Here is a 445,205-nt window from a genome sequence, read left to right on the forward strand (position 1 = left end):
AGGAAAAAAGATCATCCTTGTGGAGCTTACTGTGCCATGGGAGGAGGGCTGTGAAGAGGCATTCAAGAGGAAATCTGAGCGCTATACAGATTTGGTGCAGGACTGCAGGGACAAAGGATGGCAGACATGGTTGTACCCGATTGAGGTAGGGTGCAGAGGCTTCCCAACCCAATCAGTCTGGAAGTTGTTGACAGCTGTACGAAGACTGGGGGAGGTGGCAGAGAGAGCCTCCTGTTGGATATGGAGCAGGAGGGAGGAGGCAAGCTGGCAGCCAGGAGGGAGTGAGTAGTGGCTGGCCACCACTGCTGACCCGCCAGCAGGAGGGTGTTATGTTTAAGGGTCGAAACACCCAGTGAGTGCTGGTAACCATCTGACGACACAACCTCCTGGCTAAAGGCTGCAGTCATTATGTGATGACGTAGAGGAGAAGCATCACAAGATGTACGTAAACACAACAACTCTCCAAAAACTGAAGTGTTGGAACTCAAAGTTGTGATGTCACAGGGTATAAGTCTGAAAGTGCTCTGTAGACAATGAATGATTAAAGGGCTGTACACTTGCCGCGGTTTTTGTGCCCTCATATTCATTGTTTTTAATGTACACATGCAGCAGGCGCACTCAAACACCAGAGCGATGCCATTGCGGCACGCACGTGTTCCCGAGCATCTGTTTTTCAGGGCACGATGGACGCACCCTCAGATAAACCAGTCACAGCTGTCAGATATCTTTCCCTTCTTCCATAAAATATCAGACTGTGGTAAATATGGAGAAGTTGGTCATTTTAGTATAAGGCTACCCAGAGCTTTACATGTGCCCCACAGATGATATGTTGGGTCTACACAATTTAAGAACAGCCCCTTGAAGAAGATCAGCTCTGCACTCAGGATATGTCTTGATGTTTGTATTGTAGTGTAGCGGTATGTGGATTGTGGTTTATGTATTTTATTGTGGTTTTATGCTGTTTAAAAGTGTACATTTTTAATAACATTTCAAGTCAACATGTAAAAGCCCAACTGAGCCTATTTGACCCCAATAAATAGCAAGTTACAGGAAAATTTCCGGACAAATAGATTTAAATTCTTCTCCCATTTTCTAGACCTCTCAGAAAAAGTCATCTTTTCTATCTTATAAAGACCTCCTTGATTATGTCCAGCCATTGTGAAAGAACATGTCCACATTTCAACAATACCAGCATAAATCTGTACACACACTCTGCAAACACAGCTCACACCATTCAGGCTCTTGTGGAAACATGCCCCACTCTTTACACAGGAGATCAGTCCTCTGTGGCCTCGTGGTCACTTTAAGAAATGTTGCAGGAATGTCCACGCATTTGTTTTCCAGTAATCTTGATTTTTGCTGGAATTTTAAAGTTGAGTGTATGTAATTAATGTACTCAGCTCTGACTATGAGGTGGTGGGTCTCTCTGTTTCTGTGGTACAGTATGGCGGGTGGGGGGGGGGGCTCTCCTGAGCAGATTCACTGACAAAGAATGTTGCAGGAATTCACACCCACACAGTCAGAATAACTCACTCTGCTCTTTTCTCTCTTTTACTACAAATGTTCCCATCTAAATGCTACTTAAAGTGACTTTTTCCACTTTGCAGCCACAGAGGAATCAGACTGTTCAACTCCTGAGCTTGCAGGAGGTTTGTCAGTAATTGTACAAAATCCATTTGCACATGAACACATCATGACAGAACTGCCTTTACAACTGCAGCCTGATCAGCTGTTTCATGTTCACACATCTGACAGGGTTAAAGCGGTCTGAGTCAAAGCTGTCTGTCGTAGTTTTTTCCTTTTAGTCTTTATATAAAAAAAGCACCTTCTTCCTCCTGATTCACCCGGTGTCTACAAAGCTACAGGCACGACAGTGTTTCCGGTATCACTCACCAAAATAAAACACTCACTGACGTTTCATAACCTTCATAACCAGGCACAATGGTGCAGGTTATTGACACCGAAGGTGAGCAATATATTTAAATCCTGGAGATGGATGAGTCTGTTTAGTCATATAACCCAGGCTAATTACAGGCTGTATTAACTTATTAATTATGTGTTATTCTCGTGTATTTTCTTATTGCAATTTTTCAATTATTATTGTTATAATTTCTACTTCTCTATTTATCTGTACTTATTTCTGTCTGTGCTGCAACAACACCTGAGTTTCTCTAGGGATTAATAAAGGCCTACCTTTTCAAAAAAAAAAAAAAAGATTAAATAAATAAATAAATGATTAAAATAATTAATCATAGTAATGATAATAATAAAATGAAATAGAAAAAAAATAAATGTAGAATTTAAATTTTAAAAATAGTTTTAGATTTTTTTTCACTTCTTTATGCTTTTATTTTCCAAAATTTTGTTTACTATATTTCTCTAATTCCAATCTGCATGTATTTATGGTGCTCATGTTGTTTTTCTATTTCTAATTACTGTTTTATTGCTGTTACTTTTTTGCAATAAATAAATAAAATAATATAATATAATAAAATCAAATAAAAAGATGAACAAATAAAAGAAAAGTAAGAATGAAGATTAGAAAAACAACAACAAAAAAACAAACAAAGAAACAAACAACCAGATAATTTCACATCAGGAGTTTCATAAAATATTTTGTTGTAATATTCTAAAAATTAAATTCAATTACATCCAATCAAAAAAAGATGTAAAGGGTGTTGTGAATCTAAGAACTTCTGTTTATTATTAAACAATTCCCCAAATAAAATAAAGAAATTAACAACAAAGGTCAGAAACTTGTTGCTCATATTTTTCCCTGGGATGACGCTTTTATTTTGGCACGCTCATCATACTTCCGGTTATATTTACAGGCCGTTCAGCAGCTTGACGCTGACTTCTCCTTCACACTTGAGAGCAAGATTCAATCTGTTGAATACTTGTCTCTGTAGACGACAAGAGGAGGAGGAGGAGGAGGAAGAGGCCGACTCAGCTGCGGACACTGAAGGAAACAAGGAGTCTCAGTAAGGTGAGTTAAAGCTCAGTAATCAGCTCGGTGTCATGTCAAAGTGATGCGCACCCGGTTTTAGAAAGTTACGCGTGTGTTTCAGGCTGCGGCAGAACTTTACCGGACTGTGTCGGGTTCAGTCGTGAACATTTACAGTAGCAGACACACTGCTGAGTCTAAACCGACACGACCCGGGTCAGTGAAGCCAGATGAAGTCAGTGTGTTGGGGATATTTGACACACAGCTGCATGTTGTCACCAGGGGCGGCTGGGAGAAGGGTGGAGGGTGTGTGCAAACATACTGACATTTAAAAAAGGAAGAAAGACTGAAAATTCATGTAATTTATATTTTTTTAAAAAGCCTACATCCCAACAACAATTACTTGCTGTATTTCTGAAAATAACTTAAGAAGTCTCAATCTTATTTCTGTGTGATAAATACACCAAATATTTAGCTACTCCTGTTTAAGGTGAAGTATCACACTGTAAAGACCCAGACAGTAAGCACTAAATTGGCTTAACTTAATTACTGTTACTTGGCACTAAGTGAGGCCTGCTCTATAATGCTCCGCTACTTTATCCACCTCTGGTAAGGACATGCGCACAGTGCTTAGTTTAAGATGAAGAAGATGATATACTTTATTAATTCCAAAAGGGAAGTTCAATTTTTTCACTCTCCTAGTTATTTGGGAAGAGTAGGACCTGATAAGTATAGTCGCAATGTCCTCAAACGAAACAATAATAAAGTCCCAGTGTCCTTCAGTGAGCTGATGATAAATTCCCAATAGGCCCGTTTCCACTGAAGAAGTTCCTGGTACTATTTGGGGGCAGGAACTACTACAGGAACGTCCTCTCGCTCGGCCCTCTCAACCGCAGTGTCTCCACTGAGAGAGCGGAGTAGCAAGGCTATTCAAGAGAAGGCTGAGACACGGGGTCAAACATGGGGGGATTGCACATGCGCAGTGTAACTTGAGTTGCGATGCTGGAGGGTGACAGCAGGGGCGCTAGATAAAAAGCGCAGGATCTGCTCAGGCGATCAAGGAGTGCGCTTGGTGCGGTCTGCTTGGACTTTTGGACGGCGGCTACCGGAAGTTGTCGGAATTGCATCTCTGTCATTCTCACCCACAACGCAGGCCACCAGTGACAGTCCAATAATAAGCTGTGAAAATGACATGCATGCACATCCCCTTTATTCCGCGGTCTCACGCCATCTACTGAGCCTTTGAGGAAGTGCAGACCAGATTTTACTGCGCATGTGCAACCCACCCATGTTTGACCCTGTGTTTCAGCCTTCTCTTGAACAGCCTTGCGGAGTAGGAGGAAGGTTCCTGTGAAGTTACGGGGCTCTGTATGTGACATAATCGTTGCGCGACCATTTTGACCGGGGGGATGTTAGCCGTTAGCGGTGTCTGTAATAACTCCGGTCACGGTCTGTGAAAAAAATATTTTTTCCAGCGGATGTCTTAGTTACAACATGATTGAGCTAACTGGAGTAGTTTCATGTCATATCCGACAACGGAAGGCTTTTAACAGATGACGTCCTGATGTTAGCTTTGCTGCTGCTGTTAGCTGTCCCTGTCAGCTGATGCTTTCTAGACATCGTGATTTCCCAAAACTGAATAAATACCACACATAGCAACACAAAACTGCTTTGATAGCTCAATCATGTTGTAACTAAGATATCCGCTGGAAAAAATAATGAGCGTTTATTGAGTTATTACAGACACCGCTAACAGCTAACGTTAGCCCAGCTAATCTACGATAACCATGTTATTAATCAGAGCTCTACGGCACTGTTATTAATTACAAAACGTCACATCCCGCCTTGAGTATGTCCATTCAGCACTAAGTAATCCCCAAGCCCCAGCCAGGAGTTTCTCGGGGCCGTTCTCAGTACCTACTCCAAGACAGGGACTTGTTTAGCCCCTGTAAAAGTTCCGGAACTCTGTCCTTCGGGGGTGGTTCCTGCGGTGGAGACACGCACCAACGGCCCCGGCCCCATAAAATTACCCCGAAGTTCCTGCGTTGGAAACGGGCCTAATGTCTTAAAACGAGTACTTTCCAGTTAACAGCATCTCACCGTTGCTGTGACTGTTGCTATTGTATGGCATATCAAACTATAAGTTATTAATCATAAATAAACAAGTTTCAACTATTAAATGTGGTCAGATTTTGGACCTTGTCCACTTTTGTGTAGGGATCTGCTGCAGACTGACTTTGCGGAGATGATCGTGTTTTTACATGGATTAGTGTATTGTCCTCTTACTACCACTAGATGGCACAAAAAGTGTCCACGATTGAGGACAACAGGTCTTATTAGCCCTTTTTACACAGGAATTGTGCAAATTTGCAGGAAAGCCCAATCAGTCTTTTTTCAGCATTGGCAGTATAAAAACAAAATCGGGGAGTGCAGCAAAATGCCGCCTACCTACTTTTGTTTATACAGAATGTGCCTTTTTCGGGGCAATGGGGGGCGTGAGCAAGTAACAAAACATGTAGCTCAGTGTGTGACGTAAACAGTGACGTGGGAGGGAAGCCGCGGCTGGTCAGTCCTTCGGCGATTCTCTCCTAAGTCAGCCCGTCCTTCACTGTCCCCGTCATTTGACGGTTATTGGCCTCTTCGTTTGCGAGGACAAGGAGGACGCACAATTCCTTGTCTCCCCAGTTGCTCATCTTTACAGTGTCTGTCAGGTTTGTGTTTCCCTCTTGCTACTAGCTGCTCGCTCATTCCTGCTATCAGCTGTTTCCTGTTTATCCACCACCAGTGGGTCGCTCGTGCGGCGTCATCAACAGCTCCTCCCACAAGTCATCAACAGCCCCTCCCGTTGCGGAAGGGCACCTCATTCTTACTAAACCACAAAGGTTCTGCCAATATGTCTACCCTACTAGGCGGAAAATTGGGCACCTCGGATCAACTCGCCAATCCGGTGTGTCTAAGCACTCACAGCTTGCCGGCAAAACGGCCCAACTTTCGCCAAAAATCTGGCAGTGGAAAAAGGAGCTTTAGTTAAGCAGTATGAAGTGTACGGTCCAGTAAACCCGAAATGTGATGTCCTCATATGAGGATGCAGGGTATCAGGAGACCCAGGTCCCTATGGACAGAGCTACTGCCGCTCCCCCATGCTGGATCCTTAATATAGTTTTGTTTGTTTCTTCTATCCTTAACTAAACAAGGCAAAAATAAATATACATATGCAGTTATTAAACTGAACACAGGGGGGAGCATTCATGTTGAAGTGCATATAGGTAAGCTCCAGGTAATGAGGATCAGGTGGGGAATGGGGAAGCATGTAGCATCTCACTGACAAAAGTTTACACATTTATATTTGTTTGCACTAACTAAATAGATAAGTAATGTTAGCTCAAGAGCTTAGCCAACAACCTGTTTTATACATCTGAAGAACTTGGCAACCAGACCAGGCGTCTAACTGAGACAGGTCTTTATTAGGCATCACAATGTGTAGCTACACTGGGCTAGTAAAAGGCACTGGGCGTTTGATTGAAGTTTTACAATACACAACTAAATGATCTGTCAACTTTTGTTAATGTAAACTCTTAAAATCTCTGCAGGGACCCAGCGTTCATCAGTCAGCTACGGACGGTTATGGCGACCATTGTGATGGAGAGAATCGGGCGAGTGTTCATCACCCTGCAGCAGATCAGGGAGGTTCCCCGGATGCTGACTGAGGCTGCGCCCTCCATGCCCGGCACCGTAAGAGACATCGATGTTCCCCACTACTTCAGGGAGCGCTACATCGGCACCGGTTACAGACCACTCAACCAGAACTGGCGCTACTACTTCCTGTCTTTATTCCAGCGCCACAATGAGACCATCAACGTCTGGACTCACCTGCTGGCAGTTTTAGTTATTCTGATTAAACTGCAACAGCTCACTGAGACTGTGGACTTTATTGGTGATCCGCATTCGTGGCCCCTGTTGATCCTCATCCTGTCCTCCTTGACCTACTCGGCGTGCAGTGTAATCGCTCACCTGCTGGGTGGAAAGTCTGAGCTGTGTCACTACACCTTCTTCTATCTGGACTATGTAGGAGTAGCACAGTATCAGTACGGCAGCGCTGTAGTTCACTTTTACTATGCTGTGGATGAGGGCTTGCACAGATACATGCATGGGATCTTCATGCCCGTCGCCACCATCCTCAACTGTCTGTCATGCCTGGGATGCTGCTATGGCAAGTACTGTAACCACAACTCGCCGGCGTGGGTGCGTAAGGTGTGCCAGGTGGTGCCTTCAGGACTTACCTATATGTGGGACATCAGTCCTGTGGTTAAAAGACTCATGTCATGGTCTACAGCCAGCGATGACCCTGCCCTTATTTACCACTTTGGCCAGGTGGCGTTCTTTCTCAGCTGCACCTTCTTCTTTACCGTCCCTCTGCTGGAACGCTGCTTCCCAGGGCGGTGCGATTTTGTCGGACAGAGCCATCAGGTGTTCCATGTTCTACTAACGTGCTGCACCCTGTGTCAGATCCATGCCTCGCACCTCGACTACGTGGGCCGCAGGCAGCTGTACTCACATCTGCATGGGAGCAACGATGCCGCTCTCTTTGTGGGGTTCTACGTGGTCTCTTTGGTCGTCTGTGCGCTGATAGTTACCTTCATGCTGAGGAAAGTGAAAGAAGTGCTAGACTTGAAAAACAAGTGCAAATAATAGACCAGATGTTGTAGGAACTATATGCAGAAGCATTTATGTGCCTTTCCTTCCAGACTTACTGACCGCTTGATAGACAGGGAACTAATCATACCGTATGTGCTGCTGGCTTGTGTTACGTAGATAGCTGCTGAAATTTGAAAATTTCATCACAGCACAGTAAGTAACCTACAAGAAGGATACATATTGATATCCTGAGGTAGTATTTTGGTACTGATTTGTATTGGATCTTTGAAACAATTCATGGCATCGTATCAGCAAAGGCTAGTGCTTTTACTAAAGAGTCATAGTAATCTAAATCACATACTCAAAACTTAAAAGCCACTGCCTACAGTATATAACCATTTATAAGCTCACTGCTGTAACTGATAACAGTGGATGACATGGTCAGATTTGTGAAATCTGGTATAAGTGGAATAGCATCTAAAATATGCAAATATTTATTTGACATATTATGAAAGTTACTGACTCTAGTTTTTGTTATTTATGCTGTTGCCGTATATTTAACTCAAAATGATGGGGTTTTAAAATGCTAATCATGGAAATGGTTTAAAGGTGATACACCAGTGATACTCAACCCATGGTCTGTGGACCAAATCTGGCCCCTGATAGGGTGCTGGGTTGCCCACCGACCAGTTTCTAATTCACAAAAAAATAAATTAATTCACCTGACCTGTGCAGGGATTTGCTTCTTGGTAAAGATAAGTAAGTCAGCAAATGTTGTCAGGTTAAAAACAGGCAATTCATTTATTACATATACTAACAAATATTAGGGCTGTCAGAGTTAACATGCTAATCACGATGCGATCAATTACCGAACATAATGCGTTATTTTCGTTATTTTTTAAAAATTATGTTAATCGCATGCTGCTATTTTGTCACTTCCACGCACACTTTTTTCCAGGTAAGCTACCACAGCGGCTTCCTGCTGCTGCAGAAATGGAAGATAACGATGGCACTGTGCTTTTTAAAGGCTCATGTTATGTTAACAAATTCCCAGACGGCTCAGTTAAGAAGTCAAAAGTAATTTGCACATTGTGTCAAACAGAATTAAAACATCACCAAAATACTTTGAGTTTGAGCTGCCATCTAGGAGCTGAGCACACAGGTACTCAAACTAAATTGAAGAAGTCAACCACAGTGCTTGCTGAATGGGTGGCAACTGACTGCAAAACAGTCAGCATCCAGAACGTCTCCAGACTGTGGGATGTCCTCAGGTCTGCATGTTGTGACCAGTCATATAAGCTCATACGCTGTCACAAGGAGAAATGGTGTCACACATACAGGACCTGTAAGAATCAGAGAAAGCAACTAAACTGGAACTCCTGCGAATGCTGTCGCGTTAACCGAGGATCATTGGACATCAGTGAGTAATCAGTATTATCTCGGAGTATCAACACCCCATATCGGTACTGATTGGATTCACATGTGCTGCATATTTTGTACACGCACTCGTGCACAATTCTCAACGTAGAACCTCAAACATTGTATATCAGAGAATAAGCACTTTGAAGTTGTCTCCACTGTTGTGGCAGCGCAGCACTGATTTGAAAGCAATAAATCTAAAAGTCAAGATCATAAAGTCAGTGTATTTCCATTCATTTGATTCCCAATCAAGACATTCTAGTAAGAAGTGCTTCACCTGCAAAATATGGACTTCAAAACAGTTTTGAAATGAAAAATAATGAAATGCGATTGAAAATGCGCTAGAAATTTGGCGATTAATCCTGATTTTAAAAATGTATCGTTTGACAGCCCTAATAAATATGGTTAACGTTTTGGTGGCCTCCTCTCACTTTGCAAAGTGAGCACCGGGCCAAGCAACTTGAGTATCTCTGTGATACACTGATCACTGCTTGTGGCAGGACTTTTCCTAGCTTAAAAACAACTCCATAAACGAACTTTAGATACTACAATTTAGTAGCGGTAAAAAAAAAAAAAAAACTTTTACAAGGTAATAACAATGTTACGCCACACTTAGCCTTTGTGATTGTGCCTTGAGAGACAATTGTTTGGACATTTTATGTAAAATTCAGCACCGAGTTGGTGGTAAATGAGAATTACCTCGTGATTGTTACTATTGTCCAGCCCTAAACGCTATCAGATGATTGTACCGCGTGTAGATTCTTCAGAAACAAAAGCCGTAACATTGAAGTTGAGTTTATACGTGTAGGTTTGAAATCCTTGAAGACGCATGATGACATGTCTGTTATTGCCAGTCTGAGATTTAAATCTTTCGTCGTCTTGCTGGCACAAGTTCTGTTTCACAGCACTGTTAGATATTATTTAATACACTGCCTTTTGACTGTATTTAAGAAGGATGGATTTTTATGAGGGATCTAATTAGTCTTAATAACACTGATGTGTCTTATTTTATACACACAGCGTATACTGTATGTGACGACTGTTGTCTGAGGATGTCAGCAATCACTGTATTGTCTTATTGGAAATCTTGATTGTGCCTTATGAGTGGAAGAAGGGAGATGTGAATGTGGGTGTTACATGAGTGTACAGATAAAGGAAGTGTGATATTGTGTGTCTTTGGGTGATAATAATGTCTACTCCTGACCAAGATGTAAAGACAGTGATTGAGTTAAACAAACATCTCACGGGGACGGAGCAGGTCTGGAGGCAGAAATAATCCTTTTATAAACCGCTTTTCGTTTCATGTGTGCAACGCTGACTGATGATGTGACATCTTGCCCGCCACTGTATTAAATTCTCACCTCGAGCAGTTCAAATATCAAACATGCCTGGAAATGACGGAGAGGTTCCAGACGGATGGGGAGAACTGGGTTGCATTTATCAGGAGCATGTTGACCTTTGCACACTGTGCGAGGAACACGTACATGTTATCTTCACTGTTATCTTTAATGTAGCCTACCTCCAAACCAACAGAGTATAATGTAGATTACCAGACTGTGTGTTTAATGTTGAAACAGTACCTATAGTGTCTGATCGTATGTTGCGCCCTGCCTCTGGTTAATGTTTGAGTAACTGAAACTCGCACTGGGACAAGTTCCACCTTATTGTGTGTGTTGATACTTTATTTCTCTTAATGCACTTTTATTTGCTTAACACCATGTCAAACCTGTCTGATTTCATCACTTATTTTCTTGCTGTTGCCAAATGAAATTAATGTCAAGCTAAAGCGTCCTGCTTGTGATGTCCCCAGTCCACCTGTTGCAGGATGATGTGAAATCATAGCAGAAAGATGTATGTGTGTAATTTCACTGATAAAAAACCTTTAACATGACAAACTGATTTATTCCTGTCTGTGGAGGATATGTGTTTTATTGCTGTAATCTGTCTTTATGGAGGAAGGGTTGAGAAGTGCAAGGGTACCATGACAATTGTTGATGCAAAGATAGCACGCCAAATCTGACGGTTAATTGGTCTCCACGGCAACCTGTTAAACAGTGTCCTTCCAAGCAGGGCCTCAGCTGTTATTTACATACTGTACGGATACACTTGACACTGCGATGCTGTGCATGTGTGTTGGTGATTCATGAGCTCAGACTAGTGACTAGAACGAAGTCAACATAAAAACGTGCACCTGTAGGCCAAGAAACCAGGAGTAGGATTAGGACTCTATTCAAGGAAGGCTTGTCCTTTGTAATGGAAGAAAAACAAATTTGAGAATTGGAGGAGAAAATTTACTCATTGTACCTATTAGGTGAAAATGTACCCTACTATCTGTGTCAAGGATCCATTAAACAGAGCCAGTAAAAGAAAGTGATGTCATAGTGGCAGCTGCTACCTCTGACAATGCAGGAGATGTGTAACTGGTTGGCGACCCACTTGGAGTTCTAGCCCGACTCCTTATCTGAATTGACAGTGATACCAGGCTTTGCCATTTGTAGAGCTTAATTAAACGGGGCTCTATGACGATTTTCCACCAGCTACGTGCCACTGCAGTGTGTGCAGAAAGAATGTGTGCCACCAGCTCCCTGAGCTCCCAGTCCAACTCCAGATCTGCCAGCACAGGAAGCTGAGTCTGCGAGTGTAGATGCCTGTGATGGCTCTGAAACCCACTGTAAGTATCTTAGACACCAGCTACTCATCCTGTCGGGAATCCATTTTTATTTTTGTGCCTCTGCGCAATCCGCCTGTCCGTCCTTTTGTACGTACATATGTCCCATCCTTGTGAACACAATATCTCAAGAACGCCTCAAGGGAGTTTCTTTATATTTGCAACCAATATTCACTTTGACTGAATAGTGGATTGATAAAATTTGGGAGGTCAAAGGTTGAGGTCAGTGTGACCTTGCATCTGTCTCGTATTAGTGAACACAATATCTCAAGAACACTTTAAGGGAATTTCTTTACATTTAAACGTCCACTTAGACTGACGAATAAACTGATCAGAATTTTGTGGTCGCATGTCAAAGGTCAAGGTCAGTGTGACCTCACAAAATATGTTTTTGGCCAAGAATTCATATGCTAATTAGGTAACAACTTCACACAAATGTCTGATAGGATAAAATAATGAAGTGATGACATTTTATGTCCAGAAGGTCAACAGAAGGGGAGACATTTGGTCAGACGATGAATTGGTGACACTCATCTCAGCTGTCCACCTTGAAACTGTGCTGATCGTATAGATCTTCTGTGCTGCAGGGGGACAATGGGTGTAAAGCATTCATGTTTTCACAGACATGAATGTAAACTATGAGAGTAATGTGACTGAGGAGGCATACAGCCACGGGGCAGTACTTCTAGTTCATGTTTGCTTTGTTTTTGTTTTGGTTGAAGCCCTGCAGGATGGATGCTCATCAAGCTCATCTGTTTGTCTTCCACTGAGTCTGTTCCTGGCTCCTTGCATTATGCAAGATGAACAAAGGTGACCTTTCTATTGCTCTGTCTGCAGGGTGGGAAGATCTGAACCTTTGAGGCCCTGTAAATGTCTGGATGGTACAGATGATATGGAACAGTCATGGAAAGGCCAGGTAGAGCTTTTAGCCTCAGACTGCAGTTGTTGACTTCTGTAGCACTGAACTGCAGACTGAGTAGCTTTAGAGCCCCCTAATGGTCATGATGGGAATTTGTGTCCCTTCCCAATAACTTTTGCTTTTCATCCAGATCCAAAGGAACAGTTAGTGTGCTGGTTGAGTCCAGTTATATTACAATACCAGTGTAGGGAAACACTTATATGGCACATATGAGGGGTGCAGCACAGTGTAAATGTGAGCACACGACTATTTATGCTCACATGCTTAAACAGGAGCTACAGGAAAACTGTATGTTGCTGATTCCATCAGCTGTTAGTCCAAAGCACTCCCTCGCCTCAGACACAATTTCTCTATGGAGGGTGTGTGCCAGTAGGTTAATTTCATGGATCCAAACAGCAGCTCCGAAACTGTCCTGGTAGTTTTTCTGCTCCTGGTCTCTCTCAGCCTGTTCAGCCTGTCTGTGTTATCCATTAGCTCCTGCTACTGCAAATCTTTCCCCAAGTTTAGCCAACCCTCTAACTTTATTAATGCCACCAGGGACAATTTGTTTTAACATCTTACCTTTAACACATACTACAACATACAGGGACATGTAGACACATAAATAGATGAGTAATAAATAAAAATAAAGAATAAACAAATATGCCAGGGAGCTCAGTGGAATAAAGGAATCTGGTTTCTATCTGTAATAAGTATCTGTCCAGATTCTGCACTCATCTGACAGGGGCATCATAGTAGGGGGATTACCCAGGGCCCCAATGGGAGAGGGCCCTTGAAAATCCTGGAATGGAAAGTTTAGTTTTGTTTACAGCTTTTTCATTCCTACGTATTTCGTGCCAAAACTAAAGTTAAATAGGCTGAATAAATCGGTTGAAAGATTGAACTTTGTAGAATATTTGTGGAGGCTCTCTGAGGCCCCTCTCACCCCTTAAAGGCAAAAAATGGTTTAGTCTGCACCAGGATTTGTCTTTAAATGAACTAAAGCTGAGTGTGTTACTCCATATGCTGCAAGAGCATCAGCGCACGCTGTAATATCTTTCCCCCAAGAGAGAGAAATCAGGGTTACAAAAATGAAAAGAAAGAAAGAAAGAAAGCAAAGGGAAAGATTGGCGTGAGAGAGACATTAATCAAGAGAGGAAGGGCAGGGAGCCCACAGAGACCACTAGCACCTGTCACCTGATGTGGTGATGTTGTCACATTAGATCGAAGGACTAAATTACACTTGCACCTTTAAGTATCTTTAATTCCATATATTCTCTAGCAGGCACCTTATATACTGTTCAAAATTTCAAACAGTTGTTCAGATAGTCCATGTTCCACCCTTTGTTAATAGGGGGTGCTGCAGCACCCTCAGCACCCACCTTCCGACACCCAGTGCAGGTAGTACTAAAAGCATGTGACATGTCTATACATGCTCATTCCTCCTGACAGTATACAGCCACGTGAACTACAGCTACAGCCGTGGCTGAATCTATGATGGCAGCGATATGGCTATGTAGCGGCTGCACTGTGACCACTCTTCACTCTGCACTTTACTACTGACTGTCTACTGCATAATACATAATACAATATCATAATACAGCTCAGCCTTGGATCAGAGGAAACACAAAACTTGAGGGAATGCAAAATGCATGTGAGGGAAAACTAAGGTATTGCAGTAATGCAAAACTTGTTGTTGTGTAAGTGTAACTGTCTGTCAACCAGCACTCTTTGAAGCATTCCAACACTGACATTAACACTGAGACGCCTGCAGGGTAACTGTCTGTTGACAGTGTTCACGCCCATTGGCTTGTCATACTCCAAACATTTGAGCTGCTGCCTCTTTATCTCAAGTGTACACATCCAAAGCAAAGGGCTTACCTGTGTGTTTATGTTCACTTCGTACTTGATACTTACTTCTGTACAGTGCTTCCTATTCAGCCGACCTCTGGTAAGAACCTTTTGTTACCAGCTACATATTTGTGTTGATGAAGTTGCAGTGTGCGCATTGTTGTGCTTCTGCAGGACGAGACTGTCATCAGCTAACCAGTGAGAGTGTGTATTGTTGTTTTTCATTGTCTGGGTTGCCGCTGTGGTTGTTACATAAACTGTTTTGAATTAAGTACATGTTAATTGTTAGCACTCACATTGTGTTTAATTTAATTTAGTCAAACTCATGTTTAAAGAGTAAACTGTGATTCCATGAAGTTAGGTTGCTGACTTCTACACAACATAAATGTCAGAGATCAGTTTAGTAAATAAAATGCTGAAAACATTTACCATTTATGTGCTACATCTGACTTAAATGCAATATTTTTAAATGTTAATCTCCCATTTGAATACTGAAGATACAACATTTATGTTTTGCTAGTTTTATTGGAAAACATTTGTAGCAGTAAAGATGACACTGCCATTTGAATTGATTGAAAGTAGAATATAAGAAAACATAGCAAAACATTTGGTTGAACTTTAACAGACATTACAAAATCATTGCGCTCGGTAGGTTCATTGTCAATTGAAAAAACACTACACTAAGATAAAGTTGGGCAAAATCAGTGGTGCTCCCTCTCTAATCTGCACTGCCTTAAATCTTGTTTGAATTAGGAGAGTTTAAACCGCCCAAGGCAGACATTAAGTATCTGTCCTTTCTCAGTTCTCCACTGAAAACTCTTTTTGTGGGCCCAAACAAATTTGTTACTTAACTATTCAGCTGCATGCGGAGGAGAAGTCCCACCCTAGCTTGGGAACCAGACAAACCTGTAAGCTCAGGTTTTTTTCAGCTCTGGTAGACACATCTTGTACACTTCATGCCCAAACAGGTTTCAAGTTGATTTTGTCACGGTTAATACTGCAGGCGGGTGAACCCAAATGCAAAAGCAGCCACATGGCAACAGGGTCTTGAAGAAAATACTCATTTATCACCAGATTCTGGGAACAGGCAGACGAAAGGAAAACACAACTGGCTGGCTTGAAACACGAGGAGCAAAACCAAATGTGGAACGCCAGTAACTGACAAGGAACCAGCTGGAGTAGGCGGGACTGGCACAAGGAGTGAAAAACAAGGGAGAGTGAGAACAGGTAAGTGGACTGCAGGACTAACAAGGGATATGTGAGGCTCAGGGACAGGTAAACAGACAGGAAGTAAAACAGAAATGACACATGAGAAGGGAATCTAAAAAATAAAACAGGAAACAGGTCAAACATGAATCAATAAAATGAAACAAAGACAAATGCAGACAGAAACCCAAGAACAAGGTGCTAGAGATAATACATTAAACAAATAGCCAGGATCATGACAGACCTGGCCCAGAGCGGGTCATGTATAACTGTTTATCTAATCTGGAACGTGCTTCAGATAATGACCGACAACTTGCAGAGCCTTAGCACTTTAAATGCAAAATATGTGGTGACATAATTTTTGGACTCTATGGCAAGTATGAACCTTGCTTAAAGAGAAGTGCTGTTGAGGCATTTTCAAAAACAACCAAGATGGGTGCAGCTCTTTCTGTTTAAGTATTATTTTCAAATTCTGATGTCAAAAAGAACAACACTCATTGACAGACTTACTAATGCTACATCATCACAGCTCATCTCGGCACGCTGTAGTGTATTTACATTTGTCCATCGCTCAACGTTACGTTAAGTGTTTGGCTTCTCTGGTTGGCTTTAGGTCTATCCAATTGCGTCCAGAGGCGCAATGGCCATGGATAACGCCCCTTGGAAACTGAAAATGAAAGATGAGGTTCCAGACAAATTTGCATTTGTGATTTGGTCTGGTGACGTCAGGCTTATCATACTTTAATATTCGGAAAAAGATCAGTAGGATGCCCCACATATTGCTAGGCATACAGCTGTGCAGGGGCAGAGGCCCCCAGTCAGAAGCCCCGGTGCCCTGGTGAAGTGTCTGGCAACACGCCTGCAGTAGTAGTGTCAGTGTGAGTCCCAAATAAAATGTAAAAAGCTCTTTAATTTTTGTGTTTTTCAACCGATTGTAATGAGTCAATTTTATCTGGATCTGGATAATCTGGATATTTAGGCTAATCACTACTGCTCAATGCTTAGTAGAGGAGTGTGTTAGGCTTATATCAACTGAATTATTTATGCGCTGAAAGATAAATCATCACAGTCATTGATTTGGCTTATTCCTTAATTAATAGTTGTGAAGATGTCCCCATTTATTATAACTGAATGTGGAAGTACAGCTTAGCAACCTGCTAGTGCGCTAGCTAGCTAACGCTGTCTGCTTATTAACACCTTGATCATTACAAAGTACTCTTCACTTTATAAAAGGCCACCACAAGAAACTGTGGTCTTTATTTATGTTAACTTAGAGACTATAATATGTGTTTAGATCAGTTCATCTGCATCCAGGCAGGGAAAATGAAAGACTCGCCGATGTAAGCGATGTAGCTAACGTAGCTAGCACGCTGGCTATGCTTGATCAATGACAGGTAGAAACAAACATCTACGATCCATCATCCATTTATTAATCTAAACCAAGAACATGTTTTCTTGTGGTGAGCAGTGGTGAAAGTTACGAAGGAGGAAGTTAAATTATATTATATGAGGACGTGTCCACAAGTTTTAACCAGGGACAATAAGACATATCCATGCTTGACAAATGTGAGTTTTTAAAGTTATTTATGATGATAAATTGTCTTTCACACATCAGTAATTCAGTTCATGTAAGCCAAACACACACTCCTCTACAGCAGTCGTTATCCATACTGCAGAAGAAACTTTATTTTCCACTACACAGAGATCATAATGTATGTATGTGCATATGTGTATATGTAGATTGTCTTGCACTAACAAACTAACGAGCAATGTCAACATTAAAGTGACCGGACATCTTCATGTACCTTGGGGAAAAAGCCTGGGTCCACAGAAAAACTCAAGACATACAAACCTCTCCATTCATAGTTTTATACTTTGCAGTCACCTCAAGGATGTTTCATATGGAGATTTGTCAAATGATTTTTGTTTGTTACGGTCATTAAACAAAGCTATATAACACATAAACAAGTCAAACAACTATTTACTGATGGCAAACTGCACTGCATGGCTCAGTTAGTATGAACTTCTTTTCATAATTTCAATTTTAGAAAAATGTAAATCCCGCTGCCACTAGGTGTACGTAAGGCCTAAATATTATTTCATGCTGGAACTGAAGGGCTCTATTAATTGCATATCAAAATATTAGATTTTTTATTTACATCAAATTATAGCAACCATCTTCTTTTAGCTTCAAACAGCGTCCTATAGGCAACCGTTTTCAATAAAAATTAAGGTTATCTTTTTTGTATTCCTGTTATGACATCCAGTGGCACGAAAAGACATTTTTAGTACGGGTATCTCAACCATTTGTCATCGGTATCTGCTGTTTTTCTGCCACCAGTATGCGTGTGCAACTGCTGTGACGTACGTTAGTCTTTGAGTTTTCTAGTCTGCTAAACTGATGCTACATATACTGTGCCGGCGAAAGCAGAAATGCTCCACCAGAATTTAACAATTCTTTACTAGGGAGGTCAACAGTTACCTGTATGTCAGTCTATAGGTTAATTTTGTACTCACACTATGCTGTACCACAACAAAGCTTTAAAGTATTCACGCTACACTGGTTAGCCACCCGCCACCACTCTGTATTGCGCACAAGCTGGGTTGGGTGGGAGCTAGCTAGCATCAGCGCTCATTCAGTGATTATTGCTCGTAACACTGTCCCGACCCGTGCAGTTGCTGTTCCACAGCAGTGTTACAGTACCCACCCTCCAGTCTTACCTCAAGTCGCCCCAGTAACTAAGCGGCTTTATTTTGAGCTGCAAAACCCTTTTAGCTTTGATAATATTGTTGTTTGCTGCTATATTAATGTTCTGCATGTATACTGAACCTGGATGGAAAATGACATGAATACAGAGCACACAAAAAAGTTCAAGTTAATGTAATGTTAACTCTTAAAATCTCTGCAGGGACCCAGCGTTCATCAATCAGCTACTGACAGATATGGCGACCATCGTGATGGAGAAAATCGGGCGAGTGTTCATCACCCTGCAGCAGATCAGGGAGGTTCCCCGGATGCTGACTGAGGCTGCACCCTCCATGCCCGGCACCGTAAGAGACATCGATGTTCCCTACTACTTCAGGGAGCGCTACATCGGCACCGGTTACAGACCACTCGACCAGAACTGGCGCTACTACTTCCTGTCTTTATTCCAGAGCCACAATGAGACCATCAACGTCTGGACTCACCTGCTGGCGTTTTTATTTTTCCTGGCTAGATTGGGGCAACTTGCCAAGACTATAGACTTTGTTAATGATCCTCATTCCTGGCCCCTGTTGATCCTCATCCTGTCCTCCTTGACCTACTCGGCGTGCAGTGTAATCGCTCACCTGCTGGGTGGAAAGTCTGAGCTGTGTCACTACACCTTCTTCTATCTGGACTATGTAGGAGTAGCACAGTATCAGTACGGCAGCGCTGTAGTTCACTTTTATTATGCTGTGGATGAGGGCTTGCACAGATACATGCATGGGATCTTCATGCCCACTGCTGCCATCCTCAGCTGTCTGTCATGTCTGGGATGCTGCTATGGCAAGTACTGCAGCCGCAGCGTACCACCACTGGGGCGTAAGGCATTTCAAGTGATGCCCTCAGCACTCGCCTTTATCTGGGATAGTACTCCTGTGGCTGAAAGACTCATGTCATGGTCTACAGCCAGCGATGACCCAGCCCTTATTTATCACTTTGGCCAAGTGGCGTTCTTTATCAGCTGCACCCTCTTCTTCACCTTCCCTCTGCTGGAGCGCTGCTTCCCAGGGCGGTGCGATTTTGTTGGACAGAGCCATCAGGTGTTCCATGTTTTACTAACTTGCTGCACCCTGTGTCAGATCCATGTCTATCACCTCGACTACGTGGATCGTAGGAAGCTGTACTCACGCCTGCATAGGAGCAGTGATGCCGCTCTCTTTGTGCAGCTGTATGTGGTCACTGTGGTTGTATGCGCGCTGATTGCTGCCTTCATGCTAAGGAGAGCTAAGCGAGGGCTTGACTGCAAATCCAAGTCCAAATGATAGATTGACACGGATTAACCTGGCTCTGTCCAAAGCTAGAAAAATCCACCAACCAGCACCTCAGAATCTCATTGATTGACATGTTGTACTGTGTGTTATTGGTTAAATTTGCACACAGTGACAAGTTGTTTTGTGGGGTTTTACATGCTGGACTATTACTTGATTGGTGCAATGACTCTCTGCAGTTTGTTGGCAACCAAACCTCATTGTGACAAGACATGACCAAGAAATAGTACGGCATATAACCTCCCATAAAACCCCTACTTGGCGTTGTCACACCACAAAGTCACATCCACTTGTCCATGTGAAATAGGTGCCGGTGGTGATGTAGTGACTACTTGCAAGGCTAGTTGGTGAACTGCTGTAGGTCGCAAGCTAACCACCAACATGCCAGCTGGCTGGGTCAGCACTGTTTTCTCTCTTCTGCTGTTTACTATCCCCTTACACTTGTTCACTATCGCACACCATTTTAATGAGTGAAGAGTCATTCAAGAGGGAAAATGAAGCTCTTCGAGATAACGAGCTTGCTAACTGTCACTTAGTTTTTGCTCCATTCTGGCCTGTAAAGCTTTCTGTTTCTGTCAACACTTATTGCTGTTGTTCAACAGCATGAATTTGTTTGTCAAAATTCACCAAAGCTGAACTCTATGCAGAACATTTGCACAGATTAATTTAACTCTTTCAGGTGAATCCTCTGATTGCAGTGATTCTATTGAAATTGATTTTGCCACAATTTTTTTTTAATTCTGTTGTGTCCAGGTCTTTAGATTTCAGCTTTAGTTCTGATTAAATAAGATATAACATGTTAAACGAGCTTTAGAGAGCCAGCTGTATGGATGCTTGGAGTCAGCATGGATGTATTAAGAGCCGTTCATTCCTGAACGTTGCTCAGTAGCACATGAAGCCAAAAATGCTCTTCTTCCGTGGTAAGAAATTACTCCGATGAAGTGCTGCTTCTGCATCATTGGACTCATGACAGAGCAAGCATGCTCGAGACTTCCGCTGGCCAAGCTGGCTACTTCCAGTTTAGCACGCCACTAACTTTAATGGGATAAAATGATTTGATCTTGCGGCACTTCTAGACTTTGTGTTTTTTGACCAAATGGATTAAATCCTGCTCAAAAAATATACATGTATGTATGTAAAGGCAAAAACACCAAAAAGTAGCTTCAAAGCTTCAAAGCCTGATGCACTTCCTTGGGGCCTGGCTCATACTCTTCATGCTAAGATAAACTAAGCTGCAGTCTCCTGAGCCAAGCTTTAAATTTTATGGACAGATGAATATTTTTCCAAAATGTTAGGCTGTTCTTTTAAGGATTTCTCTGTTGTCTGCTTTATTTGTTTTTCTTGTTAAAGCCAACTTAAGCTAGTGTCAACCACTGCCTCCATTTTCCCAAGTCACCAACAGCAGTTTCTGTTTCAAGGAGGAAAGTTGCATAAGGATATACTTAATATTGCAAATTGGTGGTTTAAATTTGTATATTTAGAATAGCACAAAGTGAATTTGCCGTAATGTGCTGGGTCAACGTGTAAAAAATATGGGCCTGTGTGTCCAAAAATGTAGTTACTGAATACCAGATACGAGGATAAGGATGTTATATGAATAAACGTGCCTTGTCTTGTCTTGCCTTGTAAAAGAAACAGGTACCTACATCTTGTAATTTTCAGGGATATGCCATCCTGAAATGTTCTAGGTTGACTCCACCCTAAACATACACATCATTTTACATTTCGTGAGAGGAACTATTCAGCTTGTGAAAACACGTTATGATATCCTCAGGGTTGTTTCAGGTCTCATCGGTCTATATGTGCCATTTTGAGGTCCAGGCAGCACTGGCTGCTGGCAACCTATTGTTCTTTAGGGGTTCAAACCCAAACAGCCAAAACCTGATTGTTTTTGTGTGCATTTATTATTGGCACTGTTGTTGTTATTATAAGGGGTTCAAGCCCAAAGGGCTGAAGCTGTATTATTTCTGTGTGAATTTATTTATTAATGTTTCTTAAGTAATGCTTTGCAAATTCCTATGAGGTGGTACATTGTAGAAACATTTAGTTTTAATCAATGATTGGACCTGGACGTGGCTTATTACAATAAATCTAAATTTCCAGACATTTCACATTCCAAATGAAAAAAAAAATCTAAATGAAATTTTGAAATTTGTTTAGCACATCCACTGAACTTTGACAAAGAATGATATGAGGTTTTAATTTTAGACTTTTATCACCAATGCTTGTGTCAGTGACTGTTTGACTGTTGTAAGTGCTTTAAACCTAAAAAGACAAAAAAAATCCCCAGTTTTGTACATATGACATCATTGCAACAAGTTTTGAGAAGGTGTAGAAAACCATATGTTTTCCTGGTGGTGCAGTTAGAGCTCATCTCCTCTGTGGATGTAGAGGTTTCAAGGTTCAGTTCCCCAGGTAGGCAGGTACTTTGCTTTGTGAACATTGAAATACACTTGATAAATACAGGTTGATGTGTGATGTTTTTCAGGGTTGTATACCCAACAGTCACATTGTTGTTACTCTCTCTGCCTCCTGCTTCTGAGGCTGGTTTGGCTTCCTGGCCTCTGAGCCGCTGGGCAAGGTTGAAGATTTTGTCAGGAAACTATACCTGCACTGGTAGATCTCCTGTTTCTGCCCATCTGTTGTGATGTGTTACTTTATCAATTTCCAACTAATCATCCTAATCTTCTGTGACAAATCTTAAAACTGAAGTAAAAAGATCTTTATGTAGTTCATAATTCACTCAGTCAAATGTCTCAAGGTTTTTTGATGGTTGTAAATGGTTAACTGATTTGTTCAGTAGTTGATTGAGAAGCTAGTTGTCTCTTAATGCAAAGGTTAAGCGTTCAAATCACAATTTTGCCATCTTGCAGGTGCATTTTTCACAATAACTTTCAACACTTTGAACATAGTAGCACTATTTGTTTATGAATCAATAGAAATGAGATTTGTTGTCACTTGCGCACAAGGTCATAGGCCACATGGAGTGTTTCTGTTGAAAAAGAAACAAGGATTCAAATGCTTGCGATTTGCTTGGATCCTGATAGATGTTGCTTATGGCTTCAATTTATGTAATTTTAATTGTATAAAAATGATCTATACACTTCAATATCACTCTACTTGATAATTCATGTATCTGTATGCTTTATTTTTTAAAAATGGTTTATGTTTACATTAAATTTCTTTAAAAACCTAACTTTTCTCCTTTATTTTTCCTCTTCATTCATTCATTCATTCATTCATTCATTTTCTGTAGCCGCTTATCCTGTTAGAGGTCACAGTGGGCTGGAGTCTATCCTGGATGACACTGGGCGAGAGGCAGGGTTCACCCTGGACAGGTCACCAGACTATCACAGGGCTGACACATAGAGACAGACAACCATTCACACTCACATTCACACCTACGGACAATTTAGAGTTATCAATTAACCTGCATGTCTTTGGACTATGGGAGGAAGCTGGAGCACCTGGAGGAAACCCATGCTGACACAGAGAGAACACGCAAACTCTGCACAGAAGGACTCGAACCCCTCACCCCAGGGTTTGAACCAGGAGCCATTTTGCTGTGAGACAACAATGCTAACCACCAGAGATGGGACCAAGTCACACATGTGCAAGTCTCAAGTAAGTCTCAAGTCTTAACCTTCAAGTCTCAAGTAAGTCCCAAGTCATTTTTTCTTGGGCAAGTCAAGTCAAGTCACAGGTTATGTCAAGTCAAGTCCAAGTCAAGTCACCTTATTATTGTAATTTTACCTGCAGAATCTGATCTTAATAAAGTGAAAAGACAAGATATAAGTAACTGTCAGTAAACATTGACTTCATCGCTGCAATGTTTACTTTGCAGGGACGACCCCCCCCATGTGTGCGCGTGCACGCACACACACACACACACACACACACACACGCACGCACACACTAACCAAGGCAGCGGCCAAAATCACCCATTTAGCTCATTTAACCCTGTGTTGCTCGTCCATAAAACGTACAGCCGGTCTTGTGATGAACTGGTCGGAATGTTCGCTCACGTTTTCTGGGGTTAATGTTAGCAAAAAAATTAAAAAACAAGTTCCACCAAACCGACCCCCCCACCCCACCCCCCTATCGTATCAAGCTAACGTTAGCTACTACCGACTAACCAGATAATATTAGCTAATTGACAAGCACTTACTGGGCAGAATGGCTCTTCAAATGACGAACAAAGTTTGAACTTGTCGCCTGGCTGTCCGAGATGTTTATGCCGCATGTCTTGCACTGTGCTGTTCGTCTTTTGCCGTAATAATGTTAATTCCGAAAGCCAAAGACGATGACTCTCGGTACCCCTCCCGCTGACATGTTGATGCCTATCTGATATAAGAGGGCCTGTTTCTCCAATAAACACGTAAGGTATGTAGAGAGGGCATGACTGATTGACAGGGTAGTGATCCAATCATGACAACGCCATTCTCAGCCTGCGCTCCTACCGGGTAATCGACATTATTTTTTAAATTAATTTATTAATTTTATATTCTAACCGAAAACATGATGTGAATAACACTCAAGTCATTCAAGTCATCGTGTCTCAAGTCAAGTCCTGAGTCTTTAACTTCCAAATCTGAGTCAAATCTCAAATCTTTTATTTTTTGTCAAGTCAGGTCACAAGTCATCAAAACAGCGGCTCGAGTCGACTCGAGTCCAAGTCACAATGACTTGAGTCCCCATCTCTGCTAACCACTGCAGTGCCTTTTCTCTTCTTGTTGTGTTTAATTTCTCTATATTCACATTTCAACTCTGTTATTCTCTACAACTGATTTTTAAAGAAGCATCATTTCATGGTTGCACTTTTTCATTGATGATCATGTTGTCTCGTCCTGACACTGAGGAATGTTCTACTCCCTGACCAAATACTGTAAACTGAATTATGATCTTGCTTGCTCTCAGATGGATCTACACACAGTGACAAATGTCTTTCTGCTTCCACCCAATGTAAATGACTTTATTTGACACATGAGCAGAATATATTTCGTACTGTCTCAGGTGCAGAGAGAATACTGTCCACCTCACTCAGATATATTGGTCCTCCTGGCCTGCTCTGCGGCCTGGCTCCAGTCTCACTGTGTATTGGTGCGTACTGGTCCGTCCTGCATGGCTCACTTACTCACTTGAAGCCCTGAATCAGCTAAATTATGGCACTGTTGGACTCTCTCCCACATTCCTCCTGTCTGACTCACAATAGAAGGGGCCAGCCTGCTTCCCATGTGATAAATTCCAAATTACATTTCATCACAGCTCATAAACCTAATGGAGCTCAAAATACTTGATGCGACAATAAACAGCTGATTTGTTGATGTTTGATAAACAAAAAGGTCATGGACAGTTACAATTTTAATAGTCTAGATGATTTCATATCACTTAGCCTGTTGTGTGGTCTAGTGGTTGGACAGAGTGTACCAGAACTGGACAAACCCAGATTTAATCCACTTGGCAGCCATGTGTGAAGTTTCCTTGACCAGTATTAAACCCCCCTAGCTCCTTGTGACTCTCACAGTGACTGGTTCTTTGGAAGGAGAGGCAGAAAACCGTGGGTTTTTTTTATTCAATGAATTTCAGAGGAGCTCCTGGTAAAGAAGAGAAATGTTGTAATTGTGCCAGCAGTCATCAAGGACTAAATGTTTAAGTCAAGCTAACGGCAAACACCAAACAGTCAGTGTGTCGCTTAACCATTTTGGGACGGACTGAAATATCTCAACACCTACTGCAGGATTACAATACAGTTTTGTACAGACATCAGTTGTGTATGGAGATAGATTTGTTTCATAATTATGTGTATGAACAGATCGACAATCTGTGTGTAAATGTGTAATCTGTAAATATAAAACACCTTCCACAAATACAAAAAAAGATTTGTAAACTCACAAAAATATTTTGCAAGTATGAAACGGATCTGCAAATACACAAACAAATTCTACAAATAAAATAAAAATATCTGTGAATACATGAAATTAATTTGCAAATAAATGAAAAGCATTTGCGAATATCTTCCTAACATTTACAACATTCGAACAGGCATTTGTGAACTCTTATTTTAACTTATTTGTGAATTGAAAAAACATTTGTGTCTGTTGTGCCTAGGCAAGGGTCAGCAACAAAAAAAATCTGTTTGGAGCCACAAAACATATTTAAGCCTCATAATATAGGTAGCACAGGCTTTTAAGTCGAATTTAGCCCATCAACATTACTACTAGGTCTAAATGAGCATTCATTAATATATTTTAGCACAGGTTGTTCCTCTTCAGTGGACTATTTTTGATTATTTGGTTGTCTAAATTTGCAACGTTGAAACAATGAAAGCAAACAAACTTGTCCACGCACTATTAAATTCTCTATTTTCCCTTGAGAGTTTTTCTTTTGGATTTGGAATTCACAGTTAGTTTAGTGAGGAAGAGTCATCTCACTGTACTCACTGTAACCATTGCTAGTGATGTTTTTAGGGGAAAATGTGCCAGGCCAGCCTTTTTTTTTTTTTTAAATTGGTGTTTAGGCTATGCATGCAGTTAAAGAATGTAAAACACAGTTATTTTTAAATTTATTATTATTAATTTATTATTATTATTATTATTATTTATAAATTCATTCATTTATAATTTTATGTCAAAGCCACAAGGAGCCACTGGAGAGGCGCTTAGGAGCTGCATGCGTCTCTAGAGCCACAGGTTGCCTACCCCCGGCCTGGATGATAAGGTGTGTTGACTTTGGGGATCCCCTTAATAGAGCCACCATGAGGTTGACATTTTTGGTTAAAAGTAACCATAGACTAAAAAAAGATGGTTTGTGGACTCCTGATTGAAGCCTCAAGTTTGACATTTTTATTGTCTTGTTTTTTAGGGTCAGAAGTGACCATATGTGGATGAAAGGGTGGTTAAGCCTAGCAAACAGCCTGGCAATCAAAGCAGCCCTGCCTTTAATTATGTATAACTTTAATAAAAGCTCTAATAAAATTTAAACAGGTGAGTTATATACAGGGCGGCACGGTGGTGTGGTGGTTAGCACTCTCGCCTCACAGCAAGAGGGTTGCCGGTTCGATCCCGGGCGTGGGAGCCCTTCTGTGCAGAGTTTGCATGTTCTCCCCGTGTCAGTGTGGGTTCTCTCCGGGCACTCCGGCTTCCTCCCACAGTCCAAAGACATGCAGATTGGGGACTAGGTTAATTGGAGACTCTAAATTGTCCGTAGGTGTGAATGTGAGCGTGAATGGTTGTTTGTCTCTATGTATCAGCCCTGCGATAGTCTGGCGACCTGTCCAGGGTGTACCGTGCCTCTCACCTGATGTAGCTGGGATAGGCTCCAGCCCCCCCCGCGACCCTCAAGAGGATGAAGCGGTTAGAAGATGAATGAATGAATGAATGAATTATATACAAATTTTCCCCACAAACAGTTGTTGTGAATTGGGAAATTAGCTATAGAGACCAAAACCAGGCTGGAAACATGCTTATTTCTGCTGTTACGTTGGACATTTCGATGAGGGTCTATGGGGATTGACACTCGCTTGCACCCTTAAGTGGCCATTAAGGGAACTGCAGTTTTTTGGCACTTTGGCATTGGCTTCATTTTTCAACCCCAAAGGTTGGTGCTTGATAGTAACATGTCTGGCTGTTATTAGATGGATGGCCATGAAATTTTAATAAAGACAGCCATGATGTCTCGACTATGAATCCCAATAACTTTGGTGGTCCCTTATCTAGTGAAACATCTCAGCGTCTCCTGGCTGGATTGGCTCAAAATGTTACACTGATAATTACGGTTCCCAGGCGATTTTTCCCACTGACTTCAGTGATCCCCTGACTTATTTTTCTTGCACCCCCATGATGTTGAAATTGTGTTGTTTTTTTCCCGTTAAATTTCTTGCATTGCCTCAAAAGTTGGTACATACATTCATGTCCCCCTCAGGATGGATTGTATCTTCGGTGATCCCTCAACTCTTTATCCAGCTGTCCTTTGTGTTTGGTGCTCATACATTTTCATGCTAACATGCTAAACTAAGATTACACCATCTTAGCATCCACATGTTAGTATTGTCATTGTGAGCATGTTGGCATTGGTTAGCATTCAGTTCTAAGCACTGCTCTGCCTGAGTAAAGCCTCACAGAGCTGTTAGCACGACTCTAGTCTTGTTGTCACACACCTTGGAATCAGCAGGAGGCTGTAAAGAAATAATTTAGTGAAAATGTCAAGAGACAGAATTGGGGCATCAAAACTATTTTTAGAAATATTACACCAGTAGACTTTTGGGTGTGTGGTAGACTGCTCCTCCACTGTTTCATTTCTGGCCACACACACACACACACACACACACACACACACACACACTGCAAGCTTCACTGTGTGCTGAGTGATGTGGCTGCCGGCCTGGAACACTAAATCTTAAAGGAGTAATGAAAGCTTCCTGCGCCCCAGTGTATTCATTCTCCAGAGGTGTTTGTCAGCAGACAGAGTGCTCAGGGTAGACTCCCATGGTTAGAAAAGCTCTGTTGATTGTAGTCATCACTTTTGCCAAGATGAGCCTTGTTTTACTGCAGCACTGACTGTCTGATCTACACAGCTGCCTTGCACATTATCCTCAGCTTTTGGATTTCGTAGCCAACACAAATTCAGAAAAGATCAACTTGCTAGGAAGATAACTGTGTGTCAAAACCACGGGCAAGTACATGCCAGAATTAGAGCAGTAATAAACCTGGTGAATGACTGTTTGCTTGTATAAATGAAATACCTCCCCAATAACTGACCAAAAAGATTCCATTGCATAAAACCAACGAGCATTCATAACTTGTGGCGGGCTGGAAGAGCTTCAGAAAGTCTAGTGATCCAACTCTCTGCTTTGAGACAAATCATACATTGATCTCATTGCTAATCATTAAGAGTGTCCATCAGGTTCTCGCGGTCATGGATCACTCCTTTCAGGATGCCCTTAATTTTCTTTATTTATCGCCATTAACTCAGCCATGTTGCCATTAAGATGCAGCCAGAGCTACATTATGTTTTGTTCCTTACTTTGGTCACTAAAGTCCTCTGTGCAATGGTTTAACAAACTTTAAGCAATTCCTTAAGTATAAGACCAAGATAAGGAGAAAAACTGAAGGATGTTTTGTGCAACCAATTTTATTTAAAGGAAATCTCAACTCAGATTTAAAGGAAAATCCTAAGGTGCTTTGTGCAACTGGACCCTTGATGCTTTTCCTGTTTCTATAACAGGTGGCACATGGACAGGAGAGAGCCATTTAATTTGAGCACAACAGTGCGAGGCAACGAGGTTACTGTTGGCACTGTGTCATCATCCTGAGGACACTGGCATCGTTTACTGCTCTGACTGGCATTGCTGCACACAATTTACATGCTTCAATTTTTCATAGCGATTTTAAGATTGGCACAGACATGAAAGATCAATAAGTTTGGCTGCCAGTTGGCTCCAGTAAAGAGAAGCCACTGTATGTAGGTGTTAACCTGCGGTGTGACGTACTTAATGTTGTCTAGTTACAGACTATTGTTTGGCAGAAAGACGCTGTGTCTGTAGAGTTATTAAATAGAAACATTCATGAGGAACACCACTGTGAGCAAGTGACGCAGATTTGTTGACGAGGAATAAAACTGGTGAAGCGAGTTCATTGTTACACATTTTTCCCCACAAATGCTCAAGTTAGCCGTCATAATCTGGAGCAATTATTGAAAACATGTCCAGAATATGTAGAAAGAGATGCTCGGGATTTTGGTCATGATAAGATATACTGGTAAACTTGAGTTAAGGGCTTTAAATAAGGTATATATGGCACAGGTACACATGTAGTTATTTCAGCTGGTGATACTTTTCTTAAAACAATATAAGTTCAATTTGATGTTTGGTGCACAGAGGAGGAAACAGTGTGCATGTGCCACGTATGTCACTTAAAATATTTACTGCAGGACAGGGATATGTAGCATGACGCCATGTTACAGGTTTATCAGGATTGATTATTTTAAATGTTTGAGGACGAGGCCATTTATTGTAAAGATGACATGATGTTGAATTTAGAACGTTAAGTTTACACATAGTAACAGCAGTGATTTACAGACCAGATCAGATCCTGTGTCTTTGTTTAAAGAAAATTTAGGCACGTTTGGGACTGTTTGTTACTAATAAGGAGAGAATGGGTGGTGCAAAACCCATGACAAATATTTTTTTAAGTACTGGGAAGGGACTTGTGTTTTTTGTTTCGGCGTAGGGGAGTGAGATATAACTAAATAGTTTGATGGTGAATTCATTTTAAATACCCCTTTTTAAATTCAATTCAATTCACAATTTTATTCACAAACACAGATTAAAAGAAAAAAATACAACTCCAGTTCATCTGTTTTTAGAGCATTTTGCACTTTGCTGTATACTGCCCACTTGTGGCGCTCCTATAGGAAGAGCAATGTGTAAAGACTTAGGGGAGGGGTGTCCAAACTTTTTTGAAAGGGGGCCAGATAAAACAACGTGAAAATACCTGGGGGCCAACTGATTCTCGCATCAAATGGGTTTAAAAAAAATAATAGTTCTTAATGAACTATAGTCCTATTATTGTGAGGTGAAGGGTAAAAATGTGAAGTGATCTTGCTCGATTAACCATTGTTGTGTAAAGGGCCACATATGGTATATTCTGAAAGTCAAGCTGAGGGCCGATTAAAATTGGTCTGCAGGCCACAATTGGCCCCTGGGCCAGACTTTGGATATGCCTGACTTAGGGCCTGCTGGGGGACCTCTTATGATACACTGAGCCCCTTCTGACTCTCTCCTTAGTTTCTGAAAAGTTGGTTCTTCTTGATTTGATAACATTCACGTCCTGTTACTGCATGTCACTAACTCGGCTTCTTCTCTGGAGCCTTTGTGCTCCGCTGTCTCGCAGGTTTTACTGTCACATACATATACTATCATATATTAATATTACTATAATATTATTACTAAAATGAATCAGAGCCGATGCAAGAGCAGGGCTCTGAGCATCATCAGGGGTCCTTCACACCCTCTCCACAGGCACTTTGAACTGCTGCCATCAGGCAAACACTACTGCAGCATCAAGTCTAGGACCAGTTGACTGCTGAACAGCTTCCTGCCACAGGCTGTTAGGATGCTAAACAGCTAAACTGGACTCTCCATCCCATGCACCTTATACATACTGCACAGCACAGCACATGGTCACTTTAAATGCCAATAGTCACTTTTTCTGATGATGGTCACTGCTGATGTGTGAGTGTCATACTGGACTTTTAGTTGGTGATTTATTTATTAATAGAGTACTGTGGCTGTGTGATGAATCAGTTGAGGTAAGTCAGATACAGTTATCCATAAGGGACCAAACACAGCTTCTATGAGGGCGAGAAAGAGCTATGTGGGGACCAGTGTGTGTGTGTGTGTGTGTGTGTGTGTATGAGTCTGCACTTCACTGTCTCTTTAAACAGAGCAGCCAGTAGTGGTCCTCAGTGTGAGGGAATGTAGAGTCAAGTTAACCAGAGTACAACAGATAATTTCCTGTTATCGTTCCCAATATTAAACACTTACTTACATGACTTGTGCTTTGAGCTGCTGTGACGTGAATTTTTCCAAGTGTGGGATTAATAAAGTTGATCTTATCTTATCTTATGTCAAAGAGAATATGCATCGGCAAAGCCAAAACTGATGATCAGATGATGTGAGTAATGATAACCTTAACCTGCTGGTTATTTTTTCAATAAATATCTGGTCTATAAAATGTGTCTGACAAAATGTCTCACACCCCAAAAATCTGTTTTGCAGACATATGAGGACGAGGCAACCGAGATGCTGGAACTGGGCAATGTTTGGCGTTATGAATCTATACATATTAGGTGATTCATTGCTCTTCAGATAGGCTGGTTGTCTTTCCTTGACATTACTGATGTGGGAGGAACACTTCCCTCAGTAAAACAAAACATAACAATAACCAAATCTGAGCTTTTAATAGTGATATTTCATCAAAATCACTTATTCTACACGTCTCATTTAAAATTTGCACAAACTAAGCAGCATGTATGACAAGAGTGATGAACCAAGGCTTTTTTAAACTCCAGGATTTCATCTTTTAACATTCAAACATCAAAGGATATCTTTTTGAAATCTAACAACTAATGTATGGTGGAGGGAGGGTCGTGCATTTTCCACTAGTCATTTGGGGAGGCTCAGGGAGGATAAAAAACAAACAAACAAACAAACAAACAAACAGAACAAGAAGATTTACTACTATACTATTAATCCTTGAAGGGAAATTCACTGTGCGGTCCAGTACCCATACTACCAGTATTTAGTATGCCACAGAAAGATTTAGTATGACCCAATACATAATTTGTCAAATGCAGTGTGCCAAAAAATACCAGGATGTTTTACTACATCTAGTACGATTTTGCAGTATGCAAGCCAGCATGCTTTTATGGCTAATCTGACCCACAATCCTTTGCAAAGTGGGTGATACGTCACATTGACAGAGCCGCAAACAGATTGACAGCTGTCAGAATTCAAGTAACTGATGACCAGTCGAACAGTAATAATAATAATTTCTGGACTTCGCACAGACCCGTGTACTTTGCTGGCATGTTCCCGGGAAGTCCGGGAGTGCTGAGCAAATCCACAATTCAGCCAGTCCACAAGGGGCCTCAAGCGGACTTTCTGCAGACTTCCAGAGAGTCTGCTTGGGGTGCAGACTTCACCAACTCAGTGATTTAATAACACACAGTTCACTGGAATACGGATGTGAAAAAAAAAAAAAATTATGAATGTTTAAAATAGTTATTCATTATTAGGCCTACTAAAATGCTACTTGAATTGCATGAGTAGGCACTGTTCATCAACTTACATGACATATATATGAATATGACAGCAGCGGTGGTTAACCGTTTTCACGGCAACGAGCAAACGGTCTCAAGGGTTGTCTGTCTGCTCTTGCATACTTTACATGTTGACGGTAAATACGTCACACTACGTACAACTGAAGTCTGTGAGGGCTCAGTGCAAGTCCAGAAGGTGGACATTTGGATTCAGTCCATATTTGGTTTGGACGAGGACTTGGACCAGTGACTCTCTGGTTCCAGACCCAGGTCCCTATGGACTGAGCTGCTGCTGCCCAAAGAATGAAACAAACAAACAAAACAATAAAGTCACACCTCAGCCACCCCCCTCCTCTGATAAGTAACGAACACTCCCTTACTTTTACCTTTTTCTGTTACACCTTGTTTGTTTTCCCTTAATGTGGAAATGCACGACTTTTATTTTGAAAACACCGCCACACTTCCGCCTTCTTGTTACCGCTAACCGTTGAGCTTGACACAGGCGAGAGGAAGGTGCTGGCAAGCAGATACACAAAGGCAGTGGAAGGACCCGCAGCAATGGGAATCAAACTGTACTACACCACCGTTACTGCCTCACGGACGGTGAGTGAAGCGGCCGTAACATCATGAACTTAACGCCATGTTTGTGTCTCGAGCTCCGGTGGCGGCAGCTAACAAAGCTCCGTCCAACAGACACACCCAGCACCCTATCAGCTATAGCTTCGTCCTGACTAACGGTGCAGTGGGCCTGTGCTAACGTTACCCAGCGCCCCTTTATATCAATAATGTAACGTCAGCATTACCAGGCTGTGTGGGCTTAATGGTGGAGGTGAAAGTTAGCAGTTGTAAATGTGACCAAACTAAACATATAGGGGTTACAGATACGAGCCAGCATACATACTCCACCTCATTTCTGTTATACAGAAGAGGAAAGGTGTTTCATTAATCGAGCATGCTTTGCTAGCTCATATAGACCGTATTATCTATATTAAAAGCTAATTATTAAAGTGTCATTTTGGTACATAGGACCACCTGGAATCGCTATGTGTAACGTTAGCAAGCAGATGTATCCGTTACCTTACTGTACGCCAAACTTAATGTAAAAAACCTGCTCATTCTTGTTGTTCCCATGACTGTAGGTTGGCGGTAAGCTAGCGTTACAATCCTGCAAAAATCAAAAAAGTAGCTTAAATAAAAACTGCCCGGTGGTTTAAACATAAGCCGTACTCATTACTAGACCCTGTCACTTAGGAAAAGTCAACTCTTTTATGCATTTGTTAGTTTCTAAGCAAGATATCCTTAAATAGTTTGTTTTTCTTATGGAGTTTTGCATCACAGTTCCATAGACTATATTAGAATGAATCCATTGGAAGAGGTTGTCATTCATTTGCAGACACTAGTAAAGTGTGGTAAAACACAACATCCCGTGTAGGAATAACTGTGCAGCACTATGAAAAGTGTATGGCAAACCACTGGGCTGAACATCTGGTATCAATTAGGTGTGAGGAATTCATGTAGTAAAAAAGTTTTGTGACGTGCACTGGCGTTTAACCCTCTCATGTGCAGTCATGCTTCTAGGTAGCTTCAGAAGTGTTCAAAAGGAAGATTTTGATTGCTTACATGCCACTAACACAGCACCTGCTGCACTGCCATATACTCTCCTATAGTAACTATTCATTTTTCCATAGCCAAAGGTGTATTTCAAATCATTTGAGATGAGATAAATAACACCAGTGTATTTAAAATTATCTTAATGTATGTATTGGTGTATATTTTACACAATTTGTTTACTTAAACTATTGTAAGACCGTCCATCCTATTCCAAAATGAAAACATGCCCAAGAAACAAAAGCGTATTTGCTATTATAGCCAAAAATTTTTGTTTTGAACTTAACTCTAAAATTTGCCCCCTCTAATAAACCTTATGAACTGTTCTGCAATGGTACGACACATGAAAGATGTGAATGTGCAATATTAGTACATGCAGCACTTCTAGAATGTTTCCGTCTCAATACCACACAGTCGTCTCAGACCTAAATATCTTAGCCAGAAGTCATTACTGGCTGCGACAACGGAACTGCTATTGTTCTCACCTTGTGTGTGTGTTTGTGTGTGAGTGTGTTGTCATGACAAAATGTGGTGCAGGAGACACCTATTGTAGTGGAAACTACCACAGACAATATGTCCTGAAAATTATATCATGATATTAATGGTAGGACTGGGAGACAAACACGCACAATAAGATTGTTGATCAGTAATCATCAATAATGTGGATATAACGACTGAATGGTTTGAGGCAAGCGTTAAAACTTATAGAAAAGTCTGGTGAGTTGATAAATTTACATCACTTTAGTGTAATGCAGCTTTTAAAATGAGGGAAGGGAAAAACACCATTTATGCCATCTCACGATGCGACATCCAAAATCTAAGATGATATATATATATACAGTATAGGCCAAAAGTTTGGACACACCTTCTCATTCAATGCGTTTTCTTTATTTTCATGACTATTTACATTGTAGATTCTCACTGAAGGCATCAAAACTATGAATGAACACGTGGAGTTATGTACTTAACAAAAAAAGGTGAAATAACTGAAAACATGTTTTATATTCTAGTTTCTTCAAAATAGCCACCCTTTGCTCTGATTACTGCTTTGCACACTCTTGGCATTCTCTCCATGAGCTTCAAGAGGTAGTCACCTGAAATGGTTTTCCAACAGTCTTGAAGGAGTTCCCAGAGGTGTTTAGCACTTGTTGGCCCCTTTGCCTTCACTCTGCGGTCCAGCTCACCCCAAACCATCTTGATTGGGTTCAGGTCCGGTGACTGTGGAGGCCAGTTCATCTGCCGCAGCACTCCATCACTCTCCTTCTTGGTCAAATAGCCCTTACACAGCCTGGAGGTGTGTTTGGGGTCATTGTCCTGTTGAAAAATAAATGATCGTCCAACTAAACGCATGGGATGGGATGGCATGTCGCTGCAGGATGCTGTGGTAGCCATGCTGGTTCAGTGTGCCTTCAATTTTGAATAAATCCCCAACAGTGTCACCAGCAAAACACCCCCACACCATCACACCTCCTCCTCCATGCTTCACAGTGGGAACCAGGCATGTGGAATCCATCCGTTCACCTTTTCTGCGTCTCACAAAGTGAACTCTGCGTTCTAGAGATGGGTCTGCTGCTAGAACTCTGTGTGGCATTCATCTGGTCTCTGATCTGAGCTGCTGTTAACTTGTGATTTCTGAGGCTGGTGACTCGGATGAACTTATCCTCAGAAGCAGAGGTGACTCTTGGTCTTCCTTTCCTGGGTCGGTCCTCATGTGTGCCAGTTTTGTTGTAGCGCTTGATGGTTTTTGCGACTCCACTTGGGGACACATTTAAAGTTTTTGCAATTTTCCGGACTGACTGACCTTCATTTCTTAAAGTAATGATGGCCACTCATTTTTCTTTAGTTAGCTGATTGGTTCTTGCCATAATATGAATTTTAACAGTTGTCCAATAGGGCTGTCGGCTGTGTATTAACCTGACTTCTGCACAACACAACTGATGGTCCCAACCCCATTGATAAAGCAAGAAATTCCACTAATTAACCCTGATAAGGCACACCTGTGAAGTGGAAACCATTTCAGGTGACTACCTCTTGAAGCTCATGGAGAGAATGCCAAGAGTGTGCAAAGCAGTAATCAGAGCAAAGGGTGGCTATTTTGAAGAAACTAGAATATAAAACATGTTTTCAGTTATTTCACCTTTTTTTGTTAAGTACATAACTCCACATGTGTTCATTCATAGTTTTGATGCCTTCAGTGAGAATCTACAATGTAAATAGTCATGAAAATAAAGAAAACGCATTGAATGAGAAGGTATGTCCAAACTTTTGGCCTGTACTGTACATATATATATATAGTCTCATATCTTGATAACCATATAATATCTTCATATTGCTCAGCCCGACCACAGACGCAGTTTTGAAAACTTTGCCATAAAGTGGGATGCTTTGAAGGAAATCAAACATCACAATATTTTTGACCAGGTACCCCGATATTGATATTGCAACAATATTGTAGATTTGATCTCTTAATGTGCAATAACTGGTGCAGTTGTTCACCCGTGCAATATTTTTCAGTATATTTATTCAACATACAATGCCCACAACTCTGCATATTTCTTATGTTTATTCCTGTTCTTGTTTTTATTCTATTGATGTATATATTGTAGTAACCATTATAGCATAATGCATATATTATATATCTGAATGTAACACTAGTTTATATAGTGTAATGTAGCAATGCACATATTTTTATATTTTAACACATTTACAGACTCAGCACAGTGAAGATATATATTTTATTCTTAATATCTGAAGTGTTATATGTTGTAGCATAAAGCACATTATTTTTCTTTACATTGGAGCGACTGTAATGAGTCACAGTGAAGTATTTCTGATTCAGAGAATATTCATAAGATGAGATTTTTGATAAATACTCCTCAATAATGTGGATATAATGACTGAGTAGGTAAAGGCAAATAATGGAACAGCTGGAACAGTCAGGTAAGCTCAGAAAATGACATCACTTTACTGTAATGCAGCCTTTAAAACCAGGGCGACATTTACGATGTTACGATATCCAAACTCTAAGATGATATTTAATCTCATATCACAGTATCGATATAATATCTATATATTGCCCAGACCTACTTCGCCCGGTGACACGTACTATGTACCTGTGCGTGGGTTCGAGCACACAGTCCTGGAAATTAAAAAATGGTGTCCGCTCAGGTGCTCTTTGGGTGTGTTGGACCTGACAGAACTTTTTTGGTACACTCAAATAGATGGTGGCTGATATACAATCGAATGTTTTTATAGAGAAAACATTTGTTTATGCTCTTTTTTTTAAAGGATCTTTTCAGTTTTTGCAGGATTATTATCGTCACCTTTATCTTTCTCAATATATTTCGGACTCTGGACGTCCTCAGTGAAACGAATCAGTCATTTCCATGTTCTATGATAGCGCATCAGCTATTGAGCCTTTTGAATAGTGAAGACCAGACTTTACTGTGCATGTGAAGGACTCCAATAATATGACACAAATTAACGCGGTGACTTCTCCTTTCTTTAACCTCCTTTATAGGAAGTAGGAAATGGGACCCCCAGCCACACGCACCCACGCACACATACCCTTTACGCTCTTGGTCCACAGTCTTTTAACTTCATGGATCACTGTATGGCTGCTGGTGTGATCTCATTGGAGAATTGTCACTAGTATTTCAAATGCAGTCGCTCTAGTTGAAAATATTGTGTTCAGTTTTAGTTCCTTCGTCAACTGCTCGCACCATTCAGAGACTCTTAACTGCTGAGTCTGTAAAAGTGATTCCCTCTTTCAACGCAAGGACACTGGCTGTACAACAGCTGTGTGTGGCCCACTAAATGCCAGCTTGTGTGTTTCCAGTTATTGCTGTGCTTAGGTGTGGTCACTTTAACAAACCCCCTCCCAACTTCCTCAGTTGCTGAAACAGATAGCAGAGCTTTCACTCAGTCTATTAATCATCACCCAGGAGACGGATAGAGCCGCTGCGTTATTAAAGGAACAGCCTTGAAAAGTAGTTTAATCATATGGTTTGTTTTTGCTCTCACATGCCTAAATGTCCCCGACTTCCAGGAGAGATAATATGACAAAGTTTATTCAGTTTATCAAAGTTGTGTGATGATCTTTGTCTGCCTATTAATCATCACACTGACGGCAGGATTTGAGTTTTGATGGCAGTTTTTATCCTCAGGGTTGAACAGTTATGCAGGGGTTGAGAACATTTCTGAAAGGTGCTTTTGTGTTTCAGGTGAAGTCTCAACAGGCGGAAGTGATACGAATCCTTGATAGCAAAAAAATCCAGTACGAGCTCATCGACATCTCTGTGGGCGGGGAGCTGCGTGACGAAATGAAGAACAAAGCAGGGAACCCCACGGCGGTCCCACCCCAGCTTTTCAATGAAGACCAGTACTGTGGGGTGAGAAAAGCACACACACTCGACACACTATTTTTGTAGTCATAGGATCATTTCAAATGTTACTGTATTTTTTTACTGGCACTTGAGTCACCACTATTAGCATGTAACATGTGTATCAGCCTGAATGATGGCTGATAACCAACAAGATGTGTTTATTGTATGGTAATATAGATACTGCTTTTGTCAACCAGAGAGCACTCACAGGTTTATATTTCAACTGTAACCTAACCTGCTTAGTACATATTTTTCCCACAGTTCTCTAACAACCAAATGTCGAGGGTCTTGTTTAGAAATTACCTTCATACGTTCATGTTAAGAATTAAACAGCACACTGTGTTAGCGACAAACTGAAGCATGGATGGATTACTGAACAGGCCTACCGTGCACAGGCCTAGGGGGTCATTTTGTCACTGGGCCGCTGGCCTTCACTTGCATCACTCAAATTAAGATGTACCAAATAGAAAGAGACTCAAAATGACCCAGAGGAGACACAAAAAGATCACACAGAGATGCAAAGGAACTGCAGAGAGGCACAAATGACCTCAAAAACAGGCAAACAACCAAAAAGAGACACAAAATGACCACAAAAACAGGCAAAACAACCATAAAGAGACACAAAGTGATGACAAAAAAGGCAAAACAATCACAAAGACACACAAAATGACTACGAAAAACAGGCAAACAACCACAGAGACATAAAATGACCACAAAAACAGGCAAAACAACCACAAAGAGACACACAATTACTACAAAGCAACACAAAACGACCACTAAAGACACATGATTACCTCAAGAAGAAACTTAACTACCCCAAAGAGCCCCAAAATGACCACAAAGAGACACAACACACACACGACTCCTGTGGTTTCAGTGTAAAAATGGCAGAAAGGCTTTGACACTTCTAGGACTCAATAGCTGCCTCGTTTGTTTTCATGCTTGCTTATTGCCTCTCTGTCTCTCCACAGGACTATGAAATGTTTTCCGAGGCGGTGGAAGCAGATACAGTGGACCAGTTTCTGAAACTGGCGTGAGGAGGGCGGAGTGTGAATTCTCCATCTTAACCCCATTCCCCCAACCACCTACCCCCCCACCTCGTGCCCTGATGGAGGCCCTTTATCCAGTCTCTCTCTGCACCACTGGCAGTATCCACTCACTTTCAATGCCATAATGAAGAATGCCAAATATCCTGTATCTAACTAATCAGAAGACACACATTCCCCATACTGCACCGTAAGACTCAGTCTTAATCTGTTTGATTCTGTTTTCTATTCTCTGTTCATTCCTTTTGATTTCTTCCAGACCTGTTCCCCGTCTGGCAGACTAGTGTTTCTAAGTGCTCTGAGTCCACTCGGAGTCAGTGGGGTGTCTAAATGTGCGGTAATTAGGTCGACTAATCTTGGCCACGGCCACATGATCTCTGGAGATTAAACTAATCCGCTGGATGACAGCATTCAACCCAGAATCTTCCTGATCCTCTGCAGACCAAACAAACCATCATCACTCAGTCTTAACTACTCTGTCGTCTTTTTTTTTGTAGCCTTCAAGTTCCCATGTTGTACATGACTGCACACTATTTGTATTCACATGGGTGCAAATGCACACAGACGTAGCAAGGGCTGTAACGTCCTTAAACCCAATTAATTAGAAGTCATAGATGCCTTTTTGGCACGGACAACTTTTTGTAATTTTGGTCCATTGGTCACCGTACGCAGTAACCCGCTGTAACCACTGACGTCCTGCGCTGATCTGACCTTAGTCAGGTCAAAAAGTAAATATTAGAAGAATACGTCAAACCCAAATGATCATTTGTGTGTCCAACACTCACCCCGTGGTTCGCTGAATTTGGGAAGAACATTTATCCTTTCTCTCATGCCTCCACCGTGAACGAAGAATCCAAAAACAGAAAATAATCTTAAAATTCAAAGTAAGAGGCAGACAGGTTGAGCAACGGCAGAACTATACCAAAACATCAGTTTACAAACTCACACAACTCCTGCAGTGTAATCAAAGTCTCATTTATACAGTTGTACGCTAAACTTTCCAAACATTTTTGCTGAAAAAGTAAAATCTAAAAAACTTTTGCATAAACTGCGCAAGAGCATGACTCATCAGTCTCTCTCAAACAGTATATGGAAGTTTTTTATATATTACATTTTTAGCAAAAAAATACATGTCCTTGAGGTGAAGTTTCTTCTTAAGGTTTTGACTATTTCAAAAAAAATATTTGAAGTCGTGCATTGTTTACATCCATGTTTACTAGCATGCAGTCTTCTTCCTCTTCCTCTGCTACTCTCTGTGTGGCGGGAAACTGGTGGTGGGAGTTTGTATCACCCGTGTGTGCGATATAAACGAAACAGGGAGCCACTTGAACAAACTTCGATCCATAGCGCTGTTAGTGGTCGAAACTTTAAGCTAAGTTTTGGAAATGTCCAACAAAGATAAATGCGGATGATATGTTTGTGAAATATATAGTAAATCAAAAAATAGCCACATAATCTACAAGGTCTTAACAAACACTTGTCGACGGTCGGCCGTCAACCAAAGTCAGGTTGTCGGTAAACGTCTGTTGGCCTAGTTTTTGTGGTGTGTCCTGAATCGTCGGCGGCTTTTCGGCAGATTGAGCATGTTGAATCATCTGGATGTAATAGTCCGTGGAGGTGCTGCGGTGCTTGCCTGCACAGATAGGAAACCCCTCGGCTGACAGGACTCCGCTTCTTTGTTTATCTCATGCATTCCTCGGACTTCTGGTTTCCATTTTTGCGTTATTTCCACTGGCGCAGAACATACGTGCTACTTGGCCGTTGGATGTAGTCCGTGTAGTGTGTTCAAATGCAACTGACACAGGGTGACGTGAGGCGACGTAGACGACGCAACAGTTGGCTTTCGTCGCCGCTAGTTCTTGGAGGTTGGTTTGGTGTGTCTGCACCTTAACATGTCTTTTCTTAAAACTACTTTATAATGCTACCGAAAGAATCAGTCAGAAGTCGTACGTTTACAAATCGCACACATTGTGGCTTCACTGGCGTCCAGTCGTAGCTACCGTTTAGTACACAAGTACTTATACATGGTTTGTATTTGATAGGCTGATCCCAGTAATAAATGTATTTACATTTTACTATATAGGACACCAAAAGGATTTCCCCATGTATTAGTATTTAGTGCGTAAACATACCTTTATGCGAGGAAACATAATTCATAGGTACAACAATGTCAAAATAAATAAATTGTGAAAAATCCAAAAAGACGGTTTTCATGGCCGCGCCCCTGTCAGTGTTTATCATCGGAATAAGTTTAATTTGGAAACCAAAAACTCGCATTAGATCTGTGACAATGGTCACCAATGGGCCAGAGTTAATAGAAAGGTTGGTAATCAGTTGTCAGACTTTCAGTAGTTAGCTGCTTAATGTTAGCACCCAATGGAGCAGGATGAACACATTTCTTAACTTCACATTTGGTGCCAATATATATCTGTAAAGCGCTTTGCAGGTGGATTTTCACTGTAGTATTAGCACTTACCTGCCATCTTCTGTGCTCCCCATAATCTGTATAACTCGGACGCTTCGTTCCTGGCACCGACGGGAGCTCTGTACCGCTGACTGATGGTGCACAAAGATGGCAAACATTTAGAAGGACGCATTTCATATCGATTGTAAACGATTAGACTGAAAAAGATGTGAATCTTTGAGCTTTTCAACCGCGTAGCTTTTCCTTTCTTTTGTTTATTTTGTGTTACAGTATCACTGACTGTCCCGGGCATGAAGATGCAGTAATGTGACTATGCACTGAAACCCTGCCTCACTCTGAACACAGACATGAAGGTCAAAGCTCAGTCTTACTAGCCTTAGGGAACACTCACCACATGGGAAAAATGAAGGCTTCACTTATTTGTGCTTTTATGTTTGTGCATTCATTCAGTTGACTGACTTCAGTTGGAATATAATGCTCATGTTTTGGGTTGCTCATCTTTTTTTTTTAAACGGAGGACAACATGGTTTCTCTCTCCTACTCGTAACATCTGCCCTGCTCTCAACATTGTGTTGTTACAGTTTGGGATCTGTAGTAATGACAGCCTTCACACACAATGTTTGTGCACTGTTTTGTAAGTCAATGGTTGTAGATGTTTGCCTGCTATTGATGTATATTCACTATGAAACATGTTTAAGACATTCCATGTCTCTATCTGAGCTCCTGCTTTGCTTTTGGACCAATTCCCCTTGGCCAAAAAAAGAGAAGAAAATAGGGAATAAAATGCTGTTGTCTTCCAAGAAGATTGTGAAAAGTGATTTATGGGTGAAAAAATAAAATGAAGTTGACTACCTGTCTGGATATATATTTATTTATTCATTAATGGGTTCTACTGAAAACTTTAAACCAGAAGAAAGTCGGCCTAAATTAACTCTGGCATGTTGGAAGTTTGATGTAATTTGTAACAACAGAAATCCAAAATTAAAATGTGTCATTTTCTATTCATAGTCCTCACATTAATAAGGAATTTTACAGGATAGTGTGGGGACATTAGCTCACCCACAAGAGAGTTGATTCTAATTTGCAAGTCAGTGGAATATTCTCATCACCAGCGCATGATGGCATCTTCCACAGTCTGCCTCACTATATTCATAGCAATGTTGTGTGTGAGCTACATAATTTCGCTGAACAATTGTACACAGACTTTTTGTAATGGCGAAATATGACATCAAGTTAGTGTACACAGACCTAGTTTGTTAGACAAAACTTAAATACATACCAGCTAGTTTTATATGATTGGCTAATAGGAGGTCATTCTTATGAGGCATGTATTTAAATTAACATTCATCAATAATAATCACTAGGAAGTCACAATACATTTGAAGAGCAATGCTAATCGTGGTTTTACTCAGGTGCAGTACCTTATTTGTTCTTTGGGTGGCGCTAATGTAGCATTAGACTTCTACCTTTGCAGAAGAAGAAGAAGAAGAAGAAGAAGAAGAAGAAGACTTCCAATAGGAAACAAAAACCCTGATTTCAAAGTAAAAGCAGAACATCATGTGACATTTAACAACGTTGCATATTATTGTAATCTTGTTTTAAAGACTAAGACATAAAATATAAAAAATATAACTCCACTCGTTAATGTACATGCTACTAAAGGGTAAAGGGCATGGGTGAATTGTGAGACAATGTGCCCCGGGTACAAATGTGTAAAAGGTCCCACAACAGACAGACTTTATTGTTGTTTTGTGTCCCTATGCATCATCTTGTGATTTTGTGTTTCTGTGTGTTATTTTTGCTGTTGCTCCCTGGATCTATCTGGTCACTTTTGTCTCTTTGTGGCCATGTTTCGTCTCACTGTAGTCACTTTGTGTCTCTTTGAGGTCATTAGCCTTTTGTAATGCCTTGGTCAGAGACCACAGATAATAAAACTGGCCTCTTGGCTAATTCTGGGATTTTTATATGAGGGCCTATCTATTAATTTTGCATGTCATTTCTCAAATAAACTAAACAAAACTTAACATTTGTGTCTTTTTGTCTGTGTTTGTAGTCTCTTTGTAGTCATGTTGTGTCTCTTTGTGGTAACTTTGTGTCTCTTTAAATTCAGTTTGAGTCACTTAGTGGACAGTACATGATATTTTGAATGACACTTTACATGTAAATGCGAGGGGAGCCCAGGGGCCTCACCTTGGGCCCCTATTTTAGGCCCCTGGGCCTGTGCCCAATGGACCCATTCAGTAATCCATCCTTTTTAAAGGGTAAACAGGAGAATAATGTGGGAATGATCCTTTACAATAGCCCAGATAAACACTTTGCCCTGCCACACAAGATGATAATATACCACAGTGTAACTATGATTATACCCCCCCCAAAAAATATTGTAATGTGATGTGGTGACCCAGACAGACATATTTATTGCTCAGTTAACATAAGTACAACAGTGAAATTATCTGATGACTCCGAACTGCAGGTTATCACAATTTAATGTTGTTTCTCAGTCTTGTGATACTTTTATTTTGAAAGTGGAAACCGGATATTCTATTGTTGATTAGCGTTAGCTTAAGTGTTGTAAAACACTGGTCCAAAGAAGGAAGCTGTATCACTTGACAGGTCTCTGCTAAGGTAACGTGAATATGTGTTATATTTTAAAGACACCGGTGTGAAAGACAGAGGACTCTCTGAGCTGATATGTGCATTAATAACCTGGTTATTTCAGTCAGAGTTGTTCCTGTGTGACTGTCAGGAGCAGCCAATTCAAAGGCTAGCTAGCTAAGCTAAGCTAGCTAACACAACTGTTTTGTTAAGACAGTAACGTTATAGCCTAATTAAAGCTATTTCTCGTGGTGTTAAATTAGCGAAATACAAGCTAACAGCACGAGGACGTGTGTTCTGTGACATGCCAGTTCGGAACATTTGACCACTGCGATAAGAAAGCTGTCAGCTGTCACAGTTAGCTGACACTACCTGGTGTTTATGTTAGCACAGGCAGCAGCAGGTGATGCTTTGCTTTTAGACAGAGGGAAGGTTGAATTTAGTTTGAAAGTTTGATGTTTCTGTTGGACTACTGAGGAGTCTCTGAGTGCAGCTTTGCACTCACTGCATATCAAGGAGCACTTTTTCATTCAAACGTCAGAGGCTTTGAGTACATACACTCACTGGCCACTTTATTAGGTACACCTTGCTAGTACCAGGTTGGCCCCCTTATGCCTTCAGAACTGCCTTAATTCTTGGTGTCACAGATTCAACAATGTGCTGGAAACATTCCTCAGAGATGTTGGTCCATATTGACATGATGACATCACACAGTCGCTGCAGTACTGGAGTAGTGTCATGTTCAAGAAACCAGTTTGAGATGATGTGAGCTTTGTGACATGGTGCGTTATCCTGCTGGAAGTAGCCATCAGAAGATGGGTACACTGTGGCCATAAAGGGATGGACACGCTCAGCAACAATACTCAGGTAGGCTGTGGTGTTTAAACCATGCTCAGTTGGTACTAAGAAAATCTCCCCCACACCATTACACCACCAGCAGCAGCCTGAAGCGTTGATACAAGGCAGGATGGATCCATGCTTCCATCTGAATGTGGTTTTTCCAATCTTCTATTGTCCAGTTTTGGTGAGAAAACCCGTGTGAATTGTAGCCTCAGTTTCCTGTTGTTAGCTGACAGGAGTGGCACCTGGTGTGGTCTTCTGCTGCTGTAGCCCATCTGCTTCAAGGTTGGACAAGGTGTTGTTGCTTCAGAGATGGTCTTCTGCACACCTTGGTTGGAACCAGTGCTTATTTGACTTCCTGTTGCCTTTCTATCATCTTGAACCAGTCTGGCCATTCTCCTCTGACCTCTGGCATCAACAAGGCATTTTGGCTCACTGGATATTTTCTCTTTGTTGGACCATCCTCTGTAAACCCTAGAGATGGTTGTGTGTGAAAATCCCAGTAAATACTCAGACCAGCCCGTCTGGCACCAACAACCATGCCACGTTCAAAGTCACTTCAATCACCTTTCTTCCCCAGTCCGAATGCAGAATTTGTGCTGTGAACAGTTTTCATTGAAGGCACTGTCTACTGAAGAAATGTAATAAGAGTTAAATAATAAGTTGTAATACTGAGATGCACAGAAGTTATTGCATGTTCATTGATCAAACAAAAAGTAGAATATGATCAGTTCTATGTAAATGTTTTTGTTTTTCTGTCCCCTGAAGCCACATGTGAAGATGAGCGTCCCAGACTACATGCAGTGTGCCGAGGACCACCAGACAGTGCTCGTGGTGGTCCAGCCGGTCGGCATTGTACCCGAGGACCAGTTCTTCAAGATCTACAAGCGCATCGCCAGCGTGAGCCAGGTGAGCATCAGGGACTCGCAGCGCCTCCTCTACATCCGCTACCGCCACCACTACCTTCCTGAAAACAATGAGTGGGGGGACTTCCAGACGCACCGCAAGGTGGTGGGTCTCATCTCCATCACCACCTGCGCCACGGCCAAAGAGTGGCCTCAGACTGCAGAGCGCTTCCACGGCCAGAAGGAGGTGTACAGCTCCACCCTGTATGACTCGCGGTTGCTGGTGTTTGGGCTGCAGGGAGAGATCGCAGAGCAGCAGCGGACAGATGTGGCCTTCTACTCCAGCTTTGAAGACTGCCCAGATGTGGAGAAGAGGGTGGACGACTTTGTGGAGTCCATATTTATAGTTCTGGAGTCAAAGCGTCTTGACCGAGCCACAGACAAGTCAGGTGACAAGATACCACTGCTCTGTGTTCCCTTTGAGAAGAAGGACTTTGTGGGTTTGGACACGGATAGCAGGTGAGTTGATGTTTTTACTGCACCTCCACCTGTTTTTCAAAGCACTCTAGCATTTAGTGCTTCGATGTTCACTGCAGCCAGTTAATATGATAACTGCATTACTTGTTTGTGTTTGTTTCTGTGTCAAGTTGCTTGTTACATGTCAGCCTTGCCTGCTCAGAAGTGATCCTCTCAAAAATCTGTCTCTTGATTTTTGCTGCGTTCATTTTCTTTTCTTCACCTTGGTTTATTTGTCTTTCTTCTTTTTTTCTTTCATACTGTCCTGTGAGTTTATTGTTGGGTGTGAAAAGGTGAGACGCTAGACTCATAAGTTTAGTTGACCCATACCGATCCCATCGGCTTTAGCTCTGCCCCTGAAAGACAACGCCAGACCTCTGTGCTGTTGTGCATTTGCTCATGACTCCCAGCCAAACTCATTGCTCCTCTGCAGGCTTCAGTTTACACTGCCCTCGGGAAGACACTGTAGAGCAGCTGCAGAAACAGAGAACATTAACAACAATATCTTTGCTACATTTGTATACACCATTCACACTGGAGCCATGTCTGTTATTGTCGTCTGTACTTTACATGTTGTGTTACTTATGGTACGCATGTAATCTTACTATGAAGTATTTTAACGAACCTGAGAAGCCAAAGGTGATAGCTCGACAGTTTGTTAGAAGTTAGAGGCAAAGAATATCCCCAGCTGTAAAACAGTAAGACTAGCTACTAAAATTAAGAAATAATCTAGGCCCATCACAACCAACCTGATCATTAGGAGGCCTGATTTGCAGTACTGCATTAAAGCTCCTTGCAAGAGTTCCACACATATCAGCAATATTTCCATCTTGGCAACTAATTTACAATCTTATACTATTTGTAAGATTGAGTCAGAGGGCATTTAAAGCACCATACCAGTGTTTGTCTGTGCTTTCATCATGTGTACTCTTAATTACTGCTGATCTTTCTGCCCTACTGGCAGCCACTGGTTTCATTACCTATATATCGATCGATCTATCTCTCTGTCTGTTTATCCATTCATTCAGCTTGTTTGAAGTTACTCTACAGCTGCTGCACAGCACAGAGACAGTAGCTGTGTATTCATGGTCTGTGCCTTTTAAGTGCTGGTGGGAAGCCTCAACATTTAAAACTTCAGTGGACCACCAAACAGCATTTTTTTTTTTTTTTAGTCCAAGAAGATGCCAAGTTCGCATGACTGTTTTCACAATGACCAGGTTTCCGTGTTATTTGTTCGTCTTTGTCAGATTTCCCGACATTTTTTGCACGTGCTTTCACTCAGGTACCAATCTGTCAAATTGGATGTTGGAACAAGGGCTGGGTAATACGGAGAAATTCAAATACTATGGTATTTTTCACTGCGTACCTCAATATAAATATTGTAGTGATAATGACTATTATCTATTGGTAATTTCAGAAAATATTTTTTTAAGTTTTTTTAAAAAATTTATTAGGCATTTTGCCTTTAATCGATAGGATAGTATTAAGCGTGAAAGGGGAAGACGGAGAGGGGATGACATGCAGGGACACTGCATGGGACTGGGACTGGTAAAATCATCACTTAACTGTCATGCAGCCTTTAAAACCGGGAAAAGACAACACTTATGATTTTACGATATCCAAAATCCAATATCTATATAGTCTCTTATCACAATATTAATATATTATCAATATATAGCTCAGCCCTGTGTTGGAACTTCCAACCAGCGCTTGAAAGATCTGTCCAGGGGCGTTGGTGGCTTAGTGGATAGAGCAGGTGCCCCATTTACAAGGCTGTTGCCGTAGAAGCCCGGGTTCGACTCCAGCCTGTGGCCCTTTGCTGCATGTCACTCTCCCCCCCCCCCCCCCCTCACTTAGCTGTCCTATCCATTATAAAGGCAAAAATGGCCAAAAATATCTTTAAAAAAAATAAGGAAAGATCTGTCCAGTAAATATTAAACAGTATACACTTTCATTTGCATGCACTAAAAACTAATATTGAGACATGACATAAAATTAACGCAAGCAAAATCTGATTTATCCTTTTTTAACTTATATATATTCATATGTATTTATTTTATATAAATATATGATATATCATCTAATAACAAAGATATAATACGAACTGTGTTTCGCTATAACAGGAAATATATGAAACATTTTTTGTTGTGCAGAGAGAGAGAAGGAGATGTAAACTTGGTAACGTTTATTTTATAATTTCTCAGTAATTTCTGAGAAGCATCCTGGAAAGAACGATGGAATATATACGAGTTATAGGAGACTTATGTATTTCCTTGAAAACAAAACCCTTAATTCTCCATATACGTATGTTAAATTGTGTGCATGTTCTGCTGTGCTGCTGTGCTCTGACTAAAAGAGGTTAGTTAATTAATTGAAAGTGCACCAATTTAATTCTGTCTCTACTTTCCCTTTAATTAGTTACAAATGACATAGACTGGTTCTTTCCAGGAAACTTCTTGGAAATTAAAGGGAAATTACAGCCTTGTTTAAGGGTTGCCTGAAGCTCTAAACATACACATTTGAAATTAAGAGTAAGGCGCTAACCTACAGACAGAATGATGAATGACTTGTCTCAGGCATGTTTGTCGTCTCTGCTGTTGGATTAACATGTCAAATTAACCTGAAACCAGTGGTCACCTTCATCATTCAAAACCCATTTGCATACCGTGGAAGATTCCCAAACTAAATGTTAAACATCATGTAATATTTATATGCTTAAAAATTCAAAAACAATGGTATGGTTCTTTAAAGGAGGAGCTGATAGTTTGGCCCCACTGACTGAACACAGTTTGGCACAGGACATGCTACTGAGGTTTGTCCCAGCTTCAGGAGAACATTTAGATTGGGAAGGTGTAGAAGCTGGAGTGAGACACCGGCCATGGATCGTGGATGTATATTCATGAGAGCATACATTACCTTCCAGCCTGGCGTAGCACTGCAGCTACGACTAAAAACATGAGTTTGATAATGGCATTCATGTCCAAAGATCCAGTTTAATAGTTGTGGTTGTTTATTCATGACTCCCGTTAGAGCAGCTGTTTTATTTTAGTTTTATGCCGACAGAACAATTACATTGTTATTCAGAAGTACCGAGCATTAGCATTCATTTTTAATCTGCCAGATGTATGATATAGATTTTTCCTAATACATGTTTATGTAGCTCTTCATTTAGATTTTTATGCTGCCGTACAGCTTAGAAAAATGTCCATGGCTCCATTTTATCTCAAGTTTTACCTTGTCCACACATGACCTTCCCAGTCTGTCAGAGTGCTCAAATGTCTTGCACAATGGGGTTCATCATTTCCCTCAAAGCAGTTACATTCCCCCGTATCATGGCGAAGCTGCTCCCTCCCGACTCCCTGTGTTATTGTGCAAGACCACAGGGTCGTAGGTCAGCTCATACTCCGTCCTTGTTTTGTTGCTGCCCTCTGCTTGTGCCCCACCACCCCATACATCCCCTCTGTAGCTGACTGATAAGATCCACCCGAGTCTCCTCTCCTGGCACCCTGCTGACATAAGAAATGACAGTAGCAGAGAGTCAGCACTGTTTTGAAATAAAGAGGAAAGTCTAGTCTATGAATCAACTAAAATAACATGTACTGTTTTTCGAGCCGTGCCGTTCATCTTCCTGTTGTCTGAAAATATTTTTCTCCCTTGTCCTCCTGCTTTCTCTCAGGCATTATAAAAAGCGCTGCCAGGGGCGGATGAGGAAGCATGTAGGGGACTTGTGTCTCCAGGCGGGCATGCTGCAGGACGCCCTGGTCCACTACCACATGGCTGTGGAGCTGCTCAGGGGGGTTAATGACTTCCTCTGGCTGGGTGGTAAGTCTGGAAAATAGTGGCTTATTACTGTCAGAAAGTTAGAATTTTTTTATTACTCAGTGTTAGCTCATGTCTCCTTGTAATGTGTCCGCTTGAGTCTGGTCGATTAATTCATTGTTACAATGTTGGTACTGAGCAGGACATGTTATAGATGAAAAATAAACTTGTCAGTGCTCTCTGGTTAAAAAACTATGTAATGGTTGCACTGTTTCCAAATGACCTCAGAGGCCGTACACATGTTGCGTTTTTTGCACTCTCAGACTCATTGTTTTTAATGTAGACGTGCGGCAGGCGCGCTCAAATGCCAGATCGACACCATCGTGGCGTGAACGCATTCCTGAGGGCCCATTTTTCAGGGCGCGATGGCTACGCCCCAAGATAAACTGACTTCAGATTTGAAACGCAGCAGCGCACTCTGCATATTGTGATGAGCAACAACCAATCACATCAAACAGATATCTTTCCCTTCTTCCTTAATTATCAGTCTGTGATAAATATGGAGGAGAAATTGACCAGTTTAGTGCAGGGATGCCAGAGCTTTTCATCTGGCCCACAGACGATCGGCCGAAACAGCTCCTGCAAGAAGATCAGCTCTGCACTCAGGATTTCAGGTAAATGGGCTATGGTACCATGCTTGTTATCCACCACCGCGCTTTTGAAAGCAGGCTCAAAAAAGGCACAAAAGTAGCGCTCAGCGCCCAACCTCGTGTTTTCCATGCGGTTAAAGACGCGGCATGTGTACGGCCCCTTAAAACAGCAGGCTGGTGATCAGCATCTAACCTGTGTACCGGCAGCAACAGAAAGTTTCTATTTTTTTCTGTTTTTTGGAGGGCTTTTTTTGGCCTTTGTTTGATAGGACAGATTTAGCGTAAAAGGGGCAGAGAGAGTGGGGATGACATGCAGCGAAGGGCCGTGGGCTGGAATCAAACGAGTGGCCGCTGCGGCAAGGAAACAGCCTTTGTACATGGGGTGCCAGGTGAGCTAGTGAGCGCCCCAACAGAAAGTTTGCTGATCTGGCAGGGAGTCGGCGTGGTTTGGGATCAGACCCCCAGAGTTGGGGTTTGTGTTTGCTGAATTCCAGTTGCTACAGCTGCCAACTGAAGGTTCATCTCCAGAGCTGCCAATGCTCTCCTTCCGGCAATGTAGTCTTCTAGCGGTGGGAAGTGAGGCAGAGGGGTTGAGAGGTGTGCTAGCTAATTCTTTTCTCATGTGTGGTTTGATAAACAGTAAATTCAGTGCTCTATGAATCTATTTTCCAAATAACTGTAGCTGTCATATTTTCACTGGACCTGCGTGTGAGCAGTTTACATGGGAACGCAGCCGTCAAGGCTTTCGCCAAATTGAAGTGGGCTCAGTTTCATCTAAAGTAGGTTGGAAGAATGAGAGACGAGGACTGACATGCAGGGAGTGCAGCAGAAAATGTTTCAATTCCTTTGACAATAAACAAAACAAAAAGTTGACAGAAACAGTATTAGGAGCTAATTAAAGACTGAGCGTTTGTCTTGTATACTTTGTGCCTTTCTAGCTGCATTGGAGGGTTTGTGTTCAGCTTCTGTCATATTCCACTACCCTGGAGGCACAGCGGGGAAGACTGCAGGACGCAAGCCAAGCATCTCTCAGCCAGCAGACGCAGGGAAACGCCACAGACCAGGTGAGCACATCCCTCTGGAGCCAGACTGATGGAAACAGTGGTCTGGGTGGGATAATAACTGAGGGCTGTTGTCTGTGACTGAGTTGTGTTGAGTGAGAATGTCCCCGCTGACTGGCAGCTCAAACTTTGCTAAGTGTTGCTCAGCTAAGCTGCTTCCTTTGTGTGCAGAGTACAAGATGTCAGCTTCCTAAACTGCTGGAGCTTCTCTTATTTACCCTGATGATGCTAATTTGATTCAAACTTAACATCACTGAATCTGATTTTGTTATTAACACGCTGTTAACGTGGTGTGATATTAACACTGCTTTGTGTTTAACCACACGATCAGCAGAGCATCACCCTGCACCCTGAATATAAGCAGTGCTAAAGAGCTGATACCTGAGGCTTGAGTGATTTAGAGTGGCAACTAATGATTGTTTTAAGTATTGATTAATTTACAGTGGTTTAAAATAAGACAAGTTTTGATGAAACTTGTCATTGCATGCAGTGAGCACCAGTTAAGTGAAAAAACAGTTACTAAAAATAAACAGTAGCAAAGTGCATATAGAGATTTTCAAAATAACAGGACTGAAAAGTAGAAAAAGTGGCTGTGTAAAATACAGTAGAAACAGCACTCAGGTATGTTACATGTTTAGTGCACAAGAAGCCATTGTAGGGGTGCATACAGATTTAAAAATACAAATAAATACAGATGAATGAGGGACTGGCTGCACAAAACACCTGAAGTTTTCACTTAAGTTTGACACTTTAGGCTTAATTTCTCCTGAGTGCAGGGACTAATTTAAGGATGTTGCACAGATTCCCCTAAAAGGTTTCCAACAGTAAGGCATTTACTCCATTGAAAGAGATTTTACAGTGGTAAAAGTTGCCATGAAGTGTGTGCGACTCACCGTTGATCACAGTTATGGCCTCACACAGTTGGCCTATAGATAGTAAAAAAAGGGCAGAGGAAAAGAAGACAAGAAACCAAATTATTCCCAGGAGAAAAAGGTTGTACTTTTGGAGGAATACAACAATAGACAATGCATACTAAAAAGTATATTTGATCCCCAAGTAAAAGAAAACAATGTTTGTGGGAGGAAACAATTAAGTAGGAAATTAATTCAGTCAAATCTAGAGAGTAAAATCAAAAGCATATTGATCGGCTTCTCCCGGTAGCAGAACACTCCTCTTGGGATGCTTCATTTTCATTTATCACCATAAACTCAATCATGTTGTGGTTAACACAGAGTCAGAGCTACCTTAATTTTTTTTTTGTGTTACCTTACTTTGCGTGCTAAGGTCTTTTGTGCAGCGGTCGAGGGATTCCTTAAATGTAAGACCAAGACAAGGAGAAAACCAGAAATACTTTAGTGAACATGTTAAGAAAACCTCAAGGAGAGGACTTCAGGGTGTTTTGTGCAACTGATTTTAATTTGAGGAAACCTTAACTTGGACTTGAAGGAAAATCTTAACTTAAGGTGTTTTGTGCAGCTGCCCCCAGAAGGTCAAAATTGTCATCAATGCATTTTGCATTTCTTGAACTAATCACTTAACTTCATAAATTATTTCAGCAATGAATGAAATGAATTCACTAGTTTAAATAACAAATATACAACAGTAAGATTTAGTTTTCAGAATCTTTATGTCCTCCTGAGACCCTGAGTCCTCATATGAGGACATCACATTTTGGGTTTACTTGACCTCATACTTCATTCTACTTAACTCAGACCTGTCCTCGTTCGTGGACACTTTATTGTGCCATCTAGTGGCAGCAAGAGCACAATACACCAATCCATGTGAAAACAAGATAGCCGCCATCTCTGCCGAGTCAGTCTGAAGCCGATCCCGACACAAAATCTGATCAAATTTTATGGTTGAAACTTGTTTATTTATGATTAATAATGTTTGTAGTTTGTTATGGCAACAAATTTAACTAAGAAACAGTGACAAGATAAGATGCTGTTAAGTAGAAGGTACTCGTTTGAGGACATTGGGACTTTATTGTCATTGACAGTGTTTCATTTTTTATACTTCTCGGTTCCTACTGATCCCAAATAGCTAGGAGAAATTAATAATGCATACCAAACAGAAGTTCAGGTCTCAGGAGGATATGATGGAGTAAATATTTAAGAATATTCTGTTGATGTTCCTTGTAACAAACGAAAGTAATATTTACATTCAGTCAGCATTACTCACCAAAATGCTTTGTGTGTCCAGCAAAAGTGTCGAGCACCTTTGCTTCCTCATAAAACTTTTGCAAAGCTGATTGAAGTCAGCGCTCTTTTTCTTCTTTGCATGTGTGTGCATTGCTGTGCATCTTGTTGCATTACTTCCACGTGTGGATCAGTGGAGTAGTGGCAAACCATTGGCTGGACTGTTGATCATGTCACCTGTGTGTGTGCGTCCTTGTGCACATGCAAATGAAATGGGGACACAGTCTCTTAAAAAGAGCTGCACAAGAGGTGCTACCATAAACTTAACTTTCACTTTATTTTTATTAAAGTTAATTGCATGCCAAAAGTTGATCATGACTCTCGATGAGTGTATCTTATAGGAGAACGGCAGCAGCAGCCATTCAGCCAACTGTTGGGACTAACACTGCTAACATTGCGCCTTGCGTCATGGAGTGAATCTGCATTCTTTCTCTCTGTCTGTAGGGGCTCAGGAGGTTCTCATTGATCCAGGTATGGTATGTCTAACCAACATAGCTCTTGTAGACAACAATCCGCCTGTCTGCTTGTGGTCACATCTCCCCTGTGTTTGATGTTGTTTTTCATCCTACACCATCAGCTTCCTGATTCCTATTATTTGGTTTATTTTATCCTTTGAAAATTGATTCATGTTTTTTCCCCCTCTGTGGCAGGTAGTGTTTCCTGTGTTGGTTTATCATCACCTTTTTATTTTCCTAACGTACCTGCTCTTTCTCACAGCCTCACTTCTGGTGATCAGTATCACACAACTATGATTGAAGACTTTAAATGGTCACTCTTAGTAGCTCCTTTTCTTTATTTATTGAAGCCCCCTTTGCTCTAACAATATACATCTTATACACAAAAATCACTTAACCTTGTCAAAAATATTTTGAACACATCTAAACACAGAGTTACGTATCTGTGTTCAGGCACCAGCAGGTGGCAGCTCATCACCACTGGTGCACACTATGACTTCTCGCTCGTTAAAAGCTCTCTGTTGCTTAACTTCCTACTTTCATAGCCTATAGAAAAAATAAATCACATAATGTATTTATAATCCGTAACTGCAACACCTCAGAAATGTGTTTATTAACTTTATTCATGCAATTATTGCCTTGAGTGTTTTCTCTTTGTTGTGTTGCCTGTGCAAATTGACCCGAGAAGTAGTGCAATGCAGCATTTCATTATTCACACGTTTGTCACAGTGACAGCGCCCCAGTGTTGCTATGGACACAGCCCCGTTGCTAGGCGATGCACTCTCAATTTGTATTCTAATCAGATTTGGCCGAGAGATGCACCTTGCAATTGCTTTTGAATCACGTCAGGTGCGGGTTTAACTCTGCCTGGGACGTTAGCCATCTTGATCACATCTCAGTGGCTCCACAGACCTCGGAATATTCATGATACCACTTCTTACTGGTGAAGGGGAGAGCAGAGCGAGGTGGGGTAGATTTAAGATTTAAATTGAGGTTTGAATGGGATCATCAGGAGGCATCAGAGCAAGGGATGAACACATGTTTCACAGTGTCATTCAACATTATCTGTTATGTGTTCAGACATGTTAACTGTTATGTGAGCAACATCTGAACACTGTTTATCTGTGTCTTGGTTGATATATATCAATATGCATGTGGCGTTGGTAGCCAGGGCGGTTATCTTTGAAGAGCAACTGGTGGATTTAAGTTTCCCCTTCGTGCTGTTGTCACACCTGTCGTATCCTTTCCTTCTGTGGTGGAGCAGACTGATGGACGGCCGCCCTGGTGTCTCTCCTGAACTAATCATATACCGTCCTCTTTTGAGTGTAGGTGCCCTCACAGCCAATGGCATCAGTGCAGACACCAGCACTGAGATTGGACGAGCAAAGAACTGCCTGAGTCCTGAGGACATTATCGAGAAGTACAAAGAGGCCATCTCCTACTATGGAAAGGTACTGACCAAGAACCACACTCTGTCATCAAGAATTCAATTAATGTTGTCGAATCAAAGATAATATCTTGTGCCAAAATTCAGTGTCGTTAAACTGGGCGATTCAAACGTAAAAAGCTGTTAAAGGAATTTTCAGAACAGCAGACAACACAACTTCACTGAAAACTGACATTATAAAAAGGATGTATTTTATATAATATCAGACCAATTTTTGAAATAGGTTTATCTGAGACAACCAGAATACTGATCTGCCATACAATTTGCTGAAACTGTCAGTATATGTATTACACAGTGTTATATGAGACGGATAGCCTGTGACAAAAATCAGGCTCCTCCTCCGACTCCTTGTGCTTCTACAGACATTTGTGAGTTGTTGTTAAACTGTCAAACTGCGCAGTCCTGATCAAATATGAATAAAGATTCTGTTACTGCATTGCCTGTCCCTTGCCTCAGATGTCTTCAGAAACATATTTTTTGTATTTTTTGTAAAATGAGATCGTTTGTGTCCTGGCCGCCATGTTGGAAACATTTGAGCTGAAACAGAGCAAAACAGTACACTAAAATCTGTTTCTGAAAACATCGGAGGCGAGAAATAGGCAATGCAGTAACAGAATCTTGATTCATGTTTGATGGAAGTTGGTCTGGCCGGTAGGCGGTGCTTCATTCTCAACAACTCTGAACAACGTCACAAACTTTCTCAGTTTACAGCTAAACAGTACACTAAAACATGTTTCTGAAAACGTTTGAGATGACTGCAATTTATGAGCAGTGAACTCTGATTGACAGTTGAGATAGAGACTCTTCTGCTCTTATTGGTTGTGTTCATTCATGTGCAGTAATGTTATTATAAGCACTATAAAGAGAAGGAAAATGTTTTTTTTCACAGATTTCCTGCCTATGTAACAAGTTTCTGAGTGTGTAATCAGTAGTCAAGTAAACTTTTGAACATCACAAATTGCTTCACAGTAAATGACAAAATCTTGTGCACGAAATAAGAGCAATAAAAAACTCAAAGTAAACAAACACAACTTCTAAGTCATGAGTTGCCTTGTGAAGCTTTCCAGATGTCTTATATCTGAAAAAATAAGTCTGATATTTTATTCTTTTCTTGTTGTCAACACAACTTAATCCAAGAATGAGTTAATCCTATTAACAAGTACAGCCTGTGTGCTGCAGAGCTGCATATTCGTCCAGAAACTCTTGAAATCACATCAGTGAGCGAAAGGTATTAAAAAATCTTAAAGTTAATTTGCAAATGTCAGAATTTTTTGTCTCGCCTGCTGTCGGCAAATGTTAGTTATAATGAAAAAATGTTAGTTTAGCTTCACTCAGCACCATGAGACCTGTAGCGAACATTGGCTCAAACACTGACGCTCACCTTCTCATCATATCATATGTTGATTTTAGCAAAAATGTCAGTGAACTTCAGTTAATAATTTTTCATTGATGAATCCTTTTATCTGGGTCTGGGTCTTATTAATTGAATAAATTGAATCATAACGACTTATTATCTGTTGCTAGGGAGCGCTGAAAAGATGAGCGCCACACAGAGGGTTGGGATGTCGACAGCTCTCTGATGTAGACAGATGCCTTATGGTATTTTTCTCTTGATTGTAGATAGGATAAATAGGAGGGATAAGGACGCCATAGTGTCTGACCCTCCAGGGCCCAGGTGTTCAAAACATTTAATCTGGGTCAGAACGATCCAGATTTGTAAATCCCATGTTTTGCTGTCCAGGATCAGCTGATCCATCTTACCTTTGTGCTGGTTTTTCAAAGCAACATTGGACTGAATCACCCTGATCCAGATACAGATGTTACAAGAGTACCAAATCCAGATAACTGGTGTTCTTGATTGGAATATAGATGATAGGAAATGAATTTGTTTGATATTAAAAGCTATTTGGAGAATTATTTTATGGGAACAGCACCCTTTTTTTTTTTTTTAACTTAACTGTACCGAAAGGCTTAAGAGGTAGCCTAAGGTCTACTTTATCTACTTCATCACCTAACAATTCAACACATCAAGTGCAAAATATGAATAAATGTTGTTATATTTGGTCAATTTATGTGTTTTATTTGTTCCTGAAATCCACCCTGAATCCACCCTTCTATTAGCCTGGAAATCCAGACCCAAATCTAAAAAGATTTAGGGTCTGGCTATGAGTAATGCAAATGGCCCAACTCGAGGGGCGGCACCAAGCATGCGTTTGAAAATATCACTGCACGCAATTGGCTAACACTACGAGCAATCAGAACAATACACGGGGTGATGTATCCAGAGCTTAGCTACCAGCGGAGCTAACTGGTAGATCAGACTCTTGCCGTATCTGGTTGGCAAAACAGCAAAAACGTCCTTCTTGCAAAGGAAAGATTCGAGCGCCGTCTTCTGTTCCTCTTTTAGAGAAAAAGTCAAGTCTAACTCGTTCATTGTAGCGGCCAAAGCTGTTTCAAACAACTGGTGTTCATCCGTAGCCATCTTGCAATGTTTACTGACTGATTCCGGACTTCGTCGTCGCAGCCCTGTCGTCATCTGTTTAGCTCGCCTCTGGCCCGCCTATATCAGATACACCGATGTGATTGGTGCAGCTCAATTTCATGGGCATGGGTAATGAGCATCATTACTGATTGCCAGAGTGACTCGCTGAGCAAATTCAAATTGTGCTCTCGCAAGAACTCCAGGGTACCCTTCTATTGGGATCAGGATAATCCTGATTCTTTGGATCAAAGGTATACCAATCCTGCTAAAACGTTTCCAGCAAAACATACTAAAGGTTTGATCCAGATCAAAACCAAGACTGGATTACATGATCTAATCTGATCTGAACAGCCCATTTTCAAGATTTGATCCAATCTGGTAGCTGAAATATGATCAGACCACTTCAGTACAACTGGCCCCAGAGCTTCAGAAGTGATCATAAAAATCATGAATTGGATTCTGAATTTGATTGTAAGCCACTGTAGGGAAAGGAAGATCAGCGTCACGTCAGACAACTCGTAGGTGATCCACGTGGTAATGCACAGCTCTCCAGTTTTTAGATAAACTGCACAATGATGGTGTTCGTGTTGAGGTTCCTTTGATACAAAACCAGCATGTCTGTAGTAGTATTTATCCTTGTCACCTGGGGGCAGTATTTGATCAGGTTTGATGGCGTTTAAAGGTAGCGACAACACTGTGTTTAAATAGTGTGGGACTAGGACATGCTGACAGCAGCTGTTTATTTCTGAACGCTACATGGGGTTAAGACTTCCAAACAAGCATGAGACCGTGTGTAATCTGTGGAAATAGAAGCACATTAGTGAGTGAAAGCCTTTATAAAAAGCAGAATTTGACAGACAAAACCATGTGAATTATGTATTTGTTCATGGCATAATATATCTGTACTCTCTTTTGACCACTATACTTGTACAAAGTCAGTAAGAATAGTATTAAAGTATCCCTAATGCTTAGGGAAAGCTGAATAGGCTCATTATGCTCCCAAACTATTCAGAAGCAACCCTGTGCTTTATCTTCATTATTATAATTGCCTTTTTGCGCTGACCTCCCTCAGCCCTTTTACCTGTAACTAGTTCATTCAGAATTAAATTACATCTCAACACATAGCCATTCAGATATTAATTGAATTTTAATAAGGAGACAATGAGGGTGGAAGTGGAGGGAAGTTGAGGGACGGCGAGATAAAAAATGCACATGGTAGCACGTGGCGTGAAGCCGCGGGAGCAGCAGCAGCTCAGGTTTTCAGTGAAAGCACACGCGGAGCAGCAGGCGGGAACCCCTGAAAAACGAGCGACAGGGGATCTGAGTTATCACACTTGTCTGTCATCCCACATTTGCAGTGACTGATGAGGCTGGTCATATGTTAATGAAAAAACATTCCCTGTGATTATGAGGTGGGTTGCAGAAGTCAAGGCGACCCTCATTGACTGTTCATTTTTCATTAACTAAGCCTCCCCCGCTCCTCCTCTTATCTGCTGCAGTATAAGAACGCAGGCGTCATCGAGCTGGAGGCCTGTGTGAAAGCGGTGAGGGTGCTGGCCATTCAGAAGAGGGCCAGGGAGGCCTCTGAGTTCCTGCAGAACGCTGTTTACATCAACCTGGGACAGGTACGCTAACAGACTGGAGGATAAATGCTTTTCATGCTGGGAGTATGGTGTTCAGTTGAATCAGGGAGACTGCAGTATATCTTACTGTTAGCAAAAAAGCACAATAAATCATAACGCACCTTTCCCATCCTGGTTCAGCTCTATCTCTTTATCATTAAAACAATACATTTCTTATTCAGGAAAAAAAGTTTTGTCCTTCAGTGTTTAGTCTTGTTTCCTTATGTGACCTACGCAGCCTGTGAAGTTTCCTCCTGGCTTGTCCTGTGAGTTCAGTGACCCAGCCTCTTCTTCTCTTCTCTTATAGGGACAGCTCACCAAGACAATATTTCTCCTCTTACCTGTAGTGCTACTTTGCCGAGTATTTGAGATGTCTCCCTTCTCTCAAATATAATGGAACTAGATGATCAAAGCACCAAAAAAATACATTTGACAAACCCAACAGCAGTGTCTCTTTTAGAAATCATGACCAGGTTACTCAAGATGATCCACAAACCTTGTTGTGAGCTGTTTCATGTTGGGACTCTTTTCTTTCTACCAAACTACATCCACCAACTGCGTAGAAGAAAGCGTGATTCTTCTGCTAGCTCACCTAGCACCACTGAGCTAGCTAACGTTACAGCTCAGCTGAGGAGGACGCCATTAATGTTGACATCTCGCGCTGTCACAAGCACAAGCCTCTGGTTCATGAGTAGATGCACTCTTCCTTCTGCGTGGTGGTACTGTTTGTGGGTGTATTCTGGTAGAAATAAAATAGTTCCTACATGAAACTAGAGTGTCAGACTGAAGCTCCCAGAACCTGCAGTCTGACATCGCCATTGGGAATTTGATTTTTCCCTAACCAATCAGTAGAGATGAACGACTCACCCAGAATCTGACGTCATTAGTATCCATGCCTCGGGGTGCTGAAAACAAGCGAGCATTGCTCGTTTAAAATGTCTCCGTCGTTGTGCACGCCCAGCTGCAACACTGTTAAATCCAGTTTAGCAGCTTCCTTAATTTGGTCCTCCATTAACGTGAGTAGTGGCGAAATACCTCGATAGCATCGTTAATGTGGTCTGTAGCGGTCGCCATTGTTGCTATCCTCACCAGTTACCCACTGGCGCACAGCTTGACATCAGCGTGGCGCTGATTGGCTAATCACTAGACCCGCCCCCACCCCCGGCGTTCATTGGTTCTTCCATTATTTGGACGAGATAAATCGCAAATTCATTGCAGTATGCCAGACCAGAGATGCAAGCCTACTCAGTTGAGTGGGCGGGGTCTATGGTCTGGAACCAGGCTAACATGAAACTGCTCACAACAAGGTCTGTGGATTATCTAGCGAAAGCAGGTTATGATTTCTGGAAAGAGACATTCCTGTTGAGTTTATCAAATGTAGTTTTGGCGCTTTGAGCACCACAAGCTGAGTGTCATCTAGTTCCATTATATTTAAGAGAAGGCAGACATCTCTACGGCTGATATTTCAAACACTCAGCAACTCACACCAAAACAATCTAGACTAATAAATAGCACTACAGGTAAGAAGACAATAAGTAGTTTTGTTCTGAGGCGAACTGTCCCTTTAATACACCTGAAATAACATTATAATTGTATATTAGTGCGTGAAAACCTGATGCCACTTTATTTAATTCTGTACCTGTACGTATAGCCCAACAGTGAAAGTATTTTTCTTAATAATCCTTCATGCACTTAGCAAGAACAAATAATTATGTCTGGATGGTTAAGGATCTCCTCCAGAGCTGTCTGAAGATGTATGAAAATCTGCTTTGAATAATAACTTGTGTCTGATAATTTTTCCACAAGAAAGTTAAATCACAGATTTAAAAATTCATCTACTTCTTCTCCCTCGTGAACAATCAAGAGTCTATGACTGTGCAGATATTGATTTAAGATTAACTTCTACACATAAGATGTCTCTTACTTAACTGAAAAGACGATTCTCAGTGTATGTATGCTTATGTTAGTTGTTGGGCTCTGATTGGCTTCCAGACTAGTTGTGATGTTACTAAATCCTGCTCATACCTGTGCGCAGACAAGGTGAGCACAGATAAACTCTCTCCCTTCAGCAGATGAATGTGAACACACACTCTCTTATATCATTCTGCACAGTGGAGCTCAGATATCCAAATATCCTCTTTGATTTGAGGGTTAATGTTGTCTTCATAACTGCAGTTATCAGAGGAGGAGAAGATCCAGCGTTACAGCATCCTCTCCGAGCTCTACGAACTGATCGGCTTCCATCGCAAGTCTGCCTTTTTCAAGCGTGTCGCAGCCATGCAGTGTGTGGCTCCCACCATCCCAGAGCCTGGCTGGAGGGCCTGCTACAAGCTGCTGCTGGAGACGTTGCCTGGATACAGCCTGTCACTTGACCCTAAGGACTTCAGCAAAGGTAAGCTTGGACACTTGGCAGTACCAGGTTTGCTATGATTCATCTCCAAATTATTCATCTAACATATGGGATGCAGTGTGTTTTAGGGCTTTCATTACTTTTATTCTGCCATCAGTTATTTTGTTCATTAATTGAAATACTGGTTGCTTTGTAAAACATCCAAAAATAATGAAAAACAGCTATGAAAGTTTCCTGAAGCCAAGAAGGTGACGTCTTTAAATCGCTTTTTTTCACCGACTAGTGATCAAAAACCCAAAGACATTTAATTTATAACAACACAACAGAGGAAAAAAAGTGAGTACTCACATTTGAGAAGCTGGAACGTGAGAATATTTGGCATTCTGGCTGGTTAATTGATTTGCACAAGGAACTGATTGCCAACATTTTTGCAGAATCATTTTCTGTCTGTTGACTAGTTGACTGTGCAACTAATTAATTCAGCTGTGTATGAAGGTACTTCTTGGTATTAGGCCTCTAAGGTTGAACACATCAAGGCCCCACTGGCGACAGATCTAATACAAGAACATCTAGCTAGCATTCTACAAATGCTCCGATTTATATCAAACCTAAAATGAAGCAGCTATTGTAAATGGCATCATTTCTGTAATAGATCTGCATACCGTATTAAGCATGTGGCAGACAACATATGCAGCATAAAGAAAAAGATACAGAGCATGAAAATATCACTCCACAAAAGTTTCATCCATTATATTCGACAAGCAGGAGAGAAGGGAGACAGAAAAAGGCAGATCAGTTCCTGAATTAATTTGTGTGTTTAGTTTTTGATTCCTGCTGCAGGTCTGGGGAGGAGGCTCTCGTTAATCTACCATCGTTTTGTCTTCAGTTACGATGCTTTTGGGAAACACCTGTAAAGCTTAAGAACATTGGAAGGATAGATTTTACGATCATCCTAGCCTGGAGATGCTTTTGGGAAATGAGGCCGGGATCTGTTGAAACAGGAGAAACTGCAGCACGTCGACCAAATTACAGCCTTTACTGTACAGAAATTCAACGTCAACTTAGCCTTCATTAGAATCTGAAGTGAACATGAGCATAAAACATCCAATGTAATCCTGTTTTTTTGCCGACAGTACTCAGATGTTTTACCTAAGTGAAAATGGTAACACCACAGGATAGGAATATTATGTTACAATTAAAAGTCCTGCATTGAAGCACAGAAATATTAACATCAATAATAAAAAGGTACTCATCGTGCAGAATGGCCCATATCAGAATAGTAAAGGTAATATTCCTGGATTATAATTAGTCATGCAATAATGTGTACATCACTCTAATGTTGCAGCTGGTCAAAGTGAAGCTCATTGAATTACCTCATGTTTTCTTGGTAACTATAACAACATCTAATTAGTAACATATAAGTAGTCGATTTTAATTTGTATTAATTATCTAAATCTGCAGATCTACTAGTAACTAAAGTAAAAAGTAAACTATTTAGTTGTTGTGTAGTAGAAGTATAAAGTAGCATAAAATGGAAATACTCGATTTAAAGCCGCTACAAGGAACTTTTAACTGGATATGCAAAAGTCTCTGTTTCTGCTGATGTCTGTGCGTGACCTACAACAGCAAATGAGACCATCGGTGTGAAGATAAGCTATTTCTATATAGTGTATATCCATACCTTTAGGAAACTGTCTCCGGGTCCGCCCCAGGTCGCTTCCAGGACGAAACGATTTACGGCACTCAGACGGCACACGTCATCTTACCTAGCTGCTTACATTTATAGTGACTCTTATAAATAGTCGCTATTCCTCCTCCTCGACCTGACGTCTGCAGGGAGTTAAAATAGCAGCAATCATCGGGTAAAAGTTCTGTGAAAGCACTGGACTCACCAACAGTCAGCCACGTCTCAGTCACACAGAGAAAATCCAATCCTCGGGAAGTCAGGAAATCCTTCAGGATAAACGTTTTGTTCGCTAGCGATCTAGCATTTACCAGCCCAATCCTGGCAGGAGCCGGCGGGTCCACGGCGTTAGATGTCTGGGGAGCCACACACAGAGGCCACTGTTGGCTGAGGCTACCATACAAGGTGCCACCTACTACTCAGTTTTTTAACTCATTCACACCAATGGAACAGCCATCAGGAGCAATTTGGGGTTCAGTATCTTGCTCAAGGATACTTCAACATGCAGATTGGTGGATGACCTGCTCTACCTCTGAGCCACAGCCGCAATTTGATTGTATTTCCCATCTTTGCTGAGCAACAGTTTTGTTTGAAAGGGATTAAAGGCCTGTCCCAAATACAAGCCGGTAGAGTTGAGTGATATAAGCAAATATTAGCCCGCGCTGCTAATTGAAGTTTTACAGTAAGTAGTACATTTTACAAAGCAGCATATCCATTGTGCCAGCATATTTTGGATCATTTTTTAGTGCCACAACATTTAATTAAGTTGTCTGTTTGTACATCGTTCCCGTTCTCATGAATGCAATATCTCAAAAGTGCCATGGGGGATCTTACTCAAATTTGGCACAAATGTCCACCTGGACTCACAGATGAACTAATTTGAATTTGGTGATCAGAACCATGACCTCACAAAACTCATTTTTTGCAATAACTCAAGAATTCTTACGCTAATTATAACAAAGTGTGTCGTAATATTTCCTGGCCATTAGTCAACTCCATAACTCTGGAACAGAAGGGGAGACATTTGGTGGGATACTGAACTGGTGACACTTATCTCTGGGGCCCATCTTGAAACTGTGCTGAATGTAAAAATCTTCTGTGCTGCCAATTGACGATGTCTGTGAAGCATCCGTGTGTCAGAATGTGTAGCTTCTTTGCAGCAGCACCCATATTTGAAGCACTGTCTATTGTCATGCTGCATATGAGTCTGGACAGACATGGATGTGAACTGTAACTTGACTGGTTGGCAGAGGCAAACAACCACCAGGTGGTATTCTAGTTATAAAACGATGGAATCATTGTCTTATGTATCACACAAAGCAGTGCCATAATCAAAATTTAGCTCTCAGCCTGAAGAGAGGTTATTTTGAAAGCAACATCTGTCCAGTCAACAGTGGCAATGATCAGTGTCAGCCTGCAGTAAAAACAAACTGCAGAAACAGTCTCCTCGTATCAGAGCTAGATTTATTTATTCATTCATTTTAAGGGTCAAGTAGTAGAGTAGTAGAGTGGAGTAGTGCTGATTTCATATAAGTGAAAAGGAGTAAATCTCTCTGGATTAATCTTTTTTCAAATAGTAAAAGCAGTGCAGTTGTGCATGACTCCGACTACATGAGTGGCAGCAGTGTAGACGTTCTTAATAGATCGCAAACGAATAGCATCGCTTCGTGCCACCTCAGGCCCTGCTGTCTTTTCAAGAGTGCTCCTTCAGTGTGTTCTGCATTCAAGCCACCACTTTAATCAAAAAGAGGCACAGTCGAGACGTGACCCGGGCTTTTGTGCACTCTTTGGTAAGGTCCTCATGATAAGCCTCTCGGTTCTACAGACTATTGACCCTTGTCAATGGCAACGCGTTGGTGACACAAAAGGCAGCGCTCGGGGAAGAGAAAAGCTCAGGGACATCCATATTTTTTCTTATGATGGCTTTTCAAGGGATGCTGTTACAGGATTTTATCTTAGATAAGCTGTTAATGTCTGGCATCTCTTCCTTTTGAAACTGAATAGAAACACACAGCAGATTGGTTGAAGTCAAATGTTTGCACTTCTGCTTTGAATGGTTGTTTTGGATGGTATTTAGGATTCTTTACACCAATAGCAAATAACTGTTGATGCCCTGGGCCTTGATATCACATGGGTAGGTATGGTCAATCAGGATTTATTCCTTCTTTATAAAGAAAAGATAAACCAGTGTTTAATACCCAAACCATATTCTTTGTTTTTATTTGGTATCTTTCAATCTATCGTATAAGATTTTTTTCCCACTTTCAAAATCTAAACCTCAAAATTCACCAACATTTTTTCTGTTCATCTCTTATGTTTGGTAGTTTCTGTGCACTCTGAACACAGATCTGAGGCCAAAATGTGAAAACCACTCGCTGGTGAAGTGAATAACATTGATCATTTTGTCACAGTGCAATGCTCTTCGGGAAAACCTTGCATCCTGGCATTCATGTCTGTACCACTTGACACGCTACACCCACCCAAACACCATTACAGACCAATGTACCTCCTCATGGCGACAGCACTCCCTGATGGCAGTGTGGCCCCTCAGGCAGGACAATGCACCATGTCACACCACAAAAACTGCTCAGGAGTGGCTTGGTGGACGTTGACAAAGAGCTCAAGGTGTCGACCTGGCCTCCAAATTCCCCAGATTCCAATCCGATCGAAACATCAGTTGGGCATGCGGGTACCTTGTCTTACAACCCACAGGACTCGAAGGATCCGTCAGCAACGCCTTGGTGCCAGACGACACAGGATACCCCCAGAGGTCCTGTCTCCATGCCTCAACAGGTTAGAGGCCCCACTGTAGATCGGACTCTGACCTATCGAGGCCTGGACAAAGGACCTCTGGGGTACTGGTTTGTTCCACAGATGCTCAATCAGATTGGGATCTGGGGAATTTGAAAGCTAGGTCGATGCCTTGAGCTCTTTGTCATGTTCCTTGGACCATTCCTGAGCAGTTTCTGCAGTTGGGCATAGTGCACTGCCTTGCTGGGAGGCTCCTGTCATCGGGGGAGTACAGTTGCAATGAGCATGGGTACTTGGTCTATAACAATGTTTGGGTGGGTGGAGTGTGTAAAGGGGCATCCACATTAATGCCAGGACCAACGGTATCCCAGCAGAACAATGCATTGTAATGAAACGATCACTGTAATTCACTTCACCTGTCAGTGGCTTTAATGTTCTGGCTGATTGGTGTACATAGAGCTTCTTCTCAAACATAGCTGATGTTTTTCCACAGGTCAGCTGTCGTCTCTCCACATTTATATATCATCTTCTACAATCAATAGATTGCCTCTAGTCTTGAATCACTTTGCACATGAAGTTTTATGTCAGTTGTAAAAGTGAAACCGACAAATCTTGTGGTGAATTATGGCAGACTTGAAGGTTTGATCGATTCCTCTGCATTTGTTCATTCTAGAGACATTTTCAAGACATTTTGAAACGTATTTCTTCAGCAGACTGAAGTGTGAGTGTCATCTTTCAGTAGAAATTTCTCAACCGCACTTGTGAACAAAATCCCTCTCTGCGTACTGACATGAAAATCTAGTTATCTTACTGCATTAAAATGATCTCTTAGGATCTAAACTGAACAAAGTGGAGCCTTTATTTGGAAAAAAAAAAAGAAAAGAAAAAAGGGAAAACATAAAAGAACAGTGTTCTCTTTTTCTGATCCAATTTTTCTTGTCTCATTACCAGAAGACGAAACAGAAGTACCCTGGGATTCTTATTACATCAGTCATCAGTACATGTAATCTAAGACAGAGATGTATCACAGAATATTAGAAGAACACTCCTTGCTCCTCCAGTCCTTAGATTAAGGAGGGGATAAAGTAAAACATAAGGGAAAAAAGAGTAAGGGTTCCAGTTATAGTGGAGAACACGTGACTAGAAAAGCTTCACATCTTGGCAATCCTACATTCCAGGTGTAGTGTAACTTACACTTTGTTAATTTTTAAGATAAAAACACAAAAGGACCTGGCCCGTCCCTTTAAATGTAATTACGAGCCCGAGCCCGGTTTAAACCCCACATTTTTTTTTAAGGATGCAAGCGTGGACATTGAAGGTTGACTCTCGTCTTTCTTTCCATGGCAAGCCTTTGTCATGTGCCTCTTAAGTGTCGAGGTCCCCGTCTTTTTGATTTCATATACCAGCATCGTGCTGCACTTGGTACACTCGACGAAGCCGACACACACGTTGTCACCGTCGACAACTCATATGTTCGTAGCCAGTGGCCCGGCCCACGGGTCAGGTCAGGTTCGGGCTCGGGCAGAGAATCTAAGCTCTACTGACAGACAGTCGGCAAGCTGCGTTTACATGAGGAAACATAGCGCCAACTGACCAATCTCCAGTCTCCAAACCCCATAAGCATTGTTAACTGTCTGAGCACCACCAGCCATGCTAACGCTAAAAGTGCTAACAGGGATAACATAGTTTACAATGCTAAATGGGTTTTGCATCTCAAAATTAAGCTGTTTACTTACTGGGAAGACTTGAGGGGAGACCGAAGGGTGGGCACAATGTTTCCACAGCACGCTACCACGCGTCAGGACAGCGTCACCAGTGGTAGTCGCTAAATGAGCACCAACGCTCACTAGCTAGCTACCTAGTATATCATGAATACCTTACAGTCTTGTTGTGGTACAGCATAGTGCTAGCATTGCTACTAAACTGAAGGGTAACAAAATTAACCCACGTACGGACATGCGTAACCAGTCAAAAACATTCTCAGTGGTTAACCGTTACATTGGCATCTCTACTGCAAACGTTTCCTGTTAATCAATTCATTGTGACAATTTGAAGATTAAAATTTTAGATGAGCCAGCGATATTTTCCCCTACACTCTTTTCCAGATTAATGGATTTTTGCCAGGTCTTTAAATGGGAACTGTGGTATTTTTAACCTTGGACCCTATTTCCCATTTTTGTGTGTCTAAGTGATTAATGGGAACGACAATTTTTGAAACTGGTCCAGTATTAAGAGAAAGCGCTGTGGCCAGCAGCGGCAAAACAGACTTACAGGTAACCACTCAGGGTATGTGCCCCCTGTCAATTTGTGTCCATGACAAGTCCCTTTTTGCCACTGACAGACTCAGATTGTTATTTTGAGTGTCTCACAACATTACAGAAAGGACCCTGCAGAGAAATTAAACATTTCTATACCTTTCAGTTATTCCGTTCTGTTTTGTGTCCAAGTCTCAACAAAAGGGAATTCTTGAAATCACACAGACTGTTTCACATAGTCGGAATCAGCTTCAACCATGACACTGAAAATCTTTTAGATGAGAGTAAGATATGCTTTCAGTACTCCAACACAACAAACTATTACCGGCACTCCTCTCTCCAACTCTCACTCCTGTTTCCACCTTTTTCTTGAGTCACATCTCATGAAATATCAACTTCTCCTTCAGCAAGACTTGGACACAAAACAGACTGGAAAAACCACAGAGGCACTATCAGCAGACAGACTGTCACTCACAGCAGCCCACCCTTAATTATGTGTAACTTTAAGCCTTAATAAAATGTAAATGGGTGAGTTATATAAAAATTCAGCCCCTGTACTGTTGAGTGAAGGGGAAATTAACTATAGAGACCAAAACCATCTTTGCACCAGGCTGTAAACATGTTTATTTCTGCTGTAAAGTTCGGTGTTTTAACATGGAGGTCTATGGGGACCGACTTGCTTCCACAGGCAGTCTCAAGTAGCCATTCGATGAACTTTTTGGCACTTGTGTGTTGGTTTCATTTTTCAGCCCGGGAGGTTGCCGTTAAATTTAAGGGGTGCACCTGCCCCAAGTGGTCTGTTTCGTCTGTCTCAATACTGGACCACTTTCAAATATTTTTCTTTATTTAGACACAAAAAAATTAGTAAATAGGGTCCAGGGTGAAAAATACAGGAGCTCCACTTTAAGTCTGTTATCCAGACCTTGGAAACTTTACTTGTAATTTCTTGTACAGTAAAATAATCTTATTCAGTTGGACCTACAAGTGGATGAACAGGGAGTGCATTACTCTGTAGAACTTAAATCACTGTAACATACTCCATACTGATTTATCAGCTGTAACATCCAAATCCCAACTGAGGCCGGGGTATCTACTCTGAGTCCCCACAGCACTGATGGGAAAGCAGAGATTGACAGTTGTTAGTCTTTTGGCAGATGGGATCAGGTGGGAGTTTATCAAGGAATAAGCTGGAGAGGCAAGTTCAAGTGAGAAAGAAGGAAATGGACATCAATGGTGCATTCAAATAAGGCTGCTGTTCCCTCGGATACCGTGGAACAAATGGCTTTTTAAGTGGCACGCGGGCCCTTTTTTTCCACTACTCCCCTCTGTTAGCAGAAATGGGAACTCAGTTTCTTCCTTTTACACAACTCCACTGTTGTCAGACACTTTAGGAATGTCATTGCTTAATAATTTACATGTTTATTATTGAGGAGAATAATGGTGGTATGTGGCATCTCATCACCCTGCACAGTGGAAACCTTCCCTAGTTCCATCAGAGGCGGCCCAGAGGCACGGCTCCTTTTAAGTCGGGTTTTGCATGACAGTGCGACTGCTTGGCCGTGGCACCACGCTCATTATCTTGGCGGTGCGTTAAATGGATTGCCAGACACCTCCAGTTCGGGTCTGAAAATACCACAAATGAAGTCATTTTTCGTGTTGGAGTGAGAGAGACATCCTCAGAAAATCCAGAGTGTCCTTTGGATTACTGTTCTCCAGATAAGTGCTGGTTCTGGCAGACAGGTGGAAGTCAGCTATTTTTAGACTGCTTAGTGGGTGCAGTTTCACGACATAAAAAAATAGCTTATGAAGGAATTGCATTTACAGTTTGTTCAAATGGCAGGAGACGTCAGGATGAATAATGACCACAGTGGAAAAATGCTGATAAGTGAAAAGCATCACAGGCATGATTTTGACGTTATTGGAAGTGGTATTTAAGCTGAGGAAACATCCAAGTGTTTACCAAATATCCTCCCTCTGGCCCTCGCGGCCTCCTCAGCACATCTTTCCTCTAGTTTTCTTTCCCACTTAGTGAGTCAACAGTCGACAGCTGGGAGTGGAGCAGGGGATCTCGTAGGGGGGCTGAGGGTCTTATGTAACAGTTGGTGTCAGGCTAGAATGCTATTAAGATGTCTTGTGGTGCTCTGCAGAGCAAACAACGCTGGCTAAGTTAGCACCACGCTGGAACACATGTGACAGGCAAAGGGAGCACTTCAGTTTTAAGAGATGGCTCCAATGAGGAGACTCAGGGTTGATCTAATTACGTGTGGTCTTTTGTGTGTGAAGCATGTCAGATACAAACTTTTGACTTTTTACTGCCATAGAGGAGCAAAGAAACCAGAAAAAAATCACATCTAATAAGCTGGAATCAGAAACATTTGACTTTTTGCCCCTAAAAAAAAAAAGACTGAATCCAGTTAATTGAGAATCAAATCGGTTGTCGATTAATTTAATAGTTGAAAACGATTATTCAGTATTCAGCTCTACAGTAGAGAGCAAAAACCACACAACCAAATAAAAAACACATGTGTTGAAAGCCTCAAACGACTGTATGACAAAGTGCTGTGGAGAAGTTTCACACTTGTTCACTTGTTGCACCTTCTCACTGAATACATTCAAGAACAATTATAAATCATCATTGTAAAGGTGTGATGAAATTAAAGCAGGGACATGTTGCTAAAATTATTATCACTAAATTACTTATCAGTATATATTACAGTGTGCAAATTTGGTCCAGTTGATGTTGAGAGAACTGACTTTGTGTTCTGCTATCACCAGACAAGATTTCTCTCGTGTAAAACAATAATTTAAAGGGATAGTGCACCCAAAAATGAAAATTCAGCCATTATCTACTCACCCATATGCCGAGGGAGGCTCAGGTGAAGTTTTAGAGTCCTCACATCCCTTGTGGAGATCCAAGGGGAGAGGAGGTAGCAACACAACTCCACCTAATGGAGGCTGACAGTGCCCCAGATTCAAACGTCTAAAAACACATAATTGAAACCACAAAATATCTCCATACTGCTGGTCCGTGTGATCACGCACTTTCGCTGGTCTTGTGCGCAAGCGCACACACGTGAGCGCAGTGTAGAGAGAGGCAGTCAGAGCTACAGGCTACAATGAGGCTAAAAACAGAATTCAGATGACATTTTTCCAAACAACTTTTTATGTAGGGGCTTCAGGACACTTGGATCACTACAGTGTCTGATGAAGGGCAGGGGCCCGAAACGTAACACATGAATAAATTGTTCAAGGAGCAGCTTCTAGTGTGCGGACTTTATCTTTTATTCCATACTTACCTTTTGGTCCAGCACCCAGCAATAAGTTTTTTGGGATGTGCGTGCTACTTTTACCTGTAATTTGCTGTGTATCTCATCCACCAACCAGCACTTTATTTAGTGAGAGATCTTAATTTTTGAAACAGTTCAACTCTCATTCCCACAGTCTCCTCCCACTGAAATAGCACAGGAAACAGACAGACTGGCAGCAAGTTGAGGCAACAAACCTAAAGTGGAAAGTTTGTCCACAGATGCAACTTATCTTAATGGATCATATTGATGCTGAACTGACAAGAATACCGTCGACACAAGATGCCTTTTATCTCGTGTTTCTAGGGATGTGTTTTGTGCAGACACATAAGGAATTGTTAATATGTCTTAATTCTTAAAGGGAGTTTTAAGTAATATTTCCCGCCAGGAGGAGGATGGGAAATAATCTCAAAAGAAATCTAGTTGTGGTCTTGCAGATAGTGACCCTGCAAGATCACCTGTCAACTCAAATACCAGAATTAGTTTTTTTCATCACTAGTGTAGAATATTATCCTACAGATTGTCTTGGTATATCTAAACTGGTCTGATAGGACAGCTGTGCAACATTAGATGTCAGCAATGAGCTTTGTCAGCTTCCTGAATTTGACTTTCTCCCACCGTTCCTCTCTCAGGTACCCACCGAGGCTGGGCTGCTGTTCAGATGCGCCTCCTACATGAGCTGGTGTACGCCTCCCGTCGAATGGGCAACCCCGGCCTGTCTGTTCGCCACCTGTCCTTCCTGCTGCAGACCATGCTGGACTTCCTGTCTGATCAAGGTCAGCTCACCATGAAGCTTGCAAAGCTGCAATGTTACACTTTCTTTTTTCATTGTGGAATTTAAACCCTGTGAGGTGCTTCCAGCCTTCAAAAAAAAAATAAAAAAAAAAAATCTAGAAACAGCCACCCTGTCCTTTGACGATTGTGGCATTATACCTTGTGCTTAATAGTATGCGATGCACAACGAAGCCAGCTTTTTCTTGGCGGGAGTGCAACATTGTGCTCTGACCAGAAATCCTGTGCAGCCAGGAGATAGGGTTTTTACTGAAGCAGTGTGAGCCAGACGGTCCACTGGCCACACAATAGAGGCCAGCGTAATCCTTGGTTGGCTACGGAGCATGAGAATGGAGGGAGGGAGGAAGAAGAGGGAGACGAGGTATGAATAAGATGAAGCAACCTTAGAGTATTAAATATTAAACATCAGCAAAGGGACTTGTGCAGCTGTGTTCAGGGTACTGCTTATATGAGCGTTCTTACCTAACCCTAACCCTAACCCTGCTGAAATGATAATACTGGCTCCGGCCTTATGTAGATCAAGAGCTAGGAAAAAAAGCTACCAAATGATGTAATTACTAGTGCTACAGCTGAGTGTTTTCTCACTGTAAACGCTGACCCTGTAAGCCGACTTCTTGTGGAGTGTTTTTTGCTGCGATGAAAAACCATTTCATATTTGCTCAGTGTAACTTTTGGGGCTCAGAGCTCTGTCTGCTGCAGTTTGGGTGCCCTCCTTTGATTGCCTCTACTCGCGTCTGCAGTGTGATATTACAAATGTCAGAAAGGTTATTGTAGCTCGCTCTAGTGGAATAATTCTCTTTTGATGTGTCTTGGGGTTTATGTGTGTATATGTCGAGCACAGAATAGAGTTGGGCAGGAAAGGACTTTTACGGCTCTGTTGTGAACGTCCAACAGACATTGTAGCCAAGAAAGTGAATGTTAAAATCAAACTCTCACACATTCGCAAATCTTTATGAGTCAAAACGTGACCATCACTTCTAGTGCACGACTTCATCAGGGTCACCATACAACACATACAACACATGACAAAGATCATTTAAATAGGATGAGCTTCAGGTCTTTCAGAGGATGCTGCTGTCCTCGGCCGATATGACAGTCTTTCAGAGGCTGTAGTGGACTGGAATGAAGATACTGGTATTATGAAAGTAGAAGACGTAAGAAATCCATTGGTACCAACCATTTTATGTGAGCTTGTCAGAGCGGGTTTGATAACGCTTCAAAGTTAGGCTGAATTTTGGCGAGAGAAAAACTGCCATGGCAATTTTCACAGGGTCCCTTGTGATAAAACCATGCTGTTTTTCTCATGTAGTACAAATGTGTTATATTTGCTTTCTGTATTTGAATATTCCTGCATACTGTGATCCCTTAAAGGCTTGGAATTGCATAAACTGGGTGTGACTGGAAAGCTAAGGATTCAGTTACCCTGATTTTATTGACGTGTGATGACAGTAGCCTTCAAAGAAGCCATTTCATTGCAGTCAGGCCATTTTCTGAAAGCACATTCCTGTATAAAATGGCCTATTGTGACCTCAAGGATAATCAGAGCCTCATGAAACTGTATGGCAACGAAGTGGAGACCTCAGGAAATCAGAAGATTGATGGCTGTAATAGGTATATTGACAATAAGATTTTTTTTTTCAGCAGTTTCCAAGACAGAGGTGCTCGCCATCCAATCGCCAAAAAATGCCATTCTTACAGAACTTTTTTCTTGGGTGTTCTTTAAGATTTTGGTGTTTTAATGTGGTATTTTGGAGGGACCATTGACCAATTTTCCCCCCAAAATGTTTACATTTAGCTCGACAAAGCAAATAGTATCAACCCAAAAATTGCTGCAACATCTTAAGACACATAATTGAGCATGGGAATGACCAACATATATTTCTATCCTAATCTTCTGACCCCTTTACTCTCTAAGCTTTCAAAGTTTTAATAGGCGCCAAACTAAAACACAGTGTTTACTCAAAAAATTTGATACAGTGCTAAGCTGCATCTCAAATTAATCCTCAGGTTCCCAGCTTCCCTCTCTGTGTACTGTTGACCTACTATCTCCCCCTAAGGCCTCATTTCCACTTACGGAAGTCACTGGTGTTCGTATATTCGTAAATATATGGATGATGCCTCTAGTGTCCAACGCAAGGAAGTGCATTTCTTTACAGATGCAAAGAAATCTGATAGAAACTACCTGAAGCCCTGGAAGAGAAGCTACTTTTGTCCGTTTTACACTATCCAGTAGTTTGGAATATGCACTTGGAACATTACCGGGACAAAAACAGGACCAATATTGCATGGAAACAAATAAATGAATATGTTGGTCTATAATAATAACTGAAATGAATAATTAAAAAGACATATCAACAGCTGAAGGAGTCATAATGATAATCTGACTGTATATAATGTATAATGATATTTTTGCAGAATAACATTGCTCAGCTAGCACTCTGTCATACGGTCTCTCCGAAATCCACCGCAAAAGTTCAATTTTTTTAATGTAGTCGCGGCAAATTCTAGACCGAAATATTACAGAGGCTAGGGGTTTTGCAGGCACATTGGATATCACAGAGGTTCCCATTGGAATTAATAGTCTTCCAGTTGACTCGTCTCCGTACACATACAAGTGGAAATGAAGTGTTAAGATCCCTTGTGCCCCCTAAAAAAGACAAAATGGGTCTATGGTAGGGAGGGGGAGAAGAAGAGGTTAAAAAATAAAAGTTACAATATAAAATAAAATGATTATAATATATAATACATACAAGCTAACGCAGCATTCTCATATGGATGATTGTGGTGTATGGTCATGTGGTTTCAGGCCAACATATTACTGAACTGGTGGGGAGATAGAAATGGGTGACACAATATTTGGTCAATACACGGAACAAGTGCATCTATGGAAAAGTACCCTATGTGGAACTTAAGAGGTCTCCATCCTTTGACCTGTATAACACAACAATCATGTAACTCATCGCTTATTATGTAAGGATAAGAAGAGATGATAAAGCAGTAACACGGCTCGTGAAGACGATCTGTAACAGTGAATACAGATTGGATTTCAAAGCTTTGCAAATTAATATCTTGTGTAGAAGATGATGTTGAATTTTTAAACAGCAGTGACCGTTGTCATCAAATGATACTTCATGGAGCAAGTTACATTTTCACTGATAATGAATATTTGTCGTGATGCTGGTAATATCAAAGGTGCTATGAAAAACATGGGCATGTAATTGTGTGCGGGAGTTTTTTAATTTGTTTGAGCTACTATAAAAAAGGGTTTAATCGAAAGGGAACTAAAAATAGAAAGAGATGATTAGAAGATCTTGTCTCTCTGATTAACATCACATATTAGTTTTGGTTGCTTAAGTCTTTTTCATTTTTGAAAATCTTGATTACATTGCCTTGATTGTAGAGAGAGGATACATTTTCTTTTTAGGCTGGATGCCACTCTTTACTGTTTTAATGTCACCCACAGGGCACATCTGTGAATTGTTTTATTTTCTTCCAAGGCCTCTCTGTGGCTGGTTGTATCTTTTCAGATCTTGGCTGGCATCATTAGAAACATAGCTCATTTTGTTTTTAGCAGAACTTGAATTGAAAGAGATGCTGAACGTCTCTTCCTCTGGGTCACGGCAAGGTGACCAGGATCACGTAGGGTTAGTCACAGCTGATATTCAGGATTGCCTGAGAGAGTGAAATCAGTCAGGGAGACAGAATGAGGTTAAAGCAAATGAGGAGAAGTTATGAGAAATCTCTTGTTTCCACTAGACATGACAAACCCTTGAAACAGAACTGCTGAAATTTTAAACAGGGCTGTAGAATGTGTGAGTGAAGCCATTAAGACTTCTGGTTCAGGAAAGTTAAGTTCTCACTGACGGCTATAATATTCACACAACTTCCTGCCTGTTTATAAGGAGTCTTGGTTTGGTTCTGGATTTACTACATGTCTGACCGGCTACAGGGGGTCACGCACTACAAGACCTTTCCGATCTTTCTGAGAAATCCCCAATCTGTATGTCTTGTGACATGTGTGAACCACAACACCGAGGACAGGGGTGCCTACTAGAATATATCCAAGTCAAAAAGCGGCAAAGCAGCATTCTGAGTTAGTTATTAGGCTAATAACTTACAGAAACATTGCGTGCAATAGTCCACCTTCCACCTTCACTTCTGTTCTGTGGGTTTTGTTGCGGACAAAGCTAAAATCTTATGAATGTGCAACTTGAATAGAGCAGTATGGCTAGTGGAGGTCTCAGTTATGTATTGATTACATCTTCCTAACCTGATGTTAGTTAAGATGATCCATTCTGAATGGACTGCAAGTGACTCGCAAACGTGTCAAGTTTGTAAAAAACACACTTTATTTTTTAAGTATAGTGACTTTCCGGTGTTGAGCTTATATTTTGAAGTGCCGTTTTTCTGCTGTGGAATTTGTGATCAATAGACAGCTTTTTCACAAGAGACAGTTAGCTAGCTTGATGACATGGCCAAACAGAAGTATGACGCCAAATGTATTAAACTATGTGGACCTTGAATTAATGTCTAAGGAGAAATCTGGACCCTTTAGCTGGACCGGTTTGCAACCACTGTTTTAAGCCATAAATACACATTTTAGCCTGGCCGCAATGGTGACCAATCTTTATACATTTAAACTTTTTTCTAAGATGATAGTTTTCACTCAGAGAAAAAAATTGAACCCATCAGACTTTCATAAATATTGTAAGGTAGCTATACACTGCTTTTGTTTTTTTAGACGGTATGAGAAATTAAGGTAGTAGTGCGATTTTGCATTATTATTATTTATTTGCAAAAGTTGAAAAATCTGAACTTCAGCGACCGAGTAGCACGAGGATAGCCAATCAGAGTGGAGATCCACTGGGGTTAATGATGCCAAGGATGTATCAGCAGAAATTATGTGTCTCTTACTTCCTCACTGATTTGCAGCCTTATTGCAGTTTAGGCCAACTGTCATGGCTGTCATTCTTCCATAATGTTAATCCAAATGTTGCATTTAAGCCCACAAGATTCTCTCTAAGATCACTGACACGCTTACAGAGCATGCATACCATCCCTTTGTCATCATCACAGTTTTGATCACAAGTTTAAATTTGGACATGTGCTTGTCTTGATGTGCTGTGTTTGACCTGTATTACCTTTTACCCCGCTGGCTGCCAGATTAATAGCAGCGTGATAATCACATCGTGACCGCTTTGTGTTTCAGGTGATTGGTGCTGCTGCTGTTCGTAGTGTTCCTCAACTCTGTAGCACCCAGCTTTTGGGAAAATGTGATGTGGCTGATACAGTAAGGTACACAGGGAGACGTGACAGCAGGTGTTATTGACCCAACACAGGAACACAGGAAATGTGTCTGTGTATCCTGTTCTTGATTAGATGTTCGGGAAACTGTCCCTAACCACCAATTAGTGATCCTCGAGCTGGAGACCAACTGAAACCAAACATCACTATATTTTTAGGAAAAGTGATGTTTACATTGCAGTTGCAATGACCAGTGAAATTGTTGCATCATTTTGGGGAAATGACTCACTTCACTTCTCCAAGTATTAAAAAGATATAGTTGTTAAGGGGTTGCAGACTTGTTACCAAGTGCAGATGAAGTCCTGAACTCACATTTCATGAGATATGAATGTTCGTTCTCTGTGTCCACACTCTACCTTCGTAATGATGGACATTGTTATACATTTTATTTTACAGGCACAGGTATACCTCCTGCAGTCACAGGCACCACATCAGTTTAGCAGTGTTGGTAAATTAAGCAAGAAAGAAATACATTTTGCCATTTGTCCGAAGTTTGTTGTGAGTACTTGCATTTAATTAGAGTTGTTCACATACTTAATTAATCCCCATCTTGCTGAAGCTGTGAGTAGAGGTTGTTTGCTTGGTTGCATAAACTTTCACATAACAATTCTGTTTGCACATCTATCTGTAGAGATTTCTGAAAATATTTCCTCCAACAACAAATTACTCATTTTTTGACTCACCGCTGTGAGCAACCAAAACAACTAGCATTATAATTCTGCTGTTGCTCATTGCAGCCAGGGATGTATCTCTGTTGCAATTTAAAATACATTTAAAATGCTGTTTTGATTTGCCGTAGGAATGTGTAGAATACTAAGCTTCAGCAAACAGCTTGATGTAGATGTATGAGCTGAGGCAGCAGTTAGAACTCATCGTCTCTCCTGCAGCTTTGATATGGCCGTGGGAGTTTCTTTAACTGAAAGGGAGCGGCCTCATACAGCCTGAAAGCAGCTGTGGATGACAGGTAAGGTTCAAGTGGCACTACACTGGTCCTATCCATAAAGATTACAAGTCAGTAAGAGTTTTCACAACCACTTAGCCTGTGAAAACAGTTGTGTAATGTGTTCTGTGGCTCTGGGGGAGCTTTGTCTTGTCTGAGGGTGCTTTCACACCTGCCCTGTTTGGTTCAATTTAATGGAACTCAACTTTGTTTGCCCCCTAAAGCCTAGTTCACATTACACGATTTTCACTCTGATTTTGTGTCACAGAGACTATCGTTATCTTTTGAGTGTTCATACCTGGCGACATGTGTTTCTGTCACTGGGAGTCTCGCCGACTGCGTTACGACCTGTGTGAGCACACCACAAGATTTCTCCACCGAGCCCTCGCCGACAGAGCCCCAGATAATGTGGTGATGTCACCAAACTACGGATTTTAACTTAAAGACGACACATCGTAAAGGCATGGATATTCTTCACAGTGTTGAATCAGATCTGCTTCCAGGGACTGGGTCCAAACACAACACGCTCCCTGTGATCCTGTGGACGCCGCCATTGTTGTTGTTGCTTAGTCTCGCCACCAGACAATCAGAGATCTCCGCCTTCTGATAGTCTGGGGACACTCCTTTCTAAAGTGTGTTTAACACACCGGAGAAAACGGCCGGCAACAAAGCAACACCTCTTGCATTTTTGAAAAGGACATGCCCTCCCGGAAATGTGCGCTCCCCCTTTTCTCGTCTGCAAGGAAACAAACACACAGAGAGCTTGAAAATGGATGCCGAGAAATTTAACTCTGTTTTATCAAACGTGTGCTCAGTCCACAAGATTGTGGAAATGAAGGACTTACAGCAACTTTGTTTAAAACTTTTAACGCAGTCGGACTATGTTTACGAGCACAAGAGTTCAGCGAGGCACCGAAGGACCACCCTGCAGATTTACTATTGGTTCTGCAACGTAGGGAGTTTTTTTAAACTCTGAAATTGTATCCGCCCATCTAAACACAAAATCAGGGAGAAAGTCATCAGTCTTTAGTTAAGCAAAGCGTCTAAAGAATGACTTGTGAGTCTAGTTGTTGCTTGCCAGCTTGTCAGTGTTGCCAGATCTTGGGAGAGAAACAAGCAACCAGGGCTATGGAAACAAGCCCAAAAGAAGCAACGGATATATATAGAGAAAGGCAACATTTAGAGAGCAAGCCCAAATAAGCAACTCCACTTAAGAAACAAGCCCAAAAAACCGCAACCCGCGACAACCAATATTTGTAAGCGACATTACAAAAAAAAAAAAATCCCAAACCCCCCCAAACCCCACTGCTGATAAGCGGACACATCCTCACATTTCTTCCGTCCTCCTGTGTGCTGACGTGGGACATATCCCACCTCCCATTGGCTGATGCTCTTTGTCAGTTGTGTCACACTTCTCCAGTTTTCTAGCATGCCAGATATCCAGTCCCAGTCACGACGAGGGGGCGACTTGCTCGTAGGCTTGTTCACACATGAGGACTTGTCGTGGCAGACTATCTGACGACTCACCTCCGACCCAAGGTGGCTCTCAAGATCCTCTGCGACGTCAAAATTGTGGTGAAAATCGTGTAACGTGAACTAGGCTGAAGTGCGGTTCGTTTGGGCAGGTGTGAACACAGCAGTCACACTCAGGTGCGCACCAAAACAACCAGACCGAGACCTTCTTGAAGAGGTGGTCTCAGTCCGGTTACAAACGAACTCTGGTGTGGTTCGTTTGTGGTGAGAACGTGTTCCGACCTGGATGTGAACCAACTGCAGTCACATGACACATTGTTTGGGTTAAACATGAGCATGTTACAGTCCTGGAGGATTATTAATGTGCACCTCCTCCTGTACTGCCTTAATATGCACATTCAGCACATCCAATGCATCAAAACACTGTCGATGCCAAATTAAGCGAGAAGGAGCGTTCCTGTGTCAGGAAAAAGTCAACATGTCAACAAGTTTGATATTGCTTACCTATAAATAGTGAATTTCATACCAGAAAGATTAATGTCACCTTTCAGTTGCTCAGCTTCCAGTCTACTATGATTACTTCTTTTAACTGAGGTTTTCATTGTTTTGGTGATTTATGTTTCACTTCCAGTGTTTTTTGTTGGCCTTTTCTTGAATTACCAGAAAAATCTAAATTATTCATAAAACTGTTGACATGTCTGTTTGTGATCTGTCAGTAGTTTTCATTTCACAATATAATTTGATAAATCTCCCTTTGAAAATGTTCCCATTGTCTGCGCTGTCATTAAAGGTATTTGAAGCTCACCTCTTCCCAGAAGTATCTATAAAACAGTGTCTATGAATGATGAGTCTCAAAGCACAGCAAATATAGGAATCTCAGGGGGGCCTTCGCTCTACTGCTGAGGTTTTTCTTTTTTTTTTTGGTTTTGTCAAACTGTGAAAATCTTTAAAAGATTCAGGAGAATAATGGCAGTGCCACTTAAGGACCTGCTCAAAGCTGAAGGCCATAAAATTTCAGTTATTATCGCCTGATTTGCCATTCGGTTATCACTCCATTATTCAGTCTGACTTCGGCTTCTTGTTTGCTGTTTTTCCCCAGACTTAAATGGCCTGTTATTATGTGTGATTTACCTGTCTGCTTATACGTGGCTTCCTGTTTATCATGCCAGTTTGTTGCCTGTTAACCACATATAATTACAGTTACAATTACATATACATCAGTCATCATGCAGCAGTCATTCCAAGTCCCTCAGTTTCTGTTTGGGTCCATTCACACTGAGACACATTGCATAAAGATTTATGAATAGAATTGTCTTTGATCACATATTGGTCTGATTTAAGCAGGTATATCAGTCACGTGATTTATAACTGCCCCAATACCTGCATCAGTTTCATCCATGCTTCTCACCATATTTGTAGGGATTTTGGTTCTGGCAGAGTTGGATAACATTTATAGGGCTGCCCCTGACGTTCAATTTTCCTAGTCGACCGATAGTCGTCATTTAGGGCCATTAGTCGACTAGTCTCCTGCATGTTTCTGATATGAATGTAATTATTAAATGATATATTTTGAAAGAATAGTATCAGTAACATTGTTAACACTGTGCTACATTACAGAGAAATACAAACCGTACTAATGAACCTTCATTAATATAGGCCTATATTTTATCTCCAAGTGCACGTCACACACTGAGCGAGCCGCCTGTAAATGACGCTGTGGGCTAATGGGCATGTAGCTACTTCCATGTTTCAGATGATACGTCATGTTTGTAGTCGACTAATGAAGATGAGTTTACATATCACCTTGGGTTCGTCCTTCACCTTCTCAAAATGATCCCACACTTTGGATTTCCTGCCCGACATGTTATTAACTAGCCTGTGGAATAACCGCAGGTACCAATTTAAATTCCCACATAGTCCAGTCATATAGGTTTGGATTTATTTTGACAAGGCGCAGCTCAGAATAGAGTTTCACATTAGTTTTTCTTCTTCTGCGACTGAGCAACCAATGAATTCTTGTCAACTAATGACCTTTCTGGTCGACTAATGTTTGGTTGACTAATAGGGGGTAGACCTATACATTTCCCAACTTCAGTCCCTTATGCAAAGGCCCTGATTGGATATTCCAAAGTCTGTATCCTGTAGTTTAATCTAGTCATCTTGCTGCATATTTTTTACACATAACCATAGACTATATTGTTTCAGATGGCACTCGGCTTAGGGTTCTTAAAGCACCAAAAATATATATATTTGATAAACTCAACAGCAATGTCTGTTTCCTGAAATCATGACCTGGTTACTCAAGATAATCCACATACCTTGTTGTGAACAGTTTCATGTGGGAACTATTTTCTTGCTACCCAACTACATCTGCCAACCATATCACCACACAGAAGAAAGTGTGCATCTACTCATGGAAGAGAAACTCATGCTTGTGACAGTGCAAGATGTGACAACATTAATAGTGTCCTCCCCTTTGAGCTGTAATGTTAGCTAGCTCAGTGGTGCTAGGTGCCCTGGAGGTAGATGCACACTTCTTTCTGCGTGGTGATACGGTTTGTGGGTGTAGTTTGGTAGAAAGAAGATAGTTCCTACATGAACCTGCTCACTACAAGCTCTGTGGATTATCTTGAGTAACCGCGTCATGATTTCTGGAAAGAGACATTGCTGTTGGGTTTTTCAAATGTATTTTTTAGGTACCACAAGCTGAGTGTCATCTAGTTTCATTATATTCGAGAGACGCAGTCAGCTCTAAAGTCCATGTCTCTAACGCTCATTAACTCACACCAAAACAATCTAGTATGGTAAATAGCACTACAGGGAAGTGACTTTGGAGTGGTGTGATTCCTGTGCCCGTCAAAAAGCAGCTTTTAGGTCCTTTATTCAGCCTTAGCAGCTCCCAGTCGTGTGCCTTACTGAGTGAAAACACACCCAGACCCAACAGATAAAGTTGGCTGCAACGTGAACACATGGAAATAAGCCATTTACCAAATTGAAAGAGTAAGTGGCACTCACACACAGAGAGAGCTGTAAAACTGTGAACCCAGCTGAAAACTAGAGTGGGAATTGTTATCTAGAACAGTAAAACTGGAGCTATAATGACTCATTTTGGGGAAACAGCAGAGAGCAGACACATCAACGAAGAAGTAAGGAGGAGGGTTGGGGGACAGAACATTTTGTGCATCACAGCATACCTGAAGACTGTGGTTAGTGTGCATCATCTAAAATGAATCAATACATTGTTTGCTCTTCACAGATTGTCACTCACACCAACCCACCTCATTTTATATTACTTTTCATGAAACTTGCTCTTTCAAAACAGTTTCCAAACGAACTCAATTGACACCTGCTGCCTTACAAATTATGTTAGATGTATCCTGACAAATTGGGAGGCGTTACTATGGCTAAGCACAAAAGATGCTGTCAGGACACCTGAGCCTTCTCATTACTGTCACACCAACTTGTATGGCACAAGCATGATTTCACTGTTTATTCAGAATGAACTGTTTGGTCACGTCAAGCTGTTGAAAGTGCAGCTTTAATAAAGTGCGGTCGGGAAAGAAGAACTGCAAACAAGCTTGTTAGATGGAGGCGGATTCTACAGGTGCAAAATTCAAAAGTTTCTCACTCCTACCCTTCTGTCATTCGACAAGGTGATGTAAGCTCAGATTTATTAGAACAGAATTTGCAACAAACTTTTACCCATACTGCTATTCATCCCGCCTTCAACTGCTGTTCTTCGTCTTGACGGTTGACACTCGGAGATGAGATCCTTTCATTTGGGGAGCCATGTGAAGTGTTAAAAGCTGCACCTTTTTCTCCCCTCTTTTTATTAAGTGTAAGAAGAAGAAAAAAACCCTTATCTGGACAGTGTGTTCCAGCTGTCAGGCTAATGATGTGCTTTGTTGTGTTAGTCTGGGCAGGAAGCTCGGTGCAAAGTGGGTTTGAAACAAGTCAAAAATATGTTTTCTTCTTGTTTAACCCCGTGGGTTTGACTGTCTAAGGGCCCTGACACATACAACTGACCTCTAAAACTACTACTGACAAGGACAATTTGGCAAACATGTTCCTTATGGTAAAAATTGCAACTGAACACACCACAAATAGGGATGTCAACAGCTATCCATTAATGGATTAACTGCCAGGACTGTTTTTGACCAGTTACACATGTCGTCTATAAGTTAATTCTGCTACTCTTGCCTTTAGTAGTAGCACTGGCACTATGCTTTACCATAACAAAGCTTTAATATACTCATACTACACTCCTTAGCTTGGGAGGAGCTAGCTAACATTGGCACATTTGGCAATTAATGACGGTAACGCTATTTCTGACCCATGGTGCCATTGCCACGGAAACATTTTACCTACCCTCCAGTCTCCTCCCAGGTCCCCCTGGTGAGTAAACGTCTTAACTTTGAGCTGCAAAAGCCCTTTAGCTTTGTTAACTATGTCATCACTGTTAGCTCAGTTAGCACCATTAGCAGTATCAGAACAGTTAGTGGTGCTAATATACACTGAAAAAAAAATATAAACGCAACACTTTTGTTTTTGCTCCCATTTTTCATGAGCTGAATTCAAAGATCTAAAACATTTTCTATACACACAAAAGACCATTTCTCACAAATATTGTTCACAAATATGTCTAAATCTGTGTTAGTGAGCACTTCTCCTTTGCCGAGATAATCCATCCCACCTCACAGGTGTGGCATATCAAGATGCTGATTAGACAGTATGATTATTGCACAGGTGTGCCTTAGGCTGGCCACAATAAAAGGCCACTCTGAAATGTGCAGTTTTATCACACAGCACAATGCCACAGATGTCGTAAGTTTTGAGGGAGTGTGCAACTGGCATGCTGTGGCAGTGCAACTGGCAGTTTGTGCAGAAATTCTTTGGTTATGCAAACCGATTGTTGCAGCAGCTGTCCGGGTGGCTGGTCTCAGACGATCTTGGAGGTGAACAACACACAGTCAGCATTGCACACCTGTGCAGGAGGAAAGGAAAAACACAAGTGCAATGCTAACATAAGTGGTTTTGCAGCTTAAAACCAAGCCACTTATTTATCAGTGCGACTGGGTGGAGACTGGAGGGTGGCCATCATGTTTCTGCACTAACTCTGTCCCGCCATCATGGGTTGGGACTTTGTTGCCGAAGGGGAAATAATAGGTCAGAAGTAACAATTTGTAATCCTGAAAGTCAAAAGACAAACAATAACAAACCACCCTGTGAATCTATTCCAGTGGTACTCTGTCTCTGTTGGCACCCTGAAAATCAAGCCCCAGAATCAACACTGAACAGAAACAGCTACTGTTCTCAGTAGTGGCTGCTGCAAACACTCAGACATGGCAAACAAGGGAAAAATGGACAAATATGTCATCAATCACAAAAGCTTTGAGCCAGGAGGACAACTCGGCTATCACCCATCCATTTCTTGCCATTTTACTCTCTCTACGCTTCTTCCTCTGATTCCTTCCTTCCTTCAGTCTATCCATCTCAATCTCACTTTATTACCTTCTTTTCCCTCTCGCCACTCCTTCACTCTAACTGTACTCCTCTAACCGTACTTCACTGTGATGTACTGCCAGTCGGCCTCTGGCTTCCAGTTTGTATTTATAGGCCTGTAGTTTGTGCACATATTAACTCTTTTTCTTAGAACATTTTTACCGTTGTTAGGAAACATGAAAATCCTTGGACGTAAACTTTTGGCTGTTAATAGCTTCTCATCTCATGTCCTCCTGAGACCTGGACTTTTGTTTGGTTTACATTTTTATTTTTTTCCAGCTATTTGGGATCAGTGGGACCTGATAAGTATAAAAAACTAAACATTGTCAATGATAAAGTCTCATTGTCCTCAAAAGACTTGACAATAAAGAGCCAATGTCTTCAAATGAGATGATAATAAAGTCCCAATGTCTTCAAATGAGATGACAATAAAGTCCCAATGTCTTCAAATGAGACAATAATAAAGTCCCAGTGTCTTCAAATGAGATGATAATAAAGTCCCTATGTCTTCAAATGAGACAATAATAAAGTCCCAATCTCCTCCAACGAGATGATAATAAAGTCCCAATGTCTTCAAATGAGACAATAATAAAGTCCCAATGTCTTCAAATGAGACAATAATAAAGTCCCAGTGTCTTCAAATGAGATGATAATAAAGTCCCTATGTCTTCAAATGAGACAATAATAAAGTCCCAATCTCCTCCAACGAGATGATAATAAAGTCCCAATGTCTTCAAATGAGACAATAATAAAGTCCCAGTGTCTTCAAATGAGATGATAATAAAGTCCCTATGTCTTCAAATGAGACAATAATAAAGTCCCAATGTCTTAAAATGAGATGACAATAAAGTCCCAATGTCTTCAAATGAGACAATAATAAAGTCCCAATCTCCTCCAACGAGATGATAATAAAGTCCCCATGTCTTCAGATGAGACAATAATAAAGTCCCAATGTCTTAAAATGAGATGATAATAAAGTCCCAATGTCTTAAAATGAGATGACAATAAAGTCCCAATGTCTTCAAATGAGATGATAATAAAGTCCCAGTCTCCTCCAACGAGATGATAATAAAGTCCCAATGTCTTAAAATGAGATGACAATAAAGTCCCAATGTCTTCAAATGAGACAATAATAAAGTTCCAATCTCCTCCAACGAGATGATAATAAAGTCCCTATGTCTTCAGATGAGACAATAATAAAGTCCCAATGTCTTAAAATGAGATGATAATAAAGTCCCAGTGTCTTCAAATGAGACAATAATAAAGTCCCAATGTCTTAAAATGAGATGACAATAAAGTCCCAATGTCTTCAAATGAGATGATAATAAAGTCCCTATGTCTTCAGATGAGACAATAATAAAGTCCCAATGTCTTAAAATGAGATGATAATAAAGTCCCAATGTCTTCAAATGAGACAATAATAAAGTCCCAATGTCTTAAAATGAGATGACAATAAAGTCCCAATGTCTTCAAATGAGATGATAATAAAGTCCCTATGTCTTCAGATGAGACAATAATAAAGTCCCAATGTCTTAAAATGAGATGATAATAAAGTCCCAATGTCTTCATATGAGACAATAATAAAGTCCCAATGTCTTAGAATGAGATGACAATAAAGTCCCAATGTCATCAAATGAGATGATAATAAAGTCCCTATGTCTTCAGATGAGACAATAATAAAGTCCCAATGTCTTCAAATGAGATGATAATAAAGTCCCAGTCTCCTCCAACGAGATGATAATAAAGTCCCTATGTCTTCAAATGAGACAATAATAAAGTCCCAGTGTCTTAAAATGAGATGACAATAAAGTCCCAGTGTCTTCAAATGAGATGATAATAAAGTCCCAGTCTCCTCCAACGAGATGATAATAAAGCCCCAATGTCTTCAAATGAGATGATAATAAAGTCCCAATGTCCTCAAACAGATGACAAAAAAGTCCAAGTGTCTTCAAACAGGACGAGTTTAGAGTTCCAATGTCCTCAAACGAGATGGTAATAAAGCTCCAGTGTCTTCAAAGAAGACAGTAATAAAGTCCCAATGTCCTCAAATAAGATGACAATTAAGTCTCAATGTCTTCAGATGACACAATAATGTCCCATTGTCTTAAAACAAGATGATACTAAGTCCCAATGTCTTCAAACGAGATGACAATAATGTCATCAAACGAGACGATAATAAAGTCCCAATGTCCTCAAACGGGACGATAATAAAGTCCCAATGTCTTCAAACGAGATGACTATACAGTCCCAACATCTTCAAATCAATACCTCCTAATTAACAGCGTCTTAGCTAGTTACTGTTGCTAAAATTGGTCAAATGTGTTGCCATATCAAACTACAAACATTGTCAATCATTAAAAAACAAGTTTCAATCATTAAATGTGATCAGGTTTTGGACCTCGTCCACTTTTGTGTCGGGATTGGCTGCAGACGGACTTAGCTGAGATGGCTGCCATCTTGTTTTTACATGATTAGTGTATTGCGCTCTTACTACCTCTAGATGACACCAAAAACTGTCCATGAACAAGATCAACAGGTCTAAGTTAAGTAGAATGAAGTATAAGGTCTCAGGGTCTCAGGAGGATATAGGCTGTATACTGTATATCTTAGACAGCTGATTTGGATTATGCAATAAGCATATAATCTGTATCTGTAGTATTTTTCCATCGAATGTACAATGACGTGGAGAAACACACAAACTACAAACTAATACAAACTAACAAACTACACAAACTACAACTAATACAAAAGGCTTGAAATTTAAGGACTTCATCTATGAAATCTTTGCAATCCTTCTTAATGTCCTCCTCCTGATGGACACTCTTGAAACTTGCAGTGCCAAAGCAAATTCTTTGGCTGGGTGAGCAGTAATGTTCCCACAAAAGGTATTGATGGTACAATAAAACTTACAATTTTACTTGAAGGCTGAGGCTGTTATTGCTGAGAGAGAGAGAGAGAGACACCTCACAGGTCATTAATGTCGGGTTAATTTATATCACACACAAAGATGAACTCTCTGCAGCAGAGACTCGGATTATGTGGGTGTGGGGAACTTTAAAGTGGAATGTGTTATGTCATAATTGTTGCTGCCTGATCTTTGGATAATTGTATCTATGGACCTCTTTATGTACCCCTGCCTCATTGATTTCCCTGCTGTTGTGTGCTTGTGCATTTATAGAGAAGAAAGAAGTGACCCAGAGTCTGGAGAATTACACCTCCAAGTGTCCAGGTGGAATGGAGGTTATCACCCTTCCTGATGGCTTGAAGCTCCCTCCGGTGCCCTTTACAAAGCTCCCCATTGTCCGGTAAGACAGGAGTGTGACTGATTGTAGCTTTCATGTATCTTGTCACATGTTGGCTCAGTTTTGAACTTGGCAAACATATCATCCAAATTATACATTTGGAGTAATTATACCATTGGAACATTAAAGTTTGTCAGTTTGTCAGTAGCCATTACTGCTGAATTATTGCATGAAAAGCCCTGAATATATAATTGGTGTTTTAATGTCAGTTGCTTTGAAATTAGGCCTTCCGCTAATCAATCTATCATGGAGTTCATTTAAAAAACATTTATAAATTTGGGTAATTTTGTTCTCTTTTGAAATTGCTGAGAATCTCTCAGTTGTTTGGATTATTCATATGGAATTTACAATTGTCAACAAAACTAGCAAGAAATCTCTTTCTCTGTGTGGGTGTGTCCTTTGCATATCTCGTTAGCTGTTCATCTGATCTACTTCACACTTGGTGGGTGCATTGCTGGGGACCAAGAGACGTGCTATGTCAAATTTGGTGCAATTTGGACATGAGACATGTTCAGTGTTAATAAGCTTTAAGCAGTCTTTGGAGCATGTCCAAAGTCTGGCCCGGGGGCCAATTGTGACTCGCAGACCAATTTCAATCGGCCCTCGGCTTGACTTCAAAATATACCACATGTGGCCCTTTACACAATAATGGTTGATCCAGCAAGATCACTTTGCATTTTTACCCTTTACCTCACACTGACAGGACTATCATACACTTTGTAGACAGGCATCAAGTAGTAGGAGTTCATTAAAAGATAAAAATTGTTGCATTTGTCTCACTTTGTGTTCTTTGAAAACCAATTTGACAGGAGAACAGTTGGCCCCCAGGTATTTTCACATTGTTTCATCCGGCCCCCATTCAAAAAAAGTTTGGACACCCCTGCCGTAAAGTATCCTGGTCTCAATGAGGACATAGACGTCACATGTTTTTTTTTTTATTTGTCGTTATTCTCTACAAGCTTCACCATTTCTCTCACAGCCTGTGGGTTATGACAGGTGTGTAGTGTATACTTAAATATATTTTTTCTGGGTATCTTAGATCATGTCACTCTGTGTTTTTCTTAATTTTATTAGCTTGTTATTTTTTCATTATTATCTTGTTTTACCTGCATTGCCATTATATGGGTCATGTGATGGCCTCTGATTGGTTCCTGCCACTACATAGGTGGGGCCATACCTGTGTTGTATGTTTTGAAAGCCCTGACGAAGACCTGCAGTGGTTGAAACATGTTGGCTCTTTTAATGATTTCGCAACTAAAATAAAGGCTTTTTGATATTTCCTTTAAGTGCCTTCCTGAATTTACTTGAATACCTGGTAACTTAAAAGGAAATTTCGGTTTATTTCAACCTGTCTCCTATCGTCCTAAATTTGTTTCAAGTGACTAGTGACATAAAAATAATAGTTAGCATGTTAGCCGTTAGCCTAGATACAGCCGGGGCGTCAGACCTGTTAAAACGTAAGTGAACAGGCAACCTTCAAGTGCAAAGTTAGTCCACTAAACAAGCTTTTTTCCACACATACCGCCTCATATTGTTAGGATAAATGTCAGAGAACATATAGAAAACGACATGTAAACGTGTTGTCTTACCTTACCGGTGTGCTGCCATGTTTGTTTACCATTTAGCTCTGCTTTCCAAAGCGCGGCTGAAAATCTCAAGAACAAGCAGTGATCTCATAGCGTGCCTGAAATCTTGCGAGCTCTAGATAAAGCCCAGCTGGATACTACTCCAGGTGGAGGTGTCTCATCCGCGGTCACATCCAGACCTTGAAAATAAAGCTGCAACTGGTCCCATTCCTTGCAACAGAGGCATTCCTCTTCTGTGGGCACTGGGGCACAGCATTCACAGGTACACCACCAATCTCCAGAGCTACACAGCCTTGCAACAGCCATTCCTCCTCTCTCGTCCTCTACCTGTTGTGCCTCTCTTTCTCTCCTCCTCCGTTCTTCAGTTTCACGAAGCTCTTCGTCAGTGTATTCTGGCTCAAATAAATAAGGGCGGCCATCAAACTCTGCAAAATCGAATTCCTCCTCCACAAAGTCGAAGTCTGGCAAAAAGTCAGCCATTATTCTATAAATCTTTCATAAAATAAATGAATGAACTTTTCAGGCTACTGTCCGGTTCTGCCTTCCAGCTGTTGCTGCTTGTTCAGGCACAATATGAGATCGCTGCTTGTTCTCGCGATATTTCGGCCGCGCTTTGGAAAGCAGAGCTAAATGGTAAACAAACATGGCAGCACACTGGTAAGGTAAGACAACACGTTTACGTGTCGTTTTCTATATGTTCTCTGACATTTATCCTAACGATATGAGGCGGTCTTTGTGGAAAAAAAGCTTGTTTAGTGGACTAACTTTGCACTTGAAGGTTGCCCGTTCACTTACGTTTTAACAGGTCTGACGCTACGGCTGTATCTAGGCTAACGGCTAACATGCTAACTATTATTTTTATGTCCCTAGTCACTTGAAACAAATTTAGGACGATAGGAGACAGGTTGAAATAAACCAAAATTTCCCTTTAAGTTTGTAAAAACTTTCTTCCAACAGGAGTTAATAGCATGTTTATTGGGGACTATTTTTAGCTGTGGATTTGGTGCTTGATTGAGTTTTTACAGCATGTGTCACCCAGTGTGGCTTATTGATGTGTTTTGAATAGGGACGTCTCAGTCAAGTTGTCTGGCCCTGATCCTGAGGCCAGTCCTTTTGATACGGATTTTTGCTGAATCCAAGTCCAATCCAATGCAGACACATTAATGCAACAGCTGCAGCTACTAAATGTTAAACATCTTATTTTTTATGAGCAATTTGATCCAAATACTGAAGGCTGATTCAAAACTATCAGAGTAACTTAACACTGAAAATTGTCTTTGCTGACCTGCTAATAAATTATCTGACAGCAGAGTCTGCCTCAAATCAAGATAGATTAATTTACAGGCTCTAGAATTGTACTGCATTAAAAACCGATTCTTGATGAAATTTCTCTGCTACTTTGAAACTCAGGCTGGAGGTTTGTTCAACCTGAGCTCTCTTGAGTGCTCAGAGATTTTTGAGTGTGAAAATAATTAGGTAAATACGGTTTCTTTAGCACACTCTGCAGTTAGTAGGCTACTGTGGACAGCTGGAAACAGACCAAGAAGAACCATGCACTGCCAATGAAGTAGTTAAAAGAATTATAACTTTCTCTCAAGTTCTCATCGCGCCTGCGCCCCTTTGATCACAGAAGTTATTATTGCCTGCCTAACCATAAAGACTTTGACATGTTAATGAGCAACAGTAACTTTTCTCCAGGACTGCAGGTTCTGTGCAGGAGTCTTTATCTACCGGATTACATTGGCACTGTGTCTGTGAATGAGTTAATAGGTCCCTGAAACTGAGGAGCAGACACTTTGTTCAAGTGTCTGTGCTTTTGTTTTTATTGGTTTGCCGACCTTGTACCTTAAACAAAGAGTGGTGTTATAAATCTCTCGCAGTGTGCACAAATATGCATCACAAATATCTGGATTACAAAGCCTAAGCTGTTGTTACTCTAAAGATGCACCAACTAACTCACAATACAAAGGACACGATAAAACGTCACCAGTTTTTCTCTTGACATGAGGGTGAGATGATCAGTTTTGGTGTGAAATGTGCCGTTAATACACACTTACTCATGTCTTTTCCTGTGATGTCCAAACTAGGTCAGTGAAGCTCCTCAATTTGCCCGTCAGTCTGCGTCCTCACAAAGTGAAAGGCCTGCTGGGACAGAATATGTCCACCGCCAGCCCTTTCATCTACTCACCAATCATCATGCACAACAGAGGAGAGGAACGCTGCAAGAAGATCGGTGAGTCCATCATCATTTCTGTTGTGTCCGTGCACGTCTCAGCCTTCTGTACATTCTCACACACACACACACACACCACCATTTTGGTTTGTTGAATAAAGGCGTATGCAAAGACCATACTGGTGAGTTTCTTTTGGGTTTCATCCTCAATGTCCGTCTGAAACCGACCCAGCATAGACCACAACAGAGGACACTGGACATCTCAAAGAGAGAAACATAAATCCTGTCAGTTAATTCAATCAATAATTCCATGTCTTAAATAACACATATCACTTAATTTTAACTGAGTTATTAATGATTGAATTAAAACATTATATTTTCATGTCAAATATGTTTGTTAATATAATCAATCTTATACTGTGCCAAGTATTTATTGTATTTTTAAAAAAAAAAAAAAAATATAAATGCTTTGTTTTAAATGATAATTATTCCAATAATATTTGTAATAATTGTTGAATTATTTTTATTCTAGCTTTTAATTCCAAACAAAATCAGTATTTACAACTAATAATCATGAAGCCCATCAGTGAATTAAATTACTTACCCAGTCACATAATACTTCTATTACTAAACCCAAATCATGACTTTAAATCATTTCATTCACACATAATGATGAAATATAGCTTCTGCTATCGAGCCGACAAGTCAGTAAACAAACAAACAACATCTTATAATCAACAAGATTGATGGCACATTACTACATTACGTGGATGAAATGAATGACCATATCTACACACAACGCCGTCGCACAAATTAAACTACATGAATGAATGAATCTCCGAGGATCGTTCCTGCTGCTTGTGTAATTTACGGTATGTTGTAAATCATCTTTATTTGTGCAACTGTCATACATGTACGTACCAGTAGCTTCTTTTAAATTATAGTGAAAGACTAAAAAAGAAAATAACAGTCTTTTAATTTATGCTGTAACACACACTCCATCATCATCATCATCATCATCATCACTGAGCAAATGTACAGTCCGTTGGAAAGTGTTTGTCAGTTTCAAGATATTGCATACATCCTGGACATGTCTAAACAGAAGGTAGAAAGAAAACCAACATTCACTGATGGACGATGGTATGACTCGAATATAGTCGATGGTTCATTGTGTAGCCTGAAAGACTTCAGTATTACATATAGGAGAAAATCAGCAGCACTTTTAACTGACTGCTTTGAGAAGCTTTTGGCAACATTTTGCTTTCTCCTGAGCTTCTTCACCAGTGAGTGAATCAAAGGAGAATGTCATCGATTTTACACACACAAAAAAAACTACTTTTCAAAAGCTGTATCGTGAGTCTGAGTGCAGCGCTAAGTCAGTGGCGTGCTCTTTAAAGTGCTTCTACTTTTTATCAATATCGCTGAAGTCTACAGCTTGTAGACAGCAGGCGATGCTTGGTATCTGGTGGTGTTGTCCCAGGCTTGTACTGCAGCATTTACAGTCAAACTTAGGTCAGATGTAGAGGATTTAAGTCTTTGTTTTTTTTTAGAGTATTGGAGGTTTTGCGTTCTTGGAAATATTCTAGCTCCCATGTCATTGATCTTGACAACATCCAGTCATGGCAGAAACATAACAGAGTCCTTATGTGAGGTGATATGACACTGGCTTTTCTCTACTGCTTCGTCAAACGAGAAGTTTACAATTCTACGTTATTTATAGTTGGATGATATTAGCCAGATGCTGTCATCCCTCTTTAATTGTATTTAAATCACTGTATATCAGCAGTTTATAAAATTTGAAATTAGATTTTATTCTGTTTGCCTGTACAAAGATCAAATGCATTTACCAGTGAGTAAGTGTTTGGGGAATCGAATTGTATTTTTAAGGCAGCACTGAGGAAAACGTGTAATTTTCAGTCCTGGAAATGGTCCATAACAATATCAGAACAAACTAGTCATTTGAATGTCTTCCCCAATTAGTCAGTGAACCTGTTGGATGTAAGAAATACTTTCTCTCATTTCTTTCTTTCCGTTAATTATTATACATGTTGGGGAATGAAACCCATGCAAACATAAATCAGATAATTTTTTAATTAAAGTGTACTTTGCTTCACTGTGATGTTATTTATCGATTTTAATTCCATTGTTTCCTCTTGTCATGGCATCCTTATAAAGAAAGCCTTCATCATTTTAACTGGTGCTATTTTAAATTGATGACTCCTGCTCATAAAGGCCCTAATCGCCTGAGGAACATACAGTTGATTCATCATCACTTAGCATGTAAACAGCAGCAACAGGTTCAAGGCTGTGCTGCAGTGAATCACTGCTGTCCTGACTGGAAGTCTGGTGTATGAAAAACTGCAGCTTGTGTGTGTGTGTGTGTGTGTGTGTTGTGTCTGTAATGAATTCATTTCATTTCATACAATCCCAGATGCAAAGTCATTAATCAAAGTACAAATTAGCATTGTGGCGTCTATGAGTGGCTGTGAATTGGCTGGTGTGTGTTTGAGTCTGTGTTGGTCTTCAGTTTGTTGACACCAACAGCCACGTGTCCAGTGCTGAGTGAGGGACATCATGCAGGGCCCCTTCATCTCGCAGCATCTTTGAAGTCCTTTGAGGTCCATCCGCAGCTCTTTGATAAAAGTACTCAAAAGATGTAAAATGCTGCTTCAGAGTGTAGTTGTGAAATCAGTGCGCAATCTGGCTCGTAAAACAAATAAAGTAATGGCTGTCGACATTATATAACTACCTGACATCTGCTATTAAAGGGGAACCACGCCCATTTTTAAAATTCATACATGTTCCAAAGGTTTAAGAGAGTCCAAAAATATTGGCAAACATGAACAACTCCAAATCCAAAAACTAGAGTACCAACACTCAAACTTGTGATGTCATAGGGTTTAAAGTCTGGAGCTGCTCCATAGACAATGGTGGGGTTTCCATCCACCTATTTTTATTCGCATTTTCAAAAATTGCGAAAAAAAAAACAAAAAACTTGGATGGAAACGCCAGAAATTCGAAAAAAGGCCCAAAATTTGCAAAAAAGTTTTTCCGCTTGGAGGGGGTGGATTTGTCAGCGTATTGATAAAAATAAAATGCGACTTTTTCTATGGAAACAGGTTTTGCGAATAAACGATGACGTACCGGCACATAGATCCTCAAATGTGGCCCTTGACATACGAAAATGTTTCAGCCAGAGTTTGTGAGTGAAATGCTGCTGGACAACTACTTCCCAAAAGTCCTTCACACGCCTATGTTCCCATACACACGGAGAACGACGCGGCGGTCTCCTTCCAGCTATTTCCGACAGTACTCTTAACATTAAACTTCTTCTTTGTCGTGTCTTCTTCAAGATGGTCAGGTACGCTGTGAACGCTGACAAAATAATAACCAGAGTTCTCCCAAGAGCCGACAGGTTTATCAGGAATCTGTCCATGGTCAGTTGTTGAGTGTCAGTTGAGTGTGTTGTTGTTTACAGTGGGCATAAGACGCTCTCTTATGACGTCATCTCATGGCGCACTCTTCTTCTACAGGGGTGTTTTTATTTCGTTCATTTTTCACAAGAAGTGCCACCTACTGCTCTTCCTGTTGACTCCCAATAATCGCAAAACAGTAACGAATGGAAACGGGCATAAATTCGCATTTTCTTTTGCGCATTTTCACAAAATTCGCTCAAAAATTTCAATAAATTTGGATGGAAACCCCACTAATGACTAGTAAAAGATGTTCTAGATAACACTGAGAGCAGCCAGGGAAATGTTCTGACTATATGGGAACATTTTCTGTTTCACAACTGAGACCTCTACAATAGAAAAAAGCTTGTGTGGGTATAAATAGTCTCATCTTCTTTGCTTGTGTTAGTACTGTAGTAGTGGTACTCAACCTGTTTTGGGCTAAGGCCCCCCTGTCAATTATCCAGGTAACTTACCCTCCCTGAATATTGATGTTGATTATGATTCTGTGTTACATCATGAAATAAAAGGCACGTCATTGAATTCCACATAACAGAATTGATTAAACTGGACAGTGGGAATATCATTATCATTAGTTTCCGAGGGAGCAAAAAAAAGTGGTGTGATTAGAAATTATATTTAATTAATGAGCGTTAAATACATGCAATGGTTAGGAATTTGTCATTCAAGGTTTAATTAGGTCTTGCTATTGATGACAAACAGCACAGCAGCCAATTGGAAAGCAGTAATGTGGCCGTAATTTCAACAGGAAGCATCTTATACAGATTTTTCATACATACATATAGTGATTGTGTTGTAAATGGTCTATACACTTTTTCTGGATGACTAATGTAAAGTTACAATTGGTGATTACAATACCCAGCAGTCACCTCCAGTCTCTCTCTCTAAAACCTACAAATCAGGTTAGAAATCTTGGGGTAATAATGAACTCAGACTTGAACTTTAACAGCCACATCAAATCAATAACATCAGCAGCTTTTTACCATCTAAAAAACATTGCCAAAATCAAAGGTATAGTGTCTAAGCCTGACTTGGAGAGACTTATCCATGCATTTGTCTCTAGTAGGTTAGACTACTGTAACGGCCTGCTCACTGGCCTCTCCAAACGGGCCGTAAGACAGCTGCAGTACATCCAGAATGCTGCTGCTCGGGTCCTGACCAGAACCAGGAAGTACGAGCACATTAGTCCTGTGCTCAGGTCTCTACACTGGCTTCCTGTGGCTCAGAGAATAGACTTTAAAGCAGCTCTGCTTGTGTACAAGTCTCTCCACGGCCTAGCACCAAAGTACATCTCTGACATGTTAGTGCCATATGAACCATCTCGGACTCTGAGGACCTCAGGGACCGGCCTCCTGCTGGTGCCCAGAGCCAGGACTAAACATGGGGAATCAGGGTTCCAGCTTTATGCAGCTAAAATCTGGAACAGTCTTTCTGAAGATGTGAGACAGGCCTCTACTCTGACAATGTTCAAATCTAGGCTCAAAACAGCTCTATTTCACTGTGCATATGACTGAAAGGATCTTATCTGCACTCTTCTCTTTTAAAGTTCATTTTATAATGATTATTTATGTTTTTATTTTGTATTGTGATTTTAATGCATTTTCTTGTTCTGTAAAGCACTTTGAATTACTTTGTGTACGAATTGTGCTCTACAAATAAACTTGCCTTGCCTTGCCTTGCCTTACCTTCTTAAACGGTTAATGACACTGTGCAGTGCATCTACAAACATTTTTTGGTGGCCATTACAAAATTGCAGTGTCTAAAGGAAGTGGCAACCTCAGAGGCTGAAAAATGAAGCACCAGTGATGATGGTGACGACCGAAATGTTGGCTTTAAACTTGGGAGTCCACAAATCAGTGTGTGATGTCACGTTAGCTATGTTCATTATTTTTACAGTCTGTGGTTTAAAGATACACTACACAGTATTCATTAACCATTTAACAAGGTGTTATGATCATCAGTTGCAACTTTATAATGGCTGTCCAAATAATTTTGATCAACAGTTTACCAACCAATTATTAATCATTAACAAATACTTAATATAGTACATAAAGTGTTATGATGTGTGCAACAATAAACAATCAGTAGATAGGATTTATTGTCATTTCATTGTTTATTAACAGTAAAGTAACTACAGTGTTACCAAAGTTTAATGAACTATCAATCCTACTATATAATGACGAAAACTCTGGGTGTGTGCGCCTGTTCCAGGTTTTTCTCCTCACTGACTTGGTCAATCCATGTGAAATTTGGCACAGTGGTAGAGGGTCATAGGAGGATAAGAATGAAGCAATATTACATCAATTGGCCAAAGGGGGGCGCTATAGCAACTGTTTGAAATGTCAAGCTTTGAATGGGCATATCTCATGCCCCGTATGTGGTAGAGACATGAAACTTTGCACAGAGATGCCTCTCCTCATGAGGAACACATTTGCCTCAAGAACCCATAACTTCCGCTTATATAGATTTTCCACCATTTTGAATTTTTTGAAAAACACTTCAAATGGATCTCTTCCTAGGACGTTTGAGCGATCTGCATGAAACTGGGTGAACATAATCTAGGGACCAATATCTAAAGTTCCTTCTTGGCAAAAGTTGGAAAACTTCCTAAAACTGAGCTTCTATAAGGCAATGAATATTGCGGAGGGCGTGGCTCATCACATAAAGGTGTAGAACATCTCAAGGGTTTCACCCATCACCACGCAACTTTGTAGGCATATGACCACACATAATCTGAGGGGACCCCTCCATTATTGAGCCCATCAAACAAAATGGGGGCGCTAGAGAGCTCATTTCTTATCTAGGCCTAACCGCCATATGGATTTTTACTAAACTTGGTAGATATGTAGAACAGGATGCCTCAAGGTGACTGGAGAAATTTAACTCTAATTGGCAACTGGGTGGCGCTATAACAACAGAAAAATGCTGTGGCTCCCCCTGTGGACCAATGTTGAGGTTTTTTTTCTAATTTTTGGTATGACTAAGTCATGGTATGGTATGCTGTACATAATCACGGAAACTGTCAGTGTGTCATTCTGTCAGTCAGTCATTCTGTCTGTCCCACGTTTTTCTACTCACTGACGTGGTCAATCTATGTGAAACTGCACATAGGCATTGAGGATTGGCATAGGTAGAAGGTGACAAAGCTACCAATGGGTATGGACTAGTTTACCATTTATTTAATAATGATTATTATAGTGTTGCCACAAATATGTTGTTGTATGATAGTATCAGTGCTGTGGAAATGTTCATTATGTTGAATGAACTGTGTGCCTGACCGGTCACACCCTGGGTTGTTACTTGAGATTTTGCCATTCTTTGAATACAGCCTGTTGTAGGAGAATTTTCAACAATCGTCACATACAGACAGGAAGCGTAAAACTTGAATGAAAAGCTTGAATATTTCTTCAGAAATTCTGTTCTTTTTAACTGCCTTACATCTGTAATCAATCAAAATGTACAAATCATTCATATTAGAGGTGGATGATAGTGAGCTGACTACAAGTGATTTTTCATAAATGGCCAGTATTCATACCCTGGAGCCGCCCTTGTCTTTAATCCGTATTTTGATGTTGAAAGTCACATATTCCTCTGACGCACTGTGGTGTTGTGAGACTCTGGAGATTCATTCAAACATGCTTTTCTCTCTTAGTCCATCTGCCTCTGGAGAGCAAGCTGCCAGCTAATGAAGTTAAGATTCTGCCTTAACTCCTTCAAGGCATCTCCCAGCACGCAGGGACTGTAGAAATCAAGCGTTTGAAAGATGGGTTAACTGTGAACATGCATTCATCACACAATGGCCACATGTCGGCATGTCCTCCCCTGCAGAGCTCAGTATTATTTCTGTCACGCTGTATGACACCAGCCACAACCTCTTTTACCCTTTTTAATGTCATAGCACAGCTTGGATTCTCCAACCTGAAAAAGACATTTTTAGACTTGGGTCTAGTGTGTGCTTGCTTTGTCATCAGCGTTATGTGCACTATAGGGATATTTCTGAGGACTTCATTATGCGCCGGTATGAGCCACAGCTGTAAACTTTTACAGCTTAGAGTAAACCATCACTTCCCACTTACTCATTTTACTGATGGGCAACCGAAGTCTAGTTTTCCTTCCTAGGCTCTGGCAATTAAGGTGTGTGAACGCTGAGAATATATGTGTGCGTGTTTTCATGCTCTTTAAATCACATGCCATGAATCAGGTTGATGTTCAGCCATAAAAGAAGGGGTCCTCTAATGGAAGATTGTTTTCCCTGTAATTGCTCTGAGACTCAGTTTTAAGAACTGTGTAGTCTACAGCTATCCATTCCCTTTGATGTGGGTGATAGGCTATTTATTACAGTGGTATATGAGCATACAGGGAGGTGAACTTTACTTCATCTTGTCCTCGTTGGGGAGGCAGGGACGCAGTGCGGTTAGTAAGTGTTTGGACAGTGACACATTTTATATTATGTCACATTGGATTTGAAATAAAACAGTAACTACGGGGGTAAAATGCTGACTTCCAGCTTTAAGGGTGCAAGGGGGCATTCGCATCCATAGTAAGTGAGCAGTTTGCCCTTTTTAAACATTGTCCCCCAACATCAGAATAATAAAACAGGGCAGTGATCTGAGACATACAGAGCTTTTAGGGTCGAACAGTGGAATAATCTTAACAGGCCATGTCAGTAACCTCAGTCCAGCAAAGAGTGTTACACTTGCTGAAAACCAGACTGAAGGAAGAAAGATTCATCAATGTCTTCTTGCGGAAACCACTCTGAAAAAGGATTTTCCTCACAAACCACCACTTTGAAAGAGATGTCTATAAAACTGTCCACAGACTGCAAATCAGATCAGTTATTACTGTCTGTATTTTGAGTTTTTAAACCATAATTTTTAATTTCAAGAACTTTCCCAAAGGCCAAGCAGAACTTGGAGGCCTCCTCTTAGCAAGAAATATTAATTTAAATTAATGGGCGGCATGTTGGAGTCTTGGTATTTAGCTTTTATAGTACATCCATGGTTAGCATGAGGGTCAGGGATTAAACACCTGGCGTTTGAGGATGCTGCAACACAGTCCCTAGACTGCATTCAAACCAACAATAGCTCTGCGTTAAAAATCATAGCATACTCATTCTTTGAAATGAGACCACAGAGAGCGCCACTAAAAAATGCAAGGTTGTGCCACAAAAAACTTCATCTGGATCAACTTTTGCTGCATCTAAAAACAACTTAATCGGACAAGGTCCACATTTAGTAGATGACTTTGTAATGTACACTGATCAGCCAAAACATTTGTACGACTGGTGGGTGAAGGAAACAACACTGATCATCTTGTTTCAATGCAATGTTATGCTGGACAACCTTGGGTCCTGGAATTCATGTAGATGACACTTGATGCTCTCCATCCACCCAAACACCACTGCAGACCAAGTGCCTTCCTCGTGGCAATAGTACCCCACGATGGCAGTGGCCGCCCCAGCAGGACAGTGCACCATGCCACACTGCAAAAATTGTTCAGGAATGGCAGGAAAGGCATTGACCTGGCCTCAAAATGCCCCAGATCCCACTTTTAAAAAACATTAGTGGGACGTGCCAGTATCCCAGAGGTACCCCTGATCAAAGGTTGAGCCCCTTAAGATCAGATTTGGCTTTGACCTGTCGAGGTATCCATACAGGGAGCTGATGGTGGAACCTTCATGTGGGTTGTGGGGTGGCATACTGGCAGGTCCCACCAATGCTTACTCAGATTGGGGAAATCGGAGGCCAAGTTGATGCCAGTAGCAAGGCGAAGGAGAAGGATTGAAATGCCAGAAAGGTCCCCAGTCAGACTCGATCCACGGACTTTATGAATACTTGGTCAGCATCCAAAACCTCTGGTACACCCCATCCCTGCTCAGTCTTACCCACCTGTTTGCTGCATGTATTGGCAGTGCCCACTGTTCTCCTGCTTAAATGGTGCTTGCATTGGCTGCACTCTCTTAGTATATTTGACAAAATAATGGTGATTCGAGAGCTACTTTTGCGTGACTATCAGCCACATATGGTGGTCTAGATCAGCAAATGGAGTTTGCTTCATAGTCAATGTGACTTTGTATTGACATCAGATAAGATAAGCTTTATTGACTGTCGTAAGGCAACAGAAATTCCCTGAGGATAGACATCAAACTAACACTGCACTTTTGAAACACATTTAAAAACAATAACAAATGAAATAGAACTGTTAAAATGACAGTTTTTGAGAACGATGCCATTAACAAGAACAATGTCAACAGGTCAGGGTAGAGTGCCTAATTTAATTTGTTCAGACAGTCAAGATTATTTGATCAAACTACTTCTCTCAAGTCAACAATGAGCTCTCACCATCAGTCTCTCACTGCTATTTTAAATAGATACAGCATTTCAGTTTTTGGTGTATATTTTTTAAATCCCTCTGTTTACAGTATCAACTAAATGTCCTCCAGAAACGTGTCTCCGTCTGAGGCGCTAATGACTTGTGATTTCAAACGAGCTTGAAAGCTTGACTTTATGTTCATATTCCCTTCATTCTCTCTTGCTCTGGGGTTGCTTCATTTCACATGCATGACTTTTGCTCCAGCGCCCAGGCGTAGTGTGTATATATTATTCAGTATAAAAGATTAACATTGCTGATAGTTCAACAGAATATTTCTCTGTAAGTTGCAGTAACATCTTGAGTTCTGTCTCTGGTCAATAAAAGATGATTTTCCTGGCACATGGGAGACAGTTTGACAAAATAATTTGCCCTTTAAGGAATCAAACACAGGCAGTGTTTAACCAACCATGTAGCCATACATTGGCTCAAAGCATTCATTATTGCTTTGTACATTGAGGAGCTAAAGCCTTTGGAGATCTGTGCAGAATCTCAATGGCCACTTGAGGAGTTAGGACTGAAGCAACACAAAAAAGAAAGCAGCAATCCACTCTGTTTTTCTATTTTCTGAGGTGTATTTCACACTTAATTGGCCAGCTATGAGAGCATGCCTGTGAGCCAGACCTGAGGTTGTGTGGGGCTTTCTAGACATTCATATCATAGATATCTTTCTTTTGACTGACTTAATTTCCCAAGGTGCATGGCTGGAGTTTGCTTTCCATAAATCCCCTTTCCTGCCGGGGACTGAGCCAGGATTTTTTAGGCCCTCTTTTGCAAGTCTATTTACAGAAATGGACTCTCAGAATGGACTATAGAATATGTTAGGTTTTAAATGGAGATGGGTATGGGTACAGTGGGACTGAAGTAGCTTCTCAGTCTAACAGACCCTTTTAACATCTCATTCAGGAATGATGGAAACTGCGGTGCAGAGCTGTAATCTCTTCTCATATTTTATTTTTTCTAAAAGTAAGACTAAGCTGTTTCTAAAATCCAACTTTTTTTCTAAGAATGTTTGGACTTTATAGAATCTACTTGAATTCAGCGCCCATAATGCAACGCTAACTTACCTTTTACAGTTCACATTTCTCAGGGGTCCATTTAATTAGGTCCTAACATAATTTGATCCCATTATCCCTGCTGTTAGCTCATTACAGCAGGGATAAATGTCATTCTCTGAACCAACAATGACCCATTGAAAATGCCCTATTATACCCTCAACGGCTCCAGGTGTTCGAATTAATGTGAATTTCTTGCACAGTATAATCAATGTATATACACTCCATGGGCCAAAGTATGTGTGCACCCTACAGTTTTCACCCATTACATCTTATTCCAAATCCATGGGCATTACTATGCTGCAGTAATGACCTCCACTCTTCTGAGAAGGCTGCTGACGTGATGTGGTACCTGGCTGCAGGGATATGCACTTATTTTGCAACGATAGCATTTTCCCTGTGTTAAAAAAGTTACCATTCGAATAAGGCTACTTTGTTGGTGCAGTGGGGTCGCCAGTACACAGGGGCAGGCAAAAAAGTTGGACCTGGCTCAGCTTTTACCGGACTGTATTGTGATGTGGTAAAGTCCTCTTCATTGTAAACCACTGTGCAGTGTTTTGGCACTGTACATGAATTTAAGTGTTGAAAGGACAGGTCTTGTTTCTATGTGAAGTTATGTATCAGACTGTGTCTTGGCAGGGAGTGGTAACACCCTGGAATCTCAGCCGGTAGTCCGACAAGCTCACAGTGACAGCAAGGCTCCAGGAAGTTACTGCTCTGGGCCAAGGAATAGTTTGATATGGGACGTCCTCTATGGTTTAGGGATCTGGCATTCAACAAAATGCTCCAAAAATTATAATCAGAAAAAGAAACAGTCCAAAACATAACCCTCTACACTTTGTTCTTTATGGATTAAACAAAGCTTTAGAGGTTCTTGTGGACAGATATTGTTTCTTTTGGACAGCACAAGGCCGGCTTTTCACCCCTGTTTCCAGTCTTTTGAGTCTCTAGTTGGACATTCAGGGAATCGCTTTCTCGCCAGGAAATTGATACCACTGTTATGTCTTAGTTCTGCGCATCAGTAACCTGTAAAACTACAAACTGTCAACTTCCCATTTCGGTTTGTGTATGTATGAAACAAACGAGACATAACTTGTTAATTAGTCAAATTTAGTGGTGCAGGCATATTTCTGTAGCCTAATGGTGTGTTTTCCTCAGCTCATTAGTTACAAATGGGTTTTAATACCACTGACATCTTATTTTAATGTATCCATGTCTTTTTATTTTTTTTTTCTTTTCCCAGACTTCCAGTGGGTTCAAGGAGATGTCTGTGAGGTTCAACTCATGGTCTACAACCCCATGCCTTACGAACTTCGTGTGGAGAACATGGTCAGTGAAATGTATTACACCTGAGCTTAAAATGTACTGTGATAAATGCTTTGAAGGAGAGTCACTGATATCAGTGTCTGATGAATCAGAATTTTTGAGTATTTAACCGCAGCTTTGTGAAAACAGGAGGTTGCCGACTTGCTTTTCATGTAGTAGTAATACAAACAGTCCCTCTGCACCCACACAAGAATTGCAACAGGGCAAGTGATAATGCTTTGTAGTCATCTTTGATAGCCTAATTAAGGTCCCTTGAAAGCTTTTTCTGACAGTTTAATATCGTAATGATTGTATGAGATTGTGAGAACAAGCTCTTCTTGCTCCTGACAGTGAGAAAACATCACTAGGGAGACGCACACCCCCTGTAGTCCTATTACTTTTATGGTTTCACACACCATCCTGTCAGACAGGATAGGTTCTATATTGAGGTAAGCATAAGGCCATTTGCTCTCTTTATCTATGCAAAGTAAAGTTTGAAAAGAGCCATCAGACACCAGGCAGTCATTTAATTGTTTTGTTTAATATCAGCTTGGTGACTGCAGCTTTTAAACTTCAGAACACTTCCTTATTAAAGGACCTCTGATTGTAATGCAGACCTACGCTTCTTAATTTCTGGACTTTGTCACTACTTTACCGCTCCTTCTCAGCACACACCAGATGAGCCACTTTATCAGGGTCAAGGTTACAAAGGTACCAAATAAAATACCCTTCTTTCTGCTCAGTGCTGTGTCTGTTTTTTGAATTCGGTGATGTGGGGCAACCCTGAAATGCAAAGCAATCGTCAGGCTCAGTAAAAGGCCAGCAGGGAGAGGCCTGCTTTCAGCTGTTAGATAGCGGTGGCACACACAGACGCTCACACAATGTACTACCTGTCAAAAGTGATGTTACCTTTAATTATTTGGAAAGTCGAGGACAAATTGCCGTGAAAGTTTCGTGGCGGAGTGTGAACAGAGACAGCGGCCTCTTAATTGCGGCGGCTGTCTCGGAGCTGATGCCAAATAGACTTGGACAGGTCTTGCTGGTTGATTTAGCCGCCCCGCGTTGTCTCATAACGACACATGCTGTTACAGACGCAGGAAATGCAGGCGACCTCCAGTTTTGGAACATCTGGAAAGTGCTTTTAATGGAGGAGTAATCACCAGCCAGTTGTCCCTGAGTGTGTGTTTGTGTATGTTAAAGCTCCAGTGACCCAAATTCGTTTCTGATAAATATCATCACAGTAGATCACAAACTGTGCTCACAGTAGGGAGACGTTTTTCATTCCATCAGATATGCTGTAGGTGGCTTTTAATATTAAAAATAATCATTCAGAACTTAAAAAAGGAAAATACAAACCTATTCCAAAAAGTTAAAATTAGCGCATTCACTCGTGTGTGGTCTTTTCATCAATGCCGATTAAATACGTGCGATTACTGCAGAGGTATTTGACCCATGTCTGAATGTTGACTGTAACCTTTACCCACATAGAAAAGCCAGATGTAAGCGGGTGCTAGTGGGTTTTTTGTGCAGTGGAAAAGGGGCTTTAGTCTGACATACATTTGTGTAAAATGGTGAAATAATTTCGTTATTAGTTGGTCCATTGGTCCGTTATTAGTTATAATTAAATTATTACAAAATAATTTTGATACCCCTTAATCATTTATGTCATTTATCAAGCAAAAATTCCAAACATTTATAACTTCCAACCCAGAGTGTGAGGATTTGTTGCTTAAAGCTGTATTTGGTAACTTTTATGAAAATATTTTCTTGTCATATTTGCTGAAACTGTCACTATATCCACACAGTAGACCATGACACAGATGATCTGTGAAAAAAAATTATATCCCCCTGCCTCCTCGTATTTCTTTTAATGGCATTACCACACATAAGTGTAAAAACAACAATCAGAGCTGAGGAGTCTCTAATGCAGCCGTCAGTCCTGTCAATCACTACATGAACTGCAATCAACCAGGCCACGCTGATCAAATATGAATCAAAGGTCTGTCAATGCATTTTCTGTTTTTTTTTTTTTTTTCAAATGTTTTCAGAAGCATATTTTAGTGTACTGTTTAGCTGTAACATGAGAAAGTTGGTCAGGCTGGTGGGCGGTGCTTGGTACTTTGCTCGAGTGTTTCCATCATGGCAGCTGGGACATATACTTTTCCATTTTAAAGCTAAACAGTCAATAAAATATGTTTCTGAAAACATCTGAGGTGAAAAATAGGCAATGCAGTGTGATAATCTCAATTCAGTGCTGTTTACTTTGACCACAGTTCATGAGCTTTGAGTGACATGATCAACAGCTGTGTTGAGACTCTGACTGGATGCTTTCTGTGAGCCTCAGTAGATTCTAGCAAATGCGAATAGAAGCAATACGAGGAGGAACATGTTTGTTTTTCACTGATTTTCTGTCTCAAGTATTTCAGTGTGGATGTAGTGACAGTTACTTTTCTAAAAATCACTGTACCTGTACCTTTAATATTATTGTAAATATCTTTGATAACCTTGGACACCCCCCAGTACCTATCCACCTGTCCTCCCATCAGAAGTACAGATAGCATAAGACAAACATAAATATATACGGGAAATAAATAAATCAAACAATCCTTCCAATCAAATGCACTGTACAGTAATTTTGCTGTAGTGGTCCCAGTTTGAATTGCAAGTAGCTCACCTGGTAGAGCATCTATATAGGAGACATCCTTGCCGCAGTGGCTGCAAATTCGATTCTCACTACGGCCCTGTGCTGCATGTCATCCACTCTCTCTTCCCCTTTCACGCTAACCCTGTCTTTTAAAATAAAGGCTAAAAAGTCCAAAAAATAATCTTGAATGTAAAAAAGGCAAGTAAATAGGACTCCCCCACATTACAAAAGAAAAAAAAAAAAACACTTAAGATTTTTGTTCTGATGTCATAAACATTTTGACGAGCTGTACCAGTAAATCTGATGGCACAGTGTTGCAGTGGTTCACACTGTCACCTCACAGCAGGAGGGTTCTGTGCTTCTGTGTGATGTTCGCATGTTGTCCCTTCCCTCTCTGGCTTCCTCCCACAGTCTAGTGACATGCAGATTAGATTAATTAGTGACTCTAAATAGGTGTGAATGTGAGTGTGAATGGTTGTCTGTCTCTGTGTGTCAGCCCTGTGATAGTCTGGTGAACTGTCCAGGGTGTGCCTCTCACCCAGTGACAGCAGAGATACGCTCTAGCTCCCTGTGACCCTGTACCAGGATAAACAGTTATGTTGAAAAAAAAAAAAAAAAAAAAATGAAAGTATCAGTCAATTATTTGATGTGTGTGAGGAGTCAGTTTAAAGGGAAATTTTGGTTTATTTCAACCTGTTTCCTATCGTCCTAAATTTGTTTCAAGTGACTAGTGACATAAAAATAATAGTTAGCATGTTAGCTGTTAGCCTAGATACAGCCGGGGCGCATAGTAGCGTCAGACCTGTTAAAACGTAAGTGAACGGGCAACCTTCAAGTGCAAAGTTAGTCCACTAACTTTTTGCCAGACTTCGACTTTGTGGAGGAGGAATTTGATTTTGCAGAGTTTGATGGCCGCCCTTATTTATTTGAGCCAGAATACACTGACGAAGAGCTTTGTGAAATTGAAGAACGGAGGAGGAGAGAGAGAGAGGTGCAACAGGTAGAGGACGAGAGGGGAGGAATGGCTGCTGCAAGGCTGCGTAGCTCTGGAGATTGGTGGTGTACCTGTGAATGCTGTGCCCCAGTGCCCACAGAAGAGGAATGCCTCTGTTGCAAGGAATGGGACCTGTTGCAGCCTTATTTTCAAGGTCTGGATGTGACCGAGGACGAGACACCTCCACCTGGAGTAGTATCCAGCTGGGCTTTATCTAGAGCTCGCGAGATTTCAGGCACGCTATGAGATCGCTGCTTGTGCTCGCGATATTTCGGCTGCGCTTTGGAAAGCAGAGCTAGATGGTAAACAAACATGGCAGCACACCGGTAAGGTAAGACAACACGTTTACATGTCGTTTTCTATATGTTCTCTGACATTTATCCTAACGATATGAGGCGGTCTTTGTGGAAAAAAAGCTTGTTTAGTGGACTAACTTTGCACTTGAAGGTTGCCTGTTCACTTACGTTTTAACAGGTCTGACGCTACTATGCGCCCTGGCTGTATCTAGGCTAACGGCTAACATGCTAACTATTATTTTTATGTCACTAGTCACTTGAAACAAATTTAGGACGATAGGAGACAGGTTGAAATAAACCGAAATTTCCCTTTAAAGTCAGCCGGCTCAACATGAGGACTCTAATGACAACGCTCAACGGGCCCCAAATTGCAAAAGCCTGAAAACTTTCTTGGCATAAGCACTTAATGAGTGATTTGAAACGCCATCTGAAGTTCAGGGAGTTACAGCACTTCCACAATATATAAGCTGCCTGTTTGCAGAGTTACCGTGAGGTGGAACAATCAAACAGACAAGGTCAAATAGTGATGCGGATGTCATTAACTCCTCTCACCTACAGGTGAATTGATCAGGTCACAGATGGAAGCTGTGGCCCTTCACAGCTCCATGGCAGCTGGGAACCTCAGGTGGCGTTGTACAGTCACGCAGGTAGAGACAGACAGGGTGACGCAAGCTGCCAAGAGCTCCTCTGTACCCCAGACAAAGTGACTGCCGTTAGACCGGAGCAAGCATCTATCCGCTGTACATAAACCAGCTCGCTGAAACACACACAAGGTCACTTTTCCATCCTCGTCACCAAGGTGACCCTGTAGTTTGGCAAGACGGCGCTCCATCTCAGTCACCACACGGCTTCAGCACTAATACCCAGCTTTGTTTTGTGCTTTATTGATTTTCCATTAAAGTGCTGCTTTTTACCCGATCCCCACTCCCACCCTCTCATTTTCAGAGGGGTCACCGTCCGACGCTTCTTTGTCCCCACAAACAAGTTCGGGATATTTATTTGGTTTTCCTCAAAATGACAAATCATACTTTTAGTCTCGTCTCTCCTTTACTGACCTCGTGTCAGCTGAGTTATTTGCAGTAAAGGTGGAGTCATCATTTAGTTTAATAATGGAACAAGAACGTATTTATCATCATGTTGTACGAGCCAAATTAATACTAAGAGACATTTCTGTCTTGGGAATCTGTTTCTTATTTTATCTGTCTTTGTCTGCATACTTTTTCTTGTTGCTGTCAGCTGTGCAGTGACGTGCCAGAACAAAGGAATGATCATAATCATGAATTATAATCATACTGTTTTCATAGCATTAGTTAAAGCAAAACAAAAGGTTAACTGCATACTGTCAGTGCTGTACAATGGAGTCGATGCAAACCAGCTCAAACAATACAATGCACACACTAATCGTTATTGTTAGAGAAACAGGCTAATTAACCTTATCAAGGCTGAATGCAAATGAACTATTTCCAATAGGTTACCACTGATACTCCTGCCATCCAATAAAGGCGAATAATGCCCCGAAGTGAACGCAAGGAGAGTTTAAATCACAGCCGTGGCACCTCGGAGGCTCAGCTCTTCGGCAGCCTTCCCTCTAGTGAGGTAGTGTCTGCTGCTGGCGATTGATGCAGTCATTACGTCACCTCAGTCTGCCTCGTGCAACCAGGCGGTGTGTACTGGGAATGTAAATACAGTTGTTCTGAGGGTGAACGAGTACACATCCAAAGAAAACCTAGAAATGACACGAAGGACTCTCTGACTACAAATGAGCCCTGGCTGATGTGGCCTGCGTTTGTCACTGCAACCAGTTTGACAGCTATAAAGTGTGTCTTTCAGTTGTATTCATTAATAAAACATTTTTTATCACAGACTGTTGAGATCCTGGAGGTGATGTCAGTGTGTAACAGCTGACATACTGGCGGGCAGAGACCAACCAAACTGTTCTTGGACTGCTGAGGGGAGTTGGTTTAACAGGAGATAATCACAGAAAATTTTCAGACACATTAAAAAGATAAAACTGCACAAACAGAAAAAGTACCAAAGTTAAATATCACAAAAATATACAGCTATCAGCTATTACAACTGATATATTGGGGGAGATAATTAGAGAACATTGCCACTTAAATGCTGCCTGCAGGCCAGTGGCGACCCTCAGAAACATTTTGAACATGACATAAAATGCATTCATTGTATATTAATCTTTTGTGGTCCATTAAAATACTTCTACTTTTAACAGCTTGCTTTTTATACAGTACTCAGCCACTGCATCAACCTGCGTCTCTCTAACAAGCATCTGTCAGGTTAGGAATTAGAACTTGTAGAAAACTACTGGTTGCCTTGGTTGAGTGTCGCAGGAAATACATTCTGTCATCACTGCTTGTGCTGTTTGGGTAAAGTTAGCAACATGAGCTGGCTCCCTAAATCGGCACACAGCAAATCTTTGAGCGTCTCTGCCGAAGAAGAAGAGAACATGCTGTGGTTAAGTTCACAAGACTTGTTTTAAATGATGACTTTCAACAGTGACAACAGTGTGGCTCCGTTAACATCAGTGTTGGTTGGTCTTATGGTTGGTCCACCACTTTGGCCCAGACTTAAAGTGGAACTAATGTTTTTTTCAACCTGGGCCCTATTTTCCGATCTACTTTTGTCTAAATGAGTAATAGGATGTTCAGTATTTGACATTTCTCCAGTATGAAGCTAGGGCTGACCTGCCTGCAGCCCGTGAGCATGCACTATATTAAATAATAGGGCACTCAGACAGCGTCAAACAACGTCAAAATACGTCCACTAAAAGTGCATTTTTTTCACACAGATAGGCTCGGATTGTTAGTATAATTATCTGACATTATAACGGAAAGGAGAAATGAACGTCTGTGTTTGCCTTTAGCTGGATTCAGACATGTTCCTCTGCCTGTTGCTGCTCCCTCTCTCTCCTCGTCCGCTCTTCAGTTTCAATGAGCTCTGCGTCCGTGTACGTCCGTGTTCAAATAAATACGGGCGCTCATCAAATTCAAGTGGCTGATCCAGATCCAGTTGGTCAAAATCGGGTAAAAATTCAGCCATGACTACTCCCAACAGAGTAACTCCTCGCGTTTGTGAGGTCACTTCAGTGGTAACTTCCTGCAACAACTCAAATCTCTTGAGACGTGAGATTTCAGAGCCAGACTTTCACTCTCTGAGTGAGTGTTTTGACTTGCTACAACAAACATGTCCAAATTTTTACCCGATTTTGACCAACTAACAATCCGAGCCAGAAAAAAATGCACTTTTAGTGGACGTATTTTGACGTTGTTTGACGCTGTCTGAGTGCCCTATTATTTAATACAGTGCGCTCACGGGCTGCAGGCAGGTCAGCCCTAGCTTCATACTGGAGAAATGTCACATATTGAACATCCTATCACTCATTTAGACAAAAGCAGATCTGAAAATAGGGCCCAGGTTGAAAAAAACATTAGTTCCCCTTTAAATATCTCAACAACAGTTTGGATTGCAGTTTATGTTTGCTATAAATATTCAAAGTCATGAATTCAACATCTTTTCATACAGCATCAGTCACAAGTTACATTTGGAATTTTTCCAGTGTTTTAATTCATGGCCAATTCCTTGATAAACTAATGACATTTCCATCAGCCTCAGCTATATTTTAGTTAAGTGCTAACTAGCAAATGTTAGCATGCTAACACACTTAACTAATTAACGCAAGCATTTTACATTATTATCTTAGTATGGCATCATACAGTCACTAGCATGCCTTTAAAATCTGAGCAGGCATGTCTAAAACCAGGTCTGTAATATTTCGTGTACGCTGTATCAATCCGTCACAAGATAAAAATTGTAACGCACAGAAACCTTGCACACTAAATCCGATACTTTTTACTGTTCCATTTGTTGCAAGAATTCTCGATACAAGGGTAAATGGAAGACACATGTTGGTAAATGGTAAATGGACCTGCACTTTTATGGTGCCTTTCTAGTCTTCTGACCACTCAGAGTGCTTTTACACTATGAGTCACATTCACCCTTTCACACACATTCATAAACTGGTGGCTAAGGGTAGCTTACAAGCCACCTGCTACTCAGTTTTTAACAGTCTCATATACCGATGGATCAGCCGGAGATCGATCCAATCTTCCGATTAGTGGACGGAGCCACAGCCACAGCCTCTATGCTCCCTTGCCTGTCTTCATTGGAGTTACCTCCCTAGGTTGTCGCCACTCTGTCTGCGTCTTGCATTTGGCACCGCGGCTACCTGAGTTCTGAAATCATATTGTGTGGCGGTTACATTATACTCTGCTGTCAGCAACATCATTGTTGTTGTGCATTTCTGGATTGTTACCTTCTCTTTGACGTGGAAGATTTCCAGAAAGACATTGCTTCCAAATCTTTTCACTTCTGTTTCTTGCTGGCTCGCTGTCCTCCTCTGCCCTGTTTCCTGTTGTTGTTTCTGTTGATGTATGTGTCCCTCAGGTAAAGCCACAATTTCTTCTTGGTCAAACAACTCTGTAGGCTTTTGATGGATACAAAAAACACAGAAAATCAAACCTGCTTTCAAAACCTTAATGACAGTGTGAGTGATATTACAATATGTATGGGAACGTACCAATTGTGATGAAGTTACTGTCTTTACTAGGACAATAAAGGCATCTCATACATGTATTTTCCTTGTTGCTCCACTGGGCTGCTTCGTCCAGCTCTTTAGAGCTTAAATGACACAGGTGGTTCAAAACCAGCCCCATTTCATTACAGCATTGCATCTGCCCTTTAATGTAGTGACATCACAACAGGAACTCAAGGAGACAGTCATGATTGCTCTCTGGGGTCTTTATTACAATTTGGGTTTTATTTTTAGTAGCTTTAAAAGTTGAAGTCTTCGTTGTCCTTCCTATCAGTAATAATAATGCTGAAGTCACTAATTTAATTGCTGAGATCTGACGATGTGATGACATCACTGAAAAAGAAGTCCGACAGGTCAAGAAACAACCTGTGTGATCGTCTGGCCTTGTTCCCAGATCTGAGCTGTTACTTTGTCGAGTGTAAGGTTATCAAACGATGGTCAAAACTGAAAACAGGACCCAAGTTTTAAGAAACCAGAATTATCCTTTGAGCGATTCTGTTATGTAATTGGTGTTTCTGATTCAATTCACTCCAAAAACTTTCATCAAAGGGCTCAGAATTACCCTTTGGACAGTCAAACACTCCCAATGCATTAAAAACCTTGGCATGGAATATTCTGGTCTGTGCAACGCCCAGTGGGAATTTGGGCTGCTGAGTCTGAAACCTGTCTTCTCCCTCTTCCCTCCATGTTGCGATCTGTAGGACTTATTTTCAATCACTTCTCAGGCACGCATGGCTCAAGTGGCTGTTTACCATGGAGAGCAATTTTCTCCAATGGGAATGGCCATCTCATGCTGATAGAGATTTAATCTTCACGACATCGTGGGTAGATTAAGATGATGAATCACATGAAACAGTTGGAGAGATACTTCACACTGATCTGTTGGTGGAGAATAAGACGGCTGCATGTCACACTGCTCTTTCAAAGGGAAAACAAATGGGGGCAATGTGAGCATGGCGTGCACCAACAGTCAGAGGAGAGCTGAGAGATTTTATTGTTTGTCGATGTTTCATTGTCAGTTTTTATTGGTTTCAAGCAATTGTATTACCAGTACCAAAATCTGCTATTGTCACTAAGGTGCTCTTTGTGATAGGAGAGGTTTTCCAGGTTTTAACATTTTTATTTTTGCTGAACCAGACTTACAGGTGGGAAATAAACTTTTCTCGTAACAATTTTAAAGACAGCTATGGCCATATTTTATCCCTGTCTTAACAAAAAAGCACACAAAGTTTTCCACACTGTATTTTATTCTCATCTTTTTATAATTTCAACTCATCATTTGCCATGAACTTCACTTTTTTTTTTTTTTTTTTTTTTTACTCCTGTGTCCTTTTTGCTTCAATGAAAGGGTTAGTCTCTACATATGTATTACAATCATGTCCCATCCTCTCTTGTCTTGCTTTCAGGGTTTGCTGACATCTGGAGTCGAGTTTGAATCCCTGCCTGCTGCGCTGTCCCTGCCTGCAGAGTCTGGCCTGTACCCCGTCACTCTGGTTGGCGTCCCACGCACAGCTGGCAACATCACTGTCAATGGTGAGTCTGTCCAACACTCAGATGTTGCACATAATAATGAGCTGCTCAAATTAGCTGCGATTTCTGATGCATATGCTGCTGTATCAGAGACACATTGTGGCCTTGATCTTAACTTTAAGCTCCTGTTCTTCATCCATTCAAGCTAAACATGTCCTATATTCTGTGTTTAAACCCAGGTTACCACACATCAGTGTTTGGGGTGACCAGTGATTGCCTGTTGGAGGGCCTGCCCAGTGTGAAGACTAGTGGCTGTTTGGTGGAGGTCATTCCCTCCCTTCCTCGTCTTCAGCTCAGCACATCACTACCACGGTCAGAAACTCTCTGAATCTGTTTATTTTCATGGTTTTTACAGCTCTCTAAAGCGACAGGGACGAGTTTAACTGAACACCAACACAATAGGTAACAGTCACATGGGCAGGGCTGCAGATTTGTGTTTGGGAATGCCGACAGTGTTTGAGCAACTAGCTAACTGGAGCATTTATTAGTTTGCAGGGCACTCAGTGAGTAGGACGGTGACATCATTCATTTTTGTGAGCTCTGTACATTGGAAATTAAATGAGAATTAGGATGTTAAAGCGCTGACCCACAGCTTTAATTTAAGAGTGTTTACATCCACATTAAACAAACAGATTTAATGGGACCAAAACATAAAATGAACTCAGACACAAAGTCTGTCCAACTCAAAGGCAGGTCGCCTTCATCTTACTGGCTGCTGCCTTGGTTAAATATTCCAAGAAAAATGCAGATTGTTTTGTTTACTTATGCCAAAAACTATCATGCCTTTAATCAGCAACTGCCTTGATGCGCTTATACCGCATGTGCATGTTAGGTAAAGGTCCTGAAGGATACAAAAAAGCATTTTCTTTCATGTACTTTGTGTGTTATTTTAAGAACATAATGCTGACATCGTTATGTATCGTTCTTTGTCCTCATGTTAGGCAGGTTGTAATTTTTATTTTGCCAGAAGGTTGCTAGATAAATCCTAAAGATTGCTGTTTTCAAAGTCCTCTTGGATGGATGGTGTCCAAGTGAGGCAAAGGTCCTGAAAGATGCATATACATGTTTTCTTTTATGTTTTTCCATGTTCTTTTACGAACAAAAGTAAATGCTAACATTGGAGAAATACTACTACTACTACTACTACTACTAATAATAATGATTATGATAATAGTGTGTATACTTACTTTCTTTACATATCAAAAACCTGTTTTTGTACTGTTCTATAGAGGGAATCGCCTTGTTGTTTACAAATACTTCCGGGTAGAAAACCAGCACATTGCTGCACATTGATTACTGTGGTAACCGTGGTTACTACAGTGGCAAAAGGCGTGCCTGACTCTACTAGTACTACTGAAAAATTTCAAATGATACCCAGCCCTCACTGGCTAAAATCATGCAATAGCTTGAAATTTCATCTCCAGAATTAAAAAGAAGAAGGTAACAGAGTTCTCCAATAAAAGGCCAAGGACGATGGAGGAAAGAGATAATATAGAGATATAATGTTTTTTTTTTTTTAACATCTTTAGACCAGGGCTGTAACTCAGTATGGCGAAGTTTAATACACTGTCAATGTCTCCTACAGTCGAACACTTTCTTAATAAAGGAGCCAGCCACTTGAGACAGTTCATGAGGTAAGTGAGGGTCAATCTAAGACTCAAACCAGAGAACAGGGAGCAATTATATAAGTTACTGAAATATAGAAGAATATGAAGAATAGCCTAATAACTAAAAATGAACTTAATTTGGTTTTTGTGCCTTATCGTATATAACAGTCAGCACAGGAAGCACAGAGCAAGTAGCTTGGACCCAGACTGGCCTAAAAGCCATAGCAGGCTTATGAACATGCCCGATTGGTTGTTGTGTGTAATCTGCAGAAAACACACATTATGAGGCACCTCATATCACATGCACACCTTTCCACCTTTGTCTCAAAACTGTCCTGGAAAAAAACCCTGACATGAACTGAAATACAATCTTTATGTCCCTCTTCTTTGTTGCGAAACCTTTGCAGCCTCGTGCTCCTGTTGAGACCTTTTGGCTTCATTCAGGTCCTCAGTAAGTGAAACATGTGCTCAATTGAATCAAGGTCAGGTGACAGACTGCACAGACAAGAACACTGCACTGTTGGGCCGTAAAGATATTAAAGGGCAACGAGTCCTACGCTGCTCATCCACGATTGATGTGAACATCCTCACACACACCGTTAAAGCTGGAAGTCAGCACTTTAACCTCGTAGCTATTGTTTCATTTCACATCCATTGTGCCGGAGTTCAGAGCCAAAACAATGAAAAATGTGTCACTGTCCTACAAATCACAGACTGCACTCTCATTGGATGGTGCTGATACTCCCATTGCTTAACAAGTAACAAAAGGTAAATGTTCAGCAGAGTGTCTCTGACCTGTTAGATGTGTTTTCAGACATAAATCTGATCAGTGATGCAGGATAAGCACCAAACCATTTTATGCCAAATTATCAACCAGGCATTTAACCACGACCAGAAGTTTGCATAATTTGAGATTAAACAGACTTTCGGTTGTTGCCATTCACACAAGACCTGTGCATGCAAATGAAATGTTTATGCACTGACTCACATTCAAGTTTCTTTCTGATCCAAAAGAAAAAAGCTTTCCCAGAGAAAAAGAAAATTCAACTTCAGATCTCTTCTTTGTCCAGCTTGTTTCTCCCAGACATAACTGAGCTCGGTAAAACATCAGTATAAGATTTTGACCATTTTCTCATACCTCTTAAATCCAGCTCCTGAGAAATAGCCTCTCTCTTGTTTCAGCCTGATCCTTATTTAAGATCTTAAAATGCTCTTTTCCCTCTCTCACTGCAGTGATCTTTATTTGTCTGAAATAATCAGTTCTTGAGATAACTGTAAGATCCACAAGAAAACTAAAATGAGCCCGCACAATTTCAGAAATTTGTCTCAGTGATTAAATTCAAGTCTTGATTTTATCTGTTCTCAGAATTAAGAACCCTCTGAGAAGCCTATGAGCACAACTAAAGAACTCCTGCTGATTTATTTTTACTCCTCATTTCTCCTAAAGGGGGTTGGGGTGTCGGGAGAAATGTCTTCAGATAAGATGCTGATTTCTTCTGATGAGAGAAGTAAAGACTATTGTGAGCAGCAAAATTTTCCTCTGGGTTATGGCAGAGTGGACTAAAAGTGACATATTAATAATTTATTGTAACCCTAGTGTAACTCACAGTATGGAAACTTATCCCTTTCATACTAAGTAGCACTGTCATGCTTGCTTAAAACTCAGTTTAGGTTTGTGAACCCTTTTTAATTCAGGAACCAGATCCTAACCTTGCACTTACATTAACCCTAACCCTAAGATTACTTGTGTTTCATTTCATTGTCAATCGCCTTTACCCCCTCTAGTTGCTTTAACGTCTGGGTAAACAGCAGATGACACTATATTGAAACTCTTGATTGAAGAGATCTAACTTATTGATGTTTTTTGTTATTGATCTAGTTTTTTTCTTAAATGTGGCAGGCACTATGACAGTTTGCTCATGCCAGCCACCAAGCTTATTGTACAGCAAGCTAATATGTATGGTTTCAGTGTTATAACGTTACAATAACAGTGTTTCCCACACATTGATTTATATGTTATGGCTGCCACAATATCAACATTTACAGCCACATATTGATGTGATATTTTCAGCCCCTCCTTATCCTGCTCCTGCTCTCTGTATCCAGTGTTGCCAACTTAGCGACTTTGCCACTATATTTAGCGACTTTTCAGACCCCTCTAGCGACAATTCTAGCGACTTTTTCTGATGTTATTGAAGACTTCTGGAGACTCTGTTGTGAGAGCACGTATCATTCTTATTCTTCTCAACGAGCAGCGGATGCTGCCGTGGGCCCTTCCCTCACCCCAAAGCACTCACAGGCGGCCCAGTCCTCCCTCCCAGCAGCAGTCAGAGCAGGAGATGTTAACCCCTTCATGTCCAGACTGCAAGTGAATCGCACATGCGCGGAACCGCCGCTGGCTGATCCTGACCTGGTTTACAGTCAGGGCGGGATGTAAATGTAAAATTTTCTTTAATATAAATCACTGAACAAAGGTTCATTTGTAGTTCTAAACATATTCAGGGTGTTTTTTTACTCAGTTTTTGTCTCTCCGCGACATTATTCCTCTCTCCTACAGCGGCCATTACAATTACATGCATATGGACAATTATGCAAATTAGGCGATGATGTCATTTAGCGACTTCTAGCGACTTTTAGGACAGCCAATAGCTACTTTTCTTCCTGAGGAGTTGGCAACAGTGTCTGTGTCTGTCACATATGAGACAAGCTGAATTAGTGTAGTTAGCAAGGTAGCGCATCCCGCGGTCCTGCTACTCCCCATCTAGGGGACTACATTGCTGGGAAAAGAGCAGGTTACAGCTCCAGAGATGGACCTTCAGCTTGGCTGTAGCAATTCAGATTTGGCCAGCTGCCGTGCTGGGCCTAACCTGTGTGATGGCAGCAACAGAAAGTTTGCCGATCCAGCAGGGAGTCAGAGCAGTCTGCGATCAGATGCCAGGCATGGCTGGGGGTTTTCTCGCTGAATTTGATCTAATTCTGTAGCAAACACCAGTCAGCACCATCTTAAAGTTATTTTTAGTATGATTCTTTCAACCACTGATAACAAGGCTGGGCTACCCCACGATTGAATTGGCCAAATAACATTGTCACTGTCAAGGTAGTCAGCTCATCTAATGCTAATGGTAAGTTAGCAAGTTAACATTACAGGTGGATATTTCATTTGAATGAAAAGACAGGATGAAATTTAATGTGAATAGCACTTGAATACATTTCCTTGTCAGTGAACATGATTTCCACCGAGTAACGTCAGATAGAATCTCATTCTCTCTCACTCGGCAATGGTGGCTGAATGAACAATGAAGACAACAACTCTTATAATCCCATGCCACCTCACATCAACATCAGTGTCCTTTGTCACTGTTTTGATTGGGAGACCCACAGCGGCACAAATTCCATATTGTATATTTAAAACACACAACAAACCAAAAGGTCTTTGCTGCGTAACTCAAACTCAAACAAAACTGACAATAAGAGAGGCATTTCCTCTGTCAGAAACAGCTGCAGTTGTCTGTCAACTTTAAACATCAGAGTAGCAGGTGAATTTGTTTCCATGTACATCCTGTCAGGAAATGACATTTTCAATGCAGTCAAAGCAGGAAACATAAGAGGAGAAATCATGGGTTAAATTAATTCTAGTAAAGGCCCCTGTTGGAGTGCTTAAATCATTCTGACAGTGGAGCTGCTGAAAAATCCACTATTTAGGTCATGCCTGTAAGTACAGCACTTCAGCAGCTTTTGATGTGGAAAATCTTTTTATTCTCCAGCGTTGGAAGAGTACCGTGGCGGATACATGAAGCAAACAGAATAGAAATGCAATACAGTATTTCATCTCGTGGGTGCTCTCACTGTGTCTGCAGGCAGACCTTCAGCTCTGACCTCAGTTAAAGTTGGGTGATTTCTCAGATATCTTTTTGCCTCCAGGACAAAGCTGTGTTCTTACAGTTTCTCACATGTCTAACATCAGTGTCAAACATTAGCTTTAATTATTTCTAACATCTCAAAAAGCTCAGACAGATCTACCGTCTTCAGCTGTGTTTTACAAAACTATTTTACTGAGACATATTTAATAAAATGCAAACAATGTGTGTTGCTGCAGTAGTTGCAAAACCATTTAGACTTCTCAGTTTCTTGATTGTAAAAGGTTTTCCATCATTACTCTATTGTAACTTTCAGAATGCATTTGAAGTGTCTTAACATTTCGAAGAGTTATGTTTGTGTTAACACTGTCAAGCTCAGAAAAAACGTATAGGCAGCATGTGATGACTGACATTGTAATTTTAGCCTCAGGCAGAGTGTTTGTTGCATTTTAAAGTTATGAACATGTGCATGTTTAATGAGGCAAGTTTTAGAGAACATCCGCATTGATCTTTCACAGTCTTGTACATTCCCTTTTGCCCCAGTATTTGCATTACTTTGCAAAAACAGATGCCAGCAGCTCTTTAAAACTTAAAGCATCAGCTGCAGGCGTTTTGCTTTTGACAACTGATGAAAATAGTTTGCCATGATGTCACCGACTGAGATGTGGCCAGAAATACAACGAGACGCAGTTTGAGCTCACAAAGAAAAGCACAAATGAAGCTTTCAGATGTTAAACGTTTTAACTGCGGCCCAAATGAGGTTTGATGGCGAAACCCACAAATCATTCAGCAGCGCTCTCCACTGAGGGGAAAAAAGCCATCAACAAATGACGTTCCAGCTAATGAGATTCCAAAAACCATTTATCATCTTCATCAAAATCTGAGAAAGGGCATTTAAAACTTTATCTGTCTTCATACACCTCAAGTTGACCAGTCTTAAAATTGATTAATCCCTGAAGAATTGTTTTTCAAATTATGACAAGTATATGGAACTGTTTGCATCATATCAAACCACATCTTGTCTTCCACATTGCAGGCCTCATATCTCTCGAGTTCATTTATTAGAAATCTTAATTCATATTGACTCCTTTAGGGAATAAAAGCAAGATTATTAGTCAATTTTTCCTCCATCCCTCACAAATCTCAACAGGTCAGCTCACACACCTCACCCGACGTCCAAAGAGGAACTGTCCACCACTGTGTCCGTCCAGCTTTTCAACGGAGAGACCCAGCAGCTGACCATCACCTTGGAGAACATTGGATCTGAGGACATCGAGACTCTGGAGCTCACCTCTAAGATTATCAGCACCAAAGGTTAGTGCCTCTGTCTGTTGATTTTACTTTTAATTTTAGGACTGGAAACAGGAAGTTGTGACAGTACAGCAAAGACGATAACATGACAGTATAGTCTACCCAAAGGAGCTGCATGTGAGAAAGCAAATGTCAGAGTCAGTTGGATTGGACATTAAATGGACTTTGCCCTGCCTGACAAAGTCGTTTAATGTCCGATTGAGTCCACGTGTTAATAGAGCAGGTAATTGTTGGGAAAATTCACAGTGAACGAGTCACCGTGTTCACAAAGTTGTTTTCACACGATAAACTCAATGAAAATGTCTAACTGGGGAGATGACGAGATTTGGGAACTTCTGTTGATAAAGGCCGAAGCTGGAATCATCAGACAAATTCAAGGAACATCAAGAGACTGTTATTTATGACCAGTTAATGAACTGGTAGTCTCTATATACAGACTATACATTCAGTGAATGTAGAGTCTGCAAACCCTGGAGATCTTGCCTCCGGAAGAAGAGCGGAAGAGCCCTGGTTTCTGGTTATAGGCTGTTTGTAGTCTGCGTGATATTGACCAATCACGTTTGAGCTGGCTGCAGTTGTTGCCAGGTTAAATGGCCCATGCGGTGAACATAATTGGCGTCACTGCAAACTCTGAATCCATCGCAATGGTTCAGCATATTTAATTATATATAAACCAAAGTCGGAAACAGAAATTCGCCTCCTCCTCCCAAATCAAACCAGAAAATTGGAGGTTTGCCCCCAGAGGCTGTATCGCCGTCTGCCGGAAGTCAGACGCAGAATGCAGCCGATGGGTTCCGAGAATGATGAACTGGCTACGTGACCGCAACGTAAACCGCGTCATGCCATTCCTCCTGTACGCTCTCACCAGGTGCCAACCTTTGTCTAAAGTAGGTGAGGACCTTTCTGACACAGACAATCTCCTCTTGTGGGCTACATGTGTGAAAGGAAAACTCCGGACTTCATACGAGGAAACTGCTTACGTCCAGTAATACTCAAGTCCAGTTTGTTTTAAACTCAGTGTGCTTCAAATAGAGGGCAAGAATTAGATAAAGATCATACATGACAAAATCATGTAAGATAAGAAGATATTACAGTAGTCCTTTTTACACAGATAATGCTATAGGGCTGCCACAAAGTCCCTCTTTGAGTCCGAAGGCAATAATAATCTCAAGGACCTGATCTGTGAAACAACTGTAACATGCTGAAACAAATGATGTTCTGAGATCATTGATTTGCATCCAGTGTTTGTTATCAGTGCTGTTTTAGTCAGGAAAGTTTTTGATATACTTCATCACCCTCTGAGTTTTTGCTACAGGCTTTTGCAGTCTGCGTGTCCGCTGTACAACAGAGGTCACTACCCCGTTGTCTTTGGTTACACATCTTTCATGCCCCTGTGGCTTTTCACTCTGTGTTCCATCTCTTTGTTCAACACCTGCTCGGGTCCTCAGATCTCTGCAGTCCCCCTCACTCCGACTGGCTGTCTGTGTGTGTCTCTCTCTTGCTTTTTTGTCTTTGTCTCACCTTCTGTGTGAAAAAAGCAGCTGTGTTGCTAAAATAGGTAGCAACATTTCCCAAACATTCAACTCTTTTATATTTTATTGATGATGGGATAGATGACGAATCATGCTTTTGAAACTCCTGGCTCAGTGCTGCCTGTAGTCAGCAGATTTAAAACCCCACTCGATGTTTTTTCAATGAACCTGAAACCTCTCTGTAAGGGAATTTCAACAGATTTGATGTCTTATAGCATGAATATAGTGTTGAGGTTGTTTTCTACATCTTTACTTTGACATCAGTGATATATTTTATCAGTTATGTAAACTTAATCATACTGCATATTTACATATTTGTCAATTAAAAGAGTAACTAAAGCCCAATCCTGCATTTGGTTGATCTTAGGTACCAACTGATATCACTATAAAGAGAAGAGCCTGAATGATACCAGATTTTTGAGGATGATATTGATCAGTATTTTAAAATTAAAAAAAAATTCACATTCACATCTTCACATTTTACAGTTGAAAATAAACTTGTGCCATCTGGTGAACAAACTGTGTGGTGACAAACCTAAATTACCTGAAGCATATCTATAGTTTTGCACTGCAAATCCTTGTTACTGATTAGAGTGACCCTGAACCTGGGCTACTTGTATCCCAAAGATTTCAGAGTAGCTTAGATAGTTTTAAAATACAGAAATTATGATTTGATTGAAAATGTATAACTAATGGTCTGAGATTACTCTCAGTTTAATTCAAATTAAATATTTAAAAAATGATGCAGTCTTGTTAGAAAATATTAGAGTCAAAAGCCTCAAAGAAGAGCTCTGAGTAAGTTATAAGGCTAATATGTGCAATAGTCCACCTTCCACCCTCTCTTCCCCTCTCTCTGTCGTTTCTTTACCTCCTTCTCAAACATAAACACACCTTTGAAAGTGCTGCAGTGCTGCTTGTCTCTGTCCTCAACCTGTGTCTTGCGCTGTCATTGGCTGTAGATTGCCGACAAGGTCCCTGACAGGTCCGGATATTGAGCATCTTGGGGACCAATGCCAAGTTTCTCTGATCTGGGTTTTGGTTGGAAAGCTCAAAGTTGGCGAATGGAAACTCAGGGCTAATGTTGTATAGTGTTACCTAGGCATTACCGGACGATAGGGTTGGGTCGGTATGAGAAAAAAAAAAAGGTCAGATTTTTGTGAACCGCATCAAGTTGGTAATACCGGATTTTCGCCACTTGGGGGCGCAATTGACTCATTTAAAATAAAAAAACGACCATAGGACAGTAACACGTTGTTTCTTTTATTCCTTACAAATAATTTGCAGGTTTAGCTTACCCAATCAGTGCAGACAAGGGTTGCCTCCTTCGTCTGGCTCAGAGCCAAAGTGTTGCCATGTTGGCGCATTCTTTGATTTCTTCGAGACTAAATTGTCTGCCATTATCGACTCCCCGTCACTGTTACACAAACTCCAGGCTACAGTAGAGTCCTCGGCGCATGCGCACTCGCACCCCATAGCTCAGTCCCCGCCCCACCCCCACCTCCCTCTCTCTCTCCTGCTCACTGTGTGCTTGGCGAAGAGGCAGACACAGGCTGTAAAATGACGTATGCGGTCTGGTCAGTCTCAAAACAAACAAAAAAAAACCTGGTCCAAGACGGAGTATAGAACCAGATTGGTATTACCGAGAACCGACCCAACCCTACCGGACGACCTATGTATGTCATTACTGAGCGGAGAAAACCTATTGTCAGTTCATGTATTGGTCAGACACCAGTTGAGAGTTACATCATTGGTACTTAAAACTAACAAAAATTGCAGTGTTAGCAGATCAAAAAGCAACACTTTTATAGATTCCACTTGAATCAGTCTGCACTACTTCAGACCTCGCATTCTTGTCTACCTTACCCTCGGGCAGCAAACGCTGTGGATTCCGCCATATTACTCTTTTGGTCAGCTGACTTGCCCTAAAAGCGTCTTTACAAATGACATCGTACATAGCTGCACTGTCCAGATGGAGGGCAGGCAACTTGAAGCAAAGACTACCAAGGCTGCACAAATGACTGTAATTTGCGCTGTTTACGGCTGTTCCAGTCGATCAGTTGGGAAAAAATAAAGGCCATATTAAGTCGGAAAACAATAGAACATAAAGGGGAGAAGTTAAAATAAAAGTCATGGATAAACGGGTGCACCTGTTGATCAAAAGCCTCCATCTTCAGTCCAGAGGAGCAAAGTCAACTATTATCAAATGCTAACGTTAAGGCGTTTGGCTAAAAACATTAAGTTGGATGCTATTACAATTACAATACATTGAAAGACAGTTATGGGGCGTTGGTGGCTTAGTGGGTGGAGCAGACGCCCCATGTACAAGGCTGTTGCCGCAGCGGCCCGGGTTCGACTCCAGCCTGTGGCCCTTTGCTGCATGTCTCTTCCTCTCTCTCTCCCCATTTCACACTTCACTATCCTATCAATTTAAAGCAAAAATGCCCTAAAAAATATCTTCAAAAAAAAAAAAAAAAAAGACATTTATACTCAAGCACATTTGCTCATCCAGCCAAAAGCAAGACAGCAGTCATTTCATACATGGCCCCAACAACACACAAAGTAGTTACAGTCCAATAGACTCTTGTACGCTTTCATTAGCTTGTCGTGCAGTTTTAGTAACATTAGGGGGTCTGGAGGACAAGGTAATTTGTAATGATCACTGTGTCCATACCAGGCAAATCAGTCATGTTGTGGGAAAGATCACATTCATCTGACCCTTTTATGTAGTCACACTCTTCTATTTTCAGCTCACACAGTATATGCATTTATCACGTCCTGCTCACAGTCTGAATTTTGCAGGTCATAACAGTCACGTATTTGCAAACAAGCTTACAGTTGCTACTGTTATTGACTTGGCAATGTGCGTCCATGAATTTGGGGGAGCACATGTGTTTGTTTGGGTTTTGAGGTCGATTGTTAACATTCTTTCTCCAGAATCTTAGACTCCATCTGTAAGACCACTGTTTCTGATTGCATGTTATTCCGCATTGTATTGAACAGAACCAAAATAGGTGTTTGGCTATGAAAGTACACTCTATCTTTTGGACACAGTTATCTTTTATATTCATACCCGTGGAGCCTGTGGGTGTCTCGTTATACCCACTTTGTCAGAAACACCTATAATAAAGGTTTCTGACCTGCTGTTCTCGACACATACCAAATTGGATCATACTGAGAAAATAGCAGCGTATTTCCTGTGATTTAACCATGTGAAAGCAGTAGATTCATGATGAACCAGAGACAGATCTGCTTTTTTCCAACCACTTGTCACACCTTTGCTCTCGGCAGCAGTTTGATCACACAGTGATGAGCAAAGGAGGAGTGGCTGGGAGCCAGTATATGGAATTGAACTGACATTTTCGAAATAGCCCCAGGGTTCTTTGTTTAATTGAAGACAGGCTACACTAACATATCCTCTGTCCAAGGGTTAACGCTCATAGATCCTGTCTTAGCAGCTCTGTCAGTCTTGCACTTGTATATTTTTTCTCACTTTTTGTGCATTTCTCTCACAAGCATGTCAATGCCTCACACTGTTGTGTAGAGATGGGAAAAACCTTTGCTGACCAGCCTCGATGTAGACTTTATGGCCCAATGACAATGTGGTGAGAGAATTACTGTGTCTCTCCTGTTGCCTGGGAACTTCTGTACAGGAGCCTCATCAAGCCTTTGCCCTAAGGTGGATAAAAATTAGCCTGTCAATGCTAACTAGTACAGAAGTCTAATTAAAGTAGTCTGGTGATTTGAAGACACTCATCCAGTGACTCTACCTCTCAGATCCTCCCTGCTTCTCACACCTCCTGCTCCCTGCTGGCCGGACTCCAAGGTACAGTGTAGTCTCTCTGGTTAACAAGAGTTCTCTTTGAAATGGAACTGTTGTTGTGGTTGTTGGAAATGATTTAGGCTGCACACATAGTTTTGCCTCCAAGGGAATGTTATTTTCAGAGTTGGATGAACAAGCAAAAAGAAGCTGACTTCTCTAGACCTGAATTAGGAAAACACCATCTGTAGTTTCACTCAAAGACTTTCGGCAAACACTTTAAACTTGAATGAATGTCCTGGAACCATTTACTTTGGAAAATATTATAATTGTAGACTTAAAGGTTCTGTGTGTGACATTCAGAGCATTAATATAGCAGCAAACCACGATTTTCTATTTAAAGATATAGTGGTGTAATGGCATCCTGAGCAGAGAATGAAGTGTGTTCTAATCAGCACTTCTCTGGGGTTGTTGTGGTAAGCCAGTCCGGCTGCACGTGTGAGCACGGTCTCACTCCAAAGTTGTCGAAATCCAATGCTTGGGCAGTGGCTTGTGGCATAACAAACCAATGAAAAAAGGCATCCTTTAATAACAGCATGATACACGGCTGATTGATGTTATAGTTTAATGGCGCCTGGGCAGTGTCAGGGGGAAATGTGGCAGGACAAGGATGAAAGGCGGTGGAAGTCTGAGTGGGGCAGATTGGAGGGGCGGTGTATGGGTCCAACAAACACCGACTTTCACCCGAGAGAGCGGTGTTCTGACGTCCCGTAAGATTCTAAAGCCAAACCATGGTCTGTTTTTCTAAACCTAACCACGTGTTTTTGTTGAAGGACAAACAACCTCAATTCGCAGTGTTGTACTGGCGTAGTGCGTTCATTTTTAAAGAGACTATGTCAACGTTGAATTTCCTGTGAAAACAGAAGTGTATGTTGAAAGAAGAGAACTTGACATGGTGTCCCAGAACGTCAACTACCAATGCACCCGGGGTACCTTGCACATTGTTTGTGGACGTGGAAAGTCTGTGACCAAAACGTCACTATGTCGCCACCGCTTTGCTCTGAGCTCATACGATGGACACCACTGATACTGGGATGGCATCATCCTGGAAGTGTACTGTCAGCCCTCCTGTCTGTGTGGAAAGCTTCGTCCTGGCTCTCGCCTCTCATGTTCCTGATCGTGATTCCTCTTCGTCACCTGTCTCATACCTGTTGTAAAGAAACGCTCCAGCTCTCAGAGTCTTGGGCCTCTTCCAGTTTGGTGTCCCACGGGCTCCACTCACAGTACGGTCTTGCGCCCCCGCTCTGTGCTCTGTGTGTGTTCATGTGCGTCAGGCATTTGTCCACAATTAACACTTTCTTTATCCCCGGCCTTGCGGCTCTCCACCGGGACACTGTTCTCCGTCGTTATGCCCTTTTCCCAGCATTCTTTTGTGCTCAGGGTGCTGTCATCCTTGAGCGGAGTTGTTCTGGGACGATGTCCTGGTCTCCCTGTTTTGTTTGTTGCTAACGAGGACGCCGTTCCGCTGCTTACTTCTTCCTCAGGATACACTCAGACTTAAATGTGAAACTGGGTAACAGTTATGTCAAAATGTTTTCGCCTTCCCTCTGTCAGCTTTGAGCTTTCAGCCACCTCAATGGTAAGAAGTGTCCAGACAACTCGTATGCTCTGAATTTTGCATTGAGCCCCTTTAACTCTGACATGTACTGTATATTTTATTGAGTTAATATAAACACAAGGAAGCATGACACCATTCAAATTGATTAATTAAAGGTAAAAAATTAAAAAGTAATCAATAATGCTCATTAAAAACACAGCGGCTCAGTGATTTCATAAATGTGGATGAAATATTAATGCAGTAAACAAGGGTTGGTTTATTATGTAACAGTTCAACAACCAGTCAATATGGGTTGTGTCTTAAAACTGAGACACAAAAATTGCTCAATAAAAGTCATTGCACTGTTAAAACATTGTTAAATAAATGAACATTTCTGCTCCTTTAGTTTCCCTCTACCATTTTTTCACTCATGTTTCCTTTAAGCTGCAGGGCTGGTCGAACGCCAAAGGTCAAAACTCGCTTAACAAGTGGATGAATGGTCATTTTAAGTTGTAGCAGATAACTGAAGAACTGGCCAGCAGAGAAACCATCAACAAAGCTCTTCGTCTGTCACTCTCCCGTTCGTCTTCATCCTTGTTTTCAAGTGCCTTCTCTTTGTTTTTTGCTTTATCTTTTTTTCAGTCCCTTCAAGCTGTCCTTCAAATCCTTATCTGCTCCGGTTTCAGGGAATAACTCACTTAGTTCCTCATATAGCTCTCATTCTCCTTATTGTTTTGTCTAGCTCATGTCATTCTCTGGGTTCCTATCCAGGGCAGCAGAGTGACCAGTAACACTTACTCTTTGAAGTCTCATTGAAAATTCAATCCTCTATCTACTTTGCTCTTGCCCCTTTAGCTTAAACGGTATATGACTATATTTAGTCTCCAGTTACTGTAGAGAGGCAGAAGGAGCTGGGGGGAAGATGGTCAGCTGCTTAGTTAAAGCTGGGGAAGGTGGAAATCTGGAAAAGGTAAAAATGGCAGAACTTGAAAATATATCCTCCTCCTGCAGCGCTCCCATGTCTTTCCTGAGCCCCTCCCATCAGACGACCACATGCACATGCTTTATACAGTAACCCAGTGTTTCCCCATTTTATTTAATCTTATTTTATTATAGAGTTGCACACAGCTCATTCACTCAGCCCCTCAGCAGGGGAGTCGGGGCTGTCCGGGGCCCCCAGCTGGGATTTGCACTGGCTGGATTTGGGTTTCTGCGGCTGCTGCGGCTTCAACTCCATAAATGTGAATTTGAAGCCGCAGCCATGAGCCTTTGGATCCCTCAGCAGAAAGCTAAACTATTAGAAATAGTCTCTAATAAGTCTGTCTCCTTTTCTTGGGTGGCTTTGCAGCGCAGGCAGTTGTTGCCAATGCTGGAATAGTAACTTTCTCAGCAGGATTCTTCGCCATTGAACCAGGCTGTCACTGAAGGGACATGCACATGCATCTGTATGTGTAGAACAGTCAATAGCAATGCATCGTCTTGCCCATAGCAGGCAGTGGGTGTTGTATTGGTTAGCTAACAAATCCACTCCTGCTTTCTCAAACCAGATCCACCTCTGTGTGTTCTGTGTTGGGCATTCAAAGGAATGTTGTTGAAGGTCTGTGCCGGCAACGAGACGGAGCTTTCATCCACCAAAATAAGACAAACTTTCCAAATGAATTAGTGTTTGATTTTGTCATAATATCACAAGTCTTCAATAAAAGGCTCGAAATAGCAAGAAATTGTTTAAATTAAAAACTGTCTGTTCAAAGAAATGCCAGGTTTCTGTTCTTTAAAGTGTTCAGTACTTGCTGCAGTGGATACATTACAGTCAGCGCTGGAAATGACACCCAGCTCTAAATACAAAAAATCAAAATGTATAAATGTTCAAATTCATCATCAGTCACTGTTGTTTTAGCCTTTTTGGATCCACAAACGACTCCACTCTCACTTGTTTTTTATGTTGGATGTGTCAGTATTATTCAAGCACAAACTTTACTCCAGACAATCTGCATTATTTCACCTAATTATAACAAAGTGACCACAGTAAAGATTCGTTCCTGTTGGGCGCTCCTCAGGTGGGCTCTTGAAATGGGCCTCATTACAGTACAAAGAAAGAACCCCTGCGTGTACCACATCTGAGCTCTGAAACCTTTGAAGGCCATTTTAATGTCAGATCAGCACCAGTCTGGAGTGTGTCACCGGAGTCATTTTCGAAATTTAATCTGGGTTTCACTTTGTTCCTAATGGCCGTCTGTGATAGTGTTTGATGTTTAAGTGGTTGTATCAAGTAATCCAGTGTACGCTTTCACAACAAAGCGTTATCTAAGGAATTAAGACATTTAGCTTTGGACATCAGTAGTTATTATGGTTGAGAAATTGTATTTGTTTGCACAGATGGTTTTAAAAAATAAAATTATATGCTCCTTGCTCAGCCAATGACTGGACCCAGTTGAGATGTTGCATGGCTGATGATCTCACCATATGCATGGTTTTCAAGAAAAAGGAAAACATGCCACCTACAGTTTGTCCCATGTCTCGTTAAGATGTCTTAGTTAACTCCTCAAGAGATTACTACCAGTTGTAAAATCTCACTCATCCCCTCACAAACAGGTTTGACTGTTGTTGTCACTTTCTCCAAAGTTTTGCTCCTCTTATTTTCAGTAGTTGGCACAGATGGAACGGCAGCTGTCGAACCTTCATATTCTCTATTTATACCACACTGGTGTAGTTAAACATTACCAGACCAGTAACTTTGTTGTGTTTAGAAAATCCCCTTATTTTCTTAAGGCTTTTGCAGATGTATGTTTATAATGCTTCTGACAGCAGCAGCTGAGCAGGGTAAGTAATGGTACAGATATAACCCACATGGCTCACTTCTGATCAGATTTAGACTTTTTAATTTATGATTCCTGTCTGCTGAGATAAAGGATAAAAGTTGTGAGGTGCTAGTTTCAGTTGTTTAAATAATGTGGGTTTTTTGAATTCCTACATGACTTCTAGCAATCTGGGACCTTACCATTGCTGTGAAATTTGCTGAAAACACCTATCCAGAGCATACTTAAAGTAAACTGACAGCTGTTCTTCTTCCAGTTTTTCATTGGCCAAAGAAGCATCCGTCATCAGAAAAACTGTTTGCTATTAGCTGGATCTAGAGACTGAAAAGAGACTGTAAAAATGGCTGACTAAATCTGATTTCAGTTGGAATTAAGTCGGTGAAGATTCTCAGTCATCCAGGTCATGGTAATAAGTGCTGTTTTGTAGGCCACTGGACTTGCTTGAGTTTCTTGAAGACATTTCACCTCTCATCCAAGAGGTTTCTTCAGTTCTAACTGACTGGTGGGGAGTTGCAGGCTTTTAACCCTGTGTGGTTGTGAACCCTTACAGAGATGTTGAGGTCACATGCGAGCTCTTAGTTTCAAATCAAATCAAATCAATGTTATTTATATGGCACTTTTCATACGACAGTAACACATAGTGCCTAAAAACAACAAAGAACCAAAACAGAAAGCAAAAAAGAAAAGAGAAAACCCAACCCTCCCACCCCACATAGTGATACATAAGCATACACGCACGCACACACACACACACACACTAGCTGTCACTAAAGAGACATGGCCGAGCACCTTGACCCGAGGCGAGGAAAAATCCACCTCTAGGGGCCGTCCACAGTGAGAGGGCCCACGGTCTACGGCCACAGGGAGCGCCGCCGTAGAGATCACCCCAACCCGGGCAGACAGGAGGCTCCACACTGAGGTGCAGTGCCCTTCAGCCACCCAGGTCAGAGCTGTCCACGGGACGGCACCCCCCTCGGTAGACCAGGAACAACTCTCAGTGTGGTAGGCCCCCATGAGGAAACACTGGAGCTAAAAACAGACTAAAACAGTAAGATAGGATAAAAGGTATAAAATGAACCAAATCAACAAAAAGCTATTTAGCTCATAAAATTAAGTTAATAGCTGGGTAAGAATGATCTAAAACAGAGACATAAAATGCATCAAAACTAAAACCTATAACTAAAATAACAAAAGATAAAGATTAAATGGGATAAGAACGTAAAAAGAGGAAGGGTAAGAGCATTTTTTAAAAAACCAAAACAAAAAACAAATACATACATCAGTTAAAAGCCTGATAAAAGGAATTTAAAATAGATAAATAAAGAGATCAGTTAAAAGCCTGATTAAAAAGATGAGTCTTGAGCCTCTTTATAAAAACATCAACAGTCTCTGCAGCCCTGATGTTCTCCGACAGGCTGTTCCTCAATCGGGGGCCATAATAACTAAATGCCGCCTCCCCGTGTGTTTTAGTCCTAACTTGTGGTATGGTTAAAAGGCCGGTGCCGGAGGACCTCAGGGTCCAAGAGGGTTGATATGGTAAAAGCAGGTCAGATAAGTAAGAAGGTCCAAGACCATTAAGACATTTGAAAACGAATAAAAGAGTCGTCAAGGTCACATGTGAGTGGTTGACCCATCTGGGTTAGATGGGTCCAGGTATGAATGGGTGTTAAGTCATCTGCGGAGGGATCCCAAGACTCTATTGTAGGTGGGTGGTAAGTGGTGTCGTAGGCCACCTCCTCTGTTAAAAGATGGTCGTTCCAGTTTGATGCAGATTGCTTCCCTCAAGGTGTTGGAATTAAGCCTGTTTATGCCTCTGTGACGGCTATAGCCATAGTCTGAGGCATTATTTTTTGGGCAGTCTGTCCGCCCAGTTCTTGTGAAGCGATATTTCAAGAATGTCTTGAGGGAATTTCCTCAAATTTAGCATGAACATCCACTTGGACTCAACGATGAACTGATTAGATTTTGGTGGCCAAAGGTGAAAGGTCAAGGTCAGTGTGACTTTGCATGTGTCAATCTGGTGAACGTGTCATGTCAACATCTCACAAATACCTTGAGGGAATGTCTTCAGATTTGGTAAGAACGTCCACTCGGATTGAAGAATTAACTGATTAGAGTTTTGTGGTCAAAGGTCAGTGTAACCTCACAGAGTATGTTTTTCTTCAGATTTCTTACGCTAATTATGACAAAACTTCACACAGATGTCCAATAGGGTATAATGATGAAGTAATGACACTTAACATCCCAAAGGTCAACTTGGCTGTGACACCGTAATGTTCTGCAAAAACACTTTTCTTGCCATTACTCAACTTAATAAGTCAGGGACAGATGGGAAGACATTTGGTCAGATGTTGAATTGGTGACCCTAATTTTGGATGAAACTGTGATGATTGTACAGATCTTCTGTGCTGCTGGGGGTAAGATGTGTGAGAAGCATCCGTGTATTCACGCATGGATGTAAACTGTAAGAAGCATACAACCGCAGGCGGTAATTCTAGTTTTGGAAATATGTTAGTAACTTAGTAAGTTACATTAAAAGCTGGTTAGCATTCCGTTATGTACCACCTTGAGGGGAAGACAACAGTGGTGACGGTGTGTTTGTTTGGGAAGATTTTAAACTGGGGAGATGGAACAGCTCTTGTAATCTTGTAAGGGTTCTTATTGTCCTGTCTAAAGTCTTTCTTCAGGAGTCAGGTGGTATATAGCGCTGTTCTGTTGAGATTTTGTTTTTATGTTCAGAAAGAGTTTATTTTACCTCGTAGTCAGCATAGAAACAGGGTTTATGGCAGAGCGCCTTCTGTTTAATGCTAACCACAGTGACCCCTGAAAGCTGCCTGTAGATGAGCTGCCTTTGAAATAACCGATATTTGCTGGGTGTTGTTCCCAGTTTGTTCTGGAGGCTGATAATTCGCACATATCAGAGTGTACTTCTGTCTGCACTGCAGCCGTGCTGCAGCTTATGTGTTTCTTGTCTCTGTTATGCAGTACAAAAATGGCTGTGCTCGAAGTTTTCATTATGTTGAATAACAAGGTTTTGAAGTGTCCCCTTGTTACTTGATGGAGTCTTTTGTAAATGCTTTCAAGAGTCTGGAAATGACAGTTGAGCCAAAGCTCACATATTGCCTCAGAGGAAGAACAGTGTGGCCGGCTGCATTGTACAACCCAACCTGCTAATTGCATTGCAGTGCAATTGATCATCCAGTTCTTTTCTCTGTGTAAATTCATCTTTTGTGTTGCCATAACTTCTGAAACTGCTGCAGTTTCAAGGCTTTAAATATGCCCAGTCCTCGATGAAATTACCACGTTTTAATGAATATGTATTTTTAATCTGGTAAATCTAATTTTTACTGGTGTTTTGCCACCTCGTTCCATTAATGATGAGGAATCATCCACTTGTAATGGTCCTATTTAAAGGTGGTTTCTAGACGGATACAGCTTTCTGAATGTAGAACTGAGTGAACTCCAATTATCTTTTTTACTTTTATCTGCATGTCATTACTGAGACATTAAGAGTTGTCAACCTAAACCCTCAACATCTCAACCACTGTGAAACTGGGTGCACATAAACAAGCTTCATTTCAACCCTCATATTTAGATAGAAATAGACCTAGACATACTCTCCATCGTCCTTTTTCATATCAAGCCTGCTGTGGCAAAGACGCACCATAATTTCACCAGTTACTTTCAAATACTTAAACACTGCCAGAGCAGCTGTCAGTACGTGCACACATTACACATGTCTGTGGCTGAACATAGTGACCATATCATTCATTCATCACATGTACCTGTAAACCACTCATCATTGGGACTTTCCTAATTAACATTGTTTAAAGATTATTTTTGGGGCTTTTTGCCTTTATTTGACAGGACGGTCAAGCATGAAAGGGGGAAAGAAGAGGGATAACATGCAGCAAAAGGCCACAGGCTCTGATTGAGCCTGTGGCCTTTTGCTGCGGAAAGGACATTGCCTTCGTATATTCGACGCCTGCTCCACTCACTAAGCCGTCAGGCGCTCCCTAATTTTCACTGGTAGACCTCAGAAATATAATAATTGAGTTATAGCTCATATATAACAGCTACACTCATATCAGAGCTGACTCCACAGTGTTTCACATTTGCTACAAAACCTCACAAAAGATATAAAGAAAGGTTGTAAGTGCAGGAAAATAAAATGTATTTAAATGAAAATTGATCACACAAGTCATTGATATGATGGGCATTTTACAGGTCGCCATGGCTGCAAAGAAACCACACAACTATTGAAACTGACTAACAACCAGACATACAATAACTCATCTCTAGATTCTTTCTCTTAAATTATCTTATGTTTTATTCCTCTCATTCACCGGCTTTCTTGTTATCACTGTTCGCTCTCCTCATCCATTCTCTAGCCCACTCGACCACTGGTTCTCCTCCAGCACGCCGACTAGCGGCTACTATTATACTGTATGCGGCTATTGTAGTAAAAAATACAGGCGCACGTGTGTAAATTAACACTCTCTTTATTCCAAAAAATGTAAAGAAAGCAAGGGAAGAACATTTAATTAAGCCCTGGAGGGCGGGAGTGGATGAACCAGATTAAAGAGTACCCACCCGGACGGGACGCTCTAAAACTAAAGCGAGAGCACCCGCAAGGAGGCAGGGATCATTTCATTGGTCAACAATAAACCTGCCGTTCTATTGGTTGGGGGATTTTGACAGGGTTGTGACACAAAAAAATCCTGAGAGCTGAAATTCCACGAGTGCACAGAAGCAGCTTGAGCACGAGGAGAAGAGCTGAAGCTGGAGCAGGAAATCTGTGCAAGCAACACAGTATCTGAGTGCGAGCACACAGTTTGAGTAGAAACAGAGTAGATCTAAGTGAAAGCAGAAGCTATTTGTGTGCGAGGGCAGGGTTTAGAGGGACAATATTGCAAAATGTGAAAGTGAAATCAATAAATAATGCTCTCAAATTGACAGACAACTCTCTGGAGGCTGAATGCTGTTATGTGGAGACAATCTTTAAAAGAAAAAAACAGCAACAATGAATGGATCATGTGTAATGTTTGCTAGAAAATTAATCTGAGTCAGACTAAGCCATGCTGTCGGTCTATGAGGCTGTATGAAACTTGAGCCCCTTTTACACTGTCAGATTTTCAGCGAATTTTGGGCTGTTTTGCCGGCAAGCTCCGAGCGTTTAGACACACAGAGCCAGGTTGGCGAGTTGATCCGAGGTGCCCAATTTTCTGCCTCGTAGGGTAGACATATTGGCGGAACCCTTTTAGTTTAAACAGACCGAGGCGGCCTTCCGCAACAGGAGGGGCTGTTGATGACTTGTGGGAGGAGCTGTTGATGACGCTGCACATGTGAGCCACTGGCGGTGGATAAACAGGAAACAGCTGATAGCAGGAATTAGCGAGCAGCTAGTAGCAAGAGGGAAACACAAACCTGACAGACACTGTAAAGATGAGCAGCTGTACAAGGAATTGCGCGCCCTCCTTGTCCTCGCAAACGAAGAGGCCATTAACCGTCAGATGACGGGGACGGTGAAGAACGGGCCGACTTACGAGAGAATCGCTGAAGGACTGACCAGCCACGGCTTCCCTCCCACGTCACTGTTTACGTCACACGCTAAGCTACACGTTTGGTTACTTGCTCACGCCCCCCATTGCCCTGAAAAAGGCACATATAAACAAAAGTAGGCAGGCGGCATTTTGCTGCACTCCCTGATTTTGTTTTTATACTGCCAATGCTGAAAAAAGACTGATTGGGCTTTCCTGCAAATTTGCACAATTCCTATCTAAAAAGGGCTTTAGTTAGACATATACACCATGCATAAACACAAAACATGTTGATGCCATTTCCCTCTTATAAACTGGTAGTGAAGATTGGAGTGAATTTGCACCCTCAAAGATCTCCGTTGCTGGACTGGAGCAACTCGTTCCCGGGAGTGTAATGTTGCCCGTGTTCACTATGCAGTTACGACAGAGGCTATAGTGTCACACTACAGCACCATGGTGACAGGACCTACCATCCCTGGTCCTCATATTACAGTGTCCCATCCCGCCTGTGGCTCCTGAATTGTAACCTGGTAGTGGCTTCAGACAGGCCACAGTTGGGAGGGCCTCTGTGAAGCCGTCTGTGTTTTCTGTGGGAACTGAATGAATAAAATATGAAGAGTCACAATAGGAAGACATCTGCAGCAAAACAAACATTACTCTTTCTGCCACAGCACAGCCGTCATGACACACGAGATAGGAGATCAGTTTTTAAAAAACAAATATTTATTCATTAAAAAACTTAACAGATAACAAAAAGAAACTCTTAATGCAATAATGTATTGTATCGTATTTAAATAAGCCGAGTCGTCTCTGAATAGCAGAATATCAGACCTTTTGTTCATCACTGCTTGCTCCTCTGTGGATATAAACATCATCTCAGCTGGATTGTCCTCCACAACACTCATGCACATTCATATCAAATGTCTCATAAGGACAAAACACTTTCCACTGTGCAGCCCGTAAAAAGGAAAAGAGGGGATTAATATTGCTTCAGTGATTTTGTTATGAGCAGAGCGGCTGTCAGCTGCCTGTGCGGTCCATCTTTCTCATTTGACGACATCAATTTCCTCGTGATGGCTGTTTATTTGTGGTTCCTCGTGCTAGCTTTGCTTGACATGGTGAATTATATTTGTCTTTTTTTTGACAGAAGCCTATAATTTACTTATATGCATATAATTTCATAAATAACTTGTAAACTGAAATACTTAAATACTGCTGACCTGAGTTAAGCTTGACAATGTTACAGGAGTGCCGTGCATGTCTAAGCATATTTTAATTTTTGATAGGGGAAGGCAGATCCAACACCAGCAATGGAAAGTAGAACTTCAGACCAAATTCAGCTCAGCGGAGACCGTTCAGCCCAACATCTCTCAGAGTTACGTCCATACTGAATGTTTCCACCCCTCATGATTTACAGCTGATGCCAAAGTTCGGTAGCAATGCAGAGAATTGTGTAGCCTTCATTTTGTGCAGAGGTTAGTAAAGTCATGGGTGCTGGTGAGATTTTATTTTATTCAAATGAACTTCTTTTACTGGTGTTCAGGTTATGCTGCAAAGCCAACTAGTGCCAAAGGTGTGAAGTCACTGTAGGGCTGCGGGGATACTTGTTTTAGCATGTTTGTAACAGTCAGAGCTGGAGAGCTGAGCTTGTGTGAAACATGGTGGTGTTTGTTGAACGGGTGTATTGATAAAGGCTTTTTACTCACAAAGGTGTTATTGTTCTTACAGTGATGGGGGTAACTTTAGTTGGAGGACACAGAGAGCAGAGGGGAGGCTGCAGTGTAATAAATACATTACAGCAAAACCTTGAAAAGTACGGAGAACAGAGCCAGTCACGTCAGAGCCTATTAATGCTTAGGTTTTTAATAATGTAGCCGAGGGTTGTAAGCTGCATCTATACTCATGAAGGTAACCAAATAATGACACGGAGGCTCTGTAGTCTGAACCAAGATGTCAGAAGCTTAATTGCTTCCCATATTGTCAAGGACAGCGCGTCACAGCTTCACTCTGTACGTTGTAGCCCTTACAATAAGTCCCAGACTTACACACTGGACCACTTTGAATGCAAACAGGTTGAAACAAAATTGAAGGTAATAATGCCCTTAAATTCTCAGCTCACATCCCAGCTACATCAGCTGATCTCAGACAGCCCAATCAACTGATGGAGCAGCTGATTGATGGAAGGGAGTCAGCTGACAAATCACGTGATTGCTTTCTACGCAACCAATTTATTTAAACTGCTCTGGCCTGCTGACTGTTGCTGCTTACCTCTGCAAGGTGCTTTGCCTCCACCCCAGCTCCTCCTTTTCATTCTGTGTCTGACTTATCAATGTCATTTCTGTTTGTCATTGATGTTGCTCTGTTCTGCATGGAAGGGCAGGGAGATTTGCCTCACTGCCTCAGGCTTTCCTCATTTGCACGTTGAAGGGCAGAGAGGTGTGCTCTCTCTGCCTTATGCTTTACACATAGGCACATGGAAGGGCAGGGAGATTTGCCTCTCTGCCTCAGGCTTTCCTCATTTGCACATGGAAGGGCAGACAGGTGTGCTCTCTCCGCCTTAAGCTTTCCACGTAGGCCCGTGGAAGAGGCTTTCTGCGTAGGCCCGAAGAAAGTCAAAGGGGCCCCAGAACAGAGCCATACCGCCAAGTATAATACTGCAAATGGAAATAAAGTTTTCTTTAACTAAAGTGTTCCTGACTGAACTGTAAAAATAAATTGTCTAGTAGGGAACAAATTCACTTATGATGGACATGCGTCTGAAGGCGAAGCTCTTGCACCCATTTGTAGTGAGTTAAACTCTAGTCTGACTTTCTTGCAGAAGACCAGAGTTTGTGTCCCGTCACAGACCTGCAATTAACATTCATGACTGTAACCACAGTCATTCCTTAAACATATTATAGTTGTTAGGTAATGATGAACAATGAGTCCAGCTTTATGTTTGAACAGCACTGTGACTTGTGCTTCTCTGCTCCTCTTACATCATTCCCTCATGGTACTTATTTAGCCATTTGGCTCTACTTTTTCTAATTTGTGTTTTTTTTTTTTTTTTTTTTACACCATTGAAATCAGTCACAACTAATTTCCTGTGCTGAGTTTTAAGCATCGCTATCTCTTCTTAAAAATCTTTGCGGTGTGCTCCGTTTTCTTTAGTTTAATGTTGTACTTCCTGAGAGTGATATTGGTCTTTCTTTCAGGCAAGGCGATGCTTGTTAACCACAGCACAACACACGTTAGCTTTTCCTACAAAAAAAGGGACTGTGTCAGACAGTGTTTCGCCGCAAATAAAGCCAACCTGTGATGATTACCACTACAATCACTTAACATAGTTGTGGTTCAATTATTTTCCATGGCCTGCTTTCAATTGTTTTTGTGAACATCACGTGTGCACCTGAGAGTACGGCAGTGTTGAGGTCAGATGCATCTCTTTGATGTTGCGTCTACCTTTGTACTAAACCATGCAGACTGTTGTATTGATTGATTCACTTGGACACACCCGGAGCCCTTTGTTCCTTGTTAATTACTTTTTGGCGTGACGAGAAATTTAATGTTCGCCAACTACTAAATTTAGCAATTAGTATTTGTCACACAATACCACCTGCGATTTCTCTGACTGGGGCTGATTTGTCCTGATCGGCGCCTGTTACGCGTTCATACCTTACAGATCTACTGTAATGCCTCCACACCTCATTTCCCAACAGGTGGATTATTGAGGGAGAAAAGCAGCCAGAGAGGATGAACATCTGAAAACCTAGCCTAAGTGTTCCTGACAGTCTTTGAAAGAGAGGTTGTTTAATATCTGCTCTGAAGTGATCTCTATATTATATTCAAGAGTAGGAATGTCTCTGGTTTCTACTTTAAATAAGGCATGAAATATTTCTCGTCAGTCATTGTGGCTGCTATTTCTCGGGACTTGTAGTTTAGTAGTGTGATGGCAATAAAGCCATCCACAGTCCTGGCTCTCTACCTGTTGAATTACGAGGCCTGGTGGTGAATATTCAAGTAAAAGTGTTCCCATTTCTTTTAAATAATTTCCCCATTGCCTCACTCTCCTCTTTCCTCTCATTTGATTCAGCTCTGAGTTTATGAATATTTAAAGTGGAGGATTATTCACAAAATCTTTATTTAATGCTTCCTACATTCACATGCTCTTAGAGGATTTTAACGGCTTTGGTTACGAATCAAGCAGGGATGTGTAAACTGTTGTTCTTACTGTGAGCTTGCATCTCCCCTTCTGTTCAAATCAGCCTGCTTGCTGTTCCTGCAATCCCTGAGAGCATGAGTGGCTCACCTGCACAGACAGAACACATGCTTTATTCAGGTGATGTATCATTCATTCGATGCTCCTGGCTGAAGTGGATGCAGCTGAGTCATTTGTCTCAGGTAGAAGGGCTTGGAGGCATAAATTAGCGAATCAGGTCTGGTGACGAGCAGCCAAAAGACTCGTAGGTAGGGGGCCAATCAGCTGCTCTGTTGCTCTGGAGAGCTTGTTGCAAAAGAAGAATCATGGTAACACTGGCTTCTCTTTGTGATGTGCAACCTGCAGCAGGTACAGTGAGACGCCCGTCTCCACCAGCTATACACAGACAGTAACCAGCAACTCCAACAGAATTTTTTTCTGTGCTTGATGCTCATGTGTGTAAATTGGCTCTGGGTGGCTACGAGTGCCATTTTTTTCCCCCTGTCCAAAAATATTTGCATCCAAAAATGTTAAAACAAGCTTGGCGAGTCTTGTCATCTTTTATCCCAGCAGGAATAATCACACCCAGAAAATGGCTTGTTATTCATGTTCCAAAATCTGTTTTATTTAATTTGTTTGTTTTTAATTACCTTTATCTCCCGTTTGTGTGTGCAGAGAAGGTGTTTGGGGAGTTTTTGAGCTGGGAGCTGGAGGATGCTCTGTCTCACCTGCCTCTAAAGCCTGGTCAGGCTGTGACACTGACTGTCAACATCAAAGTCAAGCTGGACTTCTCTGGTCAGGAGAACCTGCTGCAGGACCTCAACGATGGTGAGTGGACACACACGGATATTTACAAGTTATTCAGATAGTGAGATGTGCCTACATAGACCTGTTCACAACACATGTACACTCTTTATACACACAGGGACACACAGATGGGTTGAGGGTGGGTGAAATAATACACAATTAATGGGGAAAATATGAAATAACACTCTCTAAAATATGAACAAAGCAGAGCTGCAGAGCTGCTGTCTGACTCCCCATTATGAGAGAGGCTGTGTGCAATTACGCACAGGTGGCAGCCTAACTTCAGTGATTATTTCAGAGCTGAAAATTAAGTTCTGTTTCCTCAGTCAAGTTTGGTTTGCAGCATATTTGCTGCGGTGACATTACTGCTCTTACTGTGACAACACGTGCTTCTGTAATTTGCTGATTTCATCATGGAAACAAACGTGCTGGGAGATGAAACTCTGATTAGTTGAAATTCATATTACACCCAAACACACCTATGATTAATTAAGGGACTATATACAACCCCTTTGCCCCTTGAGTCTTACTTTAAAACCCAGATTATGCATTGTTTAACAGCAAAAGTGGATTGAGACACACCCTCACTTGACTTTAGACCACTAGATTGTTCAAATAGGGCCCTAACTTTTGTAAGCTGATTATGTGATAATACAAGTTTGCAGCTTTACATAATAAATCTAAAAAAGTATACCATTTTTCAAAAGTTTCCCCTTTTATCAAGTCATAAATGTTTTTTAATGAGCTGCATTAAAACATACTTTAACCCATCTCGCTCATTTTGACAAACAAGTGCCACAAAGCCAAACTGAAATGTTAAAAACATACTTTTGAAATATATTGATTAGACAAAATGAAAAAAAGAGTGGCTCGGTAGCAAATGTTCATTTGTCTGTATATTTATTGATAGAGGGACATTAATACACAGATTAGCCTTACAGTAAATAGACCCTCGTAAGTATGATATCTGTAGTATTTATATGAATGAAAAAATATATGAAAAACACCTCCCAGTGTAAGGCCGTAGAATTCAATATCATCACAAACCATAGCCTACGAAATGAGCACAAAGTTGAATCAGCACCTCAGTAAAACCCTTTCTACGCAGAGATTGTGCTACAGGGCTGCAGTGAAGTCCTCTCTTTATGCCACCTTTACATTTTTACACAGAACCAAACAATGGCAGCATCATACTGCTCCAGTGCGTGAATTTGGATAGCATGCCAGCATCACAGAAGCAAAAGAGGCTTGACGTATAAAACAATTGTCGACCTACAGCGTGACGATAGCATTACCACGGCAGTTACAATCATTTACCGTCCATTATGTGGTGGCTGATTTCATACTTTGCTCTGAAGGTCAGGAGCTCCTGGACCTTGTTATTTCCCCAATATGTAGACATTTTTTGGCTGCTGTTCTTCTTTGAGTTAGCTGCTAACTGCTAACAGTCACTTTTAAAAACCCCTGCAGTGGGTTGCACGCGTAACACGTTATCAAAATGTCACACCCGTGCCGCCCTCTGTTCCCGTCATTTCAGCCGTTCCTTTTACATAGACGTAATTTTGGTGCTGTTACGACCTCTGATGCTGCCTTAAAGGCAAGACAACTCTGTCCCCCCATTGTGCGATCATACCTTTTATACAGAACAGCCAGGCAACCACACATTGTAACCTTCATGAGGGATTTATTGCAGTGCTGACAGCACTGATTTAGTTGGGTGTATCTATTGAACTGACATTTGAGTGCATCTTTGTTATCTGGGCAAATGTTCTTACTTCAGTTTTCTTGCGGTGGATTATAGTAGAATTGTCATCCTATCTGTTAACTGTCCAGCTGAAGTTATGCACATGTTGGATGCAGAATAGGTTTTGTGTCGCTGCACATGGAACACTGTGTTACGGGGATTCTGGCTGCCTTGTTTAAGATTCAGCAGTAATAGGAGAGAGGTCTCAAGGCCTCTACACCTCCATTTCTCTCCCAGCTTCTGGCTACCTCACTTCAACTGTCGGATTTCCTCTCCTCTAATTCTTATTCCTGCTTAAAAAGAAACAGTCTGACCTTCTCCCCCACCTCGGAGCTCATTCATTGTGTTCTTTCTCCAGTCTTTCTCATAGTTCATGCCCAGCCTCCTTTCTCTCCTGTCTCGCTCCCAGCCTCGCTTCCTCCTCCTTCAAAATGTTGAACCTCCACAGACTCCATGGGCTGATAAATATTAATGAGCGATCAATATTGACCCGCTCCTGCACCGGCAGAGACTTTACTGTGTGTGCTTGTGTGTGTATGTGGATTCAGGTGACAGGGAAAGGAAATACACATGACGCCGCATGTTTATCTCAGTCCCAGCGTCGCTCTCCTCATGAGGTCATTTAAGCGATACTGTTTTAATGTTTTAATTAGCTGAGCAATAATTGGGGCCCTGAATTAAGGAGATAAGGCGACATGGCTCTGTCGAAACAGCAGCTCTGAATTCGGTTATTATTGTGGCATTATGGGATGCAGTTTTTGCTCAACACATTTGATGCTATCTGCCACTGTAATACATGAATGAAATCACATTAATAATGTTGTGGTAATACACAGATGAACATGTTTGCATAAAGACAGTTGTTCTGCTTTGTTTTCAGTTAGTGCTGCTTTGTGCTGGAAGATTACCGAGTCCTGCCATCTTCGCTAATTAAACTTCGGGATTATTTTAGGCACAACTGATGCTTTTAACAACTGTTCAGTTGCACTGCTTAGTCACTCCACATGGTCACATACAAATTTTAAATGCCACCACATTGCACGATTAGTTAGTCATTACCTTGTTAGAGGCAACGGCATAATGGGCGTTACCTGAGTATCTCACATAGAGAGACATTTTTAAACCAGGCACTGTCAGGTCAGGTTGATCTCATGCACCATTTGCACCAAGTTTTCCTAAGAAAATGAATGCATGAAAACTTGTTCATATCCCACATAGGTGTGGGCAATATGGCCCTAAATTAATATCACGGTATTTCAGGGTTTTTTCCCAATAATGATATTCTTATTCTCAATGTATGACAAATTAAAATTATTAGTTTAGGAATACAGAATTTCAACAAAATCAGTGATACAGTTTTACATGTCAACCAAACAATCTGCCTTCAAATATTCAGTAAAAACTGAACAAAAATGATCCTTTATTTCTTTAGTTTGTGAACAACAACAGTAACTCAGAGTGAGATTCAGATTCTTTATACAGTATTAATAAGTATAATAAATTCAATAGAATAAAATCTACCACAAATTACACATTAAAACTATATATCTATAGTTAGTTGTTTTTTTTCCACCTGGACCTTTATGCTCTGCCATTTCTCCTCTAATCATCATGCTGTAACCTGTGACAGGCTGCTATGATACCACAACTATCACACAGTCACATAGATGGAGTTTATTCACGTAGGTTTACATTACCAAAGGTTTATGACAAAATCACTCAAGGACACCGACTCCCGTGTGTGCACGGCGAGAGAGGAGAGTGAGAAAGTCATTAAAGAGTCACTAAAAGAGTCTGAGAAGTCCGGGGCTGTTCATTAAACATTCAGGACGCCACAGTTTATTCCACACTACTGAAGCTGCTCCTCTTTTTGGAACCACCAAGGAGTCGGTAATAATTTCGCTTTCAGCCATGCCTGTTGTTGCCATGGGTAACAGTGTGACGTCAATGTCAACAAGTCGAAATATTGTGAGTATCTCATATTATATATTAGAAATTCTACCAGTATAATCGTGAACGAGATGACATGGCACACCCCTAATCCCACACAATCATGAGGCACTAATTTATATATAAGGCTGCAATCACGTGACCAATGTGCTGACGATATGCAGAAGGAAGTGGCCCGTTAAAGAGGCATCTTTAGGTGGTGGATTGAGACTGGAGTTTGGAATCGTAAGAACTTTGAGTCATTTTAACATACAAAGACACCATATCTTCTTTTTCTGAAACCTAACCAAAGTAACTTTACGTGCCTAAACCTAAAGATGCTCAGCTATGTTTCTTTTCCTAAACCTAAACCACAAAATTTCATGCGAATTATGTACTTTACGATAAGTACATAACGTCATTGGTGGGGCGCTAATTTGTCGGTTATCATACAAATTGTGTGTGCATTTTTGCAGGATAACATATCAACTGTTGTATGAGGATACGTTGGCCAGGTACAGGTGTGACTGTTGGGTCTTTTTGTGATGCATGGATCAGCTGACTGTGATGCTTCTTATTTAAAGAAATAGTCTGACATTTTTAGAATTATCAACAAACTTGCCGAGAAGTAGATTAGAAGATTGATACGACTCTCACGTCTGTGTAGCTGAGCTGGGAGCTGATTAGCTTAGCTTAACCTAATATCTGTAAGCCAAGTGAGGCCACAAGCCAGGCTCTGACAAACAAAAAAAGATATGCCCTCCAGCATGTCTGAAGTTAATTAGTTAACACATTGTACCTTGCTTGTTTAATTTGTTCATAATCAGAAATGTAAAAACGATCAGTCGTTGTTTTGTGGAACGTGATGTGCTGGGATTGTTTCTCAGAAATTTCCCCCTGCTTTTTCTCTCTGTATAAAAATAGACTAATGGCTGTAGCTTCATATTGAGCGTGCAGATGGGAAAGTGAAATCAGTCTTTTCCTCTAACTCTCAGCAAGAAAACAAACAAGTGTATTTGCCCAAGTGTTGAACTGGTCTTTAAATTCGTATCCTTTGTAGCTAAACATGGTTCAGGTGTTGACAGGGCCAGGTCAGTTTTTCTGTCCACAAAAAGGGTCTCAAATGCCATTGGCTTAGTGGAATAACATCCCTTTCTGGTCTCTTGTGGTATTTCAAAACGACACTAATTATTCTTCATACAAGGCGTAATGTTAAAAAAAGACCTTGAAGGCACAATAACAACAGAAGAATGATGCATGTCACGCTTCAGTACTTCAGTTTTGCCGTTTTCTACACTGCACTGAATCGACTAAAAAAGCATTCACCACAGCCATTTTACATCAACACACAATATGTTTGTTTGGCAGTCATTATGCTCAGTGGATTAATGCATTCATTTAATGTGTCCCCACCTTCTGGATACAGTTAATGAACTAAACCATCGCCAGCAAATTGGTAGTCTATTTTAGATTTGCATTTCCTGCCACTGGGTTCCATGTGGTGGATTTCTTCACAGCACCAAGGCATGTACAGTAAATGTACAGTAAATGGACTGCATTTACAAAGTTCTTCTTTTCAAAGTGCTTTACAATCTGCGTTTCATTCAACCACTCACGCGCACACTCAACCAACAGCACAGTGCTACAATGCAAGGCGCTTGGTCTGTCCATCGGGAGCCATTTGTGGGTCTGGTGTCCTGCTCATAGACACTTGGACACATGAACAGGAGGAGCTGCCAACCCTGAACCCCTGCCAACCAGAAGACAAAAAGAGGTGCCGTTTGTTTTGCAAGGACAGCGATAAAACATTTGTTTATCACAAACACTAACAGTGGACAGTAACTATTAATAGACATTGAAAATTAACAATTTCAGCTGTCTCAGTTCGCACAACCAAGGCTGTCCCATTTTGAATGCTCCTTCAAATGTGGCCAAGAAATGCGGCCTTCTTTCCCAGAATTTAGAGGATGCAACGGATGAATCCTTCGTGGCCCAGCCTATCCTAAGATGCATTGTGCGCCGGTGATGATTATATATTAAGTTAAGGATAACGGTTGTTAACTAGCTGACAGTTAACTGTTACTAACATTACTATCAGCTAAAAGCACACAGCTTAAACAAGATGATCTTAAAACGGTCCATCAGCCTGAAATATATCAAATGGCGGTGTCTCCCGTGGTGAATCATGTCCTCAAGTGTTAAATAAAAAATAAAATATATAATAACAGTCTCCGGGTCCATGATTTAGGGCTGATTAACTAACTTACTAGCTCACTCCTTTTTTCGTCAAGCACAGCTGGATGCTAGGTAACAGGAACGGCAACGGGTGAGGGTGAGAACAACTGGTGATGCAACCAGGAAATCCTCCGCAGACCACACCGTCCCATTTCGGAGACTGTTTGGTTTGGATGATGCAGTCTTCAAAGGATGTGGCTGATGTCGACCACGAAGGTCGCGTCTTTCAAAAGCTGCAGCTCCATACAGAACGAGTCTTTATCAAACAGGACAGAGTTGCTGTGGGTCCTTAAAAAGTCTTCAGATGTCTAAAATAAACTTTTCATAATAAAAGGCCTTAAAAATTATCAAATCTTCTTGACTACAGATTGAATTGGTCCAAAATCTTTTTCAGTCACGTCACCCCAAGAATTCCTGGTGTTGCCACTACAGGAAACACTATTCGAGGTGGGAAACAGACTTAAACACACCTGTATGCATGCACTAATCCTAATTTCACCCCCTCTACACGTTTAGATCCTGCAACGAGTCTGCATCATTAAACTTAGACCTTGCTCAACAGCTTGTTTGTTAGTTTAGTATCATCAGTGTCATTTTACCTTACTGTTCATTTAAAGCTAGTCTGAGTGGGCGGAAGTTCGCTGCATAGATCAGCCTCTCACTGGGCGGAACCAGCCACCCGCTGAAGTCCTGCCCTGCCACCTCCGGTTGTGTAGCAGTTTTCAACACGTCCTTTACTAACTTTTGCGGTGTTTGATCTTGCGGGGATGTAGCCATTTTTCTGCCATGGTTCGCATCCTGTAGGCGATATTTTTGTGGGCGTGTTACACCAAAACCTGTTTCCCCCCGGCAATATTTTTGCAAGCGCACCGTTGCTGTGGCACCGCCCAGAACAACTGTGATTGGTTGAAAGAAATACAAGCAGCAGGGGCGTTTTTTCTCCAATCTTAAAGTGAGAGTCGGCCCAGCCAGACCTTTCTTTTCTTGAGAAAGGACTGGTGAGCGAGACTGATTTAAAACTGACTAATGTGTTTACTGAACTGAACTGACATCAAGGTGAATATTTTCACTTTTGATGTGTATTTCCATCCTAAGTTTGGTCTTTTCATTTATTTAAAGTGGTAAAATGGTCTTTAAAAGTCTATTTAACTTGTTTATACGTGTGTATACCTAGACACCCTGCAGGAATAAAAAAAATATGCTTGTAAAGGAAGAGTTCACCATTTTGGAAAAATTTCTTTTTAGATCAAAGGATCTATAGGGCTGCCATGTCTATACACTGAATGAAGCTTGAGCCAGCAGGGGACTGGTTTAACTTAAAACATAACCTCCCTGCAAAACTACAAACTGTGATTTTTACAGTTTTGTTTGTGTATGAATTAAACAAACGGATAAATAATGCAAAATAACTCAGATGGATAATGCCAGTATTTATGCTATTCTAAGCTAAGCTAAAATAAGCCAGACATGATACCTGCACTGAATAATGATGTCAAATGCCTACTTGTTGCTGCAGTCTCATTCGTTCACAGCAATTATAACAACAAATCAATTTTTAATAAGATATTGACATTTGAAAATGCTACACTTAGTACCCCAGCGAGTGGCCCATTGTTTTAGCCATATTTAATTTAAATTCAGTGGTGTTATAAATATTCATTGTCCTTGGTAGCATTATGTAGGTCAATACAATCAGTACTGGATGAAAAAAAGTTTTAATAAAAATGTATTAAAATCAGCTGCTCCCACTCCAACATGGAAAACCTGACAATGATTGTGAATACGTGGATGAATATGAATGAAGTGCTCCTCTTTGCCCAGGTGAAAAGATCCACACACACGCACTCTTTTTCTGCCTCTCTGTTCCTCTGTCATGCCGTCTCTCTTCACAGCTCCACAGCTCGAGGATAAATGATGGCTCGCAGCTTGTGGAGTCTCTCTGATGTGTCTGCTGCTGGTGCATTGTGTTAACATCAGCACTTCTATATTAAATATAACTATAGTCTCAGATGTCTAGCAGCCCTCATGTGACCAAAGATTAGTTTTGACTGTTTGTTGTGCTGCACTGAAACTGGGAATTAGTTTTCACGTGATTCACACCTCTCAGAATATTGTTGAGAGTTGTGGAGTTTTTCCACTAATTACGTGCTATTTATTGATCAGCCTGTATTTGTATGCACATCTATCAGCTTTAACTGTGAATGCTGCGTGGCACCTCTGCACCAGATGTCCTTTGTGCTCCAGCTGAGGCAGAAGGGGCGAAGCAGACAAGGCCACAGGAAACGGTGCAGAGGGAACATTCAAAACAGGCTGAGCCTCATTGATTTATCCCCAGACGAGTTTGTCCCTCACTTTGGGTCCGGCTCGAGACCACGACACCATAACTCAGGATCAGATGGGAGTGATGTCATTACTCGGGACTAATGGGCCTTGACTTAGCGAGCTTTATCGTATTAAATGGTGTGAGCGTTGTATCTAATGACAACACTGCGGCCTACATTAGTGTTGTCTTTGAAGACAGCGCTGCGTACCACAGTAAATGTCTGCATTAAAGTAAGGAGACACAAATAACATGTTGTTCCAGCCATCAACATGAATTAAAAGACTTAAATGGAGAGGAGGATGCTTTCAGAAGCTCTGCTGAAATGTGTAAGGGACAGGATGGTGCTGTCAAGGAGTTTGCACTGCTGTCCTTCTTGTATAGATGGTTTTAAGTTACTTCCAACACCAGCAGGCTTCGCCCCTAAGAACACTTTAAATAACCTTCGTGTTACATTTCTGTTTTACTTCTCTCTGTTTTCTTTCAACCTATATGCATTTTATAAAGGGATTTATATTTGCTGTTCTGAGTACCTTGTGCTGATAGGTGTCTGGAAGGAAAAATCCTTTCAAGTACTTTGTATCAGACATAAGTTTTTGACGTCTTGATTTAAGTCAAAGACTCCATTTGCACTCAGTCCCTCTGTGCACCTTTGGTGGACTAGAAAGCAGTTGATTATCAATTAAAGCTACGTTTCAATGAGTCCAAGAAGCGTCCAAGACAGGCGGAAATCTGATTGCTCAGACTTCAACTTCCAAGTGGTAATTATGACCGGGAAACTCAGATGAGTTGTTGCTTTTAACTGATCCCTGATCAGTTCGACCACTGACTAATCAGTGGGTGTGGGAACAGCTTTAATAAGACGATAATAACTTCATAGTAGTCCATCCATGGGGGACATCTTTGTGTTTCTGTTAGGTTATGGATAACTGTTAGCTGGCTAGCTTAGCTGTTTGGTAGTTAAGTTACAAGTCATTCTGCTTCTAGGATTTTTGGCTGTTACTAATATATAATATCATTACCACCACCTTCTGGCCTGACACTGATTTACATGTAGTGAACAGAGATGCATAAATGTGGCTAAGTGTTAACCAAGCTAAAACTTCCTGGGCTGAAGCTAAAATTTAAGTGCCAAAAACTGCAGTTCCTCAAATGGCTACAGGGGCAAGTTAACCCCCATAGACCCCCATGTTACAATGCCCAACTTTACAGCAGAAATTAATAAAGTTAACATTCCCTCCTATAAAGGTCTTGGTCTCTGTAGCTAATTTTCCTGTTCAGTAACTCACCCGTTAAAATGTTATTAAGGCCATAAAGTTATGCATGATTTAAGGTGCTGCCACTTTGAGTGACTGGTCGGTGCTATCCATTGACAAGTCACTACAAAGGTGATAATGTTGGTTACATAACGTAACCATGGCATAACCCCAGATTCACATAGTATAGGTATAGCTTTAGCTGTTGCTATTTTTAGTGTGTTTTCAGTGTACGAAAGTTAATTGTAATGTTTTGGTTGCCTGAAAAAATTATCATTCAGCATTTGGTTGTATTAAAACATCCTCTAAGGAGTCTTATGTTCAGTCTTTCCTGTGAGTACATTTTATTCAATGGTTTTAAGCCTGTTTTCTTTGCTAGTGAAAATTAGTATTATCATTATCACAGCTAACTATGGGTTTGTTTGGACACACTGACTCCTAGTGCCGTGGGGCTCTCTGGCACAAACTGGACTGTTTGTAAATTCGGAGCGCTTTTGGAATATACCGATCAGTTGTTCAGCGCTTCACACTCTCGGAGCAGCAGAGTGCACTCTGGGCACTCTGTCTGGGGAGATGTAGCAGCAGCGCGCCAAGCGGACTGAATGTGTGATTAACTTAATGGTTCTTTATTTCGTGTGGGAATAGAATCAGGTTGGATTTATGAACGCAACCCATAGGCGCTGTGCTAACCAAGCTAGCAGCTAGCTTTAGGGTTAGCTTCACCCACTTATCCAATTTGATTTCCAAAAAAGAGGACACTCGCCCCGGCCATGAGATAGCCTACTTAAATGATACTCGCAGTTTACTCAAAGATGCCTTATAATTTTAATATATTTAAAGTTTATATGTATGGATAGAAAATTCAGTTCTATTACAAAATAATATCTCTCAAAGACAGAAATTTACGTAGGCTTCTCAGAGGTTACTTTACTTGCTTTTATTATGCCTAAAATAATAATCTTATTACAAGTTTCAACTGTACAAAATAAATGTAAATGTGAAATAAATGTAAAATCTCTGGAATGAAATAATGATATAAATAATGTCTCTTCTGTATTAGAAAATCAACTTGTAAAATAATAGCTATCTTTTCAAGTCTTACTGGACAAATAAATAATATGAAATGATGTTCTAAATAATACCTCTTCTGCATTAGAAAATCCAACTTTGAGCTCCCCGGCACCTTTATTAGACACAGAATCATATGTGCCAGCTTTGCACACGGTGCACTCAGCCTCCCATATATCCCGACCGGGTCGGGACGGTATGTTGGGAATTTTTTCTGCAGTTCATCTGTGAAACTGCACTTGTACTTTGGCATCTTGGAAGCTTAGAATAATGCTGTGCCGCCCATGTCTGCTGCTTCCTTGTTGTGAGTGTTGGAGATCCGCCGATAAGGCAGCCCCTCAGGGATTACGCACACACACACACACACACACACACACAAGGAAAACCGGACATTATCATCAATTTATAAACACCACCTTGGACGCCCCGGACAGGACGTGAAAAGTGGACATGTCCGGGCAAAAGAGGACGTTTGGTCAGCCTAAAATATGGTCACCTCTGGCTCTAAAAATCCAAGATGACAACAGCCAAAATGCCAAACTTGAGACATCAAAATGGCAGCCAACAGACCAATGTGTGACATCATGGTGGCTACGTCCAGTTTATAGTTTGTACTAAATTGCATCTGGATTTTATGTGTTCATTTCTTGATGTTTATACGTCTCCATGTAAAGTATCACAAAATATATCAATTTGTTCTTGACACTAGAAATTCGTTTTTTAAATGATACCCTGGTTTAGTAGCAAAGGAAGTGATGTTCTTCCACTTCCAGTTTTCCAGTTTGTTGGAAATAAATAGAGGAAGAATTGAGCAGTGATAGCCCCCATGGCTGAACAGACAAAGATAAGAGTGCAACCTATAGAAATCTAAGTAAACCTAATTAACAGAAAATCAAAGGGAAAATGCTTATCACAAGATGGTCTCAGACAGTGAGTGAAGAGACTGAGGCCTGTGTGTTACTGAAGTCAAGGCAAACAGTACCTTGGTGGCTGCAAAATAACAAAAGCCTGTAGTAGACAATAAATAGCGGTTGTATCGTCGACTAAATGCCATGTGAATTTCTGCCTGCCAGACATTTGTTAGTGCTGTTAAAACAAAGCAGCTGTTTGTCGATGACTTTAATGGAGCGTCCAGACAGACTGGAATGGCTCTCTGTAATGACGGCAATCATTTGTTCAGATCTTTGTATATTACCTAACAGATTTCTGCTCATCATGAAGACCCATTCCTCTCTCTCCCGCCCTCTGTAAGACTGATAGAAGTGTAATGATGCTCTTACAGTCTCAGTGTTGCGTGTCAGCTCAGAATAACTGCGGTGTTGAATAAGGCGCTGTGAGTTTGTGCTGTAATATCTTGTTTTGTCATTGTTTGAATTGAATTAATGGCGTATTTGATGCCCAGAAATGACAAAGCTTCGTATCGGTCAAAACATTATGAAACATTATGTTGTCCATGTAGTGCATGTTAAATGAGGCTCAGGTCAAACAGTATTTGGTGTTTATATGCATTAATTTTCTCTTCCTCGAACAGGAAATTGAACAGGGTTTTTAATGTTTACACTGTGACAAGTCATATTTTCCATATTTACTAAATAATATATCTATCTTCCAGGAAAAAGGCTCATAAATGTGAGCACGCCTGACACAGCAGAGATCAACAGTGTCATATAAACATCCAGACAAGTGCTGATGTTAGAATTATTCCTGGGGTGACACAGTCGTTGCTGGTATACCTAAACTCACCCGCTGATAGAAAAGCTGAGCTCACCCGATTTTCCCCCGAGACAGTTAGACACGGACCGAGACAGATACTGATTGGAAGGAGGGTATAAAGGAGGGTGACGATTGTGAACAATGCCATCGTTAATCACGGTGCCCATTGCTCACACAGTCTCTTTGCCACAGGACACAACAAGTCATGTGTATCTCCTGAAATCCAGCTGCGTGCCATAATGAAGGATGCAGTTCATAGAGTCCAAAAGTGTTTTTACTTCTTCCTCTTTCTGCCACTCTGAGTCTATGTCTAGATGCATATCTAATCTGTTTAACAGCGGGATGTAGAGAATGTGGCAATAACAAGAGGAGATTGTTCTCATCAGAGCAGTGACAGCAGTCGCTACGGTCACGTTTCACACAGTTTAGTTGACTGTATGCTGTGCCATTTTGGGTTGTCCCGGACGAAAGCTGACAGTTGTGAGTGAAATGGGGTGAATTTGAATCAAAACCTATGGCTGTAGATCATACTGTCTATAAAGGCTGGTTTTCAGCTGCACTGAACAAAGTGACAGCTGCTAAAAGTCTGACTGTCAGAAACTAAGGAGAAAAATCTCACACTGTAATTTTTGCAACCATCAAACCATGAAACGATGAACCCAATCGCGAGAGTAAATGTTGGCATTGTGCACATCTGCAAACTATGGCTTATGTTACATTTGTGCATTAATGTAGCGGATATGATAAAACTTTATATTTCTACAATGCTTCGGTTAACATGTGGTTATGTTTAGGCACAAAAAAACACTTGGTTATGGTGGGGAAGAGATCATGTTTTGGTATAAAATACTTGCTTTTGGTTCCACAATCATGGCTGGAAATGCAGCAATGTCTCTGTAAAAAACACTGCTATCCTAGCAGAAAATGCGGCAATGGCCTGGTAAAAAAACAACTTTTTTTTCGTGGCACTATCCTGGTAGAAAATGTGGCAGCAGTTTGGTAAAAAACAACCACTTTTTTGTTGCACTATCCTGGCAGAAAATGCAGCAGTGGCCCGGTAAAAAAACAACTCTATTCGTGGCACTGTCTCGGTAGCAAACAACTTCTTTCTGCGGTACTATCCTGGCAAATAATGCGGCAATGGCTCAGTACAAAACCACTCTTTTTTGCGGCATTATCCTGGCAGAAAATGCAGCAGTGGCTCACTAAAAAACAACTGCTGCTCTTGGCGCTATCCTGGCAAAAAACTCAGCGATGTCTCTGTGAAAGCCGCCTGCTTTTTGTGGCACTAAATGCTCAGGTTTCTCAATTGAAAAAACAAACAAAAAAACCCCCCCAAAAAAACACATTTGTGGCATTATCCTAACAGATACAAACACAGCGGTGGCTCACTAAAAATCATGGCTCTGTGTGGCACTGTCCCTGATGGAGACATTGCAATGGGTTGCTAAAACACACCCATGTTTGTTGGCTAAAAAGCCGCTGTAAACGCAGCGATGACTCGCTACGTCAAAAGGTTTTGTTGTTTGTTTTGCTTGTTGGTTCAATACAGTGGCCTGCAGATTGGCAGACTTTGCCCTGACGACACGCTATTCGATGACGAAGTCACTTCGTCATTTTAGAAATGCTGATATGATACGTATTAAAAGTATAAATGTAACATATCCATGGTTTGCAGAAACATACAATGTCAACATTTTCTTCTGGCAACTCCACTGAAGCCTTTTTTGTTTTTCTAGTTTGTTGTATTGTTCATTTGTGAACGTGTGCTTAACTAAAGCTCTGAACCACAAGTGGCTCCCAGTGAGTGAGTATGTCTGAGAGCTCAGGGTTTCCCGCACATTCATTTCTTGGTGGTGGCCCACCACAATATCTTTTTACCAATATCTGTATTTTCTACTTCTGGAGCCGGGCCATTCATTAGGTGCACTGTTTGAATACTGTTTTGTCATTCATTGCACCACACTCTTAGCCTGGAAATCCAGACCCAAATCTAGAAAGATTTAGGGTCTGGCTATGAGTAATGAAAATGGCCCAACTTGAGGGGCGGCACCAAGCATACATTTGAAAATATCACTGCACGCAATTGGATAACACTACGACCAATCAGAACAATACACGGGGTGACGTATCCAGAGCTTAGCTACCAGCGGAGCTAACTGGTAGATTAGACTCTTGCCGTATCCGGTCGGCAAAACAGCAAAAACGTCCTTCTTGCAAAGGAAAGATTCGAGCGCCGTCTTCTGTTCCTCTTTTAGAGAAAAAGCCAAGTCTAACTCGTTCATTGTAGCGGCCAAAGCCGTTTCAAACAACTGGTGTTCATCCGTAGCCATCTTGCAGTGTTTACTGACTGATTCTGGACTTCGTCGTCGCAGCGCTGTTGTCATCTGTTTAGCTCGCCTCTGGCCCGCCTATATCAGATACACCGATGTGATTGGTGCAGCTCGGTTTCATGGGCATAGGTAATGAGCATCATTACTGATTGCCAGAGTGACTCGCTGAGCAAATTCACACTCTCAGGGTGCAGAGCGTACTCTGGTCAGAGGAGGAGCAGTAGAATGGCAGGTGCAGTCAAAGTGAAACTGAACTGTTCATTGTGCGGGGTCTAAAAGTTTGCTCTCACTGGCCTCTGCAGCAGCTGCTCCTCTTATCCATCGTTTTGATCTGATCAGCTCTGACTGGATTGATGGATCTATTATGCACCTCTGGACTCAAACTTTACAAACTGCTGCTGAGGAAAACAAGAACTCATTAAGAGTTACGTGCTACATTCACGGACCTGCAAAAACCTCTGAAGAACACAGGACATGGACGGTTTTCAGTTCTGAAAATGATTAAAAGGTGTCCGACCCTGTAGTTACCTCAGCTGAAGAGAACACAAGGTCTCTGTTTAAGATTATTGTTGGAGACAGCACAACACATGCACAAGTAGGCAGAGCCTGAAGCATCCGTGTATTCAAGCAGACTCTTGTTATTTATTTGATGGAATAAAAATGCAAGAAGAGTGCTCGCTCTTCTTACGTATGACTTTCTGGGGCTTTGTTCCAGGCTGGTAGCACCCTGAAGAAAAAGCTGAGATGTAATACAAAGGAATGAGTAGAGTGTGTGTTTCGCTCTATTTTGCCTATTATTGGAGGAACACCTTTATGTACAAGTCTCCCTGTTTTATGTTTTATTATTTTACCAAGACTGTTTTCTGATCTGCTGCAGTTTGCTGTATTAATTTGCTGTTCCTGCTGTTTGCTGTTGGTACAAACTCAACATTTCCTCCGTGTTTACCTGCTGTCACGGTAAATTTAGCATAATCCACATTTTCACTGCTTTAATTCCATCAACACAACAACATATTCATTCCAAGCACACCACTCTGTTGCTCTGACTCTCTCTTTTTAACAGATATCCTCCTCTAGTTGGTTCTGTTTTACCAATCGTGTGTGTGGGTGTTATGGTTTGATAGTCTGTGTAAATATGTCTGTCTGTCTATCGTGAGCCCAATTGCCTGAGCTGCTGCAAAGACCAGTAATTTCCCCTCTCTTAGGGGAAATTGCAGGGCTTTGCTTTCCACTGACGTCAGAGAGAGATATGATTCCTTTGACGTCAGAGTGTGGGCTCTGGGCGTCATTTTTGGGTATTGTCTGTGAGGTTGAAAGCAGCAGCGCCTGTGGTGGTGCCTAACACAGCTGCAGATAGTGCAGCTGCGACTGTGTCCAGACTGATTCCGTCAAGGTCATGAATACAAAACCATTCATTTATTCTTCACATGCCGACAGTGGCACCATGAACCCTGTGATCTCAAATGTTCTATCATTTTCAAATATTTAAAACTAAATTGCTTCCAGGGCAATTATTGGACTATTAGTGCAAGCCAAGAGTGATGTTTGCAGTCTAACAAGATAAAGTGACCACAGTTTATTGAGATAAATTACACTGATGTCATTGTTTTAAATGTAAAATAGATCTACATTGCTAAAAATACACAAATGTGGTGTGTACATAGTGTGTTAATATGAGTGAGGGTAGACAAAATAATAGGAATACCTCTCATTATGATGCAGTTTAATAGTAGGATTAATGAAATTCAAAGAGATGAGTTTTGAGGCGTGATTACAAGGTGGAAAGAAAGTTGATGTTACAGTTGATCAGTGGGAGGGAGATCCAGAGGCGGGAGGCAGAGCACCTCGACGGCTTCGGACCAGTGGTTCCCAACTGGTGGGTCGGGGTCCAGAAGTGGGTCGCGGGTCGATTCTGAATGGACTGCAAGTGACTCTGAAACATGTTACGCTTGTAAAAAAACACACTCTATTTTTAGGTACAGTGAATTTCCAGCACAGAGCTTTTACTTTGAAGTACTGTTTCCTGCTGTAGAGAGACAGCAAACTAGCTCGACGACATCGTCAAATGCAAGTATGAACATGTTGAATATATTAAACTGCGTGGACCTTAAACTAATGAGTAAGGAGAAATCTGGACCCCGAAGGTGGACCAGTTGGGAACCACTGCTCTAGACCCCATGGTGGTCAGGCGGGCTGGGAGTGCGAGTGGGGGTGTGGATGTGCAAGAGTTCGGAGAGGTACAGAGGAGCTAGGTTGCTAGCTCCACTGTTTTTTGTTTTTTTTTGTTGAAGTCGCACAATACTAGTGACAAAGGTAATAATAATATCATACAGTAATATACGTACAATTCAAATCTATATGTATTTTAAATCCTTATATGAGGGGATGCAACTCAATTTAAAGGTGCAAGTCAGTCCAGTGTAGGCACACTACTGGAGCTAGCATCCATCACAGGAAGTATCGTGCAGTGAGTACTTGCCAATCACATCACAGTAGGGCGGGACGAGGCGAAACATGCTCGGGGAGAAAAAAATAATGCGTCACTAGCCAATTAGATCGAATTCAGGCAATTAACGTTAGCTGTTGCTAATGCTAAATGAGCTACGTGAAAACTGCCCCCAGCTTTTAAAACAAGAAGCCACAGAAAGGGTTTTAAATATGCACTTGGCTACATCCACAGTAGTGAGATGAATGCTTTTCAAATCTTCAAATGGTGTGCTTTGCTTTGACAAGAGGACAGGATTGAATATGAGCAACAAGGGATGTGTTTGGCAACAAACCCTAACCCACATTATAATGTAATAAGCTAATGGCCCTTGCCTTTGAAAATAACTCCGTTAGCTGGACATGCTAACATTTGCAGCGTTCATTTGAGCAGATGGACATTGTTTAATCCATTCCTTACGCAAAGGCTGAAAAACACCATCCTACAAACTCTTCACATACCAAGTACTGCTTTTTCTGCAGCGCCATGATCAATGTTTCGGCCTGTGGAGAAATCCAAAGCTTGTCAGTCCCACCATGCTGACTTACACTTGCTAAAAAGTGATTGAACAATTGCTGTTCAGGGGTGTTGTCTAGCAAATGGTTGATTAAGTGCACATAATAGCCGTAGATTACTGAAAAGAAGGATACAATCTAAAACACATTTTACTCCTTTGAACACGACAAGCAGTAAATGATAGTAATAATATACAATTTAATCTAATACTCCTGCCTTTGATCAAATGCATTAAGTTCAGACTGGTTTCCTGGTGATTGTCAAATAACTGAGGAACACGGCTCTTCTTGGGAGTGTGAGAAATATAGAAATTCACTAACTAATGACAGATAGGTAGATAGATAGGTAGATAGATCGATAGATCAGTGGCTAGGTAGATAGATCGATTGGTAGGTAGGTAGATAGATAGATAGATTAATAGATAGATAGATAGATAGTTAGGTAGACAGGTAGATAGGTAGATAGATAGATAGATAGTTACGTAGGTAGGTAGGTAGGTAGGTAGGTAGGTAGATCAATAGATAGGTACGTAGGTAGATAGATAGATACATACATACATAGATAATTAAAACACTTCATTACAATATAACTTTAATTAAATGGTTGATGTCTAACAATGTTTGATACCCTGATCTCCGTGGTAGTGATAGCCTTGTCTTTATACTCTTTTGCTGACTGTGCGATGCCATGACGTGTTTCAGATGGAATCAGTGTGACAGGCCTGCCCATCTCCAGTCCGCTGCGCCAAGTCCTCAAACCCAGGGCCGAGACCAAGAACGTGGGCAGTGAGTCCGGCAAGGCAGAGTACAGCCATATTAAGGTAAATGAACAATAGCCTGTGTAAAGTGCATCACCAATTGTTCCTGTTGTTTTGCTCAGTCATTGATTAAGATGCAAGCAGTTGTTTTCTTTTGTTTTTCCTGGCTTGTGCCAAAGTTGCTCACTGCGACTTTTCTGCTGACAATGAATATCTCAGGTTGGGATATTTAACCCCCTCAGTCTCTCTTTTTCTTTCTCTTTACACCACTATATTTGTGTGCATATCTTTGCAAAAGTTAAATCTATGGCATTAGTTACCACCAAACTGCTGCTTTTGCTATAGAAAGAATGCTGAGTTTATGTGGCTGGTGTCTCACCTTGGCTGCAGATATACTCTGCTCTTTGAATCAGGACTCAGAGCAACATAGGCATAGCAATGAGAAAAAAAAGTGTTTACAGGTTTTTTGTGTGAAGCTGCAAAGAGTGCAAAGGGGAAATATAGATAGTGTGACAGGGGAGGAAAAAAAGGCAAGAACAAGCAGTAGATTGAGCTGATCAGCAGGGGAGAAGGGTTTGTTTAGGACTGGATGTTGGAGAGGTAGAAATGGGCGGGCTGTCAGAGTGTACCTGCTGAGGGTCATCTGGAGCACAATAGCCACACCACCTGCAAGTGGGGTGGCTGCGTTGTCTTACCTTTAAAAAGCAGAAAAACCCCTTTCTCTCCTTTGTGAATCATCAGGAGAGGAAACAGCATTGATGTTTGATGTTCAGATGTGCTGCCAAACAAAGCAAACTTTTCTAACTTTCTTAAGAGAAGTTTGACAGGATGATGACTAATGGTAGAGAGAATGCAGGAAGATCGTAGCTGCTCATGGTCAAAGAAGACTCAGTCAGTGACAAGTTTTTACTTTGAACAGTTTCACAGAAAGAGCATCTTGTGCTAGAAAATCACATTAGCAGTTCACATTAGTTATGCATACTTTATACAGTATAAAGGATGGATTTTTATTGGTTCAACTGCCAACTAAATATACAAAAGAACATTTGAAATTAAATAATAAAACATAATTTATATGTGAAACCTACCCTCAAAAAAATAAAGAAAGCTGAGTCTTAATTAAAATATTTTACTGTTTTTGGTAAATGGAAATGGAAATTAATAGTGAACACAGAAGAAGTTTGAACGTCTTCTACCCTACAACAGACACATTTTTGGCTTTTTTTATGGTGGACAGGGGATCTTTATGTGGAGATAGCAGGTCAACAGTATATGCCACATAGAAGTAATATACATCATCTAAAAGCTGGAAACATGAAGATTAATTTCTAATCATAAATATGTAATAAACATTATGTTTTGTGAGGCACCTATTCAAACGTAAACGGGCTTAGGACATTATGATAGAAGTATACAAAGGTCATTCCCATGCTCAGTTATGTCTCGTAAGTTGTTGCTGTGACTGGAGGCATTATGTTTTTGGTTGTCTGTCCATCTGACCCCACTCTTATGAATTCAGTATCTCACGAACACTATGAGGGAATTCCTTCAAATTTGGCACAAATATTCACTTAGACGAACGATGAACTGATCAGAATTTGGTGGTCAAAGGAAGAGTCAAGGTCACTGTGACCTCCCAAACCATGTTTTTGGCCATGACTCAAGAATCCACATGCTCATTAGGACAAAATTTCACACAAAGGTCTAATGGGTTAAAAAGGTGAAGGAATGGCATTTTGTATCCAGAAGTTCAAAGGTCATCTTCACTGTGACATCATAACGTTCGGCAGAAATACTTTTCTGTTCATTACTCAACGTCATAACTCAGGAACAGAAGAGAGACACAGTTTTTAAATACAATTGGCCAAAATATCACATTTGTACTGCGTGCTTTTTGCAAAAGCTGCATGGGACTAGCATAAAGAGGAGATTTGTACCCATTTTCATTCAGATATCTTGAGGTAAGTGTTTCCTTGTGAAAATAGGTATACCAGTTTTTCCCTTGCCAAAATTTAGCCTAAATTTGGAGCATTATTTAGCCCCCTTCCTGACAAGTTAGCACGGCATGGTTGGTACCACTAGATTCCTTAGGTCTTCTAGTTTCATACGATACCATTTGTCATAGTTTTGCTACTACCGGCCTGCTACATCAGGAATGCTGGACAAATCACGAAGTGGAAGGGGTTACACAGTGGGGATATACAGTACAGTTCAAAAGTGCATTTGGCCACATTGCATAAAGTTTCATTAAAAACTTGTTTTTGTATACATAATGAAAGGAGGCCTAGATGAACATAAAGTTGGACTGGAATTTCTGGAATTTGAAACATATGCCGCTATAAAATCAGGCCATAGCTCATTAGCCTGGTGAAACCATCCTCATCTCATGAGTTCATATTCTATTTCGCTCCGCAGATCAGTCTGGCCATGCAATCATAAAGGCGCATTCTGGCATCGGTTAAAGCTTACCGGGCCAATCACAACTGTTTATTACTCTGGGGCGGGCACGTCATCAGAATAGGAGGGACAGGGAGCGGAGTGAATGTATTCGGTAAACAACCAACATGGCTACTGATTTTGAAACTGCAATGGTAAATGTGTTGAACGAACTGGAATGTACATTTTCTTTGAAAGCAGAACAAACAGCTGCACTGAAAGCTTTTATTGAAAAATGGATGTGTTTGCCGTCCTTCCTACAGGGTTTGGTAAAAGTTTAATTTACCAACTGGCTCCGTTGATTGGGAAAAAGATGGGACTCAGTGAAAACCCAGTGGCTATTGTTGTGTCTCCGCTAGTTGCTCTCATGGAGGAGCAGGTCAGGGAAGCGACCAAGCTGGGAATCACAGCCATGCAACTCAGAGTCCACAGTGAGGAGGAAATCCACAAAGACGGCAGCACTCTTTCCCAGACATCGTCACAGCTCATGTCCGCTGCAGCTTGCTGGTCTGTTTACAGTGGCGTTGTGCTAGCCTACGTCACACGTTTCGTTTATTCTGATTGGTTTTCCGTCTTTTCAATTGCATGAAGGGGCACTTTGAGTGACAGCTGTTGATACCGCCCCTCGGGAATAGAGGAAATGTACACTCCATGTCCAACGCCAGGCTAATAGCTCATTGGTCCATATGAAAAATAAAGTTAATTTAAAGTGTCTATGAATGCAGTTTTGAGGCGGCCCTTATACAGCTTGTCCCCGTGTGGTTGCAAGTTGCACGAGTTGCCAGGCTTCAGTTAAAGGTTCAGGGTAGAATTTGTGCACTTTACAGACATATATCACCTGGATTATTGGTTATACTGAAGGAAAACCGATGTGAGGATATAAGGAACTCCATTTTGTGTTATTCCTGAACATATTTATGAACCTTTACCCTCGATATGGATTTCCAAAATTCTCACCACTGTGAAGAGCCAATTCCACTGATTGTATCTGTCAGAGTTGTAGTTTGCATCCCTACTATACTTCCAAATCCTCCTCATGCTGCACAGCAACACTGCAGGTTAGAAGCACAATTCTTTCCCCTTTGGATTTATTGCATAACCTGTTAGATATCCAATACCTTTGCTGTACAAGAATAAAAGAACCAGCCATTGTTAAAGGCAAGCTGGGCATTTTAATCAGTGGTTAGGCTTATTAAAGGCAGTGTTTGACTGACAGCTCTGACTTTTCATAGCAGAATATATGGTGTTGAATCCATGGTTTAAGTAAAGCCAATTACACAGGGGCTCTCCACCTGCTAAAAGTCTGCTTTAAAGCAAGTTGTGAGGACATGAGCTCCTTTTTCTTTTTCTTTTGTAGACGTGCTGTTGGACATACAGTAGACACCAGAGTGACTGATTCACTGTGTGCTCAACCAAAGCCTGAGCACTGCCTGTACACTGTAGTAAATATATTCTGGGTTTCCAGCTGCATGAGTCATCATCATTAGGGGCTGTGTTGTTTTCAGCAGTTTGACTCAAACCCACAGCACCCAGCAACCACTTGACACATGATGACGTAGAAGGGGTGGACACGGAGAATATTATTAGATGTAAATCCAAGCACAGTTATGCAATACGCCAAGTTTGATGATGTTTGTCTGTGGCGGAAATAAAACTATGTTCAGCTGGACCTGACTGTTTGGATATGTGGATCATTCATTGGGTAGGTATTTGAGTTTCAGTTTTTGGATTTATTTAAATGACATTTAGATTATATTAGAGATGATTATAAATCCCAGCATTTGATTGATTGATTGATTGATTTCAACATTGACCACCACATATTGATTTTCTATTATTATTATGATTATTTTTTACTTTTGAAACTGGGTAAAATCTTTTCCCTTCATTTTTTTTTTTTGTTATCAACTTTTTTTTCTCATGATCTCCTCTCTTTATCATGAATGTTTAGCTCTGTGCCAGGGACAGTTGGTGAGTCCACCCACATACACACAGTAGTTGGGTTTCCATCCACCTATTTTTATTCGCATTTTCAACAATTGCAAAAAAAAACTTGAATGGAAACGCCAGAAATTCGATAAAAGGCCGAAATATCGCAAAAAAGTTTTTACGCTTGGAGGGGGTGGAAAAGTCAGCGTATTGATATTAGGAAAATGCGACTTTTGGCAATGGAAACAGATTTAGCGACTAAACAATGACGTAGGCTACCGAATCCTACTTCTACTTCACACACACACCTGTGTGAACTTAGAGAGAGGTAATCACTCCAGTGTCAGGTGAGTGTATTTCACAACTTACCTGAATAGACTGGATGTGTTGAATACCGCTGCATCATGCGCGCTGCCTGGTGTACCAACACAGACATCACGGCATTATGTAGGCTACGCTGACAACGCTGATATGAGTGTGATGAGAGCTCTCGCAATAGCCAAGAAGTTCCCAAGGAATCTCTCCATCTCGTCGTAGTCATGGATGTGCTGGTAATTGTTTACATCAGTTGTGGACATGAGACGCTACGTCATCTCACGGCGCCCTCTTCTTCTACGGGTGTTCTTTTGCATTTTTATTTTTCATGAGAAGCGCCACCTTCTGCTCGACCTGTTGACTCCCAATACTCGCAAAACAATAATGAATGGAAACGTGCATAAATTCGCATTTTCTTTTGCGCATTTTCACAAAATTAGCTTAAAATTTGCGATACATTTGGATGGAAACCCAGCTAGTGACAGGGCTAACTGTTAGCATCACACGGCTAACATTACCTTCACTGACACTGAATTGATCGTTTGCCGAGAGGGGAGCAGCTCAGGAGACAGTTCTGTAGTGCTGCGTCTAACCAGTGTAACAAAAACACTCAATCTTGCAAATATAAATTCAAATTTTACATTTTTTTTGAGCTAGCTTACTGTTTGTTTTATAGCGCTTTGTTAGGTCTTGGATTCGGAGCCTATTATTATGAGCACAGTTTAGTTTGGTTTCATTTAGGCTGTGTGAAAGGTGTCAGTCAAACTCCCTACATTTGAAGTGGTCATAAATTCTGACTAAATGTCCATTCCTCAATTATTTATATTCCTTAGTTGTAAATATTGTCATGTTATGTCCATTGCAAGTCCATTTGCCAAGAAGACACTTAAACCGACATGAATAATATTTTCAGTCTTTTGCTGGTGGGTCCCTAAATACTCAAAACACTTGATCCATAATTCATAAACTATAACAGACAAAACTTGGTAAAAACCAAGTATATGGCTGTGTCGTGTATGAAACAACAGCTTTTAATTTGAAACAGGAAGACAGGAAGTGGTGGCACTAACTCATGGTGTGTCTCAAATCACATACTTTAGTTAGTACACTGCCATGTAGTACACTATGTGCACTATGTACTCATTGGCGTAGTGAGCAAATTTCGACAGGGTAGTGTTGTCTCAAACCAAACACGGCTGTTGTGCACTCACCAGAAATGACAACTGCAAAGTAGCTAGTTAGCAAACTAGCATTAGCATTTGCGTTATCGTTCGCATTACCAAATCATTACAGACTGCTAAATTAACCCAGTAAACATACTGCTGGCTTATACCCGACAACAGTATAGTGGTGCTTAGTGCAAAAAACACATGTATTTGTACAATGCAGCGACTTTCATGGTCGCACAGTCCTCGGCTGCTATTTCCAGTTTGAAAAGTGGTCCCTCCCCTTCCGCTACATAGCCTAGATGGTGACCATTCAGGGCGAGAAGTGTCCATAGTTCCACACTCAACTTCTTGACCGTTTTGAGTGCGCCATCCGGGTACTCATAGTGCACTGCATTTTCCATACTTCTTAGTGTGAGTGCACTTATACACTCAAAATATTAAGTGTAAGTACAGAAGTACATGATTTGAGACACAGCATCAGTCATGGACTCATGGACTTTCACAACTTATACACTAAGTTAATTCTGGTTTTGTGGTGACGATAGACTGGACTTGCTGAAGAAGCGTCTGTGACATCACCTGCATCTTTCTGATAAGTTCAGAGACTGTGCAGTGGCAGTGGCCGCACAAAAAAAGGTTGAGCACTCTGAAAAAAGACGCTTGGCACATCAGTTTTTCTCTAGATGGCTGCATGCGGCCATATACTGTACATGCTCTCCTCATTGGGAACATTTGCAAAAAGGTACCAGCATTCAGAAAACAATGCTATGTGGACACAGGCCTTAAAGATGTACAGGTCAGGGTGGGAGTTTGATGTGTTGCATTTGAGATTATCATGCAGGAGACTGAAACCTGCGTCCCGTAACAGTCCCAAAACAGAGTTTTAATTAACATTTGCCTTTTTTATAACTGTTACTATTACCTGTAGCCACATCAGCTGTCCTGCACAGATATTGTGGAAAGTGAGGATTCTAAAAGCTCTGCCATTGTGTGTAAAAAAAGAAAATCTTGTCACTGAACATAATCTGTGTTTTTACACAATCATCCAGTATCAACATTCTTATCTCTCGGCTGCTTGTTTCTGGAAGGCTGATGAGTCGGTGCTGGCAATGCTTCTCTTCCATATTTCTTCATTATCTCACCTGTCTGCGTCTTCTCCTTTTGTGTTGGAGGCCCACATTTATGGCCAAAGTGCCTTCATCCTCAGACAGCTTTCTCACAAGCCAGTCTTCCTGATTCAATTTGTAACAGGAAGTGCGGATATGTTGCTCGCAGACATCGCTGTGAACCTTTCTAGCCCTCTTATTGCTACCTTTTTGAGCTGTTTCCGTGCATATGTTAAAGTGCTTATAGGCATTGCACTGGTGCTATGTGGATCATGATTTGTCAGTGTGTGTGCATGATAGAATGAGAGAGAATCTATATTAGCTGCTAATAACTGATTTTGGCTGGGTGGATGGATGGACAGATGCACAGGAAATTGAAAACCTTCTAGCCAAACCGGCTGGCAGCGAAGCAGGGTGTTTCCTGCATATCTGAATCTTACACTGGCCAGTCAAGTGTGACTTTGGACATCTATGACCACCTCAACCAGATTTGGGCCAGATGATTGCTCAGGCTTGAGTTTTGACATACCTTTCTTTATATTGTTTCTTTCCTATGTTTTGAATATTTGATCTGTGAGTGTCTGCTCTTTGGCACTGGCATTCCTTGGCGTGTGTACTTGAGCCCACAGACTATGAGTGCAATCAGTCATGACTGATCTGTAATCAGCACAGAAGGATTCAACATGTTTATCTCACTGACCTTTTATCACTCAATCTTAGCGCCCGTTTTTTCAGTCCTCCCACCAAATTGTGAATGCCTGCGGGCATGAAAAATGTGTATGCTGTCAGGGTGGGAAGAATCCAGCGCAGGTGAAGGAGGTCTGGCTGCTCAGACGTGTTGGTTTTGCTGATTATTTACACATTCTCAATGACTCATCGCCGAGGAGAGTGAGGGCGCTTCCACAACTTGCTTTCTTTGACACTGTCGATTAGTCCTCTAACCTCATCACCGCAGCTTTGTGTCTCATTCCACCTGCCTGTCCTCAGTGGGAGCGCATCACCTCTTTAAGCTCTGTTATAGTTTGATGGGGTCTGTAAAGAGCGCTGTGAATAAAAGTTCTGCTCTCCATTGGAATTCCCGTGCACGTAACCGAAACAGCAGCAGATGCAGAGTTTTATGGGGATTTTGCCCCCCCAACTCCATCTGTTGGGGATTTATGTGAGGGCTGACATGAGTGACAGGCTGGGAGTAAGAGAAAAGAAGGGGATACAGCCATCCCACCTTTGCGATTGCCCATGAGTCACTGTAATGCTGGCTGGCGTGCAGTCCTGCTCACTCACTCAGCCTTCCCATGAACCTATCTTCACCAGACAGATGTCATCGAGGGCATTTCAACTGAAGCTATGATAGGTCTCTCTGACACGCCCAGCGATTATCTCCAAAACGCCAAATGTCTAGGGTGCTGCAAAGCTGCATCCATCGCAATTTTGCTTCCCTCCTCATTATGCCGTGTTATTGTAATATAGAAATTGTTGTTAGAATAGAGATGTCCTGTATGTGTTCCTCTGAGGCTGAAGAGCAAACAGGCTGAGAGTGGGGAGGCTGTTACCGGGCTTCCTAGTGCCAGCATCAGCGGTTTTAGAGTGCACAATTTTCTATATGACGTGCACCTCTTAACCCAGCCAAATATGAAATGAAATTGTCCCATTTCAGGTGGTCATTGGTGAGATATTACCGGGGTGGACACTGCAGTAATATCTTTGACAGTGGCTCCCAGATTGGGTTTCAGAGACACTCAGAAGGCCTTTAGTTGGTCTTACTGGATCACTGGAAAACTGAGGGATAGTTACAAAGATTTTCTGCTTTTATATTTTTTATATTCATATATTGTTATAAAATTAAATATTGAATATATGTGGACCGTTGATCAGACAAGCCAAGTAATGTAAAGATGTCACAAAATAATAGCTCCATATACATTTGCCATATCATAATTCAGTATAAATTGATAACTGAAGATTATTCTTTAGATATAATGGGAATGATTTAAACCGTTTTACACAGCCCCAATAAGCCACAACTTGATTTAACAGATGGTGAATCTTCACTGATAACAATCCAGGATCTGATGACAGACTCTGTGGACCTGTGGATGAAAGGAAGTCCAATAGTCACTCTCCTTTTTGCTCTGTTTTGGTCTCCACCACCACCTAATTGATAGATCTTTCTTTGCCATCTAGTCATGACCATTATCAGTGTGCCTGTAGGTGCTGGGCAGATAGCATCAGAGGATTTACAGTTTCAAAACTTTTTACTGGCTTGACAGCTGCCTCACACGTCAGCTCCATCACTATCAGGCAGAAACCTTGTATATCCAAAACTGTTACATTTTGGGAAATTAAATTAAAAACAACCCTGTGTTTTTAAGATTAACAGTGTGTCATTAAAGTTGGCATTGTGTCTTTATGTACAGATACTTCCATGTGTCACCATATTATTCATTCTTTTACCAAATTCAAGCTTATATTGATTTTCAAAGTATGTGATCAGCAAACGTCGACATATTTGTTCTGTCCATTGCCTAAAACAGCTTCATCTAAGGGCAGTAAGTGCGTTGCATCACATTATCATCAACTTACAGGCTACAAAGTTTCTTGTAGCTTTGTGTGCACTCACATTTTCCTGTTGCTCAGTACATTTGGCCAAATTCTCTCTTTTTATGGGACCAGGAATGAGTGAGGTATTAGCTGGATAGCTGGATAGCTGGCTAGCTAGCGCATCCTGTGATCCCTCCGATCACTCCCTACTGCTTCGAGAGTATTTGCCAGGAGGAGAGCGTTTGGCAGCCGCTGTAGCAACTTGAATTCAGCCAGCACTGGGTGTCACAGTGGGCTGGTGGCCAGCGCCAGCACTAGGTCTAACCTGTGTAACGGCAGCAACAGAAAGTTTACATATCCAGCAGGGACTCAATTTTTCAAACAACCAGTTCTTTTTTTAAACCTTTATTCATGTAGTTTCTATATTTAGTTCTCTATTGAGAGGTCAGACGAAATTTTCTTGTCATGATTACCTTCAGCTCTGCTTTGTGTGGCACTGCAGATGGAGACAGGGGGAAGTTGTGAGGTTTTGCCGACAGTTTGATTATCCATGAAATTACAACATTTAGCCACAAGCTCTTTTTAATACGTGTCATCGGTTAAACATTTGTAAAAGCTTCAGACAGACGTAAAGGTATGAGGTTTCTGCCCTTCATTAACAGGAGGCTAAAATGAGTTTGGTGATAAAATGCTGTGAGTTTGTCACTATGAGCGACAACTTTAACATTAAACAGCCATTTGTTGTTGTTGGTATAAAACTAAACTAACTTTTGATAATCAATCATAAATGATTAAGGTGTGATTTTAGCAGCTCCCCTTTGAAAATCTTGTCAGGAAGGATTCTGCTTTGATGCTCTGTCTAAGTCACCATCTTTTTTGTTGCCTTTGGTGTTGGATTACACAACACATGTTGCTGTGTCATAATTTGAACAAGGTTTTATTTGTTTTTAGATAGCTGGTAATCATAACTCACTGCATATATGCGGCGATATTAACCTTAACCATGCTGTTGAGAAGATAAGATTGCACTTCAGAAAAGCCGATGTAAGCATTTCCTCAACAATGAAGAGTGTGTCGGTGGTTGTGTGCAGTGAGAAAGAACCTGGCCTGGAGACAAGACATACTGCCACACACACACACACACACACACACTCACTCCCAGTGTCGGGGAGGAGGGTAGGGGGTGTAGTTGGGGGGTTGTCGGGGTGGGCAGAGCTTCTTCAGGGCTAATCAAATCCAGTGGAGACAGAGGCAGAGTCGGCTGCCTGCCTGCCTGCCAGCCAGCCTGCCTGCCTGCTATTTTTAGAAGCCCAGCCCGGCCGATGGCAGTTCAGCTCTCTTCACAGATACAGATCCCAGCTCGTGATACAGATATTTATAACTGCCACAGCTGTCTGCCCAAGTGTGAAACTCCAGCTGAACAACCAAATGATTTTCTCTTTCTTGGCTAAGGATTAAAACTGCTCCTTCTCTTCTCTCTCTTTTGGCTTGCTCACCACCAACTTTATGTTCCATTTTATGCGATTTTGAATGAGCATTGGTTTTTGAAAGCTTTATTGATTAGCTGCTGATACATTGCTTATGGAAGACCGAAGAGGCCTGGCTTTCAGTGGCACAGGATTCTGCAAGGTTATTTTTCTTGTAGTCTTGAATGGAGCACACGATAGAACAAAAAAGTCCTTCATTATTTTCCTATTTTTTCTACCTGAATCTGAGGTCATTACAGAGTATGTATGTGCAGTGATCACAACTGAGATATTATGTATTTGTCTGGAATATATTCATATCCCTCTGTACCTGATTATAGTGTAAGCTAGGTGTCTGATTGCAGGTTTCTGCATTATTTCTGAATCCCAGTCATCTCTCTGTGGTCTACGTTTCTTCATCCTCTCTCCATCAGTGTCTCTATCAGCGATAGACATCCACAGCGACAAGTGATAAACTGATATCAGGTTTATTGTGGTTATCATTTTAAGATAACAGAGGGATGGAGAGATACTGACGAGGAGCTGTGTGTGTTTTTGTGTTGAAGAGGAATAGATGGATAGATCCCCTTTGAGATGCAAAAGGTATTTTAAGCCTCTGCCGTTACGCCGCCTCGCCATTCTGTATTAAAGGTTCGATGGTGGAACAGGGGGACAGAGTTGTCTTGCCTTCAAACCAGTAATGGAGATTGAAATAGAACAGAATTGGTGTCTGTGTTAAAGGGACAGACAGCAGGATGGGACCATGAGTGAGACAGGTGGGACATTTTGATGACATGTTATGCTTGTGACCCACAAGTGAGATTTAAAAAGCAGCTAGAAGCAGTTAGCAGCTAACTCAAAGAAGAAGAACAGTGGCTGAAAATGTTGGCATATTGGATAAAGTATGAGGTAAGAGAGCTCCTTATCCTCCGAGCAGAGGACCAGATCAGCTGCCACACAACAGAGACAGTGAATGATTGTTTTTGCTATATTATTATGATGCTGTCGTGTTAAACGCCACACCCATCATGCCATGTTTGCTTCCGGGATGTTGGCATGTTGTCTAAAAGTACACACTGGACCAACCATCTCCAGCTGTACCAAAACATGGAGGTGGACTGCTAGTTTATGTGACTACAAGGAGTTTTTAACCAGTCATGAAACAGCTTGCTGCTGCATGACTGTGCTCAGACTTGGGGAAAGGGTAAGGATCTCTGACATCTGGAGGGAACTTGGAGTACAGCTGCTGCTCCTTTGTGTCAAGAGGCCAGCTGAGGTTGTGAGGGCATCTGCTCAGGATGTCTCCTGGGCACCTCCCATTGGCAGAAAGGTCCTAGGGTAGACCCAGAACTCACTGGAGGGATTATAAAGCTCATCTGGTTTGGGAGCACCTCAGGGTCCCCGAGGTGGAGCAGGAATACGTTGCTAGAAAGAGGGACGTTTGAAAGCCTCCTGCCCCCACAACCTGGCCCTGGATAAACAGAAGATGGATGGATGGATGTGCCCAAGGACTATACCTAAAATACAACAAGTCTGATATTTTATTTGACATCTCAGCTTCAGTAGCTCACTAGCAGCTGCTGTTGGACCTTGCTGCTTTGTGGGTGTTACTTAACAGCCTGGCTATTGATGCCAAAGCTTACTTTGGCTGTAAACAGGTCAATCTGTGTTTATTCAGCTTTGACTCCAGAGAGATACACAGATGGAGACAGGTGAGGGTGAAAGCAATAGTTCAGTTAACCTATGATTGGACCTAAAGTGAACCTAACATCTTGGAGCTGTGTATCTTGATTGGTAGTTTCAGGCCCTTGAGGCTAAACTACACTTCACAACAGAGGACCCCCCCCCCCCCCCCAAAAAAATACAATTCATTAAGCCGTGAACACATCACCAGGCCTTTGTAAACGGGCTGTTGCTCCATGATTCTCCATCATTTACAGCACCATGCTAAAGGATCCAACAGTGTGGTGTTACTTTCTACCACATGCCGGGCACTTACCCAGACCTTACATAAAGGAAGACAGCCCTCCCAAAAGGTTCAAAGAATTACAAGGGTCGTCAGTGTTCAGAGCTGCTTCTCCTCTCTGCTGTTTGAAAACTCCTTTTGGGGGATTTTGACAGGCAGCTCCCTTGGTGCAAGATTTGGCCTTATTTGAGATGACTGTCTCCACTGAGGCCACGGGTGTGGGGTCTATCCTTTCTCAGGATGGCGAGCTTGGTTTAGCATGCAACTATCTGTCGATCTGTCAGTCTATTTTTAGATTTTCCCGTCAGGTCTTGGAAAGTTTTCCTGCTCACAGAGAGTGTGTGTTTGCCTGACGGTGGATGCTGAGAGGAGAGATGGGGAAAGGGAGATAATTAAGACTAATCAAAAGGCATAATCATCATCAGGAACACACACACAGAAAGCTAACACGCCCCACACAGCCACAGTCACCGGCTGTTTGCCAACATTTTTATTCCTACAAGCCGTTTAATCTCTTGAGTGCTTAATTTACCTGGCCGCAATGCACGGCGCTCACTGATTGGAGTTTGAAGCCGCAGCTGCAAACCACAGCTGTGCCCCCTTCCAACTTCACTTTCCACTTTATCTGTATATGGATGCCTGTTGTCTTCAGGCTACAACAACATGAAGCATATCCCTTGTGCCTCGGTGATAGATGACAGGAGGAAACATGAGAAATAGGAGGATGGATGGTGTTTGGGGTGGGGGATGTGTCACTGAGAAGCTGATTTTGGTATGGAAAACCACAGGGATTTGCAGATATTTTTTTTTGCAGCTTGCATGTGAGTCACATATGAGAAGATACTCGTCGCATCCTCCGTCTCCGTGGACATCGCATCTGCTTCCATTCCCCGTCCTATCGCTCTCTGACAGAGATGCTGCAGGGCCCGCTGTCGGCTCTTTCATTCCTGGGGTAGTAGCTGGATAAGCCCAAATGTAATTACCTGCTTCATTCTTTTTCAAGCAGGGTTGTCATTACATTTATGATAATACAGTGTTTAATTCATTTCACTTTTCTTTGGAAACTCCCTCAAATGTTGAGTGATATGATTTTCATGTGAGACTCTTATTTTGCTTTTGATTATTTGCCTTGCGATTAGCATTTCCTGTAGGAGCTGGCTGCTGGGTATCTGTAACTCATCAAATTAAACCCTCATATGACGATTGTTAATATTTGAGCAAATTGTAAAAGAGGGTGCTTGATTTCCTTTGAGAGTCAGCAAACCTGCAGGCCCGCCTTGCAGTTATAGTGTTGGCAGCGAGTCAGCATGCGGTTCTACAGCTAATTTTTCGACTGTAGTTGCAACAGGCAGGGGGGCACCTCATCCTGGCAGCGACACCACGACTCCCCTTATTTAGCTTTTAGCTCCTGGATGTACTCATCTATAAAAGACAGAGAAGAAAAGTCAGCGCCGTTCATCTTGTCCCTGATGACCTGTCGGCGCTCCGTCAGCGCTAACACTGTGATGTGGCACCGCAGGCCTCCTGTCTCTAACTGATGGCCAAATGATCTGGTCCATTAAGACCCTAACCCCAGGGATAACTGAGTTTTGTATTCGTCTTCCTAATTACTGCTCATGTAAAATACACAGCTCTGTCTGGGCTCCCAGGCAGCTTTTTATGAGCTGCGGCGAGACAGGCCAATCGGGAGAGCAACAGTTGGTTTGCCTTGTGGCTCTTTAGACTTCAGTGAGATCTCTTCAGAGGGCTGTCCTTGTTCAAAGAAAGTACTGAAATATAAACTTTGGCTTCTGAATTATTGTGTATGTATTATATAATGCAATGATTGTTTATATTTTATCATCTCACTGAAATTTATGGAGAGGTGGGACTTTTCAAGGAAATAAGTTACTCTGGTGTGTGGTGGGTGAAAAATGACACTTGAGTTTTATTTATAAAGCCCAATATCACACATCACAGTTTGCCTCAGAGGGCTTTATAACATATGACATCCCTCTGTCCTTGGAACCTCGCAGTGCATAAGGAAACATTCCCTGCCAAAAAAACAAACCATTTAATAGGGGAATAAGAGCAGGAAGAGCAACTGAGGAGGGATCCGTCTTCCAGAGTGAACAGACTTGCAATAGATGTCGTACAGAACAGATCATCATGATAAAATTACAGTAATTCATATGAAAAAATGATATGGGGGCGGGGGGGCAGCAGCAACAATAAGAACAATAACAACTATAACAATAATAATCGGAACATGAATAATAATGATAGTAGGTCCGCCCCCTTTTAGTCGACCAAATGCTAATCAATGAGAAAAATGCAGAAAATCAAACCTGTTCTGAAAATTTTAATGACAGACGAAAGTTTCAGACTCAGTGTGCGAACATAATTGACACAAAGTGAAGTCATATTCAACAGTTTTGGACGTAAAAAAAACAGACCAGTGTGCAAAGGCCTTCAGAGTCCACTGGAGACGGTGTCTGCCACGTGGACCAAAACTTGAAGTCATGGATGAATGACATCATTCATTAGTGTTGGGATGACATGTTACAAAAGACATTACAGTAACACTTTCAGCAGTAATGAAGTAATGTAAAGGGGGCAATCACACAGAAATGAGACGCTAGAAACGCGGACGCTTCAAAGATGCTTGAAACGCTGGAAGCACTTATTCAAAAGTGCTAGACAAAAAAATAAACAGCAAGGAGCGCCTGTGGCCTATGGCTCCCCTTGAATCTAGTGTTTCCCTCAAAGACAGTAGAGACAGTAGCTTACATGAAACTGTCACGAGCTACCAAATCAAATTCAACTTTGTTTATATAGCACTTTTCATACATAAAAATGCTGCACAAAAACTGTGAACTACGAAATAAGGTTACCAGCCCTCTCACATATCCCACTGTCTGAAAGTTACCTAGCTGCTACGACACTAGCTAGCATATTATCTTCGTCGTCAATTACATTGTACTCACCAGACAAATATGTTGCGCTGCTCACACAGCTCCATGCGTATCTCCTTCTGTGTTTGTTCGAGTACTGAGGTGTGCCTGTGTTGTATAATTCTTCAAAATCAAATATTGTCAGGGTAAATTTCTCGTCTTTGGATTGCATTGTGTTGTCTGTTGCTCGTAACTGCCGTGACTGCCGTAACTGACCAAACTGCTGTAACTGCCACAACAAAACAGGGAGGAGGATTTGATTGGCTGCCTGGGCCAATGATGACAATGACGAATGGTGCTACTGGCGTCTGACGCTCAAAAAGTTGAAAATATTTTAACTTTCCAGCGTCTATGTGCGTCTGAAACACGCATCTAAAAAGAAGCGTCTACAAAAACATGCGTCTAAAAAGACGGCAGAAAAACGCCCGTCTAAAAAGACGCTTAAATGCCGGTCAGACTCTCCGTATCATAGGAAAACAATGGTTTTACTGGCGTTGTGTTTCTAGTGTCTCATTTCTGTGTGATCGCCCCCTAATGTGTCACTAATCGGATTTTGGGTGTTATTGTTGCATTTTCTTATCACCATACGAAATTAACTTTTATCACTTTTTCATTCATCCACGTCATCCATGTTGCTTCTGCTAGTGCACCTCCAGAAAAAAAACAACCCCCGAAGAGTGGTTTTTGTGCCTGTCATGTCATTAAAGGCAACATTATAGAAGGGTACCAGTGATTAGCACATCTGGGTAATGCACCGTATCACTGCACAGAGAAAACCCTATGTACTGCTAGCTCACCTAGCACCACTGCGTTAGCGAACATTACACCATTATTGTTTACATCTCGCACAGTACTAAGCATGAGCCTTTTGTCCGTGAGTAAATGCACGTGCCCTTCGGCGCAGTGCAACAGTTGGAGGGTGTAGTGTGGTAGAAAGAAAATAGTGTGATGTGAAACTGCTTCCAACAAGGTCTGTGGATTATCTTGAGTAACCGGGTCATGACTTCTGGAAAGAGACATTGATGTTGAGCTTTTCAAAGCGCTTTGAGCACCACACTTGGCAACTCACACCCAAAACAATCCAGATAAATAAACAGCACCAAATATGTATTTTGGACTTGGGTTGAACCTTTCTTTTAAATCTTCAATGTAGTTTGGATGAGGCTCTATGTGTTTTTTTTCTGAGACAGACAAGTCAGACAAGTCTTGTTCTTGTAAAGCTTAGGTCACAAGTCAAAAGATACTTTATAAATGGGAAAATCAACACCTACAGTGATTAGATTTAGTTCCCAGTCTCTCCGCTTAGAGAATAAATGTTCACTATACAGGTCCAAAAATAACTCAGAACAACAACCTACAAAGATCAAATAAATGAGCCGTAGTGTAAAATTCAGTTCCGCCCCCAGAAGGTCATAAAGTTCTGTTTGTTGGCTTCTGTGTGCGTGTGTGTGTGTGTGTGTGTGTGTGTGTCTGGAATTGCTGGTGTATGCAAGCCCAGCGGGTGAAATTAGTAGAGAATCAAGCATTTCATCATGCTTACTGGACTTGAATCCATGTGTGAAATCCAACGAGCCGGGCCAAGTGTGGCTCCATATGCCACTGCGCTCGATGGCTGAACTGGTGTCGATCAGATCACCTTCAGCTGCACCGCAGTCACACTGAGCAGGATGTTTATATGCCAGCACGCTCCACCATCCAAGCACACCTGCTTTTTCATCTGACAGGTCATTGTTCTACATATATATATGTGTGTGTGTGTGTGTGTGTGTGTGTGTGTGTGTATCTAAGTTTAGTCTGCTCATGCATCGCCATGCAATTTATCATTTTTTTCAGGCCTTGGAGCTTCTAGCTTTCAGCTCCGCTAGTCCCATCTTTGAAGCTGACTTCACATCTCCATGGTTGACTGGCTGTTGATGTACTGTAAGAGGAGCAGTAGGGGTCCAGGGGTGATGTGCGGCTTCTCCCCGCCGTCGCTCCAGCTGGTAAATGGTGTGACACCTGCACAGGACCACAGGGTTACATAAAAGAGCAGCCGTTTCGTGTCTGGGGCACCCGTGGGCCCCCTCTTTACCTCTGATCACACATGAACAGAGAGCACCACACGTGTGAGTGTACAGTATATGTGTGTGTGTGTGTGTGTGTGTGTGTGTGTGCTGTAGCCAGTCTTCATCTGGGACAGATGCCACTCTCCCTTGACAAAATTTAGTGCCGCTGTTCATCCACTTCCCTCTCCCGTCATGACTCACAACGTATAATCTGATTGAACCAAATGTAAGTGAATTAGTCAACACTCAGAAAAGAAATCAGATTACTCTGGATGAAATGGTCCTTTTATTGCGACCATTCACAGGAAGTACTTATTTGCGCGAAGCAGACACACCTGGGTTTCCATTGCATGTGTCATCACCCGGCTCAGCACCAAAGTGCTATTAACACTGGGCATGGTTTAGTGTAGATTTAATTGGTAAGAGTTTACAAATATGCATGTCCTGATCAAAGATCAGTTGTTTATTTATCGTGTGTTTTTTCCTACACATTACAGCTGCACAGTTTTGCCTGTGTCATGAACTGGAAATACTGGAAACGAAACTCTAAGCTGGAAATGAAAGATTTCAGAAATCACCAGACAGGGGTCCTGCTGAAGTGCAGTTGAGTTGCATTATGGGAAATGTAGGATCCTGCAATTCTATAGGTGCGCTTTATACTCCTGCATCAAATAGAGTGTGCCAGGGCTGACGTCAAAACCCGGAAGTTTAGCATCGCGCTGGTTCCCGGAGGAGAAAGTGAATGTGATTTTTTCATTGCGTTTTGGATTATGTCAGAAAATAAGCTCTGTGGCTAACACAAGTTTATGATACTTACAGGTTTTGTTCAGCGAGATAATCTTCACATATGAACACCTCTCATACCGCATTTGAAGCTTAAATGTGATCGCCAGAAGTAAAAAGCTAACGTTAGGCTTTAACAGACTACATGACTACTCCACGGTCGCGTGACGCTTGACGTCACCGCCACTAAGCTTTCAACTGATTTCAGCCGCTTTATTTTAAAAACATTGTATAATGGGGAAATCGGACTGTTTAAGCTAAATAAGAAGCTGTAATGGCGGACTGCCAGCACTCTCGCCTGTTCGGGGGTGATGACGTTTAATGTTTAATGTCTCCGTTTGTAGTCGTATTGAGCAACTTGTTAGCAACCGCCTCTTTTACGACATGTAAAAGCTTCAAAATTTACAAGTAGGGTATTTACTGACGTGTTTTATGTCACAGAACAAAACCTGAAACTTGCTTAAGCTTTCATTAACCACAGACCTTATTTGAGGCATTTTACCAAAATCCCATTCAAAAAATGTATTGACTTTTAGACGAGAGAACCGTAAGTGCTAAAAGCGCTAACGGAGTTCCAGGTTTACTGGCACACTCTATTGACGTGATACCTATGGCATATGCTCTGCGTAGACATGTATCTGACGCTGCAAGCCTAAACCATGACCTCCCCAGAAAAAGACGTCCTGCTTATTTTTGTAAGATGAACTCCTCCATTACCTTATGGGTCATGCACTGTGAAAATCTCATACTGTTGCAACCCTGCCCTCCTTGGAAATTAAGCTTTTATTTGCTTTTTTACCTCAAAAGCACCATTTTAACTCCTGTGTGTGATTAATCCTGGCTTCATATTATTAGACAAAAATTCTGCTAGCAGCTTGGCTAACTTATGCAATGTAAAATGTCATTGGCTTATGCTAATAACATTAGCATGTTGTATTTGTGTGGAAAACATGTTTAGTATAAGACAGTTGTTTTGTCAGTGAACCTTTTGAGTTGTAATGGAGCCGAATTTTGTAACGTTACCTTTGTTAAATTTAGCTGGTCTCCCTGGCTTTATATGAGTAGAAGAAAACTCTGCTAGCTTTTAGGCTAATTTGCACAATGTTAAATGCCACAGGCTTGTGCTAATAACGTTAGCATGTTGTATTTGTGGGGAAAATGTGTCCAGATAAAGACAAGTGTTTGTCTGTGGATCTTACAATTATAGTGAAACCAATTTGTGTGCTTGTGTTTGACATTGTCACTATTAAGCCATGTTTAATGTGTGTTTTGAATCAATTTAACTTAAACAGCACTTCAAAGAAACCCTGCTGCCAACTAGTGTTTTGGAGGTGTAACCGCAGTGTGTCACAGACACACCACCGCACAAGTATTAATCCTCTATACATCTTTCTTTGACTGAATGACAGTGATGTCTTGACTGAAAGTAAGACAATGCAGCTTCTGTTGCATTGACATTGACAGTTCTTTTGTATTTCCCCAAAGTCTACGTAGGCACATTATTAAATTTCTGGAGTCGCCCTTTTAGATTAGCTGACAGTGTTTGACAGCTGGCGTACCCTGATCACAACCAATTAAGACAAACAGTATAGTACCAAAGTATTTGAAGTGGATCAAGCTTTATGGTACATATTATCTATCCTGATTTAACTAACTGTGTATGTCTGGTGATACTCAAATAATGTCAGCTTTGCATATATTTGGTTAAGATATTCTTGATCAATCAGATTCTTAAAGTCACTGAATTGATCGGGGATTTGTTATTACCATCCATAGTTTGAAGTGCACATCAGTATTCAAATGTGATAGGAGTACGAGGTAAGGTTATAACAAGGCCATTATACCGTGGGTTTCCATGAACCTGGTGTTGTAATTAACCAGGGAGCCATGGTTTTAAATATCTGCATAAGCCTAACACAGCTGTTTCCCTGGTAACCTGATGCTGTTGGACAGGGATACAGAAAGGATTTGTGGGAAAGGAAGTCCTGAAGGGTTTCAGTGAAGTAAAGAGGAAAGAGAAGTTTTAATTGGGATGTGATTTTTCCTGGACCTTAAACTATGTGTCTCGCATGTCGCAGTGAGTGGTGCTATTTTCCCACAGCCTGGTGGCTCTGGTGTGTGTAACCACAGACTGACAATGCGTATCATTCAAATTAGAGACCTGACACCTTCAGACTGTAAAGGAAGATTATCCGCAAGTATAAAAGCTTTGATACAGTATGAAAGTTGTGAAGGCATTAACATTTACTCTGCCTCGCAGACATTTTCTTTTTATTTAGACGTGTCTCCTGGCTGCGGAGTGTATAATGAAATGGGAACAGACCAGCACAACATGAATAAAAGATATTTGTGTGATTTCATGGGGTCATTTTCGACTAATTAAAGTGCAGAAAGTATCAGAGTACAGGTGCACAGTGTGAAGTTTTTACATTGACAGGTTTTTCTACTACTCTGTCCGCCCTATTTCTATCAATAAAGGTAGGCCAAATAACAGAACTACCTCTCTGTATAATGCAATACAGTTACACAGCACCACAAACTTTTCTAACCTTCATTTCAGTTGCAACCTTATTGCAGGACTGTTGCATTGGATTGCATTAGTTTTGGCAAGGTGTCCCTAATTAACTGGCAACTGAGTGTAGCATCATATATAACAATAACAATAAAAGTAATGGCTTTCAAGGCACCCAAGGATGCTTTACATACAGTTTATGATATTAGAAGTTGCACAAATTAAAATCAACAATTATAAAGTGCTTTACTTAAACCATAATAAATGACAAAAAACAAGTGAAACTGAAAAGAAAAGCAAATAAGAAGAAAATGAGAAGAAAAGGACTAATACAAGTCCTGGTTGGGTTTATCTTTTGATTCCAGTCATAGGGGACATGGTTGGAGTGCAGCTTGTTTCAGGTGGCTGTCATTAAGAATCACTTTCTACAGGGAGTTTCTCCTCCCAAGCTGTCAAATTAGATTTTAATCTCCTGTCACACATGAAACATGAACAATAGATAAAGAAGTTTCAAGTTTGAAAAATGGTTTGGCAGAACCTGTCACTAGCACTAACGTCCACTTCTTGAGATTTAATGTGACAACAGTGAATACTTTGAGCCATTTTACATCTTTAAATGTTATTTTAATGTCAGAAACTACAAATTGCATGGCAATATTACATCAATACATGATTGATTTTTTCGAGTACTTAAGTTCTTAATATTGCAAATGCAAATTAAACTTTTGCAACGTATCCTTTACCAACGTATCCTATTACAGTATGAAGTAAAATGCCCCTTTGCTCAGTTCCCAGTGCTTTTGCTGCTACAGCTTTATTTGATTTTTCGTATGATATCCTGTGAAAATGTGCACTCAACTGATCATATGATATCCCACAAATTACCACCCCATGTATGATGCTACATACTTAAAGGGGAACACCCCCTAAATTACTAAAAGCCATAAATCAGAGAAGTAAGTTTCAAATTTGCCATGTCATAGGGTATAAAGTCCGGAGCTGCTCCATAGATAATGAATGGGAGCCTGAATTTGTGGACCCATTTACTTTTTTATACTCAAATGAGCTTTATTCTGTTGCAGAGTTGTTAGGGGGTGATCACACAGAAATGAGACGCTAGAGACGCAGATGCTTCAAAGACACTTGAAACGCTGGAAGCACTTATTCAATGCGCGCTAGCTACTGGCATCTGACGCTCAAAAAGTTGAAAATATTTTAACTTTTCAGCGTCTACGCGTGTCTATAAAGAAGCGTCTACAAAAACGCATGTCTAAAAAGACGCCAGAAAAATGCCCGTCTACAAAGATGCTTGAACGCTGGTCAGACGCACCGTATCATAGGAAAACAATGGTTTTACTGGCGTTGCGTTTCTAGCGTTTCATCTTGGTGTGATCGGTCCCTTAGTCCTGCAACAAAAACTGTTCTCATATACTCAGAACATTCTCCTGGGTGCTCTCAGCGTCATCTATAGCATCTTTCCAGATTAATTGTCCATGGAGCAGCTCCAGACTTAATACCCTATGACATCACAAATTTGAGTTTTAGCACTCTAGTAGAGTTGTTCACGTTTACTAATATTTTTGGACTGTCTTAGACCATGGAAAATAGGCATAGTTGTGTGTACCATGTAAGGTTATGTAATTAGTTTACAGGTACATAGGTCAAGTTAAGGCAGACATGGTGAGGATGTACCTTAAAATGACTCAAAGTCCACACAGTCCCATGTTTTGTGACCCGCCCACCATCCAATCCTGTCTTTGCAAACGTGCTTGGGGCCGCTGCCTTCTTTATCTCTTTAGCACAATGATCATGTGATTACAGCCTTCCAAAATACGTGGATCATGCAGAAATTACTGGCTCATGATAATGTGTAGGGATGCACCGAATATTCGGTAACCGAATATATTCGGCCGAATATTGCAAAAAAACACACATTCAGTATTCGGTGGAATAAGTTAAAAGCAAGGCCGAATAATAGCGGCGTGTTTTGATAACGCAATCAAAATAGTTTTGAGCGAGGAAAATAGGCTTAAATCATTCAGCACGCTGCGCGAGCAGCCTACAGATTTCGATTTATAAACGAAAGGCGAATCCCATCGGTTGTGGGTTGAACGGCGGTCACAGACACAGACAGTGATGTATTCCTGTCAAATACAGCGGCCATTGACTTACCGACGACGGAGAAGTCAGCTCCAATAAAATCCTCTTCTTGGCGTCATGACTGCCCAGAAGTACCTTTACAGCCGAGCCAGCCGAACACAGGTATGTGACGTGTCAGAGGAGAATTGAGCCGTTCACAGTCCACAAACCTCACCGCACTTTAGGGACTGTTCTTTACTTATGAAGAGACTGTTCTTTACTTGTCAGGGGAGGAGGGTGGCTGGTTGATTTTTATTTTATTTATTTATTTTATTTTGATCCCCCCTATGTTAATCACTTATTGATGCTGTTTTTGAAGTATGAATAAGTCAATAAGTAATTTATTCCATTGAAATATCATTGATGTATTATAGAAAAGTGATTTATCTTTTTATAAATGACAAAAGGCACATCTGCCTCATTTCTGCTGTGGTATCGTGATACTACTCAGAACCGTGATATTTTCATTGGTATCGTACAGTGGGTCCCAATTTTGGTACCGTGACAACACTAATCTGGAGGGGGTTCATCTGCAAAAACTAATGAAAAACTAAACAACAGTACTCAGTATTCGGCCAAGCGTTCGGTGCATCCCTAATAATGTGGGATATGTACGAATGTTGGTGCATTGCTCTTCATAGGAAAATGTGCAAACAGTGCATAAGAGCAGCCTAGCTTTTAGTAGCAATTAGAAAAATAACATCAGCTGCTGTTTCAGCCCACTAGAAACATCTTGCTGCAAAAAAATGATTGAATTGGGACAAACAGACTGAAATTTTAACTTCTTAGATAAAACAGATGTTGACAGTTTTTCTTTTTGAGACATAATTTGCAGTATAAAAAAGGTAATAAATTACAGTACATCACAACATATATTAGTAATCGTCAGCATATCGCAAAATGTTAAAAATTGCAATTATAATGTGTCGTGATTTATGTGATGTTACAGTATTGCATTGTGGGACCTCCAGTGATGCCTACTCCTAACAAATATATCAACCAACAGCCTGAACTGTTTAATGATTTCAGGGACAGGTGAGGCTGACTTTAAGACATTTTGAATATCAGCTGAACAGCAAGGTTTTTACTAACTATCGTTGTCCTCTCCACTGTGCGTTCCATAGTAACCATTAGATTACCTCTCAGATGCAGCTGGAGGGAATTTGTGTCTTCACATTTTGTGGCAATATTTTACTACCCTCCACCTCCTGTAATAATGTGAGCTTGACATCCCATAGTCCCCCTCCTCACAGATAGATCCCTCATAGTTGGGCAGGTTGCCCACCCACTCTTTAAAATGTCTCCCATTCTAATTGCCACATCAGAGGCAAACCCTAACTGTGAGTGGGTGCAGAGCGTGACATTAAAAACGCTGTGGGCAGAAATGTCAGGGCCATCATTAAGTGGACCAGCTCAGGGCTGCTCCACACAGGCTTTTGGTTTTGGGGTGGTTTTTGGAGCTGGTGAGTTATTATATCATACTATGCAAACTTGTGTGCTTCACTGAGTCCTCCTCCTTAAAAAAAAAAAAAAAAAAATCCTTTCTCCTGTCAGCAGTGTCAGCTATTTTGGTCTGTATGCAGCCTGGTTGTTACTGAGCAGTTTTAGATGCTCTAACCCCCATCAGCTGTCAAATCAACACAGACTTGTTCACAGCGCCCTCGCTCCTCATCATCCAGCGATTATTGCTAAGTCATTACACCATGGGACCGATGGAGAACATATTCTCTCTTATCAGCCCTCCTGCCCTCCTGCACTCTCCTCTCATCAATCATCAGTTGCCAACAAGCGCAGCAGAAACATGATAATGCCAATCTGTCTCAAGGCCACAGATACGATGAACTTGACTCATAGAAGCTAAATCGCAAACAGACGGACTCAGAAGACGCTTTATCTCGAACATCGACAAGCATTGTGTTAAAGGCAGTGCTGTGATCTCATTTGCTCATATTGTTGCAAACATATTGCATCAAGATTTTACAACGAGACCTTGGTAAATCCAGGTGTACAGGAGGAGTGTTGTGCTGCTGTTACTCCCACTTATCTGTGGAGACAGCAGACAATTTAGTTCCACTCAGTACTTGATTTGTATTTCACTGTCGCTACTAGATGTAAAGCCGTCTTCAGGATGCTGTTTAACTCATCGTTTCTCTTCACTGGGGAACCCTGGGGTGCCCAACTGATTGGCTCAGTGATTGACAGCCAGGTGTACATATGAAAGGCAGTCCCATCAGCTCTCCAAATGGACATACTGCATCCGAATGCCCTCGAGTCATTTTTCAGTTTTCCGTGGAAGCTGAGGCCACCAGGTGACTAAATAGCTCTCCCGGCTGACGGCTCACTTCCCCGCCACTAGGCAGATGCAACGAGTAGGGTCAGGCCTCATTTTAAGGACAATTAGGCACACAGACTTCCATTTCATCACATCATCAAAGTACACTGTGACCCTCTGTCTGCCCATCGTTCAAACACCTGTCCCAGTTATGAGGGAAACACAAAAACACCTGGGATCCATGGGTAGAAAATAAAAAAGGAGAGAGTGTTTGTAGCTGGCCTGCACATGTTATTCACCACATTTCTTTCCAAATTAAGGTTGGAAAAATAAATGTTTTTGATACAAACAGAGAAATTGATGTTGTAAGTGTATCTCCCATAAACAGGGGCTTTACGCCATTTCCAATTTGGCCATCTGCAGGAAGATAATTATGTTTCACACCAGTGCCTTTTACTGTGGCTTTTGCTGAGACTGTGGAAATAGCGAGGTGAAATTCAATTTTTTGTGCTTGCAATTATTACCATTAGCTGTGTGTTAGTTTCCTCACTCTAAAATGGTCAGAAAGGAGAGAAAGGAAGAGAAAGACTGCGCAAGTGCAGGGAGTCATTTTATTTTGAAGCATTTGTTGCTCTTTTGTAACCTCAAGCTTATCTGTCTTTATTTAAAGTGAAAGAGTAGGGTACAGGTTGACTAAAGGGGGATTTATACTTGTGCGGCAGACCCTACGCCATAGGCTATGCCATTGTGAGCATATATACTTCTGCGGTTGTGTGTCTGTGTCACTCTGCAGTTACACCTCCAAAACAGTAGTCAGCGGCGAAGCTGACTTGTCTTTATCTGGACACAGTTTCCCCACAAATACAACATGCTAACGTTATTAGCACAAGCCTAGGGCATTTTACATTGTATAAATTAGCCTAGTAGCTAGCGGAAACTCATATGAAGCCTGGGACAACAGCAACATTTAACAAAAGTAATGTTCCAAATTCGGCTTCATTACAACTCACAAGGTTCACCGACAAAACAACTGTCTTATACTAAACACGTTTTCCAAACAAATACAACATGCTAATGTCATTAGCACAATCCTATGGCATTTTACATTGTATAAATTAGCCTAGCAATGAGCGGAGAATTTCTCTGCTCATATGAAGCCAGGATAAATCACACACAAGACTTAAAATGCTATTTTAGTGGAGGCTTTACTGTCTTCACGATTTATTGTTTCTTATCTAAAGTAAATAAAAGCTTTGTTTCCACTGAGGGAAATGGCTTCAGCTTACAAAAATAGACAGGAGGTCTGAGTTGCCACAGCGCAAAGTTACATTTCTGAAAGGGTGCATGTCAGGCTACGGCGTAGGCTCTAGGTCAATGCAGAGCTTATGGCGTAGTTACAGCGTTGATTTGACGCAGAAGTATAAATCCTGCGTAGGACTGTGACCACACAAGGGCAGACTTACTGACATTTGTTGAGTTTGCCATTAGCTCATTGTGATGAGGTCCCATCTCGCCACATGGTAGTGTGGGTGACCTGTAGTCCAGCGGTGGCAGTAGCTTTGCATCGACATCGTCATCTTCAGTGGCAGACATTTTTATGAGAATGTTGCTTTTAAACACAAACTTGTCTACTTGAAACAATGTTCAGCTGTTGAGAATCCAAACATTAAAGGTCCAGTGTAGCTGGTGACTGCCATGTGCTGTAATAGGTAAACAGTCTAGGGTTTAATACATACAAAAAAGACTTTGTAAATGCTTCACGTTGTAGAGAATACATGATAATACATAATTGGTGCATAAATGTTTTTGCAGGGTATTCCTGTCCCTTGGGTGGACGTTCCTTAAATCCTTCCAGTCTTTGTGTGAAGCTGTCAGCGAGCTGCTTCTGTATTGATATTCATCTTGTGTAATTCTAAGACAGCCTATAATTGAATTTCCCAAAATTTTAGAGTATTCTGAAGAGACACTTTAGCAAGTCATCGCCACAATGCCAACAAAAGGTTGGCACTGGGCGTGCAAAACCACACCAGCTTGTACAATTTCGAGAGCGCCCAGTCCCTACCTACCTGTCAGTGGGCTGCTTTATCTTAGTATTCCTGTCAGGAGACATGTGTCCATGCCATAATCTCCTCAGCAAGATGTGTCAGGATCTTTATCTCAGTGCCAGAGCAATTCAAAAAGCCTCTTTTTTGTTGGCCCGTCATGTGCAAGAGAGAGAATACTGCGTGTGACGTTCACAATTCACCTCTATTGTCAAAACAAATGCTGCATTTGTATGGATGGATTTGATGGAGAGTCCTCTGAGGCTTTGCTGTGACACAGCAAAAAAAAATAAAAAGATTGAGTGAGTGATGGCATTCAAGGTAGGAGCCACTCTAACACTCTCTGCTTTCCATGTCATGTCTGTGATGCTTAGCTCAAAGCTCAGATTACATAAGTATTTTATAAGATAAAACAAAGGCCAAACATGTGAAAGAAACAACATAACCTGCACAAACACATTTAGGGAGTTTGCAAATTATTGATGAATAGAAGGCTGAAAAGAGGCTCATTGCATCACAGCAAGCAGAAGGTGTGCAGAGGCAACATGTTTAGGTGCAGCTTTTTTGCAAGTGAATACTCATTTTTTCAGTAAATGCTGTATGATCAAGGGATTCACCTTTTTATACCCCTTTCGTTTAACTCTTGACCCATGATGGTGGAGGTTGAGTTTTAAAGGGATGAGCCATTAAGAGTGTTATCAGCAAAGTAGACAACAATGTTATGGACTGCCAAGCAATATCCATGGGATATCCATAGTCCGTCTGTCCATATCCATTCAATCAGTGGAGCCCCTAAGAGAGGGCCATGGGGGGACATGGCCACCCTGACACAATTGCTGCCCCCACCAAATGGTCCCGACTCACAAAAAAGGAAAACAACGAATCTCCTAACACAAGTATATACATACAGACTACAGACGATACAGAGCACAAGTCTAAATTAAAGGCCTTTGCATGCTGAATCCATTTTTTCCATCCAAAATTGTCGCATATCTAAACATAAATAAAACCTCACGTTGTGTCAATTATGTTCGCACGCTGAGTCAGAAACTTTTGTCCGCCATTAAAATTTTCAGTACAGGTTTGATTTTGCATTTTTTGCATCCGTCAGAAGCCTTTAGAGAAGTTTGACCAGGAAATCAGTGAAGAAAATGTGGCGCCAGTACATAGCCGTGACAAGACAAAGGAATGGGGCGCACAGAATTCCTTCATAGCTCAGATAGCTCATGTTGAACAGGTCAGATAGTAGCATTTAGGTGGATGATGATGAAGAGGAGGAGGATGTGGACCGCACACAGATTGTAGAGGATAGCTCCGCCCCTTCATGCAGCTTCGGTGCCAAATGAAAGACAGGGAGGGAGTGATGACAGCCTGATAGGTAAATATTCTGGTGCCAATAATCATCAAAAAAATACCTGATTTCCCAGTCTGGTTATGCTGAAGATATCTGCTTTTGATGCAAAGCAGGTAATCATTCAATAACCGGAGTTACACTGGCTTGAATATTTGTCATAATGCTGTGTTCTTATCTGAAGCTGAAAGGCCTGAAAAAAAGCAGATCACTGGCCTTTCTCTGTCTGATAGTAATATGAGAAGCCTTCTTATTCTCTGAGCGCGTCAAGGTGAGCTCGCCTTTGAGAATACTGTCCTTCCGAAGTCTCGGGGTGTACAGAGTGTTTTATTTTGTACAAATTATTAAACCCTTACACAAATATGTGACTTGGGGCTTTATACACAAAATGACTTAAGGTCTTAATCCATTGAATCGGCGGCCGTCTTTTGGTCAGTGTTCTTGTAAAAAGGCAGGGAATGGTTGGAGAAGTGAACTTAAAACCAAGGTAAGTTTTAAGAAGAAGAAACATACCACAGTCTAACTCTTACAAAGAAATAGAAGTAGCAATGATGTAAATTGCTCAGCTCAGTGCACTCAGGGATTTTGCTGCTACAGCTTTACTTGGTCTGGTGTGATCAGTGAACATATCCTCATAGAACGGTTCGTACAATGTTCTACGAAAACGCACACACAACTGTATGTATGACATACTATGAATTAGCACCCCACGAATTAGGTAGCGTACTTAACATAAGTTATGGAGGTTAGGTTTAGGCAAGTAAAGTTCATGTGGTTAGGTTTATGAAAAGAAACATGGTGAGGACGTACGTCAAAATGACTCAATGCTTACAACAGTCTCTTGGGGAAGTCCCATTTTTTATGACCCATCCATCGCCCCAACCTGCCCTCTTATCGGACCGCTTCCTTTTTTAGTCTTTACTCCCGTCAGCGCATTGGTCACACAACCTTAGCCCTCCCAAATAGGTGGGTAATACACACATTACCAGTTCATGATTACGTAGAATATGTATAAATTTTGGTGCAGTAGTTTTTGTTGGGGCAGCGTCAGCAGCGATGCAGGCGCTTAACCGGTCCGTTGTGGTGAAGAGGGAGCTTAGCCAGAAAGCGAAGCTCTTGATTTACTGGTCGATCTGCGTTCCAACCCTCACCTATGGTCACGAGCTCTGGGTAGTGACCGAAAGAATGAGATCGCGAGTACAAGCGGCCGAAATGAGTTTCCTCCGCAGGGTGGCTGGGCTCAGCCTTAGAGATAGGGTGAGGAGCTCAGACATCCGGGAGGGAGCCGGAGTAGAGCCGCTGCTTCTCCACATCGAGAGGAGCCAGTTGAGGTGGTTCGGGCATCTGGTAAGGATGCCTTCCGGACGCCTCCCTTGGGAGGAGTTTCGGGCGTGTCCGACTGGGAGGAGACCTCGAGGCCACCCCAGAACACGCTGGAGGGATTACATCACCTGGCTGGCCTGGGATTGCCTCAGGGTTCCCGCGGAAGTACGAGTACAAGTAGTTTTTGTTGTGCTAACTTTAGTAGTTACATTTAGTGTAATCACGTAGCTGTCACTTGTGGCCAAAATGTGCAGAGTACTTTAAAGGATACCAGCCATCATATTGCAACCCTTTGTAATCATTCATCAAAATGACAGAATCAACTCCAGGTCCATGTCCCTCCATTTTCTGTTGTCTTCTTATTTCCTGTTTGCCTTTCAGCTACAAGCTACAAGACATCAGCTTAAAAACAGCTCATGCAGTGTGGCTATCAGTGCCGGTGAATGCCTTAATCGAACTGCTACCTTACTCTGGGCATTCTCACTAATCACGCTGTTTGTATGCATGTGAAGGTGGTGCAAGTGTGCGGTCAGGGTGTTTGCTCAGGCTGTGTGCTGCTATCACTGGCCCGCTCCCAAACACTGTCAGCTCATTACAGCGGAGCCTATTTTTAGACCAGTGTGATTGAAATAGGGTCCTGAGGGGGCCGGGAGCAGAGCGAGAGGATTGAACGGAGGAGGAGCTCGGGGTCGGCCCCTGGTCTGGAAGGGGAATCGGGGCGCACAGCCTCTGTTTGCTGGTGTCACTGAGACAATCGCTGTTTCTCAAGAGGATCATGTTGAGGCCATTAGTGCCACACAGGCAGCCGCAGAATCACACAGCTGCATGTAACACAGCAGTCGACTGCTTTTTTTCATTGTATGCTCTGATCACTATTAATATATGTCAGAATATATACATGTACGACACTGGTTGTGTTTATTGTTATGAAGCAATATGTCACCCACTGAAATATTTTTGGTCTTTCATGTGTTTTTAATAGTTTTTGGACAACAATAGAGCTCTGTTGCAATTTCAGGCTTTGACAACACAGACAATATTGTCAGAAGGATAAAGTCATTGTTGGTTTTCTCCTTTCATGGGCTTTGTTGATGATAATTAAAAGATAAAACAACACCAGCCTTATCCTTTAACAAACAGAAGGAAAACAGCAACTGAAGCAAACATTGTTATAGAGGAAACACAGACTTCTCTAACCAGTGTCGCTGCTCGAGGAATCTGAGAGATTTCACTCAATCAATTCAAATGAGATTCATATCAACGTGCTGTTCCTTTCATTGTGTTGCCAGCACAGCATGCGACTGTCTCTTGCCTGCATTGTAGGGCTGCTGCTCTTCCTCCACGTCGTGAGCAGACTGGCTCCACTGGGATGACAAATAGTGGGGAAAATGGTATTCAGAGAGGATATCAGGATTTTAATTTGCAGCCTTTGCATCAAGCACGCTTTATGAAATACTCCATCATGAGGGCAATCTCCCTCTTTTGAAAATAAGCATGCTAATGATGTTAGGCTCCGTGTCCTCACCATATCAGATGACTTACTGTCAGCTGTGACGTAGAATACATTTTGTTAATAACCTGTACCACCTCTACCACATAATAAGCTACTGCACAATAAGCTAGGAATAACAATAACAAGACTTCAAGTCTACAGCTGTGTTTGTGGTTCTGTGAAGTTGTGCTCAGTCACACTGGTGCTTTGAGCTAAATGCTTACTTTAACATGCTGTATGTTCAGCAAGTATGTGTTTACCGTCCTAGTTTAGAGTGTTAGCCTACTAACATTTGTTAATTAGCACAGGCGCAAGAATGCAAACTGCACTTAAGACTGATGGGAAGTCATTGTTTGTTTGTTTGCTTGTTTATGCAGCATTTTTATGCCTTTATTGCATAACCAATTAGAGAAATGACAGGAAGTGATGGGAGAGAGATGAGGAGTGACATGCAACAAAGTCTCCCAGCCAGATGTGAACTGGGATGTTGAGGTTCACCCCTGTACACGTTGAAAAGTCAGGGGATCAGTTAGAACAATTAATCCTGAGGGGAACATGACTGTCTTAGAAAATTTCACTGCACTCCATCTAATAGCTGTCGTGACATTTCACTCAATACTGGAAATGTGGTGACACTAGATGAAAAGCCAGGGGATCACCAAAGTTGATTGGATTCATCCTCTGGTAACCATGAATGTTTCATGCCAGTCCATCCAGTAGATGTTAACATATTTGGTAGGATACGTGAAAACTCGGCGCACTGGTGACACTAGGTAACAAACAGACAAATCTGGGAATCATCAGAGTCATTAGGGTTCATCCTCTGGGCACCATCAATCTATCCAACAGTTGTGGAAACATTTCACAAAAACCCGAAATGTCAACCTCATGGTGGCTTTACAGGAAAATTCAGGGGGATCCTCAAAGTCAGAAGGTTTTGTCCTCTGGGGAACATAAATGTCTGAACAAAAGTTCCAATAATCCAGGACAGTGGTGGTAGATGTGGCGATACCAGCCGACAGCAACATCAGAAAGAAGCAACACGAAAAGGTTGAAATCAAAGGTTGAAAGAACAACTAGAACAGATGTGGAAGGTCAAAGTTGACGTGGTCCCTGTGATAGTAAGAGCAGTGAGAGAGTGGCTCCAGCAGATTGCAGGAACAACCTCTGAAGCCTCAGTCCAGAAGTGTGCAGTCCTAGGAACAGCTAAGATACTGTGCAGAACCCTCAAACTCCCAGGACTCTGGTAGAGGACCTGAGCTTGAGGATGATACAGAGATACCCCCCTGAGAGGGTGAGAGGTTCAAGTTAGGGCTGGGTGGTATGGCCTAAAATCAATATCACAGTATTATTTTGGGGGGATGCGGTGACGGTATGATATCGCGGTATCGTCTTCTCTCTTTTTTTTTTTACACCTTAAATAAAACAATTTAAAAAGCCATACAAGTCTAGGATGGAAACTATTTATTGTTATTGTTTACGGTTGCTTATCCATCTATTACTGTGTATAAAACATTATAGAGTATGTCTAAACTTAGAGGGAGGGCCAGCGGGTTTGGGGCAGTCGACCAGGCCACCTCCATCATGTAGCGAGCGCCGGGCCCTGTTCTGCCACCGAAGCCGGAGTAGTGCGGTATGACGGTAACCACAAAAGCAGTACCACTCATGTTTACTGCAGTAAGTTACCGTCACCACGAATACCACCCAGCCCTAGTTCAAGTTCATAAAAGCTGACAAAATTCAATAAACTGCACCCACAAACAAGGAGTTCCAGCGGCCCCGCAGTCTATGGTTGGCCAAGGTTTGGACGATACTATTTCTTGAGAGCCTGCACATATATCGATATATAAGATTACGTATCAAAGCAGGGCACGTAGGCACACCAACATTTACAAACATTTGGCTGGCACTGCACAATCACGGAAGAAGTAGTTTCATGCCATCACTATAGGCCACATCAAGTCTTTGCATATTGCTCTTCCTATAGGAGCGTCGCAAGTGGGCAGTATACAGCGGAATGCAAAATGCTCATACTAAATTTGGGATACAGTACAATACACGCATACAACTTGTGACACTGTCTGTGGATGTCTTCATCATCAGATAAATCATTGACGTTACAATGACCAAGATATATAATTTCATTACACACGTTAAGAGCAATACCAGATAAAAAGAATTCAGGAAATACTAATGTTCTGTCTTCTTTACTTCTGACAATCATTGTGTTGCTATTATTGGTGTTATATTTGATGTCAAAGTCTGCACCATAGTTAGAACAAATCTTCAGCAGCTGTTGTGAGCCAGCACTATATGGGCAGAACATAACTAGATCATCTGCATACATAAGATTATTTATTAACATATTGCCACCTGTGTTACGTGCATTCAGCTGCTGCAACAAGTCATCCTTGTTTACATTAAAAACAAAAGGAGACAGAATGCTGCCCTGTCTAAATTGTATTCCCTTCAGTAGTTTTTTTCAATACTGTATTAAAATATAGAGCCCAGTGGAGGACATTAACCATTCATGGAGCTGCTGGCATGCCTAAAAAGAAAAGCATAAAAGTATACTAGGTCGAGGAAAAATAATAATATGTACATGACATGAGAATATAGTAAGGATGTGAAATAAAGCCCACGCAGTTCAAGATAAGTGGAAATTTAGAATTAAGATGCTCAGTCTACAATGATAATAATCCTGTCTGATGTTTTCATCTCTCTTTGCTCAGTGTGCTGTGCTTCTGTCATTAGGTTGTAATAGGCCAGACGTCTAGCCAGCAGGCTCTGAATCATTCCACTTGGCGCTCTGCGCCCCCACAAGAGGGGATAAAGAGTAAGAAATAATCAAAGAATCAGTGAAATTCGTTCTGGAAAGGCACAGCCAGTAGCTCCATCAGCAATATGTGGAGAGATGATATAGGCTGCATAGGAAGAAAAGCGGGACCTTGGATGCTCCCTTCACCCCGCTTTAGCCCAATGCCTGAGTCAGCTACTGCTCTCTCACCATAAACTGCCACTTTTAATTTCCCCATCCTTCGCCGACTTGGCTGCTTGTCCTGTACCCTCCCCTCCCACCCTCTTCTCTACAGAATACCTCCGAGTACCTCTGAGTAATTCTCTGTATCCACTTTCCCCTCAGTCTCTCTGTGGAACACCGCCAGCGTATCCCACCTCCTGCACCCACCTGCCGCCCTCTCCTCCTATACTGTTTTAGGACGAGACATGTTGATTCTGAATCATCTGTTCTGAGCCATCAATCATACCCTCCCCACCCCGCAGGCTTTCTCACCATTACACTTCCATTTCATTAAACAGCACAATGGCAAAGTGCATTTATCATCTCGCCGTAATGACTTCTGATGCATCGATTTTAAAAACGCACCAGTTTTACTGATGGAGTGGCAGAAAGCAACATGCTTGTGGTGACCTCTGACCCCAATCACACTCAGTCTTCCATACAGATATTCCTCTGACATCACAGGTTTTTTTTCCTTCTTTTTTGACCGAATCAGCCTTTCATTGTAGTGCTCCGTCAAACTTGATCTACATTTATAACCTTCCCTCGTCCTTTTTGCAGACTTTGGAAGCAGTGCTGAACTTCAAGTACTCGGGGGGAGCAGGCAAAGTGGAGGGCTACTACAGGGAGCTGTCTTTGGGTGTCCATGTTGATGTGGAGCCATCTGTGTTCTTCACCAGAGTCAACACCCTCCCTGCAACCAGGTAACACAAAATTAACAACCCAATCACTAGTAGAAATGTTGGCATTGTACATCTCTGCAAACCACAGATATGTTACATTTGCATGTTACTGTGAAGCGGATATGTGCAAACTTTACGGTTCAACAACACTGTGGATAACGTGGTTAGGTTGAGGCACAAAAAACATTTGGACATGGTTAGGAAAAGATGTTTTGGCTTAAAATACCCAGTTTTTGGAGCACAGTCCCCGCTGAAAAGGCAGCGTGTCTCTGTTAAAAAAACAAAAAAACCCAAAAAACATCTTTTCACGGCACTATCCCTGCTGGAAAAGGAGCCACTTAAAGTATGTTTGTATGTACGATGAAAGTTACAGGTCGTTGTAATAATTCCTGGTTCCCACACTGGCCACCTTTATACACTGACTGCACTGAAGGAAATGCGGTACAAGATCCACAGTTCTTGTTGCATGTAAAAGTGCATTACCAACATGAGGCTTCAGCTGTCTGGGTAAGCAGAATCAAGTGGGTATCTTCACCCTGGAAGTCATAGTAGATAGGTTTATTGCTGGTGTTTTTCTGGGAAATACCCACATCATTTGGCAGAGTCCTTCTGACGTATCGCTTCACAGCCAGTAAGGACAGGTGGACTGATTACAGCAACCTGAAAGTCCTTCAATATACAGGCATGTGAGAGTTGTATAAGGAGCGAGTTGAAAAATCCAAACCCTCTCTTCATGGAAAGTAATCACTTATAAGATTTGATTAAAATATGATAGAAGTATGTATAAATGCACCAAATCTTCCTGTGTATTCTGTAGCTAAAAAAATGCAGCAAATAATTTGCTCCATACATCAGTCACTTCAGGATTTTAGAGGCTTTTTAAAAAACTTTTCAATGTGTTAGGTGGGTTTTTTGCAATGAAACTGTGGTAGCAAGTTAAGAGCTCAAAAAAAGTTACTTCTTGTTTTTTGGTGTGATTCATTAAAAATTGAGAACAGCCTGTTCCAGTGAGAATTAAACCATCACCCTCTGTCATGGTGACTTTTCCTGTCGGTTGTCCATGTGTTTCGTCCATTCTACAAGTGTGTTTTTCAGATATTTTTGGTCAGTTAATGACTTTATTTTCTGTTTTTAATGACACCGATACAGAACAGTTTACACCTGCTTTTGTGCCGAACATTAGGGACATGCCTTGCACAGTCAAGCAGAATTTCTTGTTGGTAAATGTGAGATGTTCACGTCGCATGTTTGCATTTTCACAACCAAAGACAGGAAGTGAGTTTACTGATGATGTGTGGCAGACTGCTAGAATTGATAAAACTTGCTGGAAACTATGATTGGTCAAATTGTGGTGATTGGATAAAATTGCAAGATTACACAGAATTTACAGTGATTGGGTGAATTTGCATTAATTGTTGTGATCGTAACATCACAGTATCCCAGAGGTGCTGGCATATCCGCTGTTGCAGTTTGTCTTTGTTGGACAATTCTGCCACATATTAAAACTTTGTTTCCAGCCTTTCAGCCATCAAAGGATCTGCAATCCTGAAGTTTTTCAAACTTACCACCCATGGGCTCTGTCAGAAATGTGTTGATGTCACTTCCCTTAAACCTAATTTGATTCATTTTTGCCACTTGAAGACAGTGCAACAAACTTTAAACACAATACTGAGTTATTAGCAACTTCTAAAGTTGATATCTGGGACATGTTGACAAACAGCAGACACAGAGTTGCGCTAATTTACTGCACTGTCACAGGAACTACTCCCATCATCCTGGTGACTTGAAACTACCATAACACAAACTGAGTAATGAACTGAAACAATTGTTGCAAGGTTTGTTCTTTGGGAACCATATTCAGTCAATAAGTCAGTGAAATGGTGCTAATTCATATTTAATGATCCTTGCTCACCAGGGACACTGTAGGTGAACCACTGCTCAGTTTTAGTTGAGTTACTTCACATCAAAATGGGTCGTCAAAGCAGCTTTTGTCAAACGGTCACAGCACTTGCTTACGTTCTGATCAGTGGTTGTCCCTCTGTGTCTTTAATCCGATGAGCCTTTAACCCTGCCTGTCATGTTTTTTTTGTGTGTCTGGGCCTTATATTATTAATCTAAACCCAGCCGTTGTTAGATAAGACAGCAATACCACTCAACCTTCAGTGAAGTGCCAGAACAGTTAAGTAAAATCTACCTCAAAGCTGCTTTTGTCCCAATAATTGGTGATAAATCTCAATTCTAAAGACTCGTTTTATCTCACATACGATACAATGTGCCTTTTTTTTTCTCTCGTAATTCGGTGAGTATGACTCGGTGAATAGATATCGACCTTCTCTTTAAACCACTGCAGGAACACTCACTAAGGCATTGTTGCTATCAAAACCAGAGGACTTAGAAATTGTATTTTTCAGCAACAGGCCAGAGAGTGGCAGACTTGAATGGATATTGAATGGATATTCAGTCTTTTCTCTCGCTCTGACACGCTCTCTATCTCATGGACATACATAACTCTGGATGCCATCACACATCCTCACTCACACACATTCACCATGTCTCACTTCACTCCACTCTTCAGCTCCCCAACTCTCATGAAAAAACTCCAAGCGAGGGAGACGGATCGTAGCCGAGTAATGGCCACTTGAGGTGAATCATTAGCTGTAATAATATCTGCGGTTTAAGCCATTCATCTTGTCTCAGCGCTGATATGCACGCATACATAGAGATGCTGCACTGGCTGATATACCATCAAACCTGTCATCGCAACCTCACTTCGGCGGCAGCCTTAGCACTCTCTGCCCCATCACACCGACTCTCAAGCAAAACATTTGAAATGTGCTGAAACTGAAGGCCTTGGAAAGGTGTCTTAAGTTAAATAAAGCTTTTTTGTATAGCTCAATATCACATTTGGTGAATTTTTTACAGGCCGATATCTTCTGTGCTCAGGATAACCTGTCTAAAAACAAGCCACTAAAAACCTCAGTACTTCAGCAAAATTGGAAAAGTCCAGAGTATTTCCTTGACTGATTTGAGAATATAAAGATAGAAGGTATAAATAAAACTAAAGGGACTGTTCAAAGATATGCTATACACAGCCCCGAAAACAGGCTCATAATATGTCCAGTATAACAAACTTAAATTTAAGACTCCATTGTCCTTAAATACTTCAAGCACCCACAACTATCCATTGTTCTGTTATGTCCCAGAGATGTTAAAATACTTCAACATTGATATTACATTTTAGCTTGAATTCACGAACCTAAATGTGTTCAGATAACTTAAACATTATTATTTCTTTTTTTTTTTAAAGATATGTTTTTGGGCATTTTGCCTTTAATGGATAGGACAGCCAAGTGTGAAAGGGGGAGAGAGAGAGAGAGGGGATGACATGCAGCAAAGGGCCACAGGCTGGACTCGAACCTGGGCCGCTGCGGCAACAGCCTTGTACATGGGGTGCCTGCTCTACCACTAAGCCACCGACGCCCCAAACGTTATTATTTCTTAAAGCAGCTGTACGGAACTTTTCGTTTTCGTTGATTATAGCGCCCCTTTGGTTGAAGCGGTATGACACCCACAACCTGGTGTCGTAAAATCTCGACTGCAACTGGCAATTACTGCATGCATTTGTTTTGGAGAGCGAGATGATTAACTAACGTCAGGTCAGTCCAAGTGATTAGAGGAAACAGCAAAATGACTCAGTAAATTCTCCTGTCGTGTTTCTGTTTTGATCTAATCCTAACACAGCAAAGCTGTTACCTGCAGCCTTCGCTTGCAAAGCTAACGCTACTAACGTCAGGTCAGTCCAAGTAATTAGTGGAAACATGCTAACATGCTAACGTTACACACAAATTAGTAGTAAAGTAAGACCTGTTCATAAATGTTCTGGTGTAGCTCTGAATTTCTTAAAAACTGAGGACAACTGCCTGCTGTATACTTGTGTTCATGGTCACAGTCACAGATCATTTTGTGGCGTTTGTTGTAACGTTACTAGACAAAAGCAGTTCACATCAGCTAACGTTACATTTAGCTTGCATATAACTTCCATGTCGTCATATATTGAAGTGAAACAACGTCTAACAAGTTGCGGTATATTCTCTAAATAAAAACAAAAATTACATACCTGTCGATTAGGAAAAGGGTCAACTCAGGATCAGTTTTAAAACCTTTCAAATCTCTCAGCTCTCTCCACTTGGTGAATGCCCGACCGAGGTTTACACACGTTTGGGCTCAAGCCCTATCACTGTCCCGTTTAGCCTTCTTCTGTTCTTTTTCTTTTAGATGGTGTTCCTTCTGTATCCGCCATGACATCAAAAGTACAACCAAGTCCTTATAGATACATCTGGTAAAACTGTTACGTGTTCAGCAATGCCCGTTGCGTACCGCTTACTTGGAGAACACTCTCTGTAAACACGGCTCCTTCTTCTTCTGTGGTTTAGTGACTGTGGGCCGCTGTGGGCGAGTAGAATCACTTCCGCCTCAGGTGCCGCACACTGGTTTGCTGACTTCCGCTGTCCGTCCGACCCACGCGAGGCTACGCTAAATAGCCATATAGAGAAAGGCGTGTTTGTCGCTGTTGGGTTCAAATAAATATGCGGATCTTCAAGGGGGGGTGATACGAACTAGGGACAGTTTTATGAATGGTAAAAAGTTCTGCACAGCTGCTTTAATCAAGTCTCTTAACCTCTGAATACATCATTAAGGACAGACTTAAGTAGGATTTATAGTTGTGCAGCAGACCCTACACCGTAGCCTATGCTGTTGTGAGCATTTACACTTGTGCGGTGGTGTGTCTGTGTCACTCTGCAGTTACACCTCCATAACACTAGTTGGCGACAGAGGTTTCTGTGATGTGCTGTAAAGTTTAGTTGATTCAAAACACACATTAAACATGGCTTAATAGAAACAGTTTCAAACACAAGTACACAAATTGGCTTCACTATAAATCGCAGTATTCACAGACAAACACTTGTCTTTATCTGGACACATTTTCCCCACAAATACAACATGCTAACATTATTAGCACAAGCCTATGGCAGTTTACATTGTATGAATTAGCCTAGCAGCTAGCGAATTTTTCCTCTTCTCATATCAAGCCAGGGCTAACAGCAACATTTAACCAAGGTAACATTACAATACTTGGCTCCATTACAACTCACAATGTTCACCGACAAAACAACTATACTACAACTATACTATACACGTTTTCCAAACAAATATAACATGCTAACCTTACTAGCACAAGCCTATGGCATTTCACATTGTATAAATTAGCCTAGCAACGAGCAGAGATTTCCTCTGCTCATATGAAGCCAGGATAAATCACACACAAGACTTCAAATAGTATTTCTGTGGGGACTGTCTTCACAATTTATTGTTACTTATCTGTAAAATTAAAGATAAGTGCTGAGGGAAATTATTCCAGCTTACAAAAATAGACAGGAAGTCTGCGTATAAATTCTGCCTCAGTGTAACCTATGAATTCTTGTCCAACCACGTGAGCTAGTTTACGCTACATCACTATGTGGCACCTGAACATAACGGCGAGGCAAGCTATTTAGCTAACAGTTAGGTACTATTGAAACATATTGGCTGATTAGTTGTATTATTATTTCAAATGTACGGACACTCTTGTGAGCCACAATGGATTGTTTTGTTACTTTTCGGGCAATTGACTCTCAAACACCGTCTACCTCAGGACTTGTTTTGTTTCTTAAACAAAACTAAGTGTTATTAGAAAGGTCTTTTAGAAAGATGTTTATATTCCTTAAAGTAAAGTTATCCAGATGTTTGGTTTTGGATTGAAACTCAGTTATTGCATCAGCACAACTTTGGTATCAAGAATTTTCATTGATACCAAACCTTGATCTTGCCTGCAGTGATAGTTGTACAAATATTGGTCAAAATTAAAAAAATAAATCCCATAAACTCAGACAGTTCTCACATTATGTCTCCAAGGCTTAGATATGAGATGTTAAGATGACTTTAGTACTCAAACTACCGTTAGAAACTTCTTAGAATATAATCACCATCCAGTTTTCAATATCTCAGGCTTTGTATACACATTCATATATTATTTGGTAGAATTTTTTCTCTGGAGGGATTGACATTGAAGTCCTGTAACACACTTTACTTGTTGAGATAAGTACTATTGAATTTCTTCTTGGCTGCAAGTTAAAAGAGAATTTGGAAGTGGTTGTATGAAATGGCTCAATAATACAGCAACTTATCTTTTCGATCTGTTTTTGTGTTCCTCTGTCTCTGGTTCCCTCCTTACCTTACAATCATCCACCTCTCTGTCTCTCACGCTATAAATAAACATACATTAACCTTTGACAGACACTTTTCTTGTTAGCAGTGTGTGGTTTAGCTGTGGTGTCCTTATGTCCTAAAATGTGCAGTAGTACAGTGGCTGCTTACAGAAATTCTCATTCACTTCCTCATTCATTCTTTTTCTTTTCCTTGTCTCCTTATTTTTACCCCACACTGCATACATTTTCTGTATCTGCCTTTCCCTCCTGCATTACATTGACAATACATTATGTGGAGAGCATATGCGACTTGTTTGGGACTCGAAACTCAAAGTTTAGGGCTTAGGATTTGACTTGAGACTTAGTAGTCTTAACTTTGGACTTGAGGGCAAAGAGTTGAGACTTACTTGCAAAACAATGACTTGGTCCCATCTCTAAGCCCCTTTCTGCAGCACCATTTTCACTTTCACGTTGTTCAAGTTTTCCTCTGTTACACTTGAATTTTCTATTTTAAATGTATGTAGACAATACTCTGAATAAAGTATTGTTATGGGCAAAGCAGTTTCATAACCCAGACAAGTCAGAATTATTGAAAGACATATCTAACTTTTACATACCTCCATCTGTATCAAATGAAGTTGTGGATGGTACCAATGAAACCATTCCAAAACCTTCCCATGTTTGGTCCCCCCTCTGTTGGGGTACCTAGCACACAGATCTGGTACTAAAAGGTGGAGCTATGAACATTGCAGTCTGATTGGTCAGTAGAGGACGGTCACTCTGCTCAGGGCTGAGTTGTGTCTGGTTTTGAGGCTCATGTAACCACTGTTCATACTGTGGAGAGTTTTATTCGTAAACTGTAACTATAAAATGAAAGGATGTTTTGCTGCCTCTCACAGCAGCTGGAGTCTGAGAAAAAATAACTTCATTCACTGGGCTGACTGCCGGCGACTTTTAAGGTGGAACGTTAACTTGTAATGTTACTCAGTGCATGAGTTGATGACGTGAATCCATCAGCACATCTTAAATATTCCACATGACAACTTTGATCATTTGTTTAGTTTTTATATGACACACACTTTTAGTAATGAGTGGATCTTCAAGTGTTTATGTATATTAATTTCGACCGGATTATGTGAAGGTCATATATTCTAATCCTCACTGGTTCCTGTTGGCTACGGCAACACTAAACCCCTGAGCTTGCCTGAGAAGGACTAAATGCACAAACCAGCCATTTTTAAATATCCCATGGAGAGAGACTCTCACTGCAGCCTGTTCTATTTTGTTCTGAAAATGTGGGCGTGCAGCCTCGTTCTGTGGACGATAAACCAGGTGCAGACTTCCATCTGTGTCACCGCTGATGAGGAAATACAGCGAGTGCTGGACGGAGCAGTGACGACAACCCCGCCCACATTATGCTAGGGTCTAGGTACCATGTCTGAAGGGTTACTGTTGGTTCCAAAGGTACCATACTGAAAGTGTTTGGTGGAGATGGGGCTAAAGGTAGCCACAAGGGTGTACCACAATCATATCACAGGTTGACCAACCCGTTCCCATTCCCAGTCACTTTGTCACACCCCTCTGCAAACACATTGTAACATGTTGTTAACATTATTAATCGTCTGCGTTAGGTTTGCTATAGACAGTGTAAATAATGGATGTAGCTGCCATGACATCACCCATTAATTTGTGGACTGTTGTTTTAAAGCCTGGAGTTCAGCATTTCAGCTATCGCCATCTTGTTTTTTTTGGAGCTAGAAGTGACCATTTTTGGATGATAGGTTTGAGCTGTGGAGGAGCGAGGGGTGGATCTGACTCATAGACTGTAGCAACACCTCACAGACACCCTGCCCTTAAAAATTTCTAACTTTGGGCCTTAATGAAATGTAAACAGGTGAGTTATAAAAAACAATCCATCCCCCGTACAGTTGAGGAAATCAGCTGTAGAGACCAAAACCTTTTGTTGTACGATGTTTATTTCTGCCGTAAAGTTGGGCATTTGAACATGGGGTCCTAAGGGGATTTACTCTGTTTTGGAGCCAGCCTCAAGTGGCCATTCAGTGAACTGCAGTTTTTGGCATTTCCGCATTGGCTTCATTTTTAGGCCTCGGAGGTTGCTGCTTGGGTTCAAGCAATGAAACTACTTGGAAAGGTTTAGGAAAGAGATTATAGTTTTGGTTAAAATAAGTACTTTTGTTATGACTTTTGGTTTCAAACAGGGCAAGAACTATGGTCTCCTTGGTAAAAGTCATGTTTTGTTTGACCCACTTAGCCTCCTCCTGCACTATGCAGACTATTTATATTACATTTGTTGTTCTCAGCATCAAGTTTTGCCACAGATTTGTTTACATTGGAGTTTGCTGAAGGCCTGGTGGTCCCATAGAGACACCAAGGGTGACTTTGCCACCAATATCACGCACTAAGGGACGTGACAAAGCCTTGTATTTGACGACATGGGATGAGAACAGGCTGAAATCTACTGCGGTTGAAAGTGCTTCTCCTATTGCTGTATTTTGAAGAGAATATAAATATGAGAACACGTGGTTCAGCTGATGTAAATAATGTTGTTGTTTTTTTTATTAAACAGAATGTCCCATGTCTTCAAGGACGCCACTGTCTCCAACACTCCGCTCACAATGCAAAACTGTGCAGAATATCAAAATATAAGCATACGGTGTGATGTTCACAACTGCACAGAATTGTGTATAGTTATATAGCACCTGCCCGGTTATGTAAGATTTAATCAAGGTAACCAGTGGAATAGATGTGCATAATCAGGCTTTGACGATGTGCATCACTCCAATTAGCGACTGTGTATGGAACACATGCCTCACCTGAAGGGGAAGCCTTTATCCATACCAGCTGTTGTGGATGACAGATGCTGGTAAAATCTGATATTAATCTTTATCCTGCCCTCCTGGCATCACAGCCATAATTAGAATAGAACAGTGCAATTAGACGTGTCTGCTGGTTGAGCAGTGTAAGGTGAAGTAGAAACAGTCAATCAAAACACGAATACTGTGTTGACTGGGAGATTTTGGGGAAGTTTGTGTGTTTGTCCCTTCACCAATTAAAGAGACAAAAATAGCAGCTGCTCTGAGTGCTGTGTTGACGTGCTCTGAGCTGGCAGCCGCCATAAAATGTGGTTAATCTTTGTACCAAAATATCAGTGCGCTGCTGGATTGACAGTGACACTTCCTTTACTTTGCTTCTCTTCCAGCCGCAGTGCTCTGCAAGTCACTAACATATCCAACAGGTGCAGGCAAAAAAAAACCTCACTCCAGAAAAAACAGCGTTCTGACTATGTCCCTCTTTTCCTGCTTGTTTCTCTTTCCATCCATGTGTTACTGTACCATTAGTGCTCAGTGAGACAGAAAATGTCACAGCAAAAGTCATTTGTGTGTCCTCACAAAAAAGGTGGAGCTGGAAGCTTGGCGACGTACAGTAGCACCTACTTGCAGCACTGGACAGTAGTGCAGGAATGAGTGCAAAAGCCCAGAAACAAGTGAGCATTTTCACACTTTGGTTGCCTCGTCTTGAAGTCACTGGGTTTCTTGAATGGGTTTTTGGTTAGATGCATGAAGGTCAGTGGTGAACACAAGCTTAGGAGACTTTCACGTTTTGTTCTATGACAAAAATAAGTTAGTAAATACCCTACTCATGAATTTTGAGGCTTTGACGTGTCCTTAAACAGGCTGTTGCTAACAAGTGGCTAAACAAGACTACAGGAGATCATCACGCCGAACACAGCTTTACAACCTCGTCAATGTTGAAGTCATGTGACCGTGGTGTAGTTTGTTTATAGCCGAACATTAGCTTTTACTTCTGGCTATTACAAGTATGCTTCAGTAATCATCGTCATGATATTATCGTGCTGAACAAAACATGCTGGCCTAAGTACCATAAACTTTCGTTCGCCACAGGCTTAAATTCTGCACTAATTCAAAATCCATCTGAGAAATCCTGTTGGGTTAATGTAATCAGGGTGTTGTTGACTTCCAGGTTCGTCTGAAAAAAACAAAACAAAAAACGAATTCCTGTATTTGGCAAGCTTTTTCGACTGGCAACCTAACCGCGAACATGCTAGCCAGCTGGTAAAGTGTTAGCCACACCACCAACTACCAGGCTAGATGGCTTGCTATTGTCTACCTAGCTCGTTCACTAGCTGGACAGTATGTTATGGCACAGTTTATTCAGCATATGTATACCATCAGTGTTTGCATCTGGACTGACTGCAGGCTATGCTGTATTTCGGTTGCTGAGCAATGAACACTCCACCAGCGCAGGGTCATATGTCAAGATGGTTTGCAGTCGGTCAGTGGTGCAAGTTAGCATGTCAGAGGTCACCAGAGCTGAGCTCACTTTCTTCCTACGTTTGCCTCTGCTTTGCTCGTGAGGTCTCTTTTGTTCTTTTATCTCCTTTCTTTTTGCTTTTATACATATTTTTCTTTTTAAGTTTGCCTCCTACCCTTCTCTTCCACTTCTCCTTCTTTTTGTCATATTCCCTTACCTCTCACCATCCCTATCATATCGTCTCTTCCCTCAGATTACCTCCTCACCTGTCTCCTTGAGCTCTGTTTTTACCTCTGTGTCAAGTGCATTGATTCTTGTAATCTGGATGTGAATAGTTCCCCAATATTATTGCACCTGCTGCTGTTCATGGCCGTTTACAGTCACGACTCTAAGGTTACAGCTACATGAATGTGTTCTTGGTCTGAAACATACCTACTGCTACGTTTACGGCCAGCATCTACAATACTCCAGCAATTTGGAACCCCTTACACAGAGACCTTTGAAAATGCTGCTGACCCCATTTTAGTTTGGAAACTCCGGGGTTGTGTTGTAGTCTGGACTTGTGGAGACAGAGACTTTTGAACATCATGGCGTAGCGTCCCAACTGGGTCTTATCAGTCATGTCGTGTCAAGCCAAAACATTATAGCTAGGCCCACAAACGATCTGTGATTTCATCCATCTTGTGTAGGTACTCCTTTCCCAGCACCGTGGCTTCCTCTGGTGGCGGATAATGCTTCCTGTATCACTCTAATATGTCTTTGCAACAACTCTTCATCTGTTCTCCACCACCTTTATTGCCTTATACTATTTTTTTTTTCAATTGATTTATATGTTTTTATCATTCTATTTGATAGGGACGATGCAATTTAACATAGTTCCAATACAGAGTATGAGACTAATGTGGTTTCAGCTCTTGTCTGTATGTGTCACTTTCGGCAACAGTTCCACCTCTTTGTCCGTCCAAACAAAGAAATCTCTGGCCCTACTTTTCTTCTCCATCTTTGTAGTATTTTCTCTAACTAAGCAAAGAACTGCAGAGTAGACAGTCCTCTTCCTGTTTACATCAGCATGCTCACTTTACGTTGATGATCATGTGATATGGGTTTTAAGGCGTGTTGGTATGGACAGATACTATTTCTGAAAATGTGCTAAATGTGTACAGAGATCATTGTCTTGAAATTATCACGTACTAGTGTGGATGTAGCTAGTGTGTCCAAGTTTGTGGTGGCTAGCTGGCTTTGGCTACCCACCAATGACTCAAATAATCATGTCCACAAGAGTGTGTTGACGAGATATTATGATTAAGATAAAGCCACCTGATTTATTGGATCAGTGTGTGGATTCTACTTTGTTTAGTCTGTCTCTACCTTCCAGTTAGCTATTGGTAGCTAGCTAGTTCTCTGCGAAGATCACTGAGGGGATTCATCTGCTTTATCTGCTCTGAAACTGCTAATTCAACTAAATGACACAAATGTCTTGCATCAAATGTAGTTAGAATTATGAATCATCCAAAAGCTTTAAAGAATTCACATTTCTTTTTCAGCCCTGTCACCCAACTTCAGATACACCTTTCCGAACAATATAACAATATAATCCACTGCAACACCACAAACCAAGGCTTAAAAAGGAAACATTTAAAGTTTTGCAGAGACAGTATTTTTTTTGCTTTACACTGTTCTATCTCATTAGCCTCTGTCTTGCCGTTTGTTTTGCTCTCTCACTGTCTGCTTCAGACTTTTCACTATTTCTTTAAATTGTCTCTCCTTTCTCTGTCACGCCGTTTCTCAGATCCTCTGTTCGTCCTTTTTCATCTCAATCTTTGTCTCTGTCTGCCTCCCTCCTATTGTGTCTCGTGACATCTTTCATTACTTCCCTCCATGTGTCTCTCTGCGTCTCCCCTACCCTCCTTTGTTGCTCTCTCTGCCCCAGTATACATTTTTACACCTCCTTTTGGCTGTGGTATCACTTTCCTGCCATATCCAGCCCAGACCTGACTTCCTCCACTCGTGCTTTCTCGCTTACGGCCATATGTACGGCGACAGATCTGTGAAGTGACAGAGAGCTGGGATGTGTGAAATACGCAGTGATCCACAGTTAACTGGAACCTGTTAACCTTGGTGTTGCACTGGAAAAATGCATTGCTCCACTGGGAGAAATGAACTGATCCTCTGATGTGTTTTTATGAAAGTGCATCCTGCGTGTCGTCATATGAGTAATTCAAACAGTTTGCAGCTCCTATATGAAGGAGAGCCTCCGCTGTTCTGCTGCCTTCAGCTAACAGATGTCAGTGCAGACAGTTTTTATTAGAGTTACTTTCCACGCTGAGGATCTCAGTGGGTAGAGCAGGCACCTCATGTACGAAGGCACTGTCCTTGCCACAGCTGCTGCAGGTTCGACTCCAGCTCGTGGCCCTTTGCTGCATGTTATCCCATGTCTCTGTCCCTTTCACGCTTGGTCTGTCCTATCAAATAAAGGAATAAAAAGCCAAATAATAATCTTAAAACACGAATTACTCTCTATGGAAGACATAGGCCTCACAAAAACTGTTGAAGATCTAATGTTGTTTTTGAATCTTTAATTTCTAAATGCACTACAAATATACTTTCATTCACTTTCTACAGTTTCAGGGTGGGAGCAGACATCTCAGACTGATATCTTAAACTGAAGCAGATAAAACAAATCTATCTGCACTGTTAAAGGAGAAAGTACGTTTTAGGTAAACTGGCCTTTTAGTGAATGACTTTATATGATTTTACCTTAATTTATTATTTGACATGCTGCACAGAGGCATAGGCATCACTGAAATAAAGTCCTGGCTGCAGATCAACTTCCTCAAAACTTAACTGTGACAAATCAGAAGTCATCATGGGTCCCAAATCTCTTATCAAATCCATCGATGGCTCCACTGTGTGTTCCTCCCCCATGTCCGTAATTTGGTGTCATCTTTGATCAAACCCTCTCCTTTGACCAACACATCATCAAAACAGCCTTCTTCCATCTCAGAAACATCGTCCACCTCTGTCACTCTCTCTCCTTTTCAGCTGCAGAGACTCTCATCCACCCATTTGTCACTTCCAGACTGGACTACTGCAACAGTCTCCTCATAAACTACAGTATATTTAGAACTCAGCAGTTTGTCTTCTCACACACTCTTGCACCCATGACCACATTACCCCCGTTCTTCATAACCTCCACTGGCTCCCGATCCCCCGGTATATCTTCTTCAAACTCCTCATCATCACTTACAAAGCGCTCCATGACCTGGCTTCCCCCTACCTGTCTGAGCTCCTCCACTGGTACACTCCCTCCCGCATTCTTATGTGGATTTTATACTTCTGTGTTGAATCAATGCCATAGCTACAGCGTAGGCTCTGCGTCGACATGGAGCCTTAGCCTTAATCTGACGTGCACCGCCTCATGAATGTAAGTACACATAGCAGCAACACTGACCTACTGTCTGCTCTTGTAAGCTGAAACCATTTCCCTCAGTGGAAACAAAGGTTTTATTTACTTTAATTTCACAGATAAGAAACAATAAATTATGAAGTCAATAAAGCCTCCACAAAAATAGCATTTTAAGTCGTGTGTGTGATTTATCCTGGCTTCATATGAGCAGAGGAAATCTCCACTCAGTGCCAGGCTAATTTACACAGTGTAAAATGCCATAGGCTTGTGCTAATAATATTAGCATGTTGTATTTGTTTGGAAAGCGTGTTTATTATAAGACAGTTGTTTTGTCAGTGAACCTTGTGAGTTGTACTGTTACCTTTGTTAAATGTTGCTGTTGTTCCTGGTTTTATATGAGAAGAGGAAAAGGCTGCTAGCTGCTAGGCTAATTTATACAATGTAAAATGCCATAGGCGTGTGCTAGTAACGTTAGCATGTTGTATTTGTGGGGAAAATGTGTCCAGATAAAGACAAGTGTTTGTCTGTGAATGCTGCGAGTTATAGTGAAGCTGATTTGTGTACTTGTGTTTGAAAGTGTCTCTATTGAGCCGTGTTTAATGTGTGTTTAATGTGTGTTTTGAATCAACTAAACTTTACAGCACTTCACAGAAACCCTGCTGCCAACTAGTGTTTTGGAGGTGTAACTGCAGAGTGACACAGACACACCACCACACAAGTATAGATGCTCACAACGGCATAGGCTATGGCATACGGTCTGCCGCACAAGTATAAATCTCACTTTAGGTCTGCTGATGCCAACCTCTTGTCCCCCACCCCCAACCACTAGGACCAAACACCCCACCTGGGGGCACAGGGCCTTTTCCACTGCTGCTCCCACCCTCTGAGACTCACTCCCTAAAGACATCAGAGACTCCCCTTCACTCTCTGCCTTCAAGAAAACCCTCAAAACATACCTTTTCCAAACTGCCTGCAACCTCTGAATTCAGCGTAGTTTTGTTGTTTTTTTTGCTGTTGTTGTTCTCTGTAAAGCGTCTTTGAGTATCCTGAAAAGCGCTTTATAAATCCAATGTAGTATTATTATAGTGACAACTCAGCAATTAGTTTTTGGCTACTTTTCAGTTGTTATTAAATGTTTAAACGTGGACATAAAGTCAGCAGTCCCTTATTGGCTCTCGTAGCTAAAAATAGCCCACCATTGGCAGTTCTCTAAATCCAACCAGGGTAATTAAGGCCATCACATTCTGTGTGTAGGGAATATGTCACGTTTTTGTGCCAGAGTGGGGCTGCGAAATCAGCACTTATTGATCCCAGATTGCAGACCTGACTGAAGCGTGGGCCTGGCTCCATTGATCTTTGCGTTTTTGCCTCCTCCCACGGCGTGTGCCATTTTTACCACCCACTTCCTCGCAGCAACAGTATCCCCGGTCCCAGACTAATGCCCAGTAAGTGTCAGAGTCGATTGGCTCTGTGTTGTTGATGTAGGAACAAAGATGATCAGACTGTTGCCCTGGTCTGTTTTGTATTGATGTCTTTTTGTCATCTTGGCGTAGTAATGTGTGGCGCCAGGATTAGAGAGTTACTCTACTGCAACAGTGTCCTTTTTGGATCAATAACAGAAAAAATGCTGACCTCATGGTTCATTTGTTGGTGCGGTAGTGCTCTCAGAAATACACAGTGGCATTCATTAACTTGCTTTTTCTCCCCGTTTGGCACACCACCAGCTGTACCTGAAATGATCTGTAGAAAAGGTCGTCTTCTGTGTTCATCACCGTCTCCTTAGAATTCATTTTCACCTCATAATTTACACACTGTGTTGATGATGAATAATCCCTACTTCACACACTTACAGTCACACGCAGCCACAGTTGCTTCATTAAATGTACATGAGGCAGATGTATTGATATTTCATTGATGGATGACTTGCTTTATACATTATGAGCAAAGAAAACAGGTTCGATATGTGTTCACTTTGAAACACGGGGGATCACTTTGTTCCCTCTCCGTCTCACTCGACTCTTAAGGGGGAATTTAAAAATTCACAGACTGAAATGAAGACAAGTAGTTTGAAACCCTATTGGCAGTTGTGAATTATTTATTTGGCTTAGATCTCGGTGCCCTGCGTAGTAGCTCAGCAGAATACTTATCAAAATGATTCAGTTATGATTCAGTTTCCTCTGGTTCAAAAACATAATCCTCAGCTTTTGTCAACACACATTCTGTTAAAGTTTCAGCTACAGATCCTGAATGGAGTGTCTGTCACTGTTCAGCGTCATTTTTGGGCTCATGCTGTGGTCTGTTAACTCTTATCAAAAGGTGCAAATCCACATCGTCTGGGCCTGTATCCCTGCCTCTTTTCCTTCACTCTATCTTGGGTACTTAGTGCATGAGCAGTGAGCCTGTGTTTCTTAACTGGGTGGTCTGATTGATCACCTCAGCTAAACGGCCCGGCCTATAAATCAGTACCTCGCCCCACTCAGCGCGTTAATCACGTCCGCCAACAAAGACAACGAGACAATTAAAGAAACATGGGTAGGCCTTAAAAAATATGCTCCTTTAATTGCCACAGCAGTTTATTAGGGACTTGGGCAAGATCAACTTAAGCCTCCATTAACCCTGAGATTTAAGAGGCAAGAAGCGAGCAGGGAGGGAGGGGGGCTTAGAGTGACATGAAGGGCAGATGTGGTGATGGGCAGCACTCAGTTTGTACAAGTTTGATTCCACTTATTGTGAAAGATGGCAATCTAAAAATACAGCATTGGCTCGGGTTTGAGACATGAGGTATTTCCTCAGAAATTATTTTTTTTGGGGGGGGATGTATACTCATGAAGAAGACAATTGTACGGAAGCCCTGAGAGGCAAGGTGGGGAAAGAAATGCTGGCGATGTCGGCCAAAACATAAGTTTATCTCCTACGTAGGAGATATTATCTCCTTAGTATGACAAATGCAAATATCACAAATGCAGCATAAACAAACGGTTTACCTTATCAAAAACTTAATAATAAATAATTGTCAAAACTTGACCTCACTTACCATCACTTTATTTAATTTATGAATGTGTCTATGTAGTTATGATATGTAATCAGTATATCCAAAATCTCAAGTATGTTATGTGGAAAATTAATTATTACTTAGTTTAATGGTGCGTAATCTGGGCAGGAAGTAAGGCCCAAGAGGCAAGGAGTTGTATTTAGTCCCATCAATTGGAGTGTCATCACCTATTTCCTTTAAAAGCCACCTGGCACTCTGCTGTTTACATGGCTGTTTCGGCAAATTGGTGAAGCAAGCTGTGCAGTTATGTCTCTGTGGCAAATATTGTGTAACATTTAGGCAGCAAAACATGAAACCATAAGTAGAGGAAACAGAACTAACTGAAATATACATTGAAGTTACTTCAGCTGTTGTGTGTAAATGCGCACAGCATCTCTGTTAATGGGGAGTCACACTGCAGTTAAGCAGCTCTACTGTGGTCTCTGCTATGTTCACATTTTAGAGAATGTTATTAATGTTTTTCTAATTAATGATGTATTATTAAACAACCTGCAACCCATCCGCACGTCTCCTGTGTGTGTAACAAGCAGAGTGTATGCCTGTTGAGAACCCTCCTATGTAGGCGCATCTTAAACCCCTTTCCTACCAAAATTGAGCACTACTTGGGCAGAGATGGATGGTAGTTTTTGATGGTGCATCACTGCCTTTCAAGTGACTAAAACTATTGCATTCACCTGGGTATTGTGTTTCCATCAGTGCCGATTGGAGCCAATAAATACCCAAGACTACTGCAGAGTCATTTAAACCAGGTGTGAACGCTGATTCTAACCTTTCCCATTACATTAAAAGCCGGGTGTTAACTGGTGTTAGCAGGTTTGTTTCTGCAGAGATAAAGAGGCTTTACTATTTGAATAATGTGCCCTTTACATAGCACAAAAAATACTGAGTCATTTTGACTTAGACCAGGTTTCTGTTGTTTAATGGTGCAATGGCTTGTGATCTGATCCCTCTAAGTAAAAATGTGGCAACAATGCGCCTGACCTCAGGGGTCAGGGTCAAAAATAGGGCCTCTGTTTATGTGGAGCTTCGTCACATTCCTCCTGTGCAGCGACAGAAACTATTAATGTAACAGCTCACTGGCTGTACTGGACAGTCTGTTCTCTGTTTCTGAGATGTCCATTCCTTTCATCTGTCATTACCAGGGAAAAAAACACCTACTACTTAAAATTAACTCTTTGAAAATCCAGTATCATCTCTCCTGTCTTGATCTAAATCACAAATTGGCCCTCTTATGATCTGCATGAGAAAAGCAGGCCTCAGGATGATGTGGAGATGGACTGCTCCAGCCGGGCCTCTGGGCCTGATGAAAGCGCCGCCACCTTTGATGTTACGACAAGGACTGATGAGTGCTTCACACCGTGTCTTCTCTTGATCTCGTGCATTTGCTGTGTGCGTGTATGTGGCCGTGTATTTTTAGAAACCAATCATAACCTCATGCATAAAGTATAAACTCACATACACATAAACAAGTCGTTATGCTTAGGTTATATGGGCGACACAGTCACTTACAGGACACTTTTTGTTATGCATTTGTGTATAATATATAGAAATGGTGCATGGGGATGATCACCAGTACAAACAGATACCCTTTTTATAATTTAGTTTTTGAGTAAGCCGAGAGATTTTGGCTCAACACTCAGCTCTTGTGTCTTTGTCTGTCCACAGCACCCGCCAGTGTCATCTGCTGCTCGATATCTTCAACCCAACGGAGCATGAGCTCACCGTCAGCGCCAAGAACAACCAGGACCTGGTTCTCCATGCCAGCGAGTGCCAGAGGTGAGTGGAAGGTTTCTCTGTCTACATACAAATAGATGCAGTCTTACCATGACCCATGTGTCGACGTCTCAAAGCAAAGTGTCTTCCAGCTCTTAAGTTTATTTTCTCCCAGCGTTTCTAATGATAACAAAAATGAAGACTTTCAAGCAAGATACTTTACTGCAAGATACCACTCAATGCAAACTGTAAGTTTCTGTATTGACATCCTACCTTCCACGCACCCAACATGCGAAACAGGGCAAATATTGTTCAGACTTTACCTCAAAAATGTCTTCTTTGTCTTTGTCTATTTTGCTTGTTTATGGGAATTCATGCATATTGCCGAAAGGATCAGGAAAGTTGCAGATCAGAAGTATTTATGATAGCTTGGGACTTTATTTAGGGAATAAAGGCTAGCTGTTCAAATCGTAGCCACACCATAGTACCACAGCAAATCCACTGAAAGACAAATCTCTCCATGGATATTGTACAGAATACTAACTATGGCAGCCCCCTGGAAGATGGAGGTAGGAATCATCAGACGCACAAAACTCAAGTTGTTCTTTTTAATTTATCAGCATTGTGCAGTGTACTTCTGGATATGTTCTGGTCCCCAGATTTAGCTGCTCAGTAATGGCTCCTTGCTTTCATGCTGCTCTTCGTTGAAGGCAACTGTGTATACTGAGGCAACTGCCAGGTGTAAGAGAGGCATTGACCGGTCAGGCTCCGTAATAGTTTTATCTTCTGCTGTCTGCTTAGAAATGGTGAATTTACACCTCATAGCAACTTAATATGACACAGTCTCTGGCTTTTGTTTGATACTTAGTGTCAGCAAAAATGATGTTGCACATTTCTGATCTATCATTGGCGCAATTAGCTTGTCTACTACATTACATAAATGTCAGTGTCACACTAGACGTCCCGCTGAACCCGTTAAAATGTCTATACAGGAAAACAGGAAACTGTCTATAAGGAAAAAGAGGAAAATAGTTGAGTATTTGTAATGAAGACCAAAATGTAATTTGACTGACATAAATCTGAGTCAGGCACAGCCCTAATACTAACTAAAACCCCGTTTCCACCAAGCACTTTCAGTATGGTACCTTTGGAACCAACAGTAATCCTTCAGAAATGGTACCTAGACCCTAGTGTTTCCACTGCAAACAGTCCTCTTAAATGTGGGCAGGGTTGTTGTCACTCACTGCTCCATCCAGTACTCGCTGTATTTCCTCATCAGCGGTAACACAGATGGAAGTCTGCACCCGGTTTATCGTCCACAGAACGAGGCTGCACGCCCACATTTTCAGAGCAAAATAGAACAGGCTGCAGTGAGAGTCTCTCTCCATGGGATATTTAAAAAAGCAGCTTTGTGCATTTAGTCCTTCTCAGGCAAGCTCAGGGGTTTAGTGTTGCTGGAGCCCACAGGAAGTGAGGATTAGAATTTATGACCTTCACATACCTGTCGAAATTAATATATATAAAAGGTTGAAGATCCACTCATTACTAAAAGTGTGTGTCTTATAAAAACTAAAGTGATGGTCAAAGTTGTCACAGTGAAATTTAAGGCGTGCTGATGGATTCACGTCATCAACTCATGCATTGAGTAACATTACAAGCTAACGTTCCACCTTAAAAGTCACCGGCAGTCGGCCCAGTGAATGAAGTTATTTTTTCTCAGACTCCAGCTGCTGTGAGAGGCAGCAAAACATCCTTTCATTTTATAGTTACAGTTTACTAATAAAACTCTCCACAGTATGAACAGTGGTTACATGAGCCTCAAAACCAGACACAACTCAGCGCTGAGCAGAGTGACCGTCCTCTACTGACCAATCAGACTGCAGTGTTCACAGCTCCACCTTTTAGTACCAGATCTGTGTGCTAGGTACCCCAACAGAGGGGGGACCAAACATGGGGACGGTACAGAACGGTTCCGTTGGTACCATCCACAACTTTTCACAATGGAAACTGGAAAAAAGTGAATTGAACTGAACCGAACTGCTCAGTGGAAACGGGGCTAAACTGATGCTTAACATTTTGAATTTTAAGTTAGGCCTTCTCTAGGCCAATATGCAGCTTTATCATGTATGGAAATCTAAATATCACACAAGACTTTGTATCAACAGATGTTAAATATTTAATGAGGATCGGAGGCAAAAAAATCATGATCTTAACATCTCTTGAGTTGTAGCATCTCCACTTATAACTCTTGCTTCATAACAAATTCATCCCAGCACTGAAATTGCAGATTTTTAAGCATCATATTTATTATTAAAGTGAATGCAAACTTTGTTTATATCAGACTGTGTGAGTGTGACAGTATGCACGCTATAAAAGAGACTGATATGTTATTTTAAATCTGGAAAGTTGACAATTAGACCGCTATAGCCCCCAACGTCTTTCATGAAAGATTTCTCTTACTGTGGATTTAGTTTAAGTTTCTCTGAAAGTCTAATTGCTTCCTCACAGAGTCTTCGTCTTTGCCACGAATAAAAAAATCTGGGGAAACCTAAATTTGTAAAGGGCAAAGAACAAGATCTGACACACACACATCATCGCTCTCCAACCGTCTGTGTAGATCACCTCAGCCTCTCTCTCTCTCTCTCTCTCTCTGCTTGTCGTTTCACGGGAAAGTGGCAAATTATGATTCCTGTCAACGCTCTCTCTCCAGTGCATCCTTCGCCACAAGTGGAGGTACACTGCTGGTGACTCATAGGCCTTTCTCCACAGGGGTGGAATGTTATTATTTGAGGGGAATTAGGGGGTGGAAAGGGATCTTTTCAGACAGAGCCAAACAGCTCATCTCCCAGCTCACTCCAAATAATCTTTCCTGTGCAGAAGTGAGCTGTTAGGATAAGCTTAGCGGCATCTTGTTACCACAGAAAAGATCACTTCACAACTCTATCAAAAAAAGTTGCATTCAGCAATACTGTTTTATTTAACCCTGTGTGTTAAGGGATTAGCTGCTGAATTACAGTGTTGGACTCAAACAATAAATATAATGTAAATCATCCTACGATCATTTCGTGGAACCAACTTATAATTTCTCATTTAATTAATATACATAAGTGTGTTTTTTTAATTTGAAGTAATTTCACCTTTCTAGTTTTTATTTTCTGACCTGAGTCCGACACAGTTAATGTAACGCTACTGTAGCACACGGTTTGTCCTTGTTACGCTAGTGTTGTTACCATGGTTACAGCTTGCCTGTTTATACACACCTGGCAGCTTGCAAATTACCATAAAAAGACATTGTCACACATATCATCAGCAGTTATAAATAATGAAATTTGAGTCTTACTGTTGCTCTACGTTAAGTCTTCATCTCCATGAACTCTTTTTGAACTGTAACCACTGTTAACTGAACTATTTACCATTTCTTTTAGTTATCGAGTACTCTATTGATTATTCTGGTGATTATTCAAGAAATCGGATAAGAAATACTGCGTGTTTTCATTAAATTACTTTACCTTTATTTGAGGGCAATAGTAATATATATAGAAAGAAAATATTAGAAGTCTCTGAAATGAGAGACATGAGTAACAAATTTGTTCTTGCTCAGTTGAATATGGTGGAACTCTCTGCACAAAGCTGTCCAAAGTAAGACTCTGCGACTTAAGAGTGCAATTCTTTTTTTTTTTAATTGATATTTATAACATGGCCGTCATAAATATCATACTTTAAGTTCCTGGGTTGTTTAGACTCAAGACTAGATTCACTCAAGGGTTGCCTTACACCTGCTGACTACTTGATTTGTGCATTTAGGCTCCATTTTCTACTGTGTGTGTCTGAGAGTGATTGAGGGGGTGCACGTGTCAGTGAGTGTGTGAATGAGTTGGTAAGGGGTGCTATTTTCTCTAGCAAAACTTGGCTATTACACATGATACATCGCCAGCTAGCGTTAGCCACCGCATTGATATCTGTTATTAATCAGCCATTATAAAGCCATAATACACGTATGTTCTTTACAGGCGTTATGGATCTCAGCTAGCGATCACTGATTAAGGTTAAATGCAATTAAACATGACGTTACCGTACTTTGTTGTGTCGGGACTGCTCGTTGAACTCAATGCATACACTTGATGTTTTCTATGTAGATGTAGCATTGAGGATGTGCTATTGTGGTATGCTAACTCTGTTTTGAAATACACACTTTATGTTGTGTGTATATATATACGTCTCATCTTTCACATCACTATATCACCATTTAGACTAATCTGATGTTTGTAAAGTCTATAAACACAATGACTGAACAAACATTACTATTTCTGTGTGCATGTTTTGTAATTAATAACATGGTTATCGTAGATTAGCTGGGCTAACCGTTAGCTGTTAGCCATTAGCGGTGTCTGTAATGACTCATTAACTCAATAAACAGTCCGTGAAAAAAATATTTTTTCCAGCGGATGTCTTAGTTACAACATGATTGAGCTAGCAAAGCAGTTTTGTGTTGCTATGTGTGGTATTTATTCAGTTTTGGGAAATCACGATGTCTAGAAAGCATCAGTGGCTGCAGCTGACAGGGACAGCTAACAGCAGCAAAGCTAGCAAAGCTAACATCAGGATGTCATCTGTTAAAAGCCTCCCGTTGTCGGATACGACATGAAACTACTCCAGTTAGCTCAATCATGTTGTAACTAAGACATCCGCTGGAAAAAATATTTTTTCACGGACCGATTATTGAGTAACTGAGTTATAATAGACACCGCTAACGGCTAACAGCTAACGGTTAGCCCAGCTAATCTACGATAACCATGTTATTAATTACAAAACGTGCACACAGAAATAGTAATGTTTGTTCAATCATTGTGTTTATAGACTACCTCTTGAAGCTCATGGAGAGAATGCCAAGAGTGTGCAAAGCAGTAATCAGAGCAAAGGGTGGCTATTTTGAAGAAACTAGAATATAAAACATGTTTTCAGTTATTTCACCTTTTTTTGTTAAGTACATAACTCCACATGTGTTCATTCATAGTTTTGATGCCTTCAGTGAGAATCTACAATGTAAATAGTCATGAAAATAAAGAAAACACATTGAATGAGAAGGTGTGTCCAAACTTTTGGCCTGTACTGTATATATATATGTACACACAGCTAAACTCTGCTGGTTTTCTACCCAGAAGTATTTGTAAACGACAAGGCGATTCCCTCTATAGTTAGTTGCACTAGATTTAATGAAGTCTCGAGGAAAATAATTTGCCTCGATAACAAACCTCACCATTGAACAGGAAGTAGCCCAACACAGGCAGTAGGCTGGTTTTAACTTTTATCCAAGCTTCGGGTTCCGTCAGGCTCAGGTCGGGCCACTTCACATCTTATGAGTTCTTCTGACTTCAAGTGTCGTTGACTTGAAATGATGAGGTGAATGAATGTCACACAGTGTCACATTACCTTGCCCGACATCACTGCTTGTGTTTCTGTAATAAAATATCCGGGTCTTTTAAACTGCTGTAAACACTTTACAGGTCAGGTGTTTATTTACTACAAGTGGTTTCATACCCACAGTGGAGGAGTCACTGCTTAATGATGACAGTGAGCCACATGTCTCTTTTTGCGCTGTTCTCTTTTGACTCTGATGCGTCATTATATTTTTTGATGTTTGTTGTGTTGTTGTTTCATTGAAAAAGCAAAACAAATCGCACCTCAGTAAAAGTGAATCTCTGCCAAAGAAAAAGACAGTTGTGCTCCCAGTTTTAACATTTTCAAGAGTCTCTCAGAAGAGATTTTGATCTCAAGGTCCCATGCTGTTTATCCATTTACCGCCCACTGTTCTGCCTGTGGAACACTTGCACTATGTAGAACTTTGTCAGACTGTAAGCACTATCAAAGTTTCATGAATTTAAACATGAAATATAAGTAGTAATAGACTAGACTCATTTCGGAAAGTGAGGTGGTCATAAAGATCATTCAGGAACACTGGTGGAAAGTAACTTTGTACATTTACTCAAGTACAGTTTAGAAGTTTTACATGTACTTTCACTGAGTATTTTCATTTTATGCAACTCTGCTTCTTCTCCACTACATTTATTTGACAGATTATAGTCAGTAGTTGTTTTTCAGGCTAAGACTTCATAAAAATCAAATAAGAAGCTTATGAAATACAGAAAAATATTGTTCAAGGTTAAACCAGCCTTTTTTTTTTTGGCTGGTACCTCTTTCAGAAAAGCAAGGTATGTTCAGGGCTCCTTGTTACATTTCAAAAATCTTTGAGTTGTTAGCAGTTAGAGAGAGATATAGTACTTGAGGCACAAAGTGATACAATGATGCATTGATTTCCCAAAGTTTAGGCAAAAGCCTGAAAACTTAGTACAGATTTGTGTTGCAGAACTTTGTTATTTATTCTTTCCTCTCCCATTAATCATCTTATGACTCTTCAGTTTTATCTTGTGTCCATGTAGAGGAGCCTGACCTCTACTGTGGGTTGGGAACCACTGGACTAAACTACCAAACTGTATATAAAGTAGTCAAAATTAGCTGCACCTAGGAGCAAGTACTTTCACTTTTGAGTACATTTTGCTGATAGTACTTTTATTTAAAGGGACAGTGCACGCTGAAATCAAACTTACATATTTTTCCTCTCACCTGTAGCGCTGTTTATCAGTCTAGATTGTTTTGGTGTGACTTGCAGAGTGTTGGAGATTTTGGCTGTAAAGATGTCTGTCTTCTCTCCAGTATAATTGCACTAGATGGCACTTGGCTTGTGGTGCTCAAAGTGTCCAAAAAATACATTTGAAAAACTCTACAGCAATGTCTCTTTCCAGGAATCATGGCCCAGTTACTCAAGATAATCCACAGACTTTGTTGTGAGCAGTTTCATGGAGGGACTATTTTCTTTCTATGGAACTACATCTGTGCCAACCGTGCATCTACTCATAGAAGAGAGGCAGTTGCTCGTGACAGCGTAAGACAGTAGTTCCCAACTGGTCCAGCCATGAGGTCCACATTTCTCCTTAGTCATTAGTTCAAGATCCACACAATTCAGCGCCATACTTGCGTTTGGCCACGTCGTTGAGCTAGTTTGCTGTCTCTGTTAAGTAGCTGACTCACTCCACAGCAGAAAATGGCACTTCAAAATAAAAGCTATGCACCAAAAATTCACTGTACTTTGGAATAAAGTTTGCTTCTACAAACTCAATACGTTTGCGAGTGACTTGCTGTCTATCCAGAAAGGGCCCGCAACCCATTTTTGGACGCAGCCCACCATCTGGGAACCACTGGCGTAAGGTGAAAACATAAATGGTGTCCTCCTCGGCTGGGTTGTAACGTTAGCTAGCTTAGTGGAGCCAGGTGAGCTAGCAGAAGATTTGTGCTCCCCTTTTTTTTTTTTTTCAAACAAGGTTGAAGAAGTCAGTGAAGAAGTACAGAATAAACAAACACAGAACCAGAAAGGACAAAAAGACAACCCCACCCCAAGAAATAAAAATAAATAAATAAAAAATAATTTTAAAAAAGGGTATATATTAAAAAAGTTAAAAGAAGATAAAATGAAAATAATGATAATAAAATAAAAATTTAAAAAAGGGAAAATGTAGCGGTGGAAATGAATTTCCTCCGTGGGGTGTCTGCACTCAGCCTTAGAGATAGGGTAAGGAGCTCGAACATCTGGAGGGAGCTCGGAGTAGAGCCGCTGCTCCTTCGTGTTGAAAGGGGTCAGTTGAGGTGGTTCGAGCGTCTGATTAGGATGCTTCCTGGGCGCCTCCCGCTGGAGGTGTCCCAGGCACATCCCACTGGTAGGAGGCCCCGGGGCAGACCCAGCGACCCGGCCCCAGATAAGCGGATAGATGGATGGATGGAAAATGACGACAAATTAATTAACTTGTATGACATAAGTAGGGGAGTAAAGCATGTTTCATTACAATTTTTCAGCTTCCATATTTGCCACAAAAGTTAAAAATGGTTGCCAGGTGGCACAGAAGCATGAAGCAGTTGATCCTTTAATAAAACAACACTTTTTCTCCAATTGTAAATGATACACGATCCAATGTCCATGTGTTGGAGGTGAAGAGTCCCTCCATTTACACAGGATGAGCCTTCTCAAGTAAATCAAGTAAAAGAAAAATAGATCAGTCATCTTTGCTATTTCCTGTCAGTCTCTTTGTTAGGTTTAAGTCAGGCTGTCTGTCACCGTCACATAATTATCCAAATTGCAGAGATCTACTTTACCCATCTGTCATTGATATCATTGTAAAGTCAATGTTATACATAGGAACCTAAGCAGAGGTCAGACTACATAATGTACCAGTTGTATAATTGATATAAAACCCTGTCTGTCTGGAAACTGATACAGTATGACACAGTGTGCCTCTGAGGTAAAAAACGTCAAGTCTGGTAACAGCTGCAGATGTATATATAGACCTACATATCTTTTTCCCCCTTTGAATGACATTCCCCATAGACACGGCCGTTGGCTTCGACTCCACCAATCAGAGCTTCCCTCCTTTTGGGATTTGTCTCGAGGCCTTACAGATGTATTGATTATTCATCAGATTACATATTGATTCATTTCACAGCAAACTGTATTTCTGTCGATACCCTTGTGAGGCTGAGACGAGTTGATGCAGCCGCAATCATCACCGGCTCCGTTTTTGGCAACACGCTGATCATTTCCTTTGACACACACCCAGCACACGCACAGATTATTCAGAGTGGGGTGGGATTTTGCATACAGAGAGAATCGGGGCCACGGACTCGTAGATCTCCGTCTGCTGAACCATATTGTGCTTGTCTCTTCAACTCATCCTCTCTTGACATCAGATGGCCCTGTCATTTCATATTTCTCTCCTGTTCTATGATGAATGAGGTGTCAGGCGCAAGATGTTTTCTGGATTCTTCATCCAGGCCTGGTGAAGCCAAGACTTCAATCCGACAGTCGCAAAAATGACCCTGTCAATCATCCATGCTTTCCTCCTGCAACAAATGATTTTTAATTGTTTCCACTGAGCTTTTTCATGGTCACACAAATAGAAACAGAAACGCCTTCATGCATGGCGAGACGTATCGCGCTTTGAACAGTGCATTTAATAGTTTCCAGACTTGAGTCTAGGGAACATCATAGGAAAACAGGAAAGAATGTCATATAAAGGGAACACGAAGACAGCAGCAGGAAACTGTTTCCATCATCTGGTACAGCCACATTTAAGTAGTTTTAGATTGCGACAGGTGGTACCTTCCATTTATTGAATGACACTACTGGAAGACAGAGATCTTACTGGTTGTGTTTGTAAGTGGAGTGTGTGGAGTGTGTGTGCTCTCCCTGTGAAGGCGACATGTGGAGAGGTGAGCTACAGAGTGCTGCTTTCATCTTTTCATATCATTCACAGACATGTCTTTTACAAGGTCTTTATCCCCTTGATGGTGTTCTTTAATGGTGGATGAAAAAACGTGAAGTACCTCAGAAAGTGAATGGTCACTTTGATGTTTTGGAGCCCAACAAGGCTCTCAAAGACCAGCGCGACACCACACAGTGATGCTCAAACTTGGATTTTTCCATATTTGCTTTGAAATGGAGCAGAAGAGAAGGACGTGTGGAGGATGTGCACCTGTCTTTTCTTTTGTGGTTAGGTCTTCCAGATTTTCTTGGTGTAGCCTTTTTGGTTCAACAGTATCCAAAGTGGAAGATTAAACAGGCTCACATTGAGAGAGGTTTGCTTTTGTGAAATATAATGATACCAAATTGGAGCAGTTTCCCTGTTTAATTATTGGACATGTTAAGAGTCAGTGTTTGGATAATCATTAAAAATCAAGCATACAGTGTTTTTAAACTACTGTTATGGCCCATTTTGCCACAAAAGTTATTGAATTTTGTTGGGTGTAATAAAATTAATTGCTATGGTAATCTTATGGGTCCTTGAGAAGTCATGGAAAAGTTTTGAAATGTTGTCTTTAAATTGTGGGAATGCTGAGGTTAGGTATTTGGGCAAGAAATTTTACAAATATGAGATGTTATAACTAGACTTGCACCGATTAATCGGCAGTGCTCGGAATCGGGCCGGTTTTCACGTGATCTGCTGTGACCTGTGACCGGCCGGTCAGTCTAAAATATGCCGATTTAAAACGCCGGTCAAATTTCCGCCGCGCCGCATGATTGACATCATGTAACATCAGCAGCACACACACACACACACACACACAAGTGCGACTCAGGCTTGGACGATGTGAGGAAGTGAAACATGTGCGGCTTCTCACCTTAATCATTGATGCACACACATCAAGACAGAGAAGGAGAAAGGTGTTAATTGTCAGTGTTAAACTGAGCTGCGGAGCTCTCACTGCTGCACTGTGCCGCTTGAAACTGACGAGGCGCGTGTCCACGTGCCGAAGATGAGCGTGTCTGCGCGCTTACTGGCAGGCGCGCCCTGAAGACCTGTGTGAATTCTCCACAGGCGATATTTTTTTACTTTATTGTCTATTCAAGAAATTATCCACACATGCTCTACACCAAGAATTATTATTTTATTTATCTATGTTTTTATTTATGTATGACTTTTTAACTTATTTTAATACTGTACCTGAAGTTATATTTGAGCAAAAAGGAAAATGTTTCTTAACCTGTGTCACTGTTGTTGTTTGTTTGTTTGAGATGATTATTGAAAAGCTGGTTGTATCTTGGTTAAAGTGTTCTTAAAAAAGGAAAGAGAAGATATTGCAATATCTTGTCTGCTGTAAAGTGGTTTGAAAAAAATGAAATCAGAATCGGCCATCGAAAAACTGCAAATCGGAAATCGGTATCGCCCCAAAAAAATGCAATCGGTGCAAGTCTAGTTATAACAGCAAAATAACTCTGGAGCAACGAACGCACAGGTACGATCATCCCTTACCCACCAGCCTTGATCGTGGGACGGTCAAAAGACATTGTTCTGAGAATCTAAAAGGTCGAGAGTTGGCGAAAAAAAATCTAAAGTAAAAGGGCAACATTTATATTTTATATTCTTTTGTCATACTGTTAGTTCTTCCTCTACAATATATCTATGTAGAGAATTTACATCCATGCAGCCAATGAAATTTTGCATAAAGCAGTGATGTCACAGTTGCAGGCGTTCACAGTCGTCGTGTTTCCACCAAACACTTTCAGTATAGTACCCTTAGAGCCATACATACACGTACAAACATGTACTTAAACAGTAGATGTCTTTTGCGTTCCCATCGTGGACAGTACTCTTAAATGTAGGTGGGGTTGTTACCGGATAGTAACAGCAGCATCAGTGCTCCACCCAGCTTGCTGTGTTTCCTCTTCATGGATGATGCAGAGGAATTCCTGCACCTCATTCATGGAACAGGGTTGCATGACATTTTCTGCGCAAAAAAAGAACAGGCTGGAGTGTTTAGAGCAGAGCAGAATTGCCTGAGTGCATAGGAGCAACACTTTTCTCCAAGTGAAGAAATATCTACAGTTTGTATAACCCTGTTGGAGTAAGTGCTCAAAGATACAGTCACCACTGAGGTGTATGTCATACAAGAGAGCCAGCAAAAACAAATGGAATGGTCAGAGTTAATATATTAACATTTAAGGTGTGTTGATTGCGGCACGGTGGTGTAGTGGTTAGTACAGTATCAGCATGGGTTTCCTCCAGGTGCTCCAGCTTCCTCCCACAGTCCAAAGACATGCAGGTTAATTGGTGACTCTAAATTGTCCGTAGGTGTGAATGTGTGTGTGAATGGTTGCCTGTCTCTATGTGTCAGCCCTGTGATAGTCTGGCGACCTGTCCAGGGTGAACCCCGCCTCTCACCCAATGTCAGCTGGGACAGGCTTCAGCCCCCCACGCCACACTCACGAGGATAAGCGGTTACAAAAATGGATTGATGGATGACTGATTCTTGATGTCAACTCATGCATCAAGCAACACGGGAGAAAACATTCCTCTTTGAAAGTTGCCAGTAGCTGCCAGCAGTAGCCTTTGAGGAGCATGGTGAACAAATTAGATTTTCAAAGTCTTTAGCTGCTAATTGTTAACTAGTAAGATGAAAAGGCAGCGAAACATCCTCTCATTATAAAGTTATAGTTGACTAATGTATGTAAACTTGCCACTGCAGGAACAGTGGCTACAGTCCGCTGTAGTCTGAGCAAGAGTATTGATGTTCTTTTGGCCTATGAATAGACTGCGGTGTCTCTAGTTCCCCCTTTTAGTATCGGATCAATGTGCTCAGTATCCCAACAGAGGGGTGACGAAAAAACAGGAGGGAATGGAGCAGATCTAACAGTACCATCCACAACTTTAACAATGGAAAATAAATATTGTGTAACGGACTGAACTGAACCAGACTGTTTGGACGAAACGAGGCGACAAACAGCCACACACAACACAAGAGCCACAAACTCTGATCAACAACCAAATCTCCCTCTTATCCAACTTCCAACCATGAACACACATCTTGTCCTGCACCTCAGCTTGTTAAATTAGCCACCAAATAAACATTCAGTGGGGAAAAGTGCACCGCAGCTGACATGAGTGTGCAGGCTGGGTAGCTAATTAGCTGCTGAGCCGCAGCACATTAAACAGCATGTAAACGTACCTGCAAATGTCCCTTGAGTCTGGTTGGATGCTGGTGTGGTCCACGAACAACGCGCTGTCGGCCAGTGTGACATGCAACTACAGAGCAAGTTTGTTTACTTTGTTTGTTGTCGTCCTGCTGATGCTCAGCCTGCCAGCTGCTGTCAATCAACACGCCCCTCCTGCCAGCTGAGATAAAAAGGAGTGTTTCTGATATTACCCTAAAGTTTTGTCCCTCTTTTCAATAATGAAACACAAACATACAGTTACAGTTTATGTTGTTGCGGTACTCTCCTGTCTTAGGCTCAGCTCCCCCTGTGCCGACTGAGTAGCACTTAGGTTCTGTTTGAGCTGCTACTTTTGCGCTAACATGAGCCTGTGAATAGCTAGCTTAACTCTCATTGGTGTATAATCACCTGAAAAGAAGTATAGTTGTGTTTTTGTTACCTTAAAATGAGCTGTTTATTTCTACATACAGAGCGGGTCCTCTTCCACAAAGTCGGCCATGTTGTTTGTACAGTAGCCCAGAATGGACAAATCAGACATTAGCTCTAGATCATTTTTCCATCGGTCATCTCAGTTCTCCTCCACACAGGTATTTGGTAAAAATAAATAAATAATAAAATTATGTAACTTTTATTTAACCTCTCTAACTCCGCTAGGACTCCCTCCTCTGTTAAATGGTATCTCCCAGGCGCACTACGTCATCAAACCATGTGATGTTTGGTATTGCCGGATTCAGTAAGCTCTCGACTTTTCAAAAATAACATTGTTTTTCTTCCAAAGTCCAAAATCGCGATGAGTGGTGACAAGTCACGTCATGCCGTTTTTCGTCGGGAAAAGTTAAAGGATTACTCGCGATCTTATGCGGAGCCGTCAGTGGACACGTAGCTGTTTTATAAAAGGTAAGAGTCTCACTCCTACCACTATTTTTGGCTGAGATATACCGTCTAGAAAGTGGGATCATAACTTTCACGTTTCATATGGCTTTATTTGGTGATATTTTATGATGTTTCTATGTCATAAACAACATCAGCTATCATAATCACACATGATTTTAATAAGGTACAATGTTTGAAGCTGTCTGAGTGTTGTTTGATGACTGACAGTACTGTTTTGAAGCCGAGTGAGCGCTCTTGTCATGTGGAGCTCCGCATGGATCTTTTCATGGAAAAAACACTGTAGAATGGTCATACTTTGAGCAATCCTCCTCAAATTTGAAACAAATGTTCATTGATAGTGTGCCTACAGCCCCACAGTGTCATTTACCTGCTCAGATGAAGCCACAGACAGTTATTCATCCTGAAAAACATTTTTTATTTTATTTTAGGCAAAATCTTACTCTGTCTTTGTATTACCTAGAGTGTTTCTGACACTTTCACAAGAAACTTCAGGCATGCATGCATGTAGTCAGAGCAGTTCAGAAGCTACAGTCATTTTAATTTGGGTATGTCATTTTAGGCGTTTTTGCTACAAAATGGGGGTGGAGTGCAAGAGGTTAACCAGGAAGTCCCATTGAGATTGAAAACCTCTTTGACCTGGCCAAGGTAGCAGCCAATCAAAATACATTTAAAATGCAACAAATACAACATATAATACAGAAAGCCACAATAAAACAACAAGTATTCAAACACAGTGGCCTCTCAAGAAAAACAAGCACATGTCTCTGTCACTACATTCTTTATGATGCCCTTAAATTCATCAATGGATAGAAGTGTTTCTAATTTTAGACCTTTTTGGATTGTTCCATGTCCATGGTGCAGAGTAGGAGAACGCAGTTTTCCCCAGATCTGTCAAAACCCAGGTACATTAAAAGCAACCACCTGGAGGAGTGGAGCTGACACACAGAAGGGTGCAGAGGTTGGCTGGGAGTTTGCCCAGTATTGCTTTAGAGATAAAAAATATACCAGTGCTGTTTGTCTGTGAGTGGTCAATGACATCCAGCCCACCAGATCATAAAGAATGCAGTGATGAGTAAGTGACTTTGCATTTGTAATAAGATGCTTGGTACACTGAATCAAGGCCACATAAAATGGAGGAGGTTGTATGAGTATACAGTATGTCACTGTAATCAATCACAGACAGAAAAGGGGCCTTCTTAGCACTGAAAGTAAAACAAGACTTCTAAAATAAAAGCCACTCTTCACTTTAAGCTTCCTAATTAGAGCAGCAATACGTACATTAAATGAATATACCCAGGCACTTGCATGAGGACACTCTTTCAATGGATTTACCGTCAGAAGTGAAGATGCTAAAATCATCCAACAACTGTGAGCGAGCTTTTGAGAAGACCCTGAACTTTGTTTTCTGAGCATTTAAAATTTCAAACTCAGCAGGGCGGTATTGTAAATATTGTGATAATTAATCCAGCACTGGATTAATTATTATTAACAGTGATTAAGAGATAGTGGTTAATCCTCCTGAATCACATCGCATCACAATCTTATAAAGCACAAGAAAGAGCAGAAGTCCTTGGTTACATATTTCTGATGAAATTCTTATGAAATTGTGATGGTGATACTGTAAAAATGAACATTCATTCATCAGTATGCTTCGCCATGCACATTAAGTCTGCAAGAAATGACTAATTCACCCTACAATAACTCCTCGGCGGCTGTTTTTTTTTAACCACTATGAGCTGAGAAAAATGATCGGGCTCTAATGGTCACTGCTCTGCATAAACAGCATGTAAATTAGCACCGCTCTCCTCGCTTACTTGCTGTTCTTTCATTTGAGGAATAAAAGGAGCGATCCTGCGACCATCAGACAGCCCTGACCTTTCTGCGACTGACTCTCTGATCTAATGAGCAAATTATGATCAGGCAGAGCGAATGGAAGTGTATGGTATTCATATAAATCGAAAAATAAATGTTGTCCGAGATGTCGGGCTGCAAAGTAATTTCCATTAGACAAGTTCTCAAGCGTTGTTATTACGTGGGTTTGACTGCAAGTCACTCAAGTCCTTCAGTGGGTGATTCTTTTGTGTAGAATGGGTTTGATGCGAGTGTTTGAGCAGTATCTAATTATCCGAATTGAAGAGACCCTGAGGCACTTGTCTCTAGCTGTCAGCTGTATAAATAAAACCAGTGGGAGAACATCCTCGATCACCTCTTTGTGATATGATCCCTCGCACCATCTTCCAGGAGGTTTCTCTGCACCATTCATCGCTCTTATGAGATATGTTCTCTGACTGCTCGAGTCCTTTCGGCTCTTTGTTTCCAAATTGCTTTGCTTTACTTACATTTTTATAAACTGAACTATTCTTGAATGACCAGCAGCTGTAATTTAGCAGTTGCATCAAATCAATAATGAACTTCATGCCTAAAATCTTTTTTCTGTTTGATATCACCAGCACACAAGTATAGTGTAATACCAACCATACTTAATAATAATAATAAACTTTAAAAGTGAGGCACAATTAAATAAAAAAGTTTAAAAGTGCTTTAGAAGGAACCAATAAGATTAAAACATGTCAGCACTACATGTACGATAAATAAAATGAAGTTACAGATAATTTACAGAAAATAAATACAGTAAAACCAGGGGAAAAAAAACAGATTAAATATGGCTTCTGTTTCTGTTATCAGTGTTAATGTTACTTTGGATTAACCCAGCCTACAGTGGCAGAAGTGTTTCTTCAGTAGCAAGTACTGCAGTTTTTGTACCCAAGTTGCACAGTAATGTCCTGTAATTATACACAGTAACTGGGATATTGCTCTTTGAAAGAGTTGCTGTTGTGAACTGAAATAACATCCATTTTTAAGACCGAATTTTGTATGAATGTTTGTTCACAGTCACTTCCGGGTGAAACCCCCAGTGTTATGTACATGAAATGACATGGTGCTGAGCAATCCCAGTCTAAATTGGCTAGTTTTTAGCCACCTAAAAAAAACCATTTCAGTCAGGAACACTTTGTAAAAGAAAACTTTATTTCCATTTGCAGTGTTATATTTGGCGGTATGGCTCTGTTCTGGGGCCCCTGCCTTTCCTTGGGTAGACACAGCAAAAGGAGGAGCTGGGGTGGAGGCAGGTTGCAATGCAGCTTGCAGAGGAAGCAGCAACAGTAGGCAGACCAGAGCAGTTTAAATAGGGCACCCTGAATGAGATTTTCCAGTTGGTTGCATAGAAAGGAATCGTGTGATCTATCAGCTGATTGGGCTGTTTGACATCAGCTGATGTAGCTGGGATGTGAGCTGAGCTTGACATCGTGTCCTGCCTGATCTAACGCTGTGTGAACACTATACTCAGAATACTTTCACCACTTTACTTTGCCATAATCTTAAAGCCAACTTTCTCCTTTGACAACAACGCTAATTTTACTCAACGGAACACAGGAGTAGTTAATCCACCCCCACCTCGGTCAGTTACTGATACTGATGTTTTTAGGTAATTAAAGTCCGTGTTGTTGCAGCTCCCATCCACAGCAGTACATCACTGAGCTTCAGTGCTGGTAGATTTGGTTCATCAAACACGCTAGCAAAGCAACACAATATATGAAATAAGCACAACAGAAATGTCACATAGGTCGGACCACCATGTTTAACTATATATCTTTAAATGTTACAGTTACGGCTGAAAATGACAACAGAAACTAACAAGTTTGCCGATTTCACATACCCATGCAATCGAATTGTGTACCTTGAAGTGATTGTTGTTGTTAGTGTGACATCTCAGTGATTCGGTTTATTGGAGTGGAACCAAAACATGGACAAACCTGCATGGCTTTATACCTGAATATGTTTGGTTTCTTACCCTTATATTTTCGGTAAATTACTGTGTACAGATAGTGGCTGCAGCAGTGAGTGGCTATTTTTGACCCCAGCATCCTCTTTTTAAAGCTCGATATTTGTCATTGTAGTAAACACAAGATTCTGTGGCACAGAAAAAAAGTCATCCAGTGTCCATTTCTTGGCCAGCAGCGGGTCGCTCTCAGACCTTGTTGATGCCAATCCCCACTCTGCATCAACACTACAGCTCTGTCTCCCAGGGGATCTAAATGGGTCATCAGGGGTTTACATCTCATCGCAAAATCAACCCGTTGGCCTCTAACCACTTCCCACCGTCACTGTCCACCATTATCATTGCAGAGCCGGCTCAGTAATAACGCTCACTGCAGCAGTTTCTCATTTCCAGCCACGTCTCCTCTCCATTCGCCATGCCTTTTGGCTCTGCCGGATCGGTGCGCATAAGGGCAGACACGCCTCATTGCATGAGCTTTTCAAACAAAGCTTGTTTCCATGGTGACCACCTTTCCCCCTCTTGTGCTACTTTTTATGGCAGCAGAGCACATAATGCATCTGCAGTCATATACCCCATCTCAAACAGTCCCAGTCTGAACGTTATCATTTGATTGTTTGTTTCACAGCCTGCAAATCAAAATTTTTTTTCCCCACTCTCTTGGAATAGCTTACACGCTCATTACATGAACAATGTCGTGTCTTTTAAAAACACACTGGGATCCGCTGAGGATGTGGCACAGGAGCAATGTTTCCTGACAGAGATGAGAGCTGACTGCTGAGATGTACATCTGCTGCTGCTCGACCTCTCCCTGGGATTCAGCTTCACTCCACTGTCATTTTTTCTCAGCATCTGCGGGAGTTTTCTCTCTTTCTTTTCCCCCATCTCACATTTTTCTCGAAATGATGTGTTCCCTAGGGGGCGTTTTAGCCCTGTTGGCTGTCTGGAGATGGGTTAGTTAAGGTGCTAGAACATCAAGCTCTTTCTGTACAGTACTGTATCGCTGGAATCACGTCATCAGTCATGTTTTTATATTATCATAATCCTGGAAATGTGCTTCATCTTCGCCGAATCCATACATACATTTGACGGATGCAGATTTATCTGCCTCACAGTTATTTCCATCTCCACTCACCTGTAACTTTATCGACTTTATTGTTATGGTTAAGCCCTGTGCTGTCATCGGATTATCCAATTCACTCACGGTAACACATATATAGCAACACATTATTATTTCGAAGCTGCGTCGTCCCTGGTTGAAATCCAGCTGGGGACTTTTGTTGCATGTCATTCCCTTCTATCTCCTCATGCCCTGCCTCTTAACTACTGTGCTGTCTAATAATGGCAAAATGCCCCAAAAAGAGCTTCAGGGTTTCAGCAGCAGAGACAAAAATAGCTCACTCTGTCAACCCTAGTAATAGTCTACAAAGCTTCAATTCTAATGACAGCCAGCACATTAGAAGATTGTCTGCAGCAGGAGCATTCTTCGATACCTATCCGCATGCAGTAATTGGCAGCAAGGATTGGCTTTTACCGCAGCTCATCATATTGAGCGAGACATGGATGGATGGAGCGCCGCTGCCTCTGCAGCCGCTGCATACAAAGGGTTACACGGGAGTCAGCCGCAGTCTAAAAATAGACTGTTGCTCTCGCCTGCCTCTGCACAGGCCTCTATGGATCTCCGCCCTTAAGCTCTTGCACGTGAGGTAAAAATAACCCTCTTTGTGAAAGCATACACACACACACACACACACTCTCTCAGTACGTTCCTCGCTCTCAGCCTCTCCCTTGTGACATAACACAATCTCTGGCTGTTAAAAAAGATGCAAAAAGGTTCAGATAAAATGTTGGTTACACATGATTTGCCGTTCTGTGTTGGGCATCGCTTAGACTGTGCACATTGCTCACAGCATGTTCACAGTCACAGACTAGTGAACACCTTTTACACGTTGTAGTAAAACAGCAAGGCGGCTGAAAAATCTCTCACACGAATACGCTGAATATCAGCAGCGGCTACAATATCACAGCAGCAGCAGTTGACTGGAAGCAAGCAATCGCACATCACAACATCTGTTATTTTGTGTCCACGTTTAAGTTCACAGACCTCCAGGTTGACGTGATTCATACGTTGCAGTGGTCGGATAAAATTGGCCCCATGTGCTTTAATGTGATTATCATGTAATTTTGGTCTGAGGCAACACAGCATTTAATTAGGAAGGGGTCATTTCAGTGTGACCGGCTCATCCTGAGCTGCTCTTCTTACTGCCATTAAAAAAGGCTTCACTGCCGCTGCTTATAGCAGGATGGTGGTAATTAGCAATATAGTGTCAGAAGTCACACCTGAGGGACAGGGTGGTATTCAGTGATATGGGTCTGGTTTGCTATTAGATGTTCTTTGGTAGGAAAATAACATGAAAGAGCTGTAGACCTCCGTCACCTCCTCTACACACCCAAATGCATTTACATAAGTGGACCTCTCTGCACAAACATTCTACCTGTCTGCTGGTTTTGTTGTTGTTGTGTTGAGTTACTCAGTTTTTTGCAGCATCTTCGCAGGTAGGCTTGAACTGAATACTTAATATCTAGTAAGGACAATGATCTTTATATGAGTACGAGTATCATCCGAGTAGAACGTATCAAAATCTGATGATTTTTCTGATGATCCTCAAGCTGAAGGTGGAGGAGCGCAAGATGTCTTCACATCCATCTGCTCCATGATGTCATCATGGAGGAGTGGGAGAGGATTCCTGAAGCAACCTGTGAGCTCTGGTGAATTCCATGCCCAAAGGGTTAAGGCAGTGCTAGATAATAATGGTTGGCGCACAAAATACTGACACTTTAGGCACAATTTGGACATGTTCACTGTGGGGTGTACTCACTTATGTTGCCAGCTGTTTAGATGTTGATGGCTGTGTTTTGAGTAATTTTCAGAGGAAGGTAAATCTATGCTACTATACAAGCTGTACACTGACTACTTTAAGTTATATCAAAGTGTCATTTCTATAGTGTTGTCCCATGAAAAGATAGAATGAAATATTTGCAAAAATGGGAGGGGTGTACTCACTTATGTGAGATACTGTACATTGCTTTGAAAGGTCATTACAGAAGCACATGGCTAATTAATATGCAGAAGTACTCCTCTGCCTCTGATTGGCTCTGATGATGTCATCTTGCAAAATGACATCATGGGAGCATGTGTAGTGGAGAAACAGCAATGCATGTGTGATAAAAAGTATTGATCTGGAGCTCAATTCTGAGCCAGTTCTGTAGTTTTCCAATAAACAATAAATATGGCAGCTTTATTTAAAAAAAAAGTTCTGTTAAAAAAGTTCTCTTACTCTTATGATTAAAAAACATTGATCTGAAGCTCAACTCTGAGGCTGCTGTGTCATTTTCTAATAAACAATAAATATGGCAACTTTAATAAAAGAATAACAGGTTCTGTAAAATATAGTTCTCTTACATTTATGATCAAAATAACCTGAAGCTCAATTGAGAGGCTGTTCTGTTAATAGTTTTCTGAAAAGTAACTTTTGATCAACCCATATCATTTTCAGAATTAAACAACTTCAGGTCAGAACCACACCAACTTCTGATTTAAACCCTGCCCATTACAAATACAGATACAGATCATTTAGTTGGCTGAACAGATACAGACAACGATGTACTCTCTTATCCCTGTGCTCTTAAGCCCCGTTTCCACCAAACACTTTCGGTATGGTACCTTTGGAGCCAACAGTAACCCTTCAGACCCTAGCGTTTCCACTGTAAACTATACGGTTAAATGTGGGCGGGGTTGTTGTCACTCACTGCTCCGTCCAGCACTCACTGTATTCCCTCATCAGCGGTGACACAGATGGAAGTCTGCACCTGGTTTATCGTCCACAGAACGAGGCTGCACGCCCACATTTTCAGAACAAAATAGAACAGGCTGCAGTGAGAGGTACCCCAACAGAGGGGGGACCAAAAATGAGGATGGTACTGAACAGGGTCCGTGTACTTCACGGCCATTCGTTTTTCATTTCGAAATAACAAATTGAAACACAGAAAACCAACCATTATCCGTTTTTTGTTTTGAAATGACCAAACGAAAAAGGAGAAAAACGATCCGTCTCCCGTTTTTTTTATTTGATAATAAAGAAAAGAAAAACGGAGAACAAATCGTTATCCGATTTAATTTAGGAATTTAAAAAAAAAAAACCCTGTGGGGAACTCCTTTCTCTATTTTTCACCACGAGCGAGCCACAACTTTTTTTTTTCAGAGGACAAGAAGGCACATCATCGGAGGGCGTACATACTGGGTACATAACGCAGCAGCGATATCAACACAGAACATTCCATTTCTTCTATTTTCTGCAAAAAAACCCCTGCATATTCATCCAAAGACATATTGCCGCCAGGGCCCAGTGCCGCCTGATGCTCTCTGATGACATCTCTTGACGGGTCGTTTGTGGAGCACATAAGAGCTATGAACAGTACATACAGAGCATGTACATTTCCTATAACTACTAGAATATTGCTTTATCTGACATGTTATGCTAATAAATAACTTTTCTAACTAATCTAGGTCACTCTACATGGACGGCAACTAACGGCATACCACATTACACATTACATGTTCGCAAAAAATGATAAGCAATACATGAATTAATAAAAAGTTTTATTACCATGGACCAAACGTTCCTTTTCGTCCGCCAGTTTTCTGTGAAAGTGACGTCAATTTCAGTCAAGTCGGCAGCTCCTGTTCATGTGTATTTTCCCAGTCAGAAAGTAATTTTCCAATTATTCTGACACCATATGAATGCAACTTACTGGTCACAGAGATGAAATGAACAAAAAATAGAGAAAGGAGTTCCCCACAGGGTTTTTTTAAATTCCCAAATTAAATCGGATAACGGATAATGGATAATGATTTGTTTTCCGTTTTTTCTTTTCTTTATTATCAAATAAAAAACGGGAGATGGATTGTTTTTTTCTTTTTTCGTTTGGTCATTTCAAAACAAAAAACGGATAATGGTTGGTTTTCTGTTTCAATTTGTTATTTCGAAATGAAAAACGAATGGCCGCAAAGTACACGGACCGAATGGTTCTATTGGTACCATCCACAACTTTTCACAGTGGAAATGGAAAAATAACTGAACTGTAACGTACTGTATTGCTCAGTGGAAACGGGGCTTTATTTATCAGTGTGAGCTGGAATTTGTTTCAGTGATGAATCAAGCAGTATACATGTTTATCAGTAAATGACACATAGTTTGTCAAACAAATTTCCATGCTCAGTTGCCCGTGAAAGTTCTGCAAATGTATGTTCATTTTGGGCTCCACAGTAGGAAGTGAAGTGGAAAGAGAGGACACCTTTTCCGGGGATTGCACACTGTGAGCAGCTCAGACCAGGGTCTGTGGCTTAGATTGAAAGGTTATCTGGACACCCCAAGTTTAAATAGCATGATATTGCTGTATATTACAGTAGTTATATTTGTGACTTATCATTTTCTCCTGTCTTGGGAAAAGCTGTTCACTTTGACTTTGACTTTGACACTTTGAAAAGTGGCACAGTTAAACAGGTGTTGGTGGTTAAATGCTGGGACATCCACAAGCTATTCACTGACAACTACATATAAAGAAGTTACCAAAACTTTCTTGGCATCATTGTGAACTCTGACCAACCATTTTTCCTAAAAGGACATTCACATGCCACTAATTTATAGCAAATACTGGGAATTTTAACACTGCTCAGATTACATAATCAGCAAATATTAATATCGTATGCATCTGAAAACAACATATTTATACTGTACGAGTTTGCAAAGCTTCCACTTGTATCACGTGGGTGCCGCAAAAACACAAATATAGTGATTCTGGGGCAATTTCTGCATAGTGCACCTTTAAGGGAAATTTCGGTTTATTTCAACCTGTCTCCTGTCGTCCTAAATTTGTTTCAAGTGACTAGTGACATAAAAATAATAGTTAGCATGTTAGCCGTTAGCCTAGATACAGCCGGGGCGCATAGTAGCGTCAGACCTGTTAAAACGTAAGTGAACGGGCAACCTTCAAGTGCAAAGTTAGTCCACTGAACAAGCTTTTTTTCCACAAAGACCGCCTCATATCGTTAGGATAAATGTCAGAGAACATATAGAAAACGACATGTAAACATGTTGTCTTACCTTACCGGTGTGCTGCCATGTTTGTTTACCATTTAGCTCTGCTTTCCAAAGCGCGGCCGAAATATCGCGAGAACAAGCAGTGATCTCATACCATGCCTGAAATCTCGTGAGAACAAGCAGCAACAGCTGGAAGGCAGAACCGGACAGTAGCCTGAAAAGTTCATTCATTTATTTTATGAAAGATTTATAGAATAATGGCTGACTTTTTGCCAGACTTCAACTTTGTGGAGGAGGAATTTGATTTTGCAGAGTCTGATGGCCGCCCTTATTTATTTGAGCCAGAATACACTGACGAAGAGCTTTGTGAAATTGAAGAATGGAGGAGGAGGAGAGAGAGGCGCGACAGGTAGAGGACGAGAGAGGAGGAATGGCTGCTGCAAGGCTGCGTAGCTCTGGAGATTGGTGGTGTACCTGTGAATGCTGTGCCCCAGTGCCCACAGAAGAGGAATGCCTCTGTTGCAAGGAATGGGACCGGTTGCAGCCTTATTTTCAAGGTCTGGATGTGACCGAGGACGAGACACCTCCACCTGGAGTAGTATCCAGCTGGGCTTTATCTAGAGCTCGCGAGATTTCAGGCACGCTATGAGATCGCTGCTTGTTCTCGCGATATTTCGGCTGTGCTTTGGAAAGCAGAGCTAAATGGTAAACAAACATGGCAGCACACCGGTAAGGTAAGACAACACGTTTACATGTTGTTTTCTATATGTTCTCTGACATTTATCCTAACAATATGAGGCGGTCTTTGTGGGGAAAAAGCTTGTTCAGTGGACTAACTTTGCACTTGAAGGTTGCCCGTTCACTTACGTTTTAACAGGTCTGACGCTACTATGCGCCCCAGCTGTATCTAGGCTAACGGCTAACATGCTAACTATTATTTTTATGTCACTAGTCATTTGAAACAAATTTAGGACGATAGGAGACAGGTTGAAATAAACCGAAATTTCCCTTTAAGGTTGGGGAAAGGTTATGGTCTGATTTGAGACATGAATCAGAATTTAAATTCAACCAAAGCCACAGTCTTTCACTAACCCTTAACCAATAGTTTTAGTAGCCTTACAACACTAGATGCAGAATGCAAATCCCAGGTTCCACTTTCCAAGTCCTGTGATTTGTAAGCGTGAGCATTCGTCCCTGCTGCAACGAGGGATGAAAAACGCTGTCACTGAATTCAATCCAGGCAGCTCTAACATGTATTCTACAAAGCAAATTACTTCTATAAACATGTATTTTGTATTTCTATTGAGACTGTTATTTGTTGCAGTGTGTACTAGTCATATATATGCATAACATTTAGGTGGGATCCATGAATAAATCACAGCACATGACTGTGACTTAGGTGCATTCAACCTGCTCTGAGAAAGCACAAATCTCTGTTCCACACCTCTGCTCTGCTGCTGCTGCTACTCTTATAAAGTCAAGCCCATTGTGACTCATCAAAATACCAAAATACATAAAAATGGATTCAGGCTAAAAAACAAAACAAAAAACATTGTTTTCACCTGAAAAAAAGCCACTTGGCCAGTACAAAACCCCACAGACAAACACTGTCAACAAAATAGATCTTTATCTGTATGCATGGACACGAATATCACCGCTCATTTCTGCAGATTTGGCTTTCATCTGTGCATGTCTTTGGTGGATTTATTTGAACACTAACCGATTCCTGGCTCATCCTTTTAAATAGATAGAAATTTTGGTGAAATCGTTCCATCCATCCAATCTCCCATCTACCCTTGCTGCCGTTCTCGGCCAGGGAAATAAAGGCCAAGCAGGCTGTTATTAGCAAGGGGCTGGGGGGAGGCAGGCAGGTGAAATGGACTGGGAATAAGGCCTGGAGATGTTCCTCGGTGCCCCCAGCTCAGCACACAGCCTGTTATTAAAAGCCTTGTAATAGGCTAGATTAGCCTCTAGATATGGCCTAATCCTTAAAAGACTCCACAATCAAATCAATGGCAGATCAAGATGGTGGGAGTTGAGGTGGGAGAGCCTGGCTTGCCTTGGTAGAAAGCACTTTTAGGGGTGCTTTGGGGGTTGGATGTGGTCTTTGTTGCTCTTACAACTGCTGTTCTATTGACTTGCTTATGCTTTATATTGAATTTTCTCTATTTACACTGCTTCAGTTGTGCACTAATGGTTTTTATAAACATTTTGGAATTACTTAGCTGTTTTTGAATTAGGTTTCCATCACGTTTTAATGCGGGAGAAAGTGTTCGACTTTCTCTCAGATCATGCTGCCTTCACCTTGAGACCCAGTACAAATTTTACACTTGCAGTTCGGGCTTTGTCACGACTGCATTTAAAAATGCTAATGTGAATTTTTTCTGGTGGCTCTCATGCCTTTTAGATGGAGGTGGATTATCCAAAATAAGCTGTTGGTTGGACAAAACAACATCTTGTCCACCTTTGACTGAGAAATGGTGTCAGACATTCATCACCTTTGCTTTGTATTTTACAGAGTGAACGACTAATTTAAAGGGGAACTAATATTTTTTTCAACCTGGGCCCTATTTTCCAATCTACTTTTGTCTAAATGAGTGATAGGATGTTCAGTATTTGACATTTCTCCAGTACGAAGCTAGGGCTGACCTGCCTGCAGCCTGTGAGCGCGCGCTATATTAAATAATAGGGCACTCAGACAGCGTCAAACAACATCAGAATACGTCCACTAAAAGTGCATTTTTTTCACACTTATAGGCTCGGTTGTTAGTATAATTATCCGACAACATGTTGTGAGCACATTAAAATCCATGTAGATTATTATTTTTAAATGAAAAACAACACATTTAGCCTCTTATAAGCAATGTACACATACTGCTGTATCCTGGCCTTTGTCAGCCCCTTTATTAGCAAATTAGGGATTTCTGTGTTTCATTGAATTTTATTTGTAGCACAGGAGTCTCTAAAAGTTTTATAAGTTAGCAGCCAGTGCAAACAGACACTCAAATGTCAACTCAAATCCCACCAAATGAAGGGTTTTATAAATGAATCTCATGAAGTCAGGGTTACAGTGAATTTACAGGAAATATGAAATACTCCCTTCACTGCTGTGATGCTAATTGCTTGGTTTAATTCTTAGGAAAACATTCCTTTCCATATTGCTCCTCATTTGAAGTGTTAATTTGAATGTGGCCGTCTGGCTCTCAGTAATTACCTGTCCAAAGGAAACCAGTCACAGGCCTCGCCAGGCGCTGTCTTCCCATTTAGGATCCATATGCATTGTTGCAACACGGTATTTTTAGACTTAATGTGTAATGTGCGCTTTTGAAGAAGACTGAATGAAAAGCAGCTCCCATTTGAGGATGGGACTTCAGTCGGTGACATAAGCCCAGTCCCACTAATCTTCAAAGGCGGGTGTATTTAAGTGTGTCGCAGCAAGAACAGGAGCTTTCCTGTTGTCTTTGGTTTGAAGTCTTAATTGTTATTTAATTTGTGTTCTGCTTTGCTGTAAAGGCTGTGTGATGATAATTGCATTGCCTTTTCTCCTCCACCTCACTTTGATGTATGTGCGTCTCTGGACTCATCACGAGATCTTTTTTCTTGCAGTGTAATTTCATTAATAATTCGCTCGCAGGACAAGTGAGGCAGCAGATCACCTGTAATGATACTCATGTGCTTATTACAGTGAAATTCAAAGTAACATAATGACCAAACAGACATGTAAGATACAGGCAGATTTTCTCCCTCAAATCATTTATTATTCGCCAGATCAATACACTTCTTTGTTTATCTCTGTTCATGTTTTAATGCGTTGTTTGACTGCTCAGCAATGACAGCTATGGAGAGTAAACGCAACAAAGCACTTGCCAGTTCAGTGCTCTGCCCATCTTCCTCTCTGCATCAGAGAACGACTCCTCCGGGAGCCGTCATGGCCTCTGAACTGAAAATCAGAGATGAACCTACCGATCAATACATGGATCCGCTCTGTTTTGCCTATCAAACAGAGGGAAAATTGCACAGCACACATGGCTGCAGCTCTTGAACATGTTCACTAAGAAATCATTTGCATCGGTTCGTGTGGTGCCTGTCAGAGCAGCAAAACCAGGAGGCGACACTCCGACTCTACCTTTATAGGAACCTCTTATTGCAAGTTGGCCTCCTGTGAAGATGGATGTCCAGGTAATTTGCAGTTAGCCACCCACCTCAAAGTCACATTGTGTCATTTGTCCAAGTAGGGAATGATAGGAGCGCTGAGGGCACGAAAAAGATGGACTGCAGGTTTTTGTTCTTTTCTCTCTGTGTGAAGAAAGCTCTGATGGTGTCTGTCTCTCAGTTAAACACTTCAAATAAAGCCTATCACTCATCATGACACCAGTGAGAGGCCTGAGATTTTTCTTATTTCCTGTGAAGTGCTGCTGCATTGTGCCCATGCTTCACCATACAGGAGCCCAATAGGTATCTCCATGTCTGTTGTTTTTTGAGTTTTCAGATGAGATTACTTAATACTTAATAAGAAAATCCCCCTCTCGCCAGTGCTCTTAAAACCCTCTCTCAACATTTAGAGACATGTTTTTGGCCACCTGATAGATGCAAGCCCAATATCGACCGTCCCTTTGCCTCTGTTTTAAGGCCCAGACACACCAAATAACTAGTGGCAGCAAAGGCCGACTGTTGTGTAGCCTCATGACACCTGTGTCCTGTCCAAAAAGTTGCACCTGAACACACTGCAAAGACTAAAGCTAAAGTAGCATGTTTGTTCTGCACCTGCTTGAGAGGCAATCACTCTCTGTTGCAGCAGGTGGCGCTAGTCTGTATTCATAATTTGAAAAGGGAAACTTGAAGACCAACAGGATGGATTCAGAGGCTAGTTAGCCAGTTAGCACATTAACATAATCTGATGTCTGAAGTACAAAACATTTCTGCTACAGAGCTCAATGGCTAAAAATAATCTTATCTAATGTCAGAACTTTGCTCTGATTTTACGAGTCAAGTTCTTTGTTTACTTTCCTCACTTTGTTTCTCTTACCATGCACTGAGCTGAACTGCCAATCAAAGTGATTTCTCTCATGCCATCTCTGATTCAACCTGCTGAACTGCCAACAAGGGCTAACCACTGCCAGTGGAGTGGGACACTCACAGAAACTAGGGTGACAGATGCTCACCAAAGGCCTGACATGGACTAACAGCTGATCGTCGACTTGGTTTGTCAGGGCTCTCAGGGACCTTATTTACACTTAGTGCGAAGCGTTGCATAGTCTCACTGTCATTGCGAGTTTCAGACGGACGCAGTTTTCATTTTCACCCCCACCACTCACCTTGTGTAAGTAGCAAATCTACTTGCACTCATCTGTGGGCACATGAGTGTGTAGGTCTTACACCAAGGTGTGTTCAGGTACATTGCTGGGGTATTTCTATTTTGAGGCAGCAGAAAGCAATTGCTCCATTGACCAACAAAAACCTGGTCTAAAGTCAGAATGGTGCAGTATTTCCTGCTATTTAAAGACTGCATTATTCAGATAGTAAGATGCACCCACATAGCTGGGTTCACAGCGAGCCTAAACTCTGCTTGTTCCACACACAGGGACTTGCAGATGGGTTGAGGGTGGGTGATATAATGAATTATTAATATATTTTTGAATGGAGGGCCATGAATGCAGTACGGGTACAGTGTATTTTTTTAGGCTGGCTTAGAGGTCATTTTTTGTCCACACGTGCGATCTTAGTTTGGTTCAACAAGACTTCGATCCTGGAGGTGACACTTGAATTACCTCAGGCAATGAAGACCCTGGCTCTTGTAAATAAATAAATAACATACCCACAATATTTGGAAGGGGGTGCTTGGATCTGAGGGTGTTTGCTCAGGATAGATAAATAATTTAACACTTGTCAAACCTCACAAAGCAGCCTGCATTGGGGAAATATGCTGAACAGTAGATGAAGATAAGCACTGTGCTCTATTAAGGTAGAAATATGTAAATGCATGAAGCCAGTTGTCAAGTGTAGTTCACCCAAACATATTTTTGGTATCTTTCCTGTGAAAGGTTTGAGGTGAGCACTACACTTAGAGATCGCATGGACTTTTTAAATTGTTTTTCTGCTTTTAACTTAAGAAGGATTGTAGTAGAAATTGGCAAGCTATATTCCCAGCATGTGTTGCAGTTAAGGCAATTATAATGTCAGAATTCAGTGGGGAAAGAAGTCATTACCATGGGATCCCTGCATTCAGGGTCAAAATAAATCTCTGCATGACATGTAAAATGGTGACTAATGTAGGCATGTTCCCAGCATACTATAGCACTAGCTGTTAACTTGCCACTTACAGTAGTTCCACATTCTGGTGTGACTTGGCTTAAGGTGTTGCTGAGCTGGCTAATTTCATCCACGTTCAGTAGCATCAGTACTTTGTGTAATCGATTACAGCTATTAACATTGGTTGTCTAGAAGCAGAACTGAACCTGAAATCATTTTTTGTCTATTCAATATTATTGTCCATCCGTCCATCCAATTTACCTGCTTATCTGGGGCTGGGTCACAGGGGCAGCAGGCCAAACAAAGCCCCCTAGATGCCCCGCTCCCCAGCAACGCTTTCCAGCTCCTCCTGGAGGATCTCAACATTTTCCCAGGCCAGACGAGATATGTAATCCCTCCAGCCTGTTCTGGATCTACCCTGGGCCTCCTACCAGTGGGACGTGCCCAGAACACCTCTAACGGGAGGTGTCTAGGGGGCATCCTAATCAGATGCACGAACCAGCTCAACTGACCCCTTTCGATATGTTTTTTTTTTGTTTTTTGTTTTTTTGACAATATTATTTTGAATTGAATATGTTTGAGTCAAAATGGTTGGAAGTTGCTGCCCTTTGCTCTGGGAATTTGTGACGGGCATCCATCACGAGCTTATCAACAATGGAATTAATCATTAGTTGAAGACCTATACTAAACGCTTTAACTTTCTTTGAACACTTACCAAAGCTAAATACTGGCTATGAATATCAGGTATCAGTAACTTGAATTCCATAAATCTGATTCACGTCATTTGAACCTTTATTAACTTGGTTTTAAAGTTTTACATCACAGTTACGTAACTATTATGTCATTCTCAGTGTCCTCAAAATGTTCTTGTGGAAACTTGTATTTACAAGCGGCTCTACCATCTCCTGTTGCAGGATGGCCATCCAGGTTGACAAGTTTGACTTTGAGAGTCTGCCACAGCCGGACCAGGAGACAGCTCGCTTCACTAACCCCAAACAGCTGGAGGAGGAGCGACAGCATGCCCAGGGCTGCCAGATCAACAGCAAGCTGGGCATCTGTTGGAGCATCATATCCTTCCTGTGGCTACATGTATGACAGAGTTATATAACAGAGACCAGCCTGAGCTGAGCATCGCCAGGCAGACAGGAGATAGATATGGTAAAGGTTTGCATTCAGGATTGAGTGTCCTTAGTCTCTACTTAACCAATTAACAGTTCATAATCCCAGATAAGTTTCCAGCAGTTGTATTCTGCGGTGTGTTTGTTGAATGTTGTTGTTTGTTGACAGTCAGATCAGTGATACAGGGCATCTGGATCCTACATCTGGAGGCCCTCTGGCTAGCAGGGAACTTATACGCCTGCACTGACAGATGGGGAGAGCGTATGGCAAAGCTCTTGCCGCTCCGACACTGCGAAGTGATGTCTTAGTGTGTGTATGCGTGGGCGTGTAATTGTGCCACACATCAGTATGATACATGTTCCCATAGGTCCTGGTCTGTGGGCAAGCCTTGTGGTTCGTCAAAGGTAATCTTTGACAGCGCATTGTTCTCTGGGGTCTGCTTTTTCCTCAGGGAGACAATTTGTATCTATTCCTTTATACACTCTTGTCCTCTGGCTTGTCATATACATGTACATGTACATGTTCATGGTCACCATACCTTGCCTGCAGGAATAAAGAATGTATAGGCATAGACTGTAGCACAGATGCAAGCTGGGTTAGTATTTGTATCCAGTGGGGTTGTCAGCTGAGACCCTATATTTTCTCTTAAAACTGTTATGTATTTATTTTCTCTCTCACTTTCTGGCGATGATACAATAGGAGCACAAAACCTAACAGGAAAGTGTTGTTGTGTAGCTTTATAACCAGTTAGAATCTTTGAGCTACATGGTAGGTATCTTCACCAACAGATCCACTGAGACATCCATGTATGTTTTCTTTTGTTTCCAATGCTGAGAATATGTCTGCAGTACTGTGGGGTAAAACCTTGGAAGGTATGACCATTTCAGTTCTAACTGAAAAGTCTCTGACAGAGTTTTTGGCCAAGTAGTCTCGGAAACAAAGTTGTTCTTGCTGTTCTTCCACTGAGACCTAATTTTTATTTGACAAAAGGAGACGCTCTTGTACAGTAAATTAATGTCAGAAAGGAGACAAACAGAGGTGGAAAAAGTGATTAAAATAGTAACATTATTTTTAGATTTTTTTGTGAAATCAGGTATTACTTTAAACTAGACTTGAACCAATTACAATTTTTTGGGCCGATACCAATTTCTGATTTGCGGAGTGTTTAGACAACCAATTCCGATTTTAGCCGATTCCGATTTTATTTTTGTCAAACCACTTTACAGCACACAAGACATTGCCATATTTTCTGTCTTTCCTTTATTAGAACATTTTAACCAAGATACAACCAGCTTTTCAATAATCATCTCAAACAAACAAACACAAACAGTGACACAGGTTAAGAAACATTTTCCTTTTTGCTCAAATATAACTTCAGGTACAGTATTTTAATAATTAAGTAAAAAAGTCAAACATAAATAAAAACATAGATAAATAAAATTATAATTCTTGGTGTAAAGCATTTGTGGGTAATTTCCTGAATAGACAATAAAGTAAAAATATCTCCTGTGGAGAATTCACACAGGTCTACACGACGCACCCGTCAGTATGCTCACGGACACGCGCATCTTCGGCACACGGACATGCGCCTCGTCACTTTCAAGCAGCACAGTGCAGCAGTGAGAGCTCCGCAGCTCAGTTTAACACTGACAATTAACAACTTTCTCCTTCTCTTCTTTGATGTGTGTGTGTGTGTGTGTGTGTGTGTGAATGATTAAGGTGAGAAGCCGCCCATGTTTCACTTCCTCACGTCACCCAAGCTGTGAGTTGCACATGTGCGTGTGTGCGCTGCTGATGTTACATGATGTCAATCATGCGGTGCGGCGGAAATTTGACCGGCGTTTTAAATTGGCATATTTTAGACTGACCAGCCGGTTGCAGGTCACGGCCGATCACATGAAAACCGGCCCGATAACGAGCACTGCCGATTAATCGGTGCAAGTCTACTTTAAACATTGGTCATTTTTGATCAAAAATTGAACTCAAGGTCCACATACTTTTTTTAAATGACATCTCACAGTGCTCATCTGCAGATGAAGTTTTCTTAAGACAGGAACTTTACTTTGACTAACTGTAAGGCCAGAGGCAAATTTCTACTTATGTGGACAACAGTGTGCTATTCGTTGACATCCAGTACTTGCACGCGATCTGATTTTAAGGCTGTGCAACATGTATACTGGACTAAACTGTTTGTTTGACCAGTTCGAGACTGACACTGAAGACTCCACTCTGATCCTCTTGAAGTACGACCTCAGAGTAGAGACCATTTAGGTTGCAGAGCCAAAGCCAACAAACCAGAACTTCAACCAGCTGAACTGTGGAGAAAGATCATGAGTGCCATAAAAGGCTCCTGAGTTCATGGGAAAGTTTCCTCCTGTTGAAAAGAGCCACAAGCCATCCTGCACACAGTGCCTTGTATCAGCCTATAACTCATCAGTCTGCAGTTTCCAGTGCACATATTTAGAGATTTAAGAACTGCCTGTCAGATTGTTGGTGAGCATGGTGTACAATTAATGATGAATTCAATCTCTGAGCTACTGAAGTTGCCATTATATTTTTCCTTTTTATGAGGGCGTAAACACCTCCATCATTATGTGCATTGTTTTATCTACAAGTAATTTGGCAGTGTGTAGGCAGGGATGAAGAAAGAAAATGACATACAAATACATTCCTAGCAGCAAGTCTGATAGCACTCCTGTTACTTAAGGAAAAAAAGAAACATCCTGAAACAGCCTGTTTGATCATTTTATCCAATTCAGTACATGCATTATGAGTGCAATTTATGAATGTAAACATGCTTCTTTTGAAGCTGAACAGAATATGGACAGGCTCAAGCAAGTACGTCATCAACAGACAAATCCTGTAGCTGCTCAGAAGGCAGTGAAACAGTCACTGTGTTTTTTCTGGGCTATGAGGACAAAAATAAAGACACATGTAGGAGACGCGCGTCCCTAAATATATAACTTAAAAAAATAAATAAATAATTGATTGAGAAATATATAAGAAATACATAATATCTTGGTATTTCCAGGCTCACTGGTGATACATGATATATAGCTCAGTAATTTTTATGACATGTTCAGTTGCAAGTCAAAGCCACACTTGAGATGTCACAAGCACTTTTATAAAAACAGACTGTGATCAAAATAAAATGCAAAGACAATATACAGCAAATGCAATATACAGCTGCACAATATGTAAATGAAAATTATATCAAAGTTTAGTTGATTCAAACACACATTAAACACACATTAAACATGGCTTAATAGCGACAGTTTCAAACACAAGTACACAAATCAGCTTCACTATAACTCGCAGCATTCACAGACAAACACTTGTCTTTATCTGGACACATTTCCCCACAAATACAACATGCTAACGTTATTAGCACAAGCCTATGGCATTTTACATTGTATAAATTAGCCTAGCAGCTAGCGATCTTTTCCTCTTCCCATATAAAACCAGGGACAACAGCAACATTAAACAAAGGTAACAGTATAAAATTTGGCTCCATTACAGCTCACAAGGTTCACTGACAAAACAACTGTCTTAGACAAAACACATTTTCCAAAAAAATACAACATGCTAATGTTATTAGCACCAGCCTATGGCATTTTACATTGTATAAATTAGTCTAGCGGCTAGCAGAGATTTCCTCTGCTCATATGAAGCCAGGACACACAAGACATAAAATGCTATTTTGTGGAGGCTTTATTGTCTTCACAATTTATTGTTTCTTATCTGTAAAATTAAAGTAAATAAAAGCTTCATTTCCACTGAGGGAAATGGGAGCTGTGAGAGAGGAGAGATGCACACTGGCCTAGAGTTTGGCATTTGTGCCATCCTTGATTTTTGGAACTAGAAGTGAGCATATTTGTATGAGTGGGTGGATATAATCCTAATGTTAGCATCTAGTTCGGTTAGGACAGTTAACCATGATAATGCTAATGCTAATTTTCACTAGCAAAAACGTGGCTTAAAATCATCATAACAAAATGTACTGGAAAGTCTGAACATCTGACTCCTTAGAGGGTTTTTTTTAGCCCGACCAAACCCTAAAAAATACCTTGTTAAGCGACGAAAACACAATAATGAACCAAACTGAAAATACACTTACAAAGCGACAGCATCTGGGTTTCACGCCATGGTAGTGACTTGTCAACAGACGGCACCTACCTGTCAGTCAAAGCATCCACACCCTTAATTATGCATATCTTTAAGCCTTGTTGACATTCAAACTAGTGAGTTATATAAAAATTCCCCTCCTCTTCAGGCGTCAAGAATGGGGAAATTAGCTAAAGAGACTAAAACTGTTTTTTGAACCAGGCTGGACGTGGAGGGTCAACTGGCTTTTGGTGCCAGCCTCAAGTAGCCAGTAGAGGAACATCAGTTTTTGGCTTCTCTTCTCAGGCACACAGGTTGGCTCTTGGTTCAAATACAAGTAATTTGGATGGAACATCTCCGACGCAGCTTATCTTAAGTCACTTATTCATTCAGTGTGAACGGACCAACACCAAAATTGTTACATGATGTTATCGAGCTGATTCTTGATGCTATCATTTCTTGCACAGAGAGACATTTCTGTGTGTGAAGATAGTGACTCAGCTGTCTCACATCCTTGGAATAGCACAATGTAAAATCCGCTCCGGGGTGGATTTTTCCCCTTTTTACAACATGAAAGGACGAGAGAAATAAAAGATTTGATTGCAGTGCGTGTCACACTCCGAAGCACTCGCTTGGCCCTGAGCAAAGTAACAGTCACTTTAATTTGTAATTTATGACTTCCCTATATTATTATTTCTGTTTTGTTTATGGTTTACAGTTATGGTGATTCACTCACAGGGAAAGGCTCTGCCATGTACAGTGCAGCCACTGAAAGACATTGAAGAAATAAAGCAGGAAATGTGTAATGTGCGTCTGCTCCTTGAAGAGGTCATTGCCAAGTTCATGAATCATCCCTGCGTATCGTGTGGAAGTTAATTTGTGTCTCAGTAGCTCTCGTAACTAGCACTAATATCCACTTCACAGTTGATTATTATTGTAACCTCCTCACAGTATATCCAGATAACAGTTTGTCTAAACTATTGCAGCCAGCGCGAAGTGACAGCATGCTACTTCACAGATTGACTTCAGCGGACACCAGTGCAGTGTAGGACTTGTTTTAAAATGTCACAGATCACATTCAAGGCATCGTTCTAAGCTGTACTCCTTCAGCAGCACTATTTCTTTTTATCTTTTCTCTAAACTTAGGTCTTAGAGTCATCTTAACTGTCAAGACTCCCAGGTTATGGAACCACCTGCGAACTCTTTTAGTGTTTTACTACAAGCATTGTGACTTAAAAGTTCCTAATAAAGCTCAGAGACTAGCTTTAGGTAGTATTTATCACAGAAAATAGCAACAGCCTTAAAGCCATTCTGTCAGCCCATTGCAGGGATGCACCAAGTCTCCAAGCAACACTTTGGAGGCCTTTCAAAAAGCTGTAGAGACATTTTGAATTAGCGTAAGCAATAATTGTCAATTTTCCTTTGCCAGGAAAAACTATGGCGCGAGACATAAAAGTATTCTGGGCAGCAAACAGAAAAGTGCCAAACTCTGAATGATTGTTGACAGTAAGTTCAGTGGGTGGACAAGCATGCTGATCATCAACACATTGTTTCTATTACTGCTCAGCTCTGCAGCCATTTGGAGGAACGGACGGGATGTTTGTTGGCTACAAATATATGATATACTGCACCTGAAAGTGGATTTCAGCCCTTTGTGGAGAGCTTTGTCTCAGACTTTGACCAGTGATGTTTACCTGATTTATTTTGCAGTCGGTCCTATCGGTATCCAGACCAGTATATGCAGTTTAATTATCCCCACTAACCTGGTAAAGGCTGAAAGACGCCACGGTGGAAAAAGACATCAGGGTCACCTTACGTAGCCTGCTGCCACTGTGACTCATACATGGATAAATGCCAGAAATGGATGAATAATTGATTGGAAGAAGATTTTTGCAGCATTTGTGAACCTTTGTTTTCAATAGAGCTGTACTTATACTGTACTGATAAGGCAGATAAATGCTCCAAGTACCTAAATTGGTATAGTGAGACCAATTTATCTGCAGCGTTCGTCAAACCTACAGAAGCCCTGACAGGCAGGGTGAAAAAACAGAGTTTATCTCCTACATACGAGATGTTGCCCCCTACATGCTGAATATTACCTTTATCGCTAAAACAAAACGCCCACATTTGGTGGCTAAAAAGCGGCTTGAACAGTGCAGCTTGGCAGGTGTCTATGGAAAGTGGTGCTATCCATGGTGCTGAAACAAAAGCTGAGCAAGCCTAGATGCTGGTATATGAGATGCATGCGGTTGGCTAATCAGAGTTTAATGGTGGTTTTGTATCAGTGACATTAGTGCAGAAAACATGAATCAATCTCTGTTTCTGTTGCTTGCTCACTCGCTCCATGGGAAGGCTGTGTATGTGTGTATGGGGTAACCTAGACATTGCAGGCAGGCGATTCTTGTGTGTTTGAAATAGAATCCTGACGGGGCCATTAAATAGGTCCACTATGTTTTACAGGGGACATCTGTAGTTCGTTAACTGAGAAGGTAAAACCTTTCGTTTATGCTGCATTTGGCTGAACTTTCAAAGCCCTTTGTATCATGCACTAAGGCCCAATCCCAATACCCCCCCTTGCCCACTACCCCTGGCCCTCAAAATGAAGCAACGAGGGCTAGGGGTTGAAATCTTTCCCTAGGAATTGGGACACCACTCACTACGTCACTGCGTCGGTTACGTTCACACACACGTAACTATTTTAAACAGGAAGCTGCTAGCCATCTACATTTCCAACTGGCATCTACAATGGAGTCTCCGATTGAGTTCATCCTACCTATCGCGTTTGCGTTATTCATAATGCTTTGTTTGATGAACAACAGACGACAGGGGACTTCTGCTAGCTAGCTAGCTAGCTAACCAGCTAACATTACGAGGCAGCATAGTTATACTAGCTGGTGTGTTATCGTAATGTGAAAAACCCGACAATTTTGCAGAACAGGACAGATGACAGGCGCCAGATAGTGCGAGCTAGCTAGCTAGCTAACAAGCAACCTGACGACAGTAACGTTAGCTATGTATGAACTTTTTTCCCCGTCTCTTGCTCAGTGGTAGCCATGGCGACGTCTACCCCTTGCTGGCAAATCAGCATCTGAAATCCCTCGCTCCGAAGGGCTAGTTTCATACCCACTTCCCCTCATTATGCCCCCTACCCCTACACGCAAAAAGGAATTGGGACACCACTACCCCTCGCGGGAACGTGCAAATGTAGGGGTAGGGCTAAGAGGGGGTATTGGGACAGGCCCTAAGTGCTTCATTCTATTGGTAGAACTGTCATTGTGATGATGTTTTTATCTTGTCCCGTGAAGCAATGAAATGTAGCACTGTGCCCAAGATGAATTTCCCTTAGAGGACAATAAAGTTTACCTTACCTTACCTTACCTTACCTTATTCAGCTCTCACACTCTCAAAACAGCCTAATAAAGCCTGAAAATGTGTTTTCTTACTAGGAGATATTATCTCCTACATCTTGTACACAGAAGATCATGTCTCTTATATAGGAGATAAACTTCGCCAACTTTGGCTTGGCTTTGGTACAAACCTAAAGTTTATAGGGGTTGTTTCCTTCATGTGTAACACAGTATTTTGTTCCAATAACATTAAGTTACTGTCCATCCATCCATCCATCCATCCATCCATTTTTATCCACTTATCTGGAGTCAGGTTGTAGGAGCAACAGGCCAAGCAAAGCACCTCAGACGTCTCTCCTCCCAGCAACACTTTCCAGCTCCTCCTGGGGGACCCCAAGGCGTTACCGGGCCAGATTGGATATGTAATACCTCCAGGGTGTTCTGGGTCTACCGCAGGGCCTCCTAACAGTGGGACGTGCCCGAAACACCTCAGGCGCCCAGGGGGCATCCTAATCAGATGACCTAACCACCTCAACTGACCTCTTTCGACCAATAAATCGAAAGCATTGAAAGTTACTCTACAGTGTAAAAAAAAAAAAAAAAAAAAGTCCAGCCCCCCTTGCAGAGATGAAAAGTCTATATTTTTAGGCAAAAAAAAAAACTTGTCAAATGGTGTTTGGAAAGAGTCACAACAGCGTTTGTAGTGTACTGTGTGTGTTGTCTTCTAGTGGAATCACACAGTGTTCCTCAGACCTGTGAGGGTCTGCTGAGGATTAGAACATCAGATGTTCAGGCTACTGATATTAATGCGACTCTACTATTCATGCTGCACTGATGAAGACATATTGTAGCTGCTAGGTGCGCCTGCCACCGACAGTTTTACTGAAGCCTTTAGGGTACAAATTCTCCATGTTCATGCTCCAAGTGATCACAGCCACAACACTGCCATCACTGGCCATTGTTCATTCTAATAAGATGCAGGTGCATGTTGTGACATGTGATTCATCATGAGTCAGACTTTGAGTTTGGAAACGATCCAGCCGGCACAGTGGGCAGCTCACAGCACAGCATGTTTGTCTGTAGATGCCTCCTCTCTCTCCCTGCCTCTGCATGCATACTGTACTCTCCCTCAAAGGTTAATAGACACAGGTTCGGTGCTCCAGGCACTGCTCGTCTCACCCATTATTCCAAATGTCAGCTGTGTAAATGATCAGCTGTGTCCTTATCATCACACATTATCTGGGTAATTGCTCTCTGACAGCCATATTTGTTTTGATGCAGCATACGTACGTTGATAGCCCACCCTGCCATCAGTTTAATGCTGTCATTATAGTCAGGACATGCTCTACATGGATCTCTGACATCTAAATGAATGCATTACGCGAAAAACACAGTGCAGTTATCTTATAGTGAGCTCTTTTCCCCTCCTTTGCTGATTTGTTTTGTACCTGTAAGCCATATGAATGCTTTATTTTGTGCCAGTCAGAACTTGATCTATGTCCTAATGATTGATTTCTGAGGTCTGTGAGTAAAACTAGGAAGTGATGCAAGTAGCAGACTTAATTGACTACGCTGTGGGAAAGCAGGAATGTTTCCACGGCTGATATTCAACCTGATTTAAGTTTTATTAAATGTGGTAATTCACATGAAAACCAACTTATTTCTTAAATAATTTTGGATTTGGTGCATCAGAATTTTCTCCATAAACCTTACAAACTGTCAGGGAGAAAAAGCAAACAAGATGACCACAGTATAGGCTCATTAATGCTGTCTGCTGCAAAGCCAGTTATCCTGTAAGGGTCTGTTGAAAAGGGACTTGTCAATGCTGAAAACATCAGAGGTCGTGGAATAGTGTTAAAGTGTCAGATGCTCATTCCCCCATGATCGCCCGTACAGTTCACACAATTTAAACACAATTTTAAGCATCATGTTTTCGGGTTCTCCATTCTTCCATCCCATTCTCGTGAACACCATGGCCCAATCCCATCTCTACCCCTTAAATCTTCCACTTGGTATTGGGTGCCCTGGTTTGCGAGATAACCCTTGATGAGGAAAGTGAGAAATATCAGGGTAGAGATCTTTCCCTAAGAAATGAGACACCACTTCATACAAATCGGCGGGGCTGACGTGCAGGCATACATTACGCGTAGTAGCGACGCAAGATACCGGTAGTCATTCAGGTTTGAAAAAGCCGGCTCCAGAGCTTGTGTTGTGGTGTGTGCTAAGTTCATTCTTCTCCGTCTGATGAATCAACGGAGAAGAAATGCTGAAAACAGGAGGCGCCTATGACGTCTTCTAGTTCTGATCAATTTTGTTCGGGTAAGTCGATTTGTTTAAATATTTTGACGCTGTGTTCAACCGAGTTGCTGATGGGTTTACGCTACTCCAACCATCTGTTGTTTGTATAGCCTACATTACGATCGTACTGTAACAAATTGTTTTCCAAAACTTGCCGACGTTGCTGACTTTGCAAGGTGTTTCATTTTCCACTTTGTTGAAAGTGTGGGTCGGGGCTCCCTTGGAATCTAGGGTGGGTTTTAAGTGTTGGAAACCACTTCCACTACCTCAATTCTGTTTTGGGACACCATTAGCCTTAACGTGAACGCACACAACCAAGTGGAAGTGGGTATTTTTAGGAGAAGTGTCGGTATTGGGACAGGCCCCATATCTCAGAACGCCTTGAAGAAATTTTCTTCAATTTGGCACAAACGTTAACTTGAACTTAACTATGAACTGATTAGATTTTGGTGGTCATAGGTCAAAAGTCAAGGCCATTGTGACCTTGTCTGTCTCATTCTTGTGAACACGTTATCTCAAGAACACCTTGAGGGAATTTCTTCGACTTTGGCACAAACATCCCCTTTGACTTAACGATGTACTGACTAGTTTTTGCTGGTCAAAGGTCGAAAGCCTATGGTCGGTGTGACTTTGCAACTCTCGTTCTCGTGAACGCAATGTCTCATGACTTTCAATTTGGCAAAACTGTCCCGTTGTACTCACAGATGAACTGATAAGATTTTTGTGGTCAAAGTAGGGCTGGGTGATATGTCTATTTTTTTGATTGTTGATGTTTTTACAGAAATATAAATAGCTATTAGAGAATGAATTATGATTTATATAATGAAAAGGCATTTAGGCAGGTTTTTAAAGATGTTTTTCATATAAAAAGTTATATTTAAGTTTGTTTAATAAATGTGTATGATTCAATTTGTGCTCATTGAAAGACAGTGTAATGAAGGGCTGAATGACTTTTAAATAGTTCAGCTATTTTTTCCAGGGTTTTTTGGTTTTGATTTTCTCAGTATTTTAATCAGTTGTTGGATATCTATGTTTTTCACGCACAAATGGGGGAATAAATGATCACAATATATATATTGCAACTTTTTATTGTGTATGTGTGTATACAGAGGACTTTCTCATGTTGATAACACTTGAAATGCACCAAGCCTCTCCATCATGTTGCCCTTAACCGTGCTCACCCTTCCCTGCGGCGCCGTGGAGAGGCCAGCGTGGAGGGAGTCCTCAACCAGCTGGTCCTGGAGCACCTACAGCTTGCTCCTTTGCAGTGGGGTGAGTCTCTCAAGTGTGACCCTGCGTGTGTGTGCATGTGTGTGAGATTATGAGCTGTGATCACGCACTTACGCACAGTCATGATTGAAAGGTTGTGAACTCCACCCGCAGTTTTGCAAACGTGTTCACACGGAATCCGTATTTAATCAGAATGTGAGGTGGAACTAGAGGAAATGTTTTAATGGTGTAGCTGTGACTGTTGTGTGTTATAGATGTTCTTTGATCTTCCTTTCTTTTAATTAGATCTCCCATTATGTTTTCCATATGCTTGACTGCCAATCACAGTTATCTTCGTGGTTCTGTTGCCGTCTCTTTACCTGTCAGTGCATGAACCTCCAGATCTGGTCTCAAGCCATGTTTTTTATTTGCATTCATAATGGGCTACAGGCTATTTTGGAGAAGTGTAGACAGCAGCTTGGGAAATGTGTGAATCACCCGGGATGCACAGAATTTGTAGGAGCACTCTTCGGTCGCACCATCTGTGATCATCCTCTGAAATCACTTTTGATTTACTGCGGGTGTTTGTTTTCTGAGATTCCTGCTCCCTCTTTGGGCACTGCCAGAATTTTGATTAGTCAGCTGGGGCTGTCCTGCTTTCACAAAGAGAATGCAATCTGCAAAATGAAGCGATGCAGCAGATCAAGCATGGAAATGTAAGAATCTATTGAGACAGAAAGAGGAGGGGGGCGGGATCAAGGCAGATACTTTGCTGGATTCACTGCTCTTCAGATTTTTGGCATTTGAGATGCACCTCTTCTGTGAGGAAAGCTGTTGTGAAGATGTTTCAGATAACATCTGTCTTTGGACTGATTTTCTACATTATGTGTGTTATCTCAGTGCAGACAGTTGCAGATGTTGTCATTATCTCCACTGGGTGTGAGAGGGATCATACATTGGTCTTTTGTGTGCATATGTGTATCTGTCTGTCCACAGCTGATCTCACATACTATTCTCTAACTGTATATAAAGATGGACAGTATGGCCCCATTACCTCCCACGCTACAAAGATGAACCCAGCATATTCCGGGTGTGGTGGCTGCCATCTTGTGCTGGTGACATTTTGAGCCAGAGTCTGCGGTATGGAGTTCCCACCATCTGACGAACACCATTGATCCTAAGCACACTGATTCACACACACAGCTGACAATCATGACGCCACACCCTCTTTTCTACGGCATCAAATAACTTATTAGAACCAAACTTACAAGAAAAAAACAAACACTTCACTTTTGGGAAGCTGTCATGTCGTCCATCTTTATATACAGTCTATGGCTCCCACACGTTATGGAAAAGTGTGGAAATTGATTTAAGTAATTTTCAGGTCTGGATAAGAATGGAAAAAAGAAAACAGAATATGGAAAAATATTTGTGTTTCCAGACTATTGTTCCTAATTTGTTTTCTAAAATAAACGATTCAGAATTTCTAATAATAAATTCAACATAGAAGCAGAGTGTTTTTATGGTTTTTGGAGCAGGCAGCCAGCACAGCCAAAATGGTTACCACTGTGGCAGAGACTGCAGGCCAGAGCGAGCTTGATGTCCTCGAAAGTGAGGCAAGAAGTATGAACTCATACTCCTACACAGAGCTGCCTCTACACCTGTACATCACCGCCTGCGAAACAGCTCTTCCCCAGCAATCATGTAACAACCAAACCAACCCTGGATATCTGTGTCCAGATTAGTTTGAAAGAAAATGATGCAATACAAGAAAAACCCAAATATTAAACTTTAAACTTTTATGAGATATCCAGTGGTGTATTGATCAGAAAGGATGATCTTTTCTTATGAAACCATATCATGAAATATTTCTATGATCCATACCTTTATGGCTGCATTCATCGTTGTTCCACGGATACAGTGAATCAACAAGGCTTCCATATTAAACATCGAGCTGTTTGTACTGTGATGCCAAAAATGGTCTGAAATATCTAGAGTCTGGAAATATTAGTCTGGAAAAGTATGATCTTTTAAAAATGGAAAAACATTTGAGTAAACCTGACTACTGGTCCAATCAGCCTAATATTTTGTCTAAACATTTAAGACTGCATTCTCAAAGACCTTTCATGGTTGGGGGGAATTCATTGTTTTATTGACTGTTTGATACCGTCATTGACTGCTGACTCCTCATTCCTCGTAACCAGGCAAGTCGTCAACAAAATCCCTTTGTAAAAGCATAGCGCAAAAGGCATTTCCGGCAGTTGTAGTGGCCAAGAAAAGCCTTACCATCTGTGGCGGGCCACATTTTGACCTTTGCCTTGGCTCAAAAACTAACATGCACAGAAAACTTCGGTCTCATTTTTAAGTGGCGCATCTGCAGATTAAAGGTGCTGTATGTTAGAATGTGGCCAAAACGGTTACTGCACTCAAATTCAAAAGACTGCCGCGAGTCGTGTCCGTCCCCCCTCCCCTACAGATTCGAGGTTGCTGGACAGCGGCATGCTGGAGACTGATTTGTTTGCCCACAGGCGGCTGCCGTGGCAGGGCTGCGTGGTCACGTCCTTGATCTTCGGTTTTCCAGCGAACCATTCGAGCAAGTCCGGCTTCTCTTCTGCTAACGCTGCTGCCGGGATGCAGCTGAGGAGGAGCCAGCTGCTAATGCTATGTGCTGGGATACTGCTGATGCTGCTTGCCGTGCTGCTGTAGCTCAGTCGTAACTGTAACTGATGCTGAGACTCTACTGACTGTGTGACTAGTAGACGGCGGTGGGTGGCGCAACAGGCCAAAACACAAATTCAAAACATAAATATGATTTGCAGACTGTACAAATGTTTTTTAAATGTGAATATTCTGGCTGTACTGTTGTTGTCGGTGAGATCAGTATGTTATATGAACATTATTCCTTAGTCTCTGTGACATATTAGGAGGATTTTACAACTATTTGCTTTAGATTTCTTACATATAGCTCCTTTAAAGAAATACCTGATATGATACACAATAGTTAGGCACAAAATGAATTAGTCCTTGTTTTTGTTATCCTCCATCCATCCATTTTTATCCACTTATCCGGGGCTGGGTCGTGGGGGCAGCAGGCCAAGCAAATCACCCCAGTCAACCCTCTCCCCAGCAACCCTTTCCAGCTCCTCCTGGGGTACTCCAAGGCAATCCTGCCTATGGTCACGAGCTTTGGTTAATGACCAAAAGAATGAGATTGGGGTGTCTGGACTCAGCCTTAGAGGTAGGGTCAGGAGCTCAGACATCCGGAGAGAGCTTGGAGTAGAGCTGCTGCTCCTTCACGTCAAAAAGGGTCAGTTGAGGTAGTTCAGGCATCTGATGAGGGGTGGGTGCCTTCTGTTGAAGGTGTAACAGGCACGCCCACTGGTAGGAGGCCCCGGGGCAGAACCAGAACACGCTTTGTCACCATATTGATTTTGAGGGAGCCAGAAAGGATAATTTCACCTGTCACTATTGTGCCATATTCACTGAGTGACTACTATCAGTTTCTGCAGATGCGTTGCGGCCAGAACGTGTGCGCCTGGATGAGATCTGCACGCTACTGAGTGCACTTATTTAGTTTCCTCATGCATTCCCTTCTGTAAAGGTAGTTTTGCAGTTCCAGTCCAGGCCTTTGCAGCCTCGCTGATTATGAGCCAGATAATTTGCCTCAGCCCATTAGGATGCCTTTATCAGGGTTGCCAAGACTATCACAGGCTCAATTACGGGTATAGTTCAAGCATTTCCCCTGTGTCTAAAATCGTTAGTCCAGTGGATGCTTTTAATGCCGTTGTGCCTCTGTGAGATACTGTAGATGAATATGACTTGCTTGTAAGAAGAATGATTGTAGTTGTGTTTAATTGCTGGGATATCCAAAGCTTTGTGTTGTTTTTCTCACATTCCCCTACAAATGATAGAGACTGTAGAATGATACTCTTATTTATTTCCTCTGATAACAGAGTTATGCCAGAAAATACTGCTTTCTGACTGTTGATCATTCAGTCAACCCTGCTCTGACACTTAGATGATTTCACCTTTTCATTAGGAAGTCGAAGCTGTTTCAATCTTTTGCAGATCTCATGACGATTATATCCTTGACAATCCTTATCTTGACACACTTGAACATTTCTCTTCCGTTAGTTTATTTAAACTCCTCCAGGAGGTGATAGATAATATGTCAAAAATTCTTCAAATAAAAACTCATCTCTCAGGTAAAAATAAATTCTTGTCATTTACCCAAAGCCTGTTACTGAACAGGCACTGCCACATCTACTGCACGCTGTTACACTCTCATCAATACTGAATTATTGCAAAATATTAATGTTTGTCATTTTAATAACATGGGTGCTGTTGTATCCTAGGAAAAAATTAGTCTTTCTTGAACATGGGACTGCAGAGAGTGATCTGTTTTCATTTCAGATGTAATTTACTTGTCTATAAGAAATGAAAAACAAATGTGGAATCCATTATACATTATCAGGCAGCTAATGTGTAATGGCAGTGTGAGATTTGTGCTATTTGGAAACTAATTGTTTTGTACTTTTTAATTATCTTGAGGAGTGCATTAAAAATACAAAGCTTCTGGAGCAGACGTTAGCCAGGAGAGCGATAACCCCTCACCCATGACAGCATCATGCCATTTTTCCAACGATAAGGGGAATAATGTCGACAGTATTATGAGCAGTTGAGCAGTGTCTGTGTGTTAACATCTGCTATCCAACTATAAACTAGGCGGCAAGGCATGAACATGCATGCAGACCTCCATGGAGACGAATCATTGACGGGGCTCCTCATTGCCTCATGGTGTGTGTTCACTTTAAAATCACAAGTCTTATCCCCGAGCAGCACATGAGTATATATTGTCCTAATGCATTTGTATGAGTGTGGTACATTCGGCTGGTTAGAGTGGTTTAGTATACTGACCATGTCCACTTATGGTGTTGTCTGTGTTGATGGTTCTTTAGCTAATCCAAGATTGCTTCAGTACCACTTCACAGTCGACATCCAGCTGCCCAGCGTTGGGCAAATATCTGGAGGACCATCGTTCTGTGGAAGAAAATCGTAATTCATTCCAGTTTTGCTCTCAATCAGAGCACTTGAGCACGAGGCGTCCTCCTTGATTTGTGGTCGAAGAAGCATGACGTGCAGTTGAGACGACCCGATTGAAGGTCAAGTCAGGACAGGGACAGTTGTCACATATGATCACCCCCTGTATCCAGATGGCTTCATGTAAATGTTTAAGAAAAAAAAATCTAATCTATCTTTTTTTGGTTTATTTTTTAAACCAGATGAATTTGATTTGAAAAAAATCACCTATACTGATACATATAATGCTGTATTTTTCTTTTTTTATTGTCCATTGTATTTTATGGCCTCAGACAGGATTTGACAGGGTTTAAACAAAACATTTTTTTTAGAAAAACTAAAGAAAAGTGTCATTATAAGATCAGAGAAAAACACAAATATAAATTTAAAGCATTTTTAAAAGGGTTAAAAGTCTTACATATACATTTCCATTAAAGATCCAGTGTGTAGGATGTAGGGGGGCATATTGGCAAAAATCAAATCTAATATAATAAGTATGTGTTTTAGTGTGTAATCACCTGAAAATAAGAATCTCTTTTTTTTTTTTGGTTACCTTAGAATGAGCCCTTTATATCTACATGGGAGCAGGTCCTCATTTATGGAGATTGTCATATTTCCCTCCATGTTTCTACAGTAGCCCAGAATGGACGAAGGCACTGGCTCCAGATAGGGCCACTCATATTTTTGTGTTTTCGTGCCAGCCAATGTAATTAAAAGTCCATCTGCGACAAGCAGTGACGGAAAAACACTGATGTGTAAAGTGAAACTGCTTTGATTGGTGTTTTTTAAGTGAAAGTAAGTAAAATTTATTAACATAGTGCTTTTTGCAGACATGGGTCACAAAGTGCTTCAGACACAGAGAGACAAAGTGCACAACTAGCGAAACTATTTGCTCTATTTTGCTGGTTTAAATCACCAGCTTAATTTGTTTTGGAGGGGAAGAGACCTCTGTGGATAATTTGGCTCCTGGTAAAACCTCCTGAAAACCTGGATCTGAAGTTATCAGAGATAAAGTCTGAGCACACATGAGCATGTGTTGGGTGAGCCACCCGTCTCCAACATGCCAAACAGTGTCCCAGAAACACTGATTTGTAAAGTGAAGCTGCTTTATTCAGTGTTTCCACTGGTTTTAATCACCTGGTGTGTTTGTTTTGGAAAGGAGGAGACCTCTGTGAGTCATTCAGCTCCTGGTAAAAATCTCCTGAATGTCTGGATCAGAAAAAAGGTGAGCACAGGTTACGTTATCAGAGAAAAAGGCTGAGCATTTTTATGCAGTGAATACTGCTTATTTTGATTTTGAAACACAATTTTTTGTACTTGGTGATTTTTTTAATCATTCATAAAATACATTTATTTTTGCTGTACTGAATGTTAAAAATGTTGAGTGAGCACATTTTGAAATACAGCAACTAAATAACACAAAAAAATCAGTGTGAGTATTTATTTATAGACACTGTAACCCAGGCAAAGTCACTGTATAAGAAAGAGATTTGGACATCTTTGCCTGAGCTCAGTAACTCTGTGGCAACCTCGATGCCTCTTCATGGTTTACGTCTATAGGAACTTATGAATATTTGATCACACAGGTTCCAGTAAATGGAGGACATCGGGAAGTGCCAGAATCGGTTATCTGTTTGTTTACAAGCTCATTATTATTATTATTATTGAATGTGGAACAAACAGGCCATTAGTAAATGATTGTACCTCAGGGCAGGGCAGGACCACCTCCGAGTCATATCAGCAGAGCTGCAATTATGTAAGATCATATATGACGAAATTCACCACATAATTACAAATGAATAATGCAGGTATTTTTAATTAGTGGCATATTCTTTTGTGTCTGCAGAATTTCAATTTCGAGGTTCTGAGAAGGGCTGTAATTCACTGAGCAGGCTAGAATGTAAAGCGGATTACTTTTATGTTTGTGGTAAGCTTGTTTGGGAGAAAAAACAACAAAGATGTAAAGAATGCCCACCCCCCCCCCCGACCCCCCGCCATCTAGAGAGCATATTATCTCCTCCAGCACTTTTTTCCCATTGATATATGGACAGCTTGAACATTATTTTCAGCCGGCGTTTGTTTGATTTCACAGGGCAATCCTTCAGAAAGCCTGCTGTTCTGCTTTTTTGGAAAGAAATTAACATTAAATATCAACTGTGACTGCAGTATACCAGGCACAATTGCAGCATAATCAATTTATGGGCAGGTTTCATAGACCAGGAAAAAAAAGAATGATTACGCCTAAACTTGTGTACTTGGCAATAATATAAGTCTGGACTGATATGTGCCTCTGTGCTTGAGTGCGAGTACTAATCCCCAAACTTTTCTGAGTTTATGCACTTTTCATTGTCATTTAATTTTCTGCTCCAACAGTAAAAGTCTGTCATTTTGTCACAGATCCTGAGAGAGAAGTCCACCAAACTGTATACGCTGGCCATGGATTTGATAGCGCTGTTGAAAAGGGTAGACAGTATTACAAACAGTCTAAATGTCAGCAGAGCAGCCTTGGAAATTCTCCACTTTTGTTTTTCAGAAGGTTACTGGCTGATTGGTTTAATTATCTGTGACAAAATTGTATTGCGCTTCCAAAAACTATAAGGGGCACTTGTCATGCTTAAAATTGGACGACTCAGAGGGCGGAAGTTTGACTGTGTTTGGCTGTGGGATGGAACGCACCAAATTAGGATGTAGATATCAGCTCTTGTTTTTCACAGGAAAATATTTACCATTAATACCAAGATAGCAGGGTGGCTGATTCACTGTGACCAAAGTAAACAAAAAAGGTCTAAACAAGTGCCGACAGATTAAATGCTCATTTTATGATTCTAACAAACTGAAATTGTCAGATCCAGAATTATTTTGTTTAATTATTCATCAAAAACCACCCCACCCAAATCCGATTATTTTGCTTTCATGTGACCAAGATCAGATTTTTTTCCAGTCCGATCTTGAACACTTTTGTGTGTGTTCCCCTGGCAGCACATACAGGTGCCAAAGTGTCTTGTAGCAAGGTCAGCAGATGAGCCCCTCGTCACACTTGCTGACAACCACATTTGTCCGGGAAGGTGAAGGCGAAGGCAGACATGTCAGATCAAAGCCAGACACTGGACAGTTGGGTGGAGCATGCGACTGACAAATGGTGGCAGACTTAGGCAAGAGGCTCTGCTTGTCAGCTGAGATTGCATCAACCAACCTCAGACCTTAATGTTATGGTCGGCTTCACCTGGTTTACAGTAACTTACGATGCCTTGAGATGTGGTAGCGGAGTAAGCCTACGAGAGTAAGAAATTGAGGTATGCTGAGCTTGCAGCAGGTGCTCAAGAACGTGGCTGAAAAGCAAAAGTCTGTCCAGTTGAGGTAGGCTGCAGAGGGTTTGAGGCAATGGGAGTTTGAGGGAAGGCCTACTGGCAAGTAGTCAAAGATCCCCCTAGAGCTGCTGAACACGGCATTCAGTGGCTCTGGGTGCGGAGAGAGGACTTCACCTTGGCTCCCAGTAAAGCAGACGGGGCTTGTGCCAGGAGTAACTGCTGCACCCACTGGAGGTGTTGTGGGCCTATCTGCAAAACACTGAGAAAAGAGGGTGCCCACTTGATAACCCAAAAGATGCCATTGCGCGCTCGGGGTGCGTCTGTGGCTCAAGATGTAGAGTGGGGCGTCTGATAATCTGAGGATCGGCAGTTCAGTCCCTGGCTCCTCCAGTCTGCTGTGTTTGATGTGTATGATTGATAGCTTATATCCTGATGGGCAGATCAGCACCTTGTGTGGTGGCCTTCTCCATCAGTGTGTGTGTGAATGGGTGTATGAGGCGTGTAGTGTGAGGTACTTTGAGTTGTTGGGGAACTAGAGACTCACTATATGAATGCAAGTCCATCCATTTACCACTTGACCACCCTGCTGACCCTAGGCAACATGCTTAAAGGGAAATTTCGGTTTATTTCAACCCGTCTCCTATCGTCCTAAATTTGTTTCAAGTGACTAGTGACATAGAAATAATAGGTAGCATGTTAGCCGTTAGCCTAGATACAGCCGTGGCGTCAGACCTGTTAAAACGTAAGTGAACGGGCGTCCTTTCAAGTGCAAAGTTAGTCCACTAAACAAGCTTTTTCTCCACAAAGACCGCCTCATATAGTTAGGATAAATGTCAGAGAACATATAGAAAACGACATGTAAACATGTTGTCTTACCTTACCGGTGTGCTGCCATGTTTGTTTGCTGCCATTCCTTGCAACAGAGGCATTCCTCTTCTGTGGGCACTGGGGCACAGCATTCACAGGTACACCACCAATCTCCAGAGCTACGCAGCCTTGCAGCAGCCATTCCTCCTCTCTCGTCCTCTACCTGTTGTGCCTCTCTCTCTCTCCTCCTCCGTTCTTCAATTTCACAAAGCTCTTCGTCAGTGTATTCTGGCTCAAATAAATAAGGGCGGCCATCGCCTCTCGATGTGGAAAGCCTATATACTAACATTCCACATTTAGGTGGTCTTCAGAGTTGTTGTCTTACCTTACGGTGTGTTTACCATTTACCTCTGCTTCCCAGATATAGGGCAGGGCTGTACAGTGCTGTACATATATGTCGCATGTGCGATGGAAAAAAATGTCACACGACAGACTGCTTGCGAGCCGCTTCTGTGTGTGTGGTCTGTTTTTTTCTCGTTTTTTTTTTTACTAGACAACAAGAGCGTTCACTGCCGTGCATCATCTGGCAGCCAGGTGAGTTGGTTCATTAGCGTAATGAACGGAGGGAAAGCTCTTGTCATTGAGTGTCTTTGTCTCTGTGGGGGAGGCGGGGCTATGGGCCACACACACACACACAGCATGATCTTCGTGAGGGGGAGACGAGGCGAAGAAGAAAACAGAGAGTTGAGCTCAAGAGAAAGACAGGGAACTTGTTCCTAAACCAAATGCCACATGGGGAGTGTTTTGGGTTTAAACCAAATGACAGAGGGGAGCCCAGTAATTTGGACTGGTTTGCCTGGTTTGTTCTAAAACCATCTCAACAAAAAGAGTGAATACGACCAACTTAACTGCACACCTGAGAGTGAGAGACTATTTTTTTGTATTTATAAGGTCTTTATTTATTTACATTGGTATTTTTACGTGTTGTTTCTGATATTTAAATTTTCTTTTTTTGCATTCGTAAATATTCTTGTTAAATAAATGTTTATTTCTCTTTAAAAGGGTGTGCTTGCGTCATTATGCCTTTATTATCATTATATAAGTTTAAAAAATGGTCTAAAAACAGCAAAATTACAACAATAATAAAATGATCTTAAAAGCACAATATTGTGCAATATTATCGCTTATCGCAATAATTTCTGACGCAATTAATCATCCGGCAAAATTTGTGATCGTGACAGGTGCTACAAACTTTCTGGCCTGTGCTACAAAATTATCACCCTCTGTAGCACCAGTGCTATGAGCTAAAAAAGTTAAGGTACAGCCCTGTAGGGATAAAATCATAATGTGACAGTCAAAGTGGCTCCATAGCACACAAAGAAAAGAGTACCAAATACAATGAGTATGATGTTTTTTACACAAGTAACCTTTGCTAATAATTATTTCATTGATTCTACAAGAGTCAATCTGCATTATACCAGCACTTTTTATTAGTACATAAGACAGCCAGTGTAGTCATAGTGATTGTTAAAGTCCCATTAGGGGTCAGATGAAGTTTCGTAGGGTTCCTTTTCACAAATGTATTATTTATCCCAGTAGTAACCAGGAAAACTCCTGAGATACATTGTTTTTCATGAGAGAGTCAAGTAACTAACACAAAGTTATGCAAAAAACAAAAACAAATGTACATTTACATATTACACAGTAAGATTTCACCTGAGGCCTGAAAGAAAGCTTAACTTTTCAAAACAGTTACATTCTACTTTGAAACATGTTTTGAATGTGGCATGAAGGCACTGTATAAAGTTTTCCACATGGAGATTGTCTCGTAAATCCAGTCTGCAGTGACTCTGGGGACAGTGAAAAAATGTTCCGTTCCACCCTGAGAAGTATTTGTATTTGCACTTTAATTCGTCCACGTCAGTGTTGCCCTGTCGCTGTAAGGTTCCCACCTCCCTCCACAGCGGCTCTAATGCCAGAACAGGTGGTGTCATTTGTTTTTTTGCAGCCTGGCATTATGTAAATAGTCCCATTGATTATAGCTCCTCAGCTGTCAATTTGATTAAAGGCAAAGTGGTGCACCTCGTGATAGGTGTCGCTGTGTCAACTTAATGGAGTGTCGCTAAATAAACAGTCACCTGGCCAATCAGATGGAGCTCTCTGAGGGGTTGACACCATCATAGCAGGTTATGGTACCCATAATAGAGAGCCGGAGGTTTGTATCAGACAGGAAGTGCCCTGACATTTTTGAGATAAGATTAAAGAGGGTGAAATTTTTAATGATCCCCTTGGAAGAAATTAAGTTGTTGTAACAGCAAACAGGAGAGGTTTACTGCAATAAATCTTACTGTGAGGAAGTAAAATGTAATTGTTCCATGCTTAAAGCCCCACTAAAATGTATTAGAGTAAATGAGGTATAATGGCAGCAGTACAACATTAAGACTTATGAATATCCACTGTATAAAGGAAGCACCAAGAGTCCGAAATGCAGTATTTAAATATATTTTTAGCTTCAAAGACAAATGTCTCACTAATAATGAATATTTTAAAATAATATAGGTGATCAGTACAAAGTGATATCAAACACTCGCAATGACCTGCATTAATTAGAAGCCATATTTAAGCAGCTGTGGACAGGCTTTGGTTTTCAGTATTGCCTGCCTGTTGAGTGCTGTAACCAAGCAGTGAGATGGAAAACAGCAAGCCTGAATGCGGACTTTGCACCCATTCCCCACCCTCCCCCCGTCTCCCACCATCAGTCTGCCACCAGGAACCCATCTCAATGGAATACAAATTCACCCATGAATGGAAAGACAAATGTTTAGCCTAGGAGAGAGATGGAAAGAGAAGAGTGGGGGCCTCGCTGTAAAAGGCGGAGAGATAATTTAATAAGACACTGCTTCTGAATCGGCTCACACCATCCCCCCCCCCGTCTACCTTGCGCACACACAGATGGACATTTGGAGCAGTCACAGGCGGTGGCTTTTCAACACACACTGGGGACACCTCACAGGATAATATGTCTTTAAGCTTTTGTCAGGTGCCCAATTGCCATGAGTGCTGCAGGTCTGATGAATGGTGCTGCCAAACAGCCCAGACCCACCTAACACCAAAGTCCCGTTGTGGTGATGATGATTAGAACCACTGACCTGAGAGACAGGATGGGAACGAAGACATGCATGGCTGAAATTGAAGGAAAGTGTTCTCAGTGCACCTGTGACTGGTAATATGTCACATCTACAGTATGAGAATACATCAGCTCCAGGCTCTGCTGCAGTTATCTGCACAGCAGTGACAGGGCCTGGGGGAGAAGATATTAAGCCTTCCTAAAGCCCAACTTACTATAGCAGGACATCAGTCCAGTCTGCCACCAAGCTCCAGGGAAGGCAGACTCATCCATCGTCTGTTGTGACCACCTATGATTTATTCTATTTTTTTGTTCAGTGTTAGCTTTGATAAGCCCCAGCCACCCAAGACTCTGCGGAGAAGGGAGTTTAGATAATCAATGGATGGATGATATATGTATACCGGTGGCTTATTAACAGTGGATGTTTGAAAATGGAGACAAAAAGAGGACACGAAGCATAAGTAATTGACATGAATCCAAAACATTTAATTAATGTATAATTAATACATGTATATTTAATACATTTTAAAGTTTAGATGAACGACAATACAGCTCTCCAAAAGTGAAGCCAAAACATCTTGATCGTCGTCTTGTGGCTGGCTGCAGTATAGATGATAGCGGCCGCTAGTGGTCGAATTGTTAATTTTTAACAAGGGGGATGCAATGTAGCTTTGATTTTTTTGCACGCACACATAATCAAATATGACAGCACAGATGTGCAAAATTAATCAAGATAAAGAAAAATCCTGACCTATACCTGCTGCCTTTAAAAACACAAATAATGCAGTAGTATTGCTATTGCAATACAGACAAAAAAAAAAAACGTTTAGAGTATAAATAAGAGTAGTTCTAAAATAGCTGTGAAAATTAATCTTAGAGTCACTCTTATCCTATAGACATTTTCTTAGCCAGTTATAATTTCTCCTTACTCCTTGTGCTGATAATTGGTGATGCTGTCAGGTCCCTGTCCTGCCTGGTTTCTGCCTTTCCCTCTTCTATCTATTGCAATAATATAGATAATAAATGTGCAAAGCAAAATTCATAAATAGAATTAGGAATAGTAGTGGTGACATAGCTGTGGAAATTAATCGCACAGTCACTTTTGTACTCTAGATATTTTCTCTCAGCCAGTTATAATCTCTCCTCACCTGTGAGGACCCTGTATGATCATCCTTGCTGGCCTCTGGTCCACTGTCTCCTCCCTGACCCTGCTCTTTCTATTGTAGCAATAAAGATTAAAAAAATATGTGCAAAGCAATAGTGAGCACACATTCTTATTAAGGAGGAGTGGGTTTATTCCTAACATGAAACTAGCTAGCAAGTGATTTAATATAGGTAACATTAATACTAGTGTTCTTGGCATCTATTAATTAGTCATCATTTAGCGAACATTATCTACATGCAACGGCATTACTCAACTTACATGGTTTGTTTGGAAGAAACAGCAGTCTACTCATGGTGCATTTAAAGACGGCTCGGAAAAACCACATGTTAAAAACGAATTGAACGGTTGTAATGGCTGCAAAAAGTGCGGGGGACAGAGGGCACAGATACAGGAAGTGCGGGGGACATGTCCCCTGTGTCCCTCTCTCAAATTACGTCTGTGCCTGCACACACAGATTCTAGATTAACAAGGGGGATGCTTTTTGGTCAATTTTGTAACAAAGGGGATGGTATCCCCCCTCATCCCCTCTCAATTCGACCACTGGCGGCTGCCCTCTTCATGTTAAGTGCAACACACACTGAAACTACGGCGGCTGAGACGTACATAAAAGGCTTTTCTCGCAGCGTCGGCCGTGCTGGAAATAGAGAAGTGGGCTGAAGCAGAGTGGCGCGGCATGTTGGCCGGCGCCGGTGTGGGTTTGTTTATAGAATATAATGGAGGTGGGCATTTTGACACGCAGCGGTGTGTGTTGCAGTTTTGTGGATGGGACATGGGCCAAACTAAAAACTCAAAGAACACATCAAATACATATTTCCGTAAGGTGGTTTCCGTCATTTTAGGTAGTTCTTATCATCCTGCTGTCCTCAAGTGTTCGTTTTTCTCATACATTTGGATTTGATTAGTTATTTAATGCTATAAAACAGGGATTTTTACAATATGATTGACAACTGTGTGAGCCAATCAGTGGGCTCACATTTAGTGGAAGTGTTCCCAGTTGGTTGGACGAGTATATGGGCTGCAAAGTTGATACCACACACACTGCTACTGTGCAGACTCTGATTCCAAATGACATCACCAGAGCAAAATGGCAGCAGTATCCTGGATATTTTAGCTTCGGCAAGTTGTTTCAGCAAGTTTGGTTTAGGCACAAAAACCACTTGGCTATGGTTGAGAAAAGATCATATTTGGGCTTAAATAGCCAGTGTGAGGGCACAGTCCTTACAAGAAATGCTGAGATGTCTCAGAACAAAACAACAGTTTTTCATGGTAGTATCCCTCATGGAAACTAAGCAGTATCTCTGGAAATAACAACCGCACTGTATCCAAAGTTGCTAAAAAACACCCACCTTTGGTAGCTAAAGGTTGATGAAAACACAGCGATGACTTGCTATAAAACAATCTTTTTTGTTGTTTGTTGGTTTTGAACATTTGTCTGCAGCTTGGCAGTCTCTCCTAGGTGTCACGCCGTCCACCTCCCGATGACAAATGGTTAATGGACTCGCACTTGTAAAGCGCCTTTCTAGTCTTACAATCACTCAAAGCGCTCTACACTACGTGCCACATTTACCCATTCACACACACATTTATATACAATTGGCCAAGGCTACCATACAAGGTGCCACCTGCTTATCAGCTAAACATTCACACGCTCTCACAAACTGATGGCACAGCCATTGGGAGCAATTTGGAGTTCAGTATCTTGCTCAAGGACACTTTGACATAGATCTTCCGATTAGTAGACGACCCACTTTACCTCCAAAGTGAGCTCATGTACTACGTCACTTCTGAAACCTTGATCCGAAACATATGAAATGTGCAAATGAAATGTATTCATAGTTTGCAGAAACGTAAAATACCATCATTCTCTCCTGGCGACTGGGCTGAATAAATGTGGAAAAACCTGTTGTATAAAGCCATTTTGAGCTCCAGAGGGAGCTTTGTGAAATTTGATTAATTACCTCAAATGCTGAAAACAAAAGTCCTCATCTCTTCTAGAGGCTCAAGGCTACGTTAGCCAGCAACAACACACCAACCCAACATGAGAGAAAGTGATCAGAAGCATAAAACTCTTTGAACAAGTAACATGAAGCAGAGAAAACCAGCAAACTGTCACATTGGAGCTGCAGTCAAAACACTCACAGTATTTTTGCTTCATAAATAAATTCGAGTTAACTGTTGTCACAGTTGTCACTAATTAATTTTCTGAAAAGAAAAAAACAAGCTTGATTCATTTACTGTTTCTGTAAATTAAAAAGTGATGTATTACAACTTCATCAAATTAAGCAGTCAGTAATTCTGTCAGGTTGTCATCCTTGTAATGTTTATGTAACAGCAGAAAGCAGGATAGTTTGGGGCCTAAATTGTGTTCTCTTCCAGTTTCAGTCCCGACGGTGTAACAGGCCAAATTTACTGTACGTGTGTGAATCAAATTAGTGGAAACGCAGCCCAGTGTCCCAGCATTAAAGCCCATATTGAACGCTTCACTGATTCATGATTTACGTCCACAGCCAACGCTGAGTGCCAATTTTTAACTTTCATGTAGGAGACTTGTGTTTGCTGCCACTGACATGTGCAGGGAAGCTATTGATAAAAAGAATCACACCTACAGGCTTGTTTGTTTCCATTTCCATCAGTACACAAACACACACATTACCACCCGCAGCCTACTTCGCCACCCACCCACTGGAGTGCAGATTTGCTTAAATTTGTGGCGGGTGCTGCCCATTTAGCTGACTGATGGGCGCTAGGAGGAGCGCTGGGTAGGCAGAAGCTGATTTATCTGCTTGTTTTTCAGACCTGTCGCCCAGGCTCTGTCAGTCAGCCATCCTAAAGGTCTCCTATCAAAGGCAGGAGAAAGCCAGAGCGAGGTGGCAGGACGACACTCACCTCACTCCGTCTCCTCGGCCAGTATGTGTGATTTACAGAGGCAGTGCTGACTCAGATTGGCTGAGTTCGGTGTGTGGACGGAGACAAAGATACTGAAGCGGTTGATAAGTGTGTAATGATGAGGCAGCATCCTTCAGAGTCTTGAAATGATTCTTCTGCTCAGGTAGTCTGAGGAGATGATCTGCGGTGAATCGTCTATTGTCTTTAAACCAGCTAATTAACCCATTATGATTGTGACTAATGATAGTGCAGACTGTGCCGTGCAGAATTATCATAACACAAGACTATTTAACAAAGGGTTGTTAAATTTTTTTTGCTACATTAGGAGAGCAAGCATGAAAGGATCATTTGTTCTACTTTGGCTGGAATCACCAGTCTTATCCTATCACCCTGGTAGCTTTAATGTGGAAATGAGAGCAAAGAGTAGAGCAGCCCACTCTATGATTGCGTCTAGCCTTTTTATTCCTCTCTGGCCCTGTGTGGATCTAAAGTGAGCACATTTAACAGGCTTGGAGTGTCTGTTTATGGGGCATTTATCATGACTACAGAACAATTTGCACTGTCAGTGCGTCAGTTTGGGCGAGCTGTGGATATAAATCAAAACTCCTCCGGCCTGCCACAGTTAGCCCACCACACACTCGCCCATTCATTTAGACTGGTGGGATGAGAAAGAGAAGAAAAGAAAGGGAACTCGAGTAAAGAGTAGGTAGATGCGGTTACAGAAAATGAAGGGATATTGTTGTGGAGATTAGATTGTGGAGAGATCTTTAGACATTTTTGTACCAGTGATAAAGGCACAAAGGAAGCATGTAGCCTAGTTGTGTGTGCCATAAATGACTGTTGGTACAATATACATCATATAACTTCTCATCTTTTTAATTAGTCTACTTTGATTTTATTTGCAGTGTTTTTAAGTGTGGCTCAAAGAGATATTTGAGCCAAAAATCCAAAATATGTATTTTATCTCTTAGCTGTGGTGCTGTTGATCCTTCTAGATAGTTTCAGTGTGAGTTTCAGAGTGTTAGAAGTATCTGCCATAGAAATGTCTCCTTTCTCTCCAATATACTGGAACTAGATGACACTCGGCTTGTGGTGCTCAAGCGCCCAAAAAAGAAAAAACAACAGCAGTGTCTCTTTCCAGAAATCATGACCCTGTTACTTGAGATAATACACAAACCTTGTTGTGAGCAGTTTCATGGAGGAGATATTTTCTTTCTACTTTGCCAACCATATCACTGCGCAGTAGGGCTGGGCCATATAATGATTATGTGCAATATATCAATGTATTTTCAAGCAAGATATACATTTAGACATGCATCTCTCCTCTCTCACACTCTCCACGCAGCTCCGCCCCACTTATTCACTCTCAGGATCTCAAGCAACACTTTTTAGAGACGTAGCCTGACGTGCACCTCCCAAGAAATGTAACTACACGTCACTGCTACGCAGACCTGTCTTTTGTTGAAGACAATAAAGTCTCCACGAAATAGCATTTTATGTCTCGTGTGTGATTTATACTGGCTTCATATGAGCAGAGGAAATCTCTGCTAGTCGCTAGGCTAATTTATACAATGTAAAATGCCATAGGCTTGTGCTAATAACATTAGCATGTAATTTTTTTTTTGGAAACGTGTTTAGTGTAAGACAGTTGTTTTGTCGGTGAACCTTGTGAGCTGTATTGGAGCCGAATTTTGTAACGTTATCTTTGTTAAATGTTGCTATTGTTCCTGGCTTCATATGAGTAGAAGAAAACTCTGCTAGCCTCGAGGCTAACTTATACTGTAAATGCCTTAGGCTTGTGCTACTAACGTTAGCATGTTATATTTATTTGGAAAACGTGTTTAGTATAAGACAGTTGTTTTGTCAGTGAACCTTGTGAGTTGTATTGGAGCCGAATTTTGTAACGTTACGTTAGTTAAATGTTGCTGTTGTCCCTGGTTTCATATGAGTAGAAGAAAACTCTGCTAGCCTCGAGGCTAACTTATACAATGTAAAATGCCGTAGGCTTGTGCTAATAACGTTAGCATGTTGTATTTGTGGGGAAAATGTGTCCAGATAAAGACAAGTGTTTGTCTGTGAATGCTGCGAGTTATAGTGAAGCTGATTTGTGTACTTGTTTTTCAAATTGTTTCTATTAATCCATGTTTAATATGTGTTTAATGTGTGTTTTGAATCAACTAAACTTTACAGCACTTCACAGAAACCCTCTGCCCACTAGTGTTGTGGAGGCTAACTGTTGTGCAGCTGCATATTTTCAACCAGGAATAAAATCCCTGTCTTTGCACTTAATTTTTTATCACAGCCTGTTTTTATAAAAGTGCTTGTGACATTTCAAATGTGGCTTTGACTTGCGACTGAACATGTTGCCTATTTTGTAGGAAATGATATATATCGTGTATCGCCAGTCAGCCTGTAAGTATCGAGTTATGAATTTTTGTCTTTATCACCCAGCCCTACCGTGCAGAGCATTTACTGCTAGCCTACCCAGCACCAATAAGTAAGCTAACGTTGCAGGTTAGCCCATAAGGACGCCATTAATGTTAATATTTTGCACTGTCACAAGCACAAGCCTCTCGTCCATGAGAAGATGCACGCTTCCTTCTGCGCAGTGATATGGTTAATGAGTGTAGGAAGAAAATAGTTCCTACATAAAACTGCTCACAACAAGGTCTAACTGGGTCATTACTGGAAAGAGACATTGCTGTTGAGTTTTCTTAATGTAGTTTTTAGGCACATTGATCACCATAAGCTGAATGCCATCTATTTCCATTATATTGGAGAGACGACAGACATCTCTACAGCCATTATCTCCAACACTCTGCAACTCACAGCAAAGTGATCTAGATTGATACGCAGCACTACAGGCAAGATGAATGTATTTGTGATTTTGGGGTGACTTTCCCTTTAAGCATCCATTTCAGTTACCTTGTTCATTCTAAGAGGTGGTGTTCCCCCCAACCCCACCAGCATTTTCTAAATGTATTTCAGCTTAAACGTGTTTCTCCCTCCCTGCTTTCTATCAAATAAAACCACCTCCTTCATTGATTTCTTTAGAGGAAACAAGAGTATCCCCAGCGGCTGCCTTTTCATCCCTGAAAGACAGATTACCTGACATTTCTAAATGCAACCAAGTCCAGCCTCTGGTTTCATTGTGAGAACGTCTAGAGCGCCTCGCCACGCTGTTTCAAGTGCAGCTAAAAGAGGGAATATTGTGACACAGCTGTTTCACCTGCCGGAGTACAGAGAAATGAGCATAGCTGTGTTATTACATGTGGCTCTGCATCATCAATCCTCAGCAGTGAGAAACACAAACAGAGCAGCAGTGGATGTCGTCTTGACTTAATTGTTCGTTAATATATATATAGAAGTATAACGCTCTGTTTCTTCCACCAACAGGGCTCTCATTTTAGCGCAGAGCGTCAGACTGAATTTACAAACGCACCATGTCAGGTCACTCACTCTCCAGGACCGCGAGTGTTACTTGAATAAGAAAACACTGACCAACGGGACCAGACTGGCCGACCCGTATGCTCTCACTCAGTGGATGGATGATTTCACAGAAAGCCAATCTTAAAAAGGAGGACGACACTTGAACAGTTTCCTCCGGTTTGTTTCGCTATCGAAGCTAACGTTAGCTAATACGCTAATAAGTTAGCATTACAGAGAAATCCAATATTACTCATAATACCTTTTCAGGTTTTGATGAGGTGGACATGATAACCCTTAATACAAATAATGTTATTCGTCCCTACAACAGGAAATACTTTTTCCCTAACCTGATCCTTTCGTCTTATCACATTTAACCATTAAGGGCCAGTCCCAATACCCCCCTTAGCCCTACCCCTTGGCCCTACCCCTACATTTGCACGTTCCCCCGAGGGGTAGGGGTGTCCCAATTCCTTTTTGCGTGTAGGGGTAGGGGGCATAACGAGGGGTAGTGGGTATGAAACTAGCCCTTCGGAGCGAGGGATTTCGGATGCTGACTTGCCAGCGAGGGGTAAACGTCGCCATGGCTACCACTGAGCAAGAGACGGGGGAAAAGTTCATACATCGCTAACGTTACCGACGTCACGTCTAGCTAGCTCACACTATCTGGCGTCTGTCATCTGTCCTGTTCTGCAAAATTGTCGGATTTTTCATATTACGATAACGCACCAGCTAGTATAACTATGCTGCCTCGTAATGTTAGCTGGTTAGCTAGCTAGCTAGCGGAAGTCCCCTGTCATTCATCAAATGAAGCATGATGAATACAGCAAACACGATAGGTAGGATGAACTCAACTGGAGACTCCATTGTAGATGTCGGTTGGAAATGTAGATGGCTCACAGCTTCCTGTTTACAATAGTTACGTACCGACACAGTGACGTAGTGAGTGGTGTCCCAGTTCCTAGGGAAAGATTTCAACCCCTACCCCTTTTTGCTTCATTTCGAGGGCCAAGGGGGAGTGGGCAAGGGCTAGGGATAGGGCCAAGGGCTAAGGGGTAGTGGACAAGGGGGGGTTTGGGATTGGGCCAAAGTCATGACTCCTTCTGTTCTGGCTCCCAATAACACAACAAGACAACATTTTAAGACTCATATGTAGCCTCCAGCCCTGTGGTGGTGCATCATGTTTTGCCTCCAGCTAACAAACCGACGTCATTGTGACGTCAGCCCTAAAATGGTCTATAGTTTATGTCAACTAACATTAACACACAGAAGTGAATTTATTTTACAAATTAATTTGGTGAAATCCTTTTAGATACCTTGTCATCCAATTACTTGAAATCAAAACTTCTAAACTAGTGTCCCGACACACATTTGAATGGAACAATGGACCAGGACAGCTTTTTAGTGATATTCTTAGAAAAGGCAGTGCAGTGATGTACTCTTCTCAAATCAGTTCATGTTATACACTCACACACCTTTTGGCAGTAATGAGGACAGAAACACACTTGATCTTTGGCCTGGTCCTCAGTGACATGGTTTTCATATTGACCCCATGATTTGCCACTCCAGTTCACAAACATTTGCGTTCCTGGACATCTGCAGAGCCTGCCAGTCTTTTTGACACTGGTGGGATATGACACAGCCCCTCAGAGGGAGAAGTCACTCCACTGCACTCTTCTGTCGCTATTGATCCTCCTCAATGATGCTCTGGAGCCACAGACTCATAATCAGATCTTTTCCCACGAGTGGAGCAGCTCTTGTGTTGTTTGCAAAGGGTTTCTTACAGTTTGTAGATGCAGTCAAATCTGTTTATGTCTCCCACAATGAAATCGAGGAAGGGAAGGGTAGAAAGTTCTCTTTTCGTTACCTCATTCGGCCATCCATCACGAGGAATACATGAGACGTAGCTGATTGGGTTACAAATAAACATGCCGAATGTGAGTGCTCACGGCAGTCACAACAATCTTTTGCAGTTACAGGTCAGAACAAGTGAAGTTAATAATGATTGGTCAAGAGGAAACTCAACAGCTGTGCTGTTTTTTTGTGTTTTTATGAATATTTTCATGGGGGATTATTGCATTATTACCTAGACGTGCTTTGACTGTCATTGCTGAGCCATTGCCATCCATCTTGTTCCGTACAGCTGCTAAGAAGATGTAGCAGGCCATCCATCATGCCTGACTGTGGTGAATCACATGTTGGCCAGCTAGGAATTCACAGGAGCAGAGGCCCGCTGACAGGTCTGTGTCAACCCTGTGGGTAACTGACACTTTTTAGTCAATGGACTGATCCTGCTCACACTACTGACAGGATTCTGGCCCTGACACATACCGGCCATTACTGTAGTGGGACACCTACTGAGAACCACCAAGCGGACGCTGTTACCCTGTCATTCCCCTCTGCTCTACAGTACGACCAAGAGTAGTGTGTGCACAGGGTCTGCTGTAAGAATATGTGACTGGCTGACAGCATATAATGGGGAGACTTCGAGGGCTATGGAGCATCATTGCAGCATCCTAGTGTGCCTGGAAAGTACAGGGGGTATATTTTAGGAAACACTTGACAAAAATACACTGTCACATTGTCACATTATCTTTTCCTCTCTTTTCCCTGTCTCTTTATTTTCACTCTCTTGCTCTCTCTCACTCACACCCACCCACACAGACAAAGTAATTTGACACTGAGTTTAAAAACTGGCATCATTGCCTCTCATGGTGGTGCTTGTTATGACTGGGGTCAGATAGAGTTTGCTCGCTAGGACCGGCATTGTGATAATATAAAAGCTTTGCAGCACATGGGGATCAGTGGAAATGGTGCAGGCAGACAACATAATTAATCAATTTGAACGATTATCATGAATGTTGCCTTTTTCATAATACTGACTGCTGTCGTTAACTATTAGCCTGATTGTCACTCATTAGCAGCTTTCATACCTGTCAGCGAGGGCAAATCATCGCATTCACAATACAGTATTCATAAAGTCTAGAAAGCAGCTAAATTTTTCCAGTCAAACAGCTAAACAACACAACATTTGATCAAATTGAACTGACCCCATTAACAGCATCTAACCGAGGCAGAATATCCTGATTGCCACGTTCCAATCCGATTGAATCATAAGCCTTAAATAATATATTCTTCTAGGAGAACATTAGTTTGTGAAAAGCCTTGGTTTTGTAACAGATTGGGTTTTAATGAGCGTTCATTAACATACTTTGTAGAATAACTCTGCAGTACAGTAGGTGACATTCAGGCCAAATATTCCACTTTTAGAGAAACAAAAATGGAATTCAAATCACTGTTAAAAACAGATGGTTCATGTTTTAGATGTTTCAGTAAATGTAAACTTCTAGGGGTGCGAATCTGTCCCTCTGATATGTATCTTTATTCAAGGTCTACTATCCATTACAAAAGCAATATAGACAATGTAGATAAGCTGGTGCCGATAACATACAATAAGATTCAAAGCAAGTTTAAGACTGTTTTAAAGCGTGCATTATTTGATATTTTGGTGGCTGCTGTAAATGCAAAACTGGCATATCGTTACCATAAAGTTCCTGTGGTCAACGTGTTTGCTAACAGTTGGCTACACATCCAGCAGACATAGCAGGTCATCCATTTGGTGTCATGTTTCCTGCCACTGAAGTCCAAAATACAATTTTTTTTATGCCTTAGAAAATACCTGTCTCTTTAGCTGCTGAATTATTCAAGATGCCCACCATGGTGGTAATTGTTGGGTCTTTGAAATTTGAAAGTATGGTATAGACATGCTTTGTATGGAAAACGTTCAGAGATCATTTTTCTAACATTTTGGTGCTATATAAATAAAACTGACTTCACTTGACCAGCTGGTTGCTAAATCTGTCTGACTTTTGGTGCTTGGCAGGTGGTGTAGGGTGGTTTTATTTTATTAGTGAATAAAAATGGCAGCCAGCTGCAGCCATAGGGAACCAAAACAGTGACCCTGCAAGCTGCAAAACTAAAAGAAATATATGAAAGTTGCCAAAACGACTAGGGCTGGACCCGAATATTTGTATATTTGGATATTGGTTCATTGGACATACAGTTTGAGAACAGACAATAACAAAATTATTAAAAATATATATATATATATAAATCCCAGTGTCTCAGAGCCCCACAACAATATCAGCATATACTGCTACATATTGATTTTGTTTTCCTTTTAAAGGCTTATGCCCAGTGTTGCCAAATTAGCGACTTTGACGCTATATTTAGCGACACTCTAGCGACTCTTTTTCAAAAAAGTGACTAGCGACTTTTTCTGTTATTGAAGACTTCTGGAGACTCTGTCGTGAGAGCATGTATCGTTTCTATTCTTCTTAATGTGCAGCGGATGCTGCCGTGGGCTGCTCCCCCGCCCCAAAGCAAAGACTGCAAGTGAATCGCGCATGTGCGGAACCGCCACTGGCTGATCCCAACCTGGCTTAAGGCCCGAACATACTCGGGCGTACTATAAGCGGAGCAGACTCCGTGAGGAATGTCCGCAGTCATTCAGGCTTTCATAGTTGAGCGCACTTCCGCGTTGTAGTTTCCTGTTAAAATGTCCGTGAAAAATCCCTGCGATGTGAAAAATACATGCCAAGCAGTCACTTGTTGCGCGGAGCGAAGTCTACGTGGTCGTAAAATCTGAGCTTTGCACACACAGGGCTTGCGGACATCCGCTTTCAGTCTGCGCGGACCTCCGCGGAGTCCGTTCCGCGCCCGAGTATGTTTGGGCCTTTACAGTCAGGGCGAGATGTAAGTGTAAAATTTTCTTTGTCTAATATAAATCACTGAAAGAAGGTTCATTTGTAGTTCTAAACATATTCAGGGTGTTTTTTTTAACTCAGTTTTTGTCTCTCCCACAACGTTATTCCTCTCTCCTACAGCGTCCATCACAATTACATGCATATGGATAATTATGCAAATTAGGCGATGACATCATTTAGTGACTTCTAGCGACTTTTAGGACAGCCAATAGCTACTTTTCTTACTGAGGAGTTGGCAACAGTGCTTATGCCACTGTGCGTAGCCCTGCTTTCTGACTCATGTGAGCTCTACCCACAGGGCTAAGTGTTAGCATCACATGACTAACATTAACTAGATGATATTGACAGGTTTAACGACAGTTGAGCCGTTTCGGTGTTTTTGTGAGTTGGTCCTGATCATTTAACAGCTCGGTGTTGGATGTTAACCGATGCTGCTGTGTTAGCTTGTGCTTACCACCAGATGTTGAGCTGACTGTTCGCCAAGAGGAGAGCAGCTCCAGGGACAGTCCTGCAGTGCTGCGTCTAACCTCTGCAACGGAAACACTGAATCTGAATATAAATCTAAAATCTTAAATATATCGGAGCTAGTGTACTGTTTCAACACTTCTGCACTTTTCTTTCAAAGCACTTTGTCACACGTCTCGTATTTGGAGCCTATTATTATGAGCATTTTTGTTGGTCTTTAATTTATCCATGATGGGAAAAACACAAGCTGGTATTACGTCACCAAAAGCACACAGCTAAGATCTTGAACATAAGTAGCATGTTTTTGTTTATTGTTTTTTGAGCCAATGTCATGAGACCTTTGCAAGTTTTGCAGACTGCTAATACAATATTGTAGTTTTCATGCAGTGTTTTACACTGTACAGTCTGAGATTTTTGCAGTGTGGGATTTCTTTTTCAGGAAATAAGGTGTGTGATTGAAAATGTAGAAAAAAGAAAAGACTGGTTTTAGCAGCCATATTCATTTTTGAAATCAAATTCAAACAATTCTCTTTGAGTCTTTGTTTTCTGATACGTCACAGTTAATCTTTACACCCGTCATTATTTCACATCAAAGCCCATTACACTTTCACCATGGGATAGGTGATCAATGTGGAGTTTTCATGTGCAGACCGATAGAAACAGTGGTTTTTTTTACCTGAATCTACAATGAAATGGTAGCAATTTGGGTTTTTGTCAACCAAACAAAGCCAACCCATAATTTGTCCTCCACCCAACACAAAACATCTCTCCTCTTCTGAATGGTATATGGCACCTGACCCAAAACAGTGGCCACTGGCCTTACCCTGAATATGAGGGATCACTGACTGGAAGGGGTAATTAAAATGAAGTCTCCGGACAGTCGCAGAGCTCTGAGAAATAATTGGTTTGTAAGCCCGGATGAATCGATCGGCAGGACTCATATCTAGCGCTTGTTGCAGTCACACATGGGAGCATCTATCCCCCTCCACCCCATTATGGAGTTGCCGTTGTACAGCATGCCGCTGTGTATTGACTGCTTTGTGCAGATTTTCCTGTAGAGCCGCCACCAGTGCTTCCTCACAAAGACCATAATGGGAAAATAATGTTGAAATGAGGCCACAAAAACAGGTACTCTATTGTTATTGTTATAAAGGCCTACGAGTCAAAGACAAGTGGTTTCGGCTACTAAACACACTCGTTTAGCTTGAACACGCTCACTGTCATAAATTTAAAAAAATGCATTGGAACTCTGACACACACCACCGCCATCCCCCTCATCATGATTCCACACATCCTCCATCTTTTCCTGTCATAAGAGACGTATTTCAGCCATTTCCAGATATTTTAAACACCTGACAGTAACCATGAATTAACAGAACCTCAGTTACATATGTAACTCTCATTTTAAATGTCTACACTGACCATTGACTGCTCTCTCTTACTCACACGCCTGAATTCCTCCATCTATCGTCTTCCTTTCTGGCCAGAACTGAAAGCACTGACAGTGCTTCAGTCCCACCGAGTCTCCACCTACAGCAGCCTCGACAGCCGAGACAGTAGTTCAGAGCTTTTTGAGCTGCTACCTTAATGTCAGCTTAGCGAGGCTTCAGCAGATGCAGCTGGGGTGAAGAGTGACAGAACAGGGGATATGAACGTGTGGTGTGCAGGGTGTGAAACTGCCTCAGAGATTATTACACTGATCAACATTGTAAGCTGTAAGAGTACTAGTGGTCGTGCTGCATTATTCTGCTTCTGTAGTATGTGTACTGCTGCCACTCCCGGTTGCGGGCTCTCAATTTTTTTGTATGCCAGACAGTCCACACTGCTAAGGGCTAAGTAGCAGGTAATTGAGGCTGAAGTGAGCCAGGGTACATTATACATTTTCCACAGATTTTTGGGGGTCTAGAGGAGAGAGCAACCAGCCTGCCAGACCTGATTGCAAATGCATGTTAGTCAAGAACATTTCAGGTCATTTACCATTTCTAAGGAGAATTATTATCAGGTTGTCAACATGCAATGTAGTGCTGAAGCCCTGCTTCCACCAAACACTTTCAGTATGGTACCTTTGGAACCAACAGTAACCCTTCAAACATGGTACCTAGACCCTAGTGATTCCACCACAAACAGTACCCTTAAATGTGGGCGGGGTTGTTGTCACTCACTGCTCCGTCCAGCACTCGCTGTATTTCCTCCTTTATCAGTCTGCACCTGGTTTATCGTCCACAGAACGAGGCTGCACACCCACATTTTCAGAACAAAATAGAAGAGGCTGCAGTGAGAGTCTCTCTCCATGGGATATTTAAAAATAGCAGCTTTGTGCATTTAGTCCTTCTCAGGCAAGCTCAGGGGTTTAGTGTTGCTGAAGTGAGGATTAGAATATATGACCTTCACACATATATTTTTCAAGTCATTACTAAAAGTGTGTGTCTTATAAAAACTAAAGTGATGGTCAAAGTTGTCACAGTGAAATTTAAGGTGTGCTGATGGATTCACATCATCAACTCATGCATTGAGTAACATTACAAGTTAACGTTCCACCTTAAAAGTCACCAGCAGTCGGCCCAGTGAATGAAGTTATTTTTTCTCAGACTCCAGCTGCTGTGAGAGGCAGCAAAACATCCTTTCATTTTATAGTTACAGTTTACTAATAAAACTCTCCACAGTATGAACAGTGGTTACATGAGCCTCAAAACCAGACACAACTCAGCCCTGAGCAGAGTGACCGTCCTCTACTGACCAATCAGACTGCAGTGTTCACAGCTCCACCTTTTAGTACCAGATCTGTGTGCTAGGTACCCCAACAGAGGGGGGACCAAACATGGGGACGGTACAGAACGGTTCCACTGGTACCATCTACCACTTTTGCCAAATACTGTCTGCAGCACATCAAGAACATCTTTGTTCTGTAGAAAAGCTGTAAGTGCAGTTAATTGTTCTTTTAACAAAAATATACCAACCAGTTCATTCAATACTGACGCAAAAGTGGCTTCAACATCAGCTGCAGCCATCTTGGTTATTCTTGACAATGCCTCAGCGGCGCTCCTCTTTACAGTCTTCATCTCAAAAACGCCCTGTATTAGTTAAATGGTTGTGATACTCCTGGCATGACTTGGCCCACTGGAAATGTGTCCAAGGCGGCGAGGGACCAAACATATATGCCAGAGCAAATCAAAAATGAGCTCACATGAAAACAAGTTCCATAGAAATGAACACAATGGACTGGGAACAGGATCAATGGAGAGTGTAATAAACTGCATGCGAAATTTACCAATTCAAAAAAATGGATTAAATGTTAAGATACTCTTTAAAGAAATGGAAGGTGATCATACATAGTTTGGTGTATTGTATGGATCACAATATCACGCAATCATTAGTGAGTATAAATAGTATAAATTTGGAGCATCAAACTCCAAGCAACTGAAGCAAGCAGCATACACTGATTATTGTTGTTGTAGTGTGACGTTAGAGCACAACACATATGTCATTACTCTCTCTGTGACCTTTTAGGATAGTGTGACCACACATCACACACTCATAACATGTTCTTAGTGGCGTATTCACTTTATGTCCTCCTTTTATCAAACAGCGATGGCCTTTTGTTCTCCTCTTTTGTCTGGACGTGGCATTGTTCTACCCACCTGGTATTTAAAGACAATCATGGCGCGGCTAGTAATTAGCTCGAGGGATCCTACTTGCTGGTCTATTTTCACTGCTGGCTTTGTCTGCAAACATAATACCATAGTCTTTTTCCTCAGCGATCACAAGAGGACGCAACAACTACTTGTAACAGGTGGCTGGTATTTTAATGTTATGAAGATCACACAGCAGGGGAGGGCTTCTGTTTGCTCTGCTGAATCACACAGCACCAATTTGACTGTTTTAGGCAAAGTTTTCCAACAAAGCTGCCAGCAGCGCTGCCAAATCCCTTTGGTTGCTCTCCCAATTCAAAAAATATCTAACACAGTAACTCACACCTCAAAGCGTTCTGAGCTCCAACACTTGCACCTCAGAGCCTGCCAGCTGAAATACCTGCATCAGCTGCATTGTGATATTCTGAGCTACCACCTCTGGCATGGAGAAAAGGGAACGATGGCCAGATTTTGACTTACCCTTGAGCCTGACTAACACTCCTCAATTGGTTGCTATTTTTTACGACATTAAACCACACGTTTGTCTCCTTCAGCTGCACTTGGCAATAGTGATGTTGATTTACTCTATTTTTAGAATAGAAAGCAAATTAAAAGGCCCACATTATGAATTGAGCACACATTGTTCACTTAAGACGTCAGCAGCGATGCAAGAACAGATCTTTTTCGTAGAAGATTTGATCTCTATCGTTCTGCAGTATGTGGTCAGTGCATGCAAAGGAAATAGTCAATTTTTAAATATTGGAATATGAAACATTGATATTTTCCATTGCAGCTGCAACCATGCATATGGCAGAAGTCACTGTGATAGATAAGTAAGTATGTAGTGGTCTCTCAACAATCAAGTGCAAAGGCCTGACTTATAAATTAAAGCACTACCTATCCTCTGGGGACCATGAATGTCTTCACATTGCCATTGACATGACTATCTCAAGAGCTTGTGTTGCAACGTCACTAAAAGCACTTTTTTCCTAATAATTTTGCTAACTTGTTAGTTTGGATCTATTTGATGAATCAGGCGTAATGTTTTATGTAACACTCACTGAACATTTAACTGGATTAGCAGCCGTAGTTCAGTAGGTTTACTCTGAACTCACTCTGAACTGTTTTCTGACTTTGAATGAATCAGTTTCTACTCTGTCTGAACTGAGCAGTTGACTGCAGTAGATAAGTGTGTTGTTTGTTTGTGCAGAACGTGTGTGTGTGTGGGGGGGGGGGGTCTAGCCTGCTGCAGCCCCATCCATTTATCCGCTCCTCTCTCCCCACGGGGCCAGTGTTGTACTAAATAACGGTGTATGCTCACAAAGGTTAAGCGGTGAGTCAGAACCAGTGATGACAGGTTGACCAATGAGTCTCAGCCAGGCTGCCATGAAGCTCTGTGCAGCAGATGAGACAACTTTGCGCACACACACACACACACACACACACACACACACACACACACACTATCATTCTCACAGCTCACTGGACATTATTGGATTTTTGCGCACTGTTTCTGTAAACTATAAATCTTTCCTCTTCTCCCTCTCCGGCATGCAGACATTGACTTTGAGGTATTAATGATGGGTTTACTCCTCTGTTATTTTGCTGACTGTGTGTTCATTTTGTTTCAAATGTCTCTGTTGTTGTGTTACTGCACCCTAGAATCAGATCAATAGAGCTCCTCCTAGGTATATTCACTGAAGATTGGCGTGCTAATTCACAAAGAATGGGTTGCAGCCACTGATAGCATCATGAATTGTGCATGACTTACTACCACTATCTGCCCCATCTCGAGGCCTAACTCGTAAAGATAATGTGCTAACGATGTCACAGCACAAACACGCCCATAATGTTTTGTAGCTAAGTGCAATTTCCCCCTTTTTTTGCACCTGATTGCAGCTGTCATTACGGCTAAGTATAATTCTGCCACATCAGACAGAACAATGACAGAGAGAAAAAGAAATCTAACATTTTTAGAGGCATTTCCTGCAAACTTTTAGGCAAGGATTTTGAACGTGACAGTGAAACTGTATTTCGCCAGGTGTGACACCCCTTATAGATTTCACTGTAACTGCATGTGGCTATCAGCGCCAAATGCATGCACATTACCTAATTTAAATATGTGCTAATAGCACAGGAGCAGGGAAACACTATTTGCTTTGCAGCACAGTTAGGGGTGCATTTCACCCTTTGCAGGCACTTTGAGAATTGCACCATTTTTTTTCTAATTGGTGCAGGTTTAGCGGGTGAACATCCGACAGCCTCATGTGCTATGAATTGAAATTGATTTGCATTATATCCGTTACATGTAGAATTAAAATTAATTATTGCAGACAAAATCCTCTTTCTTGATAGTAGCTGAGAAACTATTTCTTTTAAAGGCCCTGAAATAATATCACAGTTTTTTTTAGGGTATTTTTGTGATAATGTTATTCTTGAAGATATGACAAATATATTAGAAAATATATAATTTATTAATAATTTAAGAGCCAAGTATTGCAGCAAAATAAGTAATCTAGTTTTACAGTTTGCTTCAAATCTTCAGTAAAAACTAAACTGATGTCTCATTTCTTTAGTTTGTGAACAACAACAGTAACTCAGAGTGAGATTCAGATTCTGTTACAATATTAATAGCTCAACTAAAAAAAATCTACCATTAATTACACATTTAAACAGCTCCCAGATACAAAAAATGTCCCCTGGGATTTATATATATATATATATATATATATATATATAAATGATTTCCTTCTTTTAGTAAAATCCTAAATGATTGAGTTGGGGTTTTTTTTCCACCTGGACCTTTATGCTCCGCCATTTCTCCTTTAATCATCACGCTGTAACCTGTGACAGGCTGTTATGATACCACAACTATCACACATTCACATATATGGGGTTTTCTGTTGAGCTGTGAGCGTCACGTAGGTTTACATTACCAAAGGTTTATGGCAAAATCACTTGATGACACCAACTCCTGTGTGCACGGCGAGAGAGGAGAGTTAGAAACGCTGTGCTGCTGCCAGAGGAGCCGCTGACTGAGTTCCCTCTGAGCGGTAAGTCACTAAAAGAGTCTGAGAAGTCCGGGGCTGTTCATAAACATTCAGGACGCCACAGTTTATTCCACACTACTGAAGCTGCTCCTCTTTTTGGAACCACCAAGGAGTCTGTAAAAATGTCGCTTTCAGCCATGCCTGTTGTTGCCGTGCGTAGCAGCTTGACGTCAAATGTCAACAAGTCAGAATATCACGAGTATCACAATGAATTTTTCACATGGTATTAAAAATTATACCGGTATTATTGTGAACGAGATGATATGACACACCCCTACGCTGAAAACCTGTTTTCTCAGTTAGCTTCTGAATATTAACGATCAAGTCCAATGTACACAAAACCTTTTCTTTCACAGTTAGAACAGTTTTGGTTATTTCCCTTAAAATATTTCAAGTTGCGATTATATTCAGTCTAAAAATCTTCATAAATAATACCTCAGGATGATTTTCATGACTTTAACTGTGTTGAATATTTATTTGGAAGGACATATAAACCAATATACCCCCGTCTACCTCTTTGCCCTGTGCCTGAAGAGCATCTTTGTTATGTGAACTGTTTTTATGTTGTTTTTTCTTTTTCAAGAGCACCTTGAGGTTCCCTGGACTTGAACGTTAAACTGATTTGGCCTCTGCATTTGTTTTGTCAGAGAAAGTTTCTGCCCTAAATATTCTGTAAATTGCTGTGACTTTCTGTTGCAGGACGGGGACACATAGAGTAAAGTACTGCAGGGAGCTTTGAGGGCCTTTTCTGGAATGAATCTGGGTCTATTGTAGTGGTGTGTGAGTCCCAGAGCTGAGTCTCAAACTCAACTTAAACAGTCACAATGGAGAAACTTGTAAGGGGACTGCTTGGGGAGAAAAATCTCCTCAGCCTCAACCCGCGCAGTGCTTTGTTATTGGAACTTAGTGCTAATTATGGATTAGCCAAGCCAATTTTACAATCTCCAAAAAGTTTCTTTCAGATTTCAGGAGGCATAAGAGAGAACTTTGAAGCCCTCAGAACTTGCAACTAGACTACATCGTCTGTACTTGAATTTTTTAGACATTTATTGTAATAATTACAACTTTATTAAATATTTTCAAGGTCAGGGATAAACTTTTACACCCAAGAATTATAATATTTTAGTCCTAAAACATTCATCAGTCCATAATGTTATAAATTGAAAGTTTTCCTCTCAGTATTCGGTACTGGTGAAGGTTTACAGCATACACAGCCCTTTCAAACACTGTAGCTGTGTACATTTTGAAAGCTTGTTGTAGATAATCTGTCTCCCAGACAATGCACAGTACTGTAAAGCCCTTTATAGTCCCACTGTATTAAGCCCAGTACATTCACAAGAGTATGTACTGGTATATAAAGAGATTTAGCATTCGTTATAGAGGCATTGTTTCAGGTTGAACAGGGAGAAAGAAAATGAGATGCAGCAAAAGCGAAGCAGATTTATTGATTTTTTACATTGATGGATGCATGTAACCCTCAGAAGCCCTTTGTGAAGACATACCTCTCAGTGCTTTCATACTGGATTTTTTTTGCTGATAAGTTTCCTAACATGATACTGCTTTATTCCCTAAAGAGCTCTCACAAAAGAACACCTGAAACCTTGAATAAGTACCTTTTTTCATGAAAAGGCAATTCCCCAGAAACAGGAGAAATGAAATTGTAATTCTGTAGGAAACAAATGGTATGTGGGGCTGCTCTGAATTATAAATGAAAGCAGAAAGGCCTTAGTTCTGCCTTCTTGCCCGAGCGTGATTCAGACAGTCTGGCATGAGGACGACATGGTCGCATAACAGGTGGGGACACACATACATACACATGTACTCAATCTGTGAGTCCCAGAGACTCCAGCATGTTTGAATCAGTGGCTCCTTTACAGTACGACTCTCATATTGGGTTTTCAAAACCAGTACCGGCCTCAAATGATTGGACCCAACTGCACAGCTTACATAGGACTTAACCTGAATTAATTCATTCATCAGATGGTGATGAGATTCATTTTGTTTCATTTTTCGGCCACGTGAATAGAGTTGAGTGTCATTGTGGGTAATGTGGACGCCAGGTTTTGATAAAAAGAGATTATATCAGTTTAATTCTTTCAGTTATTATTTTTTTCCAACCCTATTACATGACAAGAATGTTACTGAATACTGCACAATCCCTGATTATGTTCACTGATGGTTTTTAAGTCCAATGCCAGATTATTTTAAATTCTCCCTTTCTAAAATATATGCACATGGCAAATACAAAAGGTTGATGTTAAGGGTAGGGATGCACCGAAATGAAAATTTGTGGCCGAAGCCGAAGCCGAATAATGTTAAACGCTTGGCCAAATACCGAATATCGTTGTTTAGTTTTTCACTAGTTTTTGCAGATGAACCTCCAGATTAGTGTTGTCACGGTACCAAAATTGGGACCCACTGTACGATACTAATGAAAATATCATGGTTCTGAGTAGTATCAGGATACCACAGCGAAAATGAGGCAGATGTGTCTTTTGTCATTTATAAAAAGATAAATCACTTTTCTATAATACATCAATGATATTTCAATGGAATAAATTACTTACTGACATATTCATACTTCAAAAACAGCATCAATAAGTGATTAACATAGGGGGGGATCAAAATAAAATAAATAAATAAAATAAGAATCCTCCCCTTCATAAGTGAAGGGGAGGACACGTCTGTCACGTCTGACACGTCACATACCTGTGTTCGGCTGGCTCGGCTGTTCAGGTACTTCTGGGCAGTCATGACGCCAAGAAGAGGATATTATTGGAGCCGACTTCTCCGTCGCTGGTAAGCCGATGGCTGCCGTATTTGACAGGAATACATTAACGTTACTGTCTGTGTCTGTGACCCCTGTTCAACCCACAACCGATGGGATTCGCCTTTTGTTTCTGCTGCTGGTTGAAATCTGTAGGCTGCTCGCACAGCGTGCTGAATGATTTAAGCCTATTTTGCTCGCTCAAAACTATTTTTAGTCGCAAATGCGAGTGCGGTGACGGATAGATCACCACACTGCCGACATTTTACTCCGCATGTCACAGCATGCTGTTTGATTGCGTTATCAAAACACGCCGCTATTATTCAGCCTTGCTTTTAACTTATTCCACCGAATTCCAAATGTGTGTTTTTTTGCAATATTTGGCCGAATATATTCGGTTACCGAATATTCGGTGCATCCCTAGTTAAGTGGAGATTGTGTTCACTGCCATGCGGCACTCTCCGAGGCTGAGAAGTGAAGCCAACCTGCAAGTACCAAAAACTGCAGTTCCGCTAATGGCCACTTGAGGCTGGCTCCAAGAGTGAGTCAATCGCCATAGACCCCAATGTTAAGATACCCAACTGTACAGCAGAAACATGTTTGCAGCCTGGTACCAAAATGTTTTTGTCTATAGAGCTAATTTCCACATTTCTGACAACTGTACGAGGGGGTGAGTTTACTTTTCTTTTTTTAAGGCTTGAATGTGACCACTTTGACTGGCAGGTTGGTGCCATCCATTGACAATCACTACGACGGAAACTACACTACTTTGGTTGGTAACGCAACCATGGTGTGACATCAGATTCACAGAGTGTAGGCGTAGCCGTGGCTGTTGCTATGTCAGCGTGTGGTAGGGCTGTCAACGAATATTCTAAATTCGAATTTAAGCGAGAGGTCTGCGGTCGTTTATAACGTAATGTTATAGATAATTGTTTTATGTGTTTTAATGTGTAGGTCTGTAAATGTTTTCAAAGACGTTTATGTTGAAATAAAAATACCCACAAGTAGTTATGTTTCCTTGTATTAATACATATACAAGTATGTTTCCTTGTATTAGTTTGCCCTCTTGTGGACATAATGCGGAAAAAAAAAATATTCAAATGGTTCGAACCTATGAGTTATTTTTAGAAGGAATATTCGAACGTCATTTTTGAGCAATTTTGACAGCCCTAGTGTGTGGTCACCTATAAAGGTCTTGTTTAGCGTTTGGTTGTACTAAAAGATCATGCTAACCAAGATAGAGGCTAGCATTAGCATCATCTCCACTGTCTTATCTAAATATGTTTAATTCTGGCTCCAAGAATCCAAGAGATGGCCAAGATGCCAAACTCAGAGCTTAAAAAGGAGAGTCCACAACCCAAAAGTTGAGGTTACGTACAATATTTTATGCAGTCTGGCAACACTTGCTTACAGCTAGGAAAGTTAATTGCAGAAGAGACACACACTCCGGTCTCTGGAATGAAAATCCAACATGCTACCTACATATGCACTACCCTAACTTTCACACCCTTATTTCCACCTTGTGGATGAGAGGCTTGTGCTAGTTATGGTGCGGAACATTAAATGTGTCCTCCTCAGCTCAGCTGTAACGTTAGCTAGCTCAGTGGCGCTAGGTGAGCTAGCAGTAGATGCAGACTTCCTTCTGTGCGATAATACAGTTTGGGGATGTAGTTCAGTAGCAGGAAAATAGTTCCTATATGAAGTTGCTTACATCAACTACTGTGGATTACCTTGAGTAACTGGGTCATGATTTTTTTCTCAGTTTTATTTATCTATTTATTTATTTATTTATTTATTTTTGGTGTTTTGAGCAGTACAAGCAGAGTGCCATCCAACTCCATTATATTGGAAAGAGGGCAGGATCTCCAACACTCAGCAACTTACTAAAATAATGTAGGCTGATAAATGGAAATAAAGCCAAGAGGAAAAATATCTACATTCGATTTTAGAGTGAATTGTCCCTTGCAGTATTGTTTCCAGTATTATCGGCAGTATCCCTGCTTTTAAAAATTTATCAGCAGAGCTCTCCTCTCCCGGTCTGTGTATCCTGTATATGTTTGGTGTTGCGTGGTGAGAGGGTCCCTCTCTCACAAACCGTGTCTCAGCATCACAGCCAGTTGGCTGATTCGTGCTCAGCAGACTGCAGGATGTCCTGGTCTGCTGTGTCTCACTGGCCTGAGGTCAGTGCAAACGTGCTGCTGACAGCATGCTGGGCATCTTCAGCGCTGCCAACTGAGCCCCCCCAGAGCGCTGACGGTGCTGCTCATGTGCGTGTAAGGGACTCTGCTGATGACTCATACACGTGCCGACGAACCGGAGGTTTAAAAGAGATTTGTTTTAATCTAATAGTAATTATGCAACAGGAAAGGAAAATAAGAAAAGGGTTGTTTGAACTAGACGCTTGTTTTAGAGGAAATTGTGATAATATACAAACACAGGAGAATAAAAAGTCAAGATGAATATAATCACTGAAGAAGCACATCTTAGACACTTTGTGGTAAATGTGACTCTGCTGTCCGTGCATGCATGAGGGCTCCCCTCTTTAGTGAGCTGGTCAGTGAAAGACATTTTAATGTCATCCTGACCTGTGTGGCTGTTTACAGGATGCCCTCTACCCATCTGCCAGTCTGAGTTAGTCTCTACTTTCACTGCACATGGAGATGAGAGGCACTCGTCCTTACGGTACTTTGCTAAGAGAAGCTCCAGGATCATGCCATACCGAGGTGCATGCAGGTTGACTGAGAAAGTGAATGAAATCGTGTGGATGATTTCACACTTGATGCAAATTAGAACACTAAAAGCAGCCAAACACATTTCATCCACCCCGGCTCTCCAGCAGTCAGATACAATGCACTCACTGGCATATATACAGTATCCTGTAATGCTTGATACTTTATTTGGCTGAGTTTGAACAAGCCACAGTGCTGCCAAAAGCCATAAACCTTAGACAAAACCATACAGCACTGCACTGTAACATCACTGTTAGGTTGATAAATATTCATGCATTTGGTCCTTTCTCTCCATCACACACTCAGGTTGGTTAAATCATCCTGAGGTTGTGACTTAGTGGGGTCATTATTGTGTCATTCAGTATTCCTGCTTAATGCAACACTGAAATTTTAATGACCGGTTATATTTAGTTGGAACCATATTTTACTAATTTGCATATTTTAGCAGCAACAGCTGTGGAATCTCCCGCCTTCCCCGGGGCTTGCCTGGAGCATATGTCTCATGTGAAGGTAAAAATGGAGTCATGAAATGATATTGCATCCTCAGTTACTCACACAAGGTTTCCTGGCATGCATAAAAATGTAGGGAAAATTGTTGCTATTACTTATACAATCTTTAGTTGTGTCATACACTTAGCCCCCAGTGAAGACAGCCAGGAAAAGCCGCATCTCTGCGAGTTGGTGTAGAAAGATGTGTAGATGTATTTACACACTGGTTGAGTCAGTGTAGTATCAGAGGTGCTGCTACATCTGCTGTCTGAAAGATGTTAAACTCTGAGATCAAAGTAGGATTTAATTCTACACTTAACACCCAAGCTACTGGCAGGCTTAAGTGATACAACTGTTCTTGCCAGCGAAAATTTTGAGTTATTTATTAGACTTACTGGCAGCAGAGAATCCAGATTCACAGCAGAGTTGCTAGAGTTTTGTATCTTTTATTATTTTATTGACATATTTATTTATTTTCAGTTAGTTTCCAGATTATATTTGCTCATTTCAGTTTAGTTTTTATAGTCATCATTAAGCCAATTGACTCACAGTAATGTCACTCTCAATGAACATATGCACCGCCACCGCCTCGTGCTTGCTATGTTGGCAAGTTTGACCAAATTGATAAAACTAAAGGCATTCTAGGGCTGCCCCAGACTAAGACTTTTCCTAGTCGACCAATAGTCGTCATTCAAGTCGACTAGTCTCCCGCATGTTTCTGATATGAATGTAATGATTAAATGATGTATTTTGGTGGTTTGAGTTGAAGGTGTGAGAAAGAATAGTATCAGTAACATTGTTAACACTGTGCTACATTACAGAGAAATACAAACCGTACTAATGAACCTTCATTAATATAGGCCTATATTTTATCTCCAAGTGCACGTCACACACTGAGCGAGCCGCCTGTTAATGACGCTGTGGGCTAATGGGCATGTAGCTACTTCCATGTTTCAGATGATACGTCATGTTTGTAGTCGACCAATGAAGATGAGTTTACATATCACCTTGGGTTCGTCCTTCACCTTCTCAAAATGATCCCACACTTTGGATTTCCTGCCCAACATTAGGGAGGGTTATTTTGTTTTGTTTGTTCTAACCAATCAGTGGCAGTTGACGTATCCATCCTGCCAACAGGATTTTCAATTGACAAAGAGGCTATGGTAGGAGCTGCTAAGAGCATTAAGACAGCCTTTTTATCAGTGATGGAAGATCGCAGATGTTGTTATTCATGGATGTTGCCAGCTAACTATGAAGAAAGGTAATATCACCATTCTTGCCTCCTCCTACCTGCAAAGCTATAGCCCTACTATACTGCCCTAGCCCTGGCAGTATAAAAACAAAATTAGGGAGTGCAGCAAAAAAAAACGCTGCCTACCTACTTTTGTTTATACAGAATGCGCCTTTTTCGGGGCAATGGGGGGCGTGAGCAAGTAACAAAACGTGTAGCTCAGCGTGTGACGTAAACAGTGACGTGGGAGGGAAGCTGCAGCTGGTCAGTCCTTCAGTGTCCCCGTCATCTGACGGTTAATGGCCTCTTCGTTTGCGAGGGCAAGGAGGGCGCACAATTCCTTGTCTCCCCAGTTGCTCATCTTTACAGTGTCTGTCAGGTTTGTGTTTCCCTCTTGCTACTAGCTGCTCGCTAATTCCTGCTATCAGCTGTTTCCTGTTTATCCACCGCCAGTGGGTCGCGCGTGTGGCATCATCATCAGCTCCTCCCACAAGTCATCAACAGCGCCTCCCGTGGCGAAAGGGTGCCTTGTTCCTTTTAAACCAAAAAGGTTCTGCCAATATGACTACCCCTACGCGGCAGACAATTGGGCACCTCGGATAAACTCACCAATCCAGCTCTGTGTGTCTAAACGCTCGCCTCTTGCCTGCAAAACGACCCAACATTCGCCGAAAATCTGGCAGTGTAAAAGGGGCTTCTGATTGGTTGATTATTTCCCCAACTGGCTCAAATTGCCATCAGTGAGCACAACACCAGATCGATATGAAGCTGAATAATCAGAGATATTTCAGAGGTCTGGAACCAGGCTAAAGAGCAGGAAGACTGCATGTCCCTTTGTGTTGTGATCTCTGCTTCACTTTGGCGTTCTGCTGTTTTGCATTTAGCTGATAGGTGTGTCAAGTTATTGGTTGTGATTTGCTGTTTGTCTGAATGGTTTTCTGTGGGTGGGCTGATTAGAGCTTTGAGCCAACCAAAACAACACATTAAAAGTTGTGTGATCGTCTAACAAAATAACTGCTTAACCATCCCAGTGCACCATAGTTGTAACGAAAATATTCAACAGCATTTTTGGCCAGACGGGCAACCACCCACCCTTCAACCCAAACACTCTAATCTCTATGCGTGTAGACAGGGACAAGTTCTCCACGCCTATGAAGTTTGACAGGTCCTCTAACATCAGCTGAAGAATTATGCAGATCTCCTTAGCTGTCCTGATGGATACTGTGAATGGCTCTGCAGGGAGCTCTAAGAACACATAGAGTGTTGGTGGATTAGCATGCCATGAATAAATGAAATGCTAATGTTTGCTAGCTAATGAGTCCCACTGAAATATTTCAGATGAGTCACATGTGGTCTGAAACTGATGGTCTTTAAGTCATTTAAATGTAACCCAATATGTCTTATGTTGCATTTTGTCTTATTACAGAGCCTGTTCAATTATTCATATAAATGTTCATGTGAATGTATGCGTCTTCAGTTAGTAACGGGTCACTTCTCATGCATGAGTTTCCATGTGTTCCTTGGAGCCCGGCCGCGGTATTGTTTGTTTAAAGGTATGCTTGGATGTAACCTAGCTGATTTTTTTGCTGTGCATTTTAAACATCAGTTGGAATTATTCACCGTTTTTTTGGGGGGAGTGCTTGGGAAAAACACCTGAATAATGCAACAGCACTCAGTGGCTGTGGTGGGCCTTAATGAGATTTTTTGGAAAGATTGCGTTTACTGAGTCATCTTGGGGTGAGAGGAGAGTCAAGGAAGGGAAGAGTGAAGGTGAGCAAGAGAGAGGGGTTTCAGGTAGGCGCTCTAAGTCTCTTAGTTCTAATTCAAGTCGTGGCAGGGGCTAAATGTAATTATGGTGGCACAGAAGCAGGGGACTGGGGGCTGACGCATGGGCCGCCTGGTATTATCCTCACTTACCCAGAGTGTCCTCTCAAAAACTGAACACTATAGTCATGCCATACTAATGCTACTGTGGAGAAGCACAAAAAACTATCAGGCAGATTTACATGCCCGCAGAGGGAAACCTTAATAAGGAGTGACAGTCACAGAACTAGAGTGGCTGGTTGTGTAAGTGTTTGAAATCCTTTTTCAAAGTTTTCTTTTACTGCTTATTGTTGCTCACCATATTGTATATTTGTGTGGGTTTCAGGTCATATGACAGTATTATAGGTTTATGTTACGACCTCCTGCCTTTATTTCTGAGAGATTACCTTTATTGAAAACATGGGACCATACAGCAGATGCAGAATTAAGTGTGTTCACACTGGAAAATATTGAGTACAGTCAAGTATACACACTAAAAACCCTTGTTTTATAAGGGTGCTGTTTATGTTGTAACTAATGCTGGTCAGTTATTAAAAATCTAAAGTTACGGATCAATTGGAGGTGACGTTACAGGGTTGCAGTTTGATTGACGTGCAGTGGTTTAAAACACGTAACTATGTTGAATGTTTTGTACACTAATTAATATATTGAATATACTGTGATTAGTACGTACTTTGGATTTGGAAACTAGCACCTTTAGTTTGCACTCGTCCATCCATCCATTTTCATCCGCTTATCCGGGGCCGGGTCGCGGGGGCAGCAGGCCAAGCAAAGCACCTCAGCTGTCCCTCTTTCCAGCAACACTTTCCAGCTCCTCCTGAGGGACCCCAAGGTGTTCCCAGGCCAGATGAGATATATAATCCCTCCAGTGTGTTCTGGGTCTGCCCCGGGGCCTCCTACCAGTGGGACGTGCCTGGAACATCTCTTGCGGGAGGCGCCCAGGAGGATCCTGATCAGATGCCCGAACCACCTCAACTGACCCCTTTCGACGCGAAGGAGCAGCGGCTCTACTCCGAGCTCTCTCCTGATGTTCCTTACCCTCTAAGGCTGAGCCCAGACACCCCACGGAGGAAACTCATTTCGGCTGCTTGTATCCGCCATCTCATTCTTTCGGTCACTGCCCAGAGCTCGTGACCACAGATGAGGGTTGGGATGTAGACGTACCAGTAAATCAAAAGCTTCGCCTTCCAGCTCGACTCCCTCTACGCCACTATGATCTGGGAGAGTTACTGGCTCAAGCGAAGGATCTCAAGTATCTTGAAACTGTGCTGATTGTATAGAAACTGTATGTACATACCGTACCGTACAACCACAAACTGGTAAGCATGATTGTTTTGACCACTGATTACAGCACTAGGCCACCACATGATTGAATTTGCCACATTACGTTAGCTACAGTTGTATGGGTAGTCAACTCCTCTAATGCTAATGGTAAGTTAACAAATTAACATTGTTATCTAACGCTGGCGGCAACATTATTAGTATGAAATGACGTACCATTAATAAACATGGCTAAACGTTACAAGAATACAACTTTAATACCTTTAATCATCCATGAACATGACACAAAAATACTTGCTCTCTTACCTTTATCAGTCTTGATTATTTTGGTGTGAGTTACCAAGCGATGGAGATATCGGCCATAGAGACGTCTGTCTTCCCTCCAACATAATGAAACTAATTTACATATTTAATCAACAAATACAGTTATTGGATTGGACCTGCATCTCCATATTAGTTTTACTGAAGAGGCTGAAGATAAAAAACAAGACTCTGCTCATTAGATGAGACACTTATCCCTTAGCACAGCATATTACCACAATCTCTACATACAGCTGGGTATAAATAATATGTAATGTGATACAAAGTGCCAATAAGTCTTTGCAAATTACAGTAATTAACAGGGCATTTACTGCAAATACTAACAGTGCATATTTACAGTTTGACTTTAATCTTAAATCTGAGCAGGCAGTGCAGCCCTGCATGTTAGCAGACCACAACCCCACCGGTACCTGCTGCTGGACTGTTGAACACCATCAACCCATCACCTCCAGCTATTCCATAGGTTTGGAGCGGGAGACCTTTTCACCTGCAGACACCGCAGTGATGTAACAAGCAGTAACGAGTGCTGCAGGAATGTTCAGCGCTGATAAAGTGACTCTCAGCTGCCTGCCAGAAATTCAGTTTTCCTCCTCTCCTCACATCACATCAAGAGGCAGCTTGCCAACACTAGGTGGAGGCCCATATTGTTGCTAATTAAGCCCTGTTGCATTTATGCAATAGCTCCAGCAAGAAAGTAAACTGGCTGTAGCAGGGGAAGCAGTCATTATATTCCAAAGCAAACGGTTGGGAGGGCTTGAATTTTTATTTGGCCCATGCTGGGACTACACACCAAACTTTACCACTCCAGGGCTGAAGAGGAGAAGTGCTACATTTGTATTTGAGACAGTGCCCCTACTTTCTTGCAAAGGCCAGTAAAGACATCTGCTGCGGCAATCATCAAGTCCAAGATGTCAAGCGTGTGTCACTGTGTAAAATTTTTATTTACTTAATTGGTCCCCAAGATTAAGTTGGAACAGCAAACTTAAATTCTATTTTAATTTAATTTGAAATCATCTACATCTAAAACGATCAAACTTGTATCAACGTAAACTATAAGATATGAATGCACTCAGATGCATTTTATATTGACGTACTGCTACACTGCACTGTTACTACTTATCATACTCTACCACATTATGCTCTACATCATAGCTGCAGGTTTGCATGGTCACTTTACAGCAGCATGGTGGTGGTTGTGAAAGATTTAATCAAGGTAACTTCATTAATCTGGTGTATGTGTTCCAGCTTCCACAATGCGCGTCACTCAAATTAAAGACTGCAGACAGCACCAACGCCTGCCAGCTGTAAAGACAGTTAATCACTCTAAAGCAAAAGCTTCATACATGCAAGTTGTTGGGCTGAGAGATGCTTTACAGAATCAAACATTATACTTTTCCTCGTGGTATTTCTATAGGACAAAAATGTTGTCAATGTGATGGATTCTTTTCAATAAAATGTATATTATTGGATTAACTTTCAGCAATATTGAACAAATCTCTAGTGTCCCACTGACTAGGGTTTTCAAAGGTTAAATATTCATTTGTCAACCAGCAAGAATATTTATGACTGATTACGTACGCCGGTCTATAGATTTTTTGTGCTACTCTTCAGCTTACTGCACCGCGCACCACTCTGGTTGGGTTGAAGCTAGCTAGCAGTGATTGCTGCACAAACAACATGGCCACCCTCTGGTCTGCCCCCAGTGTGCCTCATTGAGGAAGCAGCTCAATCTTGAGCTACAGACCCCTTTAGCATGTTTAACTATTTTATCTCTGTTAGCTCTGTTAAGACAGTTAGCAGTGAGTGTGTTTACATGGACAGTTTAATTCCCTTTTCATTCGGAATGAAAGTTCATTCCTATTAAAAGTGATCTTGTAAACACCTAATTCGGAATGAAAATGGCCAATGCAAGTGAAAATTCAATCCGATGTAAGGGGCTGGAATATTCCATTTCTAATTCCGAATGAAAGAATTTCTTGCACTTGTATACACTCATTCCTCTTTAAGTTCATTCCGGTCTTTCTGCGTATGCTCGTTTCCTTGCCCTTCTGGCGCGATGACGCATAAAGTGCGCACACGACTCCTTGCACTCACCGGTTTCCATTTGCCACAGCACGGTCTTCTATCTCCCTTCTTCGACCTTCTACCTCTCTTCTCCTCCTCAACAGACGAAGCATTAGCAGAACAAGGTTGTTGTCGTACTGCTGCTTCAAGAATATAAGCAAAACAAGCCCGAAAAAGGCACTAAGAACGGCGTCGTCAAGCATCTTGTTATCCGGAGCGAGGACTACAGTGTTTTCTGCCGGTAAACATAAACACGTAACATCCGCCCCGCCCCCTATCCAATCAGAAACCTTCCCTGCCCCAAACCTTGCGCAGACCTGAATACAGGTGATGAAACTGATCTCCCGTGTAAACCCACATTCGGAATGAATATTTCCCATGTAAACTACCTGGAAAGACTTTAATTCCAAATGATTTCATTCAGATTTATTTAATTCTGAATGAGAAGCCATCATGTTACCGCACCCAATGTTAGCATGGCTAGTGGTGCAAATATGTGAAACAAAGGGGTTTTGTGGCTCAAAATGGCGCTGCCTACTCACTGGGGTTACCCACCTGTAGGGTGGCCACCATGTTTCCCCAGCAACAAAGTCTGGCTACTTGGTCAGAACGGCTTTACCAGCAAGAATCGCCAAATGAGTGGTGCTGCTAGCTGGTTTCACCTGTCCCAGGTAGTGCGTGGATGGTGGGCAGTGGGCACCTTGTTTCCACTTTATAGCATGGCTTGCAGGCATTCTGTCAGCAAAGCCAACAAATAATAAAATAAAAGACCACCTGACTGAAAAGACAGCATCTCATGTCATTTAACTCATTTGTGTTTTTTCTTAAAAATGAATCAGTTAGTTACTGGTTAATGGGTATTGGGCTGCTGACATCCCTAGCCACGGCAGTGTGCTTTAATTCAATTCAGTGAAATCAATGTATTTGTCTCATGAATTAATATAAAACGCAATTTCAGTGAAATGTAATCCTGTCACTTCCTTCAGTTTGTGCATTACCAGCAACTGTAGCAGTGAGTTCATGCTTGGGCAGTCTTAGGCAGTGTCTTCATTTCGGATCCTTGTTGCCTGAGGGCAGAAGCTCTCTCTGAGTCTCTTGGTGCTGACCTGGTTTAACTGGTAACTTCTTTCTGACCTCAACAGGGAGAAAAGGCCTTTATCCAGCTGGTTGGGATCTCTAAAGATTCTTCTAGTCTTACTCTTGCAGTGCCTGGTGTAAACATCCTTTCAGCAGGGTAAAGCAGCGCGTATAGTTTGTTAAGCTGAACGAACCACTCTTTGCAGGGCCTTGCTGTGTTTGAAGAGATACCTGAGATTTCGTCAAGCATCCGAATTGATCCAGTCTCTGCTCACCACTGAGTCAAGAGGCAGCACCCAGGTCATGGCCTGAGTGATGAGGACATAGAGGCACTTGAAGCTGTCCAACCTTTTAACGTGCTTTTGGCATGTTCAGAGCTGGCAGGCAGCAGAAGGTGCAAAACATTGTCCATTTGACAGCAAAATGACAGTGCGCTAATGGGTTGCGAGTGATACTCACACGTGTGTCTCACCTTCCAGTAATAGCTAGTCCCTAAGAGATTATGTAATGCTCTTCAGGGCAATATTCCATGTAAGAGAACAAAAATAGGTGATTTTAAAATCTAATTCGATTTTTTTCTAGATTTTGGCTTTTTATTTATTTATTTATTTATTTATCTATCTATGATCATTGGATAGAAAAATCAAAATCAGAACATTAGAAATCCTGCATACATTTATCTGCATTCATGCATCCAACTTATTAAAAAAAACCGCATGTGCTCAAGTGGCGTATAACGAGAGCTGTATTACTTTTCTCATGTTGGCTAGAGCCATACAGCCAAGTATGGTAGCTTATTACAGCTGCACCTGCAAGACTGAAACAAAATCACTATCTCAAATCAACACCGTATTATACAGCTTATGTGTCGGTAAAAACAAGTTCAGATATTATTAAAATTGTTGGAAACCTACCATAATAAAGTAGCATCAGTGTGGTATGTTTCTCTCTACAGAGGAGATCCAATCTGGAGTCATTTACATGCAGATATGCAGCACTGCACTCTATTGATGCCCGAGTCTTTGCTTTTCTTCATGTTTAGGTGTAATTAAAAAAAGCCTATTCCACCTATCACTCTGGGCTAATAGCACTGGGATCGTGGGCCATCTCAAGCATCTGCACACAAATGTTAGGTGGCATACTATCTATGCTTCAGATTTTCATTGACTTAACAGACCTTGGCTGGTTTTCTCATGACAGCAATATTACACACATGCTCTTTCCTCAAATCCTCCTCGACTTTGTGAGGTTTTTTCGACGTATTCATTTATTAATCTACTCACACATTAATTTTACTGGCGTTGTAGAAAATGTTAGCTGTGCCAGCCATTCATTTATCACTTTAGTAAAACTGCAATCTTGGCTCTGCCTGATTAGTTCCTGTTGAAATAAATAAATCCTGTTTAAATGAGTAATTGTTAAAAAGAAAAAATCAAAATGTTTCATAGAAACCTTTATTGCTTTACTGGGATACAAAGCGAAATTGGCAGTCTGGTAGGTAATCAACATTTTGCCTGTTGTCGATTGGTCAGTGTCAGGTAGAAGCAATGAGAAGCTAAAACATTTTTTTGTCTTTGTGAGATAAGCTTGTGGGTTCATGTGAATGTGCATCTGCATGAAATTTCATGCGGTGAAGCATCTCATGTCGCAGGGGACTCATGAATATCACGTCTTAGAGAGTCAGCATCAGCGACTATGAGTCAAGCTTATTATTCTTCCTTTTGCTCTCCTGGTCCTGAATGGTTTGTTGTGCAGCCTTTTCCAGTAATGTATCCTCTGCTTGACAGTATTTCTTAGAAAAAGACACACCAGGATTCAGGTTGTTATGAGGCCAAAGCCATGGGAAATGTGTAGTGTATACTGCAAATATGTTGGTGTATGTCTGAATATTTATGAGTTTGCTTTCGTGTATTTGTGCCATGATTGTAGTGGAGGGAGATGGGAAATATGACATAACCGGCACAGTGAGGGCACTCAAGGCTCTTCAGGGAGGCCAACTCAGGGACAGAAGTGAGAACATGGCAGCAGGATTAATTTTAATCATGTGAGCCCGTGAATCACCTTGCCTTGGCTTATACATTAACTCACACCAGGGCTTTTCCTGCCTCGTATTGAGCCAAAGGTGTTACCTCAACCGTGACCCACTGGACCCTCATTTATCACTTCTTCTAGGAAAATAAATTTAAACATGTGCGAGGTCCTAAGCACATTTGCACAGCCCGACTGACTGGGTGACTGTGAATATAGGAAGAACCAGCTATGAATCAAATAATCTTATAGCTCTATAACTGGCGAAGCAGTCAACAGGTGTTCTCTGGTTACAAGGTCAACAATGAGTAGTACAAAGTAGAAACTGCGTAACCATCTCATACAAATCTTTTTTTTTTTAAAGTTTGATGCATGCAGCATGGCTGTAGAGATAGCAGTGTTGGTTGGCATGTTGGTCTACCAGTTTTGACTAGAATGAAATGTCCTAACAACTAATGGATGGATTGCCATGAAATTTTAAGCATCTATTTACGGTGCCCAGATAAAGAATCCAACTGTCTTCGTAGATCCCCTGATATTTCATCTAGTGCCATCATGAAATTGATATTTGTAGTTGAGAGTGAGTGAGTGAGTTATCTTGACAACGACAGGATGGACTGCCTTGAAATTCAGAGTCCCCTGAGATTGACTAACTGATCTCCTGACCTTTCCTCTAACACCGCTATCAAGTCAAAAATGTGTCAAAAATCTGTCAGTAACTTTGGTTTAGTTTGGTTTCCCTGCAACACTAATGACATTCCCATCAGCCCCTGCTGCCCTTTGTGTTTACCGCCAGTTAGCAATTTTAGGATGCTAACATGCTACACTAAGATTGTGAAAAGGGTTAACATTATACATGCTTGAACGCTTCGTTGGCTAAGTGTTTACAGTGCATAAAGAATAACCACAACGTCGTAGGTTCTAGTCCGGTCTTGGGATCTTTGTTGCATGTAATACCCCCCGCTCCACCTCAACATTTCTAGGCTGTCGTCTGTCAATTAAAAGTGAAAATGCCCAAAAAATAATCTTTAAATAAATACCTTTTAGCATTGTATTGTGAGCATGTTAGCATTTCACTTGAAGCACTTGATTTCTTATTGTTTCATATTTGTCTAAAACTCTAAAACTACCAATGCATTCAGGCAACATCATCACTTTAAAGGCAAATTAGTAAGTCAAGTTAGTTTTAATTTCACAAATTAGAAATTAGCCTCAAGGGGCTTTACAATCTGTACAGCATACAACCCCCTCTGTCCTTTGACCCTCGATTCAGATAAGGAAAACCTCCCCAAACACTAACAGCAGTCTGACTCCCCCATCCATCACTGGTCTTCTCTTCCTGGTAACCTGCGCTTGTTTTAGTCATATATTCCAACGTTGACCATTGTGTTTTACTGGCTTATGCCCCTCTTGTTTCAATGTCATGTGGCACTGTAACTATTGGAACTGTTGTCCTATTGGCATACAATAAAGCTAGCAGCTACAGACTACCTGTCAGTGGAACACGGGTGAAATGCTGTTTTTATGTGCCATGTGCCCGTAGAGCAGCAGTGACATGTCAGCATGACATACCATTAAGAACTGGCATATGCAACCAGACCAATAGTTGGATGCCATCAGCCATTCTTTAATATCTGTTTGACTGACTGTCAGACCTGACAAATTCACCACATCTTGTTAGCAATATGAACCGTGCTTTTAATGGCCAGCACTAATTAGCTCATGAATCATCTTGCTATATTCTGTCTCTTTACCTAACGCCCCCCTGGAGTAGTTCCACTGTTGCAGTTATTGGCAGTGTTGCCTGTAACACCGCACTCTTGTAATAGTCACTGCCAACATGGTCATGTTTTTATACAAGCAGCATAGTATTTATGGCAAGGGAGCCCTGTTGAATTTGTTTATGCAGAAAAATTCATGTTGTAGTCTCGTAGGAGCGACTCTGTGAAAGTGTAAGGAAACAGGGGACATGGCACACAGATCGGTTTGAGAGGTGGAAGGCTGAGGGGTTTAAGATGAGAAGTGAACATGTTAACCGGCACAGTGTGCAACTCCAAAGTGACATTCTGACATAAGCAGCCCTGCCTTTAGGGACCTTGCTGAGCAGTAAACATATTAGTCTTGTAAGACAACTTAAAGTAGCTTTTGTTAATATACCAGCCACTGTAGTGATAAAGTCCATGACATTTAGGAGGCTCAGTGAAGATGGATTATTACTTAGAATAGGAGAAGTACATCCCTTCACTCCAGCAGAAGGGGTAATAAAAATCAGGGCTGAGGAACTTGAAACATATAAGGCATGAGAGGAATGTGCGTACCAAATTATCTCAATAAAAGAGCACCTTTATCCCAACTGAGGCCTTCCTCGCATTAGGGCACCCTACACAGCCCATTTAACATTAACACTGTGTAGTCCTGCAATGGTTTCAATGTGTGCACCAAGTTTTGTCAGTTTTCGAGTACACCTAGGGCAAAAATCAAGGGTGTTGCAATGATCCCTGCAAATTTTGTGACCATCAAAGGACCTTAAGCCCAAAAGTGGCGTGTGTTTGAGGGTGCAAACATGTATTTGATATTTAAAGTACTGTTTTCTGAGGGTTCCAGGGAAAAAAATCTGACCCACTTTCCCAAGTAATACTCTGGCCTCGCCCAGCTGCTCCTGGTATGAGCAACGCAAGCATGACAAGCTGTGTCCTGGGAGCAGATGAATGACTGCGTCACCATTATCTCCTCTGTTGATGATACAGGAGGAAAAACATTGTGTGTTGGGATACTGGACTGTTCAGTGGCATTATTTCCACAATTTAACATGATATATACAGTATAATATGCAATCATCACTGCAGTAACTCAAATCTGTGATGGAAGATTCTGAATTTAAGGTTTACTTCCTAGCTTTGTGGAGATTTCGGCCCTATAACTGGTTTGGTTGCCATCGCCTGACTTTGATATTGAAAACTTGATCATGTGATGACAGGTAGTTGTATTTAGGGGTGAGGTGGTAACCCCTGTCTCTGTTCAAAGACAGTCCCTGGTGTCTTTGATTGTTCTCTAGCTGCCCAATAACTCCTGGTCCATGACTTTGGTTTGGTGTTCACAGATGGCTGATGTTTGTTTCTGGTGTTAGTTCAGCCTCTAGTCCAGGTTCCTCGCTGATTCACCACAGCTGCCGAATGTGGGTGTACAAGGTCAGATGTGGTCAAAAACTCCAAAGAAAAAGGACAAATATGTCTGCTGCAGGTCAAGAATGAACCTCCATGCTCAACCAACTCGAATGTCTGTTTTGAGGCATTGAGCGTGGACAAAGGAAGAAAGCACTTGCAGAAATTCAAGTGCCCCCCACACTCAGCTTTTCACATGGATCTTTATTGTCATTTTCCATTGGGGGCATTAGGCAACATGAGGGTGACCCAATTAAAATGGTAGAAACCAATGTTTTAAGCATTTTTCCGAAGTAGCCATGACAAAAGCCAAAGTTGGATATGTTTTACGGCTCTGCACTGTAAAATCTGACAAGTTGATTGTACTAAAAATAAAATCTCTGAAACTGATTGCATGAAAAAGGTCATTGTAGGTAACTTCAAGTCTCAGGTTGTGTTTCCTTTATATCTAATTGTTTATTTTACTTAAAATTAAGTTATTTATTTTTACTCAACTTTTTGAAACTTGAAAATGACAAGTAAAATTTACTTGTTCTTTCTAAGTGTTAGCAATTTAAGTAATCCAAGTTAGTCTGACTCAACTGAACAGTTTTATGTATTTTGTGTAATGACAAAAAGGATTTTACATGTGTTGGAATAAGGATATGAGCAAATTCTGTTCTGTTAACATGTTTAAGGACATACAAATGTGGTGTAATAATTTCCAACCAGCAGAATACAGATCTACAACACAGTGTTAAGACCTACAGTATTTTGTTTGTGACAGTTTAAAGTATAAACATAACATGCATAGTTTGATGGAAAGTTTCATTCAGCTTTTACGTTGGCTGGTATACTGGTATTAGTGATGAAACTGTGCCATGGAGCCTTGTTGAAACCTTAAGTAAAGACAAAAAGATTTAGTCTGAATATTTTTAATCTCTTTTTAAATATTATTTTTAATTAAAGGCTTTTGTTTTGATTATATAATTTCATTTGTTTCCACAAACACTGGCCTTGTCTTAAGATCCTCAGAATGTAATTTTGTTAAAATAATCCTGCAAACTAATTATTCTTTGTTGTACTTTATATTCTTGATGGCAGTTTCCTACTGAGTGAACAAAACTGTTCAGTGACGTCAGACTAACTTGGTTTACCGAAGTTGTTAATATTTAGAAAGAACAACTCATTTTTAAGTTTTATCAATTTAACAAAATTAAGTAAATAAAACTAAAGCTTAAGTATACTAAAAAATGTTGTTAAAAAGTAAACATGACTTAAGACTGATAGTTATAGTACTTACATTTTCAAAGCAGACATTTTCCTAGATTTCTTTTTAAGTAAGATCAACTTATCAGATTTTACAGCGTGTATACATTACTGTAGTTTCATGCCACTTAACTACTAACAGACACAGGGCTGCCCCTGACCAAACTGGGGCCCTAAGCGAAATTTTATTTGGAGGCCCCCATCCCAAATGTATCATAGGTACAAAATGACCGTACAACAACTTGCCATTTAACTTGACAACCTTTATTGGCAATAACAAATGTACTGTAGATACAGTAGTTTGGCTGCATGAGTCAAATAAAATAAAAAATTCAACCTGAAATAAATAAATAAACAAATCTGAGTCACAAATAGCCATCAATTACTCATCAAAAGAAAGTAACTTCCACCACCTCAATCCCCCACCCTTGATTAAACACTGAAAATAAAATAAAAGAGGGAGACAGGTTTTTCCTATTTAATCTTATTTTGTTATATTTCTCCCTCTCCCCTCTCTGGAGGCGTCCGATCTCCCTCAGCCCTCCGCCTCTCCCACCTTAATTAAACACTGAAAACAGAAATAAAATACAGAGACATTCTTTTCTATTTTCATCTTATTTAACTATATTTCTCCCTCTCCCCTCTCTGGGAGCATCCGACCTCCCGGCGGCCCTGAACAGACACTCTGTGATATTAAAACACAAGAGGTTTGATGTTGCTGGGTTTACCTTTCTGTGTTGTGGTTGCCCTCTTCACTCCAGTGTCAACATAGGTTTGGATATGTAGCAGTAGGAAGTATTCGGTGCCCACTGATAGATTTGCAGCACTTAATAGTGCAAACAGACCAACATTCGTCAAAGTCAGTACTGACAAAGGCATAAGGCAAAAGCATACAGCATATTGTCAACCCAGCACAGAGTGGATGTACATTGTCACTAGATGATTCATTGAAAAGGTTTTTAATTCTATTTGAGTACATACACTCACTGGCCACTTTATTAGATAAACCTTTCTAGTACCGGGTTGGACCTCCTTTTACCCTCAAAACTGCCTTAATTTGTCATGGTATAGATCCAACAAGGGGCTGGAAACATTCCTCGCAGATTTGTCGGCTGCACATCCACGATGAGAATCTCCCGTTCCAGCACATCCCAAAGGTGCTCTACTGGACTGAGATCTGGTGACTGTGGAGGCCATTGGAGTACAGTGAACTCATTGTCATGTTTGAGATGATGTGAGCTTTGTGACATGGTGCGTTATCCTGCTGGAAGTAGCCATCAGAAGATGGGTACACTGTGGTCATAAAGGGATGGACACGCTCAGCAACAATACTCAGGTAGGCTGTGGTGTTTAAACCATGCTCAGTTGGTGCTAAGAAAATCTCCCCCACACCATTACACCACCAGCAGCAGCAGCAGCAGCCTGAAGCGTTGATACAAGGCAGGATGGATCCATGCTTCCATCTGAATGTGGTTTTTCCAATCTTCTATTGTCCAGTTTTGGTGAGAAAACCCGTGTGAACTGTAGCCTCAGTTTCCTGTTGTTAGCTGACAGGAGTGGCACCTGGTGTGGTCTTCTGCTGCTGTAGCCCATCTGCTTCAAGGTTGGACAAGGTGTTGTTGCTTCAGAGATGCTCTTCTGCACACCTTGGTTGGAACCAGTGCTTATTTGACTTCCTGTTGCCTTTCTATCATCTTGAACCAGTCTGGCCATTCTCCTATGACCTCTGGTATCAACAAGGCATTTTGGCTCACTGGATATTTTCTCTTTGTTGGACCATCCTCTGTAAACCCTAGAGATGGTTGTGCTGAAAATCCCAGAAAATACTCAGACCAGCCCGTCTGGCACCAACAACCATGCCACGTTCAAAGTCACTTCAATCACCTTTCTTGATGTGATTATCTGATTAGCTATTTGCATTAATGAGCAGTTGAACAGGTGTACCTATTAAAGTGGCCAGTGAGTCTATATCCAAGGGTGGGAGATGCTTTAGCCAATGTCCAAGTGCCTCAGCCTGTACACTGCAATCACACCAAAGATAAACTACACAGATATGTCTTACAGTTAAAAAAGAACAAGAACCACATCCATCAAAATGTATACAGGAAACATGACACAGTCAGTTAATTTAGGCCTAAAGGCTCAACTGTGTTCAGAGTATGAATATATTATGTCAGTTAATGGTTATCTGAGATTTTATGTCTGTAGCCCAGAACTGTAATGACTCAGCTACTGTTAGCCTGTGCATGATTCCTAGCAATATCATAATCTGTTGTTTTGTCTGTGTTTTACAGTTTTGTGTTCAGACATGTGAATTTTTAAAGCTCTTTAAGTTTGTCAAACATAAACCAGACATTTCAGCATGTGTCCCCCTGCAATTAATGAAGGAAATCTTGGTGATTTTTCCGCCATTGTTATGGATGTGTGAAGCATCTTTGTGTCTGACGAATTAGAATAAGATCAATGGTTGATCGGACAGCCAGGAGACAGCGTTAGGTGGCTCTAGTGTCAGAATGAACCACTCTGTCTCTCAGTTGAATATTGCTGGAATATGTACAAAGAACCCTTTTTATTTCCACATTCCTCAGTTTTATTAGTAAGGTTTTTGTGATTGAAATGTTAATGTAACCGATAGTAAGTCAAGGTTATTGATTTAGTCTCTAGAAATTGTACAGCAAACAACACCCTCTGTCCAAATACCCTTGAAAAATTAATACAAATATAATAACTAGACTAATGGCCAAAAATAACAAATGTCCATGAAAGTTTTGTTTGGGTGCTGGCAGAAGTTGATTACAGCGTTGATTATCAAAACACACTTTTCTGCACTTCATGACATCACTGTCGGAGCATAGCTGTGTCAGCTGAAGGTTGATTAATAATTGCTTGTAGTCTCTCAGAGCCTGTGCAAGGATCCTACGCCATTTTGAGCATTTATACTTGTGTGGTGGTTTGTGTGCATTACTCTGCAAGTACAGCAAATCGGACAGCTGGTGGTGGGGCTTCTGTGTCACTGCGTTGAGTCTCTGTGAAGTGCAGTGACTTTGATTGACTAAAACACACAGAAAACATGGCTTACCGGCAACAACATTTACCAAAAGTACAAGATTTGGCTCTGTTATAACTCACAAGGTTCACAGACAAAACAATTGTCTTTTGCTAGAAACCTTTTCCCTCATATACAACATGCTAATATTATTAGCATAAGCCTATGGCATTTCCCTTTGCATAAATTAGCGTAGTGGTTAGCAGACTTAAAAAGCCAGAATAAATCACACACATGGCTTCAGATGCTGTTGTTGTTTCTTATCTTTGAAATCCAAGTAAAGCTTTGTTTCCACCGAGGGAATCGGTTTTACAAAAATAAAAAATAAACAAGATGTCTGCGTTGCTGCAAAGTGTAGTTACATTTCTAGGGAGGTGCACGTCAGGCTAACACCTAGGTTGCACATCTACGGCGTCGATTCAACAAAGAACATAAACCCAGCTTTAGTCTGCTTCAAATATTTGATCCCTGAAGCTGAAGAAAACAAGTCAGTGTATTGCCCAAAATGTGGCACTGTTCCTTTGAGATCCTCAGAGCCACAAACTTTGATTGGAGAAAAGGTCTAATTGGGACAAAATGCCGCAGAACACAGTGACAAGCTGTTACTGCCAGTCTTTTTGCAAGCTAACTGTAACTGCACCAGCATATTATTGCTCCAGGGTATGTGAAACTTTACACAGAAGCAGGTCTGAATAGCTCTGAGCTTCTCGAACATTTTGTTGAATTTTACCATAGGTTTTGCATCTACCTGAATACCATGGAGTCCCCTGTAATGCACCTTAATACCAGGTACAAAAGAGGAAACATTCACTGAGTAACTGTACTGAAGCACTGAATATAGCAGCAGCAGCAGCAATTACAGATCTAAAATACCACCAGAGGAATGTCAGAATCCTGTGAACAAAACAGGACAAGGTAGCAACATACCATCATCTCCCACAGTCACACTGCAACTTGTGCTATGTTGAGAATCACACCACGAGGGTGCTAATGATGATGGCGATCGCAGCCCGTAACCAGAGGCGAGTGCAGCTATTCTTAGAAGCAGCACTTTTTATTTAGAAGGAGAGGAACGTGTCGGCGTTGGCAGCGTCGAGCCGCCTGTTCTTTTTTCTCACTTCATTAATTTGTTCATTTATTCAGTGGACTACTCCTAATCTCATTCCTGTCTCACCCATTCATCATGCCACTTGCATTTCCTCTCTTTGTGTCTCTGTGTCTCTCCCTGGTTGAACAGCAGTCCCAGATATCAGTTGTCACCAGTGATGAAACAAATAACTCATACATCTGCATCTAGCCTGGAGCTGCCCCGTTACTGAATGGCTCACATGCTTGCAGGAGTAGATTTGGAAAATGCTGTGAGGTTCTTTATTTTGCCGACACACTTCAGAAGGAAGCAAAAGAAAAAAAAAAAAATCGACTGCCAAGTTTTCTCAAGGTGTTTATTTAGGACTCAGTTACCTTCGACAACAGGAACAGCATCCAGTATTTATTTTGGTCTCTCATCTCTGCAGAATGGTAAAGTTGGATTTTTGACCACAAGGTCAGCAGCTTCACCCCGTGGATCTGAAGGCAAAGTCTTGGCAGAGAAAGTGAGTCACTAACAGCCATGTTACGATGCCAAAATATTTTTACTCACACTGAGTGAGGACCATATGTGTTGAAGCATTTTCAAGATTTTTTTTCTATTAAAAGATAGTTTGCTTTTTATTCCAAGGTTAGCGATCACCGTTTGCACTCTGTCTGACATCAATTCTGTCACTCTTTGTAGAATCTGAGAATTTACATGATCCAAGCATTGCTTTGTCTTCTTTTGCGTCCACCCATTGATAGGGCTCAGATCCACTTACAAAATTACCAGTACCCTTAAAGTGATTCTGATACCTACTTGTTCTATTTTATCGGATACCCATCTTGTGAATGGAAGCACTTTGTTGCGCAAAATGCCACCAGCTGCCACAGAGATGTAGTATCGCCGGACTTTCAAACATTTTCGCATGCTAAATTGCCATCACTAAATTGAAGAAAGCTTGTGGTGATCGGCTGCAAGCAAAACCATACAAATAGTTTTTTTCAAGATGTGGGAACAAAAAGGATCTAATGCAAGTATGTTCGACTGGAGGAGTTGCTTATTTATACCTCTGTAAGTTAAATATCACCCTCCTTTTAGCTTTGTTTTGGCCTCCGCCAACTCTTACAACTGTAGGTCTTTTTCAGTGCTAGTTTAACGCCCTAGATTTCAAAGTGTGGTTTTGAATATTTGAACAGTATGAGGCACTCCAAGACGAAACTGTTGTAAAAAGGTGCAGAAAAAAGTTGCAGCAGTGTGAAATGGCTGGTCTGGCCGATGGTGTCACCTGCAACTCAGCTGGTCAAATTGCTGACGGCTGGTTTTAGAACGTAAAGTTTCCTGTATCAGTGGCCAGTCGGCTTGCGGTAAAGTTCACTGGTCAAATCAGAATGACCTCAGATGGCGTGTCCGCTTGCTGCGGCAGGTGCTTCATCCCCACCCGGCCCTCTGTTTCTGTCCTCACAATGGGCCGGTGTCGGACGGTGCGTCGCTGCTGCTGCTCGCTGTATGTGCTTATGCCCCGCCCACACACACATATATTATACTATTGTGTCGTATTTATTATGAATACAGCCCGTCTGATGCTTGTTTTCTGTTTTTCGTCGTTTCATCACTATTACAAATGCAGCTGTAGCCAGTATCTCACTGTCACTATCCTCATTCATATTTTAAGAAGCTACAAATTATATTCAGCCACAAAATAAATCTGAAAAGCTGCAAATCAGAACAGAAGTACAGAGAGTATTACTGTCTCATCTCATTGCATTGGTGTGACGCAGCAGGGTTTTAGAACGTTGCAGAATAGCACCTTACAAATAGTTGCCTGTTTCAACTCGTCTCATTGCGAATCTTTGGTCTGAACTGGGCTTTAGAATTTGGGGGCATTGTTGAGTTCTGTGAAGGAGTTGGAGAGTGTACCTGAAACTTTGTATTGTAGATTGAACCACTGAGTCGACTGAAAAAAGAGCATCCTCGAGAGTCTCCTGATATTACAGGATATTTGACCTCTTCCAAGTTTTTGAAGTTGTGGTCTGGGAAAATCACTAGATTCAACACTCTTTGATCCCCCCTGGTCTTAAGGTAGAACACAGCATCAGTGTTAAGGGTCACTGTCCTGATGAAAACTTAATCTTCTTCCAAACAGCTTTAAGCTGCAGTTGTTTCAAGCAGTGGAAGCTGAAAGGCTCACACATAAGAGAGGTACTGCAGGGACACTGCAATGTTATTATTGTACTGTTGTAGTTTCATATCTACTGTAGTTTACTACGATCTACATCTTATTTTTGTCATTGATTCTGGCAGACAGAGGTCTTGAAGGTAAATTACTGTCGTCCCTAACTGTGTTTGAATTGACAAAAAATACATACTGTAAGTGTTCACTGTATAGCACAAAGCACAAATATTGGTATCTGAAGTTATATTCTTGACAGTGATGGACTTTGTAATCCAGGCATGTGAGACTTCTAGGGACAGCAGCAGCACATCAGAGGCTTGTATATGCTCGTGTCAGGAGTACTAGAAAGACCAGATGTCTCAGTCTTGGCATCTCGGCTTCTTTCGACTGAACCTAAACTTCCAGATAATTTGCTGAGCCAAGCCGAGGGGCATGAAGAGACACAGAACATCTTAAGCAATCATTAAGGCCGCGTTGAGAAATGTGGTGTGGGCTCTGCTGTCAGCCCTCAGCAGACATTGCAGTCATGCTGTCAGGGAGATTTTTGTCTCACTCCTGCGCTTGTCTGTCGTGCGTGTCTGCATGCCGCGGTGTTATGCTGCATGGGCAGGAGCGCTCATGCAGACATTAATATGCATTGCCAGTCAGACTTCTCTCACACTACGCCGAAGTCCGGGCAGTTGATCGGATGATAGGAAAATATTAGGCAAGTCCAAATCACATAAAAGACATGTTTACTCCCACTCCCACTTTATTTGATGGACATGCAGAAAGGGAGACCAGCTGAACTGAACTGAGCTGGTGCATGATTAGATTGGACAATGCCTGATCCAATTGTTTTTTCTTTTTACTATCAACTGTCTGCTAGTTCTTTCCTCCCACATCATGTAATGGGTTATGTACCTTTGTCCTTGCCCCTGGCCCCAATTTTCAGATGTGAAGCATCTCATGAATTCACAAACCCCGTCACATTTAGCAGCGAGCAGAAGCTTTCAGCCGTCAAACAACTTTTCTTTGCATTCATTTTTTAGCATGACATTTCTGTGAACCAGCAGTACAAACACCAACTATTAGCTGCTAAAAATGTATGTCTAATTGTTAGGTATGTTAGCTGTTGCCAGTGACGTCTGTGCAAGAGGAACTGCCATAGTGAAAAATTAAATGGTAGACCAGCTAAGTTTCACAAGCCTCATGTGAGTCATCTGGAGGCCGCAGCTCCTCCGGTGGCAACGTTACTTAGATTGGTGACTCATAATTGAGTGATTTAGGTTCAAATCATTACATCCTGTAATTTTATTTTGTATTTATAAGCTGTACTTCCTTATTTCTTTTACTATGATACAGTATATTGAGTCATCTTACTGAATCTTTTATGACCAAGACAGACAACATTTTCATCCTGCCACAGCAAATAGATGCTGTTGAAACATTTCACTCAAAACCACAAATGTGAACCTTCTGATGGCACCAAAGGTAAAGCCAAAAAACGAAACGAAAAGTAATATAGTAGGATTCATCCTCTGGGGACCATGAATGTCAGAACAAGATTTGATGCTAATCCATTGATAGATGTTAAAATATTTAACAGGACTGACTGGTTGGTGGAACTAGATGCAAAATCAGGGGATCATTGAATCTTAAGGATCCATCTCTGGGAACCATGAACGTTTGTTTGTAAAGATATTTCGGTCTGTCATGATAATTATGTTATCGACTTATCGCACAATAAATGGACATGACCTTAATTATTTTGCTTACCTTCATATTGCCCATTGTGTTTCCATACATGTTTGTTTTCATGAGAATTTCACCAACATTTTGGCCAGAATGCACAGCAGGGTTTACCCAACCATCACAAGACTTAGTTGCAGCAATTCTCCCCTTATTTTCTCTCCAACCCGCCTACTTGGATGAGTCGAAGAAAAATGCAAGTTACCAGTAGCCTGCAGCTGCACTTTTTGAGTGGAAGATGCACATTCCTGATAGTTGTTAGCTTACCAACCCCTGGCAACAAACCAAAAGGTCAGTCATTTGTACTTTTACCCTCCAACAGCTTTGTCCTCCACCCCATAAATCCACGTTGTCCATTGATGAGCTGGATTACAGAGGCATCTATCCTAAGCTTTGCTAAGTTTGTCTATTAGTCGTAAGAAGCATCACTTGGATTCATTTTTGTTCGCCAAATTTTGTATTAAGTCTCAAACTGAGTAATTTGGGCTACTTTTATAAAGGTACGATAGCTTTAGATGTACTTTCTTGTTTATGTAAATTAGTTAGCTAGTTAGTTTGTTAGTTAGTTAGTAGCAGTTTATTTCAAGCACATAAGTAGTCTCTTACACAGACGCTAATGACGTCAGCATGCTGGCTGACTCGATCGTCTGTGGACATTCCCATAGGAAAGTAATTGTAATAGAACTAGTGCTGGCTCCCAGCAGCAAATCCATGTATTTCCGTACTTCCTCGACCAACGGCTGATTAGCTTTGCCTTACACCCGCCTACACTGGAAATGCTGTTCCCCGAATTGTCGTCCGTAGTACAACAGAAAAGGAAGTGTTCAGTGCATTGCAAGAAGAGATTAAAACTAATATGATTTCATTTGATTCAGCTATATTGCAGAGCTATAACGTGTCTGTTACATGTAACACACGTGCCGCACCTATGGCGACGCCATCACGTGGTCTGGATATCCCCGCCCATTTCTATTACAAAACGAAAGACGAATGTCCCCAGACTCCCATTCCGAAGTAAGGGAGGCTGTCCGCGTGAGACTAGCACGTAAGTAACAAATAAACAAAATAATCATACAGTAGGAGACAGATATAGAAAAAGCAGGTTACTAAAGGAAGCATGAAGACTGAAATCAACATGTAATGATTTGATTTACAGGAGTAGGAGGAAGTACAAATGTTTTTATTCCCACCACTTCTCCATAAATTAGTAATAGTCAATTAAGTAGCTCTCCATCCATGAAGCTGTGTAATAATTGACTGATTGATTTTCCTAGACCTATTCTAATATATTAAATTAATTACCAATAATATTTGTCTTACAACAAGATATGAATCATTTCAAAAATACTTAAAAAAATAATATCATCTTTATATCCTTATCCAATCACGACAGATGTGTTTTGCTTTGTCAAACTATGTATATATACACAAAATATGTATGTATATACTCACACATACACAAAACGGATGGCAATAAATGGCAATGGCAAGACATAAATGAATATGTTAATTACACTTTTAAAACTAAAGTAAACATTTATTTCTTATTCCAGTAATGTCTGACTATTCTCAAGAGCTAGATGTTCAGTACTCTTCGAAAGGGGCGTACTTGCATTATTGTGCTATTATATTATTATTATATCAGTGGCATAATATGGTCTCAAGATGACAATGATGTCCTTTATCACAATTATTTTTGGAACAAGCTATCGTCCAGTAAAAGTAGCTGTTGAGACGGTCCAAGACATATTTCAGTCTGGATGAATTTGGTGGACCAACTGACTAACCCACCAGCATCCCTATAGGGCCCTGCTGCTAGTGAGGCTAAAATCAGAAAAGTGCCCATACAGTATATATTCAGATAAGTTTTCATCAGCCCATCCTGTCATTTTAAAATCCCACCAAACCTATACACTCCTGCTAGGTCGTGGAAATGACCACATGTACAGCCAGAGGGCTTCTGTATAACAGTACCGCCTTGTATCAACAGCATTACGTCTTTGTTAGCCCCATAAAGCCTGACTCCTGACACTAAACTCTTTCTCTTCGGACATTAGAAGAGTATTTAATTTTGAACCAATGGCATAGCATTAAATTAGCCTTAGACTTTTGTCTCATTTGCAGTGATAGACCATCAGCCTCAGCCTCCCAGTGCAGACAAAGTTATTTATATCTGCCAGAGAAGAGGAAAGCACAATGGGAACCTTCTTGCCGTCTCGCCCAGCAGCACATGAGCTCTGGTTTTCGTACTTGTATGCTCAGACGGAGCCAGTGCTCAAGAGGTAGCCCACTTCGTCATTGGTTTGTGCCTAAATTGTAAGCAAGCATGACGATACAACAATATGAGTAATGGGAAAAGTAGCAAGGAAGATACAGTATGTGATGCAAGAGCGTCTGTGTTGTTTTGTAGCCTCCTGTGTATCAATGTTCACATCCTACAGTGTGTGTTTGTCCCGGTAGAGTTCAAAGGCTGTTTAGGGCTGCAACAACTGTTAAGTTACGTGTCGTCTTTTGACTGTCTCCCAGAAAACATCCGTCTGGACCACTTTGAGAGCCATGTTTCTGTGTCTCCATCCAGTCTCTGAAAATACATCAGCCTCCGTTTATTATTACAGAAATCCATAAATCATTCAGTGGGTTTTGGTAACTTGGTGCCCTCATTGGCTGTTTTTAGAAGTCTGAGCTATTTCAGAGCCAGCACTTACGCAGCTTGTATTAAAATTAAATAATTCAAGGACGGAGGGATGAGCGAAAAGGAAAATGGATTGAAGGAATAACTGCTTTTTATTCACTGCTTCTTTTCCATGATATTGATGGGTCTCACTTCATCTCCACCTTTCACCTAAGTTTAAGATCTCTATGCCAGTGACAGTAACATATTAGAGACAACACTGTAATGCAGTCAAGGTAAAGCTCCATTCTTCATTAGACAAGCCATCATCTGCATACACACTATTATATTTAGAGACATTACTGCTGCCTGCATCCCATTACCAAAATAAAATACTGAAGTGTTTTGGATGATGGTACTTCATCAACAGGTTGTGCCTGATGCTCTGATCTCTGTCCTCATCAGTGACACAGCCTCTCCTCCACCTATTAATTATATCAAACACAGCCAAACCTGCTCTATGTAATTAGACCTTGACTGAGAGGCACAGAGGTCTTCCTCAAGCCTCCTGTATAATTGCATCTGATATTCACTCCTTAACAAGATTTTGCTAACCTTCTATTGACATTTAAACAATACAGTCTCCTCCCATCTCCAAGTTCTGATCTGAGGACCGGGGCAGTAGAGCTCAGCCGGTCTGTTGAATCTACTCAACCTGTCTTGGCTGTGATATCAATGACCCTTCTGCATTTATTCAGCAGCCATGCTATCAATGTCAAGAATCATCAGAAAAAGTCGGCCTTTGATGATTCCCATGACATCATATCATAGATTCTGGTTTTATCATTCCTGAGTGTGTCTGTCACTTCTTTAGATCAGATTGACAGAGGAAGAAATGAGAAGAGTTTCATAATGGTTTGATTTTATTCACAGGCACAACTTAATTTCCAACAAATTTACACTACCAAAATTACATTTTTTTTAGTGTCACAAAATGCCCATACTGATACTGCTGATGTAGATAATGTGATATGATTAAAAAGCCCAGATTAGTTACCAAATGGACCTTGTGGTCAGATTGTTTTCTTAGCTGCCGATTTCCAATGTCAAGAATGAACTTTAACCTTTTTCTAAATCACAATCTCTGCCAGTGGTGCAGTGCAACTAAGTACATTTACTCAGGCACTGTCCATCAGTACAATTTCAATGTACTTGTATTTAAATGTTTCTATATTATGCAACTTTACTTTACTACATTTCAGATGGATTTTTTTTAAAAGGCAGTCTCACAAAATATGAGAAATGGACACAACCTCATCAAAACGTATTATGTGGTGGTGGGAACAAAATGTGTTAAAGTTACAGGCCGGCAACATGAAAACAACAGCAGTGTATGTATTACGAATGGCTGCAGTTTCAAACACAGCGTTGTGAAATTGATGCAGTTTGGTCAGGGGTAGAAAAGAAAAACACTTGGTTAGGTTTACAGAATAAAAAATAACTTGATTGAATTTAGGAAAAAGATTGTGGTTTCCATTAAAATAACTATGTATCTGACGTAAGTGACGTTAACGTATGGACTTTACGTCAATTTTAGGCAAAGAAAAACACTTGGTCAGGTTTACAAACCAAAAAATATTGTGGTTTCCATTGAAATAATTATGTACGGGACCTAAGTGTTGTAAAATTATGTACTTTACGTAGTTACCTAAAGTGCCTATGTAACATACTATGCATAGTTACATAAAATCCATATAGTCATGTATCTACATTGACTGTTGGTTTCACACAGGACACTAACCACTGGTCTCCAGGTTGAAAGTCCATATTTGTTTGACCCATGTCCAAAACCACTCCCGACCCGCCCTATGTGGAGTGTTTCGCTCTTTATACCTAATTCACGTGTCCGGCAAAACAGAAGATCCTCATTGACTTTGTATTGGCTAGGGATGCTGCGACCCAATTTTTTCACTTTTGATCCGATACCGATACCACAGCCCTAGTACCAATCCGATACCGATACCGATCCGATACCAGCGCATATTTCTATCTCTCTGTTCTGACCAATAGGTTCACTTTTTTAGTACTTATTTTGTAATGTGGAATAATAGAAAAGGCTTGATCAAGTGCTATTACTCAAAATGAGAATAACATACTTCCCGAGATGAATAGTCCACAGCAGAAGGTTATTATGACAAAACTTGAGCCATTTATTAGATATTTAAATTTTTACACATTTATACGTTTAATACACGTTTTGCATTCGGCCATTCCGTCTTTTTCGCTTTTCAGAAGGAAGTACTGCCACACCGCTGACATTTTTTCAACTATCCACACTGTTTTTCACCCAGTTGTTGTTATCATGTGACCTCCCCCTCCCACTCTCCTCTCTTCTTCGTGTGTTACAATGAAGTGCTGGATGGAAAAGCTGGAGCGGATTTGTGGAATGGAGTGCTATTTTCAGAGTGCTAGTATCGCACTTTTCCCCTGCAGTGCGATCCGATCCGATCCACGTTTTTGGGCTGGATCGCAAATATTGGCATTATTTTAGTGTTGTCAGCATGCGATTTTAACCCATTTCTTGCCCACCACCACCTAATGTGTTAAGTGTTCTTGTCCATTTCATGTATTTCTATGAGACTGGGCTGAGAATTTTTATTTCACTACATTTATTTGACAGTTGTAGATACAAGTTGCTTTGCAAGTAAAGACTCTGTACACCAGCGCAGGTGTTTTAAATTACTCTGGGTGATGTGGTGTCACCAAACTGTGTTAATTGATGAGATCTGACGGGTACAAGAAATAGCTTTTCCCCCAAACGTATCAAAATAGTTTACTTAATCATTTCAGATTAGATGTTTATTACAGGTCACAGTATTTCTGGAGCATCATGGAATTTGGAAAGGTGTCTTCCAGAAGTTATGAAACTTCACAAACATTAGTCCCTTTATGTGGAGCTCAGCACATTCATATAGGAAGACTACTTCAATCTTGTCCTCTGCTCCTTCAGTTATTATTACCTCAAGGTCACTACTTTCATCTTCTGTCCATTCATATATTTCCCTACATCCCTCGGCTGTACTGTACCCATCAGTGCAAATCTCACCAATGCTTTGTCAACAAAGCTGTACTGTGAATCCATAATGTAATCATTCCTGATGAAAATCTATTGCAAGCGTGATTTAACACCATCTCTAGAAACTACATCTTCCAAAGTGATCATAAGGCCGAAACCTTTCTCTCACTCTCAACAGAAATTGAGCATCATGAGCTTTTTAAGTGTCACATTTATTGCAGAGCTATTGCATTGGATTGCATTACATTGTACAGGTGTTCAGCAATAGCCATAACAAGCTCCCATTTGCTCCAACACCACTTTGGTCTGTGCACAGATGGCAAACAAATAGCCAGATGTTGAGCGGCACTTGATAGAGTAAGATTTATTCAGCTTGTTTTGGTGTAAGCAGAGTCGAGAGACCTTGTGTATAAGTATTGTTTTGCATTAGTTTTATCCATGGCTGTGATCTAGAGAGGGGTTTGTTGAAGTTAAAACATCAAGGACATGAGGGTCGCCAGCACTGCTGTATAATAAATGTCGAGATTAACCTTGGGATTTATTCATTTATCATCATTCTTTCATCACTCAGCTGTGTGGACTAAGTCGCATTCAGACCAGTTTCATCTCCAGTTTGGCAGCTGTTCACTATTCAATTAACTGATGACCGTAACCTCATGTGGCTCAAAATTGACCCTACTTAGTCTGAAATGACTGTAGCATCAGTAAATCTGCATTACATTTACATTTATATTGCCACTTTTCACCCAAGATATAAATGATTAGTCTAAGCACCCGGTGAAGAGGTTGATTGAATAATTACTTGCATTTTGGAGTAAATTTTGTGTTCTTTAAAAATATAATTGTTGAAATTTAAGTTGTGGTTGATCCCATAACATCTGTGGTAACTGTTGCTAACATCACGTGTTGTTTAATACCAGGGAATGACTTACAGGTTCTGTATGCGACATTCAAGAAGTTATTATAGCAACAGACCCAACCCAGTGTCCCTCCAGAGTCATCGAAAACTGGCGCTTGGTCAGTGACTGACTTCTGGCATCAGACACCGGTGAAAAAAGTTGTGTTTTCCCATCGGCATGACATGCAGCTGGTAGGTGTTATTGTTTCATGGTGCCTGGCAACGTCAGGGGGAAACGTGATGGGACAACAAAGAAAGTTAAGGCGGTGGAAGTCCGAGTAGGGTGGGTAGGAAAGGTGATGTATGGGTCCAACAACCGCTAACTTTCACCCGGATGGCCAGTGTTCGCTTCCCCTATGGCGGAAAGCCAAAAGTGTTCTTTTTTCCTCAACCCAACCACGTGCATGTGTTTTTGTTGGAAAAAAAACATCAATTTGCGGTGTTGTACAGACGTAGTGCATTTATTTTGAAAGAGACTGTATGCAAACTGTACATTTCCTGTAGAAGTGAAAGAGTATTTTGAAAACAGACAATGCATGTAACAGGCTGAAGTTGACACGGCGTCCCAGAACGTCAGCAACCAACAAAACCAGGGTACCTTGCATGTCATTTCTCGATGTTGAAAGTCCATGACCAAATGTCGATATGTGACGAGGTCAGAGCGAGAATGTGTCGGCAGTAGGGCTGGGCAATATGGCAAAAAATGTTATCACGATATATTTTTTCATATTGATCGATCTTGATTTTTATCACGATATGTAGTTTTTGCTGATTCTGCCAGTTCGGGGAGCATCCTGATTGGAGCTTGAAGAAACAAGAGATTCATTGAAACTTAACAATAAAAAAAGTTTAATAACATAAAACACTAAATAATATGCTTTTCCAATATTGAGAACAAAATGTTTTTACAGGGTATATGCAGGAATCCTGAGGTTAATTTCAATACCTTTTAAGACTTTTTTAAGACCTTCCAAAAAAACCTTAAGACCTCATCGCCACTTCAAGCTGTCGTTAGCAGCAACACATCTTTAACTTACTAAACAGCTGTAGTTTGCAATTAAATCTATGGAGCACAAATATACAACAGAACTCAGATAAGATGAAAAGGAATAAAGCTTGAAAGAATAAATTAAACCAAAGGCAGGTTTATTAAAATACACCTTAGGTCATAACAAGTAACACAGCTCTACAGCTCAACATCAGCTATTCAAGGCCAACTTGCTGAAAACAACAACCTTATGGCTAATCCCATGCATGTGAGATTTAGGGCTGACCAAAAAATTCGAAGCTTCGAAGCTTCGTTCGGGATTCGATTGTGGAAAAAAAAAATCGAATATTGTTTTTCTCCAGTTTTTTGGGGGGGACCTTGAACGCTACACTAATCGTGCTGTCCGTTTACGGTTGTTTTTTTTTCCCCTTTAGCCATATGTAAACTCAAAGAACGAGAAGCAATGTCAAATAAAAGCTTTAACTTATTGAAACATTGTATATAAACTTACCGCTTTGAATGCTTCTCATATGGGGTAATGGCTGCAAAACACGACTGGATAGACTGTTGTTTTGCTAAGCTGCCGCTAGCGACGCTAACAGCAGATGAAGGGGTCTTGCTCGCTAGGCTGTGTGTGTGGAGTCAGGGCAACTTGAAGCCGCATAGTTAGACTCTCTGTGTGGTCACTGGGATGGTGCCGTCTCAGGTGATTGAAAAGGTTTGTGGTGTTTCCCGACCTGGTTGGTACCAACTGCCGGCATATTTTGCAGACCGGCTTCATCTGCTCCTCCTCACTTTTGAGGCAACGTTATCCAAAACACTTCAACACAACTGACATCGCGTTATCTCTTTTTTTCAACAATATCTTTGGTTCCGGATGATATTGTGATGTCGCTTTCACGTTCTGCATTATTTTTGCCGTCCTCGACTTCAGTTTCACTCATTTTTTCTCCTTTTACCAACTTCTCTCTCCGTTTACCTCCCATCACAACTGTAGTCACGCTTACAATGAGAAGTGGGCGTATCCTGCCTGCATGGCATACGGTAGCCGGCAGACTCTGATATGCTGTTGTTACACTTACTTTTGCCATATGATATCGATTCAAAACGTCCCATGCTGATAATTGAGATTGATCAAAATTTTATCGCAATCCCGAATTGAGATCGTATGATCGCCCAGCCCTAGTTGGCAAACATTTCTTATGTAAAGATATTGTGAAGTAATGGTGTCCTGAGTATGGAATGAAGCCATGCTGCCTCTGTGTGCGTTGTTATTCGAGCTTCTCAGTAGTTTATTGTGGTAAGCTGCGCCAGCCATGTGTGTGTTAGTGCATGTGTGTATCTCACTGGCTATCTAATCGCTGTCCCTTTGCACTGTGCTGATATGGAAGCGCACCACCCACCCTTTGGTCCCTCTCTTGTCAAAACTGTTTGCTCTGTTTGCTCTGTTGCCGTTTTTAGCTGTGTTTATGGAGATGCACTGTTAGCAACAATTTTCGCTAGCTACTAGCAATCTCCATGTTTAAAACCATGTCCAGACAACTTATACACTCTGAATATGGCATAGAGCCTCTTCAATATGGTCCTGATAACACCGAATTAGTAACCCTGGATTACATGCCACATTGTTACGTGTGAATACTTAACATAGTAAGTAAGTAAGTAAATTTATTTATATAGCACTTCTCGCAGAGAGGACTCACAAAGTGCTTCACAAGATAAAATACAAAAAATACAATAACAGAAACAATGCAAAATACACAAAAACAAATATAAAGTGAAGTGCAGTGAAATACAGAGATGATACAATGGACAATTAATGGAACGCAAGCCTAAACGGATGTGTTTTTAACTGCTTTTTAAAAATGTCCACGGAAGAGGCCGCTCTCAGCTCATGAGGTAGTGCATTCCACCATTTCGGTGCAACAGCCTTAAAGGCTCTATCACCTTTCTTGTGTGAGGGACAGTAAGTAGGTGCATTCAGCGGACCACAGTGACCTGACAGGACAGTGAAAGGACACCAGATCCGTCAAGTATGCAGGTGCTTGACCATGGAGGGCTCTGTAAGTGATGGTTAGAATCTTGTGCTGGATCCTGAAATTAACAGGGAGCCAGTGCAGGGATGCCAGGACTGGAGTGATGTGAGTGAACTTAGGAGATCTGGACAGAAGCCTGGCGGCAGCGTTCTGGACTAGTTGGAGGCGGTCTAATGAAATTTTATTGAGACAGGTGAAAAGAGAATTACAGCAATCCAGACGTGAGGAAATAAAAGCATGGATGATCATTTCTAGCTCGGAATAAGTTAACATGGATCTGAGTTTGGAAATGTTTTTGAGGTGGAAAAAGCAGGAGCGAGTGACAGTTTTGATATGGTCATCATTTCTCAACTTGGGGCGCACATTTGCACTGAGGGACCCTAAGCAGCTGGCCACTTTAGATGCTGAGGCGTCAGGTGCAATAATTAAAATCTCAGTTTTAGCTGCGTTCAACTGAAGGGAGTTAGAAGACATCCAGTCCTTAATTACATTCATACAATCGTACAGTGAGTCAATTCCATCGGTCCTATCAGGGTTAAAAGAAAAATATAACTGGAGGTCATCTGCATACATATGGTATGAGATACCTTCAAAATTGCTGATGACATCTCTGAGAGGGAGCATGTATAGTGTAAAGAGGATAGGCCCAAGCACTGAACCTTGGGGCACCCCGCAAGAAAGGGGGGCAAACTCTGATTTATGAGGGCCAACAGCCACAGAAAAGGATCGATCAGACAGATAGGATTTAAACCAATGAAGAGCGGTCCCTGAGATTCCTACCCTGTCCCTCAGCCTGTCTAAATAGGTAGGCAGCATGAATGCAGCACAGGAGTGGTGGACCCCGCCACAATGAAAACATATATGGAAAAATGACAGAATGCAGTTGTTATGCTTTATCAATGAATAAATACAGTCCATGAATAGTATAAAAGAATTATGAAAATTTGAAAGATTATAACTTTGTCTCCCCAGAGTAAAAGATCTGTTGAGTTCTCCATGACCAAATACTGATGATACCGAACAACCACCGCACCGAGCTGCTTGGTCTTTGCAAGGTGCTGGAAACATCAATCAGTCCAAACTGGTAGAAAAAGATTTCTGCAAGTGACTGAGATTGGTTGCTTTTACCTGCCTGTCCATTGTTGCCTTATATATATCCTGATGAAGGTCTGATAGACTGAAAGCTCAACAACAAAGTGAAACACCGCATAGATGTAAGTGTGCTGAAATCTTACTGAAACCTGGATGAAAGGTTTCCTGTTTGATACAAGCTTAACATTACGTCTGCAGGGCTCAGTTAAAGGTGTAGTGGGATCTTACACTTCTCTGTTTTATATCCAAAAGCTTTGGGCGTTTTTGAAGTGACCAGTTTGTTTCATCACGACGAAAACTTACTGCAAGTTACAGAAATCTGTTCTATCTCTGATCTGGAAGTGTCCTGTAATGTATAAGCCTGATCACTGCTGTGTGGCTTAGTCTGAAACTCTTATTAACCCAGAGACATTTATTACACCCTTGGCTGTCTCTTGATGACCTGCTTGATGGCCTGTAGAGCTATTTAACTTCACTTATCTATCATAGAGATAATTGATAGCCCCCAGCTTTCATTAGTTTTTTTCCATATTACATTCTCAAACTATATCAGCCAGTTAATATAAATACCTTACAATATTATTATACGATTGTCTGTTTGATTGCCTTTTACCAATTAACATAACACAAAAGTAAGTGAGCCTCTTTAGTTCTTCAGTCTCTGTCTTGGCAAAATCTTGTGAAAAGGAAGTAATGTGTTTTAATTTTTCAGCAGCCACAGCGAGTTGTTTGAGATAAACACAAATGGGCATCATTTCATGAAATGGCAGTACAAACACACCACTACAGTGAGCACTTGGCACCAAAGTTGTTGGGGAAAAAAAAACGATTTTGCAGCTTACCGCTTCTTACAAATCAAATCAGATTTGCTCAGCTGAGTGGCCAAGTTGTCTGTTTTCCAAATCAATGCTTTTGTACTTTTTTTGATCAATAAAAATAGCACTCATAACAGCTTGTAAGAAATACCGCCAATGGTAGAAACTGGGCCACATTTAGAGAATATATGAGTAATGGAAAGTACAGTAAAATGAAAGATTGTAGTTATTACGCTGGCAGTGCTAATGAAGGAACACTGATAGGAGAGATGGGGTTGCAGGTTCAGGGATAGATATGAGTGAGGAGTGGAAAGAGGGAGGTAACTTGTGATAGAGTTTAGAAGTGACAGAGTGAGAAATGGAGATGGAGTGTGGCCAGTGGACAGGTATGGAGGATGCAAAGAGTTCCACCTGCTGACTGAGTGATCCAGGAGTGGAGGAAGAGAGGAGGGATAGATGGAGCCCAGACTGATGGAGTGAGTGGGGAGCTGCATTATTTGGGTGATTGATAGCAGGCAAGTTACAGAGGTGATGCAGTTCAGACTGGTTTAATTCAGAAGCTAGGAACTTGGACTGCTTAGCATAGGCTAATTCTCTTTGACCCTCTTCAAGTTGTTAGAGAGATGTCACATTATTTCTCCATTAATCACTTTGATTCACATCAGCTCAATTGAGCTGACTCTATTGATCTGAGAGCTGTTGTTCCATGCTGTGATAAAGAGTACGTTGATGACGATCACAGCAAGTTGTTGCATTAGCTTAAACAAATCCCAAAAATATAGATTTCAGTGCTACTTTTCCACTTTGTTTGGTGCATCCGGTTGTACATATACAAGGTTTGAGCCAGAGCACACCATTGCAACAATCTTCCTGTTACAACATAAAATGTCACTGTCACTTTAACCCCTGACTTTGCCCCATAAACTCAGTGGCAGGGTCAACACTGTTAGCAAGCTGTAACAACAACCTGGTCTCATGCAGAAGTCATTAAATACCGGCGCTTGTGCAGCTACTTTTGCATCAGACACCAACGATAAAAGCTGTGCTGTCATGTCGGCATGATTAGCAGCCAGCTGCCGTTATTATGTAGGGCGGGCAGGAGGGGTGGTCAAGTCAAGTCAATTTTATTTATATAGCACATTTCATACAAGTGTACAGTCAATGTGTTTAGCCAGACCTTGTTCTTTTTCCCTCAACCCAACCACATGCGTGTGTTGGCCACAAGTAACCATGTGCTTACAAAAACATCAATTTGAAGTGTTGTACCAATGTAGTACGTTTATTGTGAAGTTGACACAGCATCCCAGAACATCAACAACAAATGCACCAAGTATACGTTGGACGTCATATGTGGATGTGGAAAGTCGATGACTATGCGTCGATATGTGACGAGGTTGGAGTGAGAATGTGCTGGTGTCAACCTTTGTTTTGCAAGCAAACCAAACTACAAAATGAAACTGTTAGCAAACAAAGGTGCATTGTTAGCCAGTCTGGCAAAGACGGTTTTCAGAGTGTGAAATGTATCATTTTGGTACATATAAAGTTAGCAGGAATTGATTTTGCAGCGTCAGGGGGAAATGTGGCAGGACAACAACGAATGTTAAGAGGGCGGAAGTCCAAGTAGGGCGGGTCGAAGGGGTGATGGATGGGTCCAACAACCACCTCCTTATGACGGGGTGGCCTGTGTTTGCCTACCGTAAGATTCCACAATTGATTTTCTTGAAGGCTATCCAATACAGACAGATGGTAAACAGTAGTCAGAGCGATAGTACATGACATGTGTATAATATTTTACTAACTTCAATCTGGACATTCAGGGCTGAGCAGACAAGTGTCCTGTCAGACAGTTACACTATAATATTAGCTAACACTGGCTAACTTTATTTCAGCGAGCAAAGAGGAAAATAAACGCTATGTTCATATCACAAGCAAATGGCCCAAATTCGTGACAGTAGCAGTAGAATTCTTTTGAGTTTTCCCCCTCATACTTCACTGGGCAGGTGCAAACCACTCATCATACAGTGCCTACATTTTGAGTCTTGTCGTGACAGCCTGTTGGAATGTAGCCCTTGACATCCTAAAGTTTTAGAGGAACTGGTTCTCTGTGAACATCCTCCACATCGCAGCCCCACCATTCCTGACTCGTCTCCTGCACCCACACCTCCCTCCTCAGATCTACCAGCAGTAGCTAATAGAGCCATGGCTCTGGCTTTTGCATTCACCACCGTGCTCAAAATATGACAAATTGGCATCCAGCCTTCACAGCAAATCATCAATGAGATGAACACTTTCACCTCTGTGTTATTCATTTTTTCAATGGAGCATTCAGCTCTGTAATGTGAACGTAGCCTTAGATGGTGTCCAGCAGCAGTTTGTCATTATGATCACGACTTCTTTAGCCCAGTTAGGACCAAAGATTCATGATGAAACAAGTCGAAACAGGCAGCTACTTGCAATGCGCCGTTCTGCAATGTTTTAAAAACCAGCCGGATCACACCAATGCAACTTGATGGGTGTATCATCTCTATGCAACAACTCTCTGTACTTCCGTTCTGATTTGCAGCTTTTCAGGCTCATTTTGTGGCTGAATATAATTTGTAGCCTCTTAAAAATATGAATGAGGATAGTGATAGTGAGATACTGGCAGAGAGCAGCAGCAGCAATCCGACGTCCAACACTGGCACACTGTGAGGACAGAAGCAGAGGGCTCGGCCGAGACAAAAGGACCTGCCACAGCAAGCCAATACGACATCTGTGGTCATTTTGACTTGACCGGCGGACTTAACTACGACGTGCGACGTGCCTTACGTTCTAAAACTAGCTGCTGGTGATTTGACCAGCTGAGTTGCAGGTGACACCATCAGCCAGCTTGAGTCGAGCTCAGACCAGCCAGTTCACACCGCTGAAACTTTTCCTTCTCTCATCGAGAGTCTTTGGTCTGAACTCGGCTTTAAGAAAGCATACATAGTGGAGGCACATAATGTGTTAAAATTACATGCTAGCATCACAGAGACAATACTAATGTAGAGTCAGTGACGATCCTTTCTCAAACCCATAGGTAGTATAAAGACCAACAAAGTCCACATAGTGAGCAGTTTGGGTGGTGGATGGGTCAGACAAATACAGGACTTTCACCCAGGAGAGAGTCACCGCTGTTGGTGTCACGTGTGGAACCAAAAGTCAGTGTTTAGTCATTGTGACTTACTAACGCCAGGGCCACACTGCCAACAAAGTGCTGCGAAGCGCAGCGCACCGAAATTCTCGCACGAGCCCGTTCACAACAGACGCACATTTCTCCACGCCGGTCGACAAGCTGCTCCCAGCTGTTGTCTCCGTCACATTTAGGGCTGTTTTTCCATCATGGGTATCTCTCTCAGTTTGCGTGTGTGTGCCCCAACCCCCACCCCCTATAGCCATCTCTCTCTTTGTTGTGTGTGTGTGTGTGTGTGTGTTTTTGGGTGTGTGTGGGTGTGTGTATATCTCTCTCGTGCTCTGTTTAGATACCCCTGACTAATATGTATATAAACACACACATATATACATCGCATTCGTCAAACGGGGTGTTTTATTTTGAAATTATTTTTATTCTGAAATTGACCGGATGCTGTTGTTGCTCCTTTGTTTGACTTCCTGCCCTGCTTGACACATTCGCTCATGGCTCACGCAAAAAATAGACCAGACACCGAAATGATCGCTGCAGCCGAAAGGAAACTGGCTTCGCTTCGAGGCTATTCGCAGCGCTTCCGTGTCCGGTGTGGCCCTGGCGTAAGTGATGTTACTTGTTGTACTCACATCAGGTTCAGTGTACTTACGTAAGTATGTAAATCTAATCCACAATCTTTTCCTAAACCATAGCAATTTTTCTCCCTCTAAACCAAACCAAGTCGTTTATGTGCCCTAACCTGACAAACCTACAGCCATTTTATCATGTGGGAGATCAGGTTGAGTATAACACTACAGAGCAGTCATCACTAAATATAATGCCACTTGTGAATGTAATGATTAGAACAATGAGTCATTTTATGTCACAGTGATGATTTTATTATCACTTAAGTGAGTGTTGGTCTGTTTTTCTAGACTGGCAAACATTTCAAATTTGACTTAAAGCAAAATATTCATAAAATATTTGTCAGTGGTTCAGTGAAGCCCAAATCTCTGATGAAAGGAGAATTTTGTCTTACCCTATTTATATGGCTTTTTCAGTCATATGTGTTGTAATTTCCGAAGAAGTCTTTCGTGCAATGGAATAAGATATACGTCCCCCCACAGTGCAGTACTGACAGCTCATTACCAGTGTGTCGTGCATGTCATGCCACTACACTCCCCCAGAAAATTTGGTTTCATTTGTACGAGTTATGAGTGTGATTCTTCCCAAGGAATCAATTATTTGGAAATTAGATATGAGGATCTCGGAGTGTATTATCACACATACAGTATGACAGCTTACCACAGGTAGGAAGAAAGGTTGTTTCTGTTGATATTCAGAAGCTGTAGCACAAAATGTTGCTAATGCTAATGAGCAGGTTAAAGTGGCCCAATTGTTCTTTTCATATTTTGTGTCTTATATATAGCATAACAACCAGCCAGTTAGAAATGAGCGTAGTAAAACTCAACTCTTCTCTTTAGCACTTCAAACACAATTACTTTGTTACATAAACTCTCTGTGCTGTACATTTCCTTCCAAGACAATTTGCCAAATAGTTACAGACTCTCTAAGTGCCCCAGGGTTAATTTGTCTCGGACATAATTGCCACATAAAATTACTGTACCCCACAGTGTGTCTGCGTCTCGTATTATCTCCTCAAGAAACAAAAAAGCAGCAACAGGAATACCATGCAGCAGCAGATTGTGTGTGGGTGTTGCAGGCAGGGGCTTTTGTTGTGCTCCTCTTTTTTTTTTTTTTTTTTTTTACATAAAATGACATTCCCTTCAGCAGCACCCCTTTGGTTCATGCCTGGGAAATCCTCTTCTAGTCACTGCTGCGTGTGCGTCATCAGGAGCAATTTTTACAGCTTTCAACCTCCCACATGATGGCAAGCTCGAAACACAAAGACGAGGCGGAATGGGAAACAGAGGTGCTTCCCCTGCTATCCTTAAGACAGCTTGTTGTCAGACAAATCATAGTTCCAACAGCAATTTGTTGCTGTTAATACTTTGATCTTTAGCTGCGAGAAACTCATTGTGGTGCACTTAAGATAAAACTTACCTCGAGATGCAAAAAGAGTCATTGAAGACACTTTATTTTTACCTATTTTTGATTTCTCTCTGACTTGTTTTAACCTCTGCCATCTTCTCGTGTTGTACCATGACAGTGTATGGATTGAGAATCTTACATGGTAACAAGATATGTCTCTTTTCAATGATCGATCCAATGAAAACTCATCATGTCAGTGGAAGTTATTGCCTCATTTAACAAAGATCAATGTGGATGCAAAACAACAGCAGCACTATCTTTTCTCGCTTGTCTTCAGTTGGCTTCAAGGTAAGGACCCGGACAAGAATTCCACCACTGTGCCTGAAGGTATACACGTATTAGAGTTTTAATGTTGAAGGTAAAGTGGATTGATTTGCATAATTAGGGTTGGAACATATTAAGAGAAGAGGCAGGGAGGCAGAGCAGAGTAATGAGGCAGGGAAATGGGAGTAAGTGTGCAGCACAGCATATGACAGCAGCCATGTTTAGACCACACTACAGTAAATCTCTCAGGGGAGGCTTACTAATGACTTGTGACTAATGATTTTTCTGGAGATGAGTCAAAACAGTCGCCACCGCCTCCTCCCACTCCCCCACTCTCTGAATCTGTCCTCCTCAAACAAGCACTTCCACTACCTGTTGATGCTGTCGATCCAGCGTGTAGCGTGGAATTGACACCGCAGGCTATTGTACAGTGGCCTTGTTTGGTTTTCCACTCTTTGAGATTATGTCAGAGGAGGTAAACGTAAATAGTTGACAGTGCAGCGCGGCCCCTGCGCTATCGAGTGCCGGACCATCCCAGTGTGCAAATATTTGATGGTGATACAGGCTTTGTTCTCCATTGAAACCATTCTCAGGTAAAACAATTCTGATGTGAAGAATTTTAGTTTGTTGTTGTGCTTCCCTTTGTTTGTTTCCAGAGTGCAGTCCTCACAGCATTGTAGATATTGTCCTTACACGGCCGCAGCACTCTGCCCATTACTGTCTGATTCCACATGTAATGTTTGTTTGAGTTGAGCCCGGTTTATCCAATTATTTTGCACATTAACGGAAACAATCAAACAAGTTTTACTTAGTTAGGTACTGTAAAGTGTTTTCTTTATTTTAATTAGCTTCAAGACAATTATGTGTTGTAGGGCTCCCTGTGGACTGCCTGTCAGGCCAATTGTAATATTTATCAAACCAAATGAGCCTCCATACACACCAGGAATATCTGCAGTCTATTTCTTTGCCATTGAGCAAAACAGCAAGTAATTATAATGATGCATCCCAGAAATTGCCATTCAAGAAATAAAGGTAATCAAACTTTAATCAGATGTGATGTGCACAGAGTTGTAATCACAGATTTCACTGGAAACCCCATTACTGTATGTCAGAGAGCTCGATCTTCAAAAGTGAGGGAAAAGAAAATATTCAAAGTGCTTGAAGGCTTCTGTGGAAAAAGGGTACTCCCAGTAGATTTAGAGAAGATACCATATTCACATAATGAAGGATAGGTTATCCCATGGTGGGTCGTCATTAGCCTTAGATAAAAATGCACATAAATCTTTTATAAAGTGGGTATATGTTAAAGTAATGATTAGACATTTTGGAAAATATGCTAATTCATGTTCTTGTATGAACAGTAAGATGAGAAGCTCGACACAACTCTGCCTGTAAAACCACAACTTGTTAAAGTTTTTGTCAAACTATCAAAGTATAATGTGTTAATTAGTGAGTTTATGCTAAGCTAAAAAGCTTCTAGCTGTAGCCTTGTATCTAACAGACATATAAAGAGAGTATGGGTGGCTGTGGGTGTAAGAGTCCATGTCAGGTGGCGTCCCGGGCCTTGAGGGTGAGGCCAGTTGCAGATAGGTGAAAGCGTTTTTTGTGGTGTGGGGTCTTGGACCTGATGAACCTCAGCCTTCCACCAGAGGGGAGTGGTTTAAAGAGTTTGTGCCTGGGTGTGAGGGGTCAGCCACAATCTTTCCTGCCTAGCTCAGGGACCTGGAAGCATGCAGGTCCTGGAGGGACCCCAAAATTTAGCCAGTCACCCTCTTAAGAAAGTGAATGATATGCTGCAGTCGGCCCTTGTCCTTGGCAGTGGCAGCAGCGTACCAGATGAGGATGGACTCAGTGATGGGAGTGTACCATGATTGTCTTTGGCAGGTTGAACTGCTTGAGCTGCCACAGGAAGTACATTTTGTAATGTGCTTTTTTTGATGAGGGATATGATGAAGGAGCCAAGGAAGCTGAAGGACTTCTCATCGTCGTCTCGAGTAGGCACATATTGTGATGGAGGCAGTTGTTCTCTCTGTACCAGGTCACCAGATGGTCAATCTCCCACCTGTAGGCGGAGTCTTCCCCACCAGAGATGAGCCCAAATAGGGCGGTGTCATCTGCAAACTTCAGGAGCTTTATGGAGTGGAGGCTAGTGGTGCAACAGTTGGTATACTGGGAAAAGAGCAGAGGGGAAAGAACACAGCCTTGAGGGGAACAGGTGCTGATGGTCTGAGAGTTAGAAACATGTTTCACCAGCTTCCTGTGAGACAGGAAGTCTGTGATCCACAGTGGAGTCGAGCATGTGCACCTTGGTGAGATTGTCCTTCAGCCAAGCCAGAATGACGGTACTGTATGCAGAGCTGAAGTCCACAAACAGGATCCTGGCGTAGCTTCCATAGTAGTTCAGGTGCTTGAGGATGAAATGGAGGGCCATATTGATTGCGTCTACATGCCTGTTGGCTCTGTAGGCGTCCTGCAGGGGGTCCAGGAATGTATCAGTGATGGTTCTGAGGTGGGACAGAACAAGGCGCTCAGATGAATTCATAACCTCAGAGGTCAAGGCGAGGCATCTGTAGTTGTTAAGTCCTGCTGTCCTTGTTTTTTGGGGACGGGGATGATGGTGGAGGTTTGAAGCAGACTGGCACATGGCATGTTTCCAGTGAGGTGTTAAGGATGTCTGTGAAAAATGCAGTGCCTCTATTGACAAAACACAGGTGAGTGACTTTATGAACTGTGACAGTGGCCCGCACAACTTTGTAATTACATTTTGTTTGTGGCCCGTGTCACAGTCACCTTGATTTCGCATTAGTCAGAGTAAATAGTTTTAAATCGGATAATGAGACCTTCTTTTTTGGAAATTACCTTGGGTAGATGTTGCTTTTTCTTTACATAGGTCAAATTAGGTAATCAGAGAGGATGAGAATTTATGTAACTATATATCACAGTATACAGATAGAGTCTGTCTTGCTATGTAGTCACTGACTGTGAGAAAAGCTGTTCTGGTTTTTGTTCAAATTAGTCTATTGGATTATCACATCAGATTTATTGCAGCAGCTGTTTTTTCCTGCTTCAACACCCAGGCTATCGACTTCTGCCGGGGGTAGATAGCCCTAATTATTTTCCATCCATATGTGATTAACAGAGATTTGCCTTTAAATGCTCAGTATGCGGGCCTGTTGAACACTCATCTCCTGTCCAACTCGGCTCAGATACGCACCAGTAGCTTCAATATCACTCCATGAGCTCATGGCTGTCTGTGTTTCAAGCCTCCATGAAAATTAGATAACATAAAGTCTCTAACTAACAGTGCTTTTGTTCTAAGTTTTCGCCAGCAACCTTGCAAAATGTTATATCCTTTTTAAGATTCAGCAGAAATTTGGGAATGCATTGTTAGAAAGGTCAAAGAAGCGGGGAGTCACTGTTGTATCTATTTATCATGTAAGCTACCTCTGTGGTAAGGAGAGCTACTGTTGTTCAGTGTCTTTCCTTATGTATTGCAGTCATGTAATTACTGTCCCTCAAGCAGGCGAGTGTACGTATTAGCTGCGTTCTTGATATTTACTGTTTCTGACATTAATCAGAAATTGAAGGCAGCAATCAGCAGTTTTTTTGTTTTGTGTTTTCGCCTAATTGAGGCCAGGTGCCCGTAAATTACATTTGGAAAATAGAAAAATGAGATTATTACAGTTTAATGCTGTTTGGTTACAGGTGAATGTGTTGGAAGGGGAGCAGATAAGAAGGACTGCCAAAACCCACAGCTCACATTTTGCTGATGTGTAAGTATGTTTACTGGAGAGATATGCAGAGAGGGAATAAGAATTCAAAACGCAATGGCACTCCTGGAACAATATATCCACAAAATTAAAGCTGCACAAGGCTAGATTTTTATGCAAAAATATGCACAGTCTACTGGATTCAGTTTCTAAACGTAGCTGCATGGATGAAGGCCTTCGTCCTACTATATGAAATCCTATGGTTTTGCCATTTTTTTTATGCCTTTGCACTGGTGACTGCCATGGCCTGAGGCATTATGTTTTTTTGTTTTGTGTCGAGTCATACATCCGTTCGTACATCCATCTATCCTGTTCTTGTGAACACGATATCTAGGATTTGGCACAAACGTTGCCTTGGCCTCAAGGATGAACTAGTCTAACACCACTGAGCCTTCAAATCCGTCTCATTCTCATGAACGGAATATCTCAATAACGGCTTGATGGAATTTCTTCAAATTTGGCACAAACGTCCACTTGACCTCAAGGGTCACCTTTTTTAGATTTCGGTAGTCAAATCACTTGGATCCAAGATGCGTAGCATTTCCCAAACATCTGCAATTTCACCAAAAAAAACCCCCAAGTTCTGGAGTCTGACCTTATGAAGAGCATAGATACGTTTTACTTTCTGTTCAGTTTTACATAATAAAGTTTGGGCAAAAATGCATGTATTTGGAAAGCACTGAGTATATGACTGGATAAAGAAGACTTGGGTTATACTGCTCAAGTTGTGCGAGAGTTAGAAAATGGATGTTTTGGTATAGTTTTGCATTTCTTAAACATGTTCCCCAATCAAGCAATAAATTAATATGTTTGCCATTTTTTATGGAGGCATGCAAGATAAACAAAGTTTTCCTCACAAATTCAAGGTTACACAGCATGACTGATAGGTCATTTTGTGGGTGAAATATTCCACAAACAAGTACACGTTTCCATCATTCAAAGTCCTGCAAAGGTAGATACATTTAGCGTGAATTTCGAATCCATATTTGTGTTGTACTGACAACAGACTACATGTATTTCTAGTATTCCAAAGTACTTACACACAAGTAGGTAGATCTGCCATCAGAGGAAATTGTCTAGAATGCAATTGAACCATAAACTTCCAACAGAAACCAACAACCATAGACAGCAATGCTGCTGAGTAAACACAATGATAATCCCCAAACATAATTTTGTTATCGACCTCTTTGGGATGTCATCTAAATGAGTATTGTGTTTTAGATCTAATTTATTTCCTTTTTGATAGAATAAATATTGATTTTATCTTGTTGGAACGCAGGAAGCTGCACTATTATAGGACTGTGGTTTCCTTTACATTCAACCAGTACTCTTATAGTGTTACATCACAATCCGATATCTGTTCACCACCTTTTGTGCTTGTTATAGATGTGTGAGTGAACATTCAGTTCATCAGTAGGAATAATGTGAATGTGTCCAGTAGAATAAGGCTTTAACATGATCTTGTGTGTGATATCACAGATTGTTCTGATGGGATCTTGATTTTTAGGCAATGCACAATTTGTTAAAAGTAGACTGAGCTGAACTGGTTTGCTGTAGTCTCATTTGGGACTTAAACTGAAGGTATTCATTGGCGGAAGCAGGAAACTACGCAGAAAAACACAGGCTCAGGTACAACAGGTTGAAGATCATTTTCAGGAAAACAGCCAAAAACTATTTTGGTTCCACAAACACTTCCGTGACCAATTTAAGTCAAACACAGAACTGAAGCGGAAATATTATACAAGCATCTGCACAGAAAAAAAGAATCCTCCTTGCAGAATTATAAGGTTACCTCAACATAACCAGGCATTATAGAGAAGATTATAGATTGCTGCTCAAGGGTTGATACATCAGGTACAAAAATGCACATAAAGAAAATTAATTCACAAATTAAAACATTTCTCACTTTACCGACCAAAGCTGGATTTCTGCAGACAAAGGTTAGATTATTTTCAGATATAACTTAAGGCATTACAGATGCTGGGGAGAACTACTGCATCTGTTTAAAAAAAAAAAAACTGTGTCAGTTGGGTCTGAAGACTTCAAGTTTAAAAATGAAAAACAATCTTAGGCTCTGGAGTCAGAAAAAAGTTAGTTCACCAGACCATTTCTGCTTGATGCAAGCAGCTCAAAGCTACTATAGCTAATAACATACCACACCTGAGTCCGTCCAGTTGAATGGGTCAAACAAGCACAGGACTTTCACCTAGGAGTCCAATGTTTACATCCCAAAGTCAATGTCGACTCCTTTTGATAACAACATAGCTGTATGCCAGCATGTTTAGCATGCTACACTTGCAGCTTATGTGATGTGTTGTGTGTGTGAATGTCACCTAACATACATCATGTCACATTAGTGACAGAAGTACTTATTTAATGTCAGCCATATTGTTTTAAATATTAAATGTCAACCTTTAGAACAGTAATTTATGTCATGGCTGGTCAGTTAAGTTGTTTTGTGAGGCAGTGGATATCAATAATTCTGTTGTTAAGGACTGAGAAAGCGTTAGATGGTCAGCTAAGAAAATTGTGACCTTTTTTGATAGCCATAATGGCAAGAAACTTTATTTAGGATTTTATTTTGCACTTTATTAAGTACAAAGTAAGCAGTTTAAGGGCAGCACGGTGGTGCAGGGGTTAGCTTTGTCACCTCCCAGCAAGACGGTGTGGAGCTTGCATGTTCTCCCACCACAGTCCAAAGACATGCAGGTTAATTGGTGACTCTAAATTGTCCGTAGGTGTGAATGTGAGTGTGAATGGTTGTCTGTCTCTATGTGTCAGCCCTGTGATAGTCTGGGTGTACCCCTTCTCACTCCAATGTCAGCTGGGATAGGCCACAGCTCCCCCGCGACCCCAACAGAATAAGCGGTTACGTAAATGAACTTTATTAAGTGCTTTTAAAAGGTTAAGTGGCAGTATACAAAAAAATGTTTTTGTGATGAAGCATGACTGAAGTTAGACACACAGACAAGTAGGCATTGATTTAGCATTGCTGGATTTGTGCGACACAGGTGTATCTGTTACCTGTAACTCTCTTTCATTGCCTCCATGTAAGACTACTGAGGAGTCCTCTGAGATGATTCCCAAAGCTGTTCACTTAGAGTTTAAAATTTACTTTGTGCTGGGATGTGCTCTGTGGAGGTCACACAAAAGAGCTGTGGGTTGTTTCTACATTCTGCTCTCTGCAAGAACTTTTTACAAAAAGTGAGAGGCGACGAGCAGTCACAGCAGAAATTTATAGAACAAAGGATAACTCAATGTCTACGCTGATGGGAAGTGATCTTGTGAAAAGGACGACATGAGTGACTAAGTACAGAATTTACTGTGAGACAAACGCTATTATTCACGCCAACATTTATTCAAATACACAAGTGCAGTGGAGTCATCAGCATTCAAGTTCAGATCCAAGTTATTTAATCTTCTGTAGCTACTGTTGAGTCCAGTCCAGTACAGTGACTCATTGACCACACAGGTTATAATACAGATATACAGTATCAGGGGTTTCTCAGCTCTGAACAGAATATTCAACCTGCAGGTGTAGTTTGGTAAAGAGCCGAATTGAAGAATTATATATGACAGCACAGCTGGAAGGCCCAAGCCAAGACTGCCATCCCAGTATGGGGCCATTAAAGTGTAATGGCACCCAGCCACCACACTAGTGCTCCCCCACACTCTTGATTTGTTCTATTTTGGGAAGTTGCTGTATAGCAAAGACACAGGGTCTACATTGTTCTTTTTCCCTGATCAGCCACACTCACAGTGAAAACAAAATGCTCGAGGTAACGTCCAGGTGGCTAGATTTGCCAAAGTGTGAACTATGTGCCTGCAACATGCTGTACTTTATCACCCTCTTCTTTTCTCCGCGGTCCTCCCCTCTTCTAATAGGGAAACATTTAATGTCTCTATATGCAGATAAAATCTAATCCTCACAACATTTAGAGGCAGATGGAAATACAGACGTATTGGCCGCGTTATTACACACAGCTGCTCATTAAACGGCATGATACACACAGTATGTATATATGTATGGCTGCATGTATACAGCATTTAGACATGATTAAGAGATTAATTTACTGTTTGAACAAACATTAGACTGGTGAATGGACATGCATTTGTAATGCCTTTCGAGTCTTTCTAGACCACTCAAAGCACTTTAACCCATTCACACACACATTTATACACTGGTGGCCGAGGCTACCACCTGCTCATCAGTTAAGCATTCACACACTCTAACACACACACGGCACAGTCCTTAGATACTTTGCCATGCAGACTGGAGGCGCCTGAGATCAAACGGCAGATCTACCGATTAGAGGACGACCCACTCTGCCTACCTTCAGCCACAGAAGTGTTACAGAATGTGCATCATGCTTGATCTTTGAATGTTGCCCAACATGACATGCTTATCGGCGTTTGCAGCTGCAGCAGCTTCTCTAGAATACGCTGAGTTTACAGAATGTAGTGTGAAAAGCAAGAAACCTGAAGGGGCAGTGGAGGAGACTTAGTTAATCAGAGCTGCCAGAAAGTAGGGTTTGGTTCTGGTTATACTTGTTGGGCCCAGTTCCACAGTGGTAGCATGCTTACTTTTAAATAAGTCTTAACACATCTCGTGGAAATTTTAGAAGTGTCTGTTGTCTCTCAAACCACATGACCGGCATCGGCCTATGAATGTAAGTCTGTCGGTTTGTTGTTTGGTCGGTCCACCACAATGGTCCAGACTGAATTATCTCAACTATTGGTTGATAGCCTAATTCTTTTTGCAGACATTCATGGCTCCCAGGTAGATCCTAATGACTTTGGTGCTACGGGGTATTCTTGTAGCGCCACCATGAGGTTGACAGTTTTGGTTTTAGATGAAATGTGCCAGCATTTATTTGATCAATTGCCATAAAAATTGGTACAGGCATTCATGTCCCCCCAGCATGAATTGTAACAACTTTCCGTCTAGTGTTGTAATAATGTCAAAATTTCAATTTTTCGAATAGTTTGACTAAGTATCTGCAAAGCTAATGACAGACCCATTTGCCTCGGCTGTATTTGCGTTAAGTGCAAATTCACAAATTTTAGCATGCTGACATGTTAAACTTAGATTGTGAACAGGGTGTTAAATATCAGCGTGTTAGCATTTATTTCAAAGCGCTGTCTCGCCTAGTTACGTACAGCCTCACAGAGGTGCTAGCATGCCTGTATTTTAGTTTTACTTACTGGTTTAACTTGTTAGTTTAAGAAAATAAACCTTAGTAAACTGGGAGATGGTGTCTGATGGTTTGTGCAGAAATTCTTTGGTAGTGAAAACCAATTATTGCATCAGCTGTTCCAGTGGCTGGTCTCAGACAATGGAGTTGTAAGGCTGGTTGGATGTACTGCCAAATTCCAAGAAAACCGCAATGGCAATGAGTTACGGTAAAGAAATAAACATTCAGCTCACAGGCAACAGCCGGATATTCCTGCCGTCAGCACAGCGATGGCACGCTTCCTCATCTGTGGCTTTGTGTTGTGTCAGACTGCACATTTGAGATTGTTTTTTTTATTGTGACCATCCCAAGGCACACCTGTGTAGCAATAACGCTGTTAAATCAGCTCATGATATGTCACACCTGTCAGGTGGACATTAACTCACATTTAAACAAATTTGCGATTGAAATTATAGAATATTAAGCCATTTGAGTGCGTAGGAAAAAAGTCTTAGATCTTTTATTGCAACTCCTGAGGAATGGGAGCAAAAACAAAAGTGTTGCATTTGTAATTTTGTTCATTGTGATTTAAATATAAAAAATAAATGAAGAGAAAAAGGACCAGAGGGAACCACATTCTTAGTTCAGTGAATGGGTTGTTGTGTCAGCAGGTTCAGGGCAGTTTAAAGTCTGAGAATAAAGATCTCTGTGTTGTTGTCTGGTGAAAAATTAAACTAATTCTTATTATAATACTAATAATAATTATAAAAGGCAAATTATAATAACGATTAACGTTGTGTAATAGCATCTGTATAAAATTATACAATCTTATACACATGTAAATGTAGTTTTTTTTAATCATTTTCCTTCAGTCTTCCTTTGGTTGGAACGTTCTCCCTTTTTTACTCTCTCTGTCCTTTGTGTCTTTTGTACAGAAAACCCATCCAGCCACCCACGCAAACACACACATACACACACATACACCTGATCATACTACAAATGGAAAATCTGAAGCCAAAGTTTTTCTTTTTCGCTTTTGTTTTGGTCTGTTTGAGTTTCGTTCCCTTGTTTGTTTTTTGCTGTGTCATAGGTTTTATTTGTCTGTTTTCATATTGGTTCTTCCACTGCACTGTTTGCTTTAGGAATGCTCTCTCGTATTGTGCTATAAACAAATTTGAAAATAAGGTTTTAGACGTTCAGACAGTCTTTTTGAGATTTGGTCACTGTGCTGAGCCTATATTTGTATTCATTCATTGCATTCCTATTCTCACGTATACAAGAGCCTCTTCAGATCTATTGTGATTCCCTGTTAGAGCACCACAGAGTGCACTTTTATTCCCACTTGTCGCAGTCTGACACGTAACAATAAGTTGTATTGTTAAATGCCTCAGTAAGTGTGTGTAAGCATCTTAATCCCTGTATCCTCACAGTGTTCTGCCTGCTTTTAAAAGCCTGGTTGAGTGCGGCTGGAATTGAAGGATAAGGATGCTAAACAATGATAACCTTGGGCACCACCATCCAAACAGGGAGCCAGCAGAGTACACTCCTGTTATTGAAGAGGAAAATAAAGAGAGGGAATGAAAGGTGAAAAAAAAGGAGAGAGGAGTGTTATTTGAGTAAACAGAAGTCACGTAGCCACCAGTGGGGAATGAAAGCGATGTTGAATGTTTGGATGAGTAATGCTGCTGCTCCCGTGGTCATGATGCTCACAGAGCAGCGATGAGTGTGTACACTCGGGCTGGAAGCAGCTCAGCTCAGTTAGCCATCCTGCGTGGAGATGAGCCAATATTAGTCTACCGAGCTTATAAACTGTTGCTGCGACATAACCCCCAATCTTTCTGCCACAGGCTGCTGCTCAGCGCTGATTGAAATTATAGCACCTGAGCAGGTCTGCTTGTTTAGGGTGAAGCTTCTTAAATATGTCCTGCTGACAGTGAAATAGTTAAACGCAGTCAGTGTTGGATCACAAAGGGAGGCACAGATGGACAGCGATTACTCAGACCTTTTAGAAAGATGCTGCAATGAGAGAAGTTTCATCAGAAAATTTATGGTTGGTTTATATTGCCTTCATCAATTTATGAGACTGCATGTGTTGCTACAGAGCAGTCCAAAAATAGAATAACTCCACAGTTCAAGATGTGCAGCTCTCCTGGTCCAAACTGGTAAATGTGGAAATGTTTCCTTTCCTTTCTGTCGAAGCAGATGGAATCTTTAAACGTTTGTTGAAGGGAAAGACAACTGATCAAGTGAGTGGTTGTTATGGGGATAATTAAAAAAGGGGCAGATGGCTTCGGGGGATATGAGAGGCCAGCAGGTTATTTTTAGACTTACTGCAGCACACCTCAACCTTTTAAAGCACATCCTCCAGCTCCATCGGAGCATTCATCAATGACCCTGCCTGGATAGCGGCCGCTGGTCGGGATGAGCTGTTAAACCCTGATGACCTGGTCATCTGGGCCGGAGCACAGCTCTTTGTTAATGTTCATCCTGGAGGAAGAGACACTGCCGCTGGACGATGGTTCACCTGGATGTCTACTTTAATCATGCTTTTAATCTACCAAAGCAAATTGTTTCACTTTAAAGATGTATTTTGGTTTTAGAAACAAGTCCTGTTTCCTTTTTTAATGCAAGAAGGAAAAGAAGCAGAGGGCATGTTTGGTAATGATGCTGATTTTTTGCACGTGAATTAATCATCACACTGTCTCAACATGTTAGACTCTGATAGCTCAATGGAAACATTATTGAAATAGCAATATGGCCAAGTGCAGTATCCAGATTGCACGAGCCACAGTCCTTGAAGGTAAAATGTGTCAAAACTTATCATTATAAACGAACCACTGCTACAGAGATGCTCCGGCCTACAAATCAAATTCCAGACGTAAAGAGAAACAAGCTTGTTTGGTTCAAACCTCAGCAAAAATCACATCATGATCATGTTTATATTTTTTTCAGTGAGAATGAAATGCAAAAATTACGATTCCAACCAAAACGGCTACTCATATCTTAATGGAAATATCTGTCTAAATAATTGCAGTATGATTTTTTTTTTGTGTATCATGCAGTCCTGGGGTCTCATTTACAGACATTGCGTACGCACAAAACGAAGCCTGAAAGAGGCGTACACAACTTCCCACGCAAAGAGTTGTGATCTATAAAACCAGACTTGATGGGAGAAACTGTGACCCATGCTTACACACATTTTGGAGATGGGAAATTGGTGACGCATTTCCTGTTCATGACAGTTATAACCGAGCCCAGCCCAACCCCGACAGACTTTCTGATTTGTTAGTCCGAACCCGACCTGAGCCCGACGCAGCTTGTTACCTGACATAGTTATTGTTATCATGGTTATCACATATTACACAACTATAACTGAATTAGAGTCTTACCATTGTTTTGAAGTCTTGATCTTCATGAACTCGTCTCCTGCCCTAAATGTAAGTATTGGCCTGTGTTGCGTTCAGGCGCAAAATAACATAGATAACAAAGTCCAGCACTTGAATAGGCCATAGCACAACACAGCGACATGTTAAGTGGGCCGAACCCGAGCAAAATTTCTGATTTGTTATCTGAATCCAGCCCGATCCAAAGTGCTCGGGTCAGGTATCCACACTTAATCCGGATGGTGAGGTGGAAGCCTGGCTGTAGAAACTGTCAAATATTTGTGGCACACGTCCGTACGTACATTTTTAGTATGGATCCTACGCATCGTTAAATGAGACCCCTGGACTGTATTTGTCTTTGCACAGTGAGACTGGAAACCAAATTCACTCACACACTATTGTACTTAGTATTCCAGAGTTGGCCAACCACCTCCGTCCACACGTTGATTGAGTATTAGTATATTTTTTTATATATAAAGCCATTCTGAGGAAACTACCATCATGAAATACGATCTCAGATTACGTGACGTATATCAGCTGTCTGTCAGTACAGACAGAGCTGGGAGAAAGCCTCCATGTTTTCGGCGTCAGCTACTTGGTCTTCAAAACAAATTTAAATGGAAGAATTTTGGATTTTATGGGGCAGTGTGAGTACTTTGTCAACTTTAGGCTTTTTTTTGGTTTGTTTTTATCATTTATCTCTTGTCTGGTTTTATATTGTTTTGTCTTCAATATTTAATGCTGCGTCTCTCAAAAGAGGATTCCACCCTCAGTGGGACTCACCTTGTTAAAAGAAAATAACAGATCTATACTGCAGATTGATCATCAGCCCTCCTGAATATTTTGTCTTCGGAGCTACGAGAAGACACCAAGCTCATTGTTCTGATATTAAATCATTACTGCAGGTGAAATATTATTAAATTAAAACTACAAGTAGAATGTTCTTTTTCATTGTAATTCATTTGTATTAATTAACAGGTCTCTCCTGTCTTCTTCTTCTTTTCTTTTTGCAGGGTCAGAATTTTCTTTTTAATATGTCGGTGTGTATTTGTGTCTTCCTTTTTCTGAATTTTATTTTCTTGCTTAAGCTGTTTTCTTATTGTTTATCCTCAGATATTATCCCTCTGTTTTTTTCCTTATGGAGGATTTTTTTTTTTAATTTTTATTCACTTAATCATATTAACAATTTTATTATTTTAATATGTCTAATTTTGGATTTTTTTGGAGGATAACTGTCTCTGTGGGCACATATATTTTTTTCTAATTTTTTATTTAAATTTTATTTTATTTTTTAATTTCATTACATAAGAATTTCATCCACCTTGTAAGAGTAAAATATGCAACAGGTATTTTTGGCACACTTGCTTCTTTAAACTTTTGCTTTTTCCTTACCACACACACACACACACACACTATCCACTTGAGGACTGCACTAAATAATACAATATTGGTGATGTAATGAGTTTTGCAGACACAGACTAACCCCCCTCTTTGTGTAATGAGCATTTCCTGCACACACTTGTGAGATGTCATTCTCCATGAGGTGTGATGAACGTGACATTTTTATTTGTGATTCGTCCTCTTTCTCCTCGCGCTGCACAATATTTGTGAGTGAATCTTAATGAGCTGAATCGACACCCGGTGTGAAGCACGGCATAATCTTGTAAACACTGACAAATCTGCGAGTGACGGCCGTCATCTTTATCTTCACGGGTGACAGCAGCGATAGGGAGAGGGGCGGAGAGGCTTGTTTAATCCCAGAGCCGTAGTTTGATCTGTGGCTCATACTCATACAGGAGGGAGGTGTCGTCTCTCTCGCGCGCTCTGTTTTTCTCCTGGTTGCTGTGGCGACGCCTGCCGCAGCGCTTCGCCTCTGCAGACTCCAGCAGCAGCAGCAGCATCTGGGCAGAGCTGTGCGTGCGGACGTGAAAGCCGAACCCAGCTTCACGTGTTACGTAACATGTTGTAAGCGCTGCACCTCAATGTGGGCAGGAAATTAACAAACAGATCAATTCCTCTCATTACGCACAAATTATTAATGAAGCTGTCACATCACAAGGAATCAATGCGTTAAAATGAGCTGACTGAAGTCCCGAGTCTCGCGCGCTCCCTCTGTGAAGCACCTGTTTCTGCAGCAGCACTTGTTGGAGCAGTGTTCTGTCACTGCGATATTTCTCCTCCTTCCTGCTGACATTTAGCTTCTCTGTGTTTTGTGGCCTGTTTTATTAGAACAGTTCTTTTAATGTGCCAAACTGCTCACTTACCTCTTTATTTTCTCTTCCTCCCTCCACCTTCCCCCCTCTTCCTCCTCATCATCAGGCTGAAAATAAACTCCTCCTTTCATTTTTTTGTGGTTGTAAACAGTGTTTCTTTAAATAATGTGGAGCACCATCTAACTAGTGAGAGGCTCCCCACTTTGTCTTCCATGAACATCAAAAAGACACAGCCCTCCAAAATCAAAACTGAAACAGCTCAGTTCATAAATAAAAAGTTCAGCCCCAGAAACATCCCAGCTGCGTGTTATTTAAAGGATCACTGTTTCCAGCTCGAACAATGAAATGGAAAGAGTTTCTTCCCAGTCTGATGATGATATTAGGAGGGAGGAGGAAAAAGGGGAGATGCTGGAGCGTAGTCGCAGATCAACACTTGCATACTGTGCAGGTGTCAACACTTAAAGGAACAGTTCATCTTAAAAATCAGAAATACATATTTGTTCTCTTACCTGTAGTGCCATATATCCATCTAGGTTGTTTTGGTGTGAGCTGCCAAGTGTCGAAGATATCAGCCGTAGAGATGTCTGAATCTCTCGAATGTAATGGAACTAGATGGCACTCGGCTTGTGGTGCTCAAAGTGCCAAAAAACGAGAAAACAGCAGTGTCTCTTTTTGGAAATCATGACTTGGTTACTCAAGATAATCCACAGACCTTGTTGTGAGCAGTTTCATGTAGGAACTATTTTCTTTCAACTGAACTACACCCACCAACTGTATCACATTGTGATTCGAGGCCTTTGCTAATGTTAGCTACGTAAACTCACTCCCCGCCGCTACCGACCACCTCACCAGAAGAGTAGGGCAGCAGCTTTATAGACTGACCCCTAGTAACCTGTATCCAGCCAGCATAAACCCCAGCTCCAGGGGACCCTACAGCCCTGACTCCCTGCCAGAAAACTTTAGGTGGCTGCTGTTACATGGGTTAAACCTGGTGCTGCCGCTGGCCACCACCCCACAGTGACACCCGGTGCCAAGGGGAATTGATCCTTCGCTAAGTCCTGCCCCCAGACGCAGACTTACTTATCATAACGTAGCATCAGGCTGGCTCAGACCAGGGTCCGACACCAACACAGCTGTGCTCCATTGACTCTAATGCAGTCGTTTCAGATTTCCTTCATTTTCAGGCTGGTTTTGTGGATTTGGAGCTAAATGTTGTGCCTGGGGCACGTCGTGTATTAATGATACTCGTTACCTGCAGAGGTTGGAAAAACATATACGTTTCTTCCCTGTTCCAAAACCAGAATCAAACCCTGAAAAGTGTAGGGTTAGCTAGCTAGCTACTGAAGATATAGCCTACTGAATGTATACACATGCTGCTTTTGCTTTGTAATGATTATAACAGTGAAACAAAGACCGACCCTGCTGTACAGGAACCAGTGAAGGGAAGCTGGGAAACTTCGCTGATAGTCAACCAGCTGTGTGTCATCACAGTGTGCGCAGATGAACAGTGTTTGGCTTGTTCGGCTTCAATATCAGCAAAGTTTCCCTTTATATTCATTGTCTTGTGTGGCGATCAGCAGTGATGTGGTGGTTCACTTTTACACTGTGATCTGTAGCCTATAGTTCGGCTTTAGCTTCTAACTATCTTTGTCTTTTTAACCTGTTGTTGCTGCTGAGTCAGTTTGACATCCTGGATATATCCTTCAAACACAGACTGTAAAAATATGATAATATGTCTTCAGTGAGTGCAGTTAGTTACAGTGTGGACTCCATGCTTACTGTGACAGCTTGTAGGACCATCAGAAAGGGGCGGGGCTTAGCAAAAGGTCAATTGCTCTGGCTGAATTCAGGCCGCTACAGCCACCAATCAAAGGTCCGTGTTCTGAGCTGCTGCCTACTTTCCTCCAGTCAGTGATTGTAAACAAAGGTTTCGCTGTATGATGCAAGCGCACGTCTTTTCAGATTTTGCTTTTTCAGGTAGTGATATATGTTGTAATCGATACCTCTTCAGCCTCTGGGGACACTACATTCCTGGACATACCTTCACCTGAAGTACTGTAGGGGTGACGTATAATCTAGAGAGCATCGGTGCACTGGCCCTACAGCACTTGGCTGTGCCCAACAGGAAACACACAGCAGATGCATTTATAAAGAAGTGTTTTGTCATGACCTTTAGCGTCCTCTCTGTGGAGATGTAAAGATGTTTGTGCTGAGAGTCCCAAGAGAACCACAACCGATCAGAAACCTTGATGTCCCCATTCTTGGTTGCTTTATCTCTTGTGACGGTTATGTAACGGATTAGTTGTCCAAAACTTGAATATCAGCTACTGCCATCTCATCCCATCAGTGCCAAATTACCACGATTGTAATAGAAATTCTTTTGTTTTTTCATGATAAGTATCATTACATGTATTTTTAACACAGTGGCAGTTTTCCTCAGTAGAGTTGGCCGCTGTTTCTTCCCACTGTTTGTACACGTTTGTTATCTAAATCAGTTGATTGCCTCGGTGCTGATACACAATCCAGGATAAGAGAGTAGAGAAACTCTGTGGCAAATGTGCAGGCTGTGGGTGTGTGTGTAACTGAGGCTTGTGTGTGTGGGAGTTCATCAGCTCATTACAGACTAACCATTCTCTTTTGTTCGTTTCAATGTGAAAGAATTTATTTCTAGTTTTAGAGCCAATGTAGGCTACCTATAATTTGCACATCTCCTAGCAACAAGACTTTGAACAAACTAAATATAACTATTTGCTAAGGTGTCACTATAGGCTCAGTGCAAGTGGCTGTGGAAGGATTGTGTTATACTGCATGTGCATGGATGCATATGTGTGTGTGTGTGTGTGTGTGCAGGGGTGTCTGAATGCACCATCACCAGAGGTATGCCACTTAAATATGCACTTCACAGCAGCAACAAGGAGCTGAATTCATGTTGAAACTACAACAAAAAAGGCAAGCGTCATTTCATCTTCTTTATTAAAGTAGCTACAAGAACATAACACACACTGCAAGAACATAAACAAGACCTGCTCTGACAGCTGTAGTACTCAATTTAATGGACGCATTTAGGTTGATAATCTCATAAAAAAAAAGTAGAAAAATAAATAAGGATGCACCAATTGTGAAATTCTGGACTAAAACCGATACTAATGTTTTATGTTATTGTTGTTTATTTTGTTTTGTTGTTATTTATTCCCCCTTTTTGTGCCAGGAAAACATAGAAATTTTCATTACAAAAAAAAATAATAATACAAACTTATGAAACAGCCTTTAATATAACCTTTCACGTGAGAAACATATTTTTAAAAAAGTGCCTTAAAAGCCTTTTTACTATATATATATATATATAATGTATCATAATCACCTCTCTAATATGTATTTTATATTGCTGTGAAGACATCAACAAATATTTCTTTCACACGACTGTTTTTATTCAGCAGCACCTGAAGCCAAAACCTTATCGGGCCCATAGAGCAGGCATACTAGAGACTTCCATCGGCCAAACCAGCTTCTTCCAGTTAAGCGCTCTGCGAACTTGAATGAGGATAAAATTATATAACTGGGCGGCTCTTCTAGACTTTCCAAGCTACTGGGCCAAATAGATCAAATTCTGATAGTAATACAAGTCATTTCGTGGGGGTTGTAACACCCAAAAAAACCTATTCACTGATTCACAGATCAATCAATCAATCAATCAATCAATCAATCTAACTTTATTTATATAGCGCCTTTCATACATACAGATGTCTCTGTTTCAATATGAGCCTATCAGAAAAAGTGTTCTTGGGCCCAGTAGCATCACGAGACACCCTGAAGCTGTAATTCCACTGTTTGGCCACTATGAAAATTAGCTTTAAAGCCAGGTGCAGTTTTTGGGGGACGTGATGCCACCTCCGTTAGCTGTTCGTCTCAGCCACAGGCTGCTAACGGCTAACATTAACTAGCTCTCCTCCTGCCAATTTCAACGCAGATTTCAGTGGTTAACATTGTCACCTCACAGCAAGAGGGTTCCTGGTTCAAACCCAGGGTGGGGGAGCCCTTCTCTGCAGAGTGTGCATGTCCTCCCCGTGTCAGCATGGGTTTCCTCCAGGTGCTCCAGCTTCCTCCCACAGTCCAAAGACATGCAGGTTAATTGGTGACTCTAAATTGTCCATAGGTGTGAATGTGAGTGAGAATGGTTGTCTGTCTCGATGTAGTCTGAGTGGGCGGAAGTTCGCTGCATAGATCAGCCTCTCATTGGGCGGAATGAGCCACCCGCTGAAGTCCCGCCCTACCACCTCTGGTTGTGTAGCAGTTTTCAACCGTTTACTAACCTTTACTAACTTTTACGGTGTTTGATCTTGCGGGGATGTAGCCATTTTTCTGCCATGGTTCGCGTCCTGTAGGTGATATTTTTGTGGGCATGTTACACCTGTTTCCCCCCGGCAGTATTTTTGCAAGCGCACCGTTGCTGTGGCACCACCCAGAATGATTGTGATTGGTTGAAAAAAATACAAGCAGCCGGGGCGTTTTTTTCCTCCAATCTTAAAGTGAGAGTCGGCCCAGCCAGACCTTTCTTTTCTTGAGAAAGGTCTGGTGAGCGAGACTAGTCTCTATGTGTCAGCCCTGTGATAGTCTGGTCACCTGTCCAGGATGAACCCTGCCTCTCGCCCAGTGTCAGCTGGGATAGGCTCCAGCCCCCCTGCAACCCCTTTGTCAAATGATGAGTGAATGTAACGTTGTACAAGAAAAAATTATGACCCTGACACATTCATAGATAATTTACTGCATCTTTTCGTCCCGGAGACATTCCGGGAAAGATGTCAGTTCGTCCCAAACACATTTTTTATGTCCTCGTAAAGACGGGATGCTGTAGGTCTCAGGAACTGCTTTTTTTTTGTCTGCACAAAATTGATGTGACACAAAAAAAAAAATAACATAAGGTCATCTCATGTGCTGATCACAGTCAGTAAGGCCAATATCAGACAATACTGATACTGGCTGATATATCAGTGTATACCTAATAATAAATAATGCACAGGATTTCAACAGAGGAGAAGAACATTTACTACATTCATACTATATTTACTTGAGTAGTGAAGAGCTTCTTGATAAAGGCCAGTATCAGCAAACTAAAAGATCATTCTAAATCTACAAAGACATGTTTTCCTTAAAAAAAAAAAAAAGCGAAAGGCCTCCTGTGAGCGTCTGGGTGAGTGAGTGAGTGAGTGCTGCTGCTTGTCTCTGTTGAGTGAAGTGTGTTTTTAATACAGACGTGGAGCTGAATGTCACCCTCCTGTAGCTCCAGCCTCCCCGGGGCTCTCTCACTGACTGTGACAGCACGGCCTCAGTCGCCCACACACACCCTCGCCCCCACCCTTCCTGCTGGATGGTCTGTCTATCTTCATACTCCCCCCTCGACCCTCCTCCCACCCCTCGCTGTACGCAACAGATCGGCACACCGGCGGCACCGAAACGCAGCTCAGCTCTTTCATCAGGCTGTCACACAGGCTCAGCCGCTCTGACTCACAGTGTTTATCACAGCTCCGGGCGTGACACTAGAAAGCGTATGACAAGCGGTTTGTGCGTGTGTGTTTGTGTGTGTAGGCCGGCGTTATTCTTGTCATTACTCGGGTGATCTCTCTGGGTGCCCCTTCATCCCCCACGTTTGGAGTCAGTCTTCTCTTCTGCCCCACCAGGAGCGCTCTGGAGCTCAGTTCACTGAGCTCGTTGTTCAAAACAAATCATCGTGTCTCCCTCTGCATCTTAGCCAAATAGAGGCCACATCAGCAGTGACTGGCCACACATTAGCCAAATTGAATTGAACACAGTCAGTTTCTTGGTTGGTTACGGCAGGAGAGAGAGAGAGGGGGGTATAGCTGTGTGAAAAGAGGGAAATGTACTTTGTGCATGTGTGTGTGGCACGTTCAGAGTGTTCCAACAATCTCGTTCGTCCTTTCTTAACAGAAATTAGTCATGCATGAGATTAACAGGAGGGAATTCAGTTTAATACCCACAGCTCCAGCACTCTCCACTGATGTCAATAAAATGTATTTTAGGACAAACAAAGCCTATTGATCCTCCACCAGAAGCACTATGATAGGCCATTAATGGTCGGCTCGGGTTTTGATGAATACAAATGAAATGGAGATTGGATGAGAACCCTGTGAATGGCCCCGCACCAGATTTAAATGTTGGTTTGAAAGGTCTTAATTCTCGCTTCTGCCAAATTCTTCAGAGTCCCAGTTCTGTACAGAATGTGAGACAAAAGAAGCGTCCCCTCCGGGCCCTCTAATCCCCTCGCCTTTTCTTGTCTGTTTCCAGATGTGTTGGTGAATGGGAAGCCATGTGATTGCGATGTCATTGCCGACTGTAAAGCGGGTGACGCTGTGACCCTGGAGGTAAAACTGACCAATCTGAGCAAGAACTCAGTGGGCCCCCTGGCTCTGACTGTGGTGCCCTACCAGGACTACCAGAACGGAGTCCAGAACTACGATCTGGAGGACGCGGTCACCTTCATCGGCTCCAACACCTTCTACATCGACACGGTCAGTAGTGGCTTGGGTAATAACACTGATGTCACAGTGCTGTTTTAAATGTTTACAAATGTTTTGTATACGGCAACAGTTATAACTTCTCCTATGAGGACATATTTTATATTATCACTACTGTGTTTTACTATATTCACATTTATTATCTGTTTGTACACCGGCCTCCACTAGTGGGCGCCCACAAGAGGAGTTATAGTTGTTGATATCTGCTTATTATTACATTTACTAGTCCATACCCATTGGTAGCTTTGTCACCTTCTACCTATGCCAATCCTCAATGCCTATGTGCAGTTTCACATAGATTGACCACGTCAGTGAGTAGAAAAACGTGGGACAGACAGAATGACTGACTGACAGAATGACACACGGACAGTTTCCGTGATTATGTGCAGCATACGATACCATGACTTAGTCATACCAAAAATTAGAACAACACCAACATTGGTCCACAGGGGGAGCCACAGTGATCGGTCGCATTTTAGCCATTTTGAAGCATTTTTCTGTTGTTATAGCGCCACCCAGTTGCCAATTAGAGTTAAATTTCTCCAGTCACCTTGAGGCGTCCTGTTCTACATATCTACCAAGTTTAGTAAAAATCCATATGGCGGTTAGGCCTAGATAAGAAATGAGCTCTCTAGCGCCCCCATTTTGTTTGATGGGCTCAATAATGGAGGGGTCCCCTCAGATTATGTGTGGTCATATGCCTACAAAGTTGCGTGGTGATGGGTGAAACCCTTGAGATGTTATACACCTTTATGTGATGAGCCACACCCTCCGCAATATTCATTGCCTTATAGAAGCTCAGTTTTAGTAAGTTTTCCAACTTTTGCCAAGAGGGAACTTTAGATATTGGTCCCTAGATTATGTTCACCCAGTTTCATACAGATCGCTCAAACTTCCTAGGAAGAGATCCATTTGAAGTGTTTTTCAAAAAATTCAAAATGGCGGAAAATCTATATAAGCGGAAGTTATGGGTTCTTGAGGCAAATGTGTTCCTCATGAGGAGAGGCATCTCTGTGCAAAGTTTCATGTCTCTACCACATACGGGGCATGAGATATGCCCATTCAAAGTTTGCAGTTTCAATCGGTTGCTATAGCGCCCCCCTTTGGCCAATTGATGTAATATTGCTTCATTGGCATCCTCCCATGACCCTCTACCACTGTGCCAAATTTCACATGGATTGACCAAGTCAGTGAGGAGAAAAACGTGGAGCAGACACACAGACAGAGTTTTTGTCATTATATAGTAAGAAGATAAGATGAGCAGATATCAACATGCTAATAGGGGGAAATTAAAGAGAAGCTTTGCCGCAATGTAACCACAATAAAACAGTGCATTAAACTGTGGTTGGTAACTTATAAAAAAAAACCAGTCATATTTGCTGAAACTGTCACTACATCCACACAGTCGTACATGAGACAGATAATCTGTGAAAAAAAGATTTGCTCCTTCCTTCCTCATGATGCTACAAATGGCATTGCTACATGTAAATGAAAACAACCAATCACACCGCAGGAGTTTCTAACACAGCTGTCAATCGTGTCAATCACTGTGGTCAAACTGTCAAACTAGTCGTGTTGTCAAAAATATCAATTCATTGATACTGAATATTTGAAACCGTTTCAATATTTGTTTTCCGCAGTATCGTTACACTGATAATAGCTGTGCTTTCTCGCCAACCAAGGAAAGAAAAGTTGTTGTTGCCTTGTCATATTTATCTTTATCTAAAAAAGGTGAATTTTTTTCCAGTGGTATCAAAAATGGTGTCAAATATTGGTATTTTTTCAAGGTGTTGTATCAAAGTTACAAATTTCAGTATTGTGGAAACACTACAAAATAGGCAGCACTGAAATATATTTTAGTGTACTGTTTAGCTGTAAAATGAGAGTTTTCTCCGGCCAGTGGGCCACCCTTAGTTTTCGGCTCAGCTGTTAACGGCTGGGTCACAAACTTTCTTAGGGTGCTTTCACACCTGCCCTGTTTGGTTCGTTTCAGTCAAACTCAAGTTCATTTGTCCCCTAAGTGCGGTTCATTTTTTTGAGCACCAAAACAACCGGTTCAAGACCTTCTTGAAGAGAAACGAACTCTGGTGCGGTTGGTTTGTGGTGAGAAGGTGTTCCGACCTGGATGTGAAGCAACTGCAGTCACATGACACATTGTTTGGGTTAAACATGAGCATGTTACAGTCCTGGAGGATTATTAATGTGCACATTATGTGTGTCACATTTATCTTGCAAGTGTACTCTTCTTCAACGTTTGCTTTACTTCCTGGATTTTTCCCACATGGAAATTCTGACCAATCAAGAGCAGCTTTCTCGCACAAGGCATTTGATCTGGTCCTCTTGTAAATGCTGCCGTGAGAACACCAACCAACTCTAGGCAATTATACAACTTTGTGACAAAATGAGTCCCTGATTCAGACCAAAGGAGACCACTCTATGTCTGATAGCAGCCTTATTTTACAGCTGAACAGTCACTAAAATATGTTTCTGAAAACATCTGAGAGGACAAATGGAAATGCAGTTACAGAATCTTGATTTGTATTTGACAGTTTGATCACAATTCACGAGCAGTGACATGATTGACAGCTGCGTTAGAGACTCCTCTGTTCTGATTGGTTATATTTTTTTCAACATCCGCAGTAGAGTCTAGCAAATACCATTAGAGGCAATAGGAGGAGGAGGAAGATCATTTTTAAACCAAATCATATATACGTGGCATTGCTGTGCATGCTCCGTGCACATCTCAGAATTTGAAGCTCCATGTTCTAAAAGCATAACAAAAAAATAAAAGAACAAGATGGTACACATTGAAGCATATCATCATGTTTTATATTGTTTTCCCTGTCTCTCTGTGCACTTGCTGAGATTTATGATTCGCTTCAGTTATGTAACCATGGCTGCTTTTAGTTTTGTCAAAATTGTAATAACGCTGTGTTTCATTGCGGTACAGGCTATAGCATGCACATTACTGTACCTCAGGGAACAGTACAGGCAGACATGACTTTTGCTTTGACGGATTACATAACGCAGGCATGTTTCAAGTCACTGTAAACCGTGACTTGAAATGAAACCAGTGACTGTCGAGCAGGCAGGAAGAACATTCAGATATCTGTACCAGAACATGTTTAGCAGAATTGTCTAAAACCACAAAAACAAAGGTACGAGACTGTAAAGGTCACGGCTGAAGTCTGTAGATTAAAGACAGCGTTGTCGGAGAAGGGATCCCAGACGGGAGCCTTTGTCTGTAACACATTCTCACTCCTGAATGAAAAAGCTGGAGGCGATTAAAAGCGGCGTGGTTGATGCCAGAACAAAGAGCTTATAGTAAAAAAAAAAAGCAGATGAAAGCATGAATGAATTCCCCATATTCCTGAATGTGCAAAACAACTTCACTTTGGGAATTGTTCTCAACTGAACGGGGAAACGCTGCACTTGTCGGTACCTTTTCATCAAAGCCACAGTCAGCTTCAAACCCACTCCCCTGCTGACTTCTTTTTGGCTGACATTGTGCCAGGTTCATTATAAATCTACTGAAAGGTGGCTGCTAATGATTCTCACTGCTGTCTGTCTTTGCCACCACCAGGTTAAACCCAAAGAAAACTCCGTCTGTGTGGGCGCCCTGCTCTTCCTCTACACTGGAGACTTCTACCTTAACATCAAGTTCCAGGATGACAGTGCTGGACGAGAGCTTCCTTTAGCCTGGTTCACTCTGCCCAGTGTCCACATCAGAGCCCTGGACGCTCCGCTACAAGCCGGGGCCTGAGGGCGCAGTGGCCTCCTCATTTTAGCGCCGAATGAAAGATGGAGAGTTTTGTTGTTGATGTTCTCTGTAAATACGTTATTCTTATGGATTGAATCACATGTAAATAACATTTTGTTAAAGGTTACAGCATGTGTACTGCAGAGTGGAAGGGCTCAAACTCACACAGACACACACTCCTGCACATGGTCAGTGCGTTAGTTACCATCTAGCTAATGATAGAGCTGACATCTGTACAAGTGGCTGGGCTGATTAAAAACAGCCCACTTCTCTGTCTTTCTGAATGCATCTGAAAGGCTTGGACCTCCATCACGTCATTTCAGCAGAATGAGTGCAATCAGTGGTCTCACTCGTGGAGACGAAGTTAATTTTCCTCGTGCTTTGGCATTGAGTCTAAGGCCTAGTCCACCTTTGTTCTAAAAAAAAAAAAATCCCATCCAGACACACTGTTATAAAAAACATCTCCATCTAAATGGAAACGCAAAAACACAACTGAAGCACCGTCAGGAGCAACACAAAACCAACAGGCAGTGATATAACTGTAACCCTAAAGCCAGCAAAGAAGAAGAAGAAGATGTAGACCATTCAGAAGCCTAAATAAAAGCATTAACGTGCTTCAGGGATGATGTTTTCTTTAGGCCGACATGGAAGTTAGCATCGCCCTGCTGAAGAAAATAAGCTCTGTGGAGAAACAAACATTTGTGGTACTTACACGATTTGATCAGCAAAATGATCTTCACAAGTGAACCCCACTTATGATTTTTGAAGCCTAAATGCAGTAGCCATAAGTCACATGATTTAACATACGTACCAAAATGAGACTGTAAAGCCGTGGTCGGCATGATGACGTACTGTGGTCTCATGACTTATCAGCAGCCACTTTTTTAAAGACGTGCAACAGCTTCAAATTTACTGGTGGAGTATTTTCTGATGTGTTTTTTAAAGTAGAACAAAAACTTGAAAGTCTTTTAGGCTTGTGCTAACCACCGACCTCATTTAAAGCATTTACCAAAAACCCATTGACTTCCAGACGAGGGAACCAGGAGTGCAAAAATGCTAACTTAATTCCGGGTTTAGGATTCATTCCTTAGGCAATGTTTTACCGGAAGGCTACCTGAAGTAATGACCTCTGTAGCTCATTCTGACGCTTCTGTTTGTCGATATCCATCCATCCATCCATTTTCATCCACTTATCTGGGGCCAGGTTGCAGGGGTGGCAGGCAAAGCAAAGCACCTCAGACACCCCTCTACCCAGCGACGTTTTCCAGCTCCTCCTGGGGAAACCCCAAGGTGTTCCCAGATGAGATATATAATCCCTCTAGCGTGCTCTGGGTCTGTCCTGAGGCCTCCTACCAGTGGGACGTGCCTGGAACACCTCTAACAGGGAGCGCCCAGGAGGATCCTGATCAGATGCCCGAACCACCTCAACTGGCCCTTTGTGACTCCCTTTTTGACTCTCTTCCTCAATATAGTGGAAGAGTAAAATGATTTTTACGAACACGTAAAAAGTCCTGTTAGCAGGGTTGGAGCCAGCGCTGTTTAAGTCACATCTGCCATTGCACGAAATGTCGGCTCATTTGTGACGCCTCACAAAGGAGATAACGCTGCACACTCTGATGTTACAAGCCCAAAACTCTTCTGTCAACACTGAAAACAGTTTCTGAAGTTCTTTACTCCGGATAGAGTTTTACAAAAGGTCTGTTTTCAGTGACGAAAAATGTAGTTTGAGTGAGGACGAAAGGCCAAAACACATAAACATGCTACATTTTCAAATATACCCTAGTACGTGTGGACTAGGCCTGACAGTGACACATGAATTCACATCACTGACCAACAGCAGACTGCACTGACAACGCTGATCTTTGAGGGAACTAAGGCGGACAGTCCAAAATGGATTCTGAGCTCTTATTAGCTGTGACGCATCATCCAGCTCTGTATAACGCTGCTCTGCCAGAGGATGAACTGCTCCTCAAAGGAGATGCAGTGTGATTCATTCAGATGGATGCTTGATTTGCATTTCCTTAAATTAACTGTGTAAACTTTTTTTCCGGTTTGTGCTGCTAGACTCAACAGATGGTATCCAGGTCATGAAACGCACTATGTCATTTACTATTTTACTAATCTTCCAGCACCAGTTATTTTGCAAGAATAACTAAACATCTGCCTCCTGGTGCAGCAGAGCATCGCGGTCACACTTTTTTTACCTTTAGCAATTTGATTTTTGAATCACGGTGCCATTCATTCAGTGGAGTCTTTTGTTACCTCGTATTTGTAATTAGGAAACAAATGAAAGGAAGAAAATGAGAAGAATTAGTGTTACAGGGCAGAGGACCTCAGAGCAGTCACTGAAGAAGAGATGCTGTGAACCAACACTGGAAAATGTGATTAGCCAGAATCTACAGCCCGTTATGTACACATAAAATATATTTATTTCTACTGCTGTATGCACTGTATTCTCTCTTGCCTCTTTGCCACCTCACTGAATTACTGATGAATCTGAGTGTCTTAGATTAGCCTATCATTATGTGTGACTTATAATTGTTGTAAATAAATGTTAAAAGAAGCAACCTTTGTTTGTTTTGACATTATTGCAACGCTTTGCATTTGTCTGCCGCAGCCATTATAGCTCTGAGTTGATCTTCATTTTCTGCCTGCTGCGATGACCTTTATCACCTCAGCATTTTGGGAATCTCAAGTCTGACATTCACTCACACCAAAATCCATAAACAGTGATTACCGGGGAAAACATTGCTGACTAATAATGCTTTTTAATATTTATTTATACAGGGAAGGGGGACTGAACAACGTGCTGGTGTCCAGTGAGACCGTACACCACAGTGTTCACCTCAAACACTTTCAGTTATGCTTTTTATGACATTTTCAGACATCAGCACATTAAATACGGTCACAGAAAATCAATATATCAATCAGTTGTTATAAAAGGTACAACTCCAGTAAGCTGTGATCCACCAGCCCCTTTAACTTGGACACTGTAGTCCTTTTGCAACTTACATCATCGGCTGCATTGAGTTCTAAGTGACCATGTTTCCAGATAGTTCTGGGAATCCGGTAACCTGGAAATGCAGATGCCCCGCCCCTAGCAAATTCGAATTTGCCTTGCACGGGGATCTGGCCCCGATGAGCAGAGCCCGGTGAATCGCCTATCGGACCAATCAGATCAGTCTATCTGACAGAGGCAGGCGTAACATGATGAGGACAGCGCCGCACCGTAGGAGTCGAAAAGTAAAGAGCCAAGATGGCAGCTGCCAAAGGACCGCGGCCATTCACTTTAGCTTTGGAAGAAACGCTAAGGCAGCTATCTTTTTCCTTGAGAGAGGAACAGAAGACTGCCCTAGAAGCCTTTTTTGGCGTTTTGCCAACGGGATACAACAAAAGCATAATATATCAGTTAGCCCCACTGGTTGGCAAACAAAAGGGGCTTAGTGCAATGAATGTGTCACCTTGTTTTTTGCTCTGATTGGCTATCGTGCTATCCAATTGCATGCGGCGCATTTAATATGCCTCAGTTAGTGCTGCCCCTTGGGTAGGAAGGGTGTATCGGTGAGGGCCAGACTCAAAATCTTTCTAGATTTGAGTCTGGATTTCCAGGCCAGGAATCTGGGGTTTCTGGTTGTGGATTGTCCACACGTCCTGACCACAATAAGGCGGGTCACTCCTCCTTAACGTGCAGCAGTGCACTGCCGCCTTGCAGCCACCTCTGAATGCCATATCGCAGTGATCCACAGCAGGAACAGGACAGCACCTCACATTCCCACTGACACACCGGTCCTTATTCACCATCAATTCAACATAAAGCAGTGGTGTAAGGTGGATACAACGGGCTATAGTTCACACTACTCACTATCTATGCACCTGAACTAGTTACCATGCGATTCTATCGCCTTGTCATGTGATCAAATTTAGACTTGATATTGTATAACACAAACATAGGCCCTACATATTACCCAGGAATAATCATACGTATATACGTGTATGACAAAAATACCAAAGAAAATAAGGAATCATTCATTTAATATAATTGTTTTTTATAGCTTATTTATAGTTTATGTAGAATATGCATATATTTTGCACGTTATAGAATGCTACTGACTGTTTTACAAAAAAAAAGAACAAAACTATGATGATGAAACTACGATTTTCAAAGGCTTAGAGCCTAACGAATGGCACCATTTTTTACTTAATGTCATGCAAAAAAAAAACATGTAAAGAAAAAAATAAATAAATTTAACACAGACATACATATATCTTAAGTGACAATCTGAATTACCCACAAGGCCCTGTTTTCTGCCCTGCACATTGTGAGAGAGCCCGCTTTCTGTATTGGCCCCCTCACCTCTTGGGCCCCGATGCAACCGCCCTGCCTGCACTGTCTATATTTACGCCCCTGCCAAAAAGCACACTCCTCCTCTCCTTCTCTCACCAGAGTCCTGCTCTGTCAGACTGACGTACAGAAATGGAGCCTCCTGGTTTCATGGTGCAGCCCAGAATTTCGCCAAGTTTCAGTGAATCAAAGGATGTTACAGTTCCTGATATCCTGTTTGAAACTGATGCAGCACGAAGGTCAGTTAGTTTATTTTGTAAGGCCTGTACAATAGCTGGCAGGATGCTAGTTCAGCTGGTGCCATCTTCTTTATCTTGCCTTTGCAACACATTCTCACTCCGACCTCGTCACATATCGACGATTGCTCATGGACTTTCCATGTCCAGCCACGACGTGCAGGTATCCTGGTTGGTTGTTGACCTTCTGGGACGCAGTGTCAACTTCTGCCTGTAACATGCATTGTGTTCTTTCAAAATAAATGCACTACCTTGGTAAAACACCGCAATTTTATTTAACTTCAACAACCAACGCACGTGGTTGGGTTTAGGCAACAAAAACATGTGGTTTATAATGTTACAGGATGTGAACACAGCTCTCCTGGGTGAAAGTCTGTGTTTGTTGGACCCATCCACCAACCCTCCTGCCTGTCTGCTCAGATTTTGACGACCTCAGAGTGAGACATTGTTTACATTTGAAAACCTCACCCTGGCTAGCGAGCAGCTAGCTAGTTAGAAGTCAGCAGGAGGAGAGGTTACAGACTGGTGAGCTGATTTCATCATCCCAAAGAGTGGCTCACTGCTGCACGCCACCGCCGTCCGACAGCAACAACAAACAGCACCACCAGCACTTAAAAAATAGATATAAGAGCATAGATTTAGCTAGTCTACCAGCAGCACCACTGATTTACTGACACTGTCACACATTATCCATCTGGGAATCCATCTTCCACTAACATACTGACTGCACCAACCTTTTAAGTTACGCCTGGTCCCAGCAGCAGCTAATACAGTAAACCCACTGCAGGCCTTGTCCCATCCCTTCACCAAATGTGAACCGGGTGATAAGATGATCAAGGAAGATTAGCCTTGTTGAGAAGTGTCTTGGTGTGAGACGGAGAAGTCCATCGTGTGTATTTGGAAGAGGGCTTATCAGGAGAAAACACTATTATAATGGGGCTTTGTGTGAAATAAGAGCTTGAGTGTGTCGAAGGATGGGATATATCCACACGGCCCGACCACTGTACAGCAGGGCTGAGTTTTATTTATGTAAAGTGATAGAATAGATGCTTTTCTTTTTGTGTAACTCTCTGTTTTATGTGTGGAATCGCTGATATGTAAAGCATGTTTGATCCTGGTGAGCGCATGAGAAATGACAAGCTGTTTTTTTCCCTGACTCTATCTAGTGATGTTTCCCCATGAAGGTCACATTGGAAGTTGAGCGACAGACAGCTTTTCCGCTCGTAGTAAATGTGTTCGTTTACACACGTGAATAATACATCAGTGAATCTGCAGAGTTCATCAGTTATGCATACAACGCAAACAATCCCAAAGTCGTGCCCTCCACTCTCATTAATTTGTTTATCTATTTATTTATTTGATTAAGAATAGAGTGCATGTGTGTGAGTGTGGGTGTAGTGTCAATTTGCTAAAAATTAAAAGCAGCCCTGAGTGGGTAGACTTCTGCGTGCAACAATAGAAGTGGATATTCGGATGTGAGCGTGTGGACCCTGGGCTGCTGTCAGTACAGGCCAACACAGTACACTGCAGTCTGTATGTATGCAAATTATATCTCCTGCATATTGTTTACTGACTCTTCTTCAGTAAAGCATCTCCATCTTATGAACCTAAATTACAAAGCAGGGCTGAAATTAGAAGTGTCGTATCCTCACTTATCGAAGCATAGATTCACCTTATTCAGTCTAATTAAATTCAGGGATCTGGCATGGAAGCGTCTCTGAGCAGAGGAAGGAAAGAAATGGAACTCCAGAGTAGAAAAACAAAACCATCCTCTCCAGCAAAAGAAGTGAGCGCTCTCTTCAGGGATTCACCAATGTTTTTATAGCGCCTTTCAAGAGATAGGGGGTGAAAATTGCAAACATCACAAATGCTGTAACGCAGTTTACAGTTTCCTCCCACTGCTTGCTGTGTCCACCAACAGACGGGCTGAAGGAGAAAGTACTGTATGTATGTTCACTTAGTTACTGTATCTACACAAATGTGTTCTTTCCATTTTGAAAAACTGCTTTACCTTTACCTTTAGTTATTGATTACTGTGCAGATAATGAGTTTACAGTCAACAAGTAGGTGGGACCACGGATGCAGGTTTGACACCCAAAATTCTGAATCCTACACTTCCCATAGTGCAACTGGAAAGTGTTTCACTTCGAAGTCATCAAAATCGGGTGCTTGGGCAGTGACTTGTTGCGTCAGAAACCAACAAAAAAAGGCGTCCTTTAACATCAGCATGATACGCGGTTGGTTGCCGTTGTAGTTTTACAGAGCCCGGCAGCATCAGAGGGAAACACTGTGGGAGATGGACGAGAGTTAAAGCAATTAAAGTCCGACTGGGACGCACAGGACGGGTGGTGGATGGGTCCAACAAATACCAACTTTCACCTGAGAGAGCAGTGTTCACGTCCTGTAAGATTCTAAAACCAAATCCTGTTCTTTTTTCCTAAATCTAGCCACGTATTTTTGTTGTTAAAGGGAAAAAAAAGAAGTCAGTTTGTGGTGTTGTACCAATGTAGTGTGTTGATTTTGACTGTATGTAAACGACAAATGTGAAAACAGAAGTGTATTTTGAAAAAAGACAATGCATGTAACAGGCTGAACTTGACGCAGCGTCCTAGAACGTCAACAATCAACACACCCAGGGTACCTTGCACGTCACAGTCCATGACCGAATGTTGATGTGTGACAAGGTCGGAGTGAGAATGTGTTGCTGCATGGTAACGTAAATGCATGGAAGTATAGAAGGCTTCAGGGATGATGATTTCTCAGAAGAGGAACGTTATTTATGCCGTAGAATAATATGTGAAAGTCTCTTAAAGAGATAGTGCACCCAAAAATGAAAACTCAGCCATTACCTACTCACCCATATGCCGAGGGAGGCTCAGGTGAAGTTTTAGAGTCCTCACATCACTTGCAGAGATCCAAGGGGAGAGGAGGTAGCAACACAACTCCACCTAATGGAGGCTGACGGCGCCCCAGATTCAAACGTCCAAAAACACATAATTGAAACCACAAAATATCTCCATACTGCTCGTCCGTAGTGATCCAAGTGTCCTGAAGCCCCGACATAAAAAGTTGTTTGGAAAAACAAACAATGGCTGAAGTTTCATTTTTGGGTGCACTATCCCTTTAAGCGTGTATTAACCACAGTCCTTATTTCGGACATTTAAACAAAAACCAACTCAAAAAACTGACTTTGAGATGAGGGAACTGGGAGTGATAAAATGCCAACTCATTACTGGGTTTAAGGACTCATTTCTGCACCACACTATTAACAGAACTTTGTCCCAGTGGCCAGCTGTGGTACTGCAACTAAAGGATGCAGCTTAGCACTTTGTCAGTAGCCTACCTTTTTTTATGAAGCCCCGACCTCACCTGAGTATTGTGGACGTCCACACCTATAATCATCCTGAACATGGAAAATAAGAAGAAAATATGAAAATAGAGGCAGAGGACAGTCTTTGAAGATAAATACACCTGCACAGTGCACTTTTTGGTACAGATTTTGAGCACTTCCACCACTATAAATTACCCTTTGAGCAGATTTAAAATATATGCAAAGTCTTTGCATGAGACGTGTGTAGATTGTAATGTGTGTGTCAGATTTTATGGCTCTTCACCCCAAACAATAAGCTGACCTCTGCAGAGCTAAGGACATCCAGCATAGACTCGGCATCTTGTCTGGAGTTTAAATGAGGTTTCTTATCAGAAAATCAACAATGAATTATTAGCCACCCACCTTCATTAGCTTGTAGCACACCTGTAATTCCGATCGTAATCAGCCTTACAATCATCCATCAATCTGAGCTGGTGCGTTTCCTCCCTGCCTGAATATTAGAGAGTTGCAACAGTGAGGAAAATGAGTTGTTTGAGAGCAAACAAGAGCCTTTCATTTAGTGGTGAAGCAATCCCCCCGAGGTGCCTCTGAAGACAGTATAGTGTGTCACTCTGCATGAACACACTCATGCAAATGAATCCACAAGGAGCCAGAGTTCAATTAAATCCCTTTCTCCTCTCCTTCAGTGCTGCGAGGTAAGTCACGTCCATTCATATACTCTATCTGCAACCTTGATATGCAAATGAAGTCAGGACTGGAGCGATATAGGGGTTGCGGGGAGATTAAGGTGTGTGCTGAAGAAAGACGAGCGATTTGACACCTGCACTGCTCTTTCACTCTCATGCCTGTAGCACTGCCAGAGGAACGCACAGGAATCCTCATCCTGCTGCATGTTTACTGATCCACTGTGACTCTCTGGCTTAATTACTACACTATCTGCTGCGGCACATGAGCTTCTAAATATGAAATAAACCTAACCTGAACTCTAAAATGTGACTGCAGCTTATGGAAGAGTTTCCTCCCAGTTAAAGTCCCCATGAAATGAAAAAAGACTTTTTTCACCTTGTTCACTAACCTTCCATGTCAGACAGTGTGTGCACCTTTATCACAATAAATCCTGAGAAAGGACAAACCTTGTTTTTTACCTAAAATTGACCTCAAACACCTGAACCAGAGCTTCACTAAGTGGCAGCAATGAAGGCGGGGTTCACTCTGGACAGGTCCCCAGACTATCAACCATTCACACTCACCTTCACACCTACGGACAATTTAGAGTCACCAGTTAACCTGCATGTGTTTGAACTGTGGGAGGAAGCTGGAGTACCTGGAGGAAACCCACGCTGACACCGGAGCTGTGTTCGAAATCGCTCCCTATAGTACACTATATAGTGTGTTCGCCATTTTGTAGTGTTGTTCGAATTCTCCGCGGTTAATTTCATTCACTATATAGTGGACTATAAAATACCCACAATGCACAGCAAATGTGAGTGAACAAATGATGTACCCTACATTTTACTCCCGTATACCACAATGCAATGTGGTCGTCTTTTGCCAGAGGAGAAGAAGAAAGGCGCAACAAGCCAGTAGTTTGCTTATATCAGCTAGCATGTTAGCTTAGATTTTTTTAGGCTAATTACCAGTTGACGTCAGCCAATCAACAAAAGGCACCTTAAACGCCTAAGATACGTTTGCTTTCGCCTCCGTCTTTGCCTGAGGAGCAGGACTTGGGTCAGCAGCATCCAAACAATCACCGGAATCATTATTTTAATACAGAAAAAGAAAAGAAACGAATAGGATGCTAGCCGATAACATTAGCTCACGAGCTAACAATAGCCACTTAGCTCGCACGAGCCAGGTAGCTTGTAGCTCGTGCACTATCGTGGGCTATTACAGCTCACAATGCAGACACACAACCGTAGCTGACAAAACCAAACATCCACACCACTGACATTTCAACAACTTATTGACAAAAAATACAACCACCATACAGTTCGATCATCCTCAAAGCGGCCGGTTTGTTTACATGATGCTCGGCACGTCCACTTGCGTCACAGGAGTATGCGGCGCAGCTACTGACGCAACGACGTTCAGAAAATTTCAGTTAGTGTCTGAAATCTCGTGCAGTCGTTCCCCATGTTGTGCACTATATAGTAAACACGAAATAGGGAATAGTGAGTGAGTGAGTGAGTGGATGGTTTCAAACACAGCTAGTGAGAACATGCGAACTCCGCACCCCAGGGTTCGAACCAGGAGCCCTCTACAATTCCACTTTCTGATTTACAGCATCACAGTAAAAGGTCACAAAAATGAAACATGAGCAATTTAATCACAGGAGCTGTCCACTTTAACCCTTTCTTTGGATCAGCACATAAAAGATATCAACAAGATCGTTTTCATTCAGCTACGCAGCAGACCTGAAATCTGGGGCCGTATTCACAAACAGTCTGAGAATCCTCTCAGAGAGCTCCTGACTTAGCCAAAAAAAAATTTAGTGAGGAGTCCTAGCTCAGGAGTGACCTAGGAAAGCTCTCAGAGCAACTCTGAGCGAGAAAAGGACAGAAACTTTTACCTGACTGGGGAGGTGTGGTTGACCTACTAGGTATGATGCATTCTTTTAACCGTCTTGAGAGGATGTTGTAGCTATTGGCAACACCTGGAAACTGCCAAACATCTTCCTGGATCCATCCTGCTTATCCAAAGCCAGGTCATGGGGGCAGCAGGCTAAGCAGAGTATTCCAGACACCTCTTTCCAGCAACACTTTACAGCTCCTCCTGGGGGACCCCAAGGCGTTCCCAGTCCAGACGATATATGTGATTCCTCCAGTGTGTTCTGGGTCTGCCCCGGGGCCTCCTACCAGTGGGACATGTCTGGAAAACCTCTAACGGAAGGCGACCGGGAGAATCCTGATCAGATGTCCAAACCACCTCAACTGACCCCTTCAACGTAAAGGAGCAGCGGCTCTACTCCGAGCTCCCTCTGGATGTCCAAGATTGTCTATATTGTAACTGTTATTATGTTGGTCTGCTCTGCTCACACATCTATGGGACCCTCCTCTTTCCCTTTTCCCTGTTAAATGTTTTTTTGGGGTGGAGGTTTTCCTTATCCAAAGCAAAGGTCTAGAGATTGTAAAGTCCCCTGAGGCGAATTTGTGATATTGGGCTGTATAAAGTAAACCTACTGGACTGTAACTTTGTCAGAGACAAGGCCTTATTAACTGCTGTCCACCAGTGTTAGTATTTTTTCATATCTATGGTCTTTTGTGTTCACATATTGCACTTTATGTCAGTTTGGCTTCTAATGGATGCACAGAAGATGGTTAACATTCTGTCACATGGTTTTTTATTGCCAAGTAGTCTTACTTTGTCTCTGATGTTAGTGAGCTCCTCTGGCAAAAGGCCTGAAGCCTGGGACTGAAGGGGGGACCTGAATTTAGCAATTCTCTAAAAATTGGATTTGTTATCGTTTGCTGGAAGCTAAATTCTTTGTACATAATGTCCTTTGTCTAATCTATTATGTCTTTAAGTGAGTTTGGGCGGGCCCATGTGTGTATTTCATCTCCCTGTGTGCCTTTGGAGCTTATGTCTCTTTGGTTATGTTGTGCTAAGTTGAACCTATTTTTTCTAGTATCATAGCAAGTGTTAGGATTAATTCACTGATTTCATTTGTTATCAAATGTTGCAACTTTAATAAAGCATTTTTTGCACTTTTGTCCTTCTGCATCTATTACTTAGTCCTTTACACATGACTGTTTTAGCACATTGTTACAACATACTATACTATGACTGTTTTATGAACATTTCTAACAGCATATTATGAGATAGCCGTTTTTATTTTTACAACATTCTATACTATGCCTATTTTTAGCTGATTTACAATATACTGTACTGTGAGTTTTATTTTTACGACATACTATACTACGACTGTTTTCAGCAGGATTTTACAACATAGTATACTATGACTATTTTTCCACAATTTTGGACGACATGCTATAGTATGACTTTTTTTTCATGATTTTGGACGACATACTATACTATGACTTTTTTTTCATGATTTTGGGCGACATACTATACTATGATGTTTTTTCATGATTTTGGGCGACATACTATACTATGACGTTTTTTCATGATTTTGGACGACATACTATACTATGATGTTTTTTCATGATTTTGGGCGACATACTATACTATGACTTTTTTTCATGATTTTGGACGACATACTATACTATGACGTTTTTTCATGATTTTGGGCGACATACTATACTATGACTTTTTTTTCATGATTTTGGGCGACATACTATACTATGACTTTTTTTTCATGATTTTGGGCGACATAATATACTATGACTTTTTTTTCATGATTCTGGGCAACATAATATACTATGACTTTTTTTCATGATTTTGGACGACATACTATACTATGACTTTTTTTTCATGATTTTGGACGACATACTATACTATGACTTTTTTTCATGATTTTGGACGACATACTATACTATGACGTTTTTTCATGATTTTGGACGACATACTATACTATGATGTTTTTCCGTGATTTTGGACGACATACTATACTATGATGTTTTTTCATGATTTTGGACGACATACTATACTATGACTTTTTCTCATGATTTTGGACGACATGCTATACTATGATGTTTTTTCATGATTTTGGACGACATACTATAGTATGACGTTTTTCCGTGATTTTGGACGACATACTATACTATGATGTTTGTTCGTGATTTTGGACGACATACTATACTATGACGTTTTTCCGTGATTTTGGACGACATACTATACTATGACTTTTTTTCATGATTTTGGACAACATACTATACTATGACGTTTTTTCATGATTTTGGACGACATACTATACTATGATGTTTTTTCATGATTTTGGACGACATACTATACTATGACTTTTTTTCATGATTTTGGACGACATACTATACTATGATGTTTTTTCATGATTTTGGACAACATACTATACTATGACTGTTTTTCATGATTTTGGACGACATGCTATACTATGACTTTTTTTCATGATTTTGGACAACATACTATACTATGACTTTTTTCATGATTTTGGACAACATACTATACTATGATGTTTTTCATGATTTTGGACGACATGCTATACTATGACTTTTTTTCATGATTTTGGACGACATACTATACTATGATGTTTTTTCATGATTTTGGACAACATACTATACTATGATGTTTTTTCATGATTTTGGACAACATACTATACTATGACTTTTTTTCATGATTTTGGACAACATACTATACTATGACTTTTTTTCATGATTTTGGACAACATGCTATAGTATGACGTTTTTTTGTGATTTTGGACGACATACTATACTATGACTTTTTTTCATGATTTTGGACAACATACTATACTATGATGTTTTTTCATGATTTTGGACGACATACTATACTATGACTTTTTTTCATGATTTTGGACAACATGCTATAGTATGACGTTTTTTTGTGATTTTGGACAACATGCTATACTATGATGTTTGTTCGTGATTTTGGATGACATAATGTCCTATGACGTTTTTTCATGACGACAAACTATATTGTGACATTTTTTTAAGCACAATTTTGCCATGAATTGTAATATTACTGTTTTTAGTAGTATTTGACAAAATACTATACTATGACTGTTTTAGCATGATTTCATGACATGTTATGCTTAGTATACTATGACTTGTCTTGGAACACTTTCATGACATACTATACCATGACTTTTTTTTTTTTTTTAAGCACATTTTTACATCATATAATACCATGGGATTTTTTTCTGCTCGTTGATGTTTTCTGCTCAGGCCATTTATGCATAATTCAGTCAATCAGTGTGTTATACCTCCTATATATGTAACCTGTGGACTCAAGTGATGTCTGCATTGTGTAGATATAAAGAGGCCAGACTGTGGATATCTATCTCTGTTTATTCTTCTCCAGACAACAGGTGGCAGAAACAACATCCTCTGTCATACACAACCATCCAAACTTGAGCCCCTCTCCCAAGGAGTACAACATCAAAAGGATGTTACATTCAAATACGCACAATAAAACCACAGAAAACATACCCAACACTGAGTGGCAAAAACAAAACTCCAGCCCCTACACAAATCAAGCAACACAAGATTATGTTAACATAAAATAAACTTAACATAGCATGTTATTTTGTGGAGCACTTTGTGTTGCATTTTTAATGTATGAAAAGTGCTATGTTAATGAAGTTTGATTTGATTTAGCATAACAATGCTAAAACACAGACATTACTACGAGAGCAATGTGGCTTACCTCTCCCGTTAAGTACAACAGCAAAAGGGGAGGTTGTAAGACGGGAGACACCCCTTTATAGGTGGGGTACTCCCAAAGGTGAATGTAGGGGTGCAGAAACTGAGTATCAAACATTTCACATATTGATTGTGGAGGCCTAAGTGTGTCACGTAATAACAACTGAAACAAATTTTGTGTAATTTTAATACTTAACATCACAAATGTACATTTAATGTTGTTACACACATTAATGCTGCACAATTGTCTGTGTTACACATACATACATACACACACACACACACACATATATATGTATGTATTTATATATATATATCGTTGCTAACCCACATGATGTCTCCTTTAAAAAATCAAAACCCCAAAATCAATCCTGCTTTGAAAGTAGTTTGATTTCCCATTATGTAATACAGAAACATCAATAAATATGTAAAATGCCAATGGGGCATCATGGGAAAGCTTGTTAAAATGACACAAAGACATGTAGTTATGCTCAGTTATATCACTGATTGTTGTCCAATGAAGGAATCACATAGAAATAGATTCTAATTTGAAGTAACAAAGGAGCTAATGTCCTATTTATTGGAATAGTTTCTGAATTCTGCATGTATTGATTTTGTTGATTTATATTGTTTGCTGGGAAGCAACCCGTCACAGACACCTTGTTAGTGTTCCTGGGGTCGATGTGTTTGATGTATGATACCTTGCCACAGAACACACAGTACAAATCAGTTAGGAGACTAGGATTTATCTCCAGACTTTGGCCGGTGTTTCCTGGTGCCACGTGAACAGAGAAGCACTCAGCTGCCAGTCAGCTCATCCAGCTGGGCTGAAGCTTCAACTTCTCTCATACATCATTCCCTAATTGTGCATGTCTGATGTCTCTGCTGTCAGTTTAGATCATACAGAGAAACAGTGCCGTCATGCAGCCTTCAGAAAGGATGCGTCTGTGTCTGTGCAGGTCTGTGATCGCACTGTAAATTTGGTGTCATTACCATGGAGACTAATCTAAGCAGTTGCCATTATTAAACTTTTCTCTCCGAGCTTCTCCAGAAATGCATTAGGAGTTCTGTAGGTGGGCTGAGCAGGAACTTGAGATGTGAGAAAGGGGAGCTAAATATAGAGCGACTACAGATCCAGGCGCTGTTGATTAGCGGAGCTGTTTAGACTCTTAAATGGCTGCATTTATGAAACACTGCGGTCGACTTTCTGGCTGCTATATGCACTCAACTTCCAAATGAGATGAGCTTGTTCCTGTTTGTGTTTACAGTGTGATTTCATTGAGAAGATGGACTATTTGTAGTGAAACCTAAAATTAACCTGATGGGAAAAAAGGATCTCTCACATCCTTTGTGGAGAACCTTTAAAAGCTTCCAGGAGTGGAAATGACATCGGTGTGTGTGGAAACAATAACAAACAAATCATTAGTAATTCAGGAGTTACTAAAAGCCTTTACATCTGCTCTCTTCATTTTGGATGTAAAAAAGGCAGTACGGATGTGACAATAAAAAAACAACAATTCAACAACAGGAAGTCCAGACTTAAATGAACCAAATAATAAAACACATTTCTTTTCTCCTTTTATCTCATGGGATGTCACCAACTCAGTTCCCTTAATATCAGACTCAGGATTTTTATCTTTGTTCCAGGCAATAATATAAGAAGTATTAAGTGAAATGAACATACTGGATAATGCATTTGAAAACAGTAGCTGAGGTTTCGGCCCTGCAGGACAGTCCAGGATATGATTTTATGGATTTATTCTCTAATTATCTCCCAGTGAAAGTGAGAAAAGTAGCAGAACATTTGCATTAGGTTGAAGGGTAAGGGACCATGGAGACTATCAACAGCACTGTTAGAAACACAGGCGCTAACTAGAACCATAAATGGTTATTCTGCTTGTCCTCACAGGAGAATCCTTTTAGACGGTTTCATGAGCACCCAACATAAAGGGTTTTACCCAGAACCACATATGAGAGGTTCTTCAGGGAACCCTTGTATGATGTAGTAGCTTCAGTCAGAACCCTCTCTGGGGGCTCTATGCAGATGTTATGTTTACAACGGGAGACAAAAGAAGACACAACAATCAAATAACTGAAGGAGTCAGAGTGGAAGTGTAAAAAAGAAAAGCGATTCATTTACAAACTCAACACAAGGTTCTCCAAATGTGGGGGCAATGTATAGGGTACCCAATCACCTATTGTTCTCCTGTCACATACCTTTAATTTTTTACAACATTATGGAGTACCCTTAAGTAAAACCATGATTAGTGGGAAAGAGATCTATGGATAGTGTCATTAATTCCTATTTTTAGAGCGCCACTGAGTGGGTTCTAGATGAAACCCTCGGAATATAAAATGGTTCTTGATAAAACGCCCAGGTGGGTTCTTGTTAGCACCCTTAGAATGTCGTTTCCTCATGCTTCCAGCCCACCAATCATCATTAAACAGGTAAAATAGGGGCCAAAGGAACTACATCCAGCAGCTTTCGTGAAGTCACTACTACTATAGCCTTTATATTTCAGAGGTGCAGTGGGGTTAGGAACCAGCCCGGTCTCACTCTGAAGTCATCAAAATCTAACGCTTGGTTAGTGACACCCAGCGTCAGACACTGATGAAAAAAGCTGTCCTTTAATGTAATAATACCATCCAGCTGTTAAAATTAAATGGTGCCCAGCAGCATCATCATCATCAGGGGGAAGGAACAAAAGTTAAGGCAGCGAAAGTCCAAGAAGGGCAGGTTGGAGGGGTGATGGATGGGTCCAACAAACACCGACTGTCACCTGGGAGGCCAGTGTTTGCATCCCATAAGATTGTAAAGCCAGACCTTGTTCTTTTTTCCAAAAGCCAACCACGTGTGTTTGTTGTTGAAGGACAAAAAAAAACATCAATTTGCGGTGTTGTACCTATGTAGTCTCCCAGAACGTCAACAACCAACACACCCAGGGTACCTTGCATGTCACATCTGGACATGGAAAGGCCATGACCAAACATTAATAATGTTGACAATGTGCTGTGGGAACAGAAAATCTGTGGTTTCAAATTAGAACTGAATACAAAATGCCATGTGGTGTTGAACGCCATGAAATCATGGTAAAGACATCAACAATGGCAGAACACATGTAAAATGAATTGATTAAGGGGATTCCAGACACATCTGCACAGATGGGGACTTTTTAAACAACCATGCTTTCAATAATCCTTCAAGAACTCTTTCTTCCATAAAGGGTTCCTTTGATGAAAAAGGTTCTTAATGAAACCTTAAAGGTGCAAACACACCAAACCGACATCAAAGAACTAGCGGCGACGAAAGCCAACTGTTGCGTCATCTACGTCGCCTCACGTCGCCCTGTGTCAGTTGCATTTGAACACACTACACGGACTACATCCAACGGCCAAGTGGCACGTACGTTCTGTGCGTGCGTGAGAGAGAGCAGAGTGACAGAGTGGTACATCCTGTCAGCCGAGGGGTTTCCTATCTGTGCAGCCGAGCACCGCAGCACCTCCACGGACTATTACATCCAGACGGTCCCGGTGTTTCCTCCGCAGGCTCCACTTCACTCAGCTGCCCGATAAACCCACTGCTTCTTCCCACTTTAACCTGAATAACAAATCAGGGCTCGGTGCTCCGGTTGGATCCAAATGGAGAGCTACGCTAGCCGCTCCCAGCTAGCTCCGGTTTGTTATTCAGGTTAAAGTGGGAAGAAGCAGCAGGTCTGTGGGGCAGCTGAGTGAAGTGGAGCCTGAGGAGGAAGCACTGGTTAGCCCCGGTTTCACTACAGGCAGATTCACTAGCTACAGGGGCGAGGGAATAAAACCTGAACAGCCAATCAGAGTGATCTCTCTCACGGACAAGCTCCGCCGCTGATTCAACATGCTCAATCCGCCGAAAAGCCGCCGATGCCAAAGTGCCAATGGTGCGGGACACACCACAAAAACTAGGCTGACAGACGCTCACCGACGGCCGACCATCGGCTTGGTGCGTCAGGGCCTCAAGTCTCACAAACAACCCTTGACGCAAATGATTCAAGGTAGACCCTAAGTTCTTCAGGATGAATCCTTTTTGAATCCTTATTTCTAAGAGTCTGGCATTAAATATGTATAATGTGGTCTTGTTCAATATGTGGATGTTATTTCCAGTTTTCATTGGTACTTAAAATAATGAGTATGAGAAACCTTTATGGCTTATTCCTCCATTTCCCCCTGTACCTGTTCAGCGTGTTACTGTCTAATAAGCTGTAATGAGCTGGCCCTAACTGTGGACACTTTACATCTATTCAGGAGGATTTTCTCAACACACAAACAGCTTCTGCTTTGTCCTGACCTAATAAGTTCAATGTGAGTTTAGAAATATCAAGGTTGGGCTTCTATGAGACCAAAGTATGATTTCCAGCTGTGGTTTAAAAAGAGGATTCACAGCTTTTCTCTGCACTTGAACAGCCGAGCATCACTGTTGAGATTTCAGATGTTTTTCTGATATCTGAAGTTTTTTTTGCCTGTTAATAACTGCACTAATTACTTATGGTAAACTCGGATCACTCAATATTAATGGTTAAGTATAAATTGAACAGTCTATTTAAAGGACCAATCTGATGGCAGTTCAATACCAAATGCTTACATGATCTGATTTTCTAACTTCATAGAATCCCATTAAGATCTTTACTTTGAAATTAGTGGGGTTTTAAGCTCATATAAAGAATTAAGCAAGCAAAAAAGAACATATATTCAGGTTTCAGCTGAAGGAATCTGTGATTTCTTAGTAACAAGAAGAAAGTTAGAGAATTTAAGAACTCAGCTTAATGAAGTTTCTTCCCACAATGTTTTTGCAAATTTAGATGGAATGAAAAAGTCTTAAAAAGGACCGAAGGGAAAAAGCAGAGAAACTTTCAGCCTGGCGTGTTAGAGGCTTCCAGAACCAGAGAACAATTAATGAAATGGAGGTGCCACAAGGAGAAATGTTTTCTGACCCTACGGAACGCTGAGGAAACACCATCTGTAGAATATATAATGAAAACCTTTAGTCTTCAGGGCCGCCTTTAGATCCATTGACACAGGAAGGTTTGTGATCATTTAGAGGACCACTCTGAGGTGGACGTCCCACTGGACATGGCTGAGCGTTCAGAGGCTATAACCTCTATGAAGACAGAAAAGGTAGCAGGTCCAGATGGACTTCTTATAGATATTAATAAAATAAATTTAAATTAATAATTAAATTTATTTATTTATTGTCTTTAGGCCCTAACATATTTTGGCTTTAAGGAAATCTTTGTTAATGTATAAAGATTTGACAAACTAACCCCTCAGCTTGAGCTCAAACCAATAACGTCATGTCTGTTCCTTTACTGCAGTCTTTGATCATCACTATTTATTTAGCAATAGAAGCGCTTGCTGCACAGTAGCTACCAAATCTCAGTCAAACATTTCTGGACTTGAATTACAAAGCTCATATAGTAGGTTGACTTAATATGCAGATGATGTAGTTATGTTTGTGTCTAATTTGGCACAATCTATTCCAGCATTATCCCAACGTACTGAAAGAAATATGGGTCATTTTCTGGATATAAAGTGAGAATAATAATAAAGCGCTCACCTTCTATGAAAAAATGTACTTTTGCAAAACTGGGAAAATCTGTGGGACCATTTATAGGCGTCTTGACAAATAGTATAATGGAGGACTTGTCAACAGAAGAATTATATTTATCGCAAAGGATGAGGTTGAAGAGTAGAAGTTGTGAGTAAGTTTCAACAAATGGTACACCATCAATAGATTCTTTTAGCTTTTGTTTTGTGTATTTGTAGTTGCTTAAAATCACGTTGGAAAGAAGCAAGCACTCTCAAAATAAATCCCCTCGAAAGGTGCATGGCCAAAAACAGTGAAAAATGCCAGCACTTGCAAATTTAATAAACCAACTTGGGTGGCAGTACCAGAAACACAGACGTTTCGACAGAAAGTCAGAAGACTTTCTGTCGAAACCAGGTTGGTTTATTAAATTTACCAAAAGGACATTTGCGAGTGCTGGCATTTTTCCCTTTTTTTATTTGTAGTTGCTTGTAACGGTTAATTCATTATTTAATTAATTAAACAAATGCACACTCAAATGTATCATATTGATTTACTTATTTAAAATAATGTACAGATTAGTACAGGTACATCTAAAAAAAAGAGAATCCATTGGTTCAACTTAAAAAAAAACATAATAATAATAATATGGTAACAATTTACATGCATCTTTTTAAGTATAGTTCCACCTTTGGCCTTGTAGAGTAAATCCTATGAGTATTTTATAATCTGACAAACTCAATTAATTCAAGTACAACCAATATGATTTGCTTTGACCTCAGAAAACTTACTTAAGTTGAATAAACTTTATATTTATCCAAAGTTGTGTTAATACTGAGTGGTCAAACTAAAACATGTATGTAACAAGCATATTATTTTTAATGCTGAAAAGCATCTTCCACCAACCATGAATCCCTTTTTATAGTGATAATGAGTAAATGTTTCACACTAAATATTTAACTTGAATCAACATATTTCCATTCCCACAACTGAAACTGACTTTTTAGGTCAAGGGAGAGCATTTTTGCAGAGTATGGAGAAATAATTATTCAAACTGTATGAAAACACTGACAATGAACTGCAACATCCCCGCTTTGTGGCTGGCCAGTAACCTCTGTTGCTCATACCCCATTGTTTGTTTCCTGTCATCACTCTACTGTCTGCTATCAATGAAATCCTGATATAATAAAAATAGAAATAAAACAGCAGGTGTTTTGCCCTTAACTCTTGGTTTAATAACCCGTCCATTCCACTAGTGTTTCAGTGCTCACTGGAGAATAAGTCATCAACATCATCACGGTCTATCTCCATTTAACCTAATAAATAATAATACAACAACATTAGAACTGTGGAAACATTGTAGAACAATGTGTAAATCACAATAACACCACTGGAGAAACACACATACAATGAACTGTGTCCATCAGTCTGTTGCTCCAGTGCATGCTGGGAGGTTTCCTTCATTATATACTCACACAAACTATAAATTTCAGGTTGAGTCCAACATAAAAGTTTAATATCATTCCTCCAACACGGATGCAATATAATCAAGATAAGAAATAACACCTCAAAAACTCTAAAATTAAAACTCTTAGACTACAAGAATGAATAATAAATAATTTAGGGTTGTTGGAATCACAAGATAGGAGCATGACTCATCATCATCAGCAGCATTGTTAAACATAAACGGAGAAAATAAAGGCCTGTAATGGGGGTTTGGGGGGTTCTTTGTAGCTTCAAGATTAGATCATAATCAGGTTTTATCTTAGTGAGGTTTATGTTGTTCTTTAGCTGTGCATACATGCAGGATTAACAGTTTTGCATTGAATCAAATAAAGTTATTTTTTGGGCCCTTGAGGGTCTGGATTTGTTGCCTGCTCTGCCCAGGTGGTAATCAGACATTATTTCAGGGTGTATTGTGTATAAAAATCTATTTATATTTATCTCTCCCTGTTGCATGCGTCCTCAGAGAGTGTGCAATAACTCGGACTGCTCTGTGCGCAGCGGTGCTCCTGTCTGTCAGCCTCCAGCACCTCGGACAGCGCAGCAGCGGCAGGCTGAGCAGCCGAGCTCGGATTGGAGCGCGCATCTCCTCACTGCTGCCGGAATGTTAAAAGCACTAATGTGTCCACCTGAGTCAACTCAGTAAACCCTCTCTGTCCATATAATGAGTAGGAGTGGTCACTGTGGGAGGTCGCGCGGCGTGGAGACGGTGGGGGAATGCAGTCAGATGTGCCCCAGCTGATTTTTATTTTTCCTCCCGAGGAGGAAGCCTCCAGGAGCAGGCAGATCCTCAGGCCAGAAACTGGATGAATCGTGACACTTGGAAAAAAAGAGAAAAACACAGAGACAGGAGGAGCAACGCCCACCGATTAGAGACTGGAGTGTGTGGAGACATAAAATGTGGAGCCTTCAAAATACAAGCAGTTCGTGACACGCATGGTTAAGTCAGAGGCCCCCACACGACGAGGGAAACACATGTATTCTTTTTTATTTTTTTCTAAATCAGCATAAACTCATCAGCAGACAGTAGGAGAGAGGAGGTCTGGATGTGCGCAACGGAGCATGAGTGCCACTGCAGGCACGGAGCGCGCTGTAGCCTTTTATTCGATCTCTAAAGTATCTGCTTTTTCTCTTCACCTCTGCGCATCCTTAAAAAGATCTTCATTTGGGGAAAGTCTTCTTTGCGATGGAACCTGTTGTCGACGAGGATTTGTTGCGTGCTTGGAATATTTTTTTATTCCTCCAACAAGTGGTGAGTTGATCCAGGAATGAAGCAAGTGAACAGGGGAATAAGGCTGTGAGAATGTTTCATCTGCGCACTGTGTGAGTAACATTTCCCAACTTGATGTTCCTCTGCGATACTCTGTGACCCTCCCGTCATATCGGCGACTCAGCACATTTCTGATGAGGATGTCCGCTGTTTGCAAGGAACATTTAAGGATTTCACAGAAACAGGATTTTTTGGTGTGTGAGGAATGGCTGCTAAAAATAGCCTGACTGCTGATGAGGTTACAATGAACAGGTTGGTGTTCAGCTGAAACTTAGAGACGAGCGGAAAGATGCCCAGTTGTAGGACATTTTAAACCACATCACAGACAAAGTGAGTGGAGCATCAAAGGGAAGAGAGAAACGGGGATCTATCAACACATCATTTATTTGATTGGAAGAGTTTATTCAGATCATCACTTCACTTGAGGAGAAAAGAGACCAACAGGCGATCTTGGAAGCAGCTTGTTGATGGCACTGCGCACCGGGAGGACTTGGTTTGGGCAGGTCTTGCGCAGGGTCTTTCGGCTGCAGGGCTCCTGGTCCAGGCGATCGAGCAGTCTCTTGTGTCTCTCCGCAAACCAGGAGCAGGATCTGGGGGTCTGTCACAGGGATCACCACAAGGCGGGGGACTTCCACCGCTGCTCCGACTCCGGCGTCCACCGCTGTCACCGTCACCGGAGCGCACCTTTCTGCGCCTCCGCCTCCAGGCGCTGTCCACACGGCTTTCCCCACGCCTGCTGCGCCTTCCCGGGGAATCCGAGGGGACATGAGCCCCTCGGTCGCCGCTTCCTGTTGGCCATGAAGCGGCAAAACGTGCGGACCTTGTCCCTGATCATTTGCACGTTTACATACCTGCTCGTCGGGGCCGCCGTCTTTGACGCCCTGGAGTCCGACTTCGAGATGCGGGAAAAAGAGCAGCTGGAGGCCGAGGAGAGGCGTCTCCAGGGGAAATATAACATCAGCGAGGATGATTACCGCAAACTGGAGACCATCATCATGGAGGCAGAGCCCCACAGAGCCGGGGTGCAGTGGAAATTTGCAGGGTCATTTTACTTTGCCATCACGGTGATAACCACCATAGGTAAGTCTCTTTTGGTGAGTCCCAGTCTCTGACACCAGTGAAACCGAGCCCCATATTCATTACAGGTGCCTCTCAGCGTATTGTCACAGTTGCGCAACAGGACATGGTTTATTATGAGCACAGTTACATTTCCAAGGCAATAAACCGGCCTGTGGGGCAATTACGCGAAAGCACATGTTCATATTCAGAGCAGTCAAACTGAGTCTTAAGATAAAGTTTTAAGCAACATGTTGCAGCAGTCACTCGCTGGTCTGAGGGGACCTGTACTCAGAGGAGCTCTGTGTCAGACAACACGGGGATATTTAGATTCCCTCTAAATAACACAGACGAATGACGTAGCGCACTCACAAGACTTTAAACACACGTATCATTTCCGCTGGTGCCGCTGTAGTACGTTATGATTCAACTTTGCCGGTGCGTCACCAAGACGCAGCTCAAAGTCTGACAGTGTGAGGAGTCGAGGGTGTTAGACACGCCGAGATTTCCTCCCAGAGCTTGCAGGAGGGGAGATGTGGAGCTGTGCAGGTGGATGACGAGGCTGTGTGAACGGGACTGATGGAGAGGAGAGGAGAGGAGAGGAGAGGAGAGGAGAGGAGAGGAGAGCTGTGGTGCTGAAAGGACAGATCCTCTGAGTCGAGCCGCAGGCAGGACGACAGAGTTCAGCAAGTGAGATGTGACGCCACCTCTGCTGATCCTGGCTCACCTTTGACATTTAAAAACTGTATTTTAATGTCTACTCCTCAGGTTGGGTTTGCATGAGGTGATCAAAGAGCTTTACAACAATAAGTGACTGCAAAACCCTGAGAGGACAAATTAATCCAGTTTTCATGGATGCATTAATTTTCTGTGATCCCCCCTGAAAGGAGACACCCATTACATCAGTTTGACGCGACTTGCGATGATACATTTGCGTCACAAAGCTTTAATTCCAGCAGGAGGGTGCGCTGAGTTTCTCTTTGTTTACGCTCCACAATCAAACCACATCCATTCCGCATTTTTAATCACCACAACACCGAATGAAGCTTCAGCGAAAACGAATTGGACTTAATTGAATTCATTCTATCATACCAAAACGAGTTAAAAGTCATCCTTTCAATCAGCTGACTTTAGATTAAGTGGCAGAACATTTAAAAATTAACTTCCCTCTCCGCAGAGGTCACAGAGAAGCGCTCTCTCCATTATGGAAGTCAGATAGTGTTATTCAAGATGAGGACTTTCATCTGGGGGGGGGGGGGGGGGGGACTAATGCACCAGGCCTGTCCTCCAGTTTGCCAGGCAACACTTAACAGGGCCGGCTGCACCGAGCGGCGAAGGTGGATTCGCTGTTGTTTCTAGGCTACAGCAACAAGAGCCATTGTAATATTCATGTTGTGTGGAGTGGTTACATTCACCGCAGCGGGCTGTGGCTCCTCTGTAGGAACCAGGGCGCGTTAATGCATTAGCATTCCCTTAACAGAAGTAAGAACAGTCAGAGGGGAGTCAGAGTTTTCCTGCAGCATGCACAGGATTAACATTATTTCCATGCGTGCATCTGTCAATAAGAAGTTAAAATAAAAGTTCGACAGGTCAGGAATTATCTCATGATAGTGACTGCATCATGGTGGCAGCAGATTGGAGAGAAGGAGGTTAAAAACAGCCCCGTCAGAACAGGCGACTTCTCCTGCTGATTGCAAAATACAAATTACAATGTTGTGGAAAATTACTGCGAGGTAATATTGTTTGTGAACTCCCAGAGGAACTGCCTCATAATAATATGAGCATATTCTGTTATAATTTCACCAAATTGCTGTATAAATGAATGAATTCAGGCAGATTGTAATTAAAAACTCACAAAAGGAGTTTGTGATGGAGCCGTTTGTGTGTGAATAATTCAGAACACCTGTAGAACACAAGTCACTGACGTCAGTCTGATGATTTAGATGCCATTTTGCAAACATTTGACATCTTTTAAGAAAGATCGGAATTGGAAAAACACTGTTAACAAAAATCTAATTTCTCATCTTGAAACACAAGTCGGGTGATATTCTATAGTTTTTGTTATCGTCACCAAACCCCATAAACCAACAATCAATTGCTCCTATTAAAAACGTGTATCCAAAGCCTGATATATCTTATTCCTCAGAGCCACAGAGCTCCAGTGTGGTTCAGACACTATTAAAATTATCAATGATTCACACAATTGCACCAGCTGTTACTCAACACTTTACATTGTGACTCCGTCTACATACACTGTTCTACCACTGTAAATATTAACCAAATGTGTATCAATCTGCAGCTGTAAACAGTCCAAACAAAGGCACAGTTTCCTCCAGTTTGAGTCACATTTGCTTAAAACTACAGCACCAAGTGGGTTTAGGAAATCATTTAGTCTGTTTTGAAAATGAAACCACAAATCCATGAACGATTATTAAAGATTAATGTTGTCAGTAGGAGCACATGGTTTCGGGGTTGAAGCCCCACACACTGCAGGCCAACTGTTGACCGTGTCTCGGCTAAAAAGTCGCACTTGAACACCTCGCAAAGGCTACAGCCAGTGGCCAACCAGCATGTACGTTCTGTACCTGTGTGAGAGGAAATAACTCTCCACACCACTAGGTGGCAGAAGTCTCGTCTTTCAAAAAGGGAAGCCGAAAAACCGACAGGACGGAATCAAGATGCTAGTTAGCCAGTTAGCACATCAACAACACAACCTGACATCGAAACAAACAACAACACAAACAATTAAAAACCATTTCTGATAAAGAGCTCAGTGGCTAAAAAATAATCTTACCTCGTATAACATGATACATACATTTGATCTCATGGCGGCTTGACTTTAGTCTTTTGTTTGCTTTCCTCACTTCCTTTTCTCTCTTTGTGCGCTGAACTGAACCGCCAATCAGAATTATTTCTCTCACCTATGGGCTCTGCCGGCTCTGATGGTGATTCAGTATGCTAAGCGGGCTATTTACCAGGTGACAAAGGCTGACTAGTGCCAGCGGTGCAGGACACACACCATAAACTAGGGCGGCCAACTGTCAGCTTGGTGTGTCAGGGCCCTGAGTTCAAAACACCAGCTGGAGAAGGAGGACAGTATTGAAAGATGGACTGACATTGTTAGTTTGGAGTTTTCATGGGAATTGTTGGCTATAACAAAAGTACAGAATTACCAGGCCTGTCCTTTACCCACACTGTCTATACCTGTAGTGTGAAGCTTACTGTATAAAATGCTCAGTGCTGTGTATTCCTGCTGTGACGATAAGTTCAGCGCTCTTAGTGATATTATTGTAGCTTTGGAACAGATGAAATGTTCTGACGCCTCAGACCATGAAGTTAAGACAATCACAGGAAAGTGTCCTGATGTCACTTTGATACCTTTTTTTTGTGATTTGCCTGACCATCCAGACTCCAGAAAGCCGCCTCATTTCATCTGGTAGGTTAAATCCAAAGCTAAGAATTATTTGCAGGTCGTATTTGACCCAGCCATCCATGTCTTTCGGCAGTGGAGCTTTGATTTGATGAGTTCACTCAATGTTTGGAAGACCGTACTCAAATATCCCGTTCAGCAAACAGCATAAGATTCATCACCTCATACACTCACCTGCTAATGCCTCAGAGGGAAATTTTCCTCTTAGAAGTAATGAAATTGCATTTATTCTTGTGCAAATAATTATTTCGACCACTAAAAGTGAAAGAATCAAAAGTAACTTTGTGCGAAATGAAACTCTGCTGCCCAGATAAGGAAAACAATTTGGACTGTGTCAACTATGAACTGTTTGTGAAACTATATTTGACCACTCAAATGTGTCAGCAAAGTCAGCATGTAAAGAAACTCACTGCTCAGATACAGGAAAACAATTTGGACTGCTTCAACTATTTTCCTCTTCAGCTTTCTCAGTTATGATTTGTGATATCCCAGTGTATTAACAGCATAGTTATTTTCACAAAATAAAGCTTTCTTAGTTAAGACAAGAAAGAACAAATCACAGGAAGGAAACTCAAATTAAAAAGGAGTGAAAGTGTAGGGACAAATTAAGTTTCAGAAGGTAGAGCTCAATGCCCGTTGTGTATATTTTACAGCAGAATAAATCACAGGAAGGATCAAATACCCCAGGAGAGGTGTAGCAACACAGCTCGCCACGGAGACACCAGTTCGTCTGCACAGAGAGCCGTACACACTGATCATCTGATCACAAAAAATATGAAGAGCTTCAACTTATTTTTCCACTTCAGCTTTCTCAGTTATGATTTACTTGATATCCCAGTGTATTAACAGCATAGGATAAAACAGTGTGAGACGGCTGACAAGTTGAAGGAAGTCTTATTTTCACAAAATAAAGCTTTCTTAGTTAAGACAAGAAAGAACAATGCGATCATATTTTATGGGGAAGACAAATAATATAATGGAAAAAAATAGAGTGAAAGTGTATGAAGACAGTCAATCAAATTAAGTTTCAGAAGTGATTTAAAGGCTCGTATCAACTGTGCTGGACGAACGTCTTCAGAGATGTTTAGTCAGCTCAAGTGTCACGAGCTGCAATAAGAGTGGTGGCCACATCAATAGTAAATATCCCTGTAGATGTAGCAGTAGAAGTGATGGCAAAATTGATTTAAGTATCTGTAACCCTAATAGTAATAGTACTGTAGTACCTAGTAGCATTAGTAGTGTAAGGCGTAGCTGATGCTGCAGTATAGCAGTTGTAATAATAGCATTAGTTTTAGCTGTATTAGTAGATGGAGCAGCAGCTGTAGTAATAACAGTAGCAGCAGATGTAGCAGGAGCAGTACTGGCTGTGGGAGCAACAATAATTGCAGCATTAGGAGGAGGCATAATGGTAGCAGTAGAAGTAGTTGTAATAGTTGCAGTAGCCATAGTATCTGTAGTCATTATAGTATCAGCAGCAGGAGTATCAGTAGTAGTAGCAGTGCCAGTATTAGCAGCTTTAGTAGGAGCTCCAGGAGTAAAGGAAATAATAGTAGCAGTAGTAGTGGCAGTATTAGCAGTTTTAGTAGGAGCTCCAGGAGTAAAAGTATAAGTAGTAGTAGTAGTAGTAGTAGTAGTAGTATCAGTAGTATTAGTAGGAGTTCCAGGAGTAAAGGAAATAGTAGTAGTAGTCGTAGTGGCGGTATTAGCAGTTTTAGTAGGAGCTGTAGGAGTAAAAGTATAAGTAGTAGTAGTAGTAGTAGTAGTAGTAGTAGTATCAGTAGTATTAGTAGGAGCTCCAGGAGTAAAGGAAATAATAGTAGCAGTAGTAGTGGCAGTATTAGCAGTTTTAGTAGGAGCTCCAGGAGTAAAAGTATAAGTAGTAGTAGTAGTAGTAGTAGTAGTAGTATCAGTAGTATTAGTAGGAGTTCCAGGAGTAAAGGAAATAATAGTAGTAGTAGTAGTAGTAGTGGCAGTATTAGCAGTTTTAGTAGGAGCTGTAGGAGTAAAAGTATAAGTAGTAGTAGTAGTAGTAGTAGTAGTAGTATCAGTAGTATTAGTAGGAGTTCCAGGAGTAAAGGAAATAGTAGTAGTGGCAGTGTTAGTAGTAGTAGTAGTAGGAGCTCCAGGAGTAAAGGAAATAATAGTAGTAGTAGTGGCACTATTAGTAGTAGTAGTGGCAGTATTAGCAGTTTTAGTAGGAGCTGCAGGAGTAAAGGAAATAGTAGTAGTGGCAGTGTTAGTAGTATTGGCAGTATCAGTAGTAGTAGTAGTAGTGGCACTATTAGTAGTAGTAGTGGCAGTATTAGCAGTTTTAGTAGGAGCTGCAGGAGTAAAAGTATCAGTAGTAGTATTGGCAGTATCAGTAGTAGTAGTAGTAGTGGCACTATTAGTAGTAGTAGTGGCAGTATTAGCAGTTTTAGTAGGAGCTGCAGGAGTAAAAGTATCAGTAGTAGTATTGGCAGTATCAGTAGTAGTAGTAGTAGTAGTAGTGGCACTATTAGTAGTAGTAGTGGCAGTATTAGCAGTTTTAGTAGGAGCTGCAGGAGCAAAAGTATCAGTACTATTAGTAGTACTTGTGGCAGTATTAGCAGTTTTAGTAGGAGCTGCAGGAGTAAAAGTATCAGTAGTAGTAGTATTGGCAGTATCAGTAGTAGTAGTGGCACTATTAGTAGTAGTAGTGGCAGTATTAGCAGTTTTAGTAGGAGCTGCAGGAGTAAAAGTATAAGTAGTAGTAGTAATAGTGGCAGTATCAGTAGTAGTAGTGGCACTATTAGTAGTACTTGTGGCAGTATTAGCAGTTTTAGTAGGAGCTGCAGGAGTAAAAGTATCAGTAGTAGTATTGGCAGTATCAGTAGTAGTAGTAGTAGTATTGGCAGTATCAGTAGTAGTAGTGGCACTATTAGTAGTAGTAGTGGCAGTATTAGCAGTTTTAGTAGGAGCTGCAGGAGTAAAAGTATCAGTAGTAGTAGTATTGGCAGTATCAGTAGTAGTAGTAGTAGTGGCACTATTAGTAGTAGTAGTGGCAGTATTAGCAGTTTTAGTAGGAGCTGCAGGAGTAAAAGTATCAGTAGTAGTAGTATTGGCAGTATCAGTAGTAGTAGTAGTAGTGGCACTATTAGTAGTAGTAGTGGCAGTATTAGCAGTTTTAGTAGGAGCTGCAGGAGTAAAAGTATAAGTAGTAGTAGTAGTAGTGGCAGTATCAGTAGTAGTAGTAGTGGCGCTATTAGTAGTACTTGGCAGGCATTAGCGGTTTAGTAGGAGCTGCAGGAGTAAAAGTATCAGTAGTAGTATTGGCAGTATCAGTAGTAGTAGTAGTAGTAGTAGTGGCACTATTAGTAGTAGTAGTGGCAGTATTAGCAGTTTTAGTAGGAGCTGCAGGAGTAAAAGTATAAGTAGTAGTAGTAATAGTGGCAGTATCAGTAGTAGTAGTGGCACTATTAGTAGTACTTGTGGCAGTATTAGCAGTTTTAGTAGGAGCTGCAGGAGTAAAAGTATAAGTAGTAGTAGTAGTGGCAGTAGCAGTAGTAGTAGTGGCACTATTAGTAGTACTTGTGGCAGTATTAGCAGTTTTAGTAGGAGCTGCAGGAGTAAAAGTATCAGTAGTAGTAGTAGTGGCAGTATCAGTAGTAGTAGTGGCACTATTAGTAGTAGTAGTGGCAGTATTAGCAGTTTTAGTAGGAGCTGCAGGAGTAAAAGTATAAGTAGTAGTAGTAGTAGTGGCAGTATTAGCAGTTTTAGTAGGAGCTGCAGGAGTAAAAGTATAAGTAGTAGTAGTAGTAGTGGCAGTATTCGCAGTTTTAGTAGGAGCTCTAGGAGTAAAGGAAATAGTAGTAGTAGTGGCAGTATCAGTAGTAGTAGTGGCAGTATTAGCAGTTTTAGTAGGAGCTCTAGGAGTAAAGGAAATAGTAGTAGTAGTGGCAGTATCAGTAGTAGTAGTGGCAGTATTAGTAGTAGTAGTGGCAGTATTAGCAGTTTTAGTAGGAGCTCTAGGAGTAAAGGAAATAGTAGTAGTAGTGGCAGTGTTAGAAACAGCTGCAGGGGTTAAATTAACAGTTGCAGTAGTGGTGGTACTATTAGTAGTAGTAGTAGTGGCAGTAATAGTAGCAGAAGTAGCAGTATTAGCAGTTTTAGTCGCAGCTGCAGGAGTAAAAGTAGTATTAGTAGTAGTGGCAGTGTTAGTACTACTATTGGCAATAATAGTAGTAGTGGCAGTGGCAGTGGCAGTGTTAGTACTACTAGTGGCAATAATAGTAGTAGTGGCAGTGTTAGTACTACTAGTGGCAATAATAGTAGTAGTGGCAGTGTTAGTAGTTTTAGTAGCAGCTGCAGGAGTAACAGTGGCAGTTTTGGTGATTTTAGTAGCAGCTGGATGAGTAAAGGTAGTTGTACTACTATTGGCAATAACAGTAGTAGTAGTGGCAATATTAGCAGTTTTAGTCACAGCTGCAGGTATGAAAGTAGTAGTAGTAGTGGCAGTATCAGGGACCTCATTTATCATCTAATATTTCAGGCTCTGCAGAGTCTTAAATCATCATTGTACATGTACAGTACAAATTAAACGAATCAGCTCTCACCTGGAGAACAGGTTTTAAATGCTTTTATACCTCAATAACCAGAGCAAGAAAACCAGCACCACTTAACTGTGCAGCTTAAAATATTTTGCCGTAGATATAAAGACTGCATATCTCAAAATCTAGACTGAATGAGGCACTTAAGTCCAATGATAAAAGTGGCAGCAGCAGAAATTTGAATGTGTGGCAGACAGAAACAGCATAATCTCAGTGTCATTAAACTGTAACAGTAGATGTAATAGTAGCTGTACTAGTAAAAGCAGTTGTAGTAGTTATGGTAATGACAGTAGTAGCTGCGGTATGAAAAAGGCTGAATCTGAGGGCTGCACTTTGAGTTTTGGATCCGAGGTAACACACTTACTCATGGAAGATTTAAGAATCTGTAATCCACAGCTGCAGGCCTCAGCTGACTGTGCTTTATTGATAAAAGACTAAACGCAGTGAAACTTAAGTTTTAGGGAACTTCAGGTGATAATCCATCAGACGCTCATCATCATTTTCATCATACCTCCATAAACTGCTCCAAAAGAAAAAAAGAAAGCGGCTGGAGGCCTGAAACTGGAGCCCAGCTGTGATACTGTTAGCACATGTCAGACCAGCTGTCTTGAGTGGCCCGTCTCGTCGCCATGATGAGGCTGTTGCACCCGCCGCAGCGTGCTTTCCACCCAGATCGACCCTGCAAGTTGACTATATTTATACCTGTGACTAATTGCGCTCAATGTGACACTCAGTGATGACAGCATGGGATGAGAGCAAGGTGTTCTCACCCAAACTCCACTCGGAGAGGGAAAAGCAACTGCAGCATGTAGGAGTGCATACATACACACCACCTTTGTCAAAGTGTTGAGTTGCTCATGTTGCCAGGAGACATCAGACAGCTTAAAAGGTGAAAGTCATCTCTGATAAATGTCTGGAAATATCAACACGTGTATATATAGTCAACAGGCAGTTTAGGCCGGTGATGCTTTGAACAATAACTCAAATCATACTTTACTATAAATGTCTAAATTACTCTTTTAGACTTGCTAGAGAAACAGGATCACGACTGTCACGACACCTTAACAGAACTCTTCCTGAAACCCAAACTAATGAAGTTTAATCAGGGTGAGCAGCACTTTAAGACCGTATTAAACAGCAGACAAAAACATAATTGCTTTTTAATGAAGACATTATTTGTCACAAACAAAGATTAAATGAAAAATGTGTTCAGAGAATAAAAATGAACTGCAAATCTAAGAGGCTGCTACGACTGGAACCTCCAACGCTTTGTTCATGAATGTCAAAACTGTTTTTGGTTAGCGTGAGCAGTAGTAGCTTGAACAAAATAAGAAAAAAGTGCCAACTATAGGAACGGAAAATCACTGAAACTGTCAGGCTACTAGAAACAGTAGCCATGTTTCCATCAGCCTGTTTAGATGCGCATCTAGAAGTATCGCATCGGAAAATTACGATGGAAACGCCAAAATTGGAATTAAAATCCCCTGATTCGCACAAACTAAAATACGCTCGCTTTAGCCAGGTTTTGGTTGATTCAAAAAATGTTGATTCGCAAAACGTGGGATGGAAACAGTTATGTTCGAATTAAGTCTGACGTAGCGCACCTCTCTCCATGGTGATATCCACACTCCGGGTCGGGAAGGCGATAATGCATTTACAAGCTGGTTGCCAACCGCCAGAAAACGTAGAAGAAGAAGAATGCGAGACTTGTTTTGTTTCCGGTTCTGCGGAAAACTCGCGCAAGTTCGTAGTTTTCACCAAAGTCCGTACATTTAATGGAAGCACACAGGATTCGTATTTTTTTTAATGCGCATTTCCCAATGATTCGAATCACTTTTGGATGGAAACACAGCTAGTGTTTGACTGATATGTGAGCTCTGGGAAGGGCAGTGCAAAGATGCCGCAACGATAAGGCATTTAACTTTGTTTTTGTGTTTGATGAAAAATATTTCCTTTAGCAGAACAGGCTGAAAACAAAACATCTGACATATTAGCAGCTAATGAAGTTGTTACGCCGACTATGCTAGCAAACATTAGCCAATCTACACACCCAACAGACACGGAGCAGCATTAGCATTCATTTGGATTTGCATTTCTGGCCCCCTGATGAATCTTCACCAATATTCACCCTCACTTTAGCTCTGTTTTGGCCTCCACCAAGTCTTGAGTAAAATATTTGTCAGTTTAGCTTCCTGGCAGCTCCATATTTTTCACCAGCTAGTTGCCAACCAACTGTAGCAAACAGTCGTGATGAGATGAGTTGAAACAGGTGACTACTCGCAATGTGCTGTAATGCAACACTCTAAATCATCCCTATGCAACAACTCTCTGAACTTTTGTTCTGATTTGCAGCTTTTCAGGTTTATTTTGTGGCTGAATATAATTTGTAGCTTCTTAAAGTCTGAATGAGCATAGTGATAGTGAGATACTGGCTACAGTGATGAAACAAAACCAGCATCAGATGGAACGTATTCATAACCAGTACACCACAATACTATAAATAACCAGCGCTAATTAATCAGTCAGCGTGCAGCAGCAGTGACCCACCATCCAACACTGGCACAGGCACATGCTGCAGCAAGCGGACACACTGTCTGCGGCCATTTTGACCCGTCCAGCAGACTTCACTACAAGTCGACTGACTGTAGAAACAGGTGATGTGCTTAATGTTTTAAAACCAGCCACCAGTGATGTGACCAGGTGAGTTGCAGGTGACACCATCAGCCGGCTTGAGTCGAGCTCAGACCGGCCAGTTCACACTGCTGCAACTTTTCTCTGCAACGTTCTAAACAGTTTCGTCTCGTCACGAATCATTGGTCTGAACTGGGCTTAAGTCACTTGTGTGCAAGTCAGCAGCAAGTCTCAAGTGTTAACCTTCAAGTCTCAAGCTGGTCCCTGCTGTGAGTCAAGCAAAAGAAGTCAAGTCATGATTAGCTTTCATGCTGGTCAAATATCTTTCTAGCTAACTAAGCTAAGAAGCTAAGCTAATAAAGTTAGCTAAAAAGACACATTCAGATACCTTTCCTTGTGGTTTCTGTGACGGATGAAGTTGGATGTTGTGGTGGTTATGTCACTGATTTTTTGAACTGCAGACCCTGCATGCTCTCATCATTCTACCGTCATGGAAAACATAATCCTTGAATCCAGATTTTATAATCTTGAATCCAGATTTTATAATCTTGAACTAGCCTCCTCTGTGATAGCTGCCTTACACGTTGGCCTCTGCTGGTCTGCTGCATCCTAAAGTTGCCAAATTTGTAGGCATTGCTTCATAAATCACCCAATCATAAGTACGTTCTCAAATTCTAGAAAAATATTTCACAAAAATAAATCAAGTTCTTTTTGAGTCATCTGTCTCAAGTCTAAGTTAAGTCTCAAGTCTTCAAATTTGTGATTCAAGCCTGACTCCAGTCAGGTCATGTGACTCAAGTTGCCCTCCCCTGAAATTAGCTGCAGACCTGCTGCTGATGCTGGAGATCAGGTTGACGAGAGTGGAGAGCCAAAGCAATGAACTGAAATGCAGAAAAACACTTAATAACTGAGGGGAACTGCGGAGTTTGATGATAATAATCTGTTGATTTTTCAGTCAGAGTGAACCCTTTCTGATTACACATCATAATCTGATGCATCATTAACATTAAAATATTGATCACTGCAGATTTAATCTGATAAAACTGAAACTGTCCATAAAACAACACTTTTGTGCTAAATAAACATTATTGCCAACAACAACACAAGAAAAGCAAATCCCAGATAAATTTTCCAAACGTCGAGGTAACTCTAACGCCACGAGTCAATGGTTTGAAAACAGAGCATCATTTATTTACACCATAGTATAGTAAAACGCTTCTGTTCTGTAGTGCTGCACAAGTGGATCCCAACATTCTCACAGATAAACTCATCATCCGTCCTCTCTAATGAAAGCGCTTTGCTTTGTGAAGATGAGTCAGATGCCGTGTTTTTGTTGGACCTATTGTGCCCGTCACAGTTTCCATTACGCCGCACAGCAAATGCCAGTTACGGATGTCTTGAATTTCACTCACACATTATGTACAGTTTACGTGCCGGTAGGATGCACTAAGAGAGAGTGCGTTATGATTCAAACCATGCGAGGAAGCCATTATAAAATAAAAGGCTTTTTATAAATGTGATCGTATGTAAACTAACTTCTAGTCGGTGATTATAATCATAGATCATGCTGTAAATCATCCTTATTTACTCATGTATTCTGCCACATAAACAAGCCTGTTGGTGTGTGTAGCACATGTCAGGTTCAAACAGAGCTGGTCCCACAGCACAGGAAAGAAATCTATGCATGATTTAGACAGAATATAAGAAACATATTTGACTGTAGGAAATGATATGGTGCCCATAAGGGTCAGGGGATGGAAACATTTTCAAGGGTCCATTTGCACACAATAGACGCGCTCTGTGATTTGTCCGATACTTGACGCAGGGCCACAGGCTGTTAAAAGCTGCACTTTGCCTCCGCTCAGCTGTCATCCTGTGGATGATAACACACACTGTGATCTTGATAGGGATTGTTTGGTGGAGTCCTGCAGATGTGAAGCATGTGGACAGTGATTGCTGTCTGTTCATGTGTGTGTGTACATGAGTAAGGTGGGCTGGAGAGTGGTTCAGTTTCGTGGGACACACAAATTGTCCATGTGACTGATTGGAGAGCTGGATGTACAATATCACTATACTCACTCCCAGAGAGAACCTGTTGGTCCTCCAGCTGTGTCGGTGTTCACGCTCGTGTTCAAGCATCAAAATCACAACCATGAGGAGGGTGAATAAGCCCGCTTACTCATCAGAATTTTCCTGATGACATACGTGCTGTAACACCCCGGGTTTCCTATTACTTAGTATGGATTATGTAAATCTCCAATACATCAAGGACACCGGATTTCACGACTTCTTTTCGCGAGCAGCGCGTCAATCAAATGATTGAGCATATTTTAAATCCAGGTGATTTGCTCATTCATTATGCATGGCGTTTCATAACAGCTGTATATACAACGATTAACGGCTTATGTCATGTTTTTTATGAAGGGAGAACTCTTCAGAGTAAAGGGACAATTTGTAAATGTCATGAAGGTTTTTAGTTTGACAGATTTTCCGTTGTTTTTTTGGGGGAGTCTTTAGCAGTTATCTAAGCAAAACAAATTAAGCACATTTTATCCAAAGCACTCAGATCTTCATATGAATGGCAATAAAACACAAACTCAGTTTACCTTCCTTAAATTACACAGCAACTACTCCTGCTACAGCGAACCATTAAATCACCCTCAGTCTTATTTTTGAGACACTATCAGCTTCTAGCACTTTTGCAGAAACACATGGTTATTCTTCAAGGACTAGTTAATCAAAATTACATAAAACTCAACTCCGGTGGCATCAAGCAGTGCAGATAGCGCTAGGATATCTGCCTCTGAGATTTAAACCTCCAGTATAGTACAGTGGAGGTGAATGGTGTTTAATTTGTGGTGATCACAGCATTACAGACTTAATTGAGGAAAAACCTTTAATGTCAATATGTGTAACCCCACATACCCCCCAAAGTTCACACTAAAATTTAAATTTTCAACTGTTTGAGCTGACAATCAAAATTCCATTCACCTTTATTTCAGACTCTGTCATACAAGTAAATAACCATATTTTAGCTTTTTCGCACAGATGTGCGTGGTCCCCAGAGGGTGCCTCCTACTGACTTTTCCTCTGGTGCCACTGAGACGTTAATTGTTTTTAGCAAAACATCTTGTCTTGAAGGCGCGATAGATAGATATAATCCACAGTGTGTGGTGCAGATATGATCATAACTACATATACCTTTTTATCTAGCACCATCATCAGGTACAAATTGTGTGTCCAGGTTTAGGCTCAAACATGTTCCTATCAGACTCTGCTGTACGTTGTGTGCTAATTCTGGACTGTAATGGCTGTACCCACTGGTTTTTGGACTCCTGTTTTAAAAATCAAGCTCAGCATTTCTGCCGTCACCCTCTCAATATTTTGGAGCCTGAAGTAACCATATTTGGAAAAAGAGGGTGGAACTGTGGAGGAGCGAGGGGCGACTGAACTGACTGTAGCCTGTTACTCAAAGTGACCACACCCTTAATTATGCGTAATTTTAAGCCTTAAAGGGATAGTGCACCCAAAAATGAAAATTCAGCCATTATCTACTCAGGAGGAGGCTCAGGTGAAGTTTTAGAGTCCTCACATCCCTTGCGGAGATCCAAGGGGAGTTGTGTTGCTACCTCCCCTCCCCTTGGATCTCTGCAAGTGATGTGAGGACTCTAAAACTTCACCTGAGCCTCCCTCGGCATATGGGTGAGTAGATTTTCATTTTTGGGTGCACTATCCCTTTAAGTAGATCGTAGACCTAAAGAGACTGACACCGTTTTTTGCACCAGGCTGTTAACGTTTATCTCTGCTGTGAAGTTGGGCATTTTATCATGGGACTTTATAGGGATTGACTCTGTCTTGGAGCCAGCCTCAAGTGGTCATTAGAGGAACCGCAGTTTTTGGTGCCTCTACCTTGGCATCATTTTTCAGGCTACCGCTTGGTGCTTATTAACTCATTGGCATGCTAATATGCTAAACTATGATGAACATGGTAAACCTACTAACATTAGCATGCTAACATTATCATAGTGAGCATGTTAGCATGTTGACATTTAACACATTCTCACTCCGGCCTTGTCACTTATTGACGTTTGGTCACGGACTTTCCACGTTCACATACGACATCCAAGGTACCCTGGGTGTGTTTGTTGATGATGCTCTGGGACACTGTGACAAGTTCTGCCTGTTACATGCATTGTCTTCTTTCAAAATACACTTCTGTTTTCACAGGAAATTAACCATTAAGATGCAGCCTCTTTCAAAGATAAGTGAGTAGTACAACACTGCAAATTGACATTTTTTTTTTTCCCTCCAACAACTAACGCACGTGGTTGGGTTTGGAAAAAAACATAATAGGGTTTGGCTTTAGAATCTTACCGGATGGGAACACTGCTCTCTCGGCTGAAAGACGGTGTTTGTTAGACCCACCCTCCCCAGTCGGACTTTCACCACCTTAACTTTCGTCCTTGTCCCACCTGATACCGCCGAGCACCGTTAAACTATAACAGCAACCGGCCGTGCATTATGCCAACATTAAAGGATGCCTTCTTTCGTTGGTATCTGACGCTGCAAGTCACTGCCCAGGCGCCGCATTTCAATGTCTTCAGAGTTTAATTTGACATGAGGTCTTCTTTGAACACAGGTGTATTTCTTCACCCCACGGGCCCCAGCGCAACAACGCTGCCTGCACTGTCTATATTTACACCCCTGGTCTGTATTATTTTAATGTGAAAGTGCAATAAAAATATTTTGTCCCTGTAAACAATGAATAATTGAGATGTATAACTGTGATCTCATTATTGATCAAAGTATGAAAATTAAACAAACAACAAAAAAAATTGGTCATTGGTCATAATTGTGCAGCCCTACTTATTACCACATCAGAGTCTACATGTAAATTAATTTTAGTAGCTCCTCGCACTGGCTTCAGAAAGCAAGAAATAACCTAACAGGTCACTTCATTCAGTGTTTGCTAGTGGTATCCCGTCCATGCACCGCATATAAAGAGATCATGAGCTCCCAGAAGTGTTTATAGTATTACTACCAGCATTTTCCCTCAGGAGGCAAATTCCCCCTGTGGTTTAAATAGCTGTGGATGATCACTTTGTAGAAGATGGACACTGAATTGATACCTAATGCACAACCTACTGTACGTCAGCACACAGTCTTCTTTATTCACTTCAAATTAATTTAAAATGTGATGTTCATTTTAATTTATTTAATCTGTCCTCAGCTCTGATGAACATTAACTGTATGAATGTGTTGTAGTATTACATGAATTAATTAAAATGCTCATTTGTTCACAGCAGTATTTGCACCTGTAATTTAAATGATTGTGTTTTGCACTTTTTTACAGTCTGATTTAGTACTTTAAAGAAGGAACATCGATAAAAACAAAAATAGGAGAAGATTCTTGTGTTGTTATCCCCTGGACGCTTGTGCTACATTATCTGGACCGATCCAGCAGTATCTATCAATGATTAATGGAGTGTTGCTGAGGTGTTTAGTGCTTTTGTTCACTTGAGATTTTATTTCCATGTCCCCAATTTGTGAGATCAAATCTGTGCTGTAAATCAACACCTTGCTTCTTGGCAGCCGGCTGTAATTCCTTATAATGCCGGAGGAATTTGTATCCGCCTTTCTTCTTCTACAAAAAAAAAGTTGTTAATACACTGTCTTACTGCTGCTTATTGGAAAATGATTTGAGGCGTTCACCCTAGTTGCACTTTGTAGTCAGTAGATTATTTTCACTTTGCTGTAGTGTCCTACTGGGAGCTTGATGGAGTTCTCCACACAGATCGATGGGAATGTGGTCCTGTGGTACTGATGCTCTCTGTGGGAGTCACTGGCTCCGGAGCCGGCTGGTCTGTTTTCACTGCGCAGAGGGTAAACTGTGCACACAAGGTCCCTCGGTACAACACAGTTTGTGCCTGCAGCTTTAACTAAAAAAAGACAAAAACAAAAAGAAATGACACGAGATATTATTAGTCTGAGAGAAAGATATAAAAGACTCTAGCATGTCCAAATATCCAAATTTTAAAGGAACACTGGTTCAATTTTACACATCAAAGTCAGTTCACTCATCATAAGAAATTATACTCAGTCAGACTATGTCGTCTGACAGGGAGCCTTTAAAGTAAATAACTCTGATCAGAGGTTATTTTCTGTTGACATCATCAAGTAATAGCTTGGTTTATGCTTGGAAGCAGCAAATTTATAACAATGCCTTGTTACTTACTTGAAGTCAGGCATTTGAAAGACACGGGGTCTAAAGATGCTGTCATGGTGTATTATGAGAAAACTAGGATCCAGTGTTATGGGAACCTGCACTAGTTGAGTTGTCTTGCTTTGGTCTGAATCAGGGACTAATTTTGTCACAAAGTTGTATAATTGCCTAGAGTTGGTTCGTGTTCTCACGGCAGCATTTACAAGCGGACCAGATCAAATGCCTTGTGTGAGAAAGCTGCTCTTGATTGGTCAGAATTTCCATGTGGGAAAAATCCAGGAAGTAAAGCAAACGTTGAAGAAGAGTACACTTGCAAGATAAATGTGACACTTTCTAATGTCACAATGGAGGGACAACTACGCAGGTTGATTTTAGCGCTGCTCATCGTGGACTATATTGCTGTCATTGTTCATTTTAGTCAAAGCATACAGTTTGAAAACGAGGCGCGGCTCCAACTAGAAAACAAAGTTTTGATGCATTGGATGTGCTGAATGTGCATATTAAGGCAGTACAGGAGGAGGTGCACATTAATAATCCTCCAGGACTGTAACATGCTCATGTTTAACCCAAACAATGTGTCATGTGACTGCAGTTGCTTCACATCTAGGTTGGAACACCTTCTCACCACAAACCAACCGCACCAGAGTTCCTTTGGAACCGGACTGAGACCACCTCTTCAAGAAGGTCTTGGTCCGGTTGTTTTGGTGCACACCTGAGTGTGATTGCTGTGTTCACACCTGCCCAAACGAACCGCACTGAGGGGGCAAATGAACTTGAGTTCGATTGAACCGAACCAAACAGGGCAGGTGTGAAAGCATCCTAAAAATCAGGATATCTTGGCCTCTGCTGCTTCGATTTTGACCTTTCTTTTTAGCTGTTCTAGCAGCACGGCTGCACCAGAAGTTGCACCCAAAATCATTTCTACAGTAGCACCGTCAGGAATAAGGTTGATACAGGAAGTCACATGTTGTATTTTCTCACCTAATACATTAGTAAGTGAACACTCACACAAAAAAAATCAAATCAAATCAAATAACTCTGTTTTGCATTAGAAACTTTTACAGGATAAATATAGAATAATATATATCTGATGTGAATTACACCTGAGCGCCACTGCCTTTATTTCACCCTCTGTGAAACTGAAATAATTTCACCTTGTATTTCAGTCAGTTTTCATCCGTTTAAGATGTTTAAAACGATGAAAACTGACTGAAATACAAGGTGAAACATATCATTTTTGAATATTTCAACATGTTTTTTTCCACAATAAGAAAATCAACATTACTTTTGAGGTTGCTTCTTCACCAGAAGCATTGTTGCGTCTACGACTCGCATCCTCAAGGTCCTCAAAATAAAAGTGCTCCTCCTGCTTCTTTTGTTTTTACCGGAGGTGTGAAATGCAGATAATCTGACTGTATCTGACTCCTCACCTTTAGGCAGAGCGCGTATTTGTAAATCTCCCTGTACTCCCCTCGGTCTAATTCCTGGCTCAACACCTGTCAGTCATCTCAAAGAGCTATCTACCTGGAAACAGCAGCCACCTGAGGCTGAGGTGAGCAGCATCTGTAGGGCTACAACAAGAGATGAAGCAACAGCCAGAGCATGTAGGTAATCTCAAGTAAACAGGCTGAATAAATTCTCTCTGTAGCATATTTAGCTTCAGTGCACTCCTCTGTTCTTACTGCTCTCCTCCAGTGATGTCAGTCCTACTTCTCCACACTGTGCCACTGACTTCATCCATCATGACAGTGTCAGTGGCTTGTGGCCAGCAATTGTCGAGCATCTAGAGAGAGAAGCCTCTGTCATAGACATAAAATGTGCTCAAATGCCCACAGGCCAGCGAAAGGCTTCCTCTCATCCTCGGACTTTCTCAGAGAATTCAAGTGGTGGCGACTGGCTGCTTCACTCCAGCACAGGGCGAAGCAGAGCAGAGCGACGAGCTCAGTAGGCTCATCCAGGCTCAAGTGGGCCAGTGTATATGGAGAGTGGGATTGGTGAGCTGTTGCTTGATGAACCGTAGATCCTCTTTGTAGTTGGGGGGCCCAGGTCCAGGTGGTATCCCTCTGAAGCAGCTGTCAGAGAGGAGCCATGTTGGCTGAGAGAGGGAAATGGAGGAAGACTGTGACAGGAGAGGACAGAGAGGGAGACACTGTCAATAAATAGATGGTTTGTTGGGGTGAATCTAAAGGAAAACAAGCATAGTTTTATTGTCCTGTTACATGTCATTTTTCAGGTTAGCACAGTGACAAAGCAGCTGTTTCACAATCTATCAGTCCTTGTTGTTAAAATTCCTTCTGGGTGCCAGTGAATCCAACCAGAGCAGCACAGGATATGTTGTCCAACGCACCTGCCTCATTGGCTCCAACATATGTGCACAGTGAACTCCTGCACTCTGCAATTAATAAAACAAGCACACTTTCCACCATCCTGGCATAATGTAGCAGCACTGAATGCAAATGTAAATGTAATATTTAATAGAGACGGTGATCCAGCTATGGAAAAATTAAACTGCAGCACAGTAATATCACCAAACCTAACGGGAGACCTTGATGTGTCAGCGTCACACTGGATCTGACACGACTCTCATGACTTTTAAAAAAATAAAAATATCATGAAGGACATCTGCTGCAAATGGGGTTTGCTTATTAATTATACAAAAGTATTAATGCAGTTATTTCCTTGAAATATTGATTTGAAGTTTTATAACATGCTGAGCTGTGTCATGCTGCGTATGAGACAAGATGGCAAAATGGGATTAAAGTAGAGTTTCTGAACTTGACATCAGCGAGACATTTGTCTTTTTACATTTTATGGTACTTGCTACATCTTACAGGAAAATTTACATTTTACAACTTGGGCCTCATCCTGTTACCCAGGTCATCATTATTTATTCGTTATAATAACCTTGTACTCACCATGTTAATTGCTGGGATTTGGGGAAAGCTGCACTATCACTCAAAGAAGTCACAGTGGGTTAGAAACACGAGCAGCTGGACAAAATTAGGCAAATTATATAATTACTATCCAGAATTGTTAAACATCAATCACAGTTTACAGTTACAAGGACAGTAGAACCAACATTTTGCAAACATTCACTTTATCTTTACCTCCAAATAAAGTGATTTAGATAATGTGGCTAAACTGTTCACAGCCATCATCTGATTGTTCTTCTTCCTAGCTGGTCACCACGTTGGCACTGGTATCATTTTGAGTCAGTCCCAGATGTACTATGCTGATGCTGTAATTACTCATGAGTGCACCAGATGTGTATTAATCCAAAGCTGAAAAGTTCCCAAAAAACGCACAATTTCCTCCTGTTTAAATAACATTTTCTAGCTGTTTAAGAAAATGACTGAGCCTTTCTAAAAACAAAACTATATATAGAGTGCAGCAGGGATGATGCTTTTTGTAGGCTAAAGTAGAAGTTAGCATTGCCTGGGTTCCCTCTTCAAAAAGTCAGATGTATTTTTTCACTGGATGTTGGATTACTGCAGAAAATAAGCTCTGTGGCAAACAAAAGTTTACTTACATACTACAGAAGTGTAAATGCAATCACCAGAAGTAAAACGCTAACGTTACCCTGTAAACAAACACCATGGCTGCATGACATCAACATCGCCACCACAATGACGCTGGTAACACCTAAAAGCCTGAAACTCCATAAGAGGGGTATTTACTGACTTACTTTATGTGGTAGACCAAAATGTGAAAGTCTCTTCAGCTTGTGTGAACCACAGAACCACCTCAGGCATCTAACTAAAAACCCAGTGACTCTGAGACGAGGAAATCAGGAGTGCTAAAATGCTAACTCTCTTTCATGATAGTTAGAGATTTAGAGATAAGTAGAGATTTTTGGAAATACTCTTTCTGACATTTAGAGTGGATGATCCATGCCACAATCATTACTGTGCGCTTTTCAGCTAGAAGCCAAGAGGTGATTAGAGTAGCTTAGCATCATGGCTGGAAGCAGAGCTGGCTGCCAACAACATCATCAAGGTGACAGCCACACTCAAGGAAGTCAAGGTAGCCTCTGTTCCCTAGCTTCTGTAACTCAGTGCAATCTGTCATTCAGTATTTATTTGATCGGTCTTTCTGAAACACTGAAGTGTGCAACTGAGATTTACTTTCTATGTTCTAAGATGAATCCGCATCCACCGCTGCACTTTCTTTAAGAACTTTTGTGATTTCACCACCCAGTCACTAGAATAGATTTTGGGTTTGCATGTTTCTGCCAACCACCGATACATTGCATTTGTGTATCATTATGTAGTGAACAGGAACTTTCTATCTTTTCTAGCATATTTCTGGTTAGGTTTTTGCACAAAAACGGGGGTCTGCCCATTCGTCTGACAGCCCATTGTTCCGACCATATTAAACCCATTGTTCCGAAGTCCCGTTGTTCCAAAATCATCATGATGCCCTGTGGTTAAGGTCTGGTTAGGTTTAGGCACAAAAACCACTTGGTTAGGGTCAGGAAAAGATCATGGTGTGGGTTAAAATGAAAAAGAAAGTGGCAAACACATAAGCCGTGAGCCTGCTCCGCCTCAAGCCTTTCCCAGCTGACCCAGAGCCGGTCGCAGCGCACCATCAAGGCAGAAATACGCCCGCCGGGAGCCGTTCAGCACAGCGTAGAGCTCCCCACACAACCCCGACCCCAGAGTTAATAACAGGAGGTTATGGTGTTTCACTCTCTCCTCTCTATGACACTTGTATCTCAACCAGTAGCCTACTTTTGTTGCGTTTGCTGATCCTCTATGGTACACAAATACAGTATAGCCTAGTATAATCACGTATCGGAACAACGGGACATCGGACTAATGTGAGGTCGGACCAAAAACGACTTGGTCCGGTTCATGTTTGAGCTTGAAATGTCTGGGCTTGGTGGCTAAAAAGTTGCTTTAGATGCAGCGATTTTGGGATACAAAAAACAAGCACTCTTTGTGGCATTATCCCTGGTGGAAGTAAAGCAATGGGTTGCTAACAACAACCATGTTTGGTGGCTAAAAAGCCGCTGGAAGATGCAGTGATGACGTCCTGAAATACAACTGCTTATGCTGTTTTGCTGTCTGCCTAGATGTTACACAATCAGACATCCACACAAAGTCAGCTCATATACTTTGTCGCTTTAGAAATGCTGATATGATACGTCTGAAATGTACAAACATACCTGTGGTTTGCAGAAATGTACAATGCCAACATTTTCTCCTGGCCACCGGGGCTGGATTACAGTTAGTTAAACAAAAATTACTTTGTGAGAAAAACTACAGTTCCCATGTGCTAACCCACATCATCATTACCTTGATTTATCCCTATTCAATACACGCTTTCCTATAAAGTAAATACCGCAAATTTTCAACTTTAATTTCTGCTGTCTAAAAATTCTTACATCATCAACAGATCCCTCAACTCACCCAAAAACAGAAGCAATGGATAAACAAATAGTGTCCTTATCGATCCATACGGAGTAAACTACAAAACGTAATTCTGAGTAAAGGTATGGTAAAGGTATTTTGAGTTTTCTTATTTCAGAAACAGCCTGGATGTTCAGGTTGTACTTTGACTCCCCAGAGTTAAATCTACATCTCACCAATTTCACCTTGTGTACAGAGAAAACAAAGATCCAGTGTTCCCTGGATGGGAAAACACACATTGCTGCTTTTGTTCTTTTCACTGGATTTGCTGACAGTAAGAAAATATAGGATGACACCATCCTTTAGGTGCCTTGCATTGTGAGGATATCTCTCGTGTTCTCAGTGTCAAACCTACAGACCTTTGAACTGCATCACCTAACAGATATTTCTCTACAGAGGGAATCAAGTGGACGCTGCAACACAACTTCTGACATTTACCACACGTCATCAGATCGTTGCATTCTGATCCACTCTGGCCGCCCCAGGCTGTGAGTCAGCATGACACAGTATCCAGCTGCAAAACTGCTGGGTGTCCCTCCTTGCAGCTCGGGCACGAGATGGATTTGCATTTCATCTTGTTGTTATGCTCATACACAGTGTTCCTGGAGTCGGCTCACTTCGCTCTCTGACACGATGTTCCCTCAAAGAAGCGGTGCATAAAACTCCAGGGCATTTTATGTAATTTTACAGTGGGTACAGGAAGAGTGCAGATGACCAGTGCTACTCCAGCACTACCACCTGCTGTTAATTCTCTCCTGCTGGACCCTGACAATCATCTTCCCTCTGCAGCTCTGCACTGTAATGCACTCCCACATGGTCTTATCACAACCACTTTATTCCATCTGTAGAAAGAGTGGGAGTGTGTGGTCTCCTGTATGAGTTACTGCCACGGAACAGCAGCATGAAATCAGCGTCGGCGGCTTGTGCACAGTGTGTGGTCCGCTGGCGTTTTTGATCCATGAGTAGTGTCTCTGATACTAAAAGTGGTACCCCCGGAGGGTGGCAAACAAATACGGTGCAAAAAGTACAGTGACAGTAGAATTACACAGGTCGAAAAACACAAATAAGGTGAAAGGATGAGGGCTGTAATTGTCACAGCATCACCTTCAGTTTGCTTGGCAACGCCATGAGTGCATGTTGACATAGTATGTTCCTTACTGTATGATTATTAATGCATGATAACTAAAAGGAATATAATGTGCAGCTGAGGTATTATCATGAAACATGATATGCAACATGTGATTCCTGAGACTGCTCAGTTGCGTGATTGCTGCAACATTATGCATGCAGGTGCACAGTAAACATGATGTATATGATGATTTATGTAAATATAAAGCCTAATTAGTTTCAGCATGTGTATTATAAACGCCGATCTGCTGCAGAATTAATTGGCATGAAAAGCGATGTGAGGTATACTGAACAAAAGTGAGAAGGGAAACAGGAAAACCAGTCTGCAGTCTGTTCTGTTTGGCGGTCTTCAGTCTTGAGAGGCCAGACAAGCTGCAGCGTGGAGCCAAGAGGCGACTAGCTGACCATTAGTGAAGGCTGTCTGGCTGCTGTGTGTCGACATAATCACAGACCTGCTGGGACTAACTTCGCATGTCTTCGTCTTGCAAGAAAAATACCCAAGACGTCAGTTTGAGATGACCTTTTGACTACAGCAAAACACATCCCTGTTACAAGTCTGTTGGCAGAGAGGCAGCAGGGCGCACGGAGCCAAGTGGTGTCAGTTTATCTGGGGAGGTGATTTTAGCGAGAACAGCACGAGGGCCTGTTGCTTAGCAGCACTCAATGGCCGTATTTCCCGATGCTGGGCAATGAGCTTCATTAGGTGAGGCCTAACAGGGGATATAGAGTGACACCTGGGACAGCTCATCGTCCTGCCAGGAGCAGGCTGCAGGATGTGACTTGGACGTGACTTTAAATGTCTGAAGAAATTGTAATGATTGCGCATCAGGAGGACTGTGATGGTCACGCTGGGCTACAGCTGCAGTACAATGCGCTCAGTGTAATGTTCTCTACAGAGGTTTAATTGACATTTTATAGGAAGTGCAAGGAGATTATGCTTTGAAGTTAATGACAGTTATCAACACTGAGCAGAGCCGATGCTGCTACTGTGCTCCAGGTTCCCCCCGATCCTCCAGTTCATCTGCTAGAACATAACGCCGCAATTAATCTCGCCTGAAGAAATTTAGCATTTGTATCGCTATCAACAGAGCAGGGGAGAAAAAAGCATCCTGGGGTTGAGGAGAACTGCAGAATACTTAGATTGTAGTTTTATTCATTCATAAATTTAGACCTGTACCTGACCTATGAGGACCTTACACATAAAAACTAAAATTAAAAAAAGAAAAAAATTAAGCGAAAAAAAAAGGGCATGAATTGGTAGACCTAAATACAAACAAAATAAAATAAAAAAATTAGAGACACAAAATAAACTGAGCAATGCAGACACTGACGATAAATAAAAATAATAAAAAAAGGTATTAAAATGTTGGGTTTTTTTAAATGCTGCATTGTAACAAGCTCTTGGCATATCATGTATGTGCAACAAGATGTCTCAAGGAATACTGGTAATGTCTGATCCACAGATGTGGACTACACATCCGGAGGTTTGGCAATTTTCCCAGTGACCCATCGTGTGCGAGCTGGTCATTTTTTACCCAGCCCCAGCATTATTAACCCCAAAGTCACATGTGTATCCTTCTCCTAACTTCACCATCTTGATCTGGGCAGTTTGAATGCAATTACCATGAGTGTCAGTCTATGGCTGCACTACAGTTATAGCTCCGGCTGATTTAACCACGGAGATGCAGCTGGCTTGGACGCAGTTAGTTTTAGAACGTGCCCTGTGGGCGACTCATTGGGTCCCTGCAGGCGACCAGGCACTTGTGTTGGCTTTTCCTGATAAGGAAAACAAAACTGGAGAGCCAGCCCAGCAATAAAAAATATTTGTTGAATACTTACATAGTTTAAATAAATGTGCTTTGTGTGTCTATGTAGTGTGAATATAGTGTGCAGTGGATAGTAAATAACTAAATCAGATTAAGCGTCAGATGATCATTTTGCCGATTCAGCTTTGACTTCTTGCTTTCTGTTTACAAACACTGGGTGCAAAACCTTGAAAAAAAATCCTTCATCATTTTACACATCAGCCTAACTCACTCCTGTTTGAAATTAATCATTTATTGAGAGCAAATTCCTCGCTGCTTTTTTGTTTCCCGTCTGCCCCTACTGGTTTAACTCAATTCCATTTTTAAAGCATCTACCACTGATATTTTAACTGCACATAACAGCAGTGGGACACATTACTACTTGTATATCAACGCCACAACACACACTAATCATAAAAGCATATACGTTTATACAAAGCCTACTGTTTCAGTGACAGAGAAATAACCACAAATTGAGTTTCAGTCCGTTAAATGAGGGAAAATGTGTGTAGTGCAACATGCCGTGGAACCTCGCTCTTCGGTGATGAAGCAGAAATCCATACGGCTGTGGTGCCTCATCGTCAGCTAAGAACAAGTAAGCCTCCGCTGCACAGCATTAATTACTGGCCTTTGCATTATTGACAGTCCATTGACATTTTCCTTGACTGTTTATCGGTAAAATTGGAGCAGCTGTTTCTGGAAATAGGTTTTGCTTTCGATCGCGGCTGTCAAAGTAATCTGACGGTTAAATGTCTTTTAAGAAGGAAATGCGTTTTGGTTGAAACTGAGAGGATCCAATACGTGACTGAAGCCCAGAAACCACATGGTGAGGCATAATATCAACCTTGCTGAACTAGGGTATAACTTAATTATGGTTTAATATAACTTGGTTCTTATTTTTACAGTTTTGTCCATCAGTTCTATTGGTTATGATCACTTTCTTCTCACGAAAGTAATTACTGAGATCTGGGAGCACGGCAACATAGCTGCAACAAAATCCAACAATCCGATTATAAACCTTTTTTGGAGACAGAACAAAATGTGGGTAATAATTCTCATTGCACAGGAAATTGTGCGCACTTCCATCGCAGATATGCTAGAGCCAGCAAGTCCATAGGCTGTATGTTGCTCTCCAAATATGACCCAAAGGAGCTTTTCCAAAATTAGCGCCCTCTACCAGTGGATGACAGAATCACTCCTATGTTGCAGTTTTTAACACGTGGGTAGTATTGTGAAACGGTGGCAGTTGCACCAAAGCTAAGTTTAAAAAAAAAAATCATGGTTTGGCTTTAAATGTGTTACTAATATAATGTAAAGTGATATATCTCACATGACGCCACATACTTCAAGTCACAGACATCACACATGTCCCATGACGTATACTACGCCATCCTACACTATGCTGACTTTTGGTTTTACACAGGACACTGAAGTTGTTCACCCTGAGCTGACTTTATTACCCGTCTTACTACACTGCCTCACTTCCTACTTTGCCCCTATAAAGATTATTATGACCACGAGAGGTTTTTGGCTAACAATAAACGAGGACAGACGTTAAAGAACTGTTTTGGTGAGAGTTTTACCATTTGTCTTAGTTTCCTGCTCCAAATAACCTTTGGCTAACTTTAGCGGTTTGCTTATAACCTGTTTGAGTGTCCGACTGCTTGCGTTCTTGCCCTGTCTGACTTCTTATGCTAAGAAAGTAAGTTCTCGAGTACAATGTTATCATCAGTTTTGGGCGTGTTACTTGAAAAAAAGAATCAATTATTCATTCATTTCTATAACTGTTTATCATGCTTCATGCTCACACCCAGTACCCGGAGAAAACGCACGCTGACACGGGGAGAACATGCAACCGCCCACCCCGGGTTCAACCCAGGAACTCTCTTGCTATGAGGCAACAATAGCCATGTTTCCATCAGCCTGTTTAGATGCGCATCTAGAAGTATCGCATCGGAAAATTATGATGGAAACACCAAAATTTGAATTAAAATCCCCTGATTCACAACAAACTAAAATACGCTCGCTTTAGCCGGGTTTTGGTTGATTGGAAAAAATGTTGATTCGCAAAATGGGGGATGGACACAGTTATGTTCGAATTAAGTCTGACGTAGCGCACCTCTCTCCATGGTGATATCCACACTCCGGGTCGGGAAGGCGGTAATGCATTTACAAGCTGGTTGCCAACCGCCAGAAAACGTAGAAGAAGAAGAATGCGAGACTTGTTTTATTTCTGGTTCTGCGGAAAACTCACACGAGTTCGTAGTTTTCACCAAAGTCCGTACATTTAATGGAAACACACAGGATTCGTATTTCTTTTAATGCGCATTTCCCAATGATTCGAATCACTTTTGGATGGAAACATAGCTTATGCTAACCACTGCATCAACCGTGCTGCCAAAGAATAATCAATTATCCATAGGCATAAATATGCCACATGAATGTCTGAATGTCACATACAGCTTCTGTAAACAACTCCAAAGCTATCACAACCACACGTCATATACCAAAAACAAACTATCTGAAAGCTCAGTAATGCTGTGAGCGGACATCAAACCTGCATACAGCACATTTATTTTACTAACCACACTGGTCTGTGATCATTTTTATACCAAAGGATACATTTTATTGCTTGATAAGACCCTTTTTGCTGAATTACCACCTATTGTGGCCTTAATTATCATGAGTATTAATGTAGTGCACAAAAAGAGCTGCAACAAAACCACGTGTCAGTCTTAAGAGAACCCATACTGTGCCTTATGTGGGCTCGGCTCCCCGAGGGTTAATACAGGCTTCACTCATTAATTCACCCATCAAAACAAACCATACAATTTTGACCTGAGTAATCTCCCAAACCAATCCTGGGGTTTGGTCGCCTGCTGTGAGCTCGCATGATCACTGCAGCATGTCGCTGTCAGCTCAACATCTCATAGTAAAGTCCTCCAGTCATGTTTATCACTGTAGTAGCTCGCTCACAGTCTGAGATCACTGGCACGGACAGAGGACATCACAAACCGTCTTCAGAGGGGAGACTTCAAAGACAGCTCACAGCGTGCATTTAAAAAGGCAGAAATTAGTGAAACATCCTTTCAGATGAAATATGGAATTATGATTTGCCTTGAAGGTTGCAGAAGCATGAGTCACCTTTGTTAATGCTCATCTCCCCTGTGGTGTTTTATCACTGAAATTGCTCCCAGACAGCGTTGTGCTGGGAGCTTCTGAAAAACGGAAGATTGAAGAGCGAGCTACAATGACTATCTGATAAGGTGCTGGGTGACTCATTGTTGATTAGTAGTTTTGAGGTGATAGGTAGGTCTCTAAGTCCCCTCTGTGAAAAAATGTGTGTGTGCGTGTGTGTGAGAATGCATACGACAGTGTTAGAAGGATAAATAGAGAACTGTGGAGGGACTCTCAGTAGGCAACACTACTATGATTTCAAATAATCCCCGTTTACCACAGATGCTCTATTATTTTAGCTTAACAGCAGTGTCATCAACACTTTTCCAAATCTCATACCCAAACCAGATGTATCACATCATTCATACACAGATGAATAATCTCAAGGATGGAGGATGAAAGATTATATTGGAATCCCGTTTGTCCGGTGATCCTGAACTAATCTCTCCTGATCCTGCAGCATATGTCCATTAAGTCTGCTCAAAGTGGAATTTGCCTTTTTTAACAAAATCATTGTTGAATAAATGTTGTACAATTCAGCAAACCCCTGATATGTTACATTTGTATGTTATTATGGTTGGTTATTGGTGGCAGTATCACTGCTGCAGCAATGTCTCGACAAGAAAAAAAATATATCGCTTTTAGTTGAACTGTCCAAACTGGAAACGCAGTGATGTCTTGGTAAGAGAAACATTTGCTTTTTGTGGCACTATCCCAGGAGGAAAAGCAGTGATGTCTCCTTAAAAAACAAAACTTTTGCAGCAATGTCGAAGAAAAAATAACCGCATTTCGTGGCACTATCCTGGCACAAAATGCTGAAATGTCAAGAAAACACAACTGTGTTTTGTGGCACTATCCCAACAGGAAATGGAGTGATGTCAAGAGAAAGCAAGCACTTTTTGTGGCTCTTTCCTGGCAGAAAACACAGCTATGATTCAGTAAAAAACAACTGCTTTTTGTGGCACTATCGTGGCAGGAAATACAGCGATGTCTCAGTAAAAAATAGAAGTTTATCATGGCACTATCCTGGCAGAAAACACAGCAATGCTTGTTTGTTTGCTTTGATGTTTTGGTACAATCATCTGTTTTGTGGCATTATGCAGGTGGGAACTGCAACAATGTCTTGGTAAAAAATAACCTCATATTGTGGCACATCACAGCAGGAAATGCAGCGATGTCAAGAAAACACAACTGTGTTTTGTGGTACTCTCCAAGTAGAAAACACAGCAATGTCTCAGACAAAAATAACCGCCTCTTATGGCATTGTTCTGGCAGGAAACGCACTGATGTCAAGAAAAAATAACTACTTTTTGTGGCACTATCCCAACAGAAAATGTAGCAATGATTCGGTTAAAAACAATTGCTTTTTGTGGCACTATTTCAGCACGAAATGCAGCAATGTCACAGTGAAAAATAACCGCATTTCATGGCACTATCCCAGCAGGAAATGCAGGGATATAAAGGAAACTCAATTGCGTTTTGTGGTACTAGCCTGGCAGGAAATGCAGTGATGTCTCCATAAAAAAACAAAAGTTTATCATGGCACTATTCCGGCAGAACATCCATGTTTCGTGGTATTATGCCGGCAGGAATTGCAGCAATGTCAAAGTAAAAAATAACTTCATTTCGTGGCATTATCCTGGCAGAAAATGCAGGAATGCTAAGAAAACACAACTGTGTTTTGTGGCACGATCCCAACAGAAAATGGAGTGATGTCAAGAGAAAGCAAGCACATTTTGTGGCATTTTCCTGGCAGAAAACACAGCTAGGATTCGGTAAAAAACAACCGCCTTCTGTGGTGCTATCCCAGCAGGAAATCAAGTGATGTCTTGGTAAAAAACAAAGGTTTATTGTGGGCAGAAAATGCAGTGATGCTTTGGTACAAATCATCTGTGTTTTGTGGCATTATGCAGGAGGGAATTGCAACAATGTCTTGGTAAAAAAATAACCTCAATTTGTGGCACTATCCACGCAGGAAAAACAGCAATGGCTTGGAAAATAATAACCGCATCTTGTGGCATTGTTCTGGCAGGAAACGCAGCAGTGTCTTAGTAACAAATAACTGCATTTCGTGACACTATCACAACAGGAAACAGTGATGATCACTGGTCTGCAGCTTGGCACGTGTCTTGCCCAGGTATCAAGCCATCCACCGTCACCTCCACCTCCTGATGACAAAGTCAGCTCAAACACTATGCACATAAGACACATTACTATGATATGTAAAACACGCACAAATGCAATGTATCTGTGGTTTACAGAAAAGTAAAATGCCAACACTTTCTTCTGGCAACTTGGCTGTAATATTAAGCCACGTGCATTTTGAAGACAGTTGTCAAGTTTCTGGCCTCTTCGACGGCTTGGCTGACTCATTATCAGCAACGAGAACAACAAAGCACAACAAAAGAAGGAAGGATAAATAATTCAGCAAAACTGGAAGCTGCACATGATAACTGAAATGTGTTCTGAGCAAAAATCTTGGATGTTAGATTGTTATTGTTACTCTGTGGATATATGTCCCATCCTTCAAGAGAACTACAATCCAGAAACATGAACTACTAGCAGCTGTTCAGGCCGCAGTGAGAATGTAGCCCGAGTCTGTGTTGTTCTGCGGGTCAATCAGTCAGAGCCGCCATAATGTCACATTGGTCAGTCGGACAAGTTCTGGACCAGATTCAATTGGCTAAAAGGGTTATTGTACATGATGCCGAGATATTGAGCATACAAATATGTTACATACTGAAGCAATGAAATCATACAGCAGTGACACTGTCAACAAGACGTGTAATCTGACACCCCCAATCAGCTTTTCTCAATAACAGACTAAGTATTTCCAGCCATTTAAATGAGCTGATGTTACTGTCTCTTCATCATACATGTATAATATCAAAAGAACATATCCTTTAATATCTAAAATAAGAATACCACAGTATAAAAGTGCTGCACTGCAAAAGTTGGGTCCCAGCTGGAACCAAAAAAATACGAGTACGAACCATGATGACGTCAGTGGGCATGTCATATTCTGCAGATTGGAAAAAGAGAATGGAGTCTTAGATGTAATAGTCTTCTACTACATCGTCTTATCATTGATAATTAGTCTTTGCTTTTTTTCGATAAAAACAAATAACCGTAACAAATAACAGCTCACAGGTAATCAATGTGATCCTGTTTGTTCAGCATTACAGCCGTCACCATCTTGGTTCATTGGAGTCTGAAGTGATCATTTTTGGGGGAGAGGGAGGCACTGTAGAGGAGTGAGGAGTGGATCTGACTGAGACACCGAGGACGCTATCAGCAGACAGCCTGTCACTCAAAGTAGTCTGCCTTTAACCATACGTTACTTTAAGCCCTAATAAAATGTAAATGGTGAGTTATATGAAAATTCACCCTTGTACGGATGTTATGAACGTGGAAATTACCTATAGAGACCAAAAATGTTTTGTGTACCAGGCTGTAAACATGTTTATTTCTGTTGTAAATTTGGCATTGGCATTTTAACATGGGGGTCTATGTGGACTGACTGGCTTCTGGAGCCAGCCTCAAGTTGCCATTTAAAGAACGGCTATTTTAGTCCCAAAGGTTGCCGTCTGGTGGAATCATATCACCAAGGTTCCAAGAATCCTTAATGGAACCAGCTCACGAACTACAACTAATTTGGTGGAAAAAGCGTTTGTGAGGCAGATGTGCTTACAGTAGGCAGAGTGGTGCTAACATGCTGGCAATCATCAGCCCTTTTTAAATAGGAATTGTGCAAATTTGCAGGAAAGCCCAATCAGTCTTTGCATTGGCAGTATAAAAACAAAATCGGGGAGTGCAGCAAAATGCCGCCTACCTACTTTTGTTTATATAGAATGCGCCTTTTTCAGGGCAATGGGGGGCGTGAGCAAGTAACAAAACGTGTAGCTCAGCGTGTGACGTAAACAGTGACGTGGGAGGGAAGCCGCGGCTGGTCAGTCCTTCGGCGATTCTCTCGTATGTCGGCCCGTTCTTCACCGTCCCCGTCATTTGACAGTTAATGGCCTCTTTGTTTGCGAGGACAAGGAGGGCGCACAATTCTTTGTCTCCCCAGTTGCTCATCTTTACAGTGTCTGTCAGGTTTGTGTTTCCCTCTTGCTACTAGCTGCTCGCTAATTCCTGTTTATCCACCGCCAGTGGGTCGCATGTGCAGCGTCATCAACAACTCCTCCCACAAGTCTTCAACAGCCCCTCCCGTGGCAGAAGGGCGCCTCGAACCAAAAAGGTTCCACCAATATGTCTACCCTATGAGGCGGAAAATTGGGCACCTCAGATCAACCGAGATCAACTGGACAATCTGTGTATCTAAACGCTTGCAGCTTGCCGGCAAAACGGCCCAACATTCGCTGAAAATCTGGCAGTGTAAAAGGGGCTATCAATCAACCGTTTACATGCCAAAAATATTCCAGTTTTTGCCCTTATTCTGAAAAAGGAGATATTTCTACTTAAGGCCCATTTATGCTCCCTTTTCATACGAAAATGTATACGTCCGTTTCAAACGATGTTACCGTCACTGCCCACATACTTCCATGCGCCCTTTACGTCGGCATGGATGTTAACCAATATGTCCACCAGGAGGCAGCCCAGAGTCAAAAGTTTATGACAACAACAAACTCAAAAACAAACATGGCGACTGTGGAGGAGATATTGATAATGTACCTCTTGCATAAAAGACAAAAACAGAGGCAGCATTGTAGGAGGCGGTGGTCGGTGAGGCCGTTAAATACATTGCGACTGGAGGACGGAGAATTCTTTTCTCTAGTACTGCCGATGAGAGAGATTGAATTGTTATTTCTTCTTCGTGTCTCACTAGAGCTACGTATCAGGTAGTGACAGCAACGCTGCCCCCACGGTTCCTGGTGGTACTGCTCCGTTTGGCCTGTATCCGTAAGCTTTATGGAAACGTGCAGAAATACGGACGAAATGAACGCAGAGCACGGACAGAAGGCTCCGTCCGTATCCATTTCCAAACCAAAGTCAGAGGATCACTTAAGTGATTAAAATTAATTTACAGGGGACATGAATGTGCATACAACATTTCACAGAAATCCATCCAACAGTGGTTGAGAAATCACAAATCTCATGCTGGTGCTTGAGGAAGAGATCATGACTTTTTGTGCACATTTTATGGCAATCCATCTAATTGCAGTTGTGATATTTTAGTCTGGATCAACGTGGTGAGAAGTACAATTAAAACGCCAACACTGCCAGCCTAGATGCCATCAGTGTGGCTAAAAATAGCAGATATTTAATCTGAAACAAACATAAAAAATGCAATGAGTGATGAGATCACCAGTCTATCAGTCTCACCCACTGATGCTTGTTAAGTCTAACTTCTTCGTGTTACTTCTGCCTACAAAACACCACTGTCTGTTGCTGTTTCCACTGATTCTCCCTCTGCCATCCCAGCTCCTTCTTTCCTACTTTCTCATTACCATACTTGGTGATGGCATCTCTTGCCTTGTGCATTCTGTGTGTCCCATATCTCAGTGACGTGCATCTGCTGGCTTCTGTTCTTTATAGCCGTAGGGGGTTGTTAGTCGCGCTTCCTGCTGAATCCTGCAATGCTGCTTAGAATCATCAGGGAGCACACTTATGAGAGGAGCCTGTTTCACAAAATAACAGTGTAACCATTCGTGGAATTAATGGACCCGCATCCTCTGATGCAAGTGTCATCAAGAGAATTAGGATAGACATAACAAGACTTAATCATGAGATGGATTACATATCTAGCATGCATTGGCTGTACCTCAAGATTTAAGGAATCTCAAATTCTCTGAGGAGCAACAGCACCCATCTCCCCACGGGCTACACTGAGGATTACCAGGCTGCACAGCTTCTAGCTCAGACTCCCTTTTGTGTACTGTCTACCTCGTCTCTCCAAGAAAAATTGAGCTCTCCAGAGCAAACAGACAACTGAGGCACGACAGATTTTAGGCTGCACTATCCGTATTGTTAGTTGACTCTGCGAGGGTATTCTAGCATTTCTTAATCCAGATGGTTTCACATTATCTGCCTGGTACACAAAATGACCCCACATGTACCGAAGTCAAACCTGTTTATTCACCTTAGCTGCGGGTACAGGCAGTCACACACTTGCTCATGCAGTGACCTTGAAAACTTTTCTGCTTTAAAGGAAATGTGTTAAGGATGCAGGCACCTGACTGGCAGCAGCTTCCTAAATTCTGTCATTGCATACTGTCTTAATATGTGTGTGGGCTTTGTGTTTGTCTTGTCTACCTAAACTCACTTGTTTTATGGTCAACCACAGGCATATGAACATGTTTTAAAACTTGGAATGGGGCTTACAGCATATTGTTATATTTAGTAGTAACTCAGGCCACAAAATCCAAAAAGAGTTTGAGGGGAAATGGAGATGTTAACCTAACATGATTAACCAACATGCTCTCACTCCCAACTTGTTTAGTTTAGCCAGCTTCGGTTTTGGAGATTCAGGGACAACGTGTCAGTTTACTAGCCTGGAAATCCAGACCCAAATCTAGAAAGATTTAGGTTCTGGCTATGAGTAATGAAAATGGCCCAAATCGAGGGGCGGCACCAAGCATGCATTTGAAAATATCCCTGCACGCAATTGGATAACACTACGACCAATCAGAACAATACACAGGGTGATGTATCCAGAGCTTAGCTACCAGCGGAGCTAACTGGTAGATTAGACTCTTGCCGTATCCGGTCGACAAAACAGCAAAGGAAAGATTCGAGCGCCGTCTTCTGTTCCTCTTTTAGAGAAAAAGCCAAGTCTAACTTGTTCATTGTAGCGGCCAAAGCCATTTCAAACAGCTGGTGTTCATCCGTAGCCATCTTGCAATGTTTACTGACTGATTCCGGACTTCATTGTCGCAGCGCTGTCGTCATCTGTTTAGCTCGCCTCTGGCCCGCCTATATCAGATACACCGATGTGATTGGTGCAGCTCGGCTCCAACGGCATGGGTAATGAGCATCATTACTGACTGCCAGAGTGACTCGCGAAGCAAATTCAAATTGTGCTCTCGCAAGAACTCTGGATTTCCAGGGTATCAGTTTACACTTGTTACAGGCAGTGTCTTTAATTAACTTCACACTGAAAAGTGGCCAAAAAATCTGTTAATGCTGCTTTCAAGAAACCATTCTGCAGCAAGGTGACTTTTTGTATACTACTCACTTACTGTGTGTTAACTTGTATTTATCAAGGAAAGTTTTTGGTTTGCACACCTCCACATTGAACAGAGAATCAAAAATACATGATGATTTAAAACACACCAGTGCAAACAGTCTTGTGCATGAACAAGACGTGCCCTGGCATGCTCAGGGTGTCCTACTCAGTATATGGAATTGTAAGTTGTAATATTTTAGCCACATGTTTGTACTGAGCATACGACTGGATTAATGACGCTTGGATTAAACTGCTGTTGTTAAATGCAGACCCCTTATTACTGTAATTCATAAATTATGTTTGCTTTTTTTAGATTCTCTGTTCACCATGGGGGCATGTTAGAAAAACAAAGTTGTCTTAGGGTGCTTTCAGAACTAGAGTTCGCTTGCTTTGGTTTGAGTTGGTTCGTGTTCTCACGGCAGCATTTACAAGCGGACCAGATCAAATGCCTTGCGCCAGAAAGCTGCTCTTGATTGGTCAGAATTTCCATGTGGGAAAAATCCAGGAAGTAAAGCAAACGTTGAAGAAGAGTACACTTGCAAGATAAATGTGACACTTCCTAATGTCACAATGGAGGGACAACTACGCAGGTTGATTTTAGCGCTGCTCATCATGGACTATATTGCTGTCATTGTTCATTTTAGTCAAAGCATACAGTTTGAAAACGAGGCGCGGCTCCAACTAGAAAACAATGTTTTGATGCATTGGATGTGCTGAATGTGCATATTAAGGCAGTACAGGAGGAGGTGCACATTAATAATCCTCCAGGACTGTAACATGCTCATGTTTAACCCAAACAATGTGTCATGTGACTGCAGTTGCTTCACATCCAGGTCTGAACACCTTCTCACCGCAAACCAACCGCACCAGAGTTCATTTGTAACCGGACTGAGACCACCTCTTCAAGAAGGTCTAGGTCTGGTTGATTTGGTGCACACCCGAGTGTGATTGCTGTGCTCACACCTGCCCAAATGAACCGCACTGAGGGGGCAAATGAACTTGAAGTTAGGTGTTTCAAGCACAGTCAGTGTTTTCTTGGAGCCAGCAGCAAATTGCCATTAGTACTGCAGCACCTTGTGTGGTTGCCATGTTGTCCAAAGCCACAGCAGGACTGTGAGAACATTTAAGTGGTTTTGAAAAATATAGTTTGAGTCATTTTCGTTTTAAATAAGTTGGTCCCTGAAACTATGTTTGATGATGACTTTAGGTGAATCCACTATTTGTATGTCTGTCCTGTGTTACTCTGTGTGATGCTGCATTCGTACGTCCTGGATAAAAGCACCGGACAAAACACTTAAAATGTAAATGTGATCTTTCTAAGCTGCTGGCAGGCATTTCTGATATCGGTGGAATTGCCTCTGTGTTGGCATAGAATTTTATGTTTGACATTTTTCCCTTAACAATGGAGTTAAGACGACGTTCAGCTGAAAGACCATAACCATTATGGTACCATAACAAAGTGAAATTGTGTGCAGACTTAGTGTTTTAAAAAGCACTGATAGCGAAAGGTTCCCTGCCTGTAGTAGGTAACCATGGTTTTCCCACTTCCCAGACACATTAAGCTCTTGTCGGTGACGTAGTGGAGACTCAGGCAGAGAGCTGAACAAGGTGTTCTCACCTCTGTGCTCCCTGCTCTTCTTGACCTTCATTAAAATGCCATGGCCTGTGAGCAATTAATGCCACTGGGGCACCTGGAGTCATATGAGGCAGATTAACCTGCGGATCAAACAAGCAAGAGGCGTTGGTTTAAGCAACTGCTCGACACTTGTAGAATAACTACTCAGGCTGTGTGTGGGTACTAATGAGGGACTACCTTGATAGTGTTATGAATTATGGATGATATAGATTATATAACCAGCAATGCGTGAAAATAAATGAAAACCAGAGGGAGGTATCCTCTCCCTATTGTGCTCTCTCACATAATAATGTGCTCAGAGGACCAAACATTAAGCAACTGTGTTTTTATTTTAATTAACTGTGAATATAACTGTATAATTCACGCCTCAATCTGGTACTATACGGCAAGTTTTTCTTTTAAAGGGCCAGTGTGTAATATTTGGCATGGTTTATTGTCAATCTGAATCTGAATGTGAATATTCTACCCATTAATATGTTTATGCAAGTGTATGATCGCTATAAAATAAAATTCGTTTGGTTTTCGTAGCCTTCGAAGACAGCGGAAGGAAGGAAGAAGGATGAGGAAACAGCAGAGAGTGTTAGTAGTTCGTCGATAGAGAGTAGTGAAAAGTTTTTTTAGTTCTAAAGTTTGCGAATGGACCACACTTACCATGCAACAGGAGAGAATGAACCCGAACCGTCATCTGCCAGGAAAAGAAGACACAACTTCACTCCTTGTGATGCACTCTCTGCGGCGCTTTTCCTCCTGATGATATATCTCCCCAGCGATGGTAGCAGTAGCACCGAATCCCATTCTGTGCATTCAGCCTCTCTTCTCGCCCGCTCAGCATCAAACACATGGAGTTCCTCATCTGTATGCTCCGGCTCAAACAGGTATGGCTCTGGGTCTGTGTCCGCTACAAGAAACTCTTCAAAATCGCGTTCAAAGTCGTCCATTGCAGCTACTATAGTCTGGAGATATTGCTAGGCTAAATAAACAGCTGAGCTCTGTTTACCGGCTACGCTGTCAGTCAGTGTGCGGGCTGGAGATTGGCGGAGCAGAGAGGGCAGGGGGTCCCCACTCAGTATGGTAAACGAGTGTGTGTGTGTAAAGTTATGAAGTGTGTCTGTTACGCTAGAGGAGTCAGAGTTTGGGACAGAGTGGAGTGTTACCGGAGTTTCTGGAGTGCTCAAATAAACGGGCCTTTTTCCCGAACGTTCCTGTGGTCTCCTGCTCGTGAGGGATTCATTACAATATTGTAACATGGTTTAGATTTCTAAATAAACATACACCTCGTTGCTAGATAGATCTACTCCTGAAAAACTTTTGTCTTTTTGGCTTTTTGTCCCTACGAGGCCACCGTCATTTACCCGACGGGAGGGGTGAGCAAGTGAGCCCTGCAATATAGAATTTGACCACTGATGTCACTGTTTTCAACCCATTTTACACACTGGCCCTTTAAACGGTCAATTGTAGCAACAAATGTAACGTATCTATGGCTTGCAGTAACGTACAATGCTAACATTTTCTGGGCTGTGTTTACGTTTCATTACTATGGGTGCGTCCCAAGTCTCTTAAATTACTGCTAGTGCTACTGCTAGCTGACTTTGCTAGCTGTTTAGCCCCTCCCACCTAGGAAAAATTGCGAGGAACTAGCGCTAGGAGCGATGAGCGAGCATTGTCGGTTTAAGAGACATGAGACGGCCTTACTCTGAAGCGTCACGTGAAGCGACGTCCATTCCTGATGACAGCGGCACAACTGGATCTGCTGCATAATGGAGCCAGCATTTAGCATACATCCCAAGTCTCATTATATTCGCTGATCAAAGCCGTAACCCCCTGCCCCCCGCCGTCATGACTTTTTGCAGTTTTGCATGTGTTACCATTGTTATTGAGACATTTGCCGAAGTTTGTGGCAATTGAAGAACGGTCTGTAGCCCTGCCACTGTCACTGTGATGAGCATTATTATCATTATTATTATCATCATCATCATTATTATCACTATTATTAAATCCACTCGCCATCATTCAACAAGTCAGCTGCTGTGTGAATAAGACATCAGACCTGTCAGTCTACCTCAATCAATCAATCAATTTTATTTATAAAGCCCAATATCACAAATCACAATTTGCCTCACAGGGCTTTACAGCATATGACATCCCTCTGTCCTTAGGGCCCTCACAGTGGATAAGGAAAAACTCCGCAAAAAAAACCCTTTAAGAGGGGAAAGAACGGTAGAAACCTCAGGAAGAGCAACTGAGGAGGGATCCCTCTTTCAGGACGGACAGACGTGCAATAGATGTCGTACAGAACAGATCAGCATAATAAATTAACAGTAATCCGTATGACACAATGAGACAGAGAGAGAGAGAGAGACAGAGACAGAGAGAGAGACAGAGACAGAGAGAGGTGCAGGACAGACGGTAATGACAGTAGCTTACAACAACATGAAAATAATAATAATATTAATTAATATTAATATTAATAGGCTAATTAATATTACCTAAAGCTATTAAACATTATTCCACTCACATGACATGCAGGACAATTAATGATGGGCAAATGTGTGTGTGTTTGTGTGTGGTGTTATATCAACACGTGTGGTTCTGGACATGAGCAGCTGTACATTTAACAGCCACACATCACCGACAGTCCGCTGAACAACGCAACAGATTGTGAATGAAATAAACTTAATTACAACATGACAGTCTTGCACGAAATATCATTAACGTTACTCTTTGTAGTCACGTAGGCATGTGAATTACAGCGTTTCATTGCAAAGAATGCATGTAACGGGTACACTTGCGCTATTTCTCCGCCATCTCGTTCAAATGAGCCAGATAAAGGGGGTGGGTATTTATACGTCATGGCCTCAAGCTGAAAAAGACTTCCTGTTAGGAACCTCTCAACCATCCTAGCTCGTAGCTGCTTAAAGCTTGCTGCTAGCTCCTAGCGCTAGCTCCTCGCTGCACAAATAAGAGACTTGGGACGGCCTAGAAGATGGCAGACCTCGAACGACTTCCGGTTCAAGCGTGGAGCTAGCAGTAGCACTATAAAAATAAGAGACTTGGGACGCACCTTATGATGGTGTAGCTCTGTTCCTCACTGGCGAGGACGTGGGACAGGGAGAGGAGCTGGCATGGTGGAGTGTGGCTCGTTCCAAGCCTCTGTTTCTTTCTTCACAGAGCCAGGGCTTTGTATAAACACTGGATTTCTTTCAGCACACACACACAATAGACAAAATGTGTACTGAATTAGAATACCAGACTGCACCTTTATACTGTGATGAAATCTTTATAAACAACACCCAAAGACGTTTTCACTGAGATTTTTCTTATTTAGTTATTAATATTTAATGTTGCAGAGAAATACTTTCTAGAATTCAGTTGCTTTAAGGATTAGTGTTGAGTCACTTGGTAGCAGATGAGAAGCCGCTGGATCTCTGAGTCTGAACTCAAGGTGTAGGCTGTTGGTTAATTCATTAAGCCATTACATGACCGTGAGATGTCCCTTTTCTTCCAGTACAGGGAAAATTAAATATTTATGATATAACAATAGAATGATATAATAATTGGATTTAGGCTGCTGGCTGTGTCAATTTAAGAGTTTGAGCAACAATGACTCACACTCACTCGCACAGACCTATGGAGCTCACATTGTGGGTGTGGGCAGACATTCAAAATAAGTCATAGTAAAGTGGATTGGAGCCAAACAAAGGTTGAGTCATGCGGTTTATGATAAGAGCTGCCTTGGTATATTCATAAATGTGTCAAACATTAGAGGCACTTTGGATATGGCTTTGGAGAGCCACGGGAGGTGTGATATATTTATTCAATTATGGATTGAATTTTGTGACAGCTGAAAAAAGATGACCGTCTTTTGTTTTATCTCTTTAGGTTTGATGTAGTGATATACAGTATGATGATGTACAGCAGTGTCTGTCCTTTAGACAGTCATGGTCCCCAGAGGATACGTTCACAATGACTGTGATGATCCTGTGACTTATCTTCTCATCACCATTTTTGGTTTTCAGTAACATACCTTGACAACTCTTGGATGGATTGCCATGACATAGTACAGATATTTATAGTTCTCAGAGGATGAACTGTTTGTATTTACATGTGGCAGACGCTTTAGTCCAAAGCAACGTACGAATGAGGTACAACCTGAACCACAGGAGCTCACAGAGGAGCCTTTAAGGAATAAGACTTATACTTGGAGATTTATCCTGGCTTCATATGAGCAGAGGAAAATTCCGCTCGTTGCTAGGCTAATTTATACAATGTAAAATGTCATAGGCTTGTGGTAAGAACGTTAGCATGTTGTATTTGTTTGGAAATTGTGTTTAGTATAAGACAGTTGTTTTGTAATGTAACCTTTGTTAAATGTTGCTGTTGTCCCTGGCTTCATATGAGAAGAGGAAAGGTTTGCTGGCCACTAGGCTAATTAGTACAATGTAAAATGCCATAAGCTTGTGCTAATAACGTTAGCATGTTGTATTTGTGTCCAGATAAAGACAAGTGTTTGTATGTGAATGCTGAGAGTTACAGTGAAGCTGAATTGTGTACTTGTGTTTGTACTTGTCTCTATTAAGTCATGTTTAATGTGTGTTTTGAATCAACTAAACTTAACAGCATTCACAGAAACCTCTGCTGCCGACTAGTGTTTTGGAGGTGTAACTGCAGAGTGACACAGACACACCACCAAGTATAGATGCTCACAACAACGTAGGCTACGGCGTAGAGTCTCCGGCACAAGCATAAATCCTGTGTCAGTCCCACCTGACACAAGTGCTACAAGGCTTGCAGGTGCATGTATAACATGTGTCTTTTTTAAAGATGGAGCTGGAAGAAGATAAAGATACAGAAAGAGAAAATGCATAGCTGAGTAAGTTATTTCAGAAGAGGCAGGTTGAACAGTTTTGAAGACAGAAATGCATTCTGCTGACCGAATCGAGTTTGGCAACCAATTCCACCCCTGAGTGAGCACACAGCAGACAAATTAGGATCGAGTTTCCTGTCTCACAGTGGCAGAAATACTAGTTATTTTTTATTTGTGGTTGGTAGTGAACAAGACGGCTTTTAAAACTGAATGAGGGGATTCTGGTAGTTGAGTGCTGTGCTAGTTGTCACAATGTAGGTGAGTTTTAGTGACTTGAACTCAGTGTGAGCAGCCACAGGGAGCCAGGGGAGGATGATGAAAAATGGAGTCACATGAGGAATTTTTGGCTAGTTAACGACTAGACGTGCTGCTGCATTTTGAACCTTTTGCAGAGGTTTTACTGCGTGTGCTGGCAGCCCTGCCAGAAGGCCGTTACAGCAGTCAGGGCCAGAGAGGACTAATCCTAATGACTCCAGTGATCCCCTGACTTTTTATTTAATGTTGCCAGCAGGTCAAATTCTTCACTTATAGAAATATCACGATAACTTAGGGATAGATTAGCATAACACTTTCATTCATGATTCCCAGACTGTATAAAATAATGGACATAGCCACCATGATGTCATCCACTGGTTTGAGGACTCCTATTTTGAAGCCTTGAGTTTGGCATTTCTGACGTCACCATTGTGGATTTTTGGAACTAGAGGTGACCATATTTGGATGAGTAGAGCTGACACTAACAGTAGCTGCCAGCTTGGTTAGCAAGGTGTACATACAAATGGCACCCACCTGTCCTTCAGAGCGGCCACCCGCTTAATTGTGAATAACTTTAAGCCTCAACAACATTTAAACATGTGAGTTAAATAAAAATTAATCACCCATTTAGCTTTAACGGACAGGGGAATAAACTATAGAGAACAAAAACATTTTGTACCAGGCTGTAAACATGTTTATTTCGGCTGTAAATTGGACGTTTGAACATGGGAGTCAATGGGGACTGACTTGCTGTTGGAGCTGGCCTCAAGTGGTCATTTGAGGAACTGCAGTTTTAGGCACTTGGCTTCACTTTTTCAGCACTGGAGGTTGAAACTTGCTCTCAGTTAATGTATCCGTATGACTTCTGTGATCCTCCGACTTTTCCTTTAGCACCATAATGAGGTTGACATTTGGGGTTTTGAAGAACATTTCTTGAAACTACTGGATTGATTAACACGGACACTTATTGTGTACACTCATGTTCCCCTTTGTGATCTCCTGACTTCATCCAGTGTCATCATGATGTCAAAATGTATTGTTTTCCTCCAATACATGTTTATGACCTGCTAAACTATTGACACTCCCATCAGCCCCAGCTGCACTTTGTGCTCAGAGCTAGTCAGCAAATGTTAGCATTGCTAACACTCTTAACTAAGATGGAGAACGTGGCACACACCTGCCACATGAGCATGTCAGCACTATCCCTGTTAGCATATTAGCATGGAGCCCCACAGAGCTGCTAGCTTGACGTCACGCTTGTAGTCTTTTACAGTAGGTGGGGGTTGTAGAAAAATATTGTGACATGGAAGTGTGTTGAGCTTCAGTTTTTACCTCTTCCTCCTCCCAATGACTCTAAAAATATTTTCTGGAGGCACCTTTGTGTAGATGTGTTATCGCACTTCCCACTCTGGTTTGTTCAAACATTTAAAGAGTGACTCAACAGATGTGCAGTGAAACAGAAAATGTTCAAATTGAAATGTTCTCAGAGAGATACTGTTGTACTGGACTGACCTGAAATGCTGTTTTTTTTAAAACTCACACTCAGGTACAACAAAAACCAGACTTTCACTTAATTTGTTGCTGTTTTTTTTAAGCAGATGGCCAGCAGATTTGGTTTTATTCCACTTTTGGATGCCAGGCTTACAGAGCAAAGCTGACGATAATTTTAAGCTTCGTTATTATGAAATGTGTTTTTCATTAAACCAATAAATTATTGCATTATTTATTATAATCCAACCTGCACTAAAGGAGGCCCAGACAGATTTCTTTTTAATGAAAATTTGTTTAGGAGACAAGTCCTCAAAGGCCTCCTGTGAGCCTCCCTACATCAGAGTTACATGTGGGCAAACTTACAGCATCTCAATTAGCCGATTGTGGGGCGCTTCTCTGTTGCAGACACACTTTGTGCCTCTGGCTGATAAGACTGGTGTGTTTTTGCAAACAAATTTTGTCTGCTGCAGCTGGCAGGAGAATATAGATTGAAAATATGTCACATCTTCCTCTTCAGGATGCTTGCGTGGATGTCTAGGACGCAACCCTCCATTTTCCATTTTGTGTCTTATTATGTAATATTTGAGTGACTGGGCCTGTCTTGTGCTTTTATTGTTGTCCTGAACACACATGATCACCTGTGCACTCATGAGCACAAAAGCACCTGTGCGTGGCAGGGCTCTGTGTGGCAGAGCAAATATGTCTGTTCCCAAGACAACAGTAGATAATAGAGTCATTATAACAGGACAAACAGATTACACAGTGCAGCGCTGCCACAGAAAACCACACATCAACCACATCAAAGAAATACTTTAAGAGACTGGCTCGGGAAAAATAAATAAGTTATAATCCAAGACCTCTTTTACTTATTTAGCACGAAGCAATCATGTCCTGTGTGCTTTTGGTTCTAGAACGCACACCATAGTTGTGCAGCAGAAAAAAATCTAAGAAACAACAAAACAAAACAAAAAAACATGTCTCAGACGAAAGAGCAAACTGAAACCTTAAATCATCTTTATCAATCCATGATAGGCAGTCACCTGGTGGACATTATCTTAATTGAAAATGTCACAGATCAGAACTCACAAGTCAATATCACCTCTGTACACTCTGAGAAATAAAGGTGCTTACTAGAACCATATAAGGTTCTTCAGCTTGTCCCCATTTGAGAACTCTTTTTGGTTCCTGGTAAAACCTTTTGTAAAGATTCCACCTGGAATCCAGTGAGAGGGTTATACCTAGAACCATCTGTAAAAGGTACCACCCAGAACCCCACAGAGAACTCTTCTATGGAGCCAGTTCCATTCTGGTTTCCCGTATCTAATTTTGAGATGTTCTTCCATTTTCCGTAACTGCTTATCGGAGCGGGGAGCAGAAGGATTTTGTGTTGAGTGAGGAGCGGCTATTTTTTAAAAAGGTCGAGAGGAGCCTTATCTCTCGCTCCAATTTTGCTCCGGTCGCTCATGCCCCACCCAGAATGCATCTTTGCACCTATGCACACCCACACTATTTTCTTTCAAAACTATGGAGTTTACTGTGTACTTCAGAAAAGAAACTGAGAAGAGAAGCAGCGGTACCTTGGAGAATGGTCCCCAACTGCAGGGAGAGGCGAGAGGGCTTCCCCGGAGAATCTACCAAGCTCATGTTTTATTTGTGAATAGAAGATTACAGGTTAGAGTAGCATGATGCAGTTTTTTTGAGCGGAGTGGTGAGCGAGTGGAGTGGAGTGGAGCGAAAAATGCGCAGAACCAAGCGGAGCGGACGAGTGGCGCAAAGTGACAGGTCTGCGAGCGAGGAGCGGAAATTTTCACCCGCTCCGCTCACATGCTCTGTCCTGTTGGGGGTCGCAGGGGGCTGGAGCCTATCCCAGCTGACATTGGGCGTGGGGCGGGGTACACCCTGGACAGGTCACCAGACTATCATAGGGCTGACACACAGAGACAGACAACCATTCATGCTGCATGTCTTTGGACTGTGGGAGACAGTCGGAGTACCAAGAGAAAACCCACACTGACACAGGGAGAACATGCGAACATGCACAGAGAGGCCCCCCACCCTGGGGTTTGAACACACCACTCTGGGTTCAAACCAGGAACCCTCTTGCGGTGAGGCAGCCATGCTACGACTGCTCCACTGTGCCGCCACTATTCAAGGCATTTCAACCACAAAAAAACAAAAAATAGGTTTTAATGGACCTGAAAAGTGGGCCGTGATGACATCAGCAGGTGTGTCATATTCTACAGGTTGGAAAGGGAGGATGGAGGGGTGAAGTTTTTCTGTTTTCACAAAGTTGGATACAGTCTCTTTCAAAATATATGTACTACATTAGTACATCACCACAATCTGATGTTTCTTTCCTTCAACAACAAACGCACGTGGTTAGGTTTAGCCGACAAACGCATGTGGTTAATAGGGTTTGGCTTTAAATTGAAACAGGAAGTGAACACCCAAGTCAAAGTTGGTGATTGTTGGACCAATCCACTACCACTCTCACCCGCCCTACTCTGACTTTTCGCCCCCTTAATTTACGTTGTTGTCCACTTATGTTTACCCCTTACAACGTCAGGTGCCGTTACGCATTAACGTTGCTCAGCTGCATATTATGCCGATGTGAAAGGATGGCTTTTTTGTTGGTGCCTGACACGGAAGTAACTTCCTAAGCGCAGGTATTTCACGAATGAGACCGGGTTGGAAATGAAAGACGGGAAATCAACTATGGCAGAACAAAAGTAAAATAAGTGGATTAAGGGGATTCCAGATACATCATGTAACAACACCATTTTAAACATGGGTAAACATTTGAATATTTGAGGGTAAAGAACACCCATGCTTTCAGCAACCCTTCTTTCAAAAAGGGTTCTCAGTGGCACCCTTTGTCTGACAAAGAACCCTCGATGAACCCTTTCTTCTGGGGAGAACATCAGCCCTTCATGGATAAAACTCTTGGAACACTTTTTATTTAAGAGTGCAGGTCTGCAGGTGACTGAACTAAGTCCCTGTATGTCTTTGTAGATCATCCTGTACATATTATTTTGGAAATTGTAGGGACACTAATCTGAAACATGAGAACTTAAATGGATATGACATCACTGTGGGCATGAGTTCAATGCTTTTTATCCTTTCAACATACTCCTTTCATGGCTCCCTCTGTTAATGTTATCACAGTGCTATCAACCATCACCACACACTCATCTCACTCATCTGCACTCATCTGTCCAGTTTTAGACTTAAAAAGAAGTCTGCAAATCCAACAGGAAATACATAGGAGCGTGGTGACCCTGCAGTTGGCGACTGCTGAATCAATACTTAATACACTCCAGTCTGATTGCAGCAGGGAGAGGCTGTTGAGAGTGACAGTCACACAGGGCCCTCAAATAAATCGTCCAAACAGAAATAGTCTTTAGTTGGTATGATGTCTTTGAGCGTGAAACATAATGTTGAAGGATTATCTACCGAGGAGATTTGTGGTAATCTGCCTGTGCAGTCGAGTCGCAGCGCAAATCAAATGAAAGTTGTCGTTTCTTCACAGCTACCACTGTAATTCATTATGTCCTAATTAACTGCACGAGAACAAATTTAAGCAATAAGAATCAATATCAATTAATTTGCTAATTTTGAGCAAAGAGGGAAGGAGACAGATGGCTGGGTAGAATATAAATCTGTCCTGAGATGTAATTAGAATTGACTAACACTTTTGGGATGCCACGAGCATGTTTTGCTGCATCTTGCTCATGATGTTTACTTTGACCCAATTGATTTTCACACAGTATAACGAAGGTCTCAGAATAAACTGTGTGAGAACACTGTAGAGGCAGGTTCTATGAATAACTCATATCTGCTATCTTGATGAAGCCACTAGTTACAGATTTGCATCATATTTGGCTCTGTTATCTCACTTCCACAAAGCGCATTAACATTAATATCCTATCTGCGTCGTGATAAACAGAGCAGGGAAAATTTGTAGATTTGTGTGTTTTAGTTATTTTTATTAAGGCTGATGTTGATAGAAACCTGTGGAAACAATGTGCACATCGCTGCACATTGTTTAAGGAATTCAATCAGCTCATCTGCAGTCAGCACACAGCGGTGACACAGTGTGCTGCTGCTGACCTGCAGCTCATCCTTTAGCTTCCTGCACAGACCTCAAACTTCAAGGGCACGCCAGTGAATTTGCATCTTCTGCATTTAAATGTACTTCACATTTGTGTTTGCCATTTTCCACAGCGTGCCACAGCGTTTTTTATTCTGGCAGCCCTGACTGTCACATTCATTTCACCTCAATATGAACTTGCAAAGACTTAAACTTAAACACTGATTATTTGGTATCCAATTTCAGAAAAAAATCATCAGGCTTCAGCGTCATTGTTGCTGTAGCGTTGCTGCAGAGTCGTCTGAACCCACAAGTGCATTTCAATCACATTTATGTTCACAGTGTTCTGATATAAATATAAATGGATGGCTTTAGTAGGAGGGAAAACAAAAATTCAAACACTGGGACAACCATATTATAAATGGTTATCAGCATGGTATACTGGTAATGAGTTGTAGAGTGTACGGCCTCTAAGGTATTGCATCACAGCTAGATGTGGTCAGCTGCGGTCTGTTGTACTTGTGACCACACCCAGCTGCGATGTAGCCTGGTATTATACTGCCGCAAAACGTCACTGCTGCACAGGGTTTGGAAAATCAGCACTAGCTGGCAGGACAGCTGCATATAAGTGGCTTTCTCCAACTCATAACAGATCTAGTAACATTTTAGACGCTTTCTTTAGATTCAATTTAGTTCAGGGCATATAGGATGAGAAAGATTATATATGGACTAGTGGTCATGAGAGACGGGTCAGGGATTTTCCTCAGCGTCCATTTGTTCTTTCTGTAGTGAACCAGCATCAGATCTCTTCATCAGATTTTGCTTGGAATAAGGCAGCTACTTTCATACCAGCACTGGCTCTGAGATATAATCTGTAGTTGTTCTTTCCCAGCAGATACCAACAAGGCTGATGTGGATACCCATTGCTTTTATTTTATCAAAGAGAAGATCTATCACTACTTAAAGTCCCACTGCCCTTAAAAATGTGCTTTCCTTCTGTTTATGCCCCTAAAATGTCTGACCTTGACTATACTGAGTTGTACCTGCGGCAAAGTTTGACTAATTCCTGGGGCACTCTATATGAAAGCCAATCACTGTCTAATAGCCTGTGGAAACACACATTGATGGTGGAAAAGACTTTGACACAACTCCAGCAAAGAAACCTGAAACCTTGTGCGGAGCAGACTTGTCAGTACAGAGAGCAGAGTTAGCATTAGCATAGTCCAACTTTGACAGCAAACATGATAGAGTGTGCAATTTTTGGACATAAACCAAACTCATGACTTTGCAGCAAATATTGAAAGTTTCACAACCATTAGCACCGTGTCAGCCAGTGCTAAAAAGCTAACAAAGACCATAAACAAATCAAAGATGCTAAGTACACTTACTATTCTGATGCTAGTGTTGATTTGACTGATGCTCAAACATGTATGGCAGAAACTCTCTGATGTTTCCAGTAAAGCTAACTCCAGCCATTCTTATGTGCACTGTTTGCCACTGGTTTCGTACGGCCAGATATTATTTCCACGCAAAATGGAAAGCCATTTTTAAATGTTTCAGTCAGCTAGAGGCAATGGGAGCTAAAAACACAACATTTAGATATCATTACCTAACAAAGTTGTTATTGTGAACATGCTGCTTTTTTTTTTTTTTTTTTTTTAAATGTTTACACATTAGCATTTAATTGGTGTCATGTTTGTGGCCACCTTGTGAATTTCACTCTAATGTTTACTCTCCTTTTTGCTTTGTTTTTGGTCTCCACCAACTCCTGGAGGAAATGTCACGTTCTTTAGCTGCTAAGTGATCCACTGTGTTTACCAGCTAGTTGCTAACTTTATCTTAGCATACGGAGAGTTTATCAGAGCTTGTTTCCTAAAAACTGCTGCCTTAAAAAAGAGATTTTGCTGGTGAGAAAACCAAAACAACGATCCAACAGAAATAAAGAAATGACTGTAGATCAGAGAGCAACTGAAGGGGTCATCCCATTTATCCACCCCTGACAGTTTCATCTCTCCCAACTTACTGTAATTTAATTAAATTTAGACTCTTACTGTGACGACTTTTATGGGCACTGCAGCACTTTATAACTTCATATATCATATACACTATGCCAGTGATTCATGGACTTGGATTGTTTTGTCTATTCACTATCCATAGCCTCTCAATCAACTATTTTGCACTGTATCACATTGCACTGTACATATGGTTTTTCGTTGTGAATTATTGTCTATCTGTTTGTTATTTGCTGTTTTATATATTATGACTTCTGTGATTCTGTTTTTATGTTTTTTTAACATCATACCGGAGGACTACAGTTGAAAATTAGCCTTCTTAGTTTCCCGGGTTCTATGTTTCCTGCTTGGTTGAGCAGGGAACATAGTACCCGGGAAACAGAACCTTTTTTTTGTGTAAGCGGGGAACATAGAACCTTTTTTGCAGGGTTAAATGGGGAACACAGAACCCGGGAAACATAGATACGCTCCCCAACTGAAGACTTATCTGAGGTTCATTACTAAAAGTGACCACTTTCACATTACATGTAGTTAATCGACCTATTCTTAATATAAAACATAATGATAACGCTGCTTTAATTAATTTGGAACTTTGACACAAAGAAAACTGCTACATTTTAGGAAATAGATAAATATCAGATGTTAAAATTGACCTTTTATACCTTGATAGTGCATTGATCATTTCAGTACTGGCGCAGTATGTTTCTTTTCATCACACTAATAAACCCTCAGGTCAATAATACCACACGCTGTACATGCAAATATAAGTGCCCTGGTTGCTAGTGCCTAGTTTATTTTTAAAGTGCATAACTAAAAACATGCTCCTGTGGGTGGAGAGCCATATGGAAAAACACAAAATCAATATTTGAGAGTGTAAGAAATACAGAACCTGCTCAGCACGTATCGAAAATAAAACAATAAATAAATGAATAATAACATACAGTAAACCAAAAATATTATGTCTCCATTTGGAAGGCAGTTGTCGAAGTGATACGCATGCCAACTGACGGTGGGCGTTTGTTGGCTATGATTTTAGTGTTTAATACTCACAGTTATGGGCTGTGATAGAGGAGCGATAATCAATACGACACTCTTCTTGCAGCCCTGCATATTCAAGAGCAGTCGGCTTCATTCATACTTTAATCTCCTGCTAAGCACGTAAAATCATGTATTGCATTTAAAAATTAAATCCAAAACAGTGCATGAATCCTATTGTCAGCCTCATAGGTTGATTTTCAAAAGTCTGTTTGTGTATGAGTCAGCAGTTTGTGGGCTAAAGATAAAGTTTAATTAAGCTAAAAGCTTCATTGGCTCCCCCATGACTCCTCTCCAATCCATCCCCCAAACTCTTCTACCTCACCGGAAACTTCTGACTAATTGGACGCCCCGCCCGCCATAATCTTTGAGTCCAAATAAGATTAATGAGCAGACACATTTCTGTGGCATGCGCCTATTCAATACCCCTTTTGGCAGCGCTCACATACTCTTAGGGAGATTTCTTGCTTCGTCATGTTTGTAAACAAAAGCTGATCTGGGGCTTTTTGAGTAGCGGCCATAACGCTCGTGACATCGTTGCTGCCTCACAAGCGCCCAGCACTTTGGCGAAATCTTTCTGCATCACTAATTTCTGTTGTCTGTCTGCTCTCTTCTCAGGCTACGGGCATGCAGCGCCGGGGACCGACGCAGGGAAGGCCTTTTGCATGTTTTATGCCGTCCTGGGAATCCCTTTGACTCTTGTCATGTTCCAAAGTCTCGGCGAGAGGATGAACACTTTTGTCAAGTACCTCCTGAAGCGAATCAAGAAGTGCTGTGGCATGAGCATCACCGACGTGTCCATGGAGAACATGGTGACTGTAGGTTTCTTCTCGTGCATCGGCACGTTGTGCATTGGGGCCGCTGCCTTCTCCCATTACGAGGACTGGAGCTTCTTTCAGTCTTATTATTACTGCTTCATCACATTAACAACTATAGGCTTTGGGGACTTTGTGGCCCTTCAAAAGAACCGGGCCCTCCAGAAGAAGCCCCTGTATGTGGCCTTTAGCTTCATGTATATCCTGGTGGGCCTGACGGTCATTGGGGCCTTCCTCAACCTGGTGGTGCTCCGCTTCCTGACAATGAACAGCGAGGACGAGCGACGGGACGCTGAGGAACGGGCCTCACTAGCTGGCAACCGGAACAGCATGATCATCCACATCCAGGACGAATCGCTGCAGCGGGGCCGGCGGCGGCGTGAGCCGTACCGGCCGGAAGTGACTGATTTACAGTCAGTCTGCTCCTGTATGCACTACCACTCGCATGACTTCGGCAGCTCTGGGGGAGGGATGGGAGGCCTGGGCTGTGCCTTCTCCCATCAGAACTCATTCAGCTCGCAGCTGAATCCCAATCAGTACTTTCACTCGGTCTCCTATAGGATCGAGGAGATCTCTCCCAGCACCTTGAAAAACAGCTTCTTTCCTTCACCCATCAGCTCGGTGTCTCCGGGCCTCCACAGCTTCACAGACAATCACCAGCTCATGAGGAGAAGGAAATCCATCTAAACCCTAACACACACAGGACTAATGAGTTTCCATGTTTTATACACAAGGTCAAACATTTCCAATGCTGCTCCTTACCAAATCTTATTTCAGCACTTTTTTCCCTTTTTGGTTGTGTGTAATATACAAAGTATTCTTGGGAACAGATGAAGAACACTGTGCAGAACAGCGTGGACACAATGGGATGCAAAGCATGAAGCATGGATGTCTATTTTTTCAAGAGATTGCTCCACTGACAAACACTACACAGATGACGAGACCTTCCTTATTTCAGATTTACATTACAGAATTGATATATTAACTTTGGTTACATACCAAATGATGCACACTTGGGGAAATGCTATTTTTCAAAAGGGAGTATGCTTGTTTCACCTTAACTTGAAGAAACTTTTACCGTTATGTACTATTCCATTGCCTCACTGCAGACAGAGATTTTAAAATGACTTAAAGCATCAGGTATTGTTTTCTATAAGCAATCATATATTTCAACGGTTTCACCACACATCAAGCCAAAATATTGTTGCCAATATTAGCATGTGCATTAGATGTCATTTACTGAGTGTGCCATGGTTTCGTGACATTCTTTAGTCTGTTTATAGAGCAGCCGTATGAAGGTGTTTGTTTGTCTTGGATTCAAAGGATCATGCTGCTGTTATTAATATTTCATCCTCATCAAGAATTATATTTGGCCACAAAAGCTTTAATTTCACCTCCGGCCTTTTCTGTAATGAGATATAAAATTGATCTAAAGGAAAATCCACCCTCCTTCCACTTTTAAAAAGATTTACCAACTATGGTGTCTGTATTATTGGTTATTTGTGTACTTTTCTCCAATTGACATTTATATTGAATTTGAGCTTTATTAAAGTTCACCCCTTTCTATGCTGATCATTTATAACTAATATTACAGGTTTTATTATTGACAACACCAATCATATAGGGATAACTTCATTATAAAAGAGCAGTTTCTTCATTTACAGTCGGTCCCTGAATTGACCAAAGTTTAGTCATTCAGTGATTTAGTATCCCATGAAGTTGGGGGACAGATTTAAAAAACAGAATAATGCACTTATTAGTGCAGACTTTTAGTCCCTACACTCTGAGAAATAAGGGTTCCTAAAGGGTTCTTCCTGAAGGGCTGATTGTCTACCCAGAACCATTTGCTTCTGAAGAACCATTTTTCTGAAGAAATGGTTCTTCAAGGGTTCTTCCTCTAAGGACCCTTATTATCCAAAGGGGACTTTTTTGGAAGATAGTTCCTTGAGGATTGTTTACAGCAGGGATCAGCAACCTTTACCATCAAAAGAGCCATTTTTGACCAATCATAAAAATGAGAAAAACATCTGTGTGGACCCGCAAAACATATTTGAGGCTTTTAATGAAGGTTAAACAGCACATTAAGCGTAAATTAGGCTTTACTTATAGTCTAAATAAGCCTATATTCATGTTTTAACAGAAGGTGGCTCCTCTGCAGGGCGCTATTTATGATTATTTGGTACTCCAACTTTATAGAGCTGGCAGTAGAAGCAAATAAAATCTGCCCAAGCACTACGAAATTCTCTATTTTATTGCAAGACATTTACTTTTTTGGATTTGGCATCCAGCTAGGGAGACTCAACGCTAGCTGCTGGTATTTCGGCAAAATTAATTGGTATATATGCTTCACATTTTTACAGTTAGAAAATGTAAAAATTTCTTAAGGCCTACAACACTGGTATACAAAAATCAAGATGGTGAAAAAATAACCATTATTTATTTCCATATAATTATTTTTTTTTCATCAAAGCCACATAGAGTGGGTAGTGTGACCCATTACTATTTTTAGAGTCCCTCTTGTTTGGTTCTCAATGAAACCTTTAGAATATAAAAGGGTTCCTGATAGAACTCTCCAAGTGGGTTCTTGTTAGTACCGTCAGACAGCGGAAAGCTTATGGACAGAAGCCCCAGAGAGAGCTCTGGGTGGAACCATTGCACCACAGAAGAGTTGAGAACTTCTCATAAGTGGTTTTGGGTGGATTGCTTCACAGATGGTTCTTGGTATAACCTTTTATTTTGGGTTCTAGGTAGAACTTCCTGAAAGGGTTCAAGGTGGAACCTTTAAAAAGGGCTCTACCAGGAACCAATAAGGGCCCTCCTACTGGGACAAGCTGAAGAACTCTATATGGTTCTAGGTAGCACCTTTATTTCTGAGAGTGCAGTAAGGATCAAGCTCTGAAAACACTGGATCCTACAATTCCCATGATGCAACTCAATGGCATATTTCTTTCAACTCTAAAGGCCTCTGAAACGCCAACTCTTTGCAAACCCTGTAACTCAGGCTTTCAAATAAAAAAGGGAATTTCACGCCCAAGCTGAGGTACCCCTGATGACATCACTATGACATCATTACTTATTCAAACTTTAGAGACACACACACTTTGTAATTGTGTATAGGCTGAGTAATGCTCCTGTGAGATCATGTCATCACTGACATGCTCTTCACAAAGACAGTGGTCAGGTAGCTCCACAAAATGTCCCTTGACTGGGTGCGACAAGTTGTTTGAGAAGCATTATGGGAAGTGTAGTTGGAGCCTAAGTGAATTTACAGGTTCTTGGAGACTTATCAAACGACTCAAGTTAATGAAGTGGTGATATAAGACAGTGTAAGAGGACCAGAAGGTGGATATTTCCTTTAACCTGCAGCTACCAAAGTGCAATTAAATGACTCCAGCTGAATTTATAAGCAGTTTTAATCTACAGACGTGTATGATTATGCTCCAAAGTCCTGCATAGTATATGCTGCATGCCTGTAGCAACTGACCCTGGGTCTGCTGATGAACCCTGCTCAGATCTAACCACACAGCACTGAGAGCAGAACTGTTTACAGTGATGGAAAAGCATGCAGATCTAAACTGACAACTTCGGAGGTTTGGATGCACTTTGGAGCCATTAGGGAAACACGACCTGATAAATGCATCAACACAGAAACGAGCAGAAACAGTGAGTCTGAGTTAATGTGAGAGAACAGCCGAAGATCACAGATAAGAGAAACTTAATAACGTCAGTATGATCCTTTCATTTTCTGTAAAATATCAGAAGAAGGAAACGGATAGGGACGATTTTTTATGTTTGAAAGATAAGTGCATGAACTTTGTATGATGAATGGGGAAATAATTTCATAATAACTTTAAATGTATCTTAATGGCAAATAGTCTTAAGAATGATTTACAATACGAGCTGTTTCTTTTGCCAAAGTCCAGCAGTTGTTAAAGGGATATACTTTTCGTTTCTATTTTTCATTCAAACAAACTGTACAATAACGTTTGTTCTCAGGTTTGAATGAATCACCTTTTTTCTTTGGTTTGCTCTTTTAACAAACACAATTCCAGAAGTGCAAGCGCATCGGCCAAATAATACAATGTACATATCAAATCCTTATTTACAAGTAGGAATTTTTAGAGAAATGCGACTGAGATGCATCATCTCACTGAAGCCTGTGCCGCGTCTGATGCGACGTGAACACCAGGAGTCAGTTTGCATTACAGGCATCATTTGAGACAGGGCTGGAAAACATTTGGACAATTCTGGATATTTAAGTTGATTACAGGCCTGTTTTAAATCCCAATGCTAGCTGTCAAAGACGAAATATTCACTATCACTGAGCTCCTAAATTAAGCAGGATTAAAGCGCTTCTTGTAATTTCCAAAGGCCTTTTAAGCTGTAAATGTATATTTGAGTATATGGTTTGTAAAGACTGGAGCAAAGGGGGGATTTTTTTTTTAAGTTATGCAGGGCTGGGAGCTATTTTATTCCCTCAGCAAGTCCTATCCTTCAAAATCAATCAAAGTTTCTGGAAACCGACAATTCTTACACCAAATTTCTGGACCTTGACTTTCAGGAAGCGTTACTGTCAGTATTCTTTGCAGCCTTGTGTTTAACAGGCTTCTATTAATTTCCTGGGTAGCTGAGCATGCCTCACAAGGTGAATGCCACTCTGTTTGGGCAAATGGTAAAATGCCATGGATCCCATTCAGTCGTGTCAAACCTAAGCAGGCGTGGAGTCCGAGATAAGCCCTAAAAGCATTGTTTCATTATTGGAACTATACCAGCTTATCTAAATATCCTGTACAATATGTTTATAACAACCTTTGGAATAAAAAGGCCTTTTCATGGCTGAGATGCATATGTATTTTTACACATTAGCATACGTGCCTTGAAGAAACAGCGGTCAGTGTTTCTGTTGAAGTGGGCACATTTAAACACGGTGGATCTGTTTGTGCTTTAGCAAACCTTTTGGGAGGTTACGGAGGTCTGGAGAGCAGATGTGGTTAATGTATAGACAGATCTTAGACCTGATAAACGAGTTCATATGAGGAGATGAAAACTGACATCTGACCTTACACCTACCGTCTATAACCACGTCCACACCCAGCACCAAAGCAGACTGAATCACTCCCTTGCTTTTACAAAACATAATCATCCTGTAACAGCTTAGACGATTGTTCCAGTGTATTGCAACTTGGGCCTTGTTTTTAGAGTTTTGGCCTCACTCCAATCAGTAATTGCTGAAATTTGGGAATGCTACAACATTGCTAAAAAGATGTCAGATGGTGAAAGAAACTTAGGCAGGTGGATGATTAAACAGCTTGAAAGGTAATGCTTGCAATATTCCCTCAACAAATCACATCAAAATTCTCAAATCAACAAGTATAGTCTGTTTAACCAAAGTTTAGCTGTTGTCTAAACCTATTAAAAACACATGAATGAGCCACACCGTTGTAATGACCTTTCAGGTGGACTAGGACTAGCATTCATTGATTATTTTGGTCACTTGGAGGCAGCCAAACAATCTGAAAACACAACCTTATCACCATTGATTGTTTATAATAATGGATGTAGCCTCATTACCTATTGGTTTGTAGACTTCTGTTTTGAAGCCTGAAGTTTGCCATTTTGGCTGTCGCCATGTTGGATTTTTTGGAGCCAGAAGAGGCCAAATTTGGATGAGCACTAGCAGCTAGCTTGGTTACTATGGTACATTCACAGCTATGGTTAAGTGTGATAATGCTGATACATTTTTTTTTTTTTGCTGATGAAAAAGAAGCCATAAACTGATAAACAAAATGTATTTACCGGAAAACCTGAACATCCAAATCTTTTATTACAATCAAATGCTGAATATGACTTTTTTAGGCAACCAAAACATTACAATTAACAATGAAATAGCAACAACTATGGCTAGTCTATACTCCATGAATCTAGGATTACACCATGGTTACGTTAGCTAACCAACGTTGTCAATGGACGGCAGCCACCTGTCAGTCAAAGTGGCCGTGCCCTTAAGTTGAAGGCTCAGTAACATTTTAATGTGTGAGTTATATAAATCCACCCCCGTACCAATTAATAATAAAAACCAAAACTAATTTTTGCATTAGGCTTAATCATTTTTATTTGCTGCTGTAAAGTCTGGCATTTTAACACTGGGGATCTGTGGGAATTGACTTGCTTTTGGAGCCAGCCCCAAGTGGCCATTAGAGGAACTGCAGTTTTTAACACTTCTGTGTTAGCTTCACTTTTCAGCCCCGGAGGTTACCGCTTGATTATTACTTCATGAATTTTCCATTTACATTATATTTAGAGCCATGTATCTGGAGACATGATGAATGTAAGCTCTGTAAGCCCAATTTATTACTCTCTTTGTAGCTCTATTTAGATTACTACCAATTCCAGACAAAAAATATAACTTCATATTTGCTTTGCTATGTTCACTAACTGGTTGTTAACTTTTTCTGCCTGGTGTTTACCGCCGAACAGCTGACATACAGTGAGATAAGCTGAGCTTTTTTCACAAAGAAAAGACGTTAAGTTACAGAGGTTAGGTTTAGGAAAGGAAATCATGGTGTGGATGTACCTGAAATCTAATGAGTAAAATGACTCAAAGTTCACTCAAAGTTGACACAGATCCGAACACGTGACTCCAGGGCAAAGTCCTAGGCAAAAGTCTTGTTTTTGTGACCCATCCACCACCCCCACCTGCTTCCTTCCAAGCGCTCAGGACTGCTTCCTTGGGATATGTATGAATTTGGGTGCAGTGCTTTTTGTAGGAAAACATACGATAAATTTGTCTGTCTGGAAACAATTCTGTTGAAAGCAGGCACGAAAACCAGAACATTTATCCAAAATAGACTGAAAAGGAGCTAGGGGAATTGCAGAGTTGAGTGATAATTCTCACTACGAGTGATCCTTTCCAGATCACACGCCGTCATTTAATTCATTTTTCATATAAAAGTATCAATCAGTGCAGCTTTAAAGATTTACATCTTCAGTAGGAACAAAGACAGGGAAAGACCCATTTATGACCCAATGTTGTAAACGTCTATCACCATTTACAGACCAACTTTTTCATCCAACCTTTAGGGATTATTATTGACATGTTGGGTGGTCCCTAGAGGCAATCTGGCCCAACTATTGGCTTGTTAGCACCTGTTTGATGGTGTGGCTGTTCATTTCATCCCTCCCTGGACTTTGTTGCAGTGACGATGCCTTGTTCCCAAGTTTCAGCATTTACTTTGGTGAATGAAATGTTATTGTAATTGTTAATAATGAAGTGTAAAAATAAGATCCAAATTGTAATAAAGTGGAATTATTTTTTAAACTTTTCCAATACTGATAGAGTTGAGCGAATACCTACCTATAATAAGAGTCACTGACGGTTATCAGTGTCGTCTACCTTCCGTTCAGTTCACAGTCAAACTTTCCAAGCAGCATTTTGGGGAATGTATTAGCCATAATGGATCTTTTTTTTTTTTTTTTTTTTGAGAGGAAGCAGCAAACAAATGTACTCATTTGCTTTTCATGAGCTGCGAGTCAGATCATTTTTCCAACCCCTCCCACACATATTACTCAGATTTGTCTGCCATCATGCCACATGTCATATTGATGGTCCTCCACTGAATGTTACTCTATAACACAGATGGCACAGAGAAACAGCCACACACGCCATCGCTCTCAAGAGACCAACAGCGCGACATTTTGTTTTCTTGAGCATTTCCCTGCCACGCAGCATCAAACAACACTTAAGGTGAATTTATTCCTGATGGTTATCGGTTAGTTTTTTCGGCATATTGTACGTAGCTGTGCTTGGCTTCCAGGCGCCGTTTACTGCATGTGGCAGTATGTGCAGGCCATTTCTCTGTCAACAGTGCCATGTTTTCTGACAGGGACAAAGAGACACAAATTGCACTACTATCTGTGTAATACAATATAATAGAACGGCTGTGTTCCATAACTTCTATTTGTGAAATATCCTTTGCAATAGGTTCTTCTGTAGGTCTGATGAACAAATAATACCATGTACCATATTCCTTACAGGAGATTATATCCCATCTCGTTGGCATCCATGTGGTTTGGCGGTTATGTTGAACCGACTGACGTCTTCTGTCACAATTTTGAAACTGATGTCTGTACAGTACACTCCAGTATGGGTCCCCTCTCTTTTCACCACACAGAGAAGAGATTGTTAAGAATTGTTCAGAATGAAATGAACATTTTACATAACATTTTACATTTGTATGTTTTCTTTTTCTTTTCTTTTTTTTTGGTGCGTGTGTGTGCATGATTTGGTGTGAATGACTCACTGGGTTACACGGCCTGAGTGAAGCCATAACACACTTGAATAAAAATGATGAGCCTCCTTCTGAAACCCTCTGTCTTCTTCTAACCTGCCTAACATCTCCGGCTGCTCCACTGAGAAGTTTAATTCACAAATTTGTGTGTTTTTTTTCCCTCATTGTTAAAAACAGTAAAATTCAGGCCTGGAGTCAGAGCATTACATATTCATTAAAACAACAGTTTCAATGATTTCTAAATGTGCCACAGGCCAGTTTCCCTCAGTTTAAATTGATTTAAGATCAACTTTGAACTTACTCATAGTTTAAGAATTCATTCAAAGCATCTGGGTATATTTCATTTACAAAGCTAAAACTAATATTTTTCGCCAGATCACACTTTTTATAAGTCAAGGTTTAGACAGGTGTGGCCTTCTAACATGTCCTCCAAGACTTTCTGCTGATACACACAAAGAGGCACTGCGAGCTAAACTTAAACTCTTAAATATTCAGACTGTCAGGCAAGGATCGACTCAGAGAACAAAAAATCTTAGCTGCAAGAGATAAAGGAGAAAATCGTTTGCAGACCTGATCTCTGTATCTTTGTTATGCTTATTTACCTTTCACCTTCTTTTCATAAGTCTCAGTGATTATAGAATCATTTGCCATTTTGGGAAATGTATGCATTTGCTTTCATGCCAAGAGCTGGATGAGATACTCTCAGGTCTGTCAAGAATAACAAGCTACACTCCTAGCAGTCAGTTAGCTTAGCTTCGCATAACGATTGGAACTTAACTCGCGTATGCACAAGGCGAGTAACTCCACTGGAATGAACAGGTGCCATCTTGGCGTCTGGAATCTAGTCATTGTTAAAATCTATGGTGTCTGTATTTAGAATGAGTTTGAACTGGAAATGGTCAAGACCTAACCATTAGTTATTTTAAAGGGATAGTTCTGATTTTTTGAAGTGGTGTACAAAGCACCTAACCATAGACAGTATGTTACAAACCGTAGATGACTATAGGTATGTTCCCAGTTTGGAGAAGCAACAAAATGTTTTTCAGCCACCTGAAAAATCCAATATCAGTTTAAATGTACATTATATTGAAAGTGTTTCCACTGCTTCACCTCTAAGTCAGACAGTGATTTCCAACGGGACAATGAAGCCATTATATCGCTCTCTTTAAAGCCAGAATTCATTGCGAAAAACAGGGATTTAACATCACTGAAAGCAGGAGTTGTTGCTCTATGGCTACTTTAGTCTGTTTCTGTTGATGTGTGATTTTGGCATTTAAAAGGCTCAGTTCAGTTTCATCAAAGTCACACAAACAAGCAAACACAAATTAACTTGCTCATCGAAGCAGCGCTAAACCACCAGCTCCCATGTTAAGAGAGATAAAATGACTGTTTTTCCGATGGAGTCTGGTGGCTATGATGACAACAGAGAATAACAGCTTCCCTGTCGAAACAGGCTGTCTGATGGGAAAGTAAAGCAATGAAAACACCCCCAATACAGCATATACTCAAAGTGATCTTCTTCGTTCAGCTCTTCCCTTTAGGGGTCGCCACAGTGAATCATCTGCTTCCATCTAATCCTATCCATCCTCGTCACTCCCAAAGAGAACCCCAACATCCTCATATACTTCATATACTCAAACTGATATTGATTCTTTTTGGCTGGACTTGTTTTTAGTTGGACAAAGTATGTTTCGTTGTTGACCCCCCTCCACAGAAGTACTTTGCTTAAGTTCTGTGTTGGACTCTTTTTATGCTTCTCCAAACTGGGGGCATGCTGACTGACATCTAACGTATGTAATACACTGTCCATGGATAAGTACCCCATAAAAACCCACTTAAAAAAGTCTGAACTATCCCTTTAAGCTTGAAATTGATGTGGATCAATCAGAAGTATCTAAATTTGTTTCTTTATTAAGATGTTTTATAGAATCTTGGATTGAGCGTCAGATAATTTCTGATTCCCTCATTTTAAGTACGGATATTGGTACATTTTACATGGATGATACTTGTAAAAAGGTATATCATCCTTACTGGATACTCATTTCATCCGAGTATTCAGCTCAACCCCACTCCATAGCGAACAACCTCTGCTTTCCAAAACCTTTAAAGATCAGTAAATAACACATTATATCTCAACTGTTAAATTTGAACAAAAACTTAAAGGGAAATTTCGGTTTATTTCAACCTGTCTCCTATCGTCCTAAATTTGTTTCAAGTGACTAGTGACATAAAAATAATAGTTAGCATGTTAGCTGTTAGCCTAGATACAGCCGGGGCGCATAGTAGCGTCAGACCTGTTAAAACATAAGTGAACGGGCAACCTTCAAGTGCAAAGTTAGTCCACTAAACAAGCTTTTTTCCACAAAGACTGCCTCATATCGTTAGGATAAATGTCAGAGAACATATAGAAAACGACATGTAAACGTGTTGTCTTACCTTACTGCTGCCATGTTTGTTTACCA

General features: G+C 41.4%; 4 protein-coding genes across 7 annotated transcripts; all 4 read left to right on the forward strand.

Moving 5' to 3' along the window:
- Positions 1 to 2,516: 2,516 nt before the first annotated feature.
- On the forward strand, positions 2,517 to 22,789 carry paqr7a (progestin and adipoQ receptor family member VII, a). 3 transcript variants are annotated; one of them, XM_049602108.1, is made up of 3 exons: positions 2,517 to 2,986; positions 6,535 to 6,631; positions 18,628 to 22,789. In XM_049602108.1, exons 2-3 carry the CDS (start codon positions 6,569 to 6,571, stop codon positions 19,627 to 19,629), a joined length of 1,065 nt encoding a protein of 354 aa, XP_049458065.1. In that variant the 5' UTR covers positions 2,517 to 2,986; positions 6,535 to 6,568; the 3' UTR covers positions 19,630 to 22,789. The 3 variants fall into 3 exon arrangements, with proteins under 3 accessions (XP_049458065.1, XP_049458063.1, XP_049458064.1); XM_049602107.1 differs by lacking the exons at positions 2,517 to 2,986; positions 6,535 to 6,631 and adding exons at positions 14,191 to 14,515; positions 15,490 to 15,642 and having other exon boundaries at positions 18,531 to 22,789; XM_049602106.1 differs by lacking the exon at positions 18,628 to 22,789 and having other exon boundaries at positions 2,625 to 2,986; positions 6,535 to 10,893.
- A 10,144-nt stretch (positions 22,790 to 32,933) lies between these two features.
- On the forward strand, positions 32,934 to 42,771 carry sh3bgrl3 (SH3 domain binding glutamate-rich protein like 3). The gene is made up of 3 exons (XM_049602195.1): positions 32,934 to 33,057; positions 38,286 to 38,453; positions 39,419 to 42,771. Exons 1-3 carry the CDS (start codon positions 33,013 to 33,015, stop codon positions 39,482 to 39,484), a joined length of 279 nt encoding a protein of 92 aa, XP_049458152.1. The 5' UTR covers positions 32,934 to 33,012; the 3' UTR covers positions 39,485 to 42,771.
- Positions 42,772 to 44,474: 1,703 nt separating this feature from the next.
- Positions 44,475 to 359,600, forward strand: trappc9 (trafficking protein particle complex subunit 9). 2 transcript variants are annotated; one of them, XM_049602007.1, is made up of 23 exons: positions 44,475 to 44,543; positions 46,122 to 46,717; positions 50,391 to 50,536; positions 52,062 to 52,187; positions 54,827 to 54,853; positions 56,167 to 56,288; positions 60,266 to 60,391; positions 62,564 to 62,780; positions 73,366 to 73,509; positions 89,923 to 90,049; positions 93,720 to 93,865; positions 105,946 to 106,031; positions 115,957 to 116,083; positions 116,260 to 116,392; positions 122,695 to 122,858; positions 142,950 to 143,102; positions 161,382 to 161,500; positions 196,835 to 196,977; positions 215,618 to 215,728; positions 246,194 to 246,346; positions 257,328 to 257,419; positions 355,121 to 355,344; positions 358,934 to 359,600. In XM_049602007.1, the coding sequence occupies exons 2-23, from the start codon at positions 46,134 to 46,136 to the stop codon at positions 359,111 to 359,113; spliced, it is 3,450 nt and encodes a 1,149-aa protein (XP_049457964.1). In that variant the 5' UTR covers positions 44,475 to 44,543; positions 46,122 to 46,133; the 3' UTR covers positions 359,114 to 359,600. The 2 variants fall into 2 exon arrangements, with proteins under 2 accessions (XP_049457964.1, XP_049457965.1); XM_049602008.1 differs by lacking the exon at positions 54,827 to 54,853.
- A 22,423-nt stretch (positions 359,601 to 382,023) lies between these two features.
- Positions 382,024 to 435,827, forward strand: kcnk9 (potassium channel, subfamily K, member 9). The gene is made up of 2 exons (XM_049602061.1): positions 382,024 to 382,740; positions 434,259 to 435,827. Exons 1-2 carry the CDS (start codon positions 382,128 to 382,130, stop codon positions 435,140 to 435,142), a joined length of 1,497 nt encoding a protein of 498 aa, XP_049458018.1. The 5' UTR covers positions 382,024 to 382,127; the 3' UTR covers positions 435,143 to 435,827.
- Positions 435,828 to 445,205: the final 9,378 nt, after the last annotated feature.

Source organism: Epinephelus fuscoguttatus, linkage group LG17 (assembly GCF_011397635.1).
Source record: "Epinephelus fuscoguttatus linkage group LG17, E.fuscoguttatus.final_Chr_v1".
Lineage (NCBI taxonomy): Eukaryota > Metazoa > Chordata > Actinopteri > Perciformes > Serranidae > Epinephelus > Epinephelus fuscoguttatus.

Coding starts and splice junctions, on each gene's coding strand:
- paqr7a (XM_049602108.1), top strand. CDS start 6,569: ATGGCGACCATTGTGATGGAGAGAATCGGGCGAGTGTTCATCACCCTG. Junction 6,632..18,627: donor CCCTGCAGCAGATCAGGGAG/GTTCCCCGGATG, acceptor CAGATCAGGGAG/GTTCCCCGGATGCTGACTGA.
- sh3bgrl3 (XM_049602195.1), top strand. CDS start 33,013: ATGGGAATCAAACTGTACTACACCACCGTTACTGCCTCACGGACG. Junction 33,058..38,285: donor CCGTTACTGCCTCACGGACG/GTGAGTGAAGCG, acceptor TTTGTGTTTCAG/GTGAAGTCTCAACAGGCGGA. Junction 38,454..39,418: donor ATGAAGACCAGTACTGTGGG/GTGAGAAAAGCA, acceptor GTCTCTCCACAG/GACTATGAAATGTTTTCCGA.
- trappc9 (XM_049602007.1), top strand. CDS start 46,134: ATGAGCGTCCCAGACTACATGCAGTGTGCCGAGGACCACCAGACAGTG. Junction 246,347..257,327: donor CTGGGCATCTGTTGGAGCAT/CATATCCTTCCT, acceptor TAACCGTGCTCA/CCCTTCCCTGCGGCGCCGTG. Junction 257,420..355,120: donor GCTTGCTCCTTTGCAGTGGG/GTGAGTCTCTCA, acceptor GTCTGTTTCCAG/ATGTGTTGGTGAATGGGAAG.
- kcnk9 (XM_049602061.1), top strand. CDS start 382,128: ATGGCACTGCGCACCGGGAGGACTTGGTTTGGGCAGGTCTTGCGCAGG. Junction 382,741..434,258: donor CACGGTGATAACCACCATAG/GTAAGTCTCTTT, acceptor CTCTCTTCTCAG/GCTACGGGCATGCAGCGCCG.